The following is a 415,477-nucleotide window of genomic DNA, read 5'->3' on the forward strand; positions in this document are numbered from 1 at the left end:
ATAAAGCAGACAATCTAATGATTCCACAAACTTGTAGTGTGTGATTATTTTTTTTTTTTCCTGTTTAGACCAAGTTTTTCCAAAGAATGATCTAATTCATTTTAGGCTGGGAGTAAGCCCTATGTTACAAAAGAAAATTATAATTTTTTTGCTTTTTGCTAAAATACCTCAAGAATAATAAAAAATACTGAATTCAACTAAGCTAAGGAAAACAGGAGACTTTTCACTTAATGTACTTGAGGAAATTCAAATATTGGAATAATCACAAAAACAAGAATGTTAGCCACAAAAGAGAACTTTATGTAAAAATCAGTCTCAGATCCACAGGTGTAAGAGAACAACCCAAAGGCGAAAGCACCTTTTCCAGAACCGCTCCCAGGATAGTCAGTACCGATTTCGAAACTGGTTGCTTAGGTCTTGGAGGTCTAGTACTAGGGTGTCCATAGCTGCTATTTCGTCAGCTAAATCCCCGGAAATTTCTCCACTGGCCACATCTGTAAAAAGTTGCTGCAGCATAAAGAACAAAGCAGAACTATCAAAACAACGAAAATCCTCTTTAAAATAATATAGACAGAGTACAGAACTGAAACTCCTTTGCATAATAATACCGCAACATTATAGCAGCAAGGGCAGTGTTTGTGCGGCTCACCACCCTGGAAAAGTATGAGCTGCAACAGTTAAGGGATGAATGGAAGAAGCACAACGGGCCTGAACTTGTAAATTCAAATGCGTGCTGCCCGTCATAATGGCTGCGTGAATATGATTAGTAAGTTCAGTGTCACAGGATGGTGTTTGGATGAAGGGATATTATTCATCCAAACAAAACAACCCTATTCACTGTGCACACAAACAAAAAATATATTTTAATTCACATTCATATAAATCAGATCCTTTAGGCTAATTACTTGGAAATTAATTAGTTTAGGACTGAGAGGTCACAAAGATGATCAAGATTTGGTAAAAACAAAAGACCCAGCAAAAATAAAATAAAGATGAATGCACCCCCTCCTGCAGCCTATGGGCGTCGGCATGTCCACCGGTTCCACAGCTGCCCTTCTAGTGCCTGCTGGGCCAGGAGCTCGTGATTGGCAGGCTCCTCACCTCCCAGCACTGCCCACAGGTTGCCAAACCTGAGTCACTTGTCTACCTTAACAATGTTTGTCAAATCCACATACAACCTACTTACTATTTTTTCTCTAAATCAATTTTCACACAGTAAGTCTTTTTCAAAGGAAACATTTTACTAGTAGCATTACTGTAAATGAGAAACAGGCTAAATCAGGGGTCCTCAAACGTTTTAAACGGGGCCAGTTCACTATCCCTCAGACCGTTGGAGGGCCGGACTATAGTTTAAAAAAAAAAAAAACTATGAACAAATTCCTATGCACACTGCACATATCTTATTTTGAAGTAAAAAAACAAAACGGGAACAAATACAATATTTGTATTTGCATGTGGCCCGCAGGCCTTAGTTTGAGGACCCCTGGGCTAAATAATCTTCGTGAAACTGTAAGTCTGATGTGTAAGCCAGTTATACTTTTTCTAATATGCATTGAAATAAATATATATTAAAATCCTAAGGTTACTCAAGTGCTACCAGTGGCATATATGCCACACTTTGGGAAAAGTGATAAGAAGAGCATTGTTTTAATTTAATGTAGAGGAAGCATTAAGGGAATTTAATTTACAGAAAGCATTAAGGGCTGGACTGTAAGTATTAATTTCTAAGAGCCCTAACTAAGCCACATTTAGGGTGGTCTAGCCATTGGGCCAATAAAATCCTCATCAGTACAAGTAACTAACTACCTGGGAACTAATATAAAAAATGTGATGTGGGCCTAAAACTAGCCCTGATGTAAAGGAAGATTTAAGAGCATGGGCTGGTACTGCAGCCTTCTCTGTAGGACAGCCGAGTTAAGCCACGTCCGCCTCACCTTTGCTTTAGAAGACAGGCCCCGTAAGTTGAGCCGAGCTGAAGAAAGCACCTGCACAGCCTCTTGGGGACTGGATTTGCTTCCACTGCATTTCACAGCCACTGGAAGAAACACACAGGGAAACATCCATGAAAACTGCTGCTGATCATTCACAGGTAAAAAACAAAAACAAAAAACCTCACAATTACTTAGGAGTTTAAAGTAACGGATTTGAGAAATATTTCTCATGGAAAGTTTTTAATTTGGCAAAAGGATATTATGTGCATAATCCTCCCCTTTGTCTTTCTTTGAGAAGGATAACTTATTGGTAAAAAGAGAATTTTGAGAAAAATAGGTAAATTTTGGTGAATTGCCGATCATTGGGAAGAGACTCTCTGAAACACACACACACACACACACCAGAGACATGATACTCTCAGTGTGACTTCCCCAAGGGACTCACTGCTGATGATAAGAGCCCAAGGAAGTGACATGAGAGATTCACAGCTCGGTTCCTACTGCGATTTCACACTCAGGGTTTACACCCCCATCCGGGAGAAATGATATCAACAACCGATGTGCCTGCACTTGGGATGGAACCGCCACTCCCCATTTGCTGTAACTATCAGTTGTAGAAGAATTTAGAGGACTTTAGGATGAGTTCACAGTCCTTGTGATTCAGTTCTTAACATTGTGGTTTGAACTGTAATCCCAGGGCATCAAAGACCCATAATCAAATCTATATCTATAAAAGGCTAAGTGACCGACCATATGTCCATCCGCCCGACCAGCCGGTACATATGATGCACACTGGCAATTTAAAAATAAACGCTGACTCGCGCATATAAAGCTCTCATTGGCGCCAATCGTACACGCATGTTAAGATCTGTCATTATCAATCGTGAATTTGGTTGTTTTTGTTGACATTCAGAAGCTGAAAGAAAGCGGCAGCAGCAACAGAATACTGGTATGTCTGAAGACCAACAATCAGCATCTGACACTGGCCTCCCATTTAGATTGATTCAAAGACAGTTTCCCATGATGCCAGCATTTGCAATGACTATTAATAAATCACAAGAACAAACTCTAGACAGAGTAGGAATATTCCTACCTGAGCCCGTTTTCGGACATGGTCAGTTATATGTTGCTTTCTCTCAAGTTCGAAGAGTGTGTGATGTTAAAGTTAAAGTTGTAAATACTTCATCATAAGGGAAATTAGTCAAGCACTCTGAAAGTGTTTTTACTCTTAATGTGGTATACAGGGAGATATTAGAATAAGTTTAATCTATCAGTCATTGTTTTTATCAATGTTTTTATATCATGTTTTTATTGTTTTTATACCATGTCTTTGTTGTTGTTATATCATGTTGTTATTGTTTATTTATTAATCAATTTATTATTATTTTCACATACATTTTACTAATTTTCTTTCATCTCTGACACTTCTATTATAGAGAAAGGGTGAATAGTGATATTAAAATATTTCTTCTAATTAATTTTTTTTCAATGCACACGAATCTGTGCACTGGGCTACTAGTATAAATATAAAAATGCATCACCAAATTATTAATGCAAATAATTAAAAACAGCCTTTATCTGGAATATATTTACCACATAGGTATACAACTTTACATATAAGGTTACTTCTCCCCTCAAATATCACCCATTACATTTCTCAAGGCTACTTGGTTATACTTTTTATTTCTTTTATATATGCAACAGCTCTTTGTATAGTGCTCTGAGTTCCAGAAATCTATATATTTTATGAATAAATATTTTCATCTATAAAGGAAGACTATGTATGAGTCAGGAAAGGTTAACAGATATCCTTAATACTATATATCAATGCAAACAGACTGTGACCTGAAGGTTAACTACCATTGTAAGGGTTTTTCGTATCTCTAAAGTTTCTAATACCAGTCACTCATTCAAATGGAATTTAAGCCTCCATCCTGTCTCCTTGTTGCTCGCAAGTGCCTACTACACAGTAGTTGGTCTATAAATGTTTGCTGAATACAACAATTTCAGTACAATTTGAAACTATTTGTAGTGACACTTTACTCTTGACTACTACTTTCTCTTATCAGTAAAATACATTCTAATATGCCATGGATGGCAAACGTTACATCAATACCATGTGCAAGTTCTAAGGCTCTCCGAACCAGTTCCTTAAATGATGCAATATCTTTCTCCCAGCCACTGGACTGTGTGTCACACTTGTAGGCCTTAGACAGATAGTTGAACGCCTGAGGAAAAAAGAACAACAATTCAGAATAACAAACAGAATTCACATTTCAAACTGTTTCCTGGAAGTCGCACGAAACTAACTGCAACTTGAAAACCAGCACCTGTGGGACACAGCACAGTCTCCCTCACTCTCATCAAAGAAGGGGCACGGATGCTCATCCAACAGCAATCAGCATGAAAAGACATCACATGACACTGGACCAAGACACTTCCCTTCAAACAGAAATTTACAAATGCCCAATTTGGAGGTCTACGAAGAGTATACACACTTCCTTAGCATTCGTAGCCATTAGCTTAAGAGACCAGCTAAGAGAAGGAGGTGTGAACTTGGTGAAACTACAGAATTATTGAGAGGTGTGAAAACTCACAAGAAGCAGGGGGTTGGGGGGGGGGGGACGATAAAAACACACATGTAATACCTTAATCACTAAAGAAAATTAAAAAAAAAAACACTAAAAGGGGGGAGACAGAGAGGATGTAGGAATTCACATAATTTGACCCATTAACTTGAAAGTTATAACTGGAATTTAAAATCAGCATAAGCTTAGTATTAGTATTTAATAATTAGTATTTGGTAATTAATATTAATATTGGTACATCCATATATGTATGTGTGCAAATGTGCATGATATGTATCTTTATACTGAAAGAAAAATTACATATTTCTTATTCATTGACATATTTCATTAATTTAACTTAAACAATTGGTTGTCTTTTTAAATTTTTGAGATAAATATTCAATTTGGGTTCTCTCTGATCTAGATAGTCCTCAGTTGACACTTCTACCAAAATCCTGGTACTCTGAGTTCACAGGTCAGTCATGCAGCAAACAATAAAAATAGTGACATGTAAAAAACAAAACAAAAAACTCACAAGAGTTTAAGACACTTCTTTCACAACCTGATTCTTGAGGGAAAGGTCACTGATGAGAGAATTCAGAGTAACCTTAATTCCATATAGACAAGGGAGCAGGGAATTCAAGGAGACTGGGAAGGACAGATGGCAGAAGTGGGTGCGAAAGTGTGAGTATGTGTTCTCCAGGTGACAGGCACTGGGAGAAGCCGGCTGGGTAGGCCGAGGGAGGAGAGAGTGGCTATGGATCCCACAGATGAGCTGTGCTGTGGCTAATTCCAAACTCACGTGGGACCACATTTGATTTGTTGTGGATGTTTGAGAAGAACACAATTGTTCCAAACTTGGAAACTCTGGAGGCCCCTGCAAGGTCTAAGACAGGAGGCCAAAGGCACAACTGGAGTGTAAGTGGTGCCTGTGAGACAGCAGGGCAACCTCCACCAAGCTCTTCTCCAATACATATTCTTATCTATTCCTCCTCTTTTTTCCCTTTCACAGTCCCCATCACAGATTTAAACACCCTTTTGTCCTGGTACCCAATCTACCTTAGTCCTTAGCAATGAGCCTGCAGCAAGGGTACAGAGGACATGATGAGCCAGCTGTTTGCCACAGCTCTGGTAGGTAGGGAAGCTGCTTAGAGAGACCCTTTGGCAGGCAACAGAGAACATTTATGTAAGAAAAATTCATGGACAGAGAAAAGATGAATGCTTACAAGTCTTAACCTGCCCACAATTCAAAGTGCTTATGTTAAAGACTGAATCAAAACTGGAGCGTATTAATCTTATCTTACAAATCATTAAACATTTTCTCCAACCATGAAAAAAGCAGATCCACTAGACATATCTCCAAACAAGAGCCAGGCGTGAAGGACTCACCTTTTCGTTGTCTTCAGGCTTCTCGCTCTGCCCATCCCCATATACTTGGGCGTACAGCCTCCAGATTTCCCCGTCATTTGTCACTCTTGAAGTTACTCTGCCAAACAACTCCTGCAGTTTTCCTTTGAGGCCGGTTGCGACATCTCCGCTGCGATCAGTCATCCCATTAATCACGGCCCTCACTAGGATTTTAAGGACCTTAAAAATGTGCACAGAAGAAACTGGTAAGCTAGAAACAACCAAACAATAAAAAACGAAGGCAACCATCACCTTCATCAACAACGACGACAAACCTCTTGATTAGAAGATCATCCTTACACGTTCCTCTTTAAAATACGTTTTTATTGATTTCAGAGAGAGGAAGGGAAAGGGAGAGAGAGAAACATTGATGAGAGAGAAACATCGATCAGCTGCCTTGTGCACGTCCCCTCCTGGGATCAAGCCCACAATCCGGGCATGTGCCCTTACCAGATCGAACCTGCGACCTCCTGGTGCATGGGACAATGCTCAATCAACCGAGCCACACTGGCTGGGCTCATCCTTACAATTTTTAAAAATAAAGTAAAAGTCAAGCCATCCTGAGTCACTCTGCAGAACGACATGCTGACTACCTCTCTGGTGTCCCTTTTCAGGCCTCCCAGAGGGCTCTTCTTTCCCAGGGCACTGTGCTCAGTGCTCTTTTCTCCTCATCCAGAGTGCTCTCCGAATGACCTGACCCACACCTGTAGCTTCACATATTTTACCAAGTCTACTCTGACAGTGTCGGCACAGCTCCAGCCCAACTCCTCTCCAGAGCTCCATGATGGTGGGCCTCATACCTTCCAGCATGTCCTGTCAACGTCTCACACTCCCTCTACCCAAGAGTGAAACACAGACCCACATCTCTTCCTTAACCAGGTCCTGGCTCTTCCTAAGTGCTGAACGATTCACTGCTAATGCATCTGCATTAGGCATGCGGGGTACCCAGAAAGTATCTCTTGTCCTTCTAACTACCCAGGTCCGCTCACCACTTGTCCACTTCTTGGCTATCTTGCTTTCAATTGTTTACACATTCTATCCCAGATGCTTTGGGTGAGGACAGATGGGCTGAGCCCCAGAGCAGGTTACATATCTGTCATATCTGTATTAGACAACGTGTCTCAAGACAGCTTCCTAGAAGCATAGAAAGTGCCTCTTCAATCATCAACTGCTGTAATGGGGGATCCACTAAAGCATCAACTTGCCCTTGCCCATGGGCCAACAGCACTGGCATCACCCAGGAGCTTGACAGATACCCATCCTGGATGGAGATGTCGATCCACCTGGGACTGAGATTCCGCATTTCTAACAAGCCTGGAGGTGATGCTGATGCTGATGCTCACGGTCTGCAGACACCTTGCTACTGTGAGAAGCAAGGTTCCAAGAGAAGTTGCCCACATCTTTATTCTTACTTTGTACTTCAGGAAGAGGACCATGTTTCATCAGCTTATATCACCAGGGTCTAACACAGAGCCTGGCACACGGCACAGCCTCATTAAATACCTGTGCCTGAAAGAAAGGCTGAATGAACACACCTCTTTCAGAAAGTGTGGCCAACAGACATGCAAGCAGTGTGTCACCTTGCTCATGCGTCTGACCCAGCCATGAGATGTGGCTGAGGATATTAGGCTCCTCTGGACCCTGAACACTTAGGAAGGTGAACTCAGGCTTATGGTCCTAATTATACACAGTGATAAAACTCCACAGGAGAACATTCACTTGTGCTTTTTCTTTGGACAAGGAACATTATCTCTGCCTATAAATTCACATTACAATCTCACATGTGTAGTTAAATCTGAAAGTAACAATACAGAAGAAAATGTGTGAATATGCACCACTTATTTTAAATACTCATTCTGTAAACATTTCAAGAATGAACATGGTTTGAAAGTGATGGCCTATTAAAATAATAATTAACATGTACAAAAGAAGCACACTAAATTAGCAAAATACTTGATTTTTTCTGGGATCTCACTGTTGGTCCAACATCTTCTCCCCTCACTGTAGGCTACATGAGGGGACAATGGAAAGAGGGGGGACTGCATTCTCCCTAAAAAGGAGCATGGTGGTTGTGGTGAGTAGAATAGTGTCCTCCAAATTCCTGTCCATACAGAACCCCAGACTGTGACTTTATTTGGAAATAGGGTCTTTGCAAATATAATTAGACAGGTTGAAGCCATACTAGATTAGGTGGGCCGTAAAGCCAATGACTAGTATTTTTATAAAGGAGCGAGGACACACAGAGACACAGAGGAGGTGGTGAAGAAGTGGGTGAAGAGGGAGGCAGAGACAGAGTGATGCCACCATAAGCCAAGAAATGCCAGAAACCACCGGACGCTGGGAGAACCCTTCAGAGGGAGCAATGACACATCCAACATCTTGATTTTGGATTCTAGCCTTCAGAACTGAATGGAGAGAATAGATTTCTGTCGTATGAAGACACCAAGTTTGTGGTAATTTGTTACAGCAGCCCTAGGAAACTAAGTAGAAAGGCCAAGACAAAATTGAAAACACTGAAATAAACTCTCACCAGGTCACTTACCCGGCTTCTATTAATCACCTTCCAGTTTCAGTGCAGGAAGCTCTACATGAATGGCTGTCACATCACAGCCTGCCCCTACGAAGATTGTGACCTCCAGCACCCCGCTCACTGGTCAGTCATTATTTCCTTACGTGCAGAGATTTTAAATATCAAATCTCTCCTTAATGAAGTATGGCATTGTGTCATGATTAAAAATGTTTCCTCCACCCCAAAGCTTAAAAAAATATTTACCATACTTTCTTTTAGTGTTTTTATGATTTTACTTTTTCAGTAATGATGATAATGACGATGATGACAGCATAGCAACACTTAACACTTGTGCCAGGCACTATACCAAGCCCTTTACATACATTATGTCATATAATCCTCACAACAACCCTGTGAGGCAAGTACTATTCTCATCCCCATTTTATGAAATTAAAGAACAAAGTAGTTGCGGTAACTCGCCCAAGGTCATACGGCTCATGACTGGCAGAGGTAGGCAAAAAGCCCAGGCTGTCTAACCCCAGAATCTATGCTCTTACCTACAACATCATCCTGCTTCTCGAGGCATTTCAATTTAAATATTTAATCCATTTGTGTTTATTTTGGTTTAAGGAGTGACGCAGAGCTTCCATTTTTGGTCCCAAATACGTGGCCAACTATTCCAATACATATTGAATACTCCAATTTTATCCCACAGGTTTAAATGCCATCCTTATTATAACTAAATTCTCACACTTACTTGAGTCTGTTCCTGAATCCTTTTTTCTATCCCATTTAACATTTCATTCCTGTAGCAGATGTTAACTCTTTATATAACAAGGGTATTCTTAGGTTTTTATCTTCCTCTTGGTTACAAATATTTCTGTCACATATTTTTTTAATGAAGTCATAAAAATTCCTTTAGGCTTTCTTTTTTTTTGTTTCAAAGTTTAGAAAATTTGGTTAAGTATCCACTTCTATTCCTAATTTTTCTGAGATGAAACATATTTAGCCCATTTGAAATTCATTTGGCATATCATAAAATACTCTAAGTATATTTTTTTAATCTGGATTCTTAGAGGGATTTCATTGTCATCAGTATAAACAGCCCTGTGCTCTGTCGCATGACTGATGCCCCATAATGACTTCTGCGTCCCTCACCGGCACCTCTAATTCATTTCAGTGATAGAGAACTTTTGTTTCGCTCTCTGTCCTAAGCCTATTTCTCACCTCCTTTATAGCCCAAGCTTGGAGGATGCAGCAAGCAGACAATAATGGCAGGGAACCACCACCAGCCCCTGAAGAGAGCTGACATTTTCTCACACGGAGAAGCAATTCTCATATCAATGCTGAAGAGTCTCCACTAAAAGAAGTGTAACTATCTCCAGCACAAACCTTGAAGTCCTTGGCCAAGTCTCACCAAAATCTTGGCCGAAAGCACAAGGTGTTGGCCTTTGAATCCTGGAGGCCTTCAAAGCAAGAAGGAATCGGTTGCCTTAGGTACAGTTACAAAAGCATCTAGAAGGGCTCGAGGCCAGGCACAGAGCCATTTCCCGCCTCCCCGGCTTGGCTAACCCCCTGCTCCACTTGGATTTCTCCAAAGAACTGGCTCTGTTTCCTGGTCTGATAACCCTGACCCCTGCTCCCCCACACCTTGGTTACCAGAGTGCAATAGGCAGTTAAACACTTTCTTTTTCACTTCTTCAGGAAAAAAAAATCGTAGCGTGTGGAAAAGACACACACAAGCTTTAGGGTAAACAGACCTGACGCCAGACTCCGAGGCTCGGCTTTCCTACCTGTTAACTGTGAGACATCGGCCTGACTGTTCCCGCTGCTGAGCCTCAGACACGGCGCCAGTTAAATGGAGACCATCCTATTCTACAGAGAGTATTTGTGTAAACATGCTCCTCTGTCCCCTTTTCTTTCAGGTAATGCTCAGCCACCACTTGTTTCAGGACTTCAGTTTGTTGGCAACCTGCCCCACCCACATCTACACTACCTCCCTCATCCCCCGAAGAAAAAGCCACACCAAGAACATCTATATAGGAGACATATGTATTTATATGACACTCAAGATTCTATTTATATGACATTCAAGAAAGAGCAAAGTTGAACTGTGGTGACAGAAATCAGAAACTGTGGTGGCTGAGGGGCGGGTGGGGGCTCAGTGACTGGAAGGGGCACGTGAGAACTTCTGTGATGACAATGTTCCTATCTGTTTTGGGGAGTGGTTGCATAAGAGTATGTCCTGGTCAAAACACAGCAAATGTACACTTAAGATCTGTGCATTTTATTACATATAAATCTGACACCAATTTGAAAAAAAGACTCTGTTAGCTATAGTTCACATGCACATTAATATGATGGGGAAATGTGCTTTTTAACATAAATCTTCCCACAGACTTTAAGTCAACACAAGGAGAAACGGGCCTGCCTAAGCATGGTGCCGGCTATGTGACTGGTCAAGTAGTAGAACCTCCCTGGGTCACCAGTGATCTACTGCAAAATGAGGGCTATTCAGTACCCTCCTCAAATACTGTATGTTCTAAAAGGTTACTCATGTAAGTTCTAGGACACAGTGAGCACTCAGTATATGTTAATCCCCTTCCCTTCCACTTATAAACAGCAAATGGGGTATAATAATGCAATATTTCAATTCTTTTCCCCAAGTGCCAAGTTATCAAAGGAGGAAGAAGAGGATGGAAAGGAGGATTGGGGGGGAGGACAGAGAGAGAGAAAAAAGGGGAAAAAAGAACAAATCGACATTAGAATTACCCTGAGGAAAGAAGCATAAATAAATACAAGGACTACAAGGATATTCATGGCATTATTTACAATAGCACAAAACTGAAAAACTGAACAGGAACTAATTATGCAGTTACTTATAATTAGTTTTATGATAGATTAATAAAAATATGTATAATCTAGATATGAACTATTATAGAAAAGCATTTCTGAGCTATACTAATTTATGCATCAGTCAAAATTAAGACAGAGAAAAAAGTCATTACAAATAGTGGGGGGGGGGGAGGGAGAATAATCCGTAGCTAATTTACCCTATGTCTGTATTAAAATGAGTGTGAGTTTACACACACACAAAAATTAAAACAATAATAATCACATCTATAAAGAAGTAGAAAAAGAATAGATAACAAGAATTTTAAAGCAAACTAAAATAGAATGGGGTCCGGTAGTGTCAAACATAAGAATATCAGAGGTTTTTTTTGAAAGACACCTGTTGCTGAACTTAGAGTCAAATTAAGTTAAATTATTTTAGCCAAGATAAAAATATTCCAGACAATCTATCAATCGTCACTGACTAGTTGTCATAAAGTTGATGACAGAAATATGCAATGAAGCTAAATATGACTGAGCCCATCACTAGCCATCAAGACTTTCCCTCAATGATGACTTACCCACTATGAAGTGATCCTGCCCATACCTGCAGAGGAGTAAACACTGCCACCAGCATCCTATGATACTTCTAAAAAGAGCTATTAACAGGGCCTGGTGTAAACTGAAAATTTTCCTGTTTATAATCAAGGAAACAATTTATATCCTTTAATCAAGTATTAGTACCAAACACAAACCAATATAACAAAATATTAATATCCTACCTGAACATCTTTGTATTTGTCTCTTAAGTCCAAGAGCCGGTGATAAGCTTTAATGGCTTCTGAAAATTCCCCAACATCAACGCTAGTGAGAATGTAGTTTTCCCAGATCTGCCAGTGTTCATAGTTGCACTTGAGGGCTTCTTGCAAAGTTCTAAAAGCTTTCACTCTATTGAAGGTCCAAGTTGAAAGAGAACAATATGAATAACCACAGCTAAATAAACCATAGCTACTAGGTAAGTGTATAAAGTATGGATGAGGACTGTCAGTCCTTAATTATTCATGTAATAAGTAGAATTAGAGGCCCAAACCACCTCAAATTTCCCTACAATTTTTTAAAATTTTAAAAGAAGCATGAAATTAAAAACAAACAAACCAACAAACAAAAAACAGGTAGAAATAAAACAAGCATTTGGAAAGAAGTGTGCCCATGTTATCAGTAATTTCCTGGCCTCAGAATTTTTGCAATGAAATTCTTTTTTGGTAAATATGGCTTTTTTAGAAGGAACTTCACTTCAGGATTCACTTATCAAAGCCACATGGTAGGAATACTGCAGGATGAAAGTTGTATAGGAAGACGGAAAGATTTCCCAAGGGACTGGAAGGGACATAATGTCGAGAGGAATCGGATGACACAGAGAAAAGAACTTTAATGAAGAACCTTGTGATGGCAAAGGGATAGACAAGATAGCTTGAAGAGTCACTGTACGGCATGGATAGGATTCTTTTGAGAGGAACAGTAATAATTTAGCCCTGAGTCAAAAATTACTCTTGTCTGCAGTAGCAGCAAAGAAAGAAAAGAATAAAAAGCTAAGAATGAAGGAATGATTTACCTCTGAACTTAAAATCCCACTTTTACACCAAAACCTATTCATGGAGCTGCACGCAGACAAGAAAGCATCAAAAAGAAGTTGAAGCCCTGGCCGGTTCGGCTCAGTGGATAGAGCATCGGCCTGCAGACTCAAGGGTCCCAGGTTCGATTCCGGTCAAGGGCATGTACCTTGGTTGCGGGCACATCCCCAGTGGGGAGTGTGCAGGAGGCAGCTGATCGATGTTTCTCTCTCATCGATGTTTCTAACTACCCTTCTCCCTTCCTCTCTGTAAAGAATCAATAAAATATATTTAAAAAAAAAAAAAAGAAGTTGAGAAACAATGTCTAAAAACTCCTAAGAAATCCTCATGCAAAATTATCAGGGTTACTAGAAAAACCCACTGAGATCATTCTACAACTATGGCGGGGATTTCCCTCGACCCTCGCTTTCAATCAAAAGGGTCTCTAGTGAGTTTTAACACAGTCAGTTGCAATCAAGAACATAATATTATTTTCTGAAGAGAATAGTAGAACAAACAATCCTTTATTTTTGTAGACTGTCATCCAAGAGCAGCGGAAGCATTTCATGATCTCAATGCAATGTGGACTTAATGATATCATTAGAAATATCTTGTGAATCCACAAAGAAAAATTAAATTAAGTTTGAAAATAAGGCGAAATGAAAACAGAAATATATCCATCCTTTAATTCATTCATTGCAGCTCAGGTAACAGCAATCCTGGTCTCTGTCCTTTCCTGGGCTCTCTGTGGCCAATCAACAAGCCCATCTGGTTGTCCCCTTTATAAACTGGCATCTGCCCCTTCTTTTTCCAGCCTAGTTATCTCCTGCCTGGATTGTTACAACAGCTGTCTCCTAACTGGTTTCCCAGCCCGCAGTTTCCTCTCTAGTCAGGCTCATACACTGCCACCAGATAAATCTTCCCCAAAAGCTCTTTCTTCATGAAATTACCCCACTGAAATCTTGGCATCCAATTTCCAACAGAATAGTTTTAACTTGTTAGTCAGATAATCAGAGCATACTGCAACCTGACCCCAAATGACCTTTTCAACCTTATTCTGGAGTCCATAGCTGATTCTCTGTTCCTCTCTCCTCAGGCGTTGCTTTCACTCCTGTTACTCTGCATAGGATCCAATTCCCCTTGGCCGAATGGCTTTCCTCTGTGCCCTCTACTCATTCTTCAAAGTTTAGGTTGGTTCCAATACTCTCTCAGAAGCGTTTCTGAACTCGGGTTGTACACCTCTCTTCTGAGATGTCTGGCACAGAATACATGTTGTACAAATACCACCCACTACATTATAACCCTCTTTGTATTTCTCAGTTAATATTTACCACATACTACCTACATTATTAATCAATTTTTAATAATATGGCATAATATTTTATTTTTTTACACCTACACTCCCTGAAGACATTGGTTCGTATTTCCATTTCTCAATCATGTCTAGTACACAGCAAGTAATCAATAAGAATCTATCAATTGAATTGACCAACTGAAGGCATGCTTGCTTTTCTCATGTAAGGAAGTTTAGGATGTAAAACTTCAGTAGCAAGTAAAGATTTCAAATAATATTTCTTATTTTATTACACATTAAATGTTTTCAAGAAATAAACTACATTTAGAAGTCAAATGCTATAAGGCACAATGCCTCAGTATTCAGTTGAAGAAAATCTCATTCATTTATTTGGAAGCAATGTTCTTCATATTTGTCTGATGTACTTACTTTTGTTTTAATCGGATATAGGAAGTTGATAAATTGTTCCAAGCTTCAGCATTCTGAAATGATAGAGAACCCAGTTATAGACTATTCTCATTCAGGTAAAATAATTGCTACAACCAAAAATATATTTTCCTAGTCCAAGATGTGCTCTTTACAATCACAATTTTCACTAAGGTATGTTTAAAGCTGTATGAGAAAAATGAAGTAAATTAAATGTAACTTTTATAATTTAGCATGAAAAAGTCACAAAAATAGTCAACAAATTGATTAACTATTAAAGTTCTAATTTAGAATTTAGTTAAGATTTTATTTCTACATTTAGATTTACAAAATAGTGGGACAATTTACAACATAATTTATACAACATATAGATTTGCTGCAAACCCAAGGTATTCAGAATATTGTTTTTCCTATCATAAAAGGCTCTGCTATTTTACCATCATCCTTTATCAGATAGAAGAATAAGGGAGTGTGTGTTCCAGTATTATTCCTAAGCATTTCACCAAACACATTTCTCTACCTATTCCTCTATTCAATGACAAAAATAAATTAAAACTTTTATATAAATGTTGATTCAAACAAGAATGATATGAACGTTTGCTCCTCTTTATTCTACATCTTATGAAACACAGAGTATATAATTCTCAATTTCCATACATATGGTTTAAAAATTACAAGGCAATGTGGACCTCTGCTTGCAGACATAGCAGTTAGTACCAGAGTGGACTTATCACCATAAAAAGCTACAAACTGGATAAAACTTTAGAAAACTGTTTTTAAGAAGTTGGACAACAGCCTGGTCACAGGACTGTGATCCCTGAGACAGGGTAAACAACTTAGGTATCTCAACAATCAACCTAGACTTCTAACCAGAGGCACTTCCAGAGAGGCAGAAACCAAACAAAGCAGAGCAAGTCTAGAAGAGTGCAAAGTTCAGGGTTGAAAATTTGGCTGGAATGTGCAGGGTAAAATACCAGGAAAGAGAGATCTGCAGAGAAAATAAGCTCCAGAAATCTCAGTGAGCATCTCATTGAGTCCTTGGCTGAATACTAAGCTGTACATGTGCAGGGCAAAACTTCTTGAGGCCAGGCAGAGAACAACTCCAGAAAGCTGTGAGCTGGACGGAATTCTGGACGTCACACAGTGCTAGGAGTTATTCAAGTTCTAACTAACCAGGTGGAGAATGCTGAAGGCACTGAGCACCCATGGCATTCAGTACTGGCCCAAAAGGTTATATCTTGAGAGAAGGGTGACTGCAACTGCAGAATAAAGCCAACTCCAGACCCATCCTAGCAAAGAGTAAAACTGAGCTGATCCACAAAAGTAAATTAACCAAATGCCAAAATAAAACTCTATCTTCCAATGGAAAACCCAGAAACTGAACAACATAGCATCCACAATAAAAAATTGGTAGACATACATGCAAATAAGCAGGAAAATTTATCAATAGCCAAAGGAAAAATCAGTTAATAGAGATAAACACAGAAATGAAGGAGATGTTGGAATAAGCACACAAGATCTTCAAAGCAGTTGTTATAAACATGATCAAAGATATGAAGAATCATGAACATAGTAAGGGAACATAATTAGAAAATCTCAGCAGAAACATGAAAACTGTAAAAATCAAATGAAAATTTTTGAACTAAAAAAAATACATTATCTGAAATGATGTTTAATTTTTTAAGTTGATATATAATTGATATGTAACACTGTATTCGTTTTAGGTGTATAGCATAATGGTTTAATATATGTAAATATTATGCAATGATCACCACAATTTTAGTTAACATCCATCTTGACACATAGTGTGGTAAGTTTAATGAATAAGTCTTAACAACAGGTTGGACATAAATATAAGAGCTAAAACAATAAAACTCTTAGAAGAAAAGAATTTTTGGCTTTTTTTCCCCATAGTGATGAGAACACAACATGATATCTACGTATCTACCCTGTTTGTAAAAATGTAAGTGCGCAATACAGCATGATTAATGTCACCCAATGTTGTACAGAGGATCTCTAGCACTTATCTTGCATAACTGAAAGTATACACCGATAGGAATTACTGTTTTGAACGCTAGTACAGTTTGAAGAACTTAGAGAATACCCACTTAGAGCTGTAATAAGGGAAGAAGACTAAACAAACTTACATCGGGTTCTAGAGTCACACAACGCTGAAACGCCTTTGCGGACCCTCCGTAGTCTTCCAAGGCCAAATAGGCACAGCCAAGAGAAAACCACACCCCGAGCTGCAAGACCAAAAGTCAGTCATTCAAACACACATTTATAGGCTATAATGTGAACATTTAAGATACTATCAACAAACACTACTGGAAAGAACACAGAGCTATATAATAAATATTTGCCTCACATTTTATAAGGAACATAAATGTATGGAAATTTAGCAAATGGAGATGAATTTTCCAATATAATTTTCAAAGCTAATGACACTGAAAGCAGGTACAATATCACTGCACATCTTTCGCTGAGCAAGACCACTCTGTGTGTTAATCAAACTCCATGAATGCAAGTCCTGAAATTATGTTTGGGATTAATCTAACATTTTTTCTGAGCATCAACTATATAAAAAGTATACAAAGGATCAGCAGATTCACAGCTGGTGAATGAATGTACTACAAACTTAAGGAGAAAAGTTTTTGCTTTCATCTTTAAGACCACAAGGAGTTGCACTGCCTACTCTAACCAAGACTCACACTGTCCTAGCATGTATCTGCTTAGGCATGCCTGAAAATAATGTAGAAAAAGTAGGCTCAGAATCGCAGAATGGAAAGCCTGACTTAAGTCAATAAGAGTTGCAAACACAGAGATTTAGAAAACAGGTAAATGAGGAAGTAGCTATTGAAATGACAAAAGAAATCTTTACTTCGCAGGATTTCCTTAAAATTCAATAGCCTCTATCAAAGGAAAGATAAAATTGATAAGAATTCAATGAAGTTAGTCAGAAATGCAGCTATTAGAGGGGGTTTGCTTTCCTTTCAGATACAGTCAGCACAGCCAGCAGAATGCAGTCCGCTTTCTCGCTGACTTCCAGACCAAGGCAGTGAGCCAGAAGGTGGATTTGGTTGAACACTTCAGGGTGGGAGAGGAAATGAGGTGCTCAGTTATCTGTCCATAGCCTTCCACGGAGGCAGAGTAGGAGGCTACCCCCCATCTTTCCTCCCAGGGAATTCCCACAAAACTTGTTCCAAATGGCTAGTTGAGGCCTGAAAGTTCTTTAAGCAGATAAAGATTTTTAGCCAGTAATTAGAGGTAAGGCTCAGAAAGCAAACATCCTTGGGCAGTTTATAACACTTCGCCTTGAATTCCCAAAAGGCTATAAATAACTCCTATCAGGAATTGTATAGAGAATAGATGTTGTCAGAGGGATAGGTGACAGTTGAGAAAGGGATGGGTGTGTGTTTGGTAGGAGGGCGGAGGAGCAGAGGTAACAGGTTGAAACAAAGTTAGAAATTCACTTTTCTGAATCAAGGGATTTCCAGCAACCTAAAAATTAACTCATTACATTTTGCTTTCGTCTGGTTATTTTTGGAATCAAATGAAAAGAGCTCCAAAGCACCAAACCACATTCACTGAATATGATACAATATTAGAGAGTATAAAATCTGATGCTAACTTATAAAACAACTAGAAACCCGTTGCACGAAGATTCACGTAATAGGCCTTCCTTCCCCTGGCTGCCGGCACTGGTTTTCCTCCAGCACCCAGGACCCAGGCCTTTGGTCCAGCCTGTGGCCTCTTCAGTCTTTAGTCTTCGCTCTGCGCCTGCATATGCAAATTAACCGCCATCTTTGTTGGGTTAATTTGCATAGTTGCTCTGATTGGCTGGTGGGTGTAGCAGAGTGACACCAATTTGCATGTTTCTCTTTTATTAGTGTGGATATACCAAACAAGATCTTCAACTTCTAACCAAGTTGAAAGGGTCAAAATCTGTGTATTTATTCATCAATTATAAGGTATACTTTCCTTTCACTATTTAACACCTCTGAAATAGATGCATCTTTTTTTTAACCTTTTAAAAAATTACTTATTGACTTGAGAGAGAGGGAGGGAATACCAATTTGTTGTTCCACTTATTTATGCATTCATTGGTTGATTCCCATATGTGCATGGCATCTTAATAAGCAATAACTTATAAGAGTTTTATTGGCAGCATTAAAGTGGCACTTAAAATAAATGTGCCTCTTACAACTGATGGCATAGCCAATGAATTATGGTAGCAAGTTTATTTCGAATGAGAGATACCTCATTCTGGGACTAACTCAGAAAATGAGAACTATCCTCAAAATTCTCAAAATGGATGTAACCTTCTTGCTTTCTGCATCAGCAAAGAACAAACTTCCCACAAAACAATTTCACATGTGTTGTTATAAAAAACAGGAAATGCAAATTCAATATGTAAATAAAGAACTTAATATTTCAACCCACCTGAAAAGACAAAGGTTACAAATGTCTAAAATTAGCAATTATCTTATAGCTTCTATCTTATAGCTGGTAATGAGGTTATTATTTAGCTTGAATTTTTTGAAATAAGTCAATGTTTCATAAATCAGGGTCTTAAAATGAAAATAAATTTAATGAAAATCAGGCAGATGACTTAATACATATTCAGGTTCTCTTTTTACTCTTGGTCATTTGTGTTGTTGTTTTAGTTATTTGCATCAGAAGAAAAATCCTAAAATCACCAACTGCTAGATTTTCATATAGTATTGATAACATCTATAATAATAAAAGTGTAATATGCAAATTGACCGAATGGCCAAACAGCAGAACAACTGTCCGGATGACCTTCTGGACAAAGCCAGGGCAGGGCTGCGAAGGCCTACTCTTGCATGAATTTTGTGCATCGGGCCTCTAGTATAATTATAATGAGACTAGAGGCCCGTTGCATGAAGATTTGTGCAAGAGGCCTTCTTTCCCCTGGCTGCCAGCACCAGTTTTCCTCTGGCACCCGGGACCCAGACCTTCACTCTGGCCACCGCCTTCCATCTTCGCTCTGGACACAGTCTTCACTGCGGCTGGAGCCTTCAGTCTTTGCTCCTCGCTCCAGCCAGAGTCTTCAGTCTCTGGCCAGAGCTGCTCCTGTAGCTCCTTCTGCCCCCCACCCTCCCCCTCATAGCTTGATCGCTGCTTCACCTGCAGACCTCGCCGACAAGCTCCTGGGTCCCAGGGGGCTGCCTTGCCTGCTGCCTGGCTTTCCAGTGACTCCTAGGGTCGCACACGGGGGCCTGGATGGTGGCTCCCGGTGTCCCGCCCTGCCTGCAGTATGCAAATTAGCCGCCATCTTTGTTGGAGGTTAATTTCCATATCACGCTGATCAGCCAATGGTACCGATGGTATGGTTAATTACCATGTTTGTCTATTATTAGATAGGATGACTTTTGCACACACCCTATTCTTTAAAATAATGAAATGGCTTTAAAATAAACAAACTCTAGGATCTTCTCACTGCTGTGGCTGAGCTGACCCACTAAACCACAAATAATGCATTCATCCCTTGCTTTTCAATTGAGGGCCTCAGAATTTCGGGGACTAAGGAGAATATTTGCTGCCTCTTTTACTTTTTTTATTTTAAACTGTTGCATAAACTATTATTACCACCCTGCCCCCACAGCCATGATTTATGGCAATACCATCCTTGCTAACGATGAAGGAGAGGAAGGCAGTGAACAGGTGCTGGAAAACTGAGAAGATCAATTTTTTAAGGACCAGGGCATATCAAACCCCCTCCCCCACGCCCTCTTGAGTAGGCGGGTAGACAAAGATGAAACAGAAGAACAGATGACCATGTTTGGTTGGAAGGAAGAGCTGAAAGGCAAACCTCTTATCAAAGGGACTGGGCAAGACAAAGAAAGAGTCATCTGCTAGAGGCTCTGGCTGAGGCTCCTGCAGGGCTTCCTTCGGGCGAACTGCGAGGGCAGCCTGTCATGTCACAGGTGGGGCGATCGTCTCTAATAAGCTGACACTCCGCTTTCTCTCCTGAGCGAACCAATGCAAAACACAAGCGGGCCAACTATTTATTTGAAATGTGATAATATGTATTCTTAAAGAATGACTTTAAATTATTTTAAAAATAATTAACAAAAGAACAGCAATGATTGAGAATATGGTCTCTCTCTGAACTTCCCTCATTAAGTTCCCTAGAGAAACAGTGAAATGGAAAGATGGATGCCTGGGATTCAAGAGGTTCTGTGTAACTGTATGACCTTGGCCTTGTCACTTAACCTCTGAGTCTCAGTTCCCCAACTGATTAACGGAGGTTGGAGTAAACGAAAACTCCAAGGCTCCTTGGGACCCCAGATTCTGAAAACCCAGAGGTGACAGGGTTCAAAGCTACAATAGTGCCATCTAGTGGCAATGTAAGTACACTGGTTATACAAGGAGATTAGAATTAGAATCAGCAGGTTTGAGGAGCTAGAAGGGAATCTGTTCAATTAGAGGCCTTAGAAGTCAATTCAAAAAAGAAAACGAGGCCTAGAAAGGAAGTAATTTGCCCAAAGCCACACAATGGTTCCTGGTTCCTGGTGTGAGCTACGTGTGATGAAGAGAGTGACTGCAATGCTTATGAACCCTCGATAATTAAAGTGGGAATTAAAGCGTGCCACTCAGGGGACTAGGAAATACTAAGCATCACTACACAATGGGTGGATTAGTTTTATAATTAAATGGTTAATTTTTACAAAGGCACTTAGAGCACATCTGCAATAGGTACCATCTGCTTTTATATTACAATTTCCTTTCTTACATTATGAGCCTACTACTCAAAATTCCTTCCTCCTTCAAGGTTTCTGCAGAATGAATAATCAGTTTCTTCACACACTTTTCGCTAATTTTCCTTACAGGGCTGACTGACTGAATTTTTTTGATGTCACAAATAATAAAGTTTAACATGCTTTAATGGAGTCCTAAAGCCAAGCTTCACACTCTTTCTCTCCTTTCTACATCCCTGACACATTCCCATGACCCCAAATGCAGATCAGTTGTTGAATGTGGTTTCATTAAACAGGAAATGACCCAAGCCGAATCCAAGAGTGATAATCAATGTTCTTTGGTAGTAGCTTTTCCTAAAGCGATGCAGCGTGCTCATAGTTTCTTTAAAAAATGTCTACCACCAACTCTTTTGTAACCACATTTCTCATTTACTAAGTCCCAAGTTTTTCCCCCCTAAAAAACACATCTTCACCTACCAGGCTTTTCTCTCTCTCTAAAGGAGTATTTTCCTCTATTGCAGTGCCTTCCTTTAAACCAGGGGTCCTCAAACTACGGCCCTCGGGCCACATGCAAATACAAATATTGTATTTGTTCCCGTTTTGTTTTTTACTTCAAAATAAGATATGTGCAGTGTGCATAGGAATTTGTTCATAGTTTTTGTTTTTTTTTAAACTATAGTCCGGCCCTCCAACGGTCTGAGGGACAGTGAACTGGCCCCCTGTTTAAAAAGTTTGAGGACCCCTGCTTTAAACCAAAGGATCAATGAAATTTTATGCACACATTTTTCTTTTACTAGACAGGCCATTAATTGTTTAATGCTCTCCTCTTATTCCTGTCCTAGATTTGGTTATTCTGGTTATTTGGTTATTCTTACATTTGCCCACTCCCTCCAGAGAATGCACAATGTGAGCTATTATAGGTGCTGGTCTGTCATTTAGGCTACAGAGAAAGAGGCAACAATGATTTTCTACCACCATTATTGCCATACTACTAGGCAGGATGCGAAAACCCCACTATGTAACATCTATGACTGGGAACTTGCTATGAGCCAGGAACTGAGTGCGATACTTTACAGAGCTTAGCTCTAATTTCCCCAGCAGCAAATTGAGAGAGGGATTATAATCTCCACTTTACAAATGAGGACACTGAAGCCCAGAAAATGAAGTGATTCACCTACGTCACATTCCTTGGGATTATGAGGAGTCAGAATCAGGCCTCTGGCAGCGAAGCTCCTGCCCTCTCCCTACCTCCCAGTCACAGCTACGGCCCAGATGTTATCCCAGGGCTTGTATTTCTTGGCAGTTATGCAAGTTAGACCTTAACAGTTTCATTTTTTATTGCTTACCAATATGAGAAATGAGGAACACAAAGGAAAGAATCTCTTTTTTCTCTACATATTATTCACATATGTTCACTCTGTCTTCTCCATTGGAATGTAAGCTCCCATCTCCTTGAGTCTTCCCACCACGACTAATACACGTCCACAACAGAAACCATGGAACTCCATTTCAAATAACATTTTCTTCTTTCAAACACCAAAATGAAAGATAAAGTTAATCCCTACAAATCAAGGGAGAGTATAAGCTCCCTGGGTAATTAAAACCAGGGAGCATTATTGCAGTCTGATCTTACGTAAGAATGGGCTGGGAAGGGCTGTCTCAGTTTCTCTAAAATCCCCTGGTCTTGCAGAAACATACTACTCCCTGTCATGTGCTGGGTCGTCCCAAAACATTGATAATCTTCCTAAAGTTCCCATGAATCCCTTCCTTGGTTTCCTTCTGTCTCTCAGACCAAAACCCTGGAGCATTCTGTTAGAGTCCTATTTCACTGGTACTCTTTCTTCTCCCTTCCTCCAGCTGCTGGGGATGTCCAGGGTTCAGTGTTTTGCCTGGTGTTCTCTTCCAACAGTTTTCTGTAAAGAATCCATTCACTTGCATGGCTTCACCGTACTCTGCAGAGAAGCCCTGGTCTGTAAGCTCTGTGCTGGCCTCACTATGGGCTTCAGGTTTCTATGTCCAGTGAAGTATCTATCAGACAGCTTTAGTTAGATACAGCAACACCTCTTCACAGTCAGCATACAAAATCACAGCACCATCCCATGCAAATATGTATGTTCCCTTCCTCTTGAAATCTCAATCTATCAATAGGGATATTTTCCTTTTTAATAAGAAATTGAGAAAACTGACATCCTCTTGGATTCTCAGTCCTACCAGTTCAAAGATTAAAGCCGAGAAAACTTCCCTTTGTAATGAGGCTTCAACCTGTGCTACCTTTCCATCCTCACTGCTAAAGCACTGGTCGCTCATCCATGACACTCATTCTTTATTTAAACTTCCTGAAGTACTGTTCGTCCTATCACTCACTCTTTAATTCAAAACCACAACAGACTTCCACATCCAGAGGGTTAGATAACCCTGAAGAAAGGCATTTAAGGCTCCCCACCAACGAGCTCTGTCCCTATCATTTCCCGGCGGAAACGCTCTGCTCTCTGCTGATAGGCTGACGCGGCCTAATTCATTCCCACATCCATGCCTGGTACACAGCAGGATCTCGATAACACGTAGTCAGGCAACCACATAATATACTGTTCAAACTGCAATATTTTGCAAGTGAAATGGGACATTAAAAATAATTAAAATTATATGACTTTAAAAAGACTTTATTTATTGGCCAACAAGTTATTGATCAACAAGCTGGTTTTACTATATCAGGGATCTATAAGATCATTACATTTGAAAACTGTTCTCAAAACTAAAATTATTTTTGAAAAATAAAAATACTTTACATTAAAATTAAAAATTTTTAAATGCTGATTACCTGAACATTTAAAACTAACAAAAGGAACATTTATGAAGCTATACATTTGTGACATCTGCACATTTCTGCAATATATTACAGAATTAATGTTTCTTTTTCTTAGGTATTCGTGTATCCTAATCAGTTTCTTGGTCATTCTAATACCATGTCACTGACATGTTTCTGATGAATTTATAAGTGAAAGACAGACAGTACTCTCCAAAGCACGAATGCTGTAAATGGTACACACATCTAACAAATGGCCATAGATGCAGAGATAATGCATTTAAATGGTATTTCTATACCCCTTTGATTTCAGAAAGTCGTTATGATGCACAAGAACCATTCAAATATCACTCTCATTTTGCCTAAATTTTGTTATTAAACCTAATTGCATGGGCATGTGTGAAAAAAGAGGGTGGAATTCAGTTTTCCTGTTTTCCTTTTGTTCCAGGACTTACAGGAGAGAACAGCACATAGGAGCTGTCCTTCTTCAGAAACAGTTCAAACTTGGACCCCAGCTAGGACAAGTCTGCGGTGTCTGCCTCTGCAGTAGTCTGTACAACTGCAGATCAAATGCCTGCACATTCTGGCATGCTCACAGCCTGCCGCAATTGGATCCATATGACACACTGCAAAATACCCTCACATAACATCTGTTTGTACTGCTTTAAACAATTGTCATTTTTTGTCTCACAAAGTAATTAATTCAAAATTATATAATGAGACGGTTAAGTCCTGTCAAGTCCTGCCTTGCAAATTCCCTCACATCCATCCCTTCTTTCCTGTTGCCCCTTCCACACTGGCACTGCCGTGCTAGACTGCTGCTACAGTTTCCTAGCCCTGCCTGCATCGTGCTGCCAAAGCAATATTCCCAAACTACCTCCATGCGCACCACATTCCTTCCTCAAAAACGAAGCCAAACACAAACCAACCCCTCGATGGCCCCTATCTGCCAAATAAGAAGTCACATTTAAGGCCTTTTGTAATCTGGCTCCAGGCTAGCTTTCCCACTGGAACGGCTCTATTCCCTGTGACTCTAAAAAGCCTATTCACTCACCCCTCCGCTCCTCCAGGACACACACACACACATACACACACACCTACCTTCTTTTTCTGTTTCTAGGCTTTGCTCAGACTGTTCACCTACCTGGAATGCTCTCACCCCTGCCCTGGCCTCTTTAAGTACTATTTGTCCTTCAAAGCCAAGTTCAACATCCTCTCCAATGTCTACCAGGGGGCAGAAATATTCTCTTTGGCTTCTATATAACTAGTGCTTTATAAATAATTCACTTGGTATTTCTTTGATGCCTTGTGTAATTGGCCAGTTTTATCTGTGTTCATTTCACTAGACTGTACCAGAGGGTACAAACAGAACTATCTGGTGATCTGTTGCTACTGCTTCATCCTTTGGCTAAATGGTGTGTGCACAGCAATCAATCATATATATTTGACTGAATAATTGGTTAAAAATATTATTTATTCACTCATTCAACAAATATTTATTGACTATCCAATATGTAATAGACGCTGTTATAGCACTACAAAAATACAATTAAAACTCACAGGCAAAAATTTCTGCCTTCATGGGACTTATTTCAGGTGGAGGATACACATAATTTTTTTAATGTAAGCTATACCTAATATTAGAAGGTTCTAAGTGCCATGAGGAAAAATAAAGCAGGGAAGGAAATTAAGGAGTATAAGGAGGAGGTGAAGGCCTCTCTGAGAAAGTGTCATCTGAGCAAAGACTTGAATGAGGCTACGGAGCACGGTAAACAGATACCTAGAAGAACATTCCAGGCAAAGGAAGAGCAAGTGCTGTAACTGTGAGGCAGGGATGTGCCTAAAATATTCAAGGGAGACAAAGAGGCTTTTCCCTGCCACCTGATTTGGAAGATATTTGCTACTCAGAATGAGGCAAGTAAGCATCAGCCTAACCTGTCATGAAAAATGTACTTCTGATGTTTTTTCCATGTAAAAGACATGCTCTGAGTCTACCATGTTCTAAAATGGCCATTTCTGCATACTCACGTTCACAGGAACATTATTCACAATAGTCAAGAGGTTGAAGCAACCCAAGTAAGTGTCCTCTGACAGATGAATGGATAAACAAATGTGGTACCCACATACAATGGAATTCAGCCTTAAAAAGGAAGGAAATTCTGACACATGCTACAACATGGATGATTCCTGAGGACATTATACCAGTCACAAAGGGAAATATACTATATGACTCCACTCATACAAGGTACTTAAGAGTAGTCAAATTCAGAGGCAGAAAGTAGAATGGTTGTCAGCAACTAGAGGGACAGGGGGATAGGGAGTTATTGTTTTGCAAGATAAAAACATGAAGATGGATGGTGGTGATGCTCACACAACAATGTGAACATACTTCACACTACTGAACTTTACACTTAGAAATGGTTACGATGAAAACATCGTTGTGATGCGCTTTTTACCACAATTTTTTAAAAAAAGAAGTGCAGGTTCCAGAGGCAGACCATGTGGTTTCAAATACTGGCCAAATGTCCAGTGAGGTACCTGGCTCATAGTAAATGCTTGGTAAACATTTCTTCTTATGATGATCAATGGTCCATTCTATGTTACCCTATTTTATTTATATAAAAGTTTTTCTTTCATTATTGATTTCAGCAGTTACTTGCAGAATCCTGTACTGTCTGTAATTCTGATTCATTTCCTTCCTAATGTACCTTTTCAAAATGGAACTTAATTTTAATAGCTGTATTTGCCTTAAGCATGACTAACAAAACTAACAAAATAAAAAAACACAACAGAGAGTCCACTTTTGCTCACAAGCAAAAAGTGTATCACAGATGAAGTTCTTAGCAATCAAAGACAAGCTCACCAGCCAGTAGGACAGAAAGGGGGTACTCATTCAGGAAGAATCTAAATCAAAGAACTGTTAGGCCCTAGCCAGTCTGGTTCAGTGGATAGAGCGTCAGCCTGTGAACCAAAGGGTCTCAGGTTTGATTTGGGTCAAGGGCATGTACCTAGGTTGCAGGCTCCTCCCTGGCCCAGGGCTTGTGCAAGAGGCAACCAATCGATGTGTTTCTCTCACATCGATGTTTCTCTCTGTCTTTCCTTCTCTCTTCCACTCTCCCTAAAAATCAATGGGAAAATATCCTCCGGTGAGGATTAACAAAACAAAACAAAAAGAAAGAAAACCGTCAGTGCCGAGAGCAGATGGGGTTTGGTGAGCTGTCTAACCTGCATGGGATTGATCTTCACCGAGCGCTCGAAGCACTGCACGCACTCCTTAAACTCCTTGTTCCGCAGGTGAAGGAGGCCCTTGGAGCGCTGCGCACGGGCACTGCGGTGCCGGGACAGCTCCCAGGCCTTGTCATAGCAGCGGTGGTCACGGAGGACATCTCCAAGCAAGCAGTACAAACTTGGCGTTTCTTTTTTCTCCAGCTCTTGCCTAAGGATTTCTTCTGCCTAGAAATAACAACAGAAATAACTAAATTGGTTTTAAGCTTATTGTTTAAAGGTAAACATCTTTTAACTCACATGATCCAAAACTTCACTTTCAATGTTTAAGATGACCAGGTTAGTTCATGCATTTAGAACACAGGCTGAATAAGAAAATAACCAAAATAAATATGAAGTTTTAAAATATCCATATAATTCCCTTATTTGCATATAATATAGTAGTTATTAATGTATCTAACCATAACTCTGTAAGGTTACATTCTATTTATATATAAAAATTTATATATAGATAGGTATACATATATTCAACCAAATTATGTAACAGACTGTAGCCACAGCAGGATTTTTGCTGAAATGATCTTCCAGTGTAGGTGAAGGCAGTCTCTTGGCAGCATGGCACTGAAACTAGATAACCACTCCCTCCCAGAAATTCTAAAGGCTAGTTCACTTAATAAGTTCTTTCCTGCTTTAACCAGTTCAAGTGGATTCTGAGGTCTGCAATTAAGCAACGCCCATCATAGTAACTGGTTACAGAAGTGCTTGCAGTGTTCTCTCTCATGACCACTGGATCCTCATTGTCTTCAAATCCAACTAGATTAGATAACTAATCACAAATATTCATTTTCTGTAGGACTGCTGAATTTATAGTACAGATGACTTCAGATTCACCAGTTCCATGTGCAAGGTAAGGCATCTGATTGGGTTAATCAAGTATGTTCTAGTCATTCATCTTATTTTCTCTATTGCCTTTTAGCTTTACTAGGTACATCATTTTATTATTTTTTAATGATTGCTCTAGGGCAGTGATGGCGAACCGGTGACACGCGAACTCATTTTTTTGGTCGATTTTTCTTTGTTAAATGACATTTAAATATATAAAATAAATATCAAAAATAAAAGTCTTTGTTTTACTATGGTTGCAAATATCAAAACATTTCTATATGTGACACGGCACCAGAGTGAAGTTAGGGTTTTTCAAAATGCTGACACACTGAGCTCAAAAGGTTCGCCATCACTGCTCTAGGGTTACTCATGTGCACCTCCCGTTTACCAATATTCATTTACCGTTATTATTGTATCACCTCACCTTTCTCACTTCACAAGTGGCCATTAAGCTAATCAATGCGAAACAGTCTATTTTTGTATTATTATCTATTAGTTACTTTGTTATTTTCCATAATAACAACTGGCCAAATGTCCAGTGAGGCACCTGGCTCATAGTAAATGCTTGGTAAACATTTCTGTCTTTGAGAACTAGCCTCTACTATAGCAAAAAACAGAGTCCATCTTTGCTGCCTGCTTCAGGGAAGAAGGCTGAAGTTAGAAAATGTGCCCCGAGTTGTTGATTTAGCAGCATGCGTGAGCAAGCTCGCGCGCATGCGCCCGCACAGACACGCACACATTTTTTTAAAGCCTAAAGCTATTGTCAGGTGGACAAATCTATTAGTACGCCATTAAATTCTTAGCCTGACCATTTTCCTGTCCCCTTGGAACAAACCGCTAGCTGTTAAACCACCCCTGTCATTTCTGTAGTCCTCAAAGGCTCTTTATAGTTAGTACCATCTCTGGGCCTAGAGCTCGTTTCCCACCTTCACTCTTTGCCAGGAGGGCTTCTTACAGTTGTTGGTTTGCCAATTCCCCATTTTTATATACTGACCAGAGGCAAAGTCAGATGAGCGCCACTCTTATCATATACTAGAATTTTCAGTTCCTTCTGCTAATTCACAGAATCAAGGCACAAATCACAGCCACGAAGGGCATACAGTGAGTAAATCTAGATTTCTTGGCATCTCTTAAAGAATCAAATGATGTGGAAACACTGGTCTTCGGCATTCGAACTGCCTTTCGGACTAAAGGCACCTACATCCTCACAGATCTTATGGTTGGAAGACTGTAGGATGGATTATGTAACAGTTTTCTAGGGATGTGTTATTAAGTGTTTTGGTTGTAAGAGAACCAACATAATAGCTTAGGCAAAAAAAGGGGGGGGGGGGGAGTGACTTATTGATTCATGCACCTGAAAGCTCTTATAGACCTATCATGATAGCTGTATCCAGGGGCTGAGACGATGTCATCGTGCCTTTGTAGCTCTCCATGAGCAAACAAGAAGGGCCCTGGTTTAGTAATCCTAATGCAAACATAGAGTCAATTCAAGGCTAACAGAAAGGTTCCACTGAAGACTGGAGGGCGTCCTCGTCTCTGATAGAACCACATGGAAAGGGTTCTCCTCAGGGAGAGCAGTTCTGTTATCAGACGATCAGGGAAGGGTTGCTGAGCAGGAAAAAAGCAACTGGTGTCCACTATGAGATGGGAATTTAATGCTCTAGGTCTGAAGTTGTAAGAGGTATTTTGTTTGGCTTATGCAGTGTTTTAAAAAAAAAATTAGAGTAAACATTTTCAGGCTGTTGTGTTTAAAAATCTAGATTTCTTGGCATCTCTCAAAGAATCAAATGACGTGGAAACACGGGTCAAATTCCCACACTGTTGTATTAATTGGTTGGAGTTGAGCCGCGGCTCCTCTTTTGTATGCTCACTCCCCAGCCTGTTTCATTCATTCTCAGCAATTGGCAAGGACCTCTGGGCACTTGAGTATGTGACCCTCGCTGTGAGCAGAAACTTTCTCAGGTAAAGTAAATTGAGTGTAATTTATTCTAGCCATAACTGTAGGTTCTGCTTAAGTCTTGGCTGACTTAATGTTATACTTAGATTCACTATGTGTAGTCATTGCCACAAACTTGTATTAAGAAGAAGAATTAGTTGCTTACAATTGCAAAATAGAACAGACTGTTGAAACAGCCCACATGTGAAATATATATGTGTGTGCGCAGAGAAGTGGTCTTTGGCGTTTGCAGCTGACAGGATTCTTACAAGTACTTCAGATTCATTGTGGCCAGTTGCCTATGTAAGTATGACTGTATGTTTGGGAATGTATTTTTATCCCATTGAAAAGACATTTAGGTGACAAATTTCTTGCGGCCTATCAGGGTACACATCTATATTTTCCCATAGGGAAGTAGCAACCCATAGCCATAAATACTAAAGCTTTTTCGTTCTGTGAAGGTTTCTGGCCTCCCATATTTAATATTGCAAAAGTGACATTACAAACCCTTATGCTTTATTAATGTTCACTGGGCACATCTTTTGTAATTTTTTATTGGATAATAAATTATGTAAATTGAGTGGAGTAAGTGGAGGAGGTAGGAGAACATTTGGAGAGAGTGAAGAAGACTGAGGAATGCAATGTAACTAATTGAAGGAAGAAATATATTGCCTGCAAGCATTGCCCTTGGGAAAGATAATTCTGTTGGCAGGACAAAGAAGTGGAAGATCTCTAGGAGAAAGAATTGACTTCTAACAGAAAAATGTGGGATAGGAATTTGAGGAAAAAAGAGGCCAGTTCAGACGAAGTCACTGCTCTGGTGTTTCTGACGTTTAGAAGCTGCCCCACTCTGGCCCTCCAGAACTGTCTTCCAGTGGATAAAATACCTGGAATTGATGTTGTTTGGTAACCAGAAATTGCATACCACCCACTCTCTATTTTCTTTATTCTTACAAGTGCTGAGGTAGGTATCTGGTGGAGGAAGCATCTGAAATCCTCAGTAACTTAGCGTTTCCAAATGTGAAGTTTCTCATGATTACTAATAATCTTCCATTTGTAATTTTTGTTTTCTTTGACAAGGGTTGCAAATATTAGGTCTGTGCTATATATCTTTGGACTCTGGCGAATCTTCATGGTCTAAAACACAGTCCAATTATAAGTAAAATAAATATTTGTAGAATGGTAGTTTTTTATTCAGGTCCTATTTTAAGTGTGGGATACCTGTGGAGTATAGTATTTTCTTATAATCCTTTTTATTTCTGTAGTAATTTCTCTTCTTTTATTTCTGATTTTAGTACTTGGAGTATAAAGAAGCAACTTTTGGTTTACTCTTCTTTTTCTAGTTTTTTATGGTGGAAAATTCGGTGATAGATTTGAAATCTTTCTCCTTTTTCAATATAGGCATTTATAGCTATAAATTTTCCTCTAAGAATTGCTTTCACTTCATCCCATCAATTACAAATACATATGTATTTGTAATTTATCTCAAAGTGTTTTTAATTTCCCTGTGATTTCTTTTTTGACCTATTGGTTTTTCAGGAGTGTGTTAATTTCTACATATTAGTGACTTCCTCAAATTTCATTCTGTCAGTGATTTCTAATTTCATCTCATTGTGACTGAAGGGCATACTTTGTATAAAAGACTTCCAGTCCTGTTAAAGAGCTCAGACTTAATCCTGGAGACAAAGGGAAGTTACTGAAGACTGTGGGAATGACATGATCAGATTAGTCTTTTAGGAAGATCATTCTGAAGTGTGGGAAAATAGCTTATGGGAAATCCTTTCAATCATATAAAAAACTATTTTAGAAGAAGAAAAAACAAAAAACCCCAACCAACTGCTAAAAGAATCCCAGTTGTTAAAAATGTTAAAGGTTAAAAACATTTACTTACAACTTAAAGAACAATATAGCATAATAAAAGAAAAAACTACATAATCGCAGGTAAACCTTATTTGTTAAAACAAGAGAGGCCCCAACCCTTCTCCCTCCACCCCCTTCACCCCCATCCCTTACAACCACCTTATGCCAGCCAGTGCAGTCTTTATCTTTCATTTAGGGACCAAATTTGCTGAACAAAATAAGTTGCCCACATGTTGGGGAAACTGCTATAGTGTGCCAGATAATTTTTAAAAATTAAATGCTAACAGATGAGAGCCAGGTCTGACACCAAGGTCAAGCAAAATTAACCTTAGCTAGTTTGCCAATGGTCATTAAATAATGAGAATTTCCATTGGTAGTTCCTAAATTAGAAAATCTGAGACCCTAGAATAGCAGGTGAAAAAATAAGCACCAGAACACTATTTTTAGAATTAGGTACTTTTCCAAATTTGCCTTTTAAAAAGAAATTATGCCATTAAGCACTAAATTCAATAATTAAAATTGTATTGTGACAACTACTGGCACATAACCAATTACTAAAAGAATCTCAGCTGTTTTAGAAATAAAACTTTTGCTTCCAAATTGAAGCAAAATATTTTAGGGTCTTGCGGTTAAACTGATCAGCTAATACAGCATATGACAAACAAATAGGTAAGGGAAGTCTTTTATGTGGCAAATAAAATGCTAAAATCAAACTTTAAAATCAGGATTTTGAAAAATGTTTGGTTGTAACTCACAAAGGACTTAAAACAAAGTAAATAATTATACATTCCTAAAAATTAAAATATTTTCTAGAATAATTATAAACATGGAAATTTATCATTTTTATCATTATTATAATAATTTATCATTATTATAAGACATTTCTTACAAGGTTAAAAACATGTGCAAATTAAAAAAAATAATGCTACAATTACTCTGAGGACATAGTCAAATCTATTATCTGAAAAGGATAGATTCATTATATGTTTGCTTCTGCAGTTAGAGAAAGTCTCTAGTCTCCATACTTTCTAAAAATAATTAAACAAATGTAATATTTCAAAATAGGCTTTGAGTATTTGTGATTCACCAACTTGTTTAATTATTTCAAAAAACCACCATATTTTTATATACAGTATTATTTATGTTTACTGACCAATGTAAAAGACTAGCATATTGAAGAATGATGTAATGAGAAGGACATCAGACTAGCAGGGTCAAGATATTCATTCATCCATTCATTCCTTTGTTAAACAAACATCTGAATACTACTTCAGTGCCAGACAATGGACCCTAAAAATATTTTAAGTCCCTGAAGAAACATGATACTATATCTCATCAAATTTGGGATGCCATCAATTATAGGACTAACTCTTAACTAATAAAGAAAAATGCTTTCAATTAAATTATGACATAATGCCTTGAATAAATCACATCAGCCTCTCATTGCTTTGATATTTTTTCAATCTATTCAAATAAATTGGCAATTTTTCCTGCCTTCTTTCAATATGTTGCCTGACATTATAAATGGCAGCCTTGCTTTATATACAGACTGTACAGAATAAGATTCGTTTACTTAGGGGTATCTTCTTTTCTTAGCTCCCACAAAGCACCTAGTTGTTGTTTTTAAGGAAAAGTAAATGGAATTGTGATGATTTCTCCAATAACAAATGTTTACTTCCCTAATATCAAATTTACATTTCTTACTTTGCTTCTCTCCTTTTCTGTGTGTTCAATAACTTTCTGTCTCAATACTAACTTATAATGGGATCTTTCTGAAAATATTTAAAATGGCAATTACATCCAACCCATGTAGCACTGACACCATGCACATAATGCAATCAAAGTGATGGTATGAAATATGGCCACAACTGGACTTGTACAAGCACAGGCAATGACAGCCTGGCCAGGTGGCCACCTCACTGATACCAACTGCGAAGTGCCATCAAGTGTTAGATACATTCCAAATTCAGAGATGTTCAAATGTGAAAAATATGTGTCTTAGAATCGCAGCAGTAATAGCAGCAAACACTCATGTAGCACAATTCTATGTATTTTACATACATTATGTCATGAAAACCTACAAGGTCATAGATTATGTGCCTCTAGATGAGAAAACTGAGGCATGGGGGTAACTTGCCCAAAATCACATGGCTAGCATGTGTCAAGTCCAGCATTTGAATCAAGATAACCTGGGTCCAGAGCTGCACTTTTAACCACTGTGCCATGCAACCTCTCAAGTTAATGATCAATAACTGGCCTTGTGACCTGAGGCAAATCATTAGAGACCCCTTTCTTTATGTGAAAAAAAAATAGGGAACTGGAATGGGTAATTATGAAGCTCTTCCCCAGGATGAAAACATTATAATTACACCAGAGGCCCGGTGCACAAAATTCGCGCACTGGGTGTTTTTTTGGGGGGGGGGGGCGCGGGGATTCTTCAGCCCGGCCTGCGCCCTCTCGCAGTCCGGGAGCCGTCAGCCAGGTAGCCTGGGCCTCCCTCTGCAGGGCGATTGTGGGGCGATGGCAAGGCCCCCCCAATCAATCGCATCGCACCCGCCTTGGTGGCAGCAGTCTGTGCTGGGTCGTGGTAGTGCCCGCGACACAGGAGGGACCAAGAGGTCAGCAGTTCAGCCCGCTTGCCAGTCCCCGCCAACCCGAGCCTACTGCACTTGCAGTCTGGCGTTCGGTCGTCCGTTCGGTCGTTTTGGACATTATGGCTCTTTATATATTCGGATAATCTTTTACAGTAAAATTTTACTTCCAAACTAGTTTCTCCTTCAGTCAATACAACTCAAAGACCTTCACTGCCATTAGTGATTAGTGAAAGGAATGTAACTTCTACCACTAGTCTAAAATTGACACTCTGTAGAAGGTATTTGCAAAACAGACACACGTGTACTTGTACCGCTCTTTCTCTTTTTTATGGTGATGGTGAAAGGATGACTATAGATATAAATGACCCAATTTATGGGTTTTACTCTTTTTGCATACTATACTTATGATAGAAATTTAGTCGTTTAAAGTTTTAATCCAAATTAACGCATGATTTCAATGTGTCAGTTTTAACAAATATTCACGGTATGGAGCCCCCTATTCTTTTAAAAATCTTGTTCATTTATGAGGGGGGAAACAATAGATTAATAACAGATGCAATATTACAACATTTTCCCTCCTGACCGAATTTAAGGTGGAATTAAATGTACTTTATACACCTGACAACTCTTCTGCCCCCAGTAGTCATCACACCCTTTGGATTTTCTTCTACAGAACCAGCCACTCTCCTTCCTAGACAACCTTCCTTCAGACCCACACCCTCTGATCAGCAGACAACCCAGTGACAGTGAAAATAACTCCTAATCTTTCCGTGTGAAGTTGTCCTACAGGAGGAGAGTCATAAAGAAAAGAGATCAAAATGTGAAATGTCTTTAAGCTTTCATTACTCATTCTTAAACGTCAAATACCATATCAACTTTGGCCGGCTTTTCTCATATATATACCCATGCAGACATATAAACAGAAATCATTAAAAAGAAAACATTAAAAAGATATTTGGGGGTGGGGGGTGAGTAGAAAAAGGGATATAAGTGAACAGTTGGCAAAAGTAGGCTTAAAAAGAGACCAAGTGAGAAGGTGCTCAAAGACAGAGGCTCCTGCCAGCACATAGAATGTTATTATTACATACCTTCCCATGCTGTCCAGCTCTTTCATAACAAATGACAACATCCTCCCACATTTCTAGTTTCTCAAATATCTGAAGGGCCGAACTGGTACATCCCAACTCAAAGAGTAAACTTGCAAGTTGGCGCTAGAAAAATCAAGTTAAAATAATGAACATTTCTTTATGCAAAGACAGATTTCTGTTTCACTTGCATGTTTATCTAATCTGCCAGTCAAGGGTCTGCTTATTGTAATAAATGTATACTTTATATAATTCAACATTAACCAACTAGGAATTTGCAATTATTCAATAGTTGCCTTTACTTTATAGGAAGTAAAGGATTAATAAACAATATAGACACAGTTCAAAATACTCAATATATCATTTTTTCCCAACAACTCAGAATTTAAAAAGCAAATTCAGTATTTCTTTCTTACCTAGAGATTCTATATATGACAATCTCTGATTTGTAAAGCTGAGAACCAATAAATTAATTTTTAAAGCCCTACCTAGAATGGCTATTATCAAAAAGATGAGATAACAAGTATTGGCGAGGATGTGGAGAAGGGAACCCTTGTGCACTGTTGGTGGAAAGGCAAATTGGCATAGCCACTATGGAAAATAGTATGGAGGTTCCTCAAAAATTTGAAAATAGAACTACCAAAACATCTAGCAATTCCACTTCTGGGTATCTATTCAAAGGAAATGAAAAAAATATTAGAAAAGTTTTAAAAGCAGGTGAGGTTCTTGTGTTGTTTTCGCTTAAATACACTTTTACTATTCTTCCGAAAGTCAATGCATATTAAAAGCTAAGAAGTTGCCCGGCCGGCGTGGCTCAGTGGTTGAGCATGGACCTATGAACCAGAAGGTCACAGGCTCGATCCCCAGTGTGGGGCCTGTGGGAGGCAGCCGATCAATGATTCTCTCTCATTACTGATGTTTCTATTTCCCACTCCCTCTCCCTTACTCTCTGAAATAAATGAAAATATATATGATAAAGAAAAGAGCTAAGAAGCTAATGGATATGGAAAATCTGGGATTGACTAAATGAAATATACTTGAAAATTATAATATATTATCAAAATAAATAAAGGGGCTGGTCCAATTCTTTTATATCTCATGAACTATAAAGTATTAGAGAGCTTGGCTGGGATATTTAGGATATTTGACTGGACATTTTTAAAAACTGAGCATGGTATGTGGAATAAATCCATGCAGTTCAGTGGTTTAAATTTTTCATTTAATAAAGAAAATTATGACATCTAAGCATAAGGCTGGCTAGCAGTAAAGACTAATTCTCTTTTTACAGTAAACTATGTTGTTACTTCTTGATCTTTGAAAATAATACTTAAAGATATGGTTACTTCCTATAATGACAGAAAAAATGACTTAATTTCTTAATGAAAGAGGATGTTTATGTAACTACCCAAAAACCCTAAAATCCACAGCATCCAAAGCAGATTAAAATAAATATTTAGACTAAATTCTATTTGAACAGTATTTAATTAGCCTAAATTCTATTTGAACGGTATATAATTTAAGCTTCTGTTCAAAAACATATTAAAAGCTACACCCTTAACAGACATGTTTTGTCAGAATAATAGCAGAGAGTCTGAGAGCTTTATCCACCACAAACCACACAGTACAGAGCACTTCAGACATTTCAGAGATCATGGTCAACAGCATGCCAAAAGTTCCAGCTGTTAAACTTTCTTATGAAGAAGCTACTCCTGTCTGGCCGGCGTGGCTCAGTGGTTGAGCATCGACCTATGAACCAGGAGGTCAAGATTTGATACCCGGTCAGGGCACATGCCCAGGTTGCAGGCTTGATCCCCAATGTGGAGCGTGCAGAAGGCAGCCACTCAATGTTTCTCTCTCATCATTGATGTTGCTCTCTCTCTCTCCCTCTCCCTTCCTCTCTGAAATCAATAAAAATCCTATATTATAAAAGGTTAATATGCAAATTGACCCTAACAGCAAAAACGATTGGGAATCACTGGTCACAATGACACACACTGACCACCAGGGGGCAGATGCTCAATGCAGGAACTGTCCCCTGATGGTCAGTGCACTCCCACAGGGGGAGCTCTGCTCAGCCACAAGACAGGCTGATGGTTGCCAGCACAGTGGTGGTGGCAGGAGCCTCTCCTGCCTCCTCAGCAGCACTAAGGATGTCCCACTGCAGCTTAGGCCTGCTCCCCGCTGGCAAGTGGACATCCCCCAAAGGCTCCAGGGCTGCCAGAGGGATGTCTGACTGCCAGCTTAGGCCTGTTCCACCAGGGAGCGGGCCTAAGCCAGCAGATGGACATCCCCCGAGTGGTCTCAGACTGCGAGAAGGGCACAGGCCGGGCTGAGGGACCCCTCCGCGAGTGCACAAATTTTTGTGCACCGGGCCTCTAGTATATATATATTTTAAAAAGAAGCTACTCCTTTCAGATGCTGTAACAAAGATTTTTAAGTGTCTACATTTTATCAAGACTCCTTCAATAGATAATGTGAATTCTAATGTATAATAAACCCCCTAAGTCTCCTGTGCTTAATATAAATGACTCTAAGAAATCTTACAATGGGGACTCTGAGTCACTGGATGGTGGCTGGCATTTATAACGCTAAAGCTGGTTCAAATGACAATAGTTACTAAATAATCTAGGAATTTCTGGTTGGCGTCATTTGGCTCCACCTAACATCTCTGTGCCATAGCTTCCTCACCTGCAAATTGGGGCATTTCACAAAATTGTTACAATAAAATAAGAGCATGTGTGTGAGATGCAGAACAAAATGCATGCCTCATACTAAGTGTGCAGTAAAAGTTGTTATCAATGGTTGTAATGAAGAGATAAGGAAAGGAGGTAAACAGGACTAAAAGTTGGGAAACTAGAGATCTAGTTTATGAACACCTATGCGACCAACATCGGAAAAGTGTACAAAAGCCTCAATTTTCTTCTCTGTAAAATTAAGAAATTGGACCAAGTGTCTAAATCGCCTTCAGTGCTAAAAATTTTACAAAATAGGGAATCACACCTATAACACAGGAGAACTATAGGTCAATGAATGGGTCAGGGGGTCAGAATCTCCACCCCAACATGGATCAGAGGTGGGCAAACTTTTTGACTCGAGGGCCACAATGGGTTCTTAAACTGGACCGGAGGGCCAGAACAAAAGCATGGATGGAGTGTTTGTGTGAACTAATATAAATTCAAAGTAAACATCATTACATAAAAGGGTACGGTCTTTTATTTCAATAGTTTTATTCATTTCAAACAGGCCGGATTCAGCCCGCGGACTGTAGTTTGCCCACGGCTGAGTTAGGAGCTACAATAGGTAATCTCATATCCTCAAGAAGAGGAAAGTAGTTAAGGATATCTTACAATAGAGTATGAAAAAAAAGTAAAAAAAACAAACACAATAGAGTATGAAATAAATGCTTTCTTTTACACTCTGTAAATAACCTGGTTTAAAGGTTCATTATTTGGCAGAAAGTCTTTACAGGGCTTTTAAATGTAAAAAGTTATTTTGAAAATGAAAGCATCTGTGGTTCTATTATTTATTTTCAAGGATTCTGTTTATCTAGTTTTAAATTCTTTTAAAAATGTTTTAAAAGTCTAATATCACTTTAATCAAAATAGCTACTTGAAGTAATGGACAATCCCCAGCTATTTTAATTCTTTTCACTGAAATATCTGAAAACAGACATAAACTGGAAATCATTATTTTCTAATACATTTATCTTTCAAAAACAAAGTATACCCAATGACAAACAACAATACCTGAATGGCCCAGTGAGGTGGTACTTGACAGCAATAGAAAATTTTCAGACGCTCCAATACAGATGTAGTCTTGTCTTCAAATTGGTCTGCAAGAGCCTTAAGAGCACACATCCTAATCAGGATATATATATTCTTTTTAACTTAAACAAGATTCTAGTTGTAAAAGTTATATAAGTGGACACATAAATAATAAATAAATAAAACACAAGTCATGGTGATAAGGTGATGGGGTGTATAAATTTTTTCTTGAATTTCTTTAAATATTAAAAAAAAACTTAAAATTAATCAACATTAACATAAACATGTACATTAAAACTTATCAGAATATTTTTAAAACTAAGACTTCCTCTAACAGTTCCTTCAAAGAACTATCCTTATTAATCAGCCCTTTTACCTTTCCTCAGAAAAATTGTTCTTTAGTGTATCTATTTCATAATCCTAACGTCACTTTGACAATGGCACTCTCTACTATGAATTGGAGAAAAATTATATAAAGAATTTCATTTAGGACTATTTTCTCAGGAACAAAGTGAAAGTGAAAGGTGGATCTCTTTGACCACAGAGAGTGAGCTTTCTTATTCTTCAGTAACAGAGCTGTAAGGCTGGACAGTCGTTCATGCAAGACCCCTCTTAAGGGACAGTGGACAGAGAAAAGTGGTGTGCACTGAAGAACCGCCACCCCCCCCACCCCAACTGAAATACCTACACCAAGCATGTCAAACGCAAAGGCTAACACAGGCTAAATAAACAAGGTTGAAGTTTATGTGGGCCGCAAAAAAACAAAACCTTCAATTTTCATAGAAACGTAGGTTTATTTCGATAGAGACATGCTGAATACAAAGGGCTGAAATAAATGAGTAATCCATAATAATAAAAGTGTAATATGCTAATTAGAACAGACGTCCTTCCAGATGATGTTCTGGATGAAGTTGGGGCTTTAAGGGCAGAGGCAGCTGCCACAGTTGCCTCGGGGCGAGGCAAGCCACTGTGGCTGCGAGGGCCAAGCCCCTTGCACAAATTTCGTGCATTGGGCTTCTAGTTGTTAACATAAAATAATAGAACATTTTAATAAAAATTAATATTTTATTGAACATTAACTTACCAGACACTGAATAACTGCACAAATTAATAAGCGTAATGCAAATAAATCTATTTTTCTTGTTCTCTGAAAGCAAAATATTTCCTGTTGCACACACCATACAAGTTAGTACAAGACTAATGACGTTGCAATTGACTGCTAAAATATTCGCTTCTAGCTGAAACCGGTTTGGCTCAGTGGATAGAGCGTCGGCCTGCGGACTGAAAGGTCCCAGGTTCGATTCCGGTCAAGGGCATGTACCTGGGTTGCGGGCACATCCCCAGTGGGAAATGTGCAGGAGGCAGCTGATCGATGTTTCTCTCTCATCGATGTTTCTAACTCTCTATCTCTCTCCTTTCCTCTTTGTAAAAAATCAATAAAATATATTTTAAAATATTAGCTTCTAGTATTAGTGGAGAGAAATGGTGCGCCTGCACGTAAGGCGCGTAGGGAAATGAATGCAACACGATTATAGTAATCAGTCATTAGTGAACACTGTCGTTCGTTATTAATAATTATGTATACAGGATATTGTAAAAATTAAGTTACGAAATTTTTATTAAAATGTTTCTTACCTACCATTATATTGCCTGGGCCGCAGAAATATTCGTTGTGGGCCGCATGAGGCCTGTGGGCCACAAGTTTGACATGCTTGACCTACAGGGATACTGAATAACTGAACATCTGGAAGCTACATCAGGAAGCAGACCAATATGACCAAGAGGGCTGACTCTGAGAAAAGGCCATGGCCAACTGCAAAGTCAAAGGCTACCTTATCCAATGATCAAGTGGTCAGCTATCAAAAGAACTCACATATTCAGCATCTAAGTGAATGCGGACATATTCTGGAGTTCCTAAGCAAACACACGGACAGCAGCTCTATTATCATAATCATCTTCACCTGTCTCTTGATTTGTCATTCAGTTTATAGCAAATTTTTTTTTTCTGATATACATTTAGACCTTCTCTAAATAGTAACTGTTTTTGCATAACATAGTAGTTAAATTTTATTTCCTTGCCAGTTGACTATTTTTCACAGCCCTGTCTCATGAGGAGTAGATAGTAACAATATGGCAAGGTTGATTTTCTGGTGTTAATACACATGCTATGGTTATGTAAGAGAACGTCCTTGTAAATTATTTGAGGATGGTTATGCACCATGCTGGCAAATTAGTTTCCAACACTTCAAAATAAAAAAGTTAGCTGTACTGTACTTACAACTTTTCTGTAAGTTTGAAATTGTTTCAAGCTTTTACAAAGTTAATTTTTAAAAATGAAATTTTTTTAAAAAAGAGAAAGAAAAGTAGCAAATCCAAACTTCCTCAGAAGAAAGAGAAGAAAGAAAAAGACAAGAATGTAACATATCCCAGCAAAAGCACAGGACAAGGAGACCAGTTTCTGAGCGGGAAAACCATTCCTCAATTGGGGGGCTCGCTCTACTATACTAGGTGGGAAATATATGGTTAGCCTAAGAATATCCCGTAGAATGAGAGGATACTCATTACATCACTTGTTTGACAATCCAAGATGTTATTCCATCAAGTCAGTCAGAACAAATTGAGACATAACCACACTCCTAAACCATCTTGGTCAAAATATTTTTAAAGCTTTCTGGCCTTACTTCAGAGAAACTTAATAGCAAAAAGGTTGCATGCTTCTGCCCAAAGCTGTTTAGTTGTATGAAGGAGCAAAGAGAAGAAAAACTTCTGGCTGAATACATATGGTTACAATACATAAATAAAAGGTTCACTGAATTACTTCATCAAAAGGGAGGCAAATTTTTCTTTTTATCAAATTCTTTTTCTTTCTCTAGAAGGAAAAAAAAGTAACTAATGCTTATTTAATAATAATAAAAAGCCACATTTACTTTTATGAAGTCCTAATTACATGAAAAAACGTTTTATTTTCAAGCAAAACTCACGTTGTTTGCTGTGGTTACTGCATCTAGCTTAAACATATTAAACACCCAGTAAACACTTCGTGATTATCAATAAGCAATTTTGTTATGTATTTCAGATACTCTAAGATACTTTTAGATGATCTCACAGTAAGTGTCCCTGATAGTCTCAGATCCTCTCCAACGGCAAAGACCACAGCAGAGAGAGGGCAGGGAACCAAACCTATTTGAGCTGAGCCCATGACTAAGCCCGGGTACAAGTACACTCCCGCTCCACAAGAACCTGACTAGGCCATATGTACGATAAAGATAAAGATTAAGAACAGAATTCTAACCTCTTTTTACTCCTACATAAAATATACTTCTTCGCACTTTAAGCAAGACAATCACCAAAATAAGAACGACCTACCAACAAAATTTAGGACATTTAACTACTATACAAAAGCAAAGTACTGTACTCTTTTTTATTTGCAAAGTTACTACCAATAGAGGGGCATATTTACAGCACATCTCTACATTTTTCAGACTAGAATTATTTCTAGCAACTCATTCTTAAATAATTCCATTATATTCAAACAAATTAGAATCCCATACAGACATGGTGAATAATTCCATTATACAAATAAACTGGAGTCCTTTCAGGAGAAACAGAGCTGGTAAGTGAAGTGACCTGATTGTTCTGGGTTCATCTAGCTGGTTGGCTAACCACAATGACACTCACCTAGGAGATTTCCTACATGATCTCTGCAATCCCGATATTCTGAATATATGGCTTTATCAAAAGAGTATTTGTTTTACTTCAAGCATGTGGGGATTGTTAGTTGGTTTTAGCCACCCTTAGTGGAACACAAGTACACGTACATTCGTTAGGAGTGAACCAAGTACCCAAACAGTCTAGGAAAGAATGTAGGGAGGTGAATACTAGCTGAGTACCAGGAGAATGGGACTGAAAGAAAGTGAAGCCTCAGTTCCTACTGTGTATATTTATGTTCATGAACATGGGCGTAAACAATGTGCTCAGTGAGAAAACAGCACTTTGCAAGCTTTCACATACACCCAGAAATTTAGGTAAATGGTCTCTAGACCAGTGTCCCACCCTATCACTTGCCATTTTCTCTTTCCAGCTTCTAAATGTCATGAATTTCACGAGCACTTGGTTATAGTTAAAGCTGGAGGTGGTCTAAAAGCGGGGGAGGGGGAAGGAGAGAGAGAGAGAAGCAAATATACCTTAAACCAATCATGAGGAATTGAAAGCCAGAGTGTACTCTAGGAGGGTGACAGAAGACATGGATAAACGGGAATGACAATGAATAGAGTGAGGAATAAATTAGGGCTCAGTCTGGGCACAACTAGAACACAACCAAAGACAACTTCTTGTTGTATCGCTATTGTGATATGAGACTGTCTTCAAGTTTTAAGACCCTCTTTTAAAAAGTTGTTTCCCCCACCCAAACCTCACCTCGAAGCATTTATACCTTGAGTGTCCTTTGAGAAAAGGTTACCTGGTCACGTGGATTCCCTAGCCCCACGCAATAACAACGCTCCAACCTTCAGGAGCCAAAGTACCGCAGGTCAGAGGGTATTGCTATGACTCAGGAAATGAGAGAATAATCCCCAGAAAGCAGTGATGTGTCCTCGCTTCTTCATGTTCTGTTCTCAGGAGGGAAAAAAATTCCCCCCAAAACTAGAGAAGAGCAAGACTACATTTTAAAATCAGCACACGGGAAATGATTTGGTATAAAAGAACAATTCCGAACCAGGTGTGGTAGGATGTAGACTTCATGTGTTCGTATCTAAAAATATGGCGCATGTATCTTTAAAAGAACAGATCTACCCTTGCACTGAAGGCCATTCATTCTCTCTAGCATGATATCAAAGTTTTTATCAGCTTTCTGAAGAGCCAAGCAGAAATTAGCTGATAATCTAAAAGGTATGACTGATCATATGGCTGGAGCTATTAACAGTGCTCCTCTGCCTAAGGCAGTCTTTTCCAAACCCCCACCTCCCAACCCCGAATCGGAGAGCTAGACTGAAGAGCCCTATTTTAATAAGCAACTTGGAAGTGGTCTGTAGGTTCAGGCAAGTCTGGGAAATGTTGCATAAGGCTGTTAAGATGGACCAAGGGCGCTCTCCCAGCGAAAGCCAATGTGTCAGTTCAATCAACGTAAGTGACTCTGTCCAAAGAACTCCAGTGTGTCCCTGCCTGGAACCTGACCGAAGCTGTCGCTTTGGGAGTGTGTCTTTGGGAGTGTGCTTTAGTAGGGGTGCTTTACTCCATCCCATTAGTAAACTTCTTGGCTAGTTCCTATTTCTTTACTTTTCTTTACCTTTCCAGGTGTTTGTGTGTGTTTTTAATTTTTTACCATAGATAATAAAGCTTATTTTGTGTTGTACATCACTTGTCCCACTCTCTTACCCTACTTATCTATGAACTAATTATGGCCTGTTTTTACCAAGCTATCATGAAGCTCATATCCTGGATTCAGCCCATCAGCATCCCTTTGGGCAGCCCCCTCTCTTGGCTTTAGCAGGAGCCAGTGCACTCACCATTTGCAGGTCCTTTCCCACAGGACCACATCCTGGTACTGTGTGCACTGCAATTCCCTCTCCGTTCACCTAAATCACAGGCCTTGAGGCACCGACTTCCGCAACCCAAGCTTTTCTCACAAAAGCTTCTATTCACTTCCTCCTGCCAACACTCATTCAACCCCTTTCCTCCAGATGGTGCCTTATACAGATGAAGCCTAATACTGATAGCTTTTTTCTCCTTTAAGCCAGTGTTCACAGCTTCCTTGGAACAATACAGCATGAAGGATAAAAGCGTGGACTTCAAAATCCAAAGTAGACCAGATCTGAATTCCAGCCCAGCTAGTAGACCTTGGGTAAGTCATGTCAGTGTTCTGTCCTTCAGTTTCCTCATCGGTAAAAATGTACATAATGTCTATGCACTAGAATTATTTAGCTCCTGGCATATGAGTGGTCAGTAAATGGTATTTAACTATACAAAGTTCTGAATAAACAGTAGTAACTATAATTATTCCAACAAATAAATGCCTAGCTATAGTCACATGAGTCAATACTTATCAATAACTTTCAAATGCCACACATGGTTATCAATGCAGGTGATGTACAGAACCAGAATGGAAGACACGTTCTCATGTCTCCAATATTTGAAAAGCTCAATGGCATAACTCAGTACACTAAACAGCATCATTCGTGTGGAGGGGACAGGTTCTATCTAAAGTTGAAAAATCAAGAAGTAAACTATAGCATTTAAAGATAATTAATAGAAGTGTAAATATTTAAAGTTATAATGGAAACCACTACAATAACAACAAATAAAGAATGTGCTAAAAAATGAACTGGGCTCCCATTTGACCCAGTGATCCCACTTCTAGGACTATATCCCAAGAAACCAGAAACACCAATCAGAAAGGATATATGCACCCCTGTGTTCATAGCAGCACAATTTACAATAGCAAAGATTTGGAGGCAACCTAAGCACCCATCAGCAGATGAGTGGATTAAAAAACTGTGGTACAGCTACACAATGGAATACTCTGCCGCTATAAAAAAGAAGGAACTTTTTTTTTATTGTTTAAAATATTACAAAGAGTAGTACATATGTCTCTTTTTTTTTTTTTCCCTTGACCTTCCCCCGGCCTCCCCTAACCCCCAGTGTCTTGTGTCCATTGGTTATGCTTATATGCATACATACAAGTCCTTTGGTTGATCACTCACCCGCCCGCCCCAACTCTCCCCAGCCTTCCCACTGTAGTTTGACAGTCTGTTCGATGCTGCTCTGCCTCTGTATCTATTTTTGTTCATCAGTTTATAATGGTCTTTTCTTTTCTTTTTTTTTTAATATATATTTTATTGATTTTTTACAGAGAGGAAGGGAGAGAGATAGAGAGCTAGAAACATCGATGAGAGAGAAACATCGATCAGCTGCCTCCTGCACATCTCCCACTGGGGATATGCCCGTAACCCAGGTACATGCCCTCAACCGGAATCGAACCTGGGACCTTTCAGTCCGCAGGCCGACGCTCTATCCACTGAGCCAAACCGGTTTCGGCTATAATGGTCTTTATTATCCATAAGTGAGTGAGAGCATGTGGTATTCTTCTTTCATTGACTGGCTTATTTCACTTAGCATAATGTTTTCCAGTTCCATCCATGCTGTTGCAAATGGTAAGAATTCCTTCTTTTTTACAACAGCATAGTATTCCACTGTGTAGATGTACCACAGTTTTCTAATCCATTCATCTGTTGATGGGCACTTAGGCTGTTTCCAAATCTTAGCTATGGTAAATTCTGCTGCTATGAACATAGGGATGCATATATCCTTTCTGATTGGTGTTTCTAGTTTCTTGGGATATATTCCTAAAAGTGAGATCACTGGGTCAAATGGGAGTTCCATTTTTAACTTTTTGAGGAAACCCCATACTGTCTTCCATAGTGGCTGCACCAGTCTGCATTCCCACCAGCAGTGCACGAGTGTTCCTTTTTCTCCGCATCCTCTCCAGGACTTGTCGTTTGTTGATTTGTTGATGATAGCCATTCTGACAGGTTTGAGACGGTACCAACAAGAAGGAACTTTTACCATTTACAACAGCATGGATGGAACTGGAGAGCATTATGCTAATCGAAATAAGCCAGTCAGAGAAAGATAAATATCACATGATCTCACTCGTATGTGGGATATAAATATCATCCAAATCTCTCACATAATTGGATGAACAAAAATAGATCCAGAGACAAATGGCAGGGGAAGGGGGGGGGGAGCTACCAAAGGACTTGTATGCATGCATATTAGCATAACCAATAGACACAGACACTGGGGCAGTGGGAGCTTGCCAGGGGTGGGAATGGCTGGGGGGTGGGGGGGAGGGTTAATCAGGGGAAAAAGGAGACATATGTAAAACTTTAGACAATAAATAAAAAATTAAAAAATGAACTGGGAATTGGAGGAGAATTTAATCTTTCTTAGTAAACTAAGTTCTTTTTTATTATTATGTGCATTAACATTTTTATGTGCAGTTTAAGATAAAAATATATTAATTAAAAAGCACCTTCAAAAATAGGGGATTGGTTAAATAAATTATATAACCTCCACTTAACAGAGTGACATATGGCTGTTGGAATGAATGAGCTAGGTCCACAGGCATCGGCATGCAGAGCTGATCAAGCTGTTATATTAAAAGAAAAAAGGTAGAGCCCTGGCTGGTTTTCCTCAGTAGTTAAGAGTGTCAGCCCACGGACTGAAGGGTTGAGGGTTCAATTCTCGGTAAAGGGCAACTACCTCAGTTGCAGGTTCTATCCTTGACCCCAGTCAGAGGCAACCAATCAATGTGTTTCTCTCACATCGATGTTTCTCTCTGTCTCTTTCTCTCTCCACCTCCCTTCCTTTCACTCTCTCTAAAAATCAATGGAAAAAATATCCTCTGGTGGGGAAAAAAGAAAAAAGGTAGAAAGCAATATACTAGTAGATTGCATGATCCTATTGCTGTTAAAGCATAATTGTTTACTTATAAACAGAAAGAGGTCCAGAAGGATATAAATTGTTGAGATTGGAAGGCAAGCAAAGGGGGAGGAAAGCTCTTTTTAGTTTCCATTTATGTATTGCTTACATTTTTTTATAATGACCAGGTATTGTTTCTATAATTAAAACAATTAAGAACAGTGACATAGTTTAAAAAAGCAAAACACACTTTGCCATTTACTAACCATGTGCTTAGTCCAGATGTTACACATAATGCCTAACAGAGTACGGCATTCCATCCATATAAAAATAATCTAAAGGATCTCTGCCTCAAATTATTCAAACATAAGTACAAAGCTTAGTGTATGTTACTGTGGCCAGTTTCCCTCCCAATTAAGGCTTTTGTTATGACATGCCCTTAATCATTACTTAGAAACAAATAGTCATATAAATGACCAACTCCTAAAAGAGAAATCTTTTATCCTACACGGGAGCAATAATCTCCACAATGGTAATGGTACCAAGCACCCAGGTCTGGTTCCTCTTCGCTCCAATAATTAACCATAAAAATCCCCATTCCTTCAAAGCATAAGCGAAGCTACAGTAACCAAAAGCAGATTTTTTAAAATTTGTTTAAAAATTATGAAATCTCAATTAACTACCTACCACAGTTAAAAAGGTCAAATTACAGTTATGAATAGTCTCTAGTGACAGAAAATGGCTATAATCTCAAATTCCCAACTCAATGCAATGTCCTTCCAGAAAAATTTAATGGTGAAGGAAAAGATCCCTGCTAGGTAATTGTCTTCAGAGGCAAAACCACCTGGACAGGAGCAGAATGTCACAATTTAAATTAACAGGTTAAGTAACACTCATTAGCAAGATTACTTTAATAATGAATATAAAATAATCTCACATTAACCCTCAATGTCTGAGCTCAGTTTATTGAAAACTAAGTTAAAGCCGTTAGTATGACAGAAAATAATGATGACAACTGGTTTGCACAACTTTTTTTGGTTGGGACATAAGTAAGATGGTCTCTTTGAATGTATGTGTTCAATTAATTTGCTTCATATCTGGATTTATAAGCATAGAGAACTGCTGTCACCACACTGAAGGAAAACAAGACATGAGCTTATGGAAAAGAAAAGGTTAGTATTGGATTTGGGTCAGACAGGGAGGGGGAAACTGAATGACAACAGAGAACACGACTACTTTATAGTCCATTGCTAAGAAGCGGGGTATAAGGAAACACTGCACAATAATACTGAACATGCAATAAATAAAGAACTCCAGCCTAGAAGAATTTCCTCGAGGTAGAGTGTTTTTAATGGGTTGTCCTCAACTTGGAGCTCCTTTTCCTCTGTGATCTTAGAGTGCTGGTTTATTCACCTTGAGCTGTGATACACTATTTCCTTTTTAAGTTTGGCATGTCTCACCTAGAAATCCCTTACAAACCTGCCATCTTTAGGGCCTGCCACTGGATCCTCTGATGTAACTGACTGTCGCTGTGTAAGTTATAGTCCAGACTGAGTCATTAACTAGCCAGGCAACTTGGAGCCAGTCACCTGACCTCATCACACCTGCATTTTCCCAACTTGCAATATGACAGGATTAAGCTTTGCCCTAAGACAGTGGTCGGCAAACTGCGGCTCAGCAAACTGTAGCTCGGCAAACCGCAGCTCGAGAGCCACATGCGGCTCTTTGGCCCCTTGAGTGTGGCTCTTCCACAAAATACCAACTTCTGCGCATGGGCCACGAAGTTTCAATCACACTGTACGTGCGCACCCGCAAGTGGTATTTTGTGGAAGAGCCACACTCAAGGGGCCAAAGAGCCGCATGTGGCTCGCGAGCCGCAGTTTGCCGCCCACGGCCCTAAGAGCTCCTTCTAGCTTATTTTTCTTTCCACTTTAGCATTTTATCATTTATCATTTTATACAGCTGAGTAAGGGAACAGATTTTCACAGAAACGAAAACTTTTTGAAACACTGTTTTATATATACAAGTATTTTTCAAATCATTTCCCTCTTCTTCTTCAGGTATGCAGTAATTTCAACAAACACAGTAATATCAAACTCTCATCAGAGGAATTGGCAAAAGTTTGGATTATGAGGTAAATGGTTCAACAATGATAGAAAATTAGATAAATTTCACATTTATCTTGTTATATGTGGCTAATTTCCAAAAATTCTTAACTGGAGAGTGAAAAGATTTTCTTTGAGATACACCCTGCAGAGGCAGAAATAACAACTCCCTCATAACGCAGCATTTGGTCGGCAAGATGAAGAGACTCCAGGTACAGAAAGGCCAAGACGGGCAAAATGCTAGAGCATAGTGATTCCACTCTTTCTTTAAATCCATTTGCCCCAGTCAAAGCACATCCCTGTTGTTTGATGTCTAAAAACATAACCTGCACAATTCATAAAATGATGCAGATTTCGAATTTAAAAGATATATTATGCACCTGTAAACAAATTTACTTCTATACCTTTTTTTGTTTGTTTAATTGTTGCTACAAATGAAAAATGAATGTTGATGATTACTTTAAATGCCAAAGTTAATGGAAGAAATGAATACAAAGCAAATCATTTCTAAGTCAAAATGTCCTTCATTAATAAATGAATGTATTCTAGTACTATTTGCATTCAGAAGGCCAAAACTTTAAAAGACATTTAAACTGGTTGCCCCATTCCCCCCAAGAAAGGTACTATGTGGTTTCCTTGAACAAGACATCATACACTTAATAAAATATGCATAGTTGATCATTTTAACACTCTGATCATTCAACATTTTGCTGTTTTATTGTGAAGTGAATTTTTAATAAACAGAATTCCTTGCAATAGTGACAATTCCTCATGAATAATTTAAGATGCTGATCATGAAACTACATCTTCCCCTTCTTTACTTTGATTAGGCCCAGCTGTGGGGAGTGGGTCAGCAGACTGCCCCAGGCTGACAGCTGTCTCAGAGTTCCCCTCAGTTATAGAACACCCCACCTGAGGTTTCACCTTAATTAATCCAGAAAAGGGGGGGGGTAGGGGGGAGGCTCAGGGAGGTAGAGGGTAAAGGGAACATGCAGGTGGGAAATGCCCTGGGCTGTGTTGGGCCTGTACCTCAGTGCGACTTCTTCCTTACCCAATCCTGTTTCCTCCTAATTCTCTTCAAAGGACATTGAAACCTAGTAAAGCTGGCACCCCTAGCTCTGTCTCACTACTGTGGGAAAAACAAGCTGTGACAATAATATAAAGGGGCCTAAAGATGGTAATTAGTAAAAGGAGGCAAAATGATTACAGCATGAGACAAACTTTGAAGCACATACTAAGCCCTCAATAAAATGTTTCCTGACTCGCCAAAACCGGTTTGGCTCAGTGGATAGAGCGTCGGCTTGCGGACTGAAGGGTCCCAGGTTCGATTCCGGTCAGGAGCATGTGCCTGGGTTGCGGGCACATCCCCAGTGGGAGATGTGCAGGAGGCAGCTGATCGATGTTCCTCTCTCATCGATGTTTCTAGCTATCTCTCTCCCTCTCTCTCTGTAAAAAATCAATAAAATATATTTAAAAAAAAAATGTTTCCTGACTCGAACTCTGCAGGAAGAAAAGCAAATGGGCGTGGTAACTGTGTAGCATTTCACTGAGAGGGTGTGGTCTGAAAAAAGAGGATGAGAGGATGGAGCAGAAAATAACTCCAAGAGCAATAACCTTGGCTTTAGGATGTAAGCTCCTTGAAGTCATACATTTCACTATTCAGAGCTAAGTCACATGACCCCTCCTACCTGCAAAGGAGGATGGAAGACATCTACCTGCATAAAATTCAGGAAGTTCTGTTACTAAAAGAGGGAATGGGGGAATGGATAACGGGGTACAGTCAGCATGCTCTGACACAGAGAATCCACTTCTGCTTTTACCACAGCATCCTGTCTGTGCATTTATTTATAATATGGTAACAAATAATATGTTCTATTCTTAAGCTTATCTTTATTCACATGAGCTGACCTTCTGTCAAAATAAAAAGAGTAAAGTGAATAAGTAATGGCAATATAAGAATACATCCCACTTACTAAAATACAAATCCATGAATCCACACTTAATAAATAAATGAGTGGAGGAATAAATAAGAGAAAGATCTTCCCTATAGCACAATAGCAATTAATACATCATTAAATAATTAGAAAATTACCACTCGGCAACCATCAGGGTGACGGGTATATGGGAGTTCTTTGCACTATTTTTTAAGTAGGTTTACAAACTTTTAAGTAGGTTTGGAATGGTTTAAAAATAAACATAAATTTTTTAAAATATCACTTCATTGGCTGCATGAAATCCTACATCATTTGCAAGATTTTTTCTTTTTCTCGGCAACTTGCATCATGCGTAGTTTATCAGAAAAGCTGTGAAAGGCACTGTCTGCTACTGAGTCAGTGGACAGGAACAAACATTAGTATTAAGTGGAGAATGATGCCTGAATGAAGATTAATGGTACACGGGGCCAGTTCATTAGTGAGTATTTTTGTGCTAGAATGACTTTTCACTCATACTGTCTCTTTTAATGTCAGTTATTATCTTTTTTTCACAGATGATGAAAATGAGGCTTAGAGCTGTGAAGCTGTGATTCATAATAAGGCCCTTTCACCATACCTGAGTTTATGCTAATGAAGTGACTCTTGCGGGCAGGGGCTGGTTGTCAGAGGAACCAACATTAGAGCTGAAGCTTTTAATCTCTGAGGAGCGGAGAGGGTCTAAGGGTTGAGATAATCACCAATGATCAGGGACTTAATCATGCCTATATAATAGGGCCTCCATAAAATATCTAAAACAAACAAGTTTAGAGAGCATTAAGGTTGGTAAATGCACCCAAGTGCTGGGAAGATGTCACACCCAAAACTCCATAAGCATAGCAGCTCCTGTGCTGGGCGCCCTTCTGGACCACATCTTATGTACCTCTTCATCCAGCTGTTCATTTGTATCCTTTATAATATCTTTTATAATAATCCAGAAATAGTAAGTAAAGTATTTCCCTGAGTTCTGTGAGCCGTTCTACCAAATTATCAAACTCAAGGAGAGGGTCTAGAGAACCCTTGATTTATAGCCAGACAGTAAGAAGTACCCAGACTTGCAATTGGCATCTGAAGTGGAAGACAGTCCGTGACTCTGAGCTCTTAACCAGTGGGGTCTGTACTAATTCAGTGTCAGGACTGAGTTAAACTGTAGGGCACCCAGTTAGTGCACACACTGAAGTAGAGAATTCTTTGGTGTGAAGACCCGTAGATTTGGTATAAAATTTTAAAATACATGATCTAAATAATAACAAAGTATTTGAGCAAAATGAAAGCTATCTCATTCTTTTAGATTCATGACAGACATGCTTATTGAGAGCAATAAAGAGTTGAAAGAAAAAAAAAAAAACTGCCACATGAATCCCTCCTACCTGCGTCTGCCTCATTGCCCGTTCCACTCGGCGCGTACTTCCTCTCTCAAGTTTTGTCCGCAGGATCAAGGCTGATGTCTGAATGGCCCAAAACTTTGGTTGTGAAAGCAAACACTGATGGAGAAAAATAAATAAGATAAAAATCACAGAAAGAAGGAATAAGCTGGGCGATCCCACTCTGAATAGAACAAAATAAATTATTTCAAAAATATCAGTGTACAGCTGAATGCAGATTTGAAAATCACAGTGAAAAATAATAAAACGTGTGCTTTCAAATATTCTTGTGAAGAATATGGTCATTGGAGCAGAGTCATTACTTAACCTGGTTGACTCAGTCTATTGAATAAATCACTTAAAGAATAAATCATAATCTTCCAGATAATCTAAGCAGTAAAAATATATCAGACCTTAAACTAATAAATCTTTTTATTTCACAGATTACAATATATGCAAGCAAATAAACTACATAACAATAAATGTAGAGGGAGTGGGTGGAGGTAGTAAAGGGAAACTGTTAAAGGGATAGTGGAAGAAGAAGAGTAGGCAAAGAATACACAAATACAAGTAAAGGAGGAGAGTGCAAAGAAGTGTTCACTAATTTATCCGAGCACCTGCTCCGTACAAGGCAGTACACAAAAGGCCCCAGCGACAGGGTGGCAGGCAAGACAGACAAGGCCCCTGACCTCACAGAGCTTACACTAATGCAATATCTGTTAGGTAATCTTATTCTCCTATAACTAACTCTGCAAACTAAACTCTTTTTATTTCCTTAAAATATAGTTTACAAGATGAGTGCACAACCTTATCTTGTTAGCCTCCATTACTTAAATCTACAGAGTGAATTTACCAACATAATAGGTGTATATGGCACTATAAAGACCTAAAGGAAATAGGAGACATTAAAAAACTAATTCTTTAAAATGTGTAACACTATTTGACAGGAGATTTTATTATAAAATATGATTTCAAGAATTTCCAAAAGAGGAGCTCCAGTGGCGCAATCGGTTAGCGCGCGGTACTTATAAGAATTTCCAAAAGAAAGAACTGTTTTCACTAAGTAAACCTGCAAACGAATTCTACTACCTACAGTGGGTGGTATCACTGCCTTTTTCTCTTCCCCCTATTCGGGGGACTGCCATCCGCAGCCTCCTGACAACGGGACACACAGCACTCAGCACGGGCTCTGCGGAACAATGGGCAAGCCTCCAGGTCAGGAAGGGCTGGACCAGAATCCCAGCCCCCAAGTGTGGTGATTAGCTGCGTGACCTTGGGAGCTACTTGACCGCCTTGGTCTACTTTCCTTCTTTGCAAACAGGAATGGCCCTTCCCGAATCTCACAGGGTTGTGAAGATTAAATAGGAATTGGTGACGCTTCACAAAGCCTCCCAGGGGCCCACACAAAGCACACCAGCCCCTTCCCAGACTCCTCCTACTACCCTTTCTCTCACCCTGAACAGAAAATCACCACCCAGAGTGGGTACAGGTGATGGCGCTAAAGTCTGATGGGGGTTCGGCACACGCTACCCCCAGCTAAGGGACCTTGGCATATTGAATATTTAAGGTGAAGGAGTTTGAGAAAGCTGAAGCAGGAAGCTCTCTCTGGCCCTGCCCTAGCCTTCTCCCCTGAAACAGCTCATATGAGAGGTGCCTTCTCTGTTAACCTGCAGAAGGAGCTTCCTGGCTTCTGAAGACAAATGGGAGCTAAGAAGAATCCCAGCAAACAGGTCTCACTAAGATCCCCCAGTCTACTGCCCTTCCTCATGCCCTCTGACCGCTCACATTCTCCCGATGCCACTCTTCATCAAACCTCGCATAAAAAATACTCGGTTAATCAACTGTTTCTTCAGGTCATTTCCTCATGAAGGCTCCCATGTCATGCAAAACCAATATTAAATGTGTGTGCTTTTTCTCCTGCTAATCTGTCTTCATCAGTTTAATGATCAGACCCAGCCTGGGACCCCAAGTGGGTACAAGAAAACTTCCTTCTCTTCACCTCCCAATCGCACTGATCACTTTACCAACAGCATCGCAACACACGTATTACCTGGGGGCTTGCCGAGTGAAAGCCAGGCTTTCCGAAGGTTTGCACACCAAAAGGGGGGAGAAATTTTCCTCAGAAAAACAACAAAGTCAGACTGTTTTCCATGCTGGCACGAGAACAAGAGTTTGCCTGAGACTTTCATGTGAAGGGCAAGCAAGACATTCTCACTAAACACTGAAAGTAAAATGCAATCTGGCAAATAGACATTTGAAAAGCTTTTAAAGGAAGAACTGACTGGATAATGATATCACTGAAGAATGCATTTATCTTATAGCCATTTGGCTGGGAGATATAAAGACTTGGGAAAGGCTTTCTGAAAGGAGGTAGCAGCGAGGCTAGACTTAATTTATTTTATAAAACACTTCTGCTCACAAGGTAAAAATCAATCATGATACAAGACACTAGGTAAAGAAAAAGAAAACTAAACAGGGGATATGCTACAATGCTCTACTGACTTATGAAGAAAATTATATATTTTTGAAAAATTTTAGTCTAACAGTTTAGCAAGCAAACCAACAGAGAGAACACCAACCCAACTACTAGAACCTAAGCAGCAGGACAGCCAGCTGGTGAGGACTCGAGCTGTAATCTGTCCAGATGGATGGGTGAAATTGATCCAGAGTCTCTACCATGTCCCAACGAGGGTTACTGCTCTCATTCCACTGGTTTTGACCTGAGAATGACCACACACTGCCCCTGCCGGCTCTGTCTCACCTTTCAGGTCTCAGCTTAAATGCCATCTCCCCACCACCCCCCCAAAGTGACTCCATCTCTCCCCAGTGATTCTCTACCGCTGCATCCAATTTGGAATATTATTCGGCCTTGTAAAGGAAGGATGTTCTGGTACACATGGATGAACCCTGAAGACATCAAGCTAAGTAAAGTAAGTCAGACACAAAGGACAAATATTTTAGGATTCCAATTGCATGTGGTACCTAGAATGTGAAACTCATAGACAGAAAGCAGAATGGTGATTGCCAGAGGCTGAGGGTGGGGGGAGGGGGGAAGGGGATGAGGAGATAACGTTTAATGGGAGGGTAACATATTATTTACTTATTTGACAAATATAACACACACTATGTGCTGGCAAGGCACTAGTCAACGTGCTTTACAAACAATAATGGTATCTTCTGATAAAAAGAAGTGCTTAATATGAATACAGTCCATATTTTTGTTTTATGGTTAGAGCTTTCTTTTCCTGTTTGTCCTAAGTTCTCTAAGATATTCTATATTTTTCCTCTAAAAGCTTTGTAGTTTTCACTTTTACACATTCATTCTGAAATTGATTAGTGCATGGATAATACTACATAGGGGTTAAGGCGGCTTTCTTCATATGAATACAAATCATCTGGTTTATTGACAAGCTTACCCTATCCCCATTGTATTGCAATGCCAACTTTGTCGTAAATCAGAAGTAAATGCATGCGTGGGTCTGTTTCTGGACTCTCCATCTGTTCCACTGATTGGTTTGTATTTCCTTATGTCAAAATGTCTTAATTCAGTGTTTCTCAAATGTTAAAGTACATAAGCATAACCTAGATTGTTAAAACACAGACTCGTTGGCCCCAACCCCATAGATTCTGATTCTGGGGTTGAGGTGGAGCCAGAGAAATTCCATTTCTCACAAGTTCCCAGGTGACACTGAGGCTGCCAGTCCAAGGACCACATATGCTGAGCGCTCTCTTAACTAACCCAGTGTCCTCCTGGGGCTGCTATCGGGCAGTGTCGGTGCTTGGGTGCTGCTCTTCAGCTCTTCCATACCTATTCTTAGTCCATGTGAATTTCAAAGTCAGCTTGAGTTCCACAAAAACAAAAAACAATAGCAACAACAACCCAAAAATCAAACTGCTGGAATTTTGTTAGGGGCTACTTTAATTATGTAGGTTAATTTTAGGAGACTTGAAATTTTAAAATACTGAGTCTTCCATGAACACAGCACATCACTTCAAGATATGGCACCTGAGCTGACTCTAGGACTCAGACAAAAAGAGAAACAATGGTCATCTAACATCTGAGGAAAACTGTTAACTACTTGGAATGAAAAGGTCAATGGATACTGTTTCACCTCACACTAAAAAGTGAATTTTAGTATTATGACACCATACACACACACACACACACACACACACACACACACACACACACACACACACACTAGTGGCCTGGTGCACGAAATTCATGCACGGGGATGGTGGGGTGTCCCTCAGCCTGGCCCGCACCCTCTCAAATCTGGGACCCCTTGGGGGATGTCCGACTGCTGGCAGTCAGTCAGACATTCCTCTCGCAATCCGGGACTGCTAGCTCCTAACCACTCACCTGCCTACCTGCTTGATCGCCCCTAACCTCTCTGCCTGCCGGCCTGCTCGCACCCAACTGCCCCTCCACCAGCCTTCTTGCCCTCAACTGCCCCCCACTTGCTGGCCTGATTGCCCTGGTCTAATTAGCATATTACCCGTTTATTAGTATAGATATATATAATACATATATATGCGTTATTTTATTTAGCTAACAATTTCTGAGTACATCTAACACAACCCACATTCCCAGAAAAGTGGCAAAGAAAAGTTTGTAACACCATCAAAGAAGATCTGGAGTGTTGTTTCTATTAAAACCAAATTTCCTTTTCATTCTTATCACTGCACATTTCACATGAGCTTCTTCCAGAGGTCACAGGGGTCCGGTGTGTGAAGACAGCCAGTCTGCCCCTCTGAACACAAGGAGCTTCCAGAGAGCTGCTTTTCCACACATAAATCAAAGCTGACTCAGGGCCCTCCTTGTGGGTGCAAGATTGTAGGGCTGTTACAATAAAGCCAAATTGGATGATGCCCACCCAAGTCAGGCTGACCTTACAAAACAAGGAACAAAGAAATACTATAAAAAGCAGAACCACTCCCCTTCATAATGATCTATTTAAAAGAGCATTCATTGTTCAAATCAGTACCAAATGACAAGAAGTTTAAATTCCAAAGTTAGTCTATAAATCATTCCCCATGAAGTGGAACAGCAGTCCAAATCCCCTATCCTTGTTCTCTAGACCATTTAAAATCCATCTCAAATCTATTTTCCCCAAGACTCACTATTGCCCCAAACAAATCTTCCATCTCAGCTAAAGGAACCCAGTGCAGCTCACCCCTTCCCATGTCCTTGCCTTTGCTCCTGCTATCACTCCATCTAAACCCCAACTGTCTTTCAAGGCCTGACTCAAATCCCTGCTTAGTGAACAAAGCCTTCTTTGACTGCTCTGTCCCCAATATGTTCTCCTTTTCCGAATGGTTAAGGGATTTATTTATCTGTGCTATCAATTTGTAGTTTAAACTGCCTGGTTTTGTTAATTGCATTATCCTAAGTTTATCTGATCTTGGCTAAATTAAAAATTCTATGAAGGCAAGTCCTATGTTTTATACCTTCATTTCTCCCACCATATCTAGTAGCATGCGTGGCAAATCCAGAGATTCTGGATCTGCTGGTATAACACTTTCAAAGCTCTTTCCTATCTCTGCAAATTTTCATACAGAAGACAGACACCAGAGAGATCAGCTGCTGGCCACTTGGCTACCTCAACAAGGCAGGTCTTCTGCGTTCTGGAGGCGCCAGTTCATCAGCACGACCAGAGGTACCCTTCACACTGTCATGAAAGCAGACCTATTTAAAATATAAATATTATTTTCAAACTGAATTTTTCATCCTTCAACACCATGTTACTTCATAATGTCAAAAGACCCGAGAGCTTTTGCTTCGATGATGGCCAAAAGCAGAAGCACACAGCCATGAGTCTGACAAGACACCTTAATATTAAATGTGCCATCTTTATAACTCCTACATATTTCTCCTGTCTGGGGACCATAAGCCCCACTAACGGGTTTTCTTTTTTATATTACTGCTCTCCAATCATCACTGATTCTGCTTTTCACCAGCTTGATGAAATACAACGAGATTCACTTTAAAAGTATGTATGATCAAAACAACAATGAGGTACCATCTCACACCTGTCAGACTGGCTATCATCAACAAATCAACAAACGACAAGTGCTGGAGAGGATGTGGAGAAAAAGGAACACTTGTGCACTGCTGGTGGGAATGCAGACTGGTGCAGCCACTATGGAAGACAGTATGGAGTTTCCTTAAAAAACTGAAAATGGAACTCCCATTTGACCCTGTGATCCCACTTCTAGGAATATATCCCAAGAAACCAGAAACACCAATCAGAAAGGATATATGCACCCCTATGTTCATTGCAGCACAATTCACCATAGCTAAGATCTGGAAACAGCCTAAGTGCCCATCAGTAGACGAATGGATTAGAAAACTGTGGTACATCTACACGATGGAATACTATGCTGCTCTAAAAAGGAAGGAACTCTTACCATTTGCAACGTCATGGATGGATCTGGAGAGCATTATGCTAAGTGAAATAAGCCAGTCAATGAAGGAAAAATACCACATGATCTCACTCATTCATGGATAATAGAGACCATTATAAACTTTTGAACAATAATAGATACAGAGGCAGAGCTGCCTCAAACAGATTGTCAAACTGCAGCGGGAAGGCCGGGGAGGGTTGGGTGGCAGGAGGTAGGGGGGTAAGAGATCAACTAAAGGACTTGTATGCATGCATATAAGCATAACCAATGGACCTAAGACACTGGGGGATAGGGGAGGCTAGGGGACTGTCTAGGGCGGGGGGGCGGGGGGGGGGCGGGAATGGACACATATGTAATACCCTTTGTAATACTTTAAGCAATAAAAAATAAAATAAAAAAATAAAAAAGTATGTATGTAATGAAATCAGTACTGCTTAATCTTTAAAATGGTTTATCAAATAACATTTAAATGATTTCCTATTGCTAAAAATAGTTTTTAGATTTTTTGTTATTTGATATACCAGAAGCTTAAAAGTAACTAAAATCTAAGTTATAAAGTATAATAACATAAACACCTGTGAATATGCTCCGATATGTATGGTAATTCCTTGAGAAAGCACAAAAATAATAAGTTATAGTTCAAAAGCCAATAGAGAAATAGAAGAGACTTATTTTTCCTTGTCTCTCTCTCTCTCTCTCTCTGCCTGAAAATTATCTTAATTATTAGTTCTTGATGGGAAAATGAGGAAAAAATTAGCCTGATTTTGTCTTAAAAAAGGAGTATGCTTCATACTGAATGTGAAGACTGAGCAATTTCCTACTGAGAATTTGTTCTTCATCTTCTACATTCTTCCCACTTAACACATTAGGGAGTATGTTGTGCTGCCCTTCTGAAGCTGACGATGCAGACAAAACTAAACGGAAACCAAAAATCTCTGGTGATAAACTAATCAAACTTACATATGAGAGCTCTAAATAATATATATGCATTTCCGCCTTTAGGATATTCTTAGTGACTTTATTGAAATATAAGATAGATATGATTCAATAAAATCATGATTTAGGGTAACGTTTGATCTATTCTGACACCCTATATAACTACCATCAAATCAAGATATACAAAATTTCCATCAATCCAGAAAGTTCCCTTGCACCCTTCTGCAATCAATGTGACCTATGTTCTACCATTATGGTTTACTTTTGCCTATTTCAGAATTGCAATTAAATGAAATCATACAATCTATTTCCTTTAACTCAAAATCAGGTTTTTTCAGTTTCACCTACACTGTTACATGTTATTAGTAGTACTTCATTTCTTTTTATTGCTGGGAATTAATTATTTAGGTGGATATAAGGCAATTTATCATTCACTTATTGATGGACATCTGGGTTGTTTCCAGATTTAAGCTATTATGGATTGAATAGCTGTGAACATTGGTATGTAAGTCTGATAGATAAATACCTAGAAGGGGAACTGACTATATGAGAAAATGCCAAATTGTGTTCCAATGTGGTTGTATCATTTTACATTACATTTGCAATGTATGAGAGTTCCAACTACCCTACAAAGTATTATATGTCTTTAAAGTGGTATCTTGTTGTGGTTTTAATTTGCATTTTCCCAATGATTAATGCTATTAAGCCTTTTTCATGCTTTTATTGGTCATTCCTATATCTTTGGTGGAGTGTCTGTTCAAATCATTTGTCCATTTTTAATTGCTTTGTTTGTCCTATTATTATTATTGAGTTGGAAAGAGTCTTTATTTATTCTGGATACAAGTCCTTTACAAGATATATGTACTGTGAATATTTTCTCCCAGTCTGTGCCTTGTCTTTTCCTTTTCTTAATAATGTCCTTCAAAGAGCAGAAGGTTTTAATTTTAATGAAGTCCAATTTATCTTTTTACCCCATTTTTTTTTATGGTTCATGCACTTAGTGTCCTAGTTAAAAATTGTTCATTACCCTAGTATTACAACAATTTTACTTTAAGAAAACATGAGAAAATTGTTGTAACATTGGGGTCAATGATTTAGGTTAACAGTTGTCTTTTACATATAAATTTCCTTTGTGATTTCTTCATTGATCCATGGACTAAGTATGTTGTTTAATTGTTTGGACTCTAAATATTTTGAGATTTTACAGATATCTAATATTTATTTAAGTCAAATTTAATTCTGTTGTAGAAAGAGAATATATTCCTTCTGATGTTTATTTTTATCCATTGAGACCTGTTTTACTGGCCCAGCATATGGTCTTGCCGAACGTACCATATATACTTGCAAAGAAATATATTCAAATAGCAACTGGCCCTCCATAACTAAGGATTCCACATCTGTGGATTCAACCCATCATGAACTGAAAATATTTTTTTTTCATTTTTAAATAAATTTTTTATTGATTAAGATATTACATATGTGTCCTTATCCCCACGTTACCCCCTACCCACCCCCCTCATGCCCTCACCACTACCCCCCCCCCCCCGTTGTCCGTGTCCATTGGTTAGGCCTATATGCTTGCATATAAGTCCTTTGGTTGATCTTTCCCCCTTACCCCTACCCTCCCCTACCTTCCCTCCAAGGCCCGACAGTCCAATCAATGCCTCTCCGTCTCTGGATCAGTCCTTGTTCATCAGTTTATGTTGTTCATTATATTCCAAAAATGAGTGAGATCATGTGGTATTTATCCGCTCTCCAGTTCCATCCATGCTGTGACAAATGGTAAGAGTTCCTTTTTCTTCTTCCTCTTCTTAAAGAATACCTTTCAGCATTTCATATAATGCTGGTTTGGTGGTGATGAACTCCTTTAGCTTTTTCTTATCTGTGAAGCTCTTTATCTGACCTTCAATTCTGAATAATAGCTTTGCTGGATAAAGTAATCTTGGTTATAGGTTCTTGCTATTCATCACTTTGAATATTCCTTGCCACTCTCTTCTGGCCTGCATGGTTTCTGTTGAGAAATCAGCTGACAGTCGTATGGGTACTCCCTTGTAGGTAACTGACTTTTTTTCTCTTCCTGCTTTTAAGATTCTCTCTTTGTCTTTTGCTCTTGGCATTTTAATGAGGATGTGTTTTGGTATGGTCCTCTTTGGATTCCTTTTGTTTGGGGTTCTAAAAAATGTTATGTTGTTGCTGACTTCTAACATGTAGTTATGTCTATGAGGGTTGTGTCTATACTGAACATTTACAGACTTACTTTTCTTGTTATTATTCCCTAAACAATACTGTATAATAACTACTTCCACAGCATTTATATTCTATCAGGTATTATAAGTAATCTGGAGATGATTTAAAGTATACAAGATGATGTGTGTAAGTTATATAAAAATACTATTTTATTTTACATAAAGGGCTTGAGCATCTGCAGATTTTGGTATCCATGGAGGACCCTGGAACCAATCCCTGGCAGACACCTAAGGATGACTGTATTATGAGTGCACTATTCTATAAATACCAACCAGGTCAAGCTGGCTGGTAGTATTGTCCAAATTATCTATGTATTTACGCATTGTCTTTGTCTACTTGCTCAGTCAATTGCTGAGGATCATTATCAATAAATGCCTATTAAATTTAAATACACAGAGTAACATTTTGGAAGACAAGCATTCAAACCACAAAGAAAATCAAAATTCTGAACTGTGCCACTTAATACAGAACATGTCATCATGTAATGCTAACACAAACTATCGGAAGTGTTGTGGCTATCCTACAAAGTTGTATCACCTACCTTAAAAAATTAAAATTAAGAAATGAATATGCTCTAGAAAAAAAAAATAGGTGATCATTTAAATCTGTAAAAGTGGTTCGCAAACTATTTTATGTTCATAAGTATTTATTAATAGGTTTAAAATTATTAGCAGAAAGAGAAAATACATAGAAGGTAATTTGTAACTTCCAAAGACCTTTCTTTTTCCTTTTTTCATTTCCAGTTACCTTGGGGTTAGGGGCAGACAGTCAGAGGGCAGGCTGCCAATATCAATTCACACTTAAACAAAACTTTTGCCAATTAAAACTGAAACACCTGTCTGAATTAACAAAATTGTTCCCATTTTCAACAATGAGAGGAAATTAAAAGCATTACTGAATGTAACTGACTTGGCTCATCTGAAAGGAAATAACGTAGATAACAGCTAATTTTAAATTATCAAGCTGATACAACATAAAGTCTCTCTAATACAGATTGGGTTATTTTTACTATGACTCATTCAGTTTTCCTGAAAGGTGCGGATATATCTCAGGAATAGCACTACATAATGACAACTAAAAAAAAATAAAGTACTCCTTTTAAGACTAACTTCTTACACTGTTGAATTAAAACATTTTCCCAACACATCTCACATATATTTCAACATGCTGCAGCAACATGAAAACATTGGCAAAAACTTCTCCAAAAAAGAGATTACATTGTAATAAACTTTAGGACAGTTCATTAAAATTGAATGAAATCATCGTATTAAACTTTAGGACAGCTCATTAAAACTGAATGAAATTCAGGACCAATAAGCCATTCATTTGTTTATTCAATAAATATTTACCAAATGTCCAATAACCATGTCCTGTCCCTCTAATGTTTACAAAAGTGTCTGGTGGGAGTATTAAGACTTCTGTTGTACTTGCTCTTCTATCAGCAAAGGAAGACACCTCATAATCTCAGTAGTTCACAACCCCAGTCCCAGGCCGCCAACACTGCTACAGAGCGGGTAATGGCTGCCCAGCAAGAAAGGGGATGCTACTTCTTTCCTCTCTGTCCCCTTCTCTTCCACATCTATGACCAATTCCAAACAGGTCTCATCCACTTAAAAAATCCTATTCCTTTAGTCCGGCCGGTGTGGCTCAGCTGGTTGGGCATCGTCCCATGCACCAAAAGGGTGCCAGTTCCATTCCCTGTCAGGGTACATGCCTGAGTTTCGGGCTCCTGCACTTAGCCTTTTCCATACATTTATTGAGTAACAACTATGAGTAAAGCCTTGAAGCATAGCTCCAGGCCTTGTAGAAGACCCAGAGAAGAATAGAAACCAGCCACTAAAACTGGGAGTTTATAGTCTTATGGGGAAGATAGAACATATACATAAGTAATTATAATGTAAGCCCAAAGATGATTCTTGCTCAAAGAGAAGCACAGACAAAAGTTTACGAGTTCAGAAGTGGGGTAGCACCTAAAAGAGTTCCCTCTTACCTCAAATACTCTTTTGGAGTCATAAATAATAGATTACAAACTAAGATGGCAGCATAGATAAACACGGGGAAATTGCCACCTCCCACAACAATTGAAAAATACCACAAAGGACAGAGCGGACATCATCCAGAACAACAGGAAGGCTGGCTGAGTGTAAATTCTACAACTAGAAGGAAAGAAAAGCACACTGAGAGCCAGAGGAGCTGCGGAGGTGAAGTGCAGAGGTACGGCGGCTCGCGCGCGTGGAAAGGGGGTGGCACCTGAAGACGCAGCTGTCTTTTTGAATCACAAGCTCCCGACTGCTCTGAACTCCGGTTCCGGGAAGTCTCTGGGGACCCAGGACTCATATGGGGAGAAGCTAGACTGTCGGGCAGCGGGCGAACTTGAGAGCGGCTTTCCCTCAGAGGTGCTTGCAGCCGTTACCGGGACACTGAGACGCAGGACTCCTTAGGGCAGGGCTGAGAATCAGCCATAGCTACTTGCTTCGCCCTTTGATTCCCTGAGACCCCGCCCCACCCAGGCTGTGGCAGAGGCTTTTGCATGTGAATGTACCTAACTGCAGCCGAGCCAGGCAGACCCAGAACTTCCAAGAGAAGGTCCAAGGCCCCGCAGCGGCTTGCACTGCTTCACAGCTGAGCCTCTTCGTGGCTCCTGCTGTGTGGCCTCAGGCAGAGGCTGAATTAGCACCTCCTTAGATCCAGGAGCCACTGTACCCAGTGGTCAGAGGGGGACCATCCAGATTGCAACTCCTCAGATCCATAAGGGACACACTCAGGGAGCAGACTCAGTGAGCACCAAAGCCCCACTGAAGCAAGTCTTGCCCCAGAAGGGTGTCTTCAGCACAGAAGTTCTCCCTCTTCAGACACAGCTGATTCTCACAGCCAATTGGCCTGGAGGTCAATTCCTCCCAGTGATCCTACAACAACCAAGGTGCCAAGAGTGCACCAAGAGTGTCCACCTCATGTAACTGGGGAGGCTGAGCCACTGGGCCCTACAGGACACCTGGCGCGCAGGGCCACTCTATCAACACAGGGAAGCAGCCAAAATGCGGAGACAAAGAAACAGGTTACAAATGGCAGAAATGGAGGAAAGCAAATGACTGGATATAGAGTTCAAGGCCACGTTTATAAGGTTTTTCAAGAATTTTATGGAAATCGCCGATAAATTTAATGAATCCCTCAATAAGTATAGTGAGACCATGGAGGACATGAAAAAGGACCAACTAGAAATTAAGCATACACTGACTGAAATAAAGAATAATTTACAGAGATCCAACAGCAGACAAGAGGATCCCAAGAATCAAGTCAAAGATTTGAAATACAAAGAAACAAAAAATACCCAACCGAAAAAGAAAAAAGAAAAGATTCCAAAAATATGAAGATAGTGTAAGGAACCTCTGGGACAACTTCAAGCATACCAACATCAGAATTATAGGGGTACCAGAAGGAGAGAGAGGGCAAGATATTGAAAACCTTTTTGAAGAAATAATGACAGAAAACTTCCCCTACCTGGTGAAAGAAATGGACTTACAAGTCCAGGAAGCGCAGAGAACCCCAAACAAAAGGAATCCAAAGAGGACCACACCAAGACACCTCATAATTAAAATGCCAAGAGCAAAAGATAAAGAGAGAATCTTAAAAGCAGCAAGAGAAAGACAGTCAGTTACCTACAAGGGAGTACCCATACGACTGTCAGCTGATTTCTCAACAGAAACCATGCAGGCCAGAAGAGAGTGGCAAAGAATATTCAAAGTGATGAATAGCAAGAACCTACAACCAAGATTACTTTATCCAGCAAAGCTATCATTCAGAATGGAAGGTCAGATAAAGAGCTTCACGGATAAGAAAAAGCTAAAGGAGTTCATCACCACCAAACCAGCATTATATGAAATGCTGAAAGGTATTCTTTAAGAAGAGGAAGAAGAAAAAGGAACTCTTACCATTTGCCACAGCATGGATGGAACTGGAGAGCGGATAAATACCACAGGATCTCACTCATTTTTGGAATATAATGAACAACATAAACTGATGAACAAGGACTGATCCAGAGACGGAGAGGCATTGATTGGACTGTCGGGCCTTGGAGGGAAGGTAGGGGAGGGTAGGGGTAAGGGGGAAAGATCAACCAAAGGACTTATATGCAAGCATATAGGCCTAACCAATGGACACGGACAACAGGGGGGGGGGGGGGGGGGGGTGAGGGCATGAGCGGGGGTGGGGGGGGTGGGGGGAGGGGGTAGAGGGTAACGTGGGGACAAGGACACATATGTAATACCTTAATCAATAAAAAATATATTAAAAAAAATAATAGATTACAAATAAAATATATTTATATAAGGATATGTAGTTATATAAGATATCAATGTCAATGAAACTCTTCATTAATACCAGGAGCTACTTCTAATTCAGTATTATCCAGTGCAGTATCATGTACAAAGCAGGGATAAGAGGAAGTACTGATAGATGAAGGAGGAGTTGACAAGGGCTGATATGGGTTTTTCTGCTGTATTCTGTGTACTTTCTTTGGGATTAAAAAAAGAATGAGGTGGTATACAGCCCAAAGTACATATGGGCTCCTAAAAGCTCTCCTCACACATAAGTTCCTTGCCCTACTTCTTACCAATTACAGATTTACCTGGGAGTCACACACTCATCTCTTTAGGCCTAGCACTAGGAAGCACTGTGATCAAATAGCTTTCCTCCAAAAGGAAATCAGTCCTTGGGTCAGTTCTGATTTGGAAATGACCTCGAGGAGGAGAGAGAGCAAAATATATGTATGTGTGTGTGTGCGTTACAAAACCCTTAAGGGAATAGTATGAAACTTGAAGTGATGACCTTGACCTTCACTGCAAGCCAGGAAGGATGAGTTAATGAGCATCAGAAGTTATCTGCCGGAAGCCGGTCCAGCCTTGCTGCTTGACACAGTCACTGCAGGGAAGAAACATCTGCATAGCATATGTTTCAAGGGACCTGGTGTATATGGCATACTGTTCTTAATATGTTTGCTCCCCTTCTTAGAGCTATGTGTTTTAACCAAGGTCACCTCTCCGAGAAAGGTTGTTTCCCCAGATGGGGATTTTTTCCCTGGAGTTAGGGATTAACAGGACTAAGGAAGAGAATAAATCAGTGAAACCCCCTAGTGTTACAGAAATACCATGTACTACTCACGAAGAACTTGGACTAAGACTGTTGACAATAAATTTGGGACTTGTTGGGCCCACATCCCCAGGGGTCTGCCCACCAGGGAAAGCACCAAAGCCTATACCCCTGGAGACTTACCGACACAGGGCAGTCCCAGGGAAGGCAAGCAGCGAGGCTGGGAGGACATAACCTTTACTGGGTAGGATAATCTCCTTCAGTCACTTCCTTGTAGCTTATTAGTAATGCAGTGACCTTGGAATAGCCCTTATAATGGAACACAGAGATTAACCTAGACAGGATTAAACTCAACAGAACTAAATTAACAAACGCCCTAACCTTTGGAATAGAATGGATAGGATTAAAATCAACTGGTGTAAATACAGATGTAACAGGACAATAAAGAAAGAACCTGGCTGGAGAACCTGGCTGGAGAACCTGGCTAGAGAGCCTGGCTATCCTGATCATCTGAACACTGCTGTCTCTGTGTCATTCCTTCTTCGCCGACTCCGTCTACACCTTTGGGAACCCCTGGACCTACTGGGGCTGGATCCCAACAGTTATCTTCAGAAGCACCTCACAATTTAGAGGAACAATGGGAAAAGAAATAAAATATTATAATAATAGAGAATCACAAAAGAAGTAGAAAAAGAAACGTTTAAAAGAGAAGAAATATACTCCAACCCCAAGAAAAGCTAAAAAGAAAATTAAATGTTTGAATGGAAATAGAGTATTTTAATGTCTTTTCAGGATAACTATGGATGATATATGCTCCACAATAAACTGCTTATGAGACCACACCTGAGAGGATGTTGCTACCAACCATCCTCCCCAAGAGAGGCCAGCAGGAACACTCTATCATATGCTACATCCTGTTTACCTCGGTCATCAGAAGAAACCCAAGAGTCCTGGTCATCATTTATCAACACTTGTCTCCCTCCAGCTCTGCATGGCCTTACACTGACGCAAGCTCAGCACCGTTCCAAAGCCCCGCACCCTGCCCTGGGCCTCACTTCATGCTGACGTGAGGTTCAACAGCATCTTCTCACTGAGCCCTTCCCCACCGCCGCCTTGTCTAACACTACCATCCAGTTCCCATTTTTATCCCCTTACCCTGCTTTATATTTCTCCTGTGCACTTCTATTAAGTCTGTATTTCTCTCTTTGTCTACTGTGTATTTCCCCCACAAGAATGTAAATTGATGTAAATGCTTAGAAGACTATTCACTGCTGAATCCCTGATGACCAGCACAATACCTGGTACATATCAGGTTTTCAATAGATATTAACTGCATAAATAGATGGGAAGTGCATAATAATTTTAATGTATCTTTTTAAAAATATTTGTAACACTTTACTTGTCAAATTCCTGATAGCATATGTAACAAGTAAATATGGAGATTTTTACACAGTAATCTAAACACAGACATGCTATATGATAAATACCAAAGATTTCTAGTAAGTGGGAAAATAAAAAGGGCACCCCGAGGACACAAAGGATTAACACCCAACCAGTTCCAAAGCAATCTGTAGAAAACAGTTACGTGCAAAATTTATATTACAGTACAAAGTAAGCGAGCTTTTCTTTCTACCAGATAAAATACTTTATTTTTGCCTTATCTGAAAAATAACTAAAGGAATAAAACATTAGAATTCTAGCATGAGTCTCAACCATGATATAAAAATGTCTTTGAAAAAAAATCATGTATCTTAAGCGGCTTGTGTTCATTAAAGATGTGCGTATCTTCTTTCTCTCCCTAAAGCTAAAAAGATACTGAGTGACCCCTTCATCTGTGATCTTTCCCTTCTTGAAAAGCCTTCTTTGATCTCAAATCCTCAAACATCTATTACTCTTTCCTTTTCACTGCCATTTTCTCCAACTGTGGTCTTTATCAACTTTGTTTTCTCATACCCCATTCCCTCCTTAATTCTCTAGAATGACTACCCAGATAGTCCACTGAAACTGTCCTTAGAGATAAGTAATGCACTCCAATTATCAAAGCCCACAGCCTTTTCTCCTGACCCTCTACACTGTTGAATGCTGGCAAGCACCCCTCATGCTCGACACCACCACCCTCCCCAGCCTCTATAGCCCATGCTCTCCTGGTTTGGCTCCTAGCTTCCTGAAATCCTCTACTCATCACACCCAGGTAGGCAATACCCTGGCTTTTACAACAGAGCTGTATACTAGGTAGGCTTTGGAGTGAAAATTCAAACTTTTTCTCTGTCACTTCATTCATTCATTCAACATTGAGCACCTATTTCAATATTTATTGAGCACCTATTCTGTGTAATGCTCTGGGAACAAAAATGAACAAGAAATATTTGGTCACTGCCCTTAAAGCCAAGCAAGCACAAAAAAAATACTTAAGTTTAAATCAGCAGTAAGATAGGTGCAGTTTGGAAGCAAAAATGATGAGTTTTTGTTCCCTTAATTTCCTTAAGTGGCAGTGTCCCAAGGTGAGCAATTTGAGGCAAGAATGTACCAGAGGCAAAACAATCTATAAGAAAAGAAAATGGAAAGAAGGAAGACATTACTCACCGATGTAAATGCCAGCAACTCCTCTTCAGTTAACTTATGCACTGGGTTATTCTTTTGCATATTTGTGCTTTAAATTAAAAAAAGATAAATTACTCTTAAAATGCATGTTGCATCTAATGAAATCTAATTTTTGAAAGACAAAGTAAACTTATTTCATATATTTGAAAGCACATATTTTAATATTACTACATTATATACAAATGCAGATAGGAGTTTGCCAAAGATAAGTACAGAAAGCAGTAAAATACTGACAAAATATACTTAGTGTACTAAATGTCAACCTAATTTATTTTACTAGGAAAAAAAAGGAACCGGGGGAACGTCTACAAAATAATTGGCTTTTAAGTTTCAAAAGTGTTAATATCATGAAAGCCAAGCAAAACTGAGCAACTGTTCCAGATTGGCTGAAACTAAGAAGATAAGAACTAACTGCAACGCACATCTAGACAGGCTCCCATGCCACAGAGGAGGCTCCTGGGACCCTGGCAAACTTGAATGGAATCTGAGTATTAAAGGAGAGTAAGTATGAATGTTATTTTCCTGATTTTGAGAACTGTATTGTGACAATGTACAAAAGTACGCTTGCTTGCAGGAATCACACACTAAAGTACTCCAGCGAGTATCATGTTTGAAGACGATTCTCTTAAATTCTTTGCAATGCCTTGCCCTGGCAACTTTTTCCAAATGTGAAATTACTTCAAAATAGAAAAAAATATAAAAATAAAAGAAAAAACTATTTCCACCACACATAAGGTTCTACAGTATTCAAAAATAAGTCTACCTTTTGAGATATAAATATCCCCAGAGTTCAAAATACTCATTCTCACCTATGCTAAATATTTTATTAAGAGTCTATTTCTAGCTAAAGCTAACCAAAGAAATTTTGCTTATGAAGGGAAGAGAAGGATGAGAATACCAACTCCCAGGAGATTCCTGAGGTCTCTAATCTCTAACCTTTTGATTGGTTACCCAATTATTCTGGATCTTGAGCAGCAATACAAGATTCCCTCTTCACCCAGAACTCTTGGGACCTCCTGAATAAAGATTTCCCCAACACAAGAGAACCCACATGCAAGGTGTTCAATGTAGCCAAGCAGGTCATTAACTTACCAGATTCCAAGGATAACAGCCAGCTCTTCGGCACACAGGTTGGGCATCTGATACTGTTCACTATCTGCTAACTTTATCTCATTTAGAACAGTATCATCATTCAGCTCAAGATTCTGGTGGAATACAAAAGAAAATACTTAGACCAAAACTGTATGCAACTGATTGCTAGGGAAGGATAAAATACCTTGTTTAAAATTATACAATGTCTACCTATGGTTAACAGGCTTTCTCTTGAAACACTTATTTGAGGACAACTTACTGTGTAGAAATAGAGGACAGGCCACCTATACCTCAGGAATATGTTGACAATATCAATAGAGAATAACAGTTATCATTGCTTGAGCCTACTGTACTCTTCCTGCTCTGCCGCTACACTATAAACTAAAACATCAACTCCCAACTCTATTGCTCTACAGGATCTGGGATGGAAAACAGTTTGAAAAGAATAAAATATGAAGACCCAGAGGACTTGATAGAATACTTGATTTTAAGAATGACTACAAAGCCAAGACAGTGTGGTACCGGAATAAAGACAGACATATATCTGAATGGAACAGAATAGAGTCTAAAATTATAGGTCCGCATTATATGGTCAGTTGATTTTCAACACAGTACACAGGTGATTTAATCAAGGAAAGTCTTTTCAGTAAATGACTGGGACAACTGGAGATACATTTAGGAAAAAAAAAAAAAAAGACCCTCACCTCTATCTCATACCCTATACAAAAATTGATCACAGACCTTAAAGGAGAAGCTAACAGTAAAAAACTTCTAAAAGAAATCCTAGGAGAAAACCTTTGCAACAATGGGGTAGGCAGACATAAAAAAAAACCTGAACTATCAGAGAAAAACTTAATATGTTGGACATCATCAAATTAAAAACTTTTGCTCTTTGAAAACATTGTTAAGAAAATGAAAAGCCAAGCCAAAGATTCAGAGAATATATTCACAAAAGAAATATCTGAAACGGGGCTTGTGTGTAGAATATGAAGTCTTACAACCAGAAATAAGAAGATAACCCGATATAAAAATAGACAAAAGATTTGTATAAATGCTTCATAAGAGAAGATATACCAATAGCCCACATGCACACAAGAATATCCTGAACAAAGTAGTCAACATGGAAATACTAATTAAAATCAGAATGAACTACTAGTACACACATATTAGAATGGATAAAATTTAAAAGACTGACAATTCTAAATGTCAAAAAGATCTGGAACTTTCTTAAAATGGTACCACCACAGAAAACAGTTTGCCAATTTTTTATAATAAACATGCATTTATTTACCATATAAACTATCCATTCCGCTCCTAAATAGTTCCCCATGAGAAATGAAAACATATGTCCTCACAAACACATGCATTTAAATGTTAACAGCAATTTTATCTGTAATAGCTCCAAACTGGAAACAATTCAAATGTCTGTCAATAGATAATATTTTTAAATATATATATTTCCATCAATGCAATTCTAATCAGCAATAAAAGAAACTAATGACACACACAACCACATGGATAAGATGCTAAGCAAGTGACCAAATACAAAAGAGTACATACTGTATGATTCCACATGAAATTCTAGAAAAGCCAAACTATCTGTAGTCATTGAAGGCAGATCAATGATTGTTTAGGGACAGAGGTATGGGGGATTAACTGAAAAGGGCATGATAGAACTTTTAGGGTGGTGAAACACATCTTGGCTGTAATGGTTGTGTGTGTGTGTGGGGGGGTGTATACACACACACACTAATCCGTGACCCTGTGCACGGATTTGTGCACATTGAAAGGAAATTAATTAGAAGGTGGCCAATGGGGTGGGAATGGGCAAAACGAGCTGGACACGCCCTGGAGCCAACCTCCCGCAGTCCCTCCCAGGCCGGCAGCATCTGTGGCGGTGCCACAGCTCAAAGGCATTTGTGGGGTCCCTCAACCTGTCCTGTGGGGATCGGGCCGAAACCCGCTCTCCGACATCCCTCGAAGGGTCCCGGGGTGCGAGAGGGCACTCTGCAAAGTTGCTGCCTACAGGGTGTGGAACGGGAACGCAAGTGTGCAGTAAACCAGATTCGGGGCGACAGTGCCCCGGCAACAACATAACCCTCAGCCGAAGGTGGAATCGCAGGGCCCCGCGAGGAACTGGGCTCCCTCCTCTCTGGTTCTGGGGTGCATCACTCAAGAACCACCGCTGCCAAGTCACTGCAGCTCAGCAGCTCCTACATTGAAAGTCTGCCTCCCTGGTGGTCACTGCGTGTCATACCTACTGGCCAGTCGCTTAGCTTTTATATATACAGAAGATATATTTGTCAAATCCCATCAAACTATACAATTAAAATGGGTTAACTTTTATTATATCAGTAATATTTTGATATAATTATTTTTAATTAATTATCAAAAAATAGTAAAATCACAATGTGATACACACACTCAGAAGAATGGCAAAAATTACCAAGCATTGGTAAGGATGTAGAGCAACTGGTGCCTTGAAACTTTGAGGGTGGGAATATAAAATGATAGCATTTTGGAAAACAATTTGGCAGTTTTTCACCAAGTTAAAAATATACTGACCACATAACCTAGTCATTCCATTCCTAGATATTTACCCATGAGAATTAAAAAGGTATGTTCACACAAAGACTTACAAACAAATCTTCCAAGCAGTTTTATTCCTTATAGCCAAAAACTAGAAACAGCTCAATGGTCCACCAACAGGGGAATGGATAAGCACCTTGTGGTATCAACTGAGCAATAAACAGGAGCTAACCACTGCTATCAAAATATCAGTGACTCTCAAACATTATACTAAGTGAAAGAAACCAGACACAAGAGCCATAGTGCCTGATTCTATTTATTTGGAATTCTAGAAAAACAGCTCTAGTCTATGACAGAAAACAGATCAGTGGAAGGGAAAGTGATTGCAGGAATATGTGTGGACTTTCTGGCATGATGGACATGGTTCTATATTTTTATTACGGTGATGGTTACATGTGTCTCTATTTATCAGAACTCACCAAAACTAAACATTTAAAATAGGTATATATTATTTTATGTAAATATTTCCTCAACAAATTTAATTTAAATTGTTTTTCTAATCCTATATAATAAAAGGCTAATATGCAAATAGACCAAACGGCGGAACCAGAACAACTGAACAACCAGTCATTATGACGTGCGCTGACCACCAGGGAGTGTGTGTGGAACATGGCAGGCGTGGGCCACGGCAGGATGGTGGAGCAGGTGAGTGGGGGTGCCAGACCAAGGTGGGGTGCCGGTCACTGTCATCGGGGCGAGCCTCTGGTGGTTACTGAAAATTCTTTGCTCCCGCGCGACGGTCCTGCCTGGCGCTCGCACCTGCGGTGCCGGCCCCACTCGCACCCACTGTTGGCGCTGGAGCTGCTGCTCGCACCCACTGCCAGCACCGGCCCCGCTCACACCCATAGCCAGCACCGGAGCTGCCGCTCGCACCTGCTGCCAGTGCCCGGTGCCGGTCCCGATCACTCAACTCCATCAGCAGGTGTGAGCAGCAGCTGCCGGCCCTGATTGCCCCTGAGGGCTTCTCCCCCTGCTCCTGAGGGGGCCACTGGGGCAGCAGCCGCCACTCGCACCTGCTGACAGTGCCAGCCCCACTCACACCTGCTGCTGGCGCCGGCCCCAATCACTCAGCGTCGTCAGCGGGTGGGAGCAGGGCCAGTGCCATCAGCGTGTGGGAGCAGCGGTGGTGGGAACGGGGCTGCCGGCAGACAGGGGACCAGGGGCCATGGTGGAAGGGGCCGGGCAGGGGCACGGAGGATGGGCCAAGACCCATCCTTGTGCCTACCACAGCCTCTCGGCCCACAGTTCCTTTCAAGGTGCACGAATTCATGCACTGGGCCCCTAGTAATTCAAGAAAAGTAGCTAAAACTAGGAAGAGTTTAGGAGTTCAGTGGAGCTGAGCAGAACCCCATAGAAAGCTGAAAACTATCTGTGACTAGCTAGGTCAACCTCTTAACTGGTAATCTCTTAATTGGTAAACAGTCCTCTGCCCACATCACAGCCCAAAAGAACAGCTTTCCTTGTTTATTCTCAGGTTCATCCTAACTATAGGCCCAGCTCTATCTACAAGATTTTAAGAAACAGCACTGCAACCTTCAAGAACCACTGATGAGAGAAACACAGAAATTGGGCTGCTGCTTAGTTTCCACGGAAACAATGCCTCTTCCTCAGGACTAGCACCCTGCAAAGGGCCGGCTGGCAGGTGCACAGCACACCCTGGTGGCCATCCCTTTTCAACACAGGCCTTTCATAATTTTTAAAAGGGAGCTACATATGTAAGTTTTAAGTTTTCTAAATGCCACACTTAAGAGATTAAGCAAAGATAAAAAGAAAGACTTATGGACACAGACAACAGTATGATGGTTCAGAGGGAAAGGGAGGTGGGGGAAGTGGAGGAGGGTACAAGGGGGATAAATGGTGATGGAAGGAGACCTGACTTACTGTGTTGGTAAACTCAATACAATATACAAATGATGTACAGTAACATTGTATACCTGAAACCTATATAATTTTATTAACCAGTGTCACCGCAATAAATTCAATAAGAAAAGTTTAGCCCAACCGGCGTGGCTCTATGGTTGAACATCGACCTATGAACCACGAAGTCATGGTTTAAATCCCGATCAGGGCACATGACCCGGTTGCACACTCCATTCCCAGTGGGGGGCTTGCAGGAGACAGCCAATCAATGATTCTCTCTCATCGATGTTTCTATCTCTCCATCCTTCTCTCTCTCTAAAAATCAACAAAATACATATATACATGTATATGTGTATATATACTTTTTAAATATATTAAATAACTCAGGATCCTCCTCACCTTAGTTAAATGTTCCTGAGGAGTCGGAGCTGGACTGAATTCTCCATTTGAAAATGCATCCCCTTCCCTTCTTACATCTAGAATAAGCTGCGCCACATAATTTTCCTGGAACCGAGTCCTTTTGCCCAAAGCACCTGAAAAAAATATAAAATTATATTCATTGATTTGTCGATAAGACCTACTGTTCAATCATAAAGAGCAATTTTCAGAGTGCTTTAGAGTTTATAAAGTGTTTCTCCATTTCACAAGGAGAAACCTAAGTTTCAGTGATGATTTTAAATGACTTATCCTATATAATAAAGAGCTAATATACTAATTAGACCGGACAGCAGAACAACCATCCGGATGATCTTCCGGACGAAGCTGGGGCTGCAAGGGCCGAGCTCGGTGCACGAATTTCGTGCACAGGGCCTCTAGTAAAGTTATAAAGCCAATAAGCAATGGGGCCAGAATTCAAACCCAGGATTTCTGCCAATAGATTCCACATCACACTATCAACATCCTCAAAAGAGTAACTCATTAAGTGCTGTAGGGAGAAGAAATGTTATCATCTCCATATGACAGATGAAAACATGGAGGTTCTGAGATACAGTCACTTGCTCAGTATCAGAGCCAGAGCTTAAAGCCAGGTTTTCAGATTCTAAATCCCAGTCTCTCTATCTGGCTTCAGGAGACATCAAACCTTTTTTCATTTTGTAACTGAACTAACTTGCTACAGAATAGCTTTAAGAGAAGCCAAAGTTCTCACATCCATTTCCTGGTAAGAGTCAGATTACAAAGATCCTTGATAGCCAAGGCCAGTCTAAGAAGCCTGGACTTTATTCTGCTCTGAGTCTGGCTCTAAGTTATACCTTTTAAACATGTTACACTAAAAACTGCTACTGATGCCGAAACCGGTTTGGCTCAGTGGATAGAGCGTCGGCCTGCAGACTGAAAGGTCCCAGGTTCGATTCCTGTCAAGGGCATGTACCTGGGTTGTGGGCACATCCCCAGTAGGAGATGTGCAGGAGGCAGCTGATCGATGTTTCTCTCTCAGGGTTGTTTCTAACTCTCTATCTCTCTCCCTTCCTCTCTGTAAAAAAGTCAATAAAAATATTTTTTAAAAAAATAAATAAAATAAATAAATAAAAACTGCTACTGAGATGGTCCAACACAGCTTACAATATTTAGAGTAAGGTTATAGCTAATAGAAAAATAATCTGAATCTCCTTTTATATTTGTGAGTACCACATTTGTATTTTTAAGTTCATCACTCTTAACTTGGAAAAAATTGTGAACACTAGGCAGTAAACACATCAACAGTTAAAGGTGACCATATAAGGCACTAAGCTATTTTTCAAGTGGTCCAAAAAAAGTCTCCTAAATCCACAATATTCAAAATCATAATCTCTGAAACTAACCTCACAAGTTACATTACATATAACTATATTTTCAAACAGACAAGACTTCAACTTGCACACGGCCATTGTTCCAAAAATTGTAAACTGGATATTTAATAATTTTTTCTACACAAACAGTGATAAAAGATGGCTAGGATCCTAGACAGGCCACAAAGTCATATTTAACTCATAATATACATGAAGGATTTTGTTATGTAGCTCAATAAGAAATACAGAGTTTGGAGGCTAAGAATGGACCTTAGAGATAATCTAGACCCAGCCTACGAAGGACATAACAAGTTCAATTATTTCAATACTCACAGATTGGGAGTCACTGTCAGGTATGCTGAGCCCAAGTTCAACAGGTATAAATAGTGTGTCGAGTGATGATGTCTGACTGTCATTAATGTATTCAATACTGAATGCCAATTACATTGTGAGACACTAGGGACAGAGCGATACATAAAAAGAAACCAATGTTTCTTATTTGGTATTCAGAAGACACACAGAGGTTTTAGGAGAAATTCTGTAATTTACTTATTCACTCAGCAAATGTTTATTGAGTGCCTACTCTATGCCAGATAGTGTTGTAAGGCACTGAATAAACACCTAATCAACAGTCAAAAATTTGGTCTTAAGGAGTACAAAAAAAGCAGGATAGAAACCATAGATGGGCATTTACAAGGAAGGGCAATGTAGGAAGGCCAAACCAAACTTGGGAATCAGGAGGGAGGAGTTGAAAGTTCTTTTGTGTCCTGCCTGGCTTCTATACTACTAGCATGTGTCTAACTAGATTAGGAAATAAATGGGCATCTTCAGGAATAAAAAATATACATAATTTCAAGTCTGTTGTAAAACTATGAATTTTTAAAATAAAATCTTTAAAATCCATTTTTGTAAAGCAAAGAATAGGACATAGAAAATCAAATACAACCAAACAATATAGCCAAATTGCCAATGTATATATTAGTTTTATCAAAAAAATTAATCAATTAGCCACAAAAAATAAAAGTCTTACCTGTCAAATCAATTTGTAATTTGCTGATGTCTTTAGCAATGCTGAACTGATCTTTTGCTTTTTTATATTCATAATAATATAAAAATATATATGCACATTCCAGATGGAACTGAATAGCCAAATATCGACCTGAATCATCTACAAACAGATGTTCTAGCTTCATCACTACAAGACACAAGATAAACATGAAAAACTATGATGAGAATAAAATTATGTTAATGAGCAAAATGTTGAGTCCATAATATGTGAAGTATATATTACATTAGCCCTGCTCTTAAAGAATTTTAAATCTGGAAGATAAGGAATTCACATAATAGTTCACAGCTAAAATTTGCTGAGTACTTGTATGTTCCAAGCAGAAAGCTAAAGACACTACATACGTTACCTCCTTTACTCCAAACAATCCTAGAAGATACGATTCATAGCCTGCTCTTAATTGTTTTAGAGTACTTGCCTGCACCATATGATTCATAACCCTGTTCCTTCTTGTTTTAGAGTGCTTGTCTGCATCTTGCTATTAAAAAAATATGACAACACAAGGTGTTGATACAAAGTACAAATGAATCTATGAAGAGCTAAACAATACAAAAAGTCTGATGAAGAGATCAGCTTACAATTTCCTCATAAAGAATGTAGAATTTCTCCCTTAAAAGAAAGGGAGAGCTCTTCCCAAAAGCAGCCTGACGTGACCTCTGAAAATGGTCCAGTACTCATTTGACCCAGAAAACCCCATAAATCATGCAAATCAAGAGGTTCAAATGTTCGTGTTCACTTTAAGAACACTCATGAAACTGCCCAATGCCTTCCTTCAGGGTATGTATATCCAAAAAGCCACCAAATAGCTGAAGGATGTCCCTTTACAGAAGCAGTGTGTGCCATTCTGTCCTTACACTGGTGGAGCTGGTGGGTGCCCGGCCAAACAGTGGGGCTGGACATAGGATGGTGACCCAAAAAGAGTACTGAATTTTTGCTGCACATGCTTGAAAATGCGAAGAGTAATGTTGAATTAAGGGTTTGGATGTAGCTTCTCTGGTAATTGAGCACATCCAAGTGAACAAAGCTCCCAAGATGTGGTGCAGAATTTAAGAGCTTATGGGTGGATTAACCTGTACATGAGCTCTCCCTGCCACGTGGAGATGATCCTACTGAAAAAGAGCAGACTGTTCCTAAACTCAAAGAAACAGAAGAAACAACTGTAAAATTACCTCTTCCCCACCCTGTATTATAGCTAAGTCCCTTATCAGATATATCACTTGCAAATATTTCCTCCTATCCTGTGAGTTGTCTTTTCACTTTCTTGATCGTATTATTCAAAAGAAAAGCTTTTTGTAATTTTAAAGAAGTCTATAGTCATCACCCTTTAAAGTTAAAAAAAATTCTAAATTATTTATTTCTTTTGTTACTCAAGCTTTTTTAAAAATATATTTTTATTGATTTCAGAGAGGGAGAGAGAGATATAGAAACATCAATGATGAGAAAGAATAACTGATTGGCTCCTTCCTGCACGCCCCCTACTGGGGATCGAGCCCACAACCCGGGCATATGCCCTTGACCTGGGATCCTTCAGTCCACAGGTCAACACTCTATCCACTGAGCCAAACCAGCCAGGGCATTACTCAAGCTTTTGATGTGGTATCTAAGAATCCATTGCCAAATCTGACACCATGAAGATTTACCCCTATATTTTCTCCTGAAAGTTTTATAGTTTCAGCTCTTATATTCAGGTATCTGACCCATTTTGATTTAACTTTTTGTATATGATGTAAGGTAAGGGTCCCATTTTATTCTTGTGCATGTAATTACCCAGGAGCCCCAACACCATTTGTTGAAAAGACTATTCTTTCCCCATTAAGACATTTAATATGTAGAATAAAGCAAGTAATTATGTTATCATTGTTAGGAACAAGACTTTCAGTTTAAGAAGAGAAGGATACAAGTATCAGTCAAACACAGAAGCATCTTGCAAAGTTAATTTTTTGTTCAAACTATAAGAGAAAGTTTATTTAGAAAGACACAGAGGTAGAAGAAGTGAGCTGTAGAAGGAACGGGCTCAGGAAATGAGTTACCCAGGCAAAAAAAAGGATCCTTGAAGCTTAGGGGAGAGAGGGAGGAAGGGGGGGGGGGGGAGGGAGGGAAGCCTTGAGAGACAGAGAGACCTTGAGAGATGAGAGGAGGAGGAAAGGCTTGGGATGAGCAGACATTTAGCAATCCTTTGATGGCTATCACCACCAAGATGGAAATCCAATGTCCTAGTGATCCAAGGTCTAGTTCAACCTGACACACAACCCCTCACATCTGCTCCTGCAATTCCCAAACACAGACATTCCAAGTCTCCCTGCCTCTCTTTGTACATACTGTATACCCTTGTCCAACTTCTCCACCTAATAAATTCTCACTGGTTCTTAAAAAGTCAGTTCAAACATCAAACACTTTGTGAAGCCTTCGCTGATCTCTCAAGTTTAGACTAATCACATCCTTTCCTTCATTCCTTCCTCTTTATGCCTTTTTCTTCCTATATTCTAGCACCTATCCCTGTGAGTTCACTGACTTCCCCAACACCTAACACAGTGACTGGAACACAGCAAGCATTAAAAAAATACATATGTATTTTTACTAAATATCAAATATGGCAGGCAACAGAAAGGCACAAATAAAACTGGGGATAATTGAAGATTTTTCCTATTAAAAAAATGGCACGATGAAATTGCTATCTAGGAAAACCAATCCAGTACTGATGTATATGGACAAGGAACAAAGGGCGAAAAAGAGCCTACAGGGGAGGTGCAATCTTTCGGACATGAAGTAATAACGATAGTGGCCTTAAGTAACTGGAGGGCTGGCCATGCAGGACTAGACCTGTCCCACCATCTCGGCTGCTCCACAGCAGTGCAGTTCACTAAGTCACTGGTGATGACGTAAGTATTTTATAGCCACACTCTCCAAAATGATAGCCATTAGCGCCACCTGGTCTCTGAGCACTTGAAATGTGGCTAGTGAAACTGAGGAACTCAAGTCTTTAATTCATTTATTTCACTTCATTTTATTTTAAATAGTCACGTGTGGCTAGTAGCCACTATATTGGACCGGAGCTCTAGCTAGCAATTGTGGCAAAATAGCAGATATTTTAAATTAATAAAAGGAAGCACTTTGTAGCAAGTATTGATCCTAAAAATGGAGTGGACTCCCTCTCAAGGGTCATCTTGGAAAGAGGAGATGACTTTTTTTGATACAATTTTCCAACAGATTACAGCATTAGGATGGGTGGAATGATGGCCTACAAAGAATCGAATTATTTCCGCCTGGAAAAGATTCAAAGATCATTTTTACATGGAAGAGAACCTTGGTTTGGAAGTTAGATAAGTTACCTGAGGTCACACAGGGAGTCAATGACAGATTAGCAACTAAAAACCAGATCTTAAAACACTATGTTCTGTTAATTTTCTCGACCGTGACAATTTCATGGGAATGCATATGTAAAATGTCATCAATTGTATACTTTAAATGAGACTTATTATAGGTTAATTATACTTTTAAAACTCTGTTTAAAAAAGCACACTATACTCACCATACCCATACTACCCTATGTCAACTCTTTAGCATCATCTCGTAAGAGTTATTGAGGATAAATTAGTTAATATATTTAAAGATTAGAACAGTGCTTGGTATAGAATAAGCACTACAGAAATGTTAACTGCACTATCACTATTAGATACTAGAATTCTGCCCTACTGACCATTCTGGAGAACTGTAATTAGAATCAGAAACTCCAGACCATAGTTCTGGTTCTTGAACAGTCTCTCTGAGTCTCAATTCTTTGTAAATGAGTTAGTTAACTGGACAAAATAATCTCTAAAGCAGCGGTTGCCAACCAGTGGTCCGCAGACAATGGTGGTCTGTGAGGTCTGAAAGGTTGGCAACCGCTGCTCTAAAGGCCCTTTCCAAATGAAAGATTTCAGAAGTGGACTAGGATAAGAGTTGTAGAAAGAGAAAAGAAGGATGGATATGGGGATTCTTAGGGAAGAACTGATAAGATTTAAGAACTGGCTAGGTATACAGAATGAAGGAAAACAACTATGAACAACTATGAACACAAAGTTTTGAGCTTTGGATGACTCAAGGTTTAAATAAAAAGAAGAATATGTTGATGCAACAGAAGTACATTTATTGTTTTAACAAGTCAGTGAGTACATGAAAATGAATATTCATGACCTTCTAAATCAAACCCTCAACCAGTACATTTAAAACATATGCTAAAATCAAAATCTGTTCTCATAAGAGAATGTGAATGCTGTGTTAAAACGAAATCCCTATGGATAATTATAATTAGACTAGAGGCCCGGTGCATGAAATTTGTGCACTGGAGGGGGGGTGAGGGGAGAGAGCGGGTCTCTCATCAGGGCCTGCACCCTCTCGCAGTCTGGGAGCCCTCGAGGGTTGTCCAACTGATGGTAGTCGGACATCCTTAGTGCTGTCGCAGAGGCTGGAGAGGCTCCCGCCACCTGCCACTGCTGCTGCGCTAGCTAGCCATGAGCCTGGCTTCTGGCAGAGTGGTGCTCCCCCTGTGGGAGCGCACTGACCACCAGGGGTGAGCTCCTGCATTGAGCATCTGCCCCCTGGTGGTCAGTGCATGTCATAGTGACCAGTCAGTCTACCGTCCAGTCAATTTGAATATTAGCCTTTTATTATATAGGATAACCATATTTAGCATGATTAATAACATTCATTCTAAAGTATCAAATTATTTTACAAATAAACGCATATATCAGTCACCAAGAAACTAATCTCTTGAACTCTTTGAATGTGGGAACAATCTGACCCTAGAGTCACACAACTGCCTGTAGATGTCACAACAGAACCCTTGAACAAAGCATTTTAACCTGTTTTCTCTTAGACAGTGACTTCTTCATGAGCTCATCTTCAAACAGCTAAACTGCAATATTATGGCTCATGCATTTTCAGTATCAAAGCCTACAATAAATGGTTGTGCATCCCTAAGCAGTCTTTAGAGAACCATGGTTTCATAAGTGTGACATCCAAGAGTGCTTAACCTGGTGCTGAGAGACAAACTCCTCAAGATTCCAACTTACTCCTTCATAGACGGGATCAGTCCAGCTGACACTGATGCACTCTATTCCACTACATCTTACTGATGCAACATTCTTGGACCAAAAGATAAAGATCACAGTTGCTGATAATATACTTGCTCTGTTTCATAGACTGCAAAAAAATCCTTCCAACTTTCTGATGATCCCTCAAGGGCAACATTTCAAATATTGGACACTGAACACTGAACAGTATTTCCGTTATAACTGACTGCTTGGTTAACACTTGGGTCAAATCCTAGAACAAAACATTTTTTAAATAAAATTGTTTATGAAATGTTGTAGTTTAAAACTATCTACAGACCACTTTATGACTAGATAACATGAAAAATGTCGTTGATTAGCCTAGAATAGCAACATAAAAAATTCTGAGTTGTAAGGCAAAGCAAATGATATGCTACAATACACTGCAGAAAGGAACTGAGACCACTTGGGGAATGAGTCAGTTACAGTCATATTTTCCAATATCTTAGTTATTAAGCCTTTCTGTTCAGAAACTTAACTTTACCTCTTAGAATTCCCTCTAAAATACACCATTGTGGTCCCTGCCTTTAAAAATAGCACATAAAGAAGGTATGTTTTTCTTTTCTTAATAAAGAGTTATCGTTATGAACATTAGCCAGAGATATGGTAAAGAGACAGCCATTAATGTAGATTTACATAATATAGAATAAATCTGTACCAATGGCTATACCAAACTTCATTTCCTTTAAAAAAAAAAAAAAAACTGCCAGTGATACCTTAGTTTTTGTTCATTTACAAATTTTCCATGAAAGTATAATAAAACATAGGAAACTGTATAATATCCTATGCAGTAGGCTGTAACTACCTTTTTTAAAATTAAATAGGAGCTGAATCCTGATGCCATCCTCCTCCAAATGTTTTCAATAACCTATGGGAAAAAATCAACTTTTCCCCCATGACTTTCAATGACATTCAGCTCATCCCTGAAAACTTTACCCAATTTATTAACTAGCTGCTTACCCCCGCCCCCCCCCCCCCAACACACACACACTCTCTCTCATTTCTCGCTTGCACAAAGTTTGTTTACAGAGTGTCTCTTATTAAAATATATGCAAAGACATGAATGGGGGGAGACATAGTCTACACATTTTCATTTCACTAAAAACAGAAAGAGGACAAGACATATCTGCTAAACGGGCATCAGGTTTCAGTTTTCTCCAAGTCCCACTTGATATTCCATTTTGAAGAGAATGCCATACCTAGGCAACACCATTATGAAATGATTCAAAGTACCACATGGTATCTGGATAGGATCAATTTTCTCATACTTCTATAATATTTTACATTTTAAAAATTTCTTATACAGAAATTAAATTAGGTCAAATCTGCAATTGAGATGGAGGACTAATAGAAAGAGTTCCCCCTAAAAAGTACATATAGACCCCTAGATGGCTTGGCTCAGTGGATACAGCATGTTCAGGAGATAACCAATGTGTCTCTCACATCAATGTTTCTCTCTTTCCCTCTCTCCCTCTCTCTCCCTCCCTCCCTCCTTCCCTCTCTCTCTCTCTCTCTCTCTCTCTCTCTCCCCCTTCTTCCCTTCTGCTCTTTCTAAAAACAGATGGAAAAATAGCCTCGGTGGAAAAATATCCTTGGTTGAGGATTAACAGAAAGGAAAAAATGTTAGCTACCAGCCCTGGCTATGTAGTTCAGTTGATTGAGCATCATCCTGTGCACCGAATGGTTGCTGATCTGATTCCCAATCAGGGCACATACACAGGTTGCAGGTTCGATCCCTGGTTTGGGGTGCTATGGGAAGCAACCGATCGATGTTTCTCACATCGATGTTTCTCTCTCTCTAAAAATCAAATTAAAAAAAAGAATCAACCAATGAATGCATAAGTGGAACAACAAATATATGTTCCTCTCTCTCAAATAAATAAATCAACTAATCTGCTACTAAATGTCAGGTTTAAATCCAGTGGCAGAGAATAGCTGTCATCAACAAATCAACAAACGACAAGTCCTGGAGAGGATGCTGAGAAAAAGGAACCTTCTTGCTGGTGGGAATGCAGACTGGTGCAACCACTGTGGAAAACAGTATGGAGTTTCCACAAAAAATTAAAAATTGGAACTCCCATTTGACCCAGTAATCCCACTTCTAGGAACATATCCCAAGAAATCAGAAACACCAATCAGAAAGAATTATATGCACCTCTATGTTCATAGCAGCACAATTTACAATAGCTATGATTGGAAACACCTAAGTGCCCATCAGCAGATAAGTGGATTAAAAAACTGTGGTACTGCCCTGACGCGTTTGGCTCAGTGGAGAGAGCATCGGCCTGTGGACTGAAGGGTCCCAGGTTTGATTCCGGTCAAGGGTATGTACTTTGGTTTCGGGCACATCCCCAGTAGGGGGTGTTCAGGAGGCAGCTGATCAATGTTTCTCTCTCACCTAACTCTCTATCCCTCTCCCTTCCTCTCTGTAAAAAATCAATAAAATATATTTTTAAAAAAACAAACTGTGGTACATCTATACAATGGAATGCTACACTGCTGTAAAAAAGAAGGAACTCTTACCATTTGAACAGCATGGATGGACCTGGAGAGCATTATGCTAAGCAAAATAAGCCAGTTGGAGAAAGATAAATATCACATGATCTCACTCACTTGTGGAATGTAATGAACAACATAAACTGATGAACCAAAATAGAGCCAGAGAAAAAAATATTTTAGAATATAATAGAAGTAATCCTGTTATTTGCAGATTTTTAATATTTCCTACAACTTTTGTGATACTATACTATGTTAATACAGTTTGGGTAATATTATTATATTTAAAATCTTTTTTCTTGAACTATTAACTTTTATTGCATGTAATATTATATTTAAAATTGTTTTTCTTGAAATACTAATGTTTATTGCATGTAACAATAAATAAGTAAATCCAGTGGCAGAATAAAAAAAATTTTAAATATACAAAGTTAAAGCTCAGAACAAATACTTTTTTTAACATAAAGAAAAGTGTGTTTATTTTATTATTATTATTTATTTTAATCCTCACCCAAGGATACTTTTTCCATTTTTTTTAGAGAGAGTAGAAAGGAGGGGGAGAGACAGAGAGAGACACATCGACTGGTTGCCTCCTGCACACACTCCGACCAGGGGCCGGGGATTGAGCCTGCAACCGAGGTGCATGCCCTTGACTGGAATCAAACCTGCAACCCTTCCATCCAAGGGCCAACACTCAAACCACTAAGTCATACTGCCTAGGGCAGAATACTGGTAAATACTTTTTAATAGAGACAAAGTTTATTCTAAAATGCCCTTGCTTGTTCCATAGCCTTACATTACCTAAAGTCCTGGAAAAACATAAACCAAGTCCTAATATAAACAGCATAAATGAATCAGTTATTATAGATTATTAAAATCTATAGTACTATAGATTCAAATATCTTCCTTATTGAGTCATATATAGATGGTTCACTTTATCTAATATTAGCATATACTTATGTATTTCTGTCCTAGAACAAAATAAAAACTTGAGAAATTAGTTTCAATTGATCACCTAGCTTACTATATTTATTACTGCACAAATTAATGTCCTGTCTAGTGTATCTGATCAACCTTTGTCTAATCACTGGGTTGTACACCTGAAATTAATATTATATGTCAACTGTAATTGAAAAATAAAAAATAATTTCAAAAAATCAATTTTAAAAGAAGAAAACAATAATAAAACAAAATGTAAAAATGTCTCTCTATCCACTGTCACCCTCAATAAAAAGTATTTTCCACCAAAAGTTTTAAAAAAAAGAAAGCTTTTCTTCATGTACTTAATAGGACATAGGATACATAATTTCCTATTCTGCACGCAAGTTGGCACAATTTACTCCAGTCTGAGTTAAGGATTTTTTTAATAAAGGAAGCTTACGCTTGTTTTTACTCTTGCAAAAAGACCTCTTAAATTAAAGAACAGAGGAAAATATTAAAATGCCTTTAAGCAATTCATGATAAAATCATGGTGACTTGCATAGAACAAATCATTCCTTTTAAGTAGGTAACATAAATGATAATTGCCTTTTTTTAAAAAAAAATGCAAAAATAATACAAGTTCTATAATCTGACACCCTAATAATTTAATATTCCACCTCCAGAGAAAAAAAGAAACAACCTCAAATAAAGTCACTATTACCTATCAAAGGATAAGCTAAAAAGGAATGTCTCAGCCAAGAAATTAAAAATGGAGTTACATGCCCACATCCAATAAAAACCTGCTACATACCTTGATCAATACAACCTTCGGCAAGAGCAAAAAGCTGAGGTGAGCGTTCCTCAAGCAACTGCTGGTGAACATTCACACACCTCAAAGTCCACCAAGGCAAGCTCTAGGAAAAAAAAGCACCATGTATGTTGAAATAAAGGGACCCTTTGCAAAATATCTCTTACATTAATTGAAATGAATTTTTTTTACATTTGTGAAATTGACCTTACTCAATAAGCTTCCCAATCCACTGCTGTCTTCAGTAATAATACTCAAACCCGCTTCTACATCTTCCACAAGAACACCCCTCTCCTCTGTTCTCTCAAAGCCTGTTCTTTTTAGTCCACACCGTTTCAAACTCACCATATCCCCCACTGAAATGTCTGCTGCAACCACACTGTTTTCTGTCAGCACCAACAGTTCCAGGAGGCCTCCCGCAAGAACCTCCTAAGGCAGTGGTTCTCAACCTTCTGGCCCTTTAAATACAGTTCCTCATGTTGTGACCCAACCTTAAAATTATTTTCGTTGCTACTTCATCACTGTAATGTTGCTACTGTTATGAATCGTAATGTAAATATCTGATACGCAGGATGGTCTTAGGCGACCCCTGTGAAAGGGTCGTTCGACTGCCAAAGGGGTCACAACCCACAGGTTGAGAACCACTGTCCTAGGGGAGAGCTTGGCCATATGGCTCAGTGGATTGAGCATGGTCCCATGCTGCAAGAGGTCATTGGTTCGATTCCCAATCAGGGCACATGCCTGGGTTGCAGGCCCCAGTAGGGGGCTTGCAGGAGGCAGCCAATCGATGTTTCTATCTCTCTCTCCTTCTCCCTTGCTCTCTCTCTAAAATCAATAAAAACATATTATTAAAAAAAAAAAAAAATAGAGCGCTAACTAGTTTGGCTCAGTGGATAGAGCATCAGCCTGCGGACTCAAGGGTCCCAGGTTCAATTCTGGTCAAGGGCATGTACCTTGGTTGCAGGCACATCCCCAGTAGGAGGTGTGCGAGAGGCAACTGATCGATGTTTCTCTCTCATCGATGTTTCTATCTCTCTATCCCTCTCCCTTCCTCTCTGTAAAAAGTCAATAAAATATATATTTTTTTAAAAAAGGACCTCCAGGGGGGTATGGGGTGGTCATTTTCCTTCATGTACACTCCCAGCATATACTTGTACCTCCCTTTGCAAGCACACTCCACTGTGATCCTGTATGTCACCCCTAGCTTTCGGTGTTGTCCACCATTTACCCAGCAAGATGAGAAATCATGTCTTACTCATCTCTGTATCTTCCTCAAAGCAATGTGTTTTGTACAAACTACCAAGTAAGAAATACACTGGATTCATTCAGATATTGTCCAAAACCAGGACGTTCCCTTCCACACGTCTGTGAAACCCTCCCATGAAGCCCTGTCCCACTAGTGTGACGCACTCTGGGCTCTCACTTCTGAGCTTCTACACTGCTCCTAGAAGTTAGACCACATTGGACAGCTCTTGTTTTTCAATTGTACAACTCTACCTAATCCATACATTTTTTGAGGATAAAGACTGCATTTTGTACATTGTCTTGACTAATTCACAGGCTAAGAACACAGTGGTTTTTTTCTCTCTTCTCTGATGCTTGTTCTTACTTATCAATACATCTTTATTTAAAAAAAGAAAAACAACAAACAAGTGGCAATACATAAGCTAACACAGTGAAGAGTGAATATCTCTCTTCTGCTGCCCCAATGCCATCATTTTTTCTCAGAAAAATCCATGAGAAAGGCTCATATTCTTCTACATCTTCCTCTGAATGTGCGTGTGTGTGTACAAGTTCCATTTTTTATAGACACACTAGAGGCCCGATGCACAAATTCGTGCATGGGTGACAGGTCCCTCGGCCTGGCCAGCAATCAGGGCCAATTGGGGCCGGTGAGCCCAGGGGAGGGACTGCGGGAGGTTGGCCAGCCGTGGGAGTGCACTGACCACCAGGGGGCAGCTCCTGCATTGAGCATCTGCCCCCTGGTGGTCAGTGCATGTCATAGTGACCAGTCGACTGGTCAGTTGGTCGATTGGTCATAATGGTCACTTAGGCATATATATATATATATATACATATATATATATATATATCCACATACATGCAGATTAAAGTATTAAACATCATGTACTAGATCAGCCGTGGGCAAACTACAGCCCGCGGGCCGGATCCGGCCCGTTTGAAATGAATAAAACTAAAAAAAAAAAAAAAAAAAGACCATACCCTTTTATGTAATGATGTTTACTTTGAATTTATATTAGTTCACACAAACACTCCATCCATGCTTTTGTTCCGGCCCTCCGGTCCAGTTTAAGAACCCATTGTGGCCCTCGAGTCAAAAAGTTTGTCCACCCCTGCACTAGATCATCTAAATTAAAACTTATTTTGAATTATATTGTGTAAAGCTGTGAGAAATTAATTTTACTTTTTATAAAAAAGCAATAGCTACTAATGGGAGGTCATGCTTAATTACCAAGTTTTACTTGAACTTAACTTCTGCATTTGATTGAGGTAAAAACTGCCTGGTTCCCCTTCTAAACTGCTGTACACCACAACAGCTGCAACAATGACACAATGACAAATGAATTTTGACTCTATGACATAATTATTAATGTGGTTTCCTCCTTCCATGTAAGGAAAGATAGAATTATCTAATAGAAAGAAGTTTCACATCATTGTTAATGTAATTCACTGGGTGTTGCCTCATTCTGTTCCTATCAGTAAAGCTAATGAAGTCAGTGTACACATCAATTATCTGTTCCTTATCCTCTGTCAGCAATAAGTGAGTCAGGTTTGGCAGCAGAGTCTTTCCTTTTCTACATATGGGAATTTAGATAGATCCAAAGAGACTGCCTTGGTAAGAAAACATACAATGTAAGATGCTGAACTCTAAAAAATCAGATCTAGCCCAGCTGGTGTGTGGCTCAGTAGTTGAGCATTGACCTATCAACCAAAAATTCACGGTTTGATTCCCAGTCAGGCACATGCCCTGGTTGCAGGCTAGAGTCTCAATGAGACATTGATGTCGCTATCTCTCTCTCGCTCTTTCTTCCTCTCTGAAATAAATAAAAAAATATATACATATTTTTTTTAAATCAGGTCTATAAAACTAATTCTTAACCCAAAATCTTTATATAGAAGCGGGGTTGCAAAACAAATAAAGCATAGCTTATGTTCTACTAGAAAATAAAAGTGCCTTTTTCTATTTGCCAAGACTTGTTTAATAGAACATTTGAGCATTCATAAATAAGAGAATCTGAAGCCTTGCTTTAGATGGTTTCTAGATCCTGCCTCCTGATTACAGGGCTTACTACAGAATGTTCTGATGGAGAAGTCACACTAGTCAATAACCTCCTAGAAAGCAGGGGCATTCCTGTACTCAAAGACACCCAATAAATGCTTGCTGACTTACTCCATTTTATCAACAAGGGAACTGGAATTCAGAGAAATTAACTAGCATAAGGTCACACAGTTGTTAAGTGGCTGAGCCAAACAAACTGGTGTGATTTCAAAGCCAGGACTCTTTTCACTCCACATTTACATATTACTAGTATTATATAATATTTCACAAGTTAGAGGGCAGAGGAAAATCATCTATTACAGTTCCACAAAAATAATACTGCAATACACAACTTGATACATTTCCTAAGAGCCAACTTATTCAAAATTAATTCAAAAGATTAAAATTAACTTGGATAAGTATGTTGTGCTTTGTAATCATTTTACCTTCATTTATTAAAGTCACTTTTAACATCAACATTTAGAGAGTAATGCATTCAAGACCCAAAGAGAAAAAAAACTCGAATGTTTCAATTGAAAGGCCAGGTTTCAGCACAGAATGATCTTTGTTTTGCATAGCGATGTACAACAAGAAAACAGGGTTAAAAGCTGAAGTCAAAGTTAAGCACATGCCAAGAAATTCAGGTAACTTGTCTCTCCAACCCTACCAACTATGATCACATGTTAACTTGTTCTGCTAGTTGCTGATAGTACATATGTATCTTTAGTCAAGTGATGCTTAACAAACTTGCTGATGAAAGTTTTCCACCAACAAAACTTAAAATTGTCTCATTCACTCATTAATGATCAATAGTCTCACTAGAAAGAAAATTCTGCCATCTGGTAGCCTCATCCTTGTTGATACTTTCTTCAAAGCCAAGTACATACCAGTTAGTCTATAGCAGCGGTCACCAACCAGTGGTCCACGGATCACTGGTGGTCCGTGAGGGCCGAAAGGTTGGCGACCGCTGGTCTATAGGAACATTTAACTCAGATCAACTAGGGAAACATTTTTTAATTCAAACTAATGTCGCTAAGAAAACAATGATAAGACCTTATATCTGCTAGGACATGTTGAAACACATCAATTAGAAACCCTTCCAGAGCAACTGATTCCAAATAAATCTTTGGCTCTCATGAGACTTGTAGATAGAGCTATCACTTCCCTTCTTGCCTCTTCTCTAAAACTTAAGTGCTCATGAAAGCAAGCCCTCATACAGTACAAACCAAATCTACATTTTGCCATGGAAACATTGTGTTTCTTAAAATTTTTCAGCCAACACTTAGAAATTGGGAGACTTCACATAAAACTTAGATTTACTATTGGCAATACAGGGTCTGAGTCCCCAAGCTGCAGCAATCAGAACAGGAGTAAGCAAGATGTAGCCCACAGGCCGAACGCAGCCCACCACCAGCATTTATGCAGCCCACGGAGTCAGAACAGCTTTACATTTTTAAATCATTCCAAAATACAAAAGAAGGATAACACATTGTAACATGTGAAAATACATAAAATTAATTATTTTAATCCTCACCCAAGTTTATGTTTATTGATTTTTTTTAGAGAGAGACGGTAGGAGAGAGAAAGAAAAAGAGAGAAAGAGAGAGAGGGGAAAAAAAGAGAGAGAGAAAGAGAGAGAAACATTGTTTAGTTGTCTCCTGTACACACCCCAACTGGCGATGGAAACCACAACCTAGGTACGTGCCCTGACTGGGAATCAAACCTACAATCTTTGGTGTACAGAACAACACTCCAATCAACTGAGCCAACTGCTGAGGCTAAAATTAAAAATTTAGTGGACATAGATAAAGCTTTATTGGTACAACACAGTCATACCCATTCGTTCACACAGTGTCCAGCTGCTTTTACACCACAAGGCAAAGCTGAATAGTTATAGAGACTCCGGGAGTTAAAACAGCCTGCACAAAGCACAGGGGACACCTCCTCTAAACCTCCAAAGACTTTCTTTGTATTTCTTGTGATGTTGTCGCCTCCTACTACTGCCTGTTTAGCCTTCTGAGTCTTAGTGCTTCTTCTCACTAATTTACACATGACTTAAGGAAACCATGTCAGATTCTCAACAAATGCTCTACTAAACCCAACCCAAATAATGAAACAAGGCTGGATATGAGCCAGAAAACAGTAACTGAGATCCTCTGAGATCGACAGTGCTAAACTCTGCCTATTGCTCATTATCTTACATGAAATTCATAAAAGACCATGAAGGATGTTTTTAAACCTATATTTCAGATTCAGAGAATGAACATTTATATACATGCATAACATGTTAAATACACACATACTTACAATCCTATTAAAGAGATTCAAAATAATCTCATTTTATACTAGATGAAAATCATGAGGTGAGAAAGCTTTTGCTTATGTTCATCAGGTTTTAAAATTAAATACCTACAAGGCAACTTAGACAGTAAATATGGTAACATATCGTCAACATCACACCTAAAGTCTGATGCGAATCAGCACAAAAGTCACACCTGGGTATGAACCTCCTGGCTCCTTGTCTTCCCTTACCTGCAGTGCTGTCAGTTTATGTCTTACACTCACTAGGACAATGCGTGCTAGTAACAGCAGTATAGGCTTTGAGGTCAGGCTGTAGATTGATTCACCATCAAGAATGAGCAGACTCAGAACAACTGCATCCAGTCCTTTCACCTAAAAAATAAAAAAATTGTAATCTAAGAAGATATAATTTAACAAAATATCATTCATCTTTATGTCTTGTAATTACACATATTTTCCAGTTACTCCAGTTCTGAAGCAAACACATTAATCTATTACACAGTAACTGGTGCTGGGCAGAATCATAACATCATAAACGCCCTGAGGGATCTACAGATCCAGCCGGCCCTGACAGAGAGCCAGCCATCTGCTGTGCTTCAGAGGAAAAGGGAGCTCAAGACAATACTAATACTGAAGAGGCATCATGACTTTATGGATTTACTTACAACAAAATGTCATCTCAATAAAAAGCATCCCTAGTTAAAGTATTGTAAACACATTTCACATATGCTTCATTAGCTGGCAAATGTCATTACAAAGCATGACTGCTCCATAATTTCTATCAAGCCAACAAGTTCTTATATAGCAAGTGCTGAGCAGGCACACAACCAAGGAGCAGAGAAAAGGAAGAAGGAAGGAAGGAAGGAAGGAAGGAAGGAAGGAAGGAAGGAAGGAAGGAAGGAAGGAAGGGAGTATTGTTTTAAAAAAGCTGCAAAAAAGGGATGCCTGTGAAAACTGCCCCCTTGACTGCACTGATTTCCTAAATGTTTTTAAAATGTGAACTGCACAATTGTGACAGCTTCCACAAAACAGACAGCAGGGATGCTTAACTATTAGGAATATGGGCTCTAATCTCAGAGACACAGGATGGTGTCCTTTGTCTGCTTCTTATCAGTATGTAGACAGATAAATTTTTTAACTGAAGCCTCAGTTTTATCAATTATAAAATGAAATAATAGAAACTATACCTCATAGAATTCTTATGATAATTATACTGAGAAGTATAATAGAGGAATAAAAACAACATGAATGACTCCCACCAAACCACACATAAAGCTTACTGTTAACTCCACTAAGGACAGAAGGAATTTTTTTAAAAATTCAATAATTAAGTAACTATTTCGAAGTTATTTCCAACTGCCTCAATTTTAGGAGTGAGGCAACAGATCCAAAAAAGTTAAGTGAAGCCCCAAATCACACAGAACTTAGAGTCTGAATAAAGAGTATATAGTCCAAGTTTTCCAACTCCCAAACCAATGTTTTTCCCACCACCTGCTGCCTCCCGAGGGATCTCTCTACCTCTTCCTGCCACTGAGCAAGGTCAGGGCCGTGGAAGGCATTAGGAAGGCCTTAAGTTCAGGACCAGGATCACTCCCAGCCTTCGCACTGACACAAGACCATTAAATTAGAGGCAGGGGAATTTCATCTGGCTTTGGTGACTAGACTCCATGACCACAAAGTATATTCACAAATATTTGTGCATTGCAAGAGCTAAGAAAGATGAATCAGCTTTATATCCCACATATGATTGAAATCATATGGCTCTTGACTTTTTCTATATGACTTACTTCACTTAGCAAAATAAGATCTATAAAATTAAAAGCAACAAATGAACAAACAAGACAAACACACAAAAACCCATGCCACAAATAATAGTATGTGGTTACGAGGGAATGGGAGGTGGGAGAGTGTAGAAAAGGGTAAAAAGGGGGTCAGATACACGGTGACAGAAGGAGACTTGACTTTGGATGGTAAACACACAATGCAATACAGAGATGATATATTATAGAATTGCACATTTGAAACCTATATACACACAACTAATTATAATGGCTTTCAGATTATGGCTGCTTTTGTACCTCTTCTCTTTCCACCTCACCACCAAATTACTAACATTTATCTCAGTAACTCCATTCCTTTCATTTGCTATTTCTAATTCTGAGACACCGGGTAACAGTACACAGGCCCCTTTTGCTGCATAAGCTTTGGGTGCCAAGGCTGAGTGATTAATCACTATGGTCAAGATCTCTGAGGCTGGATAAATCAAAGTTACCACACTTCTTTGGGAAGCGTCATATTCACCAAGCCCTAGGCATATGTGCTCAAAAATGCCTGAGGAATTCAAACTGCAAGCTCTACTGATGATATACTGATGCAAGTCAATAACATGGTCTTCATGTACGAATAATAATAATATCAACAGGGGGCCTCTGTGCCAGGCACTTAAGATAGTATTTGTAAGATAAAGGAACTCACCCCTGGGAACCATTCCTAAGCATTGCAGCAAAACTTACCTGCAACAGATTTCCAGATCAGCTGCTTTGCCAGAAAAGACCGTTATTTAACTGTGGTAGCATATGCATCTATATATATGAGCAACTGGTACAGCTGCCTGTGCTTTAAAAAAAGAGCAGCTCACAGAGCTCCAGAAAATGGGGACATCTGAAGAGGAGTTTGAGACTGGCAATGACACTTCTGGAAATATGTCAAAAATCTGACTGAGGAACAAGCATTCTTGGCAGGATTTGTACAAGCTATAAAATCATGTTTCATTCTTACTAATTGGTAACTCCAGTTTCTAAAGATCAGTCCCTGAAGAATAGATCACATAATAACTACATATGATGTTTCCAAGAAGCATACTTCACTGAATTGCTGGAACAAAACAGATGGCAAGAAGTCCTGAGGATGGAAATCAACCACAGGCCCCGTCCAGTTACTCTGAACAAAGAGTTGCAAACTGCTCACACCAATTAGGAATATCAGTTGTTGTCTGCATATAAGAATAGAGAAATAAATGTGAACCACTGTATAACCACCAACATACTATTTCATTTCAGTTTTATTTCGTAAAATGTAAGATATCAACCAATATATGAGATTATCCAAGAGTTTTAAAAAAAAAAAATTTCTGGCCCGGCCAGCATGGCTCAGTGGTTGAGCATCAACCTATGAACCAGGAGGTCACGGTTTGATTCCCAATCAGGGCACATGCCCGGGGTTGTGAGCTCGATCCCCAGTGGGGGGCATGCAGGAGGCATGCCAATCAATGATTCTCTCATTAATGATGTTTCTATCTCTCCCTTTCTGGTTCTCTCTAAAATCAATAAAAGTATATTTTTTAGAAGTAAAAATATGATGTAAAATATTATTTAAAGATGAATAATTAAAAGATGAAATCAATAAAAATATGTATTTTTTAAAAAATATATTTAATTGATTTTTTACAGAGAGGAAGGAAAAGGGTAGAGAGTTTTTTTTTAAATATATTTTATTGACTTCTTACAGAGAGGAAGGGAGAGGGATAGAGAGTTAGAAACATCAGAGAGAAACATTAATCAGTTGCCTCCTGCACACCTCCTACTGGGGATGTGTCCGCAATCAAGGTACATGCCCTTGACCGGAATCGAACCTGGGACCTTTCAGTCCGCAGGCCGACACTCTATCCACTGAGCCAAACTGGTTAGGGCTAAAAATATGTATTTTTTTAAAAAGAGCAGCACTAGAGAAAACATGTGACCAAAGAGCCTGCTTCATTAGAAGTTAGGAAACTTGGGGAAAACAGGTGTGTAGCAAGATCTTAAAGCCTTACTACAGCCATCACAACCAAAAATCTAAATCCCCAAGGCCAACCACAAATACAGTTTAATTTCAAATTCTTCAAAATGAGGCAACTGAAATCTTTCTTCTCAGCTCTACATGACAAGCTGGAATTCTGCTCTCCCAGTGATTAACGTATGCGTGTGTGTGTTAATGTGCACTGCAAAGCCAGTTTCTATGATACTGGCACATACTTCAGACAGCAAAATAAGAATCAGGATGGCCATTTCAGGAATGTAAACTACCAGTAAACCATAAAAATGAAAAGGAGTGATATTAATCTTTAAAATAAAATAAAATGCCTACAGTAACATTCTTTTGTGAACTCCCTTATGGATACAAACTATGTCTTATTCCGCTTCACAACTTCAACATTTAGTACAGTAGTATGTTGAAGAAAAAACGAAGCCACTGCCTAGAAATAATGGTAAAACAAAATTGTATGCATATTAAAGAAAATTAAAACTTGATGTTGAAGCCAATAAAATAAAGAAAGAAGTATATTAACAAATTTACAACAGTAAAATTTAGGTTTCACTGCTGTGTAACTATTATACTTGATCCTATAAAATTATATCAACTTCAGTGGAAGAAGGTAAAACAAGGGTTCCATGATAAATGCATTAAGTTTTCTGATCTCTGGAAAGTTAACAGTCTAAAACATAATAAAAAGTTATTAAGTATCACTCAGCAATCTAGAAATAACAAGATGAACAGGATATGCTTTCAAGTTAAAAGGAAATAAGGTCTGAAGTCTTGCTTATAGGTAAAAACTATCAGACCTAAGCATTTGGAAGCTCAGTGAGTTAGCAGTTACCATCCAATTACATGCCAATTTCATATACAAAACCCTTATATCCTACGCCACTTTACTTTTTCATTCTAATGGTCCCCTGGACAGAAGCTCTTACACTAATTACTTGGTACATTATGAGCCCTGAATAAATGTAAAGCTGGGTTTTTCAATAACTGCTAAAATCAGTGCCTTACACTGTCAAAGCTCTATTCAATGTATTAAGATGCTCATTCTCTATGAAAACCTCAAATAAAATTCTACCTTTGGGTTTTGTCCAAATCTGGTGAGAAATCGAGGAATGTTAATATCTGCTTCTCTAGGTAGCTGTCAATCTTTTCTTCAGTTATCTTTGTTGAATTAAAAATATTTTGAGTCAATGAATTTAAGAATATGGCCTCATAATTCCCTTCTAGCAGCAATTGTAGGAACGATCCACTCTCTGTAATATAAAAAATTAGATCAATAATCCAAAAGAACAATTTTTTTTTCATACTGTAAAGGATAATACTATCATGTAAATCTACCATTTTAGTATGCAAAAGAGTATATATTTAGAATGCTTGCTGTACATTACTTCTCCTAGAATTAGCAGCTCATCTATACGATGAGTAGCAAAGTAGAAGTTAGACCCAGGAATAATATTCCTCATTAATAAGTACTCTCACCCTTCTGGGAATTCAAAAAAATTCCTACTAACAATGGAAAAGTTTCCATAGTCAGAGTTCTAAGACATTTCACAGCCTGGCTCCCCCTACACCCCTCTCCCCTACACTCCCTGAAAAAAAGCTGGTTCACTCATTGCTCCTCTAGTTTCTCATGCACATTATTCCTGCCTCCATACTCTTACGCTTGTGATTTCTCCTGCTCAGCTCTTCTCCACCTGTCAGTCTTATCCTTTAATCAAAAATCAGCTCAAGTCTGACTTCCTCCCATGAAACTGTTCCAGACAAGACTTCACAAACTACCTATCCTGAGGCACCTATTTTGTGTGTACACACACGCACACCACTTATATACTGTCATAAATGTTATTTCTCTTCTGGGTCCAGCCTAAATACCACAATCAGATGTGCCTATATCCCACAAGTATATGTGCCTTTTAATTCTTTAACTCTCGGTTAAATGTGTATCGCTCAGAAGAATCACAGCTTTTCCGCTTACGAGCTGAGCAACCTTGAATACATTACTTAACCAATCAGTAGTTAAGTGCCTTCACCCGCAAATTTAAAGTAGCATCTACGTTTCGTGTCTATTATAAAGATCAAACATCTAGGAAAAAAAGAAAACAAACAAACCAGCAAAAAAAAGACCAAACGACTACATAAATGTCAGAAAAGTAGCTGATGTTGCCACTGTTACCAGTTCTGAACCTGGGCGGTGAGAAGTTTGGGGGGAAGACAAGCACGGAGGCTGAGGACACGCCCACCATGTCAAGTATGCAACAACCCAGAGCCTTAAGAAATCAGCAAGATTTTGGGAGGAAAATGAAATCAAACAAGGAGGGATCAGAACCCAGCCACTGCCACCCCTTCTCCTCACGGTCCGACGCTGGCCCGAGCCCCTGACACGTGCGCCTCGCTCACCTGAGCCGGCGACCCCTTCCTGCTTCCATTGCTGCCGCTCAGCCTCAGTGGGGAAGCCCCTCAAAACGGCCAGCTCCGGGGTCCACATCACCCCGGACGTCGCCCCAGCCAAAACCGGGCCCCAAAACGGCCACACGGAAGTCACACACTAAAGTGAAAAGAGGAAGGTCCAGAGACGACGAAGTCTAGAGGCGACGGTTCTCGTGGAAGCCCATGTGCTGATAACGGCCCAGGGAGGCGGCCATAACAGCAGCGCGGGGCATCCTGGGAAAACAGACCCTGCACCAGCTTCCGCCTAGAAAACCAACCCAAAGGCCCTGATACTGAGCATGCCCAGTGGAGGTGCCCCGCCCCGAGCGGGGAATGGACGGGATTGGCGGGCGCGGCCGACCTCAGCCCCGCCCCGAGGGGCGGCTGCCGCCGGCTGCAGGCGTCGTGGGAGGCGTGGAGTCCTCGGCGCCGCTCCGGCAGGAGTGCGGCGTTCCGGTCCACCCCGCTTCGTTGGAAGTTCTGCCGCTTTAATTCCCAAACCTGCTTGGGTCTGAACCCTCCTCACTACCTGATGAAAGGCGTAGTTCTTTCCGCAAAAAGCACGTGGGCCTTTACTACCAGCAGTTGGGTACCGTCAGTGGAAGTGAGCGACCCTGTGGAGTCCCTAAACCCCAGGTTAAGAACCCCGGCCGCAGAGAAAAAGCCTTTATATTCTTTTAATGAATTAAAGTGTAAGGAAAGCATTCGGTGTTGACGTTGCCACTACATAAATTATGCCCGAATGGGGACATCTGGCCCGCGCTGATGCAGGGAAGTTTTTGGAGGGTAGACTGCACGCTGCAGAAACCTGCCAGCCTTCGTGCCTGCCGCTGAGCACAGGGCGCCTTTATTCTTCACAGCAGTGCTCTAGGTCAGTGGTGCTCAACCTTGGCTGCACGTTAGAATCATCTAGGAATCTTTTTAAAATCCTGATTTCCGAGCCTCATCCTCCGGAAATTCTGTTTGTTATGGGGTGGGGCCACATTAGTAACAAAGAAACAGAATTTCCGGAGGATGAGGCCCAGAAATCAGGATTTTAACAAGATTCCCAGGTGATTCTAATGTGCAGCCAAGGTTGAGAACCACTGCTCTACGTGAAAACCAAACTCTGAGGCCGGTATGTGGCAGACGAGACTGTGCCCCTCCCCCCACACCCACTCCCACCCCCATGGACTTAGAGCCTGCACTGAGGATGCCATACACCACTTGGAGAAACCTGCAAGGTAAGCCTCACCACACAGGGTTCATGGAAGAATTTAGGGCAATACATCTCTGAAACGATCCCACTCCAAGGAGGAAGAAAAAAATTCTCCAACATTTACAGGACACTCCTACAACTTAACAAAAGAAAAATAAACAACCCAATCAAAAAATGGGCAAAGGACTTAAAAATACTTTTCGAAAGAAGACAGAAGGAAGGCCAAGAGACATATGAAAGCATGCTCAAAGTCACTAATCATCCGAGAGATACAAATCAAAATGACAATGCCATACCATCCCACACCTGTCAGAATGGCTATCATCAACAAATCAACAAGTGCTGGAGAGGATGCGGAGAAAAAGGAACCCTTCTGCACTGCTGGTGGGAATGCAGACTGGTGCAGCCACTGTGGAGAACAGATGGAGTTTCCTCAAAAAACTAAAAATGGAACTCCCATTTGACCCAGTGATCCCACTTCTAGGAATATAACCCAAGAAACTAGAAACACCAGTCAAAAAGGATATATGCACCCCTATGTTCATAGCAGCACAATTCACCATAGCTGAGATTTGGAAACAGCCTAAGTGCCCATCAGCAGATGAGTGAATTAGAAAACTGTGGTACATCTACACAATGGAATACTATGCTGCTGTAAAAAAGGAATTCTTACCATTTGCAACAACATGGATGGATCTAGAGAGCATTATGCTAAGTGAAATAAGCCAGTCAGAGAAAGATAAATATCACAGATCTCACTCATTTATGGAATATAATGAACATAAACTGATGAACAAAAACAGATCCAGGGACAGAGAAGCATCGATCAGACCCTCAAACCTCAGAGGGAAGGTAGGGGAGGGTGGGGGTAAGGGGGAGAGATCAACCAAAGGACTTGTATATGCATGTATTTAAGCCTAACCAATGGACACAGATACCAGGGGGGTGAAAGCATGAGTGGGGTGGGGGTGGGTAATGGGAGGATAAGGACACATATGTAAAACCTTATAAAGAAATTTAAAATAAAAGAAATTGTAAAAAAATAAATTTATCCCCCTCAACCCCATCCCCACTATCATGGTTCAGTGGTTGAGCCCTGACCTAGAGGTTGCAGGCTCCATCCCTAGTGCTGGATGTGCAAGCAGCAGCTGATCAATGATTCTCTTATCACTGATGTTTCCATCTCTCTCCCTCGCCCTTCCTTTCTGAAATCAATAAAAATATACATATTTTTAAAGTCCAATAGTATCTAACGTGGTCCCAGTAACTCGAGCTCTCCTTTTGCTCTCGCATGTCTGGAACAACTTCTTTCTCCCTGGCTAATTTCTTTATTCTCACCCCTCAAGACTGGATATGTTTCTTCAGGAAGTGTTCTCTGACCATATCACCTTAGTGATTTACCTGAGGTAGGTGTCCCTCGTCTGTGCTTCCAACAGTACCTGCAACTAACACCATCAGAGAATTTACTGTATTGCACTGACGTATTTTCATGTCATTCAACTCTCACCTACAGGAATCTGTACTATGTACATGAATTGGACTTTATAGTACTGGTACTGTTACTTTCTTTTTTGTAAAACAGTATTCTGAGGACTAATAATGGTATAGAGTGGAGAAAATGACCGAAGCTTATTTTAATGATGAAGATCCAAAACTGGAGGAAAATACATTTAACAGCAACTTTTATTCTCCACCCTGATGAGACCCTGTCAGACCCAACAGTAACAAAGACTAAAGGATTGATGACTGTCCTTTTACCTTTTATTGCTGATAATTTTATACTGAGATTTTAGCTATCATGTCTGTGGTAAATGACATTTTATAAATGGACTCTATTTTGTCATTCTTGGAGTTCACCACCCACCAGACTTAACACAAACTCCACCCTGTGTTTCAGAACCTTTGATTTCCTGGTCACATACTGTTGGTCCCTCCTTCATCCATGCTTAAGGAGCTCTGTACCTTGTAGTTCCCCTTCTTTCAGAGAGCAACCAATGTTCAGAATATGTCTTCTTCTAGTCAGCTCCAGATTCAGGGTTCCCATGTACCACTTTATTTTCTATAAATACTGTCAAAAATCACCTTTGCTTTTCCTTTGTGGTAATTGGTCTTATAAAAATATCCTTTCCTTTCCCATGCTTAGGTCTTGAAAATGTCCAATTTTTTGTGTCCAAGTATTTCACACACGGCAAACTGTTTTTAGAAATAAGACATACTAACACACCTAAGTCTTTATTTATTTGGCTCTAGGAAGAGTTTGCATGAAAATGAGCCTATATGGCAGGTACAGAATGTACTGTAACAGCACCAGAGAGGTAACACCTCTCTGCTCTACAGAGCCTGTGTTTAATGCATACAGGTAACTTTAGTAATAAAACCAGAGTCCAGGAAGAAAAGGAGCCCTTTAGGAAAAAAATCAGTTTAAGGGTGACTTTTCAAATTGACCATTCCTTTCATATACTTAAATTCAAATAACAAATACATTCACAAGCCCAAATATTGGCATAGAATAAAATCATGTTCATTTATTTTTCTGCAATTAGAAGGCATAAAATTAAATATGTTGAATGTAATAAATTCATCCATACAAGTGCAAGTGTCCAACTATAACACATTTTTATGGCAGATTTATAATTTAAAAAATGTACCAGTAAATCAAAAAAGGAGTATGTAAATTAACTTTTATTGAAGTGTACATAGGTCTTCAGAAATCAAATATGAGCATGAAGATATGGCCAAACATAAAATCTATCAAATTCAGTGAAAAGTTGCTGACTTCAAATAGTAGTTGTAAGAATGACCAATATATATTCTTTGTTAACAATCTCTCACTCTACAGTAAAAAAAAAATAAAATAAACATTCAGTAAACATTCTTTCCTAAGGTAGTTTCCCTTATATATCAGTGATTTATCCATTCTTTGTATACACAAATTTGTTCAACATACCAATCAGTGGTTCTCACAATTGAAAAATAAAAGCACAAAAAAGTTTACACTCTTGTACAGGTAAATAAAAGATCACCTTGAATTAAACTGGATCTCCGTAAGGGTATAGTATAGTTTCAGTTTCATTACCTATTACATAATTAGTTTCTTACATACAAATATTGACATATTTGGCTTGTGCTTCAAAGCCTTTGTGTCTATGAAGTCCATGTCAATGCAGCTCATAATTTGAAGTCACTGGGGAGTTCTTTACTGCTGCAGGGTTTGACCTGATCGTGCATGAGCGTCCCCTCAGCACCGGCTGTGGCACTGCACATTTCCGAGGCATCTTCAACATCAGGGTCCAAGCCGTCAGGACAAGGAAGTTTTAGCAGCTCTTCCCGGAGCTGAGCAGTGTGACGCTACACAGGGAAATGAGTGATGTCAGAATTGCAAACGCAGGGATTCTAACACAGTATCATTTGAGGAAACAGTTAAGTTTTAAAAAAAAAATCCACAGCACAGGCCAACAAATACTTATTGAGCACTTTTCTTACGCTGTCACAGAGAGAGGACAAAGGTGGCAAAACATCTCTCAGAGTGATTAATGTCGAAAAGCCCTGAGTAGCATGGTAGAATGGAAGTTAAATGGCAAAAGGTTAGTGAGAGGGTGGGGTTTTACAATGGAGGCAGAAGTATTCATTGCTCTAGTTTGATGAAAAGAGAAACAGTTCTATAATAATGGGGCAAAATAAAACTAGTTTGGGGGATGCAAGTGTTAAAGAGTAAAATAATTTTCTTTTTAGAAGTTTTTAAAATAGAAAAATAAAGTTAGAACAGAAGGAGCCAGTTGAGATGGAGAAAATTGAAGATAGGAAGAGGGAAGATAACTGGTGGAGGATGAAAGAAATGGGGACTAAGAACAGATATTATGAGGCAGGAGAAAAACAATCTCCAAAGCCATCCTGTTTTACATTTCCACTTCATGAATGCCCAGGTTGAAAACAATTGCTCACCTCCCCCAAAACAGGTCTGTATAACAGATGCCTCCACCAATTAGCTGTTGGAGGCTCTACAGCTACCATCTCCCTCATTACTCCAAGTAATAAAATTCTGGAAGGTAAGAGGCCTAAGGAAAAGCTAAAGGAATAAAAAATTCACTTATAGAGTACATTTTGTTGTCATCACCTGGATAAAACACAGGTCCTGTACCCATTCTTTTATTTTAGGAACTGTTGATTTATTGTGGAAACTAACCTATGTTTTTTTAAAAAACAAACAAACATTTTATTGATTTTTTACAGAGTGGAAGAGAAAGGGATAGAGAGTCAGAAAAATCGATGAGAGAAACATCGATCAGCCGCCTCCTGCACACCTCCTACTGGGAATGTGCCCACAACCAAGGTACATGCCCTTGATCAGAATCAAACCTGGGACCCTTTAGTCCGCAGGCCGATGCTCTATCCACTGAGCCAAACCGGTTAGGGCTAACCTATCTTTTTAATAGACTTTTGAGTAGCAATTTAGGCCTCTGAACTTAAATTTTACATTTCTTTGATTTCCTCCCATGCTTTACCATCCGGTAGCCATGGTTCTGTCAATGAATATACAACTCTTCTTTAAAAGCCATCAACAGGGCTCATGCTCGGAGGCTTACTCACCTTGAGAGCTGCTGCATGGTGCGACATAGTTCTGCCTACCCGCTTATCACTGCTGTACTGCTGGATGTCGGCAATCCACTCCTCACACTGAGCCATGATCTCAACTCTTTTCAAGTAAAAATGTTTGTGTATAACCTTAAAAATTAAACAAGCAAGGGAACAAAATGTGTTCCAGTCAGAAATGAAAAGACAAAGTATATAGCATTACAAAGGAATGAAATTTAAAAGACAATGCAATTTTTCCTCTCCATAAAACTCAATTTAGTGAACTCTATATTATTAACAGGGAAGAATGAGGTTCATGACATCACATGATATATGTAAAATGTCCCAGTTCTATAGCAGAAAATAATGCCTAGTCCCAACCAGATTCAAATAGTTAAATCCTATCCAGAGAGAATAAGGCACATATAACATATTGCAATATATTCAGAAGGTGAATGTAAATGAACAAATGACCAGAAGAAAAGAATAAGAAAACTACTGACAACAGAAAAACTGTCAAAATGTAGTCAGATGTCTTTTAGGAAGTAGGTGGTTTTAAAAATCATTACTACTGATTTTCTATTATTAAAAACTATAGTAAAGTTTAGTGTACTATAAATACTCCAAATATAAGGCAAGTACAATCCCAATAAATTATATTCCATAATGTCTTTAATAAAGTATTCCATTAATTTTATTGAACATACCTCTTTAAAGCATGGTGAGGGGTTCCTGATTTGTTCTAGCATTGCCCACTTAACTGTTGCTTGTCGAATGTTGCCGTCGTATTCTCGAGAACTCTGTGTGCCACTGGGAGTCCCTCTAGACCGTTCATATCCTGGTTCATTAAAATAAGGCTCAGCTACTAATATAAGAGACTGAACAGACACCAACACCTGAGCAACAAAGAAATTAAAAATACTTATAATGGGAAATTTTGACTAACAGTAAACTGATATCTGCTTGATTGACCAGGAGTTTCTTTTACATATTATTATCAGCATAAAATAAATGTTAATAATTATAAGACTCAAATACTTTATTATTAAAGCAAAATTAAAAAGGGTAAAATCTTGAGCATAAGGTGTGCAGGACACAACCAACTGATGTGTCTCTATCACATGGATGTTGCTCTCTCTGTCTCTCACCCTCCCTTCCACTCTCTCTAAAAATCAGTGGAAAAAAATATCCTCGGGAGAAGATTAACAAAAAAGAGCTACCTGGATTCAAATGAAGAAATAGTATTTATCACAGCTACATGTGCACAAAGAGTTTTCTTAGAATATGAATTCAAAATGATTTGGTAATTAACAGAAAAATGTCTTCTACATACCGTAGTATATTATTACATACTAGAGGACCGGAGCAAGAAATTCGTGCACTCAGGGGGTCCTCAGCCTGACCTATGCCCTCTCGCAATCCAGGAGCTGTCAGTCGGACATCCTTGGCGCTGCTGTGGAGGCAGGAGAGGCTCCAGCCACCACCACTGTGCTCCCCAGCTGTAAGCTTCTGGCTGAGAGCTCTCCCTGTGGGAGCGCACTGACCACCAGGGGGCAGCTCCTGCATTAAACATCTGCCCCCTGGTGGTCAGTGCATGTCATAGCAACCAGTCGTTCTCCTGTTCAGTCAATTTGCATATTTGCCTTTTATATAGGACTAGAGGCCCGGTGCACAAAAATTTGTGCACGGGGGAGGGGGGGGTCCCTCAGCCCGGCCTGTGCCCTCTCACAGTCTGTGCCCTCGGGAGATAACGCAATGCTGGCTTAGGCCTGCTCCCAGGTGGCAGAGGGCAGGCCCAATCCCTAGGTGCAGCCCCTGGTCGGGCTCAGAGCAGGGCTGATTGGGGAGTTGGGGCACCGCCCCGTCATGCACAGAGCAGGGCAGATCAGGAGGTTGCGATGCCACCCTCAGTCACGCTCAGGGTAGGGCTGATTGGAGGGTTGGGGCACCGCCCCCAGTCACACTCAAGGCAGGGTCAATGGGAAGGTTGCGGCGCCAGCCCGTCATGCACAGAGCAGGGCCCATGGGGGGGGGGGGGGGAGGTGCAGGGGGGGTGCGGGGGGGGGGAGGGGTGCGGGGGGGAGGGTTTGGGGCTCCGTACCCTGTCACGCACAGAGCAGGGCAGATCAGGGGGTTGGGGCGCCTTCACTCTCACACTCAGGGCAGGGCCGAAGGGGAGGTTATGGCTCTACCCCATCACACACAGAGCAGGGCCCATGGGGTGGAGGGGGGGGGGGGCCGCACCCTGACACACACAGAGCTGCAGGGCGATCAGGGGGTTGGGGAGCTCGCCCCTATCAGGCACAGAGCAGGGCTGATCAGGGGGTTGGGGTGCCTTCCCCTGTCACGAACAGAGCAGGGCGGATAGGGAGGTTGTGGCCCCGCCCCCTGTCACACACAGAGCCACAGGGCGATCAGGGGGTTTGGGCACTGCCCCCTGTCACACTGATTCCGGTGCTGGGAGGCCTCTCAGCTCCACTGATCCCAGTGCTGGGAGGCCTCGCGGCTCCGCTGATCCCGGTGCTGGGAGGCATATTACCCTTTTACTATATAGGATAGAGGCCTGGTGCACAGGTGGGGGCCGCCTGGTTTGCCCTGAAGGGTGTCCTGCATCAGGGTGGGGGTCCCCACTGGGGTGCCTGGCCAGCCTGGGTGAGGGGATGATGGCTGTTTGCAGCTGGTCACACACCCTTCAGGGTGGGGGTCCCCACTGGGGTGCCTGGCCAGTCTGGGTGAGGGGCTGAGGGCTGTTTTCAGGCTGACGGGTGACTGAAGCTCCCAACTGCTCCTTTTTGTCTTTTTCTTTTTTTATTCTGGGCCAGCTTTAGCTCTGGCTCCAGCTCTGAGGCCTCTGCTGCTGAAAGCAGGTATCTGGTTTGTTTGGGTTCTATAATCGAAACACTGTATCAACTCCAGCTCTGAGATCCCGCCGGGCTGAAAGCATTTTTCTGGGGTTTTGTTTAGCTTCTATATTTGTAACAATGTTTCAAACTGCAAGCTCAGAGGCCGGCAGCGGCAGGCGGGGAATGTTGGATTCCTCCGTCACTGAAGCAAGCAAGCCTCATGTTAGCTTCAAGCTGCCTGGCTGCTGGCCGCCATCTTGGCTGGCAGTTAATTTGCATATCTCGCTGATTAGCCAATGGGAAGGGTAGCGGACGTACGCTAATTACCATGTTTCTCTTTTATTAGATAGGATGGTTATATTTAACTTAATAAACAATGTATTTCATTCCACAATGTAGGTTCACTAATTCTTAGTCAATTCTTTGATATTTTTATAAAGAGCTAGACTTTAATAGGCTGAATTTACTGTCCCTTTTCTATTTATCTTCATATTAGCATTCACAAAATTATTAAGAAATTCTCATTGTAATTTGTTCAAGAACTGACTAAATCAAAAACTATCTTTGTCAAAACAAAAAAATTAACCCTGCTGTATGGTCCTCTACCAGACCACTCAACTAGTCAGCAATCTCATCTCCTACAGTTTTATGTATTCATTTGGTCACCATAGTCCCACCATTATCCATTCTGTTAATTTATTCTTATCTTTAAAATATCCAACACTTTATCATATTCCTCCTCCTGCCCCACTCCCATTAAGAATTATTAACTTCCAATTTCCTTTATTTTCATGCTATGTCTTGTCAAGGATTTAATTCTTTGACTTGATACAGTATATTAAAATTTTATATATGTTTTTAAATACAGGAAAGTACAAAATATACAATCCAAAATATTAATTTGCAATAAAAGCGATATAATGTGAAATAGTAACATGTTTGGGGTGAGGAAAAGAAACAATCAAAATTAGTAAAATGCCTTAAGTCTTTAAAAAATTAAATCTATGGAAAATTATGCTATTGAATAGGATTGTGATCAGTGGCTGATTTCAAGAATTTTCCATTTCAAGGAAAACAGTATTATATATTTAACATTTATAACCATTCTTAAATGACTGATGATCCAAACCATTAAATATGTTAACTCCTCTTGCATATGACATCTTTATTGACATCCAACTGAAACAAACCTCTCACAAGAAATTATATACATTACTAGAGGTCCGGTGCACGAATTTGTGCATGGGTGGGATCCCTTGACCTAGCCAGCTATGGGGGCCAATCGGGGCAGGCTGGCCAGGGGAGAGGCCATGGGAGGTTGGCTGGCCGCATGGAGGGACTGTGGGAGGTTGGCCAGCCACAGGAGGTTGGCTGTGGGAGCACACTGACCACAAGGGGGCAGCTCCTATGTTGAGCATCTGCCCCCTAGTGGTCAGTGCTCGTCATAGCTACTGGCTGGTCATCCAACCGTAACGGTCGCTTAAGCTTTTATATATAGAGAATAGGGACATTAAAAACCAGTTACATGGCTTGCCTCAAAATAAGAAAAGTTCTATTGGGACGGTATCCACAAATTACCTGAAAGATGGGGGAAATGTGTAGCTAGCAATGGACATTACTAAGAATAAAGCATTTTTGATGTTTCTCTTGAAATTATCATGTTTTCTTTGATTACAAAATCCGCCATTATGAACCAGTACACCTAGTACTCACGGTAATGGAAAGCAAGGATCTAAGACCAAGATTACTATATCCAGCAAGGCTATCATTCAAAATAGATGGTCAAATACAGAGCTTCTCAGACAAAAAAAGGCTAAGGGAGTTCATCACCGTCAAGCCAGCATTACAATAAATGCTAAAGGGATTGCTGTAAGGGATTGCTGAGAATAAGAAACAGAGAGAGAAACCTAGCCATACAGAATTAAAATGGCTATAAATAAGTACCTCTCAACAATAACCCTCAATGTAAATGGATTAAATGCTCCAATCAAAAGGTGTAGGGTATCTAAATGGATACAAAACATGACCCAACTATATGCTGTCTACAAGAGACCCACCTCAAAACAAAAGACACACACAGGATGAGAGCAAAGGGATGGAAAAAATTTTTCCATGCAAATGGAAAAGAAAACAAAAGCTGGAATAGCAATACTCATATCCAACAAAATAGACTTTAAAAGCATCATGCTAAGTGAAACAATCCAGTCAGAGAAAGCTAAATATCGTATGATCTTACTCATTTGTGGAATATAATGAACAACATAAACTGATGAACAAAAATAGAGCCAGAGGGGGGGAAAAATATACTAGAATATAATAGAAGTAATCCTGTTATTTGTAGATTTTTAATATTTCCTACAACTTTTGTGTAGCCTGCTTCTGAAGAAAGTTTCTAGTTCATGATAAGACTATGCAACAAGACTATCCACAGCTAACATAGGAGCTGCCCCCTTGTGGTCAGTGTGCTCCCACAGCCAACCTCCTGTGGCTGGCCAACCTCCCACATGTCCTCAACATGATGAAGGGAATTATGGAAAATCCACAGCTAACAGCATACTCAATGGAAAAGAATGAAAGATTTCCCCCTAAGCTCTGGATGAACACAAGCCTATTCACTCTTGCCACAGAAGAAAAAAAGCCACTTCTTGCTCCTGACCATGCCAATTTTGTCACAATTGTGGAAGCCTAGATTCAGCAAACTACATAAAATATAAAGAAAGTCATATAATAACAGTATTATTTATAACACTAAAAAATTAGAACAAGATATTTTTAAAGGATATGCTCTAATGTTAAATGATTATTTACCATGTTGTATTTATTATATTAATTAAGATTATATAAACTATGTAAATGACAAAAAACCTTAAAGGGAATATATAGAAAAGATCATTTTTATGTATGGGTAGTTAAGTTTCCCAATTTGTAAAATTTAAACCCTTGAGTAAAAGTTTATTTTATAGAATTTATGTATAATACAGATACACAGGCAAGATAAAAGTTAATCATATTTAAACTAGAAAACTTTAAAAATTAATTGTAAATGTTATTTATAAAACTATATAAATGTTATTAAAATTCAAAACTTGGTTCCAATTCACAGATAAGTCTAATTTACTTAATGAAAAATAGGGTGTCTCTGAGTTTCCTTTCATAGTAAAACTCATAAGCTTAGTTTATGTTGTCAAGAGTAACGGGCACATAGAAAAAATATTTAAAGGTGTTGGGGGTTTTTTAAATAGAACTGACATAGCCCTAACCGGTTTGGCTCAGCGGATAGAGCGTCGGCCTGCGGACTCAAGGGTCCCAGGTTCGATTCCGGTCAAGGGCATGTACCTTGGTTGCGGGCACATCCCCAGTGGGGAGTGTGCAGGAGGCAGCTGATCGATGTTTCTCTCTCATCGATGTTTCTAACTCTCTATCCCTCTCCCTTTCTCTCTGTAAAAAATCAATAAAATATATTTTAAAAAATAAATAAATAGAACTGACATAATTATTTTTAAAATGAAGTTGTTACTTAATAAAGTCCCTTAATTACTTTGTATGAGTTACATATCCTTTTTTTTCTTGGTTTCCAGAATGGCAAAAAGGAAAAAATTATAGTTCTATTTCTCTATTTCATAGGATGCAACAAGGTCTTTTTAGAGAGTCAAAACAAGTGACAGCCTAAAAAATTTTTTTTCATTTCTTCTTTAAACTAATTCAAAATAAGAATGTAGGAAAAGAATCCTTACAGGGTAGGTCAACATCAGTAGGTTTACCTGAGAATAATTTATGATAGTCTTTCTTAAATAGTAAACTGTATATGTGAATTTAAACTATGATGTAGCAATAATTTGTTTGTTTCTTTAATAAACAAGTAACAAAGTTAATTCATGTTATTAATATGCTTATTTTTTTCATTTCTTTGCTAGGATTCAGAACTATTAAGATATTAGCAAGAAACATTAGATGGCATGGTGTGTGGAAACTAACTTATAAAATTTAAGACAGTACTTCTGAGCCTCAAATGAATCCCATTACTAACTAGATTATAGAAGAACTATATCCTAGAAATATATAGTACCAGGAATTTATTAACATCTACTTACATGAGTTTAAGCCCTATAGTGACTAGGAGATGGGATAATCTGTCTTACCTGTTGCATCATAGTGTACTTTAAAGGCGACTTACGGAATTTTTAAAAGGCAATTTTGACAAAATCTAATTTGTGCCTTATGTCTGATTTTGATTCTAAACTCCAAATGAGATGCACCAACTACTCACCTATAAACTATTTAATATTGATTTCCTATAAATCCATCTCTCTTTTTGTTTGGCTTATTGTTTATTCTCAGTCACTAAAATAATTTCTTTCAAATATTAAGTAGCTCTACATTTTCTAAGTGAAACTGTCAAGAGAAATTTGTTTACTTGCAAAAAGCTTGAGGTCTGAGGATTCCACTTCTCTTCTGGTCTTCCATGCCATGTATTTAATATGCTTAAACAAACCTGAGGAATAAAGAGAAAAGACAGAATTGAAAGGAGTGCTTTTTAAAAGCAAACTGTCACAACTAAAAGTGAATTACTAATATGTCAAAGTATCTCAGTTTTATGTCCCCAATCTAAACCCTTAAGGGTCAGTCTGTTAAAACAAATTGACATCTTCAGATGTGATTACAATAACAAAAAATGTATCAGTACATACTATACATTAAATACAACTAACATTTCTAAATAAAAAATAACTTTTCCAAGCAAAAATCAGTGAGAAAAAGTGGTATTATTTTTCATTTTTAAAAATATTTTTCAAATTTTATAAATTTTGAAAATTGGGCGTAACTTAATAGATCTTGACTTCATATCTGCCTCTGCATTCAATCTGTTGCAATATATTGTTTTGGTTGAAGTATATGGGTAAAATCTGGCCTCACACAACCATCATTTTGGAAAGAGGAAGACCTCACAGATACCATGATAGGGTCTTGAGGATCAAACTTTAAGACATATTATATACTTGGTCAACTCAGATAGCAAGAATGAACTCAAATTATCTGCCAAACACAGTTCAACATAAAATCCATGTATTTTGCAGTATTGCTTTCACAGAGCATTAAGAGAACAACAGGGAAATGGACTGCTTTTGGCAAAAATAAAACCAGGGACATTTTATCTATTCTTGCAAACTAATTGGAAAATAAGCAGTTCTTTGAAAAGCAGAGTAGTCCATCTCCCTGCTGTTCTCTTAATGCTCTACACGAATTCATTTAACAGGTAATTTCATGAATAATTTTAAAAGACTTTGTGTTATGATTTAAACTATTAGAGGCCTGATGCATAAAAATTCGTGCAAGAGTAGGCCTTCCTTCCCCCAGCTGCCGGCACCGGCTTTCCTCTGGCACCCGGGACCTGGGCTGCTTCCCTCCTCCAGCCACTGGCAGGCACCTGGAACCCAGGCTGCTTCCCTCCTTCCAGCCACAGGCACCCGAGGCCCGGGCTGGCTTCCCTCGGGCCACCTGCAGGCACCCAGGACCCGGACTGGCTTTCCTCCGGCCCCAGCTTTGTCAGGAGGGATGTCCGGAATGACACCCAGAAGACGTCCGGTCTAATTAGCATATTACCCTTTTATGATTATAGATTGTCAGGCATCCCATCCCATTTGCTATCAAAAGCATCCCGTGGCTACCAATAGCAGGTAATCTTATCCCTGTAGATCTTGAACCAAAGTAAATGTTTAATGATGGAGAATAAATGTTACCAGTATGTAATAGAACAAAAACTATATACAGACACTCCTCGGGTTATGTCGGACTCGATATATGTAGTTTTGTGGTTATGTCACCATCTTCCCATTTATTTATATATAACAAAAAAAGTTTCGTCATTTCAACGTATGTACATTTGTGCTTTGTTTTTTATTATTTATTTACCCCAAGTTCAGGAATTGTTATCTTCCTTTTACATTTTTTTTATTGTATCACTTCATTACTGCTGCGTGTGTGCTCCATGTGAGTGACATAGGTGCTTATGTAGGTGGGTTCCGACGTACAGTGAAAATCGTGTTACGTCGCGCCATAGGAATGGATCTCCGACGTAACCCAAGGACCTACTATAATTCAGGATACTGGACCCTCAAGCCCTTACCCTACCCTCTTCTCTATACCAATAAGTCTTGAGAAAGTAATTTCTTAAATAAAATGTTAACATTTTACACTAAAACTCTTTTCAGGTTCGTCTCTCTCTCTCTCTCTCTCTCTCTCTCTCTCTCTCTCTCTCATAAGTAAAGTCAGCCTTGCTATTTCTACTTCTTTGCTCAGTTATAAAGAACCTGTTCTATGCTTTCCCAAAGAGAGTACGTCTATCCATGGGTAAATCTCCTAAAATAAACCCAAACAACAAATTCCAATTTTATGACATGAGCTTATGATGAAGACAAAATGATACTTGCAAGCCCAGATCTGAGGCAGGCTGTACCTTTTGAAAATAGAAAGGCAAAACCAAGGGAAAACTTGGGTTATCTTTAATATACCATCAACCTCTAGCACTTGCTATTCTCACATCATCAAAATAGAGTCTGGCCGAAACAGGTTTGGCTCAGTGGATAGAGCGTCGGCCTGCGGACTGAAAGGTCCCGGGTTCGATTCGGGTCAAGGGCATGTACCTGGGTTGCGGGCACATCCCCAGTAGGAGATGTGCAGGAGGCGGCTGATCGATGTTTCTCTCTCATCGATGTTTCTGACTCTCTATCTCTCTCCCTTTCTCTCTGTAAAAAATCAATAAAATATATTTTTTTAAAAAAATAGAGTCTGCATGTGAAGTCTATAAATTTTTTCTGACCTTCTAGTGATTTTCAAACATTAAATACTCTCAGCATCGAATTTACTGTTGAAATTTCATCCAAATGTCCAAAATTATTTTGAAAAGTGATGGCTGTTCTTTTGAGTCAAATTTTAAAAGGTTTATGAAATAATTTTTATTATACTCATTTTCAACTTTTGGGGTGGTGGTGGTGATAGGAATGCATCTTACCATTTATAAGAAAATATAAAACATTTTAACATAAAGTTCACAATTATTTCTACCACAGAAAAAAATTGGATAGTTATGATAGCAAGAGAAAGTTATTATACGCAAAAAAAGGAACATACATGATAATACCATGCTTTTGCCATTCATTTAGCTTCAGGCACTTGTGAAAAGATAACTGGAATTGGAGATAGGGAAAGTAAAGAAAAGTGAGAGGCAAAGACAGACATCTGGCTCTACTATCTCCAGATGGGAGGACGCTATCAATTGGCAAATGAACGTTAAGTTAGTCCCTCAGTAACTTAAGACGGTAAGTGCTTCTTAATACTGTCTGTTTCTGCCCCTTTTGGTTCCTTCTCTCTCATTCCTTTAGCTAATCTTTGCACACAGGGAGAGAAGCCTGAAGAAAGCTATGTACTATGGAAATATAACTAAAACGAAATTTTTGTTGAAATTACAAAGAAACTTTGGTCACAACACTTTGGTACTAGAAACAAAAGACTAATTACATTACCTTGCCATCATTATAAAGGTTTGGATTGAATCGCACGCTATGGCCACCAGTTGTTTCTAGATTCACAAGAGGGGGTGAACTGGGATAATCTTGAGGAAAATATACATCAAACTCAAAGCAGCCATTTGCATAAGGAGTATCTGCTGGACCAGTTATTAGAACCTAGTATGCATATACAAACACACAAAAGTCTATGTTACTGTTCAACACTGATATGTAGGAAAAGACAATCCAACATAAAAGAACAACCTTTTGACATTGTATATATACAGCTCTACTAGAATGTGTAAAAATGAATACAGGACGAGGACATGGTTTTAGATTAAGATCAAATGATTTGGTTTTGATAAAAATGGACTGTTAAAAGATAGGTCTTTATTGGCAGCAGGAAAGCTTACCTTAACATCAAATACCTTTTAAAATATTAAGTTACTTTTTTTTTTCTGAGAGCTTTCCTTGATAATATTCTCTGTAGCATTTTCAACAAGTTGAAATTCTAGATACATTCATTATCATATCGCAAAGTTATGAGGTTAATTTTTTGCTTTAATCTTCAAATAAGTTAATTTTTTAAAAATAACTTACTTTTAGTATTTTCCTCTGGGAAGAGACAAGTAGATACAGAAATAAAGGTTCTCATGTGACAACTTATGACAAAAAGGTTTTGAGAGAACAGTAAGTATTTCCCTTAGGATTTCTGGTAGTCCAAAAAATAGCAAAGAACCCAACAGTGAGTGTCAGAATTATTTAACAAATGTTGTATGAGCCACTCAACAGTTCTTTATTGTGCGATGCCTGAGCAGCAAAGCCCCTGGTTCTGAACAGCTGCCTGTGGAGGTAGTGGCACTAGTCTCCATCTGTGGTAACTCTGATCTTTGCTTTGGGACTCCATTTTGGGATCCTTCATATTAGGTATAGCTTGTTGCTTAACAGAGAAAAGTCACAAGTTTGAATTTATGTGATCTATTTAGTGATAACATAATTCCTAGGTAATCATCCTATAATCGGCTCTATTGTTTTTAACAAGAAACAAGTAAGAGTGTAGCCATATAGGCAAGGTCTATGAAATTTCTATTTAAAAAATCCAATGGAACAAAACAAAAGAGCAAGCAAACAAAAGAACTTCTCCAAATCAATGGGTCAATAGTTTCAGCAGAGTATCTTGCAAGGAAGACAGAATATTTAACCTATGAATTAAATCATAAATGTAAAGAAAGCACCTCCCCAGGTACTAACTCTTTTAAATCACCAGTGTTAAAGGGTGCAAGTTATTTATTATTGTATTACCATTACTAAGTTCATATATCTTATCGATCTGTAAATACATCAATTTCCTAAAAAATAAAAGAAAAAATAATTTTGAAGTCTGATAGTAGTATGAACATGAGAGAAGTATCTTGGATGACAAGGTAGAAATCCTGTAACTTTTTTTTCTACTGGGCAGCATTAAATCCTTTGATACTATGCTCAACAAAGGTATTTTAGTATTTTCTTCTAAATCTTTATTTTGAACAGCAGTCTCATCTGCATACTCTGAACTAACATTAGAAAAGAACTCCTTTCACTGACTCCAAAATGGTCAACAGAATTTTAAATTCACAGTATTTCTAGTGCTTTGTATGAATATTTTAATAGTCAGGGAACTATGGAAGAAGTTGCTTTGTCTACCTTCATGATGTCAAGTCGCTCCTCATCACAGCGCACAAACACACTAGATGATGACGAAAGAGGCAGTGAGGTCGAAAGTGTCACAGCTTCCTGAGCAAGGCGGCGGGCTCTGGCAGCACTGTTTGCATCATTTGCATTTTTCACCTGAGACATGTAGTGGTAATTTACTTTAAAACCCAACTTCCCATCTTCATCTTCAGAAACCATCTCAAATGTATCTAAATAGACAGAAAATACAAACACTGAAATAAAAAAAGAACCAGCATGGGCGATACTTGTTTTAATGACAAAAATCACTAATAAATCACTAGCCCTTCTTCCCACTCAAAATGGAGAGGACTGCAATGTGGAAGAATAGTAAACTATAAACGTTAATGTAACACCTACTACTTCATTCATGGATGGAATCTATAATGGAAGAAAAAAAACAAGAAATGATTTTTAATCTACAGTGTGGACACATGGGTAGATTATATCAAGCAGCCAAATAACAATGCAAAGTAGTAGATAATTTATTCTTAAATGAGTGGCATAAAATATTTTTGGCAAAATAATTCAGAATAAGAAATGTCAAAAAGTATTCTCGCTATATTTCTTTAAAAAAATTAAGAAGTAGAGAAAGTCTTTATCTAGTTCCCCTGATTTCGAAAATCAAAAATTCCAGGCTGAAGTTTACTCTGTATTACTTCTGGCATTTAAGTTAATAGAATAAAAAAATATTATTAATATTATTAGGATTATTTGCTAAGTACTTTGACAAAGCAATGATAAATTTTAATCTTGTGTTTATATAATTCTAAATATATGGAAAAACATTAATGCTATTTATAATTAGTATTATATAAATCTTACCAAGAACTCAGTACAAGTTTCTAGGTAGGCTGTTTGGGTTAAATGATAAATCGGAAAATATATCTGCCTTCAAAGAGCTTATAGTCTTGCCTTCCTCCAGGCTAAGATATATAGAAATAGAAGTAAAGAAAGAATACAACTTTCTGCTTATTTATTAGACATCTGGCTTTGTTTTTTCTAGGTTTCTATTGAACCATGATATCCAAATATAACTATAGCTATGAATTCCAAGAGATAAAAAGATGCTACAATTTTGTGCGTGTGTGTGTGTGTGTGTGTGTGTGTGTGTGTGTGTAGTGAGAGAGAAAATATGAATAATTCATGGTACAAGCAAGTTTTAAAATCTTTAATTTACCAGAACACATTTCAATAGCACCATTAAAAAATCTGAAATGGACTTCAGCACTGAGCCTCCTCTGAGTCTGGTAGAGAAACATCGATGAGGAGGAGAAGATGGCGGCGATATAGGCAGACGCCTCCCAGGTCGTCTCCCAGAGCAAATGGAGTAAGCAGCTGAAACTAATAACACCCACCCCAAATTGGCGAAACTACTCAGCTGGTGAGACAGTTTGCAGCCGGGAAGGGCAGAGCTCCCCTGGAAAGGTAAAAAACCGGGATCTGGGCAGGAAAGTTTGCCAGACCTCTGAGCCCAGAGGGTTAGAGGGAGACCGTGTGGCAGATAGCAACGTCCCTTGGGACAGGCACAGCCCCTGACTGGGGAAAGGAGATCCACAGGATTCCTGGCACCGCCGGGGGATTTGAGAGCTGGGTTCTGTGAGCACGGAGGACTGAGCCTACAGGGGAGCAGCTTGAAGAGCTGACCAGAGCATGCAGTGCCGGTATAATAGAAGAGCTTGTAGAAAGTCAGCCTTCCCCGTTTCCGCGGCTGGCTTTTACTGTATTTATTTTCACTGAATCCTGTTAAGGAACTCTTACCATTTGCAACAGCATGGATGGAACTGGAGAGCATTATGCTAAGTGAAATAAGCCAGTCAATGAAGGAAAAATACGACATGATCTCACTCATTCGTGGATAATAGAGACCATTATAAACTTTTGAACAATAATAGATACAGAGGCAGAGCTGCCTCAAACAGATTGTCAAATTGCAGCTGGAAGGCCAGGGAGGGTTGGGGGGCAGAAGGTAGGGGGTAAGAGATCAACCAAAGGACTTGTATGCATGCATATAAGCATAACCAATGGACATAGGACACTGGGGGATAGGGGAGGCTAGGGGACTGTCTAGGGCGGGGGGGGCGAGGGGGGGAATGGACACATATGTAATACCCTTTGTAATACTTTAAGCAATAAAAAAAAAAATCAAAAAAAAAAATCTGAAATGAAATCTAAAGAAATGAAGATTAAAATTTCAACTTACCAAACTGTAATCTCTTCATAACAGCCACGTATTTTTCTTCAAGTGATTTTAATACTGATAAAGGTTTGGGTTTCATTGCCACCTTCTTTGAATAGTCACCTAGTTTCTTTTCTATTAATTTTAGAAGATTAAAACAAAAAATGATTAACTTCCAGAGTTCAAATTTGGAATTCTAAAAAATTACCAAACTCTTGACAATCCTCTTCCTACTGAACCATTTTAAGAATAAAAAAAATTATTTCTATTTCATAAACATAACTAATAGGGCTAACAACCTCACTAATTTTAAAGCGTAAATTCATGAAATGGTAATTAGGTTTCATCCATTTAGTCAAAACAGCACAAGTGAAATAGATAATTCAGAGTCATTTATATCTTCTGTTGCTATTACATGAAAATACCAATTTTAACCAAATTCTGACAGTATTAATATAGTATTTTCTATCTCATAAATGGCATTTTTCCATTTCATGACTTTTAATGAGAAAAAATTTGTGATGCATGCTCAGCCTATAAAATTTAGTGTTAGCAATCATACATAGTAGATAAATATTTAGAGGTTACTCCTAATTAACTTAAAAACATGACACAGAGTCCTAGCCGGTTTGGCTGACTGGATAGAGCGTCAGCCTGGGGACTGAAGAGTCCCGGGTTCGATTCTGGTCAAGGGCATGTACCTTGGTTGCAGGCACATCCCCAGTAGGAGGTGTGCAGGAGGCAGCTGATCTATCTCTCTCATCAATGTTTCTAACTCTCTATCCCTCTCCCTTCCTCTCTGTAATAAATCAAAAAATATATTTTAAAAAAATGACAGAAAAAAAATTTTAGGTAAATGAACACCATTAGCATAGAGGAAAGAGAAAGTCAGCTTTCAGTAAGTAATGGAGCAGCATGAAAGAAGCAGAGCTGTACCCTGGTTTGCTTGCCGTAAACTGGTCGTGGCTGCATAAACGATCTCTGCAGTCCTTTGGATATCTGGTACCAAAAGAGTAAGTCCTTCTGGTTCTTGATCAGATGCATCTGGTTTTACTCCTGTTTTAGCATTTTCCCTTTTAGATCTAAAGAAATTTTTTAATTTGGAAAAAAATGAAGGAAAATTAAGATTTCAGGATTGAAAAATAAATATCTCCGTAAGTCAACAATAGTAGTTAAAAACCAAAATGTTAGTGTGCATTGCATTTGATATACACAATATATATCAGAGGTAGTTTACATTAGATTTATTATTGCTTCTGATCTGATAATACTTAGCATAATAACTAGTTGGCTAGATTTTCCCTCCAAATGTACAAACAAACAAAAAAACAAAAAAAACAAATGTACAAACAAACAAGAGATAAACATTGTAGAAACGTCATACTGTAAAAAGACCCAGATACCTGATGTGTCTTTGAATCCACAACTTTAAAAACATACTTTTAGTAATTGTAAATACCTAGAAATAGAAAAATCACTTCTATATTTACAAGTCATAGGTATCTATCCTGTCTTCTAAGATTTGGGAACCAAAGAACCACATATACTTTTAATTTTCACTCTCTATTTTTTACTTAGAGTATATTAATATCCCGGGTAGGGGGGTATTCCATAGTAAAGTACAGGTTCACTATTAATGTATCTTAACACAATGTGCTTCTAGATACTGAAACTTAATATAAACACTAAGTTCTAGGGCATAATCATTTAAAAGATAATCCTCTGTTATTCCCTATTCAGAGTCTAAAGTGTAGCCAACCTTCTATCAAATTGTGTATCATATTAAGATGTGTTACAGCAAGGTTTCAGTATATAAGGCATCAAAATGTTTCTAAACATTTTCTAGATGTATGCAGTAGTATTTACAAGATTCACTGGAAATAACAACTAAATATCAATTGCCTTTTTCCTATTTTAATTCTCAGCATGTTATTCACACAATAAACATCATTACACTACTGCTTAGGTACTAAAAATCTACATATTTGCTAATTCATTATTAAATAATTTTAAACAAATGAAAATCACATGTAAGCAAACATGTTTAAAATATTTCTGCTAAGGTCTGATCTAAACTACACATCACTTATTTTCCTAGTTGCATACCTACCAACAAAAGGACTTAACTATTACATTAAAACAATATTTCACAAAGTGAGCATGGAGCCTTAGAGAACTATGAAAGGCTAACAGAAGGTAGAAGAGTCCTTAACAAAATAATTATTGTTATCTATGTACAAATGAACTTTTCTTTATCACAAAGACAAAAACCTGCTCAGAAAAGAAGAGGTAAATTAAGAAGAGCCACTCAGTGGGTACCAAGCATAGAAGGATACAGTATTATGCATGTATTCTGAATGGGCTCCTAAGATGTTTTTAACTATAAGGTACATACTACCTCACCTGGCAAGATAATTTAAGTGAAGAGATACTGTGTCACTAGGTTATTACCTTTTCTCCTAGGCTCTCTTAACTTCCCTGACTCCTTATAAGAAGTAAGAGAGAACACATGGCCAATTTCCCTTTGTCACTCAGGAACCACTTGATAGATCTCATACTGTATAACATTTCAGTCATCAACTTCTGTATGAGTAGGTGTATATAAACATATATGTTTGCATACGTATGTAAGGAAATATAGTGAATGTTTTAACACTAAAATGTCATTTTTACTGCTAGAATCAAAGATAATGTATCTTTTATACCTATAAAGTAAAGTTGAGACTATAGTATAATAGTGAGTCTGACCATTTTCTTACTGAAGATATGATTTTGGTAGACAAGCTCAAACAGTCTCAACTTCTGTATTTACTAATAGCTATTCACAATCAGTATCAAGCACAGAGAGTCAAGAAAGTGTGTAAGCTGTTTGACAGCAACTCTTTTGAATTTTTAAGGACTCTCTCTCCCCAATTATAAAGAATTCTCTACCTTATAGCAGGGCTTAAAATATTCTTAAGTAACAGGGCCACTGAAGCATAACAGGAAAACAACAATAAACAGGTTGAGAACACAGAAGCGTTATGGTAATAGCTTTAAAAGATGATTTTCTAAAAATGTATCATCAATGAGTTGACCTCAAATAAAGATTCACTCTTGCCAAGCAGAGAAGGAAGATAGGGGAGTAAAGCTCACTTTTCCAGAATTAAGGTATTCTCACCTTGAAGAAACAAGAACCTCTGGTCTGGAGAGTACACTGTATCAATGCAATATAGGGCAAGTTACCCTGGAAAACTACTGATTCTAAATTTCAAGCCCTATTCATGAATAGCAATTTTCTAATTCCAGGTTTGGAAAGATGACTGATAGGAGAAATCCCTATTATTAAAATGGTGCAAATAATTAGGATGGGAAATTCTATTATTATAACTTTTTGACAGCAAAATAAGAAATGAAAAAGTGCAAACATCCACAGAAGTTTAAAAATATTATTTTTTGCACTAAATGTGTACAAGAAATGATCATATACATCTCATATTGAAGACAATGGTTCACTCATAAAGCTGATAAACCTTAGACCTTTACAACCAGGTTCTAATGAGAAATTTTTATGTCAGCAGTCTTTCTGGCAAAAACATATGGGGAGAAAAAGAGACACTCTCCAAAAAAAAGAGTAGTTCCAATATAAGAAGAATACAAACTCCCTGCCTAATAATACAGCTAGTCACTGTCTGACATTGCACTACAGCCACTAGTCTCTTTTCTATGAAAGTTGCAGGTTACTGTCAACCCATATGTAGGCCCAGCTCATGAAAAAAGGCCATACCTTAGCTCACATCCTGAAGTCTGTGTGAAAAGCTATTTGAGTTCAAGGCACCTAGCTGGAAGTAGGTCTTTGAGACTGACAATGGATCCAACATGGTAAAAGCAATCAGCGACGGCCGCTACCATGGTATCCGCTGCTCTGTGCATACGTTGAATCTGGTTGTGATCACTGCCCTGAAGAAATATGAGGAATCAACTGAAGTTTCTACTATTGCACAGAATTATCTGCAAACATTTTCCACTCTGCTGTGAATTTCAACTAAACAGCTAATAAATTAAGCATATTCTGGCTCTGTGACATAATCTGAACTAGGATGTGAGCAAGATGGGAAAATCTTTCTTGTGTAAACAAAAGGAGAAAAAAAAAACACCCCATAACTCAACATTCAGTTATATTAAACTGCCTCTCCTAATATCACCCAAATTATGTTGGATATTTGTAAGACTAAATACAAAAATACAAGAATTATGTTCTTTTTTTATCATCTCTAAACTGAAAACAGCATAATATAGCTATTTTCTTAGAACATTAAAGAAGACCACTTCAACTCCTGCACTCCTAATTCTAAAGTCAAAACATTCATGCAGTTGAAATAATAATTTAAAGAAGAAGTAATCTGGAGACTACATCCTGAAATGTCCAGATTCATGACTATTAAGAATCAGCATCTTAGGGAAAGATTCTAAAACTACAAAGTGAAATTTCTACATTTACCTATAAAAGGTACTGTGTCACAGTTCACAGTTCTAAAGCTCTTCGCCAGGAATTACAGTTTAAAACAAATTAATATTAAACAGAAGATTTTTGAAAAATAACACTGTGGACAATTATTTGCTTCTCATATCTCCAGAAGACATTAAAGTGACCACTGAAAGGCACCAGTAAATGGGGCAAAGATCGCTGTAAGGTGAAATATTTTCTGTGATTTATTTAAAGCTTGGTTTTTAACTCTAGATTCCCTTTTGTTTTTGCTTAAGTTTTTGCAAACAAAACTGCCACTTTTAGTTTTCAATATGGTTTAAATCAAAGTTTAACATAAAAGCTTCCTCTTCTTGGGAAGCATTTAAAAGCAGTATGAGAGAAGAAAATATTCAAAACAAAGGTATGAGCAGCCTTTAAAAATAAAACCTTAATTTCTAGATCAGATAAAAATATAGTAATGTTTAGGTCACATTAAACAGCAGAAGACAATGAAGGTACTGTGTGCAATGGAGTTGTCTCAAATAATATACATCGCCAAAGGGCAATCCGACTGAGGAAGAACTTTAAAATAAATGTTGGCATTGCTATCTCCATCACCCAGCAAAAGGTTGATGAACAACTGAACTTTATGGTCAAAACAAATGCTTCTTGGCTAGGAAATCGTGCCCTTGTAATTTTGTAGGTTTTGAAAGGCAGAGGAAAAAGAGAAGAAACTAGGAAATGTTTCTCCAACGGAAACAAAGTAGTGGGAGGACTGGAATGGAAATTCTTAACTGATTGAAGCCCTAGATAACCAGCTTAAGGGAGTTAAAGTAAGAGTTTGATTTAAAAAAATATATATATATATATATGTATATATATATATATGTCTTTGAAGAAGTAGGTCAACTAATCTTATTGCTTAGTTAGATAAAAAGGAATTGGGTATTTATTTCTACACGAGAATCCAGTGATTTTAAAATAAGGTAAACTTCTTTGCACCAGGAAAATGCTTCAAGATAACCAAAGGAAAAGGCAATAAAGAAGGCTTGCTTTAATGCTGTTACAGAGAAGTTCAATGTCCAGAACACCTTACACTCAAATGCAGTCATTTGTGTCAGGTCCTCGTAACCAATTAAGACTATTTGACAGCAAGTCCCTCTTTCAAATTCTTAGTGAACCTTTCCAATACTAACTGATTACTTGCCTGTTGGAGTCCATCAGGAAAAGTCTGCACAGAAGATCAAAGACAAAATAATTGCCTTTATTCCTAATCCAAGGAAGCTATGAAATATCACACTTATTCAAAAGTGAAACCAAACTACTACCACTGTAGTCTGACTTCATCTTGAGATAACACAGGCTGGAAGAACTAGCAGGAGATGAATTTCACCAGGACGGTACATAAAAGCTAAGGGGTCACATATTGCAATGTGATTATTTTGTGGACAGATAAATTTTCACACTAGCCCTAACCAGTTTGGCTCAGTGGATAGAACGTCAGCCTGCGGACTCAAGGGTCCCAGATTCGATTCCGGTCAAGGGCATGTACCTTAGTGGCGGGCACATCCCCAGTAGGAGTGTGCAGGAGGCAGCTTATTGATGTTTCTCTCTCATCGATGTTTCTAACTCTCTATCCCTCTCCCTTTCTCTCTGTAAAAAATCAATAAAATAAAAGAATAAAAATTTCACACTAGACCAGCAATTTTCAACCAGTGTTCCATAAGAATTTTTAAAACAGGCAATACTTGACTACTTAGTCGGGAGCAATGACCTCTTTTCCTTGACATTCCTCTTTTACTTGAATGTCAAATAAAAAATGACAACAGCCAGTACAACAATATTTTACCTTACATGTACAGTTAAAGTGTATTTTTAAATGCTGTAAGATTAATATACAAACTATGTATGATGACAGGTGAATACCGGAATACTTTGTAGTATGGATGTCTAACTATTATGCTTACACCTGAAACTAATACAAAATAACAATGAATGTAAACTGTAATTGAAAAATAAAAAAAGAATAATAAACAAACATGTCATATACCTTTAAAGATTTCCCCAACAATGCTGATAATTATATTTCAGACAAAAGTTGGAAAGAGCTGAATGTAAAATTCTCTATTTTGAACTAATACACTTTTGCTGAGCCTTTTGCATTTCCAAAAGGGATGTTATTCCTGATTTATCTTAATCAAACTGCTTAGTTATAATTAGCTATCAACAATATTAGTTTGTCTACAGTAACTGTTAGACTCAATTAGCTCTATGTAATTATTAGTAATTGTGCATCTTAAACGGATGCATTAAGAGAGGTGCTGGTGCTGGATAGTAAAATCATAGAATTTATACTAACAAAAGGGTAATATGCAAATTGTTCAGGACGCCCTCACGTGGGGCGACCAGGCCATCAGTGAGGGACAACCAAAGGTCCAAACAGCAGGCTGCATGGGGCGACCAGGCCGGCAGGGGGGGCATGAGGGACAACAAAACGACCGAACAGTAGGCTGCGTGAGGCAACCAGGCTGGCAGAGGGGGGGCAGTTGGGTGCGACCAGGCCAGTGGGGGGGGACAGTTAGGGGTGACCAGGCTGGCAGGGGTGGGAAACAGTTGGGGGCGACCAAGCTGGCAGGGGGGTCAGTTAGGGGCAATCAGGCCAGCAGGCAGAGGCAGTTAGGGGTGATCAGGCTGGCAGGGTGGGCAGTTAGGAGCCAGTGGTCCCGGATTGTGAGAGGGATGTCCGAAACCAGCAATCGGACATCCTTCAAGGGTTCCTGGATTGGAGAGGGTGCAGGCTGGGTTGAGGGGACGCCCCCCCCTCCCGTGCACAAATTTCGTGCACCGGGCCTATAGTTATGAATAAAAGAATATTAAAACATTGTCATCTTAATGCAATATGTACAGCAAATATTAACAACAGCCTGGAAACTGTCAACTTCTAAAAAACAGACGAAATCACAGTAAATCACTCCTAGTTGCCACAATGCCATGTCAACAGGATAAGCCTACATAATAAAGAGGTGATATGCAAATTGACCATCACACCCTCGCACAAGATGGTCGTCCCCATGTGGTCACAAGATGACCGCACCCATGTCGTCACAAGATTGCCACCCCATGTCGTCACAAGATGGCCAGCAGAGGAGGGCAGTTGGGGACAACTGGGCTGGCAGGGGAGGGCAGTAGGGGGCAACCAGGCCTGCAATGGAGGGCAGTTGGGGGCAATCAGGTCAGCAGGGGAGCAGTTAGGCATTAATCAGGCCGGCAGGGGAGTGGTAAGGGAATGATCAGGCAGAAGTGGTTAGGAGCAATCAGGCAGGCAGGCAGGTGAGCGGTTGGGAGCCAGCAGTCCCAGATTGAGAGGGATGTCTGACTGCCGGTTTAGGCCCGATCCCTGTGGATCCCTGTGAATCCCTAAACCGGCAGTCAGACATCCCCCAAGGGATCCCAGAGTGGAGAGGGTGCAGGCTGGGCTGAGGGACACACCCCCACCCCTACCCCCACCCCCACCCCCACCCCCGGTGCACGAATTTCGTGCACCAGGCCTCTAGTTTACCAGATAAGCCAGGAAAGATGAACACAATAAACATGTGGTTATTCCTTGAGTAATGTTCTGGCTTACAATAACAATCCCATTATAGTTATGCAATTATCTGTCACCAAACTAATCTTCAACCCTAAGAGATAATCATTTCATTATTAAGGTATAATTATAATTCAGGAAAATTAGAAATTCCTGGAATGTATGATTTCAAAAATAAAATTCAGAAGCTCTTTTCAGATGTGTGTACATTGATATATAACATGTATATGCATGTTATACATGTACATGTGTATGCATATACATCATTATATGTCATATACATTACTCTATATTTTAACAGCAAAAATTCAGCAGTAATTACAGAACTAGCAGGCATAAAGAAAAATTCTAAAAATAACATAGGTGATATAAGATCTGAAAGTTCTTCCTTATAAATGCTGCAGCTTTTGCCCTGATAAGGAATTACTACCAAGAAAAATTTCCTTCAGTTTTCAAGCATGAAAACAGTTTTTGATCAGATTAATAAAATCTGATTATAATATGAGCGCTCTTTTTATATTTAGATGAAGTTTAAAATAATATAGATGAAAGTCTCCAGAAAAAATTTATCTAAAACCTACTTACTATTATACAAGTTTTCCACATCTACAACTTTAGCTGGATAACAGCTTTAAGAAAATAGTAGAAAAATGTATGAACATGTATATAGTCACACCCTGTCATCCTTGAGCCTTAAAATATTAAGTCTCTGCCAATGACTCTGAACCTCTGGTAAGCCAAAAGATGAGTTTTCTATTATATTTTCATAATATGATAGCAAAATAACCTGGTAGAATTAGTTTTGAAAAACTGCCTGGGATTACAGACTTCAGATCCTTATGTGTAAACAAAGGAAACCCTGCTACAAGACCCACTTATGCCAGGGATAAATTTGCAGTTTCCAATATGAACACATATGCAGAATAACACAGTTAACAAGTGATTTACATAATTGCTTTTTTAAAAGTCAAATGTCTGGAACACAGAATTTATTTCTACCTAGGAACTAACTTTCTCTTTAAGTCCATAACACAAGAGCAAGAATGCTAATGACCACACATCCTCAATCCCAGAAATGGCAGATGAGGAGAAAGCATTCAGCTCTACTACTGAGATGGAAAGGATGAAAATCTCCTCCAGGGCAGTTTAGTCTTTTTCCAACTCCCACCACAACCACTCAGCTACTGCAAGACAGTCTTTTTATAAGGCTGAAAAAATTTTCAGTGCTCATCACCACATTTAAGAGTAAATAACTATAATACATTTAAGAGTAAGTAACTATAATACATCACTTCATCTTCTAGCCTCTCCTTTCATCTATAGCAGTGGTTCTCAACCTTCCTAATGTCGCGACCCTTTAATACAGTTCCTCATGTTGTGGTGACCCCCAACCATAAAATTATTTTCGTTGCTACTTCATAACTGTAATTTTGCTATTGTTATGAATCATAATGTAAATATCTGATATGCAGGATGTATTTTCATTGTTACAAATTGAACATAATTAAAGCATAGTGATTAATCACAAAAACAATATGTAATTATATATGTGTTTTCCGATGGCCTTAGGCGACCCCTGTGAAAGGGTCGTTCGACTGCCAAAGGGTCGCGACCCACAGGTTGAGAACCGCTGATCTATAGTCTCATCTCTTACCCCTATCTCCCACCCATGCTACACCCAGGCTCACCAAACATTTTAGGTTTCCCTAAATATGTGCTGCTTTCTTTTACTGCTAACATAATTCCTACATCCTGTTATGCCAGCCCCTGTCCCTCTTCATTTAGCTACTCCCTACTTAATTTTTAGGTCTCCAAATATGGATTGATTCTTCTACTTCTAACATACCACAAACCGTGTTATTAAAACTGTTCAGTTATTATTTCCACAATTTGTCAGAATCCCTCAGAAAGAGGATGCAATTTTACTGTTGTGCTCCCATAAGCATTCAATAAATACCTGTTAAATAAACAAATCAGTCATGCTCTTATTACCAGGTCAGATCTCACCTATCTAAATATAATTAAAAAATTTCTAATGCACAAATCAGTTAAAAGCAAGGTGTATGACCTGTCTTTTCAGCTTCTTAGTGATCCCTTCTCTTTCCTCTTATAGAGGTTTCAGGCTGGGGGAGAGTCTGATAGCCTTCATTCCTTGAATCCCGAGAACTAGATTAGCTGGGTTTAAACAATGGCCTCAAGACAGGATAATCTCAATTAGGTTATTCCCACCAGCAAAAGTTAACCTCCTCTTTGTACTTGGGCAAACATTTTAATTTCTCTCATCCACAAAAGATAAAACTTATAAATATAACACGCACAGAAGAAATAATTTCAATGAAAATCATCTGCAGAGTATATAGCAAATCTGTTTCCTTTAAGATGACCAAAGAGTTAAATATATTAAAACTTCATTTGAAGCAAAAATAAATAAAAATTTGCATGCCTTACATGTATGTTTGATTTTTAAAAAAGGGAAAATATCAGAAGTTAACAAGAGGAAGAACATAAGGCAATAAGGTATATAAACAAAACTAGTAAACTAGTACTTGTTCTAACTTTAAAAAAATCCTTATACTAAATAGATGTACTTTATTCACCCTTACATTTCTTATTAAGAGTACAAAGACAAAAATAGTGTAAAACTGTTCTAAGCTGGGGTATACCTACATATACTCCAAACCCCAATAAAGCATATCCTATAAGTGATATGTAAACAGGACATACTGGCCTTGACTACTCTCTTCTCAGAGTATCCGTTTGGGTTTTTTTTTTTAAATACAATTCAAAATGGAGTAAGTGGGTGGGGTGAGGGGCAAGTTTTACACTTTGAATCAGTGTTAAAATTGAATTTAGGCCACCCTGGCTAGTGTGGCTCAGTTGGTTTAGTGTCATCCCGTGTACCAAAAAGTTGCCAATTCAATTCCCAGTCAGGGCACATGCCTGGGTTGCAGGCTTGACCCCGATAGGGGGCCTGCAGGTAGCAACCACTCTCACATAGATGTTTTTCTCTCTCTCTCCCTCTCCCTCTCCTTTCTTCTCTCTCTAAAACTCAATTAAATTGAACTTAGGAATTATTTTTAACTCTATAGGAAACTGGACTATATTGCTCATTTTATTTCAACTCTTTTATAATGAAAAAATATATATCTTTAGTCTTGACAGACTGGAATGGATTTTACCTTCTCTCTGTAAGGTAGAAAATGAATTCTCAATGTGTCATACCTTAAAAGGAAAGTAGAGATTTTATATAATGTATGTCGTTGCTGCTTTCTTTTCCTAACAGAGGCTGTATAATATAAGAGATATGAGGGATCTCAACTAAGAAGCATATTCAAATTCTCATACAAAAGTCACTAGCAGTGTTTGTTCTCAGTAAAATAAAACTATTATTAGAAATAGTTACTACAAAGGATCACTGTAAAGATAAAATAACAAATGAGCTCTATGAAGTCATTATGATCTTCACATGCATGTTTTGTTGGTACAGAAGTTTGAAGTGTCATTTTTTCTCATTGAAGAAGGAAGGAATGTAAAGAATAATTTTTTCCAGGTAACCAAGTAGCAAATAAAGAGCTCTTGTTAAATGAAATTCATGTATCCTCTATCTGAAATTCAATTTTTATAGTAAATAATTAACACACTTATACCGAAGTCAAGTTTACTTTAAAAAACATTATACCATTTATGTTATTTGAACAGAGAATACATTAAGAAAAAAAACAAAAAGGAACCCAAGGTGCAAATTTTCCATTCACTTAAATAAGCATCTTCTATAATTATCTCAGAACTCAATACATTAGAACTATATTTTTGCAGAATCAAATGGAAATTTGATAGGGAAATAAGCAGTATATAGAAAGTTATTTTTAAATGGCCTTATTTTGACATTTATAACAACACATATTTGTCATTTTTTAACCAGAGATAATATAACAATAGTCCAAGTGTTTAAGACTATTTTTCATCCAACAAAGAAGATACTCCTGAGGGAAAAACACTGAAAAGTTTCATAAATTCTTAATTTTCAGTTATAAACTATTACATTACATCTCAAAATGCAGAAACATAAGATACATAAACACAGGACAAAATTCCCCCTAAAAATACATAGGGACAATTTCAAAGCTATGTATATTTCATATGAATTGCTCTGTTAAAACTATATGTTTATTGTATGGGAATAACAACAAACACACGTGGCCAAGGCAGTGAATAGAATGCTCAATTAGACATTTCTCAATGAGACATTAACTCAATTAGAAAATTATATCTTCATTCAATTGTGACACCACACTATTTTGCTATAATTAAACTGGCTGACGAGGTTACTAGTTAGAAATATTTTTGCCACAATGAAGAATTGGATAAACATAATATATTCTCTTCTCTACAATAGAAGTAAATCTCATAGTATCAAAGAAAATATGCCTTTACATTTTCCTACCCTGGTAAAAGAATAGTATAAACCTATAGCTTTTTATATCACTACTAATTGATTCTTCTTTAACCTCTTCTCTAATTTATGATTCTTATGCCTGGCAGTGAGCAAGTAGTTGTTAAAGTGATAATGACAGTAACATAAACTAACAGTCAGGTTTATCTGAGAAGTTGACTTCTTCCTGAAAGGTGAAGATTGACAAAAACTATTCCTCCAGTGACCAATTCTCTGCCATTATTTGATGGATACCATTTTTCTCAAATTTTAGGTTCTTTAAAATTAAGTCCAAATAGGTAGAACAAATATATTACAAATGACGGTAAAGAACATTGACTCAAAAGACCATCAACAAAGGAATAAACTCCCACTGGCAGTATAAATGCCTTAAAAATCAAAATTAAGCCAGCTTTAAGTAACACTAACCAGCAATGAATAGATTCTGCTAAAAGGTTTACTAGGTTATTTTAAAAGAGTTTATGATAACAAAATTCATCATCTGAATCTAGTGAGGTATAAACTTACACCAAAGATTTATTTTATTTTTTTTCCAAAGATTTATTTTAAAATTTAATATTCCATGAAGATAAATACTTTATTATAACTCCAAGAAATACTGAACCTCTGACTTCTAAAAAAAAAAAGATTATAGCGTGAATTATAACATATGTATCAAAATGAAATTGGAGTAACCCATAATACAGTAATTCCACATCTATGAATCTACTATGCAGATTTCTACAAGCCCCAAAACATGCGTGTCTGAGGTTGTGATAAACTGGAAATAACCCAAGTGTCCACTAATAGATGGTTATGTAAAATACAGCATCTATATAAGATGCATAACTAGAAGTATTAAGTACACTGTTAGCAATATGTATTTACTGATACTGAAAGGTGTCTTTGACTTCAATATTGGGTAAAACTAGCATCTATCTGTAAAACTGGTAAAATGTGCCAGTATTTAAGAAAAACTCTATACCTATAGCGATAATATCACATAGTGAGATGTTCGGAAAGCCAATGTAAATAAACATTCCTGAGTGTAGGATTCAGTGGATACTTTTTCTTTGGAGTTTTATACACTGTCTGGGTGTATTTGTGTTTAATTAGCATAAATCATTTAGAAAACCCTAAAAATTATATAAAAAAAGATAAAGTCAAGGATAAGAGAAATGAATAAAGTATAGTACCTTAAACGGTTGGTGTAGGTATCAACACAGGTCTTCATTTTGGCTAATAATGTACCAACAGAAGTTTGACACTCTGATTGTTCTTCTTCCTCTTCACCATTCTCTGTAGAAAGGGGCAACAATAGAGGCACCATGGACGTACAAGAAGCAATGGCTCGGAGCAATTCCAGCAGAGCTCGATAGAGTGGCACATGTCTTGCCATGTCGAGAACTGTAAGAAGGATGAGGGAGAAAGTATAAAATGAGAACAAGTGCAATCTAACAGTAAGCCCACAGCAACATAGCTTCTATTTGAATCTTAAGATTAATTGGTAGGTTAATAAATGGATTAATACCAATGTTTATAAAACACCAATATAAAAAGTATAAGAATAAGCATATTTAGGAAACAAAAAGTAAGGCCTAGAATTGGGGAGAGACCAAGAATTAAGTAACTATATAGTTATATTGCACATAAAAATGATTAAGTAGTTCAGATAGTACATTATGGCAGTAAATACATTAATTGGTATAAGATGAAAATATATTTTAAAAATTGAAATGATGAAGCCACTGTATCTAACTAAGAAATCAACTACTTTCTCTCTTTAACTGTTTTTATCATTCCTTTTAAGAATATTAAAAGTAAAATATCCTAATAAATATACAATTCACTTATTTGTTCCCGTTACCTACCATGAAGTTATGGCTGCAAAGTTTGTTTTGTATAATTTTTGTAACAACTCTCTTAAAGACAGTTTATTGAATTAAATTCTTTGAAGAAAAATTTTCTAAATTATATTTTTTAAATTACTAAGTTTGTATTTTTACTGTTTCAACTGATGACAAAAAATTAAGCAAAAGTACTTGCCCACAAAGATACCTCAGAAAAATATTAAAACATGACTTACCTGAGTCATTTCTTAGATAAGATGACATGGCAGGGATGAGGCAGGACTGACTGAGAAGCTCTAGAAGTACAGAAGGAAGGGCATTACTGTTCTGTCCTCTGCTCTCATGAGATGACTGAGCTTCTCCATTTATTGCACCACACATAGGATTTATATAACTTGCAAGAACCTAAAAAAAAAAAAATTTGCTGGACTTAAATTGGATTTAAGCTTCATATAATTAGAAAGAAATACTGTGTTAGATATTCAGTCTGAATTCCAAGAGTATATATTTTCAACTCAATCTCTTGCAATGTATGCTTTAAAAAGGAGGCATATTTTCTTTAAACTTTCAAAAGGGAAGGATGTGTTTTGCATGAGGCACCATACAAAGTGGAGTAAAAGTAGGATTACAGTTGTTTGTATAGAAAATAATATAACAATAATAATACAAAAATAAACTGTTTCACATACAACTGTAAACCTACCTTTGCCCCACCTTATATATGACCAGACATATAGAAGCAATCCACCTAAGAACACAAACTTAAAACCTTAGTAGCAACTCTTGAGATTATTTTATTGAATAAATTCACTATACAGTTTGAGTGGCACACAATCTTAGAATTTTATACTAAAATGACCCGTTCATTCTAGAATTGCTGAAAACAAATGCTCAAAGACTTGACCAATATTAATCATTTGACCGATGCACCTCCTTTTCTCATTTTTATGGTATTAAAGACTTTCTCTACTAGTTCAACTTCCCTGACTCTAGAAAAGTTATAGACAGTGTGAGAAATAAAGATATATAAAAGTAGATAAATATTGTTTTTTTGAGAGTCCATATTCAACACTTTAGATGAGATTACTGTAAAGAGAGATTTTCCGCTTGTTGAATAATTTCATTCTTGTCACTTTACTCCCAGTGAAGAAGTAATTGAGAGGAGAAAAATTTAAAATTACCAGTAGGAAAAAGCAAACTTTATCCAGTGGTCTCTTGAAAGAATTGAGAACAGGGAGCATATGGGCTTCATAAAAGTAGCTGAAGATGATTTGGGTAGTCATCAATACTTAAAAATCAATACAAATACAAAAAATAATTTAACTATTATCACTGTACCTGCAGAAGACAGGTAACATGTTCCTCTTCCAGCCTCTGTTTCGTTAAAGCTTGTTCCACATCCCATCCAGAAGCTGTAGAGCCTGTCCCAAAACCAGTCCCTTTGGCCCAATATAGCTGCTGTTCTTCTGTTGATGTAGGGTTATGAGAGCTTGATACCTGAGGCTTATTACAAAACATAAAAATTTATTACTATTTGGTTTTATTATCTTCAAAAATATTTATCAGCAGGAATATAAATAGTTCAGCTGTTAATGAAAACAGTTTGGAAATTCCTCAAAAAATGAAATAAAGAATTACTATGTGACCCAGCAATTCCATTCCTAGGAATACTGGTATACCCAAATAAATAAAATTGATATTCAAATAAATGTACACACATATTCAAAGGAAGACTGCTTACAATAGCAAAAAAGTAGAAACAACCCAAACACCCATCAGTGGATGAATGAATAAATAAAGTGACAACAAATACGTATCTATCAACAAGTGACTCTAAAAATCAAATGAATAAAATATCTGATGAACAGAATAAACTGGTGAGTGGAATAGAATCAATAGCATGGAAATGGAACAGACTGATAATTCTCAGAGGGAAGGGGGGTGCGGGAAGAGAATAGACAAAGACCTTATATGCATGTATGCATTACCTATGGACACAGACAATAGGGTGGCAAGGGCCTGGGGTGGGGTGGGAACTGGGTGGAGGGGAGCACGGCATCTGTAATAATCTCATCAATAAAGATTGAAAATATCCTATATAATGATAGAGAAACATGGAAATTGACTGTCCCTCGGCTATGCTCATAGCCAATCAGGAGTGAGTATGCAAATTAACCCAACAAAGATGGCAGATTAATTTGCATACACAGGTGCTAGGCTGAGAGCAGAGCAGGAGAGCTGGCGACTTGGGGTGATGTGGCTCCCTCAGTCGCTCACCCAAGCCACCGGATGGAGAGCAGGAGAGCCAGCGGAGAGTGGAGTGGCTTGAGGAACTTGGCTCCCCAAGCCGCCAGACGAAGAGCAGAGATGGAGAACTGGCAGCTTGGAGGACTTGGCAGAGTGGGAGGCTGTGGGACAGAGACAGAGCAGGAAGAGAAAATCAAGAGCCTGGGGCGTGGGGAGTACCAGGAATTCTGGGAATAGTTCTGGTGGCAGCGCCAGGACCTCGAGCAGAAGCCCAGAGTGCGGGGAGCACCAGGAATGCTGGGGATCATAGTTGTGGTGGCAGACTGATCTTCTAGAGCAGTGATGGCGAACCTTTGAGCTCAGCGTGTCAGCATTTTGAAAAACCCTAACTTAACTCTGGGGCCATGTCACATATAGAAATTTTTTGAAATTTGCAACCATAGTAAAACAAAGACTTATATTTTTGGCATTTATTCTATACTAGAGGCCCGGTGCACAAAAATTTGTGCACTCGGGGGGAAGGGGGGGGTCCCTCAGCCTGGCCTGTGCCCTCTCGCAGTCTGGGACCCCTCGGGAGATAACGACCTGCTGGCTTAGGCCCACTCCCAGGTGGAAGAGGGCAGGGCCAATTGGGGAGTTGGGGCGCCGCCCCCTGTCATGCACAGAGCAGGGCAGATTGGGAGGTTGCGATGCCACCCCCAGTCACGCTCAGGGTAGGGCCGATTGGGGGGTTGGGGCACCGCCCCCTGTCACACTCAAGGCAGGGTCGATGGGGAGGTTGCGGAGCCACCCCGTCACGCACAGAGCAGGGCCAATCCAGCGGTTGGGGCACTGCCCCCTGTCACGCACAGAGCAGGGCCCATCAGGGGGTTGAGGAGCTCCCCCCTGTCACACACAGAGCAGGGTGGATCAGGGGGTTGGGGCGCCGCCACTCTCACACTCAGGGCAGGGCCGATGGGGAGGTTATGGCTCTACCCTGTCACACACAGAGCCGCAGGGTGATCAGAGGTTGGGGAGCTCCCCCGTATCAGGCACAGAGCAGGGCTGATCAGGAGGTTGGGGTGCCTTCCCCTGTCACGAACAGAGCAGGGCGGATAGGGAGGTTGTGGCCCCACCCCCTGTCACACACAGAGCCGCAGGGCGATCAGGGGGTTTGGGCGCTGCCCCGTCACGCTAATCCCGGTGCTGGGAGGCATATTACCCTTTTACTATATAGAATAGAGGCCTGGTGCATGGGTGGGGCCGGCTGGTTTGCCCTGAAGGGTGTCCTGGATCAGGGTGGGGGTCCCCACTGGGGTGCCTGGCCAACCTGGGTGAGGGGCTGAGGACTGTTTGCAGCTGGTCACACACCCTTCAGGGTGGGGGTCCCCACTGGGGTGCCTGGCCAGTCTGGATGAGGGGCTGAGGGCTGTTTTCAGGCTGGCGGGTGACAGAAGCTCCCAACCGCTCCTTTTTTTCTTTTTTTTTTTTTCAAATTCTGGGCCAGCTTTAGCTCTGAGGCTCCAGCTCTTAGGCCTCCGCTGGTGAAAGTAGGTAATTGAAACAATGTATAACTCCAGCTTTGAGATCCCAGCTCGCTGAAAGCTTGTTTCTGGGGGGTTTTTTTTGTTAAAATGTTTCAAACTGCCAGCTCAGAGGCCTGCAGTGGCAGGCGGGGAACGTTGGAATCCTCCGTCACTGAAGCAAGCAAGCCTCATGTTAGCTTCAAGCTTCCTGGCTGCCGGCCGCCATCTTGGCTGACAGTTAATTTGCATATCTCGCTGATTAGCCAATGAAATGGGTAGCGGTCGTACGCCAATTACCATGTTTCTCTTTTATTAGTGTAGATATTTAAATGCTATTTAACAAAGAAAAATCAACCAAAAAAATGAGTTCGCATGTCATAGGTTCGCCATCACTGTCCTAAGACACTAGAGCATAGTGAGCCTGCAGCAAGTTACTGTTGTGGTGGGGAAAGGAGGAAAAGCAAAGGTGAGAGACATATGTAAAATCAGAGTGTCTAAGAAAAGTTAAAGGGAAGATATCCTAAAACTTCCAGGAAATCTCCACCAACGAAGCAAAGAAAAAAAAAAAGCCTCTATTATTCTGTGAGCAACAAACCAAACTGGGTTGGGGGGGTCTCAGACAATTCGCTCATATGATTGCACAGACAGACAGAAACGCCCGGATTGGAGAGGGCTCCCCTGAGGGCTCCCAGATTGAAGAGGGTGCAGGTCAGGCTGAGGGACCCACCCCACCCCCATGCATGAATCTTCGTGCACCGGGCCCCTAGTATATATACTAGAGGCCAAGTGCATGAATTCGTGCACAGGTGGGGTCCAGGCGGCCCGGCCCCGATCAGGGCCCAATCAGGGCTGGGCCAGCCATGGGGAGGGGCGGTGGGCCAGCCAGCCCCACCCTCAATTGGTAATGTGGAGGGCTGATCGGGGTCAGGGCTGCGGGCAGTAGCCACTGGCCTTGCCTCTGATAGGAGTTGGCGGGGGGCGGGGGGGGGGGGCGGGGGGGGAGCGCAATCAGGAGCAGAGGTGGCTGGGGGAGGGGCCGACCAGGGGAAGGGGGCCACATGAGGTTGGCCAGCTGGCCCTGCCCCCATTGGGGTAAGGGGGTCAATCAGGGGTGGGGCCAGCCACAGGGAGTAGCTGCCGGCTGATCATGGTGGTGGGGGCCCATCGAGGGCAAGGCAGGCCAGGGGGAGGGGCTGCAGGAGGTTGGCTGCTGGCCCCACCCATGATCGGGCCCGTTCGCTGGCCACAGTGGGCATCACAGCGACCAGCTGTTTCAGTCATTACAATGTTCTGATCGCTGACTTTTTATATATAGAGATATATATTTATTAGGAAAAAGTGGAGTAAAGCACCTTAATGCTAGGAGACAATGACTCAAAATTAGAGAAGAGAAACAGTGAAAGGAATAGGGATGTGAACCAGATCTTTTAAGGTGTATAATAAAGGCATCATCCATCAGGAGAATTATTTCTAGGAGTAATTCTTAATTTCTTTCTTGTTCAGAAAGTGATGTGTAAAAAAATTTTGGGAATAGAGAACATATTAAAAATGTGAATGATATAGAGACAGAAAAAATGACTGAGACCTACTGGTTTTTTAAAAATAATCTCAAACTCTGTAAAAGGCCAATTCTTTATTATTACTTTTGTGGATTGTAAAATTAATTCTTTAACAACAAACCTCCTTTAAAGAATTTTCATTAAATTTCATATACTACTACCCTCACATCATTGGCAATTATTACTTTAAAAACTAAAAGAATATTATGTATAAGCAATACTTTCAGAACTGATCTGCAATATAGTTTTATGAAACTGTAACTAAGGAATTCCATCTTTCACATTTTATAAGATAAACTGATAAATAAAAAATAAAAATTTTATTACTATAAACATTACCAATAGAATAATTAAGGTTACTGATAAAAACAGCTATTTTTTTAAAAAATTTATAAATGTGAAGTATAATGTATATACAGAAGGAACATAAAACAAACAGATAAAGTTTAATTAATTATAAACACAATTTTAACCATGCAGGTCAAGAGTGAGATCATTAAATGTAAGAAATTGCCCTAATTCCATCTCCTATTCATCACACTTCATCCATCTGATTTTTAAAAATATATATATTTATTAATTTCAGACAAGGGAGAGATAGAAACATCAATGATGAGAATCATTGATTAACTGCCTATTGCACACCCACTTCTGAGGATCGAGCCCACACCCTGGACATGTGCCCTGACCAGTAATGGAACCATGACCTCCTGGTTCATAAGTTGATGCTTAACTACTGAGTCACACTGGACAGAATCCTCCCGATTTTTATACTCATATTACCTTATTCTTTTATAATTTTACTACCTAAGCATGACACCCTAATCACTATAGTTCAATTTTTTCTAATTTTTGAACATTATCTAAGTGGAACCATGCTGCATATATGCTTTTATGTCTGGAATTTTAGTTTGTCAAATTAATCAATACTATTATGTGTAGTTGGCTGCACTTGTTTTCTTTCATTACTTTAGTATAGTATTCCATTACATAGTAGACAATTACTTCATCCATTCTACTATTTTTACACTAGTTATTTCATCTATTCTATTACCTTTACATTATTACAAATGATAATAGAACAGTATTTGTGTGTGTTTTGAAATTTTACACATTCTGATGGGTGTGCAATTATAGGGTATTAGAGGTTTTCTGATAACGAAGAAAACAGATCACTTTTTCACATTTACTAGTTAAATTAATTGCCTCTCTTATAAAATGGCTATTCTAACCTTTCATCTATTTTCCTACTCGGTTTCCTGCCCCTTTTTGAGGGGGTGGGGTTGGGGGGGGGGAGATTTTTAAAGTTCTCTGAATATTCTGGATATAAGCTATTTATCATATATACATAGTGTCTCATTCAGTGGTTTTTATTTTCATGTCTTAGTAGTGCTTTTGACAAAAAGTTTGTAACATTGTTTCTTTTTTTTAATGTTATATTTTATATGAAGAGAAGTACACATATTTTTTCAGACTTATTTATAGATTTTTTTGCTGCTAGTCTAAAAAAATAGCATTAATAAGCTCATTTTATGTTATTGCTGGAAGTTATATTGTAACTACATTTTTGTACCTGTATATTGCATCCTCATTAAATTTGCTTATGCCATTAATGAATTGGCCTTTCTGATTACTTCAGAAAAAAACTGCATCTGTACTCTGTGAATTAAATTACGTTTTCGTAACCTAAAGAATTAAAACTGAACCTACCTCTGCTTGATTGAGGCTAGAGTTTGGAACTCGAGGGGCATGGTGGCTCAGAGCTGAGAGACAGACAAGAATGAGGTGTAGTGCTCCAATTTCCAACGCCATTCGCCTCAGAAGCACACCATCGTCAGTTGTCAAAGGTGTAGTGCTAAACAAACTACGAAGGACGTGGAAGGGAAGAGTTGGAAGCACATTGGCTGATGGAGATTGCAGAATATGACCTAGATTAAAAAAAAAACCTCAAACTTAAAAATATTTTAAAACACAATAAGAAACAATATACAGGATAACAAATAATGACAATGTATTAGAAAACTGAATCACTATATTTATTAGCAAACAACCCAAATACCACAAATACAATATTGAATAACTTAAAATGTAATAATAAATAATGTCTGGAAAACCTCTGTAAGACATCATATATAAACTACAAAAGAAACTTGAAATATATTCATATGATAGTTAATAGCTAGACTGTGTTAAATTTATTATAAACTAGAATTTATACTAAAATCTAATAAGTAAAAAAGAAACATGAAAAGTTTCACACAACAGTATGAAAGTAAGTGCACTTGCCTTGGAAGCAGTTGTAACCATAAACAGGTAATAAAAATAAACTATTTTGTTTTGTTTGCAATATAGTTTTCTAGTGTGTTTTAGCTATAAAGGAGTATTAAATGCAAAAGCAAACATCAAAAACCATAGTCACAAGAATGGTGGATGAGACAATCACTGTAGAAAGGAATGTCAGAATTGTGATTTTTAATAACCACTCATTGTATATTCACTAAAAATAATCTGAAATAGCATAAAGGCAATTCTATTTCCTTTTCTGTTTAGGGTTATATCTACTATATTACAATAGAATTCTAAAAGACAATGGTTCTTACCCTTCTGTGATTTTAAAATAACAAAAATGTAACAATTTTCTAATTTAATAGTCATTAACTGAAGAATTAGAAGGAAACCAAATGAAAATCTACTTGTCAGGCTACTACCCTTATTGGGAGTTTTCTTTGTTTCTTTCTATTAAATTACCAGCCCACTTGAAATAATCACCATAAGTTCCTGTTATTATTCTTTATCATATATATATATATATATATATATATATATATATATATATATATATATATATATATATGAATACCTAAGCGACCATTAGGACTGGATGACCGGCCGGTAGCTATGATGTGCACTGACCACCAGGGGGAAAATGCTCAACGCAGGAGCTACCCCTGTGGTAGTCAGAGCACTCCCACAGCCAACCTCCCACAGTCCCTCCCCCCGGCCAGTCTACCCCAATTGGCCCTGACAACCGGCAAGGCCAAGGGAATCCATGCATGAATTCATGCACCGGGCCTCTAGTTATATTATAAAACACATTATTATATATTGTTACTTTCCTCATTTGTTCGCTTTAATCTAAATATTGCTGCCAAATTCACTTTAAAAAAATTAACATCACATCTCTACTTTATTTAATGTTATAATAAATCTTCATTGCTTTTTAGAATAAAATCTTTAGACACCTTTCCATGATTTGTTACCAATATTTGCTTTTAAAATGAGCTTTGAGTTTTTTATGCAAATTTTCATGAGCTAGCTTATCGTTTTTCATATATAAGGTATCCCCCAAAAATATATATATACACTTTGAATCATTATAAAGGCAGTGTTTATTAAAATACATTTCATTTTCATAATTGAGCTGTCATCTGTTAAAGTGTGTACATATTTTGGGAGGATACCCTGAATTCTGAGAATACAAATACCACTGAAACCATTCTTTCTTTCTAAAATAACTCATCTCAACCTCAATTGACTATCCTTCATGGCCCTACTAAAACCTGCTATGCCACTTTATTCACATCACTGGGTAGTGAAAAAATCATCTCACACCTGAGGGACCCCATAATGCTGTAGCTGTCAGTGCTTTTTTTTTTTTTTTAAGAGAGAAATATTGATTGGTTGCCTCACACACACACACACATGCCCCCTACTGAGGGATCGAGCCTACAACCTGCGCATGTGCCTTGACCAGGAATCAAATTGGCAACCTATCAGTGCACTGGATGACGAACAGCCAACTGAGCCACAGTGGCCAGGGATCTCAAGGCTTTTTTAACTTGTGAAATCTGTATGTTTACACAAATTCCTCATTGCTATTACTGGAGGACACTAGCTACTTGAAGGTAGGGTCTAAATACCAGCTTCATCTTCAAATCCCTCCAATGATGCCCAGCAATTTTATAAACACTCAGTAAATACCTTTAGAATGAATGAATGAATGAAACTTGTTTTTTTAAAGATTTATTATAAATAAATAAAATGAAGATTTGAAAAAAAGATTTATTACATCTTATTATTAGAACTAAGTTGCCAACAACAAATCATGTAATAGCTTAACTTTGAAAGTAATAAATGATGATTAATAGGCAATGATCTGAATAACTTTTACTTAACCCACCTATGTTAAATTTCATTAATAACACTAAACACTTACTTCCTTCTCCATCATCTGTCACTCCCAACACCAATCGAAGAAGGCACTGAGCATGTTTTCTCTCTTTTAGTAGCACTTCAGCATAGCCCGGAAGACGAAGAAATAATCCAAAAGCAGCCAAAGAATGGGCCGGTATAGGAGACATGGTCTGTACTGCTGATTTGATAGGTGGAGGTTCAGCGGCAATGGTTTCTGGTGCTTCATAAACTAATTCTCCTGATTGTTCAATTGTCACCCATTCAAACTGATCACTATCCTTTGGCTTTTCCTGAGTGGTGGATGTTATAACTGGGGTACTCACCTAAAGAAAAAATAAATGTTAACTATTTGCATGTTTCAACACCAGGTTCAAATTAATCACTTGATTTCAAATTATCTCCTTAAAATATAGTAATATAAGATCAATAAAGGAATTTCTTTTTTTTTTTTTAATTAAAAGCTTCCAAACATTGAGGAGTTACTTGGTATTTTAAGTATGGTGGTGTCTGCCATGTATCTCTAGTTTAAAGTTTCTATTAAATCCTTTGTTGTTAGTTAAGTAGACAGATTCTTTGGACTATTTAAACATCTTATTTCTCACCAAACTTTGATCTATTACAACTAGCATTCTTATAATTCTTGCCTAAATCAATAATTACCACAGTGGTTGTCAATGGTGACTTTCTAAATCTTTCTTTCTACATTTATTAGTTGGTACTGGACTACAAACATTCCTTCTTCCCCATCTATTTATTTATTCACTGTGGGAAGAGCTCAAGAGATTTATCTCAGTGCTGTGGCCGATGCAATGCTGTGAGCACACTCCAGCAAACATGCTTCCTTGGCACACCAAGAAGCGGCAACGCCCACCTGACAAATCTCCAAGAGCCACCTACTCTTAGCCCCGATCCTCACGCCCATTGGATAACATAGCAAGCGTGTCCCTATTGTATTGGCTGCTTACCCTTTTATATACGGCTGTACTTCCTCAATAAACCTAGATCTGTGTCTCTGAACCTGGTCTCCAGAGTTGTGCATGCAAACGCCCCAGCGCGTTGGGCTCCATCATCCTCACCCCCGAGGGACCCCGTTCCAATTCACTCATTTACTGATGTATACCAGTATAGATTCTGTTATTCTATAGGTTATAATACTCTATTATTTTATTTGATGCCCAAGTAGTATCAGATTTGGTCAGTGGGATCCCATTAAAGCAGGCTTCTGTATTTAGACTGATCTTGTATATTCCCTACCCCAATCCTAGCATTTTTCCAAGGAGCCCAAGAACTGATAATGTGATCTTAATCAGAAGTAGGATCTTTTCAGATGTAATCAAGTTAAAATGAGGTCATACTGGCTTAGAGTAGACCCTAAATCCAATGACAGGTATCCTAAGCCACCACAGAGAGCGTAATTGTTAACACTTGATTTCAAACTTACGGCTTCTTAAATCATAAGAGAAAAAGTTCCATGGTATAAGCCATCCTGTTTGTGATAATCTGTTACAGCAGCCCTAGGAAACTGATGCAGGCACATATAATACGCTAAGCATATGATATTAGAGAGAATCATTTTCCCAACTAATACAACAAAGAGCTTTATTTTTATAACTCTCCATGTACCACTCTCCCCCCCCCCATTAATAAAAGAATAACAGCAATATTAATGAACAGGTAAAGAGGTCAATATAATGTTTTGTAAACCACCAAAAACAGAAATGGTAAATAAAAGGAAAAAAATTTAAACGAAAAGATAATGTATTTGGACATAAGTATATACTACTACTTTACTCTCCCATTTGCAGTAAGATCCAGAAATTGATATCACACCTAAAGCATCATAAAACAAAAATGTTACAGAGTGACACCATAAAATCAAGGTAAATGCTACAGTGTAATGAGTTTGGCAAATACGTTCAGTCTTTAACATTTCTTCAGAATCTTAATCACATAAAGATTTGTACAATACTCAAAGTCTAAGTTAAAGGGTACTTCCAAAAGGTTAATATAAGTTTAAAAATATTTATTTCCTTAATAAAACTGAGAAAAGAACTTGTAAATGAAAAGCCAAACAAAAGAACAAAGGGCTTTGTCATGGAATGATATATTCAATTAGGAATCTTATCTTACCTGTTGAATTACTTCCGGATATAGCATGGGTAGTCTTTCTGCAATAAGAGCCAGTCCACCCATTCCTGCAAAAACTTGCAATGGTGATTGAATGGGACAGGTTTCAAGTAAAGATTCATCCAATACCCCATCCATACATTCATCACTTGGAGTGAGAGCCTCATCTTCTGGACAGCTACCAAGTAAATCTCCATGATCTAGATTTTAAAAATAGGTAAGAAAAAATCTGTTTCTTTAGTACTCTTTTATTTACAAAGCAGATGTCATCTCCCTAATAAAAAAAAAAAAGAGCATAAATATCTTAAGTTACTCAGATACAGCTACATTAAGGCTAGATGCTATAAAAAATGTTTAAATGACTTCTGAAGTTGCCGCCTATAGTCCTGCTACTCAAAGTATGGCCCAGAGATCAGTATCATTGCCATCGTCTAAATAAGTAAGTCCTTAGAGACTCACAGCAAAAAGTAATATGTTGAGCTCTAAAGCATTCAATTAGGAAAAAATGAATAATGATAGACTTCTTACTGAAAATTAAAAATTATGCCACACTGGTTTAGCTTTGAATCACTCACAAAGGAAAATCGAAAGGTTAGTATGTTCACAATAACGAGGTCAACTAAACATTTAAAAAGACAAATTATCTTGGGCTGAAAAAAAAAAGGAAAATTTAGTAAAGAATACAAAAGGCTAATAATTAAATACTGAACTTTAATCATGGGAAAAACTGAAGTAAAAATAAGATGATACCATATGCACACTATGAAAATCATTGCTCAAATAGCATTTATAGTAGTAAAAAACTAGAAACAATCAGAATTTTTCAACAACTGGGGAAAAAATCAATTTTGTTCTAACCATATGAAAAAAAATAGGCAATAAAAATGCACATTTAGAAATATTTAATGGAAAATAAGTAAAATTGTAAGAAAATGTCTGATCCCACTTCTGTTTGAGGAAAAAAAATGTTTATGAGCATAAAATACTACTTTATCTAAATTATCAGTAAACTGAATCCTGAATTGAGATTCTCGCTTTAATTATAAATAATTCACATGGTTCATGCAGAAATAAAGTTTAAAATTAAAGCACAGGTGCTTATAAAATAAGTGATGCTATACCAAGGTATTAAGATTAATTTCCAATGGAAATAATGGCAAATTTTTTATATTTACAATAACTCAGTCATAAAGAAAAATATCTTTATGTTAATATAAGAAAAAAACAAAGGTAAATAGAAATCCCTGCCTCCTGAGATTACAGACTGTACTTTTTAAAGCAGTACCATACACATACCTTTCTCAGGGTGTAGTCTTTTAAAAGAATCTGTTTTTGACAGACTTGGGTCTGTGATAACTCTTGATCCCAATTTAACAGTCAGATCTATTGAGCGGTAACCTTGAGGAAGTTTTCGGTCATATAGGAGAGTTAAAAGTTGAGCAAGTGTCATTTCAGCAGGCAATGGCTGGCCTATAAATGACATTATTAAGTTAAATCTAGAATCCAAGTGGGATACATTTACTAGATTCACCTTACTCAGGTACTTAATGCTTTTACTAAATTATAGGTAGAAGTTTGATTCTGACACCGAATTCAAAACAATTTAAAAACAACCCTTGCAAAGTTTACAAAAATTAAAATCTGTTTCTGACACGTGAAAACAATAAATGATGTCTATACAAAGTGTTAATTAGTCGCTAACCAATCTCACTAAGATCTTCTGAGCCACAGCAAATAGAAACAAACAAACAAAAAACACAGACATTCCTATACATCTGTGGTTGGCAAATCTTTTCTATTAAAGGCTAAATAATAAATATTTCACTCTATGAAGGCCATATGTCTGTGCTGCAACTACTAACTCTACCATTGTAGCATTAAAATAGCTATGGACAATACATAAATAAATGGGGTTAGCTATGTATTTCAATTAAAAAAATTTTTTATAAAAAGAGGCATCCACTGAGCCAAACCAGTCAGGGCATCCAGTTGACCAGCCATAATTTGCTGACCTCTTCTATAAACAACCAGGTAAAGCTAAGAAGGAAAACCCATTTAAAGTTAGTTGGAATTTTGATTTGTAACAATACAATACAAAAATGGAGACACAATGGATATCACCTTGACCAATGGAAAGTAAATTGGTTAAAGAATATATTTAGCTGTGGAGAAAATACTGTTTAATTATCAATGACACATCTAAGGGTTTTACTATGAACTAATTATTTAAAAGTTGCCTCACCACACTTCCTATATAACTTGTGTACTCTCTAAAATATTAATTTTACTAATTATATTATGACACATTAACAGTGAAATTTAGAAAGTAGAGCAGAAGTGTGCAACATAATACAGTGGTGTTTAAAAGGATATGGTCTCACTTCTCTTGGGACTTCATGGGCAACGTCAATAATTCATTTATCTCATCAATAGCACCAGATTAATGATGATTCTGGTAATTACACGTCTGATTTATATAGTTGTAAGATTATTAAAATTTATGTTTTATCATTGTGAACATTACCTGCCAAAAGTTTGTGGTACAGGTGAAACACTGGGACAGTAATTATTTTGTTGGCATTGTCTGCTGCTGAGGAAGTACTTCCTATCTTATCGGGCATTGCCCTCCCTCTCCTGGATGGTGGGCGCGGTGGTGTAGCTGACACAGCACGTTTGGATTGGGATTTCAGCCCTAGAAGTAAAGAATCAGTAAAATTGTATATAGCCAACACACTAATGAAGTAAAAGTGTTTTTCTACAATATTTTAATAAAGCACCACATTCCTAACCAATGCCAAAAGAGAGAAATGTTTCTTTTAATTTAACGCCTGATCTCCTGATTCTATTTGTTCTTCATGAAACTCCACGAATACATTGGGCTGCATTTTTTCCAAAAAAAATATTATCAACTACTGTATTCTATGATATACAGATAGCTGTCCATTTATCATAAAGAAATTTTGTGCAAATATATGTAGGAAATCTTATGTTCTTAATTTTTATCTGATAGAATAAACTAACACAAAGGTCTATTATTTGAGGAGTAAAGTGAACTTTGTCTTCTGAACTAAAATCATCACACTTATGTCAAGGAATACATCCTCCCATATTATAAGTTATCTTGGCCATTTTGCTTCCTACACCTAATGGAAAAAACTCATTTTCAACCAATTTTCTTTTAATTATTTTTTTTCTAATTTTATGTAAGTAATGAACACAATATAAATAAAAACTGACGAATACTTTTTCATTTCGCTTTTTTTTAAAAAAAACAGGGAGGTTACACAAAAATCCCTTAACACAATGGATTTGTAAGAGTATAATTCTCAGTACACTGTGAAGTTGAAATGCAATATGTAAACTATTTACACAAGCTCATACTTGATGACATATTACAAGCTTTGGACATAAAATAAGTTTCACTGCCAAAGAATAACAGATTTTTGATATAATAGTTTTATATTTAGTATTAAGAATCATTGTAAATCAGCTTTTTGCATTAAAACTCTTTATTACATGGAATTCCTAGAAATATAAATTGTTATACTGTATAGAAACACAAACAAAATCAAGATTATAAAAAAACAGAAAGCTTACCTGAAGCAACAACAACACTATAATTGTCCTGAAATCCATTTTCTGCCTTAACTTTTTCTTTCTCTTCATGGTTTTTCTTTTCTTTGTCATCTTTTTGTTCATTAATTAGTTTGGCAGTGATACTTGGTGTATCTGTGAGGAAATATTATATTATGTAAAATACATTGCTTTTCAAAGTCATTAAGAAGGAAAGTGATAAATATCTCAAGGGAAGATTATATAAGATAATATTATCACTAACTGTCGATAAATGGATTTAGGACAAGTATTTTAAAACAAAGTCTGGAACTCACCACTGTTCTTAAATCAGCATGCTTAAAATCCAATCTCAAGAAAATATTACATATTACTTCTAAAGGCAAGAAAACCATTACCATGAAAATCTGCTTTATTTTAGGTATAGTTCAATCTGCTTGCCACCTAAATCTAATCTGTTCCTTATAACATGCTTATCAAGAAAGAATTATTTTAAAGATAAAAAAACAGGCTTAGCAATGTTACTGAAAACCTGTAAAGGGCAAATACAAAATTCAAGCTCAAGATATATCCTAAAGCATTAGACTTTTAGTTATTCTAAAAATGGAGTATTAAGGAACAAATTTTATTCACAAAGATTTGTTTCGCTATCTTTATTTAGTTAGAAAACTTACATAGCAAAGTAATATATTTTACTAGTACTTTAACATGAAATCCAAGTACTTTCATAGATAGTTATTACTCTCTGAATTAATATTTTCTTCCCTTACTTTGGAATATGGCATGCTGTTGGAAATCATGAAAATAATGGAGGCCATATAATGATCTGATTTAGTGATTAAGAAATCCAAAAAGCTTGAACTTTTCTGATATTAGAAATATTTTTCACTAAGATATGATTAATATAAATTCCCTTTTTACTTTTCTAACTTAACACAATTATGATCCTATGATTTATTATATAATGTCTGAGAAAGGCGAAATGATCCTATGATAAAACATCATCTTTTATATTAGACCCCTATTTTACAGCTTTCAAGTATCTGAAAATGTCCCAGTGATCTCAATTTTTAGATATTCTCCCTAACTAGATTGCCTTTATTTAGACAGTTTTTGCTTTTGTGAAATAAAAAAATTTTGTAAACACTGTAACTAATAAATGCATAATAAAAACAGTACATTTTACTTATATACAAAAACAACCAAGAAACCCAAAATGGCAAAAAGTTACACAAGTCAGAGTAAAATATTTAAATAATAAATAAAAATAAAAAAACTCATAGAACTAACTCCTTGCATAGCCAGGTAGGAAACATGTAAAGATCATTAATTAATAAGAATTTATATAGTGTTACCCCTATAAAGCAATAAAAAATATCACTAAGAAGAGGTTTGTTCAACTTTCTGTTTATAATTGTTTTGGTTTGCATTTCCACTCTGGCCAAAATAAAATAACAAAGATGAGATTTACTCTCCCACCTGAAATAACTAGAAATTAAGAAAATATATATGAGAACCAAGATGGCGGCATAGGTTAACGCCGGAGTTTGCTGCTTTGAACAACTACTTCAAAAGTGAAACCAAAAAACGGAAAGGACATCACCCAGAACCACAGGAACGCTGGCTGAGTGGAAGTCCTACAACTAGGAGGAAAGAGAAACGCACACGGACACTCAGAGGAGGCGCAGTGCTGAAGTCAAATTCTGAGGTGCGGAGTGCGCGGAGCCGGCTGACGGCGGAGGGTGCGGTTGTTGTTTTCAATCGGGAGGGAGTCGCAGACTCTGAGCACCAGATTCGGGCGAGTCTTTAGGGACCCAGACTCAAACGGGAGAAGTGGGACTGTCTGGCTTCGGTCAGAGCGAGTGCAGCTTTCTCTCCGAGCTTTGCAGCGGGTGCTGGGACTCAGAGAGGCAGAGCCCCTGGGGACAGGACTGAGAGCCGCCATAACTGCTCTCTCCGGCCCACCCTGTTGATCCCGTGCGACCCGCCCCGCCCAAGCCCTGCACAGAGGCATTTGCCGGATAGCCTCAGGCAAAGGCTAGATTAGCACCTCCCTAGAGGACAGAAGTTCTCTCACTGCTGACACAGCTGATTCTCATAGCCACTTGGCCTGGAGGTCAAACCCTCCCTGGAATTAGCTACAACAATCAAGATTTAACTATAAGACTGCGAACAAAGACCACTAGGGGGTGCACCAAGGAAGCATAACAAAATGCGGAGACAAAGAAACAGGACAAAATTGTCAATGGAAGATATAGAGTTCAGAACCACACTTTTAAGGTCTCTCAAGAACTGTTTAGAAGCTGCCGATAAACTTAATGAGATCTACACGAAAACTAATAAGACCCTCGATCTTATATTGGGGAACCAACTAGAAATTAAGCATACACGGACTGAAATAACGAATATTATACAGACGCCCGACAGCAGACCAGAGGAGCGCAAGAATCAAGTCAATGATTTGAAATGCGAGGAAGCAAAAAACATCCAACCGGAAAAGCAAAATGAAAAAAGAATCCAAAAATGCGAGGATAGTGTAAGGAGCCTCTGGGACAGCTTCAAGCGTACCAACATCAGAATTATAGGGGTGCCAGAAGATGAGAGAGAGCAAGATATTGAAAACCTATTTGAAGAAATAATGACAGAAAACTTCCCCCACCTGGTGAAAGAAATAGACTTACAGGTCCAAGAAGCGCGGAGAACCCCAAACAAAAGGAATCCAAAGAGGACCACACCAAGACACATCATAATTAAAATGCCAAGAGCAAAAGATAAAGAGAGAATCTTAAAAACAGCAAGAGAAAGAAACTCAGTTACCTACAAGGGAATACCCATACGACTGTCAGCTGATTTCTCAACAGAAACTTTGCAGGCCAGAAGGGAGTGGCAAGAAATATTCAAAGTGATGAATACCAAGAACCTACAACCAAGATTACTTTATCCAGCAAAGCTATCATTCAGAATTGAAGGTCAGATAAAGAGCTTCACAGATAAGGAAAAGCTAAAGGAGTTCATCACCACCAAACCAGGATTATATGAAATGCTGAAAGGTATCCTTTAAGAAGAGGAAGAGGAAGAAAAAGGTAAAGATACAAATTATGAACAACAAATATGCATCTATCAACAAGTGAATCTAAGAATCAAGTGAATAAATAATCTGATGAACAGAATGAACTGTTGATTATAATAGAATCAGGGACATAGAAAGGGAATGGACTGACTATTCTTGGGGGGGAAAGGGATGTGGGAGATGTGGGAAGAGACTGGACAAAAATCGTGCACCTATGGATGAGGACAGTGCGTGGGGAGTGAGGGCGGAGGGTGGGGCGGGAACTGGGAGGAGGGGAGTTATGGGGGGGGGGGGAAAGAGGAACAAATGTAATAATCTGAACAATAAAGAATTTAAAAAAAAAAAAAAGAAAAGAAAATATATGAAATAATAGTTTTCAGACCCTAGGAATCAGGAAGGCAGGACAGTGATACAGGGTGAGAGAAATCGTATGCGGTGAGCCCACGATTACTCCAGCTTATTGCCTGGAGAGTTTCCCAGGCCATGCCTCAGCACAGCCCAGGTGTCACCTAAGGTGAGGATACAGAGCTGTAAAATATATACACACATGTAAATATATCATAAAATAGACTGTCTAAAGATCAAAGATCATAAACACACTTTCACAGGACCAAAACACTATTAGAGGTTAAATTCAACATTTAAAAAAAAAAATGTTTTCTCAAGATAACTCTCTGTTGGAGTTTTTACTAGGATGTAGTGTTTCCAAAGCAATCACTTTATTTTAAAAAATATTTTAAATATGTTTTTATTGATTTATTAAATTATTACTAAAGGCCCACTGCATAAAATCTGTGCACTGGTAGGGTCCCTAGGCCTAGCCAGCAATCAGGGCCAATCGGGGCCTCCCAGCTGCTGACCAGGGCCTCCCTTCCCTGGCTGCTGGCTGCCGGCTGGGGCCTTCCTTCATTCCACACCGCCCCCTGGTGGTCAGCACATGTCATAGTGAGCAATCAGTCTCCTGGTTGAACTCCCTTGGGGACAATTTGCATATTAGGCTTTTATAGATAGACTAGGGGCCCAGTGCACGAAATTCGTGCACTGGGTGTGTGTGTGGGGGGGGGGGGGTGTCCCTCAGCCCAGCCTGCCCCCTCTCACATACTGGGAGCCCTCAGGTGTTGATCCCCATCACCCTCCAATCGCAGGATCGGCCCCTTACCCAGGCCTGATGCCTCTGGCCTAGGCATCCGGCCCGGGCAGCGGGGACCAGCAGCTGCAGCGGCCCCGTGATCATGGGCTCCGCTTTAGGCCCAGGCAAGGGACCCCTAGCTCCTGGGACTGCCAGCTTCGACCGTGCCCAGCTCCCATCGCTGGCTCCACCCCTACTTCCTGCTATCACTGGCCAGGGCGGAAAAAGCCCTGCCCCCCAGCTCTTAGCTCCCCGCTGGGTTTCCGATCACTGTCAGTGGCAGGGGGCTTCTTCCTGCTTTCCCTTTCGCCTCCCTGCATTGTGCCTACATATGCAAATTAATCGCCATCTTGTTGGCAGTTACCTGCCAATCTTAGTTGGCAGTTAACTGCCAATCTTAGTTGGCAGTTAATTTGCATATAGCCCTGATTAGCCAATGAAAAGGGTAGCTTGTACACCAATTACCATTTTTCTCTTTTATTAGTGTTGATAGTTGTTGTTTTTTAAATCCTCACCTGAGGATATTTTTCCACTGATTTTTAAAGAGAATGGCAGAGAGAAGGGAAGACAGAGAGAAATATCAATGTGAGAGAAACACATCGATTGGTTGCCTCCTGCATGTATCCTGTCTAGGACCAGGGTTAGAGAGGAGCCTGCAGCCAAGGTACTGTGGCACAATCACTTCATTTTAAAAATTCTTAGGTAATAAATGGAACTTATCTGTAATAATAATAATACAATATGACATTTTATATTTTTTATTTGTTTTTTAATTGGAGAGAGAGATATATTGTTGGGTTGCCTCCAACCTGGGTATGTGCCCTGACCGGAATCAAACTGGCTACCTTTTGGTGTATGGGACAATGCTCCAACCATTTCAGAAAACAGCATTCTTTTGTAGCGAAGATAAACCAAAAATGTTAAATTTCCAATCACTTTGAAATGTAACATTTTTCCATTATCAAGTTAAACATATGAAATCTCAATAATTGAATTTTAGTACTCTTCCCCACTTCCCTCCTTAATTTAACTAATTTCTCTTCATCATAGAGGGACATTTTCAGGGCTCTGTCAGAAAAACATTTATAAGGTCTAATTTTCAGAAAAGCAGCTGTAACAGATAAGGCAGACATTTTTAAACAAGAAAAAACATTATGTATACATTTATATAGTATTCTATCATTTTACTGTATAATTTGTAAAAAGATAAGAATTACAATTTTATGCACAGTTGTATGCAGTAACTAAAACTGGAAAAGGATCTTTTCTACCTTATTTTCTCATAATAATCTCATCCATTCTCATGATTTAATTTACCACTTATATATGGTAACAATTACCAAACTCTTCAAATCAGCCTTTTACTTTAAGCTTAGATTTGTACTTACAACTGATAAATGAACATCAGCAGCTTTTTCTGAGATACTGTTAACTTCCTTCAGTTATCAGCATTGCTTAAAACTGAAGCACACCCTCTAATAATGTACAGACATATGCTTATATTTACATTACAATGTAAACAGTTAAGTTTCCAGCTTGTTTTTAAATCTAACAACATACATAAGACCATAAATACTTCGAAGGGCAGAATATGTGTCTTGCTCATTATTACAACCCTAGTACAAACTACTGTGCTTACAAATAGCATGAATTCATTCACTGATTAGGATTGGTGATAAACTCAAACCATCCATAGTCGATTTGCATTCTGCCATCAAAACTGTAAGTTTTTAGTAGTTAGTAAATGTTTAAAAGCAGTATGTGAGAGCTTTTGAAATACAGGTAAGAAGCCAAGGGGAAAAGTTATGTCTTCTTTATTCACTAACTATTATAAACAATAAAGTCAACAATCAATTCTACCTTACTTTCATCTTCTGAACACTCATTTATTCCCTAGATTTAGTAAATTGTTATTACTGTCATCCACGCTAATACTCTGGAATTCACTTACTATAAAACAGCCAGAAGGCTTATTGTGAGAAAATTCTATCAATGGCTACCCACAGCTTGTCTACATATCCAACAACCCCATCTGTCATTGCTACACATAACACACATCACACCAAAAGAAGTATAGATGCTAACTTGTATTATACAATTTTTCTTCAGCTACTTACTCATGCCTCATAATATGAAGATATCTTGTTCTTTTCTAGCCATTAAAAGATTGCTGAGTGAATGAATGCAGTAAAATAAAGTAATAAAAGTAATAAAATTGCAAATACATAGAACATAAAGTTAAAGAAAACTTAAGTCTGACTTACCTGACACCCTGTCAAGAACTTCTGATAATGTTGTTGACACTGGCAAGTGAAGTGTCCGGAACTTGTGGCCTGCTCCATACATTGGATGCTGGATGACATGGCTAGTAGCATTGATTCTACCTTTGTATAGCTGAAAATTAATTCAAAATAAATCAAATGTGGTTATTTGAAATACATATTAAAAACATTTTTAAAGCATAAAAGACTAAAAATTCAACAATGCATATAAAATATAACGGACTTGTTTAATGTGTTTCTTTAAATATGGCATATTTATCTGCCTGTAATTTGTAGGTCAAGTTTTACATTAGCATTATTGTACCTAATATTATGTTAGTTTTTCCCAAATCAAATTATACTATTCTACTAATATAGAATATAATTAGGTTATTCTAGGTAGAGAGCGTTATCTCAGAGATTTTTAGGTCCTATCATGAAGTATACAAGTTTTTCTAATTTTACTTTGCTTTATTAGAAATTAGAATGTAGAAATTACTGCAAACTTGATGTGAAATTATAAAATATCTTTACAAACAGCTAATCACTAAAATTTAATTTAATTGTTGAATACTCACTGGACAGGGAGACTGTAGAAACATTGTCACTTTCTCATCCTCTAGCATCAACTGCAAAAACAATCTACGTACAAACCCTGAAATGTTCCCCGATGTAGGAAGGTTCCCTCTTTGAGGAGATGCCTGAAAGAGTTCACAGAGAACCTGGCAAGACAAGAGATTTAACGTTAAATGCCATGTTTATTTTCACCTTTGTATTTTCACTGAAAAAAGAAAATTAAGAGTGTGATTTAACAAAGTATATGTGAATATATCATATCAGTAACTAAAGAATACATTATTTCATCTTAAAATACATGAATACAGAAGTAGGTAAGAAGTGCAACAAAAATTTCTGTGGAAAAGGGAAATTACTACTGTAGAGTTTTCAAATAATAAATACTCAGCATAACCAACTTACTGTTAACTTTGGTCAATATCTAGGTGGTTACAATACAATTCTATCCTATATATATAATGAAAGCCTAATATGCAACTCCACCAAATGGCAGAATGACTGGTGGAATAATTGGTCGCCATGACATGCACTCACCACCAGGGGGAAGATGATCAACGCAGGAGCTGCCCCCAGCCCGCAGGCCCCTGGTCAGCTAAGGCGGGTGCCAGCGAGGGCCCCCCCCCCCCCCCCCCCCGATAGCCCCGCTGGTCAACCCACAGATCAGTCCTGATTGCCAGCCAGGCCTAGGGACCCTACCCATGCACAAATTTTGTGCACTGGGTCTCTGGTCTATAAATATATATATATATATATATATATATATATATATATATATATATATGTATATATATATATATATATGCGCCTAAGCAACCATCCAACTGGTAGCTATAACATGCAATGACCACCAGGGGGCAGACGCTCAATGCAGGAGCTGCCAAGCTGCAGTGACTTGGCAGCTGTGGTTCTCCAGTGACGCACCCAGAACGAGAGAGGAAGGAGCCCAATTCCAGGGTGTGTCACCATGAAAATCGCTCTCTCACAATCCAGGACTCTTGGAGGATGTCAGAGAGCTGATTTTGGTCCAATCCCTGCAGGCCAGGCCAAGGGCCCCTACCAGTGCACAAATCTGTGCATCGGGCCTCTAGTATATGATAACTACATTTAAGATATAGAACCAAGCCTTACCAAGAAGCTGCAAGATAATAATTAGGCCAGAAAGCAATGGGACACAAAGTTTCATGCTATACAAAAGCACAAACCAAATTTTCAAATACCATATTCATGGCCTTGCTTATAACAATGGTAATTTAAGCATTTCATTTTAATTGGGGACATTAAGGAGATATAGTTTCCCAATAATTACTTTAGACCATAAATTACATTACAATAATTCTCTTCAAAAAAACTTTGAGGCAGGCATTACTAGCCCCATCTTATGTCAAACAACTTACTGAAGCTAGAAACAATCAGAAAGGAGCAGAAATTGACAATAAGCCACTAGATTTACTCTTTTAAAAATTTATGCATTTTAGAAACATAGAAAAGAAAGGTAAGGGGGGGGGGAGAGGGAGAGAGGGAGAGAGAAAGAGAGAGAGAGAGAGAGAGAGAGAGAGAGAGAGAGAGGAAGAGAGAGAGAGAGAGAGAGATCAATTTGTTGTTCCAGTTACGTTTATGCATTCACTGGTTGCTACTTGTATGTGCCCTGACCGGGGATTGAACCAATAACCTTGGTATAGCAGGATGATGCTTTATCAACTGAGCTACCCATCCAAGGCCTAGAATTACTTTTTAAATAATTCTAGCTTTCAAGATTTTTGGCCCCATAGACTTAATAGAATAGAATAATCTTTTACAGTTTTAAAGTGACTTGTCAGGTGTCTCCTATGTTAAACCTACTCTAAATATCTTCTTCATGTCAATAATTGTAACAATCCGGTTACAACAAAACACAATGCCTCAGTACAGATGAGGCATTCAATGATCATCTTCAAGTGGTCAATCCTGTTCCAGCAGCTAAAGTGGTTTTTGGGGGTCTGGTCTTCATATTTGGAGAGTTCTTAAAAAGGAAGAGAGCACGATGTATAGCTAGATTTTCTGTGATTTTGCCCACTAGCTCATCAAAAAGATTAACTGATATATGTGACAGTTGAGGGGAGGAAGGAGAAGATATCAGTACTGTGTGTGGTTTTTTCCCAGTACTGTATTTTATTTATGGTTTAAATTCACACCATTAAATATACCCAATTCCAAACTTTAACACCATCTAGCCTTATATAATACATGCCCCTTTCTTAACTAATTTCACGAGGACTATTTGACAACATATTAAAATTACCTAAAACATAAGCCAGGTTTTCCACTCTTACCTGTGCCATCAGCTTTTGATTATTAGGGTGGCATGAAATGCACTGCAGGAAGAATGCCACTGTTGCATTCTCAATTGCTGTCCTCTGTTGAGCAGTCAATCCTGCTGTAGTAGCTGAAGAGAGAGATGCTGATCTTGCACTCGTCTGTTGTGCACCTAAATTATGTCCTCCAGAAGTGGACCCAGAGTGACACAATAAAAACAGAAGTGCTGTCCATAGTGGATTGACTTCTGAACCACCGAGCCAGTCTTTCATAACATGGCTACTGCCAACCTCTGTCAAAAACCTAAGAATAGGAGCAACCAGGTCTGCTGTAATAGGCATCTTATTGCATTGTTGTGGAACATGATGCCGCCTGAGTTTGTCCTGGAATGCATCTATTGACTGAGCAATGCTTTCCGAATAAGAAATGTGGCTAAAGCAGAAACTAGCCAGACTCCTCACAAGAAGAGAAGGCAAACCTGAGTCCAATAATTGTTTGATAGCTTCTGGAGACTGAGAAGAGGAAGCAAGAGTTGCCAAGTGTGATTCCGTTAGTGCAAGAGGAGCTTGTGCGTTTTTAGAGTCATCTGTTAAAGATGAACTAAGATCTTGCTTTTTGCTGTCATCTGTCATAGACAGTCTGTGGTGACACTGCATTGGAGGAGGTGTAATTCCCATCCAGCCCATCAGCAAAGAAAAATAACTTGGGTGTACGTGGCACATTGAGCAAAGTAGACTGTCAACAGCTTTTTTCAAAACCATATTGCAGGGAAGAGACATGGACCAATTGAAGAGTAACCTAGGGGAATAAAAGATACCAGGTAAGCAATGTGTATGTATCAGGTCTATGTACATATAATATATACTCTTATATTTATTCCAAATATTTCTACTAGAGATCAATCTAAACTCTAATGAAAACTATACTATTTATTTGACATAAATATGATTATATGATAAGAATTCAGGAATACTGCTCAGAATATACATTAAGTATTTAGTTAAACTAGAAGGTAAAATAAAAGTATAAAATGAGTACAGAAAACCAAGAGATCTATATTAAAATATTTCTACCATTCTCTGTGATCTCAAAAAAGTGACATTAAAAAAACAATGAAAAATTATACCAAGAAAATGTCTAGATCAAATTTGACAATTGATGGCTTAAATACATTTTTGCAAATCAAAAGTTATTAGTGACTTTCTTTTTTTTAAATATATATTTTATTGATTTTTTACAGAGAGGAAGGGAGAGAGATAGAGAGTTAGAAACATCGATGAGAGAGAAACATCGATCAGCTGCCTCCTGCACACTCCCCAATGGGCATGTGCCCGCAACCAAGGTACATGCCCTTGACTGGAATCGAACCTGGGACCCTTGAGTCTGCAGGCTGACGCTCTATCCACTGAGCCAAACCAGTCAGGGCATGACTTTCACTAATAAATCACAGATTATACCAACTGGTAGGGGCAAATATGACAATGACCGACTCCAAAACAAAAGCCCAACTTTTTATCAGTCATAGGACTCTTCAAAAATAAATATAATATTCTGCTAAGACTTAGGAATTATCAGGCAGTAAGCTCAACAATGCATTAGCTGGGTATGATTAAGAAATGTGGGTAGTGGGAACTACTTATCAAAAGAACAATTGTAACAGACGTCTAAAATGTAGTAGTAAAAACAATTAGTCAAGAAAACCTTCTGACATAGCAAGTCTTTCAAAATTTCTAGCTACACTTTTGGTCCACAGATACACATTAAAGATAAAAGAATCTGATGGGTAAATGTGCAAATAGGATAAACACTATGAAATGTAGGGAGCATATACATTTACATTCTACTTTTAGGTTGGAAAAACAGGCAATGACATTAATACAGCGGTTCTCAACCTGTGGGTTGTGACCCCTTTGGGGGTCAAACGACTCTTTCACAGGGGTCACCTAAGACCATTGGAAAACACATATATAATTACATATTGCTTTTGTGTTTAATCACTATGCTTTAATTATGTTCAATTTGTAACAATGAAAATACATCCTGCATATCAGATATTTACATTACGATTCCTAACAGTAGCAAAATTACAGTTATGAAGTAGCAACGAAAATAATTTTATGGTTGGGGGTCACCACAACATGAGGAACTGTCAGGCATTAGGAAGGTTGAGAACCACTGCATTAATATATCTTCTTAAAACATGAAGATAAATTAAATTTTGGTAACATCTCATTTCAAAGTTGTACCTAACTATATTTAACTACTACTTTCAAAGTATTATTTTTATTCCAATAAGCATATAAAATACTATTTCAAGTTAAAACCAAAGTAATTTAGTACTGGAGAGAAAAAGAATTTCACAAATCATACTCACTCAAAGAGGTCTTGGTCCAACAGTGCTGGTAAATCATACTCTACAAGGAGTTCATAACTGTGCCACAGAATTGCTGCTACACAGTGCAAATGAGAAGGAGATGGCATTAGCAGACCATACTCTATTGCCGAAGAGGTAGGGCACATGTAGCTCATTCTGCCACTTCTCTTCATAGCAGCCACTCTTGCAGAATCACTGACCCATTTTAACAAGGCCTGAATTCTTAAAAGAAGGAAATGATATTCACATAACTAATTATATCATAGCTGACATTTAATATGGATAAGTATCACCATTGTCCGAAATAAATATACTTATAATAACATACTAATGTTCTCATGAATTTTAATTTAAAATAGAAGGGGAAAGGAATTAGATAAGCAACAATGATATAGTAGTTCTAATTTTCCAATAACCTTTCCAATCTTAACCGATGAAAATGTTTGAGATAACTATAATTCAACAAATAAACATTAATTCCTACCTGATTTATAACAAAATATATAACTAGAATTATAGTACATACAACTTAACAAACTCACCATCTCTTCTAAATTTTCTCTCACAACAAATCCATACAACCTAGAGTAGTAATCTGGGGTTAATTCTTCATTGCGCAGAATCACATGCAATATAGCATGTTTCATAAATCTAGTTCCCATGCATTATTATAGTACAGCAGTGGGCAAACTACGGCCCGCGGGCCGGATCCGGCCCGTTTGAAATGAATAAAACTAAAAAAAAAAAAAAAAGACCGTACCCTTTTATGTAATGATGTTTACTTTGAATTTATATTAGTTCACACAAACACTCCATCCATGCTTTTGTTCCGGCCCTCCGGTCCAGTTTAAGAACCCATTGTGGCCCTCGAGTCAAAAAGTTTGCCCACCCCTGATATAGTAGCAGCCAATCACCCTCCTTCACTCTGAAAACAGAATATAAGCCCAACATATGTGCTTTTACAAGTGCCACTCTACTCTCAATCCCCTGAAACTGGGGACCACTATCTGAGAGTAAAAGAATGATTAAAGCAATAGTGATTTGAAGTTTAAGAAACAGAAAAGATACATTGCCCATTCTTAAAGCACTATATTTGTTTTTATTTGCTTTCAAATTTCTATTTTAAACCATCAGATTTTTTTTTTCTAGGTAAGAGAGATAGGGGTAGGAAGGTATACGTAAAAATGTATATTTAATGCTCACAAAAACCTCTAGAAATTGCATCACATAAACTATACAGGTGAATATACAATATAATAAATGGTCTTAACTTTTATAAAATGATATAAGGAGAAAGTATTACAAATAACTCCACTACAAGTGATTGTATGTTTGTGTGACCTTAATTTAAAAAATGAGATCATTATATACCTGTCTTTTGTTCCAGTGTCCTGAGTTGTTCCAAGCTGATAAAGAATATCTATAGTAGAGTCAGAAGACAGCCCATTCAGTCTTCCAAAAAGCAAAGGGCTATTTAAATCTTGTAATAAAGAACAAAAAGGAAAAAGTTGTTAAAGAAGTAAATGGAATGAGATTTGCTCAATTTAATGTTATTCAGTAAAAATAACTCTTCTACAAATTGCAACAAAAAAGCAAACTCCAAAAATAATAAAGGCATAAATGGAAGTTAATTTCAGAAACAGAAGTAACCACAAATGGCATAATTCAAGTCATTGCTTTGCAAATGTAAAAATTAAATTATCAAAGGTAATTGTCACCTGTAGGATCACTGCCTGATGCTGCACAATTTCTCAGCAGAATGTCTATAAGCTTCAGGCCAATTCTAGTGGACTGCAGGCCTATCTTCACAAGCACAACCTCAATGTTGGGTGAATGCATTCCACAGTATGGGGACATCAATAAGGCAGCACAAGTTTGTAGCAGATTAGCAGTAGGTGCAGCAGCACTTGCCATCATTCCTTCCAGATCACTTATGTGAGTTAGACAGTGATGTAATAATCGTAACCATCCAATACTGAAATACACAATACAAAGTGACTTATAATATAAATTTACATAGCTCAAATTATTTCAGGAGTAAAACAAAACTTCTTAAAGATCAGCATGCTATGTTCATAAATAGCACCAATCTATGTAAAAAAAAAAAAAAGGTTTCAAATACTGCACTATCAAATAAAGAATAACTAAACAAAATATTTATGTGATAATAGTATTTTGAAACTATGTGCTTGCTTCTTTCGCAATGTCAGAAAATGTTGTTATATATATACACATACTTATATAGGACCATAGACGTGAAAAAATGTAAAGTCTTGGCAGCTTGGGAATTAACAAGATATACTAAATTTTTTTTATCAGGCAAAGCTTTCAATAAAACCAGTTTAAAAAATTTCCAAACAACAAAGTACACCAGAAAAATGTAAATTAAAGAATATATTCAGGTCCTTGTTTGTTTGGTTAGTTTGTATGGCTCAAATACAACCCTTTTGCTAACTGGCATTTAGGAATTACCATATAAGACTAGATCCCTGGTCTATGTGGTCAATTTCTATGGTTTTCTATGATTAAATAGATTCCTGGTGATAGGCATTTGGATACTTTTTAAAAATATGTTTTTATTAATTTTTACGGAGAGAGGAAGAAAGAGAGATAGAAACATTAATGGGAAAGAACCAACATTGATTGGCTATCTCCTTCATGCCCCCTATTAGGGATCAAGCCTGCAACCAAGGCATGTGCCCTAATTGGGAATCAAACCGGTGACCTCTTGGTGCTTGGCTTGACACTCAACAACTGAGCAACACCAGCCAGGCTAGATATTCTTATATTAGACTCCAATCCAAGAAATTGGAATCCACCCTAACCGGTTTGGCTCAGTGGATAAGAGCGTCAGCCTGAGGACTGAAAGGTCCCAGGTTCGATTCCTGTCAAGGGCATGTACCTTGACTGCAAGCAGATCCCCAGAGGGAGGTGTGCGAGAGGCAGCTGATCGATGTTTCTAACTCACTATCCCTCTCCCTTCCTCTCTTTAAAAAATCAATAAAAGAAAAAAAAAAAGAAACTGGAATCCCATCCACATATATACCACATTATAGATCAGCTCAAGGATTAAACACATATAAGTCTCAATTTTAACCAGCCTCAAGGTTCTGCTTTGATAAAATTGTCTCTATTATTGGGGGGGAGGGGGGGGGGATGAGGACACATCTGTAATACCTTAACTAATAATAAAAAAATAATAAAAAAAAATAAAAGCCATTAGAGCACTTAAAAAATAATTGTCTCTATTACACTTAAAGAAACACACACAATAAAGCAGGTTCTTATATAGATACCTATTCAACAAAGAAATGCCTAAACCCTATAAAATAAGCCACAGCCCTGAATGGTATGGCTCAGATGGTTGAACACTGTAACATGCACCAAAGGGTCACTGGTTCAATTCCCAGTCAGGGCACATGCCCAGGTTATGGGTTCCATACCCAGTAGGGGGCAAATTGGAGGCAGCCAATCAGTGTTTTTCTCACATTGTTGTTTCTCTCTCTCTCTCTCTCTCTCAAATCAATAAAAACATAATTAAATAAATTAAGTAAATAAACTACAGAGTAATTTCATAGAAAGCGGGTTTTTTTAGAATGAGAAATAAACATACCTTGTTTTAGATACCTGATCTTCAGATGGAAGAAAGGGATTGTTAACTGTGGCTGAAGAAGTGGTACCAAAAGCGGTGAGGCCCAATAACTTAATTTGTGAAAGCCCTAATGTGCTGGCATCTCGAGGACGATGGAGTCTAAGGCAGACAGCAGAGGCTACTTCTGCTTTTACAAGCTGAATTTTTATGTAGGTGAGACCACTTGTGACTACAGGAGTGGACAAAGGTAGCATATTTATTCCATCTGCACTCACTTCAACAGACACTGAGGATGGGCAGGCTGCAAAAGAGAAAATGAAACAATTACTAAAGAATAAGTAAACTAGCCTTCATAAGTTAGTGGAAATTCCAGTAAAACAGCAGCTTTCAGTTATATTCACAATTAAGTTGTCAAAAGAGCATTTATACACCAAATCATTCACTGACTCTCACCATAAATTATTTTGAGTTATTTTCCAACATATAATATGAAATCTACAACATAATAAAAATAGTTTTTATAAAATTGTAACATTCACTTCAAAAAAGAGTAACTAAAGATATACAGTCCACATGTACTTGACTCTCTATTCTATTTTATTTAGAATTATCTCCAATATGGGACATCTGATTAATATGTTCAGTGTTGTCAACAATTTAAGAAAATTGTTTTGTCTTTTTTTCAAACCTTAGCCAAATATCCTGAAGAGTCATTTTTAAAATAATTTCCTTCTAAAATTTAAGGAGGCCTAATGAAGTAACAATTGGCAGTTGCTATGGGAAAGTGTTTTTTTTTCCCTAACAACATGAAAGCCCATACAATAAATTTATCGATTAACTACAACAAACTTTGAACTCTGATTTTAATTTGGACAGTAAAACTAGCAAGTAACTCTTATTGTATGTCAATTACACACCAGGATTACAAGTCATATCGAGTATTAAATATAATCTTCAAATCCTTGAGATAAGTATTATCCACATTTTACACAAGTTGACAGAGTAAAAGAGAGATTAAGTAAGCCAAACCCCCACATTAACAAATGGCATATTTTACATTCTAGTCCATGTCTGATTCTAAAGCTTATGTTATTTCTAATGGAAAACAATGTATCTTCAATTTCTGCTCCAATCCAATAATAAAATCAAGACGTTTTATTAAGTTCTCCTTCGTAACATTCTTCCTACATCAATTCCCATGTGCAAATTCAAGCTATATTTTCAAAGCCACCATTTATATGAACCACTCTTTCTCTTTCCAAATAAAAGCAATTTCTTCCTCATCTTAGATTAACCCCTTAAACCAGTGATGGCAAACCTGTGACACGCTTGTCAGAGGTGACACGCAAACTCATTTTTTTGGTTGATTTTTCTTTGTTAAATGGCATTTAAATATATAAAATAAATATCAAAAATATAAGTCTTTGTTTTACTATGGTTGCAAATATCAAAAAATTTCTGTATGTGACACGGCACCAGAATTAAGTTAGGGTTTTTCAAAATGCTGACACGCCAAGCTCAAAAGGTTCGCCATAACTGCCTTAAACCTTACATTGACTTATATTTTTACCATGTAACATAGTTCTATTATATATACACTAGAGGCCCAGTGCACGAATTTGTGCATCAGTGGGGTCCCTTGGCCAGGCCTGCGGGATCGGGCTGAAACCAGCTATCTGACATCCCTAAGGGGTCCCGGATTTTAAGAGGGCACAGGCCAGGCCGAGAGACCCTACCAGTGCACAATCAAGGCCAGTGAGGGACGCGGGAATTGGCCAGCTGGGGAAGGACCACGGGAGGGCTCCAGGGCGTTTCTCGCTCAGTCCAGATCCCCAGCAGCAAGTTAATCTACCAGTCAGAGCATCTGCTCATTGGTGGTCAGTGCCCGTCATAGCAACTGGTTGACCGGTCAACTATCTGCCACCTGGTGGTCAGTGCACATCATAACAAGCAGTTGAGTGGCCTTAACATATCATTAGCATATTACACTTTGATTTGTTGAAAGGACAACCAGGCGACTGGACACTTAGCATATTAGGCTTTTATTATATAGGATTTTTATTATTATTATTGATTTCAGAGAGGTAAGGAGAGGGAGAGAGAGATAGAAATATCAATGATGAGAATCACTGACTGGCTGTCTCCAGCACGTCCCCTACTGGGGATTGAGCCTGCAACCCCAGGCATGTGCCCTTGACCAGAATTGAACCTGGGACCCTTCAGCCCACAGGTTGACGCTTTATCCACTCAGCCAAACCAGCTAGAGGACATAGTTCTTTTTTGACCTGCTAAAACCCTGTGAATTAGTATACTTTCTTTCTGCATTTTATTCATTAAATCTTTCTATCTAAAAGGGGGATTCCACAACTATATTAGGGTATAATAGTAGTCTAATCTAACAAATAAATGAAAAATTTATTCTTCCAAATATGCCAGGGATCTACACAATCTCCCATAGTTCTTCATGCAATTATTTAGTGACATCAATAAACATAAATGTGAAAACTTCAATAATTCTATAAAAATTAACTGAAAGAATTTGGGGGACCATCATATATACAAACTAGTATTTCACACTACTTTATGAAAACTTGAAAGAGTTCCTGCTCCTCTTAGTGCATAACTTATTTTCTAAAAATTCTTTTGATTTACCTTGCAGCTGTAACAAAATATTCAATGAAAAAGGATTAAATGAATAATACTCAAACTATCAAACAAAAAAATTCACTCAAATGTTCAAAATATTATGATTTAAAAATTCATTACAATTGTAATTATCTTTACCTTGGGGAGTGACACACATAAGCCTATGCTAACTTCACATTACAAGGCTAGTACTGAGGGTCATGCTAGAAAAACTAAGATTGCTATCTACAAGTATGCAAACTCACTCATTTCAACTTAATGCTATAATTTAATAAATTTGGGGGAGAAGAAAAGGAAAAACAATTAATTGGAATATATGTGGATTTCATCAAACATTCTATTTGTCTGAGGAATAAATTCATCAGCTCATTTTATGGGAAATGATTAGGTGGTAATGTCAAATATACTAAGAATTCCAAAATTAACAAATCTAGAAATCATGTTTCACAATTTTCTATATACTTTTCTCATTTTTATGTTTCTATATTATAGTTTACTTTTATTATGTTTCTTTACAGAAAATATTACTGACTTGCAAGAGATGCAAGGTGAGGTTGGATATGTATCTCTTTAAGAAGTACTGCTGCAGGAAGGTGAATGGTAAGGTCACACCAAGCCTCCTCTGGCAGAAAGATGTAGGACCAAGCTGCAGAGCGAGCTCTTCTATGGGGTGGGGTGGCCTGCAAAAGCACCTCAGCTGGTTGGGCAGTAGGACTGCTAGATGTGATTGTACCTACAAAAGACATTTTAAATGAAAACTTACAAAAGAAACCCAATAAAGTATCAAGAACTATTCAAATCATAATAATTACATTAGAAAATTTAGTTAAAAACGTGAACATTTTTGGTACTATGAATGCAGTTAAAAAACTCAGCATGATTTGCCACAATACTGACAAAACATCACAACACCTAGTCAACTGAGAGATGACAAGTTCATTTTTAGTTGCTGCCTAATTTCTTTATACACACATTTTAATGAAAACTAAAGTAATAACAAATCTAGCACAATAATCCTAAAATAGTTTAAGTAAAACACAATGTCCAATACAGCCTTCAACCTGAAAATAATCACTTTTTTTGTTTGTTAATCCTCACCTGAGGATATTTTTCCATTTATTTTGAGAGATAGTAGGAGGGAGCAGGAGAGACAGAGAGAAAGAAACATAGAGGTGAGAGAGTCACATAGATTAGTTGTGGCCGGAGATGGAGCCTGCAACTGAGGTACATGCCCTTGACCGAGAATCAAACATGGGACCGTTCAGTCCATGGGCCAACGCTCTATTCACTGAGCCAAACTGGCTAAGGCGAAAATAATCACCTTAATTCTAAGATGCCAATGTTCATGGACTTACAAATATGAAAAATATAAAAGAAACTATATAGACTAGAAATTGGAGCAAATATTTAAATCTGAAGCTTCTTCAAAGGAAAATACCAAAGAAGGAACACGTTCTTTAATACTAGCATTTACAGTGAAAACTGACATATCTCTTCTATTTAGTCTTCTACATTACACTTTTATTTAAACTCAAAATAAAAACAAATATTACTGCTAAAGAACTATTAATAAACTTCCCTAGTTAGGTTTCAAAAACCACTACCTTTAAAATCAAGTGTTTTTAATTAAAATGGTAATGTTATATAACATGATCAACTTATTTCAACAACTATTTTTTATTTCATTCCAGTTAATAAACTACATAAATTTATACCAGTATGATTTAATAATTATTTTCTTACCTAGAGGTGCAAAGTTATGAATTCCTTCTGCATTGTCAGGCTCAGAAGCTAGTATTCTTGTTTTCAAACTGCTGTCCACAGCTTTATTCGGACCAGAGTCAAGAAATTTCATAATAGTTGATACCATACTTCTTGCAGTGTTTACAATAGCTCTTGTGCTAGTTACCATATTGTTGCAAATGAGCTGAACACCACCTAAATTTACCAAAAAATACTAAATGAATCTTAAGATAGATAGTTTGACATCAACTTAACTTACCTAAAGGCTACCCAAATGAGAACATAACATACTATCAAATGATTACACTTAAAGGACAATTAATGGAATTTTATCTTACCCATGTCATGGAATGCTTTTAAGGCATCACTAGTATCCAATACTCTCAAAATGAACCACAATAATGGTTCTGATAACTGGCAAGTAGCAAGAGAGCCCTAATAAAACAAAAAATACACATGTATATTTTAAGTTTAAAATAGCAATTGTTAATTTACACTGAATTAGGACAATTAAATTTCTTATTGAATGTAATATTCCTTTATAGTCTATTATAAAAATGACAGCCTTAACCTGTCGCTACATAAAAGTGTCTGCTAAAACATATAACAAATCTCACTTGAATCAAAAAGGAAGTGAATAATATCCTCTCTGAATTCAGAGCACATTTTTAAGGATCTGTCTTCAACTACTATTATCACTTTTACCTTAAGTTAATGTGCATTAATTTTTTCTTCATTTCAAAAATTAATCCTTCCCAAATATATTTGTATCCTCCAATCAAGAAATATGCATATGCAATAAATACTTAAGAAAATAATTATACACTGACATATAAAAAATTCTTTGCAAAATTGTTTTTAAAATCTGCATTTGAAAGACTGAAAGTTTTTTAAAAATCACTTTTTAAAAAAGGAAATATAAAAAGCAATAATATTCTAACATTTTCCCTTTAAAATTACCCTAATCTCAAATTTCAATTGAAAGGAAATTAAATATGCAACATAAGCTTGAAAAAATACTCATTAAATTTTCATATGTAATATCTAAAGACAACATTTTAGTATTCAACTATGCTATTTTGGGGGGAAAGGAAAGAATTTCTTGGGACAATGGGAAAAAATTCTATAATTTAAGAATACGGTAACTGTATCACTGTGGTCATCTTTGAAAATTAACACTTCAAAGACATCTTACTCTCCAATGTCCACTAATAATTTATAGTTCTCATCTGTTGATATTGTTCATTTACCAATTTGTAATATGAATACTCTATTCATCTTTGTCCTATAAATAATTCTCTACTCCCATTGTCAGAAACTACGTAAATTACTACAACTGTTGTGGGATTGAACTTACTTGTCTGCCCATATATCCACAGGCCATGTAGGTTAAAATTGGCTGCAGCATCATGTGGACTGTAGAAGCTTTTTTACTAAGGGTTGTCAGTATGGTAAATAATCCATCCCCAACTGATATGGCATCTAACCCACCATGAAAGTTTTCATGTTTGGTGAGATGTAATCCACTTGCCCCTAGTTTAAATGAAAAGATTACACTTTTTTTTTAAGTACATTCTTAAAACCCAGTAATAATTAAAATACACTTAATGGTCATAATTAAAATACACTTAATGATCATTTTTCCTGAAACCACTGAAGGATGAGTACATTAATAGCTGTCTGTGCTTAGGGGTGTGTGAGTGTGTGTGTGTGTGTGTGTGTAACTACAAATTAAATTATCTAACATAATATTCAGTAGAGAATGCTTTTCAGTAATCTGAGATACATGAATTATCTCTATTGCTGGTAACAATAAAAACAAGTTGTTATGTTATATATTCGAGGAACATAATTCCACATAGCTATAAATGAAGCAGAAAGAAAATAGAAAAATAAGTGGTATTTATATGTAACTATACTTCCAAACAGCTAATGATTAGAAGATGACTGTTTGACATATACACCCACTCACAAAAATATATACATATATATATATATATATATGTATATATATATATATATATAAACAAAAAGCAACAATATATATATTTTACATTGATACATGTCATAGAAACTATTACACATTGAATAAAATTTTATATTTCGCTTTTTAAGAAAATGTAAATAAATCTTACTGATTCCCTAATACCAAATTTGATGTAAATTTTCATCTTTACAATGTTAAAAATGAAAAAATAAAAATTAAAAAATAAATAAATAAGTAAAATAAAATGTTAAAAATGTGTCACTATAAATTATGGTACCTGCCTTCTGATACTGATATTTTTTCTTAATTTAATTGACATTATTTTGTATTTTCCAATTACTTAAAATTTTTCAATATTTCAACCTAATTCATTGATTGAAGCCAATCTATATAAGTTTTCACTAATAAAAATCAATCATGCTAAGAAGTTTACAATTACCCCTACAGCATAAGCTAAAAAGAAAATGAACTGATACATTGCTAAAGAGAAGAGATATAGCATCAAAAACAAGAATAAGATTAATATTTTCAATACGTACCAATTATCATCGCCATGGCACTACTATTACACAGGCCCAGAGCAGACAAAATCTGGCTCATAATCTGCTGGTTGGCTAAAACTAAGTCAGCAACATATGCAGGTGATCCTTGAATACTACTATTGCTTCCATTACAATCTTTGCCTCCTGAGACTTTTTCTTCATCTGAAACACTGTCTGTCGTGGTCACAGAAACTCTTGCACTGTATTCCCTGTTGCCCGAAAGAGGCAGCTGTACTAAAATGTTAATCAGTTTTAACATATCAAACATGAGTTGATCTCTTGTCATTTCTCCACAAACTGCTTTTGCATCACCTGGACGAATGAGGTTGGCAAAGAGTCCCCCAAAGCATGCTCGAGCACCCACTGAGCTATCTGATCCACTTCGAGACATGACTTTGTCAGAGCAAGTGATATAGTGGTGCACTAAAAAGGTGACAGACTCTATCACAGCAGAAATAGTACTAACTGAAACGACTTCAAAATTCTGCTCCAGAGTAAATTCTAAGAGCTTTACTTGGGCATCAAGAGGTCCTTGGCCTGTCTGAAAGGCACCCCTGCAGAAAAAGATAGATAATTAAAAATTAATCCATTTTAAGATCTTTGGGAGAGGGAGGGGGGAGTAAACCACATAAAACAATAAAGCTAAACAAAAATTAAACTCATGGTATTCACTATTTCATTTTGTAGCAAATGGTTTCCATGTCTTCCTGAGTACTTGTTCTTATCCCTATTTTATACAAAATAAAAAATGACTTCCCTTCAAAATAGAAAACTAAAGGCCAAGTAAATCAAACAGGTGACTCTGAAGCTACAGAATAAAATATGTAAATATCACAAGGTGGTACTTCCTAATAAAATTAGCTGTTATATCCTCAAATGTTGCTATTTTAAACATTCCCTACTGGTTTGAATTTCAAAAATTAAGATTCAAATAATTCTTATGCATCAGAATTAAATGCTTTCAAGTTCTGCTATGCCTAAAATCATCGTCCGCAACTTATTAAGAAAAAGCTAAATGGACTATAAAGTCATAACTCTTCTTGAACTCATCAGATCCCTGAGGTCAAGGGGTACCAAAAAGCCTGACATTTATAAAAAGACAGTCACCTCCAAGGAGACAGAATATGATCCCTGGCTTTCCTGTAGCAGAATTAATAAAAAAAAAGGCACTGGCAATATACACGTGGGTAATAAGAAGTGCGCTAAAATATTTAACAAATTGCTAAACACCACTAGGGTTGCGAAGGTGATGACATAGAAACTTTGGAGTTCACATCCATTCAAATGCAACCACCCCCACCACCACCTCCACGCACCATGCCCTATGTATCAATTCCATTAGGCTGATCCTGAATTACATCTACACTAATAAAAGAGAAACATGCAAACTGGTGTCACTCCGCTATGCCCACCAGCCAATCAGATGGGTATGCAAATTAACCCAAAAAAAGATGGTGGTTAATTTGCATACACAGGCACAGAACGAAGACTGAAGGCTCCAGCCAGAGTGCAGACTGAAGACTGAAGAGGCTTGGCTTCTCTGCTGTGGCCGGACCAAAGGCCTGGGTCCCAGGTGCCAGAGGAAAACCGGTGCCGGCAGCCAGAGGAAGGAAGGCCTATTGCACGAATCTTCGTGCAACGGGCTTCTGGTGTACTTTATAATAAGCTAGTAAACATGAATAAAATGTTTTTCCTGAGTTCTACAATTTGTCCTAGAGAATTAGCAAACCTGAGGAATTGTGAGAACCCCTCAATTTGTAACTGAATTGTATGTGTGTGGGTAACCATAGCAACAACAAAACCCAAACCCAACTCAATTGCTAAAAAGAGTGACTCAAATATTCACACTAATCACCCTAGAAGAGTCTTGTCTCTTCCCAGGTAAAAAAATACTATTGACTTTAATGCCTAATGCGGGTGGGCAAACTTTTTGACTCAAGGGCCACAATGGGTTCTTAAACTGGACCGGAGGGCCGGAACAAAAGCATGGATGGAGTATTTGTGTGAACTAATATAAATTCAAAGTAAACATCATTACATAAAAGGGTACGGTCTTTTTTTTCAATAGTTTTATTGCAAAAAACTATATGAATATATTTCTGTTGTTAACAGCATAAGCAAACATGTGACAAAAGAAAGACAGAAGAAAGAAACTGAAAATCTATTGTTGTAAAGTTCTGACATATGAGTGAGAAATTGGAAACACACTGTTTTAATTATATGTAAGTTAAGGTAGACTATGATTTAATTACATTAAATGTGATTATTGATATGGAGGGCTAAAATTTATCACTTTGGTATTTTTCTATTTAGTCTTTGATCCTTTTTAAAAATTATTTTCTGCATACTTTTTGGATTAAGTTGATGATTTCATTTGTTTCCACTATTGGCTTATTATTTATTAACTAAATTTGATTATTGTGCTTGCCCTCAATTTATAATATACATCCCTTTTTTTATTTTTATCATAATCTACCTTAACTTACATATAACCTGGGGACCAGGCACTTGCAACTATCCTCTGAAGTGAGAGCAGTCTTGTAGAACTGAGCAGTTAAACCTGTGAATTTGGTGATAACTTTGCGTAGTGTCAGTATAGTGCTGAATGGTAGAATATCAACTGATGTCAGGTAAGAAAAATGGTACTGGAAAGACACCATGTATTTAGTGTCTCAACAAAAACAACAAATCCTCAAACACCATTTGCTGTTTTCCACCACTCGGAGAGAAGGAAATGTTCTCCTGGTAAGAACAAAAGCTGACGCTCCAACCACTGAGAAAAATTGGCCAGGCCCTTCCTCCTTAATCTTTTTTTTTTAAAATATATTTTATTGATTTTTTACAGAGAGGAAGGGAGAGAGATAGAGTTAGAAACATCGATGAGAGAGAAACATCGATCAGCCGTCTCCTGCACATCCCCTACTGGGGATGTGCCCGCAACCCAGGTACATGCCCTCGAGCAGACTCGAACCTGGGATCTTTCAGTCCGCAGGCCGACGCTCTATCCACTGAGCCAAACTGGTTTCGGCAACCTCCTTAATCTTAATATCCTACTGTTTATCTCCTCTCAAATATACCCCTCAAAAAAATGGAGTAATACATATTACACATAAGAAATATATGTAAACACTGAAATATACCTTTCTGTTGAAAGTATATGAATTAGCTTGAGTAAAAATTCACTGAATATCTGAGGACATGTTGAAGAAAGATGCACTTGTAATCGGGTAAGAAATTCTTGCATAGCTTGTGTAGCTGTTGGCCCAACCTGAAAAGAAATGAAATTTCATTGAAAACTGCTTACTGATACCATTTAAGAAATTATTCATTTAAAAAGTATCAAGTGTTAAATCAAATACTACACTGTTGTAACTTTCATTTGAAGAACAAAAATATTATCAGTGATAGCAGGAAACTGATTCATTTTTAGATATTCATAAATAGGAAATTTCAGATGCAGAAATTAAGCTCCAAGAAGGTAAGACATGGTCTTGGTAACTACTAATATTTCTAGCACCTAGAACAGTATCGAGACCTAGCACATAGCTAAGAACTAAAAGATAACACTGTATCCTTAGCCGGACTGGCTCAGTGGATAGAGTGTTGGCACACAAACTAAAGGGTCCCGAGTTCGATTCCATTCAAGGACACGTTCCTCAATTGCAGGCTTGATCACTGGCCCGGGTCTGGGTGGGGAGGCAATCAATTGATGTGTCTCTATCACATCAATGTTTCTCTCTGTGTGTCTCTCCCTCTCCCACTCTTTAAAAAAAAAAAAAAAATCAATGGAAAAATATCATAGGGTAAAGATTAACAACAAAAGATAAAAAAGATAATACTGCAAGATAATCTTGAATAACTTCCATAATACTACATATGAATACTACATATATTTTTCTATAAAAAGAAATATAATAAAGTATAAATATTTTTAAAGTAGTACAATATAGCAAGGAATCAAAATGATGTAAAAGAAATCTGTTGCAAGACTAAAAATGTTTATAAGTTCTGATACATCTTATTTTTTGTTAAAGAAAATAGCTAATATTAAAAAATAAATAAATTACATGAATTGTCAATTCTTATAAAAGTCATTACAAATGATACATAAATTTTTAAAACTTTAATTCCAAAATTTTTGAAATGCTTCCCTGACTTTCAGGTATTTATTCAGAATATTGCTTAAATTATACAAAACCAATGCCAAAAATTCAACAGAAAACACTACCCCCTATAATAGTTTCAATATAGCTACTAATTCTATATAATGAAGGGCTAATACGCAAATAGACTGAACAGTAGCACAACTGGAACAACCGCACACCAGAGCAACTGCACAACCAGTCAGTATGACATGTACTGACCACCAGGGGGCGTGTGCGGAACATGGCGGCATTGGCCATGGCAGGATGGTGGAGGGGGTAAGCAGGGGAGCCAGACCAAGGTGGGGCGCCAATCGCTGTCATCAGGGTGAGCCTCTGGTGGTTACTGAAAATTCTCTGTTCCCACACACCGTGGTCCCACCCAGCACCCGCACCTGCTGCCAACGCCAGCCCTGCCCACACCTGAAGCTGGCGCATAAGCTGCTGCCTCCACCCCCTGCTAGTGCCTGCGCCAGTCCCGATCACTCGATGCCATCAACGGGTGCGAGTGGCGGCTGCCGGCCATGATCGCCCCTGAGGGCTTCTCCATCTCCCCCTTCTCCTGCGCCATCAGTGGGTGTGAGCAGGGCTGGAGCTATCAGCACGTGGGAGTGGTGGCGGCAGGACTGGGGCTTCCGGCAGACATGGGACCATGACAGGAGGGGCCGGACGGGGGCATGGAGGATGGGCCAAGACCCATTCCTATGCCTACCACAGCCTCGCAGCCCAGTTTCTTTCTGGGTGCACTAATTTTGCACTGGGCCCCTAGTATTATTAATAATTCAAAATATTTTATTGCACTGATACAGCAAAGGCTACCATTTAATACTATGGCAGTAACAATATTACATATTTAGGTACATTAAAGTTTTTCTTTACATACATTTTAATTTTATAGTATGGGTCTATCACTGCTTTTCAAAATTCGTATTACCTGTGGACTGTGTTGATTTGTTCCATGTGGACTGGTGCCAGAAAGAAATTTCACTAAAACATGAATCAGGTTTGGATCAGAAACCAACAGATGGGCAGTACTGTCCTGAGTACCAATGGCACTGCTGGAACCAGCTATAAAACATTAAGAAACAATGAAAATATAGTATCTGATATCTTTTAGTTGTAAAGAAAACTAACATATTCCTGGCTGTTACAGGTTATTAAAAGGATCTGAATTAACTGAGTTGGACTCATTCTGTTTTCATCTACCACAGATCTCCTGCCTCTCTCCTACTTCAATTGTGAAAAATACTCTGTTCTACGTACAATCAACTGGAAAAGAAATAACTAAATGCTTAATGTACTACTGGTGAACCTCTCTCTCTTCCAGAAATAGAGATCTACTTTTCAGGTAAATTTTAATCCAGATTTTTATAATAAACTGAGGGAAAAACTACTCATTTCTTCATGTCAGTTATTTCAAGGTTGTATACTGTTAACTGATAACACCAGTTTTCTGAACTGAAGAAAATATCCTTTGTGTTAAAAGTCTATCTTCAGTATCATATAGTAATGCTTTTGATCCCATATTTGGAAAATATATTCCAAATTAGAAAATGGAATTTTCATGTTAAGCAATGATTTAAATTTTTATCAATGTCACAGAGCTTTCTATTTACAAAATTAAATCCAAACAGAATGGGGAAGAAATCCACCCTTCTTTTGTAATAACCTAAAAGAAATAAAGATTTCTTTTTATCTTTATGTTGAAAGTAGTACATATGTCCCTTGGAATAAAGATTTCAATTTACAAATGGCTAGTCCACACCCTCTAATACGAACATTGATCCCTACCTCACAACTACCTCAAGAATGCCAAATAAAAACCTAGAATTAAACATGGAAAACCATAAGCACTACAGAAGATAATATAGGGGAGTATTTTCATGATTTGGAGGAAACAAAAGCCACAGAAAGTACTAAAAGTTCCTTTCTGGGAATGTTCAGAAATTATTTTACTATAGTAACCAAAATGGTAAAAAAGGGATTGGGGTGTAAAAAGAAAACAACTTAATAGGGCATTGGAACCTGAGAAAAATTATGTTCAGTTAATATAGGTTTTTAATGTAAAAAACAAAAACTGAGGAATCTAGTTATATATGTTAATGAGTATTATAATGAATAAATCATTTATAAATTAAAGGCACTTTAATAGAATAATTAACATAAAACACAGATAAGTATTAAATACTTGACTTTCTACTCTAAAAGTAACCAATTTTATTTTAATAACTATTACATTTTAGAAGGAAAAAATATGACTTGAATTTATAATGGCACTTATAGGAGAATATATTATCAACATAAAAAAGCAAAATATACAATATATAGCAACAAATTCAGAAGATACATATTCAAATAAATTCAATAATTTGTCAAAATTATATCAATTCTTAGAAAAAGTTTTTTTTAAAGACTCTGATAGCAAAAATAATATTGTATATGTCAGAGATTTAAAGTAATGAATAGGCTTAAAAGAATAAATATTTACTTACAATTAAGCTGCATGTTCGTCATGATCGTTAGACTATGAAGCACAAGGCACCATGTCCGGAGCAAGGTATTGGGATACCAAGCTAACACTGTGAGGAAACTAGTTATTGATGCTACGCAGAGAAAAGAAAGGAGAAAATTTCTACTTAGAAAAAGCAAATGTTTACTCAGAATTAAAAACAAACAGAATTCAAAAATATTCCTTTAAATCAACTCACTATCTAACGTCACTATACAAATGAAAGAGTTCCCCATTAAAAAGAACAAAAGTATTAAGCATCAATAACATTTTATGGCTAAGTATAAAGCTCAGCCCATGACACATAAATTATCATTTATTGTTTTTATTGTTTTTTCCAAACTACAGGCATTTCTACTGAAACAGAATTTGTGTTTTACTAAAAATCATCACATTCTGCAAAACACAAAATTGAAAATAATAAGGCTTATGAGAAATAAAGGATGGGGAAAACCAATGTAACTTCCCAACAAAGCACAAACTAAAACAGTAGTAAGGTTGCCTGAAAGGCCCAGATAAGAAGCACCTGTAACAGCTGGAGAAGCCAAAATAGTTATTCAAAATGCACAAACATAATAGAGTGCCTAGAGTATGCTCTTAAAACACCCTGTAAAAATGGATCATTCCAGACCTCAGGAAGGAAATGCAGAGTCAGGGGCATCTATTATACTAAAAGTTAACAGAAACAGAATAGTTTCTTTTTTTTTTTTTTAAATCACACCCCTCTCCCCCCAGAAAATAACTGAAAAAGGAGTCTCTTACGGGCCACAACTGGCACAATATCAGCATCAATAAGAATTATAATTGTTACTTTCACAATATAGAATTTTAACAATTTTTAACGTAATTAAAAAAATTAAGTATGTATGACCTTTTCTGTAAATAAAAAAAGATGAGAATTGTAATAGAAGCATAAAAAAATGTTTAAGTCCATAAACTCATACAGATATTAATTAAAGAAACTTATAGCTTATGAATATAGACTATCTGTGAACCAGTTCATTTTTAAAACTAATTCTATAAAAGAAAAAAATTTCTAGCATTTTTCCTGCCTTTTTTTATACAAACTATAACATCAAAAGGTGACATAATAGCATATAAAAGGAAGTTTCTCTTTCTGGGAGTATTTCAGCTAATAAATAAAGAAGGAATAACAGACTTAGACAATGTTCATTTTGAAACACCTAGTGAATTATTATTAATGACTCTAAGCATTAAACATCAATACTTGTTATAAAGACAGACAACCTATAAAATGCCTTCAAAACCTCAAATCAGATCAAGCTTCAATTTATTACAATTTATAATAACTACCAATTTACAGGAAGTACAGAGGACATAGTGGAGATACAGTCACAAAGAAACAGGACCCAGGAGTCTTGAGAAACTTATAACCATATTTCTTTGACAAATGACTTTATAAGGGGATAAAAAAGACACAGAGGAAACCTACTGAGATTAAAAGGAAGAAACATAATTAACTACAATGTGTAGACCTATTTTAGATCTGAATTCAAATTATAAAAAATTATAAAAGTTGAGACAACTGTCAGTTTGAATACTAACCAGATATGTGATGAATAGTAAGGAATCATTACTCCCCTATCTACTCTTATTTAATACTAGGGGCCCGGTGCACGAAATTCGTGCACTGGGTGTGTGTGGGGAGGGGAGTGTCCCTCAGCCCAGCCTGCCCCCTCTCACATACTGGGAGCCCTCAGGCGTTGACCCCATCACCCTCCAATCGCAGGATCGGCCCCTTGCCCAGGCCTGACGCCTCGGCCAGAGGCATAGACCCCCATCACCCTCCGATCGCCTGATCGGCCCCTTGCCCAGGCCTGACGCCTCCGCCAGAGGTGTCAGGCTTGGACAGGGGACCCCCATCTCCCCCTGATCACTGGCTCTGGCCCCCGCCCAGGCCTGAGGCCTCTGGCCCAGGAATCATGCCTGGGCAGGGGACCCCCATCTCCCTCTGATCGCTTGCTCCACCCCCCGCCCAAGCCTAACGCCTCTGACCCAGGCTTCAGGCTTAGGCAAGGGGACCATCATATCCCCCCAATCCCCGGCTCAGCCCCCCGCCCAGGCCTGATGCCTCGGCCAGAGGAGTTGACCCTCATCACCCTCCGATCACCAATCACCAGATCGGCCCCTTGACCAGGCCTGAGGCCTCTGGCAGAGGTGTCAGGCCTGGGCAGGGGACCCCCAGCTCCCCGCGGTTGCAGGCTCCGCCCCTGCCCAGGCCTAACACCTCTGGCCTAGGCTTCCGGCCCGGGCAGCGGGGACCCGCAGCTGCAGCGGCCCCGCGATCGTGGGCTCCGCTTTAGGCCCAGGCAAGGGACCCCTAGCTCCCGGGACTGCCAGCTTCGACCATGCCCAGCTCCCATCGCTGGCTCCACCCCTACTTCCTGCTATCACTGGCCAGGGAGGCAAAGGCACCTGATTCTCCGATCATGGCTGGGGGGCAGTGCAAAGGCGGCCCCAGGGCCACCTTTGCCCTGCCCCCAGCTCTTAGCTCCCCCCTGGGTTTCCAATCACTGTCAGTGGCAGGGGGCTTCTTCCTGCTTTCCCTTTTACCTCCCTGCATTGTGCCTACATATGCAAATTAACCGCCATCTTGTTGGCAGTTAACTGCCAATCTTAGTTGGCAGTTAACTGCCAATCATAGTTGGCAGTTAACTGCCAATCATAGTTGGCAGTTAATTTGCATATAGCCCTGATTAGCCAATGAAAAGGGTATCGTCGTACGCCAATTACCATTTTTCTCTTTTATTAGATAGGATTTTTCACAATAACCAAGTTTAAAAGAGATGAGAGCAAAATTTATAATAATTACTAATGCAAGGAAAAGATGAAAGCTGAATAATGTCAGGCTGGTCTTGCTGAAACAATGCAAACATATGTGGGACCATGACCCAGTGTGGCTGTCAGTGAGACTGAAAAACAGGTCATGTGAGAGCCAGGTAAGATATAGGATACCCCTCCACAGGGAGAAAGCACCAGAAATAGATCATTTTCACTTTTCTTAAATTCTTATAGCCAGATATAAAGGCTAGTTCTATTCCTGTTGAAGATATTATTCTAGTTTCCACATTCTTGCATATGCCAAGAAAAAATGAACACAACTTCTATGGCAAATTAATAATAGTCTTCTCCAACTTACCAATTCCCCTAAAAGCAAATCAAGATAACACTTTACGGGAATCCAATGTAAAGATTCATGGAACACTGTCAATTTCAGTTGCACACAGGCATAAAATAATACAGATAAGAGAATATAAAGGTCTTTTGTTCTTTCCTGCTAATTATTAAGTCAGTGTATAAAAATGTTTTTCTTTCACTAAAACATTACAACTGCCCTGGCAGGATTGGCTCAGTGGATAGAGTGTCAGCCTGCGAACCAAAAGGTCCCAGGTTTGATTCCTGTCAAGGGCACATGCCGGGGTTGTGGGCTCAATCCCCAGTGGGAAACTTGCGGGAGACAGCAAATCCATGATTCTCTCTCATCATGGATCTTTCAATCTCTCTCTCCCTCTTCTTTCCTCTCTGAAATCAATAAAAATATAAAAATATCTTTTTTAAAAAAAGAAAACATTATAATCCTTATGAGAAAGTTTAAGTATATAGTAACCTAATCATTACCTTTTAAGCTTATAATTTATGCTATGAGAATAATTTTCCTAATAATAAATATTACCTTGATTTAATGAAATGACAGGTATTCGATTAGCATTATATAAAAAAATTTCTGCTCCATTCTCTTTGTTTCCAGATGAACTAGAATTCAGGCTCAACGTGAGCCACAATTGGAGAAGTGATTCCAACTGAAAAAGAGTAAAAATTGAAAGAAAAAAGTACCTGTTATATTATGAAATACTATTTAAACAAATTCTTCTGTATGAATACTTATGATTAAGTCTAAATAATTTTTCTATTTAATACTTTGGTTACTTCAATTTAGTTGACAAGCAATCTTAAAATTCTTGATGAATCAAAACGTAAGTGAATTAAAATATATAATTTACCTAATATAAAATTATAATTTAGCTAATAGAAATACTTTCCTAACTTAAAAGTTGATTCAAGTGTTTAAATACAAGTGTATTTAAACTATAATATATACAGTTGACCCTTGAATAGCATGAGTTTGAACTGCACAGAACTACTTACATGCAGACTTTTTCAATAAATATGTAAACGTAGTTTCTCTTAAGATTTTCTTAGTAACACTTTCTTTTCTCTAGCTTATTTTATTGTAAGAAAACAATTGACTGTTATCAGTAAGGCTTCTGGTCAACATAAGGCAATTCGTAGTTTAAACTGGGGTAGTCTAAAGTAAAATGTGATTTTCAGTGTGGGGGCGGTCAGAGCCCTTAACCTCTGTGTTTTTCAAGAGTCAACTGTAGTGGGATCTAATCAATAAAACTTAGAATCATAAAAAATATATATAAACTATTACTGAAGAGCTGTGGTTATCAAAGCATCTCCAATATTTTTTCAGCTGAGCATAATAAAGAAATCATCCCTGTTAGGTTGAGAATGCTCTCCCCAGTCATTTTCATCTTATATCAGGCTGTTAATAATGTCTAAAAATGCATCACTTCTCCTGAAGTCATACCTGAACATGATGGACTTGAAGCATGGAAAAAAGTTTGTTGAAACAAACATTTAACATTGGGACAGATGATAACTGTATAATAAGTTGGTTGGATTGGTTCGCTGCTTGTAAACCCCCTAGAAGTGAATCATCTGTTCCAGTGGGAGACTGTGATACTGAAAATTAAACACAATTATGATTTTATACACAAATCAGGAGAACTGCTAACTAGCTATTATTATGTATAGGTAACTAATGGTCGTGGGTTTGTTTGTTTTTTTTAATTTAAAACTGTATTCTTTAAAATGATTATTATTTGAAAACTTGTTTTTACCACATTATTTGAAAGTCAAAAAGGACAATCAACAGAGAAACTCCCAAATCACAGGATTTGTCCACCAAAGGAAAGAAACTTTTTTGCACTTTACTCTCCAGCAATTTTTAAATTTTTTCCTAATTAATAAGAGGAAAAGAAAAGGGAGAGGAAGAAGAATCTCTACTAATTCTTAAGAAGGTAGTTTTAGAATAATCTAGACCAGGGGTGGGCAAACTTTTTGACTCGAGGGCCACAATGGGTTCTTAAACTGGACTGGAGGGCCAGAACAAAAGCATGGATGGAGTGTTTGTGTGAACTAATATAATTTCAAAGTAAACATCATTACATAAAAGGGTACGGTCTTTTTTTTTTTTTTTTTAGTTTTATTCATTTCAAACGGGCCGGATCTGGCCCACGGGCTGTAGTTTGCCCACGGCTGATCTAGACTCTAGTCTATTGACTGTTTTTTCTTTCTCTCTTTCTTCCACCCCCCCACCCACAAGTGTCTAGGACAGTGATGGCGAACCTTTTGAGCTCGGCATGTCAGCATTTTGAAAAACCCTAACTTAACTCTGGTGCCGTGTCACATATAGAAATTTTTTGATATTTGCAACCATAGTAAAACAAAGACTTATATTTTTGATATTTATTTTATATATTTAAATGCCATTTAACAAAGAAAAATCAACCAAAAAAATGAGTTCACGTGTCACCTCTGACATGCATGTCATAGGTTCGCCATCACTGGTCTAGAAGTTCCCATGGCATGAGCCCACTGGAGCTGTGCTCTCTTCTCCAGGAGGTCTCTAGGGTGCTCTGGTCCACAAGTAAAACCTGGCAGGCCACAGCCTGGCCAACAGGGATTAGAATGGACAATCTAGTCAATTGATTCTTAACCCTGAAGCATCCAAAAATCCTGATGCCAAGCCACACATCAAACTAATTAAATAAATATAATTCATGAGGAGCGCGAAATATAGGGACTTAAGAGCAGTTCTTCATATATTTAGAAAGTTATTATATTAAAAGGGAGGGGGGAAACAAAGGGTAGGACACAGTTTTGCACATGACAATAATCAAAAGACAATTGAGAATCTGATACCAATTACAAAACCATCTTCTAATAAATGTTTTTGTGTGTGTTTTTAAATGGCTAACAAAGAAAAGCACTATTTTGGGCAGTATTGAGCTGTGGTGATGGAAAGGCTGACCAAACAAAAGGGATCCCCATTATTACATAGGAGACAGTGTACAACAATATTAGAATACCAAAACCAAGAGTACAGAACAGCATCTTCTCTTTTTTTCTGTATCTCCTAAGAAATAAATGAAGTTTGCAATGAAAGAATTTAACTTAACACAGAGAGAACTAAAAAACCCAAAGCTTTTATGAAAATGAACTGTGAACTCCCTTTGACTGAAGGAACATGATGCTCTCCCTAGCTTCTAACTGCTATGACCAGCCAATTGCCACCAAGTCACAGAGCAGGTGAAGTGATTCGTAGGCCTACATGGTTGGGGGGAACCATTATCATCTTCTCAGTACTTCTCCTTGATCTTTGCCTTTGAGAGATAGGCTGTTATCTAAAATGTACTCACCTGAGAGGAGCAGATCTACCCAAGTCTAGCATTTTACATCAAGGGTCAGCAAACCGTGACCTATCAGCTAAATCTGGCAGGCCACCTGATTTTGTAACAGCCATGCCCATTCATTTTCATATTGTTATTGTCTATGGCTGCTTTATTGCTAAAAAGTCAGAGATGTGTAGTTACAATGCCCACTATATGGCTCAGAAATCCTAAAATATTTAACATCTTGTCCCTTATTATAAAAAATTTGATTCCTTTGCTATAATTAGGTAGTAAATCCTTTTAATTCTGCAGTTCAATTAGGCCCATTTGACTATGATCCTTACCTAGGTCTTCCATCCTAGTCTTTAAGGATAATAAAGATGTTAGTAATACAAAAACCATTTTTATTAATGATTTAAATATAATGCAATAAACTCACAGATAGCCAACAGCCTTCCCTAGGAATTTACTTAACCTCACAAGACAATAACAAAAAACATGACTCAGGTTTCTGAGTTGAATTTAAGAGCACTACATGGAGATATTTTGGCTCCCTCCACTCTCCCATCTTGTTAATCCTTTGTCTTATTTCTCAACTTCCTACTAATTTAACAAGAGAAGTGCTATATCAGTGATGGCGAACCTTTTGAGCTCGGCTTGTCAGCATTTTGAAAAACCCTAACTTAACTCTGGTGCCTTGTCACATATAGAAATTTTGTGATATTTGCAACCATAGTAAAACAAAGACTTATATTTTTGATATTTATTTTATATATTTAAATGCCTTTTAACGAAGAAAAATCAACCAAAAAAATGAGTTCGCGTGTCACCTCTGACACGCGTGTCATAGGTTCGCCATCACTGTGCTATGTATTTAGCCCATTCAGACTCACATCAGACATCAAATTTAGAAATTTGTCCTTGCTGGCTACACCTGAAAATAATCAGCAGGTTAATCATTTTTGCAATACTCTAAGAATGACGATTTTTACTTACATGTAGGAGATGTATTTGTTAATGCCTGCAAAATGGAATCTGCTTCCAAGGTAGACATCATTTTCAACATCAGTTCTGCTTGCTGTTCAAGTCCAACTTCTAGACGAGCATCTAGGGCTAAAAAAACAATGAAAATATTTTTTTTTTAATGTCCTACTTCCTACAATAAAATGTTGCCATCCAAACAGAAAACTGGGTGGGATATGTGTCCTAATGTAAGAACAACCAGGCATGGTTATCAGAGCCATAGCAGGTAATAATACCTGTACAAAGAAGTCCAGAGATGGAAAGGTGAATAAGTAGAATGCGGTGGATCAAATAAGTGAAGTAATAGTAATGAAATGAATACATTAAAGATACTGAGAACCAGATTCCTCACTGTCAGAAAAAAGATACAACTATGCAAATAGGGACTACTAAAATGAAAACTATGAAGTTGGATTAGTTAGATTAAGTGTTGTATCAGTGTGAACCCATGGCATTCTAGATAGACATAGAAATGAATATAAATGCAAATGTGTATAGACACATACACACTCTGCTACATTTGTCCACCAAGAGGGTATGGCCATCAAAAGAACAATAAGTAGCCCAGTCAATGTAGCTCAGTGGTTGAGCATCAACCTATGATTCCTGCTCCAGGCACATGCCTGGGTTGCAGGTTCGAGCCCCAGTAGGGGGTCTATCTACCAATCAAATTTTGGTTTTTTAATCACAATTTCTCCTCTAAAATGTTTTGACATCGCTTTGCCTTATTAAAATGTCTAATTCTCAATCTTGGGAAGAGAAAGTAAATAATCAGCCTTGGCATCTTGCTGCGCCAGAAAACAAGGAAGTGCTCAAAGAAGATGCGAACATGACAAAAATACAAGAGACCAGCTTGGAAAAGATCCCACTGGTCAAATCCGGCACTATTTGAACATCAAAATAAATAAGGATAACACTAACAATGGACTTACTGCAACAGAACTGCACACTTAAAAGGCTAAAACAGCAAACTTTGTTATTTATATATTATCTCAATAAAAACAAACAAGTAAATAATGATAACAGTGAATAATAATCCATTGAGTAAAACAGCACCAAGGGTCTATTCAAACTAAATGAATAAACATGTAATTTTTTTTTAAAAAGAATAGTTTCCAAGAACCCCTCTGCCACCACTTCTAAACCAATAAAATCTTTTACTTGGGGAAAAGAATAACTTTACAATGGAGAAGATAGGCAAACACCTCCTTAATGAAGTAAATAAACTTAAAATTGCAGTAGTGGGACAAATTAAAATTATGAGCCACCTAATGGGATACAATAAGAAAACCTGAGCATTACATTTTCATGATATTTCTGTCAAAAATGCATGACTACAATCTAGTCATGAGGAAATAGCATACAAACCCAAACTGGAAGACATTCTATAAAGTAATTAGGCTGTTATTTTCAAAAGTATCAAGATCACGAAAATTAAACCGTGGCATACTGAATGAAACTGAAGAGATAAATGTACTGCAAGTTTTTGCACTAAATTCTTTTGCATTGAAGGACATTATGTAGACACAACTGCCGAAACTTGAATGAGGTCTGAACATTAGTTAATATTAATGTTAATTTCCTGATTATGATGAAATGTGCCTTCCGATGTGTTTATGTAGAAGAATGACCTACTTTGAAAAATATATAAAACAAAATAAAAACATCAGATTAGCAACTTACACCTAATGGATCAAGACAACATATGTTCTCTGTATTATACTTGTAACTCTCTAATAAATGTATGATTGATTCAAAATGTAAAAAAAAAAAAAGATATATTTTATGTGACTAGAAGAGTGCCAAAATAATATTCAAAATAGTTTTATTCTGTTGACAAATACAAAAGTTTATTATTGACATTAAAAAATAAAAGCAGCCGAAACCGGTTTGGCTCAGTGGATAGAGCGTCGGCCTGCGGACTGAGGGGTCCCAGGTTTGATTCCGGTCAAGGGCATGTACCTGGGTTGCGGGCGCATCCCCAGTGGGAGATGTGCAGGAGGTGGCTGATCGATGTTTCTCTCCCATCGATGTTTCTAACTCTCTATCTCTCTCCCTTCCTCTCTGTAAAAAATCAATAAAATATATTTTTAAAAAAATATAAATAAATAAATAAAAGCAAATTTACTGAAAACCACTGACAAACACAATTACAAATATATTTTGCTATTTTGTTAAGTGTTATTTTGAGGAGAGGAAATTTGAACCATAAATGGAAGCTCCTCAAAACTTACTGACAGAAACACACAGCTCTGAATGTCACTCTCATGACACACCTGTGATATTAAACCCTGCTAGAACACACTCGGGCTCAATTTCTCAAGAGGACAAATATAAATTTAGGACTTATTTCCAAGAACAACATATGTCTTAAGATATAAACACACACTTACCCTGAGACACTGACACACTGACTGTTTGTGATCCATTCTTCTCTGTATTTGTAGGTGGCTTTGCTACAGGAATTCCAAGACCTCCAATGTAAGGGTTGTAGTTGTAGGTGCCATAATCAGCGCCCCAATAATCATACCATGTACTGCTTATTGGCTTAAACAAATGGAAAACAACTGCAGTTTATTTTTGCCTCTTTAGAAGGAGTGACATTATTATGTACATTATCTAAACTCACACAGGGTTACAAAATAATCATTCTATCTTTTAAATTCCCCAAGACATAAATATAATCCTAATGATGTAGAGGAATGGTTCAGTAATATTCTCTTCTTTTTATACAAAATATTAAAAATAGCTTATTTAAAACCTGAGGGGTAACTATCGTTAATACAATCTCTTACACACAAAAAGGATACTATCCTTAATAAAATCTCTTATACACAAAAAGAATCAATATAAAGTATTAGGCATGTATCTCCTTTAGAAAAGTTAAGGCTAACACAGAAGTAAAATCTGCAATGAATTCAGCTTGGATCAGATTAAATGCTGCTTGAAATCTTTATAATCCACAAATATACTTCCCCATGCTTATTAATGGTTCTTACATGAGATAATATTAGTGGATATATTAACAAAATGGTGTAAGTTTTCCTTACACTATTCATTTGGTATACTATAGTACCTATACAGCAATTTAAAAGATTTTGAGTACATTAAATCATGGGTCAATTTGGTGATAAATATGTACACTTTCCTCTGTTGAGTAATGAATAAACCAAAAGAGTAAGATGAAAGGTTTTATTTGCAAAGAATACTATTTTGTATCATACCTTAAAAACTTTGGCTGCAAGAGGATCCTTTTCCAAATCAATATCTAAAGGATCAATATCAACTTCCATTAGATCTTGAAGTAGCTCAAGATCAATTTCTTTATCTTTTTCCAAAGAGGAAAGAGGAGGTGCACCTTCAAATAATTGAAAATGATTTTACTGGTGGAGTAATTAACATAATTTTAACCAATATATTGATTTTAATTACAGTAAAAGTTATTTCACTTGTGTGTAACATGTTTCTATTGATATAAAAATTTCTGAATTTTTAATCTTGACAATTAGGTATTGTATTAGTAGATATGCAAATATACCACTCTATAACACACAATTTTTAAAAACCAATGCAATTCCAAAGGAAAAAGACCATGGAATTAATCCTTGTTGAATCAAGTTGCATAAAGTTTAAATGTTATTAATTTTTTTACCTCCAATAAGAAATTCGTTATGTTACATCTAATTTTTCAGGAAATGATACCAGTGAAAAGCAAAAAAGATTCAAGTTATAAGACTGTTATTCTCCTTATTTTTCTAAGATGAATTAGAAAGTATTTTGCTCTCTTAACTAGCTTCTATGCCTTACAAATCTTATCTTCTCATAAATTCCCACCCTCTTATTCAACATATATTTATAGAATGTCTAGCAAATGCCAGTCTGTATTAGGGTTAGAGTATATGAAGGTTAATAAAACAAATTTCCAGCCTCCAAAAATTAATAGAGGTTCAGAGGTGAGGGTACACTACAGACATTAAACCAACTACAATATGGTAAGTGCTATCAGAGAGAGTCAAATGTAAGGTACCACTGATGGCAATCTCCAACACTACTGGTGGTGATGGAAAGAGCTTCTTTGAAAGGGGCATGTATTGTTTGAATATTAGATAAGGAGTTCTTCATGTAAACAAAAGGAGACACTCTAATCTAGAAAAGGGACTATTAGGTAGAAAGGATAATAACGTGAGAGAATATAAGGTTAAAGAAAAACAAATGGGGGAGGAGGGAGAGCGGCCAGGGAGAGGTCAATGGAGGGAAAAGGAGACATATGTAATACTTTCAACAAAAAATTTAAATTAAAAAAAAAGTTAATGTAAAATAAATACATACATACATACATAAAATAAAGACAAATGATCCTAGCCAGTGTGGTTCACTCAGTTGGTTTGCCATCATCCCATCATCCCATCATCCCATCGTCCCATCATCCCATCATCCCATCAACTGAAAGGCTGCTGGTTCAATTCCCTATCAGGGCATATGACTGACTGGGTTTTGGCTCAATCCCAAGAAGGAGGCCTGCAAGAGGCAGCCAATCGATGTCCCACTCTCACATAGATGATTCTCTCTCACACATCGATGTTTCTCTCTCACACATCGATGCTTCTCTCTCTCACCATCTGGCATACATAGGGTATTAGTCTTGAAAAGTAGGGAGTATCCCACAACGATTGTGCTAAGCTACAGTTACTTTTTTAAAAAGCAGGGGGGGAAACAAAGGAAAGAAAAGAAGCAAATATACCCAAAAAGTGAATCTTAAAGAGCCTTTATCCCTGTTTTCTTAACCACTGAAGATCTTTACGTTTTCTAGCTTGTAATTTCTTCGACACAGTCAAATCAAACCATATCAAAATAACTAAGACATTATGAATAGACTAGGGGCCTGGTGCACGAAATTCGTGCACTGGGTGTGTGTGTGGGGGGAGTGTCCCTCAGCCCAGCCTGCCCCCTCTCACATACTGGGAGCCCTCAGGCGTTGACCCCCATCACCCTCCAATCGCAGGATCGGCCCCTTGCCCAGGCCTGACGCCTCTGACAGAGGCGTCAGGCCTGGGCAGGGGACCCTCATTTCCCCCATCACTGGTTCTGCCCCCAGCCCAGGCCTGATGCCTCGGCCAGAGGCGTAGACCCCCATCACCCTCCGATCACCTGATCGGCCCCTTGCCCAGGCCTGACGCCTCCGCCAGAGGTGTCAGGCTTGGACAGGGGACCCCCATCTCCCCCTGATCACTGGCTCTGGCCCCCGCCCAGGCCTGAGGCCTCTGGCCCAGGAATCATGCCTGGGCAGGGGACCCCATCTCCCTCTGATCGCTTGCTCCACCCCCCACCCAAGCCTGACGCCTCTGACCCAGGCTTCAGGCCTGGGCAAGGGGACCATCATATCCCCCCAATCCCCAGCTCCGTCCCCCACCCAGGCCTGATACCTCGGCCAGAGGAGTTGACCCTCATCACCCTCCGATCACCAATCACCGGATCGGCCCCTTGACCAGGCCTGAGGCCTCCGGCCGAGGCGTTAGGCCTGGGCAGGGGACCCCCAGCTCCCCGCGGTTGCAGGCTCCGCCCCTGCCCAGGCCTAACGCCTCTGGCTGAGGCATCCGGCCCGGGCAGCGGGGACCTGCAGCTGCAGCGGCCCCGCGATCGTGGGCTTCACTTTAGGCCCAGGCAAGGGACCCCTAGCTCCTGGGACTGCCAGCTTCCACCGTGCCCAGCTCCCATCGCTGGCTCCACCCGTACTTCCTGCTATCACTGGCCAGGGCGGCAAAGGCGCCTGATTCTCCGATCATGGCTGGGGGGCAGGGCAAAGGTGGCCCCAGGGCCACCTTTGCCCTGCCCCCCAGCTCTTAGCTCCCCCCTGGGTTTCCGATCACTATCAGTGGCAGGGGGCTTCTTCCTGCTTTCCCTTTCGCCTCCCTGCATTGTGCCTACATATGCAAATTAACCGCCATCTTGTTGGCAGTTAACTGCCAATCTTAGTTGGCAGTTAACTGCCAATCTTAGTTGGCAGTTAATTTGCATATAGCCCTGATTAGCCAATGAAAAGGGTATCGTCGTACGCCAATTACCATTTTTCTCTTTTATTAGATAGGATAGTATTTTATTATGAGCATTCATTCAGAGAGTCAAAGCAAAACATAATCATTAGGAAAATAACTGATACTGTTACTAAGACCAAAAAGACCTAACAGGAAAACAAATATTAATTTATATACTTCACTAACATTCTTAATTTTCAAACATTTTCATTAAAAAAAACTAAAGGATATTTGAAATAAAACATAATACAAAGAATATACCTGTTATATCATGTGTCAAAGGTTCATCTATAGTTTCTAGCAGTTGAGCGGAAGACTGCTGAAGGCAGTCATCAGATTCGGCAGCTGTTGCACCAACATCGTCGCTCACTGTTCCTTCCTCCATGGCTTCTGCAGCTACTGGTGCCAGCAATTCTCCTGCATGTAATGAAACAGTTCTAACTGCTTGAATAATTTATAAAGACATCCAAAACATATTAAAAGCATGTTTCTTCCTCCAGTTTAGAGAATGACAGCATGTATTCTCTACCAACTATAAAAGATTCAGTGACAAATGAGACCTCACGTACCTAAGGAAATACTAGGACCTATTGTATTACCTTTAATTTCTGAAAACTAGTAAGTAGGAGAAAACACAAAATGTGTAACTCCCTTATTCATCAAAAACAACTTTATAAGAAAGGTACTAATTTTACATTTGAAAAGACTATTATTCTCATTTTATATATGAAGGCAGAGATTACCTTCCTCAAGGCCATAGAGAACTAGTAAGCAGCCCACTGCTGGCATTAATAATGGGGCCAATAAACTCCTCCAAAAAGACTTAGAGTTGCCCTAGCTGGTTTGGCTCACTGGATAGAGCGTCGGCCTGGGGACTGAAGAGTCCCAGGTTTGATTCCGGTCAAGGGCATGTACATTGGTTGCAGGCACATCTCCAGCAGGGGGTGTGTAGGAGGCAGCTGATCGATGCTTCTCTCTCATCGATGTTTCTAACTCTCTATCCCTCTACCTTCCTCTCTGTAAAAAGTCAATAAAATATGTTTAAAAAAAAAAAAAGACTTAGAGTTATCACAAAAGTCAACGTAATTAAACACAAGTAATTTAAATGGTTGCTATCGCTATAACAGTAAAGAAATCTTTTATACTTTGGGGATTTACAGTTCCCTTTAAAGGTTAGTTTAATAGAGCAATGACAAGCTAATTTTGGCATATTCCTATGAAAAATAAATTCTGACAAACCTGCTAAAATATCTTGTAGCATACAAGTTAAGGAATACTGAGCCCAAGCACCACCCCAAGATATATCTCCTCTATTGAAGTCAGTTCCAACCAAAAGTAATAGCAGTCTTTCCAGTTGGGGCTCATTTACAATTTCACACAGATGTATAGTTGGCCTCGTGGCATTCGCAATGCGTGCAAGAACCTGCAATACATTTTATAAAATCATATACTTAATTAGCAATTACATGTTTTTTCCCAAAATCAAAGCATTGTAGTTTTCAATGAGATATGCTTATGATGTTAAAATAATTGGGTGACAGAGAATGAAAAAGAAATGCAATTTCATGAATCAAATATTAAATCTTATTTAAAAACTGGGATGAATAGTTAAAAATTGTTTCTATGAACAATGAATATGCTTCAGGGAATTAAAACCCCCTCATTACTGCAATTTGACATTTATTGGTATATTTCCTATTTTAATTATTTTCAAAAGGTATGTTTGAGACATACCCAAATTATATACATTTCGAATCTACATTAGCCTAACTTTAACTAGATTAAAATATAAATCAGGTCTCCTGAGAAATCAGTGACAAAATATTTTTTAAATATTTTAAGGCACAATAAATCTTCATAAAAGGAAAAACCAATAAAAGCACCATAACTTCTCTTAATTAAAAACTGCATTTTTCCTAATTCTTTTTTTACCCTATAAATCTGTAATTACAAATTATGCCTATTAGTTTACTTACCTTACAAACAAATAATAAAAGGTCTGCATGACATGTAAAGTCCATGGAGAGGAGAAACAGGACAAGTTTTTGGACTACTGAAATACAGCGTTCATGGGCCAAGGTAAATGGAAGTGGTTCTATCTCTGGACTTTCTTTGGTTGTTGTAACTTCTGTGTCCAAATTGGAACGGGACCATTCTGCTGTCCGACGTAACCGAATTAAATCCTTAAAGTGCTGTACACAGAAATTTACAATATTTAAATCAATATCTATTGAATGGAAATTCTTTTAGTACAAATATATTTATACTAGAGGCCCGGTGCACAGATTCATGCACAGCTGGGGTCCCTTAGTCTGGCTTGCGGGGATCAGTGAACCTCTGTGTCGCTGTAGCAGACCTTACTCGCCAGCTCGTCAGGCTGCAGCCTGCTGTCCGAATCGATCTTGCACAGCACAAAGTAGTGTGCAAAGCAGCAGGAGGCCGGGAAGGAGCCCGAGCCTGGGCTGGGTGCTGCACCACTCCTGCTCATCCTAGCTGAATGCGCTTGCCGCCACTGCTCGGGTACACAGGGGGAGTGTCCGCAGGAGAAGCTCCTGCTGCTACAGCTGCGCTCACCAGCCATCAGCCCAGTGTTTGGCACCGTCTTTCAGCTGAGCAGCGCTCCCACTACAGGAGAGCACTGACTACCAGAGGCCAGCTCCTGCATTGAGCATGTGCCCACTGGTGGTCACTGCGCATCATAGCTACCAGCCAGTCATTGGGTAGTCTGGTCACTTAGGCTTTTATATAGATAGATAGATACTGAAAATATTCACTCAGAAAACTTACAACATCTAAAGATCAAAAAGTAAGATTACTAAAATCTATACTGACCAATATACCTAACGTCCTATTTTACAGTAAGTATGGGATCATAACAGAATTTCAGAAAAGTGAAATTCTACAAAAAGGATACATTAGGTCAAATCTAATGGCCTAAATATACACTACCAAAATATCCTAAACATAATTCATAAAAGGTAGATGTTAAAGAAACCTATATAATTTCAAGTATTAATTTCAAAATCTGAGGGAATAACTGTAATTTCAAATTTATAGAAACACAATACACAAACTTGGTTGCTACATATAAATGTTATCCCCACAAGTTTAAAAATACATAGTTTCTTTTTTTATTAAATTGGTTGAGGTGACACTGGTCAACATGAACATATAGGTTTCAGATGTGGGCTTCTAGATAGTTGTTTTTTTTTTAATAAATCACTGCACTTGATTTTACTTAGGAAAACTGTATTTCCTTCAGTCTTTTATCTTCAATTTACTGGAACACAGTCCACTTTCAAGAAAATACACTACAGACGGTCCCCGATTTACAATGGTTCAATTGACAATTTTTTACTTCACAATGATTCAAAGCAGCAGGACTGATCTTTACCTGGGCTAGTGATAGAAAGTACCATTCTCTCGCCTGATGCTAGGCAGCGTCACCAAACCCCAGTTCCTAGTCAGGCAAGCGATCACCATAATGAACCAATACTCTACAGTGTACTGTGTGACTAGCATTTTTTGGACATTATGTTCTAAGCACGATAAGGTAGGTAGGCTAAGTGATGATGTGTATAGTTTAGGTGTATTGATTGCATATTTTTTTCATTGAGGCATTTTATGTGCACATATATATTACATCCCTAGAGACAATAGTGTGGTAGAGGCCTTGGAAGGGGGTATAAAAGCGGGTGCAGAAGGTCAATGGAGAAAGAAAGGGGAACATCTATAATACTTTCAACAATTTAGATAAATTTTAAAAAGAAAAAGAATTCCGGGATTTTCCCTTCTGTGTGTGTTTAACTTGCTTCTTCATGGTCCATTATGCCCACTGAGGTTGTCAGTACAATGAAACCAAAGTGATGGGACACAGCAGGTTGTTCTACCATTTTTCTAGATCTTTGAGTTGCACATCAAATCTGGGGCTGATTACTCCCCACACTTGTTTAATCTGCTTGTGAGGTTCACAACAGATTTCCCAGCTCTGTGGTCATGAATAATTTCAAATTCATCACTGTAACCATGCTTCATCATCACAGTAAGAAACCAGTGACTTTTGAGCCTGGCCTAATAAGAAACTGGCATTTGTCTCTCTTTTCAGCATTGTTGATACTCTGAGAGCACCAGCCAGGACATTCACGCATACCATTGTGACAGTACAGAAAGATAGCAGAAAGTGCAACTGCATTTTCAACTTAACAATATTTTCAACTTATAATTGGTTTATTAGAATATAACCCCCATCATAAGTTGAATAACATATATTTACATTTCCTGGTCATTATTAAAGATACTTATTTATTCAAATAATTTGAAATAATAAAAGGGAAAATAACTTTTCTAAGATAATTACATTGAAAAATAAAAAATCATACCTTTGAAGTAGCCTGCTTTAGTTTTGCTTGCTCTACCAGAAGTTTATATGATGATCCTTTGTTACTCTGTATTTTTTCTTTTTCCATCTGTTCCACCAAAGCCTTCTGTTTTGCTTTTAGTAGGTTAAGTTGCTTTAAAAAAAAAAAAAAAAACTCTTATAGATAGCAATGATAAAAGCAACAAAATAAATTATTATACTCCTCACATAATTCATATATCACACTAATGGAATTAGTACAAATGTTACCTTGTTTTTGACCTGCACTATATAGTTAGGCCAATTACCATGGTTGTGCCTATACTGAACATATACAGAACTTATTTTTCTTGCTATTATTCCCTAAACAATATAACAACTATTTGCATAACATTTACATTGTATTGGGTATTATACGTACTCTAGAGATAAATTTAAAATATACAGGACAATGTAGGTTGTATACAAATACTATGCAGTTTTATCTAAGTGACAAGCATATACAGATTTGGGTATCTACAGGGTCCTGGAACCAATAACTGTGGATACCAAGGGATTATTATAATTCCCGGAAAGACCTAATTTTAACTGTGTTGCTGATTTCAAAAACAAAACCGCAATAAAAAGAAAAACCATCTTTCTAAGTCGCAATACTAACATCTTTCTATTTCATAATGTAAAAATGATCAATTCTTTATCTCATGGGAGAAGGGAAATAGCCAGAAGATTTTCTCATGTAAGCCATTGGGCCTAATAGACTTTTCTTTAAATAAAGGAAAAGAATTATTTTTAAATATATGGGGAAATATGTTTGGACAATATTTTTTTTTTAGTTTTGCTTTATGGGAATCTCATTCAAGAGCAGTATATTTTTGGTATGCATATGTATTCATTAATTAACAATTTTACTGCGAAAACTACTAGTAGATTCATGTGCAGTTGTAAGAAAAAATACAGAGATCTCTTGGGCACTTTACTGAAATTCCCCAATGGTAACGTTTTATAAAATATAGTATAAGAAAAAATATCACACTGGGTAATGACAATGTTATAATTCACCAAACTTATTCAGATTTCTCCAGTTTCACTTGTACTCATTTGTGTGTGTATTTTCATTGTATACAAATCTAAGCATAGGTTAGTTCATGTATCTATCATTACTACAGTTAATATGGAACAGTGTTATCACCACAAGGTTCCCTCATGTTCTTCTTTGTTGCTCACCCACTATCCTCATATCCCATTTGCATCATCTCTAATCCCTGGCAACCACTAGTTGGCAGTACTGAACAAACGAACCAAAAGGGGGGAAAATATCTCTGCTCAGAAAGACCTTAAAAAATCTATTGAATGACTTAACCACTTTCTCATATAGAACTCCCTAGGGCAGTGGTTCTCAACCTTTCTGATGCTGCAACCTTTTAATACAGTTCCTCATGTTGTGGTCATCCCCAACCATAAAATTATTTTCGTTGCTACTTCATAACTGTAACTTTGCTACTGTTATGAATCGTAATGTAAATATCTGATATGCAGGATGTATTTTCATTGTTACAAATTGAACATAATTAAAGCATAGTGATTAATCACAAAAACAACATTATATATGTGTTTTCCGATGGTCTTAAGGTACCTCTGTGAAAGGGTCGTTCAACCCACAGGTTGAGAACCGCTGCCCTCGGGGCAGCATGAAAAACCAATTAGAATAAGAAAGAACAAAGGCCTTTTGACTACACAGAGGATAATGATGGCCTCACTTAAAGTGGTAGTGAAGAGAGACAAGAAGAGGTAGTCAGTTTAAAAGACATCACCGAAAATCTGTAAACTACTTATTATTGCAGTCTTACAAATAAGGGGAAACACAGTCTCAAGTGGTAAGTAATTTGCCTACTTAGTTCTTTACATGCCATACCTAATGCAAGTCTATCCCATGCAACTTGTAAAGCAATGTTCTCAAACATTAAAATAAAAATGTATTAAAAATTACCTGTTTGTGATGAACTAGCTGCTTTCTGATTTTCCTGGAATATAATCTGTCCAGGCTACTGCTGCCTTTGGAAGACCTATGTATGTTCTGAGTGTGCAGATTATTGTTAATAAAACTCCACTGGTTACCTATAGGGCAAGGAAAAGTTTTATTAATAATTCTGTTCAGTGTAACTTTAAAGTACTTTTAATGCTCAGCAAACACAAAATTATAAATGTGTCAATAATGACAAAGCAGTTTTAAAAATTAAGAAAACCATTGTAAAGAAATTGCTAAGATTTTACCCTGGAAAGGTCGACCTAAATCCTAAGTGACTTTAAGACCAGAGATCTGTCTCTATTCCTTCCAGATAACAGCCAACTTTCTCCACAATTAAGATTAATCTCTGTACAATACAACTGTGGAAATGTCACTCAAATCTAACAAGATCAAATGCTTAATATTGCCTAAATTTCAAACTCCTATGCTTTTGTGCAGATGCCCCCAAAATGGTATACTGTGACATAATGACTGCAAAAAGAAGGTTGAGTAATTCAAAATCATGCTGCATAGCTCTACTTATTCTCATTTTTTTACAATGTATCCAGGCCATTCTGTGTCATTCTTCTGCTCAACTCAGATTTATTCCTACACTTAACCCAACTCCAATTATTTGTTTATTTTATTAACCTAAAGACATCTTTTTTGATTCTCTACTTTCCATTTGTCGTCAGTATAAATTCTTAAAACCCTAAAAAGTCTTCCACCAATATATTTCCATAATCTCTGAATAATATAAATGAAAACTAAAACCTCCAATACTGTTATATTCCAACTTCATATTATAGTCATGTTTAATTGTCTTACATATAATCCTAAAACTGAGTAAACTGACCACTGACATACAGTATTTGTTTAAAAAATAAATATCTAGACAAATTCTTTAGTACATGAAAAGAATACCCCATCCTCTTCCCAAACATAATGTACACCATAATCAATTGATTCACCTATAAAACACTCCAGGGGATCTTTTTTTAATACTAGGAACCTGACACTGTTTAAAATTTCAAATTTTATGGCATTTGTTAGCTATATTTACATATTAAATGTAGCTATTTCAAATAGCTTCATTTTTATAAAGTTTTAAATTGGAAGAGAAGAAAACGATTCATCTTGCAATTTGATTTCCCTTCATTTTTAAAAGTTGCCTCAAGACTATGAAGAACGATTACAACAAAAAATCTCAGAATTTCTAGAAGCATAGAAGCCATTTGTAATTAATAGAGAACTGTACTTTATAATGGTAAATGGGATGACACTATACTAAAGAAACATAAAACTTCAAGAAGTCTTCATATATTTCCTTTTTTAAAACTTCACTTATATATATACATAAGTAAAGTTTTATTATAAACTGGTCAAAGGGGTATGGGGGGAAACCTCATGAAGGACATAATTGTATTTAGAAACTAAAGTCATGTTCAGACAAGAGGTTTGTCCCTAACATCCTTCAAAAATGAATTCTATCCTTACAAAGATTCCTGGTAAAGTTAATTCATATTTTACATCAATTATATACAGCTGGAATCTCTCGGCCAATAAACAATTCTGCAATAACTGTGAGTCTCTCAAAATCCCCACCAACAGATTATTATAAACTTCTGATACCTGTCAGAAACCTCTCCCTGTCTTTACCATTCAACGGCTTCTTTGCAGCTGCTGCTTCATCTTCAACAGTTGCCACATAATCCAGCAACCTGGACACCAGCATAACAACCCAACTGATCATGGGAATATCTAGTACCCCTATATAGAGATGGGAGGGTAAAAAATAATGAGGGGACTCTAAATGTACTAATGTTGTTGAATAAAATAATTATGAGATAAAACATTTTATAAGTCTAAAACATACCATATCATGACTAATACTTAATATTTATTTATAATAAGGCTCAAAATTGGAACTTAAGACCACAAATCAAGTAATGAATTGATTCTAATAGAAAACAAAGGCTTCGTGGTACAAAAATAGAATCTTAAATATAGGATGAATATAACAGATAAATTGTAAACTAGCAAACAAGGTAAAAGATAATAACCTTAGACTTACAGGTGACGGAAATGAAAAAAAAAATCTCTCAACTTATGATTAATAAAGTTATAAAATTTTAAAGCCCTAACCGGTTTGGCTCAGTGGATAGAGCGTCAGCCTGCGGACTGAAGGGTCCCAGGTTCAATTCCAGTCAAGGGCATGTACCTTGGTTGCAGGCACATCCCCAGTAGGGGGTGTGCAGGAGGCAGCCGATCAATGTTTCTCTCTCATTGATGTTTCTAACTCTCTATCCCTCTCCCTTCCTCTCTGTAAGAAATCAATAAAAAATATATTTTAAAAAAATAATAAAATAAAATTTTAAAAATCTTATGTTCTAAGGATTTTATTTCAATAAAAATTTTCTCCCTCAAATGAAACTCATTTTCAATGACCACAGCAGCAATGGTACTTTAAGCCTTAAACTTAAGAAAGTTTGATTTTAGTTATGACAGCATAGAAGAAACACATTATAATAATTTCCAAGTTCAAATTCAAATAATGAAAAGATTTAAAAAGCAGTAGCTATATGAAAGTCAATCACATGAAGGCTGGTCATCCAAAAAAGTCTACATTATAAAAATAGTAACAAAAGGTGCAGTATTGAGTATTTTTAAAAGTAGTTAAGCCTAACTAATTTCTAAAGCAACATTTACAGGAATCTTATGTTTCTACTAAAGATAACTCTTTAAATAATACCGTCTGTTCTCCGATGCATGGGTAACTGTGGCTGAAGAGGTGACAATAAATTATCCAACAGATTAAGTAAGCTTTCTAATACTCCACTATTACTAAGTGATCTTTGACCAATGCAGGAAAGTAACATGAAGACCCTAAAAAGAAGATATAAATAAAATACTCATTATGATTCAATTTGTTAATTCAAAAAAATATTTACATTGTAATTTTAGAGTAATTAATGATAGAATATTTGGCTCTAAGCAACCTCTCTGTAGGTATAATGTTAGTTAGCTTTATGAAGCTATTGATTGTATTTTCTAACGTTAACCACAAGAAATCAGGTAGAGGGAAGTGTAGCATAACCTCAAAAAACCTATTTGACATATAAAATAGAATGATCTAATAGAAAATACTAGTAAACACAGATCTATAAAGTTCATGATTCAATAGGGAAACCAAAGAATATAGTCTAGTTATATCATGTATAATCTTCAATATGCCCTTCACTGGGCATGCTCCATCCTCTGAATAGACACACATCCTTCATTTTTCCACTCAGTTTCAATATACAGATTTCAAAATCTGAACACAGATTGAGAAAGCATAAATGAGAAGCGTAAATCATTAATAACAAGTTCATTATTGTCTGACGTACCTATCCTGTGGAAAGATGAGAAGCTGTTCCGAATTGTACAGTTCCTGAAGAACATTAGAGAGAAACTGACCCCACCATCTTTCACCACCACAAAGTTGAACAAGTAGAAGACCAGTATGTAACCGTATCTTTGGGGTTCCACTGATGCACAAATGTTTAAAAAGTTCTTCACAGGCCTGGGCATGAAACGTGCTCTGCAAAACTGCAGGAACGGAGTGTCCTATTATAAAAAAGAAAAGAATAAAATTTCCTATTTAAGTGTATGCTGTGCTATCAAAATCAGCATTCATAGGCATGTTTTCTTCTTTACCAGCAATCAATACACAATTATATTATTTTTATTTTGTTATTTATAGGTAGGATTTCAATTGCTAAAGACTTGAGGAAGGGAAGAGTTCGCACTTAGATCCGTTATATTTCTTGTATGTGGAGATGGATATACCAGATGGCTGTGTATGTGTGTTTGTATGCGCATGAATAATAATAAAATATAGCTCTTGGAAAGAAAATGATAGCTCTATATTAGATTAACAACTATTAGATTTTCCCTGTTGCACGTTTCAACAATATTTATTATTTTGCCAGTAACACAACAATGTGGTATATCAATGGCAGAGAGTCAAGAAAAAAATAATCCAAAAAATCCATTAAACAAAAATACAGGGGGAAAATGAATTAACCTAAAGAACAGACTTCATCTTCACATTAGAATGGATATCAAAATTAACATTACCCAGGAAATATCAAGGCAACAATAAAATACTCAACTAGATCACAATAAATATTCCCAGTCTTTAAAATACTTAAGCCAAATACAAACCATTGGAAGAGTGAAGAAGGCTGAGCAAAGTGTCCAATAAATATCTGATGATAGTACGTAATTGCTCTGTGGAAGACGTCTGAATTAAATCTCTTGGATTTGATGTTTCATTCAACATCTTCCTACTTGCACCTAGAGCTACTCTGAGCCTCTGCACTGCATTGTGAGCCAAATTAAGTTGAAGCTGTAACTGAATACAATCCTGATAGGAGGAGAAAACTCTGCTGTCTTCCTCAACTGCCTTATCTGGCTTCCTCAAGAAATACTGTGCATTGTTAGCACTGTTGAGAGGAGGAAGATCTATACTTTGCAAAAGCGTTTCCAGTCGATGACAAGCTAAATTATACCTGTAAGTAAAAAATAATTGAATAAAATCATTCCTGCAATGTTCTTTAATGTACATTTATGAATACACACTAAAATTTAAATTTCTAAAACATGTTAACACAACCATTAAAAAGATATCATTTAAGTACTAAATAAATAGGGTCAATTATTTAATCGCAAAACATTAATGCATTAAACATTATTGTAACATACTAATACCCTATATCCTTCTGCTCTTTTCTTTACACTTATGAAAAGACATTACTTGAAAAATATATGCAAGACATTATGCAAAATAAAATGGTTTGTCCTAGCCAGTTTGGCTCAGTGTATAGAACATTGGCCTGTGGATTGAAGAGTCCTGGGATCAATTCCAGTCAAGGGCACCTGCCCAGGTTGCGGGCTCAATCCCCAGTAGGGGGTGTGCAGGAGGCAACTGATCAATGATTCTTTCATTATTGATGTTTCTCTGTCACTCCCTGTCCTTTCCTCTCTGAAATCAATAAAAATATATTTTAAATGTGTGTGTGTGTGTGTGTGTGTGTGTATAGAATGATTTCAATAAGATTAAAATATTCTGCAATTTCCTAACAACCTGCACTGTATATCCTCCTGTAGAGCAACCATCATTGTTAAATGCTGGTCAATTTCTGGCTGGTTTGCAGATTCTCCTTCTCCTCTTAGAGGATCATGCATTAACTTCAGTTCACTCTCCCAAGACAAGATGTAGGTATGACCATAGTAAAATCCTAATGGAATTTTGGCTCTGGCATTTGTACTTCCATAACGTCCAATGACAGTGATCTGAAATGAAAAATAAATATACATATACATTCACCTTCAACAATAAAAATTTGAGTAATGTATTAAAAAATTTGATATAGTTACACTTTTTAATTATATGTCTGAGTATTTTTCATAACTTGTCAGAAACATAGAAAACTTATCAATTATATCACTTTCTTGAAGTTCTTTACCTTCATGAATCTGCATACAGGAGGTGGTATCAAGTCATGAAGAATTAGTGAATGGGTGCTTATATCAGTAGCTACTACCAATCTCCTCCCATCCACCTCTTCTCCTAATGTCCAAATGTCAATTGACAAAGAGGCCAAGTCTCCACAAGTGGGAATCAACACATCAGTCAACAATATTGGTCTGCCAAAATCCAAGGTCACAAACCTTCTTGCTCCTATGAGAGAAAGAGAAAAAGAGAAAAAGAGGAGACAGAGACAGAGGAAAAGCAACAGCAATTGATCAAAAATACCATATATCAATTAACCAAAAGATATACTAAAAAAAGTTCTTAAAAAATGAAATTAACTTACTTAAATACAAATAAATGAGAAGAAAAGTTAATTTCCATTCAAAAAATATCTGAGCCCTAACCAGTTTGGCTCAGTGGATAGACTGTTGGCCTGCAGACCAAGAGGTCCCAGGTTCAATTCCGGTCAACGGCATGTACCTTGGTTGCGGGCACATCCCCTGTAAGAGGTGTGCAGGAGGCAGCTGATCGATGTTTCTCTCCCATCGATGTTTCTAGCTCTCAAACCCTCTCCCTTCCTCTCTGAAAAAAATCAACAAACTATGTTAAAAAAAAAAATCTGAAACCTCAATCTATGTTACTTTGAACACCAAGACTTAAGTAAAAAACAAAACAAAACAAAAAAACCCTAGCTGGTTTGGCTCAGTGGATAGAGCGTCAGCCTGGGAACTGAAGGGTCCCAGATTCAATTCCAGTCAAGGTACATGCCCGGGCTGCAGGCTCAACCCCCAGTGGGGAACATGCAGGAGGTAACCAATCAGTGATACTCTCTCATCATTGATGTTTCTATCTCTCTCCGTTCCTCTCTGAAATCAATAAAAATATATTTAAAATATGTATATATATATATATATATATATATATATATATATATACACACACACACACACACATATATATATATATATATACACACACATACACACACACACACAATAGGAAGTTGTTACTATAAAGGCAATCAACTCTACATAAAGACTTAATTTAAAACATCGGACCAAAAATAAAAAAATAGAATACAGATTAATTCTATAAAGTACCTATCTACTCTTCTTTTAGCCAATTGGTCTTTCTTTAAAAATTTCACTAGATGCATTAATAATATCACATTGTAATACTTGATTTTCGTTTTCTTAAACTTTGCTTCACTTCTTAGGGAGTTACAACATACATTGGGGGTAAAATAAAATGCAAGGTAAAATTATAAGGCTGAAATAACATGTAGCCATTAATATCACTAAAAAAATCCCTTAGCAAGGTCCTCTAATGGAGACAGACACAGCTTATCTCAAACATTGTTTTCCCCCTGACGTATCAGCTTTTTAGCTCTGTACCATATGAAGTAGATGGTTTACTTGAATGTTAAGGGTCACACACAGAGGTAGTATGTGCTTTTGTGTAAGCACTATAATCACACTCAGCATGAGATGCTCACACTAAGGAAAGGCAAAAATGATCTGAAAGGAAAGAAAGAGCAAATTTGCATCGCTCATCTCACACACACTTCAGGATTAAGCTCAATTAGTGAAACACGAAGCAAAGTCATTAAGAATTTAGTTCTTTTTACTTTTTTTTGGGCTGGAGTGAGGGGCAGCTAGTAATCTTTACACCTACATTTTATAGTAAAGGAACCCAAGTAAATAAACCCAACTAGAGCAGTTCTCAATGGAGCTAGTTTAAAAGAAAGTAGGCAGTTACCAATACTTTCCTAAACAGAAAAACAATTAAACCACACACACAAAAAAAATTCTCCTCCTTAGAAAGTTTATGCCCTATAGTCAATTCCATAGATAAAAAAAACAAATCATAGTGTAAACTACTGCTCACATTTCATAAGACTGCACAAGAAACTACAGTTTAAATATTATACACACTAACATTGTTACCAATGAATGATTAATTGGCAGAAAACACCATTTCAACTTTTGTTATTTTTAAAAAAAACTCTCTTCCATAGAGAATAAATGTGCAATAGAGTAAAATAAAGTTCAAGCCCTAACCGGTTTGGCTCAGTGGATAGAGCGTCAGCCTGCAGACTGAAAGGTTCAACTGTTTATATAATGAAAAGTGACACAGGCCCTGGCTGGTTTGGCTCAGTGGATAGAGCATCGGCCTAATGACCAAAGGGTCCTGGGTTGGACTCCCATCAAGGGCTCCTACCTCAGTTGCAGGCTGTTCCCCAGCCCAGGCCCTGATCAGGGCGTGTGCAGGAGGCAACCAATCGATGTGTTTCTCTCACATCGATATTTCTCTCTGTCTTTCCCATTCCCCTCCACTCTCTCTAAAAATCAATGGAAAAATATCTCCGCGTGAGGATTAAAATAAATAAACAAAAAAAAACTGATACAGTATGCAATATATTCGTGTACTGCCTCCTATAAAACACGCTTAAGGATTTTGTTGAATTCCACTGCTCTGAAACCTAACAAAGAATTGGTAGAATCGTAAGGTAAAAATTGCCTATAGCTTATTAGTAAACATGATCTAATTGAAACCACCTATCAGGATCATAGGTCTCTAGCACGTAAAGCAGGGTATAAGCTTAGTTAAAATTTCAATTATCCAGAGACTATGAAGTGTTATTAATCTTACTCGGTTATTATAATCTTCAGTAAATCTGTTATTCTCAAGAAATGGTTCCAATAACAGAATGCTAGTCTGAGAAATACTACTATTTTAAGTGTAATTTCTACTGTAATGTTATTTGAGCAGCTACATTGAAGGCAAATATTGTTAAGTATAGTTCAACAGGCAAGATTCATTAAAAACAAAAAAAATCAAATCCATTGTTTGGACAGAACTAGTGAACCAATTCTGCAGCATTGTTCCCTTCAATTTGGTGAGCATATTATCTTGAGCATTTGGTAAAGGGTACTTACCCAAGAACAAATGTATTTGCAAAGAAAAATCAAACTACAGAATATTAAGTCTTCAAAAAACCAACAGACTAGGCAAGAAAAATATTTTAAGAAAGACAAAGATTACCTGAATGCATTCGTTCTATAATAATGGACTGGTGAGGTGGAGGTTGAAGAAAATGTGAAGCATGAGAAATTGCAAGGGCTAGACCAGAACCAAGTGGATTCTAGAAAAGAAAAAAGTATACCTTTATATTGATATTATTCTTGCTCTAGAAAAACTAGTAACCATAATATCAAAATGACAAGTTTCACTGTCTAATATTCATTCTATAATATTTTATAAAAACAATCAAATTTGCTATATTAAGTGGGTAAAATAAAATTTTGCCTTCTAAAATTAGCATGTATTTCAAGTTATTTTTAAATGTCTAAGCAAATACCTATTTAAAATATAATACTTTACCATTCTGGACTTGTTGGAATTTTTGTTATGTGCAGCAAGATTGACTGCTGGGGGATCAATAACTGAGCCTGGGAAAAGTTGTGCAAGTTCAGCATTAATCACAACGGAAACTGCTTCATTAGGTGGTGTGAGTGGAGGAGTCATAAAAAGTGGTGTTGTTTTTGGAGTGGGTGGAATAACATCAGATGGATGAATGAAGAATCCAGGGGCTGCCACTGGGTTAGAAGGCACAGAGTTGTGAACAGTACCACCGACTGCTGCTACTGCTGCTGCTGCTGCTGCTGACGTTGCTGCTGCTGCTGAGGCTGCCGCAGCTGCTGCAGCTGTTGTCTGATGTAACTTGGCTTCCAGCTTTGCTTTCTGTAAAAAAAGGAAAAGCAACAAATATAGACTAACCCTGCCCACCTAAATTGTGGGGACTACTACATGGGTATACAGGATAAACATGAGTAACTGTATCCTAGATAAATAAAAATGAAATTAAATAAAAAGTGGACAACACACACAAAGGGTATTTCTTTACTATGTATATTTCATTAAAAATCTGATATAAAATTTCCTGAGCATTTGGGAACTAGGACTTTCTCAAATCAAAGATGGCAAGGAAGAAAAAAATAATAAGAAAACAAAGTTCTCCTAAAAACAAAATATTAACAGGAAATGGACTCTCGTTTGTTCCCTAACCTGGAACAATTTGTCGCCTAGAATTGTATACACTATTTTTAGACCATGATGAAATCTCCAAAACATCATTATTACTAAATTTTAAATCACGTTAATTTGACTGGTCCTTAAAATATTGTTTTAGATTCTTCAATCCATATAAAGAGCAAATGGTAACTACAATGTTTGACCAATAGTGTTTAAACATATGTAAGAATGGATTTTACATAAAGATTGCAAAAAAATCATCAATTATATTACCTAAGTTGTATATCAAATAACGTGTATTTATATAATTTTTTATTTAAACATATCACAAAAACTTTACCTCAATTTTTGTAGAAAATGCTTAGATTGGCCAACCTACTTTCCTTTATGAAAACAATTGTCATTTTTACAGTACTTTTTCAGCTTTTGAAGTTTAGAGACAGCATGAACAAAGAGCCAAATGGTCTCCAACCTGTTGCTGAAGCTTCAAAAGCTGCTGCTGTTTCTCTTGCAGCACCTGTAGCTGTTGCTCGGCTGAAGCCATTGCATGAGAGAGAGACTGCAAAGCTACCTGGGCTGCTGAACTCAGGGCTGTCGAAGCTTCCCCAACTGTCCCCGTTGATAGTCCACCTACTGCAGGAGTAACCCCGAAGGAACTCACTGGCATAAGACAAGGGGGGAAAAAAACAGGATGAAGAAAACGTTCACAGAGAAACACATTCAAAGTACCATACTATTATGACACTAAAACTATAGTTAATTTTCATTTTGAAAGACAGAAATCTAGAGAGTATAAATAAGGGAATCTTAATAATAAAAGTCTATTTATAATGATAGTATTCAAGTTTAAGTAATCCAGGAATGACTTCTAAATCAAATAAAAATTAGTCAGTATACATTTAAATTTAAAAGTATTTTCAGCATAGTCTATAACAAGAGAAAAAAAGGACCCAGCAATTGCACTTCTGGGTATTTATCCAAAGAAACCCAAAACACTAAATCAAAAAGACATATGCACCCATATGTTCACTGCAGCATTATTTACAATTAGCCAAGATATGGAAGCAAAATAAGTGTCCATCAATAGATGAATAAAGTAGTGCATATATACAATGGAATATGACTCAGCCACAAAAAAGAATAAAATCTTGCCATTTGCAACTACATGGATAGACCTAGACAGTTTTATGCTAAGTGAAATAAGTCAGACAAAAAAAAGATAAATGTCAGATGATTTCACTTATATGTGGAATATATATTAAAAAAAGAAAGAACAAGCAGAACAGAAACAGGCTCATATATACAGAGAACATTTTGATCATTGCCAGATGACAGGGGCTTTAGGAAAATGGGTGAAAAACGTGAAGGGATTAAGAACAAATCGGTAGTTACAGAATAGTCACAGGGATGTGAAGTGCAGCATAGGAAATACAGTCAATAATATTGTAATAACCATGTACAGTATCAGGTGAATACTAATTTAAACACTTCCTAAGTTATATAAATGTCTAATCACTGGGATATCTATCTGAAATTAATATAATATTGTATGTCAACTGTAATTGATAAGTAAAAAATTATTTTTTAAAATATTTTCAGCATAGGAACTTCATTTAATATAGCTAAAATGAAAATACAAAATGAGAGTGACCCTGTAAGACAATTTGAACATAGGAAATAAACTGAAATTTGCTTTACAAAGATTTCTTACAAGCAACAATACTTCATTCTCCCTCCAGACAAAAAAAGCTCAAAAAATCCTCAATTATAAGAACATCACTTAGCCCTAGCCGGCTTGGCTCAGAGAGTCAGCCTGAGGGTTGAAGGGTCCTAGGTTCGATTCCAGCCAAGGGCACATGCCTGGGTTGCGGGCTCGTTCCCCACTAGGGGGTGTGCAGGAGGCAGCCAATCAATGATTCTCTCTCATCATTGATGTTTCTATCTCGCTCTCCTTCTCTCTTCCTCCCTGAAATCAATAAAGAAATATATCAAAAAAAAAGCATCCTTTAAAATGACTGATAACACTTACTTACTCATTTTAAAGCACAATCTAGAGAGAGTCTGGTTTGCACAAAATATATAAAGCAGTTTCCTACCATAAGCTTCCCAGAACACTAATATAGAGAGAGGCATGTTCAACTCAGTCAAATAGTAGGGCCCATACAGCTTACTCATGAATATTACCATCATTAAAGGTCTATAAAATCCTACAAGTTAAAAAATTTCTTTGACTTTCCACTTCACTGTTATTCAAATATAGATCATAAAAGAACTATTTTCCCATTAAATATTGATGGAAATAAAAATTTTTGGAAAACTTTCAAAAAACCTGGGATAAAAACAACTTCACAAATTAATCAAAGAGGTCATCACACACAAAAAAAGAAATAAAGGCCAAGTCTAATCAATAGCATTAATACTTATTATAACAGGCCTTTACTAGAAAGTTATATTGGGGAAAGACAATTGCTACAATAATAGCAAATGTTTATTGTGCATTACCAGTGACACTGTTTTCCTTAACTACTATAATCAACAGATGAACAACCCTAAGGGGCAGATACTATGATTCTGGTTTTTTAGGTGATTCAGTAAAGAATGGCTCAGAGAAGTTACCCTGTTGAGCTGATGGTGGTCAAACTAGGATTAGTACCAAAAGCAATATACCAAAGCCAATGTGAGGCACGGTGCCAAGCATGGAACTTACATCAACTCATTTATTCTTTACAATGGCACATAAGTAGATATTATTCTTATGCACCTCAAAGATAATGAACCTAAAGTTGAGAGAAGTATGATCATAAATCCTTAAAAGGAAAAAGAAGAGGTAATCTGACAGTCTATCTTAACATCCAACAATGACTATATTAGACCAGGATTCAGATAAACTATTAAAAAATTAAGCTACAATAAACAAGATAACAGTAACAACAAAACTGTGCATAGCCTTTTAACAATTAAAAAATTTCCTCAACTCACAAAAACATATTTATTACAATACAGCCATACCACACCTCATTTAACTTACAGGAATACAACTATACAAACTTGGTCAAAAAAAGAGCAATCAGCGGGTTGGTTTGGTTCAGTGGTTGCAACGTCAGCCTGAGAACTGAAGGGTCCCAGGTTCAATTCCCATCAAGGGCACGTACCTGGGTTACAGGATCGATCCCCAGTCGGGGTGCCTGATGGAGGCAACCAATTAATGTACTAGTAACTCTCTCACATAGATATTTCTTTCTCTCTGTCTCTCCCCCTTCCCTTCCACTTTGTCTAAAAAAAAAAAAAAATCAATGGAAAAAATGTCCTTGGGTGAAGATTGACAAAACAAAACAAAACAAAAGAGCAATCATATCTCATATAAGCTGTTTGCCCCAAACTAAAATCCATCTCTCTGCTCCATCTAGTGTTCCACCAAGGCGACTCTAGAGGGAAAATACTGGACTTACTGAAGCACATATGTTGTACTTGTTCTGTTGGAGTGGAGTGATTTTCAATATTAACCATGTGTACTCTAGCCCTTTACTAATTTTAAAATCTAGCGCCCAAATCCTACTTATGGGAAAATTGTTACAACAAACACATAAGAGACATAAGCAATCGAAGGAAAATAAGTTATCATACTACTACAAAACTAATTTTAAAATCCTTTGCATGGTCTGAGTTATTCAATACCCTTTTCTATTTTTATAATAAGGGCTTAAAAAACTAGATATAAAAACATAAAGTTGAGAACAAGACAAAGATATTATCACCATTTCTATTATATCATGCAGAAAGTCCTAGGAAGCACAAAAGAGTAAGAAAAAGAAAAGATACAATGATCAGAAAAACAACAAGGTAAATTCTCTTTATTAATAGATTACATGATTGTGTATATTTAAAAAAAAACCCTAGGAATCTACAAACTAGATTAATATACGCAAAGCAATATTTCTATTATACTAGTAACAAAAGAATGGAAATAAAATAAGAAAAATGTCACTTAAAATGGCATAAAAAAATCAAATATCTAGGTAAAATTAAAAAGAATGTACTTTTACTTTTACACTGAAAACTACAAAACATCACCAAGAGAAATTGAAGATGTAAATATTTTAAAGTATATATCATGTTAACAAACTGCAAGGCATAATATTAACATTTGGTCAATTCTCCCAAACTGATTTATATTTAAATTCCAACTTAGAAAATAATAGGCTTTCAGTATATATACTGATAAGCTGATTCTAAAATTGAAATGAAAATACAGAGATCAAAGGTACAGCATAATGTTTGCAGCTAATAATATTGGATTATATACTTGAAAACTGCTGAGAGTAGGTCTTAAATGTTCTCACCTCAAAAAGGAAATAGCAATTATGTGATAGGTTGGAGATGTCAGCTAATCATTACCAAAGGTGGCAATCATTTTACAATATAGCATAAACGTATCAAACCAATAGTTTCTACATATTGAACTTGCTCAGTGTTATGTCAATTTTATCTCAATACAGTTGGAGGAATATTGTTAAAACAAAAAAACCTAGAATCTTTAAGAAAAACTATCTTTAAGAAATGAAAGCTAATAGAATCCACTCCTGGGTATATAACCAAGAAAACTAAAAACAAATTTCACACGTAAACTTAATACAAATATGTGCACTGCAGTATTTTGCTTAACAGTCAAAAAAAGAAAGAGACAAATGTCCATTAACTGATGAGTACATAAACAAAATGTGGTATACCCATATATTTTTTTAAGTGGTTGTGTCCATACAATGGAATATTACCTATCCTATCTAAAAAAGAGAAACATGGTAATTAGCCATACGGCCGCTACCCTTCCCATTGGCTAATCAGTGAGATATGCAAATTAACTGCCAGCCAAGATGGCAGCCGGCAGCCAGGCAGTTGACACCAACAGGGAGGCTTGCTTGCTTCAGTGACGGAGGAAGCCAAGCTTCCCCGCCTGCCTTGCCGGCCTCTCAGCTGCACTCTAAGCAACACTGTAACAAATACAGAAGCTAAACAAAACCCCGGGCTTCAGCCAGCAGGACAGCAACATTGTTTCAAATGCAGAAGGTAAACAAAGGCCAGAAACCTGCTTTCAGAAGCGGAGGTCTCATAGCTGGAGCCAGCCTAAGAGCTAAAGCTGGCCCAGAATAAAAAAAAAAAAAAGGACAGGTTAGGAGCTTCAGTAACCCGCCAGCCTGAAAACAGCCCTCAGCCCTTCCCACAGCCTGGCCAGGCACCCAAGCGGGACCCCCAGCCTGAAGGGAGTGTGACGAGATGCAAACAGCCATCATCCCCTCATCCAGGGTGGCCAGGCACCCAAGTGGGACCCCCACTCTGATCCAGGACACCCTTCAGGGCAAACCAGCCGGCCCCCACCCGTGCACCAGGATTCTATCCTATATAGTAAAAGGGTAATATGCCTCCCAGCACCGGGATCAGCGGAGCAGCGAGGCCTCCCAGCACCGGGATCAGCGTGACAGGGGGGCAGCGCCCAAACCCCCAAATCGCCCTGCGGCTCTGTGTGTGACAGGGGGCAGGGCCACAACCTCCCTATCTGCTATGCCCTGTTCATGACAGGGGGGAGCTGCCCAACCCTCTGATCGCCCTGCGGCTCTGTGTGTGACAGGGTGTGGCACACCAACCCCGCCCCATCGGCCCCCACCCTCCCCCATCGGCCCTGCCCTGAGTGTGACAGTGGTGGCACCCCAACCCCCTGATCCACCCTGCTGTGTGTGTGACAGGGGGGAGCTCCTCAACCCCCTGATCGGCCCTACTCTGTGCGCGACAGGGGGGAGCTCCCCAACCCCCTGATCGGCCCTGCTCTGTGTGTGACAGGGTACGGAGCCCCAACCCCCCTGATGGGCCCTGCTCTGTGCATGACAGGGGGTGGCGTCACAACCTCCCCATCGACCCTGCCTTGAGTGTGACAGGGGACGGTGCCCCAACCCCTCAATCGGCCCTACTATGAGCGTGACTAGGGGTGACATCACAACCACCCGATCCGCCCTGCTCTGTGCATGACAGGGGGCGGCGCCCCAACTCCCCAATCGGCCCTGCTCTGAGCCCGACCAGGGGCTGCACCTAGGGATTGGGCCTGCCCTCTGCCACCCGGGAGCAGGCTTAAGCCAGCAGGTCATTATCTCCCGAGCGGTCCCAGACTGCGAGAGGGCACAGGCTGGGCTGAGAGACCCCCCTCTCCCCCCCCCGAGTGTACAAATTTTTGTGCACCGGGCCTCCAGTCCTATCTAATAAGAGAGAAACATGGTAATTAGCGTACGACCGCTACCCTTCCCATTGGCTAATCAGGGCAATATGCAAATTAACTGCCAGCCAAGATGGCGGCCGGCAGCCAGGCAGCTTGAAACTAACATGAGGCTTGCTTGCTTCTGTGACGGAGGACTCCAACGTTCCCCGCCTGCCGCTGCAGGCCTCTGACCTGCAACTCTAAGCAACTATGTAACAAGTATAGAAGCTAAACAAAACCCCAGAAACCTGCTTTAGTCCGTCCGGCTTCAGCCAGCAGGATCGCAACATTGTAAACAAAGGCCAGAAACCACTTTCAGCAGCAGAGGCCTAAGAGCTGGAGCCAAGCCTCAAAGCTAAAGGTGGCCCAGAATAAAAAAAAAAAAAAAGAAAGAAAGAAAAAAAGGAACGGTTGGGAGCTTCCGTCACCCGACAGCCTGAAAACAGCCCACAGCCTCTCACCCAGGCTGGCCAGGCACCCCAGTGAGGACCCCCATCCTGAAGGATGTGTGACCATCTGCAAACAGCCATCATCCCCTCACCCAGGCTGTCTAGGCACCCCAGTGGGAACCCCCACCCTGATCCAGGACACCCTTCAGGGCAAACCAGCTGGCACCCACCTGTGCACCAGGCCACTACCCTATATAGTAAAAGGGTAATATGCCTCCCAGCACCGGGATCAGTGTGACAGGGGGCAGCGCCCAAACCCCCTGATCGCCCTGCGGCTCTGTGTGTGACAGGGGGCGGGGCCACAACCTCCCTATCCACCCTGCTCTTTTCGTGACTGGGGAAGGCGCCCCAACCCCCTGATCAGCCCTGCTCTGTGCCTGATAGGGGGGAACTCCCCAACCCCCTGATCGCCCTGCGGCTCTGTGTGTGACAGGGTGCGGCACCCCAACCCCCTGATCGGCCCTGCTCTGTGTGTGACAGGGTGCGGCGCCCCAACCCCCCACCCTCCACCCACGGGCCCTGCTCTGTGTGTGATGGGGTAGAGCCATAACCTCCCCATTGGCCCTGCCCTGAGTGTGAGAGTGTCGGCGCCCCTGCTCTGTGGGTGATAGAGGGCAGCGCCCCAACCCCCTGATCGGCCCTGCTCTGTGCGTGACAGGGGCTGGTGCCCCAACCTCCCCATCAACCCTGCCTTGAGTTTGACAGGGGACGGTGCCCCAACCCCTCAATCGGCCCTACTATGAGCGTGACTAGGGGTGGCATCACAACCTCCCGATCGCCCTGCTCTGTGCATGACAGGGGCGGCGCCCCAACTCCCCAATCGGCCCTGCTCTGAGCCTGACCACGGGCTGCACCTAGGGATTGGGCCTGCCCTCTGCCACCCGGGAGCAGGCCTAAGCCAGCAGGTCATTATCTCCCGAGGGTTCCCAGACTGGGAGAGGGCACAGGCCGGGCTGAGGGACCTCCCTCTCCCCCCCCCCCCCCGCGAGTGCACAAATTTTTGTGCACCGGGCCTCTAGTCTATAATAATAAAAGTGTTATATGCTAATTAGACCAGACATCTTTCCGGAAAACCTTCCAGGAGAAGCAGGGCTTCGAGGGAAGTCTGGATCCTGGGTGCCTGCCGGTGGCCGGAGGGAAGCCCGGGTCCCAGGTGCACAAATTTCGTGCATCAGGCCTCTAGTGTGTGTATGTGTGTCTGTGTGTGCGCGCGCGCGTGCACGCGCCTAAGTGACCACTAGAGCAGTCACTATGACGTACACTAACCACCAGCGGGCAGATGCTCAATGCAGGAGCTGGCCCCTGGAGATCAGTGTGATCCCACAGTGGGAGCACTGTTCAGCTGACCGAGGGGCGCCGGACGCAGGGCTCACAGCTGGCCCTCGCAGACCGGAGACCCGAGTGGAGCAGCAGTGAGCCTACGGAGCAGCAGCAGCAAGCACAGTGGTGCTGGGATGAGCAGGAGCGGCAGGCGGCGTTGGACTGCTGGTTTCATCCCAATCCCCGTAGGCCACGCCGAGGGACCCCACCATGCACCAGGCCTCTAGTTTATTCATAAAAAGGAATGATGTATTGACATGCCAAATGAATGAAACTTGAAAACATTACACTAAGTGAAAGAAGCCAGACAAAAAGGCCACATATTGTATAATTGCATATTTACATAAAATGTCCAGGGTAGACAAAATCCAGAGACACAAAATGAATTAGTGATTGCCAGGAGAAGGGAGGAGAGGGAAATGGGAGTGACTACTAATGGCTATGGGATTTCTTTTTGTAGTGATGGAAATGTTCTGGAAATACATAGTTGTGATGACTACACACCACTGTGAAACTTTCTATCAATATTTTAAATATACCAAAAAAAGAAAGAAAAACAAAGTTTGTGGATTTAGACTATCAGATTTCAAGACTTAAAAGTTACAGTAATTAAGACAATGAGGTACTGGCATGGGCTAGACCAGGTGTCCTTGAACTTTTTAAACAGGGGGCCAGTTCACTATCCCTCAGACCGTTGGAGGGCCAGACTATAGTTTAAAAAAAAAAAACTATGAACAAATTCCTATGCACACTGCACATATCTTATTTTGAAGAAAAAAAACAATACGGGAACAAATACAATATTTGTATTTGCATTTGGCCCGCGGGCCGTAGTTTGAGGACCCCTGGGCTAGACTAACCAATGGAACAAAAATAGATTAACATAGATAGCAGACCCATGTTCAGCCGTGGGCAAACTACGGCCCGTTTGAAATGGATAAAACTAAAAAAAAAAAAAAAAAAAAAAAAAAAAAAGACCATACCCTTTTATGTAATGATGTTTACTTTGAATTTATATTAGTTCACACAAACACTCCATCCATGCTTTTGTTCCGGCCCTCCAGAACCCATTGTGGCCCTCGAGTCAAAAAGTTTGCCCACCCCTGACTTTAAACCAGTGGTTCCCAACGTGGGGCACACACTCCACAGTGGGGCAATTTGATTTTTAAGAGAGGGTAATTCGAGAATGAGTTATTAACAGTGAATTTTTTGCATTTCTTATGGTTCTCGGGGCCTCATACACAGTATGTAAGTATATATTGTGATATATTTATGCATTTCAGTTCTCTATGTTTTGAAACTTACTTGCTATTTTTCTTATCACTTCATATTATTATTATTTTTTTAAACAATATCTTAGTGATTTCTTCCTCAGTATTTCAATTGTTCTTTCATTCTTTTATTTTTATTTTTCATGGATGCCATGTTTTTTGGAAGCTTGTTTAGACCAAGTTAATGGTCTTTTAGGCTTCCTCCATGTGAACAGAAGTTCACTTTTTAAATAAGAATTATATGTCACAAAGTGGGCATCAGGGTTTTAGAGATGCTTAGGTGGGGCACGGCCAAAAAAGGTTGGGGGAACCACTGCTTTAAACAGAGGCAACACTGCAGTAGAGTCAAAAAAAAAAAAAAAAAGTAGGTGTGTGTTTTTTTCCCCACATTGGTTACACAGCAAAAGAAAAAACTAATATACTAACATGAACTAGAAGATAATACCCACAGTATAAAGAGATATTTAAAAATTGAAAATTATAACAATTATAGTGATGAGATGTAACATACATGAAATTGAACACAAGAAAAAAACAGAAAACAGGGCAAAAGCAATTTTTGAAGAGCTATGGGGCTCAGATCTCTCTATAACTAAATGCAAGTAAGGATTCAAGAGCCCTATGAATCTCAAGCAAGATAGAGATACTGAATGAATATGAATGAATCTCACAAACAGCTTGAGTACTGACCGTGAACTTAAAAAAGGAATAATAAGACTGACAGGTTACGTCTAAGCAAAACAGTATAAGGTAAAAGATAAGGAAATATTACCTTTAAATCACTAGAATAATAGCTAACTTAGAATTCTATAATAAAATATAAAACTATATTTCAAGACTGAAAATGACACCTATTAATCCAAATAAACCAAATATAAAATGTTATTGCAATATTCAGATAAATTTAATTATGTATTGAAAATCAGATACCATAGAACTGATTATGCTAATTATGGTAAATGTATCATGGCACATTATAGTTAACTTAGATGATTTTGAAAAAACAGCACCAGTAATTAAAGAGGATGTCCATATTATTTAAGGTACTTATGTATATGTTACATAGAGGTAAGTAATATAATACCTAGTATTTTTTTGACGTACTAAAGCGAGAAAAAAATGATAAATGTGGAAAGTATCAATAATATTGGAATCTGAATAATGGCTATGTGGTTTATTCATCTAATCATTCAAAAAATATTTGAAAATTTTCCAATAAAACTAAGTTACTTCATGAGTAGACAAATTCAAAAAGGAGATCTTACAGAGTAGTTTCAGATATAAAATCATACCAGATCAAAATTCAAATGAAAATGGAATTATGAGATAAATCCAAATGAATATTAAATATAAAAAATATATTAATGTGTGAAATTAAAATACACTTCAAGTTAAAGTATAAAATCACAATGCCATATAAATTGGCAAGATAATAAATAATGTTCAAGATATGGTAAAAGCAGCAACAGGACTTTCAGATGACAACAGTACGTCTACATTATGATCTTTGTAACAACAGTTAATAATAGTAAAAAGTAGAAAAACAGGCCAATAAAAATGTAATCATCAAAAGAAGGAGAAAAAAAGATACATCTGGCAAGATGAGAAATATAATAGAATATATTAATTTTAAAAACCAGTGGATTTAAATATAAATATATAGTGATTACATTAAATGTACATTAAATATTCCAGCTGAAAGACAAGTATCAGAATGGATTATAAAAGGCAGCTATGTGTTGGTTTTAAAAATATGTGTCTAAAATATAAGGAAAGAATAAAAAGTTTAAAGTAAAAAGAAGGAAAATTATATAATATACAAATAATAACCAAAAGAAAGCTGATGCTAGGTATACAAATATCAAACAAACTACTTTTAGAAAAAAATAGCAATATTAGAGATAAAAAAGATAACTCATGATGAAATATTCAAATTCACAAGAAAGTAGAACCATTCTAAATTTGTGCTGTCATTTCAAAATGTATTAAAAAAATAAGTGATGAAACTAAAAGACACATTTAACACCAATATTCTTAGCTAAAAAAATATCAAAACACTGATAGCTAAAGTCATGAGTACACAAAAAGCAAACTTGCACAAATGCAGATATAGAATACCCTTCACCAACAAGTGCTAAGTAAACATTGTCAAGCATTCATGGAATATTTATAAAAGCTGACCCTCCACAATTCCTAACATATTTTGCAAGAATGATAATCAGAGTATTTGTTCTGACCCTACAGCAATTAAAAGAGGAATCAACAAGATAACCAGAAAATCCTCATATATTTGGAAATTAAGAAGTGCATTTCTTTAATATTACTTACTAAACTTGAAGATATGACAACCCTATGAAGCAGCAAATCTACTCTTACATTCACATTTAAGAGAATACTATATCCATTAGTAATAACAGTATCACAGTGGAACAACACAAATGTTGACCAACAGCATACAAAGCAATAGTGGATACATAAATTTATTTTTATTCATATAACGGAATCGTAAACAGAAATGGAAAAAGACCAATGATCTACATATATGCAATGATATGAGTGAATTTAACAATCATGACATTGAACAGAGAGCAGACCAAAAAAATAAATTCAATTTTCTATCTGATAGAACCTACTCAACTAGTGCTTAAGAATGCATAATTTTCCGAACCGGTTTGGCTCAATGGATAGAGTGTCGGCCTGCGGACTGAAGGGTCCCAGGTTCGATTCCGGTCAAGGGCATGTACCTTGGTTGTGGGCACATCCCCCGTAGGGGGCGAGCCGGAGGCAGCTGGTCGATTTCTCTCATTGATGTTTCTAGCTCTCTATCCCTCTCCCTTCTTCTCTGTAAAAAATCAATAAAATATATTTTTTTAAAAAAATACATAATTAGCCCTGGCCGGTTTGGCTCAGTGGATAGAGCGTCGGCCTGCGAAATGAAAGATCCCAGGTTCAATTCCGGTCAAGGGCACATGCCCAGGTTGTCGGCTCCATACCCTGTGGGGGGCTTGCAGGAGGCAGCCGATCAATGATTCTCTCTCATCATTGATGTTTCTATCTCTCTCTCTCCTTTTTCCTTCCTCTCTGAAATTAATAAAAAAATATTTTTTAAAAAAAGGATGCATAATCAATTGGTTAGACAGAAAGAATAAAAAACAAGAAATGATTACTCGAAAAGTTAGGACAGTGCTTATTTACCTTTTGAAGAGTGTGAGAGAGAAATAAATGGAAGGGGACATAAAGACACCCTTTAGAGTACTAGAAATACTATTTCTTGATTAGGTGGTCACAATAACAGTTTACTAGTATGCTGAGATAAACTGCTGGCCTATACAACTGTTTTCAGTACTTTTCTGTATGGGCATTATATTCCACAATCAACATGTTTCCCCCAAAAAAGTAAACAGAAAGTTGAGAGACCATGGTCACCTTCTGTGGTACCCAAATGTTAATCAACAGTATAGAAAATCAGTAATGACTACATTAATTTTATTTTATTCAGACAATTGAATCTTGCTATTTCACAAGTAAAAAGGACTAACTACATATATGCAAAGATATGGATAAATTTAATAATCATAATGGTGAACAAAAGGCAGGATTTTGCCCTAATGTTTAATAAAAATCCTTCTGCTATAGGTAGTCTCAGCCTGAATAGAATACAGAGGTAACTTACTGCTTGTATAGGCATGGAGTACCTTTAGAAACAAACAAACAAAACAAATAAACAAAAAACAGTTCCATGGCTTCCTTTGCAGGAGAGGAAATGGTGGGCAATGTGAAGGAATGCTTTTATTTCTCAAACCTACTTTTTTATTGGTTTTAATTTTTAAAACTTATTCAAAAATCTTAATTTTCTTAAAATAAAAATCTTAGATAATTTTATGATAGCTCTAAGAAAGAATTTAAGTTACAACTAAAGAATATCTGAAAGTTCAATTTCTTGTCATGTCTATTGTAGTATAAACATAAATTTGTACAAAAGTGACTATTATAGTCCAAGAAAACAAAAACAAATTGTGACCCTTTTGGCATCTGCATGTAAAAGAAACATTACAATTTAATTTAATTTTAAATTTTAACTATCATCATTGTACATAAGCCATGAATTTCACTTAGTAGTTACTTCCACAATTGGAAGATATAAGATGATTCTATATAAAAAGTACTCAAGTAAAGAACTAATAGGTTTCTTTTAAAACCCTTTGCCATTAATTTCAACTGAAAGAAATAAAATAATATGATGCCAAAAATACACACAAGACTGACATCAACAGCTGATTACTGAAACTGGATAATGGAAATATAAAGTCTATTGTACTCTTCCTCTTCCCTCTATTTTCATTACATTTAATATTTTCCAAATTAAAAAAACTTCTCAATATGCACACACATAAAAAAAATATGATTTAAAATAGTGCACTAGAGGATAAGAAAAAAAAATCCTGTGAATAGATTTAGAAAGTATAAAACTCCCTCCTATTAATAAATTTCTACTTAGCATGACAGTTAAGAAACTTATAAGTACTATAAGCAGATATTTAAATCCTTATATATCACTTAGTATTTATTATAGCTTATAACATATAATAAAATAATGTATATAATAAAAGAAGGTATATACCAGTAAACGTACTTGCATCATCCCTTTCAATTCTGGTTCCATCACTAGTTGACACACAAGTAAAGTGTAGGGGTTCAACTTCTAGAAGACCAGTGAGAGATGTGAAACTACCCTCAGCAGCTGTGCAACTACTGACCTTTCCATTTCCTAATGCAGAAAAGACACAAGTTTTATAATATGTGAATAAATCTTTAAAAGGCAAAAGTCATATGAGAATTATAGTGCTAGTCTAATTTTAATTACAGAAGGCGTATAAACAAACACACAACCCTTACATAATGCTTCACAATTGACATGGTATTAAGAAAACTCACAGCAGAAGATACTGTCCTTGTTACAAAAGCAGAGTTGCATAAAAGCAACTCAGTGTCCATTCACATTAACAAGAAACAATAGGAGTGATATAGATTTTAAGTGAGAAAAAAATAATAAACCAGCTACTTACAATAGCTATTGCCCAATCTGTTAATTATGCATAAAATCAGAATACAATCTATGATATCAACTGTATAAATATGACACTAAATAAATAAATAAACATTCCAAAGTATAAACAAGATCTCTAAATGTTTCTTTATATTTTGTATATATTTTCAATTTTCTAAAATGAGGCATACTACTTTATAAGCATACAGTTTAAGTTAGCACATACAGTAAAAAAAAAAAAAAATAACATGGTCACAACTATCCTATCTAATAAAAGAGAAACATGGTAATTAGTTGTACATCTGCTACCCTTCCCATTGGCTAATCAGGGTGATATGCAAATTAACTGCCAGCCAAGATGGCGGCCAGCAGCCAGGCAGCTTGAAGCTAACATGAGGCTTGCTTGCTTCAGTGACAGAGGAATCCAACGTTCCCGCCTGCCTTGCCGGCCTCTGAGCTTGCAGTTTGAAACATTGTTACAAATATAGAAGCTAAACAAAACCCCAGAAAAGTGCTTTCAGCCAGCCGGGATCTCAGAGCTGGAGTTGATACAGTGTTTCGATTATAGAACCCAAACAAACCAGATACCTGCTTTCAGCAGCAGAGGCCTCAGAGCTGGAGCCAGAGCTAAAGCTGGCCCAGAATAAATAAATAAATAAATAAAGGAGCAGTTGGGAGCTTCAGTCACCCGCCAGCCTGAAAACAGGCCTCAGCCCCTCACCCAGACTGGCCAGGCACCCCAGTGGGGACCCCCACCCTCAAGGGTGTGTGACCAGCTGCAAACAGCCATCATCCCCTCACCCAGGCTGGCCAGGCACCCAAGCGGGACCGCCATCCTGAAGGATGTGTGACCAGCTGCAAACAGCCATCAGCCCCTCATCCAGGTTGGCCAGGCACCCCAGTGGGGACCCCCAGCCTGATCCAGGACACCCTTCAGGGCAAACCAGCCGGCACCCACCCGTGCACCAGGCCTCTATCCTATATAGTAAAAGGGTAATATGCCTCCAAGAACCAGGATCAGCGGAGCCACGAGGCCTCCCAGCACTGGGATCAGCGGTGCCGAGAGGCTTCCCGGCACCGGGATCAGCATGACAGGGGGCAGCGCCCAAACCCCCTGATCACCCTGCGGCTCTGTGTGTGACAGGGGGCGGGGCCACAACCTCCCTATCCGCCCTGCTCTGTTCGTGACAGGGGAAGGCGCCCCAACCCCCTGATCAGCCCTACTCTGTGCCCGATAGGGGGGAGCTCCCCAATCCCCTGATCGGCCTGCGGCTCTGTGTGTGACAGGGTGCGGCGCCCCAACCGCCCCCCGCCCCACGGGCCCTGCTCTGTGTGTGATGGGATAGAGCCATAACCTCCCGATCGGCCCTGCCCTGAGTGTGACAGTGGCGGCGCCCCAACCCCCTGATCGGCCCTGCTCTGTGGGTGTTAGAGGGCGGCGCCCCAACCCCCTGATCCGCCCTGCTGTGTGTATGACAGGTGGCGGTGCCCCAACTCCCCTATTGGCCCTACTCTGTGAGTGACAGGGGGGAGCTCCTCAACCCCCTGATCGGCCCTGCTCTGTGCGTGCCGGGGGGAGCTCCCCAACCCCGATTGGCCCTGCTCTGTACATGACAGGGGGTGGCGCCGCAACCTCCCCATCGACCCCGCCTTGAGTGTGACAGGGCAGTGCCCCAACCCCCCAATCGGCCCTACCCTGAGCATGACTGAGGGTGGCATCGCAACCTCCCGATCCGCCCTGCTCTGTGCATGACAGGGGGCGGCGCCCCAACTCCCCAATCGGCCCTGCTCTGAGCCCGACCAGGGGCTGCACCTAGGGATTGGGCCTGCCCTCTGCCACCCGGGAGCAGGCCTAAGCCAGCAGGTCCTTATCTCCTGAGGGGTTCCAGACTGCGAAAGGACACAGGCTGGGCTGAGGGACCCGCCACCCCCCACCCCCCGAGTGCACAAATTTTTGTGCACCGAGCCTCTAGTCCTATATAAAAAAAGCCTAATGTGCTAAATATCCAGTCGTCCGTTCAACCAATCAAAGCATAATATCATAATGATATGCTAAAATCACTCAACCACTTGCTATGACATGCACTACCCTCCAGGGGAACAGTTGACCGGTCGACCAGTCTCTATGACATGCCCTGACCAACAGGGAGAAGACGCTCTGACTGGTAGGTTAGCTTGCTACTGGGGTCCAGCCAATCGGGACTGAGCGAGAGGGCCAGATACACCCTGGAGCCCTCCTGCGGTTCCTCCCGGGCTGGCCAATCTCCCTCATCACTCTCGGCCCGATTGTGCACCTGTGGGGTCCCTCAGCCTGGCCTGCACCCTCTCACAACCAGGGACCCCTCACGGGATGTCGGAGAGCCGGTTTCAGCCTGATCCCACAGGCCAGGCCGAGGGACCCCACTGGTGCCCAAATTCATGCACCAGGCCTCTAGTGTAAACAATAAAAGGATAGGAAGAAAAATGGGTGGATGAACACAAAAGAAATAAGGGTGTATGTAGTAAGGGGAAAGGTTATCTTTAGTTCTTTCAATTTTCTGGAGTTAATACTACTTTAAACATAACTAACAGCTAAAGTGAAACAGAAACTCAAGATGGAAAAAATGAGGATATATAAAAACTGCTACCAACTACTGAAAGACTAAATTAAAAGTAACAGTAGCCCTAGCTGGTTTGGCTCAGTGGATAGAGCATCAGCCTGCAGACTAAAGGGTCCCAGGTTCGATTCCGGCCAAGGGAACGTGCCCGGATTGCTGGCTCAACCCCCCAACACCCCCACCAGTAGGGGATGTGCAGGAGGCAGCCAATCAATAAGTCTCTCTCATCATGGATGTTTCTATCTCTCTCTCCCCCTTCCTCTCTGAAATCAATTAAGAATATATACATTTTTTTTAAAGCAACATTAAATTGCTATAACCTTATTTTCCAACCTCCCATCAGTGCCTAATATAGGGTCTGACACATGTCTTTTTTTTTTTTTTTTTTTTAAATATATTTTATTGAGTTTTTACAGAGAGGAAAGGAGAGAGATAGAGAGTTAGAAACATCGATGAGAGAGAAACATCGACCAGCTGCCTCCTGCACACTCCCCACTGGGGATGTGCCCGCAACCAAGGTACATGCCCTTGACCGGAATCGAACCTGGGACCTTTCAGTCCGCAGGCCGACGCTCTATCCACTGAGCCAAACCGGTTTCGGCTCTGACACATGTCTTAAAAAAATGTATTTACTGAGCACTTAATATGAGAGTAAAAGGACAGGCCCCAGTTCTCATGGAATACATTTTCTGTATCAAAGTTATTTCATTAAACAACTAATTATACAATTGAACTTTTTTAAAGTGCTATGTTTTACTTAAGGGAAGTTCAAAGGACTAATCAAGGGAAATTAGGGGGAGTGGGCCTAGGCTGCAGTCGGACATCCTTAGTGCTGCCAAGGAGGCAGGAATGGCTCCTGCCCCCCTCAGCCTGGCTGGTGACTGAGTGGAGCTCCCTCTGTGGAAGCACACTGACCACCAGGGGGCAGCTCCTGCATTGAGTGTCTGCCCCCTGGTGGTCAGTGCATGTCATAGTGATGGGTCAGTCCAGGTCATTCCTCCACTAGGGTCAATTTGCATATTACCCTTTTATTATAAGGATTATTATAAGGATGTTATATCCGTTCAATCCTAAAAGTATATTCTTCAGAAATGTATACAATACATATAACAATGTGCACAAAGTTTTCCTCAGTAGAGTGTAATGGTATATGCAGAAAATTGTTTTTCTTTCTGCATCTTCTGCATCTTTTCTTATTACATAAGTACATATTAATTTTATTTTTAATATAAAATATGTTCTTTTATTTTAAAGACACCAAAAACACGCCAAATAAAAGTGAAAAGACTACAACAAATAATAAAATTTTAAATAGTCTCTTTTAAGTATTAAAGTCAAACTGGCATGCAATGAAACATAAAAAAACAAGTTCATAACTCTTTCAAAAACAGCCTTAATAATGGTGGGTGGGGGATTAAGTAGGAAAGTCAAATAGCTAAGTGATTCACATATGTTAAGTTCTAAATTTTAGTTTTTAAAGATAAAACATAGTAACTATAATCTATGAATGCAATTGTAGCTTAAATACAAGTTTTAAAATCCAGAAATTCCTTTAATAAAAGAAGTTACTACCTGAAAGGACATCCGACAAATCAATTTCATCTGATTGAACACCAATGCTGCTGTTGTATACATTTTTACAAGTAGAGCCACTCATTTCTAAATCAAAGAGGACTGGATCAAATGGTGAGCTATATAATCCATATCTGAAAAATAAAATAATGTCCTAAAAATTTCCTGTCAGCCATCTAATTAACAAATTATCTATTTACTTAGTTTTAAAAGAAGTTTGAGACAGGGCAGAAAGAGATGCTAACCAGGTTTAACCCATTAAATTCAGTGAATCTCAACTGTGGTCCCTGTAAACTTATACTCCAAAAGACAAGGTCCAGAAAGAGTCAACAAATGTGATTCCAATAAGCTGGCAGCTAATGAATCCAGACTGATCTTCTGCAGATTGAAGCGTGGAAGAGATATGAGGCAGCCATTCCTCACCACAATCACATTTGTTTACAGGAAAAAGTACAAAGGCTTTGAGTAAAATTTCATCAAAATCGAGATTTCCAATTTAAAAATGTTACAACACCATTGTGCCACTCAATTTCTTATTTCATTATGTTGAAGTTTTAGGTAATTAATCAGGAGATAAAGAATACTAGGTAAGGACTATAAGTGATTTACATCATTCTGCCTATGAAGTTTTAACAATAGAGAAACAAATTATCTTAAATCCTTCTTCCATTAGCAAGAAATAGAACTTTTAAATATTTTCTTATTATTAGCCTTATCAATAACAATCTTCAGGACTTTCAAAACTGTGAAAGAGAATCGTTTCAGAAAAAGAAGAAAAAAACGGGGGAAAAAAACCTTAGGCTAAATATCATTTGGAAAAAGGTTAGGTATAATTTAAATACATTTTTGTAAGAAAAATGGTTTTTAAGCAAATATATATGTGACAGTACTATGCAAAGGTGGTTCCATGTCCAGAAAGGCCCACTATTAGTCATTATATCTATTAAAATACCTTGTCTGAAGTAAAGCCTCCATTGGCGTTAGCCTGTCCTGTAACTGTCTGGACACAGCAGTAAGCAAAGATGCGCAAGCTGTACTGCACCCAGCCAAATCTTCATCTTTAACATAATTCAGTAGGACAAAATACCAATAGACAGAACCTAAAAACAACAAAAATCAACATCTCCTCATTTTTCTCTAACAAAGAAAACTTCAGATTACATATTTATCAGTGTCTCCTTTTCCTAGACTTTCTTACAACTTGCAATTTACAAAGAAGGACCAACTTCCTTGTATGACTAAGAGGACACTGACAAAGAATTTCAATCACATCAATCACATTTTTTGATCAGTATATCAGGCTAACTAAACATTTAGATTTTCAATAACATGAGATGACTCTGAGGGACATTTTGGAATAGTTAGAAAAGTGTAAAGATGTCAGGGCCTTCAAGCCATCCATCCTGAAATACTGTTTCTCTGTAGCTCTAAAATTTTCAAGAACAATGGATGGCATCATTGAGTTACAACTAACACACCTTACTAAGCAAGTGAATGCAGTATAGTTATTCTATACTGCCAGTTAAATACAGACCAACATTGCTTAAAAGATGATTATGGTGATGTATTTTAAGACTCTTTGATAAAATTTGAGATATCTAAGTAAGTACACACCAAAATTTAAGCATCTTACCTCTAAGGCTACTGTCAACAAAATATTTTAAACAAAAAAGACTATTAAAGTGATCAAGTACAAAATATCCTACTCTATATAACATAGAGTTAAGAGTTTTGTCCACTATATGTTCAAAGTAAATATAAACAGACTATCTAAATTAATATAGTGCTTAGCCAAAGAGGCTCAGTGGTTGAGCATCGACCGACTTATGAACCAGGAGGTCACCGTTTGATTCCAGTTAGGGCACATGGCCAAGTTGCAGGCTTGATCCCCAGTGATGTTTCTATCTCTCTCCCTCTCCCTTCCTCTCTGAAATCAGTAAAAATGTATTTTTAAAAATTAATAATAAATTAAGATAGTGATAATACCCATTTACCAAATAACTTTGAGAAAGCTTTATTTCCTGGTATACCACAAAGATCAAATCCTTATGAAATATATTTATCTCATTGAGATAACATGTTGAATGGGTTGGTCATTTATAAAAGAAAACACAGTAAGAAATGGCTACTAAAAATATAGCATTAGGTTTAAAAGGGCATATCAGTATCCTTTCAGAATAACAATATAAAACAGCAAAAGACATTTTAAAAAATTTTTAATCTTCATTACCTTATGCATATGCTACTTTAGGGGATTGCTTTTTCAATTCCTACTTCATAATTGCATTCTTTCTTAAATGACATTACCAGTCTTCAGGTGCTAAAAAAAAAAACCCCACTGGCCCCTTTTAGAGAATTTCAGTTGATTATAGCTGCTACCAATCACACACATCTCTGATCACTTACTAGCATTTTAGTTTGTGATAGCTGATCTACAGTCAGTAAAAACACCACCAAACTCAATAATTTCAATGAAATTAGAAAATGTATATATTAAGATTATTTGATATTTATACTTATCTATCCCACTTTTTCCTAGCAATATTATTAAACAGAAAGTACCTGTTTAATAACCATAACCACTTAAAAAGATAAGCTACAGAAAAAAAAGGGGAAATCGACAAAAATGTTACTAAATAATCCTAAGTATATTGTGAAATACTTCCCACGACTAGTTACTAGTGATTAAACTAATTTCACATACCACCAGTTGCAGCTGCAGGTAAAAATGACATATTATCAAGTAAAGCCTTCAATAGAACAGATCCAAATCCTGGTTGACATGGGTCACATTTTCCATTACTGAAAAGTTTTAAAAGAAAAAATTTAAATGCATTGATACTCAAGTGCCAAATTCAATTGAAACATGGTGTGGTTCTTTTAAAAATCTTCTAAATGTATTCATACTAATCACAATAAAAATCTGCCTCACAGCCCTATAAATAGGCAAAAAGATAGTAAGGACTAGTTACATTAAGGGTCTTTGTAACTGTTTTCTTATGCATTAAACCATTCACTTTACCAAAAGGGACTGACAGGCAGGTACAGTCAATATTGATTATTAGCTTTTAAACACTCCTAGGTAAGAGTCTCAGGATCTAGAGAAAATGATCTGGTCAATATTACAAATAAACCTGGTAAGACTGTCATATAACAGGGAACAAGGCTTCGGGTGAAGGATCCAAAGACAACTAGGGAGAGTAAGAGTAAAGGTAGGGAAAGAGTTCCCCTTACCAAACTCCCTAAACTGCTACTAATAGGCAGAGAAGCCTATTTACTAATAGGTTTATTTAACATAACATTTCCCCCTAAAAACCCTAAATTCTTTCTTAGAATCTCATCAACTTTTACAAATTCTCTTAAATTATACATACATTCAACCAGGTTCATATTATTACACTAGAGCAGTGGTTCTCAACCTTCCTAATGCAGCGATCCTTTAATACAGTTCCTCATGTTGTGGTGACCCCCAACCATAAAATTATTTTCTTTGCTACTTCATAACTATAATTTTGCTACTGTTATGAATCGTAATGTAAATATCTGATATACAGGATGTATTTTCACTGTTACAAATTGAACATAATTAAAGCATAGTGATTAATCACAAAAATAACATGTAATTATATACGTGTTTTCCAATGGTCTTAGGCGACCCCTGTGAAAGGGTCGTTCGACCCCCAAAGGGGTCGTGACCCACAGGTTGAGAACCGCTGCACTAGAGACAAGGTATCACCTGCCAAACTGCAGATGCATCTACTAAGTAAACTTTCAAATTAAAAAAACACCAACCTAATGCACAAAGCTAGAAATCGGGCACACTTATGGGCTATGCTTCGTCCTGCCTCAAAGAAGCAAACACGTACAATATCCGAGAGACATTTTCGTGTTTTTGAAAGCAAGCTCTCATTTCCTTCCTTTGAGCTGCAAAACAATAGCACATATTTGAACTTGCATTCATAACATCCAAAAAGCAATCAGCGGTAGTAAAATCTTAATTATTAACCTTCCAGGTCCATTGGAATGTACTCCTGCTAACCAACAAAGAGTATCCAACACGAGGCTCTGGGCGTGTTCTGTGATTTGGCCATCATCATCTGCTTTTCTACAAAGGGTGTTAAGAAGCTTCTCATGAAATTCTGAAAACTGTAACATGGCACATCGTTGTACTCTACAAAAAAGAAAATATAAATACATTAACAACCAAAATAAAACAGACTAAAGCTATCACAAGCTGGTTGGTCATATGTTTCATTTTAAATCATAAATATTACAATTTTTTAATATGTTTCAATGACTTTTACATTTTTTAGAGAGAGGCAGTGAGAAGGAGAGACAAAAAGAAATATTGATGAGACACAGAAACATTCATCAGCTGCCTCCTGCATACCTCCTCCTCCTGGGGATGGAGCCTGCAACCTGGGCATATGCCCTGACCAGGAATTGAACTGGCGACATCTCGGTGCACAGGACGATACTCAACCAACTGAGCCACACCAGCCAGGGCAAAATTATGACTATCACAATTTTTTTAAAAAACTTTTGAAAATAAATATTACAGTGAAACGTCAGCCTCTGAACTTAATGTTATGGTATTAATGTTATGGTATGAGATTTAAAACAGTATGTAAGCAATACTTGGCTTGTAGAAAGTTTTAAAAGAAGTAAAGTTAATAATAATTATATTCTGACATAGTAAGTAAAACTTCAAATTATTTCTTTCCTCATGCTGTAAATATTGTATTCCTGGTATATACCAAGCAGTATATAGACACTAGGATTAAGCCAATGAAGTAGAAAGACAATTCATCCCTAAATGAGATTACAAGTTCTTAATAAAAGAAATGAAAATTTTAAGATTTTTCAAGTTAGATTTTAAAATATTGTGTTAGTACATTTATTCTTCTTTTGTATGTACTTTAATTACTGTAAGAATAATAGGGAAAGGGAATGAGGTTACCTTTCCTTAGAAATTGACGTTTTCTTAAATCTTCGAATTGTGACTGAGACCTCTTGAAGTAAGTCACAACCCCGGAGGTTTTCAGCCTTACGAGTGCCACTTGCATTTTCATTCTTAACATTAGATGATTTTTCCTAAATATACAAAAGTAAGTAATTGAATGAACAAATTATACTAAAAAGTATTTACTATTAAGTTTTCAAATAAAGGACAATAACTGAATTATGACTATCATAAATCTTAAATTAAAATGAGTTTTTACGTTATATTCAGTAAATGACTAATTTCCCTCAGAATTATAATAGAAGAGAAAAAGACATAGTTATTAAAGTTAATACCCAATGGTTAAGATTATAATGCCAACATCCTGAATCCAAGTCCCCGCTACAGCACTTAGAAGCTACATGAGATATGACAGCTCCCAATCTCTAACATTCACTCACTTTCAAAAAAAATTTTTTTAATCCGCACTGGGAGATTTTTTAGAGAGAGGAGGGGGAGAAAGAGAGAAACGTTTATGTGAGAGAAACATCAATGCTTTGCTTCCCAGAGGTGCCCCCACTGGGGATCAAACCCACAACCTAGGTATGTGCCTTGACTGGGAATCAAACCTGCAACCTTCTATGGTGCCTGGGAAGATGCTCCAACCAACTGACCCACCTGGCCCCAGCGGTTCACTCACTCTCAATATGAAAAATGGAAATAATACTTGCACCTGCTCTGCCTATCTCATTTCTTTTTAAGGATTAAGTCAGATAAAGTGCACAGAAGTCCTTGAAAAATTAGAAAACCTGTATAATCTTAAGATGATTGGTATTACTGATATTGCTACTGTTGCCTATGAATAATGACGATAAACAAAATCTCTATAAACTTCAGGAAAATCCAAGATCAGACAATTATGAAGAGACTAACTAGTTGCAGAAAATTAACCATGAATATTACAATTTATCTCTAAAATCACTCCCCAACTTCCCTTTCTACATAATCAAAAAAAAAAAAAAAAGTGATGAGTTACCAGTAACAGGCATTAAATCAAACTTTGTCACTTAAAGAAATAAATATTATGACCTAAAATAATGTAAAGGGAGGTACTAGCTAACAATTACTCCTTACTAAATATTTTCTTTTCAGTATTTTTTAAGTCACTGTAAAAAAAAAAAAATACAAACCAATGATCTGCTGAAAAAAACACAATGGTCATACTACTTCCAACAGTGTGCGAAATCTCATCTACAATGTCTAAAAAAGAATTGTTATAGTTCAAAATAACTGTTTCATACCTTGACTGCTGCAACTTTTGCCAAGAGTGAAGCAAGTGAATAACCCTTGTTACTCTGGTGTTTCAGGGATGGAAGTCTTACTACAGGACGCATGCCGCCGTTACAGATCTCATCTGTTCCTCGTTCATTCACTGCCTTGACATGGATTAAAAACGAACGATATTTTCCTCCTGCCATACCTAGAGGAGCAGCATAGAATGGGATAAATAACCGAATCACCAAAAGGGCAAATTGTTTTTCATCTTCATAATGAAAGTTAAAAAAATAACTTAAAAAAAATAAAAAACACAGTTCAGAATTCTTTCAAAATTACACTGCTATTTTAGTATAATATAATTGAATACCTTCCTATATTGAATTGGTAGCCAAAAAATAAAAAGCACAGGAGTTACATGAGTAGCATTAAGAAAAAAATTTTTAGCTGTTGGGCATATTTTCCCCAAAAAGTTAATGATCCTAATAACAAATTTTTATGAACCACAGAAAAATACAAAGAAAAAACCTGTCATTAAGGCACCACCCATATGTGTATCCACACAATCCTTTTATGCATCCATGCACACCCACACAAATAAGCATTATAGTATTAACAGTTGAAAAAGGGAAGGTTTTGGGGTCATTACCTGGGTTTGAATAATGACTGCCATTTATAAGGTATATGACAAATTAACCTCTCTGTGGTTCAATTCCTTCAAACGTAAAATGAAAATAATAGCACCGACCTCAAAGGTAGCTTAAACATATAACTGCATGGATCAAATTAATACACTCATCAGCAAACCATCAGCCTATTGCTGCACCAACAGACACTAAATTTTCCTGTGATTATAACCTTTGTTGTTTTCCAAGGATCTGCCTGTCTACCATGCTAGCACCACACTATTACCTTCTTTTTTGTTTATTTTGGTTTTTTGTTAATCCTCACTCAAGGATATTTTTCCATTGATCTTCAGAGAGAGTGGAGGGAGGAGGAGAGACAGAGAGAAGCATCAATGTGAGAGAGACACATCAATTGGTTCCCTCCCACAACTGGGATAAGGATCGAGCCTGCAAACCAGGTATATGCCCTTGACCAGAACTAAAGGTAAATGTGTGAATGTAGATAAACATTATGAAGGAAACATATGTAAATTAAAAGTTATTTAGATGGTCAGATATTTTCTTGGTTTGGGAAAGGATCTCCACACCCCACCCTACCTCCAAATCTACTTTAATAATAAGGGGGTAGTTTGTTTGTTGGCTTTTTTTTTTTTTTTCACCCTTGGGAAACTGGGAGAAGCTAAAATAAGAGTCCTACTGCAATATCTATTATCTATATAATTGCCAATTATTTTAAAATATACATTAATTATAATTTACGTTTACTTGAGACACTCAAAATGTTACATCTGATATGTATCAAGAACACTCTTCTATAAAAACCATCTTCAGAGACTATATTTTAACAATATACAGTAAACATGCCAAAGACACAGAACTCTCCAACTGATGGGAAAGGGTTACATGTCAGGGCATATCTGGCAACTTTAAAGAGCTTTGTTAGGTCGCACAAAAGTCGCCCTGTGTTCACTTTATGCTTTTTCAAAAAGCACTAAGGCCTCTCAGACAAAGAAAGTAGGGTCAGAAAATTTCACATAAAAATAGTCATTTATGCCCTAGCTGGTTTGGCTCAGTGGATAGAGCGTCGGCCTGCGGACTGGAGTGTCCTGGGTTCAAATCCGGTCAAGGGCACATGCCTGGGTTGCAGGCTGGATCCACAGTAGGGGGCATGCAGGGGGAAGTCAATCAATGATTTTCTCTCATCACTGATGTTTCTCTCTCCCACTCCCTTCCTCACTGAAATCAATAAAAAAAATTTTTAAAAAGTAATTTATGAAGGAAATGATGTCAGCTACCAGGAAATTGGTGGAATTGCTAATAAAAACCCCAAATAAAACAATATCTTACTTTTTGTTGGATCATGTTTTTTTTTTTCTATTTTTAAAACTGGGTCAATATTTACTCTGCTTTGGTAAAATATGTTACCTTACCTTTAACAAGTTTGGGACTTGTTAATGTCAACATCCCAGCATGCCCTGATAGATCAAGGCCACTAGCAAGCCATACTGGCCCACATAGAATGTCTTCTTTATGATCTTCTAAAAATGGACATAATCTAAGACCTAAAAAGAAAAATATACATTTTCTTTTAAAGTAGTTGATAATGTAAAGTGTAATATTTAATAAGCAAATTCCCATCACATTTACATGTATTATTACCACCACACAAAATACCATACTTAGAATGTGTTCAAGTATGAATTCACTATCATGATAAGGAACTATAATAATCAATTATCTGATATATTATGGTTTTTTTCCATTCCCATTTTATTTACATTCACTTTGATTTTCAATAGTAATAATAAAACCATGACATAATTTCAAATCCCAACATATTAAAAAACAATAATGCAAGTAATAGCGCAGCTGTGTTCAAAAAGATGAGCTGAAAGTTAAAGCATTTGGCCAAAGCAGAATTACAGGTTACTTTTTAATCATGTTCTCAAAACCAAGTTTTTGCAAGCCATAAGGAAATCTGTGCCCAGCATGATGCATTTAGATCACTATTCCTTTTACTGTCATGGACAACAGCTCTATAATGTAACTCACACTGTGATTCCTCTACATCCATGTGCTGCATTTCTTCATTCAAATCAACCAGGGACGGTTTTCCATTTTGTTCCACTTCAATGTTAAGAGCTGGAGACAAAGGAAAGGTGATCTGCCTATCTACTGCTGTTTCTAGAGGATAAAAATATTAAACTTAATTTACTTAATATCAATGATTTATGTGCCTAAAATTCTAAAATTTTCTATAAAACTGGGAACTGTTGTGATTTTCATCACAGATGCTACAAAATGGTTGTCAGGAAGAAGAAAATTAGATTCAATTAATTGTTCATACACTCATCTCTTTTTTAATCACGGTAAAATATTCACCTGAAGAAATAATTTGCTGGCAACTGAACTAAAAGTTCTTACCCTAGGCTGCAGAGTACAAGCACCCAAAGAGTTTTAAAAAAGATCAATGTCTAAGTCTTAAACCAAATTAAATCAGAATCTGTTATATTTCAAAAGGATACAAACATACAAAAATTCACACACACACACACACACACACACACACGTTGTTTTAAATAGGAAAATTTTCAAGTTTCATTGTCTTTAACCCCTTGGGTAAAGTAGCCATTTTACTCTAAAATTACCCCCTGCTTTTTCAATTAACCTGTTAAGAAGAAAAGGCTGACAAGTAACATCTAGTTCCTAATATGCTAAATGTGTAGAATCTTTTTATAATTCAATATATCAAATTCTAAATTTGTGACAAAGATAAATAGAAATGGGTATATTTCTGGCATGACATGAAAGGTTGGGTTTCACTAGTAACCTTACAAGAATATGACTTCCATAACAAAGTCCTTTTCCCAATCAATTCTCCTCTTAAAAAGAGTAATGTATCAAGTTTAATAATGCTAAAAGTGAAACTAATTCACAAAGGAACTAACCATATTTCCCCAAAAAGTATAATTAAATTTAAAAGTTTATGCAATTCTGAACAATACTGAGTTAGTGAAAAGCTCTAAAGTATTCCCAGGATTAGCTTTTGTAAGTAAAATCACCAAAAGTAGAGCAGAAAATATTGGGGAAGGGGATGAAAGCAGGAGAGGGAACTGGCAATCCTAGACAACGAATTAGTTTTTTAAAGAAACCAACTACAAGATAAAATTTTAAAATATAAATTTTGACTCATTCTTACCATTGACTTTCCCTAAGCCGGGAGCTTTATTTTTCAGCAGTGTCACTTGTATCTGTGGAATATTGGTGATGTTTGAGTTCAAAACGAATTTGAAGTCCACATGTCCAACCATACAGGCCTTGGGTAGAACCAATTCAAATACATGCTCATCCCAACTGTTGCTGTCAAATAAGAAAGAATATGCTAAATAAAGCAAAAATCTTCCTTCAGCCATAACCATATTACAATTAATATCACATTTTACACTGTGATTTTCAGCCTCCAACAAAACTTAATGCTTCTCCATTCAGGAGAGAAGATAAGCAGCTCCCAACCCAAAGGTTACTTAGGGCCATGAATCATCTTACTTTAGGAATCCATACCTGCCTTGGGAACTGTACATTATATAAACCCTTTTTGCTTACAGTATGGACTATCATGCTTCAGAATTATCTGTAGATTCCTGGGCCCGACCCTAAATCTATGAGTAGGGTCCCAGGAACCTACATTTTAAAACAAGAACTTCCTGTATTTCTTAATGTGTCCATTCTGATTTAAATTCTATTCAGCATACATATATGCTGAAAAACAAAAACAATCTCAAAAGCATACTCCTCCACTAAACTCCAGATTCATATCCTAATGTCTACCAGACAGCTCAAATTTATCATAAATCCAAACTTCATGATTATCCATTCCAATCTCAGTAAACAAAATTCCACTTTTCAACTAGCTCATCAATCCAAAACCTCAGTCATCCCTGACTCTTCTCTCACACCACATGTTCATTACATCAGCATATATTGTTCCTTCTACCTCCAAATTATCTCCATATCCAAAAGCTGATCACTCTTTTCACTACTTCTATCAACTAACACCATGTTCCAAGCTACCATCACCATTTCACATGGATTACCACAACAGCATCCCAACTAGAATCCTTGCTTCCATCACTGCTGCCTAAAACACACAACCACTCAATCTACAGTAAACACAGCAGTCTTACAGCATCCTTCTAATATGTAAATTATATCACATCACCCCAATACTTCAACCCTCTAACATCTTCCCATCTCACTCAGCATAAAATTCTCACTGTGGCCTATAAATACATTCAGGATCTGATTACCAGCTACTGTTTTAGACCTGGCCTCTGACCAATCCTACTACATTCACTGAACTCCAACAATGATCTTCTTGCTCTTTCTAGAATTCATAAAACATACTTCTGAGTATCTTTGCAATCCTACTGTCTCTGAAATAATGTCTTCATGGAGGCCTTTCTTTGGCCCCTTATATTAAAATTATTAGACAAATTTGCTCTCTCTACATCTCATTCTTACACACAAGTACACACGCAACTATTCTATATCCATATTGTTTTAATATATTTCAATATCTTTTATGACTATATGAAATAGTAAGTATCTGCTTACTGTCTATCTATGACAATATAAATTCCATCGGTCATTAACTGTTAAATTTGTGGACTGAGTGGCCAAACTAATGGCAATGGTATATTATTTTCACTATTTTATTCTACAAGTACGAATATAGCAATTTCCAAAATTAAGGCAAGGAATAAAACAAACAAAAGCGATTAATATAAAAAGTCAGGAGAAACAGTAATACATATCTAAGAATCTGTTGCCTCTAAAAAATACATAATATGGATTTCTAGTTTAATACCCTGGAAGAATATTTTACCTGTCAGTCTGTAGTTTCCAAGTTCTAGTATGCTGAGCAGCATCTCCATGGTGTTGCTGATGCAAATGTTGAGGATGCCTCCTTTGCTGCTGTTCTTGTTGAACTTCTACCCAGCATGGAGGAACAGTAGCTGAAAACCGTGGAGTCAAAGTCTCAAAGCGAGTTAGCTCCACTAAAGATGTCAAGATGTCAAGGGTGAATGGCTGGTCCACCAATAAATCAACTCCTTAATAACAGTGAATGAAGAATTTGAAGTAAGTTTTATAAAAATATTAGTTTTAATTAACGTTATTATCTACTCAAATTGCAACGTTTACTAAATATCCTGAAAGTTAATAATATTAGCTCAGATATCTACATGCAACTAAAGTAACTAGCACTGACTACATAACAAGCAAAAGAAAACTACATTTGAATATTTTAAATTATAGGAAGGGTACTCATTACTGGAGAAACCCAAAGTCAACCTGTTAGAAAAATCCTAATTTTACCTCACCCTAAAATTAGAAAGAGCAACAAAAGTAACAGTGCTAAAATGAAAGTCTAATTTACATAAGAGAAATATCAAATTTTAGATTTTCTTATTCATGAAAAAAAAAATTGCTAACCATGAGCAAGCATGTAACATCTGCCCTTTAAACAGTATTTTTTCCACTTCGATGATAGTTGAGAATATCATATGTATATATCATCATTATAAGAATAACAACCAGCTTCAAATTAGTTTTTTAAATGAATATATGTATTCATATCTGTCAAATGTATAACATTAAAGATGAAAGGCTGTTTTTCTTGTTCCAATTAACAAAAGCTTAAAGAAAGACTAAAATACAAAATCTGATAGGTTTAGAATATGTTCACAAAGAAAATGTAAACCAAGTTCCATAAAATTGTTAAGTGTACTTCAAACTACATTTTTTCTCAAAGTTTAGCACTTTATAAATCTAACTGAAACTGTATTAAATTGTTGGTAAATATTAACAGCATGTCAATGTCTTTTCTTTACACATGCACTGCTTAACAACGGGATACATTCTAAGAAAATACATCATTGGGTAATTACATCATTGTGCAAACATCATAGGGTGCACTTACACAAACATGGATAGTACAGCCTAACAGTGGTCGGCAAACTGTGGCTCGGCAAACCGCGGCTCGTGAGCCATATGCGGCCCTTTGGCCCCTTGAGTGTGGCTCTTCCACAAAATACAGACTTCTGCGCATGGGCCACAAAGTTTCAATCGCACTGTACATGTGCGCCCGCACGTGGTACTTTGTGGAAGAGCCACACTCAAGGGGCCAAAGAGCCGCATGTAGCTCGCGAGCCGCAGTTTGCCAACCACGGGCATACCTATGCTATGTGGTATGGCGTACTTCTCCTGGACTACACCTAGGCTATATGGTATGTATAGCATATTACAGTACAAAACAAGAGTAAATCAAGCACAAGAGAAAATGTCTGACATTAGGAAACATGGCAAACATGAGATGTATAGGACTACTGCTAGTGTTACACAGCAAACTGTTTTTGTAAGTAGAAAGATCACACTCTAAAATAATAATTAAAAGTAGAGGATAGCTGGGCCAGTGTTGCTCAGTGGTTGAGCTTTGACCCATAAACCAGGTTATGGTTCGATTCCTGGTGAAGGCACATGCCCAGGGTTGCTGCTCAATCCCCAGTAGGGGGCATGCAAGAGACAGCAATCAATGATTCTCTCTCATCATTGACGTTTCTATCTCTCTCTCGCTCTCTCTCTCTCTCTCTCTCTCTCTCTCTCTCTCTTCCTCTCTCTGAAGGCAATAAAAACATTTTTTAAATTAAAAAAAAGAATTATGTACTGTATATGACTATAATGTGCTACTATGACTGGCAGCACAGTTGATTTGTTTATACCAGCAGCATCACAAACACCTGAGTAATGCATTGTAACAGTAATGTTACCACAGCTAAGAATTCACTATGCAGCCGAGACCGGTTTGGCTCAGTGGATAGAGCGTCGGCCTGCGGACTGAAAGGTTCTGGGTTCGATTCCGGTCAAGGGCATGTACCTGGGTTGCGGGCACATCCCCGGTGGGAGATGTGCAGGAGGCAGCTGATCGATGTTTCTCTCTCACCGATGTTTCTAGCTCTCTATCTCTCTCCCTTCCTCTCTGTAAAAAATCAATAAAATATATTTAAAAAAAAAAAAAAAAGAAGAATTCACTATGCAATAGGAATTTTACAGTTCCTTTATAATCATACTACAGGCCCAGTGCACAAATTTGTGCACCAATGGGATCCCTCGGCCTGGCCTGCGGGATCGGGCCAAAACCGGCCCTCCGACATCCCCCAAGGGTTCCCAGATTGCGAGAGGGTGCAGGCCAGGCTGAGGGACCCACCAGTGCATGATCAGGGCCGAGGAGAAACGTGGGAGGTTGGCCTGCCGGGGAGGGACAGTGCGAGAGCTCTAGGGTTTGTCCAGCCCATCTCCCTCAGTCCCAATCATCCAGACCCCAGCAGCAAGCTAACCTACTGGTAAGAGCGTCTGTCCCCTGGTGGTCAGTGCACGTCATAGCGAGTGGTTGAGCGGCCTTAGCATATCATTAGCATATTATGCTTTGATTGGCTGAACGGCCAATGGATCGACTGTACACTTAGCATATTAGGCTTTTATTATATAGAATATATAGGACCACTGTCATATATGCAGTTCATCATTGACCAAAACATCATTATGTGGCATATGACTGTATTTACTTCTTTATAATCTAATTCACAGCTTTTCTACTAAATAGTACTTTTATGAATTTCTTCTTTATTATAACAATAACTTATAAATTAAGAAAACATTCAGTATGCTAGCTTTTAAACTAAGTTGTATAATCAAAACAATCAAGTCTTGACTAATTATAGCAAAAGACATGAGTCAGTGTATCTCAACCTGGGGACAATCTTGCCTCCCAAGGGCCAAGTGGATGGGGGCAATGTATGTACTAGAATCTAGTAGGCAGAATTCAGAGATAAGACTAATACAGAATACTCCAACCACAACAAAACATCTAGTCCAAAATGTCAGTAGTGCAGATGAGGTTGAGAACACCTGGCATTAAGGTAGTGAAGACTACCATAGATTATACTAATAATCACTAAATTTAACATGTATTATACTAGTAATCACTAAGTTTGTCTGTGATGCAAAGAAGAATAATCAAATGCCCAAATATAAGTGTCCATTAAGATTGACTACCAACTTTATGTATTATTTCTATTTAGAATACATTTGAGTTCAAACATACTTTTTATTTCAGATTTACTAAACTTCTTTTAAATGCTAGTTCTGGAGAATAAAATGTGGTAAGTGCTAAGAGTACAACACAGCTCTATGGAAGTACAAAATTACTAAAAGTAGGCATAAAGGTTGGGGAAAGAGAGCTCAGTGCAACACGTGAAGAGCATGAAACAGAATTAAATACTGTATCTAAAGTTTCACAATGGGGCTATTGGGGTCTGAATATGCTATTGCAGAGAGAAAGTATTTTTTTGACTTTTCAACTCCTATAGTAATATTAATAATATAGGCCATTCCACTGACTTTAAACTTACTTAATGAATCTTCTCTTTTTCATGTGTTTTTTTTTTCTTCCCCTGCTAGACCAAAAACTCCTTAATGACCAATGTAATGTGTTTTTTCCTTAGGTAACTGAACCAATGTTGGTCAACCTACCCAAAGTTGAGAATCACTTCTTATTTTAATGTTTATAACATTTTCCAACTACTGGAAAAATAATAATTAATACACAAAAACAAGCCTAGTAAAAGAATGCCAATACAGAAATTAATGCCCTCAGCAAAGTCAGCAAGAGTTGACTATAAAAATTGAAATATTGCCCTAGCTGGCTTGGTTCAGTGGATAGAGCATCAGCCTGCGGACTGATGGGTCCCAGGTTCAATTCCAGCCAAGGGCACATGCCTGGGTTGCGAGCTCGATCCCCAGTGGAGGGCATGCAGGAGGCAGGCAATCAATGATTCTCTCTCATCACTGATGTTTCTAACTCTCTCTCCTCCCTTCCTCTCTGAAATCAATAAAAATATATTTTTTAAAAAACTGAATATTGTTTAAGAATATAATAGATTCAGCCCTAACTAGTTTGCTCAGTGGATAGAGCACCGGCCTGCGAACCAAAGGGTCCTGGGTTCGATTTTGGTCAATGTCACATACCTCGGTTACAGGCTCCTCCCCAGCCCAGGCCCTGGTCGGATGTGTGCAGGAGGCAACCAATCGATGTGTTTCTCTCACATCGATGTTTCTCTCTGTCTTTCTCTCTCTCTTCCACTCTCCCTAACAATCCATGAGAAAACATCCTCAGGTGAGGATTAACAACAACAACAACAACAAAATAAACTCAGAAAACTCTGAACATCACAGGAATATGCATTTTTTAAAATCATTTAAAAACTTAATACCATACCTGAAATGCCAGGACTTGAAGGATTCGATAAAGGTTTGGAACCTTCTGAAGATGGTTCTATTCCTTTAGAAAGAGATCCATCCACTAATATATCAGCTTCATCAATATCATCACAGGTTCCTCCAATTTGGAGAAAATGAAGCTCACCACCTACAGTGTAGTGATATGTCATCAACATACATACATGGATGGGTACCCATACAAGTGCACTTTACTTAGTTAAGAAAATTTACTATCACTTGATAGTCAGATAAAGAAGGATAACAGCCCAGCCTGCATGGCTCAGTGGTTGAGCATTGACCTATGAACCAGGCCACGGTTCAATTCAACAAAGTGATATATTTCGAAGAACTTAGAAGTTAAACTGCCAAGTAATTGCAAACTGAAAATTAAATCAGGAAAATGGCAAATACACAAACATGTTTGAAAATAGTTATTCAACTAGAATTTACTTATTATGTGTAAGGTACTATTTTAAATGCTTAAATTAATCCATTTAGTCTTCACAAAAACCCTTGAGATAGGGACAATTATTGTAGCCACTTAACAGATGAGGAAACGAATATACTAGCTATTTTGGGATCAAGGGCCAATCTCAATCCCAGCAGTAACAAACCTGGCCAGTGTGGCTCAGTTAGTTAGAACATTGTCCCATGAACCAAAGAGCCACGCGGTTCAGTTCCCAGTCAGGGCACATACCCAGGTTGTGGGTTTGATCCCCGAATCAGGGCTAGTATGGGAGGCAACCGATCAATGTTTTTCTCTCTCTCTCTTTCTCTCTCTCTCTCTCCTCCTCCCCCCTTTAAAATCAGTGGGGGCGGGGGGGGGGGGGGACAAAGAGTCTTAATTTCACAATGAAATTGAATCTCTATTTTTTATATCTCTATCACAGAAAAACACTGAAAACAAAGTTAGCAAAATTTTAAGACAAAAATGAATGAATAAAATTATATTCTAGCAAGAGTATTTGGAGATTCACTTCCAGAATTACAGAATAAGGAGGGCAATAAAGTCTCTTCCTGAAAAGCAACTTTATATAAACCTGGACAAAACTGTCATTCAACCAGGGTGGGGCAAGTTGTGAAAAACAGCTGATTCACTTCTATTGCCAGAGGAAGCTCACTGACTTATAGAGTGCTGTCATTTTAAAGTGGCTCAGTGGCGACTAAAATGAGGCCCATCAACTCTGCTACCTACAGTCAGGATCCTGGGGCAAGCAAAACACTAGAAATAACCAGGAATTTTAACTTAAAAGATGTGGTAGAAGCATAGGGAGTTTGGTAAACTCTATAAATCCTACATTGATTAGAGGTTGTACACATGTGTAGCAAAGACCACACTGGGCCTAAGCCATCAACACATTCCCAAACAAGCCCCCAATGCCTATGCAAGAAAGAATTGAAAGGACTCAACAGAAAACAAAAATAAAGAAAATAAAAGTCAGGGCACACATGAACATGGCCTTAGTGGTAAATATATTTGGTATTAGGGCACAACCACTTACCAAAATCTTTAGCTGAATACTAAGCTATGTGGAACACAGAGGTAACAATAAAAAAGAAACAAGGCTTAAAGTTAAAATAAACAAACAAAAAAGAGAGTCAGCAGCAACTACACACTGCAAAAGAAACACGCTTCGCAGATTTGGTCCAGGTGGGTTATCAAACAAAGAACAACAACCATCAAGAGAGGGTGGGTGAGGAGGGTAGGTGGTGGAGTGGGGATCAGAATCCAGAGTTTCTCCAATGTCATTTAAAATGTCCAATGTTAAATTAAAAACTATAAAACATGCAAAGGAAGAGCAATCCATGCTTAAGAAAAACAAAATCAATGAGAAACATCTGAGTGCCCATATTAGATTTGGCGAACAAAAATTTCAAATAAGTAATTGTAAATATTTTCATAAAATAAGAAACCAGATAAGGATAATTAAGAGAACAAATGGAAAAAATGACTCAACAAATTAAGAATCTCAACAAAAAAGAGATATTCTAAAAGATCAAAGGGAAATTCTGCAGTTTAAAGGTAAAATAACTAAAATTAAAAGTTCACTTGAGCCGAAACCGGTTTGGCTCAGTGGATAGAGCGTCGGCCTGCGGACTGAAGGGTCCCAGGTTCAATTCCGGTCAGGGGCATGTATCTGGGTTGCGGGCATATCCCCGGTAGGAGATGTGCAGGAGGCAGCTGATCGATGTTTCTCTCTCATCGATGTTTCTAACTCTCTATCTCTCTCCCTTCCTCTCTGTAAAAAATCAATAAAATATATTAAAAAAAAAAAAAAAAGTTCACTTGAGAAGCTCAAAGTACATTTGCAATGGTAGTAGAAGGAATCAGTGAAATAAAAATGGGCCAATAGAAACCAAAGAAGCTAAATAAAAGAAAGAAAGAAATTTTTAAATAAAAAAAGCATCTCATTGACCTATGGGACAAATCAAATTAAGTGCATACATGTAATGAGAATTCCAAAAAAAGAGAAGAAAAAGACATAGAAAAAAATTTTTATAAAATAAGGGGCAAAAACTGCCAATATGTGATGAAAAACATTATACTACAAATACAATCATTTCAATTAAACTCAAGTAGGCTGACTACAAAAAGATCCACAGATACACATACATTACAGTCAAAGTCAATGAGAAAATCTTCAAAGCAGCAAGTTAAAAATAACTCATCAGACATGGAAACTACAATGGAAATTAAAACTGACATCAGAAACAATGGAGGCCACAGCCAATAGAATGACATGTACACAAAGTCAACAACTAATTCTACATATATAGCACTATTCTTCAAAAAGAAGGTGAAATAGACATTTCCAGATAAACAAAGACTGAGAGAACTTTTTGCTAGCAAACCTGCCTATTAATAAGTACTAAAGGAAAGTCCTTCAAGATAAAAGACAGTACCAAATTCACCCAAAAAAAAAAAAAAAAAGTAGAAATAACAAGTGAGCAAATGTTTTTTCTCATTTAACATTTTTAGGAGACAAAGATTTTATAAAATAACACTTTTTGCTTGAATTTAAAACTTATCTAAATATTATACTTAAGACAACAGTAGCACAAAGGTAGCATAGAAAAAAGATCACAGAAAAGTTTCCATATTTTACTAGAATTAAGTCAGAATTATTCTGAAGTAGATTGTGGCAACTTAAACCACTAAGACTGCAACTCCAGAAATAAAAACTCTGCCCCTCATCTTATAATGGGAGTTACTTCCCAATAAACCCATCCTAAATTGAAAATACTGAAATTGCATTTAATACATGTAACCTACTGAACATAGGTTAGCCTAGCTGGTTTCTACTGAATACATATCGCTTTTGCACAATTTTAAAGTCAAAACATCCTAAGTCAAACCATCTTAAGTTGGGAATCATCTTATATATTTTTAAAAATATCAAGGCACTAGTGACGTCATGCCAAATGGCAAATTAAATTCTTTTCATTTTTTAAATCTTTCAGATTAAGATTCCAAAAGTCACCAAATGAGTCTTCTGATTTGGATACATTCTGACAGTGTAACTTAGTTAATCACTCTGATGACAGACTGCCAGGTCTGAATGCTGACTCTGTCATTTATTAGCTCTATATAGGCAAGTTACTTAACCTCACTTTCCCTCAGTTCCCTTACCTATATAAATGGAGACAATGATAGCACATACCTCGTAAGTTGGTGTGATGACTAAATGAATTAATAAAGGTAAAGATCTAACAACAATGAACTGGCCATAGATGATCAATAAATTCATATTACCCTTCACATTGCTTAGTATTTTAATGTGTTTTCTGAACTTTATTAACTAATTCAAAGCTTTATTAGTCTAAAGTTATTATGCCTTGCCATTTGTCAAGTTAACCCTTGTTAGGTTTTTATTTTATTTGAAGATGTTTGTCCCTTTGTTATTTCACTTGATGTATTTCAAAAAAAGCAACTTGAACCACTATATTCACCATTATTTTTTTTAATGTCATCTCTTGCTTTATTTTATTTAAATTCTTTATTGTTGAAAGTAACCATTATTCTTTTTAGCTAAAGTCTTGAGATCTTTTTAAAGAGAGGAAAAACAGGCTAAATCTTACCAGAACCACATGAGATACCTCACTCTTCTCAAACCTAATTCCTCTGTCCAAGTAGTGGCTATAGTGACCTAGGCTTCAGTATCTCCTGGCCCTAAACTATCAACAGGACTATTCATGTTGTCTGATATTGTCAGTAATCCTTTTCAAAAATAGCTTTTTCTCTCTGACTTAAAATACATATTAAGTAAAAAAAAAAAAAAAAATGCATACCATATGTTAATTTATACAGAGCCTCAGATGTTACAAAACTGATTTCACTATCAATCAGAGGTAGGAATAAATCAAACAAAAAAAACTGGCAAAAGTACTAATTATTTGCTAAATACTTTTATTTCAGGGGGAAATGAGGACCAATACCTATGCGAAAAACTTTACATATATGATTTAATTTAATTCTAACAAACCTGGAAATAGGCCTTCTTATCCTAGTTTATGAGTAAAGAAACAAAGGTTTACCTAAGTTTAAAGTAACTTGCCCAAGGCCACAAATTTAAGCAAATACAGAGTCAGGACTCAGAAAGAACAGCAGGTTATTTTCTTGAGGTTAAAGCAGAGAAGATACTTTCTGAGATATTTATTAACTTATTTACAGTTAGATACTAACTTAGGACAGTAGAAAAAAGTTTTAAAAACGGTTTAAAAAGTTGAAAGGTTTACCACTTCATTATAAAAGAATAAATGTCTCTTTACATGGATCTAAAATTCACACATCAACAAATGCCATATACAACTTTATAAGGTTTGTAGAGAAACCCAACAAACCAACCACTTACCTTTGGTGCATGCACACAGCCTGTCTGTGCCGGAGCAGTAAATGACAGAAACAAACATGTCCTGTTCCTCAGTGCCCTCCTTTTTGGGAGGCTCCACTTTGGCCAAAATTTCAAAGTTTGAAAGATCTAATATTTTTACATATCCTCCCTGAGTGGTTATTACCAGGTGTCCAAGAGTAGAAATATCAGACTTTTTTTCTCTCTCAATGCCATTTTTTGAGGTTAATTGCATTTCCTCAATAGGTTCCTCACAGTCATCCTCTCGATTATCCAATATATCTGGAGGAAGCAAAATGAGCGAGGTAATTGCGTCCTGGGGATCTTTGATATGTTGGACTTTTATTGGCTCCTCTTCTAAAGTCACTATCCGAGTGGCATAATTCATTTTATAAAGTATTAAATATCCACCACTAACATTCCTCTGCTCAGGCTGAATTATCAAAGGGGTCTGTACATCTGCTGGTGATTCGTGTTGGATTACACTAATATTTGCACCATTCACTACAGCAAGATTGGATTCCAGTTCACCTTTCCGTCTATTACACAGCGCAGAGTTTAATTTATTTAAATTATTCAAGGCCTCTACTTGATTTATTGCACTCAAGGATTCAACAGGGCATGTCCGCAGTCCTACCAACAAATGAATTCCATCAGCACAAGGAGTTATAGAGTCTATACAAAGATTCTCCTCCTCTGCAAACTTTGGCAGTCTCAAGCATTGAACCAAAGTCCCAGGCTTGGGAAACACAGAGTTCCACTTCTCAGAATCTGGAGAGGTAAGGTTGGCCGCTGCATCCGCAAATTGCTGAATGTAAGTCACGGGAGGATCCTGCAACAACATCTGCTCCTGACTATCCAGTTCCATTTCAATAATCTGTGGAACTGTAAAGCCGTCATCATGCAAGCTTTTACTCATTATACTGTTCATCTGTGAAAAGATTTTTCCTGCTTTCTCATCAGATTCCTTGATGCTATAAAGAAGCAAAATGGGTAAAGTCCTCCTTACCAGAGGAGAATTTAATTCTGAATTAGTGCAGGATTCATTGTCAGTTGACCCTTGTTCTGAAATACTTTCACCCTGAGTTCTGTTTAAACCATCCAGTGACCTGTGAGAATTACTACTAATGGGTGAGGTAGCAGGAGATTTATATGTTAATAAACCTCCAGCCAATAAACATGGAAAGGGAATGTTGTGTTGTTCCTGGTGCTTTTCCTTTGTCTTTTCACTCTTAGAGTTTGTTAAGCAAGAATTTGCCCCAAGTTCTTCAAGATCCTTAACGGTATCTTCAAGCACATTTGCAACAATTTCCCACTGAAGTTTTTCTGGCTGCTGGAGAATGCTGAGTGCTGTTATATCAAGGCTCATTTCCATGGCTTCCTTCTGTGATATATGCCCTGTGAAAAGGGAACTATATTCATTAGTAATGACCTTCTGAATGTAACTCAAAATCTCTAATGTGTTTTCATTAATTTTCATTTTTACTCATCTAGTCAATGCATTATCTATATACATAAAAGCCTAAGCGACTGAACAACAAAACAACCAGTCAACCAGTCGCTATGATGGGCACTGACCACCAGGGGGCAGATGCTCAATGCAGAAGCTGCCACTCAGCTGACCAATAGGTGCCAGATGCAGGACTCACAGCTGGCCACTGCAGCCCAGAGACCGCAGCAAAGCAGCAGCAAGCCTACCGAATGGCAGCGGCAACAGGCGTAGCAGGGCTGGGATGAGGAGAAGTGGCAGGCAGGAGCAGCAGGTGGCATTGGACTGCTGGTTTTTTTTGTTTGTTTGTTTGTTTTTTAAATATATTTTATTGATTTTTTACAGAGAGGAAGGGAGAGAGACAGAGAGCCAAAAACATCGATGAGAGAGAAACATCGATCAGCCGCCTCCTGCCCATCTCCCACTGGGGATGTGCCCGCAACCCAGGTACATGCCCCTGACCGGAACCGAACCTAGGACCCCTCAGTCCGCAGGCCGACGCTCCATCCACTGAGCCAAACTGGTTTCGGCTGGACTGCTGGTTTTGACCCAATCCCCACAGGCCACACTGAGGGACCCTCTAATATCAATATAATTAGCTAAGAAGATACATATTTTACTACAAATAAATGAGATACTTATAAATCTCAAAAGGAGGCAATACTAAAGTATATGAACTAGAAGAATTTATTTCTATTACCAATGCTACCTTTAAATACTACATGAAGACAACATTCCCAACACTACTGAGGTATCACAGAGTCAAGAATATATGGTAAGCCCTAACCGGTTTGGCTCAGTGGATAGAGCATCAGCCTGCAGACTCAAGGGCCCCAGGTTCAATTCCGGTCAAGGACATGTACCTTGGTTGCGGGCACATCCCCAGTGGGGAGTGTGCAGGAGGCAGCTGATGGATGTTTCTCTCTCATCAATGTTTCTAACTCTCTATCCCTCTCCCTTCCTCTCTGTAAAAAATCAATAAAATATATATTTTTTTAAAAATACATGGTAATTTTTTAGATATAGGGATGTCAAGTAAACAGAACTATAGTTTCTATAGAAGGAGTGAAAGATCAACCAAGCATAGGTGAAAAAAATAAAGGTTATAAAAGGTATAAGGACACAGACCAAAGGTAGATATTAAAATTAAAAAAATACCTACTGAGATCCTTAGACCCAGAGAAAAGAGCAAAACCATAGTATACAAAGAAAATGTTATAGATAGAATTTAAAAGTTTAAGAGTAGAAAAAGAAAAATTTAGTTCAAACACTTCAGTGTACAAAGGAAAAAACTGAGGGCCAAAGAGGTAAAGTGATTTGACAAGACTTAAGAACTATTTTGTAGAAGATATCAAACTCTAGCCAAGACTCCAGGTGACCAATGACCAGTTTATTATCTATCAAATTCAGAAAATGCAATAGTAGCCCTTTTCTGTTTTTGCAAAAGGACAACAAAGATGGGGACAAACATTATCAGCAGAAGACTAAACATTTTTAAATGAAATCTTTATTATTCGGGATCTAACTACACATTTGTACATCACTCATGGCATTTTCCTACATTTTTGTTGATTTTTTTCATTTCTAAGAACTACCTCAAAATACAACTAAAGGTTAACCCAAAACCAGACCATTATTGTTTGGTGTCTTTAAAAAAGATTTCATGACAAACTAAATTTTAAAAAGAACTTGCTACTCTAAACTAACTATAACTTTTGACTACTATATAAAACCATGTCTCTTATAGAGAGATTTAACAAGTTATACATTCCTTAATTCATGAGACCTGACATCAGAGAAGAGCCAAAACGTAATAACAGTCACTTTTTAAAAACACTGGCTACTTCCAGGGATTATGCTTCACATATTTTTATCTTAATCCCAAAAACGCTAATTAACACATGTTAGCATCACTATTTTATGTATTAGAAAATGCTATCAGACTATAATTAAATGACAGGATTTGAATTCTGACATAGTAAAACTATTTTGAGATGCACTATTAGCCTTGCTCATACTATAACTATATTAAATATGAAAAATACTGTTTTAATATTTCATAAGATAATGAATAAGGCAGCATGTAGTTGAAGCCTCAATGTCTATGATTTTATACCTAAAAATGTATTTTCTATTCACCTGTTTTTACCTTAATTTAAATGTTACTTTTATTTAAAAAGAGGATACATTAAGCAAATAAATTGAACACATTATTAAGAGCTCAATGTCAACTCCCTGACATCTGGGACAAAATTTTTGATAAAGTTGTCCCTTTACTTCATTTGGCTCAAGTAGGTACCATTTAAAGTTAAGTAGGAAACACTATGTACTACTAATTCAAGATCTCTGCTATAAACAGATCATCTAACATTTTTTACATACCTGTCACAGAATCTGATCTGGAATGCTCTTCACTATCTGAATCCTCCAGTAAATCATCACTTAAAAGACAAAGTAAAAATATAATTTGAATTTCAAAAAAATGTATACATGTGAGACAGGAAGAAAAAAAAAGTACAATGTTACAACAACCACTGCTTTACATCTAGAATATAAGCATCACAAAAACTATTAAAACTAACTTAAATTATGTATAAGTAGTCTGAGACCATAAGTGATTAAACAATGCTGATAAACTGCGGGCTCGATCCCCAGTGTGGGGTATGCAGGAGGCAGCTGATCAATGATTGTCCCTCATCACTGATGTTTCTCTCTCTCTCCCTCTTCCTTCCTCTCTGAAGTCAATAAAAATATTTTTAAAGGGGTCTACTTTATGGAAAAAAATAGATCAAAAGTATGAATAAAATAGATACTATCTATCAATAATAACTTTAATTGCAAATGATTAAATGTTCCAACCAAAAGATAAAGGGTGCTTGAATGGGTAACAAAACAAGACCCTACACATGCTGTCTGTAACAGACTCACTTTAGATCAAAAGACACATAGACTGAAAGTGAAGGGACAGAAAAGGATTTTTCATAAAAAGGAAACAACAAAAAGCTGGGATAGCAATACTTATACCACACAAAATAGAATTTAAAACAAAGACACAAAAAACGACCCAGCAATTCCACTTCTGGATATTTATCCAAAAAATACGAAATAGAAAAGCCATATGCATCCATATGTTCACTGCAACATTATTTACAATAGGCAAGATATGGAAGCAACCCAAGTGTCCATCAACAGATGAATGGATAAAGTGTTGCATATATACAATTTGACTCAGCCATAAAAAAAATCTTGCCATCTGCAACAACATGGATGGATCGTATTGTGCTGAATCAAGTAAGTCAGAGAAAAGGCAAATACTACATGATTTCACTTATATGTAGAATGTAAAAAGAAAAAATAAACAAGCAGAACAGAAACAGACTCATAGATGCAGAGAACATTTTGACAATTGCTAGATTGGGGGGTAGCAGGGGAAATAAAAAAGGTGAAGGGATTAATAAGTACAAATCAGTATTTACAGAATAGCTCTGGAGATGTAAAGTACAGCATAGAATGTAGTCAATAATATTGTAATAATTATGTAAGTTGTTAGATGAGCAGTAAACTTATGACTTTGTAAGTCATATACTAGTATATGTCTAATCACTGGGCTCTGCATCTGCAAGTAAAATAATATTGTACATCAACTCTAATATTAAAAAATATATTTGAATTAAAAAATAAAATTGAAGAAGAAAAGGGGAGAGGGGAGCTACTAATACTTAAGACAAGTTGAGTGGTTTGTGAAATCCTTCAATCTGCCTACTTGAGAATACTGCAGGTGTTGCTCTGTAATCCTAGCCCAGTTCAGAGTTACAACGGCAGTTTCTTGGAAACAAATGAGTGAAATGAGATTATATTTTTATTCTCCTTCCCCACATAGATCAAATAAACCTATAGAAATCAGGAATCTGCCAGAAAAGCTCAATGGAAGAGAATCCAACACAGAATTTTTAACAAAATGTTTCTATAGCAATAATTTTGTTTCAAATCTTTGCTGGCTACTGATAAATTGTTTTAAATAACTAGGTCATCCTCTCTAGCCACAAGTTATGTCATTATTCATGAGGATGTCTATAATTTAAAGTGCTAATTAAAAAAAAGGGGAAACTAAAACCATTTAACCATTTGGTTCAACAGCTTTATGAAAAGATTTAATAGAAGGTGAAATTACAAGCCTAATCGAAGGGTTGTTTTGTTCATTATTTACACTATTTTCCGATGCAGCAATTATGTCCAATTAATGGCATAGGTTAATGTAGAAAATAAAGTATATTTTACAGACTATGGCATTTCTAAAAGAATTATACAGCTATTTCACATTTTAAACAAACATTTATTATCTAATTTGTTAACATAATAATTTTCTGCCTCTTTAATTAGAATTAAGAGAACATACAATTTAGGAAAATACTTAATGTCTATAAATACCAATAAAACAAATTCACATACCTATCTCCTTCCAATTTTGGTATATCTGAGCAACTAGAGGAGTCTTCTAGCCACGCCAAAGTTGGTCTCCTTGATTCAACTGTTGAGCTTGGTTCTCCTGACAGAATAAGCTGTTGTACAATAGCTGGATCATATGCATTAATTTCAAACTTTAAGTGCACCTAAACAATGAAAAGGCTAAGTTTACAACTGCTTTTTTTCTCAATTACTAATCTATTACTTCAAAATTAAAATATACCTTCATAAGTTTGGAAACATCCCATATGCAGATCTTTCCTCGTTTCGTTGCAGCAGCTAGAAAATGGGGGCAGCTTCCCGACCCAAAGCAAGATATTCTGTCAGTTCCATCCGTACAAGGAAACTGTGCAGGACTTGTTGCGAGAGTGACTGACAATGGCACATTCTGTGTGTGCTCACCTTTCACAAAGGGGCAATTTGGGGAATGTCTCTCATGCTCAGACCTTTACATAAACCAACAGGAAAAAATTTAATGAATAACAAAGCAGTTAAATTTGCACATTAAAACAAAATATCAGGATCATCTTTTCTTTTTGAAAAAACAAGTATTCCTTACCAAGATTCAAATACCAAATCATTCAACATCATCTAACATGTCCAACCAGAACTTCATAATAGCAGTTATTATACGCTTTAACTCAATACAAATACAGTCTCAGATGAAACTCAGAAATGCTACAGTATAATTTATGCTATATCAGCATCCTGATTAAATTGCTTAAAGTCCTGGTATTTCCTCATAATGGTTTCCTACATCTTTAAATGAATAACTACTTTATATAGATTTAAAATTCTCCATATATGCAGAGTACAGTGACAACAGTTAATACTGCATTGTATATTTAAAATTTGCGAAGCCCTAGCCAGTTTGGCTGAGGGGATAAAACATTGGCCTGCTGACTAGAGGGTCCCAAGTTCAATTTCGATTCCAGTAGAAGGCATGTGCCCAAGTTGGGGGCTTGATCTCCAGTAGGGGGCGTGCAGGAGGCAGGCATCAATGATTCTCTCTTGTCAGTGATGTTTCTACAGCCCTCTCCCTTTCTCTCTAAAATCAATAAAATATATTTAAAAATAAATAAATATTTACAAAGAAGAACCCTGTGATGAAAAGCAAGGACCTACAACCATAACTCAGTTGGTTGGGCATCATCCCATGCACCAAAAGGTTCAATTCGGGGTCAGGGCAAATATCCAGGTTTCAGGTTGAAAACCCTAGTCAGGATGACTACAGGAAGCAACCAACTGATGTTTTTCTCGTATCTTTGTCTGTTTGTCTGTCTGTCTGTCTGTCTATCTCTCTCTCTCCCCCATCTCCCTTCCTCTCTCTACAGAATCAATAAAAAATATATCCTTGGGTGAAGATTAAAAATATAAATTACAATAAAATTTATTAACATAAATCATAAGACCCTCATCTGTGGATTCCCCACTGACAGCCTGCCTTCAACAGATCACTATTAAACAGCTGAAGTTAATCATGCTCTTTTCATTTATTTTATCATAGTATCTTGGTTTTCAGAGTCTGACTCTATTCTTTGGCACTTTCAAGTACAGACTTTAGGCAGTGAAAGATCTTAGCGATACTGTATGCTAAGTGATGTGACAGAGCACAGACAGTGCTACCTCATCCTCCTGAGACAAGGGAAAAAATACCGATGGCAGAAAGACATGAATATTATTATATCTAGATCAGAAAAGCACAATTTAGAAGCACACATATTGTGGAGAGTAGCTACAGCATTTGGACAGGTTCAACCCTCAGACTGACTTGTGGCAAAGCCACAAACAAGTCCCAGCTTGGAGGGCAAAGCCCTCCCAGCACAATTATAGCCAAAAGGCTATGACTGTAAGCTTGACCTTATGGTCCAACCCTACAGTCCTAGATAGCTAAGGAATGTGGCCTTCGGGGGGTACAGCAAGTGCTGCCTGAACGAAGCTGGATAGAGTTCAGAGAATGGCAACGACAGGAAAGAAGCAGAAGTGAAATTTGCAAGAACACTGTAAACATCTTGCCCTTGTTTTGCTTTGTGTGATCTGACTACAAAATAAAGCTTGGGCTTACAGACTGTGTCACTGTTTCCTCATCTAGGCACAGTGATACACCTGGTTCCAACTGTATTCTCTTGTCTGTTTTCTTTAATCCTTCACCGCCCCTCCTCGGGCTCACCCCTGGCCATGTGGGACGCAGTCCAATATATAGGATTAATTTAGCTATTATGTCCAGATTAATGAAGACTCACCAAGGTTCATCAGTAGGTTCCCAACAAACAAGGCATACACTACAAGTAAAACACATGGCTCTATCATCTCCAGATGAGGCAGGCTGCAAATTTATAAAGAAAACACACAAGGTTAATCAACATTAAAATAACTTTTTAATAAAAACTTCTAAAAAAGTCAATAAATTTAGGTAAAATTCTTTATTGAAAAAAGAAAATTAGCCTCCAGTATTAGGTTCAAGCAATACACTGAATCCCTAAATGTTTATAAACTTGCTGCTTTATTTGAAAAATTGTGTTTCATCAGAAAATGACCATTAAATCAAACATAGAAGCACATAGATGATCTCAGATTTATTACTGACTAGAGGCCTAATGCACAAAATTCATGCAAAAGTAGGCCTTCCTTCCCCCAGCTGCCGGCACCAGCTTCCCTCTGGCACCCAGAACCTGGGCTTTCCTCCGGCCATTGGCAGGCACCGGGACCTGGGCTTCCCTCGCAACCCCGGCTTTGTCCGAAAGAATGTCCGGTCTAATTAGTATATTACACTTTTATTATTATAAATTAGAGGCCCGATGCACGAAATTAGTGCATGGGAGGGGTGTCCCTAAGGCCAGCCTGCGCGCTCTCGCAATCCGGGACCCCTAACTCCTAACCGCCTGCCTGCTCACGCCTAACCACCCACCTGCTTGCTCCTTACCACTTGGCTCCCCACCCCTTACCACCCGCCTGCTTGCTCCTAACCACTTGGATAGCCACTCCTTAGTGCTGCCACGGAGGCGGGAGAGGCTCCCGCCACCACCACTGCACTCGCCAGCCATGAGCCCGGCTTCTGGCTGAGCAGAGCTCCCACTGTGGGAGCGCACTGACTCCTGCATTGCAAGTCTACCCCCTGGTGGTCAATGCATGTCATACTGACCAGTCGTTCTGGTCATTCTGCCGTAATGGTCACTGGGCTTTTATGTATATAGATTATACTACTGATTATATTACTAAAGTATTTGAAATATAGTCAAGTATAGAAAGAAAAAAACTAACAAGTTTATTATTACAAAATGAATCCCATACAACCATATAAGGGCAAGTAAAAATGAAATGCAAACTAGTGAACCTAATTCACGTAATATTCTTCAAGACACATGGGACTACATCCTACAAGTAAATAAAATAACAAAACCTGAACTCAAACTTACCTCTAAAAACCAATGTTTTTATTTTTATCACTTACTGTGTCTACAGGTGTAAATTTATTATATATTTTAGAAGATTAAGAATAATCAACCCTTAATACAGACAGAAGATTCTAGAAAACCTATGATTTTACCTCTTGGCTAATATGTAATACAATGAATAATTCAATAGGAAAAATATCAAGTTATCCCTTCTCAGAGGCTATTTTAGAAAATGCCACCAAATCCTATATAATAAAAGCCTAATATGCTAAGTGTCCAGTCGTCCAGTTGGCCATTCAACCAATCAAAGCATAACATGCTAATGATATGCTAAGGCCGCTCAAACACTCGCTATGACATGCACTGACCACCAGGGGGAAGACAGTCAATGGGTCGACCAGTCGCTATGACATGTACTGACCACCAGGGGAGACGCTCCGACTGGTAGGTTAGCTTGCTGCTGGGGTCTGGCCGATCAGGACTGAGCGAGATGGTCCAGACACGCCCTGGAGCCTTCCCGCAGTCCCTCCCCAGCTGGCCAATCTCCTGCATCCTTTCCCAGCCCCAATCATGCACAGGTGGGTTCCCTCGGCCTGGCCTGCGCCCTCTCACAATCCGGGACCCCTTGGGGGATGTCAGAGAGCTGTTTTCAGCCTGATGGCAGAACGACTGGTCACTATGATGCACACTGACAACCAGGGCGCAGACGCTCAATACAGGAGCTGCCCCTTAATGGTTAGTACGCTCCCACAGGGGGAACGCCACTCAGCCAGAAGCTGAGCTGATGGCTGGCAAGCACAGTGGCGGTGGCAGGAACCTCTCCCACCTGAACAGCAATGCTAAGGATGTCCAACTGATGGCTTAGGCCCTATCCCAGTGAGCCTAAGCCATCAGTCAGACATCCCCATAGGGCTCCCGAACTGCGAGAGGGTGCAGGCCGGGCTGAGGTACCACCTCCCTCTGAGTGTACTAATTTTGTGCACCAGGCCTCTAGTAGGAAGATAAAAAGTTAGGAAAAATGGTCCATATTTAATTCTTAATTTAAGAAAATAATGCAAGTGATTCTAATATTAGCCAGTCTCCAAATGACTCTAACTAATAATCTGAAAAACTTTAAATAAAATATTCAAATATTTATGACATTCTGAATTTTAGTTAACATATTCAGAAACACTTCAAGATAACTAAGAAATAATCACTCTGCAAATTCTTAATGATAGTAACTTCAATGTATTTCAAAGTTTCATTGAATTCTAAAATTAACTAAGCAAGTTTAATGAAAAACTTACATGTAAATGCTAGATATCTTAGATTCTTTAGCAGGGATAAAACAATGGCAAGCCAGTCTACACTGTACTCAGTAGAAGTAGTATATTTTTCCTATCTAAACCTATTTTTTCTTACCTTCCCTCTACTTTATTCAATGAAACTCTCCATAATGTCCCATTCTCATGTCTTTTTGTCACACTAATCCTTACAATGTACACATTCCTCTTTTCCTGCATAAAACTATGACTATTTTCCTTGACTAATTATTCCTCTTTCTGTCCAGTGTCTTAATCAATTTTTTAATACTTTATGTATTCAGGTTGCATTTTACTACACATAATGTTGCTACTATAATTATCTAGTATATGGGTAATTTCTTAATCAATTTTTTAATACTTTATGTATTCAGGTTGCATTTTACTACACATAATGTTGCTACTATAATTATCTAGTATATGGTTAATTTTTATCCTAAATAAAATTAGAATTATAGTAAGAATGTGTTGCTTTTATTGAATTACCATAAGTACTTATTTCTGTTATGCATGCATAAGTCAAAAAGTGAAAATGAATACACACCCAAAGAAAACAGATTTTAAAAAGCACATGTGAAGAATATTGCCTACTTTCTAAAAGAAAATAGTTATGTAGCATTAACTCAGTTGTTAGTTACTTTTAACAAATGTTTTTTCTTTTCGTGCACAATACATGACATAGCACTAGCCAGTCAATATTATGATCAAAGGAATAAGAAAGAAAAACACTCACATAAAGGCATACACATAAGCACACAGGGTACACAAAGTAAGTTTTTGAAAAAGTTTTTTTAAAACAAAAAACTGGGTTTTTTTATAATATTTTTTACCTGATGATAGAATCCAGCTTGAGCCATGGGATCTGGTTGTGCCCATCTATAGCCTACATGAGGCCATGATGTAAATGTCTCCCGTCTGTTAGCTTCACTATACATTAATGATCTAAAAGTAAACATACTTTATGTTATCGAAGTTAGGCATCAAATGATATTGACACTCCTATTTCACACTAATGAAAAAACTTTACTAGATTATCAACAAAAACTTGTAATAGTCTAATAACCACTTTCAAATTTGTATTTTAAACTAAAAATGATCACTTTAAGGAATTTCTCTTAAACAGTGTAGGAAAAAATAAGCCTGATTAATAGCCACAATTTATAAACAATTCCTGGAGTAGATTTAATTAACCGATGTTACATAATTACCAAGCCAAGAACACACAATCTGGAAATGTAGAGGGAGAAAGTTGTATGCCTTCATCATTTGCCAAGTTTTGTATAAGTGGGTAAAATTAAAACCAAAAAACAGTGGTTTTATCTCATTCATATTGAGAAAATATTTTCTAATTTAATATTTTTAAGTACGTAGAGGGCAATTGTTTGTTCTTTCAGAGAAATCCCTTTCCAGGAAAGTTGTACTCTCCATGGAATTATAAAAAAGGGAAATCTTCATATGTTTTCATATTTAAATATGTGAGCTCACTGAGTGTGAACCTATAACACACAGAGCATTGAAGTATTTCTTTAAAGGATCATACCAAAATTAGAAAAAGTCCAAATAGATTCAAGTAAGAAAGAACTGGTAAGCAAAGCTTACTCTTCCTAACATAAATGAGTAACTGATAACAGGAGGGCAGGGGAAGGGAGCAAAAGTGGCAAAGATCATCACAAGATCAGAAAAATATTTTTCCTTAAATTAGTACACAATCTACTATAATATTGCTAGTGATTTTAGGATTAACTCATAGTTGTGTTCTGGTTTGAAAGAAAAAGAAAAAAAAACGCCATTGGGTTAGAAAAGCCTTGTCCTCTATGGACTATATATATCTTCAAGATCTGTGTCAGTCTTGGAAAGCTGTCTCCTTAGTTATATTACCAAACAGAACAGCAATAACATCTACCCGAACCTAATTCAAACCCCCAACAGATCTAAGTTCAACAGGGTCCTAGTACAGTCCCTAGATTCACCTGTAATGAAACAAACACAGACTACATCACAATTAATATTTTGAGACATTTAACACCTCCAGAAACACTGAATAGCCTATCTAAGCAATGTATTTCCTAAAATAAAATATTTACCACAGTTTGCACTGCCTTCTTTAGAAACCCTGCTATTGTTTGCAATTAAAATAGCTGTGAGTAGCTGCTTTATAATCTCTTCAAGATAGGTATAGCTCTCACAGACAAGAAACATTTATTCTAAGTATACATTCCCCCCCCCCCTCCAAACATTCCAAAGAATATTTTAAGGACAGCCACAGCACATATCACCTGACACTTAGCCACATTAAAAATGACAGTTTTGCCGAAACCGGTTTGGCTCAGTGGATAGAGCGTCGGCCTACGGACTGAAAGGTCCCAGGTTCGATTCCGGTCAAGGGCATGTACCTGGGTTGCGGGCATATCCCCAGTAGGAGATGTGCAGGAGGCAGCTGATCGATGTTTCTCTCTCATCGATGTTTCCAACTCTCTATCTCTCTCCCTTCCTCTCTGTGAAAAATCAATAAAATATATTTAAAAAAAAAAATGACAGTTTCGCCCTAATTGGTTTGACTCAGTGAATAGAGCGTCGGCCTACGACTGAAGAAGAGTCCCGGGTTCAATTCTGGTCAAGGGCACATGCCCAGGTTGCAGGCTGATCTCCAGTGGGGTGTGCGCAGGAGGCAGCCAATCAATGATTCTCTCTCATCATTGATGTTATTATCTCTCTCCCTCTCCCTTTCTCTCTGAAATAAAAATATATTTTTAAAACACTGACAGTTTCGCCGTAACCCGTTTGGCTCAGTGGATGGAGCGTCGGCCTGCGGACTGAAAGGTCCCAGGTTCGATTCCGGTCAAGGGCATGTACCTTGGTTGCGGGCACATCCCCAGTGCGGGATGTGCAGGAGGTGCCTGGTCGATGTTTCTCTCTCATTGATGTTTCTGACTCTCTATCCCTCTCCCTTCCTCTCCGTAAAAAATCAATAAAATATATTTTTTTAAAAAAAGACAGTTTCTACATTTTGCCCAAAAGACAGAGATAACAATATTACTATCCTATATAATACAAGCGTAATATGCTAAGTGTCCAACCAATCAGTTGACTGGTCAACCGCTCAACCAGTCACTATGACACGCACTGACCACCAGTGGGCAGACGCTCTAACCGGTAGGTTAGCTTGCTGCGGGGGTCTGGCCAATTGGGACTGGGTGAGAGGGCCGGACACACCCTGGAGCCTTCCCAAGGTCCCTCCTTGGCCAGATGGCCGGCTGGCCCCCATTGGCACCCATCCGGACTAGGCAAGACAGCCCCGATCAGCCCCGATCGCTGGCCAGGCCAAGGGAGCCGACCTTTGCACAAACTGGTGCACCAGGCCTCTAGTGGAATATAAAAATTCTTTACAAATTTTAATACAACCAATAGAAGTTATTGATAGAATAAAATCACTTTTTAAAAAAAGGCAACTAACTGATTAATCAAAATCTGTTTACCGAGATAAACTAGTAAGTACTGCAAACTAATATAAGAGCCATACTTAAGATAATAGAAATTAAAAGTTAATTCATTCAGTAGTGCCTTTGCTAATATTAGTGTGTACTATTTATAAATGTACTTCAAAAAAGAGCATAAGAAATTACAATTCACATTCATGAAAATGTAAAAACATAAAATGCTGCATGTGAAGGCAAATGTGAACCTAAATCAAAACAGTTAAATTCAACATTTCGTACTGAATATTTAGCATTTTTAAATTGTAATGCTTTTAAAAAGAATCTGATGTTACTTCAAATAATTTGTTTTTAAATTAATGCATTACTAGCTTTTCAATGAGTTTGACACATAGCAGAACCCCAATAAATCTTCATTAAAGAAAATAATGGTTGAGGTATGATTTTTATAATACTCTATTTTGTTTAATTGATTTCAGAGAGGTAGGGAGAGAGACAGACAAACAGAAACATCAATGATGAAGAGTGAATCATTCAAGCATGCCCCTGCTGCATGCCCCTCACTGTGGATCAAGCCTGCAACCTGGGCATGTCCCCTGACCAGGAATCGAACCATGACATTCTGGTTCATAGGCTGACGCTCAACCACTGAGCCACACTGACCAGGCTATAATACTCTTTAAATCGAGGGCAGGCAGCATAAAAATCTTAATTCAAAATTGTCCTAATTGATTTTTTAAAAATAGTTTTCATTATTTTCAATAAAAAATAATATATAGCTCTTATAGTCAGATTCCAGCATGGTTTTGTAATTTATCAAAATTTATCTCAAAGGCCCTGGCCGGGTAGTTGAGTTGGTTAGAACATTGTCCCAAAACTCAAAGGTTCCGAGTTCCATCCCCAGTCCAGGCACATACAAGAATCAACTAATCTATACTAATAATAGAGAAATATGCAAATTGCCCAGGATGCCGTCACAGTAACAACCGAACAGCAGGCTGCGTGGGGCGACAAGGCTGGCAGGGGTGTTAGTGAGAGACGACCCAACAATTGAACAGCAGGCTGCTATAGGGCAACCAGGCCGGCAGGTGATTACTGAGGGACGACCAAATGACTGAAACCAGGCTACATGGGCCGACAAGGCCGACGAGGGGGTTAGTGAGGGACGACCAAACGAATGAACATCAGGTTATGTGGGGCGACCAGGCCAGCAGTGGGGGCGAGGGGGGGGCAGTTGAGGGTGACCAGGTCAGCAGGGAGTTGGGGGCGACCAGGACAGCAGGGGGGACAGTGAGGGGGCGACCAGGTCGGCAGAGGGGGGCAGTTGGGGGCGATCAGGCAGGCAGGTGAGCAGTTAGGAGACAACAGTCCTGGATTGTGAGAGGGATGTCTGACTTCCAGACATCCCCCGAGAGGTCCCTGATTGGAGAGGGTGCAGGCTGGGCTGAGGGGAGCCCTCTCCCCCATGCACAATTTTCATGCATTGGTCCTCTAGTGAATGCATAAATAGGTGGAACACCAAATAGATGTTTGTTTCTTTCGCTTCCTCTCTCTCTCTCTCTCCCCGCCCACTTCCTCTCTCTCTCTAAAATCAATTTTTAAAAATTTATCCCAAAGGTCACAAAATTTTAACAGAAAAATAATTCTTATATAGTAAATAATTATATTTTTAAGTTCCAAAATATAGTTTTACCAGCCTTTAAATACCTTCCAGGTACCAAAACAAATAACAATTCAAGTGGTAATTTAGTTTACTTCAGTGTTTTTTTTTCCCCCCCCCGAGAGGAAGGGAAAGGAAGAGAGAGCTAGAAACATCAATGATGAAAGAGAATCAATTGATTTGCTGTCTCCTGCACGCCCTACACTAGGTATGGAGCCCAAAACCTAGGCATGTACCCTTGTCTGGAATTGAACCCGGGACCCTTCAGTCCACAGGCCGACACTCTATCCACTGGGCCAAACCAGCTAGAGCCACTTCAGTATTTTGATAGAAATGAAAATCTGAATGTTTTTCAAAAACTTGTGAAAAATTTTTTAATCATAATCAAATTTACAGTTGTTCTTGGTTAATTCAAAAACGAATCAATTCAATCTCAGTGTCATATCTCTTTATAAGCAAAGTTATACCTGTCCACAGAACGGCCTGGCCCCACTCCAAGTTCTGGACGTGCACTAGGTAAGAGGTAAGACAACCTGTCCATCACTGAAGACGCCACAGGTAAGGCAGCAACATTTTGATTTATTTTCTTGAGTTCATTCACAATGGCACTGGCAATGGACTTTAACACATGATGAGGAAGATGAAATGTAACTGTGGCCCACTGAAAGAAAATGGGGAGTGTAAGCAAAGGAAAATGTATTCAACAGTTTTAACCAAAACCATAATGTAGACATTATAAAATAAAGAACTACTTATCAGTCTCAAGTCAGTTTACTCCATTAATTCATCAGTTAAAGCAGAAACTTGCAATTACATAAGAAGTAAAATCTCAATTAGTCACCCTCAAAAAGACAGTTAAGAACCAGATGGTAATACACCTTCTCACATATCCCATCCACAATTAATACGTTAAGCACCATGTCAGACACCAATGACTGACACTATACTTTCCATCCGGATCTCGTCAGTCACTGGTGCCACCAGCTTATCAGTGAGATCAGATATCGCGGGCTAAACGGAAAGGAAGACAAAACAGGCTTGGAACTTAAGGTGTTAAGAAAAACTAAAATCGCCGAAACCGGTTTGGCTCAGTGGATAGAGCGTCGGCCTGCGGACTGAAAGGTCCCAGGTTCGATTCCAGTCAGGGGCATGTACCTGGGTTGCGGGCACATCCCCAGTAGGGGGTATGAAGGAGGCGGCTGATCGATGTTTCTCTCTCATCGATGTTTCTAACTCTCTATCTCTCTCCCTTCCTCTCTGTAAAAAGTCAATAAAATATATTTTAAAAAAAAGAAAAAGAAAAACTAAAATCATCTGTAATTTTTTATATTCCTTCAGCACATATACAATGTTAAGCACAAACCAGGCACTCAAGTATCTCCATATATAAGAATATAGTTGTAGCCCTGGCTGGTTTGGCTCAGAGAATAGAGCTTTGTCCTGCGAACTGAAGAGTCCCAGGTTCGATTCCGGTCAAGAGCACGTACCGAGGTTGCAGGCTCCTCCCCAGCCCGGGCCCTGGTTGGGGCTCATGCAGGAGGCAACTAATCTGTGTGTTTCTTTCACATCGATATTTCTCTCTGTCTTTCCCTCTCTGTTCCACTCTCTCTAAAAATCAATGGAAAAATATCCTCCGGTGAGGATTTAAAAAAAAAAAAAGAATATATTTGTACAATTTATTATTACTAAGGTAGATGAGAAATTACTTTGGCTTGGCATATTCTTATGCATTTATTGTTGTTATCATCATAATCTAGCAAAAGTAACTAAAAAATAGATCTGTAGTCACACAGACTTGGATTCCAAGCCCATCTTCACCATCAATAATGGTACCCTGGTCAAATTAACTTCAGATTCCTGCTTATGTGAAATGGGCAAAAACAAATACTTATTCATATAAAGTTCTTATGAGAATTCAAGTGAGAATTGGTACAGTTTTTAACAAAGTAGATATTCAATAAATATCAACCATAATAAATTAATATTAAAATAATTGCTTTAAAAGTTAGGCTTTTATGATAAGCATTATTCTCCCAGAAATCTATAAAGTAATTTCATCTTTATATCCTGTCCCCACTCACCTGTAGTTTCCACTCTCTAATATATTCTAGGCAGCCTACTTAAAGTATTACTTATCTAGATAACTGGAAAACTTGTGTCCAGAAATATAATTTGAATTGCTAAACTATAAAAAAACAGAGAGGCCCTGATTGGGTAGCTCAGTTGGTTAGAGCATTGTTCCAATATACCAAGGTTGTGTGTTTGATCCCCACAACCAATGAATGCATAAATAATGCATAAATAAGTGTAACAACAAGTTGATGTTTCTCCCGCTACAACCAATCTAAAAAAAAATTTAATTAAATAAAATAAAAATGTACGAGAGAGAGAATGAAAGCCTCTTTGTTTCTAGACCTAAACTGTTCATACATCCAGAGCCTCTTGGTTGAAAGGGAGGCTGAATCCCCTTGAGAAAGAATCCTACAACAGTGCCTCAACTATACACTGTAAAACATATTCCAAGTCTTCCCCAATGGCATCTGCGTATTCACTACAGTCACTGTGCACTGGGAGACATGCCTGAAAGGTTAGAATTCTACCTTACAGGATTATTCTTTGAATCAACCAAAAATATATGATACAGTTTCTCCTGAGCAGTGTCAGTATTATACTTAACCAATTCTCAAACTTTTAAGATTTATGCTATGGAAATCTTATGTCCCTAGGGAAGGTTCCACCAGGATACAATTGTTCCACTGAGTTACGTGATGACACTGCTACCAAACATCAGGCAAAAAAAGGAGGTTATTCTACTAGTTGGTATGATTAAGACTGACAAGGGAAATTGGATTGTTGCTAAATAACAGGGGCAAGGAGAACTTAGTTAAAATCCAGGAGATTTTCTAGGATGCCCTTAAGCCCTATGTCCACTAGTAAAAGTGAATGGATCATTACAACTTAAACACAGCACCACTGAGGATTTCGATCCTGCAAGAGTTAAGATTTGTGTCACTCCACCATGTAAAGACATCTGACCAGATGAGGTGCGGGCTCAGAACAAAAAGAATATGGAATAGGTACTTGAAGGAGGAGGTTATAAATGTCAAGTATATCCTCTTCACCATTATAAAATTGAGGGATAGAGCAGCTATGCATATTTTCTTCCCTTATTACATAATTGATGAATGGATAAATGGATAGATGGATGATTTTCAGGGGTGAGAAACGTCTGGCCCACTGTATAAGGTGCAAGAAATCATTTAGTCTGGCCCTGCCAAGGCATTATGGGTGAATTAATTAAATGTTTGACCAAATATAGCAGGCTGATTTTTAACTTGATAATTTTGAATGGCTTGAGATTGACGTTATAACTATCCAAATGGCCCTTGGCATAAAAAAAAGGTTCCTCACCCCACATTTAGATAGAGACAGACACACAGACATAAACACACTTATATAGACTTATTATTTTATATAAGAATTTTTAGTTATAGCTAATTCAGTCTTTAGGTAGCAGAGTTCTGTTACTTAAACATTTGAGACTGTAACTAAAGTTTAGGAGTAGCTAATATTATCCAGGGTTGAATAAAATACCTGTTGGAAGTTTGTTTCTTTCCTTTCTGGGGAACGGGGAAAGAGATTCTTCATTTGTAAGAAGAAATAGTTCCCCTTGTTAAGTAAAACCATAATATCTTTGTTCAAATACATATAGATTGTGAGTATGGAGATGCTGAGAAGGCAAAAGGGTGGACTGTGCCTGTTATTAAACTACTGTCTCTAAGCACCAAACCTACCCTTTAGTTCTCTTCTCTGTCATATTGGGTCTGGGACTCTACAAACTATATTTCTTCTTTGCCAACCAGTTTTCTGGCTGATGGGTTCTGACAAAAGGAACACAGGATGGAAATTGGAAAGCATGGTAAGGGGAGAAAATCTTGCTCTTTGCTATTACTTGTTATTGCTGTCAGGATTGTTTCAACAAATGACCTGGCAGCAGCAGTTTATTGTTTTGTTTTCTTAGGATTCCCAGAACTAGTCTCATAGAGCTCCCTCAGAGCTCCAACAGAGGTACTAACATCAAACAAGTAGCACCTCTCTTCAGAGATATGAGTCTCACTTTCACAAGCTACAAGCTCCACAGGTACCAGCTGGGCAGCAGCTCCTCTTCAGAAATCTGGGCCCCAGAGCCACAGGGCCCATTCTCTAAGTTTGTAGAGTCTGGCAAACCTAACCTCTTGTTTCTCCAGATTACATGAGAGCTGCTTCCTGTAGGTATCATCTATGTGTCAATTCAGCATTTCCTGTTCATTTTTTCAGTTCTCAAAACACATGTTTTTTTTTGTTTGTTTGTTTGTTTGTTTTTTTAAATATATTTTATTGATTTTTTACAGAGAGGAAGGGAGAGGGATAGAGAGTCAGAAACATCAATGAGAGAGAAACATCGACCAGCTGCCTCCTGCACACCCCCCACTGGGGATGTGCCCGCAACCCAGGTACATGCCCTTGACCGGAATCGAACCTGGGACCTTTCAGTCCGCAGGCCGATGCTCTATCCACTGAGCCAAACCGGTTTGGCTCAAAACACATGTTAAATCAATTCCTTTCAATACATTCTCGGTATGAATGCACAGTATGTTTCTGTTTACTAAATAAAATGTCCTATTTCTGGGATAAGGGTTAAAAAAATCATTGTAAATCTAGAAAATATAATTCAATGTAAACATTATAAACATAAAAATATAATCCATGAGGATTTTTAAGAAAAAATATTAAAGATACATTCTTAAATTTAAAAACACACACAGCTATATGCTACAGTCGGAATGTTTGTGTCCCCCATACTCCCAAAATTCATCTGTTAAAATCCTAACCCCCAAAAATGATTTTATTAGTAGGTAGGGCCTTTCATCCCTCATGAATGAAATTAGTGTCTTTACAAAAAAGGCTCGAGAGAGATCCCTTGCCCTTCCAACTGCATGAGGACACAGTGAGAAGGCACCAGCTATGAACCAGATAGGACTGACTTCACCTTGGACGTCCCTGCCTCCACTATTGTGAGCAATAATTTTGTTGTTTATAAGCTACCCAGTCAGTGGTATTCTGGTATAACAGCCCAAACAGACTAAGACAATATATCACAGTATTTTCGAATAATTACAATTGTACATGAGAGAAATAATTTATAAATGTAAAAGTTATTTTTAGGAAAATGGTTTTTACCATCTATGTTATATTCTTCAGTATAGAAATTTTACATGTATTACAATTATAACTTTAAAAGATCTTATAAGAAAAACGCAAAAGAAATTAATAAAATATAGCCAAGGATTTAAGTCAAAGCACCATCTCCCACAGACATCCTAATCATGCAGGGAAAAAAATTTTTAATTTTTTTAATTTTTTTAATTGAAAGAAAACCCAAAATGGTCATCCCATTTCCTAAGACATATTCCATTTCTCATCGAAGCTCATAACCTGACAAGGTCTCTTTCATCAGCCTCTTGACCCACAGAAGCTCATCAAGCACGAAGCTTAGTAACAAAGTCAGCAAAACAGTTCCCACAAACTGAAGTCAAACTGAAGTAAAAATAGTTTCAAATTTAAGATGATTTATAAGCACATTGTTTTAAAAAGAGAAAAATATAAAATCTATGTGGGTCAGGGTAAAAGGAGAACAGAAAAGTGAAAGTATAGAGAGAAAAAAAGAAAAGTGAAAGTATAAGGTTTTTTTCCCATTATAACTCCCAAGTATTTTTTTTTTAATTTTCTTACCTTAGCAACTTTGTGGTTTGCTGCAGTCTCATGAGATGTATTTTTTAAACCATCTTTAAGCTGTGTGATGAACATATCATAACCCTCTGTACTAGAAATATCTACCTTTTCTAAGCATGCTGATAAGAGCTGCTGTGCCTAAATGAAAAAGATGACCACAGAAAATAAAACAAAAATCGTTAAGTTCAAATTCTCATTCAAATAATTTAATTTGTAATGATTCTAACAGTTACTATACCGAAGCTTGCCTACTTTTACTTTTCTTAACAAACTTAAATGATTTGAAAGGACTACTGCAAAATTACGTGACATGAATTCAGTGTATTACCACACAGGAAAAGTTTCAATACACAGAAGCTATCATAAACCAAAGCAAATTAAAACAAACAAACAAAAAAACGTGGCAAGCAAAAACCATGAACAGAAATAATAGAGGTAAAATTTTGAAGACATAAATGTATAGTCCTTCAAAGAATTTTAAATATTCAAACTATGCAAAACCATCAGAGAAGGCATTCATTCACTAGGTTACCAGGATATATTTTAAAAAGCCCTTTTAATTGTTATGCATATATTCAATATGAACTACCTTAAGAGAAATATATGGTTGATATATGGAAAAGAATACATTTACTCTGATCCAACCAAACATAGGACCCCATACTTCAGTTAAGAGAGCAACAAACTAATGTGATGCAGTAAAAGATGCCTGGAGTGTTGGATGGTCTATAAATAAGATATTATGTGAATAACAGAGTTGTAATTATTTAGGTAAAAAGAGAGAAATCCAGCAATAAATGTTAAGAGCCAGCAACGCCCAGGAGATAATAAAAGACCTAGCGATATACCTAGCATTTCAGACAGTGTAGTTGGAAAAATACTGACTAGGGGGTCTATTTCATATAAATATTCAAATATTGTATTGTGATTCTGCAGTATGTTGTTTTTTTTAAACTTGAACAGTATGATTCCATCTTCCATTATAAATATACTATAAATCCTTTATTAAGGCATCAACTTTATTAAGATATTACTTGACCTAAATTCCTTAAATTAGGAGGGGAAAAGTATTCAAAACAACTAGAACTAATTACTTCTCTGTTCAAAGATTTTAGACATGCCCCCATAGCCAGATATTCTAATAAAAGATGGCTATTCTGTTTTCAGAACTCTAACTTCCAGCCACATGATTTCAATATTAAAATATAACAGAAGAAAAAAGAAACATATAATAGAAAACTGTGCTATGACACTAACTGTGAAATCTAAGTGGATATAAGCTGATTTTTTTTTAAATGCCACCTAGAAAGAATAAAAACACCTAACACTTTGACATTTTTCATGTCCTAAATAGAAAATATACTATACTGACAGACTGGTGTGGCTCAGTGGTTGAGCCTTGACCTATGAAACAGGAGGTCACGGTTCAATTCCTGGTCAGGGCACATCCCTGAGTTGCAGGCTCAATCCTCAGTAGGGGGCATGCAGGAGGCAGCCGATCAATGATTCTTTCTCATCATGGATGTTTCTATCTCTCTCTCCCTCTCCCTTCCTCTCTGAAATCAATTTATAAATAAATAAATAAATAAATAAATAAATAAATAAATAAATAAATAAATATCTCACTTGTTTTAGGGAGCACAGGATTATATTCTTTTATATTCTACTAGAGGCCCGGTGCACAATTTGTGCACAGATGGGGTCCCTCAGCCTGGCCCGTGATCGGACCTGGCCCGTGATCGGAGCTGATCAGGGCCGTCTCACCCAGTCCAGGGGGAAGGAACATGGGAGGTTGGCTGGCTGCAGGAGATTGGCTGTGGGAGCATACTGACCACCAGGGGGCAGCTCCTGCATTGAGCATCTTCCCCCAGTGGTCAATGCGCATCATAGCAACCAGTCAACAGGTCGTTTGGTCGACCAGTCCTAACAGCTGCTTAGGCTTTTATAGATAGACTAGGGGCCCGGTGCACGAAATTCGTGCACTGGGTGTGTGTGGGGGATGGGGGGGGAGTGTCCCTCAGACCAGCCTGCCCCCTCTCACATACTGGGAGCCCTCAGGCGTTGACCCCCATCACCCTCCAATCGCAGGATCGGCCCCTTGCCCAGGCCTGACGCTTCTGACAGAGGCATAGACCCCCATCACCCTCCAATCGCCTGATCGGCCCCTTGCCCAGGCCTGATGCCTCCGCCAGAGGTGTCAGGCGTGGACAGGGGACCCCCATCTCCCCCTGATCACTGGCTCTAGCCCCCGCCTAGGCCTGAGGCCTCTGGCCCAGGAATCATGCCTGGGCAGGGGACCCCCATCTCCCTCTGATCGCTGGCTCCACCCCCCTCCCAAGCCTGACGCCTCTGACCCAGGCTTCAGGCCTGGGCAAGGGGACCATCATATCCCCCCAAACCCCGGTTCCGCCCCCCACCCAGGCCTGATGCCTCGGCCAGAGGAGTTGACCCTCATCACCCTCCGATCACCAATCACCGGATCGGCCTCTTGACCAGGCCTGAGGCCTCCGGCAGAGGTGTCAGGCCTGGGCAGGGGACCCCCAGCTCCCTGTGGTTGCAGGCTCCGCCCCTTCCCAGGCCTAACGCCTCTGGCTGAGGCGTCTGGCTTGGACAGCGGGGACCCGCAGCTGCAGCGGCCCCGCGATCGTGGGCTCCGCTTTAGGCCCAGGCAAGGGACCCCTAGCTCCCGGGACTGCCAGCTTCGACCATGCCCAGCTCCCATCGCTGGCTCCACCCCTACTTCCTGCTATCACTGGCCACGGCGGAAAAGGCACCTGATTCTCCGATCATGGCTGGGGGGCAGGGCAAAGGCGGCCCCAGGGCCGCCTTTGCCCTGCCCCCCAGCTCTTAGCTCCCCCCTGGGTTTCTGATCACTTGTCAGTGGCAGGGGGCTTCTTCCTGCTTTCCCTTTTGCCTCCCTCCATTGTGCCTACATATGCAAATTAACCGCCATCTTGTTGGCAGTTAACTGCCAATCTTAGTTGGCAGTTAATTTGCATATAGCCCTGATTAGCCAATGAAAAGGGTAGCTCGTACGCCAATTACCATTTTTCTCTTTTATTAGTGTTGATGTTTCTATTTCTCTCTCCCTCTCCCTTCCTCTCTGAAATCAATAAAAATATATAAATAAGTAAAATAAATAAATAAAAATCTGCTTTTTTAAAAAGTTTAAGTTGGATACACTTACAAATTAAGTAATGAATAATAACACTACAGAAAAATGCATATAGCTGAAATTCTAAACTGGGATTTTTAAGCAATACGATACATAGCATATTCCTTACTGGTTGTCCATTAATATTTATGCCTCCCCTTTTTTAATACTTAAAAAAATAAACTACAACTTTCCCAAGCTTCATAGCCTGATATGGTCATGTGACTAAATTCTGGCCAAAGGGGTAAATATAAAAAAGGTGTATGTAAGAGACTTTGTGAAAGAGCTCAAGAACAAAGAAGGAGAAAGAGACAGAGAGGGAAGAGGGGGGGAGAGAGAAACACAGGAAAGGTGGAAGAAAAGTAAGGTTGGAAGGTCGTGTCACACTGTGCTCTCCTGGTCTTTGTCCTCCTAGTCACTGTGACTGGGAAATGATACTTGGAGCAGTTGTCTTACACTCACAAAATGAAAGCTATAAGAACTGAGGTAAGCAAAGGTGCCTCTACACTTAGCCCTGTACTGTTACTAGAAAGAAATTATCCTGTTTAAGGCATTATATTTTGAGGTCTCTCTTACAGCAGTTTAATCTGTACAGTTCACACTTAAATACCACTTCAACAAGCATTAATTATGCACAGGAAAAACAATTATTTAAATAAAGTTGTGATCAGTAAGTTAACTCTTTATTCTTATTGGACAACCCAATTTCATTTAACAGCTAATAGGTCTGAGGTTACATTAAATAGAAAAATATATTGATACTTATTTTAACTTACCTCTGTAACAGGTAATTCAAGCTGAACCACATCATCCTGCTTTGAAACTGGAGTTTGCAGAGCAGTGTCTAACAACAAGATTCCATTAAGGTCCTTCCTACATCCTACTGCATAGTCATCCACAAATATAACTTTATCCACAGCAGAAATATACTGACATTTCACCTGTCCACCTGGTTTAGCTGTGAAAAGAACAAAAATTAAACACTTAAGATTTTAAGACCAATAGTCCATTCAAGATAAATGTTTACATGGCAACTAAATACAATATAGAATCCTGGACTGGAAAAAAAAAATTGCTCTAAAGAACATTATAAGAACTGATTATACTGAAATATATACTGTAGATCAGATAAAGGTATTAATGTGAAATTATCAACTTGGTAACTACCATTGCTGTTACAAAAGAGAATTATCACTGTTCCTAGAAATAAACAAAAATAGTAAGGGGTAGAGGGGTATGATATATGCAACTTACATTCAATAAAACAAAAGCAATATATATGTAAATGTGGAGGAATATATTAGCCCCTGAATGAATAAATGAATGAATGACCATATGACTAGGTCTAGCGTCAAGACAGACTCACAATGAACAAAGTGGGTTTGGGATATTTGTCTGCTATGACGCAGGAAATCACAGCAATCTACTCCCTCGCCTCCCAATCCCCACATCCCCCCACACCTCCACACACCCCACAAAGGAGTGCATCATGCTCCTTGCAAGACTGATTCTCAGCATCTGAGAAGTAGGGAATGGTTAGAACTGAATTTTTACCTCCCCTACAGAGCACACAGAACTTTATCATGCTCTGCATCCCTTTTTACTTCAGACCTCAGAAGAAGCCAAGACCTCTAGGTCACCCCTCACTATGTGGCCTGAAATCCCTAAGGGGTTTTTTCTATCTCCCACCCACTTCTTGCTCAAAATGGCAACCACAGCCTTCTCAGGGGTGGCTGTTTTCTGCTCACACAGCACCTATTTCAGTCTTGGAAATGGGTTGGGTATCACTTACTCCTTATTGACGTTATACCTCCCTTCTACTTAACTCCCCGTTTTTTTGAAGCTGTTAATGAGTTCTAATATGTGTTATTACACTCTTTGTTGCAGTGTTCTGAAGATTATAATTTTGTGAAGATTTTAGCACTCGAATCACTGTTTTACAACCATGTTGTTAATTTCAATACCCACAAAGAAGATCCAAGGTACTAGTCTCTCTGTTCCTTAACTGCTCACCTCCATTGATCTTACCTTCAGCCTCATGTCAAGCACCTTCTTCCCATGGTCACACTTAATCTGTGTAGAGCACTGTTCAATGGCCACTCCAATTCCCAAACTCCAACCATTCTCTGACCGCCCAATTCATTAAACAACATTGTTTTATGTCCTTACCTGACTCTCGCTTTTCTCCATATCCAGCTCTGATCATAATCATAATAAACTTTCTTTTCCTCACTTCCTCAGCCACATTCACCTGACAAAACACTAAGCCTAACCTCCTCACTATTCTTTTTGTTTTTGTTTTTAAATAGCTATTTTTTCATTTATTTATTTATTTCCATCACCATTTATCCCCTCCCAATCCCTCCTCCACTTCTATCCACCTCCCTCTCCCCCAATTAGCACTGCTGTCCCTGTCCATGAGGTTTTTTTTGCTCAATCCCTCCACCCACCTCCCACAGCTGTCAGCCTTCTCTCTATCTGTGAGTCTATCTCTATTCCAGTTCTAATTTCTTATGGTATTTATTACCACAACGTTGTGTGTCGGGGAGGGGAGGGGAGGGGAGAGGGGAGAGGGTGTAATACTAAACCAGTGGTTCTCAACCTTCCTAGTGCCGCGACCCTTTAATACAGTTCCTCATGTTGTGGTGACCCCCAACCATAAAATTATTTTCATTGCTACTTCATAACTGTAATTTTGCTACTGTTATGAATCATAATGTAAATATCTGATATGCAGGATGTATTTTCATTGTTACAAATTGAACATAAAGCATAGTGATTAATCACAAAAACAATATGTAATTATATATGTGTTTTCCAATGGCCTTAGGCGACCCCTGTGAAAGGGTCCGTTCGACCCCCAAAGGAATTGTGACCCACAGGTTGAGAACCGCTGCACTAAACCATGAGCTCTAGGAAAGCAAAGACTAACTGCTGTATCACCAGTACTTGACACAAAGTAAGTCTTTTTTAATAAATGACTTATTTTCTATATATAGTGGGGGTTTTCATTGTCGAGAATATTACGGATGTCCCCCATTTACCCCCTTTTGCCCCTCAACCTGGTTCCCACCCCACACCAGGCTTTCACCGCACTAGTGTCTATGTCCATGGGCTATGCATATATTCATATAAATTATTTGGTTAATCTCTCCCCTTCCCTCTGAGGTCTTCCAGTCTGTTCCATACTTCCATGTCTCTGGACCTATTTTGTTCCTCAGTTTATTTTGTTCGTTAGATTACACATATAAGTGATATTTGAGGTCATATGATATTTGTCTTTCTCTGACTGACTTGCTTCACTTAGTATAATAATCTCCAGGTCCATTTATGCTGTCTCAAAGCTATTTTCTAGTTCTGAAGAACTTTTTAATATACTGAAACTAAACTAAAATGTGGCAAAATGCAATATTCTCACAATTATTTTAGTACACATGTAACACCTAGATGTTTTAGGTATGAAAGTAGTGATCTGGAACAGATGATCCCGGCCATCTCTACACCCCTTGTCCCTTTTTACCTCCTCTTCTGCCACTGTCCTAAGCTGTAGTGGCATTTTGGTGAAAAAGTACCAGAGCAGTCTGTAGCTCAAAAAAGGAAGGAAGGAAACAAGGGAGGGAGGGAGGGAGGGGAGAGGAAGGATCAACCAAAACTGAATTACAGTAGAAAAGGAAAAAATAGAAAGTAACAGAAATTGGGTCCTTGAAATATCCCTGCTCTTTCATGCACTATTTCATTATATATTAACTAAATACAATTTAAAAATATAATGAGATAAGTTTTTATTAGCAGACAAACCAATCTGGAAGGTTTTTCTTACAAAAAAAATTAAGATAAAATAGTAATTATTCAGTTCAAATGAAACCTGTTTCTCATTTATCCCAGGCATATCAAATAAACATGCTTGTCTGAGGTCCTAGTTAGTTTGACCCTCTAAACTTAGCTGCACATTAGAATCACCTGGCATGCTTTAAAAAAAAAAAAAAAAAAGTATGCCTGGGCTGCACTCCAGACCACTTAAGCCAGACTACTGGGGCCCAGAGTATTTTTTAAAAGCTCCCTTGAGGATTCTAATGAGCAACCAAGGCTGAGAACCACTGCCCTTTGCCATCTCCCCCGTCCTATTTCTCTCTTTCCTACTTCATAAATCAAAGTAAAAGTAAAGAAACAAATCACAAAGATTTAAATTCCTGCGCCCACAACAAATCCTCAAAGAAGGGATTCCTATCTGCCTCACTAAAACATTTCTATCATTTCCTCTAAAAAGCATAATATTTATGTCCTCTAAAATACAGCCCTGATTTGACACACTCAAACTAGACACTACTTCTTTTTAGGAGCCCTGCCCTTGTCACAAACTCTTTTATATAGCCATTACTTTATTCTCTTTGCTATTTGTACATCATTATCTCCTCTCTATACTTCCTTCTTTGTATTATTTGTACCTCTCTTATCTCCTCTTCTAAACCCAAAGAGTTTATCTTAACTTTGTTGTATACCTCACATTTTTAAAGTTCTACAGGTTACAAAGAATTTCTCCATTCATTATCTTATCAGGTAATAAAGTAATCTGGGCAAGAATTACTAGCCCACTTAAAGATAGTAAGTCAGGCCCAGCTGGGGTTGCTCAGTGGTTGAGCCTTGACCCATGCACCAAGAGATCACTTGTTCAATTCCCAGTCAGGCCACAGGCCCAGATTGTGGACTCAATTCCCCGTTGAGGGGGAAGGGGGCATGCAGGAGGCAGCCAATCGATGTTGATGTTTCTCTCTCATCAATGTTTCTAGCTCTTTCCCTCTCTAAAATCAATGAAAACATTTTTAAGGAAAAAAAAAAAGATAGTAAGTCAGTTAAGTGTCTTGCCAAAGGCACCAAAAGGCATAAGGTCATGAGCAGTACAATGCACATGAGAGCGGTACCTCCCACCCATCTCCCCACTGTTCTTACATACTACATTACAGAAATCAATTATTGTTTACATTCTAGCTACAGTTATAGCTAACATTCCTAAGTAGAGAGTAACAAACGCACAACAACTTAAGTACAATTACAACTACAAACTGCCAGTTAAACAACAAGGATATAGTAATACATTCACACTTACGTCGGCTCCCTCCCAAGCTCCCACTGCAAAGACAGTGAAGAGATAAAGAGGGCCTTACCTAGCCCCCAAAGAAAAAAGGAACAAATGAGAATATGACAGCAAAAATATTTTTGAAATTGGAGGACAGATAGAAAAGTGTTAACTGACTTGTTCCCATAAAAATCTAAAAGCTAAACCAGTCAGAAGGGAATTGAGTGTTAACTGATACTAAACATGTAGCTCCTAATCATAATAAGGCCCTAGACTTTTTTTTACCTTAAACTGGGAGTTCTTGTACTACTTAAAAATATGAGAAGCATAGCCCAGGAGGGACAAGTCTAAGATCCTCAGGCTCTCTGATCAGTCCTTTCTGTATGCTTTGTATTCTAATGCCAAACTGCTTGTAACAAATATTACCAACTTCCTACCTGTGTACTCTTGTTCATGCTGCTCCTTCTAACTCAGTGGTTCTCAACCTTGGCTGCACATTAGAATCACCTGGGAATCTTTTTAAAATCCTGATTTCTGGGCCTCGTTGTCCAAGATGAAATTCTGTTTCTTTGTTATGGGGTGAGGCCACAACATTAGTGACAAAGAAACAGAATTTCATCTCGGACAACGAGGCCCAGAAATCAGGATTTTAAAAGATTCCCAGGTGATTCTAATGTGCAGCCAAGGTTGAGAACCACTGCTCTAACTCATTTTCTTTCAAGTCTCAGCTGATACGTCATCTCTTATAGAAATCTTTTTTAATTTGGCGGTAGGACTGGATTTCAAATTCATCTTATTACCGCAAATGACACTTTGTTGAACTGAACTAATATACTAACTATACTAATAAAAGGGTAATATGCTAATTAGACCAGACGTCTTTCGGATGTCCTTCCAGACAAAGCCGCAGCTACGAGGGCTGAAGGCCGGCTGTGGGGGCGGTCCGGGGGCGCCGCCCCTTTCCCAGAGGCAGCGGCAGGAGAGGCCATGGAGCCTCGGTCCCAGAGCCATCGCAGAGGCTGGACAGAGTGTGACAGCAGTGCCTCAACCTCCCATAGCCCCTCCCCAAGCTGTCCTGGCCCCAGATAGCCCCGCCCCCATCAGTGGGCTGGGGCCAGGGCCAGCCCTAACAGGGCGGGGAGCTGCAGCAGCCAGCAGTGGCGGCAGCATCGGGGTGATGGGGGTGGTGCCTTCACTTGATCGGCCTGGTCACCTCCTGCAGAGGGAGGCCAAACTGCGGCTTAGCGGGGAGTGTGCCTAAGCCGTCAGTAGGACATCCCCTGAGGGCTCCTGGACTGTGAGAGGGGGCAGGCTGGATTGAGGGACCCCCCCACCCAATGCACCAATTTTCGTGCACCGGGTCTCTAGTCCAGCCATGGGCAAACTACGGCCTATTCGGCTGTTCTATCCGGCCCACAGAGCTGAAAGAGCGGAGGGTTCTCTTGCTCTCCCCTCCGCTCCTTCACCAGCAGCAGTGTTAACATGGCAACGTCGGGAAACACGGCCACAGCTCCTTCTTCTGAGTCCAGTTTAAGAACCCATTGTGGCCCTCGAGTCAAAAAGTTTGCCCACCCCTGCTCTAGTCTATATATATAAAAGCCTAAGCGACTGACCGACTGGTAGCTATGATGCGCACTGACCACCAGGGGGCAGATGCTCAACGAAGGAGCAGAAACCACAGACATGGAAACATGGAACAAAATGATGAACTGCAGAGGAAAGGGAAGAGGGGGGAGGGCGGGGAGAGATTAACCAAAGATCTTATATAATACTAGAGGCCCGGTACACGAGATTCCTGCACTCAAGGGGGTCCCTCAGCCCAGCCTGCGCACTTCTCGCAGTCTGGGAGCCCTAGGGGTATGTCTGACTGATGGCTCCCCAAGGGGAGTGGGCCTAAGCTGGCAGTCAGACATCCTTAGTGCTGCCGTGGAGGCAGGAGAGGCTCCCAACACCACTGCTACACTCACCAGCAATGAGCCCGGCTTCTAAGCAGTGCTGTGGGATCACACTGACATCCAGGGGGCAGCTTCTGCATTGAGCGTCTGCCCCCTGGTGGTCAATGCATATCATAGTGACCAGTCATTCCACTGTTCAGTTGATTTGCATATTAGCCTTTTATTATATAGAACTAGAGGCCCGGTGCACAAAAATTTGTACACTCGAGGGGAGGGGGGGTCCTTCAGCCCAGCCTGTGACCTCTCGCAGTCTGGGGCCCCTCAGGGGATGACCACCTGCTGGCTCAAGCATCTCCCCGGGGGATTGGGCCTAAGATGGCAATCAGACATCCCTCTGGCAGCCCAGCAGCCCTCGGGGGATGTCCACTTGCCAGCGGGGAGCAGGCCTAAACTGCAGTCGGACATCCTTAGCGCTGCTGAGTAGGCAGGAGAGGCTCCCACCACCGCTGTACTGGCAACCATCAGCCTGGCTTGTGGCTGAGCAGAGCTCCTCCCATGTGAGAGCACCCTGACCACCAGAGGGCAGCTCCTGCATTGAGCGTCTGCCCCCTGGTGGTCAGTGTGTGTCATAATGACCAGTCATTCCCAGCCCTTCTGCTGTTACGGTCAGTTTTCATATTACCCTTTTATTATATAGGATAGAGGCCTGGTGCACGGTTGGGGGCCGGCTGGTTTGCCCTGAAGGGTGTCCGGATCAGGGTGGGGGTCCCGCTGGGGTGCCTGGTCAGCCTGGGTGAGGAACTGATGGCTGTTTGCAGCTGGCCACACCCTCTTCAGGGTGGGGGTCCCCACTGGGGTGCCTGGCCAGCCTGGACGAGGGGCTGATGGCTTTCAGGCTGGCCACATCCTCTTCAGGGTGGGGGTCCCCACTGGGGTGCCTGGCCAGCCTGGATGAGGGGCTGATGGCTTTCAGGCTGGCCACACCCCCTTTAGGGTGGGGGGGTCCCCATTGGGGTGCCTGGACAGTCTGGGTGAGGGGCTGAGGGCCGTTTTCAGGCTGGCCAAGCTCCCAGGCGACTGAAGCTCCCAGCCTCTCCTTTTTGTCTTTTCTTTTTTAATTCTGGGATTTATTTACCTTCTATAATTGAAACTTTGTTGCCTTCAGTGGAGCTCAGAGCAGGCTGCGGCAGGCAGGAAGCTTGGCTTCCTCCATCACTGGAGCAACCAAGCCTCCTGCTCACTCCAGCTCCGTGGCTGCCGGCCGCCATCTTGGTTGGGTTAATTTGCATATAGTTGCTCTGACAGGCTGGTGGGTGTGGCTTAAGGTGTAGCAAAGGCACGGTCAATTTGCATGTTTGTCTTTTATTAGACTAGTGACCCGTCATGGGAATTTGTGCAAGACCCAGGACCCCTCCCCCCGACACCCCTGCATCATGGGACCGCCCGAGTCCCAGAATCTGGCCCCGTGTGGCCAGCGCGCCATGGGATAGCCCCAAGTCCTAGAGTGCCGCCCCGATGCCCCGCCTCCAGGCCGGGCACATGGGGCCACGAAAACATCGGCATAAGTCACACTAAAACGGCCGCCAGGACTCCTGCGGGGCCGCAGGAACCCCTAAGGAAGCCTCCAGCCCCACCCCCACAGCCCCGCATCCCACCGCTGCAAGGAGGCGCCCTGCCTCCCTGGCGCGACTGCAGGAACGCCAGCGGCAGGCACGTGAAGCAGCTGGCCCCGCCCCCTCTGTGCACGCCTCCATCTTGTGATGGTGCTGTGGAGGGTTAATTTGTTTTTTTTGTTTTTTTTTTAAATATATTTTATTGATATTTCACAGAGAGGAAGGGAGAGGGATAGAGAGTTAGAAACATCAATGAGAGAGAAACATTGATCAGCCGCCTCCTGCACACCTCCCACTGGAGATGTGCCCGCAACCAAGGTACATGCCCCTGACCGGAATCAAACCTGGGACCCTTCAGTCCTCAGGCCAACGCTCTATCCACTGAGCCAAACCAGTTAGGGCTGGAGGGTTAATTTGTATATTCCCTCTTTATTATATACGATAGGACTGGAGGATAGGTGCGGTCCCTCGGCCTGGCCTGCACCCTCTTGCAATCCGAGACCCCTCAGGGGATGACAGAGAGCTGGTTTCGGCCTGATCCCCGCAGGCCAGGCCAAGGGACCCCACCGGTGCACAAATTAGTTCACAGGGCCTCTAGTATAAATATAAAGCACCAAGATTGTCCTAGCTGTTTTGGCCGTGGATAAAGCATGGGCCTTTAGTTGAAGGGTCCTGGGTTTGATTCCAGTCAAGGACACAAGCCCAGGTTTCCAGCTTGATCCCCAGAAGTGGGTGTGTAGGAGACAGCCAATCACTGATTCTCATCAGTGATGTTTCCATCTCTCTCTCCCTCTCCCTTCCTCTCTGAAATCATTAAAAACATATTTTTTAAATGAAGTCTGTCTTTAAAAAAAAAAGGTACCAAGCCCTAGCTGGTTTGCCTCAGTGGGTAGAGCGTTGGCTTGCAGACTTAAGGGTTTCGGGTTCCATTCTGGTTAAGGGCACATGCCCAAGTTGTGGGCTCAATCCCCAGTAGAGAGCATGCAGGAGGCAGCCGATCAATGATTCTCTCATCACTGACGTTCTCTCTCCCTCCCTCTCCCTTCCTCTCAGAAATCAATAAAAATATACGTTTTTTTTAAAGTACCAAGACAGAAAGTACCATTTATTGAGTGCTTTGGTGGATGGTTCAAGCAGTGTCTACACATATCAGTTTACTTAATCTTTCCAATAACCCACTGAGTTAGGTATTAATTATGAAGTACAGTGGAGCCTTGACTTATGAGTGTCTCCACTAACGAGTTTTTTTGAGATACCAGCTGTCTCTCGGCTGATTTTTTCCATTGAGTTGATAGAGTAATAGTAATTTGAGTTAACGAGCTCCTTAACGAGCTTGGTCTCCGAATGAATTAAACTCGTAAGTCAAGGCCCCACTGTACAGAGAGAGATTAAGCCAGCGGTTCTCAACCTATGGGTCGCAACCCCTTTGGCGGTCCAACGACCGTTTCACAGGGGTCGCCTAAGACCATCCTGCATATCAGATATTTACATTACAATTCATAACAGTAGCAACATTACAGTTATGAAGTAGCAACGAAAATAATTTTATGGTTGGGTCACAACATGAGGAACTGTATTAAAGGGTCAGAAGGTTGAGAACCACTGGGTTAAGCATCTTGCCTATGGGCACAGCTACTAAGTGGTGAGTCACAGACTGGAACTCCATGTGGCTCCAGAGCCAATATTCTTATCCATAAGGCTAAGCTTTCTCTATAAATGCCAATGCCTTCCAAATCTGGATTCCCAAATTTTCAAACTTCAACCCTGAATTTCCAAATACCTTCTGGATATCTCTACTTGAATGCCCTTCAAAATTAACACAACTGAAATCACTATCTCCCTCTTGCTTTTTCCAACAAAAGCTACACACCACACTTCCTTGTACAGTAGTTCCCCACCCCCCTTATGTATAGGAATACATCCCAAGGCCCCCAGTGGATGCCTGAAAGCATAGATAGTACCTAACCCTAAATATACTATCTTTTTCTATGCCTACAAACCTATAATAAAGTGTAATTTGTAAATTAGGGACAGAAAGAAATTAGCAACAATAACTAATAATAAAATAGAATTTTAACAAAATAGTGTAATAAAAGTTATGTGACTGTGGTGTCTCTTCCAGCAAACTAGCACAAATTTCTTTTTCCTTCTTCACAACTTCAGATAGAAGATTCAGTCTTACTATAGATCTTAAGTTTAGCATAGGATTATTTCTTTCCTTAACTTGAGAATTTCCACCTTTTCACTTTATAGCTCCTTTGGCATAACCAAATTGCCAGCATCACCACTCTTTGGAGTCATTATTAAGTAAAATAAGGGTTACTTGAACACAAGCACTGCAATACTGTGACAGTTGATCTGATAACCAAGATGGCTACTACCTACCTAATGGGTGGGTAGCATATACAATATCAATATATAGGACAAACAGATGATTACCATCCAGAGCGAGATGGAGAGGGACAGCCTAAGGTTTCAGCATGCTACTCATAACAAGGCACACTTTAAAACTTACGCATTCTTAACTTCTGAAATTTTCCATTTAATATTTTCAGATCATAGCTAACCGCACGGGTACCTGAAACCATGCAAAGCACAACCATAAATAAGAGGGACTACTGTATTGCCTACTTGGGTTAATAAACGCCATTCATTACTCAAAGTAGGAACCTAAGTATGAATAATTTTCATCAATGTCTCTCATCCCCACATTCACCAAATTATGTTGTTCCTAACTCTCTAACTTAATGATACTCTCATCACTTCTCACAACTGGCATTAGCTTCAATTCGTTCTAAAAATGAATCTGACCATGTCATAACCTATAATGGTCCCCTACCATTGACTTCTTAGAAAAATATATTATGGCCATGGCTGGTGTGCCTCAGTTAGCTGGAGCATTCTTCTGTATACCAGATGGTGGTGAGTTCAATATCAGGTCAGGCACATGCCCGGTTGCTGGCTCGATTCCCAGTAGTGGGTGTGCAGCAGACAGCCAATTAATGTTTCACTCTCACACAGATGTATTTCTCTCTCCCCCTCTCCCTTACTCTCTCTCTAGAAATCAATTTAAAGGTGTGGCTCAGTGGTTGAGCAATGACCTCTGAACCAGGAGATCACGATTCGATTCCCGAGAAGGGCACATGTCGCAGTTACAGGCGTGATCCCCAGTGTAGGGCATGCAGAAGGCAGCTGATCAATAATTCTCTCTCATGCCCTGACTGGTTTGGCTCAGTAGATAGAGCGTCGGCCTGCGGACTGAAAGGTCCCAGGTTCAATTCCAGTCAAGGGCATGTGCCTTGGTTGTGGGCACATCCCCAGTGGGGGGTGTGCAGGAGGCAGCTGATCAATGTTTCTCTCTCACTGATGTTTCTCTCTATCCCTCTCCCTTCCTCTCTGTAAAAGCTCAATAAAATATATATTTTAAAAAAAAACAAAATAATAATTCTCTCTCATCATTGATGTTTCTATCTCTCTCTCCTTCTTCCTTCCTCTCTGAAATCAATAAAAATATTTTTTATTTAAAATAAAAATCAATTTTAAAAAACACAATAAAATCTTATATAAATCCACTCATTCATTATAAAAAAATGTTTTGCTAAAGCAAATCTTTGACAGAAGATAGAGCATCATGTAGCATTACTGAAGTCAGTCAGCTGAAATAGAACCAACGTATGTACTCATAGCCCACAAAGAGATTTGCTGAATTTACTTTTTATAAAGAACTCATATAAAGGCAATTATCTTCTGGGGCTATTAAAATTCCAATTTATACTGTGTTTATTATCTTTCATAGAAGAATAATTGAGACTAGGAAGGCTGCATGTACCAAGGTTAGTCAAAAAACAGGAAGTGGTTTGAATCATTTATAATCCAAAGCAGAGACATACAGAAAATTTTACATTTTATCCAAATTAATGCATGAATACATGCCAATTCAGTAGTAAAAAAAATATTTTCTAACTAACACAGTGGTAAGTATGAGTTTTATCCATAAAACTCCATAATCCATTGATTAATATACACATCTTCATTTACTTATATACGTATACTACACGAACAATCCATATACAGTTCTTGAGGACTATGCAGTTTAACCTGGTTAGTTTTCTATATTCTAAGACTTCTAGAGCAGGCAGCTCTGGGCTTTAAGTCTAAACAAGAAGTTGTTACATCAGACAATCTATCAGTAAGAATTCTCTCAATCTGAACTTTGCTACAACTGGAATATTATGATCTTTTTCTCATTTATGATCACTGTACAAACTTTTCAAATCAAATCAAAGTCAATGCCTATCTAGGACAGGGGTAGGGAACGCCTGGCCTGTGGGCCACCCAGGAAATCATTTGGTCTGGCCCTGCCAAGGCAACCATAGGCGGGACTTGAAATTCAATAAATCTAGTAGCTTTTTTCATAGCAACATAAACTTATATTAAGTGAATTATAATAAGTGAATGATGTGTAAATATCCAAATGGCCTTTGGCAGAAAAAAGGTTCCCCAACCTGATCTAGGAAAAGGATAAAGGGAGAAATTCATAAAGAAATGTAAAATCAGAGTATTTAGCTAAAAAAGCAGCTTTGGAGTTTGGCTTTTTCACTGTGACAAGATCTGGAACCCACTTAAAAAAATGGAGACACGAATTTCTCTTACACATATACTGTATTACAATATCCACTGATTAATATACACGTCTTCATTTACTTATATACGTATACTACACGAACAATCCATATACAGAATAGACTAAACTTCATTCTGACATTTAGCTACACCAATACACTGAAATATATTTACCAACATTTATATTTCCATCTACATTTGAATGATATCTATTATCCTTTGTATATAAACACTGTCAGTGAACATTTTTTAAAGTAATAAATAATGAGCATGTTACTATTAAGCACCTATGAGACTTAAGAGAATTAGCATTCATTGTGTACCTACTATACCAAGTAGATACAAGAACTGTTAGATACTTTAAATATGTTTATCACTCAGTCTTCACAACCACCCTATGAAATATTAATCTTAATTTACAAATGAGGAAGCAGAAGTTCATGAAGTTTAGATAGTGAGTTAGTGAGCTAAAATTCAAAATTCAGAACTACCTAAAAGCCCTTTCTCTTGCCACATGCTCTCAAAAAACTATAAAAACAAAAAACAGCCCTAGCTGGTTTGGCTCAGTGGATAGAGCATCGGCCTGCAGATTGAAGGATCCCGGGTTCAATTCCGGCCAAGGGCACATGCCCAGGTTGCAGGCTCGATCCCCATTGTGGGGCATGCAGGAGGCAGCCAATCAATGATTCTCTTTCATCATGGATGTTTTTTATCTCTCTCTTCCTCTCCCTCCCTCTCTGAAACCAATAGAAATATTTTTTTAAGTATATATATGGGGAGCTATTTCAAGAACAGAAAAACACCACCAGCAATAATTAAATAAGAAAATACTGAACAAATTAACAATACTTTATTCATCTTTTTAAGAATTTTATTGGTTTTTAGAAAGAGAAGAAGGGGCAGGGAGAAACATAAACATGGATGTGAGAGCAGGACATCAATCAACTACCTCCTGCATGCCCTTCCCCCCCACTCCCCATGATCAAGCCAGCATCCCAGGCATAGGCCCTGAAGGGGAATCATAGGAACTGGCAACCTTTAGGTGCATGGGATGACACCCAACCGAGCCACAGTGGCCAGGACAACAATACTTTATTCTTTTTTTTTTAATATATATATATATTTTTAAATATGTTTTTGTTGATTTCTAAGAGGAAAGGAGAGGGAGAGAGAGATAGAAACATCAATGATTAAAGAATCACTGATCAGCTGCCTCCTGCACACCCCACAATGGGGATTGAACCCAAAACCTGGGCATGTGCCCTTGACCAGACCTGAACCCGGGACCCTTCAGTTCACAGGCTGAAGCTCTATCCACTGAGCAAACGAGCGAGGGCAATACTTTATTCTTATATAAAAGTAAAAACTAGATGAATTCTATGGGGTAGCAAAAGCAGGTAAATCAGGAAAAAATCCTAAGAAGTTTAAATTTGGAGTTAAGTTGAAAAAATTTAGCAGGTTTTAAGTAAAAAAAGAACAAAAAAATAAGAATATTTACAGAGATTTACAAGTAAACAAGAACATTTTTTTTGAACTTTCTGAACATTAAATAGTGTCCTAAGCACTTTATAAACACTTAATCCTCAAATTCAGTACAATTATTATCCCCATTTGGCAAAAGGAAAAACGGGAACAGAAATGTTAAGTAATTTAGTCAAGGCTACAGAATTTTGTTTGCCATAACTCTTATATGTATACTAGAGGCCCGGTGCACAGGTGGGATTGGGCCCACCCTCCCGGATCTGGGCCCAGACAGCCAGCCAGGGGAGGGGCCACCGATCGGGAGGTTGGCCAGCAGGTCCCGTCCCCTGGTCAAACTCCTGGTCAAGGGGACAATTTCCATACTAGCCTTTTATTATTTAGGATATTTTTTTAAATCCTCACCTGAGGGCATGCTTAATGATTGTAGACAGAGGGGGAGGGAGAGAGAAACATTGATGGGTTGCCTTCCCATATGCCCCAACCAGGATCACATGGTATGTGCCCTGACAGGAAATCAAACCCTGCAACCTTTCACTATACAGGATGATGCTCCAACCAACTGAGCCACACCAGCCAGGGCCTACATATTTTTATTTATATATTCAATACTCACTGTATAGGCATCTGCAAATGAATCCAATCCCATTCCGTTCTAATTAACAAATGCCCCAACAAAGTCATCCCAAATCAGTTCTATGCATCTACCTTTACACTTATATTATGCACCTAAAAACCTCCCCTTTAGTAATCTACTATCAGAGTAACTACTTTTTTCCCTTCATGAACAGGCACATACATATATGTCCAATTTCCCCAACCACTTATAACAAATTCTAGCACATGTTATTTCTCTCAAACATGGCCTCCGGATATTGTAAAATTCCATGAGACTACTCTTTTTAACATGGCTTTTTATAGAAATCCAAATACATATACTATAATACCACTTATTCAAAGCTCAAAATCATAAAAACAGTACTGCATACTGTTTAAAGTTACAAGCATATACTAAAAAGCATGAAGATATGAAAATGATAAAACCAAATTAAAGATAATATTAATGGAAGGAGGAAGGTTGGAGAAATACAATCCAGAATGGACATAGAGGAGGCTTCAACTCTCTTTGTAAAGTTTTATTTCTTAAACCGAGTGGGGGATACATCATAATTATTCTTTACACCCTCTCGAATTTGAAATATTTTTAAATGAATTTAAGAGGACATCCAATTAGTAATGATTGGTAATATAAACTATAATGTCCAAGTTGCAGTAACTGATCATTGTTCTATCTAGGGCACCCCTCCTGTTCCTCAAGCCAAGGAAAGAAACATTACAAGCCAAAACTTTCTCTTAGACATATCTTAGATATGGTTCCAGGTTTATAATCGAGAGCCATACACAGTCCATTCCTTTCACAACTCTCACATCAACAAAAATTAAATCCCTTGTTTTATCTCCGTATCTCTAAACCGCCATGTACTTACTTACGTGCCTTGTTTACTCACACAGGAAACGAGAATAACGACCTTTCTTGATGTGTCTGTGTTAAAACACAAGTGAGCTGGCAGTGACCGCGCTATTCCCACTTGGCCAAAGGCGCAGGCGTCTGTATTAGAAATCTGTGCCTGAGTCTCACTCACGCATACACGCTCACTTTCCAAACGCAACTTATGAATCTAAATGAAGTCGCTCATTAAACCTCAAACGAAATGTCACCTCCACGAAACGTCACTTGGCCAGGGCGGTCCCAAAACACTGCCCTCCGGAGCCCCGAGCGCCCACCCGCCGCGGGCTGGAAGTCCGGCCCCTGGACCCGCGTGTACACCGCCCCGAACGGCGCTCCTCCGGGGGGAGACGCACGCACACCTCCGAATCCCGACTTCCGCTCACTGCGGTCAAACAAACAGAAAGGGCCTGAAGTTTCCCCTCCTCGGGGACCCAAGGGAATCGGCATGTTCACACCCCGCAGGTTCCGACTTTCTCGTCACTGAGGGGACGAGGTCTAGTCTTCCATGGCGTCCGCCAGAGTCCCAAAGTAGTCGACGGCACAGTTCAGGCAGCGAGCCCGCCCACTGCCCTCCCTCTCCCTCCTTCCCCCCACTCCAGGGCAGCCTACCCCACCCCCATTCCCATTCCCATCCCCATCCCCATCCCCAATCCCAATCCCAATCCCAATCTCACTCCCACTCCCACTCCCGGCGCCGAGCCCGCCAGCACCTGCAAGTCCTCCTAACAGTCGGGGACCCGCTTCCACCCTCAAGCGGGGAGAGCCAGGATGCTGGCAAGGACGCTCGCCTCCGGCCGCCAGCCTCTCTCATCTGGCTGAAGGCAGATCCGACACTTTCTCCAGGACCGACCCGCGGACCTGGCCTTCCTCAGGGCCCGGAGCCGAGGCCTCCTCACCTCTCCCGCCCGGAGGACCAACCTACCCCGGACGCCCAAGGCCCGAGAGGCAACTCCCGCCACTCCCCAGCTCGCCAGTCTCTCCGAACCGGCGGCGGCGCTGAAAAGCCGAGTCCCCCGGCCCCCCTCCACCAATTTCCGGGCCCCCCTGCCCAGCCAAGCCCGAGCCCCCTGCCTGCCCTCCGCCGCCACCCGCTCCCGTTACGACGTTTCCCTTCCTCCGGAGGCCGAGTCGCGGGGCTGGGCGGCTTCCTTCCCCGGCATCCTGCGGGCCCGGCCCCTCCCGCAGCGGACCGGGCCCCCGCCCGGCGCGCCGCACACTCACCGCTGAGCGCCGAGGCCTGCAGGGTGGCCCCTGAAGTACCGTCGATGACTTTGATGGTCCCGCGACTGGTGACGGCCAGAATGGCGTTGAGCGCCGGGTGGTAGGAGAGGCTGTGCAGCCCGTCGGGGTCGCAGCGCATGCAGCCGTCCCGCAGCACCAGCCACTCCGAGGCCCCGGCCGCCCCCGCCGCCGACGAGCAGCCCGGGCCCGAGGCCGCCGCAGCCGCAGCCGCCATCTTCCGGCCTGCGCTCAGCACAATCACACTGGGAAGCGGCTCAGTGACAGTCCCGGGAGGTGCACCACCGCCGCCAGTCACCATCCGGGGCCAGGGGGCAAGCGAGCGCGTTAGCCGGAAGTGAAGTCAGCCGCCGGCACGCACGCCGGACGTCGGCCGCGCTCCCCCAGGGGCCCAGCTCGGAGGGGCCCAGCGCGGAGGAGGCAGGCGGGGGAGGGCGCGAGAGAGCGAGGGGGCGGGGCGGGGGCGGCGGGAGCATGCGCGGAGGGTCCGCGCGTGCCACGCGCCGCCGGTCTGGCCAGCGCTGCGTCCTCAACGTCCCAGATTTTCGGCGAGCCCTGGGCGTGGCCGGGCTCCGCCCCGCGCCGGGACTCCGGGCGAGGGAGGTGGGGCGCCTGTGTGTTTCCGCTGGGCGGGGGCCCCGCCCGGTCTACCTGTCGGAGACGCCCCGAGGACCTCCGCTCGGTTCCAGCCGCGCCCGAACGGTTCCCGGCTCGCGCGGTGAGGCTCTTCCGCGGCGGCCGGAAGGAGACCTGCGGGCCTGGGCCGCGGCTCCAATCTGAGAATAAACCGTGAAAAACCTCTGGTCTGGATTTGGAGAAACTGGGCGATGTCCCCAAACCCGTGCCTCCTACAACGCCCCACCCCCCAATTTCCGAATCTTTTTGTTGAGTAAAAATGCCAGATCGGAGGTGTTGGGAGCTCATAAGTCTAGTTTCTCTACCACATTCCACACAACTCGAGTTACGTGAATTGTTAATAAGTGTGCGTGGGTGTTGTGGGGACTCTGGCCAAGTAAATGTACTCTTAAACAAAACAACAATGATATAACAGCACTCTAGGATGACAACAATTTTTAAAAAAGGAAAATAGGTGTTAGCAGCAATGTGGAGAAATTGGAACCCTTGCGCACTGTTGGTGGGAGTAGATGGTACAGCTGCTATAGAAAACAGCAGTTCCTCAAAAAGTGTAAAATAGAATTACTATATGATCCAGCAATTCCACTTGTGGGTATATAGACTCAAAAGAATTGAAAGCAGAGTCTCAAATATATGTGTACACCCCTGTTCAGAGCAGCGTTATTCCCAATAGCTAAGGTGCGGTGGGAACCCAGGTGTCCATCAGTAACCATGTGGACGGACCGAGGACATTATGCCAAGTTAAAGAAGCCAGACACTAAGGGGAACACGGTGTGATTCACTTTATGAAGACTTGAGTAGCCAGATGCATAGAGACAGCGGAGAGAATGAAGAGTCTTTGTTTAAAAGGTAGAGTTTTAATATTGCTAGATAAAAGAATCCTGTGGATGGATGTAAATGTTCTTAATGCCACTGAGCTGTGCACTTAAAAACAGCTAAGATGGGGCCCAGCCTGCGTGGCTCAGTGGTTAAGCATCTGCCTATGAACCAGGAGATCATGGTTCAATTCCCAGTCAGGGCATATGCCCAGGTTGTGGCTCGATTCCCAGTGTGGGCCATCAGTGATTCTCTCTCATCACTGATGTTTCTATCTCTCTGTTCCTCTCCCTTCCTCTCTGAAATCAATAAAAAAATATATTTTTTAAAAAAAAACATGTTTATAAAAAAAATAAATGGTTAAGATGGTACCCATTACACACCTATTAGAATGGCTAAAATCGAAAAAACTGACAATACCAAATGCTGGTAAGGATGTGAAGCAACTGGAACTCTCATTCATTGCTGGTAATGTAAAATGGTACAGCCCCTTTGGAAGACAATTTGTCAACTGTACACAAATATTCAATTATATCCACACAAAATCTGTAAACAAATATTTACAGCAGCTTTATTCATAATTGCCAAAGCAACTAAGATGTCCTTAAATAAGTAACTGCAGAAACAGCCTATGGTACATCCATAAAAATGATTATTGTTCAGTGATAAAAGGAAATATGCTATCAAGCTGTAAAGGGCATGGAGGAAACATAAATGCATATTGTGAAGTGAAAGAAGCCTCACTGAAGAAACTGTATACTCTCTGATTCCAAATATATGACATTCTGGAAAAGGAAAACAATAGAGATAGTAAAAAAATAAGTAGTTGCCAGCAATTTGTGGGAAGGAGGAAGGGATAACTAGGTGGAGGATAGGATTTCTAGGGCAGTGAAACTATTTTTGTGTGATACTATAATGGTAGATACATGATATTCTGCATTTGTCAAAACTCATAGAAAGTACTCACAAAGAGGGAACATTAGTGTCAACTATGGACTTTAATAGGGGAAACTATTATTAACCCAGCTAGCATGGCTCAGTGGATGAGCGTCAACCTATGAACCAGGAGGTCGTGGTTCAATTCCCGGTCAGGTCATATACCCGGGTAGCAGGCTCAATCCTCAGGCTGGGGTGTGCAGAAGAAAGCCAATCAATTATTCTCTCTCATTATTGATGCTTCTACCTCTCTCTCCCTTTCCCTTCCTCTCTGAAATCAATGAAAATATATAAATAATAATAATAGGGGAAACTGAGTGCAGGGAAAGGGGTATAGGAATTCTCTGTACCATATGCTCAATTTTTCTGTAAATCTAAAACTGTTCTAACAAAGTGTATTAAAATGGTTAATTTTTTCAAGGTTTTAAAATTTTACTGTCAGAATAAAAGAGGAACAAAATCCACATTTTTCCCTCATCATTAAGAAGGGATAGGGTCTCTCCGCCCCCAATTTTTCCAGGTACAGTTTTGTTTCATCTCAGTGATATCTTGGTGTCCTGGGAAGAGGCCAAAGCTAGGGCTGTTACAGGATGGTATATTTGGGATATGCATCTGATGATTTATAGGAGGAAAATGCTGTCAGGGGGAACAATAGCATGTTAGCTCCAAATATTGCATCTAGTGCAAAAAATTAGGCTTATGAAGTTAATACATATTTAGGAGGTACTGTTTTTTTCAATGACTCTTCGTAGATTGAAGTCATCGCCACCTGACTGACTATTTCACTGCAGCCAGGCCAGTGTGACTCAGTGGTTGACTGTTGACCTATGAACCAAGAGGTCACGGTTTGATTCCAGGGCATGCCCAGATTGCTGGCTCGATCCCCAGTGGGAAGCGTACAGGAGACAGCCAATCAATGATCCTCTCTCATCATTAATGTTTCTCCCTCTCCCTTCCTATGAAATCAATAAAAAATATTTTTTTTAATTAAAAAGAATAAAAATGCATACCCTCCATCTAACCATGGGAAAAACACCAAACAGATCTAAACTAAGAGACATTCTACAAAATAACTATACTTTTTAAAAGTTTCAAGGTCACGAGGACAAGGAAAGACAGGAACTATCACAGATTGGAGAAGACTTAAGGAGTCATGACTAAATGCAATGCTGGATCCTGGAACAGAAAAAGGACAGTAACAGAAAATCTGATGAAATCCAAACAAAGTCTGTCATGTAGTTAATAATATTTTACTGATGTTAATTTCCTGATTTTGATAAATGCACTATGGTTGCACAAGATATTAACATTAGGGAAAACAGGAACTTTAGGGATTGTTTTTGCAACTGTAGTGTAAGTATAAAATCATTTCAAAACAAAAAGTTCACACACACACACACACACACACACACACATCCTTAATGGTTGGTTAAGGCCCTCTGGAATGGACTGAGGCAAAAAGAGCCAAAATTCATTGCCTAAGAAATTCAGAAATTTGGGGGAGTGACACCAGAGGACAGGGGAGAAGGTCAAAGAGGAGATAAGTATCCAACTTCAAGGCTCTTTTTGGAGAGGCAGTCATAGGAGGGAGTGGCTGAGGAACTTTTTAAGAACAGGATCCAAGTTGAGGTTGTTTGTTGGGCCATAATGTACTATAATGTACCCCCATGAGTAAAGGTGTGCTACAGACAGCCTGTGGTGGTGCTTTGGAAATCGAATAAAACACCATGATGTACAGCTGTGACATAAGACTGCAAAGGGAGTCCTAGCCAGTTTGGCTCAGTGGATAGAGCATTGGCCTGCAGACTGAAGGGTCCCAGGTTCAATTCCGGTCAAGGGTACATGCCCGGGTTGTGGGCTCAATCCCCAGTAGAGGGTGTGCAGGAGGCAGCCAATCAATGATTCTCTCTCATCATTGATGTTTCTAGCTCTCCCTCTCCCTCTCCCTTCCTCTCTGAAATCAATAAAAGTATATTTTAAAAAAAAAAAAGACTGCAAAAGGACACTACCACACAGGAGGTAAGAAAGTAAAGGAAAAAGAAAAATCAGCAGAAACAAGAACTCAAAGACCAAGGCAACTAGAAAATATTTGGGCACCATAGACATTTCCAGAGGTTTTGGAAGAATGTTGGGTTTCTCAGTATACTGTCCTCTGTATTATTTTACTTAAGGTGTATTTTATACTTTTTTTTTTAATATCTTTATTGATTTCAGAGAGGAAGGGAGAAGGAGAGAGAGAGAAACATCAATGATGAGAGAATCATTGATCAGCTGCCTCCTGCATGCCCCCTACTGGGGATCCAGCCCACAACCTGGGCACGTGCCCTTGACCGGAATCGAACCCAGGACCCTTCAGTCCGCAGGCTGACATTCCATCCACTGAGCCAAACCAGCTAGGGCTATACTTCTTTTAAAAAAATCAATTCTCCCCCTCCTTCCTTCCCTCCCTTTATCCTTTTCTTCACTCTTCCATTTGCCTGGCTTTCTTTGTCTTCTACCAACAGTTAACCACTGTTCTTAGGTTTGTATTTATCATTTCTAGACATTTTAAATATTCATTTACAATCAAATTTGAGTATATATGTTGTCCTCTTTATTATAACACAATTAGAAGCATACTATACATAATTATCTGCAGCTTGCTTCTTTGATTAATGATGTTTCTAGATCTCTCTATATCAGTTTATGAAAAGCTGCCTCATTCTTTTATACAGCTAACAGTAAACCGCTGACTACATGAACCATAATGGTTTTTTAAATATATATTTTATTGATTTTTTACAGAGGAAGGGAGAGGGATAGAGAGTTAGAAACATTGATAAGAGAGAAACATTGATCAGCTGCCTCCTGCACACCCCTTACTGGGGATGTGCCTGCAGTCAAGGTACATGCCCTTGACCTGAATCAAACCTGGAGCCTTCATTCTGCAGGCCAACCCTCTATCCACTGAACCAAACAGGTTAGGGCCATAATGTTTTTCAACCAGATACTATTGCTAGATATTATGGCGATTCTAGCGGAATTGCTGGGTGAAGTGAACATGCATTGTTTATTTTGATAGATATCGCTAAACTGTCCTACAAAAGGAAATTTTACTTTAATTTTAAAGGAAAAGTTTATCTTAGTAAATTGGATGGAAACTTAAGGGACAAGCAAGCAAATGAAACCTGGTTTTCACAAGGTCCTAGGGTCCACCACAGAGTGACTCAAATCGAAGCACATTAGGGTGACTTACTCTGCAGAGTGTCTGAATGCCTCTGGGTCTTCCTCATCATTTCTAGCCCATGTTTTTGTTGGGTTTTTTTTGGTATGTGTTTTTATTGATTTCAGAGAGGAAGGGAGAGGGAGAGAAAGATAGAAACATCAATGATGAGAGAGAATCACTGATTGACTGCCTCCTGCATGCCCTCTACTGGGGATGTTGCCCACAACCCGGGCATGCATCCTGACAGGGAATGGAACCATGACCTCCTGGTTCATAGGTCGGTGCTCAACCACTGAACCACGCTGGCCAGTCCATGTCCTTTTTTACATACCAGCAATTCCACATCTGGGGATATCCAATGGATATGCCTGAAGACTTGTGACATGGCATGTGTACAAGATTAGGAATATATTACCTATTCACAAAATCAGTTTTCTGAAAAGAGAAAAATTGGAGCAATAAGGCACTAACAGTTAAAAGTAAATCAAAACTATAGTGATTGCCGAGACCGGTTTGGCTCAGTGGATAGAGCGTCGGCCTGCGGACTGAAAGGTCCCAGGTTCGATTCCGGTCAAGGGCATGTACCTGGGTTGCGGGCATATCCCCAGTAGGAGATGTGCAGGAGGCAGCTGATCGATGTTTCTCTCTCATCGATGTTTCTGACTCTCTATCTCTCTCCCTTCCTCTCTGTAAAAAAATCAATAAAATATAAAAAAAAAAAAAAAAAACTATAGTGATTGTAAACATCATAGAAAAATGTTTGCTCCTGAATTCAGTACCCCTGCACAGCATCTAGCCACTAGCTGACATTAGGGCCAGGTACAGAAGGTCACCAGGGTGGAAAGCCCTGGGTACTAGCAAAGGACAATTGTAGAGTGGGACCTCACCCCCAGGGTGACCTTTCCTCCTCTACATATTACTGGTCCTCTGACCTTTCCTTCAGAGAGATAACATCAAAGCTTCAGTTGTATTTCAGCTCCAAGCCCAGAAAAGCAGCAAAACCAGACAAGTAACACCAAGGCTGACCTCAGGACCAGCTACATTGAATAATGACCCCCTGCCCTGGAGCTGACCAATCAATCAATGGAACCCTAGACCCTGAAAGGACACACCTGGAAAACTGCTGAATATTACAATTAGATCTTCGCTGGGACCTCCCCTAAAATCTCTACCCTTAGAACCCTCAGGAGGAGGAGCCAGTGCACTCTCCCTCCAGTGGGCACACCCATGCTTTTCCCTTTCCCTTTGCCTTTCCCTTCCCCTTCTCCGTCCCCCAAGCCCCTCAAGCCCCCCAAGCACATTACCCTTACCTTCCTCACTTCCAAGCTCCTATGGCCCTTCCTCTGTCTCTATTATTTGTTTCCTAAGCCCATTTCTTTTACATATTACTTCTTCCACCTCTATGATTTTCCAAATAAATGTTCTCTTATAGCTTTGAGTCTTGGCTCTGAATTCTTCTTTCCTAGCCAGAACTCATGTACCGGGGTTGCTGAACCCAGGTTCAGTTGAACCCCACCAGTCTAACACTTGGTGCTGTTCCTGCTGCCTATAACACAGTTACTGTGGCAACAGAAACCATGTTCGATTCTTGAACCCTGGAAGGCATCATGGTGTTAGGGGCAATGAATATTGGGAACTAGCTATAGTTATTGAAAATATACTCATGCTCTGTTAATTGTGATTGCCTTGTTCTGGTTAAAGAAAGGCCATTCTAACCTGGCTAGAAGTTGTATGACCCCGGGACCTGGGAGTCAGCCTTGGAATGCGATCCAATCTCATCCCAGAACTGCTTATTATCATGGAAAGATTGATAACCTTGCTGCCCAAAACAGTCCCACCCCAGCCTCCTACTCCCCCATGCCTGTATCTATACTTCCCATTGTAATCTTTGTCCTATCCTATATAAGAAGCTGGTTTAGGTGTGGGCTACAGAGCAGATCTTTGTGGATGACCTGCTGCTCTCCCATACTGCCAGCAGTATTGGAATAAATGCTCATATATGATTCAACTCCGTCTCTGCTTAATTGGCTCAAGTAGTGACAGACAGCGCAAACTCATTGATGTCCAGTTACAATGATAATGTGGTCTTGCACTCAGTCATTCCTGGTAGTGGTCTCTGATGGCATTCTCCTGGTGAGTCAATTCTGCATTGTTCTAGGACTCATTCCTGAAGTCCCAGCCTAGACCCTGATCCTTCAACCCTTTCAAAGATTTTCTAAGCACAAAAATACGTACAACAAATCCCTTCAGGCTCAAAACACTTCCAATGCTTTCTGTTTCCTGCACTGAACCCTGGCTGATGCAATCAACAGACTTGACTTCCCCTCCCCCTTGCTCCTGGCACCTGCCCTTTCATTGAGATTCCAACCCTAACCCCAGGCTAATAAGATATGTAGAGTACATATTCAGTAGTCCTCTGGCTTTGCTGCTTTATTCCAAGTTTCTCAGCATGTGGCATAACTTCCCCTCTGGAGCTAAATTTTTACATTTGTGACCCAGTTTCTTTCTTTTAAAGATTTAAAAAAAAACAAACAGATTTTTTGAGAGAGAGGACAAACCAGGAAGAGAGAAAGAGAAACACTGATGAGAGCGCAAAACATCCATTGGCTGCCTCCTGGATGCCCCCTACTGGGGATTGGGCCTGCAACCAGGCATGTGCCCTGACCAGGAGTCAAACTGGCAACTTTTTGGTGTGTGGAAGGAGGTGTGACACCCAACCAATTGAGCCACACCAGCCAGAGTGTGAATCAATTTCTGAAGAGCTGGATTTTTTTTTATCCTCACCTCAGGATATTTTTTCCATTGCTTTTCAGAGAGAGTGGAAGGAACGTAGGGAGAGGGAGAAACAACAATGTGAGAGAGACACATCGATTGGCTGTGTCCCAAAGGTTAAAGACAAAAAGAGAATCTTAAAAGCAGCAAGAGAAAAGCAGTTAGTTACCTACAAGGCAGCTCCCATAAAACCGTCAGTTGATTTCTCTACAGAAACTTGGCAGGCCAGAAAGGATTGGTAAGAAATATTCAAAATGATACAAAGCAAGGACCTACAACCAAGATTACTTGACCCAGTAAAACTATCATTTAGTATGGAAGGACAGATAAAGAACTTTTGAGAAAAGCAAAAACTGAAGGAGTGCATCACCACCAAACCAGTATTACAAGAAATGTTAAAGGGAAAAAGAAGAAGAAAGACAAAAGAAAGGAAGAAGAAGAAGAAGAAGAAGAAGAAGAAGAAGAAGAAGAAGAAGAAGGAGGAGGAGGAGGAGGAGGAGGAGGAGGAGGAGGAGGAGGAGGAGGAGGAGGAGGAGGAAGAAGAAAAGGAAGGAAGGAAGGAAGGAAGGAAGGAAGGAAGGAAGGAAGGAAGGAAGGAAGGGAGGAAGGGAGGAAGGGAGGGAGGGAGGAAGGAAGAAGGAAGAAGGAAGAAGAAGAAGAAAAGATAAAAAAATATGAACATTAAAATGGCAATAAATACCTATCTATACTCAATTAAATCTAAAAAAAACAAAAACAAAAACCAAGCAGAACAGAAACAAACAAAAAAGCAGCCCTAGCTGGTTTGGCTCAGTGGGTAGAGTGTAGGCCTGTTGACTGAAAGGTCCAAGCTTTGATTCCAGTCAAGGGCACATGCCTGGATTGTGGGATCCATCCCCAGTGGGGGAAGTGCAGGAGGCATCCAATCAATGATCCTCTCTCATCATTGATGTTTCTATCTCTCTCTCCCTCTCCCTTCCTCTCTGAAATCAATAAAAATATATTTAAAAAAAAAGATTCCTGGGATTATAGATGCCTTTCAAAAGCCACAAACTTTATATGCCTTTAGTCCCAGGCTCCCAAATCCAGCCTATTCTAAGTTACATTTATTTTTAAAAATCAATATTCTAAGAAACAGTTTTTTGTTTGTTTTTGGTAATCTTCACCCAAGGATATTTTTCCATTGATTTTTAGGGAGAGTGGAAGAGAGAGGGAAAGACAGAGAGAAACGTCAAAGTTAGAGAAACACATTAATTGGTTGCCTTCTGCACAAGCCCTGACCAGGACTGGGGCCGGGGAGGAGCCTGCAACCAAGGTATGTGCGCTTGACTGGAATCAAACCCACGAACCTTTGGTCTGCAGGCTGATGCTCCATCCACTAAACCAAACTGATTGGGCAAGAAACAGTATTTTTAAAACATTTGCAACAGCACAGCCGGCGTGACTCAGTGGTTGAATGTTGACCTATGAACCAGGACGTCACGATTTGATTCCCAGTCAGGGCATATTCCGGGATATGAGCTCGACTCCAAGTATGGGACAGTGCAGGAGGCAGCCAATCAATGATTACCATCATTGATGTTTTTATCTCTCCCTCTCCCTTCCTCTCTGAAATCAATTAAAAACAAAAACATTTGCAACATTAAAATATGCTTAAATTCTTCAGGCTAAATAACAGTTTATCTCATGTCCATTATTTAAAAATAAAAATTTTGGTTATAAGTTAGGTATTTTCTCTTTTTTTAAAAAATACATTTATTTAGTTGTATATTTTTAAAATATATTTTATTGATTTCAGAGAGGAAAAGAAAGGGAGAGATAGAAACATTAATAATGAGAGAGCATCATTGATCTGCTGCCTCCTGCACGCCCCCTACTGGGGATCGAGCCCACAACCCAGGCATGTGCCCTTGACCGGGATCAAACCTGGGACCCTTCACTCCATAGGCCAACGCTCTATCCACTGAGCAGAAGCAGCTAGGGCAGGTATTTTCTTTACATAGCTACAATCCTATCTAATAAAAGAGAAAAATAGTAATTGGCGTACGACGATATCCTTTTCATTGGCTAATCAGGGCTATATGCAAATTAACTGCCAACTAAGATTGGCAGTTAACTGCCAACAAGATGGCGGTTAATTTGCATATGTAGGTACAATGCAGGGAGGCGAAAGGGAAAGCAGGAAGAAGCCCCCTGCCACTGACAGTGATCAGAAACCCAGGGGGGAGCTAAGAGCCGCTTTGCCCTGCCCCCCAGCCATGATCGGAGAATCAGACGCCTTTGCCGCCCTGGCCAGTGATAGCAGGAAGTAGGGGTGGAGCCAGCGATGGGAGCTGGACAGGGTCGAAGCTGGCAGTCCCGGGAGCTAGGGGCCCCTTGCCTGGGCCTAAAGCGAAGCCCACGATCGCGGGGCCGCTGCAGCTGCGGGTCCCTGCTGCCCGGGCCAGATGCCTAGGCCAGAGGTGTTAGGCCTGGGCAGGGGCAGAGCCTGCAACCGCGGGGAGCTGGGGGTCCCCTGCCCAGGCCTGACACCTCTGCCAGAGGCCTCAGGCCTGGTCAAGGGGCCGATCCGGTGATTGGTGATCGGAGGGTGATGAGGGTCAACTCCTCTGGCCGAGGCATCAGGCCTGGGTGGGGGGCGGAGCCGGGGATTGGGGGGATATGATGGTCCTCTTGCCCAGGCCTGAAGCCTGGGTCAGAGGCGTCAGGCTTGGGCGGGGGGTGGAGCAAGCGATCAGAGGGAGATGGGGGTCCCCTGCCCAGGCATGATTCCTGGGCCAGAAGCCTCAGGCCTGGGCGGGGGCCAGAGCCAGTGATCAGGGGGAGATGGGGGTCCCCTGTCCAAGCCTGACACCTCTGGTGGAGGTGTCAGGCCTGGGCAAGGGGCCGATCAGGCGATCGGAGGGTGTTGGGCGTCTACGCCTCTGACCGAGGCATCAGGCCTGGGCTGGGGGCAGAACCAGTGATGGGGGGAAATGAGGGTCCCCTGCCCAGGCCTGACGCCTCTGTCAGAGGCGTCAGGCCTGGGCAAGGGGCCGATCCTGCGATTGGAAGGTGATGGGGGTCAACGCCTGAGGGCTCCCAGTATGTGAGAGGGGGCAGGCTGGGCTGAGGGACACTCCCCTCCTCCCCACACACACACCCAGTGCACGAATTTCGTGCACCAGGCCCCTAGTGTTTCTATAACACCCTTACATTGAGTCAATCTATGTTATTGGAAAATATTGTTCAAGACCATTTGACAAAATCAATCAGGCTAAAACTCAATCTCTATAAGAACTGACAACTTACATGCTATAAAATACATAGTAGGTTTCTCCATTTTATTTGGATAACTAGTCCACCATATAGAGAACCAATGGTTGTTCTAAGTTACAGAATTAACATTACAACTACCTTAAAAAGCATATTGGTGCTTTTCTTGCATGGGATCTAAGAAAAAAGTTGGAAGATAAGTACAAGAAATTCACTTGGGTTCTAGTTGGTTTGGCTCTGTGGATAGAGCATTGGCCTGTGGACTGAAGGGTCCCGGGTTCAATTCCAGTCAAGGGCACCTGCTCGGGTTGTGTGCTTCATCCCCATTGGGGGATGTGTAGGAGGCAGCCAATCAATGATTCTCTCTCATCATTGATGTTTCTCTCTCTCTCCTTCTCCCTTCTTCTCTGAAATAAATAAAAATATATATTTAAAAAAAGAAAAAGGAATTCACTTGGGTGCATATCACTTTTTTTCCCCCCCAGAAAGGAGAGTCAAGAACATGATCTCAATTAGAAAACAAGGAACTCTTGTTTTGATGAAAATGTTTGGATGTATGCCAGCAAAACAAGGGCAAAAATCAAGAAAGAAGAAGACATGGGAAACAAGAACACAGCAGTCAACCCAGTGTCGAAGAATGCCAAGCTGCAGCAGGGCTAGAAGCCATCTTTCTCCACAGGACAAAGCCAGGGGGCTCCACGGAGCATGTATTCAACAATGGAAATGGACTGCATTTCATGCTGGAGATGGAGAAAGGAGGCACGTATTCTTTTCAGTAGGGAAAAAAGAAAGGCAATTGGAATTTGTAAGAAAAAAAATCACAAGAGAGCTATAGTCCAGACATGAAGCAAACTAAAATATGTCTTGATTATAAACAACTAATGGAATTTAAGGAAAGTGGCATTCTCTCTTGGGGGCTGAGGGGTCAAAAAGTGGACCCATGAAACAGGAAAGAAATGTCCTGGCGCGGCAACTGTCCCTGCACTAATATTTACATAGTGATAATAAAGCAAAGGTTGCTGACTGCCATTCAAAGTTCAGAACTAGTTATAGACAAAACATCGACTATTTATTTATAGCAACAGAACAGAGTGCTGCTGTCATGAATCTTGATGTCATCAAATTAAAAGACAGAAAGCAAAAGTGAAGCCGACAGAGGCTGGGTGGGAGAAGAGAGGGGAGAAGGGAAAGAGGGTGTGGCAATGGCTTCACCATATGTTGGGGAGACAAGAGCTGCTACAATAAAGCTGAAGAACAAGAAACAGGAGTATATCTAATTTTAAGTTATGAAGACTTCCAATAAAATAACTAAAGATAATAGAACTACCAAAAATGGGCCGAAACCAGTTTGGCTCAGTGGATAGAGCTTTGGCCTGCGGACTGAGGGGTCCCAGGTTCGATTCCGGTCAAGGGCATGTACCTGGGTTGCGGGCACATCCCCAGTGGGAGATGTGCAGGAGGCGGCTGATCGATGTTTCTCTCTCATCGATGTTTCTAACTCTCTCTCTGCCTCCGTTCCTCTCTCTGAAAAATCAATAAAATATATTTTTTTTAAAAAAAGGGAAGAAACTTATAAAAAAAAAAAAAACTACCAAAAATGGATAGGAGCGAGAGAAAAGCTTAAGCAGTTAAATTCTCACATTTCAGAGGTAGGAGTAAATGTCTATAATTGATAGAGCAAGAAATATTAACATAGGGATATTATTCCAAGCTATAAAGAGGACTACCTAAAAAACAAAAATAAATGAGTTGCCCTTGAGAAGCAGTACTGGGATGAGGAGTGGAGAAAGAATGGCATTGGGGCTGTGGTATCCTATATAATAAAAGCCTAATATGCAAATTGACCCCTCAACCAGGAATTGGACCACTCGCTATGACATGTACTGACCACCAGGGGGCGGCGCAGAACATGGCAGTGTCAGCTACACGGCGCTGGCAGTGGGCAGCAGTAGAGGCGCTGCTGGCCCCCATGAGCAGGACTACAGCAGGATGGTGAAACAGGTGAGCAGGCGGCACCAGGCCAAGGCAGGTGCAAGCGGGGGGCCACCAGTGGCAGCAGGGGGCGGGGCCACTGACCGACTCCCAGGAGCTGAGGGAGCTGGGCAGGAGGCCTGACCCCTACCAATTGTCCTGCAGATGGCAACCAGCAGCCAGCAGGCCCTGATCACCTGATTGGGGCCTCAGGCTGCGACAGGAACTGGGGGTGGGTGGCAGTGAACAACCTCCTGTGGGGACAGGGCAGGGGGCTCTGACCTCTCGCCAACTACCTGGGGTGGGGGTGACAGGGACAGAGGTGCAGTGAGAATGCGGGGTATCCACTGAGCTCATTCTCACTCCCCCTGCTACTCTCCCCCAGAATGCCAGGGCTCAAACAATAGGGAAGCCCCTGCACTCAAGTGCTGGGTGCCTGCAAGGAGCCCGCCCTGCATCCGCATGGTCTCTTTCAGGTAAGCCAGGCTGCACCCACCAGGACTGCAGGGGCCGGTCAGGCTCCCTGTGGGTTCAAGCAGGAGCAGGTCTGCAAGGCTGGCCAGGAGAGCGCGCGCTGCCCACCCTGCTTCCATGAAGGACCGCTGGGCATCCCAGAGGCCCACACTGAGCCCTGACCCATGGCGTCCAATCGCACTCACTGCATCTCTGCCTGGGGACTTGGGAGCCATGACTCAGGCAGAGGGTTGTGTGCGAGGGCCCAGGTGCTGCCCAGGGCCCAGAGGTCAGCTGGGACCTGCCCATCCATGCAGACACTCGCACTTCGATCGCTAGCTAGGCCTCAGGATCGCACCCATGCATGAATTTCGTGCACCGGGCCTCTAGTCTATTTATATAAAAAGCTAATATGCTGTCCTAACCGGTTTGGCTCAGTGGATAGAGCGTCGGCCTGCAGACTCAAGGGTCCCAGGTTTGATTCCCATCAAGGGCATGTACCTTGGTTGCAGGCACATCCCCAGTAAGGGAGTGTGCAGGAGGCAGCTGATCGATGTTTCTCTCTCATTGATGTTTCTAACTCACTATCCCTCCCCCTTCCTCTCTGTGAAAAATCAATAAAAATATATTTTTTAAAAAAAGCTAATATGCTAAGTGTCCATCCGACCAGTAGCTATGATGCATACTGACCACCAGAGGGCAAACACTCAAAACAGGAGCTGCTGAGCTGCAGTGACTTGGCAGTGACTGAGGTAGCCAGAGTCCTCGCAGGGCCTTGCGATTCCACCTTCAGCCTTGGGTTATGTTGTTGCTGGGGCACTGTTGGCCCCGAATCTGGTTTACTGCACACTTGCATTTGCGTTCCACACATTGTACAACAGCAACTTTGCAGAGTGCCCTCTCACACTCCAGGCCCCCTCAGGGGATGTCAGAGGGCCAGTTTCAGCTTGACCCCCACAGGCCAGGCCCAGAGACCCCACCTGCTGGAGGGACCCTGCTCACTCTGCAGATGCCCTTCGAGCCACGGCGCCACCCCAGGTGTGGCTGGCTGGGGAGGGACTGTGGGAGGTTGACTCCAGTTCATGTCTGGCCCCTCTCGCCCAGTCCCATCCCTGCTGGCCACCTTCTAATTAATTTCCTTTCAATGTGCATGAATCTGTGCACTGGGTCAGTAGTTTCATTATAAGTCCTCTGGATTGGCAATTTTCTTTTCTTTTCTTTTTTTACTAAATATTAACTCAATTTTTTTACTTTATTTTTTTATTAAATCAGAAGGGAAGGGAGAGGGAGAGAGATAGAAACATCAATGATGATAGAAAATCATTGATTGGCCACCTCCTACATGCCCTCCACTGGGAATGGAACCAGCAACCCAGGCATGTGCCCTGATGAGGAATTGAACCATGACTTCCTGGTTCATAGGAACAATGCACAACCACTGAGCCACGCCGGCCAGGCTAACTTAATTTCTTAAAACAGCTAATAAAAACAAAGAACCAAGTTGGATTGAATTTAGATATAATAATCTTTTTTTCTTTAGCATATCAATATAAAGAGTATTAATACTTTGTTTTTTCTTTAACCATTGTGCACTCTAAGCAATTAGCACTTGTTTCTCACTTCAGGATTTCTAGATAGATGAGGTAGTCATGGAACATAACGCATTAAACATGATTTTCAAACCAATCAGACAACCCAAGGTTATGCCACAGACTGATGGAAGTTTTGTGGACAATTATTTGCTAGAAAGAAATACAACCAAGCGGTGTAGAGGAGCTCTCAGCAGTTCATATCTTCTCCGTTTTAACAGGGGCCATGGGTGCACCTTCAAGATGATGCTCCTGGGGAGCAGAGCAGGGATAACTTCCTGCAACATTGTTTTCCTCAAGCACAAAATAAGCAGGAGGATGGGGAGAGACTTATCATCCCCACAGTTTGTCAGGACAAGTAGTTATGGCCTGAGCAGCTTTAAAGATTTGCACAGTGTGTGAACCCTGGCAGGGCTGAATTCTTATTTGTGTTTTGAGTATCATTTGAATTTTTTCTTTTTAATGAGATTGCCTAATAGTCTTTATTAAATTTTAAAATTTTTCATTATGCTAGAAGCCACTAAAATTGGTTCTCTTTTTTATTCAACCTCTAGTGAATATTGGCTTCATTCTGTAACCTAGTTTATCTCTAATTTTGTATATAAATTTCTCCTTTTCTATATTTTGAGATGAGGGTGGAATTCTTATGAGGCAGATAGTAATGAAGTTCTAGTTCAGTTTTAGTGCATATATAAATGAAGGCAAAACCATACAAATACTCATAGAGCAGAACAAATTTTTGATTGATTAAAAATATATATATTACCGCTGGCCGGTTAGCTCAGTTGGTTAGAGCGTGGTGCTAATAAAAATATATATATTGAGGCTAGATGATAATATTCTATATCAAGACAGGACTAGAAGCCCTGGCTGGTGTGGCTCAGATGGTTGAGCATCCTCCTGAGCACAGAAGGGTCTGGGGTTCGATTTCTGGTCAGGGCACATGCCTGGGTTGTAGGTTTGATCCGTAGTCCAAGTGCATGGGGGAGGCAACTGATCACTGTTTCTCTCTCACATCAATGTTTCTCTCTCTCTCTCCCACTCTCTAAAAAAATCAATTAAAAAATTAAAACAAAAAACAAAAGACGACAGGATTGGAAGCATTATTCCACCCCTTGCAGCACTTTAACTGCTAGAAATTTTATTTTATTTTATTTTTTTTAAATATATTTTATTGATTTTTCACAGAGAGGAAGGGAGATAGAGAGAGTTAGAAACATCGACGAGAGAGAAACATCGATCAGCTGCCTCTTGCACATCCCCCACCAGGGGTGTGCCCGCAACCCAGGTACATGCCCTTGACCGGAATCGAACCCGGGACCTCTCAGTCCGCAGGCTGACGCTCTATACACTGAGCCAAACTGGTTTCGGCATGCTAGAAATTTTAAAAAATGTTTTCATTTAGTCCAGGATTTCTCAACATTGACAGTATTGACATTTTAGATAAGATAATCCACTCTTGTGGGGGCTGCCTATGCAGCATCCCTGGTTTCTATCACTGGATGCCAGTAACATGCTCTCCCCCAACTCCCAGTAGTGAGGACCAAAAGTGTCTCCACACTTTGCAAAATATCCCCTGGGGGCAATATTGTCCCTGGTTAAGAATCATCTCTATATATAAATGGCTAATATGCAAAGTGTCTGACTGTCCAACTGGCAGCTATGATGCACACTGACCACCAGGGGGCAGATGCTCAAGGCACAGGCATGGAAACATGGAACAGACTGATGAATCTCAGAGGGAAGAGGGGAGGAGGGAGGAAGGGGAAGAGATTAACCAAAGATCTTATATGCATACTAGAGTCCTGGTGCATAAATTCATGCACCGGTGGGGTCTCTGGGACTGGCCTGCGGAAATTGGGCCGAAACCAGCAGTCTGACATCCCCCAAGGGGTCCCCGATTGTGAGAGGGCGCAGGCCAGGCCGAGGGACGCCAGCAGAGCACGAATCCATGCACCAGGCCTCTAGTTTAAAAATAAGAATCTCATATTTAAAGAATTAAAATTTAATTTTAGAGATACTACTACTGTGTCAACTTTGCCTATTTCTCATATGATGAATTTGTTTTGCACACCATTGAACATTTGAACTTGAGAAATATAAACCATAATGGACTCTGGTTCTTAGATAAGATAAATGGGGTCTTTAGCACTGCAGTTGACTGGCATTTTCAACTAACTCATAAATAGCAGAACAAATATGATTTGATATTTTTAGCTTAGGGAGATCTATCTTAAACCATGCATGGCTGATAAAAATGTGAAATCTAAGCTCTTTGAATTTCTCTTGAGTTAACCAGATGGTGTGCTTCTGATCTGCCTACAAAATCTTTCCATTCTTTCCAAATAAAATGCTATTTTTTTACTTTCCACTTAAAAATCATATGCTTTTAGATTTTTTCCGAGTTAAAAAAAAAAAATCCAGGCTACATTATACACTAAAGTGAACTATCACGAGTCCAGGGATTCCTGGGACTTGGGTCATCTCAGGAACATGTCACTTACCTTCATGTTCTTTACCTTCACCTTCTTATATCTTCACGTCATGTAGGCTTCTCGTATATCCTTATGGTAACAGCAAACACACATATATTCCTTATTATGTGTCAGGCACATTCTAAGCTCTTTTACATATGTTTAAATTTAAAATTTTTTCCACCTTATTGATATTTAAAAAACTGCATATATCTAATGTATACAATTTGATAAATTTGCACATATGCATTCACCCATGAAACTATCACCACAATGAAAGTATTCTTTGCCAAAAATACCACAGAAACACAGCCAGTGTGACTGAGCACTGTACCATGCACCAAAAGGTCACCCGTTTGATTTCCTGTCAGGGCATATGCCCAGGTTTCAAGCTTGATCCCCAGTAAGGGGGAGGGTGGGTGCAGGAGGCAGGTGATTAATGTTTTTTCCTTTGAAAACATTTATTTCTATCTCTCCCTCTCCCTTCTTCTCTTTAAAAAAAATCAATTAGCCGAAACCGGTTTGGCTCAGTGGGTAGAGCGTCGGCCTGCGGACTGAAAAGTCCCAGGTTCGATTCCGGTCAAGGGCATGTACCTGGGTTGCGGGCATATCCCCAGTAGGAGATGTGCAGGAGGCAGCTGATCGATGTTTCTCTCTCATCGATGTTTCTAACTATCTCTCTGCCTTCCTCTCTGTAAAAAATCAATTAAAAAATATATTTTAAAAAAATCAATTAAAAAACCTTTAAAAAATACCACAGAAGTGATGCTTCAGGAGACATATAATTTTGGTTTCTCCCATTATTGTGATACTATGTTTGACATTGGTTAAGGTGGTATTGGCCAGGTGTCTCTGCCAAGTTATCAGTTTATCTTTTGTACTTAATAGGTATCTTGTTACTGTTGTTCTTCAAACTTTCACCCACTAGTTTTAGCATCCATAATTATTACTATGATGGTTACCAAATAATTTTCTAATTTCATCATTTCTTCATGACTTTCTACCTTAAAAACTCTTTCATGCTCGTGGGCACTCTCTCTCTCTCTCTCCTCTCTCCTCCATCTGTCTCTCTCATTGTGGTCCTGTTATTTACTCAATGGGTTATATTCCTTTGTTTCCATTATTTATTTTGATGTTCAAATTGTTACAGATTTCGTCAATGAGAGCTCCTTCAAATAGGTTCCTGTGATTCTGACACAAAAAGATGCTCCAGGCTCTTCTTGTATTTTCCCTGCCCCTGTCCTGGAATCAACCATTTCTTCAACAAGTCTCTGTTCTTTTCAATAATAAATGAGATTTAGAAACCACATCCAGGGTTAGGTGCACTTGTTGCTCCTGAGCTCTATGAACAGAACCTACATACTTGTGTTCATATACACACATGCATACATATACATATATTAACATTTAATCATTTCAATCCTATGAAGTAGCTACTACTTCTATTATTTTCATTTTATAGTTGAAGAAACTGAGAATCAGAAGCTAAGTAACTTGCCAAAGTTCTCCCAGTTAAGTGATAAGACCTAGATTGGAACCTGGGTAGTCTGGCTACACATCTACCCTCTTTTTTTAAAAAAGGAAACTAAAAAGATATTTAAATTAAATATAATGCATAATCTTCAACTGTGTCCTGGAACAGGAAAAACAATGTTCTAAAGGACTTTAATAGGACAGTGGCAAAAGTTGATGATGGTACTGCTCAGTCCAAAACGTCAAACATTGCAGGTGATTATCTAGCCTCTGCCTGCTTCTTACAGAAACTTACACAATTTTGGCTGTAGTTACCCCAGCATGAGCTCACGTTCTGTAGCTTATACCCATTACTTTTTTTTGCCTTGAGCATTATAGTCTGTTTCCGTTTCCATATTTTAATCATTCTGACAGCTGAAAGGAGCTTGTCTGCCCTCTTCCATTCTCAGTCTTCTTTTCTTCAGCATAAACATCCTCCATCCTTTCAACCATTAGCCTGAGAAGCTGCTTATGTGTGCTGTTTGCCAATGCTCCTTCCAAAGAATGGCACCTGAGTAGTCTGGCTCAGGGTCTTTCATGAGGTTGCAATCAAGCTGTTGGCCGGGGCTGCAGTTGTATAAAGGCTTGACTGGGGCAGAGGGATCTGTTTCAAAGATGGCTCCATCCCACGGCTGTTGGCAGGAAGCCTCAATTCTTCAACATATACACCTACCTTCTCCACAGCACTTCTGAGTGTCCTCATAACATGGCAACTGGCTTCCCAGGAAAAGAGAAAGCTCTTTGTTAGGTTGATTAGGCTTGGGAAGGACCTGGCACCCTTTTCAAATGGACCAATTTCCCAGGCCTCTGATGGGCCACCCCTTAACCAATCTATTTCCTAGATCTTTCCGGGTTATGTCTCTTATCCAATCTAATCCTTTTCCCAGGTTAGACTGACATACCTCCATGGTGGCCTTCTAGGTTCCTACTGCACATTGGCTTACCTCCCCCTGTATTGTTTTCTCTCTTCCCCCAGTGACCTGGGAGGAACAAGCTCCTGGTTCCCTGGGGAGTGTGTGAAGCTGTAACTTCCTGAAGAAGCCAACCGGCTTCTGGTCCTTAAGTGATTATGCCTAATAATGCCTGATTTCCTCTGCTCCCCTCCTTTGTAACAGCTATCTATGCTAACACATCCACTGGAGAGTGAATAAATAACACATGATATATTCATTCAAAGAAATGCTCTACAGCAGTGGAAATGAATAAATTTACAGCTACCTGTATGCCCACAGATGAAGCAAGATGCAGAAGAAAATATACAGGAAGATCCCATTGACATACAAATTTAAAACATAAAAAACACTACATATATTGCTTGAGAATATATACATAAATAATAAAATTATAACAAAGTGCACGGAAATGAAAAACACCAAATTTAGGAAAATCAGTTTTATTTGGGGAAAGAAAATGTGATCACAAAGTAAATACTACTAGTAATGCTCTACTTCTTAAGCTGTTTATTCCTTGACACAGTTTCCGAGTGCATTAATCTGCATACCTTTTTATAAGTCTAAAATGTGTCATAGTATATTCAAATGAAAAACCGAGTTTCCCCTTGAGTTTTCAGTTCTGGCCTCACAGGGTTGGGGAGAAGCAGGGAACAGGCTGCTGCCATCGCCCTGGCCACAAATTCCCCAGGTCACGAGTTCCGCATCCACCTGTTTTGGAATTTGCTTACAGGACTAGTGCGACAGAAAAGCATTGTGGGGTGATGGCGCATACGGACAAGATGAGGGACTATGCTGAGCAGCTCATGGACTATGTGAGGCTGGGAGATACCAACCAACAAGACATGCGCGTGGGTGACTTCTGGCTCAGTTTCAAGTACTGGCCCTTTGGTACCAAGGTCAGAATGGAGACCACACGAGAATGCTGCAGATTCCAAATCGGAAAAAGCACGATTGGGCTAAGATGGCAGTCATCAAGTATAAAGGGAACTGCCTCCCACCCATTTTCATAGGAATCATTTTCATGAACACCTGTAATAGGGTTTTATATCTTCCCCAGATGTTATCTTCAGTTCCACAACATCAATGAAAGTCATTAAACTATTTTGCCCTACCTAGTTTGGCTCATTGGATAGATGTTGGCCTGCGAACTGAAGGGTCCCAGGTTTGATTCTGGTCTGGGGCACGTACCTACGGTGCAGACTCATCCCTGGCCCTGGTCAAGGTGCATGCAGGAGACAATCAACGTCGCTCTGTCGTCTCTCCCCCTCCCTTACACTCTTTCTAAAAAAAAAAAAAAAAAAAAAAAATGGAAAAATATCCTCAGCAGAGGATTAACAAAACAAAACAAAAGTCATTAAACTTAAAATGAGAATCATTGATGGCTGCCTCCTAGACGACCCACAGTGGGGATGGAGCCCACAACCCAGGCATGTGCCCTGACCAGAATCAGTGACCTCCTAGTTCATAGGTCAAGGATCAACCACTGAACCACATACCAGCCGGGCAGTCATTAAACTATTTTTTAAAATTGTGATATTTTGCCTTTTAAGTAAATTATTAAGACACTTTTATGTGTAACAATTGAAGCTTTGCAGTAATGACTATTTTCTTTCTTGTTTTTGATAGATGTTTTACGAGTAAGCTCATAAATCTAAATTGCAATAAATCCATATTAATGAGTTTTATTAAATATTTCATGCCTAAAAATCCTTGACTTTATTTAACATTAACAGCACAGTAGATGGTGTTGACAATTTGTGGTGTTTTTTTTTTTAATTCCTCACCTGAGGATATGATGTTTTTTATTAATTTGAGAGAGAGGCAGAGGGAGAGGAACACTGATGTGAGAGAGATTGATTTTACAGAGAGAAGGGAGGAAGGGTTGGAGGGAGGGATCAAGGGAGAGTGAGAAAGCAAAACATTCATGTGAGAGAGAAATGTGCCCCAACCGGGGATCAAAACCACAACCCACATGAAGAAACAGAATATACTAGCATCTTAAAACCCCAATCCAAGTACCCTCTTTCAGTTACTTCATTCCCATTTAAGAGTAACCAAGATCCTATTTTTGTACTTTACATAAATAGATCCATAAAGCATATAGTCTTTTGTGTCTGGCCTTTTTGTTCGATATTAGGTTTTTGAGAGCATCCAAAATCTTACGTGTAGTTATAGCTCTTGCAATCTTATTGTTTTCTCTTGTGACATAATTTGACTATTTGGGTTGTTTCCAATTTTGGATATTACTAATGATGCTATGAACACTCACTGCATCTAAGTAAAAAAAATCTCAGTGGTAGCACCAGTATCCCACTCAACTATTCAGAAGGGGTGCTGAAGGATTTTTTTTTCAAGCTCTTACAAACTATAAATTAGCCCGGCTGGTGTGGATCAGTTGGTTGAGCATCATCCCATGCACCAGCAGGTCACTGGTTCGATTCCAGTGACCTGCTGGTGCATGGGGTTGCACTCTCAATCCCCAGTAGGGGGCATGCAGGAGGCAGCTGATCGATGTTTTGCTCTCACATTGATGTTTTGTTTTCACATCGATGTTTCTATTTCTCCCTCTCCCTTTCTCTCTCTGAAATCAATATAAACATGTTTTTTAAAAAACTATAAATATCTTAAAGTAAAAACTTGTGGATATCTTGGTGAAAATTAATAAAGTTGAAACTAGGATTACTACCAATACAAAATGTAAGTAAGGAATTATTTTTACTAATGCCATTTTAATCATTCTGCTATCTTTCCTTAAATTAACCTTTAAATTGCAATCTCAGCATATCAAAAGAAATTTAAGTGAGAGACCTAACCCTAAGCTTTATGTTTAATTATATATGGCTGCACAGGGAATATTTTTTTTAGCTATTTCTTTTCAGACCATTACACCCCATAAAGACATGCTAGGATTAAGAATTTATACCAGTTTGTTAAAAGTAAATGTATTCACAAAGTGCAACTTTCTTCAGAAAATATCATGATTTCAAGTGCAAAGATGTAAGAATGTCTAGTATTCACTGATGTCAAAATCATTATTTCGGGATTTATTTAAAAAGTGGCAACAGATTCTCAAACACACAAACTACTGCCGGGAAATTATACACATGAGGAAAAGAGCTCTTGTAAATCAGTTTCTAATGGGAAATTAAAATGTAGTACAAAGATATAATACAAGGGTTTAACAACTAAAGAAACAATCTATGAAAGAGGATAATAAAATACCATTATTTTGTTTATGTGACTAAAATATCAGAGCAGAGAGTTCTGAGGGCGATTTTTAGCTCTGTTAAGACCTACTTCAGACTGCCATGCCATGCAATCGGAAAGAATTATATTAACACAAATCTAAATCCTGTAATAGGTCTTTTTCAACACTATGAGACAATCTATGGCTCTGCATCCTGAGTGTTGTTCTCCTTTGTTGCAAAGAGAAAAACAATAAATGCAACTTGTTCAAATACCAAAAAAAGAGAGAACTGTATGGAAGTAAGATATTTTAACAAACATGTGACACATACAAAAAGAAACAAACAAAAAGGCAAAACAAACATGTCACAATTCCCTGAAGTCTAAAAATAACTAAATATGCCTTAATAAAAATATAAAAGATAAGTAATAATCATTTTAAAATATTCTATTGGTTTTGCTAAATATGAAAAATATTATTTTTGTTAGTTTGAAGAAGCATTATTTTATTCATTTTATTACATCAAATTTTAAAAGAAACTAAATTTTAAACATTATTTAAACAAAAATATCTACCTCATTTTAAGTCAATGCAAATTTCACTCATTTAGAACTCTGTACTAGCATATTAACATTTGGGGAATTTTTGGAAAGATACATTATTACATATAAAACTGTTTTATAAGACCTTAGGGATAAGAAATGGTTCATAAAACTTTACAAATCTTCCTAAACAATGTTTAATACAATGAAAATTATATATAGACTTTGATTTTTAATAAAAATTTCAATTATTTTACAATCAATTTTTGAAACAGAAGTAAATATGCCTCATAATTGTTTTGAGGACTAACATTCATCAGGATTACTATAGCTGTTAATACTTAAAACATACACTAGAAGAGACTATTGGCTATTTCTGTTCTAGAAATACTAATGAACTAAATAATTAGGTTGGAAATCATGATTTAAAATCAATATGACTTAGAAAACACTATATAAAAATTCAAGGAGAGAACATTGTTATGGTCAACTTATTATTAGTTGTAGCAGTACTGTATTTTGCACACATTTACAAATCATGTTTTCAAACTGACAATGTGATTTAACTGCTTTGCTCATTAACATATGAAGATGTTGTCTGAGCTTGAAACATTAAAACTGTATTTATATATACCCCAAACAGGGCAATTTACAAGATTATATGAGTTATTCTTAAAACCTTTTTAGAACACAAATACCTCATTTTATCTCACATCATTATGAATAAACATGATAGCTTAAAAATATTAAACCCTTTTTTTATGTACTTTGTCCTAAAGTACCTTGACTTATTGCTTAGTGAAATTCTATCCCCTAGTATGGATCCTCAAGCTTTTAGGAAGAGATTCCAGGGTCAAGAATATGGACATCAAATATAATAATTCAGTGTAACAATGTATTAATCCTCAGGAATTCCTTCAGTATGACAAATATTTACAGTTACTGCTTCTGTAGCTATAGATCCTTCCTCACAACATATTATTTAGGTTCCAGAAGTTCCATCCCTCTGGTGCTTCCAATCTGTTTTCTTAAACTTGTTTAAAATATCAGCATATGAAATTTTCCACATTATTCTGGTTCAAAGGTAGAGACTCACTTTTCCTGCAGCCCAAAGTAAGTTTTTTCTTTCTTTTTTCAAGGGGGAGAGGGTAAAAGGGAGAGAGATGGGCTTGATATCTTGCTAATTTACAGGCTAGTTCAGAATTCCTGGGTATTTCCTGATGGAAAAGATCGCTGAAGGAAAACATACCAAGAGGTGGCCATGTTATCATATTGAGGGCAGCAGTTAACTCTTCCAGCTCAGAACAGAACAAATAATACAATAATTTGCTAATAGTTAGGCATTTGCTATTTTATGAACATAAATATTTTATCTACTTTACAAGGTAATATTAATTAAAGGTAGATATAAAGTCTATGAAGTTATTTGCAACAAAAATTTCACTAGCTAAAATTTCTTACTATTTCCCCCCTTAGGAAATATTGTACATCTGTTAGAGTGCCTGATACTTGTTAAAATATCAAGTAATACAGGACAAGGTGTTATAACACAAAACAAACAGCTAGGAAGCACTTATTTTTTTCTACTTCATGTAACATTGTTTAGGACCACAAGATTTTAAAGGTCTCTTTCAAGCAACTTTTATGACTTAGGAATACCACTTAAAAATATTTACTGATGCTATAAATATTACTGCTTTTCTACATATTAATAATTTTAATGAATGTCTTATCCATTATACCTTTTGCTCCTTTAGTCAGAAGATAAACAGAAACTTTTAATGTATAGATATTAAAAAATGGTTTTTAAAAACACCCAAACAAACCAAATTTATATCAACATATGTTAAAATTAGTTTTAGTTGTTATTATTAAGAATTTTAACAAGGACATACTGAAACATGTATGAGATTTTAAAATTAATTAAAAAACAAATTTAAATTTATAAATAAAAAGATTAATGGCCAAATTGAAAAAAATTTTAAGCATCAGATTTAAAATATCTTCATTTTTCACTATTCAGAAATATATTTTGTTAATAAGAATTATTTCATAAATATATATGTATAAATATAAATATAAATCTACAAGATCTACAGTGAAGAGAAATCCTTTAAAGAAAAAAATTGCACTTTTAGATTATCAGGATGTTGTCATATTTACCCTTTAAGTGAAGTGTAATTACCATTCCAGGTGCTTTGGGCAAATTTTTAGGAGAATAGCAACACAATCTTAAAAACACAATGTTTTTATATTTTATTGACTGGAATATGAAGAATTAAACAGAATTTAGAATTCTGATAAAAAAAAAAATCCAGATAACTGCAATTGCTTAATTAAATCCAAAAACAAAATATTGTTTTAAAAAAGCCTTAAACCTGTCTTTATATCTGGAACATGTAAAATTTTATCAGCAACAGCTTTTCTTCAATCCCTTCAGCAAGAATTCCCAACCTTCACGCAAAGGTAACATTGTCTTTTTCTACTCACATGTGACTTAGATCATACTCCAGTATATAAGGACAAAAAATAAATGTATAATAAAAAGATTGGATAAATCAGGAGAGGCTTTTTGGTCTTGAATTCTTCACCCACTAACAATGAAGCAGCACTGTAGGCAGCCCAAAAAACACCAAACAGCTTTAAAAAACAAACAAAAAAGACAAAGGGCAGCATATTAGCAAGTCAATTAACATTTTGCATATTATAGAGTAAAAATAATATTTACAATATTGTTTAAAACAACCCTGACAACCAATGGTGGTAAGCAGTAAAACTTATTGAGAATGTTGAAAACTTCCAACAATGGCCCTAGCTAGTTTGGCTCAGTGGATAGAACATTGGCCTGTGGACTGAAGGGTCCTGGGTTCAATTCCGGTCAAGGGCACATGACCAGTTTGTGGGCTTGATTCCCAGTACGGGGCGTGCAGGAGGTAGCCAATCAATGATTCTCTCTCATCATTAATGTTTCAATCTCTCTCTCCCTCTCCCTTTCTCTCTGAAATCAATAAAAAATATATTTTAAAAAATAATAAAAATATATTAAAAAAAAACTTTTAAGAATGTTAGTACTTGCTCTTCTTGACTTCTGCAAATGAAGTGTTTTGCTATCAAACATGTATAATCAAAAGGATCACCTAGGGTGGCTATTAAAAAGAAAATCCTGCCGAAACCAGTTTGGCTCAGTGGATAGAGCGTCGGCCTGCGGACTGAAGGGTCCCAGGTTCAATTCCGGTCAAGGGCATGTACCTTGCTTGCGGGCACATCCCCAGTGGGAGATGTGCAGGAGGCAGCTGGTCGATGTTTCTCTCTCATCGATGTTTCTAACTCTCTGTCTCTCTCCCTTCCTCTCTGTAAAAAATCAATAAAATATATTAAAAAAAAAAAAAAAAAAGAAAATCCTGAGATTCACTCTAATTGTGATGAATCAGAATTTCTAAGAAACAGATCTAGTTATAAATCCTTTTAACAACTGTCCTTGGTGATTTAAGGTAAGGCAACTTCTGGAAAAACTATTATTGGGCCAAATTGCTGAAAGAAATTTGATTGCTAAAAGAGAACTGACTCTTCTTACACAGATTAAATAAAAATTTTATACAATGTTTATTAAGTATCCCAGCATTTTCCCAGGAATAGATAGAAATATAGGGTTAAATAAAAAGGAGAAAAAAACATAACATTTTGGTGAAGACTTTAATTAAATAAAATATACTGTGGTTTTCTAAGTATACACATATCTAATTTTAAATTATTTCCACTTGAAATTTATGTAGTACTTATTGATATAGTTACTGAAGCCATTTACAGATTAAAATGAAAGAAAGAACTTCTAGAGTAGAAATTAGGGAAAGTATGATAGAAACAGACTTGGCATAGAGCAGGGTTTCTAAACCTTGTACTACTATTGACATTTTTGGGCTGGATAATTGTTGGGGGAAGCTGTTCTATGCATTGCAGGATGTTTAGCAGTATCCCTGTCTCAACCTACTATATACCAGTAACATTCCACCACCAATTTGGGCCACCCAAAAATGTCTTGAGACATTGTGAAATGCCCTTAGGGAGAAAATCGCCCTCAATTGAGAACCACTGGTACAAGAGTAAAAAATATTGGCATACTGATTGAAAATGTATTTGAGATGGTCCAACCGTCTATTGATTTTTAAACTAAAAACACAACAGCACAGGGATGGGCTAGAAGGAATTATTGGGGGGGAAAAGGAAACATACGTAATGCTTTCAACAATAATCCTATATAATAAAAGGCTAATATGCAAATCGACCGAACGGCAGAACTACCGATCGCTATGATGCTCACTGACCACCAGGGGGAAGACGCTCAATGAAGGAGCTGCCCCCTGGTGGTCAGTGTGCCAGAAGCCAGACTCACAGCTGGCAAACACAGTGGTGGTGGCGAGAGCCTCTCCTGCCTCCAGGGCAGCACTAAGAATGTCTGACTGCCGGTTTGGGCCCGCTCCCTGTGGGTAGTGGGCCTAAGTTATCAGTCGGATATCCCCCAAGGGCTCCTGAACTGCGAGAGGGTGCAGGCCAGCAAGCAGTTCAGTGCCCTCCTGGCAGGCCCCTTCCCAAGAGTGCACAATTTTCGTGCACTGGGCCTCTAGTTAAAAAATAAAAAACATCCCTAGCTGGTTTGGCTCAGTTTATAGAGCAGGGGTGGGCAAACTTTTTAACTTGAGGGCCACAATGGGTTCTTAAACTGGACTGGAGGGCCGGAACAAAAGCATGGATGGAGTGTTTGTGTGAACTAATATAAATTCAAAGTAAACATCATTACATAAAAGGGTACGGTCTTTTTTTTCAATAGTTTTATTCATTTCAAACGGGCCGCATCTGGCCCGCGGGCCGTAGTTTGCCCACGGCTGATATAGAGCATCCGTCTGTGGACTGAAAGGTCCCAGGTTTGATTCTGGTCAAGGGCACATGCCCAGGTTGTGGGCTCGATCCCCAGTAGGGGGCGTGGAGGAGGTAGCCAATCAGTGGTTCTCTGTCATCACTGATGTTTCTATCTCCCACTCTCTCTCACTTCTTCTCTGAAATCAATAAAAATATATTTAACAGCCGAAACCGGTTTGGCTCAGTGGATAGAGCGTCGGCCTGTGGACTGAAAGGTCCCAGGTTCGATTCCGGTCAAGGGCATGTACCTGGGCTGTGGGAACATCCCCAGTAGGGATGTGCAGGAGGCAGCTGATCAATGTTTCTCTCTCATCGATGTTTCTAACTCTCTATCTCTCTCCCTTCCTCTCTGTAAAAAATCAATAAAATATATTTAAAAAAAATTTTTTTTAACAAATAAAAATAAAAAACAACGAACAAAAACCAGGTAAATATTTTAAGCCTACAGAAAAGTACAGAAAAATATATAAAATAAAATTATGATCAAATTGCATTTGTGTCATGTTTCAATTTTTGTTGTTATAAATAAATGGTTAACAATTGGTAAGAATTATAGAAATTTAATTTTTAAAAGATTAGTGGTTGTAGATTAAACTGTATTTTAATGCTATCCTATCTAATAAAGAGGGAATATGCTAATTGTCCCTCACGCCATCGCAAAGATGGCCGCATCCAGACAATACGGAGGAAATATGCTAATTGATTGCCACGCCCTCAAACATGGCAGCGCCCACAATCACAAGATGGCTGTCAGGAGAGAGCAGTTGTGGGCGATCAGGCCAGTGGGGGAGGGCAGTTAGAGGTGACCAGGCCAGCAGGGGAGGGCAGTTGGGGGCAAAGAGGCCTGCAGGGGAGGGCAGTTGGGGGGGGACTAGGCCTGCAGGGAAAGGCAGTTAAGGGCAACGAGGCTGGCAGGGGAGGGCAGATAAGGGTGACCGGGCCGGCAGGGGAGCAGTTAGGCATCGATCAGGCTGGTAGGGGAGTGGTTAGGGGGTGATCAGGCAGGCAGGCAGGCGAGGGGTTGGGAGCCAGCAATCCTGGATTGTGAGAGGGATGTCCGACTGCCGGTTTAGGCCCAATCCTAAACCAGCAGTCAGACATCCCCTGAGGGTTCCCAGATTGGAGATGGTGCTGGCTGGGATGAGGGACACCCCTCCCCCTGTGCACAAATTTCATGCATTGGACCTCTAGTAGTTAAATGATGAGAGAAATGCAACATATTCCTTAAAATTTGGGCTGAAACAAGGAACATGTACAATAATTCATTACACACAGAAGATTAAGTCATTAGGAAAACAAATTTGGCAAAGAAAAATGTGAAGTTTCAAAATAATTTTATCCTAAATTTCTAATGATATAAATAAGATTTTCCATTTTGTAATAATACATTCATATGCTCCATAAAGACTATTAAGGACCAATTTTCAGTTGAATGTGATGACTAAAAATGAACAGAAGACACAGTTTTAGCAATTTTGGGTGTAGTCTCAGCAGTATTAAAACATGTTTTAACCCAAATTAAAAAAAAATGAGCAGGAAGTTATTCTGAATGATTCAGTAAAGTGGTATGTTCACTAAGGCTAGATAATTAAATGCCAGCATGGGTCTAGCTCCTACACTACAAAAGTTTTAAACTAAGTGTTAATAATGGCAATTTAAACAAATGTTTAAGGTTACAATAAAAAGGAAAAAAGATCTCCTTGATCTCTAAAATGTTCAAACATACAAAGATGTTCTCAAAATATTCTTTTACTAGAGGCCCAGTGCACAAAATTCGTACACTCGGGGGAGGGGGGTCCCCTCACCCCAGCCTGTGTCCTCTTGCAGTCAGGGAGCCCTCAGGGGATGTCCAACTGACAGCTTAGGCCCTCTCTCCACGGGGAGCAGGACTAAGCCAGCAGTCGGACATTCTCAGCACTGCCGTGGATGTAGGAGAGGCTCCTGCCATTGCCAGTGTGCTCCCCAGCTGTGAGCCTGGCTCAGGGCTTCTGGCTGAGCAGCGCTCCCCCTGTGGGAGTGCACTGACCACCAGGGGGCAGTTCCTGTGTTGAGCATCTGCTCCCTGGTGGTCAGTGTGTGCCATAGCGGCCGGTTGTTCTAATCGATTTGCATATTAGACTTTTATTACTTATTACATAGGATAATATTTGTAATAACAGTTACCACTTGTTGCCTACTCTGTATCAAGCACTGTTACTAGGCATTACATTTAAAATCTTCATAACAGTTGTTGACATTCCCATTTTGCAGAGGAGGGTAAGAAAAAGTATCTCCTCTCCCCAAGGCAGACAGCAAATAAGTGGCAGACCAGGGTTTCAATTCAGAATTGACTGGTTCCAAAATCCACATTCTACTCAATTCCTAACGCTTATATAATATCAGTATTAGCCTGTAGTTACCCAATTTTGAAAAAAATAATTTCTTCTATACTGGAATGAGTAATAAACTTTAAAACCAAATGTAATAAAAATTAAGTGGCACTACTTAAAAACAAATACTTTAGTGTGGAGGCTACAGTAATGGCAGTTCTGAAAGTGGTGGTCTTAAAATATTATATTTTCCATAAAGAAGGTAGCTGATCAGTGATTCTCATCACTGATGTTTCTATCATTCCCTCTCTCTTCCTCTCTGAAATCAATAAAAATATATTTTTTAAAAATTATCTGAGTATAATATCCTCAGGCCTGATTTGTTCTCTGTTCTTTATCCCAGACATATATTATAATTTCTGATAATTAAAAGAAAAATAAATGAAATACCATTGGTAAAATCAGTAAGATCATTGTCCCAAAATATTATTAATCGTTTAATAAAGAGTTACCCGATTCCAGGGCTAAAGCAGGTAAAAGATTATGATATTCTTAGCCAGAGAACTATCATACTTTTGTTATTGGAAAATAGTAAACTACTTTTTATAATACATACTACTGGGTCAGCTTTAGCTCAAGCGGTTACTTCGGATTCTGCTTGTTGCAGACACATACTACTTACTTTTATAAGTGTAGACACCACTTCAAATGATCCAACCACCAAAAGTAAAGGGGCTATTACAATGAGAGGAAGTAATGAATATCCTATAACTCCAAGAACTTGGCCATATGCAACCTGTGAAGTTTTAAATTTTTAAATAAATGTCACAGAAATCTAGATATTCATTTAAACCAATATTGAACTTTACATATTCTTTGTTATACTTTCAATAATGTGAGAATTAGGAAGAGATCATGACGTATTATACTCATCTTATTTCAAATTTCATATACTGTGCTATGTTTTTTCCTATGCATACATACTACGATAAAGTTTAATTTGTAAACTAACTAGAGTAAGAATACTAGTAACAACAACTTGCCCAGCCAGCATGGTTCAGTGGTTGAGCACTGACCTATGAACCAGGAGATCACAGTTTAATTCCCAGTCAGGGCATATGCCCGGGTTGCGAGCTCAATCCCCAGTGTGGGGTGTGCCGAAGGCAGCTGATCAATGATTCTCTCTCATCATTGATGTTTCTATCTCTCTCTTCCTCTCCCTTCCTCTCTGAAATCAATAATGTGTGTGTGTGTGTGTGTGTGTATATATATATATATATATATATATATATATATATATATATATATATATGTATATATTTTTTTTTAAGAGTAAAAATAAGCAACAATAAAATAGAACAATGATTAACAATTCTAAACTGTAATAAAAGTTGTGTGAATGTGGTCTCTCTCTCTGATCTGATACCCTAGTACCCTACACTAAATGACTAATAAGAAGTAGGTGAATACTGCATGGAGGATGAATCCACTCTCTGCATGGGATGGCAGAAGATTTCATCATGCTACTCAGAATGGTATGCAATTTAAAACTTATGAATTGTTTACTTCTGTATTTTTCCATTTAATATTTTTGGATGGCAGTTGCTAACAGGTAACTGAAACAGCAGAAAGCAAAACCGCAGGTATGAGGGAACTAGGGTACTTGCAAAAATATAAAACACCACCACTCTTTCTAATGCTTTTGTTTTGCAAAATGTTATTTTTTTAAAATGTATTATGTTAAAGTGAATCTAGTTTAATTTTTAATTTTAAATGAATATATTTTAAAATTTTATATTTTAATTTATAACATGGTAAATATAATAAATATAACACACATTAGGAAATCTCTTTGGGGACCTGAGATCAAAAACTTTGAGAATGCTGTAACAGAGAATAAATTGTATGGTTCCCTAAAAAGCTGTCATTACTTACGAATGAGATGGGATCTTTTCTTTCTACTTCCTTTCTTATAACATTATTGAGTATATACAATACTAATATGTTGATCCTCTTAAAGGAAGGAGCATAAGTTAAAAGCAATTCTGGAACAAGAAATACTAGTACTTATGATGAATATAGCCACTGATGGCATCTGCAGCTCAAAAATAAAGCTTACCATAGAAAACAAAGGCTATTTTTAAAATTAACCACTTACCTCTCCACCAAGAACTCTGGCCAGTAAGAAAATAGTTAGTGAACCAAATATCCAAATAGTTATAATCCATGATACCACCTAAGGGGGAAAAAATTCATGCAATTAATTCTTTGTACCAAATAAGCTGGGAAGTTCCTAGGAACTCAATTACCTACCATATAAGATACGTTGGTATACCCAATTTCAGGTCATAGGGAGTTTGTTTGGTTTCCCAGGTATCTTTACAAAACTTAGTAAGAATAAAATATGAATGTAAGTTTAGATTCAAATTGAAAATTTAGCCCCGCTGGCATGGCTCAATTGTTAGAGCTGACCTACAAACCAGGAGGTCACAGATTCCTCAATCAAGACACATGACCCGGTTGTGCCTTTATCCCCAGTGGGAGGGCATGCAGGAGGCAGCTATTTGCTCTCATCATTGATATTTTTATCTCTCTCTCCTTCTCCCTTCCTTTCTGAAATCCTATATAATGAAAGGGCAATATGCAAATTGACCCCAATGGCGGAACGACCTGGAACGACCAGTTGCTATGATGCACACTGACCACCAGGGGGCAGATGCTCAATGCAGGAGCTGCCCCCTTGTGGTCAATGTGCTCCCACAGGGGGAGCTCCGCTCAGTCACAAGCCGGGCTGACGGCTGTGAGCGGAGCAGTGGTGGGAGCCTCTCCCGCCTTCTTGGCAGTGCTAAGGATGTCCGACTGTGGCTTAGGCCTGCTCCCCTGGGAGGTGGACAACCCCTGAGGGCTCCCAGGCTGCCAATGGGATGTCTGACTGCCAGCTTAGGCCCAATACCCTGGGAAGCAGGCCTAAGCCAGCAGGTAGACATCCCCCGAGGGGTCCTGGACTGCGAGAGGGCGCAGGTGTGCCTGAGGGACCCCCCTCCCCAAGTGCACGAATTTTCGTGCACCAGGCCTCTAGTATTTAATAAAGTATGAAAAAAAAAATTAGCAATGATCAATTGCCTAAGGACACATCAGTACTTCAAGAACTATAAAAGATTACTGTAAAAAGAGAACACAGAGTTTACTCCCAACCCCCTGATTTTCACCATCCTGCAAGGAAAATTCATCCCTGAAACAGGTTACCAATCTTCTTGGGAGGTCTTTAAAGTTTATATTAATCACACATTTATCCAAGTAATAGAATTAAAGACATTTCAGATCATTTTAACTCCTGAGACTTAGCATAATAATATGTGCATACATTACCATCTTCTGTTTACTTGGAGTCTAGAAATAATGACACCCAGCAGCTACATAAGCATTCTTATTGCCCAGGTTCTGGTTTCTAAATATCATTCCCTAATAAAAGGAACTAGGGTCGAAACCGGTTTGGCTCAGTGGATAGAGCGTCGGCTTGCGGACTGAAAGGTCCCAGGTTCGATTCCGGTCAAGGGCATGTACCTGGGTTGCGGGCACATCCCCACTAGATGTGCAGGAGGCAGCTGATCGATGTTTCTCTCTCATCGATGTTTCTAGCTCTCTGTCTCTCTCCCTTCCTCTCTGTAAAAAATCAATAAAATATATTTTTTTAAAAAAAGAAAAAAAAAAAAGGAACTAGGATTCCTTAGAGCAGTGGTTCTCAACCTTGGCTGCACATTAGAATCACCTGGGAATCTTTTTAAAATCCTGATTTCTGGGCCTCATCCTCCGGAAATTCTGTTTCTTTGTTATGGGGTGGGGCCACAACATTAGTAACAAAGAAACAGAATTTCCGGAGGATGAGGCCCAGAAATCAGGATTTTAAAAAGATTCCCAGGTGATTCTAATGTGCAGCTAAGGTTGAGAACCACTGCCTTAGAGAAATACCTGATTCCAGGGCTGAAGCAGGTAAAAGACAGGCCCAGAACACTTTGTAGAGTCAGAGGAAAGAAAGTGCTCAAAAAAGGATGGGAATATTTTGAAAGGACACTGAAGCTAATCTGAAGGAGCTCCAAATGCCTAAAGCTGAAACAATCTCAGGATGAGGGAGTGATCTGTGTATGTTGTGTTTTGATGATAAAGGCCCTGAAAGTAGGAAAGTATTATATAAAAACAAATACTTGGGGTGGGGGGTGAGGGTGGGAATGGGAGATATCTGTAATACTATCAACAATAAAAAATATATATATAAAAAAGTCAAAAAAACCAAAAAAAACCCAAAACAAATACTGATGGAATCCCTACCCTCATTTATTAAAATGTCTATTTTAAAAAACAGAACTAAAAATGAGAAAAAGGTAAGAACATGATTATGAATTTTGTGTTTACAACTCTTCATCCCTTGGGGAAATCAGTAAGAGCACGGGCAGCCATTTTGGTCACTTCTGGTCAGAAGGGATTAGTTCCAGCGATTTACCCCAGTCACTATACAAATATTAATGTTTTCTTTTCTTTTTGGTTAATCCTCACCAGAGGATATTTTTACACTGACATTTAGGGAGAGTAGAAAAGAGAGGGAAAGACAGAGAGAAACACTGATGTGAGAGAAACACATCAACTGGTTGCCTCTTGCAGGAGCCCAGAGCAGGGCCTGGGCCAGGGAGAAGCAACCAAGGTACGTGCCCTTGACTGGAATCGAACCTGGGACCCTTTGGTCCGCAGGCCAATGCTCTACCCACTTAGCCAAAAGGGTTAGGGCCAAATATTAATATTTCCTATGTGGATGATAATGTGGAAAAGTTTGAAAAGCATTAATGTAAGGTACTTCCCACATAATTAAGAATAGTTCTAAAAGCCTGGCCTGTGTGGCTCAGTTTCTGAGCATCAAACTATGAACCAGCATGTCATGGTTCGATTCCTGGTCAGGGCACATCCCTGGGTTGTAGGCTCGATGGGGGCATGCAGGAGGCAGCTGATCAATGATTTTCTCTCATCATTGATATTTGTCTCTCTCTCTCCCTCTCTGAAATCAATAAAAATATATATTTAAAAAAATAATTATAGAGATGAACAATGAGAAATAATGCATAGCGGTAAAGCATTTCTCAAATGTAATGTCCTATGATAGTTAATATTTGGCTATCTTTAATTTTTAAACTCCTGAAAAATTTAGAATTTATATAATGTAAGATATACTTACCCTAAACTGTCCATATAATGATATCATGGAAAAGAAAAGGACAACAGCCAGAGGACCCCAAAAGTCAGGATTGTCTCTCACCACTTGTCTATTAAAACCAAGTGATGGCATTGGCATCAAAACACATCGGATTTTGTAGTAAATATCCTTCAGATCGATATCCAATTCTTCCCTATAATTGTAAAATAAAAAAATTTAAAAGGCACACTTGTGAATATGGAGACATGTGTAGTAGAACTTATATCTATATCTATATATATAAAAGGCTAAGCGACCATCCGACCGGTAGCTATTATGCGCACTGACCACCAGGGAGCAGACACTCAATGCAGGAGCTGCCAAGCTGTGGTGACTTGGCAGCGGTGGTTCTTGGGTGATGCACCTGGAACAAGAGAGGAGGGAGCCTAATTCTGGGGTGCGTCACCCGAGAACTGCCCTCTCACAATCCAGAACCCCTTGGGGGATGTCGGAGAGCTGGTTTTGGCCTGATCCCTGCAGGCCAGGCTGAGGGATCCCACCTGCCAGAGGGACCCCACTCACTCTACAGACAACCTTCGAGCTGCCGAGTTGCCCCAGGTGCAGCCAGCTGGGGAAGGACTGCTGAAGATTGGCTCCAGGGCGTGTCTGGCCAGCCTTGCCAGTTTCACCCCTGCTGGCCACCTTCTAATTAATTCCTTTCAATGTGCACAAATCTGTGCACTGGGGCACTAGTTTAAATATAATGGCATAGTCTCTACAGGTCAACAAAGCATTTGCATTTGAAGTACCATATATCACTGATTCCAAAGTATGCATTTTCAGCATTTTAACATCTCTAAAGTTGGGATGAATCTCACATTCGCTGGTGTCTTACAATTATGTTAGCCTGAAAGGAAGCCAAGTGTTTCCAAGAACTGCCTTTCCTTTTGCCAGTCTTCTAAAGGCACTACCAATTTGGGACTTTAAATATAATTTCCTGCTTGAGACTTTTTTGGACCGTACACATAACTCAGACTGCAATCCTAGATGAGAACTGGTACAGGGCTTACATTCTCAGGGGAAAGTTTTCTTCCAATACCCCATCCAGTGCCAAATTGAGAAAAATAAACTCCCCTGATGTCTCGTTTTGTATGGTGGGTTATTTCTTTTATCTTTATACCAAGGAGATAGCCCTTTGATGTCCTCAGCTTTATGCTGTCTTAAGCAGTTTTTCTTTCTTATTGATAAATATAACTACACCCTATAATCCATAGTATCTTATATTTGATAAAATATGGTATATCAACATAGAAATAAGATGTTTTAGTACTTCATCTATCAATAATTACTACAGAGAATAACTTGGTAATACCTCAATTTTATAAAGCTATTGGTTCTTTTCAAAATTGTTAAATTCTTCAGATTTTTTCCAAGTGATAACATAGTCATTAAAAAAAAAAAAAAAGTAAGTCTCTCTATAGTCCTTAGTGGTAGCTTTAGAATTTCTATATGGGAGACATTTGGGAGTGATAATCTTATTTTTTTTTTGGTTAATCCTCACCCAAGGATATTTTGCCATTGACTTTTTAGAGAGAGTGGAAGGGAGGACAAGAGACAGAGAGAGCAACATCCATGTGAGAGACACATCAATTGGTTGCCTCTCTCATGTGCCCCGATTAGGACGGGGAATCGAGTCTGCAACCGAGGCATGTGACTTTAACCGGAATCGAACCCAGATTCCTTCAATCTGGTGCCGACACTCTATCCACTGAGCCAAACTGGCTAGGGCAATCATCTTTTTGGAAATCTTAAATGGTCTTAAACTGAATTTCCACAACAAGCAACCAAGTGGTCTGCTTTTTTAGACTTCACATTAAAAAAAATAAAAAAATTGTTATGTTTACTTAAGATAGCTATAGGCCCAGGTAAGACCTAACAGTTTAAAGTGTGTGTGAGAGAGAGAGAGAGAGAGAGTGTGTGTGTGTGTGTGTGTGTGTGTGTGTAAGAGAGGATTATGATTCTTTTACTTTTTGCAATATTTATTTATTTATTTATTTACATCCTCACCTGAAGTTACTGATTTCAGAGAGAAAGACATAAACCACAGAGAAAGAGAGAGACAGAGAGGAAGAGAGAGAGAAAAAGACATCGATGTTGAGAGAAACATTGATTGGCTGCCTCCTTTATGCACCGACCCGGGACCAAACCCGCGACCTAGGTATGTGCCCTGACCAGACTCAAACATGCAACCTTTAATTTCTGCAATTTAATAGGTTAAAAATATTAATTCCTCAGTTTTAATGATCACTAATAAACTGAAAATAGCCAAATTTTTTGACAAAAAAGGTTAAGATTTTCCATACTTATCTTTAAATAATAATAAAAGACTATAATCATTCCACAAACTAACTTTAAAATAATAATACATAAATAATAATACAATAATACATATTTTTACATACAAGAGTGGCTTGTTATCTTCTGGATCATCATCTTCAACTTCCAAAAGCCATCCATATCCTCTTTGTCTCAGAAATGTAGTGGCTGTAGATTCTTTAATAAAATCTCCCCCAAGGTTTAATTTGACATCTGGGGCTGCTATTGAACCACTGAGGTCTTAGGAGAAAAGAGGACAAAATTATAAACCAAGGAATAATGTGTGAATTTATAATATAAGCACAAATTCAACTAACATAACTAGCATTTGAAGACCTACTATTACATACCATTTTCATATTTTAAAGGTATCTAAATATCATCTTTTATTTTACAACAAGAAAATGAAAGATGAAAAAAGTCGCATAGCTAATTAGCTGGACTGGTACCAGAATTTACACCAAGCATGTCAAACTTGTGTTTATTTGGCCTGTGTTAGCCTTTGAGTTTGACATGCTTGATCTACACTTAATAAGTTAAAAAAAATTTTTTTCAATGCTTTTGTTTTATTTATTTATTTTTGGTTAACCCTCACCAAGGATATATTTTTCCCATTGATTTTAGAGTGCAAGGGAGGAAGAGAGAGCGAGAGAGAAAAACATCAATGTGAGAGAGATTACATTGATTGGTTGGCTCCTGATGCACCCAAACTGGGCTGGGAATCAAACCTGCAACCAAGGTATGTGTCCCTGACCAGGAATCAAACCTGAGACTACATGGGCCTATGCTCTATCCATTGAAGACACTGGCCAGATCTTATTTATTTACTTATTTAAATTAAATTTATTGGGGTGACACTGGTTAATAAAATTATACAGGTTTCAAGTGTACAATTCTATGTCACTTCTATATGGCAATGTGTGCCTACCACCTAAAATCAAATCTTCTTCCATTACCATATTTTTTACTCCCTTTATCCTTTTCAATCTCCCAATCCACCTTCCCTCTGGTAACTACCACACTGCTGCCTGTGTCTATGAGTTTTTCTTGTTTGTTCATTTGTTGCTTTCAGAATCACTTTAAATTTTAAATGGCAGATTCATACAAAATAAATCACATGATATCATCTTGCATTCCCTTCATTATTATGTACATTATACAGAACAAAGTGACTGTATAAATTATTTTCAAAGGCATTACATATATATATATATATATATACACACAAACCTTTAGACATAACTTACTGCCTAAAGAAAAACTATAGATAATTTTTCTCTACTTTTTAATGTATTTATTCATATGTTCTTTCATTTAAATCACCAAATACTTATGTTAAGTACTTTATACGTCAAAGATTAGTTCTGGATAAATCTAACTAGTAAGAGTTCCCTGCTATTTCAGCTAACTCTTCTCTTTATATAATTACATCTTTAGTTTTGGCAAAAATAAAAGGTTTTTTAGGTCACCTCTAAAAAAGGTGAAGAGATTCAGTTTCCCAGATTACAAAATAAATTCCATTCATAGTCTGCACACTAGCTTAGAGGTTAAAATAATCACAGAAGTACAAATATCACATATTCTGGTAAAAAAAAAAATGGGGAGAGTAAAGGACTTGCTTGAGGTCATACGGGAGTTAAGAAAAAAGACATCTGTAGGACCAGGAAATATGCACTAGTAAACAACCATCACTGTTGTTAACTAGAAGCCACATAACTGGAGTGGTACTTTAGAAAATAATTTTGGCAACAGCAACCCAAAACATTCTTTTTAAAAAAAACATATTTTTATTGATTTTTTAGAGAGGGAGGAAGGAGTAAGGATAGAGAGAATAAACATCATTCACTCCCCCTATAGGGGTTCAAGGCTGCAACCCAAGCATGTGCCCCAATCAGGAATCAAACCAGGGACCTCAACCACTGAATCACACCAGCCAGGCAACCCAAAACATTCTTAACATAGACATGCCTTCTCTGGAGACCACAGACAGCATGTATATATATATATATATATATATATATATATATATATACACACACACACACACACACACACACACACACACGTGTATATATATATATACATACACACACACACACATATATATATATATTTTAAAAAGCTAAATTTTAACCTAAATTTTAGGTTAGCTTTTGAGAAAAGCCATTATAATTTTGGCTAAAACTTCAAAGAGTGGATCAATTATGAGTCATAACCTAGTCTGGTTGTGAGAACTCCTGCAACCATTTAATTATAATAAAATGAAGCTAAATCCTAGCTTAGCTACTAATTACAGCAAATCATTAATGTCCTCTGGTCTCCAGTTTCCTATTCCTTTCCAGATTTAACACTGTATGATTCTAAAAAGGTTTTATAATACAGTTTACTCAGAGATAAAATGTAAGTACTTTTGAATTTACTGTCCTTCCCTAAAGTTTAAAATTAGTTCTTGTAGATGCCATCATAGAATCTTGTAATTAAAAAATATTCTCTCAAAATTACTTTCTGCTTGTCTTAATCTCAGTTGAAAATGAGTTAAAATTTAACTAAAATTCCATTCCATTAGGTACAAGAAATGTTTTTCTTGACTTAACAAGAGGAAGATTTAGATCAGGAAGTCATTAGTACAGCAGTGACATTAAAGGTTTTGGAATTATGAGGCAGGAAAGGATCTTAACAACTGTTTCCTGCCCTGTAGAAGGGGCTACACTTAATCTAAACCAAAAAAGGATGTATAAATTATAGTGTTAAGGAATGCTGTAATAAAGAATTGTATATGTTTAGCAATTTGTCATAGCATGGATGCCAGAATCTCAAAAAGGCACCTTTAGCTTATAATCCTGTAATATTTTCCATTCCATGCAAAGTGGGAAAATATCATGGATATATATGTAGGAATGCCAGCAACAGCAGTTTGACACATCCCCCAGTACCACCAAGACACAATCAGTGTGAGAACAAAACAACAGAAAAGTTTAAAAATTGGTAGTTAGCCTAACATGTTAGCAAACTAAAACAAGAATAGCATTAAAAAGCAAACAAAAAACAAAGGAAAGAAAAAGATTCCAAATCACTTCAAGAGCACAGCTGTCTTAAATTAAACCAGAGTAAGAAAGAGCTAGCTTGGTTCTTAACTCTAGGATAGGTATTCAGAATTTTAAAACACTATTTTATTCTTTTTTTTTTTTTTTAAATTTTAGAGAGAGGAGGGGAGAGGGAGGGAGGGGTAGAAACATCAATGGATTGGCTGCCTCCTGCATGCCCCCTATTAAGGATCGAGCCCACAACCTGGGCATGTGCCCTGACCAGGAATTTAACCATACCTCCTGGTTCATGGGTCGGTTAGCTCAACTGGCTGGGCTAAAACACTAATTGTAAATTAGTTCTTTCTTATTACACTATGTAAAATATTCTTGTTATTTTCTAGGAAATGTGTAAAGATAATAAAAATGTGGATTTAAGAGGAAATATTCTTTGAAAAAAATCTATTGCAAAGGGAAACCTTAAAAATGTTTCCACTGCTGTTTGGGCTCAGAATGAGGACATTTCAAGTTTTATTGAAAGTCACCTGGGAAAACTGCAAAACAAAATTTAACAGTAATTTCTCTCTCTTTCAATTCAAGTGTATGAATGGGTGAGGTATCCTTTCTCTGAATTTTCTATTCAGCCTGAGAACTTCACTTTGAAAGATAAGGAAGAACTCGGTCAAGTGTAGTATCCATAATAATAAAAGCTTAATATGCTAATTAGACTGGACGTCCTCCCGAACAACCTTCCGGACGAAGCTGGGGCTGCGAGGGAAGACCAGGTGGTGCAGGCAGCCGGAGGGAAGCCTGGGGTCCAGGCTTCTTATGTAACTACTAGAGGCCCAGTGCATGAATTCGTGCATGTGTGGGGTCCCGAGGGACCCCGGGAGGTTAGCCAGCCTGTTGGGGGTCCAGCCAGCTAGGGGGAGGGACCGCAGGAGGTTGGCCAGCCCCCTGATCAGGGCCATCAGGAGGCCGGCCAGCCAGTGCGATGGACTGCAGGAGGTTGGCCGGTGGGGGGGAATGGGAGAGAGAGACGCAGGAGGTTGGCTGGCTGGCCCAGGGGTGAGTGGCTGCAGGAGGTTGGCTGGCTAGGGGGAGAAGCCACGGGAGGTTGGCTGTGGGAGCACACTGACCACCAGGGGGCAGCTCCTGCATTGAGCATCTACCCCCTGATGGTCAGTGTGCATCATAGTGACTGGTCATTCCGGTTGTTTGGACGTTAACGGTCACTTAGGCTTTTATATATATATATATAGATCAAAACTAGGACACTAACAGACCCTCAGATTTTACCAGTTTTATATGTATTTATTTGCATGTGCATATAGTTTTATGCAGTTTTATCCCATTTATAGATTTGTGTAATGCTTTGAGTTTAAAATTTATGAAAATAGATTAATTTTTTAAAATGATAAACCTTGCTTAATTACCGTTTTCTCCCCAAGAAAGGTTGGCTAAAAAGTCATTTTCAATTTTCAAGTAGGAAAGAAAAACTGTTCTTGCACCCATTAAATACCATGTATTATAATTCATTAGCATATCATATAGATGATATTTGTGATAATACCTACACGGATATAATTTTTAAAAAATCAAGTAGGGAATTTTTTTTAAGAAAAAACTGAAGATTCCTCTATCTATACTACTAACTTGTATTAGAGGTGATATCCTTTCTGGAGAGAGGGAACTTCATACAAGAGTAGGCTAGATGTTTGATCACCTTAACAAATAAACAAAAAAATTATCATTTAATCAAAACAATAATTACTTATTATGTCTAGAACTTACTGATCACAATAATGTACTATGAGTTGTAGATACTATCATTTTTACACAGGAGTGCCTTAGTCTATTCAGGCTGCTACAACAAAATACCTCAGACTAGATAACTTATAATCAATAGAAATTTATTTCTCATAGTTCTGGAGGCTGGAAGTCTAAGATCAGGGTACCAGTTCCAGTAGCACACCACCTTTATCTTTTTTTAAAATTTATCTTTATTGTTCAAAGTATTACAGATACCCTTCTTTTCCCTTCTCCTCCCAACTCCCACCCCCATAACACCTTTATCTTAATCGAGAAGTATCATGTCCTCCATTCATTCATCAAACAATTACTGAGTTCCTGATAGGTGCCAGGCTTTGTGGTAGGCATTGGGTATGATGATACTGGGAATAAAGCACAGTTTCTAACTCCAAAGAGTTCATGGTCTAAATCAGCATTGTTTTAGGACTCTGTGGACTCACAAGTATAAGCTACAGGAATTGCCTCCACTAATTATTTTACTTCGTAGTTCTTAAGTGAATGCTCTTCCATCTTTTTAATCTGCAAAATTCCTACTAATCCTTCAACATATACTTCATCTGACCCTGAAGACTTCCTAGAACCCTTCCTACACAATTAACTACTTTCTCCATTCAAGCATACCTTTACAACATTTATTATGTACAATGATATTTTTAAAATCTAGTAGACCATTTCTTGTAGTCAGGACTTCCTCACATGCAGCCCCTTTGCACATGAAGGTATTCTCTCTATCCTACATATACAAAACATTATCTATCCTTCAGAGTTTGCAAAATATCACCTCCATCAAATTATCCCTGATCGTCTAGCTAAAATAAAATTCATCATCTTCTGATCTTTCATAACATTCTAAATCAGTGCTTCTCAAGCTTTATTTTTAAAAATATATATTTTGTAGATTTTTTTATACAGAGAGGAAGGGAGAGGGATAGAGAGTTAGAAACATCAATGAGAGAGAAACATTGATCAGCTGACTCCTGCACGCCCCCTACTGGGGATGTGCCCACAACCAAGGTACATGCCCTTGACAGGAATCGAACCTGGGATCCTTCAGTCCGCAGGCCGATGCTTTATCTACTGAGCCAAACCAGTTAGGGCTCAAGCTTTAATGTGCACATAAATCACTGAAGGATCTTGTTCAAATGCAAATTATGCATAAGGCAGATTCTGCATTACTAAGCATCCAGATAAAGCCAATGCTGACGGTCTGTGGACATAAACTAGGCAAAGAATTACTATTTGTCTGATACAAAATAAATTCATAAGATTGTCTTAAAGACTTCTATACTAGACTTTAATTCCCACAATATTCCTGTAAGTGGTGTACTTTTCATTTTATACTAGTATGTGACAAAATAGACACTTATAGCTTATAGAAGTAGTGTAACTTGCCCAATATCACATAGCTTCTATAAGAGTTGGGACTTTAACTGAAGTATTCTGGCTCTAAATTAAGTGATTTTTTTAGTTATTCCATCCAAAATGTTCTAAGTTTTATAGTCCCAAGTATTAATATCACATGAGACAAAAGCAGAAGTCATTTATTCCTGTAACAAACAATTATTCTATGTCATTTATATTCTGGATTCTGTGGTAGGTGTTGGGATATAGAAAAAATAGAGCCCAGCTGGTGTAGGTCAGGGGTTGAGTATCTACCTATGAACCAGAAGGTCACGATTTGATTCCCGGTCAGGGCATATGCTTGGGTTGTGGGCTCGATCTCCAGGAGGGGGTGTGCAGGAGGTAGCCGAACAATGATTCTGATCATTGATGTTTCTATCCTTCTCCCCCACTCTGAAATCAATAAAAATATGTTTTTTAAAAAGAGAGAGAACCTTTGGCCTACTGACTGAAAGGTCCCAGTTCGATTCCGGACAACGGCACAAGTCAAGGTTGTGGGCTCGATCCCCAGTAGGAGACAGCTGATCAATGATTCTCTCTCATCACTGATGCTTCTATCTCTCCCTCTCCCTTCCTCTCTGAAATCAATAAAAATAAATAAGTAAGTAAGTAAGTAAGTAAATAAATAAATAAATAAAAGTATTTTATAAAAAGAGAGAGAGAGAGAAAAGTTTCTGTTTATGAGGGACAGTTAAGCAAGGTTTCACCCAGGAAGGAGCATTTGAGTTTAGTTTAAAAGTTTCAACTTGGGATGAGAAGGAGAAAGGCATTTTAAGCATGAGGACTAGGATATGCATAGATATGGAACATCAAGGCAGATTTTTGGACAAAGGATATGTGTGGTCAAATAGTAAGGATAGGTATTATTAAGAGAGAGAGAGATGTGGACAGAAGAAAGGTATACACTGAAAAACATCTATGAGCCAAAAAGATTCAGTTGGAGAAACAGCAAAAAAACAAGAAGCAAGAATTTACATGATATGCTTAAGACTCAGAGAAAAGACTTTGAGTTGCAGAGTAAAATGTTCCTGCTAGAGAACAATAAAAACTAAGTGTGGGGCGAGTTAATACTGAAATCCAAGCAGCAGCAGCATTAACATGTACTGAGCACTTAACTCTGCCAGATATAATCGTAAGTGCTTTGCATTTGCAAAATATTTGAGCACGTGGGTATTATTATTCCCATTTTCTATATAAGAAAAATGAGGTTAAGAGAGGCTAAGTAACCTGCCCAATATCACGGAGATAGTAATTGGTAAAGCCAGGATGCAACCCAAGTCTCTTAACACTATACTCCAGATACACTACAGACAGTCCTTGGGTTACGTCGGATTCGACATATGTCGTTTCGTGGTTACATCACCATCTCCCATTTATTTATATTAAAAAAAAAGTTCCGTAATTTCAACATATGTACATATGTGCTTTATGTTTTTTACTATTTATTTACCACAAGTAAAGGTCAGGAATTATTATCTTTCTTTTAAATTTTTTTTACTGTTTCACTTCATTACAGCTGTGTATGTGCCCCATGTGAGTGACGTAGGTGCTAAAGTAGGTGGTTTCCGACTGGGTTACGTCCATAGGAACAGATCTCCAACGTAACCCAAGGACCTACTGTATTCAATTTACAAAAATATGAGGCATCATGGTTTAGTGGAAAGAAATTTGAGGAGACAGAACCCTCGATTTCAATTCCATATCCTTCATGTGGAGTTACTGAACTTCTCTAAGCTGTTTTATTATAAAATACAAGAATACTAAAACTCAGCAGAATTCTTATAAAGACCAACTAAGACATTTGCTTAAAATACTCTGTAAATTTAAGTTGTGTAACGTTAAACAGATGGTGTTATTATATGTTTACTAGAGACACGGTGCACGACATTCGTGCACTGGGGAGGGAGTCCCTCAGCGTGGCCTTCGCCTTCTCACAGTCTGGGACCCCCTCGGGGGTCCTTAGCACTGCTGCGGAGGTGAGAGAGGCTCCTGCCACCTCTGCTGCACTCGCCAGCCGTGAGCCTGGCTTCTGGCTGAGCAGCACTCCCCCTGTGGGAGTGCACTGACCACCAGGGAGCAGCTCCTGCATTGAGCATCTGCTCCCTGGTGGTCAGTGCGTGTCATAGTGACCGGTTGGTCTGCCGTTCGGTCGATTTGCGTACTAGGGATTTATTATATAGGATATGTCGTTGGATATACAGGGAGTCTATATATCCTTAAAAGCTAGATGGAAAAGTTTGACTAAACCTTACAGATTTTAATTATTCCAGGTTTCTTGACTTAGTGTATAGTCAATACCTTAGCTCATTATATTACTCTGTCAGACTTCTTAGGTGTATTTAAGAAAGGTAATTCCTAGGGGAAAGGGAGGTATGAACAGTATATACATAAAGTAACTTGAACAAACATTAGGTTCTGATACTCAACGATAGACTTCTAAAGTCTGGGAAAATTAACATGGATATGCCTCCCTAAGCACTATGCTACAAAATTTAGATGAAACAAACCAATAAAATAAAAAAAAAAATAAAAAAAAAAGAAAATAGATGAAACAAACCAAAATCTTTTGGGTTAATATATTTCACCAGCCGAAGCCGGTTTGGCTCAGTGGATAGAGCGTCGGCCTGCGGACTGAGAGGTCCCGGGTTCGATTCCGGTCAAGGGCATGTACCTGGGTTGCGGGCACATCCCCAGTGGGGGATGTGCAGGAGGCAGCTGATCGATGATTCTCTCTCATCGATGTTTCTAACTCTCTGTCTCTCTCCCTTCCTCTCTGTAAAAAATCAATAAAATATATTTAAAAAAAAAATATATTTCACCAAATATAGAGGGAGTTGGGGGGCTGGGTGAAAAAGGTGAAGGGATTAAGAAGTAGAAATTGGAAGTTACAAAATAGTCATGGGGATATAAAGTACAGCATAGGAAATATAGTCAATAATGTTGTAAGAACTCTGTATGGTGTCAGATGTACTGGAAATACAGGGAAGAACACTTTGTAAAGTACACTGTTTATCTACTATGCTGTACACCTGAAACCAATCCTATCCTATCCTGTCTAATAAAACCTTGTGCTAAGAACCCCTCGGGGGACATCCCCCCAGGGTCCCCGACTGCCAGAGGGCGCAGGCCAGGCTGAGGGACCCCCCCCCCCAGTGCATGAATGTCGTGCACCGGGCCTCTAGTACAAAATAATACCGAATGTAAACGGTAATTGGAGAAAAAAAAGAGAGAGAAATGGATCAGCTACCTTCTTTATGATCGGTAAATTTTTTTATTTTACATTTTAAATTATAACCAACACTACAGTACTACTTTAAAAAAAAAACAACAATCAAAAAGCAAAACAAGGGGGAGGAGGGAAAACCAGCAATACTAACTGATGCACTATGAAACCGGATTTGAGGAAATACTACGTTCTTCTCCAGACTGAAATTCTATAGCTACGTATAATTTATTTTTTCATGTTAGGCAGTAAGTCTGGTCACTGGAAAACCACTGGTGTGCGCACAGAAGGGTATTAAAACTAACACTTGAAAATGACTAGCAGAGAAAGATTGCACTTCCCAAGCCTGGTAGGGAACAGAGAAAAGGAGGAGAACAGCACTTCCCGTGCTGGAGAAAAAACTCCCCGGCACAACTGCTTCGTCCAAACAGTTGTCACAAGGAAATCTGCAGAAGCCATTGTCAACACCTCGCGGGAGTACAAGCAGTTTCAAATATACCTGGGTCTATTTCTCCGAATATCGGGTCAACCCCTCCCCCCCCCCCCAAAAAAAAAAAACAGGAGGAGAACTGGGACGGTGGCAGAATATTAGATTCCATGGATTCGCAGCGCAGAATCCAACCCCAGCAAGAGTTACCAACGGATAAATCGGAGGAACACTGCTCTCTCCCCTTCCTCGTTCTCACCTTTGACACCTACCCTGGCCAGTCGCCTTTCTGAGTAACAGCAAGTCATTCCATAAAAACACACACACAAAACAACCTCCGAGTTCCGTGGTTCACTCGAGGTGAGCCAGTCGCCCAGAACCAGCTGCCCCCACGGCGCGGGGCGGGCGGAGCTGACCCGGAGACGCGGACAGCGCCCACGCCCCTCCCTCGCCGCCCGGGCCCTCCCCGGGCCCCGCGGGCGCAGTCAGCTTCCCCACCGGCCATGACCGCCTGGGCAACAGAAAGACCCCGCCGCGTAGGGCCCCGCGTCCTGCGGCGCAAGGGGACTTGAGGGGGCTCAGCCTCACCTTCCGCGTCTGCTGAGGAGACAAAGGTGAAGTCCCCGTTGGTGGGGGAATAGGCCGGGGGCGGGCCCGGCGGCTGCATCTCGCGGCCGCTGGGAGCCGGCGGCGGTGGAGGAGGCTGCGGCTGGGCCCAGGCCCCAAGGCGGCCGCGGCGCCGACCCGCACCGGCGCCCTACGCTGCAGCCCGCGAGCCGGGAAGCGCAGGCCGGAAGCGAGTCCGGGACGAGCGCAGCTCCCCGTGGAGGCCCCAGCAAAGTCTCCGCCGTGGCGACGGCCCGAACACCACGACGCCGGCGCCCTGACAGGACCATAACAGTGACAGCGCTGCTGTGATTGGCTCTTTGTAATGTGCTCTCCCATTGGCTCCCGGAGGAAGGTTCTGATTGGGTCGCCCTGTTGCTGATCCCGGAAGTTTACCCAGGACAGGAAGTTCACTTCTAATTCGTGGACCGCTCCGGCTTCCTCCTCCCTGTTGGCTGTTTTGTTTTCTTGAAGGCTCATCGTTTCTGGCTTTTCTTTTACCTAGTTCCTTCGTTTTTGCTAACGGGGTGGGGTAAAGAATTTTAGAACTAGGGACGTTTCTAAAGGTCAGTCCGGTTTAGGATCCCGAGATTTTGTCGGGGGGATGGGGCAAAGGCAAGTGAAAATGCCATGAAATTGCCCTTCGTTTTAAAGGTAGCTTTTTCTTCATCGAGTATTCATATGGTTGTTGTAAACCTTACACCGTTTCCTAGAAATCCTATACAGCTAGTCCAGCCAGTTTCTTTAACTCCCCTTCCATCCCCCCACTTTTTTTCCATTTTTTTAAAAAAATATTTTTATTGATTTTTTACAGAGAGGAAGGGAGACGGATAGAGAGCCAGAAACATCCATGAGAGAGAAACATCAATCAGCTGCCTCCTGCACACTCCCCACTGGGTATGTGCCCGCAACCAAGGCACATGCCCTTGACCAGAATCGAACCTGGGACCCTTCAGTCCGCAGGCCGATGCTCCATCCACTGAGCCAAACAGGCTAGGCTACCCCCACCCCCATTTATGTTTTTATCTTTTCCTCTTTTTAAAAGAAAGTAGACAGATACATGTTGGTTAATGCTAACTGCCCATATGCTCACGGAGACTGTAATCTGAGCCCCATATGCAGAGAAAGGAGGGGGAAGAGCTAGAATTCTATGCACTAGGCAGGGCCTAGCACCCTCCACTTCCAACAAAGCTAATGAAACAGGTTTTTCTCCTCCCCCCCCCCGCCCCCCCTCGCAGAACTCGGTGGTGTTGATTCCATAAAGTTTTTGTTGAGACAAGATAAAAATATATTTGGAACAGAAAGGGGTGGAGATTCTTTTCCCACTGTATTGTGTTCAAGGTAATTCCCCTCCAAATAAGGTGAGAACCATGGTATTAAGGAGAGAGAAGAGACCTTAAAAACTAGGCAACTGAGCACAAGAGAGGAAAAAAAAAAAGAGAGAGACGGAAACTTGCTCCCAGAGATTGGATAAAATTTAAAAAGAAGATTGGAATCCATCAGTGTTCCATTAGTCATCTTCATTTTCCTCTTCTTTATCCCCCTCTTCACCTTCTTCGTCCTCCTCCCCTTCATCCATATCTTCCAACCCTTCCTCTTCATGATCATTATCATCTCTCCCCACCCCCTTTTTTTTTGTTTGTTAATCCTCACCTGAGGATTTTTTCCCCCCATTGATTTTTAGAGAGAGTGGAACACTCAGCACACTAGAAACAGAAGAGCATTTTTTCATTCTGGTAATGGAATTACTTGGTAGGCCGAATAATGGCCCCCAAGATGTCTACATTCTAAAACCCATAACCTGTGAATATGTTATGTTACATGGCAATAAAAGAATTAAGATTACAGATGGAATCTTTGCTATCTCAGGTTAACAGAGGTCTTAAATATGATACAAAAAGTACAAATCATAGGTGAAATAAATGAGTGGAACTTCATAAAATTTAAAAACTGTTGAAGACATTAAGTCAATGAAAAGACAACCCTAGCCGGTTTGGCTCAGTGGATAGAGCATCAGCCTGTGGACTGAAGAGTCGCCAGGTTCCATTCTGACCAAGGGCACAAGCCAGGGTTGCGGGCTCAATCCCCAGTGGGGGGCATGCAAGAGGCAGCAAATCAATGATTCTTTCTCATCATTAATGTTTCTATCTCTCCCTTCCTCTCTGAAATCAATAAAGAAATATATTTGAAAAAAAAGACAAACCACAAACTGAGAGAACATTCACAATCCATCTGTCTGACAAACAATTGGTCCCTAAAATACTTAAGAATTCTTATATCTCATTGCCATTATAACATTGACAAAATGATTTTTAATATTTCACAAAAGAAGATACTTATTTGACCAATCAGCACCTTATGGTGCCAAACATCATTAGTCACATGGAAATGGAAATTATAACCACAATGAGATACCACTACAGACTCCTTAGAATAACTACATTTTAAAAACTGATAAATTTACTGTATTAATGATAGGAAAAGTAGGTGCAGGTGTACATGAGAACTCTGTATTATGACAATTTTTAAAAATCGGAAACTGTTCTACGAAAGTTTATTTAAAAAACTGATAATACCAAGCTATTATCAAGGATGTGGACCACCTAGAACTCTAATACACAAAGACAACAATTTCATAGTTTATAAAGTTAAACATTTACTTATCATGTGTCCCATCACTTCTGATCGCAAGTATTTACCTTATGAAAACCTATGTCTACAAAAAGAAATGTTTATAGCAGCTTTATTCATAGCAGCTAAAAACTAGAAACAGCCCTAGTTGGTTTGGCTCAGTGGATAGAGCATCAACTTGTGGACAGAAGGGTCCCAGGTTCTATTCTGGCCAAGGGCATGTTCCTGGTTGCAGGCTCTTCCCCAGCCTGGACCCTGGTCAGGGCGTGTGCAGGAGGCAACCAATCACTGTGTTTCTCTCACATGATATTTCTCTCTGCCTTTCCTTCTCCCACTCTCTCTAAAAACCAATGGAAAAATATCCTCAGGTGAGGATTAAAATAAATAGATAGATAGATAAATAAAAACAACCCAAACATAAATTAACATATTAATGATAAAAATTGTGATATATATAGTAATATATGTGATACATATGATTGGGATAGTACTCAACAATAAAAAGAAATGAATTAATGACATATACAAGAGTATGGATGAATATCAAAACATTATGCTAAGTTATGATAAAAACAGACACAAAGAACATATACTCTATGATTCCATTCATAAGAAATTCTAAACGAGAGATTATAAACTGCAGATTAGTGGTTGTCTCCGACCACAGCTGGTGGGCAGGGAAACTGCCTGCAAATAGGTTTGAAGGAATGTTTTAGGACCATGGAAGCCTTCTGTATTATGTTTGAGGTAGTCTTTATCAAAACTCATTCAACTTTAAATAGGTATATTTTCATGTGTATAAATTATCATTCAATAAGATTAATTTACTATATGTAATACCTTAATCAATGAAGAAAAAAATAACATAAAAAAATAAAATTGAGCCCTGACTGGTTTGGCTCAGTGGATAGAGCATCGGTCTGCAGACTCAAGGGTCCCGGGTTCGATTCCGGTCAAGGGCACGTGCCTTGGTTGTGAGCACATACCCAGTGGGGAGTGTGCAGGAGGCAGCTGATTGATGTTTCTAACCTCTGTCCCTCTCCCTTCCTCTCTGTAAGGAAAATCAATAAAATATATTTTAACAAAATAAAAATAATAAATAAATAAAATTGATTTACAAGAGAAGAGACAAAAAACTTTTAACAGGAAGTTTGTATAATAAAAATTCAGAATTGCCAGGCACTTGTAATTACATTTAGGGCTCACCCAGATGATGCAGAATTGTGTCCCCATTTCAAGATCCTTCATTTAACCACACCCACAAAGACACATTTACAAGTTCTAGGGATTAAGACCTGATATATTTGGGTGGCCCACTACAACCACATTTCCACATTTTCCCTTTTTATCCTGTATTCCATCATTTGTTATTACAAAAGTGATAGGTGATTTGAAAAGGAAATTAGAATATACAGATAAGCAAAAGAAGAAAAAAAAAATCCTGCCCCTAGAGATAAGCATTGTTAATATTTTGGTAACTATCATTTTCATATATATATATATATATATATATATATATATATATATATATTTTAGAGGCCCAGTGCACAAAATTCATGCACTTGTGGGGGGTCCCTCAGCCCAGCCTGTGCCCACTTGCAGTCCAGAAGACCTCAGGGAATGTTTGATTGACAGCTTAGGCCTGCTCCCTGAGGGGAGCCAGCAGTCAGATATCCTTAGTGTTGCCATGGAAGCAGGGGAGGCTCCTGCCACCGCTGCTGTGCTCCCCAGCCTTGAGCCCAGCTTTTGGCTGAGTGGTGCTCCCCCTGTGGGAGCGCACTGACCAAGAGGGGGCAGCTCCTGCGTTGAGCATCTGCCCCCTGGTGGTCAGTGCGCATCATAGTGTTGGTTGACTTGCATATTAACCTTTTATTATATAGGATATATGATTGATTTCAGAGAGGAAGGGAGAGGGAGAGAGAGACAGAAACATCAATGATGAGAGAGTATCATTGATAGGCTGCCTCCTGAATGACCCATACTGGGAACTGAGCACAAAACCCAGGCATATGCCCCTACTGGATTCAAACAATGATCTCCTGGTTCATAGGTCGATGATCAACTACTGAGCCACACCAGCTGAGCTTGATAACTATCTTTACAATTTTTTTCTCTGTGACTATACATTTACATATAGGTCCCACTAAAGTTTTAAAAATCCAGCTCATAACACAGCCCTTGATTCCACTTCACAGAAGTGCACCTCCAAGTTGGGAAACACCATTGTTATTCCCATAGAAACCCTAAAATGCAGAAATTTACTTGGGGGGAAAACTTAGATATTCCTCTATGTCACATAGTTTAATGTCAGAATGCCTTTTTTTGAAATAAGAAGTTAAGTAACATAAAAAAGCTTGTGGTCATTTGTGCAATGATAGGGGATAGAAATATGCAAGAATGTCAGTCTCAAGAGAAGTGCCAGGAGATTTCTTCATTTCCGGAGCTGAAGGTGAACTGGCTTTCCGGAATTTGTGACCACTCGCTTTGAATGTGTGTGTGTGCTAGTGGGAGGCTGTGACTCTTGTATTCGGGAAATGCCCTGTGCATCACCAGTGGAGCCGACTGACAGTGGTGATGCATTTGCTCTGTGCTAGCCTTGCCCAGGACCCTGGTGACAGACAGTATGCATTTGCTAGAAGTCTGCCGGGATCCAGGATACACATGGTAAGCATGACTTTGACTGCAGTAACAATATGCTTTAATCGACCAAACCAGCTCATTCTCTCTCACTCTCTCTCTCCCATAAAAAATTAATGCAAATTAAATATTCAAAACACTTTGTTTCATTTTAAGCTATAGAGTAAATAAGCCAATAGGATTCACATATCATGAACAAATAGGAAACAAATGAATAATTCCTTTCCTAATGTACATTTCTAGCTTTTGCATCTTTAAGTCTCAAGTTTTACTTCTTTGGCTACTTCTACTTACACTCATCTTCCCCTTTTGAACAGTAGTTCTTGTTTCCAAACCATTCATATTATGCTTTGACAAGAAAAGAAAAAAAGAGAACTCGTCAGTGTTTGCCTTTATAATCCCCAGCCACAGAACACAGAGACCTCAGATCTACAAGACACCAGACCTCACACTGTGAAACAGAAAGCAAATAAAAAGAATCTTTATTTTAAAAGCATTTGATCCACCAAGAACAGGGCAACTGGATTGTTCAGCCAGGTACTGTGTGGAAAGATAATGGGGTTTTAAATGGGTTTTGGAACCAAATATTACAATTTGGGTTTACAGTTATTTAAAGCTTGTGCCTGGGGGTATAAAAGCCTTAACACTAAAGACTGTGGTTTTGCATGACTGGATTTGACTGGATTTGCCCGCAGTGAAACTTGTAGGGCTGGATAGTCTGTTAGGCTGGCCTGGTGGGGTTTCATTAGGCTCCTTGGGATTGATGTGTAAATATAGAATTAAATCAGAAGGGAGACAAAGTGAGGGAAAGCGCTCTGAAAATACTTTTTGGGCTTATATTTTTGTTCCTAAAGTTGTTGTTGGAATCACAGAAGGTAGCTGAAAAGACAGGGGGGCGGGGGGAAGGGTAGGGGAGCGGTGCGGAACCTGCAACTTTAGTCCTCTGCATTACTGGTGAGAAAGCTGATATCTAGAACAGCGATTTTTGAACCAATAGGCCACAAAAAAAATTTTAAACATGCACTACCTGACAACTTAGCCAGGGGCACTGACCTCTTTTCCCTAGAGTGTAAAAAAATGACAACACAACAATAGCCATCTGGTGTGTGTGAATGCCCTGTCTTGAACCATAAATATAGGTCATATAATGGAGTTGCATCTTATTGGTCATGTCACATAATAAGGTTGTGTCTGATTGATTTTTTTAAAAAATTGATTTGTGTGTGAGAGAGAGAGAGAGAGAAAGAGAGAGAGAGAGAGAAACATCAATTTGTTGTCGCATTTACTTATGCATTCCTTGATTGATTCTTGTATGTGCCCTGACTGGGGATTGAACCTGCAATCTTGGTGTATTGGGACAACACTCTAACCCACTGAGCTACCCGGACTGGGCTAACAGGCTAGGGCTGGTTAATTCTTGATACCAGAAATCCTTATAAACAAGTATAGGTACCTGATTTTTTAAAAAGTCACTTTGGAGCCAAAAGGGCAGTAATTACTTTTTTTTTTTTTTTTGTAAATCAATCAGAATTATACCTATTTTTTGTCAGATCGGCATAAAATATATTTTTTGGAATGCTACAGAATTTTAGTAGTATAATTAGCTTATGTGTGCCATGAGATGAAAAAGGTTGAAAACCTCTGTTCTAGAGAGAAGTGAAGGAACCCACTGTTATAGGACATCTATCGTTAATAGTGTCTTTACATACTTTATCTCGGTTAATCCTTACAACTCTGCTTCAGAGGGATAGAAAATGTGAGAAGGGAGGTCAACTGGCATGATTCAGGTCTACAGAAGTAGGATGGACTCTGCCTCCTGTCATTGTTCTCTTACTGGTTCAGCCCACTTCTATAATGCTAATTGTATTAGCTTCTTGGGCTGCCATAACAAAATGCTACAGACTGGTGGCTTAACCAACAGAAAGTTAATTTACTTCATTATTATTATTTTTTAATCCTCACCCGAGGATATTTTTCCATTGCTTTTTGAGAGTAGAAGAGAGAGGGAAAGACAGAGAGAAACATCGATGTGAGAGAAACACATCCATTGGTTGCCTCCTGCAGGCGCCCTGAGCAGGCCTGGGTCGGGGAGGAACCTGCAACGAAGGTACATGCCCATGACAGGAATCGAACCCAGGACACTTTGGTCCACAGGCCAACACTCTATCCACTGAGCCAAACCAGCTAGGGCAACAAAAAGTTATTTCCTCACAGTTCTGAAGTCCAAGATCAAAGTGGCTTCTCTTGAGGCGCTCTGCTTGGCTTGCAGGTCTGCCTTCTCACAGTCTCTCCTCTGAGCTTGCATCTCTGGGTCTCTGTGTACAAATCTCATTGTCTTGTTAAGGACTCCAGTCAGATTGAATTAGGGCTCACCCTAATAGCCTAATTTTAACTTAATTACCTATTTAAAAGCCCCATCTCCAAATACAGTAATGTCCCAAGGCGGGGCGGGGGTGGGGGTGGGGGTAGGGGGGGATAAGGTAGGGCTTCAACTTCACAACAGTCCTAGGAGGTGGGGATTAATCATATCAGCATTTCAGATAAAGAAAGCAAGTCTTGTCCAGCTGGTGTGGTTCAGTGCTTGAGTGTTGACCTATGAATAAGGAGGTAACAGTTCGATTCCTGGTCAGGGCACACACCTGGGTTGCGGGCTCTATCCCGAGTAGGGCGCATGCAGGAGACAGCCAATCAATAATTCTCTCTCATCACTGGTGTTTCTCTCTCTCTCTCTCTCTCTCTCTCTCTCTCTCTCTCTCTCTCTCTCTCTCTCCCTTTTCCTTCCTCTCTGAAATCAATAAAAAATATATTTTAAAAAAAAAGAAAGAAAGCAAGACTCAGTAAGGAAAGGGTACCCATTTAATGAACAGCAAAGTGAGGATTTGAATTCACTGCTGCAAAGTCAAAGCTACACATACTTCCCACTTCTGTGTGCTGCCTCTCTGTTCCCATTACATATGACTTTCCCCTCATTTCATCCATAAGTTCTGGGATGAATCCATAGATGTGGGTTATATGGCTCCTGAGGAACTTCAATTCTCTCGGGAGCTCATGGAAACATTTGGAATAAAATATCCATTTAAAAAATTTTTTTTATTTATTTTAGAGAGAGGAAGGGAAAGAGAGAGAGAAACCTCAATGTGAGAGAGAATCATTGATGGGTTGCCTCCCGCACATTCCCTGAGTGGAATTGAACCTGCAACTTGGACATGTGCCCTGACTGGGAACTGAACCCACCACCTTTCAGTGTACCGGATGATGCTCCAGCCAACTGAGCCACACCGGCCAGGGCTAAAATGTCCATATTTAGTTCTAAATATTATTTTTCAAAGTACAAATGTAGGAAAAGACTTCCTCCATTCAATTCAGTTCTTCACTGAACCGCTTGGTTAAGGAGGTGGGGAAGTGTTCAGAGCCATAGCCACGATTCAGGGCAGCAAACTCGTCTTAACCCTGTCCTTTATGCCAGCGGGTAACCGTGAGTGAACTACCTGGCTTCAGACTATGGGTTGATTTTATTCTCAAGAGCAATGGATAATTAGTCAATTATCTTTGAGTTAGTTCTCTGGTCTGGTCACAGATTTTCTCTCTGTGGGTAGGAAGAATACTACCAGTATCCAAACTGAATATGAATTATTAGCATCTTCAAAATCAGCTGAGATTCCTGCCTGATGATCCACGTAGCAATTTTTAATTGATTATTTTTTCAGACAAAGTGACTGCCTAGCCAACTCTAGGATTAGTTTATTCTGTTCACAAGTGAATATAAGGAACTTCTTAGGTCCTTCCTCTATCTTCTTCCTCTTTCCCTGTTCTCTCTTAAACTCTGACCCTGTTGGTGGAGGTCTGATTCCTCTCAGGCACACCTCTTCTGGGGGAGTGGAAAAAGGTGAAAAAAAAACTAGTAGTTGCTGTTTACTGAGTGTTTTCTGTGTATCAGTCAAAGACTCCCAGCTTGTCAGTGGTAGAGCTGACAATTGAACTCATTCCTGACACCAAAATAGGCCTTGCTTACACCCAGGTGCTGTCCAGTCCTGGTTCTCAGCTCTCTCCCCAGGGCTCCTTCCCTGTGCTGCTTCCTCTGCCTAGAAATAGTCTTTCCCCTTTACTGGCTGGCCAACTTTGATTTCCTTTAAGAACAACTCAAAACTCATTTCTTCCAAGCAGAATTAAATATCCCTCCGTGGGGATACCCTAAAACACACCTTCAAACTTTTATTGACCTCAACTCACAATAAGAAATACACTTACGTGGGGGCTTACCTGGGGTGCAAATGGCTGTGCGGGGGTCAACTGGGGAAAAGGAGACACATGTAAAACTTTAGACAATAAAAAAATAAAAAAATAAATACACTAACATCACTAGGATATATAAATAATTAAAACAAAATTTTCATGAAAAAATGCAGTGCATTCTGATAGCTTTAATTCTATTTAATTTTTATAATATACTAATTTTAAGCCACTTAAATTGATTTCATGACCCGCTGAGAGTTGGGGTAACTGGAAGAGGGTAAGGGGGGATAAATGGTGATGGAAGGAGACTTGACTTTGGGTGGTAAACACACAATATAATATACAGATGACATATTATAGAATTGTACACTTGAAACCTATATAATTTTATTAACCAATATCATACCAATAAATTCAATAAAAAAATTTTTTTAAAAAGAAAAGAAAATTTTTCCTAGAAGACAGTCTTTCTTCCCTTGATAGCTTTTGTTTCTTTTATCTCTGAAGGGCTCAGATTCTCTGGCCCCTCAAAAAGATGCACTGGGGCCCAGTTCTTTGTTGCCCCATCCTTCTAAGATGAAGTTTCATTTTGATCTTATTTATTTTTCCAGTGTTGAAAAGTTGGCCTTAAAAGCATGACTATCTGTATGCTTGGCTGGGTGTACCTAGCGTATTTGACATTTAAGAAAATCATTTCAAACACTTCCCTCCTTCATACAACATTATTTTCAATAATAATCATATAACAAAATTAATAATAGTAATACCATAAAAGAAACCCAGATATTAACAATTTTTTAATCCTCACCTGAGGATATTTTTCCATTGATTTTTAGAGAGTGTGGAAGGGAAGGGGAGAGACACAGAGAGAGAAATATTGATGTGAGAGAAACACATTGATTGGCTGCCTCCTTCACTCGCTCCAACTGTGCCGGGGATCCAGCCTACAATTGAGGTACGTGCCCTTGACCGAAATCGAACCTGCAACCCTTCAGTCAATAGACTGACACTCTTACCACTGAGCCAAACTGGCTAGGGCAACAATTTTTTTAAACCGTAAAATACATGTAGCATAAATTTACCATCTTAACCATTTTAGGTGGACACTTCAGTAGTGTTATGTATACTCACATTATTTTGTTGTAAACCCAATTTCCAAAACGTTTGCTTCTTGAAAAATTGAAACTCTGGCCCTGGCAGGTGTGGCTCAGTTGATTGAGCATCAAATCCTGTGCACGAAAAGATTGCTGGTTTGATTCCTGGTCAGGACACATACCCAGGTTACAGTTTAATCCCCGGTCAGGGTCCGTGCAGGAGGCAACTGATCAATGTTTCTCTCTAATCTCTCCCTCTCTCTCTCTTTTTCTCCCTCTCTCTTCCCCCTCTCTAAAATCAATAAAAGCATGTCCTTGGGTAAGGATTTTTTTTAATATATTTTATTGATTTTCTACAGAGAAGAAGGGAGAGGGACAGAAAGTCAGAAACACCGATGAGAAAGATTGATCAGCTGCCTCCTGCACGCCCCACAGTGGGGACGTGACTGCAACCAAGGTACATGCCCCTGATTGGAATCGAACCTGGGACCCTTGAGTCCGCAGGCCGATGCTCTATCCACTGAGCCAAACCGGTTCGGCGGGTAAGAATTTTTTTTAAAAAAATGACACTGAACGGTTTGTTTTTAAGTTTAAAAATATTTATATTAACTTGGTAATACAGTATTTTGATTTGTCTTTCCTCTGGGTATGGGCTCTTTAATTGTAATTTTTTTTCTTCTAACATGCCACTGGACTGGTCACCTCAAACTGCCCCACCTCCTGACTTCTCGTCTCAGTAACAAAGCTACTGTCCACTTGTCACCCAAGCCAAAACACTTAGGTGCCTCCCTCCTTCTTATCCAGTCTGATGTAGTCTGGTCATTCCACCTCCTAAACCTCGCTCAAACAATGGCTCCTTTTTTTCTAGCCCTCCATACACTACCTGACTCACTGAGTGATTGGAATTCTGTATCATCTTCTACAAAACACAATGTATGGTCTACAAATTTCAGTTTCATATTTTCTGAAAGTAGAGTAAGATTTTAAGCATTTAAGAAGTAATTTGTAGAATCCTATACTTTTTTCATGATTTTTTCCCATCTCTGTCATGTGCCTCAATGAGGTTAATTTTTAAAAGGAGGCAGTTTAGATATACAAAAATCTCAAAATATATAATAAATGAAAAAACAACAACAGATGTTGAATATTATGTATATTGTGTCCTTATTCAGTGTGGGGGGAAAAGAATAAGTAAAAGTGACTATGGTTGCTGCCTGATAATTTCTGGTTCTGTTTTGTTAGTTTTACAGAATGAGGATCATTTTAAAGAATGAAGAAGCCAATATTGGGATTATCTTTGAACGGTCCATTTGGAAATAATATTATCTATTGAGCTATAGAAGGGTGGAAAGCTTTTATTCAGAACAAGTAAGTATACTAGAAATAAAATCTGTCTGGTTATATAGTATGCCACCAAATGATATTGAGTGAAAAATCAATTCATTCCTTCCCTTGGTGAGTTATATGTGGAATTCCCAATAAATATTCTTTTGTGGGTTTGAGAATTCAGTTATAAACCTGGAAGCCCACGATAAAAGGCAGAAACACAGGTAGAGTAGGACTTACACAAAGAGCAATCAGGTGTGTTTTAAAATTTTGGTCCTCTGTCATCACCTATTAGCATATCCTCCCAGCCAGATAGCAGAGATCTGTACCTATCAAGTGCATTGTGAAGAAACATGGTGTTTCACATGGCAACCAAAATGTAATTCATATATATATATATATATATATATATATATATATACACACACACACACACACATAGAAATATATATATATTTCTCTCTATATATACATATATGTATGTATGTATGTATATATGTATATATGTATATATACATATATATATATATATATATATATATATATATACACACATATATATTTCAGAGAGGAAGGGAGAGGGGGAGAGAGAGAAACATCAATGATGAGAGAGAATCACCAGTTGGCTGCCTTCTGCACGCCCCCTACTGGGAATTGCACCCACAACCCAGATATGTGCCCTGACCAGGAATCAAACCATGATCTCCTGGCTCATAGGTTGATGCTCAACTACTGAGCTACACCATTTTGATTACTGGGTAATCAAACTGTGCTATCCAACGTTGTGACCACTAGCCACATGTCTATTTAAATGTGAATTTAAATAAATAAAATGTAAAATTCAGTTGCATGAGCACACTAGCCACATTTCAAATGCTCAATAGCCACATGTGGCTAATGGTTACTCTATTGGACAGCAGAAATATAGAACATGTTTATCATCATAGAAAATTCTACTGTACTGTGCTGGTTTAGAAACAGAGATATTCTGATAAGAATGAATACCGAATGAATGAAAGAAAGAATGAGTGAATAAGCAGCATTGTTTTCACATAACTACGTGATAAGAGAGGGTATGGTAGTACACAGGAATATATACCATGGTTATTAATAAGAACATCTGATAGTTATATAACAGTATACTTTTCAAATTTTAAAACATTTTAAGGTATGTGACTTTATTCAGTCTTTTGCACGAGTCTTTTTAATAATTAAAGTCAATGTCTTAATTTTACAGCTGAAGAAAAGTAGCATCCAAAAGACTAGTCTTGCCTGGCTTGTGTGGCTTAGTGGTCGAGCATCGACCTATGAACCAGGAGGTCATGGGTTCGATTCCTGGTCAGGGCACATGCCCAGGTTGCGGGCTCGATCCCCAGTGTGAGGTGTGCAAGAGGCAGCCAATCCAAGATTCTCTCTCATCATTGATGTGTCTATATCTCTCTTCTTTCCTCTCTGAAATCAATAATATATATATATATATATATATATATATATATATATATATATATATATATATATTTAAAACAAACAAAACACACACACACACACAAACACACAAAAGACTAGTCTTGTAACCTTGTGGAGGACTCTAGGCCTTTCTGAGGCAACATTTCTTCAGCTGTAAAATGAAGACTGTGACCAGATTCAGACTTGGAGGTCATTTCCGTACAGAGAATGTAGGAGACAGAGAAGCACAGATGAGACCCCAGAGATGAGACTGGCAAACCGGACATATGGACAGGGATGTGGTAACATCCCAGCTGAGGTTAGTAGTAGAGATTTGTGACAGAGAGAAAGGCACGTTGGGGTGGGATCCTCGGGGTCGGAGTGCCTGATGGTGCATCTGAGACCAGAGAAGCCACAGTCCTTCGGGAGGAGCCTGTCGCTTGGGTGAATGCATGAAGGTCTGAAAACCAGGAGCAGCCTAGCCCAGGAGGAAAACTGGTGCAGATAGTGTCTAAGAGAAAAAACCCGGGAGACATTTCACTGAGCTGTCGTGGACTGCCGGGGTACAGGGTGCTCTGCATTCGACAGAAATGGCATAGCTTCCCAGGGATTACTAGAGGCAAGAGGGCTTATGCTGGAGACAGACAGCGTTCTTCAGTGATACGCTTCAGCAAAGACCAAAATCTTTGGCAGATAAAAAAAATGCTACTCCTTTGAGTGATAACAGCTGAATAATGCCTAAAAATAGTGGCTACCATGTATTGAGCTATTACTTTGTATAAGATACTATACATGAATTTTCATAACACCTTCATAAGCTAAACACTGTTCTCAGCACCATTGTACAGATAAGGAACTAGTGGTGTACTGGAGCTGGTTCTTACTGTTTTGTGAGACCTTGTTGCTGAATTTTCATGACGTTTGTTACTCAGTTAATATACATTATTATCTTGAAATTGACCATGGTGGGAATATTTATAACGTGGAGATTGGTAAATGCTACCGATTAGGGCCTTTACCCCCAGAGAGCCAGGGTGTTCAACATTTAGCAGCACAGCACTGAAACAGGCTCAGAGAGGTTTAGCAACTTGGCAAGGTTCCACAGAGAGTAGCAAGTGGCAGACCTAAGCCAGTCTCCTTCCTCTAATGCCCACTGTGATTTTACTGGGGACCATTTTATACTGGGGAATAAAACTGTTCATCTTACTTTATTGCTGGGGTTCAACCCCAGCAGGTCCAGGGGTCCCCAAAGGTGTGGACAGAGTCGGTGAAGAAGGAATGACACTGAGACAGTGTTCAGTTGATCAGCAGCCTAGCCAGGATCTCTAGCCAAGTTCTGGTTAGGATCTCCAGCCAGGTTCTGTGTCCATGTTCTCTTGCTAGGTTCTCCAGCCAGGTTCTCCAGGTTCTCCAGCCAGGTTCAGTCACCAGATTCTGTAGCCAGGTTCTTCAGCCAGGTTCTGGCTAGGTTCTCCAACCAAGTTCTGTAGCCAGGTTCCCTCGCTAGGTTCTGTCTCTAGGTTCTGTGGCCAGTTTCTGTCCAGGATCTTTTGCCATGTTCTGTCTCTAGCGAGGTTCTTCTGTTTCTAGGTTCTGTGTAGGTTCTGTGTCTAGGTTCTGTGTCTTGTTGTCTTGTTACATCTGTATTTATACCAGTTGATTCCAATCCTATCAATCTCTATTCCAAAGGTTAGGGCGTTTCTTATCTCCATTCCAGGGAGTAAAGATTATGTAGCTTAAGCATGATTGTTCATAGTTAAAGTGATTAATTGCCCGCCTGGCACTTAGTTAAGGGGTTTTATTCCCTCCCTAACTTCAGGGGAAAATCCCTACCTGGGGAAACAACCTTTCTCAGAGAGGTGACCTTGGTTAAAACACATAGTGCCAAGAAGGTGAGCAAACATATTAAGAACAGTATGCCATATATGCCAGGTCCCTTGAAACAGCAAGGATGGACCGGCTCCTGGCACTTTATTACCAAAGAGACACCATCTTGCTCACCAAGGGGTTAGGGATAAGGAGCTTTGCAGGGCGTTTCTTCAGGGCCTGGAATTCAAGCATTTGTCATCTCCATAACTCAAGATGGGACTAAAGGAGAAAAAAATCATGACCCTAATGCTCTGGCAACATTGCATTCATATTTTATACAAGTGAATAAAAACGTATATATTTCCCCGTCTCCTCAGTGAATTTCATTAAGGAGAACAGTCAAGCCCTCATTCAAAGAATGGGAATGACTGTTATAAAGCAAGTTGTGGACGAGCTCTTTGTGTGGAATGTCCTGAATTTTGAAGAAGTAAACATCGTCTGCTGCGAGAAGGTTGAGCAGGACGCTGCCAGAGGGATCATTCACATGATTTTGAAGAAAGGTTCCGAAGCCTGTAACCTCTTTCTTAAATCCCTTGAAAAGTGGGACTATCCTCTGTTTCAGGACTTGAATGGACAAAGTAAGTATCAGATTGCCTTGTATCTGTTCCACAAATAGACTAAACCACGGTGAAGACCCATGATCCCATGACAGAACCTGTGCTCTCCTCCCTCTTCATATCACTGGGTGGTGTCCATGGTGGGGAAAAGCTCAGGCACTCTCAGAAAAAACTCCCATAGATCGCTTGACGGTGAAGCCAATAGGTGACTCCAGGCTCAGGGAATAGCTGATTTAGAATAGCCTCACTTCAAAACCAAAGTGGACCATGGAGGCACCTAAGAAGTCCATGCGGTAGTGGTTTCCACCAGCCCATGATCCAAGCACCGTGGTAAAGAAAGCCTGACTAACTAAAGAAGCATGATCCTGCTTTTCGTGAAATATCAATTTAGTTTTTATTTCATTAAACTGGTAAATTACTTCACGACAAATTTTAATCAAGGTTAAGGCCTGATCAGCCATCTTCCCACTGTTCTCAGGCACTTTTCTTAACCCAAACACAGACTCCTCCCATTTCCAGTCAGCTGCTACAAGAGTTGGTGGTGGGAAGGCGGAAACAGAAGTCAAGAGGGGAGGAAGGGTAAACGGTGACAGGGAAAAGCAGGAATAAATATTTGGAAGCCCTTGTGCCAGCTGAGAACTGGGGAAGGGAATTAAAACCATCAGTAGAAGATCCTCAGTCTTCTTCCCCCTCCATTCTCCTGAACTCTGGGCTTCGGGGAGACACAGAACTGGGTCCTCTTTAATTTCACCTCTTCTCCAATAGGCCTTTTTCATCAGATGTCAGATGGAGACTTAGATGATTTGGCTCAAGATTTAAAAAATTTATACCATTCCCCATATTTTCTGAACTTCTATCCCCTGGGTGAAGATATTGACATTATCTTTAATTTGAAAAGCACCTTCACGGAACCCGTTCTCTGGAGGAAGGACCAGCGCCATCACCGTCTGGACCAGCTGACCTTGAGTGGCCTGCTGGACACTCTTCAGAGCCCCTGCATCATCGAAGGGGAATCAGGCAAAGGGAAGACCACCCTGCTACAGCGAATCGCCATGCTCTGGGCCTCGGGAAAGTGCAGGGCCCTGGCCAAGTTCAAATTAGTCTTCTTCCTCCGTCTGAGCCGGGCCCACAGTGGACTCTTTGAAACCTTGTGTGACCAACTCCTGGATGTACCCGACGCGATCAGAAAGCAGACTTTCATGGCCATGCTGCTGAAGCTCCGGCAGAGGGTCCTTTTCCTCCTGGATGGCTACAACGAGTTCAAGGCCCAGCACTGCCCGGAAATCGAAGCCCTGATAAAGGAAAACCACCGCTTCAAGAACATGGTCATGGTCACCACCACCACCGAGAGCCTGAAGCACATCAGGCAGGTCGGGGCCCTGACCGCCGAGGTGGGGGATATGACGGAGGACAGTGCACAGGCTCTCATCCGGGAAGTGCTGATCAGGGAGCATGCCGAGAGCTTGGTGCTGCAAATTCAGAAGTCCAGGTGCCTGCGGAATCTGATGAGGACCCCACTCTTTGTGGTCATCACTTGTGCCATCCAGATGGGGGAGAGTGAGTTCCACTCCCACACACAAACAACGCTGTTCTGTACCTTCTATGACCTGCTGATACAGAAAAACAAGCACAGGCATAAAGGGGTGGCTGCTAGTGACCTCACTCGGAGCCTGGACCACTGCGGAGACCTGGCTCTGGAGGGCGTGTTCAACCACAGGTTTGATTTCGAACCAAAGGACGTGTGCAGTGTGAACGAGGATGTCCTCCTGACAACTGGCCTCCTCTGCAAATACACGGCTCAGCGGTTCAAGCCAAAGTATAAATTCTTCCATCAGTCATTCCAGGAGTACATAGCAGGCCGCCGACTCAGCAGTTTATTGGCATCTCGGGAACCAGAGGAGGTGACCAAGGGGAACGGTCATCTGCAGAAAATGGTTTCCATTTCAGATATTACATCCAAGTACAGCAACCTGCTCCTGTACACGTGCGGATCGTCTACCGAAGCCACCAGGACTGTCCTGAAACACCTGGCAGCCGTGTGTCAACATGGCAGCCTCCCCAGCTTCTCCATCACCAAGAGGCCTCTCTGGAGGCAGGAATCTATGCAAAATGTGAAAAGCACTACTGTGCAAGAAATTCTGAAAGCCATAAACACCAGTTCCTTTACAGAGTGTGGCATCAATTTATTTCATGAGAGTATATCCAAGGCAGACCTGAGTGAAGAATTTGAAGCTTTCTTTCGTGGTAAAAGCTTATATATCAACTCAGAGAACATCCCTGATTACTTATTTGACTTCTTTGAGCACTTGCCTAATTGTGCAAGTGCTCTGGACTTCATCAAACTGGACTTCTACGGGGGAGCCACAGTTTCGTGGGACAAGCCCACCGAGGGCACGAGCAAGACCCACAAGGAAGAGTCCTCTGGAACCTACATTCCCAGCAGGGCTGTGTCTTTGTTCTTCAACTGGAAGCAGGAGTTCAAGACTCTGGAGGTCACACTCCGGGATTTCAGCAAGTTGAATAAGCAAGATATCAAATATCTGGGGAAGATATTCAGCTCTGCTACAAGCCTCCGGCTGTCCATTAAGAGGTGTGCTGGTGTGGCTGGAAGCCTCAGTTTGGTCCTCAGCACCTGTAAGCACATTCATTCCCTCGTGGTGGAAGCCAGTCCCCTCACCGTAGAGGACGAGCAGCACATCACATCCGTGGCAAACCTGAAAACCTTGAGTATTCACAACCTACAGACTCAACGGCTGCCAGGTATTGTCAACCTCAGCAGTTGAAGCCGTAACGGAACCTGGCTAAGTACCATGGGAATATTAGGCAGCATATTGTTTTGCTTTACATTTTCTACTATCTTCTCCCAGGCACCAGGACTTGGAGAGGAGGAGGGAGGACTGGAGGAGGGTCTGTGTGGAAGGAAGGCTGTCAGGTTGGGAGGTCCGAGGGAGGATTTCCAGGGCTGAAGCTCTATACTAGTAGTTGGATTGAATGGCCACATAGTTTATATAGCAAAGTGTGTGTCTGCATGTGTGTGTGTGTGTGTACTCTGTGTTTCATGTACTCACAACTGTAAACCTACTTCCCTGCTCTCCCTCTCCCCCCATGTACAGAGGGTAAGCTTGGCTTGAGTGACCCCTCCCCCTTCTCAGCATCTCCATCTCCACCCAGCATCCACTGCTTCCCTGCCATGGGCTCCCCTCCCCCCAGCAAGTCTGGGAGGAAATCCAGCCTGTAAACTAATCACCCGCAGGCGCCAGTGGCTAATTGTGTCACTAGATTCTTATCTAGGAAATTGCACAACAAACCCAGCCCCATCCCCACTCCGAGTATTGTTCATTTTGAAAAAAGATTTGGGGAACAGGTTTTGTTTACCATGAATTTCAGACTCCAGACACACACATGCAGGGGCAATCTTTTGGGGCAAAGGAGAGTTTCCCCCAAATTCCAAGTAACCCTGAAGATGAGTGTCTGGCCTCGCTGTGCAGATCCGCCCTATGGCCAGGAGCAGGGCTGCTGCCTGGTGTGAAGCTGTGGCAGGGGCCTTGCCCTACTTGACTGTCATCAAAGATTAGTTTTCATTCACAAGTGATGGCCCATTGTGCTCCGCCTCACTTGTCACCTGCAGAGATTTGCTATGATTTAAGAATCTAGAATCTTTGCACAACTAATTTTTGCAACCTCCTACTCGATGCAGGAGTGCCTTCTATAAGAGCATCACCCAGAGGTTATTAGACTCCCTTCTGTGTCAGGAGGCTCACTCTCTCCTCTTCATGGCTACTCCTTTGTAACGATCATGCACACTGATCGCCTATGGGCTGGACTGGCCTGCACAGTGTTTAGAATGTTCTTTTTCATATTTTGTTCTTAATTTTTAAAATCCAGTTTTTGACTAATATATTCACACGGTCCAAATGATAAAACAATCTAGAGTGAAAAGTCTCCTTCTCCTCCTCATCCACCAGCCATGACTCTTCTTTCTAAAGGAGTTGCCAGCATTTTGAAATCGGGAGCTATCATGTGAAAATACAGGTCTTTCATTTCTCTTAAAAATTGTTGGATTTGCTGAAGCCGGTTTGGCTCAGTGGATAGAGTGTCAGCCTGCGGACTGAAGGGTCCCGGGTTCGATTCCGGTCAAGGGCATGTACCTTGGTTGTGGGCACATCCCCAGTGGGAGATGTGCAGGAGGCAGCTGATCGATGTTTCTCTCTCATTGATGTTTCTAACTCTCTAGCTCTCTCCCTTCCAATAAGATATATAAAAAAATTGTTGGATTTGACAACTGAGGGCCCATGTCCTCATTTGGTAACAATTTTTTAGAGCCTATTATCTGCTCTGTGCTCTTCGGACAAGACACAAAATCTCCAGTTGGGCACAGAATCCACCTATTCTACTTCCCTGGCACTTTTTTAAAATATATATATATTTTTATTGATTTTTTAGAGAGAGGAAGGGAGAGGGATAGAGAGTTAGAAACATCGATGAGAGAGAAACATCGATCAGCTGCCTCCTGCACACTCCCTACTGGGGATGTGCCTGCAACCAAGGTGCATGCCCTTGACTGGAATTGAACCTGGGACCCTTCAGTCCGCAGGCCGATGCTCTATCCACTGAGCCAAACCGGTTAGGGCTCCCTGGACCCTTTTGACATTCTTCCCCGCTTTTGCCAGTTGAGTTTGTGATCAGTGCTTATTCTTTCTTATGGCTAAAGTCACTTCACTGTTGTTTATACCCAAGTTGGTTTTTACTTTTGCCCACTAAGTCTTTTCAGAATCTTCCTAGCTCACGCCTTTTTATTCCTGAATAGCTAGTCTGTTCATTCTCTTAACAGTGTTTTTCATAGAACAAAAGTCTTAAATTTTGTTGCAGTCTTTCTTCTTTTGTGAATCATGCTTTTGGTGTCATGTCCTGGTGTTATTCAACTTTATTCTTCTTTCTCAAAAGTCTTTTTCATGTACTAGTTCCTTTGCCTTTCCATGTAAATTTAGACTTACATTGATTATATCACCAAAAACTCCTCCTGGGATCTTGGTTGAAATTACATTAAATTTATAGACCAAGTTAGGGAGAACTGACATTTATATTATGTTGAATCTTTCAATCTATTTGCATGGTTTCTCTTCCCATTTATTGATATTTTCTTTGATTTCTTTTAGCATCATTTTGTTTTGTTTTAATATTTTTATTGATTTCAGAGAAGAAGGGAGAGGGAGAGAGAGATAGGAACAGCAATGATGAGAGAGAATCATTGACTGGCTGCCTCCTGCATGCCCTGTACTGGGGATCGAGCCCACAACCTGGGCATGTGCCCTTGACCAAAATGGAACCCGGGATCTTTCAGTCCTCAGGCCGATGCTCTATTCACTGAGCCAAACTGGCTAGGGCTAGCATCATTTTGTAGTTTTCATCATGTTGATCCTGTATATGTTTCATACCGGTACTTAACTTTTTCATTCGCTTGGAGTTATTGTAAGTGGTATTTTAAAAATAATTTGGTTACCGGTTATTTATTGCTACTATATGGAAGTAAGATTGATTTTTGTGTGTTGACCTTGTAGTCTATATCTTTGCTAAACTCTTTTATAAGTTCTAGGAGGTTTCTTTGTTTGTTTTCTTGTTTTGGTAGATTCCTTGAAATTTTTTATCAAACAATCATGTTACCTCCAAAAGAAGAACAGTTTTGTTCCTTCTTTAAAATGTGTATTCCTTTTATTTAATTGTCTTGCCTGATTACACTGATTGTGACTTGCAGTGCGATACTGCACATGAGAATTGAGAGGGAACACCCTGCCGTGGTCCTGATCTCAGGGTGAAAGCGTTCGGACTTCCACCGTTAAGCCCGATGTCAATTGTAGTGTTTTCTGTAGACGGCTTTTATCAGGTTGAGGACATTTCCTTCTATTCCTAGGTTGCTGAGAATTTTTATCATGAATGGATGTTGGATTGTGTCAAATATTTTTTCTGCATCAATTTATATGATCGTTCTTCTTTAGACTGTTACAGTGAATTACATGGATTGTTTTCCAAATGTTGAAATAGCTCTGCATTCTCTGTATGAAGTCCGTTTTATTGAAGATTTTTGCTTCTATTCTCATGAGTGATATTGGTCTGAAAATTTCTTTTGTTTTATTTTCCTCATCTGGTTTTCATATTAGTCAGTGGAGCTTCATAAAATATGTTGGGAATTGTTCCCTCTACTTCCATTTTCTGGAAGTGATTTATAGAATTGGTTTATTTCTTCTTTGAATGTTTGGTAAAATTTGCAAGTTAAATTATCTTGGCCTGCAGATTTCTCTTTTTAGAAAAATTTAAACTATATTAATAGATTTATAGGGCTATTCAGGTTACCGATGTCGTGTTGGGTGAGTTTTAGTCGTTTGTGCTTTTCAAGAAATGGGGCAATTTTACCTGTGTTGTCAAATTCATGTGTGTAGATTTATTTATATTATTCTCTATCCTTTTACCATCTGCAGTCTTTGTAGTGACATCTTCTCTTTTATTTCTGATATTGGTGATTTGCTTTTCTTCTTTTCCTGTCAGTCTTGCCAGAAATTGCTCAATTTTATTGATCATTTCAAATACATTTTCACTGATTTTTCCTACTGTTTATCTGTTTTCAATTTTTATTTATTTCTGCCTTGATCTTTATTAGTTTCTCCCTTCTACTTGCATAGGGTTTATTTTGGTCTTCTTTCTCTACTTTCTCAAATAGTAAGTTTAAGTTATTGTTTCCCAGTCCAGGTGCATTATATTTGGAGAACATGCTTTTAGCTAAAGATGATGCCCATTTTTGACCAAAAACCATACACTTTGTGTCAATTTCATGAGCATTTCTTGCCTACGGTAACAACGAAAATCTTTTCATTGGTAATAGAAATTAATAAATGACAGCTGAACAAAGTCCATTTTCTTTTGGCAGGTGGTCTGACTGACAGCTTGGGTAATTTGAAGAATCTTATGAAGCTTACGTTGGATAACATTAAGATGAATGAGGAAGATGCTATAAAACTAGGTTAGAGTTTTTCTCTTTTTTTATTAATATAAGTTTGAGAATAACAACAGTTAATTCAGTCTACACAAGGCAAGGATGCCTGTATGCATTTGTGACTGCATCGGTTTTCCGAGACATTTTTCTCCACCCCTATAGCACCATTTTATGTAAATTGTATAGCACTAGATGGTAACCCTTTGGAGAACAGAAGCCATGGTATGTTTTATCTTCCTGGTTGATTGACTTTGCTTGCATTTAAAGCATAGAAACAATGTAAATGTTTAAGCTGTGGTTTTAAAACTAAGCAAAGCTTCAGAAATCATTGGCTATATTTGTATTTAAAGCAAATAAACAATATTAAAAAGATTATACAGTGGTTTTATAATTAAATAAAACTTAAAAAGTAGAATGGAACACAACAATGAATGTGGATGAAGGAAAAACACAAGCAGGACACATGATCTGCCTTCTAGGACAGGGAGGTTTCCTGTTGAAGCTGTTTTTCAACAGCTTTGGGGGGGGGTGTCATTTTTTTCTTTTATTGGCTCTTCCCCCCACATTTGAGACCTCAGTTAAAGGCTCCTCAGCCTTTTCTTTTTCATTCTGCTTGCCTAAAGACAACCCTATAATTAAAACATGACTGACTTTTTTTCATGATATAGCTTCCATAAGAATAATCAAATTAATTCGGTGTTCAGTGAACATTTACTGCATGCCTGTGAGTTACACAGACTATCAGAGGTTGAAGGAGCCTGAGAACATCTAGTGTAATTTTTTTAAAATTTTAAATGTTATTATTGATTTCAGAGAGAGGAAGGGAGAGGGAGAGAGAGAGAGAGTAACATCAGTGATGAGAGAGAGTAATTGATCAGCTGCCTCCGGCACACCCCCACTCCTGGAGACCATGCCTGCAACCCAGGCACGTGCCCTGACTGGGAATCAAACTGTGACCTCCTGGTTCATGGGTGGATGCTCAACCACTGAGTCACACTGATGGGGCTAACTTTCCTATTTTACTGCCACTGGAACCTAGAACAGTTTACTGACTTGCCCAAGTTCTCACCAATTGGTAGAAAGGGTGCAAAAACACCTACCTGAGACAATCTGATTCTACTGTTAAGGAATCAGAGTCTGGACGTGAATAAACGAGTCTAAATGTACTATTCATCGAAGAGTTACTGTGCAATCGGTTAGACAGTAGGCACACCAGGCACTTTGACATACTTCTCATTGACTCCTCACAATAGTCCTAGTACATAGGTATAATTATCCCTAAAACCATAGCTAAAAGGTTGAATAACTTGCTTACACTCACACAATTATTAAGTACAGGATCCAGGAACCAAACTGACTGCAAATCTCATGCTCACAACCTCTGAGCTACGTGTACTCCCAAGACAACAATTAATATTCACCTTCTTTGTGCCAGGCACCACACTAAATACATTACATACCTTATCCGCCACCTTCCCAAAGCTCTGCAAGGTAGTTATTAAAACAGTACACGTCTTTCCTCTAGGTTAGAATACCATCAAGATAAAGCACTATTTTAATGACACAAAGGTATGCCTAATCAATCCAGGGACATTTTAGAACGTTTTCACTTGTACTACTGATAGGAGATCAATCTTTCTCCCGGTTAACATGCTGCATTGGATGTGGTCTTCGTTGTGGAGCACCAGGAAGGCCCCAAATCACGCAGTCCTAGCAGGGCCCCGTGAACAGTTACCATAGAAGCACCCCAAGGAACTCAAGTCCCCATGCTGCCCTTTGGAATTCAGCCTCCACCCCTTCCAAGATTTTTGAAGGGTTTAAAGAGACAGTGCTCACTCAGAAAACCTATTTCTATGAAAAAAGTTGTGGTATACTTGGATACCCATACATGGATACCCATTAAAATACTGCACATTTAAAATAAAAAATAAAAATACTGCACATTTACTATAGGTTTTCTCATGCTACCAAGACAATGACCTCCACAAAAGAGATTGTATGGCCCAGGAGACTGGAAAGTGAGATTTGAAAGAAAATCTGCTCTCTTTGGCTTTTTACAGGAAGAGCATGGCAAGGGCAATTGTTCATTGCCTTCTTTTCAGCCATTCATCTATGGTGAAATCAAATTAACTTGGTATCCTAACGCATTTCCTTTCCATCTATTTACAGCTGAAGGTCTGACAAACCTGAAGAATATGTGTTTACTTCGTTTGACCCACTTGTCTGACATTGGGGAGGGAATGGATTATATAGCAAAGTCTTTGTCAGCCAAACCCTGTGACCTTGAAGAAATCCAATTAGTCTCCTGCTGCCTGACCGGAACGGCTGTGAAAACCCTAGGTAACTGTTGCCTGCACTGACTGAGAACAGTGTGAGAAGATGTGGTGCTTCCACAGTAATTCATGCACGCTAAGTCTCTCAAGCTGCAATTTAATTTTCAGAGAAACTGGAAAAGATAATGAAGACATCTGGGTAATATCTAGTCTGTTTTTAATGATTTTCTCCACAGTTAGAATAAAAATGGATTATAGATGGAGAATAGAGAACTTCAAACTAATTGAAGATGTTATAATTTTAAGAGAAGGTGAAGAGGAAGAAATTAAGAAGTAGGTGCTTGATGCTTGGCATATGTCCTGTTATATAATAACTGCTTAATAAGTATTTGGATGGATGAATAAATAAATGGTTGAGAAGCAGAGAGAGGGATTACCTTAAATGCGGTCAGGCCTTCTAATCCTTCCCCATTGCCCTGTTAAGATAGAGTTAACGTGCATTAATATAGGCATTGAGTATTTGAGTTCCCAAAGAGTGTGCATACTAAGTATGAAAAAAACCTTTGCATATTAGTGGATAAACTGGATTATGTTAAACTATGGTGTTTCTTAAATTTAGATTTTGGGGGAAAATAGTATAACCTTTTTTAAAACAAACAAACAATATAAGCCCAAGCTGGTTTGGCTCGGTGGATAGAGCGTTGGCCTGCGGACTGAAGGGTCCCAGGTTCGATTCCGATCAAGGGCATGTACCTTGGTTGCGGGCACATCCCCAGTAGGAGGTGTGCAGGAGGCAGCTGATGGATGTTTCTCTCTCATCGATGTTTCTAACTCTCTATCCCTCTCCCTTCCTCTCTGTAAAATATCAATAAATATATTTTAAAAATATATAAAACTGCCGAACCGGTTTGGCTTGGTGGATGGAGCGTCGGCCTGCGGACTGGGGGGTCCCGGGTTTGATTCCGGTCAAGGGCATGTACCTGGGTTGCGGGCACATCCCCAGTGGGAGATGTGCAGGAGGCAGCTGATCGATGTCTCTCTCATCGATGTTTCTAGCTCTCTATCTCTCTCCCTTCCTCTCTGTGGAAAATCAATAAAATATATTTAAAAATATATATACTAATAAAAGAGAAAAATGGTAATTGGCGTACGACGATACCCTTTTCATTGGCTAATCAGGGCTATATGCAAATTAACTGCCAACTAAGATTGGCAGTTAACTGCCAACAAGATGGCGGTTAATTTGCATATGTAGGCACAATGCAGGGAGGCGAAAGGGAAAGCAGGAAGAAGCCCCCTGCCACTGACAGTGATCGGAAACCCAGGGGGGAGCTAAGAGCTGGGGGGCAGGGCAAAGGCGGCCCTGGGGCCGCCTTTGCCCTGCCCCCCAGCCATGATCAGAGAATCAGGTGCCTTTTCCGCCCTGGCCAGTGATAGCAGGAAGTAGGGGTGGAGCCAGCGATGTAAGCTGGGCACAGTCGAAGCTGGCAGTCCCAGGAGCTAGGGGTCCCTTGCCTGGGCCTAAAGCGAAGCCCACGATCGCGGGGCCGCTGCAGCTGCGGGTCCCCGCTGCCCGGGCCGGACGCCTCAGCCAGAGGCTTCCTGCAGGGGCAGGGGCGGAGCCCGCGCGATTGCGGCACCCCCCACTGCCACTGCAGGTCCCCGCTGCCCGGGCCGGATGCCTAGGCCAGAGGTGTCAGGCCTGGGCAAGGGGCCGATCCTGCGATTGGAGGGTGATGGGGGTCAACGCCTGAGGGCTTCGCAGTATGTGAGAGGGGGCAGGCTAGGCTGAGGGACACTCCCCCCCACACACACACACCCAGTGCACGAATTTCGTGCACCGGGCCCCTAGTATATATATAAAACTGATGGGGAAAAGAAAAGCACACACAAAAACAAACACAGAAGAAGGAAAAGGACTGGTGGCGTCTGTAGGAATTACTGAGATCACTTACACGCTAATATGAACCAAAAACTAGAGAAACCCGTGACTGGAAAAGGCTAGAAGCGCTGGGAACAGGAGAATGAGGCGCACACTCCCTCCCCCGCCTGCCGCTGGGAGGGGCCGGCTTGGAGCTAACAACAGCGACTGGCCCCTTTGCAGGTGGAGCCCGTGGGCTTTCTAAAGCACCAGACTTCAGAACATATTTTACTCTAAGAAAAGGATTCATAGGATTGATTTAAAAAGATAATAGCTAGTATTGTAACAAGAGTATAATTCATGTAAAACGGCTCATTTTTTAAAGATTTTTCTAATCAGTCTTGATAGGAAAAACTTCAACTAGATGAAGCAACCATGATAAATACAGGTATCCTCACTATCAGAAAGTAGGGCATTCCTAAGAAACCTTTTTTTAAAAATAAATTGTTTATAACTTTAAAAAATATATATTTTATTGATTTCAGAGAGGAAGGGAGAGGGAGAGAGATAGAAACATCAATGATGACACTGTCAGTTATTATTAGTGTTTTATTATTTTATAATATAACATGTTATATGCAATATGTTCTTAAACATATTGCAACATGTTATATTTCTTCTATGTTCTTAAAATGTTTAATTTTAAAAATTAGGCCTAGTCAGTTGGCTCAGTGGATAGAGTGCCAGCCTGTGGACTGAAGGGTCCAGGTTTGATTCCGGTCAAGGGCACATGCCCGGGTTGTGGGCTTGATCCCCAGCAGGGGGCATGCAGGAGGCAGCCAATCAACGATCCTCTCTCATTACTGATGTTTCTATCTCTCTTCCCTCTCCATGTCTCTTTGAAATAAATAAAAACATATTAAAAAGAAAAATTAAAAAAAAAGAAACATCAATGATGAGAATCATTGATTGACTGCCTCCTGCACACCCCCCATTGGGGATCAAGCCCGCAACCCAGGCATGTGTCTGACCTGGAATCAAACCATGACCTCCTGGTTCATGGGTTGATGCTCAGCCACTGAGCAACACTGGCTGGGCCCTATGAAACCTTCAATAAGCTAATAGGGCATTAAGCAAATAAGCAATTACCATTCATCTTTATGGAACATTTTCGAGCATTCCCAGACTCCAAAATGACTTCTCTTAGGCTTTTCTTATACCTTAGGACACACTTGCTAACAGGTGCACAATAAATCAGGATAAAACACAGATGCTCACAGACACAGCCCAAAGCTCTGGCGGCTTGATGCTGAAATGCGGAGTGTAGTTCCCAGGAAGGAGCTTGGCTGCGCCACTCTGGATGCCTCTATAAGGCTCTCTGCAAAACAAACATTTAATGCTATTTTTGCTTTTCGCCCATTTTTTTTTTTTTTTTTTGGTAAAAGCAAGGCGAAAATCCTCTTTGGATTTCTTTCAGTTAGCGAAGTGGCATAACTGAACTTTGGAAAGGGGGCAAGTACCTGTATCTGTAGTGAAGAAAATAACTAAGCAGCTCTTAGCTGGAGCGGTGGCATTTTGTGACTAATGTTCTTATTAAAATTTTTATTATTAGCATCACAGCTATAACAAAATAATCTAAACTGAGGTACACAAAGAACAGCCCATCTCATTGGTTTTCGTTCCTTCATCTCTCCTGCATGAGAAGAGAATTTAAGAATTGGAAGCAACCTCCCATTTCCTCTAGTTCCTCTTCCCCATTCTCACGATGAAGTCACGGGGGCGTAGAGAAACGGAGTGACTTTCCTATAGTGACACAACAACTCTAGTCCATGCTGCTTTAGGCTTTACTGAGTATTAATGACCATTTGCCTTTAGGCTGAAGTTTATTAGTCAGAACTTAGGACCAGGAAATATCTGTCCATTTGGTCGCAGTCATGGGAGTAGCCAGATACTTTTGAGAATAGCTAATCAAATCTAATAAAGATTCGTATACTCTCAACAAAGAAGACAAGGGCTCAGAATTCTTATAAGGATATTTTTAAATGCATATATAGTTCCCTGAGAGTCTTTTTCTTTTGGATTAAAAAAAATTTTTTTTCCAGCTCAGAATCTTCACAATTTGGCCAAACTGAGCATTCTTGATTTATCTGAGAATCACCTGGAAGAGGATGGAAATGAAGCTCTCCGTGAACTGAGTAAGAATGACCATTTTGCCTTAAAGATGCACCTTAAGGAAGTCAGTAGCCCTTTTTTAAATTGCCCGTAAGGAACACAGGCCAGGCTTTTGAGTCACCAGTTTTCACATGCTCACTGCACCTGCGGCTCCCACCTGCCTGCCTCCTTCTATAGAGCCAGTGCCTGAGAGTAGGGGATGCTTAAGACAAATTGGCTCAAGGAGTTAATAATACGATTTTTAAGATGTGATCAAGACATTGTGATTGTTTTTTTAAAAAACCTGATACTTACTGTCTGAGATTTACTTCGGAATAAGACAGGAGGGAATGAATTTGTCCTGCATAGTGTTTATATATTCTCGAACACTTTCCATAAAATACTAACCAAAAAGCGAGTTGATTCTCACTGCACATTGAGTAGGCTGCAGAGAGAAAGATCACTCCTTCTCCTTTATCACTTCGCCCTTCATCAGTTTTGAGATGGATCCAGTTCCTGAACTGTCTCTGGTTCCTCAAGTTGACAGGCTGCACGTGTTGGAACAGCTCACTGTGCTGATGCTGCCCTGGTGCACTGATGTGCGAGTCAGTCTGACCAGGCTGCTGGAGCAACTGGAGGGGGCCCCACAACTCGTCAAACTTGGGCTGAAGAACTGGAGGCTCACCGATGCAGAGATTGGAATTCTAGGTGGGTACACACACAGAGCCAGGAGAACTTGGTCCTAACGAAGTTCTTAAACTGACTCTTTCTTCTTTCCTTCCCCCTCTTGTCCTCCCCCTCCCCTCCCTCTCTTCCTTTCTTTCATGCCTTTTAAATTTACTTGCCTCCTCCCCTTTTTAAAAATATTTTTTTATTGATTTTAGAGAGAGGGGAGATAGAACCATCAAAGAGAGAGAATCATTAATTGGCTGCTTCCTGCACGCCCCCTACTGGGGGATCGAGCCCACAACCCAGGCATGTGCCTGACTGGGAATCAAAATGTGACCTCCTGGCTCATGGACCAATGTTCAACCACTGAACCACACCAGCCCGGCCTCCCCTTTTTTTTTGTACAAATATATTTAAAGAAATAACATGATTTAAAACACTGACCTGCTTTCAGGTTTTTAAGCATTTTAACTACAGTATTTACATTATTTGACAAGGTGTATTATGTAGAAACAGCTCTCCCTACCCTTAACTGTCTGAAATTCAGCAATGCCACTCCAATCTTGGCCAAAGTTTTTAAGTCACCTGCTGCGTATTCAAAACATATAAAGGTAAGTGCCGCTTTAACTGGTGTCACAGAATATCTGTAAGTAGCTGTGATATAATCCCAGAATCAAATGGAGATATAGGAATGACTGGACAACACCAGCCTCAGGCAGCTGATGAAGGATCCTCATGCTACCTGGATTAGTTATCAAGTTCTGTGGAACAGACCACCCCAAAACGTGGTGGCTTAAAACAACTATAGACCTTACTTCACAGTTCCTGTGAGTCAGGAGCTTGGGAGAGGCTCAGCTGGGTGGCTCTGGTTTAGGCTGTCATGAAGTGGCCGTCCAGATGTGGGCTGGGCTGCTGGAGGATCTGCTTCCTGGGTGGCTGGCTCCCCACCTGGTTGGTGGGTGAGTGCTGGCTGTCAACTGGAGGCCTGTGTCCCACCCCTGGACTTCTCCAAAGGCTCCCCACATGGTAGCTCACTTCCCCCAGAGCAAGAGACCCAAGAGAGAACCAGTTGGAAGCTGCAATGCTTTTTATGGCCTAGTCTTGGAAGGTCATTCCTGCTGCATCCTATTATTAGCAGGTTAGCCCTAGCCAGTGCGGAAGGAGATAATACATGGGAGTGAGTTCTAGGCGGTGAGGATCATTGGATCCACCTTGAAGGCCACTGTACCATCCATCTAAGGCAGCAGTTCTCAACCTGTGGGTCGCGATCCCTTTGGGGGGTGAACGACCCTTTCACAGGGGTCGCCTAAGACCATCGGAAAACACATATATAATTACATATTGTTTTTGTGATTAATCACTATGCTTTAATTATGTTCAATTTGTCACAATGAAAATACATCCTGCATATCAGATATTTACATTATGATTCATAACAGTAGCAAAATTAGTTATGAAGTAGCAACGAAAATAATTTTATGGTTGGGGTCACCACAACATGAGGAACTGTATTAAAGGGTCGCAGCATTAGGAAGATTGAGAACCACTGATCTAAGGCAAAGGATTAGTGAAAACAGCCTTGCCTGCCTTCTCCATTTCCCTCAGAGATGGTCTAGCTAGCATCTATCTGCAGTGCACATATTTTCAGTGTACAATTCTGTGGCATTAAATACATTCACACCATCTTTTTCATCTTTTCCGACTAAAACTCTGTACACATTAAACACTAACTCCCCACCTGCTCCTCTTTTTAAAACCACCATCACCATCCTTTTCATTTTTTCCGACTAAAACTCCGTACACATTAAACACTAACTCCCCACCTGCTCCTCTCTTTAAAACCTTCTCTCTTAGAGATGTGTGTGTCTCTAAGTCCCTAGGCTGCCCAAGGGTTTTGCCTTCCCTAAAGTTGCTTCAAGTTATGGATTTTCCTTTCCTTTATTCCTTCTCCCCCACCTGGCACCCCAAGTCAACTTTCTTAGCACCTTCCCTTAATTCCTAACTCCACTTCCATCTGCTCTATCTACTCCCTTAACTCATCAAATCAGATCATCCTGGGTGTCATTCTTCAGGCCCCTCCTCTGTTCTGGGTGATATTGGAGGCAGGTGGCTTCCATGACAAACTAATTAGCTAGCTAATAAATAACCCCTCTCAGGTAACCTCATACCTTAATCAGTAGTTCTCAACCTTCTGGCCCTATAAATACAGTTCCTCATGTTGTGACCCAACCATAAAATTATTTTCGTTGCTACTTCATAACTGTAATGTTGCTACTGTTATGAATCGTAATGTAAATATCTGATCTGCAGGATGGTCTTAGGCGACCCCTGTGAAAGGTTCGTTCGACCGCCAAAGGGGTCACGACCCACAGGTTGAGAACCGCTGCCTTAAGTGCTTTGGAAAGGATGTATCTTTTCAAAGAGGCCATTGGAGAGTGTGTAGAATTCGCATTACATGTGACAGAGGAATTTTTAGGTAGAGACGTTTTAGCATCTTCCAAATCTTTAAGTAGATAGCTGCCTAATCTGCCTACTTCTGAGCCTGGCCTGTGAGACCAGAGAGGGACATGGTGTGTTTAATGAAATAAAAACTGAGCTAGGTGAAAAAACAAACACAAAAACACTGAGCTAGGTGGTAATCGCCATGTGATTTTAATTGCCTAGTGCCTTATTGCCTCCTTATGTAAATGAGAGAAATAAGCATAACGGGAGACTCCAGCATAATTATGGATCTAGCAGACTTCCTGAGTGCTTGTGGTAATTGTGAAAGGCAGGATTACATGATAGCTCCGAATGGCAGGTTAATTAAATTTAATGTTGGCACTTCCACTTTTAAAAAATAGATATATATTTTATTGATTTCAGAGAGGAAGGGAGAAGGAGAGACAGAAACATCAATGATGAGAGAGAATCATTGATTGGCTGCCTCCTGCACACCCCCTGCTGGGGACCGAGCCTGCAACCCTGCATGTGCCTTTAATTGGAATCGAACTCGGGACCCTTCAGCCCCCAGGCCAATGCTCTATCCACTGAGTCAAACCAGCGAGGGCAGTACTTCCACTTTCTTAAAGACATGCTTGACCATTTCTGCCAACTCAAGCTCTAGCTGCCTATTAATTGCCTTGTCCCCTTCCCATATCCATCTCTTGCAGTCCCCCAAGAAACTCCCCTGGCCCACAGTAGCAGCAGTCAATTTAGGCAATGACATTGAGTGATGGATATGTGTGCGGATGCAGTAGCATAACGAAGCCAATGTAATGAGAGACAGTCTCTCATGAAAGAACGACTGCCTAATTAGATGCAGCGAGAACATGAGATGCGGGGTATGAAATTAGATATAGTGGTTGGCATGTGCTTTCCTGGAAAAACCCCAAGCCTGGATCGGCCTTAATTTCCCTCTTTTTCTGTACCTACACTCAGGCTACTGGGGAAAATCACACAATTTGGCAGATAGGTACACTACAGGTTCATAGTGACAAATTTCAACAGAAATATTTATTTATTTATTTTTTCTTTTTTTTTTTAATTAAATCTTTATTGTTCAGATTATTACATTTGTTCCTCTTTTTTTTCCCCCCATAACTCCCCTCCTCCCAGTTCCCGCCCCACCCTCCGCCCTCACTCCCCACCCACTGTCCTCATCCATAGGTGCACGATTTTTGTCCAGTCTCTTCCCACATCTCCCACACCCCTTTCCCCCCCAAGAATAGTCAGTCCATTCCCTTTCTATGTCCCTGATTCTATTATAATCAACAGTTCATTCTGTTCATCAGATTATTAATTCACTTGATTCTTAGATTCACTTGTTGATAGATGCATATTTGTTGTTCATAATGTGTATCTTTACCTTTTTCTTCCTCTTCCTCTTCTTAAAGGATACCTTTCAGCATTTCATATAATCCTGGTTTGGTGGTGATGAACTCCTTTAGCTTTTCCTTATCTGTGAAGCTCTTTATCTGACCTTCAATTCTGAATGATAGCTTTGCTGGATAAAGTAATCTTGGTTGTAGGTTCTTGGTATTCATCACTTTGAATATTTCTTGCCACTCCCTTCTGGCCTGCCAAGTTTCTGTTGAGAAATCAGCTGACAGTCGTATGGGTATTCCCTTGTAGGTAACTGAGTTTCTTTCTCTTGCTGCTTTTAAGATTCTCTCTTTGTCTTTTGCTCTTGGCATTTTAATTATGATGTGTCTTGGTGTGGTCCTCTTTGGATTCCTTTTGTTTGGGGTTCTCCGCGCTTCTTGGACCTGTAAGTCCATTTCTTTCACCAGGTGGGGGAAGTTTTCTGTCATTATTTCTTCAAATAGGTTTTCAATATCTTGCTCTCTCTCATCTTCTGGCACCCCTATAATTCTGATGTTGGTACGCTTGAAGCTGTCCCAGAGGCTCCTTACACTATCCTCGCATTTTTGGATTCTTTTTTCATTTTGCTTTTCCGGTTGGATGTTTTTTGCTTCCTCGCATTTCAAATCTTTGACTTGATTCTTGCGCTCCTCTGGTCTGCTGTCGGGCGTCTGTATAATATTCGTTATTTCAGTCCGTGTATGCTTAATTTCTCGTTGGTTCCCCAATATAAGATCGAGGGTCTTATTAGTTTTCGTGTAGATCTCATTAAGTTTATCGACAGCTTCTAAACAGTTCTTGAGAGACCTTAAAAGTGTGGTTCTGAACTCTATATCTTCCATTGACAATTTTGTCCTGTTTCTTTGTCTCCGCATTTTGTTATGCTTCCTTGGTGTACCAACAGAAATATTTAGAACCAAATGGTAAGAAAACGCTATATATCAAAACTTGTGGCATGCAGCAAAAGCAGGGCTTGAAGAAAATTCTCATAGCCTTAAATACTTACACTGAAGATGAAGGGCTGAAAATGAATCTTTCTAAATTATTAGTAAGAAGCCAATAAAAACAAGCAAACAAAAAAACAGGGAGTAAACACATGATAATAAACATAAACGTATAGGCGTACCTCACTGTATTGCACTTCGCTTTATTGAGCTTCACAGATGTTGAGTTCTTTACATATTGAAGGCAACACCCTCCACCAGCAAAAAGACCACAACTCCCTTCTGGAACGGAAACTGGGCAACCAATGGGTCCGGGCTGCCTGTCACTACCTGAGCCAGTTAAGCAGACAGTGCTGAATCATATATGAGTGTTTATTGCAATAATGCCGGCAGAATGGGAGCCAGCTGCTTATGTGGGGTAGAAGGACAAAGATTACAGAGGAAAGTAGGAATTAGAAGCATGGGGAAGTAGGCAATGTGGGCTGGGGGGCCGCAAAGGGACCAGATTGCTTCAGCAACAAGGTTGCTAATCTTTCCATGAAGATAGGCGGTTCTTGGAAAAGGAGAATGGACTGCATTGCGATGTTAATTCCCATGTCCTGGGGCGTACAACTCTCAGCCAGGTTAGAATGTGCTTTCTCTAATCAGAACAGAACCATCACCGTTAACAGAGCATGATTAATATTTCTTATCATTATAGCTAGTCTCCACTATTCTATTTCTGCCCCTAAAGAGAACCACACCTGCAGCATCTACAAGGTCTGCCTGTATAAATCAGTGAAACAGAAAACAAGATCAATTAAGCTTAAAATTGATCCTTTAAAAAGAATAACAAAGTAAATAAAAATCAAGCAAGACTGTTCAAGAAAGAGTGACATAATTTCATTGGTCAATATGGAGACACAAGCACATATTTGTAGTAGCTTTACTGAATATCGCCCCAAACTGAAGGCGACTGAGATGTCCTTCGGTAGGTGAATGGATGAACAAACTGGTACAGCCACACAGTAGTATATCATTCAGTGGTAAAAAGAAATGAGCTATTAAGCCTTGAAGAGGCATAGGGAAATGTCAGGGGCTCAGGAGGAGGGGAGAAAGGGTTAAGCAGATGCAGCTCTGTTTTAGGGCAGTGGAACTATTCTGCATGATACTGTAATTGTGCATACATGACAGTATGCATTTGTCAAAACCCATAGAACTTTACTACACAAAGAGTGAACCTTAATGTATGCAAACTAAAAAATCATTTAGGCGGTCTGAGATACCTGAGGACAAAATGCAGACTGCAAAACAACCTAACTATATTACAAACTATGAAACAATCTCACTGCAGGGAATGAGGGGCAAGGAAATTGACCTAATAACTTGGGAAATTATCTGTAAAACTAAAGGCAAAATAGCCCGGCTGGCATGGTTCAGTGGTTGAGTGTTAACCTATGAACCAGGGGGTCACAACTCGATTCCAGGTCAGGGACATGCCCGGGTTGTGGGCTTGATCCCCAGTGAAGGGGTGTGCAGAAGGCAGCTGATCAATGATTCTTATTATTGATATTTCTGTTTCTCTTTCCCTCTCCCTTCCTCTCTAAAATCAATAACCACAGCACCCATCTAATTTATAACATATATTTTCACACTATATTGTAAGCCCAATAAGACAGGGACTACGTCTGCCCTTTTCAGCTATCCCCAGCCCCTAGCAAGCACAATCCATGGTACACAGTAGGCACTCAAAAATGTTTGCAGAATGAAAAACTGGTAAGAGCTCTGGCAATGCTAGAATTCTGTTTAGGATGCAGGAACCTGTGCTGCACCAGCACAGCCAGGTTCAGAGAGCCTGAGAGGGGGTGGTGAAGAATTAGAAAAGATAGATAAGAGAAGAAAGCTGGGTCTGGGTGGGGCGCTGCTGCCCTTTCTGATGGAGACAGTGCCAAGGCCTGCAAGCCGAGTCTTTATTTTTTAGCCAGATTCCAGGAGGCAAAGTAAGGGCGTGGTCAAGGTGTTTACAACATTCTCGTGGGTTTCGAATCTACTCAATTACATGCACCTGATCAAGCTTTGTTTACTTGCTGCACATCCCGCAGCCCATATCACTCAGCCACGTGGGACCACAGGTTCAGACCATAACCTGTCCAAACACTGTAGCCGCTCTCCACAGGAACCCTTCAAGGATCGGAATCCTTCTACCCAGAGCATTTGAGATTCTGCTTGGAATTTGGATCAAGCCACTTCCATTCTCCACCGCCCACGCACAGCCCACAGCCTTAAATGTCAGATTTCTTTTCCCTCAGGACCAGTCTGCTCATTGTGATGACAAAAACACTGCAGATTACATGAACAGAATGCATGCCCTCAGATCATGCTGCTTGTTCCTGTGCTTGCACACGTTCTAATGAGTGTCCAAGGAGTTCTTACTGATGCCTTTCCTAAACCTTAGTAGATTGCCTGTATAAATAGTTCACCTCTGAGGGTGGGATGGGCTTTAAATTCTTCTTTTTTAAGTTCCCTTTAGGTGGTGGTGAAAGGGCGAGGACTACGCCCTCCACCTTGCCCCAGGGTAAGGGCTATGCCCTCCATCTTACCTTGGCCATGTGCTCAGCAAGGCTTCTTCCCCGAAGCCAAGCCACTGCTGGCCATGCCCAGGATTTCTCTGGACTGGCCAATGATAGTTAAGCGAAGTTCACGCCATCACTATGACCACATCCTGTGTAATGAGACACCGACTGGCGCCTGGCCAATCGGCAGGGCCCACAGTCCTTTCTCCTCCCCTTGCCCCAGCCCCCTATAAAGCCTCTCTCCACACAGAGTTCTCTCTCTCGGCCACTGGAGCTTACCGTTGCATCGGTGAGTGTGGCAGGGGAGCCAAACCCGGGTTTGAAATAGATGACTCTTTGCTTTTGCATCGGACTCGCTGGCTCCCTGTGGGTTCTTGGGAATCATGAAATCTGGGCACAACAGTGGAATCTGGTCTTCTGGTCAAGGAGTAAGGAAGTTGCTCTCTGGGGCAGGAGCCTTACAGACACTGACAACCAGCATTTTGACTGAGCGCATGCCATGCTGGGAAGCACATGAAAAAGGCAGAGACAGAAAGAGCAGGGAGAAAGCTACCTATAAGGAAAAAACAAGGGCTCCTTATGAGAAGTAGAGGTGAAACGGAGTCCCTACGTATGAGTGTGGCTGGACACAGGCTAAGCTGGTATAACAAGACCCAACTACACCATGGCTTACAGAAGACTTAGCTTATTTCCCTGTCCTCTACCGGTCCAGGGTGGATTTGCTCTTTGCAGTCTTCCAGACCCAGAAACCTACATTTTTTTATTCCTCCATTCCTTAACGAGTTATCTCTGACTTCAAGGTCATGGCTAGAACATCCACCTTCCCTTTGTAGGAGGTACTTTAGAGTGCCCTGGTCTGTAAGGAATGGAGGAGGTTCCTGAAGAGTCCAGGGAGGGTTAAAAGAACAACCCCGAAACCCGAATCTTGAGACACTGAAGGAGGCTTACTTATTCAAGTTTACAGTGAGGGGCGTTCCATACCCAAGAAACAACAGGTAGTGTTTGCTTCTCAGAAGAGACAATCATCTAAGATTACTGGGAGTTTGACTCCAGTTTTGAAAATAAGTACTGACTATTTAATAGCATCTTTTGCACTTAAATTTTTAAGCAATCTTCCATTTCCTGGAAGGGTCAGAAAAAGGGAAAAATATATAATTCATTTATAATGGTTTGCTAATATAAAGGAATTATACTAATTAAATCAACTCTATTTACATTATAGATGCTATTTTAAATAGTTGTTATAAATTATATTAATTACTAGGGGCCCAGTGCACAAATTCGTGCACCTTGAAAGGAACTGTGGGCCAAGAGGCTGCAGTAGGCACAGAGGTGGGTCTCGGCCCATCCTACGTGCCCCCGCCCGGCCCCTCCCACTGCAGCCCCCAGTCCCTTGTCTGCCAGCATCCCTGCTCCGGGCAGGCGCCAGCAGTGGTGCAAGTGGCAGTTGCTGCCAAGATCGCCCCTCAGAAGCAGGGGGAGGTGGAGAAACCCTCAGGGACGATCAGGACCAGCAGCTGCCACTCACACCCACTGATGGTGCCAAGCCATCAGGACCAGCGCTGGGCACTGGCAGTGGGTGCAAGTGGGGCCGTCGCTGGCAGAGGGTGCGAGCAGCAGTTGCTGGGCCCAATCTCCCCTCAGGAGCAGGGGGAGGTGGAGAAGCCGCTGCTTGCACCCGCTGATGTCACTGAGTGATTGGGGCCAGCGCTGGGGCCGGCAGTGGGTGTGAGCACCAGGTGGGACCACAACATGCAGGAGCAAAGAATTTTCAGTAACCACCAGAGGCTTACCCTGGTGACAGCGACCGGGTGCCTCACCTTGGCCTGGCACCCCCATTCACCTGCTCCACCATCCTGCCACGGCCGATGCCCACCATGGTCCATGCATGCCCCCTGGTGGTCAGCACATGTCATAGCGACCAGTTGTTCAGTTGTTCTGGTTGTTCCACCATCTGGGCTATGTACATATTAGCCTTTTATTATATAGGATAATTATATTATTTAATTATACTGGTTAATTAAATACTAATTACTACTTACCAGATTCCCTTACACTTTACAAATATTGTAATTTGTAAATACAATGGACTACATTCATAATCACTGCCCTATCTATAGAGAATTTCGAAAGTAAGGCACTGGTCCAAACATGGCCATTTCTCTTTAAAAAACTGTTTTGCTTCCAACTAAAATACTAATTTCTATTTTTTACCAGGTGCATTTTTTGAAAAGAACCCTCTGAAAAACTTCCAGCAGCTGGATTTGGCAGGAAATTGTGTGAGCAGTGATGGATGGCTTACCTTCATGGGTGTATTTGAAAATCTTAAGCAATTAGTGTTTTTTGACTTCAGTACTAAAAGATTTTTACCCGATGCAGCATTAGTCAGAAAACTTGGCCATGTGTTATCAAAGTTAACTTTTTTGCAAGAAGCTAGGCTTGTTGGGTGGCAATTTGATGATGATGATGTCAGTGTTATTAAAGGTGCCTTTAAACTAGTAACTGCTTAAATAAAGGGCAACCTGAGCCCATGAATGCTCTGGGAACTCCATTACTTTCCGCCTGGTGATTTAAAAATCTTTGCTCATATAGTCCAAGGGTCGGAAAGTATATGGCAATCTATTATCCACCTACAAATTATCCTTGTCAACAGTGTCTGCCCAACTCGCCCCTTCTAAACTGCCTTTTCCTTTACTGATATCAGGATGATGTGTGGCACCATGACTTCCTTAGCTGGCCTCTTGCATGGAAATCTTTCTTATTTTCACCATTCAGGAAAAATAAAAACAGGATGCCAGGCAAATGAGACCAAAGAAGAGGGGAAGTGGGAGGGAGTTTACTGATGACATATGCTATAGTTCTGTTTCATGATTCCTAATAGGATTATCAGATATTTGAAGGGGACTCTTCTTCATCCCAGGTCCCCTTGGTCTCAAGAATAGCAGGTCATATATGCATACCCATGGACACAGACAATAGTGGGGTGAAGACCTGAGGCTGGGGGTGGGCTAGAATGGGTCAATGGGGAAAAAGGGGGGACATATGTAATACTTTAAACAACAAAGATGAAAAAAAACAGGTCACAAAAACTGATATACTGTATGCACATTTACTTAGCATAGTGCCTGACATGTACTAGATTCTCAACAAATATTTGCTAAATATGAGAATTAAATTACCAATAAACAGCTATTGAATAAAGAAACAAGCCACAATTACTTAAAATCATAAAACTCCATGTCTGTTCTTTATTCAAAAAGTTTAATTCAAACAATTTGGAATGTGAAAAGCATTTTCTTATATGAAAAGCAGATCAGACTCCCAAAAAAGATTGGCTTGAAATTGAGTCCACCCCAGTTGCTGATACATGTAATTTCAACTGTGACTTCAGAGATTAAGGGAGAAATAAAAACGCACCCCATTCTTTCATTACTCTTTGGAAGCTAAGGGTACTTTGTCGTAATCTTTACTCCAACACCCCGCAAAAATAATCCTTTGTGACAGTAAGACTGTTTTCTGGTTTTGATATTACAAAATAAATAGGAGCATCGTGTGTGTGTGTGTGTGTGTGTGTGAAAATTTACCTGGGATTGATGCCTAGAAGTTGAATTGAAAGAGTCATAGGTTATTTAATCAACAAATGACAAGTGCTGGTGAGGATGCGGAGAAAAAGGAACCGTCGTGCACTGCTGGTGAGAATGCAGACTGGTGCAGCCACTATGGAAGACAGTATGGAGTTTCCTCAAAAAACTAAAAATGGCCAAAACCGGTTTGGCTCAGTGGATAGAGCGTCGGCCTGCGGACTGAAGGGTCCAGGTTCGATTCCGGTCAAGGGCATGTACCTGGGTTGCCACCGGGAGATGTGCCGGAGGCAGCTGATCGATGTTTCTCGCTCATCGATGTTTCTAACTCTCTATCTCTCTCCCTTCCTCTCTGTAAAAAAATCAGTAAAATATATTAAAAAAAATGAACCAATTTGCTAGATTAACTTTAAAAAAACACACAAAAAACTAAAAATGGAACTCCCATTTGACCCAGTGATCCCACTTCTAGAAATATATCCCAAGAAACTAGAAACACCAATCAGAAAGGATATATGCACCCCTATGTTCATAGCAGCACAATTTACCATAGCTAAGATCTGGAAACAGCCCAAGTGCCCATCAGCAGATGAGTAGATTAAAAAACTGTGGTACATCTACACATAGAATACTATGCTGCAGTAAAAAAGGAGGAATTCTTACCATTTGCAACGGCATGGATGGAACTGGAGAGCATTATGCTAAGTGAAATAAGCCAGTCAGAGAAAGAAATATCACATGATCTCACTCATTTGTGGAATATAATGAACAACATAAACTGATGAACAAAAACAGATCCAGAGACAGAGAAGCATCGGTCAGACCGTCAAACCTCAGAGGGAAGGTAGGGGAGGGTGGGGGTCAGGGGGAGAGATCAACCAAAGGACTTGTATGCATGCATATAGGCCTAACCAATGGACACAGACACCAGGGGGGTGAGGGCATGAGTGGGGGGGGGGGAGGCATTGGGGGGGATAAGGACACATATGTAATACCTTAATCAATAAAGCAAAAAAAAAAAAAAAAAGAAAAAAAGAAAAGAGTCATAGGCTATTTATAATTTTGTTTTTTATATACCTCCAAATTGCCCCCCTGTACCACTTACTCAATATTTTTTTCAATTTGTCTTAGGTTTAACATCATGCACTTCAAATTTCATCTTTAGTGATATCGTGAAACCATGGGTTTTATGTGTTATGTTGTTTTTTAATGCATATTACAAGGTATAATAAAAAAAATAATCCTTTCCCACAAAGAAAGAAGACTAAGAAAAATCTGTTTAAACAGATTTAAAAGATTTATTCGAGGCAAGTCTGAAATAAACTAATTCCTAAATGGTGTTAGCCTGCAGTTCACCTTCTATTCTCATGGCACCTCACATTAATGGCTTGGGTGTTGGTATAGGTAACACTTGGCCTATATGTTGAGGTATTCACTGGATAGAAATTCTGGGTACAATATTGTTTAGCAACTGGGCACATATTCTATAGATTTAGTCATAAAATTTTAGAGTTGATAGTTTACGGATCAACTAATTCATTCCCCACCCTATCTTTACAGATGAGAAAGCTCGGGAAAGTTAAATGACTTGCCCATGGTTATAAAACTACTTACATAGCGGCAGTATCAGTTTTGGAATCCAATTCTTGTCTTCTAGTCCAATGTTTTTTCCCTTACAGTGATTTCTCAAACAGGGTTCATCATATTCCATGAAGCTTGCTCTTAAATCACAAACTATAGGGCAAGTATGTAATTTGAACTTCCTTTTTTTTGTCTAGCTTCAAGTAACTCCATGACAAGATTTACCAGGAAGGCTACTGTCTAAAGGCCTATGCTGGCCAAATTTCTTGTTTTCATATCCAGAAGCTGGCCAGAGCTTGGCAAATGAGACATTATATTATAATGCAAGGACCAAAGTCACCTATAGCAGTTGGCAGTAATGAAGTTCAGCAAGTAGAGCCAATTCCTTCAGAACCCACAGGCAACTTCTCAAATAGTGTAGGTTGGCATGAAAGCTCCTTTGGTAGGACAACTGCACAGATGTTGCTTCTGAGTGGGTGTTGAGGAAGTAGGCATTTAACCTCACACAGAGCTGTGTTCAGCACCTGGACACTTTGAAAATCCCATAGGGATGGAGAAGATGTGCATACGGTGGCCGCACATACCTCTGAATCATCATCCCTCAGCACATGACAGTCCTTCAGATTTCATGCAAGACCCGAATTCACATTTAGATGAGGTCAATGGAGGAAAAACCACTCTGTAATGGTAGACCAATAACAGGCAATAGTAATAGTTGGAGGACATAAGACAAAGGACAAGAAACAGGTTGCCTTATTCCTTTTCACCAACAGTCAAAGTAGTGTGGGCTCTAGTTCTTCAGTAGGTAAAATGCCTGAACAGGGTCGCAGATGCCAAGACAATGACCAACTCCTCAGCAAGCAAAAGGTATTTAGGACATGGTCATTTATTATTACAGAATTAACTACTTCTGATAGAGATGGCTTCTTAGATGTTTGTTATTCCACAGTGAAAAAATAGGATTTGGAAGTGTTGCTCATATTTAAAAGAGGATGAATTGATTGAAGAAACTGTTGCAAATTCTACAGGAACATAAATCTTCTCTAGATAGCTGGGTAATGGCTGGAAAAGTCACAAATCTCCAGGAGTCACTGGATTCCAGAAAAGTTGAATCCACCCTTAAAATCCCTTTTTAAAACCCTAACCATAAAACTCATGATATAACCTTATCGGTAATTCCTGCTTGTTATATTTTTTATATGGAATATTGGCCACATTACAAAGTTCTTAACATGTGCACTTGGAAAGTAATAAAAAAATAAAATAATCTATATAATTCTCACACTTCATCACGTTAACAATTCATTGTTTAACAAAGCAAAACAGAACAAGTTAAAAACTGCCTGTAGCAAGTCTGAAAATACTGTACTCTATAATTTAAGATCCATTATCTTTTGGTAAAAATTTATAATATAATCTCAAATTGATTGTGCAACTTTGAAAAGATATCAAATCCCATTTTATAACATTTGTGGAACCCCATATATTTTGGTAACATATTTGATATGTTTTGCTTAAAAAATGAGAAATTAAGTCAACCAATGAAAAAGTTACAAAAAAAGATAAATTCCATCATTACATCAGAATCTGATTATGTGTAAGAGAGAAAACTGTGATTCCTTTATTGCACATCACTAAAGGATTTGGTACTTATTAACCAGAATAAAACACTTTGAGAACCATGGACTATTTACAAATGTATTGAAATTTTTAAATGACAAAACTAGGTAGTATGCCCTAGCCAGTTTGGCTCAGTGGATAGAGCGTCAACCTGCAGACTGCAGGGTCCCAAGTTCGATTCTAGTCAGTGGCACATGCCCAGATTGTGTGCTCGATCCCCAGTGCAGGAGGTGGTCAACCGATGATTCTCTCTCATCACTGATGTTTCTAACTCTCTCTCCTTCTCCCTTCCTCTTGAAATCAATAAAAATATATTAAAAAAACAAAAACTAGGTAGAATATATTCTAAAATTTCTGATAAAAATTTTTGCTTTTACTTTGCAAGACATAATTCAGAGGACCTCAAAGAAAAATGTAGCAATTAAGTTTGGAAAAGCCATAAAAGAGACTGTTTTACTTTTAGAATGGATATTTTTATCCTTTCCTAAAATGTGTATCATTATTCAAGAAGCAGTTTTATAAATTTCACTGAAGAGAATATAATGTGACAGATCTACTCCATCAAACGGTTCTCTTGTAAAGGTAATCTCATATCACACTGCAGTCAACTTCAAAACCGAAGATAGCAAAATTCAAATTTAGAGAAATACACTTTCTAAAGGAAGCCTATTTAAAGCCTACAACATTTAGAAGTTTCTCACTGTCCTAACTATATCTTACAAAAATATAATTTCATTGCTTTCATATAATATGAACTAGCCTACTATTCTCTAATATTTACAACAAATGATTGAACAGTCAATGCAAAGTTGGATTACTAAGTAAATTGGAAGGAAGTCAAGGAGTCAATATTCCTCATAAAATAAATTAAATCACAGTATGTCATGGTCTTGGTTGTCCAATTCTGTTGTTAGTTCCATATCTACTTGGTATATTTGTAAAACCAGTCCTGAATCCTTGTGTTGCTCCAATTCCTGGAACTCCAAGTCCTTGATTAACAATGCTGTTATAAGGTATGTGTCCATGATTAAGTCCCAAACCATAAGGTCTTGTTTGTGTGTTTAGAAGAATAACTGGGTTCACATTTTTTCCAGGGGTGTTAAATGAAAATTCTGGAGGTGGACTACTAGGTTTAGTTGGAGTTGATGTGACAGGGTTCGACTCATCAATACCCTTTAAAGGAGGCATTGGTATTATGTGATGATCTGAAAAATTTAGGACATTAGCTGCAACAGGCCCTGATGGTAAAGAGGGCCTTATCCAGTCATCCTTGAATATCTGAACAGTCAGTGTAGACACTAGAGTGTACAGCCTGTTGGTCACATGAGCAAGAACCATTTGTTCATTTGCATCTCGGCGAATTCTTACATGCACTGATCCAGCCTATAAGGGGCAAAAGAAGAGACTGCTTAGAATTAGAGACACTACGGAAAATTCCCTTGGAAACGAGCATTTTACTTATGATTCGCTGTAACAGTACTTGGTATTCTCTTTAATTCAAGAGAAAACTTAATGTCTTGATATTCCTTAAAGACTACCTAGTAATGATTAACAATGAAATAATTCATGACTCTTTAAATAAAATGTTATCTTTTAATATATATAAAAGAGAAATCCATGTAGGATGAAGATAGGCATATTATAACATGAAGCAGAATATAAATGAAGTATACAAAATGCAATAGAAAGGCAGAAAAGGGAGATATTAATTCAAATTGAGGAAGACATTAAGAAAAAAATGACATTTGATGATCTAGGGTTGATGGTTAAATTTCAAAAGGTGGAGACAGGCTTAGGAAATAGCAATTAAAATGCATGGCATGTTTGGCAAGAATCCTATATAATAAAAGGCTGATATGCAAATTGACTGACTGGTGGAACGACTGGTCGCTATGACGCGCACTGACCACCAGGGAACAGACGCTCAATGCAGGAGCTGCCTCCTGATAGTCAGTGAGCTCCCACAGGGGGAGCATTGCTTAGCCAGAAGCCAGGCTCATGGCTGGTGAGCGCAGCTGAGGTGGCAGGAGCCTCTCCCATCTCTGTGTCAGCAGTAAGGATGTCTGACTGCCAGCTTAAGCTGGCAGTTGGACAACCCCCAAGGGCTCCTGGACTGTGAGAGGGCACAGGCCGGGCTGTGGGACCCACCTGAGTGCACAAACTTTGTGCTCCAGGCCTCTAGTAAGCAATATAAAGAAGTACAAATATTTCAGGGGTCAGAAAAAAAATAAAAGGAGGAAAAGAGGAAACAGAAAGAATACAAAGAAGAAAGGTAGGTAATGGGGTGAAAAGGAAAGGATAGAAGAGGCATCTAAATATTATGATAATAAGCAACAGCAATAAAATAAGAGTTCAGAAAAATTAGAGGTATGGATGATTGCCAATTATGTAGGAAATAACTGCAACAGTCTAGGTTAAAAATAAAGAGGTCTGAGATAGGACAAACACAGTGGGATCAGAGAGGGACACAGATGGATTCATATAATATGCCATGGGTTAGTAGTGGGAGGACTTGATACCCAACTGGATGTAATGGATGAGGGAGATGAACTCATCAAAGGTAACCTCAAGGTTTCTAGCTTACCTTATATTACTAGGAACACAGAGAGCACAAGGCATTACAATGAGGTTAGCGAAGGGATTCGCCAAAGAACATGTGTGCATAACCCACAGGTACAGGTAACGATGTGGTGATGGCCAGAGAGAACGGGGTATGGGGGGTGGGCGGAGTTGGGCAAAGGCAGGGAAAATGGGAACATCTGTAATAGTCTCAATAATAAAAATAAAAATTTTAAAAAAGTATGTTTATAAATCTGAAGACATTTATCACACATCATGTTTTTAAAGTAGATAATAAAATAGTAGATACAACAATGATCCTGTTTTGATCAAAACACATACATACAGAAAAATATCAAGCATGACAGCACATATCTCTAGATGGTAGAATTATTATGAATTTTTATTCTCTACCTTTTGACTTAGTTGTAAGTTCTAATTTTTCTAACAACTGGGCACTATTTGTATAATAAAATCTTAAATAAAAATATATAATAAATATGGTATAATAAAATACCCAAGTTATTTCATGTTGATTTCTAGATAAACTCAGACTTTATACAAAAAAATTACAGCAAAGCATAAACTGGCCAGTTGGTTTAGTTAGAATGTGCCTGAGTCTATGGCTTGAGCAGTAATAGGAATTATCATCAATTACAAGACTGAGAAAATATCTATGTTGCTTAAATTTGACTTGTAGTTGATTACTTTTAGGTAAGACAAGCCATGTTTAGAAATCAAGGCAGCTTTAATTTCTCCCTTTTCTTTGCCACTGCCATCTCATTGCTGTCACTATACAAAACTATAAAAGATACTGCATCATCTTTCAATCTGATGTGGAAATCAAAGTAAAATAAGTGGAAACCATTTCCGAGAATCAGTCTCCTATAATTATGGTGTTTGCATTACTCTATAGCTTTTGTGACAACTATTCTTGGCAGCTCAAAAGCTTGTTTTAGTAATTTCCTTGGTCTTGATTAGGCAATACATCAGTGTAGTTGTTAGATGGCCAAGTTCTGAACAGCTGAGATAACTATTCTTTTTGTTTAAAGCCACCATGCTTAATAAACACTTGTCTACTAATTTACTGATATCAGTATAATTAAAAGAATGATTAAAAATGAACTACATTACTGGAGGACTGCAAATTGGTATAACCATTTTTGGAAAGCAATTTGGCAACTGGCATCAAAAGCCATCAAGGGTATAATATTATTTTATTTACAAAAACCCCTTCTAAACATTAATCTTAAAAAAAAAACCTGAATGATCTTTCATTTACTGAAGATAAGACCAGCACTCTTTTAGATGATGGGGTTACCTACCTTTCAGTGTGCCAGTAGCTTGAGCACCCGTACCCCCCACACACCTACTTGAGCTCCACCTGGACCTCATGCACTGCCTGCTTTTAGGAGAGGCACAGGTTTCACAGGAAAGAGAAGAGCCACCACTCACATGGGGGTGCTGCGTGCCCCAGCCACTGAGCACTGGGACACTACTACTGAGGCCTCCATTGACTCCTATCCACAAGAAATAGGCTCCAGGGCCTCGTGGCTTGACCTTGAGGCTCCCTGCGGACAGAGACGTGCAGCTCAGGATGATCTCAGACAAGAAGGGATCTTTGGGTTTCCAGCCATTCCAGGTGAATTGTGTGGTGCAGATCCAATGAGGTGGTGTGGCTGCATCTGTTCAGGCCCACCGCAGGACTTAGCTGGTACAGGTGTTACCAACCCAAGATCAGAGTGGTCACATCATCATGGTTGAATAAGATCACCTTACATGGTGTACAGCCTAAAAATTACTATTAAGGAATAATCACGAGTATATACAAAGATTACACCAGAAAAATACTCATCTCAGCCAGTTTATATGGTAACAAGGGAAATCAACTAATCCAATAGAGGAATGATTAAATAAATTGTGTCATATTCATATAATGTAAAACTGCAGCCATTAAAAATTATGTTGGGATTCTTGGAAGACAGTGACAGTGGTGGCACGTCTTTGAAATGCTCCAAATATTCCCATAAATACAGAAACTAACACAGCAAATCCAAAAGCCAATGAACACATCTACAAAAAACTAGCTAACATGGTGCTAAGAAAACCCAAATGCAAGCTATACCAGGTAGACCTGCAAGGTATCAGCTTCTGTGGAGGAGCAAGCAATAGTGCATCTGCCTGACCTAAAAACCCCAAAGCAGTACGCCGGTGCTAGTGGCAATCTAGGACAGAGAACTTGAGAAAGGCAGCTGGGTCTGCAATAAGATATGAAGAAATGGAGTAGTCTGAACCCTAGAACTCTCAAAAGAAACCAAGCAAAGCCCCACATTAAGAAGAAACAACTGGGAACAGAATCCCAATTGAGCAGCAGAGTAGAGGTTCAGGCACAAATGGAAGGGAAACGGAGCCAGGGGAAAGAAAAAACGTTCACTTCACAGACTCAGCAGAAGAGGGAACTCTAGAGCCATGGGTTTAGACATACTACCTTAAACCACCCCTTATTTTTTAAGTTCAGGAAACCTAATTTCATACAAAAGGAGCCATAGAAAAGAACTGAATCCTAATCCCACACAAAGTTACTATAAGAAAAAAAGAAAATACAGAACAGATTAAAAGATCACCAGAAAGATTTACCTACAAAACAGAACTACACCACACTTTATCAAAACAAGCCAAAAAACATGAAACAAGAACACTATAAATTAAAATTAGAAAACCTCAGAAATGAGATAGTTAGAAATAAAAAAAAAATTCACTTCAGAAATGAAGACGAAACAAGGAGTACAAAAGCAAATAAACATACAAGTATATTGTAAGAGAAATAAAAGGTAAAAAGGGGGAAATTTTAATTATTAAACGGAAATGCAGATAAAACAAATACCAAAAAAAGCAAAAATCCAAATGAGTGTAACAGAAATTCCCAAAGAAGAAAATCAAAGCAAAAGACCAGAATAAATATTAAAAACTATAACTAAAGAAAACTTTCCTGAAAGTTTTAAAATGTTGGTTTTGAAATAACATTATTAAAAGGGTATACTACATACTTGAAATAATGGACCCAGAATGACCACCACCAAGACACTCTAGAAAAATTACTAGATTAAAAAAAAAATTGGGGCATCCAGGCAAAATGATCAAGTCAGATATAAAGGAAAAAACACCCAAAACCAGACTATGAGTTATTTATTACAGCAATACTTTATGCCAGAGGTAAATGGAATGGTATATTTAAGAAACGCGAGGAAACAAAATATATGCTCAGGATTATATATCTAGCCAAAATTATTTTCAAGTATAATGTCCACAACTTTTTTAAATATTCAGGAATTTAGGGAATGTTGTTCCCCAGGAGCTTTCCTGAAGAATTTACTAGTGGATGAGTTTGAGATACCAAATGACTAGAGAGGAAGAGTAGGGGGAGGTAGAGACAAGGCAGCCATTTTTCCACTAAAGGAGCTTGAACCTGAAACTAAAGACTGCAGTTTGGATGACATCACTGAGCTGTTGGGCAGCCCTAGTCAGCCTACCTCTGGAATCTGTGTTATGTTAGAAAAACCAAATCCTATGGTTTGCTTTTTTTAGTGATATGAAAACCTGTTTGTGGTATCTGAAAAGAGCAAATCATAAAATAGCATGATCTCATTTTCTAAGGAGAATAAATGTGTAAGTATAAATACAAAAATATTAATAGCAATTTTCTCTACATGAGAGGATAATGGTGATTTAATTTTTTCTGGGTACTTTTCTTTATTTTCCTCATCATTCCTGATACAAAAATACAGTCTCTCTGGTAATGAGGTCCAATATTGGATGAGAAAACATGAAATGTTATGTTGCAGAAGATGTATTATTATAACTCTTTAACATATTCAGTAAAATCTCCAAAATTAGAACTGCAATTAAAAATAATTGCACCTTGCCCTAGCTGGTTTGGCTCAGTGGATAGAGCAGCCGTGGGCAAACTACGGCCCGTGGGCCAGATCCGGCCCGTTTGAAATGAATAAAACTAAAAAAAAAAAAAAAAAAAAAAAAAAAAGACCGTACCCTTTTATGTAATGATGTTTACTTTGAATTTATATTAGTTCACACAAACACTCCATCCATGCTTTTGTTCCGGCCCTCTGGTCCAGTTTAAGAACCCATTGTGGCCCTCGAGTCAAAAAGTTTGCCCACCCCTGGGATAGAGCATCGACTTGCAGACTGAAGAGTCTTGGGTTCGATTCCTGTTAAAGGCATATGCCTGGGTTGCGGGCTCACTCCCCAGTAGGGGGTGTGCAGGAGGCAGCAGATCAATGATTCTCTCTCATAATTGATGTTTTTATCTCTCTCTCCCTCTCCCTTCCTCTCTGAAATCAATAAAAATATATTAAAAAATAATAATCGCACCTCTTATTTTGCAACATTTTCATATTTAGGAATGTGTGACTGAATTTGTCTTCTCTGGACAGTTCAATATTAAGATGATTTGGTTTAAAAGAAAAAAGAAAAACATCCCTCCATTCATCTCAATTAGGTTTCTGAATCCACCTACAATTTAGACTCTACTGAACAAAAACAGAAATCAAAGGCTCTATGAAAACTTTAAAGAAATAATTTTTTTCAGTTTTGAAAATTATAAAGTATGCTTGAAATGATAACTAAAGTAATATGTAGAAAACATACCAATGAGCCAAAACCTAGGGTCCAAAAATGCTCATTTCGTACTTCCAAAACTCCATCCAAGGTAGATACCTGATAAAAAATACAGAAATGGGGCTGTTTGCATTTGACATATCCAACACAGGGCAACACTATGGACTTGCTCTGAGCCTAGGAATGACATGGCCAAGCCCTGCCTGAGGACACTCATTAGCCGAGAGAAGCCAGACCACTACCTAAGATACCCTTTCTGCTTGTGCAGTAGAGCCAAGGCCTTATTTCCCCAGCTTCTTGTCTGCACCAATCTTTCTAGAATTGGGTCTTTACAGCCCCACCCCACCTTGTTCAACAGTGTGTGGCTCTTTTCATTTTATCAATATGGCGTATATGGATACAGCACTTGTGCTATCAGGTTTTTTTCTTTTCCTTCTTCTCTATCATTTCTTTCTCTGAATTCCCTTTTAACAAATTTCTGCCAAACAAAGACTGCTATTTAGATGTGGGTCAAAAGCAAATTCCAAGGCCAGATACAGAGTGTGTGGTCCCCGGTGCAGTGGCATAGGCTCCGCTCGCCGAGACAAGTAACCAGCTCTTTTGATAACAGTGGCCTTTGTGATACTGACAACCAATAGTTTAAAACACTTTTCACATCCAAATAATTCAATTTTCTTGCTCCTCCATTAGTTGGCAGGTGGAAATGTGTAACAATACAAAAATCTAAACCCACAAATCAAGATGTTAGATGGTGAAGCAATCAACAGATTTAAAAAAGAGTGTTTGCCCTAACCGGTTTGGCTCAATGGATAGAGCAGTGATGGCGAACCTTTTGAGCTCGGTGTGTCAGCATTTTGAAAAACCCTAACTTAACTCTACTGCTGTGTCACATATAGAAATTTTTTGATATTTGCAACCATAGTAAAACAAAGACATATTTTTGATATTTATTTTATATATTTAAATGCCATTTAACAAAGAAAAATCAACCAAAAAAAATAAGTTCGCGTGTTACCTCTGACATGCGTGTCATAGGTTCGCCATCACTGGGATAAAGCGTCAGCCTGTGAACTGAAGGGCCCCAGGTTCGATTCCGGCCAAGGGCATGTACCTTGGTTGCGGGCACATCCCCAGTGGGAGGTGTGCAGGAGACAGCTGATCGATGTTTCTAACTCTCTGTCCCTCTCCCTTCCTCTCTGTGAAAAATCAATAAAAATGTATTAAAAAAAAAGAGCGTTGATTTAATCAAATCGTTAAATTTTATTATAGAGTCATAAAAGTTACAGCATTAATATAGGTAGGAGAGTGGTCTATAAATCATTACCTTCCACATCTATTTCAAGTGAATTTGGCTTCCAGACTGAGCAATCCTCAATCTTTCTACTTTTGTCACCCTGTTATGTTTCCTAATGAGTTAAGAACACAAATGCCCCTAAAATTGTAGATAGGGTTGGGTTAAATAAAGTATTATTTGTACCCACTCTTTGCATTCTCTAATTATAAATGTAAATGATTTTATTATTCCATCTTACCTCTCTGAGAAGTTTGTCCAACTGACCAATAACATGGGGTGGTGTTGTCTGGGAGAAATATAAAACATACATCAAAGGAGGTAAAAAATTCTTTGCCACAATGGTCCAGAAACAAATACTGGGTCTTATACTAACCTCTGCTTTGTTTGATATGTACCCTATCATGATTTAGGAAGGAGAGGTTTCAACTGGCCCAGTAGTGGGGCAACATAAAAAACCAGCGCATGCTCACTTCTTATCTTAACAAAGAAGCTGCTATCTCTAGAACAAATAAACTTTAAAGAACCAGGCACTCAACAAAAAACGTTTAAGAAAGTAACATTTTATATAGGGCATGGCACTAAACAACTACTATCTTATTGTTATTTACTGGTCCTGCAGATGGAGATACTGTAAGTTTAAGAAAAGGCATGAGGTAAAGACAGAAGGAAAAGCAAGGCTTCCATACACATCCCATCCTGGGAAAGTACCTCTCCATTCAGGTACTTGTCTCTAGGTACCTGGACTTTGTCCCACTGTTTTAATAACTAATAATTTGTCCCTTAAATTTTAAGTTTGAAATTTAAAATTCTCACTGATTCAATCACAGAGAAAAAAGAAAATCATAACCAGATTATACAATAAATTTATACAAATTAGAGAAAAATAAATGTCTAAAAACTTTTAAAAAATAGCATTGTTTTCAATGGAAACATTATCAGAGGTAAAAATTTTAATTCATAATTTTGTTTTATATTACAAATATAGGAATATTCGTGCCTATTTTATGGGCCCATGTAATTTCATCTAATTCGTAGTGTACAAATTTCAGAGATTATTGTTTGGTTTCATTTCTAAAAGTCAAAAATGTCACAATTTGGTAGGAAAGCGTGGCTAACATTAAGCATGCACACTGAAAGAGGAGCCTTACCTGGAGTAACACCTTCCCACTGTACACACTCATGGGATACATGGTGCCAAATGTCATCAGAGCAATTGCTATGGCAGAGGCAGTGTCTACAGCAAAATAATTACTAAAAGGAAAAAATAATTCTAAATTGTAAATGTATACCTCACTCAACTTCTTACAATTCAGTCTACGGAACATTAATTATCTAAAGGACCATTTTATCACAAGTGGTCACTACTGGCAATTGAAACATCTCAAAGGAAAACAGAAAGTTTTCTGAATTATTTCTTGCCAAAGTTTAGTGGGGAAAAAAAACCTAAAAATTATGTGAATTAGTGTGAAGAGATGATGATGAAGAAGAAAATGTGAGCATTTTCAGTCAATCTACTTGTCAACAAGGAAGATTTCATTCATATATGTTCACTTACTGCAACAAATAAAACCCTTCAAATAGTAATTTCTGATACAGAGACACTAATGGATTTCATCAGTGATTCTATTAGTTTTCCTGTAAATAATAACTTTCCAATAATTACTATTAAGATTTTTCAAAATTTGCCAGGAGTTTCACAAAGTGAGATCCTTCTGAGGTGCAAACATCTCAATAGTTCAGGCTGTTCTACTAAGATAAACCCAAATCCCCATGGTTACAAGCACACTTTTTAACTTTTCCCCACATGCTGGAATAGAGACGTGAGTTAAGACCTAGTTCCTGCCTTTGAAATAGCAGGAGAAACACATGTGGAAAACATAATAAAGCCCTTTGCATGCAAGGAGAAGTCCCTATAGAGAATCATGGATGCACATAGGAGTGAGTGTCGAGGCTACTGGGGGAGAGATAATCCAGAAAGGCTAAACATAAAAAGAGGTGACATTTGAGCTGAGCCTGCAAAGAGGAGTGAGAGGATGGAAGGAAGAGATTGCAGACATTGAAAGCAGCATGTGCAAGGCCCTGGCGGGGTAGCTCAGTTGGTTAGAGCATAGTCCTGATAAGCCAAAGTTGCAGGTTCGATCTCCAGTCAGGGCACATACAAGAATCAACCAATTCAACCAATAAGTAGAACAAAAGAGGATTAAAAAAAAAAATTGCTTCACACCTACTTCTTCTCTTCCCTCTCTCAGAAATAGCAAGCTGTGGCTTATTTCTCTTATTTTATCGTCCTCTTGTGTTCCACTCATCAATTAGCAGTAGGGAATTAATTTGGCATAATAGATTGTAATAAAAAAATACTTACTGAATACAAACCCCTTACTTTTTCAGATGGAGTCACTTGAGGACAAGACATGACCAAAGTTACAGAGGTCATAAGCAAATGCGCTATAAGCTTAACCCCCATCCATCCCATCCATGAACTTAATAGTCAGGCCCCAGGAATGGAAACACACTTTACAGAAATAAAAAATACTTACTTAATTTCAATTAGCATATACGTAATACAAAGAGCAAATGCTCCTGCAAGGTCAATCAAAACAAATGGATTCATTCGGGGAAGGAAGACACTGCTAAGTCCTGGAATAATTCCACACACGCTGTGAGTAAAACAAACAGAGTATTCATTAGCTGGCAGAACTCATGTGATACTGATGGAAATCTTATAAAAGATGACTTGTCTTTTAATATCATATATCTTTTAAAGAAAGCAGAGGATTTGGCAACAAAGCTCACTCATAAAGGTCTCTCTTATATTAAAAAGAAAAAGGAAGAATAAGAATCTGATCTGTGAGATTCATAAGCCGACCTCAGCAATGAATCGTGTAAGTTTCTATGACAAACGCATTTCTTGTGCATTCCTTTAAAATCATGTATATCATGAAACCCCATAACATCTTACCTTCGACTAAGATCTGCAACATGCTCTTGAAGCCAACTTGTACTGGCAGCTTTAAGAAGAAAATACCAAATTATCTATATAGAAGAAATCACTACCAAAAATACTTAATTTCTTTAATGTTCAAATAAGTTTGGCAACACTCCACCTAACATTACAAAATGACACCTCAACTATAGAACTTTTCCCTCTTTTACGCCTTTAAGATACTAAACCAAAAGCAGTTTTGACTATAATTTATAGTTGACCTGAAGGAATTAGTGAAGTTACACATATCATTATTACTATTAATTTGAAGTTTTAAAGGCTCTTTATACTGTAAAGCATAAAGTTTTGTAATCAGTGTACTGAGAATAGGTTATAAGTACACCAATTATTAATTCCCTCAGCTCTCAGAAAGGCCAGGTGGGGGCCTGGCTACATCCAAAGACACCTATTGGGTAGTGTCCCTGGACAAGCAGCCTCCAGGCTCAAGTGTCCTCTTACAGTTACCCCAGGTGCTAAGAATATTCATTTTTAATGTATACTCTGATAAAAAAGAAAAAAGATTGTCAAACCATACACAAAAGCCACTATACTAGTAGTAGAACAGTTAAGAGCAGCCCCAGATGCCAGAATACCTGACTTCAAATTCCATCTCGCCCTTCCCTAGATGTATGGCCTGGGGTAAGTGACTTAATGTCTCAGGCTTCAGTGTAAAATAGGAATATTAAAATAATTTACCTCATATGTTATAGGGAGAAATGGGTTATTCTATGTAAAGCATTTAGCACAATGCCTAGTAGATACTATTTTCCACTCAAATTTTAGCTAACGTCACAAATCATGATGTTTCTGGGAACTTTCATTTCCAACTAATGAAAATACAAACTAGATAACCTTTTTGGAAATGAGTTTGGTAATATTTATCAAAGTCTTTAAAAATACTGTATTTTTAATCCATTTATAATTTCTTCTCCAGGAATTTATCTTACATGCATACAAGAAATTTAATACAAAAAAGCTGATTAGAGCATTATCTGTAAAAAGTAAAGTTGGGAATGTATAGGAATAGACTAATGTTTAAAAATATTCATATGGCCTGGCTCAGTGGATAGAGCGTTGGCCTGCGGACTGAAAGGTCCCAGGTTCGATTCGGTCAAGGGCATGTACCTGGGTTGTGGGCACATCCCCAGTGGGAGATGTGCTGGAGGCAGCTGATCGATGTTTCTCTCTCATCGATGTTTCTAACTCTCTATCTCTCTCCCTTCCTCTCTGTAAAAAATCAATAAAATATATAAAAAAATAAAAATAAAAATATTCATATGACAAAATATTATGAAAGCATTATTTTTCTTTCCTTTTAACAGGAGAAAATAAAAGTTTAATACATGTGCATGGAGAATTTACAGACATGATAAATCTATGAAAATTCTAAACACAGTGAGGCAACACTGGATATATAAGACATTTTTAGACAGAGGGGAACGGAGGGAAGTGGAATATTACATTTCAGAAGTGAGAATGGGCAATTACAGGTAGTTGAAGAAGGGAACACAGGTGGCATGCAGAAACTGGGAGGTGACTCACAAGCAATGGGACACAGTGGGTCTCTAGTTACCAAAGCCATGCCTGAAACCCTCCTATTTACTGGACTTAATTCAAATCAGGCTAAGGTGCCATCCTAAATTCTCCTTCCTGAAGCAGTTTTCTCAGTCTGAATCTTTAGGGCAGGAAAGGTCAAAGGTTCTTTCAGAGTCTTTTGTTTCTTAATAAGCAGCTTAAATCAATATCCCAAAAATCAGGGACGCATTTTTTTTTCTCTAGACACTGTTAATTGGAAGAAAAAAAAGGCATAAAATTTTAAGTCCATACAATTATAGGTATGCGAAAATATGTTTATGTGCATACAAAATGAAAGGGTAAAATACAAAGGTTAACAGTTGTTATTTCAGGGTCATGATATTATCAGTATTCTTTCTCTTCTTGATTCTTTCTGATCAGTACAAAGAGATCAGAGTGCTTGTAAATCTTGGAATCTTTTTAAAATTTCTGGAGTGAGCATGATACTATCTCAACAATTTGTAAATTCTAAATAATTTTGGCCCTGGTCAGTATGCTCAGAGGTTAGAGCATTGACCCACGCACCAAAGGGTCTCAGGTTCAATTTCTGGTTAAGAGAGTTCCGGGTTAGTTCCCATGCCCAGTCTGGGCTTGTGAAGGAGGCAACCAATCAATGTGTGTCTGTCTCTGTCTGTCTGTCTGTCTCTCTCTCCCTTCCTCCCTCCCATCCACTCTCTGAAAAGCAATGGGAAAAAAATTCTCAGGTGAGGATTAACCAAAAATAAATAAATAAATAAATAATGCTGGTCATCACAAGTATTGTTTAATTTTCAAGTTCATGCAGTAAACTCTTAAACTGTCACTCATACAAATATAACTCATACTTTATGACATTCATGAAGTTGTTTAAATTTGAATGGGCATTTCAGAAAGTTATCTTCTTGATTATCCTGGTGTTCAAGGCAGTGAAACCTAAAAAAACCTGACTGTCTCTGCTTTAAAATATAGGTCTGTGCCCATGGCCCACTTTTGTTTATACCTCATCTCTTCATCAATCACTGGTTAACCCTTTACACCGCTGAAGTAAAATAACCAGTCTGAATTTGTAAAGACTTAAAAATAAAAGAATATTTCAAGAGAAAAAACTTTAGTTACATGAAAATATGCCAGCCCACCTACCACTGCCAAAGAGAAGTACCTGAGAACTTATTTATCGGGATTAAATTATTTTTAACGAGCACATCAACTATTCTAAATATCCTGAAGCTCCTAGAATGCTTGAAATACACTTTTTTTTTTGTAGGTAGGTTATATATGTAAAATCTCATTCATGTTATTTTATAACTGTAATTTTTCATCACATTTAATTAATTAAAATATGCTTTTGTTGATTTTTTTTAGAGAGAGAGAGGGGAAGGGAGAGGATAGAGAGATAGAAACATTGATCGGTTGCCCCCTACTGGGGATGGAGCCCGCAACCTGGGCATGTGCCTGACCGGGAATCGAACCAGTGACCTCTTAGTTCATGGGTCCACACTTAACCAATGAGCCATACCAGTTGGGCACATTTAATTTAATATATGTCAGTCTTACCTGTTTTTAAGTAATAAAGCTTGAACTAATTAGATTTTGTTTTATAATTCTCTGCTTAAAGAAAACTTGAAAGCATTTGCGGTAATTCTCTCTTCTCTTCAGAATGTATTTTCTCATTGACTTGTAAGTTAATGAAACAAACAAAAGACTTGTTTTTATGAGATTAATTACATTTTTTATTAATGACAACAATCGTACCTTCAGAGACATAAGCAAAAGGTTTATTCCGAATAGAAAGCATCGTGAATAGGTTGAATGAAAGCGCCACAAAAGTACCAACTAATAATCTTCCCCTAAAAAAGAACAATAACATTCACCATTATTTTTTTCTTGGTAATATCAATATGTAATTTCAGCACATAGAGAGACTAAGAAAGAAATGGGAAGGCAGGGTGGCCTGCTTCTATGGTTTGATATTAGCAGAGCCACAATCTGAACTTGGTTTCTAGCCCTATAACCCACGTGCTATATACCGTTGCTCCACCCTACACAGGACAAAAAAAGACTCTTAGCATTAACACTATCTTCTTACAGGTAACTGCTGTTACAAATCTGTATGAATGCTAATGGTATTTGGTTTATAGTACACTGGACAGGTCAGACTGTCCTGAATTAAACTGACCCAACATAGGTGAAGTCCATATAGTTGGCAACTATATGGAAAATAATAACAATTTTTACAGGTGCTACTAAAAGATTTTGAGAATCAAATTATAGAAGACCAGACGGGACTGGCTTAGGGTGTTGCCCTGGGCCTGGAAATAATGAGGGACCTGAAGCCATGGTAGAGAGGCGTTCCTCTGCAGTACAATGGCTTGGGAACGGTAAGGGTGAAAAGACGGAATCTTGGGATTTGGAGATTTTGTTTGTGAAATACCAATGAAATGAATTCTGCCATTCTTTGAACTCTAATATTGACCAAAGTAACAGCTATTTAATAATATGCCAATTAAGTTAGTAATAGTAAATTATATGTTATGTCAAAAGCAAAATCTTACGTGTGTATCTCGGGCTGCTCCAAAAAGCGTTCTACACTAAAAGAAAGAAATAATGCATTAAATAAGTCCTATAAAGGATAAAATTAAAAAGCTTTATTAAACAAATTATTAACCCAATAAATTCATAAATTCTTTAATATGATAACCAACTGTTGATTAGTAGCAATAATAAGGCAAGGAGACTCATTATCCACAATATGTAATGTCAATCTTTCTCTACCAGACCTGTTCCAATGGGTTTGTAATACTAAGCATTACAGCACATCTCACTGAATCCTTTCTTTCATTCAAGCCTACCTATAACTGGACTCAGTAGCCTCAAAGGTCATGAGAGAGGACGAAAAGGAGGGAGAATAGTCTAAAATACGAAGAAACTGTACTATCAAAACTCCAGCACAGCCCTAACCGGTTTGGCTCAGTGGATAGAGCGTCGGCCTGCGGACTTAAGGGCCCCAGGTTCGATTCTGGTCAAGGGCATGTACCTTGGTTGCGGGCACATCTCCAGTGGGGAGTGTGCAGCTGATTGATGTTTCTCTCTCATGGATGTTTCTAACTCTATCCCTCTCCCTTCCTCTCTGTAAAAAATCAATAAAATATTAAAACAAACAAACAAAAAACTCCAGCACTATTCATCTTAATTTGTATACCCTATAGATCAGACTGTCTCTCACTGGATTCTTTATGTCCCCAAAGGTAACACAGATTGCATTTAGAATGACAGTAACATCATACACAAATGTACCTTTCCTTTAATATAAAGAGAGCTCCCAACTGTGCCAAGACTGTGGAGGCAAACACAGCCAGGACTTCCAATCTTTCAAATCTGAAATCAGAAAGTTCATTAGGTCAGCAAAATTCTTTCAATTCACAAAGCAGTACCTTTAGAATACATTTACAGTCATGTATTCACTCATTCAATATACATATGTGCTTACTATAAGCCAACCATGGTTAGAACAGACTACGGAGTTTCTAAAATAAACATACAGATAAAAAGTGCCTATTTATACAACATATATTCCCAGGACCCACTTATGGCTATTATTTTTCTGGAAATACCTATTATCTAATTAACAGCTAACACTTAATTGATTCATCTCATATTAGATAAGGTCAAAGTGCTTACCATATTACCTCATTTTACCTCACCTTATGAGGGTTACTTTATCCACTTAAAAAAAAAGAGAGAAATAAGAAACTTGAAACACAAAGAGAAAAAGTAACTGTTTAGAGTCAGGTAACTAACAAGTGGAGGAGTCAGGTTTTCAAACTCAGGCACTCTGGCTCCAAAGTTCATGATTTTAACCACTTTTTTTTTTTTTAATTAAATCTTTATTGTTCAGATTATTACATTTGTTCCTTTCCCCCCCCCCCATAACTCCCCTCCTCCCAGTTCCCGCCCCACCCTCCGCCCTCACTCCCCACCCACTGTCCTCATCCATAGGTGCACGATTTTTGTCCAGTCTCTTCCCGCATCTCCCACACCCCTTTCCCCCCCAAGAATAGTCAGTCCATTCCCTTTCTATGTCCCTGATTCTATTATAATCAACAGTTCATTCTGTTCATCAGATTATTTATTCACTTGATTCTTAGATTCACTTGTTGATAGAAGCATATTTGTTGTTCATAATTTGTATCTTTACCTTTTTCTTCCTCTTCCTCTTCTTAAAGGATACCTTTCAGCATTTCATATAATCCTGGTTTGGTGGTGATGAACTCCTTTAGCTTTTCCTTATCTGTGAAGCTCTTTATCTGACCTTCAATTCTGAATGATAGCTTTGCTGGATAAAGTAATCTTGGTTGTAGGTTCTTGGTATTCATCACTTTGAATATTTCTTGCCACTCCCTTCTGGCCTGCAAAGTTTCTGTTGAGAAATCAGCTGACAGTCGTATGGGTATTCCCTTGTAGGTAACTGAGTTTCTTTCTCTTGCTGTTTTTAGGATTCTCTCTTTATCTTTTGCTCTTGGCATTTTAATTATGATGTGTCTTGGTGTGGTCCTCTTTGGATTCCTTTTGTTTGGGGTTCTCCGCGCTTCTTGGACCTGTAAGTCCATTTCTTTCACCAGGTGGGGGAAGTTTTCTGTCATTATTTCTTCAAATAGGTTTTCAATATCTTGCTCTCTCTCATCTTCTGGCACCCCTATAATTCTGATGTTGGTACGCTTGAAGCTGTCCCAGAGGCTCCTTACACTATCCTCGCATTTTTGGATTCTTTTTTCATTTTGCTTTTCCGGTTGGATGTTTTTTGCTTCCTCGCATTTCAAATCATTGACTTGATTCTTGCGCTCCTCTGGTCTGCTGTCGGGCGTCTGTATAATATTCGTTATTTCAGTCTGTGTGTGCTTAATTTCTAGTTGGTTCCCCAATATAAGATCGAGGGTCTTATTAGTTTTCGTGTAGATCTCATTAAGTTTATCGGCAGCTTCTAAACAGTTCTTGAGAGACCTTAAAAGTGTGGTTCTGAACTCTATTTCTTCCATTGGCAATTTTGTCCTGTTTCTTTGTCTCCGCATTTTGTTATGCTTCCTTGGTGCACCCCCTAGTGGTCTTTGTTCGCAGTCTTATAGATAAATCTTGATTGTTGTAGCTAATTCCAGGGAGGGTTTGACCTCCAGGCCAAGTGGCTATGAGAATCAGCTGTGTCAGCAGTGAGAGAACTTCTGTCCTCTAGGGAGGTGCTAATCTAGCCTTTGCCTGAGGCTATCCGGCAAATGCCTCTGTGCAGGGCTTGGGCGGGGCAGGTCGCACAGGATCAACAGGGTGGGCCGGAGAGAGCAGTTATGGCGGCTCTCAGTCCTGTCCCCAGGGGCTCTGCCTCTCTGAGTCCCAGCACCCGCTGCAAAGCTCTGAGAGAAAGCTGCACTCGCTCTGACCGAAGCCAGACAGTCCCGCTTCTCCCGTTTGAGTCTGGGTCCCTAAAGACTCGCCCGGATCTGGTGCTCAGAGTCTGCGACTCCCTCCCGATTGAAAACAACAACCGCGCCCTCCGCTGCCAGCCCGCTCCGCGCACTCCGCACCTCAGAATTTGACTTCAGCACTGCGCCTCCTCTGAGTGTCCGTGTGCGTTTCTCTTTCCTCCTAGTTGTAGGACTTCCACTCAGCCAGCGTTCCTGTGGTTCTGGGTGATGTCCCTTCCGTTTTTTGGTTTCACTTTTGAAGTAGTTGTTCAAAGCAGCAAACTCCGGCGTTAACCTATGCCGCCATCTTGGTTCTCCATTCTAACCACTTATTATGCTTATACACATAATTACTAAATTATCAAAGTCCCCATTTACTTCCCAAACTAGTTTTGAGTTGGATTTCTGTCACTTAACCACCAAAAGACTTGGGTCAGAGTCACAGATTTTCAAATACAAATATCTATACCTGAAAATTGATTATCATAATAATAATCCAACTCTATCAAATTTCAGTGACACTTATATCTTCATTTTGCATTAACATCTTACGTTTACTTTGTCCCACTGTTTAAGTAGAAACAAAACAAAACAAAAACAATCCTAATATTGTTCAAAAGAACATAATCCCAATGAATGATATGGTGAAGACGAAGAGTAAGTTTGGTCCAAGAATTTCTTTACCAAAGTAAAATTCTTTTTTCAAGTTGTTTCCTTAAATTGAAGGAACTCATATTTTTCATATATATATGGATATATATTTCAGAGAGGAAGGGAGAGGGAGAGAGATAGAAACATCAATGATGAGAGAGAATCATCAACCGGTTGTCTCTCCATGCCTCCCACTGGGGACCGAGCCCACAACCCGGGCATGTGCCCCAACTGGGAATTGAACTGTGACCTCCTAGTTCATAGGTCTATGCTCAACCACTGAGCTACACCAGCTGGGCTCTAATAGATATTTTTTATTTATTTAAAAAAAATACATTTTATTGATTTTTTTTTTATAGAGAGGAAGGGAGAGGGATAGAGAGTTGGAAACATCGATGAGAGAGAAACATCAATCAGCTGCCTCCTGCACACCTCCTACTGGGGATGTGCCCACAACCAAGGTACATGCCCTTGACCGGAATTGAACCTGGGACCCTTCAGTCCGCAGGCCAACACTCTATCCACTGAGCCAAACCGGTTAGGGCTAAGATATTTTTTAAAACCTCTAATATAAAAGACTATCTTTCAACTTTCAGTATTTTCTAAAACTATAGAAACAGAAAACTCAAATTCTTTAGTCCATTGCTATAAAAAAATCCAGTCTTAATATAAAAATCCATCTTTAGCTCTGACTGGTTTGGCTCAGTGGATAGAGCATCGGCCTGCGGACTCAAGGGTTACAGGTTTGATTCCGGTCAAGGGCATGTACCTTGATTGCGGGCACATCCCCAGTAGGAGGTATGCAAGAGGCAGCTGATCGATGTTTCTCTCTCATCGATGTTTCCAACTCTCTATCCCTCTCCCTTCCTCTCTCTAAAAATAAAAATCAATAAAATTTTTTAAAAAAATCCATCTTTACCACTGCATTTATGTTAAAATATATCACATTTACTTTAACATCTAGAAGACACACTTACATGAAAATCCTCTGTACTCTCCTAAATTTTTTTAAATTTTTAAATTTTTATTGATTTCAGAGAGAAAGGGAGAGGGAGAGAGAGAGAGAGAAACATCAATGATGAGAGAGAATCATTGACTGGCTGCCTTCTACACGCCCCCTCCTGGGGATTGAGTCCAGGCATGTGCCCTTGACTGCAATAGAACATAGGACCCTTCAGTCCACAGGCTGACACTCTATCCACTGAGCCAAACCAGCTAGGGCTCCTCTGTACTTTCTATAACTAAAATGAGATGCCCCAGCCCGGCCTGCATGACTCAGTGGTTGAGCATCAACCTATGAACCAGGAGGTCATGGTTCTATTCCTGGTCAAGGCACATGCCCAGGTTGCAGGCTCGATTCCCAGTCGAGCATGCAGGAGGCAGCCAATCAATGATTCTCTCTCATCATTGATGTTTCTATCCCTCTCTCCCTTCCTCTCTGAAATCAATAATAATATATTTAGTAAATAAAATAAAATGAGATTCCCCAAAACTAAAGAACTTTATTTGAAAATTCTGTATTTGTTTTATAAAATAGAAAATAACATAATGTGAACATTTTAATATGACAAATTTAAATATTCATGTTTCTTATCTAGAATCCACTTGCAAGACCTTTTTCTATCTACTTTCACTATTCGATTATTCCACTATGCAGGCAGCATTTGTTTTCTAGAACTAGTGTAGCTAGCTCTTTATTGCCTAACTAGAGGCCAGATGCACAAAATTAGTGCAAGGCGCTTAGCTCTCCCAGCCCCGGCTGCCTCCACCCTCACAGCCACCGCAGCCCCAGCTTCGTCCGGAAGGTTGTCTGGACAGTCGTTCTGCTGTTCGGCTGTCGGGTCGAATTAGCATATTACACTTTTATTATTATAGAGCTTTTATTATTATAGATATAACTATTATTTTAATAGCAGTAAGTTAGCAGAAAATAAAATAATTTGAACTTACCCAAATGAATAGACAGGGCTGGGTTTCCTCATCATTACCCAGTAACTTATTAAACATGTCATTAAACTAAGTAAAAAAAAAAATAAATTTATTGTTAGATCTACAACTAGAAGAGAATATGCAGGAAGAAATTAAGTTTTCAGAATTACTAAATTACTGAAAGTTATCACTATCTATACAGACTAAATTAACTTATTTAATAAGCTATAATCTACTCACAATGAGCATCCTAATACATGGCAGTTTTAACATGTGGAGAAACTGAAAGAGGATGATACATCATCAAGCTGGTTAAACAGAACCTAAATCCATACCTTCTCTGCTCATTAACTTATCCTCTCTAAATAGTTTCCATAACTGAGCATGCAAAAAATGACACAGTAATAATAATAGTAATATATTTCATTCTAGGCATATACAATAAATCTTAACTTTTATAAACTTTATTTAATCTTTGATAAAATGTAAGCTAAATATTAACAACACCTTGACAACATTCTGTATGGGACAAAATGATCATTTTCTAAGTGTAGTGGAGATTCACTTTAAAACAACCTACTACATGTAAATTTCAGGTAATTCAATTCAGATGGTTTTAGACCAATCAAGTGGACTTAATTATGTGATTAATGTAAAGACACCCTTATGACATAGTTGTATGGCATGGATCTTAAAGATATAAAAGTACTTTGCAACACTTATATGGAAATATAAAAAGCCCCATGGAGCAGGGAGCCAATAGATTGTCTCTCGAGCTCATAATTACTCACTTCTTAGCTACTAATGCCCCTTATTTGTTTTTCCATATACAGTTACAGTGGGACCTAATATGTTCTTATGTGACCCTGTTCCCTAGCCACAGCTGACTCACCCACAGGTAGGCCCTGAAGCACCTGATCTAATGCCAGGATATTATCTTTTCTGTTGCTATGTAAATGGGATATTTTCTTCCAGTATTTATGCTAATTTATTGTTTGTATATATGTTCTATATTGATAATTTTACTTATTTCATAGATTACTTTTCTTTAAACAAAGAAAACAGTGTGACAAATTATTTATTAGCTTCAAAATATTAGTAGATTTTTAAAAACTTACCTAAATAGATCAAAAATGGTCAGGTAAGTATAGGCAGTTAAAGCTGCAAAACAATTAAAATGTTACTGAATCCATGGTTAAGAAATATAGCAAATCACAAAAATTGTTCATTACCTCCCTGCACCATAGAAATTTGAGTCATTCATTAGCTCACTAATTTGCCATTTCTTTAGTAAATTTGAGTAATATATGTAGTCAGAGTCAGTACAAGAGCTCTTTTAGAACCTAAACTCGAAATAAGCCGTACGTGCGCAGAAGACCTGGAGCCCGTCTCTTTGCCTTCTGTCGTCCGAAGCCCTGGCTCTAACATATTAAAACACACTCTTCGAGGAGCGGGACGACAAAGCATGGCACACAAAAATGGAAGAGGCCAAGACACAGTAAAAAATTACATGTTTCTTCTTTCAAAAAAAATCCAGTAAGTCTCAAAATTCTACGTATAAACTGCATAGACCAAAGTACTAATATATCACAATAAGAAGGAATCTTAATTTTTCAAATAGATTTAAAGTATTTAAAAAAATATAGCTCATTCCAAAAGGTAATGCCTAACAATTGAGCAAAACAATAGTTTTCAAGGCAATTTTCATATAGATTTTTCCCATTTAAATTTTTTTAGTTATATTTCAGAATAATATATTCTAGGTAAAGGAAACTGTACCTTTACTAAAAATCAGAATCATAAGCCCTGGCTGGGCAGCTCAATTAGTTACAGCATCATCCTGACATGCCAAGGTTGTGGGTTCTATCCCTGATCAGGGAACATATAAGTGGAACAATAAATTGATGTTTCTGTCTCTCTCTATTTCCCTTTCTCTCTCTCATAAATCAATTTTAAAAATCAGAATAATAAAAGTGGCCCAGTCAGTGTTGCTCAGTGGTTGAGCGTCAATCTATGAATCAGGTCACGATTCGATTCCTGGTTAGGGGCTGGGTCGCAGGCTTGATCCCCACTGAGGGAGGGCAGGTATGTGTGTAGGAGGCAGCTGATCAATGATTCTCTCTCATGGTTGACGTTTCTCTCTCTCTCTCTCTCTCTCTCTCAATAAAAATAAATAAATAAATAAAAGAACAAAAGTGAAAACTAATGATTAACACAATAAAAGTAAGATTGGTGACATACCTATACTATTAGTGGAACTGCACCACATAAGCAGGAAGCCAGTACATGTTAAGTTTATTGCACCAAACAGCAATATCTTCCAGGACTGTGAAAAAGAAAACCATTCTTATTTGCATACTGCTGATAAATTTCATCAAATCTGTTCAAGTTGCTATAGTTCAAACTTTTAATATTCAAAGGAATAAGTGCAACTTCAAATGTCAGAGTGTCACATCTTCTAAATTTATCAAAATTATCATTAACCAAGTTGTATATATTATAGCATATAAATGTAAAAGAATAATTCCAAAAGGGGAATTACTCATGAAAAAAATAAATTCTGAACCCTAGCCAGTTTGACTCAGTGGATAGAACGTAGGACTGTGGACTAAAGGGTGCCAGGTTCGATTTCGGTCAAGGGCATGTACCTCGGTTGCAGGCTCGATCCCTGACCCCAGTCAGGGTGAGTGCAGGAGATAGCCAATCGATGTGTCTCTCTCACATCGATGTTTCTCTCTCTCTGTCTCTCCCCCCTCTCTATAAGAACCAATGGAAAAAATATCTTCGGGTGAAAATTAACAAAAATAAAATCCTATATAATAAAAGGCTAATGTGCAAATTGTCCCCTCAGGAGTTTGACTGACAGGGAGTTTGACAGCTCGCTATGATATGCACTGACTACCAGGGGGCGGTGTGGAATGAAGGAAGGCCCTGGCTGGCAGCTGGAAGTTCCCCATCAGCCCTGATGGCTGGCCAGGCCTAGGGACCATACCTGTGTACGAATTTTGTGCACTGGACCTCTAGTAAATTCATAAATATAAACATACATACATACATAAATTCTGACACATAAACTCAAGTATCATTTTGTTTCCATAAAAAATGTACATAAAGACAGTGATAAAGCAAATGGAGCAAAAATGTAAGCAATTGTGAATCTGAGTACAGGGCATAAGGGAATTTCTTATACTAATTTTGTAACTTTGAAATTATATCAAAATAAAGTTACCCACCCCTCCCCAAAGGGCAGTACTTAGTTATTTCCCAATAAGTTATATGCAGTAGGACCACATAAGGGGGAAAGATTATCACAGTTTGGAAGTTCATAGAAGAGAGAGGACCTGATATATACCTTGAAAATAGCTAGGAATTAATTAGAGGAAGAAGGGCATTCTAAAAATAAAAAAAGAAAAGATCAAGTGAAGTGTTTTTCATTTTTGTCCTACTCCACTCCCTACAAGGAAAGGAGACGTATGATTATTTGAAAGTAGAGTTGTAAATTAGTGAGAAGGCAGTTATTTGGAGATATTAAAATTAAGCAGATATGCCCAGCTGGCGGGCTCAGTGGTTGAATGTTGACCTATGAAACAGGAGATCATGGTTCGATTCCCAGTCAGGGCATATGCCCGGGTTGTGGTGGGATTAAGAGATTTCTATTTGCCTTAAAAATTACCTTTTTTTTCAATGTCATGTTTGTGCAAATATTAAAATTAGGTTAAGGAATAAAAAATAACTTACCCTTCTGTCAGCTGCTACAAGTCCAAATTCCTGTAATAATTTTCCAAAAAAAGATCTTTGTGGTTTTCGAAAGAGATGAATTGTCCCCTTTAAAACAAACAAAAATACACAAATCAGTATTTAAGGACCTATTCTTCATAGTTCTGTGATGTAATATAGTAATAACAACTAACATTTATTGAATGCTCAATACGTGCCACTTATTCTAGACACCTGACATATATTTATCTATTTAACTCCCACAATAATTCCAGGAGGTGGAAAAAAATTTTTAGTAAGTTTTCCAAGGGCACAATGATAGTCAATGGCTGATGAGAAATTCAAAGCCAGACCTTTTAGCTTCAGACCATACTTCATTGGATAAGGCAATTATGAACCAGAAAAGCAAAAAGTTTGCTAAATGGCTCTATTGGAAAGAAAATATTTCAATTTACCTAATTGATATATAAAACTTTATATATGAAACTTTATATATGAAAGGGTTGGTAAAACTTACTGTAGTGAAGCCTCTGAGGCTCTTAGGCATTCCAAGTACCTGACGTCCGTGGCTCCTGCTAGCACACGGTTTGGGGCTAGCAGAGAAAGGGCCTGGCAGTAGGGTTATCAAGCGGAGAAGAAACTGAGTGGTGGGTTAACTATTCAAGATCAGGAACAGGAAACCATGTGGGAAATCCTTAGCATAAAGGAGAGTTCAAGCACACATGGAAAATTAGCTTATGATTCTGGCATCCCAACATCATGGGAGAAAATATGAGTTAACCAATAAATGGTGTTTAGGAAAAGGTAAATCTGGATCCCTACTATACCCCTTACTCTAATTTATTTTTATTTTTTTTGCTTTTTAAAATTTTATTTAGATTTAAATTTTTTTATTGTTTTAAAATTAAAATACAAAACTATAGAGTATTTGAAGAAAGTACTAATGTATAATTTTACAATCTTGGAGTTGGAGAAGACTTTTCTTTTTATTTATTTATTTATTTATTTATTTATTTATTTATTTCAGAGAGGAAGGGAGAGGGAGAGAAATTAATGATGAGAGAAAATCATCAATCGGCTGCCTCCTGCACACCCCCCACTGGGGATTGATCCTGCAACCTGGGCATCGAACCTCTAATGGAATCGAACCCGGGACCCTTCAGTCCACAGGCCGACTCTCTACCCACTGAGCAAAACCAGCTGAAGACTTTTCTTAATAGGACATAAAACCAAGAAGCTGGGAAGGAAAAAAATCAGTTTTACTATAACTTTCACATTGGAAGACAATACACTAAATACAAACAAAAACCCTGGAAAGATAAACTGTGGGTGAAAAAATCAAAAGCAATTGTCTCTAGGGAGAAAAAAATCCTTCATAATTTTCAATTGTCATACATAATTTTATTGCTAAGTGCCACATTTGGGTTTAACAAAATACTTTTCTAGATGGTAAAAAGCTTTCAGTTATTTAGCCTGTTTCTTTTCAGTTTTATCTCTTGCTCCAAATAGTAATCCACAACTCTAACTCGACAGTTGTACCTCATGCATGATGATTATACCACTTTCAAGTGAAAAGGCAAGACTTGTCTAGCCCAAACTCCAACAGCCCTGTAACACTTAGCAAGCTTCTTGGCCTGTTTCCTGATCAAGTGAGAGTAACGTATTCACCTTAGAGAGTAACGTATTCACCTTAACAATATACTACATTTCTAGCTTACTAAAGTTGTCCAATTTGACTCAAACACTGAAGCTCCATGGAAAGCAGTGGAACTTGGTATCAGGTTAAAACTCATTATATTTTCTCTACTTTATGTATGTTTGAAGTTTTCCATAATAAAATAATAAATTAAAAAGTACTTTAAGTATATAACCCTAAAGTGCTAAGCCAATTCAGTTGAAAATATACTATTTTCCTTTGGAATGGTAATAAATGTTAATGAGTATACTCTGTTCTTAAAGAATTATGTGTGGGATATTTTGGTTCCAAAGAGAATTCTGCTTACTACTGTTATCACTGGGTATCTTCTAACTTCAGCCCACCTTCAATTATTTAAGTTTTAAGACAATGAAAGTGAATAAAACACAGGGGGCCATTTCTAACGCCAATCTGGTACTGAAAATAAAAGTCCTAACATTCAGGTCACTCCCAAATTATATTGGCTCTCCATTGCTATTAGGATAAACTTCAAATTTTAAAATGTGGAAATTAAAGCTTTCAGTTATTTAGCCTGTTTCTTTTCAGTTTTATCTCTTGCTCCAAATAGGAATCCACAACTCTAACTCGACAGTTGTACCTCATGCATGATGATTATACCACTTTCAAGTGAAAAGGCAAGACTTGTCTAGCCCAACCTCTAACACTTAGCAAGCTTCTTGGCCTGTTTCCTGATCAAGTGAGAGTAACGTATAGTAGATTCAGAGTATTAGAGTAAGGCAGGATTGCTCAATTGCTATGTTTCACTTCCTACATGAAGCCTTTCTAGATTATTCTAAACTACAGTGTCTTTTTTATGCTTACTTCGAACTTAACCATGGGATAGCCTTCATCTCGTCATCTTGCAATGTAAGTTAATTTTTTAGTAACTTCATTAATGACAAGTTATATTTCCTTTACATTTTCTAACATAGCACTGTGCTTTATGCATACATAGCATGTCTTTAATAATACATAATGGGGGACTAAGATTTCTTCCCAAAAACTTTAAAAATAAACCTTAAATGCTCTATTTCCCTGTATTACTGTTTCAATCATAAAAATTTAGTGCCAGTTATTTATTCACCGTTTTATAAAACAGGACCAGGCACTGTACAAAGCTGTGGTAATAGGAGTGTATCCATTGGTCCCGCTCTTAAAGAACTTACAGTCTGGAAAGTAAGAAAGACAAGTAAAAACCCAATTTTACCATAGCCTGGTAAGGGCTATAGATATTATTGGTATAAAGCCCCACATTATCATGGAAGCATAAAGGAGGCACCTACAAGAATCTTGACCCATGGCAGAAAGGCTCATGAAAGAGACTAACTAACGTGTAAGGGTTATACCGATAAGGATGGGGGATAGGAGATGAATGATTCTGGCAGGTAGAATAGCAAGTACAAACTGGGTGCAAAGGCCTAATTCTACAGCAGGTCTGCAAGCAGCTCACTGCGGCTGGAATATAGATGTATGAATGAGTAAATGGAAGCTGTTTAACAGTAAGACGCTTCACAACAGATGGCTTTGCAGATCATGCTAAACAGTACTTTATCTTGAGGGCTATAAAAAAAAACTGAAGAACTTTAAGCAAAGGAGTGGCATAGTCAAATCTTATAAATTTAACTCTGGCTGCACAGTGGTGAATGTTTTGAAGAGAGTGCAACTGGAGGCTATTTGGTCAGCCAAAAGGTAAACGTTTACCCACTTTTTAAAAAAAATATACTTTTATTGATTTCAGAGAGCAAGGGAGAGGGAAAGATAGAAACATCAATGATGAGAGAGAATCATGATCGGCTGCCTCCTGCATGCCCACCACTGGGGATCGAGCTTGCAACCCGGGCATGTGCCCTTGACTGGAATCGAACCTGGGACCCTTCAGTCTGCAGGCTGACGCTCTGTCCACTGAGCCAAACCAGCTAGGACTATTTATCCACCTTCTGTGTGTAAGGAGGGATTACAGGAAATTTCCAAAAGATAGCGGATGTGAACATTTTCCCAACCATACTCATTCAAGGAAAAAAAATTAATTAAGAGTGACAATGGCTTAGGCACAGACATGTGGTCCTCTTCTCACCTGTAGGCTACCCATAAGGGGTCCAATAACTTTTTAAATAAAATACGTTGTCCTTCTTTTGACGCTGAAATCACAATCAACGGCTTATCTTGAGATAAGATTCAGAGTACTACATACTTGATTTCTACAAGCACGGAACGGCAAATGCACCTAATAAGATTTAGATATAACACATCCCCCAAGCCACAAGGTGTTCTGGGGTTTACAATCACAGAAAAAGCTGGCTGCCATTCGATGCTCTACCACCTCGACTTTCTCCACTCACTGGCCTGCCGACAGCTGCTGCCGAATCAGGCCACCTGGCACCCAATAAAGGCAGGTTGCAGAGTGGGTATCGCCTCGATACGCTACTCATCACCCTCTGCTTATGCCATTGCTAGCGTCCCTGCGGTAAACATCACTGTTACGGTCGTTTCTGCTGTGCACTTGCTTTCGGATCTTTAGTCGGTGCTGCCGGCGCTGGCGTCCGCAAAGACTTATTTGTATACGAAGGAAATCTGGGCAGGAGGAAGCCATCAACAGCTAGGAGCTGAAAGCTCGGCCTGGAGCCGCCCGGGGCCACCGGGGGCAAAGGAACAAGGTGAGGGAGCGCGGAGGAATCAGAGCTCCGGGGCAAATCTTTCGGGCGCCAGCCGCCTCTCCCCGGGTCCCGAGCACAACTCCGACCACCCCTCCTCCGGGCAGCTGCGGCACTCCCGGCGGCTGCAGGACGAGAGAGTAAGAGGAAACACCTACAGAAACCCTCCTCCCTGCGGCCAACTCACCATGGTAAGGAGCGGCCCCGCTCCCGCCGGAAGACGCTCTGGGAGCTGGTGTTTCCCTAGAGCGGAAGGGGTGGAGCATCAGAGGCCGATTGGCTGCTAGCGAGGCGGGGACGGTAGTGCGTGCCCAGGCTTCCGGTTCCCACACCCCCTCTTCTTCGCCGCCCTCGCGTTCCATAGAGACGGAGGAGCCGGCTAGAGCGACTCCTAGCCTTTCAAGGAGTGGGGTGGAGGGTTAAGATCCGAAACAACTAGGTCTCAACCACGGGTGGCATGCAGCTGTCATTCTGTTTAATCCCTTCAGTATGGAAAGGTTTTACTTGCCTTTCATGACAGTGCCGCTTTGGGAAATTACCCGGCAGTTATTTTTAGCGTGCTCCTGCGTAAATTCAGGTTATACATCTTGGACGGGAATGCTACAGAGGTGATCCTGCATTTTTCTCATTGAACCCATTATTGAAATGTGGCCCATTGATAATTTTCACCATTAGATTAAGGTGACATCTGCTATATTTTTCCACTAAAAATATCTTTCCCTTTCTAATTAATATTTTGTGGAGGTGTACTTTTTCTTTTTTAAAATGATAACCTTATGTTTTGTTGTTAATCCTCACCTGAGGCTATTTTTCCATTGATGTTTAGAGAGAGTGGAAGGAAGGGGGAGAGACAGAGAGAGGGAAACATAGCTGTGTGAGAGACACATCTTTTGGTTGCCTCCCCTACGTGCCCCGACTGGAGTTGGGGATTGAGCATGCAACCGAGGTATATACTCTTGATCAGAATCGAAGCCCGGATTCTTCAGTCCGCGGGAGGGCGCTCTACCCACTGAGCCAAACTGGCTAGGGCTGGAGATGTACTTTGAAACCATCTCTGTCTGTCTGTCTGTCTCTCTCTCTTAATCCTCACTGGAGGATATTTTTTCATTGATTTTTAGAAAGAATGGAAGACAGAGAGAGAAACATCAATTGCCTCCTGCACAGCTCCAACTAGGGCCCAGGCCGGAGAGGAGCCTGCAACCGAGGTATGTGCCCTTGATTGGAATTGAACCCGGGACCCTTGGGTCTGCAGGCCAATTCTCTGTCCACTGAGCCAAACCGGCTAGGACAGTATCTCATTCTTCATCACACTTTCAATTAGTTCTTATCTACACTAATAAAAGAGAAAAATGGTAATTGGCGTACGACGATACCCTTTTCATTGGCTAATCAGGGCTATATGCAAATTAACTGCCAACTATGATTGGCAGTTAACTGCCAACTAAGATTGGCAGTTAACTGCCAACAAGATGGCGGTTAATTTGCATATGTAGGCACAATGCAGGGAGGCGAAAGGGAAAGCAGGAAGAAGCCCCCTGCCACTGACAGTGATCAGAAACCCAGCGGGGAGCTAAGAGCTGGGGGGCAGGGCAAAGGCGGCCCTGGGGCCGCCTTTGCCCTGCCCCCCAGCCATGATTGGAGAATCAGGTGCCTTTTCCGCCCTGGCCAGTGATAGCAGGAAGTAGGGGTGGAGCCAGCGATGGGAGCTGGGCACGGTCGAAGCTGGCAGTCCCGGGAGCTAGGGGTCCCTTGCCTGGGCCTAAAGCAAAGTCCATGATCGTGGGGCCGCTGCAGCTGCGGGTCCCCGCTGTCCAAGCCAGACGCCTCAGCCAGAGGCCTCAGGCCTGGTCAAGGGGCCGATCCGGTGATTGGTGATCGGAGGGTGATGAGGGTCAACTCCTCTGGCCGAGGCATCAGGCCTGGGCGGGGGGCTGAGCCGGGGATTGGGGGGATATGATGGTCCCCTTGCCCATGCCTGAAGCCTGGGTCAGAGGCGTCAGGCTTGGGCGGGGGGTGGAGCAAGCAATCAGAGGGAGATGGGGGTCTCCTGCCCAGGCATGATTCCTGGGCCAGAGGCCTCAGGCCTGGGCGGAGGCCAGAGCCAGTGATCGGGGGGAGATGGGGGTCCCCTGTCCAAGCCTGACACCTCTGGCGGAGGCGTCAGGCCTGGGCAAGGGGCCGATCAGGTGATCAGAGGGTGATGGGGGTCTACGCCTCTGGCTGAGGCATCAGGCCTGGGCAAGGGGCAGAGCCAGCAATCGGAGGGGTCTGGGGGGGTCCCCTTCCCAGGCCTGACCCCTCTGTCAGAGGCGTCAGGCCTGGGCAAGGGGCCGATCAGGCAATCGGAGGGTGATGGGGGTCAACGCCTGAGGGCTCCCAGTATGTGAGAGGGGGCAGGCTGGGCTGAGGGACACTCCCCCCCACACACACCCAGTGCACGAATTTCGTGCACTGGGCCCCTAGTATATATATATATATATGTATATATGTATAATTTATATAGTATTTATATAGCCACATTGGCTTATGGTTTATTTTACCTGATGGATTATAATCCACTACTATAATTACTTATTTTGATGTTCAAAGTTGTCCAGTGGGAGCCATTCCAATCAATGATTCATCCATACCAATCTTTTTGTTAATCTTCACCCAAGGGTATGTTTTTATTGATTTTAAAGAGGAGGGAGAGGGGGAGAGAGAGAAATATCCACCAGTTGCCTCCCCTCCAGGCCCACCAGGGATCAAACCCTCAACCTAAGTATGTGCTGTGACTGGAAATCAAACTGGGAACCCCTCATGCATGGGGAGACGTTCCAACCGAGTCACAACATCCAGGGTCATCCTTGCCAGTCTTTGAGAACTTCTTTTCTGGCACAAGATATCCCAGGTTCATCATGTACAGGAGCAGGCAAAAGTAGGTTTACAGTTATACATATAAAAATACAATAAACAATACAAGAATAAACTGTTTTGTATACTCACTACTGTAAACCTACGTTTGCCTACCATTTTATGTTCTTTGCCCCAACCCTGGAATTGGCCATTTCACCAAGGAACCCGGGTTCCTTATGGGACAGAATGTTTGTGTTCCCCCTAAAAATTCGTATGTGATTGTATCTGGATGTGGGATGTTTGGGAGACAATCAGGGTTTGATGAGGTCATGAGGATGAGACCTTCATGATGGTAGATTAGTGCCCTCATCAGAGACACCACAGAACTTGCTGCCTCTCTGCCACATGAGGACACAGCAAGAAGGTGGCTATTTGCAAGCCAATGAGAGCTCTCACCAGAAACCAAATAGGCCTTTATCTGGGATTTGCCACCATTCTGAACTGTGAAAATAAACTTCTGTTATTTAAGCCACCCACTCTGTGATACTTAGCCCAAGTAG

General features: G+C 39.2%; 5 protein-coding genes, 1 non-coding gene and 1 pseudogene across 22 annotated transcripts; 1 reads left to right on the top strand and 6 right to left on the bottom strand.

Moving 5' to 3' along the window:
• Nucleotides 1-277: 277 nt before the first annotated feature.
• TTC27 (tetratricopeptide repeat domain 27) lies at nt 278-100,343 on the bottom strand. 2 transcript variants are annotated; one of them, XM_059660172.1, is made up of 20 exons: nt 100,055-100,343; nt 98,733-98,910; nt 96,719-96,848; nt 94,088-94,228; nt 88,279-88,381; nt 78,925-79,089; nt 76,528-76,661; nt 71,680-71,792; nt 70,570-70,636; nt 53,317-53,430; nt 39,436-39,531; nt 35,693-35,815; nt 27,330-27,557; nt 16,724-16,822; nt 14,580-14,632; nt 12,029-12,194; nt 5,888-6,085; nt 4,048-4,159; nt 1,935-2,035; nt 278-507 (listed from the first exon to the last, which is right to left on the bottom strand). In XM_059660172.1, the coding sequence occupies exons 1-20, from the start codon at nt 100,140-100,142 to the stop codon at nt 385-387; spliced, it is 2,532 nt and encodes an 843-aa protein (XP_059516155.1). In that variant the 5' UTR covers nt 100,143-100,343; the 3' UTR covers nt 278-384. The 2 variants fall into 2 exon arrangements, with proteins under 2 accessions (XP_059516155.1, XP_059516156.1); XM_059660173.1 differs by lacking the exon at nt 53,317-53,430.
• Nucleotides 100,344-103,779: 3,436 nt separating this feature from the next.
• BIRC6 (baculoviral IAP repeat containing 6) lies at nt 103,780-289,993 on the bottom strand. 14 transcript variants are annotated; one of them, XM_059660181.1, is made up of 75 exons: nt 289,543-289,991; nt 273,062-273,085; nt 272,904-272,971; nt 268,974-269,111; nt 263,669-263,862; nt 258,938-259,049; nt 255,652-255,734; nt 253,632-253,854; nt 253,394-253,554; nt 251,327-251,385; nt 247,459-248,853; nt 242,604-242,753; nt 238,155-238,380; nt 236,469-236,629; nt 235,322-235,453; nt 234,700-234,831; nt 232,670-232,848; nt 231,387-231,520; nt 230,433-230,597; nt 230,219-230,350; nt 229,131-229,228; nt 227,379-227,526; nt 226,427-226,560; nt 221,832-221,978; nt 208,402-208,589; nt 207,279-207,638; nt 206,940-207,039; nt 203,887-204,101; nt 203,505-203,713; nt 202,583-202,929; nt 201,763-201,982; nt 201,126-201,259; nt 200,006-200,143; nt 198,356-198,483; nt 196,391-196,522; nt 193,988-194,203; nt 193,251-193,434; nt 192,273-192,428; nt 189,204-189,337; nt 188,373-188,526; nt 185,953-186,069; nt 183,090-183,244; nt 182,169-182,295; nt 178,458-178,568; nt 176,900-177,033; nt 174,964-175,091; nt 171,821-172,377; nt 170,652-170,827; nt 169,633-169,729; nt 169,295-169,489; nt 168,084-168,284; nt 164,927-165,206; nt 163,032-163,288; nt 162,685-162,793; nt 161,314-161,535; nt 158,957-159,737; nt 156,650-156,793; nt 156,075-156,204; nt 149,636-149,767; nt 148,563-148,730; nt 147,335-147,508; nt 146,042-146,238; nt 143,934-144,234; nt 141,428-141,645; nt 135,745-135,909; nt 134,643-134,811; nt 133,753-133,963; nt 121,028-121,173; nt 120,116-120,226; nt 117,886-118,103; nt 116,218-116,379; nt 113,112-113,189; nt 106,562-106,750; nt 105,870-106,004; nt 103,780-104,630 (listed from the first exon to the last, which is right to left on the bottom strand). In XM_059660181.1, the coding sequence occupies exons 1-75, from the start codon at nt 289,859-289,861 to the stop codon at nt 104,451-104,453; spliced, it is 14,604 nt and encodes a 4,867-aa protein (XP_059516164.1). In that variant the 5' UTR covers nt 289,862-289,991; the 3' UTR covers nt 103,780-104,450. The 14 variants fall into 14 exon arrangements, 13 of the variants coding, with proteins under 13 accessions (XP_059516164.1, XP_059516163.1, XP_059516162.1 ...); XM_059660180.1 differs by having other exon boundaries at nt 200,033-200,143; nt 221,844-221,978; nt 235,322-235,411; nt 272,904-273,085; XM_059660179.1 differs by having other exon boundaries at nt 200,033-200,143; nt 235,322-235,411; nt 272,904-273,085.
• Nucleotides 184,128-184,260, bottom strand: LOC132214101 (small nucleolar RNA SNORA52). Its single transcript, XR_009448196.1, has one exon. It is a non-coding gene; the product is annotated as a small nucleolar RNA SNORA52 (small nucleolar RNA).
• Nucleotides 195,706-196,250, bottom strand: LOC132213487 (small ribosomal subunit protein uS8-like; annotated as a pseudogene).
• Nucleotides 289,994-313,134: 23,141 nt separating the features above from the next.
• Nucleotides 313,135-339,410, bottom strand: YIPF4 (Yip1 domain family member 4). The gene is made up of 6 exons (XM_059660189.1): nt 339,093-339,410; nt 328,705-328,858; nt 326,285-326,456; nt 323,222-323,299; nt 321,746-321,859; nt 313,135-316,480 (listed from the first exon to the last, which is right to left on the bottom strand). Exons 1-6 carry the CDS (start codon nt 339,169-339,171, stop codon nt 316,343-316,345), a joined length of 735 nt encoding a protein of 244 aa, XP_059516172.1. The 5' UTR covers nt 339,172-339,410; the 3' UTR covers nt 313,135-316,342.
• Nucleotides 339,411-343,699: 4,289 nt separating this feature from the next.
• NLRC4 (NLR family CARD domain containing 4) lies at nt 343,700-379,206 on the top strand. 2 transcript variants are annotated; one of them, XM_059660190.1, is made up of 9 exons: nt 343,700-344,405; nt 350,948-351,073; nt 354,664-354,924; nt 355,669-357,663; nt 361,823-361,915; nt 364,058-364,228; nt 368,125-368,217; nt 368,714-368,881; nt 378,399-379,206. In XM_059660190.1, coding segments are annotated over exons 2-9 (3,075 nt in total). In that variant the 5' UTR covers nt 343,700-344,405; nt 350,948-351,072; the 3' UTR covers nt 378,692-379,206. The 2 variants fall into 2 exon arrangements, with proteins under 2 accessions (XP_059516173.1, XP_059516174.1); XM_059660191.1 differs by lacking the exon at nt 343,700-344,405 and adding an exon at nt 344,732-344,915.
• A 1,832-nt stretch (nt 379,207-381,038) lies between these two features.
• SLC30A6 (solute carrier family 30 member 6) lies at nt 381,039-412,385 on the bottom strand. Of its 2 annotated transcripts, XM_059660192.1 has the most exons (14): nt 412,270-412,385; nt 407,757-407,843; nt 406,260-406,344; nt 405,137-405,179; nt 404,040-404,105; nt 399,283-399,363; nt 398,541-398,576; nt 397,741-397,835; nt 394,411-394,459; nt 393,989-394,108; nt 392,600-392,702; nt 391,690-391,737; nt 390,188-390,256; nt 381,039-384,346 (listed from the first exon to the last, which is right to left on the bottom strand). In XM_059660192.1, exons 1-14 carry the CDS (start codon nt 412,270-412,272, stop codon nt 383,846-383,848), a joined length of 1,386 nt encoding a protein of 461 aa, XP_059516175.1. In that variant the 5' UTR covers nt 412,273-412,385; the 3' UTR covers nt 381,039-383,845. The 2 variants fall into 2 exon arrangements, with proteins under 2 accessions (XP_059516175.1, XP_059516176.1); XM_059660193.1 differs by lacking the exons at nt 404,040-404,105; nt 405,137-405,179; nt 406,260-406,344; nt 407,757-407,843; nt 412,270-412,385 and having other exon boundaries at nt 398,541-398,571; nt 399,283-399,352.
• Nucleotides 412,386-415,477: the final 3,092 nt, after the last annotated feature.

Source organism: Myotis daubentonii, chromosome 12 (assembly GCF_963259705.1).
Source record: "Myotis daubentonii chromosome 12, mMyoDau2.1, whole genome shotgun sequence".
Classification (NCBI taxonomy): domain Eukaryota; kingdom Metazoa; phylum Chordata; class Mammalia; order Chiroptera; family Vespertilionidae; genus Myotis; species Myotis daubentonii.

Bases quoted from the DNA above. Each gene is read 5' to 3' on its own strand.
- TTC27 (XM_059660172.1), bottom strand. From the start codon at position 100,142: ATGTGGACCCCGGAGCTGGCCGTTTTGAGGGGCTTCCCCACTGAGGCT. The intron at 88,382-94,087 runs GTAAGGGAAGAC...TTTTTTTCCTAG, and splicing joins ATAAACTGACAGCACTGCAG to AGCTTGCCTTGGTGGACTTT. The intron at 35,816-39,435 runs GTATTGTTGTTT...TGATTTTTCTAG, and splicing joins CACCTCACTGGGCCATTCAG to CGCCAACTTGCAAGTTTACT.
- BIRC6 (XM_059660174.1), bottom strand. From the start codon at position 289,861: ATGGTGACTGGCGGCGGTGGTGCACCTCCCGGGACTGTCACTGAGCCG. The intron at 251,386-253,393 runs GTATGTGAATTT...TTGTCTTTTAAG, and splicing joins CCAAAATTGGAAGGAGATAG to TGATGATTTACTGGAGGATT. The intron at 159,738-161,313 runs GTGAGTATGATT...TTATTCCCCTAG, and splicing joins TTGGACCAAGACCTCTTTGA to GTTACTCTTCAATTGGTCCA.
- YIPF4 (XM_059660189.1), bottom strand. From the start codon at position 339,171: ATGCAGCCGCCGGGCCCGCCCCCGGCCTATTCCCCCACCAACGGGGAC. The intron at 323,300-326,284 runs GTAAGTATATCT...TTTCCCCCTTAG, and splicing joins CATTATATGGACAGTTTAGG to GTGGTATCATGGATTATAAC. The intron at 321,860-323,221 runs GTAAGTGGTTAA...AAAACTTCACAG, and splicing joins CCAGAGTTCTTGGTGGAGAG to GTTGCATATGGCCAAGTTCT.
- NLRC4 (XM_059660190.1), top strand. The intron at 354,925-355,668 runs GTAAGTATCAGA...CTTCTCCAATAG, and splicing joins TCAGGACTTGAATGGACAAA to GCCTTTTTCATCAGATGTCA. The intron at 368,218-368,713 runs GTAAGAATGACC...TGGTTCCTCAAG, and splicing joins TGAAGCTCTCCGTGAACTGA to TTGACAGGCTGCACGTGTTG.
- SLC30A6 (XM_059660192.1), bottom strand. The intron at 394,460-397,740 runs GTACGATTGTTG...TTCTTCTTAAAG, and splicing joins TTTTGCTTATGTCTCTGAAG to CTGCCAGTACAAGTTGGCTT. The intron at 391,738-392,599 runs GTAAGGCTCCTC...TATTTCTCCCAG, and splicing joins GTGGGAAGGTGTTACTCCAG to ACAACACCACCCCATGTTAT.